At 37.2% G+C, this 524737-nt stretch overlaps 5 long non-coding RNA genes across 7 annotated transcripts; 4 read left to right on the top strand and 1 right to left on the bottom strand.

Moving 5' to 3' along the window:
- Nucleotides 1-70549: 70549 nt before the first annotated feature.
- Nucleotides 70550-71248, top strand: LOC149206814 (uncharacterized). The gene is made up of 3 exons (XR_016251952.1): nt 70550-70685; nt 70808-70875; nt 70980-71248. It is a non-coding gene; the product is annotated as an uncharacterized LOC149206814 (long non-coding RNA).
- A 158875-nt stretch (nt 71249-230123) lies between these two features.
- On the bottom strand, nt 230124-486664 carry LOC149206815 (uncharacterized). Of its 3 annotated transcripts, none has more exons than XR_016252592.1 (3): nt 485540-486664; nt 483576-483689; nt 230124-230515 (listed from the first exon to the last, which is right to left on the bottom strand). It is a non-coding gene; the product is annotated as an uncharacterized LOC149206815 (long non-coding RNA). The 3 variants fall into 3 exon arrangements; XR_016252591.1 differs by having other exon boundaries at nt 230135-230414; XR_016252593.1 differs by lacking the exon at nt 230124-230515 and adding an exon at nt 444496-444615.
- Nucleotides 317414-321083, top strand: LOC149206816 (uncharacterized). The gene is made up of 6 exons (XR_016251953.1): nt 317414-317717; nt 317867-318018; nt 318485-318601; nt 320441-320501; nt 320647-320693; nt 320896-321083. It is a non-coding gene; the product is annotated as an uncharacterized LOC149206816 (long non-coding RNA).
- On the top strand, nt 350685-354340 carry LOC149206817 (uncharacterized). Its single transcript, XR_016251954.1, has 6 exons — nt 350685-350974; nt 351124-351275; nt 351742-351858; nt 353698-353758; nt 353904-353950; nt 354153-354340. It is a non-coding gene; the product is annotated as an uncharacterized LOC149206817 (long non-coding RNA).
- LOC149206818 (uncharacterized) lies at nt 373853-377522 on the top strand. Its single transcript, XR_016251955.1, has 6 exons — nt 373853-374156; nt 374306-374457; nt 374924-375040; nt 376880-376940; nt 377086-377132; nt 377335-377522. It is a non-coding gene; the product is annotated as an uncharacterized LOC149206818 (long non-coding RNA).
- Nucleotides 486665-524737: the final 38073 nt, after the last annotated feature.

The raw sequence follows: 524737 nt of genomic DNA on the forward strand, positions 1-524737 counted from the left end.
AAAAATATAATTAGGAAGACAATTACTCTTGAGGTTGAGAGGTTAGATATTATTAAAAAAGTTGAGGCCAAAATTCAAGACAAGGAAAAATTTTCTTGAGATCATCAAAGATTGATCTTTGTTGGAACGTAGTGAGAAGATGATAGGATTGTGGCTAGTTATAATATTTAGAGGAATCTATACTACTTCTTTTCCTTCATCTTAAAAGGGGTAAGTAGATATTTGTGAAGACGTACATTGGTAAGTGAGAGGTCCCACATAATTGATAATGTGGAGGCTAAAATTTAAGATAAGGAGGGTTTCCTCTAGATCAATAAAGGTTGATCTTTGTTGGGAAACAACTTGAACATGTAAAGAATTTTGTAGATGAAAATATTCATAAGGAATCATTTGTCCACCTTGTTCTTTGGTTGTGTGATGGTATGTAAATTTTTATCAAGACTTCAATTGGCAAGAATATCACTTGAAGTTCAAAGTTTTGATACAATTGACAATGTCAAGATAAGGATTTACAATAAATTGGGAATTTCCCAAAATAAACAGAGGTTGATCTTTCCAAGGAAAAAATTTTAAGATGGGAGGACTCTTGTAGGTTAAAATATTTAGAAGGAATCAACCCTCCACCTTGTTCTTCCTTTGTGTGGTGCTCTTTGCATATTTTTTTAACATATTGCCCAATAAGATTATTGCTCTTGGAATTGAGAGCTCTGATGTGATTGAGTATGTCAAGGTCCAAATTCAAGACAAAGAATGGATTCCTCCTAATGAACAAGAGATTGATATTTGTTGAAAGGAGCTTGAGGATCATTGCACCTTATCAAAGTGTGGCATTTAAAAAGAGTATATCTTCCATTTGATATTTCACCTTTGTGGTTAATTATAGAAGTTGTGTAGCAAACCATATTGGAAACAATAATTTTTGGGTTTGGCTTGAAATTTGTTAAGGATTATGGTTTGTTTTAGTACTTCATATAATTTTGCAATATAAATTTTGGTAATTCACCCAATTTTGCAATATACATTTTCTTTTCAATTGTAATGGTGGTTGCTATAATATAGGGGAGTTTTTAACTTTCTTTTGAAATCAATTGTTATGCCTTTTCATGTAGAATATGTGTGATTTTATCCTCTCAAAACTTTGTAGAAAGGAAAAATACATGACAAAGGTTGAAGTCAAAGGTTTAAGGCCAAAGGCCAGATGAAGATGAAATAAATCACTTCATGGATGATATTCCATGGAAAAATTATAAAATAATTATTTCTTGTTGTAATGACGAACCCAAGAGGTAGAATAGAAATAGAAGCTAGAGAAGAAAGGGGCAATAACAAAAAGATGTAGGATCTAGAGTGAAGAAATTTAATCTTATATTGGACAAAGATGCCTTTGAAATATTCACAAGGGGAAAATAATGTATATGAGCTAAAATAATTACAAAAAAGTACTACCAATGAATAAGAATACACATTGCACAAATTATTTGGCTATAGCATATAGCTCCAGTTTGTAGTATTTCTCGACCATAAATAGAATCCATATTTCTTGGTTTTAACACTTGGATTTCTAGGGCAATCTCTTTGTCAACTATGTTTAAATGGATGTGTGATTGATTTATTGATTGCTTGATTCATTTTGGGACATCTTGTATGAAATGAAAATGTAAAACCAATGCACAAAATCATTTCCTCGCTGCATTTGAATTAAGTAACCTATAATAACAATTTTATTAATATGTTGGCATGTCCTGTTGGTGATTAAATACACCATTATTATTAATGTGTTGGAACACTAGTGGGTATCCTCAATTCATTTATGTGTTGATTTAGTTTCTTGTACATTGTGTGGAACCTTTTCCATGGTGTTGATTCCCATTTGATTGAGCATTGGATGGCATCAATTCCATTTTATTAATTTTCTTGTCACAAATTGAGTGATTCTTTGTTCAAACCTCATCACTTATAGCTTGAATTCCTCTTGATAAACTTGTGGGTGGGAACCAAAACCCAATCAACCTATTGTTTGATTGTCGACATGGGAAATTCATTGGTGTTATGTTTGAATCATTAAGCAATATGCACCTACAACCATTATTTTTATATTGTGGCAACCAAAAAACATTAATATGCATTATTACCTACAACCACAAACATCAATGTATGTGATAATCAACAACTTCACCCATCATTTTGTATACATGGGTTTAGACCAATGTTATCATATCTTGAAAGGTTCCAACAAAATTGCCCGATATGACCAACTCTGGGGCCATACTAGTGTGATTAAAGGTTCTAGATTAGAAAAGGTTAGTTTTGTACAAAACTAATTATAAATGTCAAAACTAATTGATTTTGTACCAAACCTTATTATTGGTGATGGATACCACTTGAACTTAATTTTTTTCTTTTAAATATCAATTATAATAAAAAAAGGTGAAACGTTAAAGCTATCCTTATCCAATGCCACCCTCCCTACAATGTTATTTAAAGAGGTATTTGCCTTCCATTTGATTCATACAATTCATTTAAGCAATTTGGAGCTTTTGGAGAACTAATTGAATGGTTGATTTAGAAATTTCTTTAGCACAGTTTCTTGGGATGATAAGGAACCAATTCAAGGGTATAAACATTGTTACTGGGTAGATATATTTACAGCAAGGAGATCAAGCTAGAATCCCATTTTGAGTCTAGTTATCTTGAGGATGTGGATGATGAGAATTTAGATGATTCTCTCATAAGATTATATTATGGAGTCGAAAGTCTAGACTATAGCCATTGATTAGTAATATGGTTATTTTTGGACATTAGAGGCCATATATAGCCTCTTTTATGATGTATTTTGGTTTTTATATGGACTGTACTTGATGTCATTTTAGTTATATGCATCATTACTTTCTATATATATAATAAACTTTGCATATATATATATATATATATATATATATATATATATATATATATATATATATGTATATCGAGAGAGAGTGAGAGAGAGATGGACTAAACTTGATGCCATTTTGGTTATATGCATCATTACTTTCTATATATATAAGAAACTTCACATGCATGCATCCATACATACATACATACATACATACATACATACATACATACATACATACATACATACATACATACATACATACATACATACATACATACATACATACATACATACATACATACATACATATATATATATATATATATATATATATATATATATATATATATATATATATGTCTTGTTTGGTGGTCTTCTTTCGTACTCATTTTTTTGTTTGATTTCAATCTAGGTTCCATTGTTTTGGGTCATCTAGTTTGATGATCGGTCTGATTTTGATAACATTGATTTAGATTGTTGACAGACCTAGGGTAGCTTAATTAGGGCTTATTTAAATTTTATTTATCTGATCTCGACATTTTCTTGTGATGTTTCTTATAAGTTCTTCTTCATTATTATTATCTTCTTACCATCAATACAAATTCCAAATATAATGAATATCACAAAGACAAAAGGAACACCAGAGATAGGCTCCAAGCCAGAGCAAAACCCATAGAGGGGAAAAACCTAGATAATTCTCTTCTTATAGAATTTCTTTCAAAGAAGGCCTCCAAGACCAAGATAGCCTCCAAATTTCTTCAATGTATCAAGATATAAAGACAAGAGATTCATCCTTCAAGCAAGGTCTACAACTTCAACCTTCTTAAACTCAAATCAACAAAAACCCTAGTAGCCCAAAACTCACACATGAGAGCTTCCACAAAATATTTTAGAGATTTGCACCTTAAGAGAGATCATTTCTTAACTTGTCCTCTAGAGCATTCACATTTATTCTTCATTTGTCATTTCAGATCAGACTTGTGTGTGAAAATGTGTGTCTCATAGTGGAGTTCAAAATCCTCTTTTCTTGCATTTCCAAGTGTTGGAATAATCCTTTCTGGGTTGACTTCATGGAGGAAGTACAACTTGGTCTTGGGGTCATTCCAGACTCTTCTAGACATACAAATATTTTATTTTCCTTGTTACATGTACCCAATTGGGTCTTTTCCATCATGACAAGTCCATTGACGCAAGACACAAACCCAAGATCACTCAATGAATGCTTTGACCTAGAACCAAAGACCATGGGCAAGAAACCCATGCTTGAATAAATAATTTTTCCTTTTACAAAATATTTTTATTTTTCTTTCTTTTAAAAAATACAATAATCACATCATCTCATGAGTCAAATGAAATTATGAAGATTGACACTAGTTACAACTTTCAGCACTCCCTCTTAACTAGGCAGGTATTCATAATTGACCACTGGTACATGGGCAATACTTCCTTTGAAAAGTTCTCATAAGAAGAGTCTAATTGGTAAGCCATATTTAAGCATCAACATCACATTATTACAACCAAAATTGTCATTATAACAAGGCCTTGATAAACATAATCTATCTCTTCACAAGATTAGAGAACAATGCTAGGAGGCTTTACATGGGACACTACACTACCTCACAAGGCACATACCCCATCTATATGTTCATCAGGTATGTACTTTTAGGACTATTCTTATCTTGGATTCCCATTCCTCAAAGAATATTGGTCCTCTTCAACCACTCTTGTCTTCGATACCCTATCAGATCCTCAAAGAGTGTCGGCCATGAGGCCACTTCCTATCTTGGATTTCAAATCCTCAAGGAGTACTAGTCTCAGATGCTTACCCAATCCTCTAGACCCCATTCTCTCCTCATGGACTTCACTAAGAATTGTGGTTGTTACCCCTGGTATAGTGCATGACACATGAAGCAGATAATTATATCCATCAATCCCTCTCAACCAGGGAGGATATTATTATTCCCCCACAGACAAGAAAATACAACCGAGTTCCCTCTCAACTAGGAAAAAAAGGTGTCCATCATAAAATACTTGTTCTTCAGTGGAGATCATGGAAATAGATCCTAGGGATCATCATTGATACACGTGCAGACTTTGACCTCTCTGAACATCACAAATCCCTCTTCATAAACAAATTATCATCAGGATAGGGTTCATCATCACTTTCCATATCATCAATCCTCATCAGTTGTATATTCATGAACCAATCATCATAAATATTGGACATACCTCCCTCTAAACATCAGAAATGTGATCCAAGACATGACCATCAAACTTTCTGCAACCAACTATCTTTCATGTCATCGTGGTGTATATTATTATCAATTCCTTTGGACCAAATGCCAAAGCCATCCACTCAATTCATGAAATTGAGTCATAATCATATAGTTTATCAAATATCTTTCCTCCATACATCTCCTCATGTAGTAGATACATTTTGAACCATCAAAGTTGAATTAAAAATTAGAGTCATTGGATCATAATGGCTTGCTCACAAGATGTCATGTTTTGTCTTCATCAACATCCTTCGTCATGGTATCCCTTCATGCATCCAATCATCAGGAAAGAAGAGTCATTTTCACATTAGGTCATTTTTTAGGGAATTTGTACTTCCTCTGAAGACAACAATCTTTCATACTTTACAAGACCATATCAAATGTTGATTCTTCATCTGGAAGAGCCCACACAAGTCCAAAGCATAACGTGTGAAAATAACCATTCATAATCTTTCAATCTTCTCTTCCTGCAAACTAAAAGCATGAGTTGACTAAACCAACGAAGAATTCCAAAAAATACATACCTCTTACTTCAACTGGTCATCTAGCCTTTCTTCAAATTTCCCCTCATCTTGAAGATGAGACTTCAACATGCTACAAATATACTAGCAAACTTCTAAGAATCCTACTTCAAATTTGAGTGTATAAAATATTTGTAACATCATCATGGTCCTTCTTCTACTTGAAAAATAAGTCTTCCCATGAATCCATCCAAGGAGGATCTTTTGAGTGATCCTTTCTAACCATTAACTCTTTGCGGCATGAATTCCTTTTCTACTTACTAGATTACTGTTGTTGTTATCTATGCTGCCAAAACCAACTTATAATGATGATCTTCTCAACCAGGCATTCACATTCACATTACCAGTATTCACATGAATATTACTTTGCAAATCAGAGTGCCCAACAATCCAACTTGATTACCAAGTTATCATTTTTAGGGTCCTTATAGTTCCCTCCTTCCATCATTCTCACCAAAACATAGGATCTTCCATCCTTCTTCCTATAATATTCATTGACAAGTACAACCAAGCAAAATATGTGATGACAAAAGCATGATGTCAATCTATCAATCTAGGGTTTCCATGGAATCTTAGAGGATGGACTCCTAAGTTTTTCAAGTACAAACCTTAGAGACATGATATCTTACTCATATCCTCATCAATTAACACTAGGTTTATCCTATACCATAGAATACCCACAAACCCTCGAAATCAAGAGATAGGGTTTCTATGAGGGAACACGTAAATTCAGGTTTTCATATGACTAGGATTTTTCATGAACCATCTAGGGTTCACAGTTCTTAGGTATCAAAAACCTTTATTAATGAAGTCTACAAACCCTAGACTCCTAAAAGCAACTAAACCCCAAAAATTCCATGTTATACCCTTATCAAAAGAACATGTTATACATACCTCATAATTACGTACCTTTGTCCTTCATGATCATATAGTTGCTATAATGCATTCTCCTAGATGCCATGATCTTCTTACTACTTTCAAAAGAAAGACTTCCAATGATGTCAAAGCCATGAGTTCACTATGAAGGTACTGCAACTTACAAAATTATATTTCACAAAGGTAACCAACTGTAGCTTCTTGATGATTCTGCATTTTTGAATTCGAAAGCTATATGTGGATATCCTACCCTTTGGTTAGGGCTTCATATTTTCACAGAGTGTAATTGAAGAATAGACCTATAAGATCTTCAAGGATTTCTTCAAAAATGTTTTCCTTTGAGATAAACTCTTCCCACTATTGTACTTCTTTTTTTAGACAAAGATAACATGTTTTCTTTAAGATGGTAACAAGATGTTGGATGATTTCATCAAGGTACCCTTCCAATGAGTCTTCAACTAAGGATACTTTCCCATATATGATGCCACTATTATTTTCAATATAATAATTGCTACAAGTCTTCAAATGGACTTTGTATACTGTCTTCAACAATAGAGTTGCTCTCTTTATGATTAGTAACACTTCTTTAAAGGATACTTACTAGAACTCCTTCAAGGTGACACAATTCCTGAGATTGAAAGGTTTCTACAGGACTTGATATATACTTCTGACAATGACCCTTTAACTAGGGCGTCATCAATTAGTGAAATATATATTTTTCAAGTAAGTCCAACATGCTTTTCAAAACAAATATTCTTCTTAGTCAGCTACAATGTCATTGTAGAGCTCGACCTACTTTTTTATATATATGCATAGGCCAATGTTTTTCCTTCACAATATTTTCGGCTTCTTAAACTATATTGGTGGTTGTAGATTCATGTCTTTTGAATAGGTCTTCAATGTCTCCAAACAAGTTGACCTTGGTTCCTTCCTCGATAAGGCGCTTCGTTGGAGATTAAGGTTGATATTATTCCACAAAATACATCTTAGAAATGTGATTCAGAAACTTCTGTGACTATGCACAAAACCCTTGAATTTTTGGACCTCTGAGATAATTTAATTTATGGATAGAACTTCAGACTTAAAGCTCAAGACCTCAATCTCCATTACAAGGAAATCGACCTTGTTTGAAATTAAATATCAACATTTTATATGCTCATAAAAGTGTTTCTCGGCCTCTCAAACTCTTTCTCTCCTTTTATCTTAGGCCCGCGACATAATCACATAGAATAAGCCCAAGTTTTCGGCCTTGTGTCAAAGGTTTTATAGCCCATAAATATGTATCCTTTTAGCTTGGTTTGAATTCTAGAAAATTCTTTTTTAGTAGAGCCTCTTGTATTCCTCTTCCTTCTCTCAATTGTGACCTTCTAGCTACCTCAGTCTAGCGTCCTTAGCTTTGATACCATGTTGAGAAATCTAGGGCAACTTAATTAGGGTTTATTTAAATTTGATTTCTCTAATCTTGAGATTTTGTTATGATGTTTATTATAAGTTTTTCTTTATTATTATATTCTAATCATCAATAAAATATGCCAAATACAATGATCACAAAGATAAAAGTAACACCATAGATAGGCTCCAAGCCAGGGAAAAACCCAAAGAGGGGAAAACCTAGAGACTCTTCTTATAGAATTTCTTTCAAAATAGACCACCAAGACCTAAGACCCAAACAAATACCTCCAATATTCTTCAATGTACCAATATATAAAGACAATAGACTCATCCTTCAAGCAAGGTCTACAACTTTATCCTTCTTAAACTCAGATCAACAAAAATCCTAGTAGCCCAAAACTTGCACATGATAGCTTCCATAAAATATTTCAGAGGTTCACAACTTAAGAGAGATCCTTCATTTACTTGTATTCTAGGGCATTACCATTTCCTCTTCACTTGTTATTTCATATCAGACTTGTGTGTGAAAATGTGTGTCTCATAGTGGAGGTCGAAGTCCTCTTTTATAGCATTTCCAAGTATTGGAATAGTCCTTTCTCGGTTGACTTCATGGAGGCAGGCCGACTTGGTCTTGGGGTCATTCCAAAATCTTACACATAAAAATAATTATCTTTTCCTTGTTACATGTGCCCAATTGGGTCTTTTCCATCATGACAAGTCCATTTACTCAAGACACAAACCCTAGAGCAGTCAATGGGTGCTTTGAACTAGGACCAAAGACTGTGGGAAATAAACCCATGCTTGAAAAAATCATTTTTTCTTTTACAAAATATTTTTGTTTTCCTTTCTCTTGACAAATACAATAACTACATCATGCCATGGATGGAATGAAATTATGAAGACTAACACTAGTTACAACTTTTAACATAGACTAAGCTATCAAATCCCATTGGATGGGTCCCTTGTAACACAAAAAAGGGTGTCAAATAACAATTTTATGTCTAGATGGCCAATTACCTTATAATGAAATTATTATTAGTTAATGACCTATGGTTTTTGTGAATAATAACAATAGATAGCAAGAGTAAAGCACTTTTCTTATTGCTTGCAATTAGGTTTTATTTGGATGAATTATTGATATAATTGTTGGGTTTAATCCTTCAACATTAAAATAACCATATTCACCCAACAATTTTTTACTTGTATACCATCCTAAATGCGCAAAAGTATTATTGCTTATAGCCACCCATATATGGAGTCATAGGCACAAATTTCTAACATTGATGGCCATTGTGATGCCAATAAAATGAATGGAGTTACATGCATCTATTCATTAATTGGTTACTATGTGAATGGGAGTATTTACAATCGGTTTAGGTGTTTTGTAGGGAAATTTAAATAGAAAATATACATTTAAAATTCAAACCAATTTTGAGTACTGGTTTGCACTTATTTAAACACAATTATGTTTATTTAATTGGATTTACAAACTAGTAGACTGAGAATAAGGCCCTTAGGTCTTGATGATCTAGTAGTTTGGTTTGAGGTTTGCAATACCGTTTTTCAGTTTCATGTCAGACTTCAGTTTGCAGAAAAGGTTAAGATTTTAGTTCAAGATTTTCAGTCACAAAGATTATATAACAAAGCATGTGCAAGCTTGGGATCGACCCAATGATCAAGCCACTAGTCGACGGTGTTCTTGACATTTCACCAAGAAATGCCATCCCCATGTGGAGCCATTGTTTGGTTCCTATAATAATAGGGATCATAATTTTGAATTGACTATATTAAATCTTCTAATATTGTACATACCTTTTCTTTTTTGCAAATGTTTTCCATATTAAAAATTAAAAAATGCAAAGAGGGCATGTCCTAAAAGAATAATCAAAGGACAACAAAGAAAAACAAAAAATAAAAAATGTGAAAAATATGAACCCCAAACAATAAATAGATCATGAAAGTATGCAAATTCAAGTGCCACTACATTTTACTTCAATGTGCAAAATAATGGTTGTGTGCAACTTTTCATAAACGCCACAGCCCATGATAGTCAAAAAATTTAATCTTGACTAGTTCATGCTTTAAATTTCATGTTTATAGATAGAGAATAAATATCTGGCCAAACTGTTTAACCTTGGTAGATCAATAGTTAGTTAAATAAATAAAAATGTGCTCATAAGCTTAATCTGAGCCATTGGAAGTTATAAGGTTAGAATTAGATAGTTTTCTTTTCAAAAGAAAAAGGAAAGAATGGGTATGCTAGTTTAAATGCACCCAATAAAGTGAAGAAAAAATGTTAGGGTAAGTAAAGGGTAGGTACAAGAAAGGTTGCTGAAGTACAAGGTTGTTAAAGCATAAGCACATTTATCATGCTTAATCCTATGTTTCAGTGTGTATGAGCAATTAGGAAAGTGGAAGGATGTTCCACAAGTTGATTTAATTAACTTCCCCTCATTTCATTTCACCCCCCACTACTTATTTACTAATTTCCCCCATTTTCCTCTCATTTCTTATGAAAATACCCTTTCCCTTCATTTTAAGCCTTACCCCTTGGTTTCACACATTTCCCTAGCAAATTACCCTCCAAAACTCAATCCCATACCCAAAACCCCTTTTCCCTAGTGTGAAACCCTTTCCCCAGGGAAAAAATCACCTTCCCCCTTAATAATTTCCCTAAATACCCATAAAAAACCCATAAATACCCTTTATCCTAAGTTTTGTTCCCCCCCTCCCCCACCACATTATTTAATTAACTCTGCCATGTCATATTTCCCCAACATAAAACCTTTTAACCCACTACCCTGTGTGTGGTTAATAAACCCTCCGCGATACTGATCCAGGATGTTTCGCTTATAGATGTATAGAAAAGAATCACATGTAAAATTACAGCTTAACACAAAAATGTGCGCATAAGAAAAGAATAAGTAAACACATAAAAGGCATAAAAGAAAACACCAAGGCTTGATAACGGAGTTCGTCCAATTCAGAATACGTCTCCGGGCCCAGCTCAACAATGGGGAGGCCTTTCTTATTAAATGGCATGAAAGAAAAGAGAATTACAATCATCAACTGTCCACAAGAGGCTTATACCTCCAATATGCAAGATGGATGTGAAATGGATGCATGATATGGAGAGGTAAGCAACACCAATGCATCTGTAGCAATGAAAGGGGTTGGAGTCATGTAAAATGGTCTAAACACAGACAAAGATGCTCTCTCAGCCTCCTACCAATGAAATAGCGTGCTACAAAAATACCTCCTCCCCGCTATTTCCATCGATTGGGTTTTGTAATGGGTTTTCGAACAGAATCCCCTTTAAATTGGGGTTGTCTTTTTAACAATGGAGGCCGATGTTGTGGAAGGATCAGCGGGCGTAAATGCCTCTTAAAATGACCTTTTTCGTTGAGGCAATAAGGCCTTAAAATCCCGAAAAACACTAAAAATTTGCCCCAAAACCATTTACCCGGACTTCAAAGCTGGTGAAATTGGGCATATATTCCATATCGGGTCCGACCTGAGGTCACAAATCAGCATATTGGGGGGTGTACAGTCCTGACTAACAGGGATTCCCAACCGCTGATCACCGATATCGGCATCGGCCAATCATGTCAGCATCCCGCTCACATATCGCCTGGTGCCTTATTGCCAATTGCACCGTGCCACCATCGATATATATATATATATATATATAACACCTCTGCTCCGATTGTCTCCGATCCACCGATCCGATCTAATCAGAGATCGGAAATCAGGGGTTCTACTGCCCTCTCTTAAGTTCGAATCCACAAGTCGTTCAATTGCGATTTGCCTTTGAAGCTTAAAACCCTTTTTCAAAGGAAAAATCCTCATTTCCTTAAGGATCAAAGCAACCTTCCCTATGCGATAACTTCATCATCCAGACTCAGATTGAAGTGTCATTCACGCCGTTGGAATCAGGATGGCGAGATCTACGCTCTGATCCTAAGTTGATTTTATTCTGATCACTTTGATTTCTGAGTTTTTCCATGCCATTGTATTTGAAGATCCACCTAGATTAGATATCCTTTTAACTTATATCCCTAGTGTATTTATTCCTAAGTCCCACATTTTATTAACCCATCGCAATATGTCAAATCCTACGATTACTCTTTAATTAATTACATTTCTTTTTAATTGAAACCCAACCCCACTCCCCCATTCAACCCTTGTAATTCCACCGCAAAATGGCCCTTCGACCACCCACTTCCAAATCTAATGACACACATCCATATCGCGCTCATCCCCTCTCCGACCTTTACTAGCCCGAGAGCACACGAGATTCACGGTTTTGCTAGGGCCCTTTTTGGCTACGTGGTAGTTCCAGGCAAACTTGCGTGCTCTCGGGGAAATACGATCGATTACCAAAAGCAGTGCGATGGCCGCTGACACCACCTCCCTACCAAAAGCCAAAACCACTCACCATTCATTTATGAAATCTCACCCAAAAGTTAACCGTTGCTGGTTAAATGATCGAAGATGCTCATTTTCACTCTTTTCGCTCATTCGCACTGTGAAAGCTGCCTAAGCCTTCTTGTGCCACCCTGAGCCTCTGCAACCAAATTTGACTATTGATTACCTCCCAAACACGCTCCAGAATCCATCCATAGACTTTCCTGTTCCCTGAAGCCATTATCACCTCCCTACCAACCTGTGTTATTATTAACAAATTGTTGTATTTTGCAGGTAATTAACAAGGCCAGGAGATTGGACAAACAAGTTTTGATACTGGTTACAAAACCTGTTTGCTCCATATTCTCGAGAAATGTATTCAAAGGCTTTGTTGAGATTGCAACAAGATGATGGAGCTTAGTGAAAAGAGTCGCCTTCACTAAGTGGGCCCGCAAGCAAATTATGGTGCAAGTTCTATTTTTGGATCACAGCAGGGATGATCACAACAGGAGTGACCACAGCAGGAGTGATCACAGTAGGAGTGATCAAAGTCTATTTTTAGACTGGCTGTCAAAAATAGAAAGGTCAAATATTATTGTCTCATAATAATATTTGGACTATAAACTTGATCTTATTTTCTTGGAGCACTTCAGTTTGAGCTACAGATGTGGCACATGCAGCTGTCAGAAGGAAGTATGATTTCTTTGTGGGTCAGTTGAGTTGTTGCATGCATGACTTCAGTTAGAACTCAATCAATTGAGTTTGGTGGAGTTGATTGTGGAGTTGATGGAGTTGTGTTCAGTTTGACTTGGTTAAACTAGTTGTAATTAGTCTAACTGCAAATAGAATAATGATGAGTTGTTAAACTAATTATTAACTCATAATGCAACTATAGAGTACATCAGTTAACTCAGTTGCATGTCAGTGCATGTACAGTTCAGCAGGGACAGGTGTTAGAGGATTAGATTACTATCAATTGTGACTATAGTTGTGCATGAGGATTTGCACAATCAAGGGATTAAGTATGCCAATGAGTATTGCCCAGTATATGCCTAGTATTATAGCCTCTACTCACATGATTCCCAGTGTGAGTGATTCTTTGGAGGTAAATACGAGTTTGGTTAAACCATTCTCATTCATTCTTGAGCAAGTATTGTGCAGTGGAGGCAGGCAAGTAGTGGAATAGATTTGGAGATCAGATCAGCGTTGTATTGTGTGTAACAGGTGGAGATAGTGCTGGATACTTGTGAGGAGTATTGACTATTGTAATGTTACATGTTCTCAACCATTAATATACAGATAGTGTGGGGTTTTCAGTTGTAAGCTTTCCCCGGGTTACATACTGTGTTAATGTGTGCATGCTCTTGATGTTTTATTGTTATTGATGTTGCTAAATTGATGATGAACGTAGAGGAGCTTATGTATTGTGTATGTATTCCGCAATAGTACATGATCAAGATAATCTCCATTGAATATGTGTTTATTATTCAAAATTTCTACATGGTATCAGAGCTGTTGATCATCATATCTACTATTCAGGAAGTGTTTACATTCTATTTCTCCAGACAGAGCCTGTAATTGGGCCAGGTAGCCTCTGGATTCATCCTTCCTTTGGAAGGTGAAATATCCGGTAAAAGCCCATACAGTCAATCTCTATACAAGAAATATTTTGTTCTCACGAATCTTAGATCCGAGGCGGTTGAGTTTGGAGCTGGTGGAATTCGAATTTGCAGCAGTGTTTTCTTGGTGGCAACGCAGCAATGTCTTTCAACGGATTGTGATTGGAGTATGCTCTTGAGGGCAGCTCAAACTATATTGCATGGAAGGACAGGATGGAGGCAGTATTGGATGATAACAGGCTGAAGGAGTTCATAGGGACGGATGTCCCAAAGCCTACTGATGCTACTCAAGCTGATGCTTGGCAAAAGAAGACCGCAAAATGTCGAAGGATTCTGTTGGAGGGCGTGAAGGATCACATTGTGTCTAGTAGGGAAAATTTTAAGAACCCCCTAAATTTACATGTATAATAAATGAGCGAATCTCTCACCAGGCATGGCGAATATTTTACTCAATTATAAAATCTTGTGTTTATTGAATACACAAATGAAATAATTGTATTTCTTTAAAATATCTTTTGAAATCAAAATTACCGAAATTACATATCGATAACCTAGTGGGTGTAGGATAAAATTCACCCGTTCCATTCACAGAAAGCATGAGAAAAAACCTAATACTATATATAAAACCAAGAAAAATTCGAATTCATCACTTCTAGGGACCTCGTAACCACCCTGCCAATACACAAGTATGTTCCTATTTGCAATTATAAAAATTACCCAAATTACAATCTGCTTACTCCAACATATGTTGGAAAGTTATAGAAGGATGACTAGTGCAATCAATCCATTCCTTTTAGCCCTAGATTTGTTTAAGTTTAAAACAGAAGTATACAAATATACTTGTCCAATGTCTATGCTTTAACCATTCACCTTAAGATGTTTTTAGAATATAATTTCCTAAGTCTATTTAATATCTACATTATCATAAAAACCAACCTATATCCATCTTAACTCCACATCTACCACTCTTAGGGGATGAAATCTATTTATCCCTCTGAGCACTTGGTAGACCCAGAATTAAGATGGATCTAAGATGATAGAATTTCCCCTTTAAATAATCTATGCTCACATGAATACCATGGTATTACCATGGGTCAATACCATGGGTTATCATAAACTTGGAGCTTAAAAATTACTATTAGTAATTTATAAAAATTAATAAAATTAATAGTTGATTTTTATTTTATTTTTTTATTTTAACTAAACTAAAATGTTTAACATACATTAAATTACAACATCCATTTTTACTCTTGATTGGATCAAATATTTTTTCACTCTATGCTAGTTTGCATATCACGATATTTGATACCTCTCGGGGGTTAGTAGATCCAGAGTAAAGATGGATCTATGCTGGTTTAATTCCCCCATTTAAATAGGCTACATTCCAGGTGAATACCATGGGTCAATACCATTTGCCATTTTGGTGAATACCATGGGTCAGTACCATGTGCCATTTTTATTTTTATTAATACTAATATTAGCGTTAATAATGTTTTTTTGCATGGTATTAATAACAATCTAGTCCATGGTATTTGTCCCATAGTATTTTGCCTATAGGTTTCACCTAAATATAACTCATTTTTTGAGTGTTCATAAATATAAGGTGACTTATGGAGTAAATATAAAAAATGTTTTATTTGTTAACCATACCTCTCGTTTATTTATATTTTTATTAATTTACCATACCTCTTTTACAAATATGATATTTGGCCCATAGGATTCACTTAAATAAAACCTCTTTCTTGAGCCTTCATAAATAGAATGAGGGTTATGGACTAAATATAAAAATAGGTTTTATTTATTTACCATGCGTCTAGTTTATTTATATTTTTATTTATTTACCATACCTTTTGAGTAAGTATAAAAAGACGTTTTATTTATTTACCATACCTCCACTTTACTTATACTTTTATTTGTTTACACCCTTGCATGTATATAAAGTGACTTATGGAGTAAATATAAAAAATGTTTTATTTATTTACCATACCTCTAATTTATTTATATTTTTATTAATTTACCATAACTCTTTTATAAATATGGTATTTGGGCCTTTAGCCCATAGGATTCACTTAAATAAAACCTATTCTTGAAAATGGGCGAATGGAAGGTTGTAACTCCTAATTTCAAGGGCTAAATTTACCTTTTTTACCCTGTCCCTTAAAATAAGGTGGGCTATTTTAGGTGATTTGTAAAAATGTACTATGATACAAAATATTCGCCCACTAAAAATTTAAAACCCCTTAATTTCGCCAAAGGGCGAACATTCGCCCCTAAAATTTTCTATGGTGTCCAGCCTGCATGGAAAGACTTCTCCATATCTGATGTGGAAGGCTTTAACAGATCTATTCCAAAGCAAGAGCGATCAGAGGAAGCTGGCGCTCAAAGACAAACTCAGAAACATCAAATGCGAGAAGGGTGACAGTATGCCCAAGTATCTCATGAAGTTCACTCAGAGTCGAGATGAGCTGGGAAGTGTGGGGGTTACTTTCGATGATGAGGACTTGGTGAGCTTGGCTCTCCTTGGTCTTCCGAAGAGTTGGAATTCCTATCAGGACTCTGTCAATGGTCAGGAGAAATTGCCAGGATGGGAAAGACTGTGGTCAGATCTTGTGCAGGAGGAGATCAGGTGGAGTACTAGGGACGGATCTTCGTCAAAGGGAGTTGATGAAGAAAATTGTGTTTTGGCTACAAAAGCAAAGAAAGGGAAGAGCAAGAAAGATTCTCAGTCTGGTGTGAAAGGCAAGAAGCAGGACATGTCCAAGGTGAAGTGTTTTCACTGTCACCAGCACGGACACTATGCCAATAATTGTCCGCAAAAGAAGAAGAACAAGCAGGCTGCTGGTTCTGCAGCAGGAGAGGCTCTAGCCTCACAGTTTGAGCTTGATTTTTCATTGATCACATGCTCGGTTTCAAGTGTGATGGGATCGGTGTGGTTCTTGGACAGTGGTGCGTCTTTTCACATGACGAGAGATCGAGATTTGTTTTCTGATCTGGAGGACAAAGATCTTGGAGTGCACATCGATATGGGTTATGATGGTAGATACAGTGCGGTATAAGTACCATTTCCTTTGAGAGGGAGTCTGGTAAACCCTTCGTATTGAAGGAAGTCATGCATGTTCCAGGATTGAAGAAGAATCTTATCTCTGTGGTGATGTTAGAAGACAAGGGGTATGATGTTGTTTTCAGCAAGGGAAAAGCTTTCCTGCGCAGCAAGACAACTGGTGAGACCCGGAAGATAGGGGTTCGAGTGAGGAACCTTTATCAGCTGCATGTAGATGGATGCGTAGCAATGGAAGGCAAGGCAGAAGGATTGGTGAGCCGGGATGATGGTGAGTTGTGGCACAGGAGATTGGGTCACCTTCACCATGGAGCCTTGAAGATACTGCAGCAGATCACTACAGGGCTTCCTAAAGGCACTCTTGTGCAGTCATATCAGTGCAAGGGGTGTACTTTGGGGAAGTTTGTGAAGGCCACCTTTCACGAGAAGGATAGTCGCGCCACGATGAGCCTTGAGAGAATTCACACAGACGTGTGTGGACCTTTCTCAGTTGCTTCGACAACAAAACACAGGTATTATGTGATTTTTGTTGATGATTTCTCTCGTAAGTGCTGAATCTTCTTCATGCAGAAGAAGAGAGAGACATATTCAAAGTTCTGTGAATTCAAAGAACTGGTCGAGAAGGAGTCGGGGAAGAAGGTGAAGGCTCTTAGGAGCGATAATGGTGGTGAATACATCTCGGACGAGTTCAAGGATTTCTGCAAGGCAGAAGGGATTTGAAGAGAGCTCATAGCTCCCCATAACCCACAGCAGAATGGGGTAGCTGAGCAGAAGAACAGAACGATTGTGGGTGCTGAACAGGCAATGTTGCATGATCAGGGCCTACCCCTTCACTTGTGGGCGGAAGCATGAAATACAACAGTTTATGTGCAGAACCGTTGTCCTCATAAGATACTTGGAATGAGTACACCCGAGGAGGCTTATTCTAGTAAGAAGCCTGATCTTTCTCATTTGAGGATTTTTGGTGCTAACATTTACATGCATGTGACGAAGGATGCCAAGAAGAAGTTGGAGCCGACCGCAGAGGTTGGGATATTTGTGGGGTACACTAATATGCCCCACAACTATCATGTGTATTTGCCAGACAGTGGTAAAAATGTTGTGCGACAGGATATAAAATTTCAGGAGGAGAAAGCCATGAAGTGTTCACTTGAGAGGGAGCTACACTTGCATGCAGATGAGGAGCTATTAGTTCCTAAGGATGAGCTTCAGGACATGGATCAGCCACAGGACGAGGTTCATGGAGTGGAAGAGACCACTCATGCAGTGCCAACCATCAGAGGGCAAAAGCGCTTAACAGAAGCTGAGCGACTGGCTCAAGATGCAGAGAAAGTTGTAGGACCACCTACAGCCCAACGCAGGTAGAGACAGTCACCTGATCGGTACACTAGATACATGGCTCTTATGAGCAAGTGTGTTTTGACTGAGCCATCCTCTCTCGAGGAAGCTGTGGAGGATCCCGCATGGGTAGACGCCATGGTGAAAGAGTATGATTCTATTGTCAGAAACGGTGCATGGGAGATTGTTCCTAGACCGGAAGGGAAATCAGTGGTGGGTTCGAGATGGATCTACAAAGTTAAGCAGGCAGCTGATGGGAGTGTGGAGAAGTACAAGGCAAGATTTGTTGCCCAAGGCTTTTCACAAATAGAGGGGATCGATTATGAGGAGACCTTTTCACCTGTTGCAAGGTATTCTTCCATACGGACGATTCTTGCTCTCTCAGCGCAGATGGGATGGCACATTCATCAGATGGATGTGAATACTGCGTTCCTCAACGAAGTCATTGAGGAGGAGGTGTACATTGAGTAGCTCAAAGGCTTTGAGGTCTTTAGCAGCGAGTCGCATGTGTGCAGGCTTAAGAGAGTGTTGTATGGGTTGAAGCAAGCACCACGTGCTTGGTACACACGGATAGATAGCTATTTCACAGGACTTGGATTCTCCAAGAGCGAGGCGGATCCTAACCTATACCAGATTATAGTGGAGTGTAAATTGCTTATCATTGTACTGTATGTTGATGATTTGATTCTAACGGGTGATGAGTTGTTGATACTTTCATGCAAGGATGATCTTGCTAAGGAGTTTGAGATGAAGGACTTGGGCCTCCTTCACTATTTCTTAGGATTGGAAATATGGCAGCGCAGTGGTGGACTGTTTGTTTCTCAGGGAAAGTATGCTCGGGAGATACTGGAGAAGTTCAACATGCATGGCTGCAAGCCTATTGATACTCCTCTTCCTGGAGGTTGGAGGAAGGAGGATGCCACTTCAAGAGAAGAAGTGGATGCCACTGTTTATCGACAGTTGGTGGGGTCGCTGATGTATTTGGTCAATACACGACCCGATATATGCTATGCAGTTAGCCAGCTTTCACAAGCTATGGTTAAGCCTACCAAGCTCTCCTGGAAGGCAGGCAAGCATGTATTGCATTATTTGAGAGGCACATCGGGATATGGATTGTGGTATAGACACGAGGATGAGGTGAAGCTATGTGGCTTCACGGATGCAGATTGGGCAGGGAGCCCAGCAAACAAAAAGAGCACATCAGGAGGGGTCTCCAGTATTGGATCAACAGCAGTTTCTTGGTACAGTAGGAAACAGAGATCCGTGGCACTTAGCTCAGTAGAGGCCAAGTATATGGCAGCAAGTTTGGCTGCATGCAAGGCTATATGGATGAGGAAGATCCTGGTTGGTTTGTTCGGTTCTCATTTGGTTCCTACTATGATTTGTGATAACCAGAGTTGTATTAAACTCTCGGCTAATCCTATATTTCATGATATATCTAAGAATATTGACATCAGGTACCATCATATCAGAGATTGTGTGCAGCAGAGGATCATGTTACTTTCATACAGTCCAATGGAGGATCAAGATGCTAATATTTTGACGAAGGCTCTCACCAAGAGCAAATTCGAATACCACCGAGGTAGGATAGGGGTTGCTGATAATCCATATCTTGTCAAGAGGGAGTGTTGAGAGTGCAACAAGATGATGGAGCTTAGTGAAAAAGTCGCCTTCACTAAGTGGGCCCGCAGGCAAATTATGGCGCAAGTTCTATTCTTGGATCATAGTAGGGATGATCACAGCAGGAGTGACCACAATAGGAGTGATGACAGAAGGAGTGATCACAGCAGGATTGATCAAAGTCTATTTTTAGACTGGCTGGCAAAAATAGAAAAGTCAAATATTATTTTCTCATAATAATATTTGGATTATAAACTTGATCTTATTCTCTTGGAGCACTTCAGTTTGGGCTACAGATGTGGCACATGCAGCTGTTAGAAGGAAGTATGCTTTCTTTGTGGGTCAGTTGATTTGTTGCATGCATGACTTCAGTTAGAACTCAATCAGTTGAGTTTGGTGGAGTTGATTGTGGAGTTGATGGAGTTGTGTTCAGTTTGACTTGGTTAAACTAGTTGTAATTAGTCTAACTGCAAATAGACTAATGATGAGTTGTTAAACTGATTATTAACTCATAATGTAGCTATAGAATACATCAGTTAACTCAGTTGCATGTCAGTGCATGTACAGTTCAACAGGGACAGGTGTTAGAGGATCAAATTGTTATCAATTGTGACTATAGATGTGCATGAGGATTTGCACAATCAAGGGATTGAGTATGCCAATGAGTATTGCCCAGTATATGCCCAGTATTATAGCCTCTTCTCATGTGATTCCCAGTGTGAGTGATTCTTTGGAGGTAAATACGAGTTTGGTTAAACCATTCTCATTCATTCTCGAGCAGGTATTGTGCAGTGGAGGCAGGCAAGCAGTGGAATAGATTTGGAGATCAGATCTGAGATGTATTGTGTGTAACAGGTGGAGATAGTGTTGGATACTTGTGAGGAGTATTCACTATTGTAATGTTACATGTTCTCAATCATTAATATACAGATAGTGTGGGGTTTTTAGCTGTAAGCTTTCCCCGGGTTACATACTATGTTAATGTGTGCATGCTCTTGATGTTTTATTGTTATTGATGCTGCTAAATTGATGATCAATGTAGAGGATCTTATGTATTGTGTATGTATTCCACAATAGTACATGATCAAGATAATCTCCATAGAATATGTGTTTATTATTCAAAATTTCTACAGGCTTCATTGAGCAGGAATTTTGTGTACAAAGAGAAAATCAAGTTTAATACAGCAGCAGAGCAGAAGGAAACAATTTACACAGTGAATGTTAAAACAAAGATGAAATCATTTTCACCAACATAGAAAAATATTCTTACAAACTACTCTCCAAGAAAAATTTTGTATTCTACATGTGCCTTTTAGTAAAAATCATTTTTACTAAAAACACAGAAGCATGAAAGAATGACTAAGATTTACAGTAAAAGGAAAAAATGAAGGAAGGTGACAGAGCAGTCAGGTGAAAGATTTACTACAGTTAAAAGATAGAGGAAGAAGAAAGAAGAAGAGACAAACTATTATACACATGGATACACACGGATAGATAGCTATTTCACAGGAATTGGATTCTCCAAGAGCGAGGCGGATCCTAACCTATACCAGATTATAGTGGAGTGTAAGTTGCTTATCATTGTATTGTATGTTGATGATTTGATTCTAACGGGTGATGAGTTGTTGATACTTTCATGCAAGGATGATCTTGCTAAGGAGTTTGAGATGAAGGACTTGGGCCTCCTTCACTATTTCTTAGGATTGGAAATATGGCAGCGCAGTGGTGGACTGTTTGTTTCTCAGGGCAAGTATGCTCGGGAGATACTGGAGAAGTTCAAAATGCATGGCTGCAAGCCTATTGATACTCCTCTTCCTGGAGGTTGGAGGAAGGAGGATGCCACTTCGGGAGAAGAAGTGGATGCCACTGTTTATCGACAGTTGGTGGGGTCGCTGATGTATTTGGTCAATACACGACCCAATATATGCTATGCAGTTAGCCAGCTTTCACAAGCTATGGTTAAGCCTACCAAGCTCTCCTGGAAGGCAGGCAAGCATGTATTGCATTATTTGAGAGGCACATCGGGATATGGATTGTGGTATAGACACGAGGATGAGGTGAAGCTATGTGGCTTCACGGATGCAGATTGGGCAGGGAGCCCAGCAGACAGAAAGAGCACATCAGGAGGGGTCTCCAGTATTGGATCAACAGCAGTTTCTTGGTACAGTAGGAAACAGAGATCCGTGGCACTTAGCTCAGTAGAGGCCAAGTATATGGCAGCAAGTTTGGCTGCATGCAAGGCTATATGGATGAGGAAGATCCTGGTTGGTTTGTTCGGTTCTCATTTGGTTCCTACTGTGATTTGTGATAACCAGAGTTGTATTAAACTCTCGGCTAATCCTGTATTTCATGATAGATCTAAGAATATTGACATCAGGTACCATCATATCAGAGATTGTGTGCAGCAGAGGATCATGTTACTTTCATACAGTCCAATGGAGGATCAAGATGCTAATATTTTGACGAAGGCTCTCACCAAGAGCAAATTAGAATACCACCGAGGCAGGATAGGGGTTGCTGATAATCCATATCTTGTCAAGAGGGAGTGTTGAGAGTGCAACAAGATGATGGAGCTTAGTGAAAAAGTCCCCTTCACTAAGTGGGCCCGCAGGCAAATTATGGCGCAAGTTCTATTCTTGGATCATAGTAGGGATGATCACAGCAGGAGTGACCACAATAGGAGTGATGACAGAAGGAGTGATCACAGCAGGATTGATCAAAGTCTATTTTTAGACTGGCTGTCAAAAATAGAAAAGTCAAATATTATTTTCTCATAATAATATTTGGATTATAAACTTGATCTTATTCTCTTGGAGCACTTCAGTTTGGGCTACAGATGTGGCACATGCAACTATTAGAAGGAAGTATGCTTTCTTTGTGGGTCAGTTGAGTTGTTGCATGCATGACTTCAGTTAGAACTCAATCAGTTGAGTTTGGTGGAGTTGATTGTGGAGTTGATGGAGTTGTGTTTAGTTTGACTTGGTTAAACTAGTTGTAATTAGTCTAACTACAAATAGACTAATGATGAGTTGTTAAACTGATTATTAACTCATAATGTAGCTATAGAATACATCCGTTAACTCAATTGCATGTCAGTGCATGTATAGTTCAACAGGGACAAGTGTTAGAGGATCAGATTGCTATCAATTGTGACTATAGTTGTGCATGAGGATTTGCACAATCAAGGGATTGAGTATGCCAATGAGTATTGCCCAGTATATGCCCAATATTATAGCCTCTTCTCATGTGATTCCCAGTGTGAGTGATTATTTGGAGGTAAATACGAGTTTGGTTAAACCATTCTCATTCATTCTCGAGCAGGTATTGTGCAGTGGAGGCAGGCAAGCAGTGGAATAGATTTGGAGATCAGATCTGAGATGTATTGTGTGTAACAGGTGGAGATAGTGCTGGATACTTGTGAGGAGTATTCACTATTGTAATGTTACATGTTCTCAATCATTAATATACAGATAGTGTGGGGTTTTTAGCTGTAAGCTTTCCCGGGTTACATGCTATGTTAATGTGTGCATGCTCTTGATGTTTTATTGTTATTGATGCTACTAAATTGATGATAAATGTAGAGGATCTTATGTATTGTGTATGTATTCCGCAATAGTACATGATCAAGATAATCTCCATAGAATATGTGTTTATTATTCAAAATTTCTACAGGCTTCATTGAGCAGGAATTTTGTGTACAAAGAGAAAATCAAGTTTAATACAGCAGCAGAGCAGAAGGAAACAATTTACACAGTAAATGTTAAAACAAAGATGAAATCATTTTCACCAACATAGCAAAATATTCTTACAAACTACTCTCCAAGAAAAATTTTGTATTCTACATGTGCCTTTTAGTAAAAATCATTTTTACTAAAAACACAGAAGCATGAAAGAATGACTAAGATTTACAGTAAAAGGTAAAAATGAAAGAAGGTGATAGAGCAGTCAGGTGAAAGATTTACTACAGTTAAAAGATAGAGGAAGAAGAAAGCATGAGAGACAAACTAGCATAAAAGAAACATATAGATAACAACTATCAAGTAAAATAGGGACAATTTTCAGTCAGTTGAAAGGTGTCACTACCTTTTAGCATCCAGATATTTTATTCCTAGAATAAATCCTAGTCAGTTGATAGGATATTTTGTATTAATTTTTGTATAAATACTTCATAATTTGAAGTATTAAGTGTGGATTTCTGAATATTGTTATAGTTGGGTTATCTACTACCTAAGGGTTATTGTACCGATTTCCAGTTGACAGACACAACAAGTTATAAAGAAACTTCTTTACAAGATTCATGTGTTGAGCTATCTCAATGAAGTACAAATTTCATCTGTTTATGTTCTTTTTCTAAGTGTTTCATAAACTTAAATGTTGTCCAAATTTGAATGAATTAAACTCGAAATATAACTCAAAACCTATTTAAGTACACTCTGTTTTGCACAGTTGATCATTTATATGTTTTCCTCTGATATCCGGATTTGAGAACCCTTAATTGCTCTCCCATCCAGGTTGACCTCTTGCATTTCTCTTCATAATCCAGTTTAAGGAATCCTTAACTGGTTCTTGATCCCGATTGGAAAATATTTCACCATCCAGCCTTTGAGATCTGATATTGCTCACTTATCTTGCCCTGTAACATTTTCTTTATGGTTTGTTGTTGTTATGTTTTCAAAACCTGATTGACTCCATGGCCCAATGGAAAACAAACATTCATCTATCCATCTAAGCAAGTTATCCCACCACCCAAATCCAATTCAAAACCCAAATACAATCATAACTAGCCTAAAATCAATTAAAACAACAAAGTTAAATCATAAAGAGACAACCCTCTTTGAGATTAGGAAGGCTAGATCCTAATCTCCAAAGTAGGTTTGTGGTTACCTCAGTGATTTCTTTCTTTAACCTTGGGAAACTACTAAGTGATAACATAATGGCGACCATACTGGGGACGAGAACATTTTCTTCAGAAAGATTATACAAAGACCAGATTTGATCTATGATGGTGGACAGTGATCAGACACACAAAGGTTAAAATCATCCACCTGGCGACTCCAGCTCCAAATCAATTTCACAATCAAGACTCCACTGGAGGAATGAACCTGAAAGAACAATATGGAAAGATCAGGCTTTTAACTTGGATTACAATCCAAGACATTATGTTCTTTCTCATCAAGAAGGTTTTTCAATGTATATTGTATTTTAGAGAAGATCTTAGATTAATTTTTGATTATTTTCCTTTGAAGATTGTAAATATATATTCTCCTTATCCATTTGAGCAACTTTCTTCTGCATCTCATGATGATCATTTTCTAAAGCCTCAAAAAATCCAGACCGATCTTACAATTCCTGTGCATATTCTTGTAACTTGTAAAGTTCCTGATAGATATAAGCCCCTCTTATTACCTCCTATACTCCATGATTTCCTTGATAACTATTACAAATATATCCCCAATTTTGATGGAGAGAATGGTATCGCTGCCCAAAAACATATTCAAGGCTTTGAGAATTATCTGGACCTATTTGAGATTGATGAAGATGATGTTATTATCAAGCTTTTTGCTCTTTCTTTACAAAGTAAAGTAAAGAGTTAGTTCAAGAACCTGCCTATTGCAAGCATCTCAAATTTCCAACAATTTGTCAAATTTTTCCTTGATAGATGGATAATCAAAGTCAATCTTTTTGTGATCATAGAAGAATATAATCAGTTGAAAAGACAGCCAAATGAAACAATACAACATTTTTCTGATAGATTTAATCAAATCTATTATTCAATGCCATCAAATCTAATACCTCCTCCTGATTCAGCTCTCTTGCATTATCCAAAAGCATTTGATCTAGAAATAGAATTTCAGCGAAGAGAAAGAAACCCAACAACTCTTGAACAGATGCATAACATTGCAATAGATGTAGAAGTTAATCTGCAAATTAGAAAAGAAAAGTTGAAAGAAGAAGTAGAGAAGAACAACATTGCAGAGGTAGAATTCGACATTTTGGTAAGAAAAATAAAGGAAAGGATACAGAAGATCACCATGCAAGATAAAAAATTTTGTGCAAGATCACCATGACACATTTATTTCACAAAAAGAAGAGGTTGATAGCCATGAACAAATTCTTGCTAATTCCAACTACCATAGATCATAAAATGTGGAAGAGGAATCTAATGATTTAATGTGTATGTTTCATGACATTCATTCTTTTAATGATTTGCCTAAGTATGATCAATATGATGATAATTATGTTCTTCGAACCCAAGCTAATTTTACAAAGCAATCAGAAACTAGTTTGGAGGATGAGGAAATTCAGTTTCAGCAAATTAAATATAGTGATCAGCCTATACATAGCAGATATGAGAACGAGGAAGAAAGTATAGAATATTTGGAAATAAGTGAAGGTTCTTTGCCTCTTTGTTTAGCTTCATTTTAGTTCATCAGAGAAAACTTTACAGCTATAAAAAATCAGGGGTCTTTAGGTATTGATATTGACAACAAAGAAGACAATGAAAATCTTAATCAGGATTCTTCGATTTCACAATTACAGTTATCAGATTTCATTGAAACACCTGATCAAATGACACGGGAAAGTTCTATACCACTATGTTTTGAATCATTTCAGTTTTTAAAGGAAATGTGGTATAAAATTTCTAAAGAAAAGGATGAGCATCTTGTAGAAATCTATGAAGTTCCATTCAAACCTATATGAAATAAGTTGCAACAATCCTTCCAAGTTTTTTATGATCCAATAGTTGATATGTTGGATAATGAATGCAATCAGAATATTTCTTCATTAACTAACTATGAGATTCAAGATCAATATGATAAGGGTTTCATCAGTCAAACTTTTCAATCTCCAGAAATATCATCACAAAGCTTGTCTAAAAATCTACAGGGGGATAAAGATAAAAATGACATTTCAGGTTCATGGCATGGAGGCCATCCAGAACAATTGTACAATTGCTTAAATCAGTTGAACAATAGTGTATATATTTTGGAAGATCCTTTTGCATAGTTTTTAGACTCAACAAAGGAAATCAAGTGTTTCCTTATCTTCTCATTTGTTGACAAGGTTATATTGGGTTGTAGAACTTAAGTTTTAATCACAAACAAGCACAAGCAACAAAATCCACCAATGTATATAATGCTTGAATGGTTGCATTGGCTCTTTCATTTTACCTAACCAGTAGTTGGAAAACTGATTAGAGTAAGTAGGTAGGATTTCAGTTTGAATAAATTCAGTTTTCAGCAGCAAGTTTATTTCAGTTTTCAGTTTTCAACAAGTATTGAAATAACTCATTAAGATTTAAGACCGAGAAGAAGTCCCTTAGGTCTTGATGATCTAGTAGTTTGGTTTGAGGTTTGCAGTACCTTTTTTCAGTTTCATGTCAGATTTCAGTTCGCAGAAAAGGTTAAGATTTTACTTCAAGATTTTTAGTCACAAAGATTATATAACAAAGCATGTGCAAGATTGGGATTGGCCCAATGGATCAGGCCACTAGTCGACAATGTTCTTGACATTTCACTAGGAAATGCCATCCCCATGTGGAGCAACTTTTAAGTTCATATAATAATAGGGATCATAATTTTGAATTGACTATATTAAGTCTTCTAATATTGTACATACCTTTGCTTTTGTGCAAATGTTTTCCATATTAAAAATTTAAAAATGTAAATAGGGTATGTCCTAAAAGAATAATCAAAGGACAAAAAAGAAAAACAAAAGTGAAAAATATGAACCCCAAACAAAAGAACAGATCATGAAAGTGTGCAAATTCAAGTGCCATTGCTTTTTACTTCAATGTGAAAAATAATGGTTGTGTGCAACTTGTCATAAATGCCACAACCCATGATAGTCAAAAAGCTTAATATTGACTAGTTCATGCTTTAAATTTCATGTTTGTAGATAGAGAATAAAGAAAAAGAAAAATGTGCTCATAAGATTAATCTGAGCCATTGGAAGTTAAAAGGTTACAATTAGATAGTTTTCTTTTCAAAAGGAAAAGGAAAGAAAGGGATTTCTAGTTTAAATGCACCCAATAAAGTGAAGAAAAAATGTTAGGGTAAGTAAAGGGTAGGTAAAAGAAAGGTTGCAGAAGTACAAGGTTGTTAAAGCATAAGCACATTTATTATGCTTAATCCTATGTTTCAGTGTGTAGGAGCAGTTATGAAAGTGGAAGGATGTTCATAAGCTGATTTAATTAACTTCCCCTCATTTCATTTCACCCCCCACTACTTATTTACTAATTTCTCCCATTTTCCTCTCATTTCTTATGAAAATACCCTTTCCCTTCATTTTAAACCTTACCCCTTGGTTTCACACATTTCCCTAGCAAATTACCCTCCAAAACTCAATCCCATACCCAAAACCCCTTTTCCCTAGTGTGAAACCCTTTCCCCATGGAAAAAATCACCTCCCCCCTTAATAATTTCCCTAAATACCCATAAAAAAAACCCATTTTTAAGGCCCCTTATCCTAAGTTTTGTCTCCCTCCCCCCCCCATACATTATTTAATTAACTCCACCATGTCATATTTCCCCAACATAAAACCTTTTAACCCACCACCTTAGGTGTGGTTAATAAACCCTCCCTAATACCCTTTTAACTTATATCCCTAGTGTATTTATTCCTGGGTCCCGCATTTTATTAACCCATCACAATATGTTAAATCCTGTGATTACTCTTTAATTAATTACATTTCATTTTAATTAAAACCCAACCCCACTCCCCCATTCAGCCCTCGCAACTCCACCACAGGATAGCCCTCCGATCACCCACTTCTAGATCTGACGGCGTGCATCCATATCACGCTCATCCCCTCTCTGACCTTTACGAGCATGAGAGCACGTGAGATTCGCAGTTTTTCTTGGGCCCTTTTCGGCTACGTGGCAGTTCCAGGCGAACTTGCATGCTCTCGGGGAAATACCGCCCAATTGCCAAAAGTGGTGCAATAGCCCCCGAGACCACCTCCCCACCAAAAGCCAAAACCAGTCACTATTAATTTATGAAATCCCATGCCCAAAAGTTAACAGTTGTGGGTTAAAAGGCTAAAGACGTTTATTTTCACTCTTTTCACTCATTTGCACTGTGAAACCTGCCTAAGCCTTCCTGCGCCACCCTGAGCCTCTGCAACCAAATTTGACCATTGATTACCTCCTGAACATGCTCCGGACTCTGTCCACAGACTTCCCTGTTCCCTGAATCCATTATCACCTCCCTACCAACCTGTGTTCTTATTAACAATTGTTGTATTTTGCAGGTAATTAACAAGGCCAGGAGATTGGACAAACAAGTTTTGATACTAGTCACAAAACCTGTTTGCTCTAGATTCTTAGGAAATGTATTCAAAGGCTTCATTGAGTAGGAGTTTTGTGTACAAAGATAAAATCAAGTTTAATACAACAACAGAGCAGAAGGAAACAATTTACATAGTAAATGTTAAAACAGAGATGAAATCATTTTCACCAGCATAGCAAAAGATTCTTACAAACTACTCTCCAAGAAACATTTTGTATTCTACATGTGTCTTTTAGTAAAAATCATTTTTACTAAAAACACAGAAGCATGAAAGAGTGAGTAAGATTTACAGTAAAAGGTAAAAATGAAAGCAGGTGACAGAGCAGTCAGGTGAAAGATTTACTACAGTTAAAAGACAGAGGAAGAAGAAAGCATGAGAGACAAACCAGCATAAAAGAAACAGATAGATAACAACTATCAAGTAAAATAGGGACAATTTTCAGTCAATTGAAAGGTGTCACTACCTTTTAGCATTCAGATATTTTATTCCTAGAATAAATCCTAGTTAGTTGAGAGGACATTTTGTATTAATTTTTGTATAAATACTTCATAATTTGAACTATTAAGTTTGGATTTCTGAATATTGTTATAGTTGAGTTATCTACTACCTAAGGGTTATTGTACCAATTTCCAGTTGATAGACATGACAAGTTATAAAGAAAATTCTTTAGAGGATTCATGTGTTGAGCTATCTCAGTGAAGTACAAGTTTCATCTTGTTTATGTTCTTTTTCTAAGTGTTTCATAAACTTAAATGTTATCCAAATTTGAATGAATTAAACTGGAAATATAACTCAGAACTTGTTTAAGTACACTCTATTTTCCATAGTTGATCATTTATATGTTTTCCTCTGATATCCAGATTTAAGAACCCTTAATTGCTCTCCCATCCTGGTTGACCTCTTGCATTTCTCTTCATAATCCGGTTTAATGAATCCTTAATTACTCCTTGATCTCGATTGGAAATAATTTCACCATCCAACCTTTGAGATCTGATATTGCTCACCTATCTTTCCCGGTAACATTTTCTTTATGGTTTGTTGTTGTTCTATTTTCAAAGCCTGATTGACTCCATAGCCCAATGGAAAATAGACATTCATCCATCCATCTAAGTAAGTGATCCCACCACCCAAATCCAAATCAAAACCCAAATACAATCATAACTAGCCTAAAATCAATTAAAACAACAAAGTTAAATCATAAAGAGAGAGTTGTCTCTGAGATTAGGAAGGCAAGATCCTAATCTCCAAAGTAGGTTTGTGGTTACTTCGGTGATTTCTTTCTTTAACCTTGAAAAACTACTGAGTGATAACATAATGGTGACCATACTTGGGATGAGAACATTTTATTTAGAAAGATTATACAAAGAACAAATCTGATCTATGATGGTGGACAGTCATCAGACACACAAAGGTTAAAATCATCCACCTGGCGACTCGAGCTCCAAATTAATTTCACAATCATGATTCCACTAGAGGACTGAACTTGAAAGAACAATATAGAAAGATCAAGCTTTTAACTTGGATTACAATCCAAGACATTATGTTCTTTCTCATCAAGAAGGTTTTTCAATGTATATTGTATTTTAGAGAAGATCTTAGATTAATTTTTTATTATTTTTCTTTGAAGATTGTAAATATATACTCTCCTTATCCATTTGAGCAGCTTTCTTCTGAATCTTATGATGATCATTTTTCGAAGCCTCAAACAATCTAGACTAATCTTACAATTCCTGTACATATTCTTGTAACTTGTAAAGTTCCTGATAGATATAAGCCCCTCTTGTTACCTCCTATACTCCATGATTTCCCTGATAACTATTACAAATATCTCCCAAATTTTGATGGAGAGAATGGTATCACTACCCAAAAACATATTCAAGGCTTTGAGAATTATCTGGAGCTATTTGAGGTTGATGAAGATGATGTTATTATCAAGATTTTTGCTCTTTCTTTGCAAAGCAAAGTAATGAGTTGGTTTAAGAACCTGCCTATTGCAAGCCTCTCAAATTTCCAACAATTTGTCAGATTTTTCCTTGATAGATGAATAATCAAAGTCAATCTTTTCATGATCATAGAAGAATATAATCAGTTGAAAAGACAGCGAAATGAAACAATACAACATTTTTCTGACAGATTTAATAAAATCTATTATTCAATGCCATCAAATATAAGACCTCCTCCCGATTCATCTCTCTTGCATTATCCAAAAGCATTTGGTCCATAAATAGAATTTCAGCTAAGAGAAAGAAACCCAGCAGCTCTTGAACAGATGCAGAATATTGCAGTAGATGTAGAAGTTAATCTGCAAATTAGAAAAGAAAAGCTGAAAGCAGAAGCAGAGAAGAACAACATTACAGAGGTAGAATTCGATATTTAAAGCATAAGCACATTTATCATGCTTAATCCTATGTTTCAGTGTGCAAGAGCAGTTATGAAAGTGGAAGGATGTTCACAAGCTGATTTAATGAACTTCCCCTCATTTCATTTCACCCCCCACTACTTATTTACTAATTTCCCCCATTTTCCTCTCATTTCTTATGAAAATACCCTTTCCCTTCATTTTAAACCTTACCCCTTGGTTTCACACATTTCCCTAGCAAATTACCCTCCAAAACTCAATCCCATACCCAAAACCCCTTTTCCCTAGTGTGAAACCCTTTCCCCATCGAAAAAATCACCTTCCCCCTTAATAATTTCCCTAAATACCCATAAAAAACCCATAAAGACCCTTTATCCTAAGTTTTGTTTCCCCCCCCCCGCATTATTTAATTAACTCTGCCATGTCATATTTCCCTGACATAAAACCTTTTAACCCACCACCCTGGGTGTGGTTAATAAACCCTCCCTGATACCCTTTTAACTTATATCCCTAGTGTATTTATTCCTGGGTCCCGCATTTTATTAACCCATCGCAATATGTTAAATCTCGCGATTACTCTTTAATTAATTACATTTCATTTTAATTAAAACCCGACCCCACTCCCCCATTCAACCCTCGCAACTCCGCCGCACGATAGCCCTCTGATCACCCACTTCTAGATTTGACGGCACACATCCATATTGTGCTCATCCCCTCTCCGACCTTTACTAGCCCAAGAGCACGCGAGATTTGCAATTTTACTCAGGCCCTTTTTAGCTACATTATAGTTCTAGGCAAACTCGTGTGCTCTCGGGGAACTACTACCCAACTGCCAAAAGTTGTGCGATGGCCCTTGAGACTGCCTCCCCACCAAAAGCCAAAACCACTTACTGTTCATTTTTTAAATTTCGTGCCTAAAAGTGAACCATTATCGGTTAAAAGGCCAAAGACACTCATTTTCACACTTTTCGCTCATTCGCACTGTGAAACCTGCCTAAGCCTTCCTGCGCCACCCTAAGCCTCTGCAACCAAATTTGACTGTTGAATACCTCCCGAACACACTTCGGAATCCGTCCACAGACTTCCATGTTCCCTGAAGCCATTATCACCTCCTTGCCAACACGTGTTCTTATTAGCAAACTGTTGTATTTTGCAGGTAATTAACAAGGCCAAGAGATTAGACAAACAAGTTTTGATACTAGTCAAAAAACCTATTTGCTCTGGATTCTCAGGAAATGTATTAAAAGGCTTCATTGAGAAGGACTTTTGTGTACAAAGAGAAAATCAAGGTTAATACAACAGCGAAGTAGAAGGAAACAATTTACACGGTAAATGTTAAAACAGAGATGAAATCATTTTCACCAGCACAATAAAAGATTCTTACAAACTACTCTCCAAGAAACATTTTGTATTCTACATGTGCCTTTTAGTAAAAATCATTTTTACTAAAAACACAGAAGCACAAAAGAGTGAGTAATATTTACAGTAAAAGGTAAAAATGAAAGCAGGTGACAGAGCAGCCAAGTGAAAGATTTACTACAATTAAAAGGCAGAGGAAGAAGAGAGCGTGAGAGACAAACTAGCATAAAAGAAACAGATAGATAACAACTATCAAGTAAAATAGGGATAATTTTCAGTCAGTTGAAAGGTGTCACTGCCATTTAGCATCCAGATATTTTATGCCTTAAATAAATCCTAGTCCGTTGACAGGATATTTTGTATTAATTTTTGTATAAATACTTCATAATTTGAAGTATTAAGTGTGGATTTCTGAATATTGTTATAGTTGACTCATCTACTACCTAAGGGTTATTGTACCAATTTCCAGTTGACAGATAGGACAAGTTATAAAGAAACTTCTTTAGAGGATTCATGTGTTGATCTATCTCAATGAAGTATAAATTTCATCTTGTTTATGTTCTTTTTCTAAGTGTTTCATAAACTTAAATTTTATCCAAATCTGAATGAATTAAACAGGAAATACAACTCAGAACTTGTTCATGTACACTCGGTTTTTCACTGTTGATCATTTATATGTTTTCCTTTGATATCTAGATTTGAGAAACCTTAATTGCTCTCCCATCCCAGTTGACCTCTTGCATTTCTCTTCATAATCTGGTTTAAGGAATCCTTAACTACTCCTTGATACCGATTGGAAATCATTTCACCATCCAACCTTTGAGATCTGATATTGCTCACCTATCTTGCCCTATAACATTTTCTTTATGGTTTGTTGTTGTTCTTTTTTCAAAGCCTGATTGACTCCATAGCCCAATGGAAAATAGACATTCATCTTTTCATCTAATAAGTGATCCCACCACCCAAATCCAAATCAAAACCCAAATGCAATCATAACTAGCCTAAAATCAATTAAAACAACAAAGTTAAATCATAAAGAGAGAGCCCTCGATCCTAATCTCCAAAGTAGGTTTGTGGTTACCTCGGTGATTTCTTTCTTTAACCTTGGGAAACTACTGAGTGATAACAGACCTAATGGTTATGAACATGTGCTTCCTCATATGAGGCCACATGTTCAAATCTAGAGTCGGGGTAGAGTATCTACACTTTTGTGAACTTTAGTAGTCAAATTACTATGTGAAGACAAGTCCCACACAAACAAGGCAATCTCATACATCAATTTGGTGTCTAACCATGACGTTAAAATTATATTATTATTAATATTCATATGGCCTTTCCCAAAAATACAGTATCATATTTTGTACTCTTATCAATCTAGATAGTGGAAATTTGACTTTCCTTCAAATATTGAATTTCTCTATGTAATTTAGTCAAGACAAACTTGAAATTGTTATATATAAACATCTGTCTTACTATGATGGATGATTTCATCTACAAAAATGTGGGGAAGTGAGTTACAAGTTTGACTTGAAACCTTGCAATCATTGCGGTTGTTGTATACTATTTTTGTAGTCATATCACATTCATTAAAGCCTCGCCAACCTACCCAATTGCACAGATGTCTATCAAAAGGGTAGGTGTATATGAGTCGACCTAATGGTTATGAACATGTGCTTCCTCGTATGAGGCCACATGTTTAAATCTAGAGTGTGGGTAAAGTATGTAAATTTTCGAAGACTTTAGCAATCAAATTGCTACGTGAAGACGAATCCTTTGTTACACAATCAAGGTGATCTCATACATCAATTTGGTGTTTGGGCTTGACCATGACTTTAAAATTAGACTATTATTATTATTATTCATATGGCCTTTACAAAAATGCTTTGTCATATTTTCTATTGTGATCAATCTAGATAGTGGAGATTTGACTTACTTTCAAATATTGAATTTCCCTACCTAAATATTATAGTTATGTAATTTATTCAAGGTAAGCTTGAAATTGTTATATATAAACATCCAACTTACTATGATTTATGTCATCCACAAGAATGTGAGGAAGCATCCCTTAGTTTTCCCCACAAGGTTTTCCTTCAATAGGAAACCACCCATGACATTAAGAAAAATAAATGAGCATTCCATTTAAAAAGGAAAGGGCATGCAAACTTTGAAATTTGAATGGAAATTTATGATGAACTATATAGACATACCCCTTACCAAAGGTTGTGGAATTTCCCATCCTCCAATAACAAGGACCTAAATGACCTAGATGAAGTAAAAGTTAGCAAACCCTACAAACTCTCCATTCTTAATTTTATTTAACTTTAATTATTTTAAGAACTTATCCTTTTTAAATCTCAAAGGATTGAATATGAGGCCTCTTAGGTTTGGACAATTAATACATAAACCACCCAGGAATTTCTCCAATTCAAACTTGTAGTGTTGGCCCATAAATATGGCGTATCTTATATTTTGCAAACCCCATCAAAGCCATCTCATTAAAAGATACGAATTATACTAGAAATTTTATGAAATACACACATTCCTTGCCCCCTCGGTCTAAGACCTAGGTTTTCCACAATCAATAATGAGCGCCTTCAACAACAAAACAAAAACCCAAGCCCATTCTTCTCTAGCACCGCACATCGCCAAGTTGAAACTACAATCATGTATAGGCTTTGAATTCATACACTTTAAATACTTTGAATTCATGCGAAATGCCTTTAAAAGATATGCAAACTACATGAAATGGATATGCCTATCAAAGACACGTACTCTGATAATAGGGGAAAAAGGTGTAGCGAAAGCATACAACCAAAAGCTTAGGTCACACTAACATTCTAGTATATTTTTAGAACTGTTTCTTGGACAATATTTTTTTACATTAAAATCAAACCACTAAATCTTACAAAGGGCTTAATCATTTACATAAATCTATCAACACGGATATCATCAACCGAGTAACTAAAGACAAATTATGGTATAAGTCAAACAATCAACTGATTTGATAGACACCTTAGATTATTTGCATACCACAATGCAACCAAAGAACAAGGTGGGCCATCGATTTCTTATGAATAATTTAACCTGTGAAACTCCTCCGATGTTCAAGTTGCTTCCCAAACAGGATCAACCTTTGTTGACCTAAAGGAATTCCCTGCTTATCTTGAAATTTAGCCTCCTAAAAATAGAGCATACCACATGAACACATTGAGAAGCATATTATCTATTTAGATAATTTAAAAAAAAATACATTAGGCATCATTAAAAGCATAAAACAAGTTTTTAGTGAATTTGATAGTATGCCACTAGAGTTTTCCAAGAGGAAAAACACATGTATTCTACATGAGAAGGCATAATAATTGATTTCAAAAGATCACTAGAAAATAGCAACGACCTTTAAAATTTAAAACCAAACTTATATTACAAAATTAGATAAATATTAAACCAAAATTACATTTGAAAATTAGCTAAGTACTAAAACAAACCATAATTCTTAACGAATTACAACCCCAACTAAAAATTTATGATTCCCAACATCACTTGCCATACAACTTCTAAAGCCCACCACAACGAACCTAATGCATCCTTCCAAAATGATTCCTAACAGAGGATCAACCTTCACATATCTAGAGGAAATTCCCTCATCTTGAAATTTGGCCTCCACTATATCAATATTTTGGAAGCTCTTAGCATCAACTGTAATACTCCTATCAATGAATGTCTTCACAAAAATATGCATACCCCCTCAAAAATGAAGGAAAAGAAGCATTGTAGATTCCTCTAACTGTCATTATCGGCCATAATCAACTAGAGTTCTACTATCATCTTCACATTTCTTTCCAAACAAAGAACAATCTTTGATGATCTCAAGGAATTCCATCCTTGCCTTGAATTTTGGCCTTGTTCATGGTATCTGAAATCTCAACAACAAGAGTAATTGTCTTCCCAATTAGAGTTTCGACAAAGATATGCATTCCACCTCTCAAACACAAAACCAAGTGAAAAGATGATTTCTTTTGGATGTTTCTAATCACTTTAGGTACAACCATCCTCCAGTTTCTTTCTAGCAAGATTCATTGTTAGTAGCTAGAATGCAATGCCCTCTTAAACTTGTATCTTTTCCTAGCTTAACTTTTATACCCTCCTTAATGGTGCCTAAGATCTCCACCTCAAAAGAATGGTTTTTCCACTCAAAGATAAAGACAGAATTCCATCCCACAATTGAGGAAAGGTATCAAATGCTTTCCACTGAGTTTCCAGAATCTTGACGTTCACATTGTCAAAATAGTTATAACTCTCTACCCCTAGATATAGTCTTTCCAATGAATACCTTCACTAGCTCTTTTAAGTTAATGTCTTTACAAATATCTACTTATTGGCAACTACTGATGCAAAACAAGCCTCCATACCGAAAAGGTGTATGATAAAGTGAATCAACTTTTATAATAAAACATTTTGAACAAGAAATATATAACTTACCCTTCTTTATCCTTAAAACTGCAAATAAACTTCAACATATACCCAAAAAATGTATGATAAAGTCAATCAAATATTTCAATAAAACAATTCAAACAAGTAAGAAATAGAATTCCCTTCTCTATCTTTCAAACTGTAAATAAACTTCATTTCCAAATAGCTTATAAGGTAAAGACAAAAAAAAGAAAAGGTGTGGCAATCTACATACTACCAAAATACACTGAGTTAAAAGAAACTAAAAAATCCTCCGTGATGTTATTTCAAATAATGAAAATAAAATTCAGTACTAATGGGTAAAACATACTAAGATACCTCTTTTTCTAAGTTTTGTTTAGTTTTGAATTTCCCATCAAGCATAGCTAAAGTGTTAAATATGTAACCATTTATGGTATCTAAAAATTCCAGGGAACTGATTGGGGGATATTTTACCAAAAAACCTTACTCTTTTGGGCTAATTCAAACACGCTAAAATTTAAAATTAGTACCGACGAGTAAGACATACTAAGATACATAAATTTATTAGTTTTGTCTAGTTTTGAATTTCCTATATGGCATCGCTGAAGTGCTAAATATGTGACCATTTCTTCTAATTTCAAAGAAAAAAAGGTTTTGCACCTGTTTTGAAAAAAAAAAAAGGCAGTAAATTTCCAAGGAAAATTGTAAAATAGCACTCAAAAAAGAAAAGAAACCTTAAAGGAGAGGATGCATCTAAAGATGCCAAGGACCAACTGAGAAGTAAACACAAAAAGATACATAAGATTTCCATACATTGTAAGGAAAAGTAGTTGTGATAAATTAGGACAGTTTCTCTTCAATTCAATGTCAAATTGAAAGGTGAAATATTGAGAGAATAAAATGAAATGTAACACTTGTCAAGGACCCTAATCATTTAAAATTCCAAAGGAAATATTCCAAGATACGCCAAGCAAGAGAAATGTGTTGCCATTGCATGGAAGCTTTTGTTACAGGAAACCAATGATCTTCAACATTATCCAACATCTCAACCCATTCACAGGACCTGCCCTTATCAAAATCAGCCTCAAATCCATAATATATATAGAAAAAAATGATCTCCCCATAACCAACTAGGCTCACTTTTGTAACATCGATGTCTACATTCTGCAGTAAGTGTCATAGTTTACATGAATATTAAATAGAAATATTCAAGAAAGCTAATTCAATGTGCTCTTCATTTCAGCCCTTGTAATGTTGATGGTACAGTACATATTCAAAAAAAACTATTCAACACATGCCTAATACCAAATGCAAACACAGGTAGGAAACATTAACATTGTAAGTTTCAAGAAGCCATGTCAAATTCAGACATTGAGAAAACTAGCTATATGCGAGAGGGAGAAAAAACAAACAACTTATCGACTCAAAATTTGTCCATCTTTAACAACATGCACGTCTTATCAGTAGTTCGGGAAAATAAAAATTGTTTCTCATTTAGCTAAACCATACTAGTATAAGGGCAGTGTCAGTTCAGAAAAATGTCAATACTAGATAACAATTCATACAAAATCTATAGATTTGTAGCTGACACAAATTAATTAAAAAAAAATCATCCACCAAAATTCCTACTATGCCACTAAATCTCCAATCCAACTACATCAGTATCATAGACGGTATTAAATGACATTTAGAAAAGCATTGGAGAAGTTTCTTTCCTGGATAAATAAAACTACAAAGAAAACTACAGAGCACTGTAAGATATAAACAACTTCATACAACATTATATATGAAGCAGAATCTAATCATTGAAGAAGACCACAAACCTGATTCATATAAGATATTAAATATACAAGGCAAAGCATCAATAAACCAAACCCAATAGTAGCACTTATAACTCTTGACCTTTTCAAATAAGTACAAAATCATTAAGATTCCATGTAACCATCATTACAGTCTCCACATCATCAACAATGATTTTTTGTTGTTGTTGTGTAAATCATTAAGTTTCTTTGGAACATTGTTGCTTGTACTATTTGTGAGACTAGTGCTAATCTCATTAATTGTAGGTTCTTTACCATTGTCAAGCCCAATATGGCTTGCCCTTAGTTTATTTTCTAAGTCTATGCGAAAGCGACCTCTATTCTCCATAAATAAAAGTGAACCCTGGGTTCCACATCAATTTTCTTGGTTTCTCCCTATCAAGCTTTTTTGTTCAACTCCATTGATACAATATTTTGCAGGGTACTTTCTTCATAACTATTAAGGCCTTCAGCATGAAAATATGCATATCTACTTCTGGCTTGTCTCCACTATGTTTGGCTTCTTGATGTATGTAGATTTTCCCCCTTATACATAGACTAACCCTCGAGACCAATTTTACCTAGGTAGGTGAGGTAGATCTTGTTATCACTCTAGGAAACTCTCCTAGGTTGTAGATCGGAGATGCCTGGTAAGATATAATCTTTAATATTGTTCTTTGAACTATTGGAATGAATGATGGTTTGGATTAACCCAGATAACCATTTCAACTCTGTTTTTACTCAAGACATGCATGAACACCCTCAACTTACAAGGCTTTAGACCACTAATGCTCAATAGTTTGTAGATTCCACGAATAGATGGAGAATACTGACTATACTGGCAGATGAATATATAAACACATATGAATGGCTAGCTACAGGCAGTAAATGAGAATACTAATTGTACCGGTAGATGGATATATAAACACATATGAATGGCTAGCTACAGGCAGTAAATGAGAATACTAATTGTACCGGTAGATGGATATATAAACACATATGAATGGGTAGCTACAGGTAGTAAAAGAAGCTTGCAAATCTAATTTATCAACGCAAAGATAAGATGACAATTATCTGGCATTAGATACAGAAAAAACATGAACAACCTATTCAAGTGCAAGGTTAGAATAGAAGAGAAAATGGACATTGAACATATAACAACAAAAGAAGCTTGTATTGCTAATGAATGAAGATGAGACGCTTGAGTAGCAAAGTCTCTACAGTCTCCAGAAGTTGAACCCTTGTTACATCTTTCTTTCAGCCATTTATAGGCCTTTTACAATGCTCCTGATCTCTCAAAGGCTCGAAGTCTTAATCTATCCTCTCTGTCCCTTATCTATTTGATGCCCTGACTAGGCAAGCATGGGTTCAGAGGTTCCTTCCTCTGACAGAAAAGTAACTGCTTTCTGGTATGTTTGTTGTGCTATCTAGGAGCTCTCTCGTGCTAGAGATGCTCCATGATGTTTGTTTTCACTGTGTTGTGTTGTTGATGCTCCATGATCATTTGTTGGTTTTGGCTGCATCGTGCTGGGCCCTTTTGTTTCCCTTTTGGTCTCTGTTTCCCAGTAGTCTGTCTCCCGGCCTCTGTTTTGTAGTGGAAAGGGTCTTCACGCCTTTGTTTTCCCTTTAAAATGAAAACAATGACTGTTTTCTATTTAATACAGAAAATATTGTAATATTGTAAATCTCGCCCATTCCTATTTCTTTCGGACTTCAAAAGTCCTCAAATATGACTTATTTTTTCTATCGGGTCCACCCTTTTCGTCGTTGTCACCTATCACAAGTGGCCTGGTCCCTTTGTTCCCTTTGTATTATGAAATACTTAAAAACACAGGAAATATATTAAAAAATGGCTCCCTTTGGACTTCAAATATTGTATATTTCATTCTCGAACCCTTTCAGGTCTAGGACTTATCACATCGGTGCTACCCAATGCTCCCTTTGTATTTTGTTATATAATGAAAATACACAAAAATGCATTAAAAACAACCTTCCTGCGGACTTCAAATTTTATGAAATATCATCTATATAACCGTCGGGTCCGGTTCATTAGGTCGCACCCATATATATGTAAAGGCCCTGCCCCATGGTTAGCGCCAATAGCAATCTTGCGATGCAATGTGGGTTGTCGATCTGCGCGCTTGATCGACTGTCCAGATTGCATCATTGATCGCAATCGCAAAAGTTCCCCTCTGTAATCGTCGATACCCACCGATTGCCTCCACCAATAGCGACCCGCCAATATGATCATCGGAGATCGCTGATCGGGGGTGTCTTGCGCCGATTACCACTGCCTGCCTGTGCCAATTGCGATCGCTGATTAGATCTTGGCCGCCAGATCTAACGACTACTATGCGTTGGACTGTTTAAGCCTGCGATATATGGTTTTGCATGGTTTTTTGAGTGTTTTAGCCTCTCGATAGTGCATTTCTGCCCTTCCAAGGGCTCTCCTCTTGCACTGGTTTTGATCTTTAAATGATCCTTAAGAAAATTTCGAAGCCTTCAAGAGAATATTTGGATCCATTGGCATGATTTTTCTGGCTTATGGAGGCTTTAAAGAGCATATTTGGATCCATTTTTGGGCCATTTTCCAACAAGGCTAACACAGGCTCCTTCTAGGGATGAAATCCTCCCTGTGAGGTTTCAAGAACTACAGAACAATGCCTTTCCTGTAAAAACAAAATCAAATCTTCCTCCTAGTGTTCCATTGGGCATGGAGTCTATTTTGCAATGAAATAAAAACTGGAAAAAACATATTTACAATACCAAGGCTTTAAAGCCTTAATTGAAATAAAGTTTGAGAAACTGCCCATTGACTAGGCCATCAAAAACATCTCTTCCTTCCAGACTATGCATAATGAAAATGTTGCTCATCTGAACTTGAACAATGACAAGCAGTCTTGTCCAAAAGGCATCAAATTCACCATGGTTGTCCTTCTTTTCCTTCAATGCATCCCTTTTGGGAAACCAGTCACCAACTTGGAAATTGTCCACTTTTGCCTTCCTGTCAAAGGTTTCTTTTTCTTGGTCAATGTGCATATCAGAAAATTCATCAAAGACTTGTAAAAGCCTATTAATTTGATCATCCTCTTCAAAAAATTTCCAGTATTTGACATTGTCAGGTAGAGATGGTCTATATTTCACCTCATCTCTATATGCTTTCAGCCTTGGATGTTTTGCTTGGAAGGTTTTGTTCACCTGAAAAGTTAATATAAAAGATGAATCAATGCATTCCTATGTGGGGGACACAAGGACTACACCTGCTCTTGCAACTTCCTTAGAGCAAGCTCCATCAAAGAACATATCCCAAATTTGTGGGCTTTCTTCCTCTGAGATCTGGCAAACTAGTTTTTTAAGCTACGTAGAGGCCAACTGAGATTCTTCAATCTGAAGAAAACAAGCTCCAAAATCAGTGTCGACAACATAGATGGGATGATTAGTGGGATTCCTTTCATCATTGATTATATAAGCCAACTGAGCCTCTCTATACAATCTCTTATTTTCACCTCCAAAAACTGGGACAGCAGCATAGGACAGTTCATTTTGCAATGTTCCACCTAATCTCTTGATCCAGCCTTTGGAAAGTAACATGAAAAACTTGGGGTAACATCTGCTACCACAATATCCATCATCATGCTCTTCATGGGCAGCTGAGACAAAGTGATGGCTAGGTCCTTGATTAATCCCAGACATTTCACCTTTCTAGAGTCAAAAGAAAATAGGTCATGATAAGGCTTGGTAATGTCAAGACCCAATTTATCCATGACAACCTTGGGCATTAGATTATGGCTGGCTCCAGTGTCCAGAAGGCATTTATGGAGGATTTTATCATGAATAGTCAGAGAGATATAGAATTATGGGGAGTTGTCTTCACAATTTTCAATCATTGGGCTGAGAATACCAACTGGTTGGTCATCTTGCAGAATTACATAGTCAGTGGAGGCTTGGATAGCTTTAGGCTCAAGGGCCTCGAGGATGGATATTTTGAAGGACTCATTCTTCACTAGTTCAATCAGAGGCATAGGTATTCTTAGCTTCTGAATTTCTGATTGAAAACTGAAAGGAGAAGGAGACTTGTCAAGGTCTCTTACCTTGTGAGCTAGAGCTTTGAGGATGATGGAATCAATTGCAGGTTGCTTCTGTTTATTAGCTTGATGTACTGCAGGGAAAACATCTCTTTGAACATGGGTTTCCTTGGCATTATTCATCTTCAACCTCAGATTATATCTTTGCTGATCTTCAGTTTGTAGAACAACTTCACCATCCCACTCTTGGCTGATCTAGTCATTGAATAATGACTTTTCATAGGCATCTTTGGTAAAAAAAGGGGCACTGCCTTTGTCTTCCATACAATGGATCCATGACTGCATTTTTAAAAGGGGTCTTCATCCTTTGGTCTTCATTGGCATCTTTGCTTCTTTACAAAATCTGCAATTGCTCATTATCTTTTCTATATGGACTTGGATTTGGAGGAGCAAAGGTATTAGGAACCCTTCCTTTCCTAGAGTGCTGCTTAATCTTTAATTTGGAGATATCAGAGGATAATGACTCTATCATCTTGGTCATTTTATCTATCTTGGGATCTAAAGATGATGAAGACTCTCCCCTTTGTCTCCTTCTATCAACATTACCTTTGAGCTTTTCTACAGCCATGATGTTTGATTCTACTTCCAGGGCTGCATCTTGCATATTAGCCAAAGTAGCACATTGCCTCTCCCTCAACAGTAAACAGAATTCAGAATGAAAAGCACTGGCATAGGTGAGTTTAGCAGAGGTAGTGGTGGGTTTTACTTCAGCTGGTATCTTGATGTACATGCGGTTAAACCTCTTATTAAAATCAGACAACAATTCACCATTTTCCCTCTTTAAGTTCCCAAACTCAGTGTGGTAGTAGAGGAGCTACTTCTTATCCCCCCAATGCTTTAGGAATGCATCATCTAAAGCCTCAATATTTTCTATAGATCTTGGGGTAAATTCTCTGAACCATTTTCTAGCCTCTCCATATAGGCTTTAGATAAAGACTCTCATCCAGACATCATCTTCACTAATGTCTAGGTTATCAGCATAGCTGTAGAACGACTCAAGATGTTCCTCAACTGTAACACCTTTAGTCCCAGTGAACTTAGGCATATACTTCTGATATTCTCCAGTAGGCATGGCATTCAAAGGAGTGGGTAGTATTAGAGGTCCATACCTAGCAACTATGATCCTTCCCATTTTGGTAGGTGCTTGTGGGCCTACCATAGCTGTGGTGGCTAAAAGAGTACTGGTATTCTAAATGATAGAGGGCTGAGGAGTGACTGACAAGACTAAAGGAGTATGATGGATAGGAGGTGAGGTTTCCTTTGGGCTTACAACAAAAGGAGAACATAAAGAATACGGAGCTTTATGAATCTCTAAGATGTTTTCTTCGCTGCTAGTATTAGAAGCTATGCTCTCAACATGTATTTGTTCTATTATAGGATTTTCTTGAAGAGATATAGGAGATTGTTTAGGTTTACCTGAACCTGATGCTCCTTTCTGCAATACCTTTCTTTCTTTGATGATTTTTTCAGGGTCAGGTACTGGGTCAGCTTGTGGCTTTTGAGGATTTCTCTGAGTATGCCTCACAAACTAAGCCAGAGCTATGAAGTGGAGTCGCCAATAGGTTTGGCCTCCAGTAGATTCGTCAGATAGATGATTACAATCGAAAAGGTGCCCAGAATTTGTCTATCATCAAAGTTGGATCTGTGTCGTCTCCTAGGGAATATGAGCTTCAGTTTCCTCTGCCCGGCAACAGCACCAATTATGTTATCACTCCAAGAAACACTTCTAGGTTGCAGATCGGAGATGCCTGGTAACATATAATCTTCAATATTGTTCTCTGAACTATTGGAATGAATGATGGTTTGGATCAAGCCAGATAACCATTTCAACTCTGTTTTTACTCAAGACATGCATGAACACCCTCAGCTTACAAGGCTTTAGACCACTAATGCTCAATAGTTTGTAGATTCAATGAATAGATGGAGAATACTGACTATACCGGCAGATGCATATATAAACACATATGAATGGCTAGCTATAGGCAATAAATGAGAATACTGACTGTACCGGCAGATGCATATATAAACACATATGAATGGCTAGCTACAGGCAATAAAAGAAGCTTGCAAATCTAATTTATCAACGCAGAGATAAGATGACAATTATCTGGCATTAGATACAGAAGAAACATGAACAACCTATTCAAGTGCAAGCTTAGAACATAAGAGAAAATGGACATTGAACATATAACAACAAAAGAAGCTTGTATTGCTAATGAATGAAGATGAGACGCTTGAGTAGCAAATTCTCTACAGTCTACAGAAGTTGAACCCTTGTTACATCTTTCTTTTAGCGATTTATAGGCCTTTTATAATGCTCCTAAGCTCTCAAAGGCTCGAAGTCATAATCTATCCTCTCTATCCCTTAACTGTTTGATGCCCTAACTAGGAAAGCATGGGTTCAGAGGTTCCTTCCTCCGATAGAAGAGTAACTTCTTTTTGGTATGTTTTTTGCGCTGTCTGGGAGCTCTCTCGTGCTAGAGATGCTCCATGATGTTTGTTTTGGCTGTGTTGCATTGTTGATGCTCCATGATCATTTGTTGATTATGCTACATCGTGTTGGGCCCTTTTGTTTCCCTTTTCGGTCTTTGTTTCCCGGCAGTCTGTCTCCCAGCCTCTGTTTTGTGGTGGAAAGGATCATTGGGCCTTTGTTTTCCCTTTAAAATGAAAACAATGATTGTTTTTTGTTTAATATAGAAAACACTGTAATACTGTAAATCCTGCCCATTTATGTTTCTTTCGAACTTCAAAAGTCCTCAAATATGGCTTATTTTTCTATTGGGTCCGCCCTTTGGGTCGTTGTCGCCTATCACAAGTGGCTTGGTCCCTTTGTTCCCTTTGTATTATGAAATACTTAAAAACACGGGAAATATATTAAAAAATGGCTCCCTCTCGACTTCAAATATTATATATTTCATTCCCAAACCCTTTCGGGTCCAGGACTTATGGCATTGGCGCTGCCCAAGGCTCCCTTTGTATTTCGTTATATAAAAAAATACACGAAAATGGATTAAAAACGACCTTCCCACGGACTTCAAATTTTATGAAATATCATCTATATAATTGTCAAGTCTAATTCATCGGGTCGTACCCATATATATGTAAAAGCCCTGCCCCATGGTTAGCGCTGATAGTGATCTTGTGACACGGTGTGGGCTGTCGATCTACGTACTTGATCGACGGTCCAGATTGTATCGCTGATCGCAAGCGCAAGTTCCCCTCTGTAATCGCTGATTGCTTCCGCCGATAGCAACCCGCTGATCCAATCATTGGAGATCGCTGATTGGGGTGTCTTGCACCGATTGCCATTGCCTGCCTGTGCCGATTGTGATCGCCGATTAGATCTGGGTCATTGATCGGCCAGATCTAATGGCTGCTATGCGTTGGACTGTTTAAGCCTATGATACATGATTTTTCATGGTTTTTTGAGTGTTTTAACCTCCCGATAATGCATTTCCACCCTTCCAAGGGCTCTCCTCTTGCATTGGTTTTGATCTTTGAATGATCCTTAAGCAAATTTCGAAGCCTTCAAGAGCATGTTTGGATCCATTGGCATTATTTTGCTAGCTTATGGAGACTTTAAAGAGCATATTCGGATCCATTTTTGGGCCATTTTCCATAAAGGCTATATATCCTAAGTAAGATCCACCTCACCCACAATATTACAGGAGCATATCCTCCCCTTGAACTGGGACTAACTTGATTCCCCATGGCAAAGTGCTTATGTCACCCACAATTGAAATTTCAAATATTTCCCAATTGGGATTAACACTATTCAATTCCCATTTTTCTTTCTTTGGTTAGGCAGCTACCTTTTAAGGGGTACTCCACTTGTTCTAAATACAGACTCTATTACATGTACCATTTTTACCATAGCACTAAGTTGGGATTAATTCGCTCTGTTACCAGCATTTTAAACAAAAGGTTGATTCATGACAAACATTTCTTCAAATGGAGAATTCTTTACAAATTCCAATGGTAAATTATATTTGAGTGTTGGAAGGTTGCTTTGAAAAGGAAAGACTTATTAGAAGTCACTAGGAAAGTCTCATGGTAGGTATTGACACTGATATTGAAAATATGGATTCACTATTATTGACTAAAAACACCAAGACACTTGGATTGCTTTGTTAGCAAATCTTTCACCAACAGAACAAAGCATTGTTGTTGTTGTCTTTCGTTATACCAGGTTCACTCAACCTGACAAACAACTCAAAAAAACACGGGTTGTTGTTGTTGTTTCTACTGAAGAGGCAATAGAAGTTTTCTGAGAGGAGCTAGCTCCTATCAAAGTAGAATCATTGACCAAAACTAGAGTTGCAACACATGTTGCTCTAGAAGCCCAATTGGGAGATTTAAATGAGGATCTCATAAAAGATAACTTCGTTATCGTATATCATCTTTTGGATGAGAAGATGGATAGTGGATTTCCTTTAACCAAACAACCTGATATTTTGAATGATATAATTGCACCACCAAATATTGTTAGTAGAATGTTTAAATGTTGTGATTGGGGGTTCTTCAAGTGTGAGAAATAGTCTTCCACGTGCCATTGCAACTCGTGTTCCATGGCATGCAAGTGACCTAAAACATCCAAACAATGAAGTTTTTGATGCCATTATCAACAAGGATGGATTTCTTTTGAAGTGTGAAGTTTTTGGTGAGGTGCAAGTGAATTCCCGACTCTCTAGTGTGCCAGATTTAATGCCAATCCTTCTATTCTAATGATGCGAAATTTCACCCATTTAATGCCAATCCTGCTATTATTAATGATATGATATTTCACCTATGTGTTAGTTCTCAACCATGGGAAACTCACCAAGTTTTATTATTGGTGCCACTTAATGGGGACTTATAGGATTATGTAAGAATATCCTTCAAGAGTATCCACAAAAAACGAGCTTGCCACTTTCTAGTTATCTCTGTCAAAGGTCAGGAAAGATACATTTGCCAAATTTTATTTGTGTTGTTGAAGTCTCTAGGGTTAAATATACAGGGAGTGTTACACACAGTAAAAAAAGAAACAGAAATTAAGGATGATCGAACAACATGATTGGAATTCAAGCACAAGTTTTTGATTTTTATAAGGAGAGGTTGTTGTTCCAAATATTTCTTCCTTTGAAGCTGTTGTTTCATACTATTTTGACTTCCCAGCTTCAATTTTCTCTAAGAAAGAGGGTTAGTTGTTGGGTTGGAAAGGCCATGTCTCCCTGATTAGACGAGATTTCTGAGACTTCCAGTCATTGTTTGAGGGTTTTCCTCCATGAAGGACGCATTATTGAAGAATTTAGGGATTTGAGAATCAATTAAGGAATTTGAGAGTTGCATAGAGTGGAGCTAACAAAGATGAATTATTGAGTGGCATAAGAGAGGATCGGGATGAAATGGGCCAGAATAAATGTGAGAACATACATGGCAGGTTCCGATCACTTCGGTTGTGTAGTGCGGGACTTAGAAAGTAGCTCGAGCATAAGAAAAAGAGTAAAAAGGATTTCTACAAAAGGACCCTTTGTGTTCCCTATCCATTCTAGGGTGGTTGGAGCTCAGTATTCTTCACACTGTACAGTGGACATCTTTGGCACAACAGGATAGTTTGAATGTGTTTCTTGATGTAACTTATTTGGGACAAGAGAATATGTCTCTCTTTAAGCCAGATTTTATTATCACATCCTTTTACAAGGAGGAAGATGGAAGCCTTTCCACAATATTGAGTTTTTATTCAAGGAAACCAACCAAGGGAAAATTTTTTGTACCTTCTCATGGAATGCATAATATCGGAAGGGTCGACCCCTTGGCAGAAGGTGGAACTCATAATTTAGGTCCACATAGGCATCATTCTCCTGGTTATTACAACAATCATGTTGGTTCTGAACCCTAGGTTTATGCAAATACCATTGTTGCTGCCAAGGTTGAAAGAAGTAGCTTTGTTGTTCCCATGCATGGTACTTTGTCAAATATGAACTTGCAGCACATGTAATTGCAAATGATTGAGGGCACGCAAAGTGATTGGCTTCGGTGGTAAAAGATTATACCCTAGCCAATCCCTTCTTTCTATTATGTTTAACATAATTTCTGAAACATCACTCATTTGTTTGTGGCAAGCAATTATTTCTAAGGAAGTAAATATGCAGCAGCGAGGTTTTGTGTCATTGTTTGAGGAGCGAAGGTTTGTTGGGATAGTGTAGGCCAGTCCAAGGTTATGATGGAATAGCATCTCTTTGTGACACTCACTAAGGAGGTTTTGTGGCAGAGTGTTAACTCTATGACTTGACCTGGGAAGGGGATTACCCATGTAACTTTCCCCAAAGTAATTTTACGCGACACTTTAAAATTGGAGGCCTACTTGAGACAATGATTATCTTAAGGCATGTCTAGTGACAACACAATAGTTCTGAAGCAGCAAAGTTCCATGTGCTAGTTCTGAGGCACTTATCTAAGCAAGAAAATACACCTGAATCTCAATATGAGGCTACGATCAATCTTGAGGGCATTTCCTATGGTGACGTAGGCTTAATTCTATAGCATAGTGATCGTCGAAGGCTTGGTTTAGGGAAGCCAGGGTTTGAGTTAGCCCTCATGTGGTTGTGACCACAACTAAAGACTTTCTTATGGAAGCAGCCCCTATCTAAGGCAACATCTCGTGCAATGGAGTGGAGTCTAGGCAGAAAGGTGTTAAGAATGGTGAGTTGGATTAGCTGCGTCCTAGTTCAGGTAGCAGTGAAGGCCTTAGGGCATGTCTGGGTAGCAACAAGGCCTATTAGGATAGCAACGATGTCAATTAGGGCTCTCTAATGATAATAAGGAAGAAAAGTTGTGAAGGAAAACTGAGAAGTGACAAAAAGATCTTGTAAGCTGGTTAGTTGTGTTGCTGATAGGATAATTGATATTGTAATATTTAAAAAAGAGTGTTACTATTTCTAAATTGTTGAGCATTGTACCACAAATTCTGCTAGTGTAATGGCCCTTGGAGTGAGACTATGAAATTGTAACTTCCTATACACTGTTCGTATTGCTGAAAAATTATATAATTGTTTACATAGTTGTGCAATCAATGGCATATCTGTTAATTGAAAAGGGATGTTGTGATAGTGGTACAAAATAGTCATATGTTCTTTTAACCCTAAGGGTAAATTCTCAGGAGTCCTAAGGGATATTACATTCAAGTCTCAACAAAAATCTCCATACCACAAGGCAAACAAATAACAAGGAAAAGGGTCAATTCTTTCATAATAAATCAGCAAAATTCCTTCCATCTTAAAGTTTCTTCCCACCAAATATCAATCTCTACTGATTTGTAGGAATTTTCTCTGACCCTGAATCTTGGTTTGCACATTGTCAATTCTATCAAAGCTCTCAAAATCAAGAGTAATAGTCTTACAAGTTTACATCTTCATGGAGATATGTATATCTCATTGGAGATGAAGGACAAGAAGCAAGGTAGATACTTTTGAATATCATAATCACCCAAAGTCCTGTCATAATCAAATTTTTTCCAGCAAAGAAACACTTTTTATGATCTAGAGGAATTCCTTACTTGTAAGAGATAGGACCACCTTCCCCACCCTCATTTCACTTTAGAATAGACCTACATTGTTGATAGTATCTAAGTTCTCAGCCTCAAGAGTAATTGTCTTACCAAATAGAGTTTTTAGATCTACACTTACCTCTCAAACACAACCAATTGAGAGTGATTCCCTATGAATATTGTAATCAGTCAGATACACACATCCCCTAGTTGCTTGAAAATGAAGATAACCATTGTCATTTAGGAGGTAAGCCCTCCTTATCTTGTATTTTTTCCTTGATATTATCAATGGTGTATGAGCTTTACACCTCTAGAGCAATGGTTTTTTACATTCAAAGTCCTAACAAAGATTTGCGTTCCACCTCTTAGAACAAGCAACAAGTGAAGCATAGATTCCTTTTGGATAACCAGTGAGGGATTTTCCATCCTCCAACTACTTTCCAGCAAATGTCAGTCTTTCCTAATGAGGAGGAATGTCAGTAGAACCTAACTTTGGAGTTATAGTCTTTCCAGTCAATATCTCAACCAACTATTTTGAGTTTCCAATCAATATCCTCCCAAAATTTCTGCACATTGGCAATTAATGATACAAAACAAACCTAACCTATTCCAAAAAGGGTATCATGAAGTAAAAAAAAATTGCAATAAAAGAAATTCAAACAATACCGACACATATTTTCCTTCCCTATCCCTAAAACTCCAAATAAACTTCAATTCCAATACCACGTTCGGAGGTAAAGCCAAAAGAAAGGTTTGGTCGTCTACAAACTACCAAAAGATAAAGAGATCAAATCCCTAATATGGACAATGCCAAAATTCAGGGGATCTCCCTAGTATGAAGTCCCAACTAGACCTCACACAGTTTGGTGTAGGAGTCCCATCCGGTACAATGGACCAGTTTCCATTATCTTAAAGCTTTTCCTTAGTTCTTGTTGTTCAGCACATGAGAGTGTTATGCTTGTAACTTCAAGAAAGCGAGGTGAGTTCCTGGTGAGTGTGTAATGTGACTTTGTGTCCGGGTTCTATTACTATATGGGAGAGGATAAAAGTGAGCCTCTAGATGAGAGGTAGTAGTACCACCCAGGGAGAGACACACGTGAGACAACAAGGTTCTGTCCAGAATCCAGTGGAGTAGTCCACAGCAGATGAGGGAATCGTTAAAACCAAAGTACAAGGGAAAATACGTACATCGTCCAGCGGAGTAGTCCACACTGGGGTAATGGTCTTTATAACCAAGAAAACACAAGGATGGTCTGTCTAATGTCCAACAGAGTAGTCCACAAGGACGAGACAACAATGATAACCAATACAACACATCTTCAATAATGTAAGTACTAAAATAACCGAAGTAGTTTAACTATCTTAGTATAGGTTAAGAAAACATGCATTACAAATGTTTAAAAAATAGCCTTACAAACAGATACAAAACATGTGTGAAAACGTGTTGGCCTGAGAGAGGTTTCTAAATTAAGAAAAAGTTCTAGGACACATCTGTACATCATACATCACTATCCCCAGTAGTGGGACATTGGAGCCAGTCCTTGCTCCTCAAAGAACAAACTACAGGCTCTCAAGGCTATGTGGGAGGAGCCAAGGTGAAAATTACTTTGCTTATACAATGAGGGGGTATATATAGCCAAGGGGGATAACTGACCCTTGTGACTCCTCGACTTCCCTCATGACTATTTGACTTCCTTTGAATTTTCAACTTACATGATTCTTAAACTTCATATGTGCATCTCTTGGAATTTCGCACTACATGAAATTTGATTACAAAATGTATGGGCAATAGTAGTGATGTGGCCGAGACAACTGATGATACAGATCGACGTGACACTGCTGACATGTACTAGCTGACTGTGGTGTCCGTGTCGAATTGCTATGATGTTGAGTGATGGGTGTGATCTTGGTGCATCATGTCTTCACCTACACATGGCAAGATGCACGGGGTCTTCGATGGTCTTGGTCTTTGCTTGATGGTGCACATGTATTTGTCCCTTTCGCTTGTTGCTCAATGTGCTTCGTACATTAATTCAACTATGAGCAAGTGTTCTAACATGCGCTCCTTCCCCATCCTGTTCTTCACCAAGCCATGTTACATCAATGTACCTCTTCCTGCAAACACTCATGACGAGATGACATCAAATCCAAAAATCTCCTAGTCTAGCATGATGCATTATTTTTCCTTTTGTGTGCAGGTGACCAGGAGGGAGGACAAGGAACTGAAACTGCGCAGAGCACAACTTAGGTCGAGATGATAGTCTTCGAAGCACTGTCGGGAAAAACTGCACAGATGTCACTGGGAGGTGGATTTTCACAATCCGAGCCAACAATGACAAATTCAAGGTAGAACCCAAGTGGGAAGAACTGCGCAGTTCCTAGGAGGAAGCAAGGTAGGGTGTGAGGAGGAACTGCTGGGAAATTCTGTACAGTTTTCAGGATGAAGACTGGGTAGGTCATCCAAGTGTCCGGCTGAGAATTTGTGCAATTTTCAGGAGGGAGACAGAGCGGGCAACAGAAGGTACTAGCAGACATTTCTGCACAGTTTTCCAGAGCAAGGCTAGATCAAGCAGCTGGTCATAATTGGGCATTTCTAAGAGACAATGTCGGATAGGAAGTTGTTGCGCATTTTCAGGATGAGTGCAGATCGGGGTAGTAGGGAGAAAGCTAGTCAAAATTGTGCAATTTGGGAGAGAAGGGCAAGCAAACAGGGGGGCCTTCTAGTAAGATCTACACAATTCCTTGGAATAGTGCAGTGATAGGCAGCACAAGCCTTACTCACATGACTGTGCAGTTTCTACAGACAGTGCAAGGAAGGTAGTTGGGAAACTTCTGCATAGTTTTGTGGAATAGTAAAGCCTCGGGTCACAATGTAATTCTAGTTTTCTAGTAGACTAGAGGGAGTTTTGATGAGTGATCTTGCGAGAAGTGTAAACTGGGTCAGAATTGGGGACAACTTCTCCGTAGTTCTCGGAGTCAGTCAGCATGCTCACTTCTAGGATTGTGCACTGCAGGCTGCCCCGGAGGATATCCTCAAGATTTGTGTAGTTCTGGGCAGCAGAGCAGAGTAACTGAGAGCTGAGGCTATGCAATGCAGCTCAGTCGGGGTCCTATTGATGGAAGGTTGTCTGATCGACAGATTTTCAGGAAAAATGGCTAAGTGTGAGAGAAAGTGAACTTGTGCATACATGACATTGTGATCACACACTTAGCATGACTCGACGATAAGACACCTAAAACCAACAAGACAAACATGTGCTCAGTGAGACTAACTTAAGGTTAACAGCGAAAATTGTGACACTTGAGATAGACCTTGGAATGATCGTGACCACACTTGCGCGACGGTGCTTGCAACTTTGTGTGTGAGTATGACCGATGTTCACAGAGTGAAAACAACTCATGCACACAAAGACGAACCTTCAAAATTTCCAGAACAAACTCGCAAGCATGACATAGCAATCAACATGCCAAAAGACGACCGGTGGTCAATCAAGCAAAAGGGGTGTAAAGACTTGACAAGAGCTCAAGGAATGAGCCCGAGTGTTTGCAACCATTAGGGGAAAACCAAGGAAGGCTCGGAAATTTGGATGCAGGCCAAAATTTTGGAGGGTTTTGCAGTCGCTACAACAATTGGCTTATATTCCGGAAGGGAAGTAATGGCCGCATAGGTCACGAGAAGTGAAGTGACTTTCTGGAAACATTTATAGGACCACGATTATATGTTGAAGTTCGAGGGAGAAAACCGAACATTTTTGCACCTAGCCATGTCTTGTGAGGGAAATGAACTCCCAAAATTTGACGCCAGTGGTTTATCGAGCAAGAAACCCTTATTGTTTCAGCGTAATGAAGGAGAACATACTTTAAACCCTAGTCTCACAGTGAAGACTACCAAAGACCAAGATGAATATTTCCAAATGATTAACCTAGCCTTGGAGGAAGTTCCTTTTCTTCCATTCAATCTATCTGACAACCGGAAACACTTAACCACGTAGCAAAGGGCTGTAGATTTTGAATAGTTGTGCCCATGGAGGAGGAGGCAGCTCTGATACCATGTTAAACCCAAATGGATTGTGAAGAGATATGAAGGATAAAACAATGAATTTCCTTTTACTATTAACATAGATGTACATGTATAATACATTCTTATGACTGTTGGATTCATCTTCCAACGTATTTTGGACTCCTTTGACTATTTATCTTCCACACCATAACCCTTAGAGGATTAGGTGTCCAACAATCCTCCACCTTAAGTTGAAATAAGAAGCCTTCGGTAATTATAAGGGAAATCATTAATATTTGAAAGATGTTGCCTCAGACTAATAATGTAGCTTAGTTGTTCATTTTCTTTCAAAATTAGATACACCAACTAGCATTTTAAATAAATGAATCCCCAAAAAATTGGGAAAATATTGACAAGACATCTTCACCACCATCCAACATGGTGACACATACAGGGGACTTTCCATTACCAAAACCAGATCGAGATCCATGGTATATAACAAAACAAACAATCTTCCTATAAACAACTAAGCTCATTTTCTTAACATCAATGTATATGACCTGCATTGAGTATCACAATTGATCCAAATGGATCTTAGAAAACCCTCTAAGTCTTCAAACATTCAAAACTATCACAAAAGAAGAACCTGTTAAAAAGTCAGATTACACTATTGGGAGGCAAAAACATGGAGAAAACGATGAAAACAGGCTTATCAGAGGCTTAGAGAAACTTTGTATCAAAGTCGTCGGATCTAGCCGATCAATGGTCCAGATCTCATCCGCAAATCACAATAGATGGTGGCAGGTGGAGGAGATCAGAGCACACCATATGAAACTTGTGATAGCGATCAGCAGAGTCAACGAGGACTATCGATCAAGCACGTAGATCAACGGCCCAAGTTGCATCGCAGTATCGCAATCGGCAAATATAAAGGAGCGCTTACAACGATCCAAGGTATGTGTAATATGTGGTTGTGATCAATCGCATCGCAATATCACGTTGGCACATTACAATGGAGTGGGGCTGATATACATATTTCTTGCGACATCCGGACCCGATGGAGTTATAGACGATATTCTATATATTTTGAAATCCAGAAAGCGACAATTTCCTTTGTATTTCGCATTTCCGCCAAATGAATGGATTACAAAGGAAATGTGCCCGATGCGATGAAACCAGACCCGAAAGGGTTCGTTAATGCAAATATATATTGTTTCAAGTCCGATATGAGTGGGATTTCATATTTTAATGTATTTTAAATATAAAATGGAAATCATGATACAAGCGGGATTTCGGGTAGGCCAAAGGCAGTAAGTGGTTTGGGTTGGGCTCCGCTCGATCCCATACAATGGCTGCCACATGTTGAGGCTAAGGAGAGATAAAACCACCCTTATTGGGTGGTTAACCCCGGTACGAATGATCCGCTCGAAATGAACCATAGCCGTTGGATCCAGATCTCCCAGATCAACGGTGGAGATGTGATGTGATTAAAAGGTGAACCCAATAGGAGTTATAAGGTGGAATTGATAACATTTCAAATCCGATAAACGAAAGTTTGGCAATTTTTCACAGTTTTTAGTGCATTTCTCTGTGAACACAGAGAACGCTGTTTCTGGGGATTTCAAAGGCCCGATGACCCATTCTATTACAAAACAAGTGGCCACCATCCCTGAAAGCGTTTAGAAATGGTTGCTAACTCTCAGAAGGGCATCTGAGCGGACAAAGGCCAAGAAGCCAGAGAGCTCGAGAAGGAGAAATGAACAGATAACGTAGATTGGATTTAAATCCACAGACCGACAAAAGCAAAGACGGGCAGTATTGGAGGCAGTGCTGAGACAGAGAGCAAACAAAGACAGAGAGTAAGTGAGGAGAGTCTGTGTTCTCAGAAAGACTTGGGGGATCCAAGTAAAGCCTTGTTGTTTTGTATCTGTTGTGTGAGACTCAAATTGAGCTCACTTTTGTAAAAACCCTGCTTCTGAAGACATAATAAAGAGGTCACCATTGGAGGCTGGAGCAAGAGACGTAGCCCAGGAGTGTTGCGTGGACTCCTTATTAAACTTGCTATGTTTATGTGTGTTTGTCTATTATGTCCTTTAACTGCTTCATTGTCTATGTATTTCGTAATCTTGTTGATCCATTTCACAAAGTAACATAGGAAAATCCATGCACATGAGTTTGTAATACCTTAATAATTGTCTAAGATCTCATTTTCAGATCAAGTGGTATCAAAGCTTTAGGTTTGCTAAGGTTAGACAATGTTGTGCTGGATTGTTGAAAGCTAACTAGGTCAAAGCTCAAATTAGGAGAAGTAGAAATGGTTGAAGCTAACCCAGAAATTAGAAGACTTTATCCTAGGAGGAAAATGGCAGAAGAAATTCCCTTGGAATCAAACTCTCAGTTCATGGATAGTTTCATGACCATGAGAGACATGGTGGAAGAAATGTATCAGGAATTTAAGAAGGATCGAGGTGCAAGCACCTCAACACCCAAGCAAAGCAAAGGAGAAGAGGAACCTATTCTATTTTCCCATTCAAAAGGCAAAGGGAAAGGAGAAAAGCCTCCTCTATCAATACCTCCTTCTAGCCCTGAAAATAAAAAGAAGAAAACATCTTTGATTAAATTAGATGTAAAATTTGATTTTCAAGTCTATGATGGAGAATTAAATGCAGAAAAGATAGATAACCGGATTAGACATATTGATGTGTATTGCAGGGTGTAGAAAATTGATTCAGAAAGGAGTAAGATTCAACTGGCTAGCCTTCGCCTTGGAGGAACTGCCTTGGTGTGGTGGGAAGGCAAGACCCAAGCTGATTTGAAAAAGCATGGTAAAATTCTTTCTACCTGGAGTGAATTTGGTTCTGCCCTTGAAAAATAGTTCTATCCACTATCTTAAATGCAACAAGCGATGATGAGCTGGCAAACTCTTCGCTAATTAAAGGGGCAAAGTGTACAAAGCTATACCGAGGAATTTAGAAAAAGAGCTTTAATTCTAGGCATTTCTCTAGACTCACCTGAAACTTTGTTAGATTATATAGGTGGTTTGCATAGCTATTTTAGGCACACCATTCTCATGTTTAACCCCACTAGCATAGATGAGGTATTCGTTCAGGCTACACATCTAGAGGCTAGAGGCAAGAATGTGAACCCTGAGATTGGGGGATCATCAAAACCCACTGCAAGCAAGAACAAGGAAAAGAGGAAGCAAAAATGGAAATATAGGAAGGCAAAATCTGTACAGAAAGACAAACCTTCATGCACTCACTGCAAGAAGGTTGGACATGATGATGAACACTGCTGGTCTTTACATCTAGAGCTAAAACCCAAGAAGTTCGATGGCAAGAAGAAGAATACTGCTGCTGCTATTCAGAAATATTTGGGGTCAGACTCAGGTGATGAAACAACAGCCATAGCCACAGGTATAAAAGATAAAAATTCTGAAGCATCTCCTAGTAATTCTAACAATCTATTGATAATGAAGAAAATGAGAGGAAAAGACATGAAATTTTTCATATTAGAGTTATTTCCAAGCACCAAAAGATTGATACTTTATTTGATAGTGGTTCACAAGTAAACTTGATTTCTAAAGCAATTGTAAAGAAGTTGGGATTACTAACCACACCTCACAAGAAGCCATATCCATTAGGTTGGGTATTGATAAAGCAAAGCTACAAGTGACTAGACAATGTAAACTTAGGTTTGCATTTGGGTCAACATTTGTAGATGAGGTTGACTTAGATATAATTCCCTTGGATATATGTGGTATTGTTTTAGGAAGTCCTTACTTGTATAATAGAAAATACATTTTCTATAGAATTGAAAATAATTATCAACTCACAAAAGATGGAATAGAAAATATTGTAAGAGATCATCAACTAAAAAATAGCTACACTCTCATTAACTTAGGGCAGATGAAAAGAATTGTAAATTCATGCAAACAATTTTTACTAATGGTTGTAAAGGAAAATAACACTGATAAAACCAATGTGTTTGAAGGTTGTGATGCTAAAAAAAAGTTGATTTAGAAAAATTTGTTTCAGAATATGATATCCTATTTTAAGAACCTAAAGGTATGCCACCCAAAAGGGAAATTGTACACGATATTCATTTGCAGCAAGATGCTCCATTCCCTAACATCGGAATGTACAGGTTATCTACTTTAGAGAATGCAGAGATCAAGAAGCAGGTATAGGAGCTACTTGATAAAGGGTTCATAAGACCAAGCAAATTACCATGCGGATCTCCAATCGTGTTGGTGAGAAAGAAAGATGGTTCATGGAGGATGTGCATTGATTACATAGCACTGAATAAAATAACAATCAAGAATTGTTATCCTCTTCCTCGCATAGATGATCTATTAGATCAATTTAAAGAAGTTGTTTACTTTTCCAAGTTGGACTTGCATAGTGGCTACCATCAAGTCAGAGTTGCAGAACAAGATGCATGGAAGACTGCTTTCAAAACAAAGCAAGGGCTGTATGAATGGCTAGTTATGCCTTTTGGCTTAACCAATGCTCTTTCCACTTTCATGAGAGTTATGAATGATGTACTCTGACCTTTTATTGATGATTTTGTAATTGTATATTTAGATGACATTCTTGTTTTCAGTAAAAGATGGGAAGAACATTTGAAACATGTAAAGCAGACTTTAGATGTTTTGAAAAAAGAAAATCTCTATGTAAAGATATCAAAATGTGAACTTGGCAAAACATATTTAAATTATTTGGGTCATATTGTAGGGGGTTGTGAATTGAAGATAGATCCCTCTAAGGTTGAAGTCATTGTGAACTGGCCTAAACCCAAATCTGCTACAGAAGTTTGGAGCTTCCTAGGAGCAACACAATATTGGAGAAAGTTTATTGCTAACTTTTCCTTTATTGTAGCTCCCTTACATGCTTTGACAGGATTGAACAAGGTGTTTGAGTGGGGAGGCAAATAGGAGAAAGCCTTCGACACCTTGAAAGAAAAAATTAGTAAAACAACAGTACTAGAATTGCTAGATCTTCAAAGACCATTTGAGATTGAAACAGATGCTAATGACGATGCCATGGGAGTAGTGTTGATGCAACACGGTAAATCCATATGTTATCATCCTAAGACATTTAATTCTGCAATAGTTAATTATCCCACATATGATAAAGAATTGTATGCATTAGTATAGAGTGTGAAAAAGTGGAAACATTACTTAATGGGCAAAGAAACAATCATCCATACAGACCATCAACCACTTCAATATTTGCACTCACAAACTAAATTGCAGCAATCAAGACACTATAGGTGGATGGGTTTCCTACAGAAGTTTCATCTCATCATCGGGTATAAGAAGGGCCTACACAATAAAGTTGTAGATATGTTGTCCATACCAATCATAAATGCATCTACTATAGTTAAGCATAATTCAGTATTGCATGAAAGCTACATTGAACAATATGCTCAAGATGTAGATTTTAAAGATGTATATGCCACTTTAAGTCATGGCAAACAAGTAGAAGAATTGGATTATCATGTTAAGGACCAACTCTTATATCATTTGGGAAAGTTATGCATTCCTCAAACTGAAAGAGTTAACATAATTCGAGAAGCACACACTTCTCTAATATCATTTCATTTTGGTGTAAGTAAAACAGTTGCACAGCTACAAAGACTCTGTTATTGGCCAAGAATGCATGAAACAGTTTCTAGATATATTAAAGGGTGTAACATGTGTGCTAAAAGCAAGCCCAACAATAGAAAACTAGGCTTGTACACTCCACTTCCAGTTCCTTCTCATCCTTGGGAAAGTGTTTCCATGGAGTTTGTTGGGGGACTGCCAAAATCTAGAAAAGGTCATGATTATTTACATGTTATTGTGGACAGGTTCAGCAAAATGTGTATTTTAATACCTTGTAATAAGTAGATCACCATTGAACGAACAACAAAGTTGTTCTTTCAACATGTATGGGTTCATTTCAGGTTACCCACTTCCATTGTATCTAATCAAGATTCCCAATTTGTGGGAATTTTTGGTCAAGTCTATGGGAACTGATGGACACTAGACTGAAGAAGAGCACAACCTTTCATCCACAAACAGATGGCCAAACAGAGGTGGTCAACGGGACAGTGATCTAGTTTCTCAGGAGTTATTACAATAAGCATCCCAAGCTTTGGGATGAACATTTGTGTTATGTGAAACATGCTTACAACCGTGCCAAGCACTCTTCTACACAGAGATCTCCTTTTGAGACTTGTTTTGGTTTTACACTTAGGTCTCCCTTGGGTTTTGTCTTTAGTAAAGACATAGCAGTTGATGGACACATTGATGTGGACAAAGAAACCAAGTTCATTAAACAGATCCAAGAAATTCACCAGGCAGTGCAGGAACATCTAGAAAGAAGCCAGGCTAAGTACAAGGCAAGGCATGATAAGCATCGAATTGAGCATAGCTTCCAAGTTGGTGATCAAGTCTGGATGTACATCAACAAAGATCAAATGCAAGGTGAAGGTAAGAAGTTGAATCCAATAAGGTATGGGCCTTTCAAGATACTTGAGAAAATTGGTGAGAATGCTTTTTGCCTTGATTTGCCAGCTTATATGCATATCTATTCAGTCATTAATGCAGAGAACTTGAGACTATTTGAACCTTCATTAATTGAAGATCTCGAAGAGCAAAGTCAATTACCTTCTATTGATGATCTGTTGCCTAAATATCTCAATGAGTTGCAGGAAGATACAGTTCTGGACAGGAAGGTGAGAACTACGCACAGAGGGGATGTTGAGTATTTCAGAATCGGACTCAAAGGTTCAAAACCAAGTAGTGCAAGATGGATAGAGATTGGACAAGTGAGGAAGTTGTATCCTCACTTGATTGATGCTTAAAAACCAACTTTTGGTGGTCCAAAAGCTTTTTTAGTGGGAAGGCGTGATCCAAATGGATCCTAGAAAACCCTCTAAGTCTTCAAACATTCAAAACTATCGCAATAGAAGAACCTGTTAAAAAGACAAATTACACTATCAAGAGGTAAAAAAATGGAGAAAACAGTGAAAATAGGCTTATCAGAGGCTTAAAACAACTTTGTATCAGAGTCATTGGATCTGGCCGATCAACGGTCCATATCCGATCGGCAAATCGCAATTGGCAGTGGAAGTCAGAGGAAATCGAAGCACATCATAAGGAACTTGTTATACCGATCAGCAGAGTCAACGAGGACTATCGATCAACGAGGACTATCTATCAAGCACGCAGATCGATGGCCTAAGTTGCATTGCAGTATTGCAATCAACAAATACAAAGGAGTGCTTACAACGGCCTGGGGTATGTGCGATATGTGATTCCGATCAATCGCATCGCAATATCGCGTCGGCACTTTACAATGGAGCGGGGCCAATATACATCTGGCTTGCGACAGCTAGACCCAATGGAGTTATAGATGATATTCTATATATTTTGAAATCCGGAAAGTGGCAATTTCCTTTGTATTTCGCATTTCCACCAAATGAATGGATTACAAAGGAATGCACCTGATGCAATGAGACCAGACCTGAAAGGGTTTGTTAATGCAAATATATAGTGTTTCATGTACGATATGAGTGGGATTTCATATTTTAATTTATTTTAAATATAAAAGGGAAATTATGATACAAGGGGGATTTCGGGTGGGCCAAAGGCGGTAAGTGGTTTGGGTTGGGCTCCACCCGATCCCATACATTGGCTGCCACGTGTCAAGGCTAAGGAGAGAGAAAACCACCCTTATCGGGCAGTTAACCCCCGTACGAAATAGCCGCTCGAAATGAACCATAGTCGTTGGATCTAGATCTCCCAGATCAACGGTGGAGATGCGATGTAATTAAAAGGCAGACCTGATAAGAGTTATAAGGCAGAATTGATAACATTTCAAATCCAATAAACAGAAGTTTGGCAATTTTTGGAATTTTTTAGTGTATTTCTTTATGAACATAGAGAACGTTGTTTTTGGGGATTTCAAAGTCCCGATGACCCATTCCGTTACAGAACAGGTGACCACCATCCCTGAAAGTGTTTAAAAATGATTGCTAACGCTCAGAGGGGGATTTGAGTGGACAGATGCTGGGAAGCCAGAGAGCCCGAGAAGGAGAAATGAACAAATAGCGCAAATTGGCTTTAAAGCCACAAACTGACAGAAACAAAGACAGACAGTATTGGAGGCAGTGCTGAGACAGAGAGCAAACAGAGATAGCGAGTCAGTGAGGAGAGTCTGTGTACTCAGAAAGACTTGGGGGATCCAAGTAAAGCCTTGTTGTTTTGTATCTGTTGTGTGAGACTCAAATTGAGCTCACTTTTGTAAAAAATCTGCTTCTAAAGACATAATAGAGAGGTCACCACTGAAGGTTGGACCAAGAGACATAGCCCAGGAGTGTTGGGTCAACTCCTTATTAAACTTGCTATGTTTATGTTTGTTTGTCTATTATGTCCTTTAATTGCTTCATTTTCTATGTATTTCGCAATCTTATCAACCCATTGCACAAAGTAACATAGGAAAATCCATGCACATGAGTCTATAATACCTTAATAATTGTCTAAGATCTAATTATCAGATCAACAATAGTTTGCATGAATATTAAATAAGAACTTTCAATCAAGCTAATTTAGTACGATTTCATTTAATCACTTGTAACATTGATGGTAAAATACATATTCTGAGAAAACTATCCAACACATACCTATGATCAAATGCAAATGTGGTTAGGAATAACAAATCATAAGTTTTTAAGAAGCCATATCAAATTGGGACAATGAGAAAACTAGATAGAAAGGATTGACAACTTCCATGCTAAAGACTATGGTTTCTTTAGGCATGGGGTGGGAGTGGGACCTAAATCAAGATCATGGACCTCGGGAGGATGTCTCCCAGGCCACAGCCTAGGCTCAGTTAGTGCCTTTATCCTCTCCCATTACTAGTTGTGTGGTGCCTTTCCATGGTCAGCTCCTCGTAGATGGGGTTTTCCATTCATCCCCCTTCTCATTTGGTGGTTTTGAAATTCTTAACACCTTTTGCTCCTCTCAAGGGTTTATTGAAGAAGACTTCATACAAATCGTTCCTTCTTTTGTTGCCAAGAATGTATCTTTAAGGGGGTTGGCACTAGGTGTAAGTAGTTTTTGCAATGCATTATTGGAGTCAGATGGTGTAGAGAAAGTTAGCTCTTCAGCAGGTCTAGTCGAGCTTGTAAACATCCATTGTGGTGGTTTGAAAAATGTGGGGATTTCAATTTCTTGAGGAGGCAAAGGGGCAGATAGTAAGAGAAATAAGAGAAAATGTTTGAGGATGTGGAGTGAGCGCCCAAAGATGAATCTAGGGGAGGACGTTATGATGGAACAAGTTTTGGAGTTGGTCAAAAAGCTGGTGGTGGGTCATGTGAGGGGACGCAAATTAAATTTCAAAACCTTGTCGATCAGAGTGGGTGGAATGTACCTTAATCCAACGTATTCAGAAAACCATTGAGGTATGTTTTCTAGTAAAAGGATGGTTCCAACTAAAGTTACAATCTTCAGGTGGTTTCCACAACGTGTTTGGAGCTTGGATTTGATTCTAGTGGTTTTCAGAAAATGGACGCCTCTCTTTGATGTGAGCAGAGAGTGAATGGATGCTATCCCCATTTGGGTTTATCTTTTGGGCTTTTCCTCTCAGTATTGGAGTCCCATAATCCTTCAGGATATTGGGAACTCCTTGCTTTATTTTTTGAAAGCTGACATGTCTTGTCCGGAGATAGGTGATGGATCAATGGTGTGCATTCTTGTTAACATTGATATGAGAGAAGAGTTGATAGATGAAATGGATATTGGGGTTGGAGTGGCCCACATGCAAGTGTTTGACTTCAAAGGGGTGCCTTTAAGATGTTGGCAATGCCATAAATATGGGAATTTATTGGAACAATATGGAATTCCTCTCTCCAAGAAGCCATGGAGGGAATAAGAGCTTCCTCCAACTTCGATGGTTCAAGGGGTTTCTAAAGAGTCGATCAAATTTCCACTAACCCATAGTGATAAGGTCCCACTTTCCACAATGAAACCGAGGGAGGAGGTTCAGCGGGACGCGGGTTTACCCGAGGATAATGCCATGCAGGTTGTTGAAACTTTGACTAAGGTGGGACGTGGGGATGGCTCTGATGTTGGGACACCCAGGGAAAGAAACACTGTTATGGACACTCTATCTAAAGCGGGTATGAATCTAGAATTGGGGCTCTTGAATGTCTCTAAAGTCATAGATGAAATGGTATATGAGTTTTATCACAGGCCTTCATACAAGAGCCAAGGCGTGGGCCATCATAAATTTTTGTATTAATATTAGTTGTGTCTTTTAAAAGATTTAGAATTTTTATGAGTCTCATTGTTAGGCCCCTATATTACTAGTGTAACCCCTTATTCTTATTGTTATTCTTGGAATATATGTTGGCTTATGATGGTGGATAGTATTATATGCTTATATCAAAGAACAATATGTGATTTTGATGTATTTAGTGGTGTCGAGATGTAAACTATCCTCGTATGCTGGAATACACACTAGATGTATATCTACACAATGTAATTTTTTATCATTTTAATCAATAAAAGAAAACCGTGATGTGATTTTTTTCTGAGGAAGAAAATAATTTAAAAAATAGTAGTAATTTTGTTAATTGTTGTGATATTTTTAAATCTTGGCAATGTGGGATGTATCATGAGGTATGTGTTTTGATGTCTATTTGAGTTTACTAGTCATTTCTTTTATATGGCTACACTAGTTCCTATCAAGTTCAAAGACTTTACCCTTCATTGTAAAGATTTGTAAATACACACATACACTTTCACTTGCCATTTTTTGCAACTCATTAAAAATTGTTTTGCAAATTTGTGAGTCTATTTGAGTTTACTAGCCATTTTGCCCTTCATTGTAAAGATTTGTTAACACACACACGCACTTTCACTTGCCTTTTTTGTTTTGCAACTCATTAAAAATTGTTTTGCAAATTTGTCGAGAAACAACCTACCTGCCCTAACTACATATTGCTTGACAATTTAAAATGTAAAATGGTACCATTTTTTGCAACTCATTAAAAAACGTTTTGCAAATTTGTACCCTAAGTACATATTGCTTAACAATTTAAAATATAAAATGATATTAGTATCCAGTGAATTTCATATAGTTATTATATAAAACTAAAAATCAATAACTTAGTATATTTGTCAAACTCTTGAATCTTCAAGCTTTGGAATACCTTAACGTAGTAAATATAATTTTAAAATGAAAAATAAATCAACACTAAATTAATCTTGTCTAACAAAAAATAAAAATAAAAAACCTGTAAAAGCATGAATTGAAACCCTATTATTGGCAAAAATGTGCATTGGTTTGATTGCCATTTCGGTTGGAAAAGCATATAAATTGAAAACCAAAACAAAAACATGTATGGAAAACACACCAAAACAGCATCAGGCCAACGTGGACCAAAAAAAACACCAACCCAACCCATCCTTTTAAAAATAGGAAGCATCCTTTTTAAAAATGGAAAGCCCAAGAATTGAACATTTAAAAAGCAAAAAGCATGTAGTCTTTTTTCCTGAAAAAGAAAAGCCCAAGAATTGAAATTTAAAGAAGCGCCAAATCTGAATTGAAGAGAGGAGCGGAGGGATTTTCTCTATCGATAACTGGTAGACGGTTCCAGAGGAAGTAGAGGCGGTAAAACTCTCATAGCCTTTGAAGGGAGGGAGTTGGGGAATCCCTATATATATACATATTAAGTCTTTATCAATTTTCCAGCATCTTCCTCCCTCCTCCATATCCAGTCTGGTATGCTTGTGTTGGGTTGTCTGAGTCTGTGGTTTGAGTTTGGGTCTATTTGTGTTTAGGTCGAGTTTGAGTCAGTCATGTCTGTGTCTGTGTCTGAGTCTATGTATGTGTGGGATAGAGGAGGAGGAGGAGGCTGGAGTGAAGCGGAGACAAGAGCAGGGCAGTTGAGCTGTTTCATGGAAATCAATTGTCTCTCAGACATTGGCTCTGAGTTGTTTCATGGAAATTTATTATTTCTCAAAAATGGTATTTCTGTGTTCATCTTTGCTCTGTTGAATCAAATTATATTTAATTTGAGTATTTATGTTCATCTCTGCTCTGTTGACAGAACTAATTCCATTTCATTACCTTGTATTTTTTTTTGTGCAGTGTAAATTATTGAACAATCTCCACCAAGAATGAATGAATGAAGGGTTGACGTTGCAGGGAAATGAAAGAGGGAAAAGATCGTTGACGTTGGCACTGTTCAAAGCCTACTTAGCTGAAGAAATAAAATCACTAATCCATATATATATATATATATATATATATATATATATATATATATATATATATATATATATATATATATATATATATATATATATAGCCCTGCATGTCTCTAAAAATGGTGCAACGTTACCCATTTTTGTCAGATTGAAGGCTCTGTGTCCTCATTAATCATTTCAACCAGATTTAATTTCAATCAAATTTAATTTTGCCTTAATTGCTTCAATCGGCCTGTGTACATCTCTAGTTTAAGCAGTTTATCGTCATGCTAAGCATCCCTAGATTTTTGCTTGATTTCTCATAGCCTCGTGTTTGGGTTGGGTTTAATCTGTTGTGTATTTGTTTAATTTGTGGTTTTGCGGTATAATAGTTTTTGGTTGAATTGTCTCTCAGAAGCCTACAAGCTTGCTGAAGAAATGAAATCGAATCCCAATTCTAGGTATATAGAGATGGCCCTATATGATTAGTTTAAACCTGGATAATTTAAGGCTATGCTTCCTCCTCAATAATTTCTATTAGATTTAATTTTTCCTTCATTGCTTCAATCGGCCTGTGCACCCTTGTCTCTAGCTCTAGCTTCACCAATTTATCCCCTGCGAATTCAAGCATCACTGGCTTTTTGAATGACTTCTCATAGCTTTGTATTTGGTTTTAATCCCTGTCGTGTATTAATTTAGTTTGTGGTTTTCCCATATAAACTCTTCTTTATTAGTTTAACCATGTTGTTTTCATATAACTTGTTGTGTTTTGTGTTCTTTGTTCGTTTAACCTATGGTTTGGTTGTTGGTATAACTCACTATGTATTTGTTTTGTTTAACCTATGGTTTGGTTGTTGGTATAACTCACTATGTATTTTTTTTGTTTAACCTGAGGATTTTTTCCATAACATGTTGTGTATTGTGACGTTTGCCATGGATTTAAGGTTATGTTTCTTCCTCAATAAATTTACTTTTTTTTCCGTGTGCATCAGCCATGGATTTAAGGCTCTGTTTCCTCCACAATAATTTAATTTTACCTCCTCAATAATTATTTTTACCCTTGATGGGCTCTGTTTCCTCCTAAATAATTAATTTTACCCTTAATGTGGCCATTTTTAACGCTTTTCTTCCTCCTCCTCAATAATTTATATTAGATTAATTTTTTCCTTCATTACTACTTCAATCAATCTCTAGCTCTAGCTTCACCAATTTATCCCCTGTGAATTCAAGCATCAGTGGCTTTTTGAATGACTTCTTGGGTTTAATCTGCTGCTGTGTATTACTTAGTTTAGTGTGTGGTTTTCCTGTTAACCCATGGTTTTAGTGATAGCCGTGTTTAATGGATTTAAGGATCTCATTCCTACTCAATATTTGCAACAACTAGATGTGATTTCAATTAGATTTAATTTCTCCAATCCACCCCCTTGTGTATGCATGTCTCTGGCTCTACCTTAACTAGTTTATCCCCATCAATTCAAGCATCTCTAGCTTTTTGCTTGACTTCTCATAGCCCTGTTTTTGGGTTTCATTTGTTGTGTATTGGTTTATCGTGTGGTTCTTTGGTAACATGTCGTATATTATATTATATTAGTTTAATTTGTGGTCCTTTTTTTATATTACTTTATGTTGTGTGTTCAAGCCTTTTTTTTGGTATTTTTGAGCTTTTAGGTGAATGAATGAAATATTTTTTGAGCTTTTAATTGATCAGGGTGGGTTTCATTGGGTTTCCCAAGCCTTTTTTCCAGGCTTCTTTACACCCCAATCCAATCCATGAACTATTATTGTCTAAGGTTAGGTTAGCGCAACACTATAGAATCATCAATTCATTCCACAATGAGCTTAGGTGTAATCATCTGTTTAGTAGAACCAAATGGCAACATATATATATATATATATATATATATATATAGAGAGAGAGAGAGAGAGAGAATATATATAGATATATATATATAGAGAGAGAGAGAGATAGATATATATATATATATATATCTATATATATATATATATATATATATATATATATATATATATATATATATATATATATATATAACCTATTGTTTGTGTATTAATTTAAATCAAGTTCGTCCGTCTTCTATAATCCATCCGGGGGTGTATGTTATGTTGCATTAAAAAGCTCTCATCCCATTCTTTTACTAAATTTCTTTTTGTTCCGAAAATGCAACATGTCAATTACACAACTAACTCATTCATGGAAATCGGCTTTTCTGTCCCATCTTGGGTTAAATGTTTTATTTTAATATTTTGAATCTAAATTCTATGTTGTGTGTTTGTTTTTTTGAATTTATATTATGTAAGGTTATGTCGGAGTGGTTGTATAAATATTTGTATGTGATTTGTGATTTGAAATTGGACACAAATTGAAATTATAATGTGTTTGTCGTATTGAATTGTGCTTGCAATGAATTTTGTTGTGTAAATTTGAATGTATATATAATGTAGGTGTGTGTTTGCTTATTTGAATTTGTTTTTTTGTTATGTTTATGCCAAAGTGGTTGTATGGATCTTTGTATGTGATTTGGAATTAAACACAAAATATAAATTGTAATGTGAGTTTTGTGTATTGAATTGTGTCATTGCAAATGTGTGTTTTTTGTATTGAATTGCGATTGAAATGAATTTTCTTTTGTAGAATTGAATGTGTAGATATAATATAGGTTTGAATTAATGTATTGTGTGCTTACTTATTTAAAATTGCATAAGCATATTTGAGTGTTTGTTTTTGTATCGACTTTAAATTGTATAATGTGTGTTTACTTATGTGATTTGAAATTGTGTTGACTTTAAATTGTATGTGATTTGAAATTGTATTGACTTTAAATTGTAATGTGCTTAATGCATTGATTTGTAGTTGTAATGATTTTTATTACGTGTACTTGTGATTGTAAATGTGTGTTTTTTGTATTGAATTTTGATTTCAATGAGTTTTGTTTTGTAGAATTGAATATGTAGATATAATATAGGTTTGAATTAATGTATTGTGTGCTTATGTAACACCTAATTATCCAAATATAACATAAAACATACAGATGCAACAAAATAAAATAAACAATTCAGTATCACCCTAATCAATTGTTACCATAATCCAATACATTAACGCTTGGCATAAACATATCCAAACTTCGATATAGTTCAGATTACCATCACTTTATTGCTAGAATCATTTCAGTTATTAATCCTAACTTGACAACATGTACACAATGGTTATTTTGAGCGATTATCTATATCTCACATCATGGCTTTTTGTTGACTATCCATGGCTTAATTGGTCATCCCTTGGCTGGATGGATGCCAGCTGGCAGAACTTACCCTGATCACTTGCCATCTGTTGTCTCGTGCACAACGCGGGAATGGCGATGGGTTCGAGGTTGTGTCGAACATCGAGGGTAAACCCTTACAACTTGGCATTCACTTGGTTTCCTGCTCATTTGCTAGGCATGGCTCTAGGGGTTGCGCTTTGGTTTCTTCCGTAACTTTTCTCTGCAACTCATCGATTGCCACCTGTTGTGCATTGTAAAAGGTTCATTGGGCAATCCTAACTACGGACAAGCTTGCATTGGAGCTGTATGCTGTCGCTCGAGTTAGGTAAGACCATGTTATCAATTCAAGTCTGAGTTTAATCCATGTTTATTGTTTGGATTCAATCTTGCTTCACCGTTACTCAACCTTGCTATGGTATTGTGCTAATGTGGGCTCGTTTCTTGCAGGTTTTCTCTCCATGATGGTGTCTAGAGTCTTTTTTTCGAAACGCCTCTTCTTCACCTTCGCAGCCTCGGTAAGTAATGAGGGTTTTATTTCATTTATGGTGCAGGTCTTGTTTGCATAGCATTTGGTGATTATGTGGTTGTAAGAAATGTTAACCCCGAGGTTCTGGTGTAGGGTTCACCCAAGCATAGGGTGGGTGCAACTACCAGACCTTCTCACAGCCCGGTGCCAGCTAGTGTCGTGCCTCCGGGTATGTGGGTTTCCCTTGATTATTGCTGGTTCTTCTTACCTCGAATGACGGTTTTGCTCAAAATATGGTTTTTCCATTTTCGATTCCTATTTTAAATTATGAGCAGTTCTACGCACAGGTTCTGTTGTCTGGATGGTGACGGCTCCCTACTCTTTTGGGATTGCCTGGGCATATAGATGTAATTTACATTGGTTCCAGCTTGCAATTATTTTAAACAATCCACTTTTATTAACTGTTTATAATGACTCTTTCAATACAATGAAGGATATGATATGTGTTTATACCTGGTCTTTCTGTAGATGAGTTTGCTCTATGAAATTGGTATTTTCGATTTGGTGTATCATTGGTTTGTTTCGTCCTTAGAATGTCGTTTCGAGGTGTCCTTCTCAAGTTGCCCTCAGAACAAATCTGAAGGACCGGGACTGTTAAAAGAAATATCATCCCACTTACAATGGAAGCCCTGTTTCCTAGGTCTCCTAACTTTGTGTTATAACAATTGTGTTTAATTATTTAACGCATCTGAACAAAGTTATGGTAATGATTTTTGCTTACTTTCATGATTCCGCACCAGAGGTCTGTCTGACTGAAGTACGAATGAATGAATTCTGTATATACTCATCTATCTCTTGCATGGATAGTTGTTAAATGTATTTCGTTCCTAAGGTTATTTTTATGCTAGTTTATCTGTCATAGTTACAGTTGGAGTCACTAGATAAGCTCAGTTAGCTACTGGTCCATATTACTCTTAACTGGGTCTAAATTTCATTTGTTCTTTCTTTTAATATATAGACAATAGGAATATTCACCTCAATTCATATAGTCTCATTTCTTTTCAGTGAGGCTTGGCTATCTCTTGGTACACTGTTATATGTTCAAGTTTATTTCCTCTTAGAATAATTCTATATTAGGGATTGGTTGCACAATCATACCCAGATTGCTAAATCTTGACATACAGGTTAACGCGCTCAGGTTTATGATATAGATTATGTACATTTGTTCTACTCGTACTATAATATGCACATTTTCTACAGCTTGTTATCTGTACATTTAATTTAACTTGCATCTAAATTAACTTACATCTAAGTTAACTTACTTCTAATTTATAACACTACCTTTACCAATCTGACACAGGATTAAAGAAAACAGTATAAATCCAACACCAAAATATCTATTTCCTAATTTCATACACATTATTTAATCAAGACATAATTATCCAGTTTTTACTTATCTGCCATGACAAGACTAAACTATAATCAATGAACCTCTCCACCCTTCCTATGAGAACCTGGCAATCACGTCAAGTGTTCTCCCCCCAAGCTCCTCTTTTCCCAATAATTAGTTATTCGCATGTAGCAATTTCTACTGCTTGGCCTCAAGACTCCAGGTCCAGCCAACAATCATTTCTACTTCCTCCAGGGAAGTCTATTCAAGATTCATTCCCACTGAATCCTCCTTCAGCTCAAGGAATTTTCCAGAAAGAGCACCCCTTCCTCCTTCTCCCTTCCTTTTGTAAGAGAAGAGTAGAGGAAAGGTAACTGTTTCTTTAACTAATAACTGATAACTGATAACTGTTGGGTGAAAGAGAGTTACTGAGGTTCATTAGTAATTTTTTTTTTTTAGAATTCCCCATAGAATACCACATTTGCCATAATTATTTATTCCTTTAATAAAAAACTATTATTATTACTGAATCTATTTATTGTCCATTTTCCAAAAGTAAAAACAAGAGTTCGTTTCCTCACTATAAAGTAAAAGTATGGGGTGTCACATCTTCCCCCTCTTAGTGGAACACCATCCTCGGTGTTCATCTTTCTAGCTATTCCCAGAATAATTCTAGATATGCCTCCTGCATAAAGTCTTTATCTTCCCAAGTGGCTTCCTCCGGGCTAAAGTGCTTCCACTGCACTTTAACTTGGATGATAGCTCATTTCCGCAATGTTACTCTTCTCTGATTGAGTATGTGCAAACGTTCGACTAGAAATTTTCCTTCTGGTTAGACCTGCCACAAATATCATTGTTATATAATTGATGTGTACCTAATCACCACATTCTAAAATAAGTAATTTTCGTTTTATCCACACCTATTTATGTATGTGTGTGTGTGTGTGTGTATATATATATATCTGTTCATATATGTATATTCATGTATTTATATATAGTTTTTTTTTTTTACCTGAAGCTCCTGCCAATTTATGATATGTTTGGGGTCATATACATACTTCTTTAAAAGGGAAACATGGAACACATTATGGACCCGAATGTGGCTGGGTAGGGCTAGTTGGTAGGCCACCTACCTGATTATGTCCAAAATTTGGAATGGGCCACAAAACAAAGGGCCAACTTAGTGCACTTCCTCGACTTCAACGTACTCTGCTTTGGTTTAATATGCACATATACATGATCTCCCACCTGAAATTCTCAGTAAGTTCTCTTTTTATCAGCATATATTTTCTACTAGTCTTGGGTAGCCTTCAAATTTTGTCGAACCCTCTTCACAGTTTTATCCATTTCCTCCAGCATATCTGGTCCTAATATCAGTTTATCCTTCGAACTATTCCAGTTTGCAGGTATGGTGCATTTCCTTCCATAAAGTACCTCAAAGGGACTCATTTTAAGTGACTCATGATAACCGTTATTGTACGTGAATTCTACCAGATGTAGATATTCTTCCCATTTCCCAGGTTGTTGCATCACATACATGCGCAACATATCTTCTACCACTTGATTCACTCACTCAGTTTTCCCATCAGTCTGGGGGTGATACGCAGTGCTGAAGTGGACTTGTGTACCTAACCCGGTGAACAACGCTTTCCAAAAAGCAGAGGTAAACTTAACATCCCTATCAGATATTATGACTTTCGACATACCATGTAGCCTGAAAATTTCCCTCATGAATATATCAGCTATCTGGGTTGTTTGATACGTGGATTTGACAGGTATGAAATGAGTTGTCTTGCTCAACTTATCTACCACAACCATAATTGAGTCATTCTATCTTTTAGACCATGGCAATCCCGTTATAAAATCCAAAGTTATAGTATCCCATTTCCATTCTGGAACAGGTAGCAGCTGTAATAATCCAGCAGGGTGCTGGTGTTCTGCCTTGACTTGCTGACACTCTAGACATTTAGCTAGGTACTCGGCAATATCTTTCCTCATTCCAGGCTAGTAGTAGGCTTTCTTGACAACCGTCAAAATTTTTTGATAGCCTGGGTGAGCAGCATAGGGGCTTCTATGAAATTCATCTAACATACTTTGCTTCAAAGACAATTGGTTAGGTACGTAAATATGGTTTCTGAATAACAATAAATTTTCAGAGTTAATACTATACTCCCTTTGCTTTGCCAAACCTTGTGCAGATTTTACTTGCTGCCATAGGTAGTTGTATTCAGGATCCTTCTGGGCTGCCTCCTTTAGTTGATCCACAAAATTAAGTTCAACTTGACTAAAAGAAATTTCGTAAATGTGGTGCAGCTTTCTACTTAACGCATCTACCACCCTATTCTCTTTTCCTTTCAAATGCTTAATTTCAAAGTCAAATTCGCTTAAAAATGCAGTCCATCGAGATTGGCATGTGTTTAAAGTAGGATGATTGAAAAAAAACTAGTTAAGCTACTGTGGTCTATTTTGAGCAAAAATCTTTTCCCTAATAAATAGTGCCACCATACTTTTAAGGTGTGCACTACTGTAGTTAGCTCCAAATCGTAAGCAGAATATTTATGTTCATGTTCCTTGAGTTTACAGCATTCATAAGTGATGACCATGTCCTTCTGCGTTAAAATGCCACCCACACCTTCTTTGCGTGCGTCTGTACAAACTATAAAATCCTCTTCAAGATCTGCAATTTTTAACACCGAAGCTGTTGTGAGCAATTGCTTCAACCTATCAAAACTTTCTTGATAGTATTTCAACCATTTGAAGGTTTTCCCCTTCTTTTGTAGGGAAGAAATTGGATAAGAAACCTTGGAGAATCCCCTTATGAATCTTCTATAATAACACGTAAGTCCCATGAAAGAGCGTACATCCGTCACATTGGCTGGAACACACCAATTCATAATGGTTTTTATTTTCTCTGGATTGACCGCTATACCCTCAAAAGATATGCTGTGTCCTAGGTACTGAATCTAATATTTATAGAAATCAAAATTGTTAAATTTAGCATAAAGCTAATTTTCCCTTAAGGTTTGCAGTATTATGCGAAGGTGTTATTTATGCTCATCAATACTTCTGGAGTATACGAGAATGTCGTCAATGAATATAAGGACAAATTTATCTAGATAAGAATGGAAAACTCCATTCATCATGCTCATGAAGGTTGTTGGGGCATTAGTAAGACCAAATGGCAAGACTACAAACTCATAGTGGCCATAGCGAGTTCTAAAAGCAGTCTTGAAGATATCTTCATCTTTAATCCAAATTTGGTGATATCCAGATCTTAAGTCAATCTTTGAAAATACCATTGCTCCCTTAACCTGATCGAAGAGGTCATCGATCCGAGGTAAGGGGTACTTATTCTTCACGGTCAACTTGTTCAATTGTCTGAAATCTATACACAGCTACAGAGTACCATCCTTCTTCCTTACGAACAGAACTGGGGCTCCCCAAGGAGATACACTGGGTCAAATATACCCTTTATCAAGCAGCTCTTGCAGCTGGATTTTTAATTCAATTAGCTCAGGAATACTCATTCTGTAAGGTGCCTTTGATATTGGGGCTACTCCAGGGACCAATTCTATGGTAAATTCGAGGCTTCTTTTAGGTGGTAGTCCAGGAATATCTTCTCGAAATACATTCTTAAAGTCTGGTATTACAGGAATTTCCTCTAGGGCTGACACTTTATCTTTGGAGTTTATAAATCCCACTTGAACTGCATAGATTTGACAACCCTTACACATACATCTAGCCAATTGGTGGGTTGTAACATATCGCAGCTTTACTTCTCTTTTGACTCCCTAAACCTCTATTCTAGCACCATCTTTAGTCAGAAAATTAATGGTCTTATCATTACAGTTCACTAAGGCCCACATCTGCTCCAACCATTCCATGCCTATCAAGACATCGTAAGAGCCTAATGGTAATATATTTAAATCCATGCTAATTTGTTGTTCTGCTAATTTTATTTCACAACCCTCTCCTTTTGCACAGACTATTCTCTTTGCACTGGTAACTAATTGAACCAACCAAGGGTTCTTAAATTTTGAACTTTTTAGATGACATTCATCAACTATTATGGGACTAACATAGCTCAAACTAGCACCTGTATCTATTAAAATGGAAACAGGACGATCAGATATTTTACCTTCAAGTTTCACCATTGAAGGTTGATAATCTGCCTGGCGATCTTCCAGCGCTACATTTATTTGAGGTACGTTTCGTGATACATCACCCATAGTAGAAGCTTCATGAATATTTGCAATAGGTTCTGCTCCCCCTCAATGAGGATAGTTCTTGTAGTAATGGGGTTCCCCACAACCCCAGCATTGCAACGACGGTTGGGGAACCTGACTGGTTTCCAATTTACTTGATGCCTCATTTTGTCTTATATTACTCTGGGGTCTGTACTTTTGTTGATTCTAATTAACAGGTCCATTTGGTGCTTTACGTCCTGAGAATCTGGTTCCCGGGTTCCTCATATTCTTGTTATTTGTAAAGTTTTTATGTCCCTTCTTACTTGGCCAATTCTTCTACACTTAAACTTTTCGTCTGATTTGCTGGTAGAAAATTCGAGCTTTCCGGACTACTTCATCCATTGTTTTCGGCTTGTTAAATTTTAGTTTTTCCTACATGAAAGCAGGAAAGTTGTTGACAAAGCATTGGACTTTAGCCTTTTCTTCTCGGATATAAGGGATGTATCTTAATAGTGACGTGAATTTTGTTATAAATTCATCCATTGTTTGCTGCCCTAGTTTCAAGTCATGAAACTCTTTTGCTTTGTCGTCATAAAATCGCTCAGTCAGATATCTATCCTTAAAATGCTTTTGGAATTGCTCCCAGGTAACCTCTTGCTCATTGATTTCCTTGACTGTTTTAATTTCTTCCCACCACAGGGTGGCCTTGCCTTGCAACTGATAAATTGCTAGCCTTGCTCTCAAATTTTCATCATATTCATATATTTGAAAATATTTGTTCATATTAATAAGCCATGCCTCTGTCGCTTCCTCCGTTTCACCGTTATATTTTGGTGGATTCATCTTTTTGAATTCTCCCTAAAGTTTTGTTTTCTGTTTTTTTTATCCCCTTTTCCTGGAACCATTATCTGATTCTTCCTCGTTACCAGTTTGTCCCCCTTCTGATTCCTGATGTTGTTCTTGTTATCTATGTATTTCTGTTATGTTTTCTTCTCCTTAACTAGGGTCTGGGTTTCTCAGGTTTTGTCTATCTGATAAACTTTTCATAATGCTCTCTTGTTCCAAATGAAGTCTCTAATTGTCCGCTCATAGGTTCTGGATTTTTATTCTTAACTGCTGGGCTGTTTCGAGTTGTTGGGTATACGACCAAAGTCCCACATTGACTAGAAGTGGGGAGGATCATGGGTATATAAGGATGGACAAATATCTCCATTGGTATGAGGCCTTTTGGGGTAAAACCCAGAAACAAATCCATGAGGGCTTAGGCCCAAAGTGGACAATATCATACCATTGTGGAGATATGTGGTGTCCAGAGTCCTTACAAGTGGTATGAGAGCCATGCCCCGAAGTTAGCCAAGTGGACGAATCCTTGGAATAGCGAACGAAGGTGGTGGGCCCCAGTGATATCACGATGGAATCCGTGGATGAGCTCGGTTAGACAGGTGATGTGCTTCGGATTCTTCATGGACGTGTCCTAGTCCCAACACAGCGAAGAGGAGTTGAGGTGGGATAGAGCAAGCTCTCGAGGCAGGTGCGTGTGCTTCCAATGCATTGGGCGGAGAATCCTGGTAGAGAGTGGATGGACGCATTGGGCGGAGAATCCTGGTAGAGAGTGGACGGATGGATAATCGTTTGAGGGGAGGCTCAATGGTCCTTTGTTCGAGGGGAGGATTGTTGGGTATACGACCAAAGTCCCACATTGACTAGAAGTGGGGAGGATCATGGGTATATAAGGATGGACAAATATCTCCATTGGTATGAGGCCTTTTGGGGTAAAGCCCAGAAACAAATCCATGAGGGCTTAGGCCCAAAGTGGACAATATCATACCATTGTGGAGATATGTGGTGTCCAGAGTCCTTACACGTGTAAGGTAGCATTGGTGCCAACATTTGTTTCTCCCAATTGAACCCATACTTCTGGGTTACGTCCAGTGCTCCTCTGTCCATTAGAATCATTTTGGTATTTCCAAAGTCATTCAACCTGTCCTCAGTGTAGTAACCTGAGGCTTTGATACCAATTGTAACAACTAATTATCCAACTATAACATAAAACATACATATGCAACAAAATGAAATAAAAAAATTCATTAACACCCTAATCAATTGTTACCATAATCCAATACATTAATGCTTGGCATTAAACATATCCAAACTTCGATATAGTTCAGATTACCATCACTTTATTGCTGCAATCATTTCGGTTATTAATCTTGACCTGACAGCATGTACACAATGGTTATTTCGAGCGATTCTCCGTATCTCACATTATGGCTTTGTGTTGACTCTCCATGGCTTAACCGGTCGGCCCTTGGCTGAATGGCTGCTAGCTGTCAGAACTTACCCTGATCACTTATCATCTATTGTCTGGTGCATAACGTGGGAATGGCGATGGGTTCGAGGTTGTGTCAAACATCGAGGGTAAACCCTTACGACCTGGCATTCACTTTGTTTCCTTGCTCATTTTTTGGGCATGGATCTAGGGGTTGCGCTCTAGTTTCTTCTGTGACTTTTCTCTACAACTCGTTGATTCCCACCTGTTGTGCATTGTAAAAGGTTCATTGGGAAATCCTACCTATGGAAAAGATTGCATTGGAGTTGTATGCTACCGCTCTAGTCAAATAATACCATGTTATCGATTTAAGTCTGAGTTTAATCCCTATTTACTATTTGGATTCAATCTTGCTTCACTAGTTACTCAACCCTGCTATGGTATTGTGCTAATGTGGGCTCGTTTCCTACAAGTGTTGTCTCCACGATGGTGTCTGGAGTCTACGTTGCCAAAACGCCTCTGCTTCACCTTCACGGCCTTAGGTAAGTAATGAGTGTTTTATTTCATTTATGGTGCAGGTCTTGTTTGCATATCACTTGGTGATTATGTGGCTGTAAGAAGTGTTAACCCCGAGGTTCTGGTGTAGGGTTCGCTCGAGTGGAGGGTGGGCGCAGCTACCAGACCTTCTCACAACTCGGTGCCAACCATGCCATGCCTCCAGGTATGCGGGTTTCCCTTGATTGTTGTTGGCTCTTCTTACCTCAAATGAGGGTTTTTCTGCGCACAAGTTTTGTTGTCTGGGTGGTGATGGCTCCCTACTCTTTTGGGATTACCCGAGCATATAGATGTAATTTACCTGGGTTTTGGCTTGTAATTATTTTAAACGATCCGATGTTATTAACTATTTATAATGACTCTTTCAATACATTGAAGGATTTGATATGCATTTATACTGGTCTTTCTGTAGATGACTTTGCTCTATGGAATTGGTATTCGTTTTGGTGTATCATTGGTTTGTTTCGTCCTAAGAATGTCGTTCTGGGGCGTCCTCCTCAAGTTTCCCTCAGAACAAATATGAAGGACCAGGATTGTTAAAAGAAATATTATCCCACTTACAATGGAAGCCTTGTTTCCCGGGTCTCCTAACTCTGTGTTATAACAATTGTGTTTAATTGTTTATCGCATCTGAACAAAGTTATGGTAGTGATTTTTGTTTACTTTCATGATTCTGCACCGGAGGTCTGTTTGACTGAGGTACGAATGAATGGATTCTGTATATACTCATTTGTCTTCTGCGTGGATATTTGTTAAATGTATTTAGTTCCTAAGGTTGCTGTTAGGTTGGGTTATCTGTCATAGTTACAATTGGAGTCACTAGATAAGCTTAGTTAGCTATTGGTCCATATTACTCTTAACTGGGTGTAAATTTCATGTGTTTTTTCCTTTCATATACAGAAAATAGGAATATTCACCTCAATTCGTATAGTCTCATTTCTTTTCAGTGAGGCTTGGCTATCTCTTGGTACACTATTATATGTTCAAGTTTATTTCCTCTTAGAATAATTCTATATTAGGGATTGGTTGCACAGTCATACCCAGATTTGCTAAATCTTGACATACAGGTTAACGCGCTCAGGTTTATGATATAGGTTCTATACATGTGTTCTACTTGTACTATAATATGCACATTTTCTACTTCTTGTTATCTACACATTTAATTTAACTTGCATTCAAATTAACTTACATCTAATTTATAGCACTACCTTTACCAATCTGACACAGGATCAAAGAAAACAGTATAAACCAACACTAAAATATATATTTCCTAATTTCATACACATTATTCAATCAAGAGATAGCTATCCAGTTTTTACTTATATGCCATGACAAGGCCAAACCATAATCAATGAACCTTTCCACCGTTACTATAAGAACCTAGCAATCACGTCAAGTGTTCTCCCCCAAGGTCCTCTTTTCCTAACAATTAGTTATTCACATGTAGCTATTTCTACTGCTTGGCCTCCTCTCCACCCTTCCTATGAGAACCTGGAAATCACGTCAAGTGTCCTCCCCCCAAGCTCCTCTTTTCCCAACAACCAGTTATTCGCATGTAGAAATTTCTATTGCTTGGCCTCAAGACTCTAGGTCCAGCCAGCAATCATTGTTACTTCCTCCAGGGAAGTTTATTCAAAATTCATTCCCACTAAATCTTCCTTCAGCTCAAGGAATTTTCCAAAAAGAGCCCCCCCTTCCTCCTTCTCCCTTCCTTTTGTAAGAGAAGAGTAGAGGAAAGGTAATTGTTTCTTTAACTAATAACTGATAACTGTTGGGTAAAAGAGAGTTACTGAGGTTCATCAGTAATTCTTTTTTTTAGAATTTCCCATAGAATACCACATCTGCCATAATTATTTATTTATTTAATAAAAACTATTATTATTACTGAATCTATTTATTGTCCATTTCCCAAAAGTAAAAACAAGAGTTTGTTTCCTCATTGTAAAGTAAAAACATGAAAGTAAAAGTAACTTAAAGTTCTGGGGTGTCAAAGCTTACTTATTTAAAATTGCATAAGCATATTTGAGTGTTTGTTTTTTTATCGACTTTAAATTGTATAATGTGTGTTTACTTATGTGATTTGAAATTGTATTGACTTTAAATTGTAATTTTATTTGAAATTGTATTGACTTTAAATTGTATGTGATTTGAAATTGTATTGACTTTAAATTGTATGTGATTTGAAATTGTAATGTGCTTAGTGTATTGATTTGTAGTTGTGATGAGTTTTATTGAGTGTAATTGTGATTGCAAATGTGTGTTTTTTATATTGAATTGTGATTGCAATGAATTTTGTTTTGTAGAATTGAATGTGTAGATATAATCTAGGTTTGAATTAATGTATTGTGTGCTTACTTATTTAAAATTGCATAAGCATATTTGAGTGTTTGCTTTTGTATCGACTTTAAATTGTATAATGTGTGTTTACTTATGTGATTTGAAATTGTAATGTGCTTAGTGTATTCATTTGTAGTTGTGATGAGTTTTATTGCGTGTGTTTAATGTAGATTTTCTTACTCCTTTGAATTTGTATATATGTATGTTTTCTTATTTGAATATGCATGTGTGTTTGTTTGAAATTGTTCTTGTGTGTATTTGTTATGTATATTGTATGTTTGTATGTGATTTGAAATTGTAATGTGTTTGGTGTATTGATTTGTATTTGTGATGAGTTTTATTGTGTGTATTTAATGTAGATTTGCTTACTCCTTTGAATTTGAATATGTATGTTTGTTTATGTATGTATATAGAGTGTTTTGTAAATGGTTTGTTATGTATATTTATTTGAACTTGTATATGAATTCGTAATGCTTATCTTTGTCATGTTGATATTGTTTGTATTTGATGTAGCATATGCATGTAAGAGTGGTTTTATCAATGTTATGTTTGTATGTCATTTGAAATTGTAATGTGCTTGGTGTATTGATTTGTAAGTGTGATTAATTTTATTCACTATATTTAATGTAGGTTTGCTAAGTCCATTGTTTTCAAATTTGCATATGTATGTTTGTTTACTTGAAATTGTTTATGTATGTATATGAAGTGTTTTGTCAATGCTTGGTTATGTATTTTGATTTGAACATAATGTTTATCTTCTTCGTGTTGATATTGCATGTGTATGTAAGAAGGGTTTTATCAATGTTATGATTTATGATGTATGTTTGTATGCAATTTGAAATTGTAATGTGCTTGGTGTATTGATTTCTCACTGTATTATTTTATAAAATATTATATATATATTTTTTTAAATTCAAACTTTTTAAATATTTTGAAACTTTTTTTTTTCTTTTTTCTTCTTTTTAAATGACTTTTCTTGCATTTTTTGCATTTATCATTTAAAAACTAACAAGTTAATTTTAACACTTGCAATAAAATACATACATTTTATTACATATAATTTTAACTTATTCTTGAGAAAAATAAAAAAATATTATTAATAACTATTTTTAAAAACATCAATATGATTAATTTTAAATTTTTATCATAATGAATTGATCAACAGCATGGGGGAATTTGGGATGATTGCTGAGAAATTGGTCGCAATGGCTCTTAGTCTGACCTGCGTCGGCCAAACTACCAGAGAATCCGCAAGCAAGAAACTGGAACGTGCATGAGCTGCATCGGCTGCTTTCGGTGCGCCAAGAGCAGGGTTTTTCTGTTTGGTGCAGAAGACAGGGCTTACAAGAAGAAAAGATCTGTGCTATTGGCCTGATCTGTTGAATATGGTGCTGCATCAGGCGGAGAAGACAACTGTAAATGCCTCCGAGACCACGCTCTGCGAAGACGCTGTCTCTAGCAAACACGGAGCCCTCAGGACGAAAAATCGCCGATCCTGCCAGAGGTATGAAGAAATAATCCAATTTTCTGCATAGCAAAGTGCAGATCTGTATTATTTTGTTGTTGTTCTTGACATCCACTGGCTCAAACATCCGCCATTGAGCCCCGATCGGGCAATATACCCACAGATCCGTGGCAATGAGCATAGATCAATCCTCAGGCTCAAAGATGCAGACTTGCTAATGGAAGAACGACCCCATTTATGGTCAGATCCAGAAGCTCAATCACCGAACAGGTTGTTTAGAAGTGAGTATAAGGTGCAGAGCAGGGTCAAAAGGATAGATCTGCCAAAAACAAGATTTGGAACCCTGGTAAGAGATCATAGTCTCACCAATCCACAATCTGTCGGGGCAGGAACCAATTCGGCAGAGGAGACATTTATGCCCTGGATAACCCTTTCGGACACGGAGTTGAATGGCTTAGATCTGACAAGAATCGAGCCACCCCAGATTGCCAGGTCTGGTTTCCAAATCTTTGTAAAGACGCCAAAAGGAAACACAATCGTGATCAGGACTTATGACATCGACAGGGTTTCAAATCTGAAGAACAATATCGTCGATCAGACTGGCTACCCAGCTGAGGAACAACACCTGTTAAATGAGGGCAGATCGATGCAGGAATGCAGAACCATGCAAGAATACAACATCAAGCCAGGCTCAACAATCATTCTCAATATGAGATTATGAGGAGGAGTTGAAAACGCTGGAACTAACTCACAAAGCAAGGGCTTTTTTAAGGAAGCAGTGAAGGGCAAAGGGAAAAACCCCACAGCTGTCACTGAACCCCCGGGGCAGTACATTGTAGATCAAATGCCGGAGAGCCCATCCATCTCCATAGAAATACTATAGGTAAATAATATATATTCAGATCTACAAAAATATGCAGTTATCTGTAGATTTGATGGCTTTTGGCCTAGAACTGATGCATTGTATCAATGGATCCACTCGGTTTGGACAAAAAATTGCCAAATCTACCTATACCCTAAGGAGTTTTTATAGTATGCTTTGAAACAAAAGAAGAAAAGGAATTAGTTCTCAACCAAGGGCCATGGTTCTAGGGCAGTGCTGGACTTTTTATTACCCCTTGGTTCCCTGATTTTGATGCCAACACCATGGTGGTATCAAGGATGCCAATATGGGTTAGGATGCATAATCTTCCTTTACATTTTTGGCAATCAAAGGTTCTAATAGCAATTGGAAATACCCTGGGGAGAATGTTAAAGATAGACGGAGAGAGACACATAAAAGGAATATTTACTTTTGCCAGAATATGTGTCGAGGTAGATCTCAGCCGAGGACTACCTGAGAACATCATCCTGAATTTCAATAATACACAGTGGAAACAACCTTTGGACTATGAGAATACAGCCTTCAGATGCCGGGGATGTCAACAAACAAGTCACCTGTACAATGCATGTCCAAGCCTCAACAAGAGCAAGAAACAACAAAGGAAGCCGAAAGGATGGCAGAACATAGACGCTGCACATAAGAAGGCAACTACAGCAAAGAAAGAAGAACAAAATACAACAAAGGATAAAGATCAGGACAATAAGGATAAGGAGATTAATGAGGAAAAGGAACAAGAGCTTCAGATGGAAATAAGTGGTAACAAATGAAGTCACAGTCCTGAAGGATCAGACTCAGATAAGGAGCAACCAATGAGTACAATGACTCCACTCCCAACATGGATGGTTGGCGAAAAGTGGAGAAGAAGAAGGGCAGGAAGACTTAGGCCAGCTGGGTTTCTTTTTGGGTTGTACTCCGGAAAAATAGGAGCAGCTCTTTCTTTTTCTACTTTTAGGCAGGGCTGTATATTGTGGGTTGTATGATCTTCTTCCACACAGCCAAATTGAATGCTTAATGCATATACTATGTAACTTTTTTTAATAAAAAGTTCGATTTTTTTCTTTGGAAAAAAATAAAAATAAATTTTTATCATAATTTATTTTCATTCATACTAAGAAAATTAATATGTTGTTAAAAAAATACATTAATATTATTAATCATTTAACGTATTAAATTAATATAATTTTTAAAAAATCCATTAATATCATTAATCATTTAACATATTAAATCAATATAATTAAAGCAATTGTGCATGTTGATATGTTAAAAACCCCATATCAACAAAAATGCACACAAGTTTTTGGGGCACATAAGCTTCCACCTTCACGTGGTTGACCTTGTTAGTAGAGATCACATTCTCGAAGCAAAGAGGAGCTGATTTTTTATTTGTTAATGAAAAATTATTATAATAAAAATAAATAAATTATTATAGTTATAATAATAAATAATAAATATTTAAAAATAAACATAATAAATTATTATAATTATCATAATAAATTATAAATAAAAATAATAATTGTAAATCATAATTATAAATATAAAAAATTACTATAAAAAATAAATGATTTCCCAATAAAATTTAACCCATTTAAAATATAACATTTGAAACAAATGAAAATGAATTAAACACTACCTTACTCAATAAAAACTCATATCAACAATGCAATTACACACACAAAACAAAAACAAGATTTTTTAATTATTAATGCAAATTATTATAATCAATATTTAAACCTAATATATATTAAAATTATTATTATAATAAATTGTAAATTAATAAATGAAAATGAATTAAACACTACCTTACTCAATAAGAACTCATATCAACAATGCAATTACACACACAAAACAAAAAGAAGATTTTTTAATTATTAATGCAAATTATTATAATCATTATTTAAACCTAATATATATTAAAATTATTATTATAATAAATTGTAAATTAATAAATAATTACAAATTATAAACACAATAAATAAATTATAATAAACGTGATATATAATAAAGAAATTATTATAATTACTATATTAAATAACTAATTATTATAATTAATTAATTAATTATTAATAATAAATAAATATTTAAAAATAAATAACTATTATAATAATTAAATAATTGTTATAATAAATTATAAATAATTATTTTTTATCATTATTTAATAATTATTATTTAAAAACAAATGTAATAAATAAAATATTAAATATTATAATAAATATAAATAAACATATCCCAACAATAAACTTTTATATCGTATATAAATTTAAACCTATTTAAAATATAATAATGAAAATGAATTAAATGCTACATTTACTCAATAAGAAAATATTAATCCAACCCACTAAACCTTTTTTATAAATAAATTGACTCACCTTTATTGTAAGATAAAAAAAGTGGTGATTCCATCCTTTTAGTATCTTTACACTTGAAGAGATCTTAACAATCAATGTGGTACATAAATTATATTAAATTAAGTATTTGCCTTTTATTCAATTAATAATGTACTAAAAAAATGAAATATAGTTATTCTTCACATGTTTATTTAAAAAAAAAAAAAGAATTATGATATTTTGTGAATATAATTTTTAAAAGTATACATACGCCATATTAAATTAAGTCAATATAACAAAAGTCAAAGACATAATTATTCTTCACATGTCCAATAAATAAATAAATAAAAATAAGCATCATGACATTTTATCCAACATTTGCATTACACTGAAAAATATAATTTGAAAATTGTGCATACTCCATATTATATTAATTTTTGCCTCCTATTAAATTGACTACATAATAAAAACTAAAGACAATCTGAAATAACAAAGCAATGCCTCCACTTAAGGTATTAGGTGCATCTAGGGTCGCAACCAAGTCGAGTCTCATACAATCCTATTTATAGAAGCCCATTAGTGGGCAAATTGTTCTTCTATTCAACTTTAGGGTTGACTACATCTTAGGCTCATGCTTGGCTAGTAAAAGAAAAAATATAATTCATTTACATAATATAATTTAACTTTCTCATATAGGTGTTTCTCAAGTCCTTCCAATAATTATGCAACATAACAAGAGTGTTATTTATTAAATATTTAGCACTTTGAACAACAATATCCAAAATACATAGATTCATGGTTATAAAACATGCACATTACGAGCTTGACTTGAAACCTTGTGATCCTTATCTTTGTTGTATAATATTTGTGTAGTTATATCACATTAATTAAGGCCCTTCTAACCTACCCAATTGCAAGCTTTCTATTAAAAGGGCAGGTTTATATGAGTTGACCTAATGGTTATCAACATGTGCTTCCTCATATGAGGCCACATGTTCAAATCTAGAGTTGGGGTAGAGTATGTACACTTTTGTGGACTTTAGTAGTCAAATTACTACGTGAAGACAGGTCCTACACAAACAAGGCAATCTCATACATCAATTTGTTGTCTAACCATGATGTTAAAATTATATTATTATTAATATTCATATGGCCTTCCCCAAAAATACAGTATCATATTTTGTACTCTTATCACTCTAGATAGTGGAAATTTGACTTTCCTTCAAATATTGAATTTGTCTATGTAATTTCGTCAAGACAAACTTGAAATTGTTATATATAAACATTTGTCTTACTATGATGGATGATGTCATCTACAAAAATGTGGGGAAGTGAGTTACAAGTTTGACTTGAAACCTTGCAATCATTGTAGTTATTGTATAGTATTTTTGTAGTCATATCACATTCATTAAAGCCTCGCTAACCTACCCAATTGCACAGATTTCTATCAAAAGGGTAGGTGTATATGAGTCGACCTAATGGTTATGAACATGTGCTTCCTCGTATGAGGCCACATGTTTAAATCTAGAGTGTGGGTAGAGTATGTAAATTTTTAAAGACTTTAGCAATCAAATTGCTACGTGAAGACGAATCCTTTATTACACAAACAAGGTGATCTCATACATCAATTTGGTGTTTGGGCTTGACCATGACTTTGAAATTAGACTATTATTATTATTATTCATAAAGCCTTTACAAAAATACTTTGTCATATTTTGTATTGTGATCAATCTAGATAGTGGAGATTTGACTTACTTTCAAATATTGAATTTCCCTACCTAAATATTATAGTTACGTAATTTATTCAAGGTGAGATTGAAATTGTTATATATAAACATCTGACTTACTATGATTCATGTCATCCACAAGAATGTGAGGAAGCATCCTTTAGTTATCCCCACAAGGTTTTCCTTCAAGAGGAAACCACACATGAATTTAAGAAAAATAAATGAGCACTTCATTTTAAAAGGAAAGGTCATGCAAACTTTGAAATTTGAAAGGAAACTTATGATAAACTATATATACATACCCTTACCAAAGGTTGTGGAATGTCCATCCTCCAATAACAAGGACCTAAATGACTTAAATGAAGTAAAAGTTAGCCAACCCTACAAACTCTCCATTCTTAATTTTATTTAACTTTAATTCTTTTAAGAACTTATCCTTTTTAAATCTCAAAGGATTGAATATGAAGCCTCTTAGGTTTGGACAATTAATACATAAACCACCCTGGAATTTTTCCAATTCAAAGTGATAGTGTTGGCCCATAGATATGGGGTATCTTATATTTTCAAATCCCATCAAAGCCATCTCATTAAAAGATAAAATTCATGGATACGAATTATACTAGAAAGTTTATTAAATACACACATTCCTTGCCCCCTCAGTGTAAGACCTAGGTTTTCCACAATCAATAATGAGTGCCTTCAACAACAAAATAAAAACCCGAGCCCATTCTTCTCTAGCATCGCACATCGCCAAGTTGAAACTACAATCATGTATAGGCTTGTTGATGCCTCTAAAATCATTGCATCAACATTGGGGAAAACCACCCGGTCTGGACCTTAGTGCAACTCCTTTTCCATTTGGTGTGGTGGCTCCGACTAGATGTAACGGGACCAGTTTCCCAATGATATATGAGTTGATGGGTGATTGGTTTGTAATGTATAACGAAAGTTATAAGTCTTATATTTGTACAATGCAAAAATATACAAAGATAACTAATCTATCCCGGGTATTATTTTAACAACACGACTTTTGATTATTTCTATTAAACAAATAACCATAAAGATGAATTATTCATAAAATAGAGATATGCATTCATATGGTAATTACTTTATTTAAGTAGTTAAACAAAGTAATAATAAAAACATTATCGCATTGATCACAATATATATCACTGACATATATATTCAAATGATAACAATTCTAAAACATTCAGAAATGACAAGTTAAAGAATTGCTTGAAACACACACACACACAGATATATCTATATATATATATATATATATATATATATATATATATATATATATATATATATATATATATATATATATATATATATATATATATATATATATATATATATATATATATATATATGTTGAAAAATGTTCAAACACATAGAGAAATAAGACAAAAACAAAGATAATAGTACTGTATGCATTTGAATTCTTACGATGTAAACAACATTCAAATTCAGCCTTCCTATTTGGGAACACCTTCAAAAGATGCAATAGTGAAAATCTTTATAAAGCCTCTTTGATAAAAATGCAGAACTTTGGTCCAGTTTTTAATAAAAAAATATTGGAAGTACAGTAGTGCAACTTCCAAGTCAAGTCTTGATACAAATTGCGGACCTCTTCTAAATACATGAAAGGGTCCTTAAATACTAAAAATAACAAAAAACTATCAATAAAAATCACTATGCACTGGTTTAACTATAAACATATAAATCTGGGATTTATTCGGAAAATAGCAGTGTTGTGGTGGTTAAAATTAATTCATTGTATTGGCTTCTTTTCCTGTAATTGCAACTGACAGATTGTGAGCATAGGCTAGATTTCTGGAGGCAGACTCATCCTAGAGTGTAGTTGAGCTATATAGGGGGCATCGGAGAGTTTGAAGATCATGCAGTTGATTGCATCTGAAAGACACTTCATGGCCATTTGCTAGTTATGTGGGTTGACAAGGAAAAACCAGAACATTTCCCATGTTAAGCTTTGGATACCTCCAAACCATTTTTCCCTGTGTTCCAGCTCTTGTTTCCATTGTTGTTCCAACGATTTTTCTTTTGGGAGTCTTCCTAGAGAGCAATCAATGATCAAATTGGACATATGCAGATTGTTATTTATCAATTCGATCAGACTATTCGTTGCATCTCTGCATCTAGACGTTGCTCTTTTAGCTTTCATTAACTGAGCCTCCCATTCAGAAAATAGGATTTCCTTATGCGATTCTTGTATTCTTGGTAGATTAGCAGCCATTCCTTCTTTGGAGTCTTGCCAGGATAGAAAATTGGTTAACCTTTCATCTGCCTTATCTAATTCAAGTCTAGCGTCTAATGCCTTTTCAATCACTGATGTAGAGATATTGCATGAGGGGTTGGTTAATGATATATTGTGACAAAGAATATCCAACTGTCGGACGAGGCTTTGGTTATTTCCAAAGCTTCTGTTCTGAATTCGCTTACTTGTGGATAACCTTTATACCTTTCTATATGTTCTTTCATTTGTGCGATTTGTTCCTCCTTTGCCTTCATTTCTTGCTCTCTTAATATCTAAAGCTTGCTCAACTCTTGAGACAACTCCTTTTGTTTATGGAGAGTCTGCTCATCAATTCTCTGCTTTTCTAGCTTCAATTGCTCTTTTAATTGTTCATTTAGTTGCCTCTGTTCTATTAACTAATGTTCAAGCTAATTTATCTTTTGTTGTTGCTCTGCCGATTGCACCTAAAGTTAGGTAATCGTCTGATCCTTTTTCCTCATCAGATGGCTAACCTCTGTGGCATTATCCATTGTCGTTGTTGTGTAGGCTCCTGCGAACTGAGATAGCTTTGTTAAATCCTCTGAGGGATCGACTTTTGCTTTCCATACCATGTTCATCATTTCTACTTGAGGAGTTAAAAGAGGACTTTGATCAATTTTCCTCTTCTTCCTCTGTATTTTAACTACAACCCTGTGCTTCATACTGTAGAAGACATCAAGTGGTGGTATTTCTTCAGTTTGCAGTACAATCTCCTTAGTGGGATTCTCGGGAATAATCTCTATGTCTTGCTAAATTCTGGGTAGGCCACTTGTTTCTCCACTCAGAACTGTGATAACTTCTGGCTTCTGCAGTGTAGGCATTTCTAGCGTAGTGAGTTCTTGGGATTTATTCGGGTTATTGATGATTGAGTCGAACTGCTCCCATTCCTTGATTAACTTAGGATCAATATTCGTATCAAGGGACTCACTAGTTCCTTCCTGTATCTACTCCTTTTCTGGGGTCCTTTCTCTCTCATGAGTATTTTCATTAATTTTCTCTTCAAACTGGCCTTGTGTTTGAACCACAAAGGTAGTATTTAACAAGTCTAGTGGTAGTGTTTCCAATCTCTGTGTCCTAAACTTGTAAAATTCTTCTAGTCCCTCTGCTCCCAATTTGATTTTTTCCAGTTGTTTCACCTAAGAAAATACCTCGGCTGAAGTAAAAAAATCATCATAAATATCCCTCTCATGATCAAACTTGGCGATTTTGGCTTGAGAAGTGACGTTGTAGGCAAACTATTTGGGATCGTATTGCCTTTTTGGGATGATTGCTAACTTTAACATTTTTATTTTTTCAGCTTCCTTCTCTGCATGTTTGAAATCATGCAGCGTGAAAGCACCACATCAGAGGGGGAATGAAGGCCACATATAATTTTTAGACTCCTTTAGGTTCCTTGATGTCTCTTCTACTGTTATATGATATGCCAACTCTCTGGCAAGTAACTTATCCGGGATGTATAAGGGAAGGACATGAGGGTTAGCAATGCTGCTGAAAAGTCTAATGTAGTTAGAGAAAGATTTCGGTGAAAATCACATGGAATCTCATTTGTCGACGCGTTTCGAACCAACTAGTGTGGTTCATCGTCAGGACAAGATGAAGAAACAGATCTAGCTCCTCATGTTAAATAGTCTGAGCAGAGCCTCCAACAGCTAGCATATCTAACGGCTAGTTTGACTTAAGGACAAGGGTCAAAATTAATATAATATTTTAATTCGTAAAAATAAATAAATTAAGGTAAATGGTACGAGACCTAAAAATTAAAAACTATAAGTTAATTAATAATTAGTTAAAATATAAATAAATTATAATTTACAAGTATTAAGAATAAAAGTTAATAATTAAAAATTATAATTTAATTCATAATTAAAAGGAAAATTAGTTAATTAAATGACCTAATGGATGAATAAAAATTATATGAGACCTAATAAATAAAAATTTTATAAGCTATAAGTTAATTAAAATAGAAGAAAGTAATTAATAATTTAAAAGGAAAATAAGTAAATTAAAGGATATATAAAATAATTTTATATAAAAGTATTATTAAAAATATGTAACTAAGGTAAATGGTACGAGGCCTAATAAATCAAAACTATAAGTTAAATAATAAAAATGACCTTGAAAGGCCTAAAAAGTATAAATAATTTTGTTATAATGATTAGGAGGAAAAATTAGTTAATCAAATGACCTAAAAAATTTTATAATCGGCATGAGACCTCGTAAATAAATTTTTTTATAAGTTAAATAATAATTTAACAAGGAAAATGGTTAAAGGAAGAAAATATAATCTCATCTAAAAGTATTATTGTAGGTTAAAAATTATAAGTTAGTTAGTAATTTAAAAGGAAAATTAGCAAAATTAAATGCTATTGTAATAAAGGGTGGAGAATATATATAAATTAATAAAGTATTAATAAAATGAATGTTAAATAATAAACTGTAATTAGAAAAGGATCAAAAGACCTTATAATAAAGGAAAAGTTAAAAGAATAGAGTAATGCCTAAATTAATTTTATTTAAAAACAAAGGATGATAAGTAGTAAAGAATTAGAAAATTAGTTTAAATAAATTAATCAAAAAATAAATAAATAAATAAAAATAATAATAATAATAATAATAAAAATAGATAAATAAGTGAAAAAAAAGATAAAAGACATCAAAAATCAAAGAGGACGAAAAAAAGACTAGGAAGAGAGGGTTGGGACCCAACACCTACTGACTTTCCAACCATCATCTCTATTGAGATTGCTTGGTCTCTTTTCGATCTCAAGCGCTTCCCTGAATTTTCGATGATGGAAATGCGAAACCTTAGCAATAACACTGGCTTCTTCAATACAAACATGATGATTGGTGAACTTTTCTTCACCAAACCAACTACCAATTGCAATTAGGTCGATAGAGGCTTCTTCCGACAACCTAGGAGCAGGTTTATTGAATGTGGCATAATATACGGGGAGGATGAAACCATGACAGATTCTATACAGATGATTTTTGTAATGGGCTTTCCATAGTTCCTTATGATAGATATGAATGGGGTTCGGGTCCTGTGGAGTCCATTTCCATCCTAGAATGGGATATTCGGAATTGAAACAGATAGTGTTCATAATATAAGAACTCATGTAAAATAGGGCTATTACCTGGGTAGTCGCAAACCTGTTTTTCCTATAGTCAAGTATTTGGTTGGCCATTTTATGAGATAAAATGGTTGCCCAATCCATGAAACATGAATTAATTGCAGCCTCCATTAATGGTATCATATCTATAGAAAATTTAGCAAAATCATGGACTCCGAAGAGTCTTCACATCATTGCACCAACATAACAATAAGGAGATGCCAACGAATCTATGGAGTACATACCTAATGATTCATGCTTGTGTTTGGTCGGAAAATGCGTCCATTGTCTAATAAGGTCTAATTTGATGGTGTTTTCTTTGGTTAAAGCCTCCAAGAATGCTTTCTTATATCGCTTCTCCGGTTCGGGAAAATGGTACATTGCTGTGATATCTTCTACTCTAAACGACCTGAACATTCTTCCATCAGTAGTAAAGAAAGTTTTGTCTGTGATATTGATGCTCTCAATAACCCATCTGACCACGTCATTATAGGGTAAAACTTTGGCGCGGGCTACTATTCTATGAAGATAGGAGTAGGCCAAATCTTTAAGAGTATTCTCAAACTTATCCATGACATCAATTGTTGCTTCTACTTCGATTTCTTCAGGATCCTCAGCTTCTAGCAAATTATAGATACTCTCCCATGAAGCTTGGCCTAGACCGAGGTAGGTAGTATCTGATATCAGGACTTTCTTCACTGGTTCTTCTTTAGCTATGACAGGGGCCTTTGGTTTCTTTGATTTCTTTGTCATTTTAGCCAGATTCATCAACTCAGACTTGTTCTACAGAGGAAACAAAAGAACATAACAGAGAAAAAATTGTTCAAAGCCAATGCATAATACAAAGCTTAATGGTAATTCAAGCATGATAAGTAATACGAAATGAGATATTACCACGGATGAAATCCTCGAAGGATTCAACCTTAACTGTTGTATTAATGACTTCCGTAACTGCCAATCATGGAAATTAAATGTAATAATGATATGTCACATCGCACATATTACTAGCAATCTCTTAAAGCGGATGTCTTGGCTTTCCCGATCAGCAATTAGCGAAAATCGCATATCGCAGATCGGGAGGTTCAAAGATATAGCTCAAGCTGTTACCAGAGGTAGCTCTGATTGCGATAAAGGTGCGAGGTATCGTGAAAAGGTGGGATAATTAACAAATCATCTATTTTTCATTTATTATTGATTTAAGGCTTAAACCCGCTAATATACGTTTAACAACCTTTTATCGAAAAGCACACTTTTCCTTTATGAAATCGCATTGGTGAATTCCAAAGGGGCTTTTGTTATGTGTTTCATGGTATCTATGATGGTCGATTACGATTGCATTATTTCATCAGGGGTTTGGCATAGACCTTTGGAATACTTCTTTATTCACTTTGCGATATGCGATTTCCGATAGCATTATCACATCGACGATTTGCTAATGAGAGCCTTTTAAGCTTATCCTTTAAATAAAGGATGTGACATATTATTTCACATTTGTTTTACAAAAAGGTCTTGTATAATAATTATATTGGATCAGACCTTTTCATAAGGACATGCATGTATTATGTGATTAAATCCAAGCTTGCGATTATCATTGAATTATTGATTTTAACTAAAAAGGGGCCCCATTTCATGTTAAAGTTTTTGGATAGAAATTTTTAAATGGGGAGGGTTGTTGTATGTTGAAAATGCAACAAGATGATGGAGCTTAGTGGAAAGGAGTCGCCTTCACTAAGTGGGCCTGCAAGCTATTTTTGGCGCAAAGTCTATTTTTAGACTATGTCTATTTTTAGACATATGGATCATGGTCTATGAGTTGGAGGATGTTGTTTATGGATGATTGGTCATGTTGGGAAAAATAGATGGACTTCTATTTTTGGTTCACAGCGGAGTGATCAAAGTATATTTTTAGACTGCCAAGCTAAAAATAGAAACAGTCAAATATCATTAGCCCTTAGTAATATTTGGACTCTAAACATTATCTTATTCTCTTGGAGCACTTCAGTTCGAGCTACGGATGTGACACATGCAGCTGATGAAATGAATCACATGGTTTCTTATGTGTTAGTTGAGCTATTGCATGGAGGACTTCAGTTAGAACTCATGCATGTGAGTTCTGTGGAGTTGGATGTGGAGCTGATGGAGTTGTGTTCAGTTTGACTTAGTTGAACTAGTTGTATTTAGTCTAACTAAAGAATACACTAGTGATGAGTTGTGTGAATTGATTGTTAATTAACTCACTAATTATTAACTCATAAAGAAACTAAAGAATACATCAGTTAACTCAGTGCATGGACAGTTCAACAGAAACAGGTGTTAGAGGTAAGTGAAAGGGTGAGTTGTGACTATCAGTTGTGCATGAGATTTGCACATGCATGGATTGAGTAATGCCAATGAGGACTGCACAGTGTGGGCCAATACCAAGGCAATTGTAGCTTGTGCTCACGTGATTTTCACTTTGGATTGTGCAGTGGAGGCAGGCAAAGCAGCGAAGGAGATTTGAACCTGTGACTTGTTCAGATCTGAGCTAGTTTTGTGTGTAACAGGTGGAGATAATACTGAGTACTTGTGAGGAGTATTGTACTATGTATTGTTACATGTTCTCAATCATTATAATATACAAATAGTGTGGGGTTTTCAGCTGTATGCTTTCCCCGGGTTACATACTGTGTTAATGTGTGCATGTGATTGATGTTTCATTGTTTTTAATGCTGCTAAATTGATGATCAACGTAGAGGAGGTTATGTATTCCACAATAGTGTATAATCAAGATAATCTCTATGAATAAGTGTTTATTATTCAAAATTTATACATGGTATCGGAGCTATTGATCATCAGATCTATTATTCAAAAAGTTTTTACATCTTATTTCTTCAGGCAGAGTCTGTAATCGGGCCAGGTAGCCTCTGGATTCATCCTTCCTTTGGAAGGTGAGATATCCGGTAAAAGCCCATACAGTCAATCTCTGTACGAGAAATACTTTGTTCTCACGAATTCTAGATTAGAGGCAGTTGATTTTGGAGCTGGTGGAATTCGAATTTGCAGCAGTGTTTTCTTGGTGTCAACGTGGCAATGTCTTTCAATGGATTGGGATTGGAGTATGCTCTTGAGGGCAGCTCAAACTATATTGCATGGAAGGACAGGATGGAGGCATTGTTAGATGATAATGGGCTGAAGGAGTTCATAGAGGCTGATGTCCCAAAGCCTACTGATACTGTGCAAGTTGATGCTTGGCAAAAGAAGACAGCAAAGTGTCGAAGGATTCTGTTGGAGGGTGTGAAGGATCACATTGTGTCCAACCTGCATGAAAAGGCTTCTCCATACTTGATGTGGAAAGCGTTGACAGATCTATTCCAAAGCAAGAGCGACCAGAGGAATTTGGCACTCAAGGATAAACTCAGAAACATTAAGTGTGAGAATGGAGACAGTATGCCCAGGTATCTCACGAAGTTCACCCAATGTCGGGATGAGCTGGGAAGTGTGGGGGTGACTGTCAATGATGAGGACTTGGTGAGCTTGGCTCTACTTGGTCTTCCGAAGAGTTGGCATTCCTATCAGGACTCTGTCAATGGTCGAGAGAAATTTCCAGGATGGGAGAGACTTTGTTCAGATCTTGTGCAGAAGGAGATCAGGCGGAATACCAGGGACGGATCTTCATCAAAGGCATCTGATGAAGAAAATTGTGCTTTGGCTTCCAAAGAAAAGAAGGGGAAGGAGAAGGATTCTATTTTCAAATCTAGTTCTTCCAATGATGGGAAGAAGGTTGACAAATCGAAAGTGCAATGCTTTCGTTGTCATGAGTTGGGCCATTATGCTACTAATTGCCCAAAGAAGAAATCCAAGAAGGGATTCGGGGAAGGATCTGAAGGTGAGGCACTTGCTTCACAGTTTGAGTTGGATTTCACACTCTTCGCATGCATGGTTTCATCCATGGTGAGAAGTGGTTGGTTTCTTGACAGTGGAGCTTCTTTCCACATGACCGGTGACAAAAGTTTGTTCAGTACTTTGGAGGAGAAAGATCTCGAGATATTCATAGCGATGGGTAATGATGAGAAGTATAGTGTCTCAGGTGTAGGCACGGTTATTTTTTAGAGGGAGCATGGAGCTCGCATTACCTTGACCGATGTCAAGTATGTACCAGGACTGAAGAGGAACTTGGTGTCGATTGCGATGCTGGAAGACAAAAGTTGTGATATAGTCTTCAGTAAGGGAAAGGTTTTCCTTAGACACATCATCACTAGACAAGTGAAGCAGATTGGTTCATGGGTCAAGAACCTGTATGCTCTTGAGGTTCAAGATGCATGCAAAGCCTTGAGCAACGAGGCAATTGATGGAGACTTGGTGGTTGAGAGGGAGCGTATATTACCTCTCAACATGCAGAGCCAGAAGAAGTCTCAGACGATTGTGGAGGAGCCATGATTGGTGCAGCAGCTTCAGGAGGTTGTGGAGCAGCGACAACAAGGGAACCTGAGAGGAGATCGAGTAGAGACATCTACTCATGTGGAGGCCTCCAGTAGGGGGGAACTTCGAGCCAGGTGGGCTGAGGGACCACATGCAGCAATACCTCTAGGTAGGAGGTGGGTGATGTGGATTGATCGTCCCAAGGAGGAGGGGCAAGATCCTTGAGGTACCCAACCTCTTAGATGAGACCTTGCTAAGGGAGACCCGATGTGGAGTAGCAGGAACTGACTGATTGGGTAGAGACAGATGTGGATGGAGCGGCAGAGAGAGCGACAGTGTAGGGAATCCCAGGACAACGCATAGCTAGCAGGCTGTAGCAATGCGAGAGACACAAGTGTTTTGCACAGTGCTAGGTGGCACAGAGAGGTGTGCAATGGTGTGAGATGCATGGAGATGCTACAGTAGCATAGACGTGAGAGAGGGAGCACTTGTCAGCAGCAGGTGGAGCTTTAGCATCAGAGTTTGTTCCTAGCCTAACAGAGTGGTCAGTTGGGAGTGTTTTTGTTCCAAGTGTTGTTGGAGCAAGTGGACCAGGCAAATGTGTTGCATGCAGAACATTCCATAGTTGCAGGATAGGGGTTGTAGATAATCCATATCTTGTTGAGAGGGAGTGTTGAAAATGCAACAAGATGATGGAGCTTAGTGGAAAGGAGTCGCCTTCACTAAGTGGGCCCGCAGGCTATTTTTGGCGCAAAGTCTATTTTTAGACATATGGATCATGGTCTATGAGTTGCAGGATGTTGTTTATGGATGATTGGTCATGTTGGGAAAAATAGATGGACTTCTATTTTTGGTTCACAACAGAGTGATCAGAGTCTATTTTTAGACTGCCAGGCTAAAAATAGAAACGGTCAAATATTATTATCCCTTAGTAATATTTGGACTCTAAACATTATCTTATTCTCTTGGAGCACTTCAGTTCAAGCTACGTATGTGGCACATGCAGCTGAAAAAAGGAATCACGTGGTTTCTTATGTGTTAGTTGAGCTATTGCATGGAGGACTTCAGTTAGAACTCATGCATGTGAGTTCTGTGGAGTTGGATGTGGAGTTGATGGAGTTGTGTTCAGTTTGACTTAGTTGAACTAGTTGTATTTAGTCTAACTAAAGAATACACTAGTGATGAGTTGTGTGAATTGATTGTTAATTAGCTCACTAATTATTAACTCATAAAGAAACTAAAGAATATATCAGTTAACTCAGTGCATGGACAGTTCAACAGAGACAGGTGCTAGAGGTAAGTGAAAGGGTGAGTTGTGACTATTAGTTGTGCATGAGATTTGCACATGCATGGATTGAGTAATGCCAATGAGGACTGCGCAGTGTGGGCCAATACCAAGGCAATTGTAGCTTGTGCTCACGTGATTTTCACTTTGGATTGTCCAGTGGAGGCACGCAAAGCAGCGGAGGAGATTTGAACCTGTGACTTGTTCAGATCTGAGCTAGTTTTGTGTGTAACAGGTGGAGATAGTACTGAGTACTTGTGAGGAGTATTGTACTATGTATTGTTACATGTTCTCAATCATTATAATATACAGATAGTGTGGGGTTTTCAGCTGTATGCTTTCCCCGGGTTACATACTGTGTTAATGTGTGCATGCGATTGATGTTTCATTGTTTCTAATGCTGCTAAATTGATGATCAACGTAGAGGAGGTTATGTATGATGCATGTATTCCGCAATAGTGTATAATCGAGATAATCTCTGTGAATAAGTGTTTATTATTCAAAATTTCTACATTGTATAGCACAATAATTGGTGATTCACTGGGAGAAACAGTTATCTCTAAGAAAGTAATACAATATCTATAACTTTCTAAATTTGGAAACCATTTAGGATAAAGAAAACAATCTACGAATAGTTAGATAAAAATTAACTCTGAATATAATGAAAAGTTATTTTGTAATTCCTTTTCCAATCCTAAAAATAAAAACATTCTAAGTTTATTTGAGCTTTAATTGGTTGGTATAGATAAAGTAGGGGGTTTCTCCAACTTGGCTTTTAAGTTTACTCTATTATCACAAGTAGTGCCTCTACTGCCATCAAACGTTTATAGTCTCGACAGGGTTACCTTTTAACCATTTAATCATTCATTGTTTGTTATGAAACCAGCTCACAAAAAGATAGAAAATATAAATCAACGCCTTAGAATTCAGCCTCTTCGAAGGGGAAAACTCCTTTACATTACACAAATGAATGATTCCTTGATGATTCAAATGAAAATACCTCCTTTCTATATATAGAAGTCTAAGGAGTCACAATATAACCCAGCCGACCTGACAATAATAATATAAAGGCACAAAAATATCAATAGAGGGATTCTATGGGGCACAGTAATAACAATGCGGGGACAATAGGGGCACAACAATATTAATAAGGGATACAACTACAATAGTAATGGGGTAATCACTAGTATTTTAGGGACCTAACATGCCCCTCTCCTTCAAAAAAGTGTTGTCCTCAATGCTTGAGTAGTTCTGGATGCTTCTATATAAAATTCTCATCCTCCCATGTGGAATTTTTAGCGGATAAGTTCTTCCACTTGATGAGATACTCTGAAATTTATTGATTTCGTAGCTGTTGAGTTCTTGTTTTTGTGACTGCTTCCAGTTTCAGGGGCACAGTAATAACAATATGGGGACAATAAGGGCACAAAAATATTAATAAGGGATACAACTACAATAGTAATGGGGTAGTCACTAGTATTATAGGGACCTAACATTGTTCCATCCATTTAAGAGTATCAATTTTGAAAGATAAATTCAAAAAGATATGTTCACAACTATTTTTCTTTTTGTGTTTTTTTTATTCTTTCAAATTCTTAAAAAGATAAAAATCCATTGTCCTGGTTTGGTGGCTAGCTATTGACAATGCCATTCACTAGTTGTAATTAAACTGAACAAGATGGCTCGTGATGAGACCCCTTGTCTTATGATTATAAGCCATTACCCTCTTTTGATATACAGTTTTGGTAATGTCAGTTTAATTAGTTTCTTATGATCATGGTAAAAACAGGCTCATGATGAGACCTCTTATCTTTTATATTTGACATATTTTAGAATTACACTCTGAAAAATCATAAACTTAGTGGATGGGGTGAATGGATTTCTCCTTAAGAATATGTGGATGACAATTTTTAGAGTTGTAGATGCTAAGTATGGAAAAGCCTTTCCTTTTGACGAATAACCTCTCTTGGCTCTTTAAAACTTTGAATGATTTACAGTATTTTCAAGGGCTGTGAATGTTTTTACAAATCTAAAAGAGGTTCTTAAAGTTTTATTATTTTTTGACTAACTTTCTAGAACTGTGGTCTACTCCTTAAAGGTTTCCATCTATCAAAAGTAAGTTTTTACAATACTTCCTTTAATAACTTTCAAATAGTAAAAGGTCAATGGAAGACTATTTACAACCTTATTTACTAATAATAAAAATTCAAACAAAACAAAACTACATAATGAATATTTACAAGTAAGGGGTTACCTCCTTAAGTAAAGAATTTTTTCAAGATAAGCCGATTGACAGGAAGAGAATCTCTCTTTCCTAATAGATCCTGCAATATGAACGTTGATGAGCCTATCTTTTCAATTATTTGAAACAGTCCAAGCCACATCTTTTGAAATTTAGTGTGTTTAATTTGCCTTTATCTTCATATGCTTTGTCCCATTTCAAAACAAGATCACCAATTTGTAAAAATTTTAGGCTGGTAGAATTTGCATCAAAAGAAGATTTAATTACCTGTTGATGTTTTGCATATGTAATTTGGCTTTTTCCCTTTCTTCTTCTAATTTAAGGATTTGATCATATCTCAATTGAATAGAATATGAGCGATTTTCTTCAATAAATTGCACTAAGGCTAGAGATGGGAGTGCTAAGTTTGTTGGTATCACATCTTCTTTCCCATATACTAAATTGAATGGAGAAGTGCCTATTGAGGCCTTCTTTGTTATGCAGTCTACCCATAATGCAAACATCAAAGATTTGTGCCAATTCTTTTGATTTTGGTCAACAGTCCTCTTAATAATCTTGATAAGATTTTTGTTTGTTGATTCTGTGTTATGAAACCAGCTCACAAAAAGATAGAAAAAATAGATCAACGCCTTAGAATTCAGCCTCTTCGAGGGGGCAACCTCCTTTACATTACATAAATGAACAATTCTTGGATGATTCAAATGACAAAACCTCCTTTCTATATATAGGAGTCTAAGGAGTCACAATATAACCTAGCCGACCTAACAATAATAATATAAAGCCACAAAAATAACAATATAGGGATTCTATGGGGCACAGTAATAACAATATGGGGACAATAGGGGCACAACGATATTAATAAGGGATACAACTACAATAGTAATGGGGTAATCACTAGTATTATAGGAACCTAACATGCCCGTCTCCTTCAAAAAAGTGTTGTCCTCGACACTTGAGTAATTTTGGATGCTTCTGTATAAAATTCTCATCCTCCCATGTGGAATCTTCAGTGGATAAGTTCTTCCACTTGATGAGATACTCCGAAATTGATCGATTTTGTAGCTATTGAGTTCTTGTTTCTGTGACTGCTTGCGGTTCCAATATAATTTTTCCTTCCTCATCAAGTTCTAGCAATATTGTTTGAATTGGGAGCTTGTCGCCTATAACCTTCTTTTAACATGAAACATGGAAAATTGGGTGCACTCGAGAAGCTACAGGAAGCTCCAATTTGTATGCCATAGTATCAATCTTTTACAACACCTTGTACGGACCATAATACTTTGGTGATAATTTGTTATCCTTCTTAGCATGCTTAAGGGACATTTATTTATATGGTTGTAGCCATAGGAATACCCAATCACCTACATCAAAACTTCTTTCGCTGCGATGTTGATCTGCCTGTTGTTTCATTCTATTCTGTGCCAACACAAGGTTATCCTTTAAGAGTTGGAGGACTTGTTGTTGATGTTCGATGTGATGTTCCACTGCTTGAACCTTGGAATTTTCTCTTAATATGATGTGATGGATGGTGGCTGATATCCATAAAGTGCCATAAATGGGGTCATTTTTGTTGCTGTATGGAAGGAAGTGTTATACCACCATTCAGCCAGAGGCAACCATTTGACCCATTGTGTCTGTTTATCAGATACAAAGCAACGAATATATCCTTCCAAACATTTGTTTACTATCTCAGTTTGCCCATCAGATTGAGGACGATAAGATGAGCTATGAGCTAACTGAGTACCAAGACAAGAAAATAATTTTGTCCAAAATTTTCCAGTGAAAATGAGATATTTGTCACTTACAATAATCTTTGGGTTTCCATGTAGCTTTTGAATTGTTTCCATAAATGCAGTAGAATCTATACTGGCTTTAAATGGATGTGATAATGCACAAAAGTGTGCATACTTGGTAAGCCTATCAACTACCACCATGATGACACTCTTTCCCTCAGACTTGGGTAAACCTGTGATAAAATCCATTGAAACCTCCTCCCAACATTGGTTTGGAATGGATAAAGGTTGTAATAGACCCGGGGTCTTAATTGTTTCAACTTTATTTTGTTGGCAAACCAAACATTCCGCCAAAAACTTTTGAATATCCGATTTAAGGCCATCCCAAAAAAATTCCTCCTTAACCCTGTGGTAAGTTTTTAAAAATCTTGAGTGCCCTCCTAAGGTAGAAGTGTGCAATTCCATAAGAATATTTTGTTTGAGTTGGGAATTCTTACAGAGGTATAAGCGATCTTTGTACCATAATGAATCATTTTGCCAGCTAAATGTATCAGATGTACTGGAATCTTCTTGTAACTTTCGAATAAGTGCCCACACTTCTTCATCATTCTTCCATTCCTCCCTTGCTTCATTTATCCAATCTGGCTGGATAATAGAAATGGCGCACAACAATGCTTCCACATCCTCATCCTTTCTTGAGAGTGCATCTGCCACCACATTTTGCTTCCCTTTTTTGCAGATGATTTCAAAGTCATAACCCAACATCTTTGTGACCCACTTTTGTTGCTATTCAAAGGATAATCTTTGTTCTAAAAAGTATTTAAGGCTATCATGATCCGTTTTTACCTTGAAGTGTCTTCCCATTAGGTAGGGTCGCCATTTCTTAAGTGCACGTAGTATTGCCAACATTTCCTTCTCATAAATAGCTTTGTGTAAAAACTTTCCCTTGATTGGATGACTTTCAAAAGCAATGGGTCTTTCATCTTGCATTAAAAATACACCAATTCCATTTCCTGAAGCATCACATTCCACAATAAAGGTTTTTGTGAAGTCCGGTGTAGCTAAGACTGGTGCTTGAAACATTGCCTCTTTAAGATGTTCGAAGGCCTTTGCTGCTTTTGGAGTCCATGAAAATGCATCTTTATTCAATAATGTTGTTAGAGGTGCTACTATTCTCCCATAATTCTTAACAAACTTGCGATAATACCCTGTCAACCCGAGAAATCCTCGCAGATGCTTTATGGATGTGAGGATTTTCCATTCCTTAATGGCTTTAATTTTGCTAGGGTCCATCTTAACTCCTTCAAGAGATACAATATGACCCAGATATTCCACCTCTTGTCCTCCAAAGAAACATTTGGATCTTTTTGCATACAATTGTTTCTCCTCCAGTAGTTGTAGCACCCTGTCAACATGTTCAACATGATCCTTCCAAGACTTGTTGTAGATTAGTATATCATCAAAAAATACTAACACAAATTTTCTAAGGAAGGGTTTGAAAATGGAATTCATCAAACCTTGAAATGTAGAAGGTGCATTGGTAAGGCCAAAAGGCATGACCCAAAATTCATAATGACCTTCATGAGTTATAAATTCTATTTTAGGAATGTCTTCAGTCTTCATTCTGATTTGATGATATCCTGAACGAAGATCCAACTTGGTGAAGTAAATTGATCCATGCAATTCATCCAGTAATTCATCAATGACCTGAATGGGAAACTTATCTTTAATAGTGAGATTGTTGAGCTCCCTATAATTCATACACATGCACCATTATCCATCCTTCTTGTGCACCAATACTACTGGAGTAGAGAAATAACTTTGACTAGGTTGAATTATACAGCCTCTAGCATTTCTGCAACCATACGTTCAATTTCACTCTTTTGGGCATAGGGCTATCTGTACGGCCTTACGTTTGGAGGAACACTTCCTAGAATCAGATGAATAACATTATCATGATCACGAATAGGTGGGAGACCTTTGGGAGTCTCAAATACCTTTGAATGATTGTCCAAGATTTTTGGAGATCTGGAGAAATAGATGATTCCGATGTGGAAACATTTAGCAAACATAATTGTGCAATTACACCTCTTTGTTCCCTTTTTAGAAGCTTTGTCATACTGTTAGAGTCGATTAACTTTCCCGGTTTCCCTGCAATACCCTTTAATTCAAGTTCCTTTCCTTCCGCAGAAAAGTTCATGAAAATTTCTTGAAAATTAAAAGCTATTGTACCCAAGGATTGTAGCAATTAGGCTCCTAGTACAACATCAACACCTCCCATTGGAATGAAAAGCATTGGGCTAGGAAATACATATTCTCCCATGGATAGCTTGATATTATAGCACTTTCCAGAGCAATTTATCGTTCCTCCATTTGCAACCATCACTTGACACTCTGGTGCTAGATATAGGAAGCAATTCAATTCTTTTGCTATCTTACAACGAATACAATTGTGGGTACTTCCTAAATCAATCAACGCTATTACCTTTTTCTTCTTGATTTGTCCTTCTATCTTGATGGTTTGAGGAGTGGTAATTCCAACCAATGCATTACAAGATATGGTCAGATTCATTTCTTCTTTTTCTAGGCTTTGTTCCTGGAGTATATCCTCTTCTTTTGACCTTTCTTGCTCATTTTCTTCTTCCTCTTCACAATCTATGTAGAATAATTTCTTCTCAGCACAGTTATGACCTTTAGTGTATTTTCTATTACAACTGTAACAAAGCCCTTTTGCTATTTTTTCTTCCAATTGTTGTGGTGTCAACCTTATAGGTCTTGGAGGACTAGGGGCAACAATACTCCCATATTTATAGTTGTGAGTGGTATGCTTCCTGGTTGCCATAATTTTGCTTTATATTTTTCTTGCTGACCTGAATGCCTTCTCTAATGAATCAGGTTCCCAAAGGAAAACGTCATGTTGGATATTATCCTTTAAAGTCCCTATGAACACATCAATCATATGCTCCTCTGGAATATTTTTTACCCTTATGTTCAATTTTTGGAACTCCTAAATGTGCCCCATTATTGAACCCTTTTTTTTGAGACTTATCGATTGGCTAAAAAAAGTGTTGCTTTTTGTATCCTCATAATGTGTTGTCAATTCTTCCGTAAAAATTGCTCAAGTGATAATTTGTTTACGAGAGCAAAGCCATTGATACCATACAAACTAATTTGGTTCCAAATATAAAGTTGAAATACATACCTTTTGTGTGTCTTGCACATTATTGAGATCGAAAAATTGCTCCATCTGTAATATCCATGTTGGGGGATCCTTGCCATCAAACTTGCTCATATCGATTTTTGGAATATGGTGGGTCTTCGGTCCAACATTAGAGTCTATGAAATCATGATTAACATTTATTTTTTTCTCATCATGAGTTTCCTTTTCTACCCTTTCACCATTAGTAAGCATTTCTTGTAGAAACTTTGTCAAATATGTCTTCAAATCTTCCATGCCTGTCTTAAAATCTATCTTCAAATCATCCATCTTAGCTTCCACGTCATTCATCTTAGCTTCTATGCCTTTCTCTAAACAATCCATATTAGCTTCTATGTCTTTCTTTAAACCATCCATCTTAGCTTTTACATCTTTCTTTAAACCATCCATCTTAGATTATGTTACTTTTTGTGCAAGTGACACTTGTTGCACTTGGTCTCGTAATTTTGATATATCATGTTGCATTTCTTCCTCTTCTTCATGAGTCATGCTAGAGCTTTTAGGTTGTTTACTAGGTGTTTGCATTTTCTTTCTTTGGGGCATCAATTATCGATAATAATGCTTTACTATGCCCTTTGAATTCCTTCAAACTAATTTTTCAAACCAAGCTTATGCAAAAATTTTAAAAAACTACACACCTTTTTTCACTTTGTAGGAGCTTGATATTGAATCTGATGTATCTCTGTAATTTCGGATCATCCAGTTCTGAAATTGCAACCTACAATATCCTTCTGTGTCCTCTTTCCAATGCCACTAGTCTGATCCAAATTGGATTCTCCAGGGAAGAGTTATGCCAAATCTCCCACAGTGACCTGATTATAGACTAGTTCAGTAGAGTGAACTTGTACGACATGTAATGAATCAGTATTTCAACCTTTGGCTCCAAAAAATATATACAAGAAACTACAGTCTGTCATCTTTCTATACCTTCTTACTAAATTTCAATCTGATGCTCAGAGAGAAAGTTATGACAATTTTCCCAAAGTCACTTGTTTGGAATGTAATTCAGGAGTCTGCAGAAAGACTAACTTCCTCAGATCATATATTCGCAAATATAGTGTGAAAAGCTCTTAAATTTTGCGCCTAGGTTCAGTGTGATTTCGTCTCAAATGGGTTTTATTTTTAGCTTCTGAAACGTCGTATAAAAAAAGTTATAGCGAAAATGCCACGATGACCTATTTGGAGCAGCAAAACCCTAGAATCCAAAGCTTTGATACCAAATGTTATGAAACCAGCTCACAAAAAGATAGAAAAGATAGATCAACGCCTTAGAATTCAGCCTCTTCGAGGGGGAAACCTCCTTTACATTACATAAATGAACAATTCTTGGATGATTCAAATGACAAAACCTCATTTCTGTATATAGGAGTCTAAGGAGTCACAAGATAACCCAGCCAACCTAACAATAATAATATAAAGCCACAAAATAATAATAGAGGGATTCTATGGGGCACAGTAATAACAATATGGGGACAATAGGGGCACAACAATATTAATAAGGGATACAACTACAATAGTAATGGGGTAATCACTAGTATTATAGGGACCTAACATTCTACTAGACCATTACCCTGAGAATAGTAGTTTGCATAATATTTCAATCTAAATCCTCTCTTGAGGGAAAATTCAAGTATGGTATTTCCTGAAAAATAAGATGCCTTATAAAAATGAGAGCATTAGGTACGCCAAACCTGGTAATGATGAATTGATCGCTGAATTCAATGATTGCATCAGAGTTGGCTACCTTCAAAGGAATTGCTTCCACCCACTTTGTAAAGTAATCCGTGGCTGTAAGGATATATTTGTGCTGCTTGGAAGAATGTGGAACAATCTCTCCTATGATGTCCAGTCCCCATTGTTCAAATGGTTGTTCAATGTTGACTGGTTGCAAAGGAAATGCTGGTTTCCTTTGTCTTCCACTGATCATTTGGCAAATTTTGCATTCGCTTACATTGTCATGGGTATTTTTGAATAGAGTGGGCCAATAATATCCAGCATGTATTATCTTTTGAGCTGTTGTATCACCTCCAAAATGTCCACCTGCTAGACCATCATGAAATTCCTGCAACACCTTTTGTGCTTAAGTTTTTTCAAGGCATCTTAACAAAATCGAATCATAATTCCTTCTAAATAACACATCATCAATGATTTAAAAGTGTTTTTCTTTCAATATCAAGGAACATTTGTTTTTGTAAGATAGATTAGGAGGAGCGTATCCATTTTTTAAATAAAAGACCAGATCTGCATATTGAGATTCAGATTTTATAATACTTATCTCATTTATTTGAAGAGAATTGTCTGAACCTTCATGTTCTGGGATGTTTGAAGCTCCTGCTAACAATCTGCAAAAACCTTGACCTCTAACAATTTTCACTGGTTTAATATCTAAATCATATTCTTGCAATGTTATAACCCAGTTGGCTCTCTTCTCTCCCACTTCTCTTTGGACTAGTAATTGTCTCATTGCTGAGAATGGGACTATTACTTTTGTATGAGTCTTTAGGAGGAATGGCCTAAAGTGTTTAATAGATTTGAACACAACAAAAACTTGCTTTTCTAATTCAGAATAATTAAGTTTAGCACCTTGTAGATTAGAACTGAAAAAGGATATGGGTGCTTCAACTTGTTGATCATTGATTTGTGTTAACACAGCTGCATAGGAAGTTTCAGATGCTAAAGTATACAAAATAAAATGATTAGAAAAATTTGGAGTGTTTAATGCAGGAGAATTAATGATCGCCTATTTGATTGAATCAAAAGATTCCTTCTCGTTATGCCCCCATTTGAAAACTGAGTTTTTCTTAATCATGGTCTGTAAAGGTATAACAATTTGGGAAAAATCAGGAACAAATCTTTTTACAAAATTTATTTGACCTAAAAATGATTGCATTGATTTTTTATTGTGTGGAAGAGGAATATTAGAAATATCCTTGATTGTTTCTGGATCAATATAAATGCCATCTTTAGATACGATAAACCCTAAAAACTTCCCTCGATCAAGAGTGAAGAATGATTTCTTGGGATTTAACGAAATCCCATACCTCCTATAACGTTCAAAGATTTGCTTCAAATCATGTAAATGATTCACTCTTTTCTTGGAGAAGATAGTTATGTCATCTAAATAGACAACAATTGACTTATTAATCAAACCCTTGAATGCTATATCCATTTCTCTCTGGAAGGTAGCTCCAGCATTAATTCAACTGAAAGGCATTTTCTAGTAGGCATATGTTCCCCATTTGGTTCTGAAGGTAGTCTTTAGTCTGTCATCTGGGTGCACCAATATTTGGTTATATCTAGAAAAACCATCCAAAAAGGACATTAATTCGGAACTAGCAACTGAATGAAGAGTTTGTTCCATAGTTGGCAATGGCAAATTATTATTTTGGCTTGCCTTATTAAGATTTCTGAAATCAATGCAGATCCTAATGTCATCGGTTTTCTTTCTAACAGGTACTAATTTATAAACCCATTTTGAATGTAATCTTAGCTTTCAAGAGTTTATTCAACTCTACTTTCATCTGACTCTCTAGATTTGGATGTACTTTCCTTAATTTTTGATGTATAGGTTTCTCCTCAGAAATCATTGGAATTATGTGTTGTATGATAGAAGTATCATACGTTTTTAGATCATCATAATTCCAAGTGAAAACATTTCTATATTTATTCAACAATCTGATAAAAGCCAATATTTCTTCTTGAGTGAGCCCGAGTCCCTGATTGATATTTTTTGGTTTGGTCTCAGTGCCAAGATTTATTAATTCAAACCTCAAAGTAGATATTTGAAGTTTTGAATTAGTGACTTGCTTAAACCTATCCTTGATATCATAAAGATCTTCAAGTTTGACCACGGATTTAGGTATGGAGTTTTCCTCTGGTTTTTATTTTATTTGAAGATCATGGTCATTCTCATCAATAATCTGGTCATCATAGGATTTCTTAGAAGTTAATAGATTCAAAATGTCTTCGTCATGATTAAATACCCTCCAATTGGTGACATTGTCTGGAACGGATGGTCTAAAAATTAATTCGACTGAGAACCTATCAGGGATGTAATTCTCTGATGGAAGGAGCTTAGAAGAAACATTGGCTAATAAATCAGCTGCTACACTCTGAGATCTAGGAATGGGAGAAATATTAAATGCTAGAAAATGAGATATGAGGTCTTGAACCAAGGACTGATAATGCTTGAGGTGTCCTGAAAGGCAATGGATAGTATTTCTTACCTGTTTGATGACAATCTCAGAATCACCAAATACTTTTAGATATTGAACCTTCAGGCCTATTGCTTTGTAAATTCCTTGAATCAATGCTTCATATTTAACAGTATTATTTGTACACTCAAATTCTAGTCTGCATGATAACATAGTTTTTCCCCCTCGGGACTAACTAAAATACATCCTACTCATGCACTGTCATTGGATTTTGACCCATCGAAATATAAAGACCAAAATATAGGCTTATCTATAGTTTTATCTACAATTTCTTCAACAATAATAACACACCTTGATGTATCTGTATGAGAAAAATTTTCTATCTGCGATGTGAAACTATTGACAGAGAAAGGTGATGATTGAGCGTTAAAATTACCAAAGAATGATTCGGCTGAGTAATTTCCGAGAATGTTATTATTGAAAGCTATGGGTTGATTTTCCTGCTCAAACTCCGTTACAATATGGGTCATGTGTTTCTCCCAATCGATCTTAATTTGATTTGGTTTCCCTTTATAGGGAAGCTAGATATGAGACCAATCAGTAGAAATGTAGCCATGGAGTTTCTCAGACCAATCCCTAGTTAAAATTAACCCATAAAACTCAGAGATGTCAGCAATCAATATATCAATTATCTGAACTACTCTAGGATCAGTTGATAACCTAATGGTGATTGAATTAATCTCTCCTAATACTTGAACCTTAATTCAATCCAACTGAACAATATGTACTGCAGATTTTTGGGGCTCAATGTTCAATTTTGAGCAAACCAAGGCTAGCATTATGTTTGATGAAGCCCCTGAATCTATTAAGCAGTTATTATGCAGATTTCTATTGTAGATTTCATAGGTCAAGAGAAAAGGAGGAGTATGAGAATTAGATCTATCTCTGATCAACACAACATCAGTAGCATCCTCTCTATCTGATGGTGGCTTACTTGCTCCCTTAGCCGCCTTGGACAATACAGCATTTGGAAGAGGAGAAGAAGGTACTGCATTTAACTCTTTGAGTAGAAATTTCTATTGATGTTTAAGCTTGCTAAGCTCAAACAAAGAGATATTCGCTCTAGTCTTCTTCATATCTTTTATAATGTTGTAATCCATAGAGTCAGAGACTACCAAAGTCTTGGATGATGAGAGAAGATTGGAAGATGATGGCTGATTTTGAGTAGGCAACACAGTAGATTTCTTTATGGGAGCCTTGTCTTTGGCAGTAGGGCTTGCATTTTTCTTCTTTTGAGTTGGTTGAATAGGCTCTGTAATGAATTTACTCCTGGTACTTACTGGGAGAGCTTCATGTTTTCTTTCAGTATCAGAATTGGGCAAAATGAAATCCCACATATCGTGACATTCAACAACCTCGTCTTCTTCTGTTTCTTCGGATGAAAAGACTGTGTCTTCATCCTCATCATTATCTAGATCTGAACCTTCATTAGATATGGCATTAGGTGGTTTTGATTCAGCGCTTTTGAACTTCCTAAATGGCTTTTTAGTGGAGGTTTCAGCTACCTGTTTCTTTATTTCTACCATTTCATTAGACATAGTCTTTAAATTTTTTTGAAAACCCTCCATATCATATGGATCTTTAGCTACTTTCTTCTTCGAATCATCTTTAAAAGATACTTTTTTGGATTTTCTCTCCTCAAGGGCGGTTTTCTTTTCTAAAGCGATTATACATTTCTCAACGACAATTGCTTCTTTCATATTCTCTGCTAAGGTAGGCTTTGCAACTCTATCAACGAAGATTGCTATATTCGAAGGTAAGGCAAAAATATACCATTCACTTCGAACCTCGTCACTGGGCTTAGACGTAGCAGGAATTTTATTTAAGAGCTTATTAAATCGTGAGTTAAAATATTTAATAGGTTTTCTCGATTCAATTTTAAAATTGGAGAGATCATTGATTAATGTCGCTGTGGACCTATCATCTCCGAATTTAGTCAAAAACTACTCTTGGAAAGCATTCCAACTAGTAATGGGCCCCGTTGGCAATGAAAAATACCATGATCCAGTTGCTCCTTATAAGGTGTATGGGAAAAGCCTCACAACAACATCTTCTTCTGTCACTCCATTTAAGTTTATTGACAACATAAAGTTGTTTATGTGTTCTTCTGCTAGTATGCCTATATCAGGATTAAACTTTGGCAACCACTTTTTGGGATGGGCTGGTAATTGACTCAAGGGTGCAGGCATTGCAACTGCCCCTGGATTTGTCCATGGCCTTGGTTGTGGTTGATTGTGTGCCATTGTTGCAATAATAGCAGAAGAAAGTGAGGATGTAGTTACAAGTGGTTGGGAAGAGGATGTTGGAGTACCTGTACCCTGTTGGACATTGATATGAAGTTAGGGTGTGGATGGTTGACTTTGCAATGGATTAGATGAAATGGATTATGATGATGAAAGAGTCTCGCTATCAGACTCTTCAGGTGTCTTCCTCGCTCATTTACTTTAAGGCAAAGGAAATTCTGTTGGTTCAATACCAAGCTTTTCACTCTGTAATCTTGTAAGAGGATGAGAAGGAATGTATTGCGAAGTCACACTACCTTGGGATAATTCAGACTTTTCTTGAGATATTGAAAACCCTTGAAGTTTGTGAATAAAACACTGAAATTCAGGGGGTTCAAGAGTGGATTTGTCCAATATGTTTAGGTCTTTGGTAGTGGTTGTTGTCTTTTCAACTTCTCGCTTGGGAATTGGAGATTTAGATTGCGAGGGAGAAGTTAGAGAAGATTGTGAGGGAGGCTTACTCTCAGAATGGGCTATGGATTTAGATTTACTTGCCATTCACAGTTCATGCCCTTCTTCTAATGCCAAAAATGTTGATGCCTCTAAAATCGCTACATCAACATTGGGGAAAACCACCCGGTCTGGACCTTAGTGCAGCTCCTTTTCTGTTTCCTGTGGTGGCTCCGACTGGATGTAATGGGACCAGTTTCCTAGTGATATATGAGTTTATGGGTGATTGGTCTTTAATCTATAACGAAAGTGATGAGTGTTCTATTCTACAATGCAAAAATATACAAAGATAACTAATCTATCCCGGGTATTATTTTAACAACACGACTTTTGATTGTTTTTATTAAACAAATAACCATAAGTATGAATTATTCATAAAATATATGCATTCATATGATAATTACTTTATTTAAGTAGTTAAACAAAGTAATAATAAAAACATTATCGCATTGATCATAATATATATCACTGACATATATATTCAAATGATAACAATTCTAAAACATTCAGAAATGACAAGTTAAAGAATTGCTTGAAAAAAAAAAAAAAAAAAAAAAAAATATATATATATATATATATATATATATATATATATATATCATAGCAATGTTGAAAAATGTTCATTCACATAGAGAAATAAGACAAAAACAGAGATAATAGTACCGTATGCATTTGAATTCTCCCGATGTAAACAACATTCAGATTCTACCTTCCTATTTGGGAACATCTTCAAAAGATGTAATAGTACAAATCTTATAAAAGCCTCTTTGATAAAAATGTAGAACTTTGGTCCAGTTTTTGATAAAAAAATATTGGAAGTTAAGTAGTGCAACTTCCAAGTTAAGTCTTGATACAAATTGCGGGCCTCTTCTAAATGCATGAAAGGGTCTTTAAATACTAAAACTAACAACAAACTATCAATAAAAATCGCTATGCGCTGGTTTAACCTTAAACATATAAATCTGGGATTTATGCTGAAAATAGAATTAGTGTGGCGGGTGAAATGAATTCTTTGTATCGGCTTTTTTTCCTATGATTGTAACTGACAGATTGCGAGCATAGGCTGGATTTCTGGAGGTTGACTCATCCTAGAGTGTAGCTGAGCTGTAAAGGTGGCATCGAAGAGATTGAAGATCATGTAGTTGATTGCATCTGAAAGACACTTCATGGCCATCTGCTGGCTATGTGGCTTGACAAGGAAAAACCAAAACATTTCCCATGTCAAGCTTTGGATTCCTCCAATTTGCTTTTCCCTATGTGCCAGCTCCTGTTTCCATTGTTGTTCCAATGATTTTGCTTTTGGGAGTCTTCCTGGAGAGCAATCAGTGATCAAATTGGACATATGCAGACTGTTATTTATCAATTCGATCAGACTATTCATTGCAGCTCTGCATCTAGATGTTTCTCTTTCAGCTTTCATTAACTGAGACTCCCATTCAGAAAACAGGATTTCCTTATGCGATTCTTGTATTCTTGGCAGATTGGTAGCCATTCCTTCTTTGGAATCTTGCCAGGACAGAAAATTGGTTAACCTTTCATCTGCCTTATCTAATTCAAGTCTGGCGTCTACTGCCTTTTCAATCATTGATGTAGAGATATCGAATTGGGGGTTGGCTAATGATATACTGTGACAAAGAATATCCAACTGTGGGGACAAGGCTTTGGTTATTTCCAAAGCTTCTGTTTTGATTTCGCTTACCTGTGGATAACCTTTATACCTTTCTATATGTTCTTTCATTTGTGCGATTTGTTCCTCCTTTGCCTTCATTTATTTCTCTCTTAATATCTAAAGCTTGCTCAACTCTTGAGACATCTCCTTTTGTTTATGGAGAGTCTGCTCATCAATTCTCTGCTTTTCTAGCTTCAATTGCTCTTTTAATTGTTCATTTAGTTGCCTCTATTCTATTAACTAATGTTCAATCTAATTTATCTTTTTTTGTTGCTCTGCCGATTGCACCTAAAGTTGGGTAATCGTCTGATCCTTTTCCCTCATCAGATGGCTAACCTCTGTGGCTTTATCCATTGTTGCTGCTATGTAGGCTCTTGCGAACTGAGATAGCTTTGTTAAATCCTCTGAGGGATCGAATTCCGCTTTCCATACCACATTCATCATTTCTGCTTGAGGAGTTAAAAGAGGACTTTGATCAATTTTCCTCTTCTTCCTCTGTCTTTTAACTATAGCCCTATGCTTCAGATTGTAGAAGACATCAAGTGGTGGTATTTATTTAGTTTTAAGTACAATCTCCTCAGTGGGATTCTCGAGAATAATCTCTATGTCCTACTGAATTCTGGGTAAGCCACTTGTTCCTCCACTCGAAACTGTGATAACTTTTGGATTCTGCACTGTAGGCATTTCTGGCGTAGTGAGTTCTTGGGATTTATTGGGGTTATTGATGATTGAGTCGAATTGCTCCCATTCCTTGATTAAATTAGGATCAATATGGATATTCATATCAAGGGGCTCGATAGTTCCTTCCTGTGTCTGCTCCTTTTCTGGGGTCCTTTCTTTCTCAGGAGTCTTTTCACTAATTTTCTTTTCAAATTGGTCTTGTGGTTGAACCACAGAGGTAATATTTAACAAGTCCAATGGTAGTGTTTCCAATCTCTATGTCCTAAACTTGTAAAATTCTTCTAGTCCCTCTGCTCCCAATTTGATTTTTACCAGTTGTTTCCCCTGAGAAAATACCTCGGCTGAAGCAAATAAATCATCATAAATATCCCTCTCATGATCAAACTTGGCAATTTTGGCTTGAGAAGTGACATTGTAGGCAACCAATTTGGGATTGTATTGCCTATTTGGGATGATTGCTAACTTTAACATTTTTATTTTCTCAGCTTCCTTATCTCCATGTTTGAAATCATGTAGCGTGAAAGCACCACATCGGAGGGGAATGAAGGCCACATATGATTTTTAGACTTCTTTAGGTTCCTTGATGTCCCTTCTACTGTTATATTATATGCCAACTCTCTGGCAAGTAACTTATCGGGGATGTATAAGGGAAAAACACATGTATTCTACATGAGAAGGCATAATAATTTATTTCAATAGATCACTAGATAATAGCAACGACCTTTAAAATTTAAAACCAAACTTATATTACAAAATTAGATAAATATTTAACCAAATTTACATTTGAAAATTAGCTAAGTACTAAAACAAACCATAATTCTTAATGAATTACAACCCCAACTAAAAACTTATGATTCCCAACATCACTTGCTATACAACTTCTAAAACCCACCACAAAGGACCAAATGCATCCTTCCAAAATGATTCCTAACAGAGGATAAACCTTCGCATATCTGGAGGAATTCCCTCATCTTGAAATTTGGCCTCCACTATATCAATATTGTGGAAGCTCTTAGCGTCAACTATAATACTCCTATCAATGAATGTCTTCACAAAAATCTGCATACCCCCTCAAAAATGAAGGAAAAGAAGCATTCCAGATTCCTCTAACTGTCATTATCAACCATAATCAACCAGAGTTCTACTATCATCTTCACATTGCTTTCCCATCAAAGAACAATCTTTGATGATCTCAAGGAATTCCATCCTTGCCTTGAATTTCGGCCTTGTTCATGGTATCTGAAATCTCAACGTCAAGAGTAATTGTCCTCCAAATTAGAGTTTCGACAAAGATATGCATTCCACCTTTCAAACACAAAACCAAGTGAAAAGATGATTTCTTTTGGATGTTTATAATCACTTTGGGTACAACCATCCTCTAGTTTCTTTCTAGCAAGATTCATTGTTAGTAGCTAGAATGTATGCCCTCTTCAACTTGTATCTTTTCCTAGCTTAACTTGTATACCCTCCTTAATGGTTCCCAAGATCTCCACCTCAAAAGAATGGTTTTTACTCAAAGCTAAATACAGAATTCCATCCCACAATTGAGGAAAGGCGGAAAATGCTTTCTAGTGAGTTTCTGGAATCTTGACGTTCACATTGTCAAAATAGTCAAAACTCTCTACCCCTAGATATAGTGTTTCCAATGAATACCTTCACTAGCTCTTTTAAGTTAATGTCTTTACAAATATCTACTTATTGGCAACCACTCATACAAAACAAGAAATATATAACTTACCCTTATTTATCCTTAAAACTGCAAATAAACTTCAACATATGCCCAAAAAATGTATGATAAAGTCAATCAAGTCTTTCAATAAAAGAATTCAAACAAGTAAGAAATAGCTTTCCCTTCTCTATCCTTCAAATTTCAAATAAACTTCATTTCCAAATATGTTATGAGGTAAAGACCAAAAAAAAAATAAAAAAAAATGTGGCAATCTACAAACTACCAAAATACATTAAATTCAAAGAAACTGAAAAATCCTTCGTGATGTTATTTCAAACAATGGAAATTAAATTCAATACCAATGGGTAAAACATACTAAGATAACTCTTTTTCTAAGTTTTGTTTAGTTTTGAATTTCCCATGAAGCATAGCGTGTCTAAAAATTCCATGCGAACTGATTGGGGGATATTTTACCGAAAAACCTTACTCTTTTGGGCTAATTCAAACACGCTAAAATTTAAAATTAGTACCGACGGGTAAGACATACTGAGATACATAAATTTATTAGTTTTGTCTAGTTTTGAATTTCCTATCTGGAATAGCTGAAGTGCTAAATATGTGAGCATTTCTTCTAATTTCAAAGAAAAAATGGTTTTGCAACTGTTTTGAAAAAAAAGGGCAGTAGATTTCCAAGGAAAATTGTAAAATCGCACTCAAAAAAGAAAAGAAACCTTAAAGAAGTAAAGGATGCATCTAAAGATGCCAAGGACCAACTGTGAAGTCAACACAAAAAGATATATAAGATTTCCATACATTGTAAGGAAAAGTAGTTGTGACAAATTAGGACAGTTTTTCTTCAATTCAATGTCAAATTGAAAGGTGAAATATTGAGAGAATAAAATGAAATATAACTCTTGGCAAGACCTAACTAAGAATAACTTTATCATTATGCTTCTACAAGACCCTAGTCATTTAAAATTCCAAAATAATTATTCCAAGATACGCCAAGCAAGAGAAATATGTTGCCATTGCATGGAAGCTTTTGTTACAGGAAACCAATGATCTTCACCATTATCCAACATCTCAACCCATTCACAGGACCTACCATTATCAAAATCAGCCTTAGATCCATAATATATATAGAAACAAATGATCTCCCCATAACTAACTAAGCTCACTTTTGTAACATCAATGTCTACATCCTACAGTAAGTGTCATAGTTTACATGAATATTAAATAAAAATATTCAAGAAAGCTAATTCAATGTGCTCTTCATTTCAACCCTTGTAATGTTGATGGTATAGTACATATTCAAAAAAAACTATTTAACACATGCCTAGTACCAAATGCAAACATAGGTAGGAAACATTAACATCGTAAGTTTCAAGAAGCTCTGTCAAATTCAGACATTGAGAAAACTAGCTATATGCAAGAGGGAGAAAAAACAAATAGCTTATCGACTCAAAATTTGTTGATATTTAACAACATGCACGTCTTATCAGTAGTTTGGGAAAATAAAAATTGTTTCACTATTAGCTAAAACATACTAGTATAAGGGCAGTGTCAGTTCAAAAAAATGTCAATACTAGATAACAATTCATACAAAATCTATAGATTTGTAGCTGACACAAATTAATTAAAAAAAATCATCCACATAAATTCCTACTATGCCACTAAATCTCCAATCCAACTGCATCAGTATCATAGACAATATTAAATGACATTTAGAAAATCATTGGAGAAGTTTCTTTCCTGGATAAACAAAACTACAAAGAAAACTACAAAGCATTGTAAGATATAAACAATTTCATACAACATTATATGTGAAGCAAAATATAATCATACAAGCAGACCACAAACCTGATTCATATAAGATATTAAATATGCAAGGCAAAGCATCAATAAACAAAACCAAAGAGTAGCACCTATAACTCTTGACCCTTTCAAATAAGTACAAAATAGAAATGGAAAGAAACTAGACCAACCTCTCTACCACATGCATGATTAAGTCTTGTAATCTCCCGTAAGATTCCTTGTAAACATCATTACAGTCTCCACATCATCAACAATGATTTTTTTTTTTGTATAAATCATTTTCTTTGGAACATTTTTGTTGGTACTGCCTGTGAGACTAATGCCAATCTCATTAATTGTAGGTTCTTGACCATTGTCAAGCCCAATATGCCTTGCCCTTAGTTTCGTTTCTAAGTCTATGCTAAAGTGACCTCTATTCTCCATAAATAAAAGTGAACCCTAGGTTCTACATAAATTTTCTTGGTTTCTTCCTGTCAAGCTTCATCGTTCAACTCCATTGATACAACATTTTGTAGCGCACTTTCTTCATAACTATTAAGACCTTGAGCAGGAAAATATGCATATCAACTTCTAGCTTGTCTCCATTGTGTTTGGATTCTTGATGTATGTATATTTTCCCCCTTATACATAGACTACCCCTCAAGACCAACTTTACCCAGGTAGGTGAGGTAGATCCTAAGCAAGATCCACCTCACCCACAATATTGCAGGAGAATATCCTCCCCTTGAATTGGGACTAACTTGATTCCCCATGGCAAAGTGCTTATGTCACCCACAATTGAAATTTCAAATATTTCCCAATTGGGATTAACACTATTCAATTTCCAATTTTCTTTCTTTGGTTAGGCAACTACCTTTGAAGGAGTACTCCACTTGTTCTAAATATAGACTCTATTACAAGTACCATGTTTACCATATCACTGAGTTGGGCTTAATTCCCTCTGTTACCAGCATTTTAAACAAAAGGTTGATTCATGACAAACATTTCGTCAAATGGAGAATTCTTTACAGATTCCAATGGTAAATTATATGTGAGTGTTGGAAGGTTTCTTTAAAAAGGAAAGAGTTATCAGAAGTCACTAGGAAAGTCTCATGGTAGGTATTGACACTGATATTAAAAATATGGATTTACTGTTATTTACTAAAAGCACCAAGATGCTTGGCTTTCTTTGTTAGCAGATCTTTCACTAGGAGAACAAACCACTTTTGTTGTTGTCTTTCGTTATACCAGGTTGTATCAACCTGATAAAAAAGTCACAAAAACATAGGTTGTTCTTGTTGTTTCCACTGAAGAGGCAACATAAGTTGTCTTAGAGGAGCTAGCTCCTATCAAAGCAAAATCATTGGCCGAAACTAGAGTTGCAACACATGATATTCTAGAAGCCCAAGTGGGAGATTTAAATGAGGATCTCATAACAGATAACTTCGTTATTGTATATCAGCTTTTGGATGAGAAGATGGATAGTGGATTTCCTTTAACTAAACAACCTAATATTGTGAATGATATAATTGCACCGCCAAATATTGTCAAGTGAATGTTTAAATGTTGTGATTGGGGGTTCTTCAAGTGTGAGCAATACTCTTCCACGTGCGATTGCAACTCATGCTCCATGGCATGCAAGTGACCTAAAACATCCAAACAATGAAGTTTTTGATGCCAGTATTAAAAAACTTCATCCATCGAAATTCACCGAAATTCCTACTATGCCACTAAATCTCCAATCCAACTGCATCAGTATCATAGACGGTATTAAATGACATTTGGAAAAGCATTGGAGAAGTTTCTTTCCTGGATAAATAAAACTACAAAGAGAACTACAGAGCACTGTAAGATATAAACAACTTCATACAACATTATATATGAAGCAAATTATAATCATACAAGCAGACCACAAACCTGATTCATATAAGATATTAAATATACAAGGAAAAGCATCAATAAACCAAACCAAAGAGTAGCACTTATAATTGCTGACCTTTTCAAATAAGTACAAAATAGAAATGGCAAGAAACTAGACCAACCTCTCTATCACATGCATGATTAAGTGTTGTAATCTCCCATAAGATTCCCTATAACAATCATTACGGTCTCCACATCATCAATAGTGATTTTTTATTTTTTTTTGTATAAATCATTAAGTTTCGTTGGAACATTGTTGCTTGTATTGTTTGTGAGACTAGTGCCAATCTCATTAATTGTAGGTTCTTGACCATTTTCATGCCCAATATGCCTTGCCCTTAGTTTCTTTTCTAAGTCTATGCTAAAGCGACCTCTATTCTCCAAAAATAAAAGTGAACCCTTTGTTCTACATCAATTTTCTTAGTTTCTTCCTGTCAAGCTTCGTTGTTCAAATCCATTGATACAATATTTTGTAGGGTACTTTCTTCATAACTATTAAGACCTTGAGCAGGAAAATATGCATATCGACTTCTATCTTGTCTCCACTGTGTTTGGCTTCTTGATGTATGTAGATTTTCCCCCTTATACAGACTACCCCTCGACGACAACTTTACCCAGGTAGGTGAGGTAGACCCTAAGAAAGATCCACCTCACCCACAATATTGCAGGAGCATATCCTCCCCATGAACTAGGACTACCTTGACTCCCCATGGAAAAGTGCTTATGCCACCCACAATTGAAATTTCAAATATTTCCCAATTGGGATCAACACTATTCAATTTCCAATTTTCTTTCTTTGGTTAGGCAACTACCTTTGAAGCGGTACTCCACTTGTTGTAAATATAAACTTTATTACAGGTACCATGTTTATCATAACACTAAGTTGGGCTTAATTCCCTATGTTACCAACATTTTAAACAAAAGGTTGATTCATGAAAAACATTTCTTCAAATGGAGAATTCTTTACAGATTCCAATGGTAAATTATATCTGAGTGTTGGGAGGTTTCTTTAAAAAGGAAAGAGTTATCAGAAGTCACTAGGAAAGTCTCAAGGCAGGTATTGACATTAATATTGAAAATATGGATTCACTGTTATTGACTAAAAGCACCAAGACACTTGGGTTTCTTTGTTAGCAGATCCTTCACCAGGAGAACAAAGCATTGTTGTTGTTGTCTTTCGTTATACCAGGTTGTCTCAACCTGATAAACAAGTCATAAAAACACAGGTTGTTGTTGTTGTTTCCACTGAAGAGGCAACAGAATTTGTCTGAGAGGAGCTAGCTCCTATCAAAGCAGAATCATTGGCTAAAACTAGAGTTGCAACACATGCTGCTCTAGAAGCCCAAGTAGGAGATTTAAACGAGGATCTCATAAAATATAACTTCGTTATTGTATATCAGCTTTTAGATGAGAAGATGGATAGTGGATTTCCTTTAACTAAACACTAATATTTTGAATGATATAATTGCACCACTAAATATTGTCATTGGAATGTTTAAATGTTGTGATTGGGGGTTCTTCAAGTGTGAGCAATACTCTTCCACGTGCCATTGCAGATCATGCTCCATGGCATGCAAGTGACCTAAAACATCCAAACAATGAAGTTTTTGATGCCATTATCAACAAGGATGGATTTCTTTTGAAGTGTGAATATTTTGGTGAGGTGCAAGTGAATTCCTAACTCTCTGGTGTGCCAGATTTAATGCCAATCCTTCTATTATTAATGATGCCAAGTTTCACCCATTTAATGCCAATCCTACTATTATTAATGATGTGCTATTTCACCTATGTGTTTGTTCTCAGCCATGGGAAACTCACCAAGTTTTATTATTGGTGCCACTTAACAGGGACTTATAGGATTATGTAAGAATCTCCTTCAAGAGTATCCACAAAAAATGAGCCTGCCACTTTCTAGTTATCTCTATCAAAGGTCAAGAAAGATACATTTGCCAACTTTTATCTGTGTTGTTGAAGTCTCTAGGGTTCAATATACAGCGAGTGTTACACAGAGTAAAAAAAAGAAACAGAAATTAAGGATGATCGAACAACATGATTGGAATTCAAGCACAAGTTTTTTATTCATAAGGAGAGGTTGTTGTTCCAAATATTTCTTCCTTTGAAGCTGTTGTTTCATACTATTTTCACTTCCCAGCTTCAATTTTCTCCAAGAAAAATGGTTAGTTGTTGGGTTGGAAAGACCACGTCTTCCTGATTGGACAAGATTTCTGAGACTTCCAGTCATTGTTTGAGGGTTTTCCTAGATGAAGGATCCATTGTTTAAGAATTTAGGGAGTTGAGAATCAATTAAGGAATTATAGAGTTGCATATAGTGGAGCTAACAAAGATGAATTATTAAGTGGTGGAAGAGAGTATCAGGATGAAATGGGCCAGAATAAATGTGGGAACATACATGGTAGGTTCTAATCACTTCAGTTGTGTAGTGTGGGGCTTAGGAAGCAGCTCGAGCATAAGAAAAAGAGGAAAAAGGATTTCTGCAAAAGGACCCTTTGTGTTCCCTATCCGGCCTAGGGTGGTTGGAGCTAAGTATTCTTCACACTGTATAGTGGATGTCTCTGGCACAACAAAACAAGTTGAATGTGTTTCTTGATGTAACTACTTTGGGACAAGAGAATATGTCTCTCTTTAAGCCAGGTTTTATTATCACTTCCTTTTAGAAGGAGGAAGATGGAAGCCTTTCCACAATTTTGAGTTTTTCTTCAAGGAAACCAACCAGGGGAAAATTTGTCGTACCTTCTCATGGAATGCATAATATCAAAAGGGTCAACCCCTTGTCAAAAGGTGGAACTCATAATTTAGGTCCACATAGGCATCATTCTCCTGGTTGTTACAGCAATCATGTTTGTTCCGAACCCCAGGTTTATGCAAATACCATTGTTATTGCCAAGGTTGAAAGAAGTAGCTTTGTTGTTCCCATGCATGTTACTTTATCAAAGATGATCTTGCAGCACACGAAATTGTAAATGATTGAGGGCACACAATGTGATTAGCTTCAGTGGTAAAAGATTCCACCCTAGCCAATCCCTTCTTCCTATTATGTTTAACATAATTTCTGAAACATCACTCATTTTTTTGTGGCAAGCAACTATTTCTAAGCAAGTAAATATGCGGCAGCAAGGTTTTGTGTCATTATTTGAGGAGCGAAGGTTTGTTGCGACAATGTAGGCCAGTCCAAGGTTATGTTGGAATAGCGTTTCTCTGTGACACTCACTAAGGAGGTTTTGTTGCAGAGTGTTAACTCTACAGCTTGACCTGGGAAGGGGATTACCCATGTAACATTCACCAAAGTAATTTGATGTGACACTTTAAACTTGGAGGCCTACTTGAGACAGCGATTATCTTAAGGCAAGTCTAGTGACAACGCAATAGTTATGAAGCAACAAAGTTCCATGTGCTATTTCGGAGGCACTTATCTGAGCAAGAAAATACCCCCAAATCTCGATCTGAGGCTACGATCCATCTTGAGTGCATTTCCTCTGGCAGCCTAGGCTTAATTCTATAGCACAGTGATCGTCTAAGGCTTGGTTCGGGGAAGCCAGGGTTTGAGTTAGCCCACCTATGGCTGCAATCACATCTAAAGACTTTCTTATTGCAGCAACCCCTATCTAAGGCAACATCTGGTGCAAAGGAGTGGAGTTTGGGCAGCAAGGTGCTAAGAACGGTGAGTTGGATCAACTGCATCCCAATTTAGGTAGCAGAAAAGGCCTTAGGGCATCTCTGGGCAGCAGTAAGGCCTATTAGGATAGCAACAAGCTCTATTAAGGCTCTATGATGATAATAAGGAAGCCGACTTGTGAAAGAAAATTGAGAAGTGACAGAAAGATCTTTTAAGTTGGTTAGTTGTGTTGTTGATAGATAATTGATATTGTAATCTTTGAAAAAGAGTGCTACTATTTCTAAATTGTTGAGCATTGTACCACAAATTTTGTTGGTGTAATGGCCCTTGGAGTGAGACTATGAAACTGTAACTTCCTATACAATGTTGGTATTGCTAAAAAATTATCTAATTGTTTACATCGTTGTGCAATCAATGGCATCTCTGTTAACTAAAAAGGGATTTTGTGATAGTGGTACAAAATAGTCATATGTTCTTTTAACCCTAAGGGTAAATTCTCAGGAGTCCTAAGGGATATTACATTCAAGTCTCGAGAAAAATCTCCATACCACAATGCAAACAAAGAATAAGGCAAAGGGTCAATTATTTCATAATAAATCAACAAAAGTACTTCCATCTTAAAGTTTCTTCCCACCAAATATCAACCTCTACTGATTTGTAGGAATTCTCTCTGATCCTAAATCTTGGTTTTCACATTGTCAATTCTATCAAAGCTCTCAAAATCAAGAGTAATAGTCTTACAAGTTTACATCTTCATGGATATATGTATATCTCCTTGGAGATGAAGGACAAGAAGCAAGGTAGATACTTCTAAATATCGTAACCACCCAATGTCCTGTCATAATCAAACTTTTTCCAACAAAGAAACATTTTTTATGATCTAGAGGAATTCCTTACTTGTCTTGAATTTTAGCCCCATCATAAATGAGATGATGGGGAAAGAAGAGATAGGACCACCTTCCCCACCCTCATTTCACTTCTGAATAAACGTACATTGTTTATAGTATCTGAGTTCTCAGCCTCAAGAGTAATTGTCTTCCCAAATAGAGTTTTGAGATCTACACTTACCTCTCAAACACAACCAATTGAGAGTGATTCCCTATGAATACCATAATCAGTCAAATACAACCATCCTCTAGTTTCTTGACAAAAAAGATTAACCATTGTCATTTACAAGGTAAGCCCTCCTTATCTTGTGTTTTTTCCTTGATATTATCAATGTTGTATGAGCTTTCCACCTCGAGAGAAATGGATTTTTACATTCAAATTCCTAACAAAGATTTGCATTCCACCTCTTAGAACAAGCAACAAGTGAAGCATAGATTCCTTTTGGATAACCAGTGACGGCTTGTCCATCCTCCAACTACTTTCCAGCAAATGGCAGTCTTTCCTAATGAGGAGGAATGTCTTCCTTCTCTTGAATCGTGGCTTTCACATTGTCAATTGTGTCAACACACCCTAACTTCAGAGTTATATTCTTTCCAGTCAATATCTCAACCAACTCTTTCAAGTTTCCAATCAATATCCTCCCAAAATGTCTGCACATTGGAAACTAATGATACAAAACAAACCTAACCTATTCCAAAAAGGGTATCATGAAGTAAAAAAAAATTGCAATAAAAGCAATTCAAACAAGACAAACACATATTTTCCTTCTCTATCCCTAAAACTACAAATAAACTTCAATTCCAATACCACGTTTGATGGTAAAGCCAAAAGAAAGGTTTGGTCATCTACAAACTACCAAAATACAAAGAGATCAAATACCTAATATGGATAGCGCCAAAATTCAGGGGATCTCCCCGGTATGAAGTCCCAACTAGACCTCACACAGTTTGGTGTAGGAGTCCCATCTAGTACAATGGCCTAGTTGCCATTATCTTAAAGCTTTTCCTTAGCTCTTGTTGTTCAACACATGAGAGTGTTATGCTTGTAACTTTAAGAAAGCGAGGTGAGTGCCTGGTGAGTGCGTAATGTGACTTTTTGTCCGGGTTCTATTACTGTAAGGGAGAGGGTAAAAGTGAGCCTCTAGATGAGACGTAGTAGTACCACCCAGGGAGAGACACACACGAAACAACAAGGGTCTGTCCAACATCCAGTGGAGTAGTCCACATTGGATGACGCAGTTGTTAAAACCAAGAAAACACGAGGATGGTGTGTCTAATGTCCAACAAAGTAGTCCACACGGACGAGACAATAGTGATAAAAAATACAACACATCTTCAACAATGTAAGTACTAAAATAACCGAAGTAGTTCAACTATCTTAGTATAGGTTAAGAAAACTTGCATTACAAATGTTTCAAAAATAGCCTTGCAAACAGATACAAAACATGCGTGAAAACGTGTTGCCCTAAGAGAGGCTTTTGAATTAAGAAAAAGTTCCAAGACACATTTGTACACCATACATCACTAACCCCAGTAGTGGGACATTAGAGCCACTCCTCGCTCCTCAAAGAACAGACTACAGACTCTCAAGGCTATGTGGGAGGAGCCAAGGTGAAAAGTCCTTTGCTTATTCAATGAGGGGGTATATATAGACAAGGGGGATAACTAACTCTTGTGACTCTTCGACTTCCCTCATGACTATTTGACTTCCCTTGACTTTTTGACTTACATGATTCTTAAACTTCATATGTGCATCTCTTGGACTTTCACATTACATGACATTTGATTACAAAATGTATGGCCCATAGTAGTGATGTGGCCGAGACAATTTATGACACAAATCAAATTGACACTATTGACATGTACTGGTTGATTGTGGTGTCTGCATCGAACTGCTATGAGGTCGAGTGATGGGTGTGCTCTCAATGCATCCTATCTTCACCTCCGCATGGCAAGATGCACGGGGTATTCAATGGTCTTGGTCTTTGCTTGATGGTGCACATGTATTTGTCCCTTTCGCTTGCTGCTCGATGTGCTTTGTACGTTTGCTTTACTGCGAGCAATTCTTCTAACATTTGCTCCTTTCCCATCCCGTTCTTCACCGAACCATTTTACATAAATGTACCTATTCCTGCAAACACTCACGATGAGACGACATCAAATCCAAAAATCTCCTAGTCTAGCATTATGCATTGTTTTTTGTTTCGAGTGCAGGTGACCGGGAGGGAGGACAAGGCACTAAAACTGTGTAGAGCATAACTCAGGTCAGGATGATAGGCTTCAGAGCACTGTCGGGAAAAATTCTGTAGATGTCACTAGGAGGCAGATTTTCACAATTCGAGACGACAATGACAGATGCAAGGTTGAACCCAGGTGGGAAGAACTGTGCAATTCCTGGGAGGAAGCAAGACAAGTTGTCGGGAGGAACTGCTGGGAAATTCTGCGCGGTTTTTAGGATGAGGACTGGGCAAGTCATCCGAGGGTCCAGCTGAGAATCTGGGAAAATTTTAGGAGGGAGACAGAGTAGGCAACAAGAGGTACTAGTAGACATTTATGCATAGTTTTCCAGAGCAAGGCTAGATCGGGCTGCGGGGAGCTGCTGGTCATAACTAGGCATTTCTGAGAGACAGTGTCGGGCAGGAAGTTGTTGCACAGTTTTCGGGATAAGTGTAGAGCGGGGCAGTAGGGAGAGAGCCAGTCAAAACTGCGCAATTTTCAGAGGGACAGAAGGGTAAGTCAACAGTGGGCCTGCTAGTCAGATCTGCACAATTCCTTGGAACAGTGCAGTGATAGGCAGCACAGGGCTAATTCGCATGACTGCACAGTTTCTACAAGTAGTGGAGGGCAGGTAGCTGGGAAACTTCTGTGTATTTTTGGGGAACAGTGCAGCCTCGAGTCACAGTGAAATTCAAGTTTTCTGGTAGACTAGAGGGAAGCTTGATGAGTGATCTTGCGAGAACTGCAGATTGGGTCGGAATTGGGGACAACTTTTGCGTAGTTCTCGGAGTCAGTTAGCATGCTCACTTCCAAGATTGTGCAGTGCAGGCTGCCCCGGAGGACAACCTTAAGCTTTGCGCAGTTCTGGGTAGCAGAGCAGGGTCACTAAGAGCTAAAACTACTAAATGCAGCTCAGTTAGGGTCCAATTGATGGAGGGTTGTCCGATCAATAGATTTTCAAGAAAAATGGCTAAGTGTGAGAGAAAGTGAACTTGTGCATACATGACATTGTGATCACACACTTAGGATGACTCGATGATAAGACACCTCAAACCAACAAGACAAACATGTGCTCACTGAGACTGACTTAAGGTTAAGAGTGAAAAGTGTGTCACTTGAGATAGATCTTGGAACGACCGTGACCACACTTGCGTGACAGTGCTTAAAACTTTGTGTTTGAGTATGATCGATGTTCACAGGGTGAAAACAACTCATGCACACAAAGACGAACCTTCAAAATTGCCAGAAAAAACTGGCAAGCATGACATAACAATCAACATGCCAAAATACGACCAGTGGTCAATCAAGAAAAAGGGGTGTAAGGACGTGATAAGAGCTCAAGGAATAAGCCCGAGTGTTTGAAACCATTAGGGGAAAACCAAGGAAGGCTCTGAAATTTGGATGCAAGCCAAAATTTTGGAGGGTTTTGCAGCCACTACAACAACTGGCTTATATTTCGGAAGGGAATTAATGGCCACATAGGTCACGGGAAACGAAGTGACTTTTTGGAAACATTTATAGGACCACGACTATCTATTGAAGTTCGAGGGAGAAAACTGAACATTTTTACGCCTGACCATATCTTCTGAGGGAGATGAACTACCAAAATTTGACACTAATGGTTTAGCGAGCAAGAAACCATGATTGTTTCATTGTAATGAAGGAGAACAAACTTTAAACCCTAGTCTCACAGTGAAGACTACTAAAGGCCAAGATGAATATTGCCAAATGATTAACCTAGCCTCGGAGGAAGTTCTTTTTTTTCCATTCAAGCTATTCGACAACCGGCAACACTTAACCACGCAGCAAAGGGCTATAGATTTCGAATGGTTGTGCCCAGGGAGGAGGAGGCGGCTCTGATACCATGTTAGACACACATGGAATGTGAAGAGATATGGAGGATAAAATAGTGCATTTCCTTTTACTATTAACATAGATGTACATTTATAATACATTCTTATGACTGTTGGATTCATCTTTCAACATATCTTCGACTCCTTTGACTATTTATCTTCCACACCATAACCCTTAGAGGATTGGGTGTCCAACAATCCTCCACCTTAAGTTGAAATAAGAAGCCTTCGGCAATTATAAGGGAAGTCATTAATATTTGAAAGACGTTGCCTCAAACTAATAATGTAGCTTAGTTGTTCATTTTCATTCAAAGTTAGATACACCAACTAGCATTTTAAATAAATGAGTCCCCAAAAAATTGGGAAAATACTAACAAGACATCTTCACCACCATCCAACATGGTGACGCATACACGGGACTTGCCATTACCAAAACCAGATTGAGATCCACAATATATAACGGAACAAACAATCTTCCTATAACCAACTGCGCTCATTTTCTTAACATCAATGTATATGACCTACATTGAGTATCACAATAGTTTGCATGAATATTAAATAAGAACATTCAATCAAGCTAGTTTAGTACGATTTTCATTTAAGCACTTGTAACGTTGATGGTAAAATACATATTCTGAGAAAACTACCCAACACATACCTATGATCAAATGCAAATGTGGGTAGGAATAACAAATCATAAGTTTTTAAGAAGCCATATCAAATTGGGACAATGAGAAAACTAGATAGAAAGAATTGACCACTTGCATGCTAAATACTATTGTTTCTTTAGGTGTGGGGTGGGAGTGGGACCTGAATCAAGATCATGGACTTCGGGAGGATGTCTCCCAGGCCACAACCTAGGCTCAGTTAGTGCCTTTATCCTCTCCCATTACCAGTTGTGTGGTGCCTTTCCATAGCGAGCTCCCCGTGGATGGGGTTTTCCATTCACCCCCCTTCTCATTTGGTGGTTTTGAAATTCCTAACACCTTTTCCTCCTCTCAAGGGTTTATTGAGGAAGACTTCATACAAATCATTCCTTCCTTTGCAGCCAAGAATGTATCTTTAAGGGGGGTGGCACTGGGTGTAAGCAATTTTTCCAATGCGTTGTTGGAGTCAGACAGTGTAGAGAAAGTTAGTTCTTCATCAAGTCTAGTCGAGCTTGTAAATGTCCATTGTGGTGGTTCAAAAAATGGGGGAATTTCAATTTCTCGAGGAGGCAAAGTGGCAGATCGTAAGAGAAATAAGAGAAAATGTTTGAGGATGCGGAGTGAGCGCCCAAAGATGAATCTAGGGGAGGACGTTATGATGGAATGAGTTTTGGAGTTCGTCAAAAAGATGGTGGTGGGTCGTGTGAGGGGTCGCAAATTCAATTTTAAAACCTTGTCGGTCAGAGTGGGTGGTATGTACCCTAATCCAACATATTCAGAAAAACGCTGAGGTATGTTTGCTAGGAAAAGGATGGTTCCAACTAAAGTTACAATCTTCAGGTGGTTTACACAACATGTTTGGAGCTTGGATTTGATTCCAGTGGCTTTTAGAAAATGGACGCCTCTCTTTGATGTGAGCAGAGAGCGAATGGATGCTATCCCCATTTTGGTTCATCTTTCGGGACTTCCCTCTTAGTATTGGAGTCCCACAATCCTTCAGGACATTGGGAACTCCTTGCTCTATTTCTTGAAAGTTGACATGTCTTGTCTGGAGACAAGTGATGGATCAATGGTGTGCATTCTTGTTAACATTGATCTGAGAGATGAGTTGATAGATGAAATGGATATTGGGGTTGGAATGGCCCACATGCAAGTGTTTAACTTCGAAGGGGTGCCTTTTAGATGTTGGTGATGCCATAAATATGGGAATTTATTGGAACAATGTGGACTTCCTCTCTCCAAGAAGCCATGGAGGGAATCAGAGCTTCCTCCAACTTAGATGGTTCAAGGGGTTTCTGAAGAGTCGATCAAATTTCCACTAACCCATAGTGATAAGGTCCCACTTTCCACAATGATACCGAGGGAAGAGGTTCAGAGGGACACTAGTTTACCTGAGGATAATGTCATGCGGGTTGTTGAAACTTTGACTAAGGTAGGATGTGGGGAAGACTCTGATGTTGGGACACCCAGGGAAAGAAACACTATTATGGACTCTATCTAAAGCGGGTATGAATATGGAATTGGGGCTCTCGAATGTCTCTAAAGTCACAGATGAAATGGTATGTGAGTGTTAGAGCCTAGATTTTCCTCAGGCTGAAAAGACAAGGTTCTAGGTCCACATCAAACCACGCTCAGCGTCGTAGCTAGCCCTACGAGGACAGGAGAGGGCTCTATCCGGGTCAATCTCAGCAAAAGATAATCGATGGGGCTTGAGATGACTGTAATAAAAGCTAATATTAGGCTAGGTATGAAGTACAAAGGTTTGGTTTGAGTTTTTGGGGGTTTCTTGTTGGAAACAGTGAAAGGAAGATTGGGCTCAGGGATGAGGCACAGTTTCTGCGGAATTCTGATTGGGGAAAGGAAGGCAATCATTTTGATGCCTTAAATTGAGTGAATGAATAGATCGAACTGGTGAGGAGCTAAGGAGAGAAAGAGAGTCTCAAGAATTCTCCTTAAACAGATGAAAACATGGAAATTTAAATAAATTCAAAGGCAGAGCATAACGGTTAATGGATTCCACCTTAATCACTCATTTGTTCAAATTCAAAAGAAAAGAGAGGAAAATGATACACATAACACTAATGAACTTAAAATTACTTAGAGAAGCACACCATCAAAACATAAAGCCACATGGATCCCAAATAGTGTTGCAAAACCCTGGTCTTTCCTTAGCCAAAAATGCAAAGATAGAATGAACAATGATATGCCAAAGCAATCCCAAGTGTCCAACCCTAAAAATGACTTAGGAATTACATGATATAGACTAGCCCAACCCATTCCCTTGCCTCTAGGGGTCGATCTCATCATTCTAGGAGCTACTTCAACCAATTCTAAACAAAGCACTAAAATCTAGGCAGTCAAAACAACTTGCCTCTATGAGGTAGGAAACTAATTCATTCATTAAATTTTCACTTTTTAGGGAATGAATCCTCTAGAACAAGTAAATAAGTGCCAAAATTACATCATTTTCATCTAATTACATCAAGATAGATAAAAAATTACATCTCAAAGAAAAACTAATCAAACTGACCGAATTTCTGAGTTGGAAGGTGAAAAACTGAGCAAAAATCCTCTATGCGCCACGCCAATTTCTCTGTGCGTTGCGCCACTTTGAGGCTGAGTTTAAGTCACTTTCTGAAGTCCAAATTGAGCGAAAGTGTGCTTGTTGGAAATCTCTACCTGTCTACTTTCTAACCCAAGTGGAATTTCTGAATTTGGTGCCCATTTGCCCCTCCAAAACTTCAATCTCCCAAGACTTCTTCCTGTGTGTCAAAATAGGGGCAGAGAGGTCATTTTTTGAGGGTTTTTGACCTCCTAAGAACTCAAAACTTGCCCAAAATTCTTGGCCATGCACCAGAATTCATGGTTTTTTATGACAATCCAAAAATATAAAGCTTTTTCCATTTGGAGCTTCCTATCAAAAGCGCGCACCACGTGGCGCGGCGCATAGGGAGAAAAACCCTGTTTTTTGTGCAAAAAATTTCCAAAATGTAAAAAATGCCCCAAATTTCTTGAAATTTGGGCTGGAGCTTCTTCATTAAGTGTTATGTTGGGCTAAAGAGGCTTCGGCCAGTATCTGAAGACGATCAAGCTCCCTTTGCCTCTTTTGCTTCCTTATTGCCTTTCTCAATTTTGCCTTCCTCATTCGTGCCTTGCAGACCTTGTTTCGTGCCATGTAGTGGAAAGCCATGTGTCTCAGCAATGCATGGTATTTTTTGGCCTTGTCCAACAACCTCTCTAAGTGCATGTTAACTCTCTCAAGATTAGAATCCCGATCCTCATTAATCTCTTGCTCCAATGACGTGAGCTCAATTCTTCTCCTTTGTGCAGCTTGGCGATGCTCGCGAATGTTTTGCAGCTCCATGATTGCTTGCTGATCTTCAAGCTATTTGTTCCTCTACTCCAAGTATTTCATGGTCCACTTAGCTCTCTCCAAGTCAAGGGATAAGGCTTGGATCTCTGTTTGCTGCTCCTGGATGATCTCTCTAAGCTGTGCACTTTGTGGACCCGTATCTGTATCATCATCATGAAGGAGAATGAAGTCAGTCTCTCGTTCACCTGATGGCCCCTCATCCTGCATTGGCCTCTTGCCTTTGTCCTGTACCTGTGGTGCTGATGTCAGAAACGAGGCCCCTTCCACCCCGGGTGGAGATAACACTCGCTTTGCTGCTGCAAACAAATGTCTAGTGCCTCTCTGATATGTGATGAATACCGGCACACTAGCGGTCTCATGGCGCTCATACTGATGAGAAGGTCCACCTTCATGCTTAACCTCTGATAATCCCTGTGAAGCTCTAAAGAAGTCACGAGAGATGAAATCATCCCAAGTGATACCCTGTAATCCAAGCTGATGAACCACCAAAATCTTAATAAGAGCAAAATGATAAACACTGTTAAGTTGCTGCTAAGGTGTTTTGTGTTGCACAAGGGTTGTCATCCTCTCTATGTTCCGGAAAATGAAATACCGGATGTTCATCATCCGCACCCTGGTGAAATGCATGAGCAACCTGATGTGATAAGCATATAGATGAGAGAACCGTCCCTCACAGCTGAAATATTTCATTATCAATTTCATTAGTGGAGCATATTCATCATTCATATATCGGAATGGAAACAATCTCTTAAGTTGCCTCAAGAAACCGGTTTTAATGTATGGCTCATAATGCTGCCGGTCAATCTTATGCTTCTTGTTCCATGGTTCTCCAATGTTTGGCATGCCGGTTGCTAATGAGACAGATTCTGATGTAACTGTGAAGGTGAAACCGCCTAAGGTAGCTTGATCTCCATGTAAGTGCAGCATGAATAGATGAGCCAGTTCATGATGAAATTGAACACTAGCCACCTTTTGACAAAACTCATAGCATGACTGATGCTGAAAACACGACATAGCAAGAGGGCAGGCCTGCAATTCTGTAAGGGTGGTTGGTTCTTCTCTAACATGTCTGCCACCTTTATGAGGCCTCCGGGGTGCCTGTTCTTCCAAGGGTGAGTCACTTTGGGTTTCCACTTCATAGTCCGATGAATGCTCAGATGCCATTACTGTTGTTTTTCAACTGCCTTAGAGAAAAAGATACTGCTGTATGAAAACTGTTTTGACTGCTCTTTAGAGTGCAAAGTCTGCCACCAAAGGAAAAAAAAAATGAAACAAGGACTGTTAGGAAGGGGAAATAATAGTGAGGAATGGGAATTATTGGGAGAAATTTGATAGGGAAATATGGGAGAGGGTTTGAGGGATTTATGTATGGGAATAAGGTTTAGGTTTTGGAATTATTGTATAGGGTTTGAGGTGTGAGGTTGGAGGATTTGAGACAGAGCATGTAGGAGAAGGGAATAATGAAATTTGGTGATAGGGAATTAGGGATTGGTGAAGACAAGGGAACAATGGGAAGGAGAAATGATTTTGGTGGCAAAGCAGTGAGTTCTGAAACCTTGACAACAAGTTTTCTTATGTTTATAGAAGGAGGGTTTGATATATGTGTTCACCCATTGTCATCCATAAACTGCCATCACTAATCACAACATTGGATGAAATATCAAAATAGCAACACTACCTGGCAAATCCATGCAAGTTATGAGCAAATTGGTGAAATTTGAAACAACTTCGGGCTTTCAGGTGTATGCGCCATGCCACATACCCAGTGCGCCGCGCCGTTTCAGTGCGTCGCGCCTGTGTAAATTTACACTGGGCAATTTCTCCCAGTGCGCTGTGCTCCTCCAGTTCGTCGCGCCACCTGTTGTATGCGCCGCACCAGCCAAGCTTCCTCCAATTTCACCCAAGTTACTCACTAGCTCACCCAATTTACTTTGAAATGCTTCCCTTTGACCTTGGCATGTAAAATGACATTGATCCTCATGGAATTATCTTTATAAAGACATGGAGACATGGATTTGATTTTTGATTCTCCGAAACCCATTTTTATAATGTTTTGAAATTGGCACTTTTTCACAATTAATACAACTCTGTCTTTTTGTTTCCTCCTTGATTTTTTGGTTGAAATGATGAAATTCTTGGCATTTTTTTGCAGGAATAGCTGACATGGAATTTGGAAAAGGAGACCAGGGCTACGCCTGAAGAATTCGAGAACTGAAAAGTTTTGAAAATTATTACAAAAAACGAAATGTCGACTTGTCTTCAAAACAAAGTTTTGAAGAAAAGTCATAATCCATCCATATGACGATGAAAATATTTGAAATGAAAACTTATTAAGAACCTCCCTCTGGCTTGCTGGCTTTATTGGACATTGAGAAGACACATCTTTTGAAACCCTAGACCTATGATTGACATGACTCTTTGTCCATTAAAAGATCAAACATTGACTCTTATGGACTTTAATAAACATTGACGAAAAGATCTAGGCCAGTAGGTACAAGACATGAGGGAAATGAATGACAAAGCCCTTCCGTCAAATTTATGGCATGCTCCTAGCGGAATGCAACTGAGTGAATCAAATGAGACACCCAAAAATGAAATGCAAAAAGAGTTTTTATCTCTGAAGGAGGGATGACCAGACCGACTCTAACAGTGAGTTTTATCACATGCCTTCATACAGGAGCCAAGGCGCGTGCCATTATTAGTTTAAACCATGGTTTTAGTGATAGCTGTGTTTAATGGATTTAAGGCTCTCATTCCTCCTCAATAATTGCAACAACCTGATGTGACTTCAATTAGATATAATTTCTCCAATCCGTCCCCCTGTGTACGCATGTCTCTGGCTCTACCTTAACCAGTGTATCCCCATCAATTCAAGCATCTCTGACTTTTTGCTTGACTTCTCATAGCCTTGTTTTTGGGTTTCATTGGTTGTGTATTGGTTTAGCGTGTGGTTCTTTGGTATAACATGTCGTATATTATATTATATTAGTTTAATCTGTGGTCCTTTTTTTATATTACTTTGTGCTGTGTGTTCGAGCTTTTTTTTTGTATTTTTGAGCTTTTAAGTGAATGAATGAAATATTGAGCAATTGTGTGATCAGGGTGGGTTATCATTGGGTTTCCCAAGCCTTTTTTCCAGGCTGCTTTACACCCCAATCCAATCCATGAACTATTATTGTCTAAGGTTAGGTTAGCGCAACACTATGGAATCATCGATTCATTCCAGGATGAGCTTAGGTGTAATCATCTGTTTAGTAGAACCAAATGGCCACCTATATATAGCGTGTTGTGTGTGTATTAATTTAAATCAGGTTCGTCCCTCTTCTATAATCCATCGGGGGTGTATGTTATGTTGTATTAAAAAGATCTCATCCCATTCTTTTATTAAATTTCTTTTTGTTCTGAAAATGCAACATGTCAATTACACAACTAACTCATTCATGGAAATCGGCTTTTCTGTCCCATCTTGGGTTAAATTAATAATTCTTCGTCTAATACAATGCCCCATTAGGTCCGTGTATATATGAAATCACCATCTGCCATTTGTATTGATTGATTGATTGATTTCCAGGAGAGATGGTCAATGGCTCTGATTTTTTTTTTAATAGAATTCATATTAATTATATTATTAAAATTAAATAATAATTTATAATTTAAATTTTTATATAAATTATATTTATCATTTTTATATTGAAAAAGAATATTTATATCATATGTGCATTTTGTTTTTTTATATTTTTTTTTTAATGGCAGGTTTGCTTACAAAAGTTGCTCTGTTTTTTTATATTTCTTTTTTAATTCTAGGTTTGCTTACAAGAGTTGCTCCTAAATAAGGGTTTACTTATACTTTCTGAAAAGTATCAATGAAGGTACAACCATTTTCATTATTTGAATATATAATAGAAGAGATATATATACAAGAAAAAATACAAAATTTGCATTATACTTCATTAAAAATATTTCATTTTTTCATGTGTTTTTTTCCTAATATTTATATGTTGTGTGGCAGATTTATTTACATTTACAGGAATGGCTTATGTATACTTTCTGAAAAATACCAATGAAGGTACATTCATTTTCATTGTTTGAGTATATAATAGAAGAGATATATATAAAAGAGGAAATACAAAATTTTCATTATACTCCATTAAATAAATATTTCATTCTTTCATGTGTTTTTTTCCTATTATTTATATGTTGTATGCTAGATTTATTTACACAGATGATTTTTCATTAGGGTTCTACTCAAAGTAATATTTATATGTTGTATTGCAGATTTATTCACAGCAATGGTTGTGTTCTCATTATGGTTTTGATCAATGGAAATATTGATGTAGTTATTTTCTTTTCTCAATATTGTGAGAAAATTATGTACATACACTTATTAATAAAGTGATTTTTTTAATGGAAGGAGTTTTAGCTCGAGGAGGATGGGGCCCCATTCTTCTTAGAGTAGTGTAGAGTTTTTTGTGGGTTGATTATTTTTCCTTAAACTCATACATATCACAATACATTTTTTTATACACATTTACTTTATAGCATTTATATTTAAAACATGCAATTTTACACTTCAATTATATCAATTTTATATTTTAAAATTCTTAAAATAATTTCGGCACATAGAAATTATACAATTTTACACAAATGCATGAAAAAACACTAAATATCTCTCTACTAAACAAACCATTCATATTTGGTGGTTTTATACTATATTTGCATTTTTATTGATTTTTTGAAAGCTTTTTGCCATTTGTGTACTTTTCATTTTTATATTATTTTTGTTTTTGATTGATTTTTTGAAAATCTCTGGTTTTTTTTGGGTATTATTTTATATATTTCTATAGTTAAATAAGATGATATATATAATTGATAAAATTCTGAATTGTGTAAGATGTATTTATTCTTCTGAAATTGTATATCTATTTGTGGTTTTGAAAATGTTTTATTTTAATATTTTGAATCTAAATTCTATGTTGTGTGTTTGTTTTTTTGAATTTGTATTATGTATGTTTATGCCAGAGTGGTTGTATAAATATTTGTATGTGATTTGAAATTGGACACAAATTGAAATTGTAATGTGTTTGTTGTATTGAATTGTGCTTGCAATGAATTTTGTTGTGTAAATTTGAATGTATATATAATGTAGGTGTGTGTTTGCTTATTTGAATTTGTATTTTTGTATGTTTATGCCAAAGTGGTTGTATGGATATTTGTATGTGATTTGGAATTAAACACGAAATATAAATTGTAATGTGAGTTTTGTGTATTGAATTGTGATTGCAAATGTGTGTTTTTTGTATTGAATTGTGATTGCAATGAATTTTGTTTTGTAGAATTGAATGTGTAGATATAATCTAGGTTTGAATTAATGTATTGTGTGCTTACTTATTTAAAATTGCATAAGCATATTTGAGTGTTTGTTTTTGTATCGACTTTAAATTGTATAATGTGTGTTTAATTATGTGGTTTGAAATTGTAATGTGATTTTAAATTGTGTTGACTTTAAATTGTATATGATTTGAAATTGTATTGACTTTAAATTGTAATGTGCTTAGTGTATTGATTTGTAGTTGTGATGAGTTTTATTAAGTGTAATTGTGATTGCAAATGCGTGTTTTTTGTATTGAATTGTGATTGCAATGAATTTTGTTTTGTAGAATTGAATGTGTGGACATAAAGTAGGTTTGAATTAATTTATTGTGTGCTTACTTATTTAAAATTGCATAAGCATATTTGAGTGTTTGTTTTTGTATCGACTTTAAATTGTATAATGTGTGTTTACTTATGTGATTTGAAATTGTATTGACTTTAAATTGTATGTGATTTGAAATTGTATTGACTTTAAATTGTATGTGATTTGAAATTGTAATGTGCTTAGTGTATTGATTTGTAGTTGTGATGAGTTCTATTGCGTGTAATTGTGATTGCAAATGTGTGTTTTTTGTATTGAATTGTGATTGCAATGAATTTTGTTTTGTAGAATTGAATGTGTAGATATAATCTAGGTTTGAATTAATGTATTGTGTGCTTACTTATTTAAAATTGCATAAGCATATTTGAGTGTTTGCTTTTGTATGGCTTTAAATTGTATAATGTGTGTTTACTTATGTGATTTGAAATTGTATTGACTTTAAATTGTATGTGATTTGAAATTGTAATGTGCTTAGTGTATTGATTTTTAGTTGTGATGAGTTTTATTGCGTGTATTTAATGTAGATTTGCTTACTCCTTTGAATTTGTATATGTATGTTTGCTTATTTGAATATGCATGTGTGTTTGTTTGAAATTGTTTATGTGTGTATATAGAGTGTTTTTTCAATGATTTGTTATGCATATTGTATGTGATTTGAAATTGTAATGTGTTTGGTGTATTGATTTGTAGTTGTGATGAGTTTTATTGTGTGTATTTAATGTAGATTTGCTTACTCCTTTGAATTTGAATATGTATGTTTGTTTATTTGAAATTGTTTATGTATGTATATAGAGTGTTTTGTCAATGGTTTGTTATGTATATTGTATGTTTGTATGTGATTTGAAATTGTAATGTGCTTGGTGTATTGATTTCTAGTTGTGATGAGTTTTATTGTGTGTATTTAATGTAGATTTTCTTACTCCTTTGAATTTGAATATGTATGTATATAGATTGTTTCGTCAATGGTTTGTTATGTATATTGATTTGAACTTGTATATGAATTCGTAATGCTTATCTTTGTCATGTTGATATTGTTTGTATTTGATGTAGCATATGCATGCAAGAGAGGTTTTATCAATGTTATGTTTGTTGATGTATGTTTGTATGTCATTTCAAATTGTAATATGCTTGGTGTATTGATTTGTAAGTGTGATTAATTTTATTCAGTGTATTTAATGTAGGTTTGCTAAGTCCATTGTTTTTAAATTTGTATATGTATGTTTGTTTACTTGAAATTGTTTATGTATGTATATGAAGTGTTTTGTCAATGTTTGGTTATGTATTTTGATTTGAACTTGTATATGAATTTGTAATGTTTATCTTCTTTGTGTTGATATTGCATGTGTATGTAAGAAGGGTTTTATCAATGTTATGGTTTATGATGTATAATTGTATGCAATTTGAAATTGTGATGTGCTTGGTGTATTGATTTCTCATTGTATTATTTTATAAAATATTATATATTATTTTTAAATTCAAACTTTTTAAATATTTTGAAACTTTTTTCTTTTCTTTTTCTTCTTTTTAAATGACTTTTCTTGCATTTTTTGCATTTATCATTTAAAAACTAACAAGTTAACTTTAACACTTGCAATAAAATACATACATTTTATTACATGTAATTTTAACTTATTCTTGAGAAAAATAAAAATATTAGTAATAACTATTTTTAAAAACATCAATATGATTAATTATAAATTTTTATCATAATTTATTTCCATTGATGCTAAGAAAGTTAATATGTTGTTAAAAAAAATACATTAATATTATTAATCATTTAATGTATTAAATTAATATAATTTTTAAAAAAATCCATTGATATCATTAATAATTTAACTTATTAAACCAATATAATTAAAGAAATTGTTCATGTTGATATGTTAAAAACCCCATATCAACAAAAAATTCACACAAGTTTTTGGGGCACATAAGCTTCCACTTCACATGGTTGACCCTGTTAGTAGAGATCACATTCTCGAAGCAAAGAGGAGCCTTTTTTTTATTTGTCAATGAAAAATTATTATAATAAAAATAAATAAATTATTATAGTTATTATAATAATAAAAAAATAAAAAATAAAAAATTATAAAAGAAAAAAATAAAAATAAAAATAAACATAATAAATAATAAATTATTATAATACATGAAAGCCAAGAATATAGAGGGGTCAAAATGGTGGAGGAGCACAATCTCCAAAGAACCCAGTAGGAAAAGAGGAAGAAAAAGACAGAAGGAGTTGCTGAACGAATGTGGGAAACTATTGATTAACTCAGGTAAGATGAAAGAGCTTACCAGTTACTCCTTTACTAATCTTTCTTAATGAAGCTCACAACCTGGAATATCAGAGGCATAGGAAATAGAAGGAAACAAAGAAATCTCAGTAATAGAATAAAAGAAGAAAAACCAGATATGGTTTTTATTCAGGAAACAAAATGTTCGATGGATAAGATTAGAGAAATACATAAGAAATGGCTAATCAAGTAGGATTATCTAGAGGTTAAAGCAAAAAACTCAGCGGGGGGATTCTCACACTGGGAGACCCACAAAAATTTGGAATCCTGGATGTTGAGGCATCTAGGAACTATCTTTCTTTGGTATGTCAACCTTTAGGGGATAAGGAGATATACATGATCACAAATGTCTATGGCCCTCAAAAGCAAGAAGACAAATTCAAGCTTCTTACCTCCCTTGAGGAACTAAGAGCAAGATATCCTAATATGCCCTGGATCGTTGCAGGAGATTTCAATATGATAAGATCTCTTATAGAGAAAAAAGGGGCATCAGGCAGCTAGGCAGAGACTCCATGGCTTTCCAGAACTTCATAATGAACATGGGATTAGTGGACACAGAAACAATAAATGGGACCTTCACCTGGAACAACAAGAGGGGAGGGGCTTCACAAGTCGCCTCTAAATTAGACAGATTTATTATCTCAGAGGAACTCTTTCTCTCAGGCCCTGCCATGACAGCTTCTATTCTTCCCTTTGGAGGTTTGGATCATTGGCCTATATAGCTGGAAGCCACTTTTATGGGTACACCAAGAAACAGACCTTTCAGGTTTGAGAATGCCTAGCTCTCTCACCCCGAATTCAATAGTAATGTTGACAAATGGTGGAAAGAGGATATAAACATTCAAGGCACTAGAATTTTCATGCTCCAACATAAACTTAAACATATCAAATCCAAGTTTAAAGGTTGGAACAAAAAGGAATTTGGCAATATCTTCAAAGCCAAAAGAATAGTTGAGCAGAAACTCCAGGAAATCAATCAGATCAACATCACAGAGGGCTTTACCGAGGAGTGGAAAAAGCTAGCTGATTCTTTGCAGGAAGAATGGGAAGCTCGGTGCTTGCAAGAGGAGATTTTTTGGAGACAGAAGTCAAGGATACAGTGGATTAGAGAGGGAGAAAGAAACACGAGGTTCTTTCACAAATCCACCATGGATCACAGGGCACACAACAGAATTACAAAGCTCAAAGACTCTCAAGGGAGAGAAATTTTCTCTCACAAAGACATGGAATCTCTCCTTGTACAACATTTCCTCAGTATTGCAGAGGAGCCTCTAGAGGACAGATCTAGGTTCATCAACCATTTCACTCAGTACATCCCTTAGTTGGTCACCAGAGAAGATAACCACAATATTAACAGGTCAACGTCGGAAGAGGAGGTCAGTGAGGTGATCAATGAAATGCAAAATGGAAAAGCTCCAGGCTCGAATGGGTTTAATGTAGACTTCTTCAAAGCATGTTGGAAAATAGTCAAACAGGATATCCTTGAGATGGTGGAAGACTCAAGAAGATCTAAAATGGTTCTGAAGGCATTTAATGCTTCCTTCATAGCTTTGATCCCAAAAAAGGAAAATGCCATGACTCCGGATGGCTTCAGACCCATAGCCTTATGTAATGTGGCGTATAAAAGTATTTCCAAGGTGATCACCAATAGACTCAAGCCCCTTTTACTAGCTCTCATCTCATGAGGTGGTACACTCTCTCAAAAGCAACAAACAAGCTAGTATGATCATTCAATTAAACCTAGTGAAAGCTTATGACAAGCTAAGCTGGTCTTATATAAGGGTAGTTCTAAAAGCCTATGGCTTCGACCAAAACTGGATAAGATGGGTTATGGCACTAGTTACCATGACTAGTTTCTCCATCCTGCTTAATGGCACTCCTTCAAGACTCTTCACACCCTCTAGAGGTCTCAGACAAGGGGATCCGCTCTCACCCTTCCTCTTTGTTCTCATGATGGAAGGGCTTGGTAGATCGATCAAAATGGCTAATGCTGAAGGAAGAATCCAGGGCATCAAATTCACCTTGGATGGAGTGACAAACACACATCATCAATTTGTGGATGACACAGTGTTGCAGGGCTTACCTATCGTCAGGGAAGCCAGAATGATCAAACAAATTTTGAATGACTTTGCTATGGCTTCTAGCACAGAGGTAAGCCTCAAAAAATCAAAATTTTTTTTCTTTAACACTAACATTGCTATTCAAAGAAATATCACCAAAATTCTTGGGTTTCAAAGGGATCAGCTACCTTCCAAATATCTACGCATACCTCTCATAAATAAATCTCTCAGTAAGGAAGTGTGGGAGCCAATTATATATAAACTACAAGACAAGATCCAAAAATGGACATGAAGGTCTTTAAACTTGGCGGGGCACCTTGTGCTCACACAGACTGTCCTATAGGCCATTCCTATATTCATGTTCTCAACTCTACCTTCTCCTAAAGGAGTTAAGCAGTAGATCAGGAGCATACAAGGGGACTTTTTATGGGGCAAAGGAGAAGAGAAAAAGAAATGGGCTTTAGTAGCCTGGGACAAGATTTGCAAACCCAAGAACCACGGTGGCTTAGGGCTTCATGATCCTGAAACCATTAGTAAGGTTTCGGGAGCTAAACTCTGGTGGAGATGGATCAAGGAATCGACAACTCCCTGGGCTAAGCTTTGGAAACAAAAATATGCCAAGAATTGGTAGGATAAAGATCACATTAGAATTTCAGGGCACATTAAGGGCTCCCACATTTGGAACCTTACCTGGGAAAATAAAATTATTGTTCAACAACATAGTTTCTGGGAAATTCGAGCTGGGAGCCTAGCACGATTTTGGGAGGATAACTGGAAGCAGGAACCTAACTTGTATAAGGATGAATTAGCAGCTCTCAAGAATGAAACAGAAAACAAAGTTCTACTTATGGTAAAGGACTTATGGGACCAGGAAAGGAATAATGGAAAATTGAGAACTTGTAAGGATCTAGGCCACAGTGACGAGAGTCCTCTAAGGGCCCAGGTAGAGTCTCTTACCCAAGATCTAGAGCATAGGAGGATTTTGGTATCCTCCTTGCCTGACCAACTAAGATTTAACCTCAAAGAAACTGAAGGAAACTTTAACCTCAAAGAAGCTAAACAAGTAGTAACAGGATTTAACTATTTAAATCCTGATCAAGTTTAGAAGAATCTTTGGCAGAGCCTCCACTGGATGAAAAAAAGTTATTTATTTGGCTATTTCATCAAAGGAAAATCTTAACTTGGGAGAATCTCATTAAAAAGGCTTCACTGGATCTTCCAAATGTTACCTTTATGGTTAACAAGAGGAGATGATGGATCACCTTCTCAACCTCTGCCCTTTCACCTCCATCGTGTGGGATTGGGTGGCCTCAATCTTTAGGGACACTGATAGGGACAGACTCAACATCTCCAACACTTTGAAGAATTGGAGGAAAAACTTCTCAAGGAATGAAAATATTAATAAATCATGGACCCTGGTTCCAAGCTTTATCATCTGGAATGTCTGGAAAGAGCGCAATAGTCATATCTTCAAGAACAAAGCAAGCAAGCCCCAGCACATAATTGACCAAATCTTAAGGCATCTCAAAGACACAATCAGTAGCTTGTTGAGGACACTTCCTAAGGACCCTCCTCTACCCCAAGATTCGAGTATTCTACTACATTTGGGTCTCCAGTTCATAAGCCCATAGAGAATTATCAAGGGAGTGAGCCAAATAAATTCAGATATAAACATTTGGAAGCTTCTTCCATATGGTGTCTTAAAGGTCAATATAGATGGAGCATCTGAGGGCAACCCAGGGTTAGCTAGTTTTGGAGGTGTTATAAGAGATGAATAGGGGAAAATAAAGAAGATCTTTCATGGCCACTTGAGGAAGGCCACTAACAACATGGTGGAACTCATGGCCCTAGAGCAATGCTTGGAAATATTGGTGGATTCAGATTCACATAATGTCATCATTGAAGCAGATTTGGAATTGATTATTAGAGCGACCAAGAAAATATGAAATGGTACATCATCGGATAAAGTGTTGAAACACTGGAGGCTCTGACAAGTCTTTTACCATATCTACCCCCACTTGCAAACCTTAAAAGCTATAAGCTTTGTCCATGTGAAAAGAAAAGCTAACATGGTAGCAGATCATTTGGCAAACGAAGGAGTGATTAATAAGGAAAGGGACACCCGACACATCTGGGAGTTGTTACCCCTAGGCAAACTGTTAGAGGATTGTCTCTGTCAGGCTGCCAAAGATATGGAGCAATGGGAAAGGTTGAGATCAGCGGAGGATGACCAAGGATGCAGTGGCGTGAGGACCGATTCTGGAAGTGCTGCAGGTTTGTCCATTCATTGATCACTCTATGGATCAATGGTGACACATTGATTCAACAAAAAGCAGAGAAACTGGGGTTTAAGAGTAAATCCATGGAAAAGAAAAATATCAACGGTGTAGAGAGGAAGGAATGGGAAGCATCTGATGGGTTGGATCAATGGTCATCGCTCGGCAGAAGATTGTGCAAGTTAACTCGCGAGGAAGTTGTTTCTCATACCACAAGTGGTATTTCGGAAGGGGTCTAAGTGGTAACCAGTATTGTGAGGAATTCCTCCAATTCCACTCTCCAAGTGACACGTAGCAGCGAGGAGAAAAGAGGATACTACTTTTTGGGCGGGTATTCCTCGAGCTACTTGTCCACCCGAAATCTGCGTGGACCGTTGGATCCACGCAGGGTAGATCAACGGTGGAGGGTTGGTTGTGCAAGTGGAAGGTCAGATGCGAATATACGATTCAACGTTAGCCATTGATCGTTGATTTTGCTGGACGGAGGATGTCAGGCCGATCGGTGATCAGGGTTTGGTGAGCGCAGTGGGAGGGCGTTGTACCAGGAATGCGGATCTGTTGTTTTTTATGGTAGCGAATGTAATAATTTTGAAATCCGACCTTATGGGTTGTGGGTTGGGTTTTTGTGTATTACCTATGTTAGCCATATCTCCCGATAGTGGGGATGGTTCCGAGTTTTAAAGGTTTATAGCCAACTCTGCTTTAGATAGGTCATGTGGACCTTTTCTTTGGTAAATGCAAGGAAGTTTGGTTTACCTTGTAAAATATGTAATGTACTTGTTTCGGTTAATAGAAAGCTCCATTCTTACTTGACCAAAAATAAATAAATTACTATAATAAATATTAAAATAATTATAATTATAATTATAAATATAAATAATTATTATAAAAAATAAATGATTTCCCAACAATAAAATCTAACCCATTTAAAATATAGCATTTCAAACCAATGAAAATGAATTAAACACTACCTTACTCAATAAGAACTCATATCAACAATGCAATTACAAACACAAAACAAAAAGAAGATTTTTTAATTATTAATGCGAATTATTATAATCAATATTTAAACCTAATATATATTAAAATTATTGTTATAATAAATTATAAATTAATAAATAATTACAAATTATAAACACAATAAATAAATTATTATAATAAATATGATATATAATAAAGAAATTATTATAATTATTGTTAGTGTCAGTCTTTCTAGCCTTCCTCCAGTGATCAAAAGTGCTCTTACAAAGTGATTTTGAAGTGTCAAGGTCAAATTTTGTCATTTCAGTGAGTCTTCAAGCAAAATTTGGTCACTAGGCATTAGGTCTAGGGTTTGCTCCCATTCTTTTCAAAGTTGCCCAAATGCCAATCTATGTCACTATTCAGCTGAGTCTATCATCATTCATAGGGTTTTCATTATCATGTCAGTGTCTAATGAGTCATTTTACACCTTGTTCATGCTTCAGTTGCACCCAGGCAAGGTCATTTCCCTCTCCTAGGGTTTTGAAGGCAATTTCTCTTGGACGGTCAAATCATCGGCCAAACTTGTTTCCTGATGTTCATACACCTTCCCCTATCCTTAAAGTACCTTACCAAATGCTTCCCATCACTGAGATCCCCCAAATTCCTCATTTTTGCACAAACCCTAGTTTCTAGCTACAACCTGGCAATTTTCTAGGTTGGGCCTGTGTTTTTCCCTTTTGGACCCCTTCCCCTCACTCGATCTCCACGATTCCACTTTCCCCTATGTCCTAACATCCCTCCCTACTTCCAAAAATTTCCCCAAGAATTTAGAAGCCCCTTATCCCCTTCATTTCGCTTCATTTCGACAACATTCCTTGTTTCACACATCGGGATAAGTTTCACTCAAAAGATGTTTTAGAGAAATAAAAGATGAATTTTGGGAAATTGATGGAGGTTTTTGTCCAAAACATTCCAAAGAAGAAAAAAAATCCTTCACTTTTTGCACAGGTGTCATGGTTTGAGAGAAATGTCAAGAATATCGTTGCCTTAGGAGAATCAAAGACACCTCTGGAGTGACCTTAGGAAAATCAAGTTTTCTCCTAGCTTGGTTGGCCAAATGATTTACTTGATGGGTAAAATAATAACTAGACACAAAGAGCTTTCCAATGAGCTATCATGAGCTCAATTTGGGGTTGCGGAAGGCATTCAAAAGTTGACTGCAACAGTACTCTTCCTTGAGGCAGCCTCATTTGGCACTTTTTGACCAGTCTTGGTAGATTTGATTTTTTACAGGGAAAATGAACTTCAAATTGAAAAATTCAAGTTGAGTTGGAAAGTGGACTCAAAGACCTTTCCAACGAGCTATCCTGCACCTGATTCCGACACTGGGAAGGCCTCCAAAATCCTCCTGCAAAAGCGCGCGACCTGTCGGGTGCGCGCGACCTGTCAGGGGGGTCTTACCAGTTGAAAAAATACACTGGCGCGACCTGTTGGGTGCGCACGACCTGTTGGGAAATCATCCACAAAAAATTGCCTGTGAACTGCAAATTGACCCCAAATCTCTTCAAGGTTGCTGGTAGGCCTCTAATCATCAAGGTTTATTGCTTGCTAAAGCTTGCATGAGCATGAAAATGTGTTTTAATGCCATCAATTTGAAAGGAGAAGTTCATGTGTATTTTGTTTAAAAATGTCAAAGTGCAAGTAAAGCTAGGGTTTTGTTTTGCTGCTCTCAAGGTCATCCCTTTCACTCCCATTTTTTCCCCCACATCCCAACCATCTCCCTTATCATTTTTACCTATTCTTCTTACCAAAAATATCAAAGTCCCCCTCCCTAACATCTCCCTTGTGTTTTTGTCCCCTTGGAGCAGCATTTAAACAGTCAAAACAGCAGGGTATCCCATGGGAGGATTTTATCTCTCGAGAGGCTATGCTTCTCCAGGTCAATGCTCATTTGGAGAGGCTGCTGGCTAAGGCCAACAAAGATAAGGACCTGCTCCGAAACATGAAAAACCACTATTGGGCCCGAATGCACGTATGCAAGGCGAAAATGAAGGTGATTCAAGGGCGGTTGGCCAAGGCACTAAAACGACGAAAAAAGCCCGATCCCCTCCACATCTTGGCTGAGGCTTCCTTGAAGGAGCATGATATTAAATGACCTCACTACAGCACAAATTTCAAAAGATTTTGAGCATTTTTGGTCACTTATGAATTTTTGGGCAAAAAACAGGTTTTTCTCCCTGATAGGTCACGCGCCGCGTGCGACCTATTCGATGGGAAAATTCATTTTGGGAAAACTCAGCATTTCTGGATTTCTCATGCAAAGATACACCTGCTCAGCAATTACCAAGAGATTTCATCAAGTTTTGAACCTCCAGAAGGTTAAAAAACATGCAAAAATTGACTTTCTGCCACCTTTTTGACAAACAGGGAGCAGTCCTGGTAGATTGCAATTTTGGAGGGGCAAATGGCCACCAAATTCAGAAATTCCAGTTGGGTTGGAAATTATACATCCAGACCTTTCCAACAAGCCCACTTTTGACTCATTTGGACACCTGGAAGTGCCTCAAACGGAGCTCCAAAGAAGTGCGACCTATCAGGATAAGGGCGCGACCTATCAGGCAATTTTCATAATTTTTCACCTACAGCTCAGGAATTCGCCCAGCTTTGGCCAGTTTTGACTTGGGATGGAATTTTTCACGCTCTTTGATGTAATTAATGTATTTTCATGTTGTTATGACACTTATTTAGCTATTCTAGAAGATTCATTCATGAAATAGCAAACATTTAATGAATGAATTGGTTTCCTAGCTTATAGAGGCAAGTTGTTTTGACTGCCTAGATTTTAGTGCTCAGTTTAGAATTGGTTGAAACAGCTCCTATAAGGATGAGCTCGACCCATAGAGGCAAGGAAAGGTGTTAGCTTGCCTATATTATGTATTTTCTTAGTCATTTTCAGAGGTTGGAGAGGTTGGACTCTTGAGGGAGAAAGCTCTATTGTATTATTCATTGTATCTCTGCAATTTTGGCAAAGGAAGAAAGACCAGGGTTTTGCAGTCCTTTTTGGGATTCCTGTGGTTACATGTATTGATGGTGTGCTTCTCTTTGTACTTGTAAGTGTGTTATGTGAAATCATCCTCTTTCTTTTTCTTCTGAAATTAGGCAAATGAAGTGTTAAAGTAGAATTCATGATTTCCATGCTCTGCTTTTAAATTTGCTTAATATCAATGTTTTCATCTGTTTAAGGAGAACTCAAGGTGATTGCTTGCTCTCCTTAGCTCCTCACCGGTCATTCCTACCCATTCACTTAATTTAAAGGCATCAATACAGTCTCCTACCTTGCCCCAAAGAACCCCCTGCAAAAACTGTGTCCAATCCCCGCACCCAAAATTGCCTTTCCCCGATTTTCCACCAAAACCCTAAAAATCCCAAAACAAACTCTTTTTATCAGTTTACTAGCCTAAAATCAGTGTTTCCTTATTGGTTATCTCGCCCATTGAATATCTTTACCGAGATAGACCGGAGAGAGCCCTCTCCTGCCCCGTAGGGCTAGCTACGAGGCTAAGTGGTTTGATGTTGCCTTGAAGTTTGCCTTTCTCAGCCTGAGGTGAAATTTCAAGCGCTAACAATTACTATATTAAATAACTAATTATTATAATTAATTAATTAATTATGAATAATAAATAAATATTTAAAAATAAATAACTATTATAATAATTAAATAATTGTTATAATAAATTATAAATAATTATTTTTTATTATTATTTAATAATTATTACTTAAAAAAACGTAATAAATAAAATATTAAATATTATAATAAATATAAATAAACATATCCCAACAATAAACTTTTATACGGTATATGAATTTTAACCTATTTAAAATATAATAATGAAAATGAATTAAATGTTACATTTTACTCAATAAGAAAGTATTAATCCAACCAACTAAACCTTTTTTATAAATAAATTGACTCACCTTTATTGTAAGATAAAAAAAGTGGTGATTCCATCCTTTTAGTATCTTTACACTTGAAGAGATCTTAACAATCAATGTGGTACATAAATTATATTAAATTAAGTATTTTCCTTTTATTAAATTAATAATGTACTAAAAAATGAAAGATAGTTATTCTTCACATGTTTATTTAAAAAAAAAAAAACAAGAATTATGATATTTTGTCAATACAGTTTATAAAAGTATACATACACCATATTAAATTAAATCAATATAATAAAAGTAAAAGACATAATTATTCTTCACATGTCCAATAAATAAATAAATAAAAATAAGTATTATGACATTTTATCCAGCATGTGCATTACATTGAAAAATATAATTTGAAAATTGTGCATACTCCATATTATATTAAGTTTTGCCTCCTATTAAATTGACAAAATAATAAAAAACTAAAGACAAATTGAAATAACAAAGCAATGCTTCCACTTAAGGTATTAGGTGCATCTAGGGTCACAACCAAGTTGAGTCTCATACAATCCTATTTATAGAAGCCCATTAGTTTCTTCTATTCAACTTTAGGGTTGACTACATCCTAGGCTCATGCTTGGCTAGTAAAAGAAAACATATAATTCATTTACATAATATAATTTAACTTTCTCATATAGGTGTTTCTCAAGTCCTTCCAATAATTATGCAACATAACAAGAGTGTTATTTATTAAATATTTAGCACTTTGAACAACAATATCCAAAATACATATATTCATGGTTATAAAACATGCACATTACGAGTTTGACTTGAAACCTTGTGATCCTTGTCGTTGTTGTATAGTATTTGTGTAGTTATATCACATTAATTAAGGCCTCTCTAACCTACCCAATTGCAAGCTTTCTATCAAAAGGGTAGGTGTATATGAGTAGACCTAATGGTTATGAACATGTGCTTCCTCATATGAGGCCACATGTTCAAATCTAGAGTTGGGGTAGAGTATGTACACTTTTGTGGACTTTAGTAGTCAAATTACTACGTGAAGACAGGTCCTACACAAACAAGGCAATCTCATACATCAATTTGGTGTCTAACCATGACGTTAAAATTATATTATTATTAATATTCATATGGCCTTTCCCAAAAATACAGTATCATATTTTGTACTCTTATCAATCTAGATAGTGGAAATTTTACTTTCCTTCAAATATTGAATTTTTCCATGTAATTTAGTCAAAACAAACTTGAAATTGTTATATATAAACATCTGTCTTACTATGATGGATGATGTCATATAAAAAAATGTGGGGAAGTGAGTTACAAGTTTGACACGAAACCTTGCAATCATTGCGGTTGTTGTATAGTATTTTTGTAGTCATATCACATTCATTAAAGTCTCGCTAGCCTACCCAATTGAAAGATTTCTATCAAAGGGGTAGGTGTATATGAGTCAACCTAATGGTTATGAACATGTGCTTCCTCGTATGAGCCCACATGTTTAAATCTAGAGTGTGGGTAGAGTATGTAAATTTTCGAAGACTTTAGCAATCAAATTGCTACGTGAAGACGAATCCTTTGTTACGCAATACATCAATTTGGTGTTTGGGCTTGACCATGACTTTAAAATTAGACTATTATTATTATTATTATTATTCATAGGCCTATACAAAAAATACTTTGTCATATTTTGTATTGTGATCAATCTAGATAGTGGAGATTTGACTTACTTTCAAATATTGAATTTCCCTACCTAAATATTATAGCTACGTAATTTATTGTAAGCTTGAAATTGTTATATATAAACATCCAACTTACTATGATTCATGTCATCCACAAGAATTTGAGGAAGCATCCTTTAGTTTTCCCCACAAGGTTTTCCTTCAAGAGGAAAGCACACATGACTTTAAGAAAAATAAATGAGCACTCCATTTAAAAAGGAAAGGTCATGCAAACTTTGAAATTTGAAAGGAAATTTATGATGAACTATATAGACATACCCCTTACCAAAGGTTGTGGAATGTCCCATCCTCCAATAACAAGGACCTAAATGAAGTAAAAGTTAGCCAACCCTACAAACTCTCCATTCTTAATTTTATTTAACTTTGATTCTTTTAAGAACTTGTCCTTTTAGAAGGGAAAAACGAAGGACCGACGATGCGGGAGAACAACTAGGGTTTCCAAGCTTCTGCAGGTGTTGATCTCCATGGAAGGGTGTAAAGGAGGGAGCTCCACTCCCTCCTACAAGTAGGTTGTGGCCAGTAGAGGTAAGAAACCAATAGAAAATGATAGAGGTCCTTTAGAAGAAGGGAAAAGGAACATTGAAGAGGAGCAAGATTGTACCAAATCAAGGGAGAATAACAGCACAAAAGAAAATGAGGAAGAAGACAAGGAACAAGGAACAAAAGACAAAGCACAAAAGGGACCATGTAAACCCAAAGCTGAGATCACACCCAGAGTAGTTTTAAATGATCCTGCTCTGCAGGCGCATAGGGACCACATGCGGACATATGCAATCATTTGTAAATTCATGGGATTATGGCCCACTGAAAAAGCTTTACAGACATGGATTAAATACCACTGGAAACCAAAAGGAGTCATAGACCTACATCTTGGGTCAAAGGGATTCTTCACTATGGTCTTTAAAATATTGAATATAAAAACAGAGTGTTTGAAGGAGGGCCCTACTTCTATGCAGTAGTGGGCCTCTATATGTGGCCATGGATTATGAATTTTGTCCTGGAGTGTGAGACTTTTACTTCGGTCCCGGTCTGGGTAAGACTCTACTCTCTACCTCTTGATTACTGGCAAATGGAATCGTTATCTACCATAGGAAATAAATTAGGGCGTTTTGTCAAAGCTTCTGAGGCCACCAGAAGGGGAAAATACACTTCCTTTGCAAGAATATGTGTGGAGATGGATCTCTTTGGAGCTCTACCGGATGAGGTAATCTTGGAAGTTTTTGATGAATAATGGGTGCAAACAGTAGATTATGAACATATTCCATTCAGATGCCACAGATGTCATGAGCATGGGCACCTATTTAGAGACTTCCCTCTCCAGAAAATAGAGAACAAGAGTAAAGCTAACACAATGAAAGATGTTGAAAGCTTTCACAAAGTGATATATAGAGGAAAAGGGGGCAAAAGGGGACCATAGCAACATCAAACAGAAGGGCAATAGGCCAGTCAGAATAGGTTCCAAGTACTCGAAGAAGAAGAAGCGATAACAAAAGTAGATCAGGCAATGGGAGGAAGTCCAGTGGAGAAGGAGAAAGAAGAAGACCGTGAACAAACACAGGATATTAATAAATAGAAAGAGACTATGATGAGCGATGTAGAACTAGAGATGGACCAGGAAATGACCCAGAGTGAGATGGAAATGGAGGACCACGAACTACAGGAGATTCTTGATAGAGAACACCTAGATCTGGAAGGGTTCTTGAAACAGGGAACCATGGGAGGGGTAGACTTGTTACCTCAAGAAGAGTTCAATAGAGTACAGCAGTTGTTCATATGGAAAACTCAGGCTAAAGGGCTGGAAAGGCAAAGAAACAATGAAAGGCAGGGTAACGAAGGTGTGAAAACTATGAAAACCACACCAGGATTAGCACCTAGAAACCCAGGAAAGAAAAGTGGCTGGAAAAAGAAGAACAAGCTATTGATGGAATGTGGATAGCTAGTGATAGATTCAGGTAAGATGAAAGACCTAACCAACTACTCCTTTACAAATCTTTAATAATGAAGTTCACATCTTGGAATATCAGGGGTCTAGGTAGTAAAAGAAAACAAAGATTACTTAGTAATAGAATGAAACAAGCAGCTCTGGATATGATCTTCATCCAGGAAACTAAATGTTCCATTCAAAAAATAAAAGAAATACATAGCAAATGGCTCAATCGATTTGAGTTTCTATAAGTCAAAGCAGAGAATACAGTAGGAGGCATACTCACTCTTTGGAACCCCCAAAAGATTGGCATAATAGATGTTGAGGCATCCAGGAATTATTTATCATTGGTTATTCAGCCTGTGGGATATATGGAGACCTATCTGGTCACGAATGTTTATGGCCCTCAAAGAATAGATGATAAACTCAGGTTTCTAGATTCTCTTGTGGATCTCAGAGACAGACATGCAGGAATACCATGGATCATGGGGGGGGGGGGATTTCAACGTGATCAAATCACTTTCAGAGAAAAAATGGGGAACCAGAACTCTAAGCAAAGACTCTTTAGTATTTCAAACTTTTATTGATAATATGAAGCTAGTTGACACTGATACGAGTAATAGTCTCTTTACTTGGAACAATAAAAGAGGAAGAGAGTCTCAAGTAGCCTCAAAGTTAGACAGATTCATAATCTCAAAGGAACTTTTGCTCATTGACAAGGATATGATAGCGAGAGTTCTCCCCTTTGGAGGCTCAGATCACTAGTCGGTTCAACTAGAGGTTCAGGGCATTGGTACCCCCAGGAATAAACCTTTTAGATTTGAGAATATCTGGCTCACCCACCCAGGTTTCATCAGCAACATTGCAAATTGGTGGTTAGAAAATTTGTATATTCAGGGTACAAGAATGTTCCTTCTACACAAAAGACTAAAGCACATCAAGCTCAGGCTCAAAGAATGGAACAAGAATGAATTTGGCAATATTTTTGAAGCAAAAAAATCAGTTGAAGATAAAATGCAAGAACTCAACCAAGCCCTTATCACAGATGGCTTTGATAAAGTCAAAAGTGATCAAGTAACCAAACATCATCAAGAATGGGAGAATTTATGTAAACAAGAGGAAATATTTTGGAGACAAAAATATAGAGTCCAATGGCTAAAAGAAGGAGAGCGAAACACTAGATTTTTCCACAGATCCACCATGGCAAATAGAGCTCATAATAGGATCTCTTTGATCAAGGACGAGGGAGGGAATCTTCTTAATTCCCATGAGGATATAGAAGCTATGTTAGTTCAGCACTTTCGAGGTATAGCAAAGGAAACCATTTCAGATAGAGAGCATTTCATCAGGGACTTAACAAGACATATACCTAAGCTAGTGTCTAGAGAGGATAATTTCAACCTTAATAGGCCAGTGACTGAAGAGGAGGTTAGTGAGGTCCTCAAAGAAATTCAGAATGGTAAAGCGCCAGGCCCTGATGGTTTCAATGTGGATTTCTTTAAAGCTTGTTGGTATATTTTTAAACATGATATTCTGAATTAGTGGAAGATTCCAGGATGAACATAACTATTTTGAAGGTGCTCAATATCTCCTTCATCTCCTTGATCCCTAAACAGGACAATGCTCAAACTCCAGACAGGTTTAGACCCATAGCTTTGTGCAATGTGGTTTACAAGATAATATCCAACGTTGTGGCCTCTTCCTACACTAGTTTCTATGGAACAATCTGGTTATGTGGAAGGTAGATAAAATCTCAATAACATCATTCAAGTGCATGAGGTGGTGCACTCATTGACTAGAAATAGGAGGGCAGGAATGATTATGAAATTGGACCTAGCCAAAGCTTATGATAATTTGAATTGGACCTATATCAGGAAAATTCTTATTACTTTTGGGTTTGATCATAACTGGGTTAGATGGGTCATGGCCCTGGTAACTTCTTCCAGCTTTTCAATATTGGTTAATGGTTCTCCCTCCGAGATTTTTATTCCTTCAAGAGGCCTCAGGCAGGGAGACCCGCTCTCTCCCTTTCTCTTCATCCTCATGATGGAAGGACTTGGTCGGTCTATCAAGCATGCAAAAGAAGTTGGTAAGATTGAGGGTCTCCAACTTTCTGAGAATGGACAGGCCTTGACACATCAACAATTTGTTGATGATACCATGCTGCAGGGAGTCCCCACGGTCAAAGAAGCTCTTGCGTATAAACAAATCATGAGTAACTTTTCCATGGCTACAGGTATGGAAGTTAATCTCTCCAAATCTAATATTTTTTTCTTTAATACCAATATTTTTATTCAGAGGAATATCTCCAGAATTTTGGGCTTTCAAAGGGATGTCCTCCCCTCAAAATATTTGGGAGTTCCTCTAACTGTTAAAATTTTGCACAAGAGCATTTGGAAGCCAGTGATTAATAAGATGCAGGATAAAATTAGGAAATTGACTATTATATCTTTAAACTTGGCTGGTAGGTTGGTGTTTACAAAGGTTGTTCTTCAACCAATCCCAGTTTTCATGCTATCAGCACTCCCAGCACCAAAAGGAGTCTTGCAACAATTCAGAACCATCCAAAGATATTTTCTTTGGGGTAAGGAGGAGGAAAGAAATAAATGGGCCTTGGTAGCTTGGGAAAAAATCTGCAAACCTAAAAACCATGGGGGTCCTGGATTGGATTATCCGGAGATTCTAAGCAAGGTTTTAGGGGAAAAATTATGGTGGCGTTGGGTAAAAGACCCAAAGGCTCAGTGGGCTAGTATCTGGAAAGAAAAATATGCTATCACTTGAAAAAATAATGATCATATAAGAATGTCTATAAGTATAAAGGGCTCACACATCTGGAATAAGGCCTGGGAGAACAGAGGCTTAGTACAAAAAAACAGCTTCTGGGAAATCAGAGAGGGAGATCTAGCTTTATTTTGGGAGGATAAATGGAAACAAGAACCTATACTGTTAAAAGAGGACTTTTTGGACCTCAAGAAAGAGACAGACACCAAAGGGTTATCTAAGGTAAAAAAAAATTGGGATCAAACCAACAGTGCAGGAAAATGGAGAACCTAGAGGAACATTGATTACAGGGATGACAACCCCTTGAAAGAAAAAGCAGAGGCACTTATGAAAATGTTGGAACAAAGGAAGATTTTAGTGACAGGGGGGCATGACCAACTTAGATGGGGCAACAATAATGAGGGTACCTTTAATCTTAAGGAGGCAAAACGCATTCTCCTTGAGCTGGATTCCCATGCTCCGGATAGGATCTGGCAGAACCTATGGAGGCATCAAGGTTGGATGAAGATTAAACTCTTCATGTGGCTGGTTCATCATAAGAAAATTTTGACTTGGGATAACATTCGAAAGAGGGGTGTTTTGGGGCCTTCCAGATGCCAGCTCTGTGAAGCCCAAGAGGAAACAATGGAGCACCTTCTCAATAGTTGCATTTTCACCTCCAGGTTGTGGGATACTTTTGCCACCATTTTCCAACAGACCAACAGGGACAAAGGGAGTATTATCAATACCCTAAACAATTGGAGATGGAACTTTTTCGATTATGAATTTCTTGGCTCAGCTTGGGCTCTTACGCCAAGCTTCATTATATGGAATGTCTGGAAAGAAAGGAACAATAGAATCTTCAAAAATGAAAAGAGTCCCTCCCAATGCCTTTTTGAGCAGATCTTAAAACAACTTAAGGAGACAGTTGGCACTACAGTGTGAAATCCCCCTAAGAATCCACCTTCAAAAGCTGAAATGCGGATTCTCCGTCAGCTGGGTTTGCAGGGGCTTATTCCTCAGGGCCTGGATAGGAAGGTAATGAAAATGGATATTGAGCAGGATTTCTGGCATCCTCCCCCTCAGGGTTTTTTGAAATACAACATTGATGGGGCTTCAAAAGGAAACCCGGGTACTGCTGGCTTTGGAGGGGCATTAAGGGATGAAGACGGAAGTATTATTTTCATCTTCCATTGCCATTTAGGAAGAGCCACTAATAATATGGCAGAATTAATGGCTATGGAGCAGTGTTTAGATTTCTTAGAGCAGGATAACCACCAAAATGTGATTGTCGAAGCTGATTCTGAGTTAATCATTAACTCGGTCAAGAGAATTAGCTGTGGCACGACGCCAGAAAAAGTCTCAAAACATTGGAGGTTGATCCAGGTCTTTCAATGGATTCAGCTTCACCTCCAGTGCCTTCATACAGTAAGTTTTAACCATGTGTGAAGATTGGCCAATAAACTGGTGGATACTCTGGCCAATCAAGGAGTGATCTGTACCGAAAGCAGGGTCGCGATGGGTTGGCAAGAGATGCCTCAGAATAGATTAAAGGCACATTGTCATGACCAGGCGGATGAAGACAGGATGGTGTTTCGAAACAGAGCCATGGAGGTGGGGTCTAGATGACTTGGATTCATTATGAATTGTTGTTTTTTTCACAGTCTGGTCTTGTGTGGGATGCAGGCCACTGTGGAAGCAGCTAGGTAGACTCTGTTTATCAGATGGTCAGCCAGATGGATGGAGTATCATCTTACATTGGTTCATGTACAGGCGTAGAGGGGATGGTGCGAGGGGCTGGAATCCTGGCTTTCTCGGCGGCCTTAACACCCCCGGTTTTCTTTCTATGGATGTAAAACCACTCTCGTGGTGGTATATGGTTTATCGCAGGCCTTTCAAGTGGGAAGCAGTTTTTCTGAAATGGAAGCGATTCCACTCACCAAGCTACACGTGGCCTAGGGGCAGGACTGATTACCGCCCTCATCGCGCGCTAATGTTCGACGCTTTAGACCCATGCGATATGATCCTCAGCCATCGGATTAAGCAAGGCAGATCTATGGTCAGGAACGATCGAGCATGTAGGTGGGTCCAGGTCATTAAGCGCCATGCTTCTAAGTACTACGAAATCTTCCACTGTCGTTGGATCGGGCGAGGAGATTTGACGGTTGAGATTAAGGATGCAAGTCCGGATGAGGAATATATTCCGTACTTGTTTCATTTCATGGCAGGAATCGATGATTTTCACACATTCTATAGATCGTTTTGCCTCAGCATTGTCTGTCTTTTGAGGGTTTTGAAGTTTTGTTTGTAGGGTTCGGGGTTTTTGCCTTTAGCTCGATGCCCTTGGCAGTAAGAGAATAGTTTTTCCTTGGTCCACAGTTCCTCGCGGACTGTTGTATTTTATGTAATTTATTTTCCGATTTAATGAAATAGAAGGTATGACTCTTGCTTCAACAAAAAAAAATAATGAGCGCCTTCAACAACAAAACAAAAACCGAAGCCCATTCTTCTCTAGCATCACACATCCCCAAGTTGAAACTACAACCATGTATAGGCTTTGAATTCATACACTTTAAATGCCTTGAATTCATGTGAAATGCCTTTAAAAGATATGCAAACTACATGAAATGGATATGCCTATCAAAGAGACATACTCTGATAATAGTGGAAAAATGTGTAGCGAAAGCATCCAACCAAAAGCTTAGGTCACACTAACATTCTAGTATACTTTTAGAAATGTTTCTTGGACAATATTTTTTTACATTAAAATCAAACCACTAAATCTTACAAAGGGCTTAATCATTTATATAAATCCATCAACACGGATATCATCAACTGAGTAACTAAAGACAATGGTATAAGTCAAACAATCAACTGATTTGATAGACACCTTAGATTATCTGCATACCACAATGCAACCAAAAAACAAGGTGGGCCATCAATTTCGTATGAATAATTTAACCTGCGAAACTCCTATGATGTTCAAGTTGCTTTCCAAAAAGGATCAACCTTCATTGACTTAAAGTAATTCCCTGTTTATCTTGAAATTTAGCCTCCTAAAAATAGAGCATACCACACGAACACATTGAGAAGCATATTATCTATTTAGATAAATTAAAAAATACATTTGGCATCATTGAAAGCATAAAAAATTCCACACATCGAGAATCATATTATCTATTTAGATAAATTAAAAAAAAATACATTAGGCATCATTAAAAGCATAAAGCAAGTTTTCCATGAAGTTGATAGTATGCAACTAGAGTTTTCCAAGAGGAAAAACACATGTATTCTACATGAGAAGGCATAATAATTTATCTCAACAGATCACTAGATAATAGCAACGACCTTTAAAATTTAAAAAAAATTACAAAATTAGATAAATATTAAACCAAATTTACATTTGAAAATTAGCTAAGTACTAAAACAAACCATAATTCTTAACGAATTACAACCCCAACTAAAAATTTATGATTCCCAACATCACTTGCCATACAACTTCTAAAACCCACAACAAAGGACCAAATGAATCCTTCCAAAATGATTCCTAACAGAGGATCAACCTTCGCATATCTAGAGGAATTCCCTCATCTTGAAATTTGGCCTCCACTATATCAATATTGTGGAAGCTCTTAGTGTCAACTGTAATACTCCTATCAATGAATGTCTTCACAAAAATCTGCATACCCCCTCAAAAATGAAGGAAAAGAAGCATTGTAGATTCCTCTAACTATCGTTATTGGCCATAATCAACCAGAGTTCTACTATCATCTTCACGTTGCTTTCCCAACAAAGAACAATCTTTGATGATCTCAAGGAATTCCATCATTGCCTTGAATTTTGGCCTTGTTCATGGTATCTGAAATCTCAACATCAAGAGTAATTGTCTTCCCAATTAGAGTTTCGAAAAGATATGCATTACACCTCTCAAACACAAAACCAAGTGAAGAGATGATTTCTTTTGGATGTTTATAATCACTTCAGGTACAATCATCCTGCAGTTTCTTTCTAGCAAGATTCATTGTTAGTAGCTAGAATGTATGCCCTCTTCAACTTGTATATTTTCCTAGCTTAACTTGTATACCCTCCTTAATGGTGCCCAAGATCTCCCCCTCAAAAGAATGGTTTTTCCACTCAAAGCTAAATACAGGATTCCATCCGACAATTGAGGAAAGGCAGAAAATGCTTTCCAGTGAGTTTCTGAAATCTTGACGTTCACATTGTCAAAATAGTCAGAACTCTCTACCCCTAGATATAGTCTTTCCAATGAATACCTTCACTAGCTCTTTTAAGTTAATGTCTTTACAAATATCTACTTATTGGCAACCACTGATACAAAACAAGCCTCCATACCAAAAAAGTGTATGATAAAGTGAATCAACTTTTATAATAAAACAATTCGAACAAGAAATATATAACTTACCTTTATTTATCCTTAAAACTGCAAATAAACTTCAACATATACCAAAAAAATGTATGATAAAGTCAATCAAATTTTGCAATAAAACAATTCAAACAAGTAAGAAATAGCATTCCCTTCTCTATCCTTCAAACTGCAAATAAACTTCATTTCCAAATAGGTTATGAGGTAAAGTCCAAAAAAAAAAAATGTGGCAATCTACAAACTACCAAAATACATTGAATTCAAACAAACTTAAAAATCCTTTGTGATGTTATTTCAAACATTGAAAATTAAATTTAGTGCCAATTGGTAAAACATACTAAGGTACCTCTTTTTCTGAATTTTGTTTAGTTTTGAATTTCCCATCAAGCATAGCTTAAAGTGTTAAATATGTAGCCATTTATGGTATCTAAAAATTCCATGGGAACTGATTGGAGGGATATTTAACCAAAAAACCTTACACTTTTGGGCTAATTCAAACACGCTAAAATTTAAAATTAGTACCGATGGGTAATACATACTATGATACATAAATTTATTAGTTTTGTCTAGTTTTGAATTTCCTATTTGGCATAGTTGAAGTGCTAAATATGTGGCCATTTCTTCTAATTTCAAAGAAAAAAAGGTTTTGCACCTATTTTGAAAAGAAAAAAAAAGGCGGTATATTTCCAAGGAAATTTGTAAAATCGCACTCAAAAAAGAAAAGAAACCTTAAAGAAGTAAAGGATGCATCTAAAGATGCCAAGGACCAACTGTGAAGTCAACACAAAAACATATATAAGATTTCCATACATTGTAAGGAAAAGTAGTTGTGACAAATTAGGACAGTTTCTCTTCAATTCAACGTCAAATTGAAAGGTGAAATATTGAGAGAATAAAATGAAATGTATCTCTTGTCAAGGCCTAACTAAGAAGAATTTTATCATTATGCTTCTAGAAGACCCTAATCATTTAAAAATCCAAAAGAATTATTCCAGGATATGCCAAGCGAGAGAAATATGTTGCCATTGCAAGGAAGCTTTTGTTACAGGAAACCAATGATCTTCACCATTATCCAACATCTCAACCCATTTACAGGACCCGCATTTATCAAAATCAGCCTCAGATCCATAATATATATAGAAACAAATTACCTCCCCATAACCAACTAGGCTCGCTTTTGTAACATCGACGTCTACATCCTGCAGTAAGTGTCATAGTTTACATGAATATTAAATAGAAATATTCAAAAAAGCTAATTCAATGTGCTCTTCATTTCAGCCCTTGTAATGTTGATGGTACAATACATATTCAAGAAAAACTATTCAACACATGCCTAATACCAAATGCAAACACAGGTAGGAAACATTAACATCGTAAGTTTCAAGAAGCCATGTCAAATTCAGACATTGAGAAAACTAGCTATATGCAAGAGGGAGAAAAAACAAACAACTTATCGACTGAAAATTTGTCTTATTAGTAGTTCGGGAAAATAAAATTTGTTTCACATTTAGCTAAAACATACTAGTATAAGGGTAGTGTCAGTTCTAGAAAAATGTCAATACTAGATAACAATTCATACAAAATCTATAGATTTGTAGCTGACACAAATTAATTAAAAAAATATCATCCACCAAAATTCCTACTATGCCACTAAATCTCCAATCCAACTGCATCAGTATCATAGATGGTATTAAATGACATTTAGAAAATCATTGGAGAAGTTTCTTTCCTGGATAAATAAAAATACAAAGAAAACTACAAAGCACTGTAAGATATAAACAACTTCATACAACATTATATGTGAAGCAGAATCTAATCATACAAGCAGACCACAAACTTGATTCATATAAGATATTAAATATACAAGGAAAAGCATCAATAAACTAAACCAAAGAGTAGCACTTATAACTGTTGACCTTCTCAAATAAGTACAAAATAGAAATGGCAAGAAACTAGACCAACCTCTCTATCACATGCATGATTAAGTGTTGTAATCTACCGTAAGATTTCTTGTAACCATCATTACAGTCTCCACATCATCAACAGTGATTTTTTTTATTTTTTATTTGGTATAAATCATTAAGTTTCTTTGGAACATTGTTGCTTGTACTGTCTGTGAGACTAGTGCCAATCTCATTAATTGTAGGTTCTTGACCATTGTCAAGACCAATATGCCTTTCCCTTAGTTTCTTTTCCAAGTCTATGCTAAAGCGACCTGTATTCTCCATAAATAAAAGTGAACCCTAGGTTCTACATCAATTTTCTTGGTTTCTTCCTATCAAGCTTCGTTGTTCAACTTCATTGATACAATATTTTGCAGGGTACTTTCTTCATAACTATTAAGACCTTGAGAAGGAAAATATGCATATTGACTTCTGGCTTATCTCCACTGTGTTTAGCTTCTTGATGTATGTAGATTTTCCCCCTTATACATAGACTACCCCTCGAGACCAACTTTACCCAGGTAGGTGAGGTAGATCCTAAGCAAGATCCATCTCACCCACAATATTGCAGGATCATATCCTCCCCTTGAACTGGGACTAACTTGATTCCCCATGGCAAAGTGCTTATGTCACCCACAATTGAAATTTCAAATATTTCCCAATCGGGATTAACACTATTCAATTTCCAATTTTCTTTATTTGGTTAGGAAGCTACCTTTTAAGGGGTACTCCACTTGTTCTAAATATAGACTCTGTTATAGGTATAATGTTTACCATAGCACTAAGCTGGGCTTAATTCCCTCTGTTACCAACATTTTAAACAAAAGGTTGATTCATGACAAACATTTCATCAAATGGAGAATTCTTTACAAATTCCAATGGTAAATTATATCTGAGTGTTGGAAGGTTGCTTTAAAAAGGAAAGAGTTATCAAAAGTCATTAGGAAAGTCTCATGGCAAGTATTGACACTGATATTGAAAATATGGATTCACTGTTATTGACTAAAAGCACCAAGACGATTGGCTTGCTTTGTTAGCAGATGTTTCACCAGGAGAACAGAGCATTGTTGTTGTTGTCTTTCGTTATACCAGGTTGTCTCAACCTGATAAAAAAGTCACAAAAACACAAGTTGTTGTTGTTGTTTCCACTGAAGAGGCAACAAAATTTGTCTGAGAGGAGCTAGCTCCTATCAAAGCAGAATCATTGGCTAAAACTAGAGTTGTAACACATGCTACTCTAGAAGCCCAAGTGGGAGATTTAAATGAGGATCTCATAAAAGAAAACTTCATTATTGTATATCATCTTTTGGATGAGAAGATGGATAGTGGATTTCCTTTAACTAAACAACCTAATATTTTGAATGATATAATTGCACCACCAAATATTGTCAGTGGAATGTTTAAATGTTGTGATTGGGGGTTCTTCAAGTGTGAGAAATACTCTTCCACGTGCCATTGCAACTCATGCTCCATGGCATGCAAGTGACTTAGAACATACAAACAATGAAGTTTTTGATGCCATTATCAACAAGGATGGATTTCTTTTGAAGTGTGAAGTTTTTGGTGAGGTGCAAGTGAATTCTCGACTCTCTGGTGTGCCAGATTTAATACCAACCCTTCTATTATTAATGATGCCAAGTTTCACCCATTTAATTCCAATCCTACTATTATTAAATATGTGATATTTCACCTATGTGTTTGTTCTCAGCCATGGGAAACTCACCAAGTTTTATTATTGGTGCCACTTAACGGGGACTTACAGGATTATGTAAGAATCTCCTTCAAGAGTATCCACAAAAAATGAGCCTCCCACTTTCTAGTTATCTCTATCAAAGGTCAGGAAAGATACATTTGCCAACTTTTATCTGTGGTTTTGAAGTCTCTAGGGTTCTATATATAGGCAGTGTTACACACAGTGAAAAAAATAAATAGAAATTAAGGATGATCGAACAACATGACTGGAATTCAAGCACAGGTTTTTGATTCTGATAAGGAGAGGTTGTTGTTCCAAATATTTCTTCCTTTGAAGCTATTGTTTCATACTATTTTTACTTCCCAGCTTCAATTTTCTCCAAGAAAAATGGTTAGTTGTTGGGTTGGAAAGGTCGCGTCTCCCTGATTGGACAAGATTTTTTAGTCTTCCAGTCATTGTTTGAGGGTTTTCCTCCACGAAGGATGCATTGTTTAAGAATTTAAGGATTTGAGAATCAATTAAGGAATGAGAGAGTTGCATAGAGTGGAGCTAACAAAGATGAATTATTGAGTGGTGGAAGAGAGGATCAGGATGAAATGGGCCAGAATAAATGTGAGAACATACATGGCCGATTCCAATCACTTCAGTTGTGTAGTGCAAGGCTTAGAAAGTAGCTCGAGCATAAGAAAAAGAGGAAAAAGGATTTTTGCAAAAGGACCCTTTGTGTTCCCTATCCGATCTAGGGCGGTTGGAGCTAAGTATTCTTCACATTGTACAGTGGATGTCTCTGGCACAACAGAACAGGTTGAATGTGTTTCTTGATGTAACTACTTTGGGACAAGAGAATATGTCTCTCTTTAAGCCAGATTTTATTATCACGTCCTTTTAGAAGGAGGAAGATGGAAGCCTTTCCACAATTTTGAGTTTTTCTTCAAGGAAACCAACCTGGGGGAAAATTGTCATACCTTCTCATGGAATGCATAATATCAAAAGGGTCGACCCCTTGTCAATAGGTGGAACTCATAATTTAGGTCCACATAGGCATCATTCTCCTGGTTATTACAGCAATCATGTTTGTTCTGAACCCCAGGTTTATACAAATACCATTGTTATTGCCAAGGTTGAAAGAAGTAGCTTTGTTGTTCCCATGCATGGTACTTTATCAAAGATGATCTTGCAGCACACGAAATTGCAAATGATTGAGGGCACGCAATGTGATTGGCTTCAGTGGTAAAAGATTCCACCCTAGCCAATCCCTTCTTTCTATTATGTTTAACATAATTTCTTAAACATCACTCATTTGTTTGTGTCAAGCAACTATTTCTAAGGAAGTGAATATGTTGTAGCGAGGTTTTGTGTCATTGTTTGAGGAGTGAAGGTTTGTTGGGACAGTGTAGGCCAGTCCAAGGTTATGTTGGAATAGCGTTTCTTTGTGACACTCACTAAGGAGGTTTTGTTGCAGAGTGTTAACTCTACAACTTGACCTGGGAAGGGGATTACCCATGTAACTTTCCCCAAAGTAATTTGACACGACACAATAAACTTGGAGGCCTACTTGAGACAACGATTATCTTAAGGCACATTTAGTGACAATGCAACAGTTCTGAAGCAACAAAGTTCCATGTGCTAGTTTTAAGGCACTTGTCTGAGAAAAAAATACCCCTGAATCTCGATCTGAGGCTACAATCCATCTTGAGGGCATTTCCTCTGGCGGCCTAAGCTTAATTCTATAGCACAGTGATCATCTAAGGCTTGGTTCAGGGAAGTCGGGGTGGCTGCGAGCACATCTGAAGACTTTCCTATGGTAGCAACCCTATCTAAAGCAACATCTGGTTTAATGGAGTGGAGTCTGGGAAGCAAGGTGCTAAGAATGATGAGTTGGATCAGATGCATCCCAATTCAGGCAGTAGCAAAGCCCTTAGGGAATCTCTGGGCAGCAACAAGGTCTATTAGGATAGGAACGAGGTCTATTAGTGTTACACAGTAATTTTTCACCATTTGTCACCGTCCCTGTTACCCCTCTCCCGCACTTTGGAGGACTCATTCCAGGACCTGTGAGAAGTGACATAACTTGAAAACACTTGCATTAGTTCCCCTAAGTATGGACTTCATATACTCTGAAGACATCTCCTGTAAAATATCCTTAAAAAATCCCCTTTTTCCATTAGCGTGGATCCACAGTGTATTACCCGCGCCAATGGGGGAAATCCTCCAAAGAGGGCGCGCCAGTTGGCACTCTGTCTTAGAGTTATACCCGCGCCAACAGAGTTTGGGAAAGCTTTTTAACAAACGCACACCCAAAGGTTTTTTCCTTTCGACTCATGAAGCTTTTTAAGGATAATGCCAATCCCATGGATGTCTTGATTCATTGTATCTCCCTTTCCTCTATCCATAATAGCTTTTGAGGATAAACCCAATCCCATAGATGGTGTGATTGATCTTATCTCCTCCTCCTCCATCTATAAAAGCTTGTTCTGTTGCATTTGACAAGCTAGTTCAAGCATAGGGAGAATTATACTTTCAGAAGTCTGAGAGATTGTTGTAAGAGTCTTCTTTGCATTCATAATCAAAGAGAGAGAGGCTTGTTCCCAATCCCAACAAGCTTTGCAAGACATATGTAGCTGATCATCCAGCCAAAGGAGGATTTGAAGTCAGAACTGGTTGTATTCATCTTTGTTGATTATTAATAATAGATGACTATCATTATGGTTCCACTCTTGTTGTTCATTGTAATGATGTTTGAGTTATATCTTTTCTGACCGATATATAATTGCATCTATTGGATTTTATGCTTGTATTGGTGTCGTTCTTTGCATGTGCAGGTGTCCATTCACGTAGATCGTGAGGATCGTGACCGACCAGAGCAAAGGAACGGGAGTGTCGACTCTTCTACAACACTAGCGTTGGAATCCAAGTAGGCTCTCATCATTTACCTTTAATTTGTAATTAGGAACCTGCGTGGTAGCATTGTTTGATTGTTGCTAGACCCATTCTGGGCTAGTGGGGATCGCCTCTGTCCGCAGATGGGATTTACCTCTCCAACAATTTGGCGACTCCGCAGGGGACGCTATTTGTTGTTTGATTTGTAAACTTTGGACGGAGCCTGAAGTACGGCTAGGTAGCCTTCAAAACGCTATTGCTCTACATTAGCGAAGTAGATCAACGCCACTTCAGTCAATCTCCAGTTTGGTTTACAAACCGAACAACTTGGAGTTTGTCTTGCCCTTTGGTTTTCTCTTGTTTTTCTTGCTTAGATCAGCTTTCTGGGTTGAATTTTTAAGTTGTCTCTTTCTGCCTGGTCTGTCTGGATACTGTTGATCAAGTCGTGGACTGCTTGTTTTTATTTTTAAGCTAGCAAACTTGATTAGCGCGAGTTTTTCCCTGACAGTCGTGCCAGTGGGCGCATGTTGCAAAAAAACAACTCGGGCTAATCCCTTAAAAGTGTGAGTTACAGCCTGACAGTCGCGCCGGGCCTGTGAACTTTTCCAGTTTGCTTGTTTGGAAGCCTTCTGAGCTTGAATTTCTGTCTTGTCACATCTTTTTCAACTACTGGAGTGTGTCAGAGCTTTGTTAGACTGGTTTTGACCTTCATCCTTCGGATGTTTGCCTCTTTCCATCGATTTCGCATTCCAACCCTAAGGCATCTAGTGGCTTTGTGCATCGAGCCTTCCGTAGGATTTTTTGGTTCTTTGATTGTCCAGTCGACTTTTTGGCTACTTTTGCACTTGTCTAGTGGTTGTCAAAACTGCTTATTGTGTTCTTCGAACACTTTACCTTTTTTTCGTTTGGATTTTGCTTGGCTTCATTTGGGCTTAGATTACATAGCTCATTGAGGTCTTTGTGATTATTTCTTGGTTTGAAAGATTGTCTTGGTATTTCAAGGAATTGATTGTGTTTTCATTGAGTGAAATTTGTTTCTTTTACTCTTTGTTATTATCTCTCAAAATTTGTTTAGTACATTTTTCCATCGAAAAGAAAACAAAAAATCTCTTTTGCAATGCAGTAGTTAATGGAAATTAGAGCTTTTCATTGTTATTAGCGATTAGTGATTGTAAAGAAAAGTTTCGTTTATTGCCATTAGCTGCATTAGAGCCATTTTTGATTGTTTTATGATCATTTTGTTTGATTGAAAGATTTTAACTCTCCCGTAGCTAGCATTCATCGAATGAAATTATATATTTTGGCATATAGCTTGCATTTAGGAAATTGTGAGAGATTACATACAGTAGGACCTGGAAACTGAAACCTAATCAAAGATCAACCGTAAAATGAATTGAATGAATCTAAAAACACATTGGAACTTAACGCATACATCTAGAGGTCTAGGCTAGAGACGTGTTCTGGCGTCGTTAAACCTAGTCACTATTGTTTCACATTATGGTTGGGTGATTCCTCCTTTTGTGACTCGATAGTGTTCTAGCATGGATTTGTGCTCCAATGTACCGTCGAGTATATGGGGAGACCCCACTAGGTTATCATCCTTTATCCACAGGAAGCCGTGTCGGCCGCCTTACAAGCCGTAACGCACTGAACACAGCATTCGGGAAGATTGACTGCCATACGGAAAGTCCTTGGTTTTCATATGATTGCCAAGGTGTATATGCAGTTTTACAGATTGTCTGGTAAACCCTTTGCCTAGTTCTCCAGAGTAGTCACTTTTGATCCTTTTCGGACTCCCTAAAAGAAAAGGCCCACCTGAGCATTTGTCACTTCTGGGTCACTAAACATTCGAAGGAGACTAGAGTCATCTTTTTGTCCTTTTCTCAACTCTTAAAACATGAAAAGGTCAAGTTCAGTTCCTTTGTCTTAAAATTTATTCGGCCGCGATTCACATTTACCTGGTTAGATCTTGTTTGCGTTAGTTTGAGTAGGGTCCTTTCTCGTTAGCTTCCCTAGGATTTTGTGAAGTTTTCATCCTGGCGGAATTACCAATTTCATCCCCTATTCCAAGTGACCAAGGGTCTTCATCCTTTGCTGCTCCCGAGATACCAGTTGTGAGTGATACTCTTCCTGTTATTCCGAGTATCCAACCGATTAATTCTCGTGCTCCAGGCGACGAGACTTATGAATTTCATTGGAACCCCGTTTGGGAACCTTCTGAAGACGGTATCCCTTTTTGGGAATACACTTCCCCTCGTGTTTTGGCCCCACTATTTTCTTCCGATATGGAGGAAGTATCCCCTACTTCGACTGAAGAATCCGTTGCGACAAGCAGTGAAATTCCCACCACAACGGAACCTATACCTGTTAGTAGCACCCCTACTACTGGGAGACTACCTACAGGCTATAAAGCATTAAAGTATGTTATGTCTTCTAGGACTCCCTCCACAAGTTCTATTTGGTCACAACTCGCCATTTCCACCACGGAGCCTTTTACTCCACAAGGTCACAATACATCTGTTACCTCAATCCCAACCATTCCAATGGTATGTGTAGCTTCTTCGACCCCCATTTTCAGTGGTCCTTCAACCTCTATATTTGGAGTCGTTGATCCTACGTCAAACGTCCCAGCAGAGGGACCATACGACCAGTATTTACGACATCTTGGTAGGCCTTTGTCGTCTCAACCGACTATTGAGATTTTGGTCCCATTGTCAATTGATTAGGGCGCCACCTATTATCATGGTGGCCAAGCATCACCTGTGCAACCCCAAGGACCACCTAATCAAGACCAACAGTCTTACGCAGGGCAACCTGGGAGCCAACAAGGACAACCCTTCCAGGGACAACCTTTGGCCTCTGGTGGTCCGTCTTTCATCTCTTATGCTCAACCTTCTGGTAACCCAGGTCAATCCTCTGTTCTACAAGGCCAGCCTGGTATCCAGCAAGGTTACCCTACTGGACAAATTGGTCAATCGTATGTTCACCCAAACTAACATAATGTCTAGTATGGTCCAACATCTGGACAAGCTAGTCAACCGTATGGTCAACCCACCGTTCAGTATAGTCAAGCACCTGGGCAAGTCGGCCAGTCTCAAATCCAATCAGGCCAACCAACTGCCCAACCCACGCGGCCATCCGGTCCGTCAGGACAACCCTCAGTTGTGCAACAACAACTCCACCCCCAACAAGTACAACCTTCTGGACAGGTGGGCCAACCTCAATATCAACTAGGTCACCCTTCCGGTCAGATGGCCCAACCTACAGGACATCCTTCTGGCGCTGCTCAACCAGGAACTCAAATGGTTGTTGTCTCATAACCTCAACCTAGTTTTAGGCCCAGGCTGGACCCCAGACCCCATTCGGTCTTCAAATGCAAGTTAGAATTCAACCCCAACTAGTTTATCAAACTCAGCCTTTTTCTCAAACTCAGTTTGGAGTCCAGCCGCCTTATGGTTACCAGCAACCTTCGTTTGCCCCATATCAAAATTATCAAAAACTGCAGGCAAATCCTTATCAGAATTACCCACAACCGTATGGTGCTCCTGCAGGATAGTTTGGTAATCAATGGAATGTTGGGGGGCAGAACCAGAATCCCTACGGACAAAACCCTATGGAGCCCAGTTCGTCCGGAAAAAACCCATGGGGGCAACCACCAGTTGGTTGGAACCCTGGTGCTCCATCCTACCCGCAGCCGCAGATGTCCTTCAACCCTCAGTTACCCTTCTTAGCAACCTTAGAATTACAGGATGTGTCCAAACTAACCAATGATCCCATTCTCCATAATCCGTATTGGCCTCCGGTTCCGACGAAGATTCCCAGTGATTGTCCCAAATTTGATGGTAAAGCTAATGAAGATCCTCAAGCCCATGTCATGACCTATCACTTGTGGTGTTCATCGAATTCGTGGCTTGATGATTCGATTCAGCTTCGCCTTTTTCAAAGGACTCTCACTGGCTCTGCAGCTAAGTGGCATATTGAGCTCACTCGCGGATCCTTTCAGGATTTTAACTCGCTGGCTATGGCATTTCTAACTCATTTTCAGTTTCCCATTCGATATGAAACGAGTACACACCTCCTGACATCCTTAAGGCACACAACGGCTACGCATATCTCTGATCATATCCATGAATGGAGACGACGTCGACATATGATCAAGTTTTGGATTCCCGACCAACTTCTTACCGACTGGTTTACGACTTCGTTCGTTCCTCCAATAGCACGGGACATTGCAATGGGGTCATGTGTCACTGAAGAGCAAGATATCGCGCGAGCTCAGTACCTTGACTTGGTTTATTCCTAGTCTGGTACATTGTATGATTATTTGCCTGATGCCCCGAGACCAGGAACATCCAAAGCCCCGCCAACACCATCTGTTGACGGTATCATTGGTTCTGTTAACTCATCCTCGAAGAAGAATTCCGCGAACCCTGGGAAGAAAAAATCAAATGCTTCGAATGAACACACTTATTAGTCTACACCCACTTCGAATATTACTTCTGAGGTCAATGTCGTTCAGTCCATCACGACAAACAAAGCCTCGAAAGGAAACAAGAAAGGAAAAGGGAAGAATAAGCCAGATCAACCTAAACAGGACTCCCCTAAACCTCCACCCGAGGAAGGTGCCAAGCGCAAACCCAAGTATCCTTGTCTTATCTGTGATGATGATCACTATACTAAAGACTGCCCTAGACGGTTTGAAGTTAGTCGTTTGTTGAAAGGCGCTCCTGGGACTCCTGCGGTGCTCAAAGAACCCTTTCCCTTGCAACTAACTCAAATGGTGGCTGACCCCTCTCAACCTCCATCTTCATTCAGTTCTCAAGTATTTATGGCTGGAACGATACCTGTCCACATCAGTACTCGGACAAAAGAATATCCGTCATTTGCCGGGAAAGAGCCTGAGGTCCCCTCTAGTGCTCCTCCGTCCAGTTCAGGCTCGCTCCACATCGAGAGACCTAGCACTGAGACGCCTATTCGACCCCCTCCAAAAGGAGTACTCTGGAAATCTTCTTACAACCCAAATTCTCGTGCTGCACAGCACTACAGTATTGTTGAGGACTTAGCTCAGACTCCGTCAACTATGTCTGCTTTAGAAGTCCTCCAGAGCTGCCCTTCTCAGAGGAAGTCCTTGCTATCGGCTATCGGTGGCATAGACCCGACTGACTCGGACCTAATTACTTTTGATTTGGAAAGCCACACGCTGAGACTGCCTCACCAAATCGCATTCCTCATACAGGTTATTATTAATTCCAAAATGATTCATCGTACAGTCATTGATGAAGGTGCTTCAACTTGCATCATGTCTGTTGCCTATTGGAAAGCTATTGGTTCTCCGATGCTGAGCCAGTCTCCCACAACCTTGGAAACTTTTGATGGAAGAGCTTCCCGTCCCTATGGTATACTCCAACGTTTGCCCATCTCTTTGGAAGGGAAGACGGTCGAGATGGAAGCTGAAGTTGTTGATGCTAATCTTACCTACAACCTCCTTCTCGGACGTAGCTGGACATACGCGATGCAAGCTATAGCTTCGTCTTTGTTTCGTATCATCTGTTTCCCTCATCAAGGGAAGATTGTTACCGTAGACCAGCTTTCATTCTTCACTTCCTCTTCTGAGGGCAACATCCCTTTTGTGGAGCATACCTCCAAATCATATGAGAGTCTGGGAGTCGGGCTTTTTAAAGATCCCGCCCTCATGGGTGCTTTTCCGCTCCCACCTCCTAACGTCGCTTCCGTCAATATGATTACTGTTCGTTCTGATCCGTGGATCCCCCCTCCCACTGATCAAGTAGAATCTTGGGGCGATGAGATGCCGTTGAGTCCTGCCGAGCTCAACTATGTCGAAATCATTATTGCATCGGCTCCCTCTCCTGAACCTGCTCCTTCGAGCAAGGTTCCCGACTCATTCGCTCCATCCTCATGGCTTGGAGATGAGACTTCTTCGGACCCTTTAAAAGAAATATTCCCTTCTGACAAAGCCATTATTGAGACTATGTCTGTTGAGGAATCTCCTTGGCATGATTATCACCATCGTTCCTCGTTTCTCCCTGCCCATCAGAATATGCTTACTTGTCTTGAACGGTTTTCTCCTTGTCTCCCATTTCAAACCCTTCAAACACCTATCCAAGTTTATCAAGTGTCCTCTGAAGGAAATATGGCGAACATCACGCAAAACCAGCCTATCGACATCTCTGCGAAACCAGGGAACTTTGAACATCTTCACATTGGAGTCACTTGTACTCCGGAGGAGATTCGACTCTATACCAATATTTTTCACGAATTTCGTGACGCCTTTGCATGGTCCTACGAAGAAATGCCCGGCATTGATCCTAACATAATGGTGCATGAGATACTCACGTATCCAGGTGCTAAACCTGTTCGTCAACGTTTACGCCCCGTACACCCCTGCAAAGCTGCAGCTATTAAGGCAGAAGTGGAAAAGCTTCTTAAAGCTGGTTTTATTTACCGTATCCCACTCACAGATTGGGTCTCCAACATCGTGCCTGTGAATAAAAAATAGGGTACCATCCGTGTTTGTGTCGATTATAGTGATATTAATGGGGCCTGTCCTAAACATAATTTCCCCACACAATTCATTGATCAAATTATTGACGAGTGTGCCGGAAGCGAAATGTACTTCTTTATGGACGGTTTTTCTGGGTATAACCAGATAAATATTGCCCCCACTGATCAACACAAGACCACTTTTATCTGTCCATGGGGCACTTTTGCTTATAAGAAGCTCCCTTTCGGTCTCAAAAATGTCGGTGCTACCTTCCAACGTGCAATGTCTTATGCGTTTCATGATATTCGCCACATTGTACAACCGTACCTGGATGATCTACCAGCTCATTCAGCCAAACGCCAAGACCACCCTACCCATATTCGCGTTATCTTTCTTCACTGTCGACACTACCGTATCAGACTCAATCCTCACAAATGTGTCTTCTGCGTTGAATCTGGCCGACTTATTGGGTTTATTGTCTCCCGAGAGGGCATCCGTTTGGATCCCCTTAAAGTTGAGGCTATTGTGAATCTTCCTCCCCCTGCTTCTTTACAGCAATTGCAAAGCTTGCAGGGTAAAGCAAACTTTCTGAGACGATTCGTTCCAAACTATGCCAACGTGGCTAAAGGTTTCACACGGTTGCTAAAGTGAGACGTCCCTTTATGTTGGGATACTGTCGCTCAAGAATCTTTTGAGCGTCTCAAGGGTCTCCTTGTTTCCGCTCCATTGTTGCGTCCTCCGAACTATCATCGTGACTATACTCTGTATTTGGCCGCCGCCAACACCACTATCGGCATGGTTCTCGTTCAAAGTGACGATGATGACACTGAGCATGTTATATATTATCTCATCCACAACCTTTTAGAAAAAGAAACTCGATATGCTTATGTCGAGAAGTTGGCTTTGGCCGTCGTTTGTGCCGTCCAATGCTTCCGTCACTACATTCTACTGTGCACTACCACCGTGGTTTCTGATTGCAACCCCATGACGTACATTTTGTCACGCCAGTTGCTGGGGGGCAAGTACTCAAAGTGGATTGTCATCCTCCAAGAGTTCGACTTGGAATTTACCACTGCCAAGTCCAAGAAATCCCTTGTATTCATTGAGTTACTCTGCTCTTTGCCATCTTCTTCAACGCCCTCTCACTCAGAGGATCATATTCCGGATGAGAGCTTGTTTCTCATTAGCACCCTCGATCCCTGGTACGAGGATATCATCGTATATCTGCAAACGGCCTCCTTTCACCCCACCCTATCCAAAGACGCTCGGCAAAGGATCCGTCATCAGTCTCAACCATACCATATCATTGGGGATACATTATACCACCTCAGCGCTGACTCTGTTCTCCGCCGATGTTTAACTCTCGAGGAAGCTGAGAGTGTTTTAAATGACTACCACTCTGGCGCCTGTGGTGGTCACATGTCCGGATATGCCACTGCCCAAAAAGTCCTCCGTGCTGGCTACTTTTGGCGCTCTATCTTTAAGGATTGCATTCTTGTCGTTCGCTCTTGTCATGAGTGCCAGATATACCAGTGGAAGATGCGTGCACCTCCCGCTCCATTGCACCCTGTTGTCACCGTCGACCCTTTTGCAAAATGGGGCATTGATTATACGACCTGTAACCCTCGCTCGGCCGGGGGGCATGGGTATATTATCATTGCCGTCGATTACTTCACTAAATGGGCCGAGGCGATGCCCACATTAACTGAAGACGGTCACACAGCGGTGCAATTCTTGTTCAACCATGTTATCTCGCGATTCGGCATCCCTCAAGCCATCGTCACTGATCACGGGAAGCATGATCTGGATTTAGACGGGAACGCAACAAATTACAGAGATAACCATATACACAAAGATGCAGCGGAAATAATACTTCATTTCATTAATGGAAAATACTGAAATATGCTTACAACCAGAAATGGAAATAAACCAGCTAGGGCGATGGTAACTTATCTCTGAGAAGAGATGTGCGGCTACATGCCTCTGAACTGTTCTGAACTCAGTTACAATGAGGCTCGAAGGCCTATTTATTGTTGAGAAACAATGGAAAACCCTTCACATTCCAAAACCTAACCCTAGAAGATGAAACACCAAATTGTGGGCCCCGTTTGGGTAAATTGGTACATCAATTTCGCGGGGTCGTAACTTTGGCATACGATCTCCGTTTGACGCGCACAATAGCTCGTTAGAAAGATCTATCCGAGTACTACCACTTTGGGAGGCAGCATCGGTCCATGGACCCATGTTGCCCCATATTCCCAAAAAAACGTCGTTTAGGGTCTCAAAACGGCTCCGGAAGTTCAGGACCCGAAAAACTGCTAAAAATAGTAAATTGTGCTACAATTTAGGAAACTGAAAGAGCTGAAAGAGACAGTTGTGGGGGTCCAAATGGGATAGGCGGGTGGCCACCAACATCCACCTGGATCATTCCTCCCCCCTTAGGAAGCAATGGTCCCCATTGCGTTGAGTTCCTCCTTGAGATGAGGAAGCTTCTGCTGAGCTGGGTCTCTGGTGAGCTGTTTTGTACTCTCTGATGTGACCAGAAATGGTGGGAAGCATGGTCGACGACAGTCCACATTGAACACTCGGTGCAAGCCAAGGAATGGAGGAATGCTGTGCTTTGAAGCATTGTTGCCCGTAGCCTTGGTACTGGTGTAAGGACCATGTCGGAGTTGCCTGAGTTTCTGATGGGTTCTGGTAAGGCATTCTCTCTGCAGATGTAACCAAACTTTGTCGCCCACCTGAAACTTGTGTGGTATCCCTGTGGGTGAGGAGAAGTTGTTCCTGTGTTCTGCCATGACCGTATCCCTTTGCTGCTGCTGCTGCGTGGAGGAACCCTTTGCGGGGGTCATGGATGTAGCAACGATCTTCCCCTTACTTTGGGAGTGAACCAGACAGATGAATTTCCTGGTCTGTGAGATGAGCTTGCTGCCTTTCTTAGCGGTGATCAAAGATGTGGCGGTAGGTGGGGCTACCTCCGGTATCCTGTATAATGAATTATTCAAATAAATAATGATAGCACGAGGCCTGGACTCATACACAGCATGTCGCCTCCACAAGTATGGTTGGCCTAGTAATACATCACAAACATCCAGAGGTGTAACATCACACAATACCTCGTCTGTGAAGGGCTTGATGTTGTAGGGAAGGCGGCACTGCTGGCGAACTTTGAGATCTCGTCCTTCATGAAGCCACCCGATACTGTATGGCTGCGGGTGTGGTGTAGTCGGTAGGCCCAACCGCTTCACGACCTCTGCTGAAACCAGGTTCTTTTGGCTACCACTGTCGACAATGAATCGCAGCGGTGAACCCTTCACCCACATCTGTGAGTGGAAAAGACGCTCCCCCTCCTCTGGATCTTCGGGCTCATTTTTCTTGATCTTGGTGGTGGCAACAGTGGCACTGGGATCCGCATCAATGATCTGCTTCCCTTTGCCATTCCCCTTGTCAGGTTCTGGCTCAGGGTCGGAACATGCACCTGATTCGGAAGCCTTCAATTCGGCCACCAGCGACTGCTTGGTTCGGCACTCACTTGTGTTATGAGTGGGACTCTTGTGGAACTCACACCACTTCCCTGTGTCCTTCTTTGGCTTCGTGGTGTTGTTCTTTTCTTGCGGCTTCGAGGGGTTGTCTTGGGTCACCTCGCCTTGGCTTTGTCCTTTGGGCTTCGGATTTGCAGATCCAAAGTCTCGCTTCTTCTGTTTGAACTTTTGCTCGATTTTGACAGCATATCGGTATGCTGTGCCGAGTGAGGGGATGTTCAAGAACCCCATCTCTTCCTGGATGTATTTGTGTAGGCAGCCGCGGTATTTGAGTACCAGATGCAGCTCAGAATCTTTGATACCCAACTGTGTGCGAAGGGTATGAAAAATGTTTGTGAACTCTGGCACATCTTGGTCTCGTCCCTGCCGCAGTGTGGTCCATTTGATGTATTTGTCCTCATAGCTTCCGACAGGGTAATACTGCTCCTTGATGGCATCCTAAAAGTCATTCCAAGTGGGTGCGGCTGAAAATAGTGAGCCTGTACTTTCATCCTTCTGCTCGCAGTAGGTTTCCCACCAGTCCTTGACGTGGGGGGCTGCTTTGAGAAGAGCGAAAACAATCTTTTCCCGACTTGAAAATTCATGAACAGAAAAATACCCATCTAGCAGATTTAACCATTTATCTACGGCATCTGCGTCTATTTGACCCTCGAAGATGGGGATTTCAAAATTAACTTGTACCTTAAACGGCGTGATGTTTCCAGAGTCGTTGTTGGAAGCCGATGCATCGCCTCTAGGTAGCCGCTGAAGGATCTGCGCAAAGCTATCCATCATCGCGTTCCTTTGCCGCTCGAGTGCTTCTTCGAGCAAGATTTTGATATGATCTCCTGCCCCCTCGTCTTTCTTCTCATCCGCCATGGGAGGCTGTCGGGATTTGTGAGGCTGGTCTTGCAAAGGTTCGACCAGTTCAAGCCCTAACTCCTTATATCCCGACCTCGTTGGGGACATGCAAAGAAAAACGGAGAAAAAAAGCAGACCGCTCTGATACCACTGATCCAGATTTAGATAGGAACGCAACAAATTACAGAGATAACCATATACACAGAGATGCAGCGGAAATAATACTTCATTTCATTAATGGAAAATACTGAAATATGCTTACAACCAGAAATGGAAATAAACCAGCTAGGGCGATGGTAGCTTATCTCTAAGAAGAGATGTGCGGCTACATGCCTCTGAACTGTTCTGAACTCATTTAGAATGAGGCTCGAAGGCCTATTTATTGTTGAGAAACAATGGAAAACCCTTCACATTCCAAAACCTAACCCTAGAAGATGAAACACCAAATTGTGGGCCCCGTTTGGGTAAATTGGTGCATCAATTTCCCGGGGTCGTAACTTTGGCATACGATCTCCGTTTGACGCGCACGATAGCTCATTAGAAAGATCTATCCGAGTACTACCACTTTGGGAGGCAACATGGGTCCATGGACCCATGTTGCCCCATATTCCCAAAAAAACGTTGTTTAGGGCCTCAAAACGGCTCCGGAAGATCAAGACCCGAAAAACTGCTAAAAATAGTAAATTGTGCTACAATTTAGGAAACTGAAAGAGCTGAAAGAGACAGTTGTGGGGGTCCAAATGGGATAGGTGGGTGGCCACCAACATCCACTTGGATCAAAGCATTTCCATAATCATATGATGACAGAACTAACAACCCAGCTGGGCTTATGGCACGATAGTTCGACTCCATACTACGCTCAGGCCAATGGCCAAGTTGAAGCTATCAACAAGATTTTGGTTACAATGCTTTAGCGTACTGTTGGCATGCATAAGTCTAACTGGCACTTGATGTTGTTCCCTGCCTTGTGGGCCTACCGAACCTCCGTGAAGGATGCCACCGGTTTCACTCCATTTCAACTAGTTTATGGACTGGAAGCTACCCTTCCAATGGAGTGTGAAATCCCTTCATTAAAATTGGCCGTCGAATTACTTCCCAACACTAATCCGGTAGAAGAACACCTTCTTTACCTAGAACGGCTAGATGAGACCCGTCGCTTAGCCTCTCTGGCCATTGAAGCACAAAAGAAGCGAGTCAAGACTCACTTCGATCAAACTGTCCATCCACGTTCCTTCATTGAGGGAGATTTAGTTCTGCTATACGATCAGGCAAACAATAAGCTGGGGGCAGGAAAACTTGAGCCTATGTGGCTAGGTCCTTATATTGTCAAGAAAGTTTTGCAAAAAGGGGCCTACGAGCTAATTGACTATGAAGGGAATCCTCTCAAGAAGCCCCGAAACGGGCTGTACTTGAAAAAGTACTATGCGTGATGCTTATACACTTTGTTTTGTACATACATGTACTTTAGCAGGTGTGTTGTGTGTGTGTGTGTGTTTTTGTTTTGAAGGCGTGACTGCCGCTTATTGTGTCTTTCGCTTCTTGTGCAGATGTCTGATACACCTTATGTTGGTTTCACTGATGGTGCCTGCCACAGTACTCGCAACTTGTCCTCTGCGGCGTGGGTGATCTATGATCCTCATGGCAAGTTGATAGATCTTCAAGGTGTGTGTTTGGGCTGTACCACTAACAATGTCGCCGAATATTGTGCTGTAATTGAACTACCTGCTGAAGCAATTAATCTCGGCATTCGTGCATTGGTAGTGAACCTAGACTCTCAACTTGTCGTCCACCAGCTCAACGGGCAATATTTCGTTAGAGACCATCGCATTCTAAGGTTGTATTTACATGTGAGATTGTTAGAAAGGAACTTTGATTTCATTACATATCAGCATATGTCAAGACAATTGAACACATTAACTGATGCATTAGCTAACCATGTATTAGATAGACATTTGTGTAATAGATAAGACATCATACAAGAAAGCATATAAAGCACAATAATAACACCATAGAAATAGGCATATGTATATATATGTGTGTGTCGCAATGTTTGCACCACGTGCATCATATAGTTCAAAAAAATAATACATGTTCATCTCAAATACATCCGGAGACGACATGTCTCTCAAAAAATATGCATGAAAAAGAAACCTAGGAGTCTAGTCTCGGTGGTGCTCATGATAGCACAACACCGCGCGCACCAAGCGTCTCAACAGACGATGGACACGATTAGGCACCCCCATTGTGTGCCTCTGGTATGCTAGTGGCATATCTCCCAGTCTAGTGTAATCAGGAACCACTCGGGCGAGTCCCTCGAGATTCTGAATCAGTTCCTCCCCCTCGGCACCTTCTTCCTGAGGGTCGGTAGCGGGTTGGTTCCTCTGAGCGATGGGAGACATTCCAACTGGTCGCTCTAAGCCAACATCTGCATATATATACAATTTTTGTTAGGACAAACATGTATTAACAAAAAAAAAAACATATAAAACATCTAAAATAAAAAGAGATCTTACCCAACTCCTCGTCCCACTCCTCTCCCTTGGGCAGTGGGAGATCTGGGTCTCCAATGAAGTCAGTCCCTGCATATGGCCAATCCTCCACCACAATCAGCTGACGGCGGAGCCATATAAAGAACTCGGGCCTCCAGGACATCTGTTGGCCCCCTCCTCCCCTGGGCATCAATGTTGTCCAGCAAGCCATCCTAGGCTCTCGTGGCAAAGGATCAGCCACTATAGCTCCCTGTCCCTGAAAAATTGGTAATCGTTCCAAGAAAAACGATACCACGATTGAGCCATACCGAAACTACTTTACCCCTCCTCGCTTGCACTTTGTAAGCTGCCTCTTGATGTTTGTGGTCACTGCTGTGGCCCAGTCAAATATGGTAGGATTTAGGAATTCTGTGGCTAACAGAAGATGGTTTTTGCTCACCTCATGGGGCACCTGTACCCCTGCAGCTCGAGTAATGGTGAACAGTATCACCCTGAGAATCAAGTCCGGAACAGTGGGAATATCCACCTTTGCACTGTTCCTTCCAAATTGTGCCCCTGGGCACACTCAGTCTCGAACTTCGGTCATCTTCTCCCCGGAAGGTCTACTCCCGGTCAAAACAGGCCTCACCCCTCTCCGTGACAACCCCATGATAAAGTAGACATCGGACACATCAAGCTCCATCACTTGGTCCCGTAAACGAAACATTTGGTCATTAACATCCCACAAATCAATTATGAATTGCAGTAGCTCGGGCTGAGCACGCAAGTAAGGCGTAAGAAAGAATTTCTTAAGCCCGCAGTCCCTTAGGGCATTCATACACCCTTCATCCTCAAGGGCCAAAGCATCTATGGCATCATGTTCTCATGCCTTCCATTCTACTACCATTTTGTCTGCTTTCCTGCACCCACAAGAACACATAAATCACAATTAGATCATTGGTAAGCTTGAAATCCAGTTAAATTCAAAATGCATTGGGAAATTTTAAGCGAAAAATTGAGTTGCGCGGTTGGCGCGACTGTTTCTAAAACAGTCACGCCAATGGCGCGACCCTTTTGGAAAAATTGCCCCATTAGCGTGGGTCCGTGCCGAATACCCGCGCTAATACGCGAAGCCCTAAATTTTTAATACCCCCTTGCAGAGGCCAATCAAGAAGCAAAAGCATAAAAAAAAATGTATGGAAATGAAGCCAAGGGAAGCGCCTCTTACCTGGAACCAACGAAATCCCGAATGGTTGCACGGATTGGCCGTAATCATCGTCTGAAGTGCACTCCCCAAACAGACCACTGCTACTCTTCAGAACGGTAAAAAGTAAAAGTAATTCTATTTTTACCATTTTCACCATATTTATAAATTTTTTACTTATATTCAGGTTTGAAAAGTTACTTTTTGAATATTTTAATATATCTTTGGTCAAAAATGGATTTTACGCTTGCTTTTTGTGCAGCAACAGGTCTTTTACACAACTTCGATGGTGAAATGAGTTGTATTTTAAACTTTTTCGGACTCGGTAAATACACGAAAAAGTCATTGTGGAGTCATCTTTCAGCTCTTTTCTAACTCTCTAAACATGAAAAGATCGCCAAGTTATCCCTCTTGACTCGTTAAACGTAAATAAGAGGCGGTCGTCTTTAAACTCTTTTCCGACCGTGTAAAAACGAAAAGATCGTCGGACCCTTGTCGTTTCAGGTTCGTTAACGGTTATGAAGCGACGTGGTTTCGATCGCTTTTTTAATTTTTCAGGTTGAAATCACTACTCATGAAAAGTACTCCTCGATCGTAATGGTCGGGCGGTTCTTTCGAGCATTGTTTTATACTTTTTCGGGCTCGAGAGACACAACTTTACGAAAAAGGACACCCTTGGAGTTTTCTTTTCTGTTGTCTTTTCAAACTCTCTAAACATGAAAAGATGTCGAGCTCTTCCTCTGTCAGACTCGTTAAAACTTGATGACATTGGAGTCCGTCAAGATGACGCTTTACAAGCATATGCTATCCCCGTCAAGCTTGTTAATAAAAATAACTAGGGTACCCGCAAGAAATGGTGGGGAAAAATGGAACCATAATTATTGTTGTGTCGGCAGTATGTCGCTCTTGAACATGGAACTTGTCTGCTTTCGTGTCTGGGTGGGGACATCTCATCTCATTTTTCACTTGCCTCTGTGGATTTGGGTGATCCTCTTTGACCTCTCATTTGCTCATTGCCTCGTCACCATGACCTTTGATCCATTGATGTCAAATACTGCCAAGTCCACTGTCGTGCCGCCGATATGTTCAAGAGAAGTTGACCTCTGCAGAATCACAACCTCCCTCTGATAGCTCACATAATTCTGATCCACCACAACATTCTTCCTCTGTCTCGTGTTGATGATGTGGGAAACACTATGGCCCACCTTCGATCAAGGTCATTTCCTGTCGACTTCAGCTCATTATCCAAGAAACTGATCTAGAGACTCCCTTCCAGTGCCTTGGAGCCTGCATGCCTCAATGGCAGGCTCTTTGTGTTCGACGTGAGGTTTTCATCACTGGCCTCCGATCGAATGATTCTACGAGTGTTCGATGCCAGCTCACTGATTCACACGTCGTAGATTGTACCTATAGTACCTTGAGGGCCATTGTCATTATTGGTGGTACCTCTCGTGTCTGTTAACAGTTTTCATTATTGACGGGTAATCAGACGATGTTCATGCATGTTCGACTTCAACTCATGTATTCACATGCTTGAACTTGTACTTTTGTTCGGGTCGAGATGGAGCGCAAGACCCTGTATTTTGTCTATTGGAATCCAGGCTGCGATTTTGTGGATTATTGTTACATGACTCATTCACTGGATGGCTGCGACCATGCCTGAGTCTATTCATCGATCCTCACTGGATGGTTGCGCCCATACCTTGGATCTAGATTATTATGTACTTTGTTATGGATGGCTGCGCCCATACCACATATATCATGTACTGGAGCTATCAGTTGTACCTCTCTATGCAGATTCTCCGGCGGCAGCTGCATGTGTTCTTGTAAAGCATTTCACCCCTCTCTCTCTCGGGCCTCATGCTTTAGGGGGCATCTGTTACACAGTAACTTGTCACCATTTGTCACCGTCCCTGTTACCCCTCTCCCGCACTTTGGAGGACTCATTCCAGGACCTGTGATAAGTGACATAACTTGAAAACACTTGCATTATGTTCCCCTAAGTATGGACTTCATATGCTTTGAAGACATCTCTTGCAAAATATCCTTAAGAAATCCACTTTTTCCATTAGCGTGGATCCACAGTGTATTACCCGCACCAATGGGGGAAATCCTCCAAAGAGGGCACGCCAGTTGGCGCTCTGTCTCAGAGTTATACCCGCGCCAACCGAGTTTGGGAAAGCTTTTTAACAAACGCACGCCCGAAGGTTTTTTCCTTTCGACTCATGAAGCTTTTTAAGGATAATGCCAATCCCATGGATGTCTTGATTCATCGTATCTCCCTTTCCTCTATCCATAATAGCTTTTGAGGATAAACCCAATCCCATAGATGGTGTGATTGATCTTATCTCCTCCTCCTCCATCTATAAAAGCTTGTTCTGTTGCATTTGACAAGCTAGTTCAAGCATAGGGAGAATTATACTTTCAGAAGTCTGAGAGATTGCTGTAAGAGTCTTCTTTGCATTCATAATCAAAGAGAGAGAGGCTTGTTCCCAATCCCAACAAGCTTTGCAAGACATATGTAGCTGATCACCCAGCCAAAGGAGGATTTGACGTCAGAACTATGGTTGTATTCTTCTTTGTTGATTATCAATAATAGATGACTATCATTATGGTTCCACTCTTGTTGTTCATTATAATGATGTTTGAGTTATATCTTTTATAACCGATATATAATTGCATCTATTGTATTTTATGCTTGTAGTGGTGTCGTTCTTTGCATGTGCAGGTGTCCATTCATGGAGATCGTGAGGATCGTGATCGGCCGGAGCAAAGGAACGGGAGTGTCGACTCTTCTACAACACTAGCGTTGGAATCCAAGTAGGCTCTCATCATTTACCTTTAATTTGTAATTAGGAACCTGTGTGGTAGCATTGTTTGATTGTTGCTAGACCCATTCTGGGCTAGTGGGGATCGCCTCTGTCCGCATAGGGGATTTACCTCTCCAAAAATTAGGGCTCTCTGATGATAACAAGGAAGCGAAGTTGTGAAGGAAAACTGAGAAGTGATAGAAAGATCTTGTAAGCTAGTTAGTTGTGTTGTTGATAGGATAATTGATATTGTAATCTTTGAAAAAGAGTGCTACTATTTCTAAATTGTTGAGCATTGTACCATAAATTCTGCTAGTGTAAAGGCCCTTGGAGTGAGACTATGAAATTGTAACTTCCTATACACTGTTGGTATTGCTGAAAAATTATCTAATTGTTTACATCGTTGTGCAATCAATGGCATCTCCGTTAATTGAAAAGGGATTTTGTGATAATGGTACAAAATAGTCATATGTTCTTTTAACCCTAAGGGTAAATTCTCATGAATCCTAAGGGATATTACATTCAAGTCTCGACAAAAATCTACATAACACAATGAAGACAAAGAACAAGGCAGAGGGTCAATTCTTTCATAATAAATCAACAAAAGTCCTTCCATCTTAAAGTTGCTTCCCACCAAATATCAACCTCTACTAATTTGTAGGAATTCTCTCTCGTCTTGAATATTGCTTTTCACATTGTCAATTCTATCAAAGCTCTCAAAATCAAGAGTAATAGTCTTACAAGTTTACATCTTCATGGAGATATCTATATCTCATTGGAGATGAAGAAGCAAGGTAGATACTTCTGAATATCATAATCACCCAAATTCTTGTCATAATCAAAACTTTTCCATCAAAGAAACATTTTATATGATCTATAGGAATTCCTTACTTGTCTTGAATTTTAGCCCCATCATAAATGAGATGATGGGGAAAGAAGAGATAGGACCACCTTCCCCACCTTCATTTCACTTTCTAATAGACCTACATTGTTGATAGTATCTGAGTTCTCAGCCTCAAGAGTAATTGTCTTCCCAAATAGAGTTTTGAGATCTACACTCATCTCTCAAACACAACCAATTGAGAGTGATTCCCTATGAATATTGTAATCAGTCAGATACAACAATCCTGTAGTTGCTTGACAACAAATATTAACCATTGTCATTTAGGAGGTAAGCCCTCCTTATCTTATATTTTTTCCTTGATATTATCAATGGTTTATGAGCTTTCCACCTCGAGAGAAATGGCTTTTTACATTCAAAGTCCTAACAAAGAATTGTTTTCCACCTCTTAGAACAAGCAACAAGTGAAGCATAGATTCCTTTTGGATAACCAGTGAGGGCTTGTCCATCCTCCAACTACTTTCCAACAAATGTCAGTCTTTCCTAATGAGGAGGAATGTCTTCCTTCTCTTGAATCATGGCTTTCACATTGTCAATTGTGTCAGCACACCCTAACTTCAGAGTTAGAGTCTTTCTAGTCAATATCTCAACCAACTCTTTCGAGTTTCCAATAAATATCCTCCCAAAATTTCTATACATTGGTAGCTAATGATACAAAACAAACCTAACCTATTCCAAAAAGGGTATCATGAAGTCAAAAAAAATTGCAATAAAAGCAATTCAAACAAGACCGGCACATATTTTCCTTCCCTATCCCTAAAACTACAAATAAACTTCAATTCCAATACCACTTTCGGAGGTAAAGCCAAAAGAAAGGTTTGGTCATCTACAAACTATGAAAAGATAAAGAGATCAAATCCCTAATATGGATAGCGCCAAAATTCAGGGGATCTCCCCGATATGAAGTCCCAACTAGACCTCTCACAATTTGGTGTAGGAGTCCCATCTGGTATAATGGCCTCGTTGCCATTATCTTAAAGCTTTTCCTTAGCTCTTGTTGTTCAGCACATGGGAGTTTTATGCTTGTAACTTCAAGAAAGCGAGGTGAGTGCCTGGTGAGTGTGTAATGTGACTTTGTGTTCGGGTTTTGTTACTGTAAGGGAGAGGGTAGAAGTGAGCCTCTAGATGAGAGGTAGTAGTACCACCCAGAGAGAGACACACGCAAAACAACAAGGGTCTTTCCAAAATCCAGTGGAGTAGTCCACAACGGATGACGCAGTCGTTAAAACCAAATTACAAGGGAAAATACATACATCGTACAGTGGAGTAGTCCACACGGGGGTGACAGTCGTTATAACCAAGAAAAAACAAGGATGGTCTGTCTAATGTCCAACGGAGTAGTCCACATGGACGAGACAACAGTGATAAACAATACAACACTTCTTCAATAGTGTAAGTACTAAAATAACCAAAGTAGTTCAACTATCTTAGTATAGGTTAAGAAAACATGCATTACAAATGTTTAAAAAATAACCTTACAAACAGATACAAAACATGCGTGAAAACATGTTGCCCTAAGAGAGGATTTTGAATTAAGAAAAAGTTCCAAGACACATTTGTACACCATACATCACTAGCCCTAGTAGTGGGACATTAGAGCCACCCATCGCTCCTCAAAGAACAGACTACAGATTCTCAAGGCTATGTGGGAGGAGCCAAGGTGAAAAGTCCTTTGCTTATACAATGAGGGGGTATATATAGCCAAGGGGGATAACTGACCCTTGTGACTCTTCGACTTCCCTCATGACTATTTGACTTCCTGTGACTTTTTGACTTACATGATTCTTAAACTTCATATGTGCATCTCTTGGACTTTCACATTACATGACATTTGATTACAAAAAGTATGGCCCATAGTAGTGATGTGGTCGAGACAACTCATGACACAGATCGACATGACACTGTTGTCATGTACTGGCTGACTGTGGTGTCCGTGTTGAACTGCTATGATGTTGAGTGATGGGTGTGCTCTTGGTGCATCATGTCTTCACATCTGCATGGCAAGATGCACGGGGTCTTCGATGATCTTGGTCATAACTGGGCATTTCTAAGAGACAGTGTCGGGTAGGAAGTTGTTGTGCAATTTTTGGGATGAGCGCAAAGCGGGGAAGCAGTGAGAGAGCCAGTCAAAATTGCACAATTTTCATAGGGGGAGAAGGGAAAGCCAACAGGGGGGCCTGCTAGTCAGATCTGCGCAATTCCTTGGAACAGTGCAGTGATAGGTAGCACACGCCTAACTCACATGACTGCACAGTTTTTACAGATAGTGTAGGGTAGGTAGCTAGGAAACTTATGCGTAGTTTTGGGGAACAGTGTAGCCTCTTGTCACAATGCAGTTCAGGTTTTCTGGTAGACCAAAGGGAGGCTTGATGAGTGATCTTGTGAGAAGCGCAGATTGTTTCGGAATTGGGGACAACTTCTGCATATTTCTCGAAGTCAATCAGCATGCTCACTTCCAGGATTGTGTAGTGCAGGCTACCCCGGAGGACAACCTCAAGCTTTGTGCAGTTATGGGCAGCAAAGCAAGGTCACTAAGAGCTGAGACTATGAAATGCAACTCATTTGGGGTCTAATTGATGGAGGGTTGTCTGATCGACAGATTTTCAGGAAAAATGGCTAAGTGTGAGAGAAAGTGAACTTGTGCATACATGACTTTGCGATCACACACTTAGGATGACTCGATGATAAGACACCTCAAACCAACAAGACGAACATGTGCTCAGTGAGACTGACTTAAGGTTAAGTGCGAAAAGTGTGTCACTTGAGATAAATCTTGGAACGACTGTGACCACACTTGTACGACAGTGCTTGCAACTGTGTGTGAGTATGATGGATGTTCACAGAGTGAAAACAACTCATGCACACCAAGATGAACCTTCAAAATTGCTAGAATAACCTCGCAAGCATGACATAGCAATCAACATGCCAAAAGACGACCGATGGTCAATCAAGAAAAAGGGGTTGCAAAGACTCGATATGAGCTCAAGGAATGAGCCCAAGTGTTTGCAATCATTAGGGGAAAACCATGGAAGGCTCCGAAATTTGGATACAAGCCAAAATTTTATAGGGTTTTTTAGCCACTACAACAATTTCCTTATATTCTGGAAGGGAATTAATGGTAGATAGGTCAGGGAAGCGAAATGACTTTCTGCAAACATTTATAGGACCACGATTATCTGTTGAAGTTCAAGGGAGAAAACCGAAAATTTTTACACCTTACCATATATTCTGAGGGAGATGAACTCCAAAAATTCAACACCAGTGGTTTAGCGGGCAAGAAACCCTGATTGTTTCAGTGTAATGAAGGAGAAAAAACTTTAAACCCTAGTCTCACAGTGAAGACTACCAAAGGCCAAGATGAGTATTGCCAAATGATTAACCTAGCCTCGAAGGAAGTTCTTCTTTTTCCATTCAATCTATCCGAAAACCGGAAACACTTAACCACACAGCAAAGGGTTGTAGATTTCGAATAGTTGCGCCTAGGGAGGATTAGGCGGCTCTGATACCATGTTAGACGCACATGGAATGTGAAGAGATATGAAGGATAAAATAGTGAATTTCCTTTTACTATTAACATAGATGTACATTTATAATACATTCTTATGACTATTGGATTCATCTTCCAACGTCTCTTAAACTCCTTTGACTATTTATCTTCCACACCATAAACCTTAGAGGATTAGGTATCTAGCAATCCTCCACCTTAGGTTGAAAGAAGAAGCCTTCGGCAATTATAAGGGAAATCATTAATTTTTGAAAATTGTTTCCTTAGACTAATAATGTAGCTTAGTTGTTCATTTTCTTTCAAAATTAGATACACCAACTAGCATTTGAAATAAATGAATCCCCAAAAAATTGGAAAAATACTGACAAGACATCTTCATCACCATCCAACATGGTGACGCATACACGGGACTTGCCATTACCAAAACCAGATCGAGATCCACAATATATAATGTAACAAACAATCTTCCTATAACCAATTGAGCTCATTTTCTTAACATCAATGTATATGACATGCATCGAGTATCACAATAGTTTGCATGAATATTAAATAAGAACATTCAATCAAGCTAATTTAGTACGATTTCATTTAAGCACTTGTAATGTTGATGGTAAAATGCATATTCTGAGAAAACTATCCAACACATACCTATGATCAAATGCAAACGTGGGTAGGAATAACAAATCATAAGTTTTTAAGAAGCCATATCAAATTGGGACAATGAGAAAACTAGATAGAAAGAATTGACAACTTGCATTCTAAAGACTATTGTTTCTTTAAGCGTGGGGTGGGAGTGGGACCTGAATCAAGATCATGGACCTTGGGAGGATTTCTCCCAGGCCACAGCCTGGGCTCAGTTAGTGCCTTTATTCTCTCCTATTACCAATTGTGTGGTGCCTTTCCATAGCTAGCTCCCCATGGATAGGGTTTTCCATTCATCCCCCTTCTCATTTGGTGGTTTTGAAATTCTTAACACATTTTCCTCCTCTCAAGGGTTTATTGAGGAAGACTTCATACAAATCATTCCTTCTTTTGTGGCCAAGAATGTATCTTTAAGGGGGGTGTCACTGGGTGTAATCAATTTTTTCAATGTGTTGTCGGAGTCAGATGGTGTAGAGAAAGTTATCTCTTCAGCAAGTCTAGTCGAGCTTGTAAACGTCCATTGTGGTGGTTCGAAAAATGGGGGGATTTCAATTTATCGAGGAGGCAAAGTGGCAGATAGTAAGAGAAATAAGTGAAAATGTTTGAGGATGCAGAGTGAGCACCCGGAGATGAATCTAGGGGACGACGTTATGATGGAACAAGTTTTGGAGTTGGTCGAAAAGCTGGTGAAGGGTCGTGTGAGGGGTCACAAATTCAATTTCAAAACCTTGTCGGACAGAGTGGGTGGAATGTACTCTAATCCAACATATTCAGAAAATCCTGAGGTATGTTTGCTAGCAAAATGATGGTTCCAACTAAAGTTACAATCTTCAGGTGGTTTACACAACTTGTTTGGAGCTTGGATTTGATTCCAGTGGTTTTTAGAAAATGGATGCCTCTCTTTGATGTGAACAAAGAGCGAATGGATGTTATCCCCATTTTAGTTCATCTTTCGGGCCTTTCCTCTCAGTATTGGAGTCCCAAAATCCTTCAGGATATTGGGAACTCCTTGCTCTATTTCTTGAAAGTTGGCATGTCTTTTCTGGAGACAGGTGATGGATCAATGGCGTGTATTCTTGTTAACATTAGTCTAAGAGAAGAGTTGATAGATGAAATGGATATTGGAGGTGGAATGGCCTGCATGCAAGTGTTTGACTTTGAAGGGGTGCCTTTTAGATGTTGGCGATGCCATAAATATGGGAATTTAGTGGAACAATGTGGACTTCCTCTCTCCAAGAAGCCATGGAGGGAATCAGAGCTTCCTCCAACTTCGATGGTTCAAGGGGTTTCTGAAGAGTCGATTAAATTTCCACTAACCCATAGTGATAAGGTCCCACTTTCACAATGAAACCGAGGGGAGAGTTTCGGAGGGACACGGGTTAACTCGAGGATAATGTCATGCGGGTCGTTGAAACTTTCACTAAGGTGGGACGTGGGGATGGCTCTGATGTTGGGACACCCGGGGAAAGAAACACTATTATGGACACTCTATCTAAAGCGGGTCTGAATATGGAATTGGGGCTCTCGAATGTCTCTAAAGTTACAGATGAAATGGTCTATGAGTTTTATCACATGCCATTTGTCAAGGCCTTCATACAGGAGCCAGGGCGCGGGCCATTATAAATTTTTGTATTAATATTAGTAGTGTCTTTTAAAATATTTAGACTTTTTATCAGTCTCATATTCTTGGCATATATGTTGGCTTATGATGGTGGATAGCATTATATGCTTATATCAATGAACAATATGTGGTTTTGATGTATTTAGTGGTGTCAAGATGTAAACTATCTTGGTATGCTGGAACACACACTGGATGTGTGTCTAGAGAATGTAATTTTGTATCATTTTAATCAATAAAAGAAAACTGTGATGTGATTTTTTTCTGAGGAAGAAAATAATTTAAAAAATAGTAGTAATTTTGTTAATTGTTATGATATTTTTAAATCTTGGCAATGTGAGATGTATCATGAGGTATGTGTTTTGATGTCTATTTGAGTTTACTAGTCATTTCTTTTATATGGCTACACTGGTTCCTATCAAGATCAAAGACCTTATGTTGGGTCCCTATAATACTAGTGATTACCCCATTACTGTTGTAGTTATACCCCTTATTTATGTTGTTGTGCCCCTATCACCCCCATGTTGTTATTTCTGTGCCCCATAGAATCCCTCTATTGTTATTTTTGTGGCTTTATATTATTATTGTTAGGTCGGCTGGATTATATTGTAACTTCTTAGATTCCTATATATAGAAAGGAGGTTTTGTCATTTGTATCATCGAAGAATTGTTCATTTATGTAATGTAAAGGAGGTTTCCCCCTCGAAGAGGCTGAATTCTAAGGCGTTGATCTATCTTTTCAGGAGCTAGTTTCATAACATTTGGCATCAGAGCTTTGGATTCTAGGGTTTCGCTGCTCCAAACAGGTCATCGTGGAATTTTCACTATAACTTTTTTCTGTGACGTTTCAGAAGTCGAAAAAAAAACCCATTTGAGAAGAGATCACGCTGAACCTTGGGTCCGAATTTCAGAGCTTTTAGTACGATATTTGCGGAGATATGATCTGAGGAAGTTGGTCTTTTTGCAGACTCCCGAATTACATTCAAAACAGGTGACCTGGGGAAAATCATCATAACTTTATCTCTAGGGATCTGATTGAAATTTCGTCAAAGGTAAAGAAAGAGGACGGACTATAGTTTCTTGTATGCGTGGTTCAGATCCAAAGGTTGAAACAGTGACTCGTGGCACGTCGTACAAGTTCGCTCTACTGAACTAGTCTAAAAGCAAGTCACTGTGGGAGATTTCACATAACTCTTCCTTGGAGAATCCAATTTGGGTCAGACTTGTGGCATTGGAAAGAGGACACAGAAGGCTACTACAGATCACAATTTTAGAACTGGATGATCCAAAATTACAGAGATACATCAGATTCAATATCAAGCTTCTATAAAGTGAAAAAAGGTGTGTAGTTTTTTTAAAATTTTTGTGTAAGCTTGGTTTAACGAAATTCAAAGGGCATAGTAAAGCATTATTATCGGTAACTGATGCCCCGAGGAAAGAAAATGCAAACACCTAGTAAGGAACCTGAAAGCTCTAGCATGACTCATGAAGAAGAGGAAGAAATGCTACATGATATATCAAAATTACAAGAACAAGTGCAACAAATGTCACGCTCACAAAAGCTAACAGAAGCTAAGATAAATGGCGTTGAATCTAAGATAAATGGTGTGGAATCTAAGATAAAGGGCATTAAAGCTAAGATGGATGATTCGAAGACAAATTTGAAGAGAGACATGGCAGATTTGAAGAGAGACATGACAGATTTGAAGACAGACATGGCAGATTTGAAGATAGATTTGACAAATTTTTTACAAGAAATACTTACTAATGGTGAAAAGGTGTAAAGGAAACTCATGATGAGAACAAAAGAAATGTTAATCATGATTCCATAGACTCTAATGTTGGATCGAAGACCCACCATATTCCAAAAATCGATATGAGGAAGTTTGATGGCAAGGATCCCGCCACATGGATATTACAGATGGAGCAGTTCTTCGATCTCAATAATGTGAAAAAGACACAAAAGGTACGTATGGCAACTGTATATTTGGAACCAAATCAGTTTGTATGGTATCAATGGCTTTGCTCTCGTAAAAAAATTATCACTTGGGCAATTTTTACGGAAGAATTGATAGCACATTATGAAGATACAAAAAGCAACACTTTTTTTAGCCAATTGATAAGTCTCAAACAAAAGGGTTCAGTAATGGAGCACATTGAGGAGTTCCAAAAATTGAACATAAGGGTAAAAGATATTCCAGAGGAGCATAGGATTGATGTGTTCATAGGGTCTTTAAAGGATAATATCCAACATGATGTTCGCCTTTGGGAACCTGATTCATTAGAGAAGGCATTCAGGTTAGCAAGAAAAATGGAAAGCAAAATTATGGCAACTAGGAAGCATACCACTCACAACTATAAAGACGGAAGTGTTGTTGCCCCTAGTCTTCCACAACCTATAAGGTTGACACCACAACAATTGGAAGAAAAAAGAGCAAAAGGGCTTTGTTACAGTTGTGATAGCAAATACACTAAAGGTCATAAGTGTGCTGAGAAGAAATTATTCTACATAGATTGTGAAGAGGAAGAAGAAAAGGAGCAAGAAAGGTCAAAAGAAGAAGATATACTCCAGGAACAAAGCCTAGATGAAGAACAAATAAATCCGACCATATCTTGTAATGCATTGGCGGGAATTACCACTCCTCAAACCATCAAGATAGAAGGACAAATCAAGAAGAAAAAGGTAATAGTGTTGATTGATTCAGGAAGCACCCACAATTTTATTCATTGTAGGGTAGCAAAAGAATTGAATTGCTTCCTATATCCAGCACCAGAGTGTCAAGTGATGATTGCAAATGGAGGAACAATAAATTGCTCTGGAAAGTGCCATAATATCAAGCTATCCATGGGAGAATATGTATTGACTAGCCCAATGCTTTCCATTCCAATGGGAGGTGCTGATGTTGTACTAGGAGTCCAATGGCTACAATCCTTGGGTACAATAGCTTTTAATTTTCAAGAACTTTTCATCAAATTTTCTACGGAAGGAAAGGAAGTTGAATTAAGGGGTATTGCAGGGAAACCAGGAAAGATAATCAGCTCTAATGGTATGACAAAGCTTCTAAAAAAGGAGCAAAGAGGTGTAATTGCACAATTATGTTCGCTAGATGTTTCCACATTGGAATCATCTATTTCTCCAGATCTCCAAAAAGTCTTGGACAATCATTCCAAGGTATTTGAGACTCCCAAAGGTCTCCCACCTATGCGTGATCATGATCATGCTATTCATCTGATTCCAGGAAGTGTTCCTCCAAACATCAGGCCGTACAGATATCCCTATGTCCAAAAAAGTGAAATTGAACGTATGGTTGCAGAAATGCTAGAGGCTGGTATAATTCAACCAAGTCAAAGTTCTTTCTCTGCTCCAGTAGTATTGGTGCACAAGAAGGATGGATCATGGCGCATGTGTCCGGATTATAGGGAGCTCAACAAGCTCACTATTAAAGATAAGTTCCCCATTCCTGTCATTGATGAATTACTGGATGAATTGCATGGATCAATTTACTTCACCAAGTTGGATCTTCGTTCGGGATATCATCAAATCAGAATGAAGATTGAAGACATTCCGAAAACGGCATTTAGAACTCATGAGGGTCATTATGAATTTTTGGTCATGCCTTTTGGCCTTACCAATGCACCTTCAACATTTCAAGGTTTGATGAATTCAATTTTCAAACCATTCCTTAGAAAATTTGTGTTAGTATTTTTTGATGATATACTAATCTACAGCAAGTCTTGGAAGGATCATGTTGAACATGTTGACAGGGTGCTACAACTATTGGAGGAGAAACAATTATATGCAAAAAGATCCAAATGTTTCTTTGGAGTCCAGGAGGTGGAATATTTGGGTCATATTGTATCTCATGAAGGAGTTAAGGTAGACCCTAGCAAAATTAAAGCCATTAAGGAATGGAAAATCCCCACATCCATAAAGCATCTGCGAGGATTTCTTGGGTTGACAGGGTATTATCGCAAGTTTGTTAAGAATTATGGGAGAATAGCAGCACCTCTAACAACATTATTGAAGAAAGATGCATTTTCATGGACTCCGGAAGCAACAAAGGCCTTTGAACATCTTAAAGAGGCAATGTGCCAAGCACCGGTCTTAGCTACACCGGACTTCACAAAAACCTTTATTGTGGAATGTGATGCTTCAGGAAATGGAATTGGTGCTGTTCTAATGCAAGATGAAAGACCCATTGCTTTTGAAAGTCGTCCAATCAAGGGAAAGTTTTAAGCAAAGCTATTTATGAGAAGGAAATGTTGGCAATACTCCATGCACTTAAGAAATGGCGACCCTACCTAATGGGAAGACACTTCAAGGTAAAAACGGATCATGATAGCCTTAAATACTTTTTAGAACAAAGATTATCCTCTGAAGAGCAACAAAAGTGGGTCACAAAGATGTTGGGTTATGACTTTGAAATCATCTACAAAAAAGGGAAGCAAAATGTGGTGGCAGATGCACTCTCAAGAAAGGATGAGGATGTGGAAGCATTGTTGTGCGCCATTTCTATTATCCAACCAGATTGGATAAACGAAGCAAGGGAGGAATGGAAGAATGACGAAGAAGTGTGGGCACTTATTCGAAAGCTACAACAAGATTCCAGTACATCTGATACATTTAGCTGGAAAATGATTCGTTATGGTACAAAGATCGCTTATACCTCTGTAAGAATTCCCAGCTAAAACAAAAGATTCTTATGGAATTGCACACTTCTCCCTTAGGAGGGCACTCAGGATTTTTAAAAACTTACCACAGGGTTAAGAAGGAATTTTTTTGGGATGGCCTTAAATCAGATATTCAAAAGTTTGTGGCGGAATGTTTGGTTTGCCAACAAAATAAAGTTGAAACAATTAAGACACCGGGTCTATTACAACCTTTATCCATTCCAAGCCAACGTTGGGAGGAGGTTTCAATGGATTTTATCACAGGTTTACCCAAGTCTGAGGGAAAGAGTGTCATCATGGTGGTAGTTGACAGACTTACCAAGTATGCACACTTTTGTGCATTATCACATCCATTTAAAGCCAGTACAGTTTCTACTGCATTTATGGAAACAATTCAAAAGCTACATGGAAACCCAAAGATTATTGTAAGTGACAGAGATCCCATTTTCACTGGAAATTTTTGGACAGAATTATTTTCTTGTCTTGGTACTCAGTTAGCTCATAGCTCATCTTATCATCCTCAATCTGATGGGAAAACTGAGATAGTAAACAAATGTTTGGAAGGATATCTTCGTTGCTTTGTATCTGATAAACAGACACAATGGGTCAAATGGTTGCCTCTGGCTGAATGGTGGTATAACACTTCCTTCCATACAGCAACAAAAATGACCCCATTTATGGCACTTTATGGGTATCAACCACCATCCATCACATCATATTTAAGAGAAAATTCTAAGGTTCAGGCAGTGGAACATCACATCGAACATCAACAACAAGTCCTCCAACTCTTAAAGGATAACCTCGTGTTGGCACAAAATAGAATGAAACAACAGGCAGATCAACATCGCAGTGAAAGAAGTTTTGATGTAGGTGATTGGGTATTCCTACGGCTACAACCATATAAGCAAATGTCCCTAAAGCAAGCTAAGAAGGATAATAAATTATCACCAAAGTATTATGGTCCGTACAAGGTGTTGCAAAAGATTGGTACTATGGCATACAAATTGGAGCTTCCTGCAGCTTCTCGATTGCACCCAGTTTTCCATGTTTCATGTTTAAAGAAGGTTATAGGAGACAAGCTCCCAGTTCAAACAATATTGCCAGAACTTGACGAGGAAGGAAAAATTATATTGGAACCGGAAGCAGTCACAGAAACAAGAACTCGACAGCTACGAAATCGATCAATTTCAGAGTATCTTATCAAGTGGAAGAACTTATCCGCTGAAGATTCCACATGGGAGGATGAGAATTTTATGCAGAAGTATCCAGAACTACTCAAGCGTTGAGGACAACACTTTTTTGAAGGAGAGGGGCATGTTGGGTCCCTATAATACTAGTGATTACCCCATTACTATTGTAGTTATATCCCTTATTTATATTGTTGTGCCCCTATTATCCCCATGTTGTTATTTCTGTGCCCCATAGAATCCCTCTATTGTTATTTTTGTGGCTTTATATTATTATTGTTAGGTCGGCGGGATTATATTGTGACTCCTTAGACTCCTATATATAGAAAGGAGGTTTTGTCATTTGTATCATCGAAGAATTGTTCATTTATGTAATGTAAAGGAGGTTGCCCCCTCGAAGAGGCTGAATTCTAAGGCGTTGATCTATCATTTCTATCTTTTCTTGTGCTGGTTTCATAACACCTTACCCTTCATTGTAAAGATTTGTAAATACACACATACACTTTCACTCCCCATTTTTTGCAACTCATTTAAAATTATTTTGCAAATTTGTGATTCTATTTGAGTTTACTAGCCATTTCAACTCATTAAAAATTGTTTTGCAAATTTGTCACTCTATTTGAGTTTACTAGCCATTTCTTTTATATGACTACACCGATTCGTATCAAGATCAAAGACTTTGCCCTTCATTATAAAGATTTGTTAACATACACACATACACACTTTCACTTGCCATTTTTTGCAACTCATTAAAAATTGTATTGCAAATTCGGCGAGAAAGTACCTACCTACCCTAACTACATATTTCTTGACAATTTAAAATGTAAAATGGTAACATTTTTTTGCAACTCATTAAAAAATGTTTTGCAAATTTGTCGAGATACTACCTACCCTAAGTACATATTGCTTAACAATTTAAAATATAAAATGATATTAGTACCCAGTGAATTTCATATATTTATTATATAAAACTAAAACTCAATAACTTAGTATATTTGTCAAACTCTTGAATCCACAAGCTTTGGAATACCCTACTCAAAACATCTACATAGTAAATAAAATTTTAAAATGAAAATTAAATCAACGCTGAATCAATCTTGCCTAACAAAAAATAAAAATAAAAAACCTGTAAAAGCATGAATTGAAACCCTATTATTGGCAAAAATGTGCATTGGTTTGATTGCCATTTCGGTTGGAAAAGCATATAAATTGAAAACCAAAACAAAAACATGTATGGAAAACACACCAAAACAACATCCAACCAACTTGGACCAAAAAAGCATCAACCCATCCTTTTAAAAATAGAAAGCATCATTTTTAAAAATAGAAAGCCCAAGAATTGAACATTTAAAAAGAAAAAAGCATGTAGTCTTTTTTCCTGAAAAAGAAGAAATAAAAAGCCCAAGAATTGAAATTTAAAGAAGCGCCAAATCTGAATTGAAGAGAGGAGCGTAGGGATTTTCTCTATCGATAACTGGTAGACGGTTCCAGAGGAAGTAGAGGCGGTAAAACTCTCATAGCCGTTGAAGGGAATCCCTATATATATACATATTAAGTCTTTATCAATTTTCCAGCATCTTCCTCCCTCCTCCATATCCAGTCTGGTATGCTTGTGTTGGGTTGTCTGAGTCTGTGGTTTGAGTTTGGGTCTATTTGTGTTTAGGTCGAGTTTGAGTCAGTCATGTCTGTGTCTGTGTCTTTGTATGTATATGTGTGGGATAGAGGAGGAGGAGGAGGCTGGAGTGAAGCGGAGACAAGAGCAGGGCAGTTGAGCTGTTTCATGGAAATCAATTGTCTCTCAGACATTGGCTCTGAGCTGTTTCATGGAAATCAATTGGCTCATGGAGATTAATTATTTCTCAGAAATGGTATGAGTCCAATTATATTTAATTTGAGTATTTCTGTTCATCTCTGCTCTTTTGACAGAACTGATTTGAAATTGTATTGACTTTAAATTGTATGTGATTTGAAATTGTATTGACTTTAAATTGTAATGTGCTTAGTGTATTGATTTGTAGTTGTGATGAGTTTTATTGTGTGTATTTAATATAGATTTGCTTACTCCTTTGAATCTGAATATGTATGTTTGTTTATTTGAAATTGTTTATGTATGCATATAGAGTGTTTTGTCAATGGTTTGTTATGTATATTGTATGTTTGTATGTGAGTTGATATTGTAATGTGCTTGGTGTATTGATTTCTACTTGTGATGAGTTTTATTGTGTGTATTTAATGTCGATTTGTCAATGGTTTGTTATGTATATTGATTTGAACTTCTATATGAATTTGTAATGCTTATCTTTGTCATGTTGATATTGTTTGTATTTGATGTAGCATATGCATGTAAGAGTGGTTTTATCAATGTTATGTTTGTTGATGTATGTTTGTATGTCATTTGAAATTGTAATGTGCTTGGTGTATTGATTTGTAAGTGTGATTAATTTTATTCACTGTATTTAATGTAGGTTTGCTAAGTCCATTGTTTTTAAATTTGTATATGTATGCTTGTTTACTTGAAATTGTTTATGTATGTATATGAAGTGTTTTGTCAATGTTTGGTTATGTATTTTGATTTGAACTTGTATATGAATTTGTAATGTTTATCTTCTTTGTGTTGATATTGCATGTGTATGTAAGAAGGGTTTTATCAATGTTATGGTTTATGATGTATGTTTGTATGCAATTTGAAATTGTAATGTGCTTGGTGTATTGATTTCTCATTGTATTATTTTAAAAAATATTATATATTATTATTTTTTTTTAATTCAAACTTTTTAAATATTTTGAAACTTTTTTTTTTCTTTTTCTTCTTTTTAAATGACTTTTCTTGCATTTTTTGCATTTATCATTTAAAAACTAACAAGTTAACTTTAACACTTGCAATAAAATACATACATTTTATTACATATAATTTTAACTTATTCTTGAGAAAAATAAAAAATATTATTAATAACTATTTTTAAAAACATCAATATGATTAACTATAAATTTTTATCATAATTTATTTCCATTCATGCTAAGAAAGTTAATATGTTGTTAAAAAAATACATTAATATTATTAATCATTTAACGTATTAAATTAATATAATTTTAAAAAAATCCATTGAAATCATTAATCATTTAACCTATTAAATCAATATAATTAAAGCAATTGTGCATGTTGATACTTAAAAACCCCATATCAACAAAAAATGCACACAAGTTTTTGAGGCACATAAGCTTGCACCTTCACGTGGTTGACCCTGTTAGTAGAGATCACATTCTCCAAGCAAAGAGGAGTTGTTTTTTTAATTTGTTAATGAAGAATTATTATAATAAAAATAAATAAATTATTATAGTTATTATAATGAATAAAAAAAAATTATAAAAATAAAATAAAAGTAAACATAATAAATAATAAATTATTAAAAAAAATTGTAAATAATAATTATAAATATAAATAATAATTAAAAAGAATAAATGATTTCCCAACAATAAAATTTAACCCATTTAAAATATAGCATTTCAAACCAATGAAAATGAATTAAACACTACCTTACTCAACAAGAACTCATATCAAAATGCAATTACAAACACAAAACAAAAAGAAGATTTTTTAATTATTAATGCGAATTATTATAATCAATATTTAAACCTAATATATGTTAAAATCATTATTATAATAAATTATAAATTAATAAATAATTACAAACTATAAACAAAATAAATAAATTATTATAATAAACGTGATATATAATAAAGAAACTATTATAATTACTATATTAAATGACTAATGATTATAATTAATTAATTAATTATGAATAATAAATAAATATTTAAAAATGAATAACTATTATAATAATTAAATAATTGGTATAATAAATTATAAATAACTATTATTTAAAAATAAACGTGATAAATAAAATATTGAATATTACAATAAATATAAATAAACATATCCCAACAATAAACTTTTATACCGTATATAAATTTTAACTTATTTAAAAGATAATAATGAAAATGAATTAAATGCTACATTTTACTCAATAAGGAAATATTAATCCAACCAACTAAACCCTTTTTATAAATAAATTGACTCACCTTGAGCAGGAAAATATGCATATCGACTTCTGGCTTGTCTCTAGTGTGTTTGGCTTCTTGATGTATGTAAATTTTCCCCCTTATACATAGACTACCCCTCAAGACCAACTTTACTCAGGTAGGTGAGGTAGATCCTAAGCAAGATCCACCTCACCCACAATATTGCAGGAGCATATCCTCCCCTTCAACTGGGACTAACTTGATTCCCCATGGCAAAGTGCTTATGTCACCCACAATTGAAATTTCAAATATTTCCCAATTGGGATTAACATTATTCAATTTCCAATTTTGTTTCTTTGGTTAGGCAGCTACCTTTTAAGGGGTACTCCACTTGTTCTAAATATAGACTCTATTACAAGTACCATGTTTACCATAGCAATAAGTTGGGCTTAATTCCCTTTGTTACCAGCATTTTAAACAAAAGGTTGATTCATGACAAACATTTCTTCAAATGGATAATTCTTTACAGATTCCAATGGTAAATTATATCTGAGTGTTGGAAGGTTGTTTCAAAAAGGAAAGAGTTATCAGAAGTCACTAGGAAAGTCTCATGGCAGGTATTGACACTGATATTGAAAATATGGATTCACTGTTATTGACTAAAAGCACCAAGACGCTTGGCTTGCTTTGTTAGCAGATCTTTCACCAGGAGAACAGAGCATTGTTGTTGTTGTCTTTCCTTATACTAGGTTGTCTCAACCTGATAAAAAAGTCACAAAAACAAAGGTTGTTGTTGTTGTTTCCACTGAAGAGGCAACATAAGTTGTCTGAGAGGAGCTAGCTCCTATCAAAGCAGAATCATTGGCTAAAACTAGAGTTGCAAAACATGCTGCTCTAGAAGCCCAAGTGGGAGATTTAAATGAGGATCTCATAAAGGATAACTTTGTTATTGTATATCAGCTTTTAGATGAGAAGATGGATAGTGGATTTCCTGTAACTAAACAACCTAATATTTTGAATGATATAATTGCACCACCAAATACTGTCAATAGAATGTTTAAATGTTGTGATTGGGGGTTCTTCAAGTGTGAGCAATACTCTTCCACGTGCCATTGCAACTCATGCTCCATGGCATGCAAGTGACCTAAAACATCCAAACAATGAATTTTTTGATGCCATTATCAACAAGGATGGATTTCTTTTGAAGTGTGAAGTTTCTGGTGAGGTGCAAGTGAATTCCCAACCCTCTAGTGCGCCAGATTTAATGCCAATCCTTCTATTATTAATGATGCCAAGTGTTACCCATTTAATGCCAATCCTACTATTATTAATGATGTGATATTTCACCTATGTGTTCGTTCTCAACCATGGGAAACTCACCAAGTTTTATTATTGGTGCCACTTAACGGGGACTTACAGGATTATGTAAGAATCTCCTTCAAGAGTACCCACAAAAAATGAGCCTGCCACTTTCTAGTTATCTCTGTCAAAGGTGTTTGGTCAATTTAGTGTGTTCTAAATTGCTGATTAAAATGTCAATCCGGGATTCGTAAACTAATGAAGTGAAGTGTACTATATGTACAAGATAACCATTTTCTTAGTCTTTTGTCATTTTTGAGTTTGTTTTTAGTTTGTTTTTGGATTTATCTTTTATGGATTCCCTAGTGTGTGATGGCGAAAATGAAAGTTAAGTATGGATGGTAATGGTGATTTCTGCAGTGATTTTTCAAACTTAAAAGTGTTAAAAAAGAAAGCTCTAAAATAACTGTAATGAAATCAATTCTTAAGAGGAAGTAAATGTATCAAACAGTGAACTAATGAAAATGGCCCAGTATCCTTACTGTTGTATGAAAAAGAAAGTAAAAACTGAACTTAAAGCAACTCAAAGACTGAAAGTAAAGCGAATAATTCACACTACTTCAACTCTTCTGATCCTTTACCCTTCAACTCAATCTGCCTTATGGGAAGCAATCATGAACAAGTTAAGCAATATGATATCTAAATTGCAGGAAATTAAATTGCATAAAGGAAACTAATCACACTACTTCAACTCTTCTGATCCTTTACCCTTCAACTCAATCTGCCTTATGGGAAGCAATCATGAACAAGTTAAGTAATATGATATCTAAATTGCAAGAAAGCAAACTAAATCACACTACAATAAGTAATATTCTGATTCCTTACTAATAGAGTCACTTGACTATAGAAAGAAACCATAAACTAATAAGTAGTATGATGTCTAAGTAGCAGAAAAATAAATAAGCAAAACACAATTTGAAAAATAACAGTGCTGGAATTAAACTTCAGAAAATGAAAATTAGCAGGAAGGACAAGATGATCTCATATGTCAGTAGTTATCAAAAAGATGAAAATTTGCCCGGGCTGCCTAAGAAAACCTGTAGAAAAGCACTGATCAGCTGACAGCTATAAGAAAACATAAATGAAAATGTAAACAGCAGTGAATTAAAAACATCAAAATAGCATGTTATATACAAGCTAATAATTATGAAAGCAGAAACATAATAAAATCAAATGAGAACTATACAAAGCTTTAGTGTGCAGGGGCCCTCTGCCACCTCAGCCAGTCAACGAACAGTCACAAAAACGAGCTCAGGAAAGTAGTCTTCTCATGTATTAAAGCAACAGCAAAATACGTAAAACAGAGTACAGTGGGTGACAACAGTAGTTCAAAAATTACATCTCCAAAGCTTTTACACAACGTTTATCAACGCGTTATTTATAATGAAAAGTGTTGTAACTAACTCCTAAATCCTATGTTGTTAACTGCGTTGCCAGAGACACGTAGATCTCCTCAGCCCGAGATCTAGCGTAATGGTCATCATGTCCATTAAATCCTCGGAGTGGTAGCTGATGGATTCAGGTTACGGGGTTGATCTCTAAGTGTGCCGATATCTCCATGAGCTAAGGACTGTGCCACGTAAACCTTCACGTGATCAAAACAGAGACGTGCCACCACTAAATTCCCTAGTTGGCTTTGCCTTTGACCCTTGTTGACCGTGACCGTTTATGGATGATTTGGCTGATCTGAAGGGACACGTTCCATGTACACGTCACCTGTAGCTTGCCCATGTGGCTCGTTTCTTCATAGGACACCTGTAGCATAACCTTTAACAAAATGGCTACGGAAACCTGTGCTGGCTGCGGAAACTGACAAGTTTCCGCAGCTGCCTGAACAAAAATCTAAACCAAACAACAGTCATAAGCATAGTTAGAAAACCATGTCAGAAGCTCTTTTTAGACTATAATGCAATGATTTAATAGCTTGGTGGATGAAGTAAGTGGAAAAAGAAGGTTGAGAGGGTGTATAGGAAGGTGCAGGTTTGAGGCTCAACATACCGCCACTGTGAAGGTGTTGCATGTCCTCATGCAACCAAAATTTAGTCATTTCCCTCTAATCCATATGTTCTGAGGCTTCTTCTAGGACATCTAGCCCTCTTTTCTTCTTCTTTGGTGCTAACATCATCCTGGGTTTCCTGACTAGACATTTGAACTTGAGATTAATCAATGCTCTGCTTAACTTTTTGCACTTTTTCTTCAGTTTCTTGTTTTTCTTTTGCCACAGTCCTAAATGGAGCATAGTGTTCTCATGGATAATCTTATCTACCTTGCTCTGCTCTTTGAGTGCTTCATTTTCCTGCTTGATATGCCTATTTAGGACTTCTAATTCAAATACATCTTGTTTCAAGGACTGAACTTGTGCATCTAGTGGCAGAGTGGTACTCGGACCTGCAGCTGATTGTTCTAAGGATTCCAGGTAGTTATATACCTCTTGCTGGTTGGGATCTACCTCAGGTGTCTTTCTCGGACTAAGCTCAAAATCTGGTGGAGGAGGAGGACTGCTCTCTATTTCTGGCCGAAAAGGTCTTTCATCATGTGGAGAACTTGATTCAATGCTTGGCTGAGCTGGAGATTTCTCAAGTGTCTCTTCACCTAAATCGATAAAGTGAGGTTGTTTTTCTTGGGTTTTACTCCCCTTTCCTCTTAGCCTAGTGCTCCTCCTTAAGTATGGACTAGTACTCTTTTCTTGTGTACTCTGTTTTCCTTTTTGCTTTTTCTTTGCTATAGCAGCAGCCTGAAGATGTACTAATCTTTCTGACAGTGGTTGATAATCCTCCTCTATGGATTGCTCAGGGGATGGATAGACTTCTTGGATGGTTCTTTTTCCTTTTCCTTTCTTCTGTTTCTTGTCTTTAGCTCTATCTTCTTCTTCTTTTTGGTCAGTTTCTTGAGTTTCTATAGTAGGGTAGTCTTGGACTGTAGTGTTATTTTCTCTCCTCCTACTTTTTCTTGGAATCTTTGGTGGACTACTTCCAGAGGCCTCAGATGGCTCTTGGAAGTAGTTTCTTATCAAGAATTTCTCCCAAGTATCTTTAGTTTTCTTTAGCTGGTCCTCAATAAGAATTTTTATGAGTCCATGATGATATAGATGAGGTTCAATGTTGCCTATGTGTTTTTGAACTGTAATACTCATCTTTTTCAAACTTAGCAGCAGAAAATGAGGAAAATTAAGAGTGTGCCCCTCTAAGAAATTCATCATCAGTCTAGCATGATACATATACATAGAACGAAAACGTCCTTCACACGTGATAAATTTTTGGATAACTTGTTATCACTCAGGTTGTCCTTAAGCTCCGGAAAAGGATACGGCCGAGGTAACCACAGACCAACTTTGGACTGCATGTTCTAGCCAACCTGCAATCAGAGAGGGCTCTCTCTTTATGATTTAGCTTTGTTTAAAATGATTTCAGGCTAGTTATCGAGTCCAAGGGTTTTGTTTGGTTTTTTGGTGGGAAGGATGATGTTTTCAAGTAGAGAGGCAAAACATAGTCTGGTAAGTTTCAAACCATTGGGCGTGGAGTCAAGGAGTCAGACTGCTGGTGCGTTTTCTTGGTCACAAGAGAAATAAGGAGCAAGGTAGCTGCTCATGAAACAACACTTAAAGCTTAAAAGGATGGAATGAGGGATAAGGAATGAGAGGCAACAAAGAATCTCTCACTATGCTTAAAGGGGGAAGGTGAATGAGCTCTATCTAGGAGCAGTTAAGAATTCCTAGACAACTGTCAAAGATGAATGGATTAGGGGAAATATGAGTCAAAGGGAATTCATATTCATGACTGATCCAGAGGAAAACATAAAGAAACAGCAGAAAATGAGCATAGAGGGCATTTAAACCAATTCTAGACTATTCTTTCTTTCTGCTATTTAGACGGTATATCAATGGAAAAAACAGAGATAGGAAAACTTATTGAGTCATGTTGCAGCACATGAATTCCAGATTCACTTCTTCAAACCATTGAAAACAGAGCAGACAGTCTTTCCTCCAAGCTTTTCAGCAGTCTTTGATTACAGAAAACATATCAGGTATACAGTGCGAGTCTTCACCGAAAAACTATCAACCAACCGACCCTTTAAACAAAACAGAGGGTGGTATATATAGGGAAGATTTATCAAAAATTTATCTATTACAGCCGACCTAACAGGTCTGACAGAAAATTGATTACTTTAACCTAATCTTATCCAGAAATAAATGCTAGAAAATATCTTTGAGCTTTGCTGGGGGCAGCTGTATCAAAATGAGTCAATATCTGTCCTGGTGGCCCTGTGCTTTTCATCTGTCACAACTGCGCATTGGTCTTTGTACCCTTGCTGTTCGGCGGTTTTAAATTCCTCTGACTGTGATTTGAGAGCTAGGATGGGCTTACTCCTCTTGATTTGCCTTTCTGGGGGGCTCATCAATGTTTAAATGCTTCGAGCCCCAAAAAAGATCTTTGGCTTATACTCTTTGGCTCTCCTTCTTCCTCTGATACCCTTTGGCAATAAATTGATGTTGTTCTGAGGTGTTGTGGGTCTTATTCACAAATAAATGGCCGCTGCTCGGCCTCTTTTTCTTTCAAAATGGGTCATTCGGCGCCTTTCGGGCTTGCGAGGGGCCGCAGAATGAAAAGATTCCTTGAAGATTCCCCATTCAGGCCCAAAAAATCTAGCGATGAGCGATTCGCTCATCAAAAACTGCCTCAGAATCGGATTCTGGGGCTCCAAAGTGCGATTTTTTTCCCTTTGCGCCCAAAAAGTGCTGATGATGTCAGCATGATGTGACATTGTACAACGGGTGACATCAGCATGACGTCAGCAGGATGATGTGGTGGGATGATGTCAACATGACGTCATCATGTACGGATGGTGATGTGGCAGGTACGGTGGCAGGGATACGTGGCAGTGACGTGGCAGGAGGCCACGCAGGCAGGTGACTCGACATAGTGACTTGGCGGGGGGCTGACGTAACCGTGATTGTGCAGGGGTGATGTCACTGGGCAAGCGGGTGATGCAGGCAGGGGCGGTTTCCAGTTTTGGGCGCACCGCTTATGGACAAAGGTGGTTTCGGGGGAGAGGGCTTCGCCACAGCCCAACGCTTGACGCGTGGCGGGAGGTACGGCGGCAATACCACCCATCTCCCGGACGCTAAACATCAGGCGTTTTGGAGATGGGACGGCCCGCCAGCCGTTGATCTGCGGGGCAGGGGATCCAACGGTTGGCGGTAGACGCGATATGACGGAGGGATAAGGGGCGGCATATGCGCAGGAATATTCCCTTTTTAATTATTTGCGGCGGCGGGTTTAGACTTAGGGAATGGGGTTTTATGTGTTAAAAAGGCGCGGGTTAATATATTTACATTCGGACTTAGGGACAAGGGTGGAATATGGGTTTTTTAAGGTTTTTTGAGGGGTTTTTGGGCTAGGGGAGAGGTTACTAGCTGACCAGATGTCAAACTAGCTCCTTAATGACTCGGATGGGCTAAAGACAGCCCCAGATGGACTGTGATTTCCCGGACTTAGTAGAATTATGGCTATATTGCCAGGGAGGGAATATTTACATAGGGGATTTTTATATACATGATTTTAATAGGGGAAGGGAAAAACTGATAGGGAGTTATATAATAAAGTTAGTAGTTAATATGGAGATGAACAGAGGGCGCTAAGGTATGAGACCTTAGGCTTTGTTGGGAAAAGAAGGCTCACAGAAGATGAGTGAGCAATCCTTGGGTGAAGCAGATCCTCACCAAGTCGAATGTCATGGAAATGATGAAACTGAGAGGCTCAAGTAGATCTTGACCTCTTGGGGGATGTTAGTAAGTGACTTGGGGGAAATGAGAAGAAGGGGAGGTTAGTGAATTCCAGCTTGAGTACCTCCTTTGAAATAAAACTGTCTGATAACTGTGATCTGAACAGATAAGACATTGTGAGACACAAAATTTATCATCAGTCATCATTCTGTCACCAAACAGCTACCTACCCAGCCTATTGTCCTAACATTTTTTCTTCTTTTCTGATTAGGGTACACTTAGACTTGCAGGCCCAGAATTACAATTTTTCTTTTGAATGTTTCCTATCTAAATCTGCACTTATTTCTGCCAGGGCCCAGATTAAACAGTTGGGTCCCTTTGATTCTCTACTTATCTACAAATCTGCCAAGATTTAGCTGTTTGGACAGATACATTCTCTATATTCTACAACAGGAAATTGAAATCTAGGGAGACCAAGATTTAGCTGTTTGGACCTCCCTTAAATGAAAAAACTCATCAAAAATGGAATACAGCAGTGGCATTTGGACCAGCACACTTTCATTGCTTCTTGTGGAAATATGGAACACTGCAGCTTGCAGAGTATGACATATTTGGCATGTAAAAATGTCAATCATGAAAAATGAATACCTGCTGCAGCAGGAGGCTAACAGTGGCTCCACTTGGGGATGGCTTTTCCTTGTGAAAAGCTAAGAACAGTAGGTCAGACTGCCTTGTTTTCAATTGCTGCTGTATTCTACAAAATTTTCTTGGCTGGTTGCCTTATTTATCCTACCTACCTACCCTAACCAGTACTTACTTTGCCGTTAGGTGAAATGAAACAGCCAATGCAGCCACTTAAGCATTATAAATATGAATGGCCCCTGCTGCTTGTGCTTGTTGTTACCTGAAATGGAGATCTTGTAATTTGATATGGCTTTATTAATCTTTGAGAAGATCAGGAAGCTGCTGACCTTCTTTGCTGAAACAAGAAACTGTACAAAAGGGTCCTGGAGTATATATACATTATTGCTGGACTGAACTAAAGAACCGTACAAAAGTTTGGGATAGCTATCATGCTTTAGAATTGGGGGATTATCAACCACTTGATATTGTCCTTTGCAGCCTTCTAACGGAGAAAAACAGTGATTTACCTCATCACACAGCTTGCCGTCAGATGAATTATGCAAAACATGGGATGGAACCTGTAATTCTTTGAAAGCCTGCTCAGATGGCACTTGACAGATTTATGCTGACTGTTCTTTTTCTTCTTCGAATATCTGAGATGGCTGAAAACCGATAGGCAGGAAATCCAGCTGGATTTTTTGGTCACATGCTGCCGCTTCTGAGTCTTCCTCAATCTGAAATTCACTGGCACTTTGGGGCTGCAAATCTAGTGTTGATGCTTTAGGAGCAGGGCCTGGACTTTCCTCAAGCTGATCCGTAACAGAACACGGTGACACTTGATTATTAATAGCATGATAATTTTCCCTAATAAGCTGAAAAGACCTGAAACAAAATGGTAAAGTTCCTTCACTGAAATCAACACATTCTGCGCTTCCTTCCTTTTCTTCATGGCTGAGATGGGCATTCTGATCATTGTGTTCAGGCAGCTGAACCTGAACTGTGCTTTCTGCCAAAATAATGTCTGACTCCTCTGTAAGGTTGATTTGGTCATTAGGCTCGCAGTGATCATCATACTGATCATATTTGGGCAGACAGTTGAAAGAGGAGAAGCTATTATATTCATACATTATATCAACAGACTGCTCCATCATGTATGGAGGTATTAATATGTCATCTGTTTTGTGACAGGTTTGTTCATGAATATCATTACTTTCCTTTTGCAAAACAGATCTGTTCTGGTGCTCTAAACGTTCAACTTTTTTTGTGCACATCTGCTTTAATTCCTCTGCTTTCTTTACAAAGATATCAAGTTCATCCCCTTTTTCTGCTTTCAACTTCTCCTCCCTAACTTTCAGATTAACCTCTACATCTACTGCCATGTTCTGCATCTGTTGCATAGTAGAGGGGCTCCTTTCTCTCAGATGGAATTCTATTTCTGGATCAAATGCTACTGGATAATGTAATAGGGCCAAATCAGGGGGAGGTCTTATATTCAGTGGTATAGAATGATAAACTTGATTGAATCGGTCATAAAATTGCTGAACAGATTCATTTGGAATCCTTTTTAACTGATTATATTCTTCTATGAGCATGAGGAAATTGACTTTGATCATCCATCTATCAAGGAAGAGTTTGAATAACTGCTGGAGATTTGAGATGCTTGCCTCAGGCAATGCTTTAAACCAAGTCCTAACTTCACTTTGCAAAGAAAGGGCAAATAGCCTAACACTAACATCCTCATCTTCCACTTCAAAAATGTTTAAATAATCATCAAAAGCCTGGATATGCTTTTGGGCAGTAACTCCATTCTCTCCATCAAATCTTGGGAGATACACGGGATGATTTTTGGGCAAAGGTTTAAGCACGGGAGGCAAAATGAGTGGCTTATATCTATCAGGGACCTTACGAGGCAAGGGATTGTGTACAGGGGCTAAATGATTGGGTTCGGTGTGCACAGGGATAGGATGATTTGATTTGACAGTAGTGTCCCCCTTGACTATAGGGTGAGCATCAGTAGCATTTAGAGGCTGTTGTTCTAATGCGCAAGGAGGGTTTTCTTCAGCATTTTCAAAAGGAAAAACATGAAAGTCAAGTTCAAACAATATGTACAGAAAAATTTTATGGAGGACAAAGAACATGACCTCTTGGATCATAATCCAGGTCAAAAGCCTGATCTGCTCATAAATTTATTTTGGGTTCATTTCTCCAGTGGAGTCTTTATTATGAGGATGATGTGGAGTCGCCAGGTGGATATATTAACTTTGAGTACCTGATCTCTGTCCACCATCAAAGATCAGAACTAGACTTGAAAAATGGTTGTGAAGGTTTGGGTCTTCCCAGTGGAGCTTTCCAACTTTCTTTGTGAAACTATCTGAGGAAGATTCCCTAGTGGAGTCGCCATTATGTTATCACTCAGGTTGTCCTTAAGCTCCGGAAAAGGATACGGCCGAGGTAACCACAGACCAACTTTGGACTGCAGGTTCTAGCCAACCTGCAATCAGAGAGGGCTCTCTCTTTATGATTTAACTTTGTTTAAAATGATTTCAGGCTAGGTATCGAGTCCAAGGATTTTGTTTGGTTTTTTGGTGGGAAGGATGATGTTTTCAAGTAGAGAGGCAAAACATAGTCTAGTAAGTTTCAAACCATTGGGAGTGGAGTCAAGGAGTCAGACTATTGGTGCGTTTTCTTGGTCACAAGAGAAATAAGGAGAAAGGTAGCTGCTCATGAAACAACACTTAAAGCTTAAAAGGATGGAATGAGGGATAAGGAATGAGAGGCAACAAAGAATCTCTCACTATGCTTAAAGGGGGAAGGTGAATGAGCTCTATCTAGGAGCAGTTAAGAATTCCTAGACAACTGTCAAAGATGAATGGATTAGGGGAAATATGAGCCGAAGGGAATTCATATTCATGACTGGTCCAGAGGAAAACATAAAGAAACAGTAGAAAATGAGCATAGAGGGCATTTAAACCAATTCTAGACTATTCTTTCTTTCTGCTATTTAGACGGTATATCAATGGAAAAAACAGAGATAGGAAAACTTATTGAGTCATGTTGCAGCACATGAATTCCAGATTCACTTCTTCAAACCATTAAACACAAAGCAGACAATATTTCCTCCAAGATTTTCAACAGTCTTTGATTACAGAAAACATATTAGGTATACAGTGTGAGTCTTCACCGAAAAAACTATCAACCAACCGACCCTTTAAACAAAACAGAAGGTGGTATATATAGGGAAGATTTATCAAAAAATTATCTATTACAGCCGACCTAACAGGTCTGACAGAAAATTGATTACTTTAACCTAATCCTATCCAGAAATAAATGCTAGAAAATATCTTTGAGCTTTGCTGGGGGCAGCTGTATCAAAATGAGTCAATATCTGTCCTGGTGGCCCTGTGCTTTTCATCTATCACAATTGTGCATTGGTCTTTGCACCCTTGTTGTTCGGAGGTTTTAAATGCCTCTGACTGTGATTTGAGAGCTAGGATGGGCTTACTCCTCTTGATTTGACTTTCTGGGGGGCTCATCAATGTTTAAATGCTTTGGGCCCCAAAAAATATCTTCGGCTGATACTCTTTGGCTCTCCTTCTTCCTCTGATACCCTTTGGCTATAAATTGATGCTGTTCTGAGGTGATGTGGGTCTTATTCACAAATAAATGGCCGCTGCTCGGCCTCTGTTTCTTTCAAAACTGTTTCTGCTCCTTCCAGCAAGCTTCACGAAGAAAAATGGGTCATTCGGCGCCTTTCGGGCTTGCCGGGGGCCGCAAAATGAAAAGATTCCTTGAAGATTCCCCATTCAGGCCCAAAAAATCTAGCGATGCAAATCGCTCATCAAAAACTGCCTCAGAATCGGATTCCGGGGCTCCGAAGTGCGATGTTTTGCCCTTTGCGCCAAAAAAGTGTTGATGACGTCAGCATGACGTCAGCATGATGTGACATTGTACGGCGAGTGATGTCAGTAGCATGACGTGGCAAGATGACGTCAGCATGACGTCATCATGTACGGATGGTGACGTGGCAGGTACGGTGGCAGGGATACGTGGCAGTGAAGTGGCAAGAGGCCACGCAGGCAGGTGACTCGACATAGTGACTTGGCAGGGGGGTGACGTAAGCGGCGATTGTGCAGGGGGTGACGTCACTGGGCAGGCGGGTGACGCAGGCAGGTGCGGTTTCCGGTTTTGGGCGCACTGCTTATGGACAAAGGTGGTTTTGGGGGAGAGGGATCCGCCACAGCCCAACGCTTGACGCGTGGCGGGAGGTACGGCGGCAATACCGCCCATCTCCCGGACGCTAAACGTCGGGCGTTTTGGAGATGGGACGGCCCGCCAGCCGTTGATCTGCGGGTCGGGGGATCCAACGGTTGGCGGTAGACGCGATAGGACAGAGGGATAAGCGGCGGCATATGCGCATGAATATTCCCTTTTTAATTATTTTCGACGGCGGGTTTAGACTTAGGAAATGGGGTTTTATGTGTTAAAAAGGCGCGGGTTAATATATTTACATTCGGACTTAGGGACAAGGGTGGAATATGGGTTTTTTAAGGTTTTTTGAGGGGTTTTTGGGCTAGGGGAGAGGTTACTAGCTGACCAGATGTCAAACTAGCTCCTTAATGACTCGGATGGGCTAAAGACAGCCCCAGATGGACTGTGATTTCCCGTACTTAGTAGAATTATGGCTATATTGCCAGGGAGGGAATATTTACATAGGGGATTTTTATATACATGATTTTAATAGGGGAAGGGAAAAACTGATAGGGAGTTATATAATAAAGTTAGTAGTTAATATGGAGATGAACATAGGGCGCTAAGGTATGAGACCTTAGGCTTTGTTGGGAAAATAAGGCTCACAGAAGATGAGTGAGCAATCCTTGGGTGAAGCAGATCCTCACCAAGGCGAATGTCATGGAAATGATGAAACTGAGAGGCTTAAGTAGATCTTGACCTCTTGGGGGATGTTAGTAAGTGACTTGGGGGAAATGAGAAGAAGGGGAGGTTAGTGAATTCCATCTTGAGTACCTCCTTTGAAATAAAATTGCCTGATAACTGTGATCTGAACAGATAAGACATTGCGAGACACAAAATTTATCATCAGTCATCATTCTGTCACCAAACAGCTACCTACCTAGCCTATTGTCCTAACATTTTTTCTTCTTTTCTGATTAGGGTGCACTTAGACTTGCAGACCCAGAATTACAATTTTTCTTTTGAATGTTTCCTATCTAAATCTGCACTTATTTCTGCCAGGGCCCAGATTAAACAGTTGGGTCCTTTTGATTCTCTACTTATCTACAAATCTGCCAATGATTTAGCTGTTTGGACAGATACAGTCTCTATATTCTACAACAGGAAATTGAAATCTAGGGAGACCAAGATTTAGCTGTTTGGACCTCCCTTAAATGAAAAAGCTCATCAAAAATGGAATACAGCAGTGGCATTTGGACCAGCACACTTCCATTGCTTCTTGTGGAAATATGGAACACTGCAGCTTGCAGAGTATGACATATTTGGCATGTAAAAATGTCAATCATGAAAAATGAATACCTGCTGCAGCAGGAGGCTAACATAACTAATAGCAGACTAGACCATTCCTCTTTTAGTGCATGAACAGGGATGCCTCTTGTAAACACGGTGGTATCCATACCTTGGTTTTGTAGCATGATTCTCCATATCTGATCATCCACACTTCTGTTTTTAAACCACCTCTCACCTTCCTGAGGTAGGCCTGTGGCAGCTGCTACTGTGGTTTCAGTCACCGTGAGCTTCAAGTCTCCAATCTCCACTGTTTGACCATCAAAAGACCGTGCAAAAGATTTGGTCACCTCCTTGTTATGGCCTTTAAACTTTTGGATAAATCGTAACCATCTAGCTTTCTTCAGCAATTCTTTAGTTTGAGGATAACCTTCCAAGTATTTCGGTCCTTCTGGCTCTGCTCTCAGTAATTTTCCCATCCAGGTGGATTCTTCTTGTGTCTCTAGGTTTCCTTCCTGGTCTTTTAAGACTCAACTCCTTTATTATTTTTGCTAGAATAGGAATCTCTCTAATGGCTTGTAACAAGGGAATATTGATACAGACATTGTTCAATTCATTTAGAAAATCATAGTCAGGCAACAAGATTTGTTTTTCCACCCCTTTGTTAATTTGTAATCTTTCAGGAAAAGGAAGTGTGGATGAAGATGCAGGTTGCTCAACTGTAGGAATTGTGGGGATTAGCTCTTTTTCTTTTTCTTTATGAGCATTTGGGTTTTGAAGAGATGCTTCAGAACCCTTATTGGCTTCAAGAGATTCTTCCTTAGAAATGCTTTGATTTTGGGCATCTATAGAAGGTTTATCTAGAACTCTACAAGATCTGAGTTGTACATCATTGAGAGGAACAATCATATAGGCAGGAAATTGTTGACCTTCTACCATGTAAGAATTTTGAGGGTTTTTATTATTGGGGTTTGGCAATGGCTGGGAAGGAATTTGATTTGACTTCTGTTGGAATGGAAGCAAGAGTTGAGAATTTGGATTCTGTTGAGAAGGTTGTTGTTGTTGTGGAAATGGCAATGATAATTGTGGATTTTGATTTGGAAGTTGTGGAGCTTGTTGATTTTGAAAAGATGGAGGATGCTGATAAAATTGAGAAAATCTCCCATAAGGATTTTGCATACCTTGTACCCATGATTGAAAAGGATTTTGAGGTTGTGACCAAGGTTGTTGCCAAGGATTCCAATTTGGTGGGGGTTGAAAGTTCATAGAGTTGTTAAACCCTTGATTTTGTTGCCCCTGCCAAGGTCTCCTTGCAACAAAATAGAGAGACTCAATTGTATTTGGATCTTCTTGAAAGGCAGCTTTGAGCCCAGGAATTGAAGGACAATCCTTGGTCTCATGATTCTCTGAACAAATCGCACATGTTTCTACAACTTTTGCATCCAAGGGAAATTCCCTAAGAGCATGTTTTTTTCTACATTTTGGGCAAAAGATGGCTAAAGCTTCAGCTTCTGCTTTCTGCTTATTGTGGATCTTAAGAGTGTCTAGTTGCTCACTAAGACTCCCTAAGATATTAGTTTTGAATTCATCAAGCATATTGCCAATCTCAGCCCTACTTACTGATCCAGTTGCAGATTTGTTTGCTCTGATGAGAGAAGGATCTCTAGGCCCTTTTCCAGTTTTAGATTTTCCTCTTGAGAGATGGACACATAGTTCTGCTATATCATGAAGTGGAAGTTGAGATATGTCTCCTTTTACCATCATGTTCAAAATATCTATCCATTCATCTCTAATGGCTTTTAATAGAAGGGCTTTCAAGGTTTCCTCATCTCAGTTACTCATTTTTTCTCTTTTCAGATTGTATTGGAATCTTTCAAGTAAATCCTCCAAGTTTTCATCTTCTCTTTGCACCATTTTAAATACTTCATCCTTGTGGTTGGTAGGCATACAATAATCCATGTATCTATCCAGAAATGTTTGTTTCATATCATTCCAAGTCCTAATGGATTGAGTGAGTAATCCCATGAACCATTTCAAAGCAGCTCCTTTCAATGTTGAAGGAAACAGTTTGAGTTTTTGAGAGTCTTCCAGATAATCATAGGTTCGACACACAACCTCAAACTCAAATAGAAATATTTCAGGATCTTCATTTCTTAACCCATGAAAGTTTGGGAGGACAGATGGTGAAATATTTTTCATTGTTGCTCGAGAATCCTCATCGACTATAGGAAATCCAAATGAGTTATCTCCATCCCTATTCCCCCCATTGTTACCTCTACCTCCTCCATTATTTCCTCCTCCTCCTCCTCTACCTCTACCTCTACCAAATCCGTTAACTCCCTCTTCTGTCATGGTAGTTTTCTCAGAGATTTCAGAGTCCTCTGGTTCCTCTACTAATGGCGAACGAGGAGGAATTTCTCCCTGTTCTTCCTCAGATGATTCTACTTCTTCAATTACAATGTGTCTCCCTGTAGAAGAAAAGAGAGGATCTTTTCCTAATTCAGATTCGATGGATGGTGAGGAAGAGTCTCCTAACTCAACTACTGTCTCTTGAATTCCAGGAATCCTAGGGCTAGGAGTGTAGGTTGGAGATGATGGAGGTGTCTCCTGTCTATTCCTTGAAGTAGATGGAGTTGTAAAAATCGAACTCTTGGCTCTAGCTAAAAACCTTCCCCTAGAATCTCTTGCTCTATGCATGTCATTTTTTATTTTTCTTCAAGTCGGGCTAATAATTCTCTTTTTGATCTTCCAGGTCACTCTAGGTGCAAGAAGAGAGCATACTCAAGAAACTATTAAACCAATAAATTTCTCTTTTCTGATCCTCCAGATCACACTAAGTGCAAGAGGAGAGCATACTTTGAGAGGTTATCAATTTTCCTTCCTTGAATATTTTTTTTTTAAGAAATTGGCTACCTAGTTTCACTTCCGCGGCAATGGCGCCAAAATGTTTGGTCAATTTAGTGTGTTCTAAATTTCTTATTAAAATGTCAATCCGGGATTCGTAAACTAACGAAGTGAAGTGTACTATATGTACAAGATAACCATTTTCTTAGTCTTTTGTCATTTTTGAGTTTTTTTTAGTTTGTTTTTGGATTTATCTTTTATGGATTCCCTAGTGTGTGATGGCGAAAATGAAAGTTAAGTATGGATGGTAAGGGTGATTTCTACAGTGATTTTACAAACTTGAAAGTGTTCAAAAGGAAAGCTCTAAAATAACTATAATGAAATCAATTCTTAAGAGGAATTAAATGTATCAAACAGTGAACTAATGACAATGGCCCAGTATCCTTACTGCTGTATGAAAAAGAAAGTAAAAACTGAACTTAAAGCAACTCAAAGACTGAAAGCAAAGCGAATAATTCACACTACTTCAACTCTTCTGATCCTTTACCCTTCAACTCAATCTGCCTTATGGGAAGCAATCATGAACAAGTTAAGCAATATGATATCTAAATTGCAGGAAATTAAATTGCATAAAGGAAACTAATCACACTACTTCAACTCTTCTGATCCTTTACCCTTCAACTCAATCTGCCTTATGGGAAGCAATCATGAACAAGTTAAGCAATATGATATCTAAATTGCAAGAAAGCAAACTAAATCACACTACAATAAGTAATATTCTGATTCCTTACTAATAGAGTCACTTGACTATAGAAAGAAACCATAAACTAATGAGTAGTATGATGTCTAAGTAGCAGAAAAATAAATAAGCAAAACACAATTTGAAAAATAACAGTGCTGGAATTAAACTTCGGAAAATGAAAATTAGCAGGAAGGACAAGATGATCTCATATGTCAGTAGTTATCAAAAAGATGAAAAATTGCCCGGGCTGCCTAAGAAAACCTGTAGAAAAGCACTGATCAGCTGGCAGCTATAAGAAAACATAATGAAAATGTAAACAGCAGTGAATTAAGAACATCAAAACAGCATGTTATATACAAGCTAATAATTATGAAAGCAGAAACATAATAAAATCAAATGAGAACTATACAAAGCTTTAGCGCGCAGGGGCCCTCTGCCACCTCAGCCAGTCAATGAACAGTCACAAAAACGAGCTCAGGAAAGTAGTCTTCTCATGTATTAAAGCAACAGCAAAATACGTAAAACAGTACAGTGTGATAACAGTAGTTCAAAAATTACATCTCCAAAGCTTTTACACAGCATTTATCAATGCGTTATTTATAATGAAAAGTGTTGTAACTAACTCCTAAATCCTATGTTGTTAACTGCGTTGCCAGAGACACGTAGATCTCCTCAGCCCGAGATCTAGCGTAATGGTCATCATGTCCATTAAATCCTCGGAGTGGTAGCTACTGGATTCAGGTTACAGGGTTGATCTCCAGGTGTGCCGATATCTTCGTGAGCTGAGGACTGTGCCACGTAAACCTTCACGTGCTCAAAACAAAGATGTGCCACCGCTAAATTCCTTGGTTGGATTTGCCTTTGACCCTTGTTGACCGTGACCGTTTATGGATGATTTGGCTGATCTGAAGGGACACGTTCCATGTACACGTCACCTGTAGCTTGCCCATGTGGCTCGTTTCTTCATAGGACACCTGTAGCATAACCTTTAACAAAATGGCTGTGGAAACCTGTGCTGGCTGCGGAAACTGACAAGTTTCCGCATCTGCCTGAACAAAAATCTAAACCAAACAACAGTCATAAGCATAGTTAGAAAACCATGTCAGAAGCTCTTTTTAGACTATAATGCAATGATTTAACAGCTTGGTGGATGAAGTAAGTGGAAAAAGAAGGCTGAGAGGGTGTATAGGAAGGTGCAGGTTTGAGGCTTAACAAAAGGTCAGGAAAGATACATTTGCCAACTTTTATCTGTGTTGTTGAAGTCTCTATGGTTCATTATACAGGGAGTGTTACACACAGTAAAAAAAATAAACAAAAATTAAGGATGATCGAACAACATGGTTGGAATTCAAGCACAAGTTTTTGATTCTGATAAGGAGAGGTTGTTGTTCCAAATATTTCTTCCTGTGAAGCTATTATTTCATACTATTTTTACTTCCCAGCTTCAATTTTATCCAAGAAAAATGGTTAGCTTTGGGTTGGAAAGGTCGCGTCTCCCCGTTTGGACGAAATTTTTGAGACTTCCAATCATTGTATGAGAGTTTTCCTCCATGAAGGATGCATTGTTTAAGAATTTAGGGATTTGAGAATCAATTAAGGAATTAGAGAGTTACATAGAGTGGAGCTAACAAAGATTAATTATTGAGTGGTGGAAGAGAGGATTAGGATGAAATGAGCCAGAATAAATGTGAGAACATACATGGCCGGTTTCGATCACTTCGGTTGTGTAGTGCGGGGCTTAGAAAGCAGCTCGAGCATAAGAAAAAGAGGAAAAAGGATTTCTGCAAAAGGACCCTTTATGTTCCCTATCTGGTCTAGGGTGGTTGGAGCTAAGTATTCTTCACACTGTACAGTGGGCGTCTCTGGCACAATAGAACAGGTTGAATGTGTTTCTTGATGTAACTACTTTGGGACAAGATAATATGTCTCCCTTTAAGCCAGATTTTATTATCACGTCCTTTTAGAAGGAGGAATATGGAAGCCTTTCCACAATTTTGAGTTTTTCTTCAAGCAAACCAACCAGGGGAAAAATTGTCGTACCTTCTCATGGAATGCATAATATCGGAATGGTTGACCCCTTGTCAGAAGATGGAACTAATAACTTAGGTCCACATAGGCATCATTCTCCTGGTTATTACAACAATCATGTATTTTCCGAACCCCAAGTTTATGCAAATACCATTGTTACTGCCAAGGTTGAAAGAAGTAGCTTTGTTGTTCCCATGCATGGTACTTTATCAAAGATGATCTTGCAACACACGAAATTGCAAATGATTGAGGGCATGCAATGTGATTGGCTTTAGTGGTAAAAGATTCCACCCTAGCCAATCCCTTCTTTCTATTATGTTTAACATAATTTTTGAAACATCGCTCATTTGTTTGTGGCAAGCAACTATTTCTAAGGAAGTAAATATGCGGCATCGAGGTTTTGTGTCATTGCTTGAGGAACCAAGGTTTGTTGGGACAGTGTAGGCTAGTCCAAGGTTACGTTGGAATAGCAATTCTCTGTGACACTCACTAAGGAGGTTTTGTGGCAAAGTGTTAACTCTACAGCTTGACCTGGGAAGGGGATTACCCATGTAACTTTCCCCAAAGTAATTTGACGTGCAATTTAAACTTGGAGTCCTACTTGAAACAGTGATTGTCTTAAGGCACGTCTAATGACAACGCAATAGTTCTGAAGCAGCAAAGTTCCATGTGCTAGTTCTGAGGCACTTATCTGAGCAAGAAAATACCCCTGAATCTCGATCTGAGGCTACGACCCATCTTGAGGGCATTTCCTCTGGCAGCGTAGGCTTAATTCTATAGCACAGTGATCGTCTAAGGCTTGGTTCAGGGAAGCCAGGGTTTGAGTTAGCCCTCCTGTGGCTGCGACCACATCTGAAGACTTTCTTATGGCAGCAACCCCTATCTAAGGCAACATCTGGTGCAATGGAGTGGAGTCTGGGCAGCAAGGTGCTAAGAATGGTGAGTTGGAGCAGCTGCATCCCAATTCAGGCAGCAGCAAAGGCCTTAGGGCATCTCTGGGCAGCAGCAAGGCCTATTAGGATAGCAACGAGTTTTATTAGGTCTCTCTGATGATAACAAGGAAGCAAAGTTGTGAAGGAAAATTGAGAAGTGACAAAAAGATCTTGTAAGCTAGTTAGTTATGTTGCTGATAGGATAATTGATATTGTAATCTTTGAAAAAGAGTGCTACTATTTCTAAATTGTTGAGCGTTGTACCACAAATTCTACTGGTGTAATGGCCCTTGGAGTGAGACTATGAAACTGTAACTTCCTATACACTGTTGGTATTGCTGAAAAATTATCTAATTGTTTACATCGTTGTGCAATCAATGGCATCTGTAAATTGAAAAGGGATTTTGTGATAGTGGTACAAAATAGTCATATGTTCTTTTAACCCTAAGGGTAAATTCTCATGAGTCCTAAGGGATATTACATTCAAGTCTCAACAAAAAGCTCCATACCACAATGCAGACAAAGAACAAGGCAGAGGGTCAATTCTTTCATAATAAATCAGCAAAAGTCCTTCCATCTTAAAGTTGCTTCCCACCAAATATCAACCTCTACTGATTTGTAGGAATTCTCTCTGATCCTGAATCTTGGTTTTCACATTGTCAATTCTATCAAAGCTCTCAAAATCAAGAGTAATAGTCTTACAAGTTTACATCTTCATGGAGATATGTATATCTCGTTGGAGATGAAGGACAAGAAGCAAGGTAGATACTTCTGAATATCATAATCACCCAAAGTCTTGTAATAATCAAACTTTATCCAGCAAAGAAACATTTTTTATGATCTAGAGGAATTCCTTACTTGTCTTGAATTTTAGCCCCATCATAAATGAGATGATGGGGAAAGAAGAGATAGGACCACCTTCCCCGCCCTCATTTCACTTTCTAATAGACCTACATTGTTGATAGTATCTGAGTTCTCAGCCTCAAGAGTAATTGTCTTCCCAAATAGAGTTTTGAGATCTACACTCGCCTCTCAAAAGTTGCTCTGTTTTTTTATATTTCTTTTTTAATTCTAGGTTTTCTTACAAGAGTTGCTCGTAAATAAGGGTTTACTTATACTTTCTGAAAATTATCAATGAAGGTACAACCATTTTCATTATTTGAATATATAATAGAAGAGATATATACAAGAGGAAATACAAAATTTGCATTATACTTCATTAAAAATATTTCATTTTTTCATGTGTTTTTTTCCTAATATTTATATGTTGTGTGGAAGATTTATTTACATTTACAGGGATGGCTTACCTATACTTTCTGAAAAATACCAATGAAGGTACATTCATTTTCATTGTTTGAGTATATAATAGAAGAGATATATATAAAAGAAAAAATATAAAATTTTCATTATACTCCATTAAATAAATATTTATTTTCTTTCATGTGTTTTTTTTCCTAATATTTATATGTTGTATCGCAGATGGCTTTTCATTAGGGTTCTACTTATATGTTGTATTGCAGATTTATTCACAGCAATGGTTGTGTTCTCATTATGGTTTTGATCAATGGAAATATTGATGTAGTTATTTTCTTTTCTCAATATTGTGAGAAAATTATGTACATACACTTATTAATAAAGTGATTTTTTTAATGGAAGGAGTTAAAACTCCTTCCAAATGCTCGAGGAGGATGGGGCCCCATTCTTCTTAGAGTAGTGTAGAGTTTTTTGTGGGTTGATTATTTTTCCTTAAACTCATACATATCACAATACATTTTTTTATACACATTTACTTTATAACATTTATATTTAAAACATGCAATTTTACACTTCAATTATATCAATTTTATATTTTAAAATTCTTAAAATAATTTGGGCACATAGAAATTACACAATTTTACACAAATGCATGAAAAAACACTAAATATCTCTCTACTAAACAAACCATTCATATTGTTTTCATTTTTATACTATTTTTGCATTTTTATTGATTTTTTGAAAGTTTTTTGCCAATTGTGTATTTTTCATTTTTATATTATTTTTGTTTTTGATTGAAATTCTTAAAATCTCTGTTATTTTTTGTATTATTTTATATATTTATTTAGTTAAATAAGATGATATCTTTGGTATTATTTTATATGTTTATTTAGTTAAATAAGATGATATATATAATTGATAAAATTATGAATTGTGTAATATGTATTTATTCTTCTGAAATTGTATATCTATTTGTGGTTTTGAAAATGTTTTATTTTAATATTTTGAATCTAAATCCTATGTTGTGTGTTTATTTTTTTGAATTTGTATTATCTATGTTTATGCCGGAATGGTTGTATAAATATTTGTATGTGATTTGAAATTGGACACAAATTGAAATTCTAATGTGTTTGTTGTACTGAACTGTGCTTGCAACGAATTTTGTTGTGTAAATTTGAATGTATATATAATGTAGGTGTGTGTTCTCTTATTTGAATTTGTATTTTTTTATTTTTATGCCAAAGTGGTTGTATGGATATTTGTATGTGATTTGGAATTAAACACGAAATATAAATTGTAATGTGAGTTTTGTGTATTGAATTGTGATTGCAAACGTGTGTTTTTTGTATTGAGTTGTGATTGCAATGAATTTTGTTTTGTAGAATTGAATGTCTAGATGTAATATAGGTTTGAAATAGTGTATTGTGTGCTTACTTATTTAAAATTGCATAAGCATATTTGAGTGTTTGTTTTTGTATCGACTTTAAATTGTATAATGTGTGTTTAATTATGTGATTTGAAATTGTAATGTGATTTGAAATTGTGTTGACTTTAAATTGTATGTGATTTGAAATTGTATTGACTTTAAATTGTAATGTGCTTAGTGTATTGATTTGTAGTTGTGATGAGTTTTATTGCATGTAATTGTGATTGCAAATGTGTGTTTTTTGTATTGAATTGTCATTGCAATGAAATTTGTTTTGTAGAATTGAATGTGTTGATATAATCTAGGTTTGAATTAATGTATTATGTGCTTAGTTATTTAAAATTGCATAAGCATATCTGGGTGTTTGTTTTTGTATCGACTTTGAATTGTATAATGTGCGTTTACTTATGTGATTTGAAATTGTAATGTGATTAGTGTATTGAATTGTAGTTGTGATGAGTTTTATTGCGTGTATTTATTGTAGATTTGCTTACTCCTTTGAATTTGTATATGTATGTTTGCTTATTTGAATTATATGCATGTGTGTTTGTTTGAAATTCTTTATGTGTGTATATAGAGTGTTTTGTCAATGGTTTGTTATGTATATTGTTTGTGATTTGAAATTGTAATGTGTTTGGTGTATTGATTTGTAGTTGTGATGAGTTTTATTGTGTGTATCTAATGTAGAATTGCTTACTCCTTTGAATTTGAATATGTATGTTTTTTTATTTCAAATTGTTTATGTATGTATATAGAGTGTTTTGTCAATGGTTTGTTATGTATATTGTATGTTTGTATGTGATTTGAAATTGTAATGTGCTTGGTGTATTGATTTCTACTTGTGATGAGTTTTATTGTGTGTATTTAATGTAGATTTGCTTACTCCTTTGAATTTGAATATGTATGTATATAGAGTGTTTTAGTCAATGGTTTGTTATGTATATTGATTTGAACTTGTATATGAATTCGTAATGCTTATCTTTGTCATGTTGATATTATTTGTATTTGATGTAGCATATGCATGTAAGAGTGGTTTTATCAATGTTATGTTTGTTGATGTATGTTTGTGTCATTTGAAATTGTAATGTGCTTGGTGTATTGATTTGTAAGTGTGATTAATTTTATTCACTGTATTTAATGTAGGTTTGCTAAGTCCATTGTTTTCAAATTTGTATATGTATGTTTGTTTACTTGAAATTGTTTATGTATATATATGAAGTGTTTTTTCAATGCTTGGTTATGTATTTTGATTTGAATTTGTAATGTTTATCTTCTTCGTGTTGATATTGCATGTGTATGTAAGAAGGGTTTTTATCAATGTTATGGTTTATGATGTATGTTTGTATGCAATTTGAAATTGTAATGTGCTTGGTTTATTGATTTCTCATTGTATTATTTTATAAAATATTATATTTTTTTTTTAAATTCAAACTTTTTAAATATTTGGAAACTTTTTTTTTCTTTTCTTCTTTTTAATGACTTTTCTTGCATTTTTTGCATTTATCATAAAAAAACTAACAAGTTAACTTACTTGCAATAAAATACATACATTTTATTACATATAATTTTAACTTATTCTTGAGAAAAATAAAAATATTATTAATAACTATTTTTAAAAACATCAATATGATTAATTATAATTTTTTATCATAATTTGTTTCCATTCATGTTAAGAAAGTTAATATGTTGTTAAAAAAATACATTAATATTATTAATCATTAATGTTTTAAAATAAATATAATTAAAAAAAAAAAAAATCTATTGAAATCATTAATCATTTAACTTATTAAATCAATATAATTAAAGCAATTGTGCATGTTGATATGTTAAAAACTCCATATCAACAAAAATGCACACAAGTTTTTGGGGCACATAAGCTTCCACCTTCACGTGGTTGACCCTGTTAGTAGAGATCACATTCTCGAAGCAAAGAGGAGCTATTTTTTTATTTGTAAATTAAAAATTATTATAATTAAAATAAATAAATTATTATAGTTATTGATGATGATGATGATGATGGTTAACGTCCACTGAGACCAAATTGGTCTATCGGACCTATAATTTAGTTTTTAATTATCTGGCTCCTCGTCTTTCTTGGCGAGATTAGCGTTGTAGCTTTCTTTTTTTTCTCTACGGTCTTCCAACTTCCTTTATCTTGCATCTCCTTCATCTCTTCTAGTTCTTGGGACATTGGTGTCTTAGCTTCGCGATCCATTGTGTTCGTCCTTTTGAAGGTAGATGGAGAAGAAGTTTGGTCTAGGAGATTTGGTTCATTGTTAAATGAAGATTTATTTTGTGCAGTATTCGAATCCTCATAACTGTTGATGCTTGAGGGGTTGTCAAGTTCACTTTTTTGGTTGTTGGGCGGGGCTTTCTCCCTGCTTGTCTTGAGAGTTGTTTATTTCTTGCCCGATTTCTTGTGATTCAGAGTTTTCTCTAAAGTATTCTTCTTTGATGACAGTGTAATGTTCTTTTTGTGCTCCTTCCCACCATGTAGATCTGTGGTGGTTTTTTCTAGCAGAGTTTTTCTCGGAGGCTTTTGGGCAATTTTTGGCTAGGTGGCCTGTCTCAAAGCAGGATCGACATCTGAAGAGGACACTTTCATAAACACTACCTTACTCAATAAGAACTCATATCAACAATGCAATTACAAACACAAAACGAAAAGAAGATTTTTAATTATTAACGTGAATTATTATAATCAATATTTAAACCTAATATATATTAAAATTATTATTATAATAAATTATAAATTAATAAATAATTACAAACTATAAACACAATAAATAAATTATTATAATAAACGTGATATAAAATAAAGAAATTATTATAATTACTATATTAAATAACTAATTATTATAATTAATTAATTAATTAATTATGAATAATAAATAAATATTTAAAAATAAATAACTATTATAATAATTAAATAATTGTTATAATAAATTATAGATAATTATTTTTATTATTATTTAATAATTACTATTTAAAAATAAATATAATAAATAAAATATTGAATATTATAATAAATATAAATAAACATATCCCAACAATAAACTTATATACCGTATATAAATTTTAACCTATTTAAACAATAACAATGAAAATGAAATAAATGCTACATTTTACTCAATAAGAAAATATTAATCCAACCAACCAAACCCTTTTTATAAATACATTGACTCACCTTTATTGTAAGATAGAAAAACTGTTGATTCCATTCTTTAGTATCTTTACACTTGAAGAGATCTTAACAATCAATGTGGTACATAAATTATATTAAATTAAGTATTTTCCTTGTATTAAATTAATAATGTACTAAAAAATGAAAGATAGTTATTCTTCACATGTTTATTTAAAAAGAAAAAAGAAAAAAACAAGAATTATGATATTTTGTCAATATAATTTATAAAAGTATACATACACCATATTAAATTAAGTCAATATAATAAAAGTCAAAGACATAATTATTCTTCACATGTCCAATAAATAAATAAATAAAAATAAGTATTATGACATTTTATCAAACATGTGCATTACACTGAAAAATATAATTTGAAAATTGTGCATACTCCATATTATATTAATTTTTGTCTCCTATTAAATTGACTACATAATAAAAACTAAAGACAATTTGAAATAACAAAGCAATGCTTCCACTTAAGGTATGAGGTGCATCTAGGGTCGCAACCAAGTCTAGTCTCATACAATCCTATTTATAGAATCCCATTAGTGGGAAAATTGTTCTTCTATTCAACTTTAGGGTTGACTACATCCTAGGCTCATGCTTGGCTAGTAAAACAAAAAAATAATAAATTTACATAATATAATTTAACTTTTTCATATAGGAGTTTCTCAAGTCCTTCCAATAATTATGCAACATAACAAGAGCATTATTTATTAAATATTTAGCACTTTGAACAACAATATCCAAAATACATATATTCATGGTTATAAAACATGCACATTATGAGTTTGACTTGAAACCTTGTGATCCTTATCGTTGTTGTATAGTATTTGTGTAGTTATATCACATTAATTAAGGCCTCTCTAACTTACCCAATTGCAAGCTTTCTATCAAAAGGGTAGGTGTATATGAGTCGACCTAATGGTTATGAACACGTGCTTCCTCATATGAGGCCACATGTTCAAATCTAGAGTTGGGGTAGAGTATGTACACTTTTGTGGACCTTAGCAGTCAAATTACTACTTGAAGACAGGTCCTACACAAACAAGGTAATCTCATACATCAATTTGGTGTCTAACCATGAAATTAAAATTATATTATTATTAATATTCATATGGCCTTTCCCAAAAATACAATATCATATTTTGTACTCTTATCTCAAGGAATTCCATCCTTGCCTTGAATTTTGGCCTTGTTCATGGTATTTGAAATCTCAACGTCAAGAGTAATTGTCTTCCCAATTAGAGTTTCGACAAAGATATGCATTCCACCTCTCAAACACAAAACCAAGTGAAAATATGATTTCTTTTGGATGTTTATAATCACTTCAAGTGCAACCATCCTACAGTTTCTTTCTAGCAAGATTCATTGTCAGTAGCTAGAATGTATGCCCTCTTCAACTTGTATCTTTTCCTAGCTTAACTTGTATACCCTCCTTAATGGTGCCCAAGGTCTCCACCTTAGAAGAATGGTTTTGCCACTCAAAGCTAAATATAGAATTCCATCCCACAATTGAGGAAAGGCAACAAATGCTTTCCAATGAGTTTCTGGAACCTTGACGTTCACATTGTCAAAATAGTCAGAACTCTCTACCCCTAGATATATTCTTTCCAATGAATATCTTCACTAGCTATTTTAAGTTAATGTCTTTACAAATATCAACTTATTGGCAACCACTGATACGAAACAAGCCTCCATACCAAAAAAGTGTATGATAAAGTGAATCAACTTTTATAATAAAACAATTCGAACAAAAAATATATAACTTACCCTTCTTTATCCTTAAAACTGCAAATAAACTTCAACATATACCAAAAAAATGTATGATAAAGTCAATCAAATTTTTCAATAAAACAATTCAAACAAGTAAGAAATAACATTCCCTTCTCTATCCTTCAAACTGCAAATAAACTTCATTTCCAAATAGGTTATGAGGTAAAGACCAAAAAAAAAAAAATGTGGCAATCTACAAACTACCAAAATACACTGAATTCAAAGAAACTGAAAAATCCTCCGTGATGTTATTTCAAACAATGAAAATTAAATTCAGTACCAATGGGTAAAACATACTAAGATACCTCTTTTTCTGAGTTTTGTTTAGTTTTGAATTTCCCATCAAGCATAGCTAAAGTGTTAAATATATAGCCATTTATGGTATCTAAAAATTCCATGGGAACTGATTCGGGGGGTATTTTGCCAAAAAACCTTACTCTTTTGGGCTAATTCAAACACGCTAAAATTTAAAATTAGCACTGATGAGTAAGACATACTAAGATACATAAATTTATTAGTTTTGTCTAGTTTTTAATTTCTTATCTGGCATAGCTGAAGTGCTAAATATGTGACCATTTCTTCTAATTTCAAAGAAAACTTGGTTTTACACGTGTTTTGAAAAAAAGGCTGTAGATTTCAAAGGAAATTTGTAAAATCGCACTCAGAAAATAAAAGAAACCTTAAAGAAGTAAATGATGCATCTAAAGATGCCAAGGACCAACTGTGAAGTCAACACAATAAGATATATAAGATTTCCATACATTGTAAGGAAAAGTAGTTGTGACAAATTTGGACAGTTTCTCTTCAATTCAATGTCAATTGAAAGGTGAAATATTGAGAGAATAAAATGAAATGTAACTCTTGTCAAGGCCTAACTAAGAAGCATTTTATCATTATGCTTCTACAAGACCCTAATCATTTAAAATTCCAAAAGAATTATTCCAAGATACACCAAGCAAGAGAAATATGTTGCCATTGCATGGAAGCTTTTGTTACAGGAAACCAATGATCTTCACCATTATCCAACATCTCAACCCATTCACAAGACCTGCCATTATCAAAATCAGCCTCAGATCCATAATAGATATAGAGACAAATGATCTCCCCATAACCAACTAGGCTCACTTTTGTAACATCGATGTCTACATCCTGCAGTAAGTATCATAGTTTACATGAATATTAAATAGAAATATTCAAGAAAGATAATTCAATGTGCTCTTCATTTCAGCCCTTGTAATGTTAATGGTACAGTACATATATTCAAAAAAAACTATTCAACACATACCTAATACCAAATGCAAACACGGGTAGGAAACATTAACATCGTAAGTTTCAAGAAGCCATTTCAAACTCAGACATTGAGAAAACTAACTATATGCAAGAGGGAGAAAAAAAACAACTTATCGACTCAAAATTTGTCCATCTTTAACAACATGCACGTCTTATCAAAAGTTCGGGAAAATAAAAATTGTTTCAAATTTAGCTAAAACATACTAGTATAAGGGCAGTGTCAGTTCAGAAAAATGTCAATACGAGATAACAATTCATACAAAATCTATAGATTTGTAGCTGACACAAATTAATTAAAAAAAAATCATCCACCGAAATTCCTACTATGCTACTAAATCTCCAATCCAACTGCATCAGTATCATAGATGGTATTAAATGACATTTATAAAAGCATTGGTTAAGTTTCTTTCCTGGATAAATAAAACTAGAAAGAAAACTACATAGCACTGTAAGATATAAACAACTTCATACAACATTATATCTGAAGCAGAATATAATCATAAAAGCAGACCACAAACCTGATTCATATAAGATATTAAATATACAAGGAAAAGCATCAATAAACCAAACCAAAGAGTAGCACTTATAACTCTTGACCTTTTCAAATAAGTACAAAATAGAAATGGCAAGAAACTAGACCAACCTCTCTATCACATGCATGATTAAGTGTTGTAATCTCCCGTAAGATTCCATGTAATCATCATTATAGTCTCCACGTCATCAACAATGAATTTTTTTGTTTGTTTGTATAAATCATTAAGTTTCTTTGGAACATTGTTGCTTGTACTGTCTGTGAGACTAGTGCCAATCTCATTAATTGTAGGTTCTTGACCATTGTCAAGCCCAATATTCCTTGCCATTAGTTTCTTTTCTAAGTCTATGATAAAGCGACCTCTATTCTCCATAAAAAAGGGTGAACCCTAGGTTCTACATCAATTTTCTTGGCTTCTTCCTGTCAAGCTTCGTTGTTCAACTCCATTGATACAATATTTTGCAGGGTACTTTCTTCATAACTATTAATACCTTGAGCAGGAAAATATGCATATCGACTTCTAGCTTGTCTCCAGTGTATTTGGCTTCTTGATGTATGTAAATTTTCCCCCTTATACATAGACTACCCTTCGAGACCAACTTTACCCAGGTAGGTGAGGTAGATCCTAAGCAAGATCCACCTCACCCACAATATTGCAGGAGCATATCCTCCCCTTCAACTGGGACTAACTTGATTCCCCATCGAAAAGTACTTACAAATGAAATTTCAAATACTTCCCAATTGGGATTAACACTATTCAATTTCCAATTTTCTTTCTTTGGTTAGGCAGCTACCTTTTAAGGGGTACTCCACTTGTTCTAAATATAGACTTTATCACAAGTACCATGTTTACCATAGCACTAAGTTGGGCTTAATTCCCTTTGTTACCAACATTTTAAACAAAAGGTTTATTCATGACAAACATTTCTTCAAATGGAGAATTATTTACAGATTCCAATGGTAAATTATATCTGAGTGTTGGAAGGTTGCTTTAAGAAGGAAAGAGTTATCAAAAGTCACTAGGAAAGTCTCATGGCAGGTATTGACACTGATATTGAAAATATGGATTCACTGTTATTGACTAAAAGCACTAAGACGCTTGGCTTGCTTTGTTAGCAGATATTTCACCAGGAGAACAGAGCATTGTTGTTGTTGTTTTTGTTATACCAGGTTGTCTCAACCTGATAAACAAGTCACAAAAACACCGGTTGTTGTTGTTGTTCCACTGAAGAGGCGACAGAAGTTGTCTGAGAGGAGCTAGTTCCTGTCAAAGCAGAATCATTGGTTGAAACTAGAGTTGCAACACATGCTGCTCTAGAAGCCCAAGTCGGAGATTTAAATGAGGATCTCATAAAAGATAACTTCGTTATTGTATATCAGCTTTTGGATGAGAAGATGGATAGTGTATTTCCTTTAACTAAACAACCTAATATTTTGAATGATATAATTGCATCTTCAAATATTGTCAGTAGAATGTTTAAATGTTGTGATTGGGGCTTCTTCAAGTGTGAGCAATACTCTTCCACGTGCCATTGCAACTCATGCTCCATGGCCTGCAAGTGACCTAAAACATCCAAACAATGAATTTTTTGATGCCATTATCAACAAGGATGGATTTCTTTTGAAGTGTGAAGTTTTTGGTGAGGTGCAAGTGAATTCCCAACTCTCTGGTGTCCCAGATTTAATGCCAATCCTTCTATTATTAATGATGCCAAGTTTCACCCATTTAATGCCAATCCTACTATTATTAATGATGTGATATTTCACTTATGTGTTCGTTCTCAGCCATGGGAAACTCACCAATTTTTATTATTGGTGCCACTTAACGGGGACTTACAGGATTATGTAAGAATCTCCTTCAAGAGTATCCACAAAAAATAAGTTTGCCACTTTCTAGTTATCTCTGTCAAAGGTCAGGAAAGATACATTTTCCAACTTTTATCTGTGTTGTTGAAGTCTCTAGGTTTCAATATACAGGGAGTGTTACACACAGTAAAAAAAATAAACAGAAATTAAGGATGATCGAACAACATGATTGGAATTCAAGCACAAGTTTTTGATTCTGATAAGGAGAGGTTCTTGTTACAAATATTTCTTCCTTTGAAGTTGTTGTTTCATACTATTTTGACTTCCCAGCTTCAATTTTCTCCAAGAAAAATGGTTAGTTGTTGGGTTGGAAAGGCCGCGTCTCCCTAATTGGATGAGATTTTTGAGACTTCCAGTCATTGCGTGAGGGTTTTCCTCCATGAAGGATGCATTGTTTAAGAATTTAGGGATTTGAGAATCAATTAAGGAATTAGAGAGTTGCATAGAGTGGAGCTAACAAAGATGAATTATTGAGTGGTGGAAGAGAAGATCAGGATGAAATGGGCCAGAATAAATGTGAGAACATACATGGCTGGTTCTGATCACTTTGGTTGTGTAGTGCAGAGCTTAGAAAGCAACTCGAGCATAAGAAAAAGAGGAAAAATTATTTTTGCAAAAGGACCCTTTGTGTTCCTATCCGATCTAGGGTGGGTTGAGCTAAGTATTCTTCACACTGTACAGTGGACGTCTCTGGCACAACAGAACAGGTTGAATGTGTTTCTTGATGTAACTACTTTGGGACAAGAGAATATGTCTCTCTTTAAGCCAGATTTTATTATCACGTCCTTTTAGAAGGAGGAAGATGGAAGCCTTTCCACAATTTTGAGTTTTTCTTCAAGGAAACCAACCAGGCGAAAAATTGTCATACCTTCTCATGGAATGAATAATATCAGAAGGGTCGACCCCTTGTCAGAAGGTGGAACTCATAACTTAGGTCCACATAGGCATCATTCTCCTGGTTATTACAGCGAACATGTTTGTTCCTAACCCCAGGTTATGCAAATACCATTGTTACTGCCAAGGTTGAAAGATGTAGCTTTGCTGTTCCCATGCATGGTACTTATCAAAGATGATCTTGCAGCACACGAAATTGCAAATGATTGAGGGCACGCAATGTGATTGGCTTCGGTGGTAAAAGCTTCCACCCTAGCCAATCCCTTCTTTCTATTATGTTTAACATAATTTCTGAAACATCACTCATTTGTTTATGGCAAGCAACTATTTCTAAGGAAGTAAATATGCAGCAGCGAGGTTTTGTGTCATTGTTTGAGGAGCGAAGGTTTGTTGGGATAGTGTAGGCCAGTCCAAGGTTATGTTGGAATAGCATTTCTCTGTGACACTCACTAAGGAGGTTTTTTGGCGGAGTGTTAACTCTACGGCTTGACCTGGGAAGGGGATTACCCATGTAACTTTCCCCAAAGTAATTTGACGCGACACTTTAAACTTGGAGGCCTACTTGAGACAGCGATTATCTTAAGGCACGTCTAGTGACAATGCAACAGTTCTAAAGCAACAAAGTTCCATGTGCTAGTTCTGAGGCACTTATTTGAGCAAGAAAATACCCCTGAATCTCGATCTGAGGCTACGATCCATCTTGAGGGAATTTCCTCTAAGGTTCTAGGCTTAATTCTATAGCACAGTGATCGTCTAAGGCTTGGTTCAGGGAAGCCAGGGTTTGAGTTAGCCCACCTGTGGCTGCGAGCACTTCTGAAGACTTTCTTATGGCAGCAACCCCTATCTAATGTAAAATATGGTTTAATGGAGTGGAGTCTGGTAGCAAGATGCTAAGAATGGTGAGTTGGATCAGTTGCGTCCCAATTCAGGCAACAGCGAAGGCCTTAGGGCATCTCTGGGCAGCAGCAAGGCCTATTAGGATAGCAACGAGGTCTAGTAGGGCTCTCTGGTGATAAAAAGGAAGCAGAGTTGTGAAGGAAAACTGAGAAGTGACAGAAAGATCTTGTAAGCTGGTTAGTTGTGTTGCTGATAGGATAATTGATATTGTAATCTTTGAAAAAGAGTGCTACTATTTCTAATTTGTTGACTGTTGTACCACAAATTCTACTGGTGTAACGGCCCTTGGAGTGAGACTATGAAATCGTAACTTCCTATACACTGTTGCTATTGCTGAAAAATTATCTAATTGTTTATATCGTTGTGCAATCAATGGCATCTCTAGTAATTGAAAAGGGATTTTGTGATAGTGGTACAAAATTGTCATATGTTCTTTTAACCCTAAGGGTAAATTCTCATGAGTCCTAAGGGATATTACATTCAAGTCTCAACAAAAATATCCACACCACAATGCAGACAAAGAACCAAGTAGGGGGGCAATTCTTTCATAATAAATCAACAAAAGTCCTTCCATCTTAAAGTTGCTTCCCACCAAATATCAACCTCTATTGATTTGTAGGAATTCTCTCTGGTCCTGAATCTTGGTTTTCACATTGTAAATTCTACCAAAGCTCTCAAAATCAATAGTAATATTCTTACAAGTTTACATCTTCATGGAGATATGTATATCTCGTTGGAGATGAAGGACAAGAAGCAAGGTAGATACTTCTGAATATCATAATCACTCAAAGTCTTGTCATAATCAAACGTTTTTCTACAAAGAAACATTTTTTATGGTCTAGAGGAATTCATTACTTTTCTTGAATTTTAGCCCCATCATAAATGAGATGATGGGGAAAGAAGAGATAGGACCACCTTCCCCACCATTCATTTCACTTTCTAATAGACCTACAATGTTGATAGTATATGAGTTGTCAGCCTCAAGAGTAATTGTCTTCCCAAATAGAGTTTTGAGATCTACACTCATCTCTCAAACACAACCAATTGAGAGTGATTCCCTATGAATATTGTAACCAGTCAAATACAACCATCCTCTAGTTGCTTGACAACAAAGATTAACCATTGCCATTTAGGAGGTAAGCCCTCCTTATCTTGTATTTTTTCCTTGATATTATCAATGGTGTATGAGCTTTCCACCTTGAGAGCAATGGCTTTTTACATTCAAAGTCCTAACAAAGATTTGCATTCCACCTCTTAGAACAAGCAACAAGTGAAGCATAGATTCCTTTTGGATAACCAGTGAGGGCTTGTCCATCCTCCAACTACTTTCCAGCAAATGTCAGTCTTTCCTGATGAGGAGGAATGTCTTCCTTCTCTTGAATTGTGGCTTTCACATTGTCAATTGTGTCAGCACACCCTAACTTTGGAGTTATAGTCTTTCCAGTCAATATCTCAACCAACTCTTTCGAGTTTCCAATCAATATCCTCCCAAAATGTCTGCACACTCGCAGCTAATGATAAAAAACAAACCTAACCTATTCCAAAAAGGGTATCATGAAGTCAAAAAAATTTGCAATAAAAGCAATTCAAACAAGACCAACACATATTTCCATTCCCTATCCCTAAAACTACAAATAAACTTTAGTTCCAATACCACTTTCGGAGGTAAAGCCAAAAGAATGGTTTCGTTGTCTACAAACTAACAAAAGATAAAGAGATAAAATCCCTAATTTGGATAGCGCCAAAATTCAGGGGATCTCCCCTGTATCAAGTCCCAACTAGACCACACACAGTTTGGTGTAGGAGTCCCATCCGATACAATGGCCCGGTTTCCATTATCTTAAAGCTTTGCCTTAGCTCTTATTGTTCAACACATGAGAGTGTTATGCTTGTAACTTCAAGAAAGCAAAGTGAGTGCCTGGTGAGTGCGTAATGTGACTTTGTGTCCGAGTTGTAGTACTGTAAGGGAGAGGGTAAAAGTGAGCCTCTAGATGAGACGTAGTAGTACCACCCAGGGAGAGACACACGCAAAACAACAAGGGTTTGTCCAACATCCAGTGGAGTAGTCCACATTGGATGACGCAGTCGTTAAAACCAAAGTACAAGGGAAAATACGTACACCGTCTAGCGGAGTAGTCCACACAGGGGTGACGGTCGTTATAACCAAGAAAACACAAGGATGGTCTGTCTAATGTCCAACAGAGTAGTCCACACGGACAAGACAACAGTGATAAACAATACAACACATCTTCAACAATATAAGTACTAAAATAACCGAAGTAGTTCAACTATCTTAGTATAGGTTAAGAAAACATGCATTACAAATGTTTAAAAAATAGCCTTGCAAACAAATACAAAACATGCGTGAAAATGTGATGCCCTCAGAGAGGTTTAATAAAAGAAAAGTTCCAAGACATATTTGTACACCATACATCACTAGCCCTAGTAGTGGGACATTAGAACCACTCCTCTCTCCTCAAAGAACAGACTACAAACTCTCAAGGCTATGTGGGGGGAGCCAAAGTGAAAAGTCCTTCGCTTATTCAATGAGGGGGTATATATAGCCAAGGGGGATAACTGACCCTTGTGACTCTTCGACTTCCCTCATGACTATTTGACTTCCCTTGACTTTTTGACTTACATGATTCTTAAACTTCATATGTGCATCTCTTGGACTTTCACATTACATGACATTTGATTACAAAAAGTATGGCCCATAGTAGTGATGTGGTCGAGACAATTTATGACACAGATCGACATGACACTACTGACATGTACTGGCTGACTCCGATGTCCACGTCGAACTGCTATGATGTTGAGTGATGGTGTGCTCTCGGTGCATCATGTCTTCACCTCCGCATGGCAAGATGCACGGGGTCTTCGATGGCCTTCGTCTTTGCTTGATGGTGCACATGTATTTGTCCCTTTCGCTTGCTACTCGATGTGCTTCGTAGTTTCGTTCCACTACGAGCAAGTCTTCTAACATGCACTCCTTCCCCATCCCGTTCATCACCGAACCATGTTACATCAATGTACCTGTTCCTGCAAACACTCACGATGAGATGACATCAAATCCAAAAATCTCCTAGTCTAGCATGATGCATTATTTTTCGTTTCGGGTGCAGGTGACCGAAAGGGAGGACGAGGAACTAAAACTGCGCAGAGCACAATTGAGGTCGGGATGATAGGCTTCGGAGCACTGTCGGGAAAAATTGCGCAGATGTCACTGGGAGGCGGATTTTCACAATCCAAGACAACGGTGATAGTTGCAAGGTAGAACCTAGGTGTGAAGAACTATGCAGTTCCTAGGAGGAAGCAAGGCAGGCTGTCGGGAGGAACTGCTCGAAAATTCTACGCGGTTTTCACGATGAGTCTATTTGAGTTTACTAGCCATTTCTTTTATATGGCTACACTGATTCGTATCAAGATCAAAGACTTTTCCCTTCATTGTAAAGATTTGTTAACACACACACATACACACTTTCACTTTCCATTTTTTGCAACTCATTAAAAATTGTTTTGCAAATTTGTCGAGAAACTACCTACCTACCCTAACTACATATTGCTTAAAATTGTTTTGCAAATTTGTCGAGAAACTAACTACCTACCTACCCTAGCTACATATTGCTTGACAATTTAAAATGTAAAATGGTACCATTTTTTGCAAATCATTAAAAAACGTTTTGCAAATTTGTCGAGATACTACCTACCCTAAGTACATATTGCTTAACAATTTAAAATATAAAATGATATTAGTACCCGGTGAATTTCATATAGTTATTATATAAAACTAAAAATCATTAACTTAGTGTATTTGTCAAACTCTTGAATCCGCAAGCCTTGGAATACCCTACTCGAAACATCTATGTAGTAAATATAATTTTAAAAAGAAAATTAACTCGAACGCTGAATGAATGTTGCGTAACAAAAAATAAAAGTAAAAAACCTGTAAAAACATGAATTGAAACCCTATTATTAGCAAAAATGTGTATTACTGTTGGCAAAAATGTGCATTTGTTTGATTTCCATTTCAGTTGGAAAAGCATATAAATTGAAAGCCAAAACAAAAAAAGTGTATGGAAAATGCACCAAAACAACATCCAATCAACCTGGACCCAAAAAGCATCAACCCATCCTTTTAAAAATAGAAAGCATCATTTTAAAAAATAGAAAGCCAAGAATTGGACATTAATAAAGCAAAAAAACATCAAACCAACCCATCTGTCTTTTTCTGGAAAAAAAAAGGAAAAAGCCCAAGAATTGAAATTTAAAGAAGCGTGAAATCTGAATTGAAGAGAGGAGCGCAGGGATTTTGTCTATCGATAACTGGTAGACGGTTCTAGTGGAAGTAGAGGCGGTAAAACTCTCATAGCCATCGAAGGGAATCCCTATATATATACATATTAAGTCTTTATCAGTTTTCCAGCATTTTCCTCCCTCCTCCGTATCCAGTCTAGTATGCTTGTGTCGTTGGGTTGTCTGAGTCTGTGGTTTGAGTCTGCGTCTATTTGTGTTTAGGTCGATTTTGAGTCAGTCATGTTTGTATCTGTGTCTTTGTATGTATATGTGTGGGATAGAGGAGGAGGAGGAGGCTGGAGTGAAGCGGAGACAAGTGCAGGGCAGTTGAGCTGTTTCATGGAAATCAATTGTCACTCAGACATTGGCTCTGAGCTGTTTCATGGAAATCAATTGGCGCATGGAGATTAATTATTTCTCGGAAATAGCATGAATCCAATTATATTTAGTTTGAGTATTTCTGTGTTCATCTCTGCTCTTCTGAATCAAATTATATTTAATTTGAGGATTTATGTTCATCTCTGCTCTGTTGACAGAACTAACTCCATTTCATTACCTTGCATTTTTTTTGTGCAGTGTAAAATTGTAAACTATTGAACAATCTACGCTAGGAATGAATGAATGGTTGACGTTGTTGTAGGGAAATTAATGATGGAAAAGATCGTTGACGTTGGCACTGTTCAAAGCCTACTTAACTGAAGAAATAAAATCACTAATCCCAATTCCCGGTATATATATAGCCTTGCATCTCTCCTAAAAATGGTGCAGCGTTACCCATTTTTGTGGGATTGAAGGCTCTGCGTCCTCATCAATCATTTCAACCTGATTGGTCCACCATTTCAATCAGATTTAATTTCGCCTTCGTTGCTTCAATCGGCCTGTGTACAACTGTGGCTTAAGCCGTTTATCTCCATGCCAAGCATACATAGCTTTTTGCATGACTTCTCATAGCCTCGTGTTTGGGTTTAATCTGCGGTGTATTTGTTTAATTTGTGGTATAATTGTTTTTGGTTCATGGAGATGAGAATAGTTTTTGGTTCAATTGTCTCTCAGAAATGGTATGGATCAAATTCTATTTAATTTCAGAATTTCAGTGTCTCTGTTTATCTCTGCTACTAATTCCATTTGATTATATTATATTATGCATTTATTTTGTGCATTGTATATAATATTTAACAATCTTTACGGGGTAATGGATGAAAGCAGGAAAGAGGTTGTCGACGTGGTTGAGAAATGAACGAAAGAAGGAAAGAGGTGGTCCACGTTGTCGTTGTTCAAAGCCTACAGGCTCGCTGAAGAAATGAAATCGAATCCCAATTCCAGGTATGTAGAGATGGCCCTGTATGATTAGTTTAAACCTAGCTAATTGAAGGCTATGCTTCCTCCTCAGTAATTTCTATTAGATTTAATGTTTCCTTCATTGTTTCAATCGGCCTGTCCACCTTTGTCTCTGGCTCTAGCTTCACCAATTTATCCCCTGCGAAATTGTTTATGTATGTATATAGAGTATTTTTTCAATGGTTTGTTTTGTATATTGTATGTTTGTATGTGATTTGAAATTGTAATGTGCTTGGTGTATTGATTTCTACTTGTGATGAGTTTTATTGTGTGTATTTAATGTAGATTTGCTTACTCCTTTGAATTTGAATATGTATGTATATAGAGTGCTTTTGTCAATGGTTTGTTATGTATATTGATTTGAACTTGTATATGAATTCATAATGCTTATCTTTGTCATGTTGATATTGTTTGTATTTGATGTAGCATATGCATGTAAGAGTGGTTTTATCAATGTTATGTTTGTTGATGTATGTTTGTGTCATTTGAAATTGTAATGTGCTTGGTGTATTGATTTGTAAGTGTGATTAATTTTATTCACTGTATTTAATGTAGGTTTGCTAAGTCCATTGTTTTCACATTTGTATATGTATGTTTGTTTACTTGAAATTGTTTATGTATGTATATGAAGTGTTTTGTCAATGCTTGGTTATGTATTTTGATTTCAATTTGTAATGTTTATCTTCTTCGTGTTGATATTGCATGTGTATGCGAGAAGGGTTTTTATCAATGTTATGGTTTATGATGTATGTTTGTATGCAATTTGAAATTGTAATGTGCTTGGTGTATCGATTTCTCATTGTATTATTTTAAAAAATATTATATATTATTATTAATTTTTTTTTTAATTCAAACTTTTTAAACATTTTGAATTTTTCTTTTTCTTTTTATTTTTCTTCTTTTTAAATGACTTTTCTTGCATTTTTTGCATTTATCATTTAAAAACTAACAAGTTAACTTTAACACTTGCAATAAAATACATACATTTTATTACATATAATTTATCTTATTCTTGAGAAAGAAAAAAATAAATATATATATATATATATATATATATATAAATAACTATTTTTAAAAACTTCAATATGATTAATTATAATTTTTTATCATAATTTATTTCCATTCATGCTAAGAAAGTTAATATGTTGTTAAAAAAATACATTAATATTATTAATACTTTAAGTATTAAATTAATATAATTTAAAAAAAAAATCCATTGAAATCATTAATCATTTAAGTTATTAAATCAATATAATTAAAGCAATTGTGCATGTTGATATGTTAAAAAACCCCATATCAACAAAATATGCACACAAGTTTTTGGGGCACATAAGCTTCCACCTTCACGTGGTTGACCCCGTTAGTAGAGATCACATTCTCAAAGCAAAGAGGAGCTGTTTTTTTATTTTCTAATGAAAAACTATTATAATAAAAATAAATAAATTATTATAGTTATTATAATGAATAAATAAATTATAAAAATAAAATAAAAATAAAATAATAAATAATAAATTATTATAATAAATATTTAAAAATAATCATAATAAATTTTAAATTTAAAAAAAAAAAAAAATTGTAAATAATTATTATAAATATAAATAATTATTATAAAAAATAAATGATTTCCCAACAATAAAATTTAAGCCATTTAAAATATAGCATTTCAAACCAATGAAAATGAATTAAACACTACCTTACTCAATGAGAACTCATATCAACAATGCAATTACAAACACAAAACAAAAAGAAGACTTTTTAATTATTAATGCGAATTATTATAATCAATATTTAAACCTAATATATATTAAAATTATTATTATAATAAATTATAAATTAATAAATAATTACAAACTATAAACAAAATAAATAAATTATTATAATAAACGTGATATATAATAAAGAAATTATTATAGTTACTATATTAAATGACTAATTACTATAATTAATTAATTAATTATGAGTAATAAATCAATATTTAAAAATAAATAACTGTTATAATAATTAAATAATTATTATAAATAATTATAAATAATTATTATTTAAAAATAAACGTGATAAATAAAATATTGAATATTATAATAAATATAAATAAACATATCCCAACAATAAACTTTTATACCGTATATAAATTTTAACCTATTTAAAAGATAATAGTGAAAATGAATTAAATGCTACATTTTACTCAATAAGAAAATATTAATCCAACCAGCGAAACGGTTTTTATAAATAAATTGACTCACCTTTATTGTAAGAGAGAAAAAGTGGTGATTCCATCCTTTAGTATCTTTACACTTGAATAGATGTTAACAATCAATGTGGTATATAAATTATATTGAATTAAGTATTTTCCTTTTATTAAATTAATAATGTACTAAAAACTGAAAGATAGTTATTCTTCCATGTTTATTTAAAAAAATAAAATAAATAAATAAAAAATCAAGAATTGTGATATTTTGTCAATATAATTTATAAAAGTATACATACACCATATTAAATTAAATCAATATAATAAAAGTCAAAGACATAATTATTCTTCCCATGTCTAATAAATAAATAAGTATTATGACATTTTATCCAACATGTGCATTACACTGAAAAATATAATTTGAAAATTGTGCATACTCCATATTATATTAAATTTTGCCTCCTATTAAATTGACTACATAATAAAAACTAAAGACAATTTGAAATAACAAAGCAACGCTTCCACTTAAGGTATTAGGTGCATCTAGGGTTGCAACCAAGTCGAGTCTCATACAATCCTATTTATAGAAGCCCATTAGCGGGCAAATTGTTCTTCTATTCAACTTTAGGGATGACTACATCCTAGGCTCATGCTTGGCTAGTGAAACAAAAAATATAATTCATTTACATAATTTAATTTAACTCTCTCATATAGGTGTTTCTCAAGTCCTTCCAATAATTATGCAACATAACAAGAGCGTTATTTGTTAAATATTTAGCACTTTGAACAACAATATCCAAAATACATATATTCATGGTTATAAAACATGCACATTACGAGTTTGACTTGAAATTTTGTGATCCTTATCATTGCTGTATAGTATTTGTGTAGTTATATCACATTAATTAAGGCCTCTCTAACCTACCCAATTGCAAGCTTTCTATCAAAAGGGTAGGTGTATATGAGTCGACCTAATGGGTATGAACACGTGCTTCCTCATATGAGGCCACATGTTCAAATCTAGAGTTGGGGTAGAGTATGTACACTTTTGTGGACCTTAGTAGTCAAATTACTACGTGAAGACAGGTCCTACACAAACAAGGCAATCTCATACATCAATTTGGTGTCTAACCATGACGTTAAAATTATATTATTATTAATATTCATATGGCCTTTCCCAAAATACAGTATCACATTTTGTACTCTTATCACTCTAGATAGTGGAAATTTGACTTTCCTTCAAATATTGAATTTTTCCATGTAATTTAGTCAAGACACACTTGAAATTATTATATATAAAAATCTGTCTTACTATGATGGATGATGTCATCTACAAAAATGCGAGGAAGTGAGTTACAATTTTGACATGAAACCTTGCAATCATTGTGGTTGTTGTATAGTATTTTTGTAGTCATATCACATTCATTAAAGCCTCACTAACCTACCCAATCACAAGATTTCTATCAAAGGGGTAGGTGTATATGAGTCGACCTAATGGTTATGAACATGTGCTTCCTCGTATGAGACCACATGTTGAATCTAGAGTGTGGGTAGAGTATGTAAATTTTCGAAGACTTTAGTAATCAAATTGCTACGTGAAGACGAATCCCTTGTTACACAAACAAGGTGATCTCATACATCAATTTGGTTTTTGGGCTTGACCATGACTTTAAAATTAGACTACTATTATTATTATTCATAGGCCTATACAAAAATACTTTGTCATATTTTGTATTCTGATCAATCTATATAGTGGAGATTTGACTTACTCTCAAATATTGAATTTCCCTACCTAAATATTATAGTTACGTAATTTATTCAAGGTAAGCTTGAAATTGTTATACATAAACATCCAACTTACTATGATTCACGTCATCCACAAGAATGTGAGGAAGCATCCTTTAGTTTTCCCCACAAGGTTTTCCTTCAAGAGGAAACCACACATGACTTTAAGAAAAATAAATGAGCACTCCATTTAAAAATTAAAGGTCATGAAAACTTTGAAATATGAAAGGAAACTTATGATGAACTATATAGACATACCCCTTACCAAAGGTTGTAGAATGTCCCATCCTCCAATAACAAGGACCTTAATGACCTAAATTAAGTAAAAGTTAGCCAACCCTACAAACTCTCCATTCTTAATTTTATTTAACTTTAATACTTTTAAGAACTTATCCTTTTTAAATCTCAAAGGATTGAATATGAGGCCTCTTAGGTTTGGACAATTAATACATAAAGTGCCCTGGAATTTCTCAAATTCAAAGTGATAGTGTTGGCCCATAGATATGGGGTATCTTATATTTTTCAAACCCCATCAAAGCCATCTCACTAAAAGATAAAAGTCATGGATACGAATTATACTAGAAATTTTATGAAATACACACATTCCTTGCCCCCTCAGTCTAAGACCTAGGTTTTCCACGATCAATAATGAGCGCCTTCAACAACAAAACAAAAATCGAAGCCCATCCTTCTCCAGCATCGCACATCCCCAAGTTGAAACTACAATCATGTATAGGCTCTGAATTCACACACTTTAAATGCCTTCAATTCATGTGAAATTCCTTTAAAAGATATGCAAACTACATGAAATGGATATGCCTATCAAAGACACGTACTCTAATAATAGTGGAAAAATGTGTAGCGAAAGCATCCAACCAAAATCTTAGGTCACACTAACATTCTAGTATATTTTTCCAAACAAAAACCACTAAATCTTACAAAGGGCTTAATCATTTACATAAATCCATCAACACGGATATCATCAACCGAGTAACTAAAGACAATGGTATAAGTCAAACAATCAACTGATTTGATAGACGCCTTAGATTATTTGCACACCACAATGCAACAAAGAACAAGGTGGGCTGTCGATTTCTTATGAATAATTTAACCTGCGAAACTCATACGATGTTCAAGTTGCTTCCCAAAAAGGATCAACCTTCGTTGACCTAAAGGAATTCCCTATTTATCTTGAAATTTAGCCTCCTAAAAATAGAGCATACCACACGAACACATTGAGAAGCATATTATCTATTTAGATAAATTAAAAAATACATTTGGCATCATTGAAAGCATAAAACAAGTCCACACATCAAGAAGAATATTATCTATTTAGATAAATTAAAAAAAAAAATATTATATGCATCATTAAAAGCATAAAACAAGTTTTTCATGAATTTGATAGTATGCAACTAGAGTTTTCCAAGAGGAAAAACACATGTATTCTACATGAGAAGGCATAATAATTTATTTCAACGGATCACTAGATAATAGCAACGACCTTCAAATTTTAAAACCAAACTTATATTACAAAATTAGATAAATATTAAACCACATTTACATTTGAAAATTAGCGAAGTACTAAAACAAACCATAGTTCTTAACGAATTACAACCCCAACTAAAAATTTATGATTCCCAACATCACTTGCCATACAACTTCTAAAACCCACCACAAAGGACCAAATGCATCCTTCCAAAATGATTACTAACAGAGGATCAACCTTCGCATATCTAGAGGAATTCCCTCATCCTTAAATTCGGCCTCCACTATATCAATATTGTGGAAGCTCTTAGCGTCAACTGTAATACTCCTATCAATGAATGTCTTCACAAAAATCTACATACCCCCTCAAAAATGAAGGAAAAGGAGCATTGCAGATTCCCCTAACTGCCATTATCGGCCATAATCAACCAGAGTTCTACTATCATCTTCACATTGCTTTCCCAACAAAGAACAATCTTTGATGATCTCAAGGAATTCCATCCTTGCCTTGAATTTTGGCCTTGTTCATGGTATCTGAAATCTCAATGTCAATAGTAATTGTCTTCCCAATTACAGTTTCGACAAAGATATGCATTCCACCTCTCAAACACAAAACCAAGTGAAAAGATGATTTCTTTTGGATGTTTTTAATCACTTCAGGTACAACCATCCTCCAATTTCTTTCTAGCAAGATTCATTGTTAGTAGCTAGAATGTATGCCCTCTTCAACTTGTATCTTTTCCTAGCTTAACTTGTATACCCTCCTTAATGGTGCCCAAGATCTCCCCCTCAAAAGAATGGTTTTACCACTCAAAGCTAAATACTTAATTCCATCCCACAATTGAGGAAAGCCAACAAATGCTTTCCAATGAGTTTCTGGAATCTTGACGTTCACATTGTCAAAATAGTCAGAACTCTCTACCCCTAGATATAGTATTTCCAATGAATACCTTCACTAGCTCTTTTAAGTTAATGTCTTTACAAATATCTACTTATTGGCAACCACTGATACAAAACAAGCCTCCATACCAAAAAAGTGTATGATAAAGTGAATCAACTTTTCTAATAAAACAATTCGAACAAGAAATATATAACTTACCCTTCTTTATCCTTAAAACCGCAAATAAACTTCAACATATACCCAAAAAATGTATGATGAAGTCAATTAAATATTTCAATAAAACAATTCAAACAAGTAAGAAATAGAATTCCCTTCTCTATCCTTCAAACTGAAAGTAAACTTCATTTCCAAATAGGTTATGAGGTAAAGACAAAAAAAAAATGTGGCAATCTACAAACTACCAAAATACACTGAATTCAAAGAAACTGAAAAATCCTCCGTGATGTTATTTCAAACAATGAAAATTAAATTCAGTACCAACGTCTTATCAATAGTCCGGGAAAATAAAAATTGTTTGACATTTAGCTAAAACATACTAATATAAGGGCAATGTCAGTTCAGAAAAATGTCAATACTAGATAACAATTCATACAAAATCTATAGGTTTGTAGCTGATGCAAATTAATTAGAAAAAAATCATCCACCGAAATTCCTACTATGCCACTAAATCTCCTATCCAACTGCATCAGTATCATAGACGGTATTAAATGACATTTAGAAAAGCATTGGAGAAGTTTCTTTCCTGGATAAATAAAAACTACAAAGAAAACTACAGAGCACTGTAAGATATAAACAACTTCACACAACATTATATGTGAAGCAGAATATAATCATACAAGCAGACCACAAACCTGATTCATATAAGATATTAAATATACAAGGAAAAGCATCAATAAACCAAACCAAAGAGTAGCACTTATAACTCCTGATCTTTTCAAATAAGTACAAAATAGAAATGGCAAGAAACTAGACCAACCTCTCTATCTCATTAATTGTAAGTTCTTGACCATTGTCAAGCCCAATATGCCCTGCCTTTAGTTTCTTTTCTAAGTCCATTCTAAAGCAACCTCTATTCTCCATAAAAAAAAAGTGAACCCTAGGTTCTACATCAATTTTCTTGGTTTCTTCTTGTCAAGCTTCGTTGTTCAACTCCATTGATACAATATTTTGCAGGGTACTTTCTTCATAACTATTAAGACCTTGAGCAAGAAAGTATGCATATCGACTTCTAGCTTGTCTCCACTGTGTTTGGCTTCTTGATCTATGTAAATTTTCCCCCTTATACATAGACTACCCCTCGAGACCAACTTTACCCAGGTAGGTGAGGTAGATCCTAAGTAAGATCCACCTCACCCACAATATTGCAGGAGCATATCCTCCCCTTGAACTGGGACTAACTTGATTCCCCATGGCAAAGTGCTTATGTCACCCACAATTGAAATTTCAAATATTTCCCAATTGGGATTAACACTATTCAATTTCCAATTTTCTTTCTTTGGTTAGGCAGCTACTTTTTAAGGCGTACTCCACTTGTTCTAAATATAGACTCTATTACAGGTACCACGTTTACCATAGCACTAAGTTGGGCTTAATTCCCTCTGTTACCAGCATTTTAAACAAAAGGTAGTTATCATTTTAAACAAAAGGTTGATTCATGACAAACATTTCTTCGAATGGAGAATTCTTTACAGATTCCAATGGTAAATTATATCTGAGTGTTGGAAGGTTGCTTTAAAAAGGAAAGAGTTATCAGAAGTCACTAGGAAAGTCTCATGGTAGGTATTGACACTGATATTGAAAATATGGATTCACTGTTATTAACTAAAAGCACCAAGACGCTTGGCTTGCTTTGTTAGCAGATCTTTCACCAGGAGAACACAGCATTGTTGCTGTTGTCTTTCGTTATACCAGGTTGTCTCAACCTGATAAACAAGTCACAAAAACACAAGTTGTTGTTGTTGTTTCCACTGAAGAGGCAACATAAGTTTTCTGAGAGGAGCTAGCTCCTATCAAAGCAGAATCATTGGCTGAAACTAGAGTTGCAACGCATGCTGCTCTAGAAGCCCAAGTAGCAGATTTAAATGAGGATCTCATAAAGGATAACTTCGTTATTGTATATCAGCTTTTGGATGAGAAGATGGATAGTGGATTTCCTTTAACTAAACAACCTAATATTTTGAATGATATAATTGCACCACCAAATATTGTCAATAAAATTTTTAAATGTTGTGATTGGGGGTTCTTCAAGTGTGAGCAATACTCTTCCACGTGCCATTGCACTCATGCTCCATGGCATGCAAGTGACCTAAAACATCCAAACAATGAATTTTTTGATGCCATTATCAACAAGGATGGATTTCTTTTGAAGTGTGAAGTTTTTGGTAAGGTGCAAGTGAATTCCCGACCCTCTAGTGTGCTAGATTTAATGCCAATCCTTCTATTATTAATGATTCCAAGTTTCACCCATTTAATGCCAATCCTACTATTATTAATGATGTGATATTTCAGCTATGTATTCGTTCTCAACCATGGGAAGCTCACCAAGTTTTATTATTGGTGCCACTTAATGGGGACTTACAGGATTATGTAAGAATCTCCTTCAAGAGTATCCACAAAAAATGAGCCTGCCACTTTCTAGTTATCTCTGTCAAAGGTCAGGAAAGATACATTTGCCAACTTTTATCTATGTTGTTGAAGTCTCTAGGGCTCAATATGCAAGGAGTGTTACACATACTAAAAAAAATAAACATAAATTAAGGATGATCGAACAACATGATTGGAATTTAAGCACAAGTTTTTGATTCTGATAAGGAGAGGTTGTTGTTCCAAATATTTCTCCCTTTGAAGCTGTTGTTTCATACCATATTGACTTCCCAGCTTCAATTTTCTCTAAGAAAAATGGTTAGCTGTTGGGTTGGAAAGGCCGCGTCTCCCTGATTGGACGAGATTTTTGAGACTTCCAATCATTGTTTGAGGGTTTTCCTCCATGAAGGATGCATTGTTTAAGAATTTAGGGATTTAAGAATCAATTAAGGAATTATAGAGTTGCATAGAGTGGAGCTAACAAAGATTAATTATTGAGTGGTGGAAGAAAGGATCAAGATGAAATGGGCCAGAATAAATGTGAGAACATACATGGGCGGTTCCGATCACTTCGGTTGTGTAGTGCAGGGCTTAGAAAGCAGCTCCAGCATAAGAAAAAGAGGAAAAATGATTTCTGCAAAAGGACCCTTTGTGTTCCCTATCCGGTCTGGGGTGGTTGGAGCTAAGTGTTCTTCACACTGTATAGTGGACGTCTCTGGCACAACAGAACATGAGAATATGTCTCCCTTTAAGCCATATTTTATTATCACATCCTTTTAGAAGGAGGAATATGGAAGCCTTTCTACAATTTTGAGTTTTTCTTCAAGCAAACATCTGAAGACGTTCTTTTGGCAGCAACCCCTATCTAAGGCAACATCTGGTTTAATGGAGTGGAGTCTGGGCAGCAAGGTGCTAAGAATGGTGATTTGGATCACCTGCGTCCCAATTCAGGCAGTAGCGAAGGCCTTAGGGCATCTCTGGGCAGCAGTAAGGCTTATTAGGATAGCAATGAGGTCTATTAGGTCTCTCTGATGATAACAAAGAAGCAGAGTTGTGAAGGAAAACTAAGAAGTGACAGAAAGATCTTGTAAGCTGGTTAGTTGTGTTACTGATAGGATAATTGATATTGCAATCTTAGAAAAAGAGTGTACTATTTCTAAATTGTTGGTTGTTGTACCACAAATTCTACTGGTGTAAGGGCCCTTCGAGTGAGACTATGAAATTGTAACTTCCTATACACTGTTGGTATTGCTAAAAAATTATCTAATTGTTTATATCGTTGTGCAATCAATGGCATCTCTGTTAATTGAAAATGGATTTTGTGATAGTGGTAAAAAATAGTCATGTGTTCTTTTAACCCTAAGGGTAAATTCTCATGAGTCCTAAGGGATATTACATTCAAGTCTCGACAAAAATCTCCATACCACAATGCAGACAAAGAACAAGGCAGAGGGTCAATTCTTTCATAATTAATCATCAAAAGTATTTCCATCTTAAAGTTGCTTCCCACCAAATATCAACCTCTACTGATTTGTAGGAATTCTCTCTGGTCCTGAAACTTGGTTTTCACATTGTCAATTCTATCAAATCTCTCAAAATCAAGAGTAATAGTCTCACAAGTTTACATCTTCATGGAGATATGTATATCTCCTTGGAGATGAAGGACAAGAAGCAAGGTAGATGCTTCTGAATATCATAATCACCCAAAGTCTTGTCATAATCAAACTTTATCCAGCAAAGAAACATTTTTTATGATCTAGAGGAATTCCTTACTTATCTTGAATTTTAGCCCCATCATAAATGAGATGATGGGGAAAGAAGAGATAGGACCACCTTCCCCACCCTCATTTCACTTTCTAATAGACCCACATTGTTGATAGTATCTGAGTTCTCAACCTCAAGAGTAATTGTCTTCCTAAATAGAGTTTTGAGATCTACACTCGCCTCTCAAACACAACCAATTGAGAGTGATTCCCTATGAATATTGTAATCAGTCAGATACAATCATGCTCCAGTTGCTTGAAAACAAAGATTAACCATTGTCATTTAGGAGGTAAGCCCTCCTTATCTTGTATTTTTTTCCTTGATAGTATCAAAGGTGTATGAGCTTTCCACCTCGAGAGCAATGACTTTTCACATTCAAAGTCATAACAAAGCTTTGCATTCCACCTCTTAGAACAAGCAACAAGTGAAGCATGGATTCCTTTTGGATAACAAGTGAGGGCTTGTCCATCCTTCAACTACTTTCCAGAAAATGTCAGCCTTTCCTGATGAGGAGGAATTTCTTCCTACTCTTTAATTGTGGCTTTCACATTGTCAATTGTGTCAACACGCCCTAACTTTGGAGTTATAGTCTTTCCAGTCAATATCTCAGCCAACTCTTTCGAGTTTCCAATCATTATCCTCCAAAAATGTCTGCACATTAGCAGCTAATGATACAAAACAAACCTAACCTATTCCAAAATGGGTATCATGAAGTAAAAAGAATTGAAATAAAAGCAATTCAAACGAGACCAACACATATTTTCCTTCCCTATCCCTAAAACCACATATAAACTTCAATTCCAATACCACTTTCGGAGGTAAAGCCAAAAGAAAGGTTTGGTCGTCTACAATCTACCAAAAGATAAAGAGATCAAATCCCTAATATGGAAAGCGCCAAAATTTAAGGGATCTCCCCGGTATGAAGTCCCAACTAGACCTCACACAGTTCAGTGTAGGAGTCCCATCCGGTACAATGGCCTGGTTTCCATTAGCTTAAGGCTTTTCCTTAGCTCTTGTTGTTCAGCACATGAGAGTGTTATGCTTGTAACTTCAAGAAAGCGAGGTGAGTGCCTGGTGAGTGCGTAATGTGACTTTGTGTCCGGGTTCTATTATTATAAGGGAGAGGGTAAAAGTGAGCCTCTAGATGAGAGGCAGTGGTACCACCCAGGGAGAGACACACGAGAAACAACAAGGGTCTGTCTAGCATCCAGTGGAGTAGTCCACAGCGGATGACGCAGTCATTAAAACCGAAGTACAAGGGAAAATGCGTACACCGTCCAGCGGAGTAGTCCACACAGGGGTGACGGTCGTTATAACAAAGAAAACAGAAGGATGGTCTGTCTAATGTCCAACGGAGTAGTCCACATGGACGAGACAACAGTGATAAACAATACAACACATCTTCAACAATGTAAGTACTAAAATAACTGAAGTAGCTCAACTGTCTTAGTATAGGTTAAGAAAACATGCATTACAAATGTTTAAAAAATAGCCTTACAAATAGATACAAAACTTGCGTGAAAACGTGTTGCCTTGAGAGAGGCTTCTGAATTAAGAAAAAGTTGCAAGACACATTTGTACACCATACATCACTAGCCCCAGTAGTGGGACATTAGAGCCACTCTTGCTCCTCAAAGACAATACTACAGACTCTCAAGGCTATGTGGGAGGAGCCAAGGTGAAAATTCCTTTGCTTATACAATGAGGGGGTATATATAGCCAAGGGGGATAACTGACCCTTGTGACTCTTCGACTTCCCTCATGACTATCTGACTTCCTTTGACTTACATGATTCATAAACTTCATATGTGCATCTCTTGGACTTTCACATTACATGAAATTTGATTACAAAAAGTATGGCCCATAGTGGTGATGTGGCCGAGACAACTGATGACACAGATCGACAAGACACTGCTGACATGTACTGGCTGACTGTGGTGTCTGTGTCGAACTGCTATGATGTTGAGTGATGGGTGTGCTCTCGGTGCATCATGTCTTCACCTCCGCATGGCAAGATGCACGGGGTCTTCGATGGTCTTCGTCTTTGCTTGATGGTGCACATGTACTTGTCCCTTTCGCTTGCTGCTCGATGTGCTTCGTACGTTCGTTCCACTATGAGCAAGTCTTCTAACATGCACTCCTTCCCCATCCCATTCTTCACCGAACCATGTTACATCAATGTACTTGTTCCTGCAAACACTCACAATGAGATGACATAAAATCCAAAAATCTCCTAGTCTAGCATGATGCAGTGTTTTTTGTTTCGGGTGCAGGTGACCGAGAGGGAGGACGAGGAACTGAAACTGTGGAGAGCACAACTCAGGTAGGGATGATAGGCTTCGGAGCATTGTCAGGAAAAATTGCGTAGATGTCACTAGGAGGCGGATTTTCACAATCCAAGACAACAGTGATAGCTGCAAGGTAGAACCCAGGTGTGAAGAACTATGCAGTTCCTAGGAGGAACCAAGGCAGGTTGTCAGGAGGAACTGCTCGAAAAATCTGCGCTGTTTTCAGGATGAGGACCGGGCAGGTCATCCGAGGGTCGAGCTGAGAATCTGCGCAATTTTCAAGAGGGGGACAGAGCGGGCAACATGAGGTACTAGCAGACATTTCTACACAATTTTCCAGATCAAGGCTAGATCAGGCTGCGGGGAGCTGCTGGTCATAACTGGGCATTCCTGAGAGACAGTGTCGGGCAGGAAGTTGTTGCGAAGTTTCCGGGATGAGTGTAGTAGCAGGGAGAGAGTCAGTCAAAACTGCGCAATTTTTAGAGGGAGAGAAGGGCAAGCCAATAGGGGGAACTGCTATTCAAATCTGCACAATTCCTTGGAATAGTGCAGTGATAGGCAGCACAGGCCTAACTCACATGACTATGCAGTTTCTACAGACAGTGTAGGACAGGTAGCTGGGAAACTTCTGCGTAGTTTTGGGGTACAGTGCAGCCTCGGGTCACAGTGCAGTTCAGGTTTTCTGGTAGACCCGAGGGAGGCTTGATGATTGATCTTGCGAGAAGCACAAATTGGGTCGGAATTGGGGACAACTTTCGCGTAGCTCTCGGAGTTAGTTATCATGCTCACTTCCAGGATTGTGCAGTGTAGGCTGCCCCGGAGGACAACCTCAAGCTTTGCGCAGTTCTGGGCAGCAGAGCAGGGTCACTGAGAGATGAGACTACGAAATGTAGCTCAGTCGGGATGCAATTGATGGAGGGTTGTCCGATCGACAGATTTTCAGGAAAAATGGCTAAGTGTGAGAGAAAGTGAACTTGTGCATACATGACATTGTGATCACACACTTAGCATGACTCGATGATAAGACACCTCAAACCAACAAGACAAACATGTGCTCAGTGAGACTAACTTAAGGTTAAGAGTGAAAAGTGTGACACTTGAGATAGATCTTGGAACGACCGTGACGACACTTGCGTGACAGTGCTTGCAACTTTGTGTGTGAGTATGACCGATGTTCACAGAGTGAAAACAACTCATGCACACAAAGACGAACCTTCAAAATTGCCAGAACAAACTCGCAAGCATGACATAGCAATCAACATGCCAAAAGATGACCAGTGGTCAATCAAGAAAAAGGGGTGTAAAGACTCGATAAGAGCTCATGGAATGAGCCGAAGTGTTTGCAACCATTAGGGGAAAACCAAGGAAGCCTCTAAATTTTGGATACAGGCCAAAATTTTGGAGGGTTTTGCAGCCACTAAAACAATTGGCTTATATTCGAGAAGGGAATTAATGGCCGCATAGGTCATGGGAAGCGAAGTGACTTTCTAGAAAAATTTATAGGACCACGATTATCTGTTGAAGTTCGCGGGAGAAAACCGAACAATTTTACACCTTACCATATCTTCTGAGGGAGATGAACTCCCAAAATTCGACACCAGTGGTTTAGCGAGCAAGAAACACTGATTGTTTTAGCGTAATCAAGGAGAACGGACTTTAAACCCTAGTCTCACAGTGAAGACTACCGAAGGCCAAGATGAATATTTCCAAATGATTAACCTAGCCTCGGAGGAAGTTCTTTTCTTTCCATTCAATCTATCCGACAACTGGAAACACTTAACCACACAGCAAAGGGTTGTAGATTTCAAATAGTTGTGCCCAGGGAGGAGGAGGCGGCTCTGATACCATGTTAGACCCACATGGAATGTGAAGAGATATGAAGGATAAAACAGTGAATTTCCTTTCACTATTAACGTAGATGTACACTTATAATACATTCTTATGACTGTTGGATTCATCTTCTAACGTATCTTGGACTCCTATGACTATTTATCTTCCACACCATAACCCTTAGAGGATTGGGTGTCCAGCAATCCTCCACCTTATGTTGAAATAAGAAGCCTTTGGCAATTATAAGGGAAATCATTATTATTTGAAAGTTGTTGCCTCAGAGTAATAATGTAACTTAGTTGTTCATTTTCTTTCAAAACTAGATACACCAACTAGCATTTTAAATAAATGAATCCCTTTAGAAAAAGTGGTGATTCCATCCTTTAGTATCTTTACACTTGAAGAGATGTTAACAATCAATGTGGTATATAAATTATATTGAATTAAGTATTTTCCTTTTATTAAATTAATAATGTACTAAAAACTGAAAGATAGTTATTCTTACATGTTTATTTAAAAAAATAAAAATAAATAAATAAAAAATCAAGAATTATGATAATTTGTCAATATAATCTATAAAAGTATACATACACCATATTAAATTAAATCAATATAATAAAATTCAAAGACATAATTATTCTTCACATGTCTAATAAATAAATAAGTATTATGACATTTTATCCAACATGTGCATTACACTGAAAAATATAATTTGAAAATTGTGCATACTCCATATTATATTAAATTTTGCCTCCTATTAAATTGACTACATAATAAAAACTAAAGACAATTTGAAATAACAAAGCAACGCTTCCACTTAAGGTATTAGCTGCATCTAGGGTCGCAACCAAGTTGAGTCTCATACAATCCTATTTATAGAAGCCCATTAGTGTGCAAATTATTCTTCTATTCAACTTTAGGGATGACTACATCCTAGGCTCATGCTTGGCTAGTGAAACAAAAAATATAATTCATTTACATAATTTAATTTAACTCTCTCATATATGTGTTTCTCAAGTCCTTCCAATAATTATGCAACATAACAAGAGCGTTATTTGTTAAATATTTAGCACTTTGAACAAAAATATCCAAAATACATATATTCATGGTTATAAACATGCACATTACGAGTTTGACTTGAAACCTTGTGATCCTTATCATTGTTGTATAGTATTTGTGTTGTTATATCACATTAATTAAGGCCTCTCTAACCTACCCAATTGCAAGCTTTCTATCAAAAGGGTAGGTGTATATGAGTCGACCTAATGGGTATGAACACGTGCTTCCTCATATGAGGCCACATGTTCAAATCTAGAGTTGGGGTAGAGTATGTACACTTTTGTGGACTTTAGTAGTCAAATTACTACGTGAAGACAGGTCCTACACAAACAAGGCAATCTCATACATCAATTTGGTGTCTAACCATGACGTTAAAATTATATTATTATTAATATTCATATGGCCTTTCCCAAAAATACAGTATCACATTTTGTACTCTTATCACTCTAGATAGTGGAAATTTGACTTTCCTTCAAATATTGAATTTTTCCATGTAATTTAGTCAAGACAAACTTGAAATTGTTATATATAAACATTTGTCTTACTATGATGGATGATGTCATCTACAAAAAAGCGGGGAAGTGAGTTACAAGTTTGACATGAAACCTTGCAATCATTGCGGTTGTTGTATAGTATTTTTGTAGTCATATCACATTCATTAAAGCCTCACTAACCTACCCAATCACAAGATTTCTATCAAAGGGGTAGGTGTATATGAGTCGACCTAATGGTTATGAACATGTGCTTCCTCGTATGAGGCCACATGTTGAATCTAGAGTGTGGGTAGAGTATGTAAATTTTCGAAGACTTTAGTAATCAAATTGTTACGTGAAGCCGAATCCCTTGTTACACAAACAAGGTGATCTCATACATCAATTTGGTGTTTGGGCTTGACCATGACTTTAAAATTAGACTACTATTTTTATTATTCATAGGCCTATACAAAAATACTTTGTCATATTTTGTATTGTGATCAATCTATATAGTGGAGATTTGACTTACTCTCAAATATTGATTTCCCTACCTAAATATTATAGTTACGTAATTTATTCAAGGTACGCTTGAAATTGTTATACATAAACATCCAACTTACTATGATTCATGTCATCCACAAGAATGTGAGGAAGCATCCTTTAGTTTTCCCCACAAGGTTTTCCTTCAAGAGGAAACCACACATGACTTTAAGAAAAATAAATGAGCACTCCATTTAAAAATTAAAGGTCATGCAAACTTTGAAATATGAAAGGAAACTTATGATGAACTATATAGACATACCCCTTACCAAAGGTTGTAGAATGTCCCATCCTCCAATAACAAGGACCTAAATGAAGTAAAAGTTAGCCAACCCTACAAACTCTCCATTCTTAATTTTATTTAACTTTGATTCTTTTAAGAACTTGTCCTTTCTAAATCTCAAAGGATTGAATATGAGGCCTCTTAGGTTTGGACAATTAATACATAAAGTGCCCTGGAATTTCTCCAATTCAAAGTGATAGTGTTGGCCCATAGATATGGGGTATCTTATATTTTGCAAACCCCATCAAAGCCATCTCACTAAAAGATACGAATTATACTAGAAATTTTATGAAATACACACATTCCTTGCCCCCTCAGTCTAAGACCTAGGTTTTCCATGAACAATAATGAGCGCCTTCAACAACAAAACAAAAACCGAAGCCCATTCTTCTCCAGCATCGCACATCCCCAAGTTGAAACTACAATCATGTATAGGCTCTGAATTCACACACTTTAAATGCCTCCAATTGATGCGAAATTCCTTTAAAAGATATGCAAACTACATGAAATGGATATGCCTATCAAAGACACGTACTCTAATAATAGTGGAAAAATGTGTAGCGAAAGCATCCAACCAAAATCTTAGGTCACACTAACATTCTAGTATATTTTTAGAAACATTTCTTGGACAATATTTTTTTACATTAAAATAAAACCACTAAATCTTACAAAGGGCTTAATCATTTACATAAATCCATCAACACGGATATCATCAATCGAGTAACTAAAGACAACGGTATAAGTCAAACAATCAACTGATTTGATAGACTCCTTAGATTATTTGCATACCACAATGCAACAAAGAACAAGGTGGGCCGTCGATTTCTTATGAATAATTTAACCTGCGAAACTCATACGATGTTCAAGTTGCTTCCCAAAAAGGATCAACCTTCGTTGACCTAAAGGAATTCCCTATTTATCTTGAAATTTAGCCTCCTAAAAATAGAGCATACCACATGAACACATTGAGAAGCATATTATCTATTTAGATAGATTAAAAAATACATTTTGCATCATTGAAAGCATAAAACAAGTCCACACATCAAGAAGCATATTATCTATTTAGACAAATTAAAAAAAAAAAAAATACATTATGCATCATTAAAAGCATAAAACAAGTTTTTCATGAATTTGATAGTATGCAACTAGAGTTTTCCAAGAGGAAAAACACATGTATTCTACATGAGAAGGCATAATAATTTATTTCAACGGATCACTAGATAATAGCAAAGACCTTCAAAATTTAAAACCAAACTTATATTACAAAATTAGATAAATATTAAACCAAATTTACATTTGAAAATTAGCTAAGTACTAAAACAAACCATAGTTCTTAACGAATTACAACCCCAACTAAAAAATTATGATTCCCAACATCACTTGCCATACAACTTCTAAAACCCACCACAAAGGACCAAATGCATCCTTCCAAAATGATTCCTAACATAGGATCAACCTTCGCATATCTAGAGGAATTCCCTCATCTTGAAACTTGCCTCCACTATATCAATATTGTGGAAGCTCTTAGCGTCAACTGTAATACTCCTATCAATGAATGTCTTCACAAAAATTTGCATACCCCCTCAGAAATGAAGGAAAAGAAGCATTGCAGATTCCCCTAACTGTCATTATCGGCCATAATCAACCAGAGTTCTACTATCATCTTCACATTGCTTTCCCAACAAAGAACAATCTTTGATGATCTCAATGAATTCCATCCTTGCCTTGAATTTTGGCCTTGTTCATGGTATCTGAAATCTCAACGTCAATAGTAATTGTCTTCCCAATTAGAGTTTCGACAAAGATACGCATTCCACCTCTCAAACACAAAACCAAGTGAAAATATGATTTCTTTTGGATGTTTATAATCACTTCAGGTACAACCATACTCCAGTTTCTTTCTAGCAAGATTCATTGTTAGTAGCTAGAATGTATGCCCTCTTCAACTTGTATATTTTCCTAGCTTAACTTGTATACCCTCCTTAATGGTGCCTGAGATCTCCCCCTCAAAAGAATGGTTTTTCCACTCAAAGCTAGATACAGAATTCCATCCCACAATTGAGGAAAGGCAGCAAATGCTTTCCAATGAGTTTCTGGAATCTTGACGTTCACATTGTCAAAATAGTCAGAACTCTCTACCCCTAGATATAGTATTTCCAATGAATACCTTCACTAGCTCTTTTAAGTTAATGTCTTTACAAATATCTACTTATTGGAAACCACTGATACAAAACAAGACTCCATACCAAAAAAGTGTATGATAAAGTGAATCAACTTTTATAATAAAACAATTCGAACAAGAAATATATAACTTACCCTTCTTTATCCTTAAAACTGCAAATAAACTTCAACATATACCGAAAAAATGTATGATAAAGTCAATCAAATTTTGCAATAAAACAATTCAAACAAGTAAGAAATAGAATTCCCTTCTCTATCCTTCAAACTGCAAATAAACTTCATTTCCAAATAGGTTATGAGGTAAAGACCAAAAAAAGAAAAAAATGTGGCAATCTACAAGCTACCAAAATACATTAAATTCAAAGAAACTGAAAAATCCTTCGTGATGTTATTTCAAACAATGAAAATTAAATTCAGTACCAACGTCTTATCAGTAGTCCGGGGAAATAAAAATTGTTTCACATTTAGCGAAAACATACTAATATAAGGGAAATGTCAGTTCAGAAAAATGTCAATACTAGATAACAATTCATAAAAAATCTATAGATTTGTAGATGATGTAAATTAATTAGAAAAAAATCATCCACCGAAATTCCTACTATGCCACTAAATCTCCAATCCAACTGCATCAGTATCATAGGCGGTATTAAATGACATTTAGGAAAGCATTGGAGAAGTTTCTTTCCTGGATAAATAAAACTACAAAGAAAACTACAGAGCACTGTAAGATATAAACAACTTCACACAACATTATATGTGAAGCAGAATATAATCATACAAGAAGACCACAAACCTGATTCATATAAGATATTAAATATACAAGGAAAAGCATCAATAAACCAAACCAAAGAGTAGCACTTATAACTCCTGACCTTTTCAAATAAGTACAAAATAGAAATGGCAAGAAAATAGACCAACCTCTCTATCACATGCATGATTAAGTGTTGTAATCTCCCATAAGATTCCCTGTAACCATCATTACAGTGTCCACATCATCAACATTGATTTTTTTTTTTTTTGGTATAAATCATTAAGTTTCTTTGGAACATTGTTGCCTGTATTGTCTGTGAGACTAGTGCCAATCTCATTAATTGTAAGTTCTTGACCATTGTCAAGCCCAATATGCCCTGCCTTTAGTTTCTTTTCTAAGTCTATGCTAAAGCAACCACTATTCTCCATAAAAAAAAAAGTGAACCCTAGGTTCTACATCAATTTTCTTGGTTTCTACTTGTCAAGATTCGTTGTTCAACTCCATTGATACAATATTTTGCAGGGTACTTTCTTCATAACTATTAAGACCTTGAACAGGAAGGTATGCATATCGATTTCTGGCTTGTCTCCACTGTGTTTGGCTTCTTGATGTATGTAAATTTTCCCCCTTATACATAGACTACCCCTCGAGACCAACTTTACCCAGGTAGGTGAGGTAGATCCTAAGCAAGATCCACCTCACCCGCAATATTGCAGGAGCATATCCTCCCCTTGAACTGGGACTAATTTGATTCCCCATGGAAAAGTGCTTATGTCACCCACAATTGAAATTTCAAATATTTCCCAATTGGGATTAACACTATTCAATTTCCCATTTTCTTTCTTTGGTTAGGCAGCTACTTTTTAAGGGGTACTCCACTTGTTCTAAATATAGACTCTATTACAGGTACCATGTTTACCATAGCACTAAGTTGGGCTTAATTCCCTCTGTTACCAGCATTTTAAACAAAAGGTTGATTCATGACAAACATTTCTTCAAATGGAGAATTCTTTACAGATTCCAATGGTAAATTGTATCTGAGTGTTGGAAGGTTTCTTTAAAAAGGAAAGAGTTATCAGAAGTCACTAGGAAAGTCTCATGGTAGGTATTGACATTGATATTGAAAATATGGATTCACTGTTATTAACTAAAAGCACCAAGATGCTTGGCTTGCTTTGTTAGCAGATCTTTCACCAGGAGAACACAGCAATGTTGTTGTTGTCTTTCGTCATACCAGGTTGTCTGAACCTGATAAACAAGTCACAAAAACACAAGTTGTTGTTGTTGTTTCCACTGAAGAGGCAACATAAGTTGTCTGAGAGGAGCTAGCTCCTATCAAAGCAGAATCATTCGCTGAAACTAGAGTTGCAACAAATGCTGCTCTAGAAGCCCAAGTGGCAGATTTAAATGAGGATCTCATAAAGGATAACTTCGTTATTGTATATCAGCTTTTGGATGAGAAGATGGATAGTGGATTTCCTTTAACTAAACAACCTAATATTTTGAATGATATAATTGCACCACCAAATATTGTCAATAGAATGTTTAAATGTTGTGATTGGGGGTTCTTCAAGTGTGAGCAATACTCTTCCACGTGCCATTGCAATCATGCTCCATGGCATGTAAGTGACCTAAAACTTCCAAACAATGAAGTTTTTTATGCCATTATCAACAAGGATGGATTTCTTTTGAAGTGTGAAGTTTTTGGTAAGGTGCAAGTGAACTCCCGACCCTCTAGTGTGCCAGATTTAATGACAATCCTTCTATTATTAATTATTCCAAGTTTCACCCATTAAATGCCAATCCTACTATTATTAATGATGTGATATTTCACCTATGTGTTCGTTCTCAACCATGGGAAGCTCACCAAGTTTTATTATTGGTGCCACTTAACGGGGACTTACAGGATTATGTAAGAATCTACTTTAAGAGTATCCACAAAGAATGAGCCTGCCACTTTCTAGTTATTTCTGTCAAAGGTCAGGAAAGATACATTTGCCAACTTTTATCTATGTTGTTGAAGTCTCTAGGGTTCAATATACAAGGAGTCTTACACACACTAAAAAAAATAAACAGAAATTAAGGATGATCGAATAACATGATTGGAATTCAAGCACAAGTTTTTGATTCTAATAAGGAGAGGTTGTTGTTCCAAATATTTCTCTGTTTGAAGTTGTTGTTTCATACCATATTGACTTCCCAGCTTCAATTTCCTCCAAGAAAAATGGTTAGCTGTTGGGTTGGAAAGGCCGCGTCTCCCTGATTGGACGAGATTTTTGAGACTTCCAATCATTGTTTGAGGGTTTTCCTCCATGAAGGATGCATTGTTTAAGAATTTAGGGATTTAAGAATCAATTAAGGAATTATAGAGTTGCATAGAGTGGAGCTAACAAAGATTAATTATTGAGTGGTGGAAGAAAGGATCAGGATGAAATGGGCCAGAATAAATGTGAGAACATACATGGCCAGTTCCGATCACTTCGGTTGTGTAGTGCAGGGCTTAGAAAGCAGCTCCAGCATAAGAAAAAGAGGAAAAATGATTTCTGCAAAAGGACCCTTTGTGTTCCCTATCCGGTCTGGGGTGGTTGGAGCTAAGTATTCTTCACACTGTACAGTGGACGTCTCTGGCACAACAGAACAGGTTGAATGTGTTTCTTGATGTAACTGCTTTGGGACAAGAGAATATGTCTCCCTTTAAGTCAGATTTTATTATCACATCCTTTTAGAAGGAGGAATATGGAAGCCTTTCCACAATTTTGAGTTTTTCTTCAAGCAAACATCTGAATACTTTCTTATGGCAGCAACCCCTATCTAAGGCAACATCTGGTTTAATGGAGTGGAGTCTGGGCAGCAAGGTGCTAAGAATGGTGATTTGGATCACCTGTGTCCCAATTCAGGCAGCAGCGAAGGCCTTAGGGCATCTCTGGGCAGCAGTAAGGCTTATTAGGATAGAAATGAGGTCTATTAGGTCCCTCTGATGATAACAAAGAAGCAGAGTTGTGAACGAAAACTGAGAAGTGACAGAAAGATCTTGTAAGCTGGTTAGTTGTGTTGCTAATAGGATAATTGATATTGCAATCTTTGAAAAAGAGTACTACTATTTCTAAATTGTTGACTGTTGTACCACAAATTATGTTGGTGTAATGGCCCTTGGAGTGATACTATGAAATTGTAACTTCCTATACACTGTTGGTATTCCTAAAAAATTATCTAATTGTTTACATCGTTGTGCAATCAATGGCATCTCTGTTAATTGAAAAGGGATTTTGTGATAGTGGTACAAAATAGTCATATGTTCTTTTAACCCTAAGGGTAAATTCTCATGAGTCCTAAGGGATATTACATTCAAGTCTCGACAAAAATCTCCATACCACAATGCAGACAAAGAACAAGGCAGAGGGTTAATTCTTTCATAATAAATCATCAAAAGTCCTACCATCTTAAAGTTGCTTCCCACCAAATATCAACCTCTACTGATTTGTAGGAATTCTCTTTGGTCCTGAAACTTGGTTTTCACATTGTCAATTCTATCAAAGCTCTCAAAATCAAGAGTAATAGTCTCACAAGTTTACATCTTCATGGAGATATGTATATCTCCTTGGAGATGAAGGACAAGAAGCAAGGTAGATGCTTCTGAATATCATAATCACCCAGAGTCTTGTCATAATCAAAATTTATCCAGCAAAGAAACATTTTTTATGATCTAGAGGAATTCCTTACTTATCTTGAATTTTAGCCCCATCATAAATGAGATGATGGGGAAAGAAGAGATAGGACCACCTTCCCCACCCTCATTTCACTTTCTAATAGACCTACATTGTTGATAGTATCTGAGTTCTCAACCTCAAGAGTAATTGTCTTCCTAAATAGAGTTTTGAGATCTACACTCGCCTCTCAAACACAACCAATTGAGAGTGATTCCCTATGAATATTGTAATCAGTCGGATATAACCATGCTCTAGTTGCTTGACAACAAAGATTAACCATTATCGTTTAGGAGGTAAGCCCTCCTTATCTTGTATTTTTTTCCTTGATATTATCAAAGGTGTATGAGCTTTCCACCTCTAGAGCAATGGCTTTTCACATTCAAAGTCATAACAAAGTTTTGCATTCCACCTCTTAGAACATGCAACAAGTGAAGCATGGATTCCTTTTGGATAAAAAGTGAGGGCTTGTCCATCCTTCAACTACTTTCCAGAAAATTTCAGTCTTTCCTGATGAGGAGGAATTTCTTGCCTAACAAAAAATAAAAGTAAAAAACTTGTAAAAAAATGAATTGAAACCCTATTATTAGCAAAAATGTGTATTATTGTTGGCAAAAATGTGCATTTGTTTGATTGCCATTTCAGTTGGAAAAGCATATAAATTGAAAGCCAAAACAAAAACGTGTATGGAAAATGCACCAAAACAACATCCAACCAACCTAGACCCAAAAAGCATCAACCCATCCTTTTAAAAATAGAAAGCATCATTTTTTAAAAATAGAAAGCCAAGAATTGGACTTTTAAAAAGCAAAAAAACATCAAATCAACCCATCTGTCTTTTTTTGGGAAAAAAAGAAAAAGAAAAAAGAAAAAGCCCAAGAATTTAAATTTAAAGAAGCGTGAAATCTGAATTGAAGAGAGGAGCGCAGGGATTTTGTCTATCGATAACTGGTAGACGGTTCTAGTGGAAGTAGAGGCGGTAAAACTCTCATAGCCGTTGAAGGGAATCCCTATATATATACATATTAAGTCTTTATCAGTTTTCCAGCATTTTCCTCCCTCCTCCGTATCCAGTCTGGTATGCTTATATTGTTGGGCTGTCTGAGTCTGTGGTTTGAGTCTGGTCTATTTGTGTTTAGGTCGAGTTTGAGTCAGTCATGTCTGTGTCTGTGTCTTTGTATGTATATGTGTGGGATAGAGGAGGAGGAGGAGGCTGGAGTGAAGCGAAGACAAGAGCAGGGCAGGGCAGTTGAGCCGTTTCATGGAAATCAATTGTCGTCTCTCAGACATACATTGGCTCTGAGCTGTTTCATGGAAATCAATTGGCGCATGGAGATTAATTAATTATTTCTCATAGATAGTATGAATCCAAATATATTTAATTTGAGTATTTCTGTGTTCATCTATGCTCTGCTGAATCAAATTATATTTAATTTGAGGATTTATGTTCATCTCTGCTCTGTTGACAGAACTAATTCCATTTCATTACCTTGTATTTTTTTTGTGCAGTGTAAAATTGTAAATTACTGAACAATCTACGCCAGGAATGAATGAAGGGTTGACGTTGTTGCAGGGAAATTAATGACGGAAAAGATCGTTGACGTTGGCACTGTTCAAAGCCTACTTAGCTGAAGAAATAAAATCACTAATCCCAATTCCATATATATATCTCTCCTAAAAATGGTGCGTTACCCATTTTTTGTGGGATTCAAGGCTCTGCGTCCTCATCAATCATTTCAACCTGATTTGTCCACCATTTCAATTAGATTTAATTTCGCCTTCATTGCTTCAATCGGCCTGTGTACGGCTCTAGCTTAAGTTATCGCCATGCCAAGCATCCCTAGCTTTTTGCATGACTTCTCATAGCCTCGTGTTTGGGTTTAATCTGTTGTGTATTTGTTTAATTTGTGGTATAATAGTTTTTGGTTCATGGAGATGAGAATAGTTTTTGGTTCAATTGTCTCTCAGAAATGGTAGGGTCAAATTCTATTTAATTTCATAATTTCAGTGTCTCTGTTCATCTCTGCTACTAATTCCATTTCATTATTATGTATGTATATTATTTAACAATCTTTACGGTCTAATGGAAGAAAGCAGGAAAGAGGTTGTCGACGTGGTTGAGAAATGAATGAAAGAAGGAAAGAGGTGGTTCACGTTGTTGCTGTTCAAAGCCTACAGGCTCGCTGAAGAAATGAAATCGAACCCCAATACCAGGTATGTAGAGATGGCCCTGTATGATTAGTAGTTTAAACATGGCTAATTTAAGGCTATGCTTCCTCCTCAGTAATTTCTATTAGATTTAATGTTTCCTTCATTGTTTCAATCGGCCTGTGCACCCTTGTCTCTGGCTCTAGCTTCACCAATTTGTTATGTATATTGTATGTTTGTATGTGATTTGAAATTGTAATGTGCTTGGTGTATTGATTTCTACTTGTGATGAGTTTTATTGTGTGTATTTAATGTAGATTTGTTTACTCCTTTGAAGTTGAATATGTATGTATATAGAGTGTTTTTGTCAATGGTTTGTTATGTATATTGATTTGAACTTGTATATGAATTCGTAATGCTTATCTTTGTCATGTTGATATTGTTTGTATTTGATGTAGCATATGCATGTAAGAGTGGTTTTATCAATGTTATGTTTGTGTCATTTGAAATTGTAATGTGCTTGGTGTATTGATTTGTAAGTGTGATTAATTTTATTCACTGTATGTAATGTAGGTTTGCTAAGTTCATTGTTTTCAAATTTGTATATGCATGTTTGTTTACTTGAAATTGTTTATGTATGTATATGAAGTTTTTGTCAATGCTTGGTTATGTATTTTGATTTGAATTTGAAATGTTTATCTTCTTCGTGTTGATATTGCATGTGTATGTAAGAAGGGTTTTTATCAATGTTATAGTTTATGATGTATGTTTGACCTTCACGTGGTTGACCCTGTTAGTAGAGATCACATTCTCGAAGCAAAGAGGAGCTGTTTTTTTTTTTTTATTTACTAATGAAAAATTATTATAATAAAAATAAATAAATTATTATAGTTATTATAATGAATAAAAAAATTTATAAAAATAAAATAAAAATAAACATAATAAATAATAAATTATTATAATAAATATTTAAAAAAAATTGTAAGTAATAATTATAATATAAGTAATTATTATAAAAAAAAATTAATGATTTCCAACAATAAAATTTGACCCATTTAAAATATCGCATTTCAAACCAATGAAAATGAATTAAACACTACCTTACTCAATAAGAACTCATAATAACAATGCAATTACAAACACAAAACAAAAAGAAGATTTTTTAATTATTAATGCAAATTATTATAATCAATATTTAAACCTAATAATATTAAAATATTATTATAATAAATTATAAATTAATAAATAATTACAAACTATAAACAAAATAAATAAATTATTACAATAAACGTGATATATAATAAAGAAATTATTTGTCACATACCCCGGTAACCTCGCAGGTAAAAGTAGGGAGTTAGAATTATTTTATACAATTACCACAAATAATTAATCAATTCACAACTCCACAAATCATCTCTAACTATTAGATATAACATTCACTAATACATCAAGTAAATTGCAGTGAAAGACAATAAGTTATATATTCATTTTCATAATCATTAACCATCCATGCGGTAGTGTTCTGACATAAGCTGTCTCATGAATCCATGCATCCATTTCTTAATATCCTTATCCATGTTAGATAATCATGTACTAAGACATTATGGTTGTCACATCAAGTAAAGAACCATCATCATTAAGAACCCATCATTATCAACGGACACATAAGGCAATCACATCAATCACACCATTTGAACACGGATATACCCTGGAAACCCCGTAGGGTGAAAACCAGCAAACGTTTAATCTTATTATTAAACGCTCGTGAGGGTTTTCACCCCTCACTCAATGGCTCATAAGGGATTCCATCCCTTAACCATTGTTATTAAAAATCTTTACAATGAATTATCATTAAGCTGTCACATAACTAGCTAAAGCTAATACAATTTACATGTAATCTTTTATTTACATACCGCCACATGCAACATTCCTTGTGGCATAATTGTTCTAGCATTGGACAATACTGCAGCTTGACTTCATCTGCATGGACGAATAATCCTTTTTCCTGCCATAATGCCAAACATCACTTTCCTTGGCACCATCTGCCATCGTTTCCTTTCCTGTCAAAGCAGTTATCAACAATCTTGGCAACAAGATTAGTTACATTATTATTCCAACAATAATCAACATCTAAAAAGATCTTTTAACATCTACTCATATGCATGAGCACGCATAACATACTAGCTAACTAGCATATATACCAGAACATAAATACATGGTCTTGCAACCAGATCTATAACAACATAACTACATGCATGTGTTTTCGGGCTAAGCTTCTGTTACTTTTCCGAAGCACCTCCTTACAGGAGTAGCCATAGATCAGATTAAAAGAGCAGGGAATTAAGACCATTGTTCAAGTAAACAAGCTGACTAATCTTTCACCGCATGCAATATCGTATGTTTTTCTTCACCAAGAAGAATATATCAAATAAGCATTTCTATCTGCATGCACTAACAAGTTTTCTACTAAGAAAACATATAATCTAAACATTCTTTTACAGCACACACACAAGAATGTTTACAGCACACACACAAAGAATATTTCGTGAGGTCAACTTATCTCTCTTCGTCGCCATAGCGCATGTTCAGGTCCTAAAACTTGGATTGGAGCCCACATGACGATCCTCATCGATGTATCGTAAATCTTTTGAGAACTGCAACAAATATAACACGCAAGAACTCTACGTTTTGAGAACTGCAACAAATCAAGCCCAGAAACCCTTGGGCGAGCGAGAGCCGATGTAAAACTTGAGGGTTTTATAATTTTAAAACTCTTGGCTGTGAACAGTATTATTGACAGCAAAATTTTGAATGCCGAGTGGTAAGGAAAGGAAGCCCGGTGAAGTAACGATAGACCCACAAAACAAATTGGTTAGCGTTTTGTTGTACTCCTTTCCCCGCTTGATAGAACCAGTGAAGAAAATGTGCCTAGGAGGCACCTATATCTCAAGTAGAAGACGGCATCCTCGGATCTCTAAATCTTGCCACGAATTCACATGCCAAATCCTACCTCGTACTAGAACCAATGAACAGCCGCAGAATTGTAGTTCAATTTCAACCTACAAGTTTACTGTGGAATTCCCCAATGACGGAGAATGCCATGGATCAAATCAATTCAGATGATTTAACAGAGGTTACTAACCCTAAGCTAGCCGAGCAGGAATAATTATCGCTGTCATGAAGCATGAGGATGACAGATGAGAGAATTTTCCTCTGAGCTATAATCCTAAAGCTCCTCGCCGAGCCTCCATTATCGATGAAAATTGCGAAGAGTAGGTACAGATAATCCGTAAACCATGGTCGTTAATGAATGAACGATAATCGTCATCGTTGTCGAGATAATTTCCGTCTCACGTTCTTGGTTGGCACCCAATCTCCATCCCTGGTCTGCGACAGTTACACCCCATTAATCCATGCAACACACCCTTTTCTTGTTTTGCTCGCAACCACTCATATTTCCCAACAACTGCCACCTGGGCCCGTGGGACTAAGGTATCTTTTCCCTTGCGCATACCCATCCCAATGCGGTTAAACAGATTCCGTTAATAACGGTTCCAGCGATTTGGTAATGGAGAATTAACCAGCTGTCCCGTAAAACTTTCCCCCATTCGATCTTATCCCATTCTAATATCAAGAATCAGTTGCGGAGGTTAAGGATCAGTTTCGAAACTGAATAACCATTCACAACTGTGAGTTATGTGAGGAATATGACATACTCCCCCCCTTAACAAGAACACCGTCCTCGGTGTTCATCTTTCATCGGAACTTGATATTTTACTCGTGGTATTACCATCTAATCCACACAAAATGTGATCCTTTCTCTTTGAAATCAACGATTTCATTCCAAGAAAAGACGACAACCAAAATAGTAATGATATAGTCATAATAAATATCATTAGTTTAAGCATCAATAGTCATAAGCATTCGTAATTGCAAAAATATGCAACTTCTAATCGCCACCACTTGGCCCTTATTCATTCATGATAACAATTCTCTGTGTCAACTTACCATAACTTACCATCTTATGCTTGAAAATCATGAATAATTTCATGTAAGCCTTTTAATAGTGGTCTAACAAATTCAATCACATTAGTCACTATATTTTGAGTCAAATGAGATACGTTTGACTAGCAATCAATTGTGCAATGCTAAATGATTTCTAAATCACAGTACTTTTACAAGTACTTAAAGAGCACTAACACTAATCAACCAATGATAAATCACTGCTCACGTGCACACTGCATGAATTTTCACTAAAGACATCCATAATGTACTTCTAGAAGTACCAAAAGAGCACCTAGCTCTCTAACCATCAAAACTGTCAATCACTGCATCCAGCAAAAACTGTCTTAGCTCCCACTAAGATGTTCATAAAATTAATAATACAATAAAGGAATTAAAATTTCCAATTACTCCTTATTGAACATTAAACTCATTTCCTGTTAAAAGTGCATAACACATTTCACACAACTATATGTAAAATTTATTTCTAACATAACATATAGCTGATTAGTTAATTCCTTTAGCCATGAAACCACAATGGACTAAAGAAACAAACAATAGTTCTTAACGAATTACAACCCCAACTAAAAATTTATGATTCCCAACATCACTTGCCATACAACTTCTAAAACCCACCACAAAGGACCAAATGCATCCTTCCAAAATGATTCCTAACAGAGGACCAACCTTCACATATCTAGAGGAATTCCCTCATCTTGAAATTTGGCCTCCACTATATCAATATTGTGGAAGCTCTTAGCGTCAACTGTAATACTCCTATCAATGAATGTCTTCACAAAAATCTGCATACCCCCTCAAAAATGAAGGAAAAGAAGCATTGCAGATTCCCCTAACTGTCATTATCGGCCATAATCAACCAGAGTTCTACTATCATCTTCACATTGCTTTCCCAACAAAGAACAATCTGTGATGATCTCAAGGAATTCCATCCTTGCCTTGAATTTTGGCCTTGTTCATGGTATCTGAAATCTCAACGTCAATAGTAATTGTCTTCCCAATTAGAGTTTCGACAAAGATATGCATTCCACCTCTCAAACACAAAACCAAGTGAAAAGATGATTTCTTTTGGATTTTTATAATCACTTCAGGTACAACCATCCTCCAGTTTCTTTCTAGCAAGATTCATTGTTAGTAGCTAGAATGTATGCCCTCTTCAACTTGTATCTTTTCCTAGCTTAACTTGTATACCCTCCTTAATGGTGCCCAAGATCTCCCCCTCAAAAGAATGGTTTTGCCACTCAAAACTAAATACAGAATTCCATCCCACAATTGAGGAAAGGCAGCAAATTCTTTCAATGAGTTTCTGGAATCTTGACGTTCACATTGTCAAAATAGTCAGAACTCTCTACCCTAGATATAGTATTTCCAATGAATACCTTCACTAGCTCTTTTAAGTTAATGTCTTTACAAATATCTACTTATTGGAAACCACTGATACAAAACAAGCCTCCATACCAAAAAAGCGTATGATAAAGTGAATCAACTTTTATAATAAAACAATTCGAACAAGAAATATATAACTTACCCTTCTTTATCCTTAAAACTGCAAATAAACTTCAACATATACCCAAAAAATGTATGATAAAGTCAATCAAATATTTCAATAAAACAATTCAAACAAGTAAGAAATAGAATTCCCTTCTCTAACCTTCAAACTGCAAATAAACTTCATTTCCAAATAGGTTATGAGGTAAAGGCCCAAAAAAAAAAAAATGTGGCAATCTACAAGCTACCAAAATACACTAAATTCAAAGAAACTGAAAAATCCTCCGTGACGTTATTTCAAACAATGAAAATTAAATTCAGTACCAACGTCTTATCAGTAGTTCGGGAAAATAAAAATTGTTTCACATTTAGCTAAAACATACTAATATAAGGGCAATGTCAGTTTAGAAAAATGTCAATACTAGATAACAATTCATACAAAATCTATAGATTTGTAGTTGATGCAAATTAATTAAAAAAAATCATCCACCGAAATTCCTACTATGCCACTAAATCTCCTATCCAACTGCATTAGTATCATAGACGGTATTAAATGACATTTAGAAAAGCATTGGAGAAGTTTCTTTCCTGGATAAATAAAACTACAAAGAAAACTACAGAGCACTGTAAGATATAAACAACTTCACACAACATTATATGTGAAGCAGAATATAATCATACAAGCAGACCACAAACCTGATTCATATAAGATATTAAATATACAAGGAAAAGCATCAATAAACCAAACCAAAGAGTAGCACTTATAACTCCTGACCTTTTCAAATAAGTACAAAATAGAAATGGCAAGAAACTAGACCAACCTCTCTATCACATGCATGATTAAGTGTTGTAATCTCCCGTAAGATTCCCTGTAACCATCATTACAGTGTCCACATCATCAACAGTGTTTTTTTTTTTGGTATAAATCATTAAGTTTCTTTGGAACATTGTTGCTTGTATTGTCTGTGAGACTAGTGCCAATCTCATTAATTGTAGGTTCTTGACCATTGTCAAGCCCAATATGCCTTGCCTTTAGTTTCTTTTCTAAGTCTAAGCTAAAGAAACCTCTATTCTCCATTAAAAAAAAAAAAATTGAACCCTAGGTTCTACATCAATTTTCTTGTTTTCTTCTTGTCAAGCTTTGTTGTTCAACTCCATTGATACAATATTTTGCAGGGTACTTTCTTCATAACTATTAAGACCTTGAGCAGGAAAATATGCATATCGATTTCTGCCTTGTCTCCACTATGTTTGGCTTCTTGATGTATGTAAATTTTCCCCCTTATACATAGACTACCCCCGAGACCAACTTTACCCAGGTAGGTGAGGTAGATCCTAAGCAAGATCCACCTCACCCACAATATTGCAGGAGCATATCCTCCCCTTGAACTGGGACTAACTTGATTCCCCATGGCAAAGTGCTTATGTCACCCACAATTGAAATTTCAAATATTTCCCAATTGGGATTAACACTATTCAATTTCCAATTTTCTCTCTTTGGTTAGGCAGCTACTTTTTAAGGGGTACCCCACTTGTTCTAAATATAGACTTATTACAGGTACCATGTTTATCATAGCACTAAGTTGGGATTAATTCCCTCGATTACCAGCATTTTAAACAAAAGGTTGATTCGTGACAAACATTTCTTCAAATGGAGAATTCTTTACAGATTCCAATGGTAAATTATATCTGAGTGTTGGAAGGTTGCTTTAAAAAGGAAAGAGTTATCAGAAGTCACTAGGAAATCTCATGGTAGGTATTGACACTGATATTGAAAATATGGATTCACTGTTATTGACTAAAAACACCAAGACGCCTGGCTTGCTTTGTTAGCAGATCTTTCACCAAGAACAGAGCATTGTTGTTGTTGTCTTTCGTTATACCAGGTTGTGTCAACTTGATAAACAAGTCACAAAAACATAGGTTGTTGTTGTTGTTTCCACTGAAGAGGCAACATAAGTTGTCTGAGAGGAGCTAGCTCCTGTCAAAGCAGAATCATTGGCTGAAACTAGAGTTGCAACACATGCTTCTCTAGAAGCCCAAGTGGGAGATTTAAATGAGGATCTCATAAAGGATAACTTCGTTATTGTATATCATCTTTTGGATGAGAAGATGGATAGTGGATTTCCTTTAACTAAACAACCTAATATTTTGAATGATATAATTGCACCACCAAATATTGTCAATAGAATGTTTAAATGTTGTGATTGGGGGTTCTTCAAGTGTGAGCAATACTCTTCCACGTGCCATTGCAACTCATGCTCCATGGGATGCAAGAGACCTAAAACATCCAAACAATGAAGTTTTTGATGCCATTATCAACAAGGATGGATTTCTTTTGAAGTGTGAAGTTTTTGGTAAGGTGCAAGTGAATTCCCGACCCTCTAGTGTGCCAGATTTAATGCCAATCCTTCTATTACTAATGATTCCAAGTTTCGCCGATTTAATGCCAATCCTACTATTATGAATGATATTATATTTCACCTATGTGTTCGTTCTCAACCATGGGAAGCTCACCAAGTTTTATTATTGGTGCCACTTAACGGGGACTTACAGGATTATGTAAGAATATCCTTCAAGAGTATCCACAAAAAATGATCCTGCCACTTTCTAGTTATCTCTGTCAAAGGTCAGGAAAGATACATTTTCCAACTTTTATCTATGTTGTTGAAGTCTCTAGGGTTAATTATACAAGGAGTGTTACACACACTAAAAAAACTAAATAGAAATTAAGGATGATCGAACAACATGATTGGAATTCAAGCACAAGTTTTTGATTCTGATAAGGAGAGGTTGTTGTTCCAAATATTTCTTCCTTTGAAGATGTTGTTTCATACCATATTGACTTCCCAGCTTCAATTTTCTCCAAGAAAAATGGTCAGCTGTTGGGTTGGAAAGGCTGCGTCTCCCTGATTGGACGAGATTTTTGAGACTTCCAATCATTGTTTGAGGGTTTTCCTTCATGAAGGATGCATTGTTTAAGATTTAGGGATTTGAGAATCAATTAAGGAATTAGAGAGTTGCATAGAGTGGAGCTAACAAAGATTAAATTATTGAGTGGTGGAAGAGAGGATCAACATGACATGGGCCAGAATAAATGTGAGAACATACATGGCCGGTTCCGATCACTTCGGTTGTGTAGTGCGGGGCTTAGAAAGCAGCTCGAGCATAAGAAAAAGAGGAAAAAGGATTTCTGCAAAAGACCCTTTTTGTTCCCTATCCGGTCTAGGGTGGTTGGAGCTAAGTATTCTTCACACTGTACAGTGGACGTCTCTGGCACAACAGAACAGGTTGAATGCGTTTCTTGATGTAACTGCTTTGGGACAAGAGAATATGTCTCCCTTTAAGCCAGATTTTATTATCACATCCTTTTAGAAGGAGGAATATGGAATCCTTTCCACAATTTTGAGTTTTTCTTCAAGCAAATATCTGAAGACTTTCTTATGGCAGCAACCCCTATCTAAGGCAACATCTGGTTTAATGGAGTGGAGTCTGGGCAGCAAGGTGCTAAGAATGGTGAGTTGGATCACCTGCGTCCCAATTCAGGCAGCAGCGAAGGCCTTAAGGCATCTCTGGGCAGCAGTAAAGCTTATTAGGACAGCAACGAGGTCTATTAGGTCTCTCTAATGATAACAAAGAAGCAGAGTTGTGAAGGAAAACTGAGAAGTGACAAAAAGATCTTGTAAGTTGGTTAGTTGCGTTGCTGATAGGATAATTGATATTGTAATCTTTGAAAAAGAGTGCTACTATTTCTAAATTGTTGACCGTTGTACCACAAATTCTGTTGGTGTAACGGCCCTTGGAGTGAGACTATGAAATTGTAACTTCCTATACACTGTTGGTATTGCTAAAAAATTCTGTAATTGTTTACATCGTTGTGCAATCAATGGCATCTCTGTTAATTGAAAAGGATTTTGTGATAGTGGTACAAAATAGTCATATGTTCTTTTGACCCTAAGGGTAAATTCTCATGAGTCCTAAGGGATATCACATTCAAGTCTCGACAAAAATCTCCATACCACAATGCAGACAAAGAACAAGGCAGAGGGTCAATTCTTTCATAATAAATCAACAAAAGTCCTTCCATCTTAAAGTTGCGTCCCACCAAATATCAACCTCTACTGATTTGTAGGAATTCTCTCTGGTCCTGAAACTTGGTTTTCACATTGTCAGTTCTATCAAAGCTCTCAAAATCAAGAGTGATAGTCTCACAAGTTTACATCTTCATGGAGATATGTATATCTCCTTGGAGATGAAGGACAAGAAGAAGGTAGATACTTCTGAATATCATAATCACCCAAAGTCTTGTCATAATCAAACTTTATCCAGCAAAGAAACATTTTTTATGATCTAGAGGAATTCCTTACCTATCTTGAATTTTAGCCCTATCATAAATTAGATGATGGGGAAAGAAGAGATAGGACCACCTTCCCCACCCTGATTTCACTTTCTAATAGACCTACATTGTTGATAGTATCTGAGTTCTTAGCCTCAAGAGTAATTGTCTTCCTAAATAGAGTTTTGAGATCTACACTCGCCTCTCAAACACAACCAATTGAGAGTGATTCCCTATGAATATTGTAATCAATCAGATACAACCATCCTCTAGTTGCTTGACAACAAAGATTAACCATTTTCGTTTAGGAGGTAAGCCCTCCTTATCTTGTATTTTTTTCCTTGATATTATCAAAGGTGTATGAGCTTTCCACCTCGACAGCAATGGCTTTTCACATTCAAAGTCCTAACAAAGATTTTCATTCCACCTCTTAGAACAAGCAACAAGTGAAGCATGGATTCCTTTTGGATAACAAGTGAGGGCTTGTCCATCCCTAATATGTATAGCGGCAAAATTTAGGGGATCTCCCCGGTATGAAGTCCCAACTAGACCTCACACAGTTTGGTGTAGGAGTCCCATCTGGTACAATGGCCTAGTTGCCATTAGCTTAAGGCTTTTCCTTAGCTCTTGTTGTTCAGCACACGAGAGTGTTATGCTTGTAACTTCAAGAAAGCGAGGTGAGTGCCTGGTGAGTGCGTAATGTGACTTTGTGTCCAGGTTCTATTACTATAAGGGAGAGGGTAAAAGTGAGCCTCTAGATGAGAGGCAGTAGTACCACCCAGGGAGAGACACACAAGAAACCACAAGGTTCTGTCTAGCATCCAGTGGAGTAGTCCACAGCAGATGACGCAGTCATTAAAACCGAAGTACAAGGGAAAATACGTACATCGTTCAGCGGAGTAGTCCACACATCGGTGATGGTCGTTATAACCAAGAAAACAGAAGGATGGTCTGCCTAATGTCCAACGGAGTAGTCCACACGGACGAGACAACAGTGATAAACAATACAACACATCTTCAACAATGTAAGTACTAAAATAACTGAAGTAGTTCAACTATCTTAGTATAGGTTAAGAAAACATGCATTACAAATGTTTAAAAAATAGCCTTACAAATAGATACAAAACATGCATGAAAACATGTTGCCCTGAGAGAGGCTTCTGAATTAAGAAAAAGTTTCAAGACACATTTGTACACCATACATCACTAGCCCCAGTAGTGGGACATTAGATCCACTCTTTGCTCCTCAAAGAAAATACTACAGACTCTCAAGGCTATGTGGGAGGAGCCATGGTGAAAATTCCTTTGCTTATACAATGACGGGGTATATATAGCCAAGGGGGATAACTGACCCTTGTGACTCTTCGACTTCCCTCATGACTATCTGACTTCCTTTGACTTTTTGACTTACATGATTCTTAAACTTCATATGTGCATCGCTTGGACATTCACATTACATGACATCTGATTACAAAAAGTATGGCCCATAGTGGTGATGTGGTCGAGACAACTGATGACACAGATCGACAAGACACTACTGACATGTACTGGCTGACTGTGGTGTCCGCGTCGAACTGCTATGATGTTGAGTGATGGGTGTGCTCTCGGTGCATCATGTCTTCACCTTCGCATGGCAAGATGCACGGGGTCTTCAATGGTCTTCGTCTTTGCTTGATGGTGCACATGTATTGGTCCCTTTCGCTTGCTGCTCGATGTGCTTCGCACGTTCGTTCCACTACGAGCAAGTCTTCTAACATGCGCTCCTTCCCCATCCCGTTCTTCACCGAACCATGTTACATCAATGTACCTATTCCTGCAAACACTCACGACGAGACGACATCAAATCCAAAAATCTCCTAGTCTAGCATGATGCATTGTTTTTCGTTTCGGGTGCAGGTGACCGAGAGGGAGGACGAGGAACTGAAACTGTGCAGAGCACAACTCAGGTCGGGATGATAGGCTTCGGAGCACTGTCGGGAAAAATTGCGCAGATGTCACTGGGAGGCGGATTTTAACAATCCAAGACAACAGTGATAGCTGCAAGGTAGAACCCGGTGTGAAGAGCTATGCAGTGCCTAGGAGGAAGCAAGGCAGGCTGTCGGGAGGAACTGCTCAAAAATTCTGCGTGGTTTTCAGGATGAGGACTGGGCAGGTCATCCGAGGGTCCAGCTGAGGATCTGGGCAATTTTAAAGAGGGAGACAGAGCGGGCAACATGAGGTACTAGCAGACATTTATGCACAATTTTCCAGAGCAAGGCTAGATCGGGCTGCGGGGATCTGCTAGTCATAACTGGGCATTTCTGAGAGACATTGTCAGGCAAGAAGTTGTTGCGAAGTTTCCGGGATGAGTGCAGAGCGGGGCAGCAGGGAGAGAGCCAGTCAAAACTGCGCAATTTTCAGAGGGAGAGAAGGGCAAGCCAATAGCGGTAACTGCTAGACAAATCTGCACAATTCCTTGGAATAGTGCAGTGATAGGCAGCACAGGCCTAACTGACATGACTGCGCAGTTTCTACAGACAGTGCAGGGCAGGTAGCTGGGAAACTTCTGCGTAGTTTTGGGGAACAGTGCAGCCTCGGGTCACAGTGTAGTTCAGGTTTTCTGGTAGACCAGAGGGAGGCTTGATCAGTGATCTTGCGAGAAGCACAAATTGGGTCGGAATTGGGGACAACTTTCGCGTAGTTCTCGGAGTTAGTTAGCATGCTCACTTCCAGGATTGTGCAGTGTAGGCTGTCCCGGAGGACAGCCTCAAGATTTGCGCAGTTCTGGGCAGCAGAGCAGGGTCACTGAGAGCTGAGACTACGAAATGTAGCTCAGTCGGGATGCAATCGATGGAGGGTTGTCCGATCGAAAGATTTTCAGGAAAAATGGCTAAGTGTGAGAGAAAGTGAACTTGTGCATACATGACATTGTGATCACACACTTAGGATGACTCGATGATAAGACACCTCAAACCAACAAGACAAACATGTGCTCATTAAGACTGACTTAAGGTTAAGAGTGAAAAGTGTGTCACTTGAGATAGATCTCGGAACGACCGCGACCACACTTGCGTGACAGTGCTTGCAACTTTGTGTGTGAGAATGACCGATGTTCACAAAGTGAAAACAACTCATGCACACAAAAACGAACCTTCAAAATTGCCACAACAAACTTGCAAGTATGACATAGCAATCAACATGCCAAAAGATGACCAGTGGTCAATCAAGAAAAAGGGGTGTAAAGACTCGATATGAGCTCAAGGAATGAGCCCGAGTGTTTGCAACCATTAGGGGAAAACCAAGGAAGGCTCTGAATTTTGGATACAGGCCAAAATTTTGGAGGGTTTTGCAGCCACTACAACAATTGGCTTATATTCCGGAAGGGAATTAATGGCCGCATAGGTCATGGGAAGCGAAGTGACTTTCTGGAAACATTTATAGGACCACGATTATCTGTTGAATTTCGAGGGAGAAAACCGAACAATTTTACACCTTACCATATCTTCTGAGGGAGATGAACTCCAAAAATTCGACACCATTGGTTTAGTGAGCAAGAAACCCTGATTGTTTTAGCGTAATCAAGGAGAACGGACTTTAAACCCTAGTCTCATAGTGAAGACTACCAAAGGCCAAGATGAATATTGCCAAATGATTAACCTAGCCTCGGAGGAAGTTCTTTTTTTTCCATTCAATCTATCCGACAACCGGAAATACTTAACCACACAGTAAAGGGTTGTAGATTTCGAATAGTTGTGCCCAGGGAGGAGGAGGCGGCTCTGATACCATGTTAGACCAACATGGAATGTGAAGAGATATGAAGGATAAAACAGTGAATTTCCTTTTACTATTAACGTAGATGTACATTTATAATACATTCTTATGACTGTTGGATTCATCTTCTAACGTATCTTGGACTCCTTTGACTATTTATCTTCCACACCATAACCCTTAGAGGATTGGGTGTCCAGCAATCCTCCACCTTATGTTGAAATAAGAAGCCTTTGGCAATTATAAGGGAAATCATTATTATTTGAAAGTTGTTGCCTCAAAGTAATAATGTAGCTTAGTTGTTCATTTTCTTTCAAAACTAGATACACCAACTAGCATTTTAAATAAATGAATCCCCAAAAAATTGGGAAAATACTGACAAGACATCTTCACCACCATCCAACATGGTGACACATACACAGGACTTGCCATTACCAAAACCAGATCGAGATCCGCAATATATAACGAAACAAACAATCTTCCTATACCCAATTGAGCTCATTTTCTTAACATCAATGTATATGACCTACATTGAGTATCACAATAGTTTGCATGAATATTAAATAAGAACATTCAATCAAGCTAGTTTAGTACGATTTTCATTTAAGCACTTGTAACGTTGATGGTAAAATACATATTCTGAGAAAACTACCCAACACATACCTATGATCAAATGCAAATGTGGGTAGGAATAACAAATCATAAGTTTTTAAGAAGCCATATCAAATTGGGACAATGAGAAATCTAGATAGAAAGAATTGAAAACTTTAATGCTAAAGACTATTGTTTCTTTAAGCGTGGGGTGGGAGTGGGACCTGAATCAAGATCATGGACCTAGGGAGGATGTCTCCCAGGCCACAGCCTGGGCTCAGTGAGTGCCTTTATTCTCTCCTATTACCAATTGTGTGGTGCCTTTCCATAGCCAGCTCCCCATGGATGGGCTTTTCCATTCATCCCCCTTCTCATTTGGTGGTTTTGAAATTATTAACACCTTTTCCTCCTCTCAAGGGTTTATTGAGGAAGACTTCATACAAATCGTTCCTCCTTTTGAAGCCAAGAATGTATCTTTAAGGGGGGTGGCACTGGGTGTAAGCAGTTTTTTCAATGCGTTGTTGGAGTCAGATGGTGTAGAGAAAGTTATCTCTTCAGCAGGTCTAGTCAAGCTTATAAACGTCCATTGTGGTGGTTCGAAAAATGTGGGGATTTCAATTTCTCGAGGAGGAAAAGTGGCAGATAGTAAGAGAAAGAAGAGAAAATGTTTGAGGATGCGGAGTGAGCGTCCAAAGATGAATCTAGGGGAGGACGTTATGATAGAACAAGTTTTGGAGTTGGTCGAAAAGCTGGTGGTGTGAGGGGTCGCAAATTCAATTTCAAAACCTTGTCGGTCAGAGTGGGTGGAATGTACCCTAAGCCAACGTATTCAGAAAACCCCTGAGGTATGTTTGCTAGCAAAAGGATGGTTCCAACTAAAGTTACAACCTTCAGGTGGATTTGATTCCAGTGGTTTTCAGGAAATGGACGCCTCTCTTTGATGTGAGCAAAGAGCGAATGGATGCTATCCCCATTTGGGTTCATCTTGCGGGCCTTCCCTCTCAGTATTGGAGTCCCACAATCCTTCAGGATATGGGGAACTCCTTGCTCTATTTCTTGAAAGCTGACATGTCTTGTCTGGAGACAGGTGATGGATAATTGGCGTGCATTCTTGTTATCATTGATCGAAGAGGAGAGTTGATAGATGGAATGGATATTGGGGTTGGAATGGCTCGCATGCAAGTGTTTGACTTCGAAGGGGTGCCTTTTAGATGTTGGCGATGCCATAAATATGGGAATTTAGTGGAACAATATGGACTTCCTCTCTCCAAGAAGCCATGGAGGGAATCAGAGCTTCCTCCAACTTCGATTGTTCAAGGGGTTTCTAAAGAGTCGATCAAATTTCCACTAACCCATAGTGATAAGGTCCCACTTTCCACAATGAAACCGAGGGAAGAGTTTTGGAGGAACGCGAGTTTACCCGAGGATAATGTCATGCAGGTTGTTGAAACTTTGACTAAGGTGGGACGTGGGGATGGCTCTGATGTTGGGACACCCAAGGAAAGAAACACTATTATGGACACTCTATCTAAAGCGGGTCTGAATATGGAATTGGGGCTCTCGAATGTCTCTAAAGTCATAGATGAAATGGTATATGAGTTTTATCACATGTCTTCATACAAGAGCGAAGGCGTGGGCCATTATAAATTTTTGTATTAATATTAGTTGTGCCTTTTAAAAGATTTAGACTTTTTATCGGTCTCGTATTCTTGGCATATATGTTGGCTTATGATGGTGGATAGCATTATATGCTTATATCAAAGAACAATATGTGGTTTTGATGTATTTAGTGGTGTCGAGATGTCAACTATCTTGGTATGCTGGAATACACACTGGATGTGTATCTAGAGAATGTAATTTTGTATCATTTTAATCAATAAAAGAAAACTGTGATTTTTTGTGTGGAAGAAAATAATTTTAAAAATAGTAGTAATTTTGTTAATTGTTATGATATTTTTAAATCTTGGCAATGTGAGATGTATCATGAGGGTTTTGATGTCTATTTTAATTTACTAGTCATTTCTTTTATATGGCTACACTCGTTCCTATCAAGATTAAAGACTTTACCCTTCATTGTAAAGATTTGTGAATACACACATACACACTTTCACTCCCCATTTTTTTGTTTTGCAAATTTGTGAGTCTATTTGAGTTTACTAGCCATTTCAACTCGTTAAAAATTGTTTTTTAAATTTGTGAGTCTATTTGAGTTTACTAGCCATTTCTTTTATATGGCTACACTGGTTCGTATGAAGATCAAAGACTTTGCCCTTCATTGGTAAAGATTTGTTAACACACACACATACACACTTTCACTTGCCATTTTTTGCAACTCGTTAAAAATTGTTTTGCAAATTTGTCGAGAAACTACCTACCTACCCTAACTACATATTGCTTAAAATTGTTTTGCAAATTTGTCGAGAAACTACCTACCTACCCTAGCTACATATTGCTTGACAATTTAAAATGTAAAATGGTACCATTTTTTGCAACTCATTAAAAAAAGTTTTGCAAATTTGTACCCTAAGTACATATTGCTTAACAATTTAAAATATAAAATGATATTAGTATCCAGTGAATTTCATATAGTTATTATATAAAACTAAAAATCAACAACTCAGTGTATTTGTCAAACTCTTGAATCCACAAGCTTTGGAATACCCTACTAGAAACATCTATGTAGTAAACATAATTTTAAAAAGAAAATTAACTCCAACGATGAATTAATCTTGCCTAACGAAAAATAAAAGTAAAAAACCTGTAAAAACATGAATTGAAACCCTATTATTAGCAAAAATGTGTATTATTGTTGGCAAAAATGTGCATTTGTTTGATTGCCATTTCAGTTGGAAAAGCATATAAATTGAAAGCCAAAACAAAAACGTGTATGGAAAATGCACCAAAACAACATCCAACCAACCTGGACCCAAAAAGCATCAACCCATCCTTTTAAAAATAGAAAGCATCATTTTTTTAAAATAGAAAGCCAAGAATTGGACATTTAAAAAGCAAAAAATCATCAAATCAACCTATCTGTCTTTTTTTGGAAAAAAAAAGAAAAAGAAAAAAGAAAAAGCCCAAGAATTGAAATTTAAAGAAGCGCGAAATGTGAATTGAAGAGAGGAGCGCAGGGATTTTGTCTATCGATAACTGGTAGACGGTTCTAGTGGAAGTAGAGGCGGTCATAGCCATTGAAGGGAATCCCTATATATATACATATTAAGTCTTTATCAGTTTTCCAGCATTTTCCTCCCTCCTCCGTATCCAGTCTAGTATGCTTGTGTTGTTGGGCTGTCTGAGTATGTGGTTTGAGTCTGGGTCTATTTGTGTTTAGGTCGAGTTTGAGTCAGTCATGTCTGTGTCTGTGTCTTTGTATGTATATGTGTGGGATAGAGGAGGAGGAGGAGGCTGGAGTGAAGCGGAGACAAGAGCAGGGCAGGGCAGGGTAGTTGAGCCATTTCATGGAAATCAATTGTCTCTCAGACATTGGCTCTGAGCTGTTTCATGGAAATCAATTGGAGCATGGAGATTAATTAATTATTTCTCAGAAATAGTATGAATCCAAATATATTTAATTTGAGTATTTTTGTGTTCATCTCTGCTCTGTTGAATCAAATTATATTTAATTTGAGGATTTATGTTCATCTCTGCTCTGTTGACAGAACTAATTCCATTTCATTACCTTGTATTTTTTTTGTGCAGTGTAAAATTGTAAATTACTGAACAATCTACGCCAGGAATGAATGAAGGGTTGACGTTGTTGCAGGGAAATTAATGACGGAAAAGATCGTTGACGTTGGCACTGTTCAAAGCCTACTTAACTGAAGAAATAAAATCACTAATCGCAATTCCAGGTATATATATATAGCCCTGCATCTCTCCTAAAAATGGTGCAGCGTTACCCATTTTTGTGGGATTGAAGGCTCTGCGTCCTCATCAATCATTTCAACCTGATTTGTCCACCATTTCAATCAGATTTAATTTCGCCTTCATTGCTTCAATCGGCCTGTGTACGGCTCTAGCTTAAGTTATCGCCATGCCAAGCATCCCTAGCTTTTTGCATGACTTCTCATAGCCTCGTGTTTGGGTTTAATCTGCTGTGTATTTGTTTAATTTGTGGTATAATAGTTTTTGGTTCATGGAGATGAGAATAGGTTTTGGTTCAATTGTCTCTCAGAAATGGTATGGCAGAGTCAAATTCTATTTAATTTCAGAATTTCAGTGTCTCTGCTACTAATTCCATTTCATTATTATGCATTGTATATTATTTAACAATCTTTACGGGCTAATGGATGAAAGCAGGAAAGAGGTTGTCGACGTGGTTGAGAAATGAATGAAAGAAGGAAAGAGGTGGTTCACGTTGTTGCTGTTCAAAGCCTTCAGGCTCGCTGAAGAAATGAGATCGAATCCCAATTCCAGGTATGTAGAGATGGCCCTATATGATTAGTTTAAACCTGGCTAATTCAAGGCTATGCTTCCTCCTCAGTAATTTCTATTAGATTTAATGTTTCCTTCATTGTTTCAATCGGCATGTGCACCTTTGTCTCTGGCTCTAGCTTCACCAATTTATCCCCTGCGAATTTGTCACTGGCTTTTTGAAAGACTTCTCATAGCTCTATATTTGGCTTTAATCTCTGCTGTGTATTAGTTTAGTTTGTGGGGTTTAACCTCTTCTTTATTAGTTTAACCCATATTGTTTTCATATAACTTGTTGTGTTTTGTGTTCTTTGTTCGTTTAACCCGTGGTTTGGTTGTTGGTATAACTCACTGTGTATTTGTTTCGTTTAACCTGTGGTTTGGTTGTTGGTATAACTTACTGTGTATTTCTTTTCTTTAACCAGAGGAATTTTTCCATAACATGGTGTGTATTGTGCTGTGTGCATCAGCTGCCATGGATTTAAGGCTCTGTTTCTTCCTCAATAAATTTAATTTACTTTTGTGCCGTGTGCATTAGCCATGGATTTAAGGCTCTGTTTCCTCCACAATAATTTAATTTTACCTCACCTCTTTTACCCTTGATGGGGCTCTGTTTCCTCCTCAATAATTAATTTTACCCTTGATGATTTAATTTTACCTCACCTCTTTTACCCTTGATGGGCTCTGTTTCCTCCTCAATAATTAATTTTACCCTTGATGATTTAATTTTACCTCACCTCTTTTACCTTTGATGGGCTCTGTTTCCTCCTCAATAATTAATTTTACCCTTGATGTGGCCATTTTTAACGCTCTGCTTCCTCCTCCTCAATCAGTTATATTAGATTTAATTTTTCCTTCATTACTACTTCAATCGGTCTCCAGCTTTAGCGTCACCAATTTATCCCCTGCGAATTCAAGCATCAATGGCTTTTTGGATGGCTTCTTGGGTTTAATCTGCTGCTGTGTATTAGTTTAGTGTGTGGTTTTCCTGTATAGCAGCTCTTCTTTATTTATCAGTTTAACCCATGGTTTTAGCGATAACCGTGTTTAATGGATTTAAGGCTGTCATTCCTCCTCAATAATTGCAACAACCTGATGTGATTTCAATTAGATTTAATTTCTCCAATCCACCCACCTGTGTACGCATGTCTCTGGCTCTACCTTAACCAGTTTATCCCCATCAATTCAAGCATCTCTGACTTTTTGCTGGACTTCTCACAGCCCTGTGCATCTCTGACTTTTTGCTTGACTTCTCACAGCCCTGTTTTTGGGGTCTTTTTTGGATATTACTTTGTGCTGTGTGTTCGACTTATTTCTTTTTGTGGTATTTTTGAGCTTTTAAGTGAATGAACGAAATATTGAGCAATTGTGTTCTGTGATCAGGGTGGGTTATCATTAGGTTTTTTCCAGGCTGCTTGACACCCCAATCCAATCCATGAACTATTATTGTCTAAGGTTAGGTTAGTGCAACACTATGGAATCATTGATTCATTCCAGGATGAGCTTAGGTGTAATCATCTATTTAGTAGAACCAAATGGCCACCTATATATATATATATGTGTGTGTGTGTGTATAACGTGTTGTGTGTGTATATATGAAATCACCATTTGCAATTTGTACTGATTGATTGATTTCCAGGAGAGATGGTCAATGGCTCTGAATTTTTTTTTATTTATTTATTTTTTTTTTTTTATAGTATTCATATTAATTATATTATTAAAATTAAATTAATTAATTTAAATTTTTATATAAATTATAGCTATCATTTTTATATGGAAAAAGAATATTTATATTGTATGTGCATTTTGTTTTTCTATATTTCTTTTTTAATGCTAGTTTTTCTTACAAAAGTTGCTCTGTTTTTTTATATTTCTTTTCTAATTTCAGGTTTTCTTACAAGAGTTGTGTCACACCTCTAAACCATACATAAAAAAAAAATTATGATTACCATATAGTTTGGCTTACTGCATGGAATACCTCTTAACTAAATGTTACCGTATATGAATGTGTTATTGAACATGGTGCATTTACCAACCTATATACTATGTAACATGGTTAATATTTGCTGTCGGTTTTCAACACCTTACTATATGGTTATGCGCTACCATGTTATATGTGCCTTACATGGTATTTGGATTGGCCGTAAATGATTCACACCTAACCTCCTAATCCTATGACCCTGCCCAGTACATGATGTACTGACATAACGCGGAGTTAGGTGGTCCGACCGCAGCCATTGCAGGCGCCAGGTCATCTACAGTCTTTATGAGCTTAGTCCACCACTTGGCAGGTGGCATGACTTGCCCACCCCGCCATGTGACACCTCGGGCTTGGGGACCTCGGTTACTCCACCACAGTTTTCCCGCCATACATCGACGGTCAGGATCTATTGCTCGGATCGAATGGATGGGAAGGTTCGAGGGTTTTAGGGCTGCTCAAAACCCCACCGGAGCGAGCCCAGAACTCATTTCCATAGTTTTCTTCGACTCCTCTCGGCGCTCTGATGCCGGATCGAGGCCTCCAGCTTCGTATCCACACCTCACCCAAGCTCAGAAGAAAGTGAAGCGCTCGGCTTACTCTTGCACAGGTAATGGCCTCAGGTTTATTTACATTTTGCTCTCGGCATGCTTTCAACTTTTAACTGCTCACGGTTCAATCTAATATATTCCTTTGCTGGCGTAATGTGCAGATGGGTCCGATGGCTCTCCTCCAACAGCGTCACAGCCTTTAGGCTCAATAACACTGTCTCTCGACGGTTACAGGTGAGTTTAAACCTCTCATTACCCCTTTCTTCTGTAGATGAGAGCTCAATAGTCCTTGCTCTTGATATATTCGTGTGGTTGAACTGTGGCAGTCCGTCGTTCGAGCACTGGTTAATCCCTCTTCGGTTTGCTGAGGTATTTCTAAGCGGACCCTCACGGTTTACATATGTTTGTTCATGATTTGATTCTATATCCAGCACCGGGCGCATAGTCCATGGCGACCCGTGTACTCCGTCTCTTCTATCTTTAGATTAGTTTTGTTATGGGCAGTCACCCCTTTCGACAGTTTAGACATTGGGGTTTCTGCACTTGTTATTTGATAATATACAGGGCCTGGCCCTGATGCACAGTTTCGGTTACGAATATAGATTGTTTTATTTTTTGGAAAATCCTCTGTATATAGATTCGCATGTTAATACCCGACCAGGGTTTTTACTGTCAAGGCACTCGTTTTCTTTTCAGTTCATATAAATGTATGTGTTCGGGATATGGCTCTGTTCGAACCCCCTCTGGTGGTCTGCATTCTGAGCAACGTTATGGAAATGGGTTGTGTGCTTAAATGATAATATAAATCTCGGTTAGGTTTTCTTCTTTACAGTTACTTTTTGTCTCTGTCTGTGGTAAGCTGTCCGTCTTCAGTGATGGCAAAGCTCTTGATTTCCATTACTTTTCGCTACAGTTTTCACGGAAATCGTTCCGATATTACCATATGTTTTTGCCAATGTTGTTTGCTATGGATAGTATCCGTTGGATAGTATTATGGTTTTGATCAATGGAAATATTGATGTAATTATTTTCTTTTCTCAATATTGTGAGAAAATTATGTACATACACTTATTAATAAAGTGATTTTTTTAATGGAAGGAGTTAAAACTCCTTCCAAATGCTCGATTGAGTGGTGGAAGAGAGGATCAGCATGACATGGGCCAGAATAAATGTGAGAACATACATGGCCGGTTCCGATCACTTCGGTTGTGTAGTGCGGGGCTTAGAAAGCAGCTCGAGCATAAGAAAAAGAGGAAAAAGGATTTCTGCAAAAGGACCCTTTGTGTTCCCTATCTGGTCTAGGGTGGTTGGAGCTAAGTATTCTTCACACTGTACAGTGGACGTCTCTGGCACAACAGAACAGGCTGAATGTGTTTCTTGATGTTACTGCTTTGGGACAAGAGAATATGTCTCCCTTTAAGCCAGATTTTATTATCACATCCTTTTAGAAGGAGGAATATGGAAGCCTTTCCACAATTTTGAGTTTTTCTTCAAGCAAACATCTGAAGACTTTCTTATGGCAGCAACCCCTATCTAAGGCAACATCTGGTTTAATGGAGTGGAGTCTGGGCAGCAAGGTGCTAAGAATGGTGAGTTGGATCACCTGCGTCCCAATTCAGGCAGCAGCGAAGGCCTTAGGGCATCTCTCGGTAGCAGTAAAGCTTATTAGGATAGCAACGAGGTCTATTAGGTCTCTCTAATGATAACAAAGAAGCAGAGTTGTGAAGGACAACTGAGAAGTGACAGAAAGATCTTGTAAGCTGGTTAGTTGTGTTGCTGATAGGATAATTGATATTGTAATCTTTGAAAAAGAGTGCTACTATTTCTAAATTGTTGATCGTTGTACCACAAATTCTGCTGGTGTAACGGCCCTTGGAGTGAGACTATGAAATTGTAACTTCCTATACACTGTTGGTATTGCTAAAGAATTCTGTAATTGTTTACATCGTTGTGCAATCAATGGCATCTCTGTTAATTGAAAAGGGATTTTGTGATAGTGGTACAAAATAGTCATATGTTCTTTTGACCCTAAGGGTAAATTCTCATGAGTCCTAAGGGATATCACATTCAAGTCTCGACAAAAATCTCCATACCACAATGCAGACAAAGAACAAGGCAGAGGGTCAATTCTTTCATAATAAATCAGCAAAAGTCCTTCCATCTTAAAGTTGCGTCCCACCAAATATCAACCTCTACTGATTTGTAGGAATTCTCTCTGGTCCTGAAACTTGGTTTTCACATTGTCAGTTCTATCAAAGCTCTTAAAATCAAGAGAGATAGTCTCACAAGTTTACATCTTCATGGAGATATGTATATCTCCTTGGAGATGAAGGACAAGAAGCAAGGTAGATACTTCTGAATATCATAATCACCCAAAGTCTTGTCATAATCAAACTTTATCCAGCAAAGAAACATTTTTTATGATCTAGAGGAATTCCTTACCTATCTTGAATTTTAGCCCCATCATAAATGAGATGATGGGGAAAGAAGAGATAGGACCACCTTCCCCACCCTCATTTCACTTTCTAATAGACCTACATTGTTGATAGTATCTGAGTTCTCAGCCTCAAGAGTAATTGTCTTCCTAAATAGAGTTTTGAGATCTACACTCGCCTCTCAAACACAACCAATTGAGAGTGATTCCCTATGAATATTGTAATCAATTAGATACAAACATCCTCTAGTTTCTTGACAACAAAGATTAACCATTGTCGTTTAGGAGGTAAGCCCTCCTTATCTTGTATTTTTTTCCTTGATATTATCAAAGGTGTTTGAGCTTTCCACCTCGACAGCAATGGCTTTTCACATTCAAAGTCCTAACAAAGATTTGCATTCCACCTCTTAGAACAAGCAACAAGTGAAGCATGGATTCCTTTTGGATAACAAGTGAGGGCTTGTCCATCCTTCAACTACTTTCCAGAAAATGTCAGTCTTTCCTGATGAGGAGGAATTTCTTCCTACTCTTTAATTGTGGCTTTCACATTGTCAATTGTGTCAACACACCCTAACTTCGGAGTTATAGTCTTTCCAGTGAATATCTCAACCAACTCTTTCAAGTTTCCAATCAATATCCTCCCAAAATGTCTGCACATTAGCAGCTAATGATACAAAACAAACCTAACCTATTCCAAAATGGGTATCATGAAGTAAAAAAAAATTGCAATAAAAGCAATTCAAACAAGACAGACACATATTTTCCTTCCCTATCCCTAAAACTACATATAAACTTCAATTCCAATACCACATTCGGAGGTAAAGCCAAAAGAAAGGTTTGGTCGTCTACAAACTACCAAAAGATAAAGAGATCAAATCCCTAATATGGATAGCGCCAAAATTTAGGGGATCTCCCTGGTATGAAGTCCCAACTAGACCTCACACAGTTTGGTGTAGGAGTCCCATCCGATACAATGGCCTGGTTGCCATTAGCTTAAGGCTTTTCCTTAGCTCTTGTTGTTCAGCACACAAGAGTGTTATGCTTGTAACTTCAAGAAAGCGAGGTGAGTGCCTGGTGAGTGCGTAATGTGACTTTGTGTCCGGGTTCTATTACTATAAGGGAGAGGGTAAAAGTGAGCCTCTAGATGAGAGGCAGTAGTACCACCCAGGGAGAGACACACGAGAAACAAGGGTCTGTCTAGCATCCAGTGGAGTAGTCCACAGCGGATGACGCAGTCATTAAAACCGAAGTACAAGGGAAAATACGTACACCGTCCAGAGGAGTAGTCCACACATGGGTGATGGTCATTATAACCAAGAAAACAGAAGGATGGTCTGCCTAATGTCCAACGGAGTAGTCCACACGGACGAGACAATAGTGATAAACAATACAACACATCTTCAACAATGTAAGTACTAAAATAACTGAAGTAGTTCAACTATCTGAGTATAGGTTAAGAAAACATGCATTACAAATGTTTAAAAAATAGCCTTACAAACATATACAAAACATGCGTGAAAACGTGTTGCCCTGAGAGAGGCTTCTGAATTAAGAAAAAGTTCCAAGACACATTTGTACACCATACATCACTAGCCCCAGTAGTGGGACATTAGAGCCACTCTTCGCTCCTCAAAGAAAATACTACAGACTCTCAAGGCTATGTGGGAGGAGCCAAGGTGAAAATTCCTTTGCTTATACAATGACGGGGTATATATAGCCAAGGGGGATAACTGACCCTTGTGACTCTTCGACTTCCCCCATGACTATCTGACTTCCTTTGACTTTTTGACTTACATGATTCTTAAAATTCATATGTGCATCTCTTGGACTTTCACATTAATTGACATTTGATTACAAAAAGTATGGCCCATAGTGATGACGTGGTCGAGACAACTGATGACACAGATCGACAAGACACTACTGACATGTACTGGCTGACTGTGGTGTCCGCGTCGAACTGCTATGCTGTTGAGTGATGGGTGTGCTCTCGGTGCATCATGTCTTCACCTCCGCATGGAAAGATGCACGGGGTCTTCGATGGTCTTCGTCTTTGCTTGATGGTGCACATGTATTTGTCCCTTTCGCTTGCTGCTCGATGTGCTTCGTACGTTCGTTCCACTACGAGAAAGTCTTCTAACATGCACTCCTTCCCCATCCCGTTCTTCACCGAACCATGTTACATCAATGTACCTGTTCTTGCAAACACTCACGACGAGACAACATCAAATCCAAAAATCTCCTAGTCTAGCATGATGCATTGTTTTTCGTTTCAGGTGCAGGTGACCGAGAGGGAGGACGAGGAACTGAAACTGCGCAGAGCACAACTCAGGTCGGGATGATAGGCTTCGGAGCACTGTCGAGAAAAATTGCGCAGATGTCACTGGGAGGCGGATTTTCACAATCCAAGACAACAGTGATAGCTGCAAGGTAGAACCCAGGTGTGAAGAACTATGCAGTTCCTAGGAAAAAGCAAGGCAGGCTGTCGGGAGGAACTGCTCGAAAATTCTGCACGGTCTTCAGGATGAGGACTGGGCAGGTCATCCGAGGGTCCAGCTGAGGATCTGCGTAATTTTCAAGAGGGAGACAGAGCGGGAAACATGAGGTACTAGCAGACATTTCTGCACAATTTTCCAGAGCAAGGCTAGATCGGGCTGCGGGGAGCTGCTGGTCATAACTGGGCATTTCTGAGAGACAGTGTCGGGTAGGAAGTTGTTGCGAAGTTTCCGGGATGAGTGCAGAGCGAGGCAGCAGGGAGAGAGCCAGTCAAAACTGCGCAATTTTCAGAGGGAGAGAAGGGCAAGCCAATAGGGGTAACTGCTAGTCAAATCTGCACAATTCCTTGGAATAGTACAGTGATAGGCAGCACAGGCCTAACTCACATGACTGCGCAGTTTCTACAGACAGTGCAGGGCAGGTAGTTGGGAAACTTCTGCGTATTTTTTGGGTACAGTGCAACCTCGGGTCACAGTGCAGTTCAGGTTTTCTGGTAGACCAGAGGGAGGCTTGATCAGTGATCTTGCGAGAAGCACAAATTGGGTCGGAATTGGGGACAACTTTCGCGTAGTTCTCGGAGTTAGTTAGCATGCTCACTTCCAGGATTGTGCAGTGTAGGCTGCTTTTGCGCAGTTCTGGGCAGCATAGCAGGGTCACTAAGAGCTGAGACTACGAAATGTAGCTCAGTCGGGATGAAATTGATGGAGGGTTGTCCGATCGACAGATTTTCAGGAAAAATGGCTAAGTGTGAGAGAAAGTGAACTTGTGCATACATGACATTGTGATCACACACTTAGCATGACTCGATGATAAGACACCTCAAACCAACAAGACAAACATGTGCTCATTGAGACTGACTTAAGGTTAAGAGTGAAAAGTGTGTCACTTGAGATAGATCTCAGAACGACCGCGACCACACTTGCGTGACAGTGCTTGCAACTTTGTGTGTGAGAATGACCTATGTTCACAAAGTGAAAACAACTCATGCACACAAAAACGAACCTTCGAAATTTCCACAACAAACTCGCAAGCATGACATAGCAATCAACATGCCAAAAGATGACCAGTGGTCAATCAAGAAAAAGGGGTGAAAAGACTCGATATGAGCTCAAGGAATGAGCCTGAGTGTTTGCAACCATTAGGAGAAAACCAAGGAAGGCTCTGAATTTTGGATACAGGCCAAAATTTTGGAGGGTTTTGCAGACACTACAACAATTGGCTTATATTCCGGAAGGGAATTAATGGCCGCATAGGTCATGGGAAGCGAAGTGACTTTCTGGAAACATTTATAGGACCACGATTATCTGTTGAATTTCGAGGGAGAAAACCGAACATTTTTACACCTAACCATATCTTCTGAGGGAGATGAACTCCCAAAATTCGACACCAGTGGTTTAGCGAGCAAGAAACCCTGATTGTTTTAGCGTAATCAAGGAGAACGGACTTTAAACCCTAGTCTCATAGTGAAGACTACCAAAGGCCAAGATGAATATTGCCAAATGATTAACCTAGCCTCGGAGGAAGTTCTTTTTTTTCCATTCAATCTATCCGACAACCGGAAATACTTAACCACACAGTAAAGGGTTGTAGATTTCGAATAGTTGTGCCCAGGGAGGAGGAGGGGGCTCTGATACCACGTTAGACCCACATGGAATGTGAAGAGATATGAAGGATAAAAAAGTGAATTTCCTTTTACTATTAACGTAGATGTACATTTATAATACATTCTTATGACTGTTGGATTCATCTTCTAACGTATCTTGGACTCCTTTGACTATTTATCTTCCACACCATAACCCTTAGAGGATTGGGTGTCCAGCAATCCTCCACCTTATGTTGAAATAAGAAGCCTTTGGCAATTATAAGGGAAATCATTATTATTTGAAAGTTGTTGCCTCAAAGTAATAATGTAGCTTAGTTGTTCATTTTCTTTCAAAACTAGATACACCAACTAGCATTTTAAATAAATGAATCCCCAAAAAATTGGGAAAATACTGACAAGACATCTTCACCACCATCCAACATGGTGACACATACACAGGACTTGCCATTACCAAAACCAGATCGAGATCCGCAATATATAACGAAACAAACAATCTTCCTATACCCAATTGAGCTCATTTTCTTAACATCAATGTGTATGACCTGCATCGAGTATCACAATAGTTTGCATGAATATTAAATAAGAACATTCAATCAAGCTAATTTAGTACGATTTCATTTAAGCACTTGTAACGTTGATGGTAAAATACATATTCTGAGAAAACTATCCAACACATACCTATGATCAAATGCAAATGTGGGTAGGAATAACAAATCATAAGTTTTTAAGAAGCCATATCAATTTGGGACAATGAGAAAACTAGATAGAAAGAATTGAAAACTTTAATGCTAAAGACTATTGTTTCTTTAAGCGTGGGGTGGGAGTGGGACCTGAATCAAGATCATGGACCTAGGGAGGATGTCTCCCAGGCCACAGCCTGGGCTCAATGAGTGCCTTTATTCTCTCCTATTACCAATTGTGTGGTGCCTTTCCATAGCCAGCTCCCCATGGATGGGCTTTTCCATTCATCCCCCTTCTCATTTGGTGGTTTTGAAATTCTTAACACCTTTTCCTCCTCTCAAGGGTTTATTGAGGAAGACTTCATACAAATCGTTCCTCCTTTTGCAGCCAAGAATGTATCTTTAAGGGGGGTGGCACTGGGTGTAAGCAGTTTTTTCAATGCGTTGTTGGAGTCAGATGGTGTAGAGAAAGTTATCTCTTCAGCAAGTCTAGTCAAGCTTGTAAACGTCCATTGTGGTGGTTCGAAAAATGGGGGGATTTCAACTTCTCGAGGAGGAAAAGTGGCAGATAGTAAGAGAAATAAGAGAAAATGTTTGAGGATGCGGAGTGAGCATCCAAAGATGAATCTAGGGGAGGACGTTATGATGGAACAAGTTTTGGAGTTGGTCGAAAAGCTGGTGGTGTGAGGGGTCACAAATTCAATTTCAAAACCTTGTCGGTCAGAGTGGGTGGAATGTACCCTAATCCAACGTATTCAGAAAACCCCTGAGGTATGTTTGCTAGCAAAAGGATGGTTCCAACTAAAGTTACAATCTTGAGGTGGTTTACACAACTTGTTTGGAGCTTGGATTTGATTCCAGTGGTTTTCAGAAAATGGACTCTTCTCTTTGATGTGAACAGAGAGCGAATGGATGCTATCCTCATTTTGGTTCATCTTTCGGGCCTTCCCTCTCAGTATTGGAGTCCCAAAATCCTTCAGGATATTGGGAACTCTTTGCTCTATTTCTTGAAAGTTGACATGTCTTGTCTGTTTCCTCCTCAATAATTAATTTTACCCTTGATGTGGCCATTTTTAATGCTCTGCTTCCTCCTCCTCAATCAGTTATATTAGATTTAATTTTTCCTTCATTACTACTTCAATCGGTCTCCAGCTCTAGCATCACCAATTTATCCCCTGCGAATTCAAGCATCAATGGCTTTTTGGATGTCTTCTTGGGTTTAATCTGCTGCTGTGTATTAGTTTAGTGTGTGGTTTTCCTGTATAGAAACTCTTCTTTATTTATCAGTTTAACCCATGGTTTTAGCGATAACCGTGTTTAATGGATTTAAGGCTGTCATTCCTCCTCAATAATTGCAACAACCTGATGTGATTTCAATTAGATTTAATTTCTCCAATCCGCCCACCTGTGTACGCATGTCTCTGGCTCTACCTTAACCAGTTTATCCCCATCAATTCAAGCATCTCTGACTTTTTGCTGGACTTCTCACAGCCCTGTGCATCTCTGACTTTTTGCTTGACTTCTCACAGCCCTGTTTTTGGGGTCTTTTTTGGATATTACTTTGTGCTGTGTGTTCGGCTTCTTTCTTTTTGTGGTATTTTTGAGCTTTTAAGTGAATGAACGAAATATTGAGCAATTGTGTTGTGTGATCAGGGTGGGTTATCATTAGGTTTTTTCCAGGCTGCTTGACACCCCAATCCAATCCATGAACTATTATTGTCTAAGGTTAGGTTAGTGCAACACTATGGAATCATCGATTCATTCCAGGATGAGCTTAGGTGTAATCATCTATTTAGTAGAACCAAATGGCCACCTATATATATATATATGTGTGTGTGTGTGTGTATAACGTGTTGTGTGTGTATATATGAAATCACCATTTGCAATTTGTACTGATTGATTGATTTCCAGGAGAGATGGTCAATGGCTCTGAATTTTTTTTTTTTTTATAGTATTCATATTAATTATATTATTAAAATTAAATAAATTAATTTAAATTTTTATATAAATTATAGCTATCATTTTTATATGGAAAAAGAATATTTATATTGTATGTGCATTTTGTTTTTCTATATTTCTTTTTTAATGGTAGTTTTTCTTACAAAAGTTGCTCTGTTTTTTTATATTTCTTTTCTAATTTCAGGTTTGCTTACAAGAGTTGTGTCACACCTCTAAACCATACATAAAAAAAAAATTACGATTACCATATAGTTTGGCTTACTGCATGGAATACCTCTTAACTAAATGTTACCGTATATGAATGTGTTATTGAACATGGTGCATTTACCAACCTATATACTATGTAACATGGTTAATATTTGCTGTCGGTTTTCAACACCTTACTATATGGTTATGCGCTACCATGTTATATGTGCCTTACATGGTATTTGGATTGGCCGTAAATGATTCACACCTAAGCTCCTAATCCTATGACCCTGCCCAGTACATGATATATTGACATAACGCGGAGTTAGGTGGTCCGACCGCAGCCATTGCAGGCGCCAGGTCATCTACAGTCTTTATGAGCTTAGTCCACCACTTGGCAGGTGGCATGACTTGCCCACCCCGCCATGTGACACCTCGAGCTTGGGGACCTCAGTTACTCCACCACAGTTTTCCCGCCATACATCGACGGTCAGGATCTATTGCTCGGATCGAATGGATGGGAAGGGTCGAGGGTTTTAGGGCTGCTCAAAACCCCACCGGAGCGAGCCCAGAACTCATTTCCACAGTTTTCTTCGACTCCTCTCGGAGCTCTGATGCCGGATCGAGGCCTCCAGCTTCGTATCCACACCTCACCCAAGCTCAGAAGAAAGTGAAGCGCTCGGCTTACTCCTGCACAGGTAATGGCCTCAGGTTTATTTACAGTTTGCTCTCGGCATGCTTTCAACTTTTAACTGCTCACGGTTCAATCTAATATATTCCTTTGCTGGCATAATGTGCAGATGGGTCCGATGGCTCTCCTCCAACAGCGTCACAGCCTTTAGGCTCAATAACACTGTCTCTCGACGGTTACAGGTGAGTTTAAACCTCTCATTACCCCTTTCTTCTGTAGATGAGAGCTCAATAGTCCTCGCTCTTGATATATTCGTGTGGTTGAACTGTGGCAGTCCGTCGTTCGAGCACTGGTTAATCCTTCTTCGGTTTGCTGAGGTATTTCTGAGCGGACCCTCACGGTTTACATATGTTTGTTCATGATTTGAATCTATATCCAGCACCGGGCGCACAGTCCATGGCGACCCGTGTACTCCGTCTCTTCTATCTTTAGATTAGTTTTGTTATGGGCAGTCGCCCCTTTCGACAGTTTAGACATTGGGGTTTCTGCACTTGTTATTTGATAATATACAGGGCCTGGCCCTGATGCACAGTTTCGGTTACGAATACAGATTGTTTTATTTTTGGAAAATCCTCTGTATATAGATTCGCATGTTAATACCCGACCAGGGTTTTTACTGTCAAGGCACTCGTTTTCTTTTCAGTTCATATAAATGTATGTGTTCAGGATATGGCTCTGTTCGAACCCCCTCTGGTGGTCCGCATTCTGAGCAACGTTATGGAAATGGGTTGTGTGCTTAACTGATAATATAAATCCCGGTTAGGTTTTCTTCTTTACAGTTACTTTCTGTCTCTGTCTGTGTTAAGCTGCCCGTCTTCAGTGACGGCAAAGCTCTTGATTTCCATTACGTTTCGCTACAGTTTTCACGGAAATCGTTCCGATATTACCATATGTTTTTGCCAATGTTGTTTGCTATGGATAGTATCCGTTTGCTGTAGTCGGCATACCGAATTGCTTTCATTCAGCAAGTCGCATAATTCGCATGTATAAGTATTTCTACAGTCAAGTATTTCTACAGTCACAAACACATTTTCTTTGCTCTGTTATCTCATTTCGTGGTCGTTTATGTGTTGAACCATTTCCTCTGTGGCTGTAACTGCAAATGATGCTATTTATTAATAAGGTTGTAATAATAGGGTATGGTTCTTCATTTCATACATTTACCGAATATGTTTACTATTTCTGTGAATGGAATGGTATGTTAGTTCTCACTATTCAACAGAGTCTTACCAATATGCATATGTTTATTTCGGTCTGTTAATGAATACCACTTTAGAACCTACCGCCGGTACTTAATACTCTGGCTCGGATATTTTCACACTTATTTTTATTAGAGAATGTCTCGATAACTGTTGGTCGGTATTCAGGGTTTCAGAATGCTGGTTCCATTAACTCGTTTTCCGACCTGAGACTAACTCTGTCTCATTGATTGCTTTACATTATGTAAATCATTTTATAATCTGTGGTTTAACCGAAAACCACACCTGCGTAGCTGTATTAACAGTTAGCAAGTTTTCCGGTCATGCCTAACACTTAATAGCCTGTCCTTATTTTATCCTACATTTAGGCAGTTATTTCATTAGCATGACAGTAATCTTGGGAATGAAACACAGTTATCATTTAACCACTGTAAGTCTACTGTACATTCCTCACTTTAATTTTCAATGGAAACTCTGCGATTGGAAATCATACCTGATTCGCCAGAGTTATGAACAGGTACTTAAGCAAGTCTTCTGTACCTTGATTCCGCTCTACCACCCAGCCATGAGATCCATCTCGCAGACGGTATTCTCCCCCCGAGCCATCTTGCAGGCCTCAAGCCCTCAACAAGATCTGTGCACTATGTGCCTGGTTATCTGGTCTCTACCAGACTTAACCTTTTTCCTCTTGTATTTCTCTTTTCTCTTTTTCTCAGAAAAGATTTCCTTCTGTCTGTCCCAACAGCACAAAACTTCCTCCCTACATCCAGGACTTTTCCTGTTTGGGAGGGCAGTTCCAATCAGTTATTACAACTGATCTCTTTCTTTGAAATCCACCTCCCAGAGGCTGCCAGCATTTCAAGAAAATATTTAATTTATTCAATAATGTAGTTTATCACAGTTTTGTTTCTTTTAAACATAAACAACAACTACTATATTGTCTTTTACCATAGTAAAATTCACATTTACATTTACTGGGGTCATTACATCTCCCCCTCCTGTGATTGGACATCGTCCCGATGTCTGTTTTCCTTAAACAAATTCGGGTAAGCTTCTTTAAGGAGTTCCTCATCCTCCCAAGTGGCCTCTTCAGGCCCATAATGCTGCCACTGCACCTTAGCTTGGAAAATAACCCGTTTCCGCAGCTGCACTTCTCTCCGGTCGAGAATGGTCAGTGGTTCGACCAGAACCTCGCCTTCCGGCTCGACCTGCAAACAGCAACAGATTTAGTTATTTCCTTGTTTAAGAATAAAGCTTATTTAGAATGACCAGATTTAATTCTTACCCGAACATCCTGCCATTGAATCACATGTTTAGGATCGTAGACGTATTGTTTTAATACGGAAACATGAAAAACATTGTGGATCTTAATATGGCTTGGTAGGGCAAGCTGATAAGCTACTGGCCCCACTCTTGCCAGGATTTGGAAGGGTCCAAAATAGCGAGGTGCAAGCTTCGCACACCCACTCCACTGCAAGGTACTCCTTCTGGTTTGGATTCTTACGAAAACATGGTCTCCGACCTGAAATTCTTTGAACCTTCTCTTTCGGTCTGCAAAACTTTTTTGTCTGTCCTGAGCAGCCTTTAAGTTGTTACGCACCTTCTTCACCGTGTCTTCCATTTCTTTGAGCATATCCGGGCCAAACCTTAACCTATCCTCAGGTCCACCCCAACTTGAGGGTGTGCGGCACTTCCGCCCATACAGAACCTCAAAGGGACTCAGCTGTGTTGACGTATGATACCCGTTATTATACGCGAATTCAACCAGGTGGAGGTATTCCTCCCACTGGGTTGGTTGCATCATAACACATGCTCTCAGCATGTCCTCCACTACCTGGTTTACCCGCTCCGTTTGACCATCGGTCTGAGGATGATAGGTTGTACTAAAGTTCAGTTGTGTCCCCAGTTCAGCAAACAATGTCCTCCAAAAAGTTGATGTGAACTTAACATCACGATCCGAGATTATTACCTTCGGAAGTCCATGCAACTTGAACACATTTTGCATGAAAATATGAGCAATTTGCACAGCTTTATACGTGGATTGTACCGGTATGAAGTGTGCTGCCTTACTTAACTTATCCACTACTACCATAATGGAATCATTATTTTTCTTTGTTCGAGGCAACCCGGTTATAAAGTCCATGGAAATGGTCTCCCATTTCCATTCCGGAATGGGTAAGGGTTGTAGCAACCCTGCTGGATGCAAATGCTCCGCTTTAATCTGTTGACATTCTAGACATCGCGCTAGATATTCAGCTACCTCCTTCTTCATCTTTGGCCAATAGTATTCCTTTCGAAGTGCGACGACCATTTTCTGGTATCCTGGATGCCCGGTGTAATGGCTGATATGGAATTCGTCTAGAATCAATTTTCTAAGACTATCTTCGTTGGGCACATATAGCCTTTTATGGAAATACAGCATTCCGGCATCGTCTAACTCGTATCCTTGTTGTATTACCTTATCAGAAAGCTGCTGTACTTGCTGTTTAATTTGCTGATATACAACATCTTGATCAGCTGCTAATTTTATCTTTTCAAGTAAGGTACTCTGCCATTTACTGACCGAAATTCTGCACACACATTGCACCTTTCGGCTCAATGCGTCAGCTACCCGATTCTCCTTTCCCTTCAAATGCTTTATTTCAAAATCAAACCCACTTAAAAAGTCTGCCCAACGAGCTTGTCTCGTATTTAAGGTGGGTTGACTGAAATAATTTGTTAAGCTGTGATGGTCTGTCAACAACAGAAATTTCCTTCCCAGAAGGTAATGTCGCCACATTTTTAGTGCATGGATAACAGCTGCTAATTCCAAATCGTAAGCAGAGTACTTCTGCTCATGTTCCTTTAGTTTCCTTGATTCGTATGCAATCACCCTTCCTTCTTGCATCAGCACTCCTCCCACACCTTCTTTACTCGCGTCAGTACAGACCACGTAATCCTTATTAGGATCAGCTATACTCAAGATGGGCGCGGTGGTGAGTAAGTGCTTGAGCTGCTCAAAGCTCTGCTGACATTCTGAGGTCCACTTAAATATCTTTCCCTTCTTTTGTAAGGAGGTGATAGGGTATGCTACCCTTGAAAAGCCTTCCACAAACCTTCTATAATAACCCGCTAGCCCCATAAAGGATCTGATATCTGCCACGTCCTTTGGTATGGGCCACTCCATTATAGTTCTGATTTTTTCAGGGTCCACTGCAATTCCTTCCTTTGTGATCACATGGCCTAAGTATTGTATTTCCTCCTTAAAGAAATCACACTTACTAAACTTTGCATATAACTGATGTTCTCGCAAAGTTTGCAACACCACTCTAAGGTGTTCTTCATGCTCCTTCCTTGATCGGGAGTAAATCAGAATGTCGTCTATGAATATCAACACAAACTTATCTAAGAACTTGTGAAACACACTGTTCATCAAACACATGAAGGTAGCAGGTGCATTGGTCAGACCAAAAGGTAGCACCACGAATTCGTAATGTCCATACCGCGTTCTGAAAGTTGTCTTAGCGATATCCTCCTCTTTAATTCTGATCTGATGATAACCAGATCGCAGATCGATCTTAGAGAATACCGTCGCTCCCTTCACCTGATCAAAAAGTTCGTCGATCCGAGGCAAAGGATATTTATTTTTGATCGTGAGCTTATTCAGCTGACGATAATCAATACACATCCGGAAAGTTCCATCTTTCTTTTTGACAAATAACACTGGGGCTCCCCAGGGTGATACGCTGGGACGGATGTAATTCTTGTCTAACAGCTCCTGCAGTTGCATTTTTAATTCTGTTAGTTCTGGTACGCTCATTCGGTATGGTGCCCGTGACACGGGTGCTGCTCCCGGAATCAATTCAATGGTGAAGTCCACATCTCTTTTAGGTGGTAATCCCGGTACTTCCTCAGGAAAAACATCTGCAAATTCTTGTACCACCGGAATGTTGCCCAGCATGGCAGTTTTATCCTTCTGATTTGCGTAACCCACCTGAATAGCATAAATTTGACATTTCTTCTTGATGCATTTAGCTAACTGAGATGCTGTAATGGGTCGAATCTGTACGGGATGTTTGATTCCTTGTAATTCCTGCTGCTCTCCACGGTCATCCTTATAGTAGATGGTTTTTGTCTTGCAATTCACTAAGGACCAGTGTTTTTCCAGCCAATCCATCCCAATCAGGATGTCATATGAACCCAACGGTAGTATGTTTAAGTCTGCCACTATTGGCTGCCCTGCTATGGTTAAAGAACAATTATTTATTTTGGCCAAGACTCGTCTCTTGGCTCCTGTAGCTAATTGGACCAGCCACGGATTTCTGAACTTTTCAGATTGTAACTTACACTGTTCTACTATCTTTGGGCTAACATAACTTAAAGTAGCTCCTGGATCAATAAGAACAGCTATAGAAAGGTTTGAAATTTTACCTTCAAATTCAACCATAGATGGCTGATACTCCGCTTGGCGGTCCTCCAAAGCTGCATTAATTCTGGGTACACTACGTGCCACGTCCCCAACGGTCGATGCTTCATGAATTTGGGATATCTGGTCCGTCCCCTTTCGCTGTGGGCAGTTTTTAACATAGTGAGGTCCTCCACAGCCCCAGCATTGAACTGGAGGTCTGGTCATCCCTTCACCTTCTGGCCTAACAGGCTGCTCACTTACTCTAGATTCACTTACTGGCCTAGCTCGGGGCGCACTTCTTGCTACAGATCTACTGTTTAATCCTTTACCAGCTCCCTTACTTCCATTGCTGCGACCTCCCTTGCTGCTTCCAACCATCCGACTGCTCTTTTTCTCATTCCATCTTTTATTTGAAGTATCCCCCTTCTGTTTATTCTGCTGGTAGCAGATCCTTGCTTTACGAATAGCCTCATCCATGGTCCTAGGATTGTCAAACTCAATCCTCTCTCTTATATATGAAGGTAAGCTGCTCACAAACCTTTGGACCTTGGCTTTCTCCTCCTTGATATAAGGTACATAACGTAGCAGAGAGGTAAAGCGATTAATGAACTCGTCCATAGTCTGCTGCCCCAGTCTTAAATCATGGAACTCTCTCGCTTTTTCATCGTAGAAGCGCTCAGTTAGGTACCTTTCTTTGAAGTATTTCTGAAATTTCTCCCATGTAATGGTCCGTTCACTTACCCCCTTGACAATCTTGATTTCCTCCCACCACAAGGTTGCCTTACCTTGTAGCTGGAAAATAGCCAGTCTCGCCTTCAAGTTGTGATCATACTCATACAACTGAAAATATTTATTCATATTTATTAACCATGCTTCTGCTGCCTCTTCCTGTTCTCCATCGAAATGTGGGGGTTTAATCTTCCGGAATTCTCCCTGCAGCTCCATTTTCTGACGTTTTGAGGTTTGCTGCTGTGGTACATTATCAGAGTGATCCTCTTTGCCATCTGAATTTTCAGGTTCAATCTGATAGTCTTGTTCTTCTGTCATCCTCTGCTGTTCCGCGCTGGGGTTAGATAAAGGTGGGTTTTGCCTGTCTGACAGACTCTTCAGAATTCTTTCCTGCTCTACCGTCAAACGCGCGTTGTCCTCTCGCAACCGTGCCATCTCATTTTTCAACTCCTGAACAGTTTCCAGGATTGCAAGGTTGGTACTTCGTGTTTCCTCACCCAACTGTACCCACAGCTCTGGATTTTCCCGAGGGTTACTGCCGTCTCCTTGCATTTCGTTACTTTTTCCTTTTCCTTTGGCTTAACTGCTAGCTGTTATAATTCTGTGTGTCACCCCTTCATAGACAGAACAACAGTTAAGTAAATTATCAGTTTTCATATATGCATGGTGTATGCTTCTGCACAGTGAAACATGTCATGTTTGAGGCCACAGTGTTGTAACTGGGCTCTGATACCAAATTGTCACACCTCTAAACCATACATAAAAAAAAATTTACGATTACCATATAGTTTGGCTTACTGCATGGAATACCTCTTAACTAAATGTTACCGTATATGAATGTGTTATTGAACATGGTGCATTTACCAACCTATATACTATGTAACATGGTTAATATTTGCTGTCGGTTTTCAACACCTTACTATATGGTTATGCGCTACCATGTTATATGTGCCTTACATGGTATTTGGATTGGCCGTAAATGATTCACACCTAAGCTCCTAATCCTATGACCCTGCCCAGTACATGATGTATTGACATAACGCGGAGTTAGGTGGTCCGACCGCAGCCATTGCAGGCGCCAGGTCATCTACAGTCTTTATGAGCTTAGTCCACCACTTGGCAGGTGGCATGACTTGCCCACCCCGCCATGTGACACCTCGGGCTTGGGGACCTCGGTTACTCCACCACAGTTTTCCTGCCATACATCGACGGTCAGGATCTATTGCTCGGATCGAATGGATGGGAAGGGTCGAGGGTTTTAGGGCTGCTCAAAACCCCACCGGAGCAAGCCCAGAACTCATTTCCACAGTTTTCTTCGACTCCTCTCGGAGCTCTGATGCCGGATCGAGGCCTCCAGCTTCATATCCACACCTCACCCAAGCTCAGAAGAAAGTGAAGCGCTCGGCTTACTCCTGCACAGGTAATGGCCTCAGGTTTATTTACAGTTTGCTCTCGGCATGCTTTCAACTTTTAACTGCTCACGGTTCAATCTAATATATTCCTTTGCTGGCATAATGTGCAGATGGGTCCAATGGCTCTCCTCCAACAGCGTCACAGCCTTTAGGCTCAATAACACTGTCTCTCGACGGTTACAGGTGAGTTTAAACCTCTCATTACCCCTTTCTTCTATAGATGAGAGCTAAATAGTCCTTGCTCTTGATATATTCGTGTGGTTGAACTGTGGCAGTCCGTCGTTCGAGCACTGGTTAATCCCTCTTCTGTTTGCTGAGGTATTTCTGAGCGGACCCTCACGGTTTACATATGTTTGTTCATGATTTGAATCTATATCCAGCACCGGGCGCACAGTCCATGGCGACCCGTGTACTCCGTCTCTTCTATCTTTAGATTAGTTTTGTTATGGGCAGTCGCCCCTTTCGACAGTTTAGACATTGGGGTTTCTGCACTTGTTATTTGATAATATACAGGGCCTGGCCCTGATGCACAGTTTCGGTTACGAATACAGATTGTTTTATTTTTGGAAAATCCTCTGTATATAGATTCGCATGTTAATACCCGACCAGGGTTTTTACTGTCAAGGCACTCGTTTTCTTTTCAGTTCATATAAATGTATGTGTTCGGGATATGGCTCTGTTCGAACCCCCTCTGGTGGTCCGCATTCTGAGCAACGTTATGGAAATGGGTTGTGTGCTTAAATGATAATATAAATCCCGGTTAGGTTTTCTTATTTACAGTTACTTTCTGTCTCTGTCTGTGGTAAGCTGCCCGTCTTCAGTGACGGCAAAGCTCTTGATTTCCATTACGTTTCGCTACAGTTTTCACGGAAATCGTTCCGATATTACCATATGTTTTTGCCAATGTTGTTTGCTATGGATAGTATCCGTTTGCTGTAGTCGGCATACCGAATTTCTTTCATTCAGCAAGTCGCATAATTCGCATGTATAAGTATTTCTACAGTCAAGTATTTCTACAGTCACAAACACATTTTCTTTGCTCTGTTATCTCATTTCGTGGTCGTTTATGTGTTGAACCATTTCCTCGGTGGCTGTAACTGCAAATGATGCTATTTATTAATAAGGTTGTAACAGTAGGGTATGGTTCTTCATTTCATACATTTACCGAATATGTTTACTACTTCTGTGAATGGAATAGTATGTTAGTTCTCACTATTCAACAGAGTCTTACCAATATGCATATGTTTATTTCGGTCTGTTAATGAATACCACTTTAGAACCTACCGCCGGTACTTAATACTCTGGCTCGGATATTTTCACACTTATTTTTATTAGAGAATGTCTCGATAACTGTTGGTCGGTATTCAGGGTTTCAGAATGCTGGTTCCATTAACTCGTTTTCCGACCTGAGACTAACTCTGTCTCATTGATTGCTTTACATTATGTAAATCATTTTATAATCTGTGGTTTAACCGAAAACCACACCTGCGTAGCTGTATTAACAGTTAGCAAGTTTTCCGGTCATGCCTAACACTTAATAGCCTGTCCTTATTTTATCCTACATTTAGGCAGTTATTTCATTAGCATGACAGTAATCTTGGGAATGAAACACAGTTATCATTTAACCATTGTAAGTCTACTGTACATTCCTCACTTTAATTTTCAATGGAAACTCTGCGATTGGAAATCATACCTAATTCGCCAGAGTTATGAACAGGTACTTAAGCAAGTCTTTTGTACCTTGATTCCGCTCTACCACCCAACCATGAGATCCATCTCGCAGACGGTATTCTCCCCCCGAGCCATCTTGCAGGCCTCAAGCCCTCAACAAGATCTGTGCACTATGTGCCTGGTTATCTGGTCTCTACCAGACTTAACCTTTTTCCTCTTGTATTTCTCTTTTCTCTTTTTCTCAGAAAAGATTTCCTTCTGTCTGTCCCAACAGCACAGAACTTCCTCCCTACATCCAGGACTTTTCCTGTTTGGGAGGGCAGTTCCAATCAGTTATTACAACTGATCTCTTTCTTTGAAATCCACCTCCCAGAGGCTGCCAGCATTTCAAGAAAATATTTAATTTATTCAATAATGTAGTTTATCACAGTTTTGTTTCTTTTAAACATAAACAACAACTACTATATTGTCTTTTACCATAGTAAAATTCACATTTACATTTACTGGGGTCATTACAAGTTGCTCCTAAATAAGGGTTTACTTATACTTTCTGAAAGGTATCAATGTAGGTACCACCATTTTAATTATTTGAATATATAATAGAAGAGATATATGTGCAAGAGGAAATACAAAATTTGCAATATACTTCATTAAAAATATTTCATTTTTTCATGTGTTTTTTTCCTAATATTTATATTTTGTGTGGCAGATTTATTTACATTTACAGGAATGGCTTTCTGAAAAATACCAATGAAGGTACGTTCATTTTCACTGTTTGAGTATATAATAGAAGAGATACATATAAAAGAGGAAATACAAAATTTTCATTATACTCCATTAAATAAATATTTCATGTGGCTTTTTTTCCTAGTATTTATATGTTGTATGTCAGATTTATTTACAGAGATGGCTTTTCGTTAGGGTTCTACTCAAAGTAATATTTATATGTTGTATTGCAGATTTATTCACAGCAATGGTTGTGTTCTCATTATGGTTTTGATCAATGGAAATATTGATGTAATTATTTTCTTTTCTCAATATTGTGAGAAAATTATGTACATACACTTATTAATAAAGTGATTTTTTTAATGGAAGGAGTTAAAACTCCTTCCAAATGCTCGATTGAGTGGTGGAAGAGAGGATCAGCATGACATGGGCCAGAATAAATGTGATAACATACATGGCCGGTTCCGATCACTTCGGTTGTGTAGTGCGGGGCTTAGAAAGCAGCTCGAGCATAAGAAAAAGAGGAAAAAGGATTTCTGCAAAAGGACCCTTTGTGTTCCCTATCCGGTCTAGGGTGGTTGGAGCTAAGTATTCTTCACACTGTACAGTGGACGTCTCTGGCACAACAGAACAGGCTGAATGTGTTTCTTGATGTTACTGCTTTGGGACAAGAGAATATGTCTCCCTTTAAGCCAGATTTTATTATCACATCCTTTTAGAAGGAGGAATATGGAAGCCTTTCCACAATTTTGAGTTTTTCTTCAAGCAAACATCTGAAGACTTTCTTATGGCAGCAACCCCTATCTAAGGCAACATCTGGTTTAATGGAGTGGAGTCTGGGCAGCAAGGTGCTAAGAATGGTGAGTTGGATCACCTGCGTCCCAATTCAGGCAGCAGCGAAGGCCTTAGGGCATCTCTGGGCAGCAGTAAAGCTTATTAGGATAGCAACGAGGTCTATTAGGTCTCTCTAATGATAACAAAGAAGCAGAGTTGTGAAGGAAAACTGAGAAGTGACAGAAAAATCTTGTAAGCTGGTTAGTTGTGTTGTTGATAGGATAATTGATATTGTAATCTTTGAAAAAGAGTGCTACTATTTCTAAATTGTTGACCGTTGTACCACAAATTCTGCTGGTGTAACGGCCCTTGGAGTGAGACTATGAAATTGTAACTTCCTATACACTGTTGGTATTGCTAAAAAATTCTGTAATTGTTTACATCGTTGTGCAATCAATGGCATCTCTGTTAATTGAAAAGGGATTTTGTGATAGTGGTACAAAATAGTCATATGTTCTTTTGACCCTAAGGGTAAATTCTCATGAGTCCTAAGGGATATCACATTCAAGTCTCGACAAAAATCTCCATACCACAATGCAGAGAAAGAACAAGGCAGAGGGTCAATTCTTTCATAATAAATCAGCAAAAGTCCTTCCATCTTAAAGTTGCGTCCCACCAAATATCAACCTCTACTGATTTGTAGGAATTCTCTCTGGTCCTGAAACTTGGTTTTCACATTGTCAGTTCTATCAAAGCTCTTAAAATCAAGAGAGATAGTCTCACAAGTTTACATCTTCATGGAGATATGTATATCTCCTTGGAGATGAAGGACAAGAAGCAAGGTAGATACTTCTGAATATCATAATCACCCAAAGTCTTGTCATAATCAAACTTTATCCAGCAAAGAAACATTTTTTATGATCTAGAGGAATTCCTTACCTATCTTGAATTTTAGCCCCATCATAAATGAGACGATGGGGAAAGAAGAGATAGGACCACCTTCCCCACCCTCATTTCACTTTCTAATAGACCTACATTGTTGATAGTATCTGAGTTCTCAGCCTCAAGAGTAATTGTCTTCCTAAATAGAGTTTTGAGATCTACACTCGCCTCTCAAACACAACCAATTGAGAGAGATTCCCTATGAATATTGTAATCAATTAGATACAACCATCCTCTAGTTTCTTGACAACAAAGATTAACCATTGTCGTTTAGGAGGTAAGCCCTCCTTATCTTGTATTTTTTTCCTTGATATTATCAAAGGTGTATGAGCTTTCCACCTCGACAGCAATGGCTTTTCACATTCAAAGTCCTAACAAAGATTTGCATTCCACCTCTTAGAACAAGCAACAAGTGAAGCATGGATTCCTTTTGGATAACAAGTGAGGGCTTGTCCATCCTTCAACTACTTTCCAGAAAATGTCAGTCTTTCCTGATGAGGAGGAATTTCTTCCTACTCTTTAATTGTGGCTTTCACATTGTCAATTGTGTCAACACACCCTAACTTCGGAGTTATAGTCTTTCCAGTGAATATCTCAACCAACTCTTTCAAGTTTCCAATCAATATCCTCCCAAAATGTCTGCACATTAGCAGCTAATGATACAAAACAAACCTAACCTATTCCAAAATGGGTATCATGAAGTAAAAAAAATTTGCAATAAAAGCAATTCAAACAAGATCGACACATATTTTCCTTCCCTATCCCTAAAACTACATATAAACTTCAATTCCAATACCACTTTCGGAGGTAAAGCCAAAAGAAAGGTTTGGTCATCTACAAACTACCAAAAGATAAAGAGATCAAATCCCTAATATGGATAGCGCCAAAATTTAGGGGATCTCCCCGGTATGAAGTCCCAACTAGACCTCACACAGTTTGGTGTAGGAGTCCCATCCGGTACAATGGCCTGGTTGCCATTAGCTTAAGGCTTTTCCTTAGCTCTTGTTGTTCAGCACACGAGAGTGTTATGCTTGTAACTTCAAGAAAGCGAGGTGAGTGCGTAATGTGACTTTGTGTCCGGGTTCTATTACTATAAGGGAGAGGGTAAAAGTGAGCCTCTATATGAGAGGCAGTAGTACCACCCAGGGAGAGACACACGAGAAACAAGGGTATGTCTAGCATCCAGTGGAGTAGTCCACAGCGGATGACGCAGTCATTAAAACCGAAGTACAAGGGAAAATACGTACACCGTCCAGCGGAGTAGTCCACACATGGGTGATGGTCATTATAACCAAGAAAACAGAAGGATGGTCTGCCTGATGTCCAACGGAGTAGTCCACACGGACGAGACAATAGTGATAAACAATACAACACATCTTCAACAATGTAAGTACTAAAATAACTGAAGTAGTTCAACTATCTGAGTATAGGTTAAGAAAACATGCCTTACAAATGTTTAAAAAATAGCCTTACAAACATATACAAAACATGCGTGAAAACGTGTTGCCCTGAGAGAGGCTTCTGAATTAAGAAAAAGTTCCAAGACACACTTTTGTACACCATACATCACTAGCCCCAGTAGTGGGACATTAGAGCCACTCTTCGCTCCTCAAAGAAAATACTACAGACTCTCAAGGCTATGTGGGAGGAGCCAAGGTGAAAATTCCTTTGCTTATACAATGACGGGGTATATATAGCCAAGGGGGATAACTGACCCTTGTGACTCTTCGACTTCCCTCATGACTATCTGACTTCCTTTGACTTTTTGACTTACATGATTCTTAAACTTCATATGTGCATCTCTTGGACTTTCACATTAATTGACATTTGATTACAAAAAGTATGGCCCATAGTGGTGATGTGGTCGAGACAACTGATGACACAGATCGACAAGACACTACTGACATGTACTGGCTGACTGTGGTGTCCGCGTCGAACTGCTATGCTGTTGAGTGATGGGTGTGCTCTCGGTGCATCATGTCTTCACCTCCGCATGGCAAGATGCACGGGGTCTTCGATGGTCTTCGTCTTTGGTTGATGGTGCACATGTATTTGTCCCTTTCGCTTGCTGCTCGATGTGCTTCGTACGTTCGTTCCACTACGAGCAAGTCTTCTAACATGCGCTCCTTCCCCATCCCGTTCTTCACCGAACCATGTTACATCAATGTACCTGTTCTTGCAAACACTCACGACGAGACGACATCAAATCCAAAAATCTCCTAGTCTAGAATGATGCATTGTTTTTCGTTTCAGGTGCAGGTGACCAAGAGGGAGGACGAGGAACTGAAACTGCGCAGAGCACAACTCAGGTCGGGATGATAGGCTTCGGAGCACTGTCGGGAAAAATTGCGCAGATGTCACTGGGAGGCGGATTTTCACAATCCAAGACAACAGTGATAGCTGCAAGGTAGAACCCAGGTGTGAAGAACTATGCAGTTCCTAGGAGGAAGCAAGGCAGGCTGTCGGGAGGAACTGCTCGAAAATTCTGCGCGGTCTTCAGGATGAGGACTGGGCAGGTCATCCGAGGGTCCAGCTGAGGATCTGCACTATTTTCAAGAGGGAGACAGAGCGGGCAACATGATGTACTAGCAGACATTTCTGCACATTTTTCCAGAGCAAGGCTAGATCGGGCTGCGGGGAGCTGCTGGTCATAACTGGGCATTTCTGAGAGACAGTGTCGGGCAGGAAGTTGTTGCGAAGTTTCCGGGATGAGTGCAGAGCGGGGCAGCAGGGAGAGAGCCAGTCAAAACTGCGCAATTTTCAGAGGGAGAGAAGGGCAAGCCAATAGGGTAAGTAACTGCTAGTCAAATCTGCACAATTCCTTGGAATAGTGCAGTGATAGGCAGCACAGGCCTAACTCACATGACTGCGCAGTTTCTACAGACAGTGCAGGGCAGGTAGCTGGGAAACTTCTGCGTAGTTTTTGGGTACAGTGCAACCTCGGGTCATAGTGCAGTTCAGGTTTCCTGGTAGACCAGAGGGAGGCTTGATCAGTGATCTTGCGAGAAGCACAAATTGGGTCAGAATTGGGGACAACTTTCGCGTAGTTCTCGGAGTTAGTTAGCATGCTCACTTCCAGGATTGTGCAGTGTAGGCTGCTTTTGCGCAGTTCTGGGCAGCATAGCGGGGTCACTGAGAGCTGAGACTACGAAATGTAGCTCAGTCGGGATGAAATTGATGGAGGGTTGTCCGATCGACAGATTTTCAGGAAAAATGGCTAAGTGTGAGAGAAAGTGAACTTGTGCATACATGACATTGTGATCACACACTTAGGATGACTCGATGATAAGACACCTCAAACCAACAAGACAAACATGTGCTCATTGAGACTGACTTAAGGTTAAGAGTGAAAAGTGTGTCACTTGAGATAGATCTCGGAACGACCGCGACCACACTTGCGTGACAGTGCTTGCAACTTTGTGTGTGAGAATGACCGATGTTCACAAAGTGAAAACAACTCATGCACACAAAAACGAACCTTCAAAATTGCCACAACAAACTCGCAAGCATGACATAGCAATCAACATGCCAAAAGATGACCAGTGGTCAATCAAGAAAAAGGGGTGTAAAGACACGATATGAGCTCAAGGAATGAGCCCGAGTGTTTGCAACCATTAGGGGAAAACCAAGGAAGGCTCTGAATTTTGGATACAGGCCAAAATTTTGGAGGGTTTTGCAGCCACTACAACAATTGGCTTATATTCCGGAAGGGAATTAATGGCCGCATAGGTCATGGGAAGCGAAGTGACTTTCTGGAAACATTTATAGGACCATGATTATCTGTTGAATTTCGAGGGAGAAAACCGAACAATTTTACACCTTACCATATCTTCTGAGGGAGATGAACTCCCAAAATTCGACACCAGTGGTTTAGCGAGCAAGAAACCCTGATTGTTTTAGCGTAATCAAGGAGAACAGACTTTAAACCCTAGTCTCATAGTGAAGACTACCAAAGGCCAAGATGAATATTGCCAAATGATTAACCTAGCCTCGGAGGAAGTTCTTTTTTTTCCATTCAATCTATCCGACATCCGGAAATACTTAACCACACAGTAAAGGGTTGTAGATTTCGAATAGTTGTGCCCAGGGAGGAGGAGGCGGCTCTGATACCATGTTAGACCCACATGGAATGTGAAGAGATATGAAGGATAAAACAGTGAATTTCCTTTTACTATTAACGTAGATGTACATTTATAATACATTCTTATGACTGTTGGATTCATCTTCTAACGTATCTTGGACTCCTTTGACTATTTATCTTCCACACCATAACCCTTAGAGGATTGGGTGTCCAGCAATCCTCCACCTTATGTTGAAATAAGAAGCCTTTGGCAATTATAAGGGAAATCATTATTATTTGAAAGTTGTTGCCTCAAAGTAATAATGTAGCTTAGTTGTTCATTTTCTTTCAAAACTAGATACACCAACTAGCATTTTAAATAAATGAATCCCCAAAAAATTGGGAAAATACTGACAAGACATCTTCACCACCATCCAACATGGTGACACATACACAGGACTTGCCATTACCAAAACCAGATCGAGATCCGCAATATATAACGAAACAAACAATCTTCCTATACCCAATTGAGCTCATTTTCTTAACATCAATGTGTATGACCTGCATCGAGTATCACAATAGTTTGCATGAATATTAAATAAGAACATTCAATCAAGCTAATTTAGTACGATTTCATTTAAGCACTTGTAACGTTGATGGTAAAATACATATTCTGTGAAAACTATCCAACACATACCTATGATCAAATGCAAATGTGGGTAGGAATAACAAATCATAAGTTTTTAAGAAGCCATATCAAATTGGGACAATGAGAAAACTAGATAGAAAGAATTGAAAACTTTAATGCTAAAGACTATTGTTTCTTTAAGCGTGGGGTGGGAGTGGGACCTGAATCAAGATCATGGACCTAGGGAGGATGTCTCCCAGGCCACAGCCTGGGCTCAGTGAGTGCCTTTATTCTCTCCTATTACCAATTGTGTGGTGCCTTTCCATAGCCAGCTCCCCATGGATGGGCTTTTCCATTCATCCCCCTTCTCATTTGGTGGTTTTGAAATTCTTAACACCTTTTCCTCCTCTCAAGGGTTTATTGAGGAAGACTTCATACAAATCGTTCCTCCTTTTGCAGCCAAGAATGTATCTTTAAGGGGGGTGGCACTGGGTGTAAGCAGTTTTTTCAATGCGTTGTTGGAGTCAGATGGTGTAGAGAAAGTTATCTCTTCAGCAAGTCTAGTCAAGCTTGTAAACGTCCATTGTGGTGGTTCGAAAAATGGGGGGATTTCAACTTCTCGAGGAGGAAAAGTGGCAGATAGTAAGAGAAATAAGAGAAAATGTTTGAGGATGCGGAGTGAGCGTCCAAAGATGAATCTAGGGGAGGACGTTATGATGGAACAAGTTTTGGAGTTGGTCGAAAAGCTGGTGGTGTGAGGGGTCGCAAATTCAATTTCAAAACCTTGTCGGTCAGAGTGGGTGGAATGTACCCTAATCCAACGTATTCAGAAAACCCCTGAGGTATGTTTGCTAGCAAAAGGATGGTTCCAACTAAAGTTACAATCTTGAGGTGGTTTACACAACTTGTTTGGAGCTTGGATTTGATTCCATTGGTTTTCAGAAAATGGACTCTTCTCTTTGATGTGAACAGAGAGCGAATGGATGCTATCCTCATTTTGGTTCATCTTTCGGGCCTTCCCTCTCAGTATTGGAGTCCCAAAATCCTCTAGGATATTGGGAACTCCTTGCTCTATTTCTTGAAAGTTGACATGTCTTCTCTGGAGACAGGTGATGGATCAATGGCGTGCAGTCTTGTTAACATTGATCTAAGAGAAGAGTTGATAGATGAAATGGATATTGGGGTTGGAATGGCCCGCATGCAAGTGTTTGACTTCGAAGGGGTGCCTTTTAGATGTTGGCAATGCCATAAATATGGGAATTTAGTGGAACAATGTGGACTTCCTCCCTCCAAGAAGCCATGGAGGGAATCAGAGCTTCCTCCAACTTCGATGGTTCAAGGGGTTTCTAAAGAGTCGATCAAATTTCCACTAACCCATAGTGATAAGGTCCCACTTTCATAATGAAACCGAGGGAAGAGTTTTGGAGGAACGCGGGTTTACCCGAGGATAATGTCATGCGGGTTGTTGAAACTTTGACTAAGGTGGGATGTGGGGAAGGCTCTGATGTTGGGACACCCAAGGAAAGAAACACTATTATGGGCACTCTATCTAAAGCGGGTCTGAATATGGAACTGGGGCTCTCGAATGTCTCTAAAGTCATAGATGAAATGGTATATGAGTTTTATCACATGTCTTCATACAAGAGCGAAGGCGTGGGCCATTATAAATTTTTGTATTAATATTAGTTGTGCCTTTTAAAAGATTTAGACTTTTTATCGGTCTCGTATTCTTGGCATATATGTTGGCTTATGATGGTGGATAGCATTATATGCTTATATCAAAGAACAATATGTGGTTTTGATGTATTTAGTGGTGTCGAGATGTCAACTATCTTGGTATGCTGGAATACACACTGGATGTGTATCTAGAGAATGTAATTTTGTATCATTTTAATCAATAAAAGAAAACTGTGATTTTTTGTGTGGAAGAAAATAATTTTAAAAATAGTAGTAATTTTGTTAATTGTTATGATATTTTTAAATCTTGGCAATGTGAGATGTATCATGAGGGTTTTGATGTCTATTTTAATTTACTAGTCATTTCTTTTATATGGCTACACTGGTTCCTATCAAGATCAAAGACTTTACCCTTCATTGTAAAGATTTGTGAATACACACATACACACTTTCACTCCCCATTTTTTTGTTTTGCAAATTTGTGAGTCTATTTGAGTTTACTAGCCATTTCAACTCGTTAAAAATTGTTTTTTAAATTTGTGAGTCTATTTGAGTTTACTAGCCATTTCTTTTATATGGCTACATTGGTTCGTATGAAGATCAAAGACTTTGCCCTTCATTGGTAAAGATTTGTTAACACACACACATACACACTTTCACTTGCCATTTTTTGCAACTCGTTAAAAATTGTTTTGCAAATTTGTCGAGAAACTACCTACCTACCCTAACTACATATTGCTTAAAATTGTTTTGCAAATTTGTCGAGAAACTACCTACCTACCCTAGCTACATATTGCTTGACAATTTAAAATGTAAAATGGTACCATTTTTTGCAACTCATTAAAAAAAGTTTTGCAAATTTGTCGAGATACTACCTACCTTAAGTACATATTGCTTGACAATTTAAAATATAAAATGATATTAGTACCCAGTGAATTTCATATAGTTATTATATAAAACTAAAAATCAACAACTCAGTGTATTTGTCAAACTCTTGAATCCACAAGCTTTGGAATACCCTACTAGAAACATCTATGTAGTAAACATAATTTTAAAAAGAAAATTAACTCCAACGCTGAATTAATCTTGCCTAACGAAAAATAAAAGTAAAAAACCTGTAAAAACATGAATTGAAACCCTATTATTAGCAAAAATGTGTATTATTGTTGGCAAAAATGTGCATTTGTTTGATTGCCATTTCAGTTGGAAAAGCATATAAATTGAAAACCAAAACAAAAACGTGTATGGAAAATGCACCAAAACAACATCCAACCAACCTGGACCCAAAAAGCATCAACCCATCCTTTTAAAAATAGAAAGCATCATTTTTTTAAAATAGAAAGCCAAGAATTGGACATTTAAAAAGCAAAAAAACATCAAATCAACCCTTCTGTCTTTTTTTGGAAAAAAAAGAAAAAGCCCAAGAATTGAAATTTAAAGAAGCGCGAAATCTGAATTGAAGAGAGGAGAGCAGGGATTTTGTCTATCGATAACTGGTAGACGGTTCTAGTGGAAGTAGAGGCGGTCATAGCCGTTGAAGGGAATCCCTATATATATATATACATATTAAGTCTTTATCAGTTTTCCAGCATTTTCCTCCCTCCTCCGTATCCAGTCTAGTATGCTTGTGTTGTTGGGCTGTCTGAGTCTGTGGTTTGAGTCTGGGTCTATTTGTGTTTAGGTCGAGTTTGAGTCAGTCATGTCTGTCTCTGTGTCTTTGTATGTATATGTGTGGGATAGAGGAGGAGGAGGAGGCTGGAGTGAAGCGGAGACAAGAGCAGGGCAGGGCAGGGCAGTGGAGCCGTTTCATGGAAATCAATTGTCTCTCGGACATTGGCTCTGAGCTGTTTCATGGAAATCAATTGGCGCATGGAGATTAATTAATTATTTCTCAGAAATAGTATGAATCCAAATATATTTAATTTGAGTATTTCTGTGTTCATCTCTGCTCTGCTGAATCAAATTATATTTAATTTGAGGATTTATGTTCATCTCTGCTCTGTTGACAGAACTAATTCCATTTCATTACCTTGTATTTTTTTTGTGCAGTGTAAAATTGTAAATTACTGAACAATCTACGCCAGGAATGAATGAAGGGTTGACGTTGTTGCAGGGAAATTAATGACGGAAAAGATCGTTGACGTTGGCACTGTTCAAAGCCTACTTAACTGAAGAAATAAAATCACTAATCCCAATTCCAGGTATATATATATATAGCCTGCATCTCTCCTAAAAATGGTGCAGCGTTACCCATTTTTGTGGGATTGAAGGCTCTGCGTCCTCATCAATCATTTCAACCTGATTTGTCCACCATTTCAATCAGATTTAATTTCGCCTTCGTTGCTTCAATCGGCCTGTGTACGGCTCTGGCTTAAGCAGTTTATCGCCATGCCAAGCATCCCTAGCTTTTTGCATGACTTCTCATAGCCTCGTGTTTGGGTTGGGTTAAATCTACGGTGTATTTGTTTAATTTGTGGTTTTGCGGTATAATAGTTTTTGGTTCATGGAGATGAGAATAGGTTTTGGTTCAATTGTCTCTCAGAAATGGTATGGCAGAGTCAAATTCTATTTAATTTCAGAATTTCAGTGTCTCTGCTACTAATTCCATTTCATTATTATGCATTGTATATTATTTAACAATCTTTACGGGCTAATGGATGAAAGCAGGAAAGAGGTTGTCGACGTGGTTGAGAAATGAATGAAAGAAGGAAAGAGGTGGTTCACGTTGTTGCTGTTCAAAGCCTACAGGCTCGCTGAAGAAATGAGATCGAATCCCAATTCCAGGTATGTAGAGATGGCCCTGTATGATTAGTTTAAACCTGGCTAATTGAAGGCTATGCTTCCTCCTCAGTAATTTCTATTAGATTTAATGTTTCCTTCATTGTTTCAATCGGCCTGTGCACCTTTGTCTCTGGCTCTAGCTTCACCAATTTATCCCCTGCGAATTTGTCACTGGCTTTTTGAAAGACTTCTCATAGCTCTGTATTTGGCTTTAATCTCTGCTGTGTATTAGTTTAGTTTAGTTTGTGGGGTTTAACCTCTTCTTTATTATAAGTTTAACCCATATTGTTTTCATATAACTTGTTGTGTTTTGTGTTCTTTGTTCGTTTAACCCGTGGTTTGGTTGTTGGTATAACTCACTGTGTATTTGTTTCGTTTAGGTTGTTGGTATAACTCACTGTGTATTTCTTTTCTTTAACCTGAGGATTTTTGCCATAACATGGTGTGTATTGTGCCGTGTGCATCAGCTGCCATGGATTTAAGGCTCTGTTTCTTCCTCAATAAATTTAATTTACTTTTGTGCCGTGTGCATTAGCCATGGATTTAAGGCTCTGTTTCCTCCACAATAATTTAATTTTACCTCACCTCTTTTACCCTTGATGGGGCTCTGTTTCCTCCTCAATAATTAATTTTACCCTTGATGATTTAATTTTACCTCACCTCTTTTACCCTTGATGGGCTCTGTTTCCTCCTCAATAATTAATTTTACCCTTGATGATTTAATTTTACCTCACCTCTTTTACCTTTGATGGCCTCTGTTTCCTCCTCAATAATTAATTTTACCCTTGATGTGGCCATTTTTAACGCTCTGCTTCCTCCTCCTCAATCAGTTATATTAGATTTAATTTTTCCTTCATTACTACTTCAATCGGTCTCCAGCTCTAGCGTCACCAATTTATCCCCTGCGAATTCAAGCATCAATGGCTTTTTGGATGGCTTCTTGGGTTTAATCTGCTGCTGTGTATTAGTTTAGTGTGTGGTTTTCCTGTATAGCAGCTCTTCTTTATTTATCAGTTTAACCCATGGTTTTAGCGATAACCGTGTTTAATGGATTTAAGGCTGTCATTCCTCCTCAATAATTGCAACAACCTGATGTGATTTCAATTAGATTTAATTTCTCCAATCCGCCCACCTGTGTACGCATGTCTCTGGCTCTACCTTAACCAGTTTATCCCCATCAATTCAAGCATCTCTGACTTTTTGCTGGACTTCTCACAGCCCTGTGCATCTCTGACTTTTTGCTTGACTTCTCACAGCCCTGTTTTTGGGGTCTTTTTTGGATATTACTTTGTGCTGTGTGTTCGGCTTCTTTCTTTTTGTGGTATTTTTGAGCTTTTAAGTGAATGAACGAAATATTGAGCAATTGTGTTGTGTGATCAGGGTGGGTTATCATTAGGTTTTTTCCAGGCTGCTTGACACCCCAACCCAATCCAATCCATGAACTATTATTGTCTAAGGTTAGGTTAGTGCAACACTATGGAATCATCGATTCATTCCAGGATGAGCTTAGGTGTAATCATCTATTTAGTAGAACCAAATGGCCACCTATATATATGTGTGTGTATATATGAAATCACCATTTGCAATTTGTACTGATGGATTGATTTCCAGGAGAGATGGTCAATGGCTCTGAATTTTTATTTTATTTTTTATTTTATTAGTATTCATATTAATTATATTATTAAAATTAAATAAATTAATTTAAATTTTTATATAAATTATAGCTATCATTTTTATATGGAAAAAGAATATTGTGCATTTTGTTTTTCTATATTTCTTTTTTAATGGTAGTTTTGCTTACAAAAGTTGCTCTGTTTTTTTATATTTCTTTTCTAATTTCAGGTTTGCTTACAAGAGTTGCTCCTAAATAAGGGTTTACTTATACTTTCTGAAAAGTATCAACGTAGGTACCACCATTTTCATTATTTGAATATATAATAGAAGAGATATATGTGCAAGAGGAAATACAAAATTTGCAATATACTTCATTAAAAATATTTCATTTTTTCATGTGTTTTTTTTCCTAATATTTATATGTTGTGTGGCAGATTTATTTACATTTACAGGAATGGCTTTCTGAAAAATACCAATGAAGGTACGTTCATTTTCACTATTTGAGTATATAATAGAAGAGATACATATAAAAGAGGAAATACAAAATTTTCATTATACTCCATTAAATAAATATTTCATGTGGCTTTTTTCCTAGTATTTATATGTTGTATGTCAGATTTATTTACAGAGATGGCTTTTCGTTAGGGTTCTACTCAAAGTAATATTTATATGTTGTATTGCAGATTTATTCACAGCAATGGTTGTGTTCTCATTATGGTTTTGATCAATGGAAATATTGATGTAATTATTTTCTTTTCTCAATATTGTGAGAAAATTATGTACATACACTTATTAATAAAGTGATTTTTTTAATGGAAGGAGTTTTAACTCCTTCCAAATGCTCGAGGAGGATGGGGCCCCATTCTTCTTAGAGTAGTGTAGAGTTTTTTGTGGGTTGATTATTTTTCCTTAAACTCATACATATCACAATACATTTACTTTATAGCATTTATATTTAAAACATGCAATTCTACACTTCAATTATATCAATTTTATATTTTAAAATAATTTGGGCACATAGAAATTATACAATTTTACACAAATGCATGAAAAAACACTAAATATCTCTCTACTACACAAACCATTCATATTATTTTCATTTTTATACTACTTTTGCATTTTTATTGTTTTTTGAAGGATTTTTGCCATTTGTGTATTATTTCATATTATTTTCATTTTTATATTATTTTTGTTTTTGATTGACTTTTTGAAAATTTCTGGTTTTTTTGTATTATTTTATATATTTATTTAGTTAAATAAGATGATACCTTTGGTATTATTTTATATATTTATTTAGTTAAATAAGATGATATATATATATATATATAATTGATAAAATTCTGAATTGTGTAATATGTATTTATTCTTCTGAAGTTGCATATCTATTTGTGGTTTTCAAAATGTTTTATTTTAATATTGAATCTAAATCCTATGTTGTGTGTTTATTTTTTTGAATTTGTATTATCTATGTTTATGCCAAAATGGTTGTATAAATATTTGAATGTGATTTGAAATTGGACACAAATTGAAATTCTAATGTGTTTGTTGTATTGAATTGTGCTTGCAATGAATTTTGTTGTGTAAATTTGAATGTATATATAATGTAGGTGTGTGTTCGCTTATTTGAATTTGTATTTTTGTATGTTTATGCCAAAGTGGTTGTATGGATATTTGTATGTGATTTGAAATTAAACACGAAATATAAATTGTAATGTGAGTTTTGTGTATTGAATTTCGATTGCAAAGGTGTGTTTTTTGTATTGAGTTGTGATTGCAATGAATTTTGTTTTGTAGAATTGAATGTCTAGATGTAATCTAGGTTTGAAATAATGTATTGTGTGCTTACTTATTTAAAATTGCATAACCATATTTGAGTGTTTGTTTTTGTATCGACTTTAAATTGTATAATGTGTGTTTAATTATGTGATTTGAAATTGGAGTGTGATTTGAAATTGTGTTGACTTTAAATTGTATGTGATTTGAAATTGCATTGACTTTAAATTGTAATGTGCTTAGTGTATTGATTTGTAGTTGTGATGAGTTTTACTGTGTGTAATTGTGATTGCAAATGTGTGTTTTTTGTATTCAATTGTCATTGCAATGAAAGTTGTTTTGTAGATTTGAATGTGTGGATATAATCTAGGTTTGAATTAATGTATTGTGTGCTTACTTATTTAAAATTGCATAAGCATATTTGGGTGTTTGTTTTTGTATCGACTTTGAATTGTATAATGTGTGTTTACATATGTGACTTGAAATTGTAATGTGATTTGAAATTGTATTGACTTTAAATTGTATGTGATTTGAAATTGCATTGACTTTAAATTGTATGTGATTTGAAATCGTATTGACTTTAAATTGTAATGTGCTTAGTGTATTGATTTGTAGTTGTGATGAGTTTTATTGCGTGTAATTGTGATTGCAATGAATTTTGTTTTGTAGAATTGAATGTGTAGATACAATCTAGGTTTGAATTAATGTATTGTGTGCTTACTTATTTAAAATTGCATAAGCATATTTGAGTGTTTGATTTTGTATCGGCTTTAAATTGTATAATGTGTGTTTACTTATGTGATTTGAAATTGTGATGTGCTTAGTGTATTGAATTGTAGTTGTGATGAGTTTTATTGCGTGTATCTAATGTAGATTTGCTTACTCCTTTGAACTTGTATATGTATGTTTGCTTATTTGAATTATATGCATGTGTGTTTGTTTGAAATTGTTTATGTGTGTATATAGAGTGTTTTGTTAATGGTTTGTTATGTATATTGTATGTGATTTGAAATTGTAATGTGTTTGGTGTATTGATTTGTAGTTGTGATGAGTTTTATTGTGTGTATCTAATGTAGATTTGCTTACTCCTTTGAATTTGAATATGTATGTTTGTTTGTTTGAAATTGTTTATGTATGTATATAGAGTGTTTTGTCAATGGTTTGTTATGTATATTGTATGTTTGTATGTGATTTGAAATTGTAATGTGCTTGGTGTATTGATTTTATTGTGTGTATTTAATGTAGATTTGCTTACTCCTTTGAAGTTGAATATGTATGTATATAGAGTGTTTTTGTCAATGGTTTGTTATGTATATTGATTTGAACTTGTATATGAATTCGTAATGCTTATCTTTGTCATGTTGATATTGTTTGTATTTGATGTAGCATATGCATGTAAGAGTGGTTTTATCAATGTTATGTTTGTGTCATTTGAAATTGTAATGTGCTTGGTGTATTGATTTGTAAGTGTGATTAATTTTATTCACTGTATTTAATGTAGGTTTGCTAAGTCCATTGTTTTCAAATTTGTATATGTATGTTTGTTTACTTGAAATTGTTTATGTATGTATCTGAAGTGTTTTGTCAATGCTTGGTTATGTATTTTGATTTGAATTTGAAATGTTTATCTTCTTCGTGTTGATATTGCATGTGTACGTAAGAAGGGTTTTTATCAATGTTATGGTTTATGATGTATGTTTGTATGCAATTTGAAATTGTAATGTGCTTGGTGTATTGATTTCTCATTGTATTATTTCAAAAAATATTATATATTATTATTTTTTTTCTATTTCAAACTTTTTAAATATTTTGAAACTTTTTTTTTTTCTTTTTCTTTTTCTTCTTTTTAAATGGCTTTTCTTGCATTTTTTGCATTTATCATTTAAAAACTAACAAGTTAACTGTAACACTTGCAATAAAATACATACATTTTATTATATATAATTTATCTCATTCTTGAGAAAAATAAAAAATATTATTAATAACTATTTTTAAAAATATCAATATGATTAATTATAAATTTTTATCATAATTTATTTCCATTCATGCTAAGAAATTAACATGTTGTTAAAAAAATACATTAATATTATTAATACTTTAAGTATTAAATTAATATAATTAAAAAAAAAAATTCCATTGAAATCATTAACCATTTAAGTTATTAAATCGATATAATTAAAGCAATTGTGCATGTTGATATGTTAAAAACCCCATATCAACAAAAAATGCACACAAGTTTTTGGGGCAAATAAGCTTCCACCTTCACGTGGTTGACCCTGTTAGTAGAGATCACATTCTCGAAGCAAAGAGGAGCTGTTTTTTTATTTATTTATTAATGAAAAATTATTATAATAAAAATAAATAAATTATTATAGTTATTATAATGAATAAAAAAATTTATAAAAATAAACATAATAAATAATAAATTATTATAATAAATATTTAAAAAAAATTGTTAATAATAATTATAAATATAAGTAATTATTATAAAAAAATAAATGATTTCCCAACAATGAAATTTAACCTGCTTAAAATATCGCATTTCAAACCAATGAAAATGAATTAAACACTACCTTACTCAATAAGAACTCATAATAACAATGCAATTACAAGCACAAAACAAAAAGAAGATTTTTTAATTATTAATGCAAATTATTATAATCAATATTTAAACCTAATATATATTAAAATTATTATTATAATAAATTATAAATTAATAAATAATTACAGACTATAAACAAAATAAATAAATTATTATAATAAACGTGATATATAATAAAGAAATTATTATAATTACTATATTAAATGACTAATTACTTTAATTAATTAATTAATTATGAGTAATAAATAAATATTTAAAAATAAATAACTATTATAATAATTAAATAATTATTATTTAAAAATAAACGTGATAAATAAAATATTGAATATTATAATAAATATAAATAAACATATCCCAACAATAAACTATATAAATTTTACCCTATTTAAAAGATAATAGTGAAAATGAATTAAATGCTACATTTTACTCAATAAGAAAATATTAATCCAACCAACTAAAACGTTTTTATAAATAAACTTTTAAATAGTGAAAATGAATTAAATGCTACATTTTACTCAATAAGAAAATATTAATCCAACCAACTAAACAATTTTTATAAATAAATTGACTCACCTTTATTGTAAGATAGAAAAAGTGGTGATTCCATCCTTTAGTATCTTTACACTTGAAGAGATGTTAACAATCAATGTGGTACATAAATTATATTGAATTAAGTATTTTCCTTTTATTAAATCAATAATGTACTAAAAAGTGAAAGATAGTTATTCCCATGTTTATTTAAAAAAAAAAAAATCAATAATTATGATATTTTGTCAATATAATTTATAAAAGTATACATTCACCATATTAAATTAAATCAATATAATAAAAGTCAAAGACATAATTATTCTTCACATGTATAATAAATAAATAAGTATTATGACATTTTATCCAACATGTGCGTTACACTGAAAAATATAATTTGAAAATTGTGCATACTCCATATTATATTAAATTTTGCCTCCTACTAAATTGACTACATAATAAAAACTAAAGACAATTTGAAATAACAAAGCAATGCTTCCACTTAAGGTATTAGGTGCATCTAGGGTCGCAACCAAGTGGAGTCTCATACAATCCTATTTATAGAAGCCCATTAGAGGGCAAATTGTTCTTCTATTCAACTTTAGGGATGACTACATCCTAGGCTCATGCTTGGCTAGTGAAACAAAAAATATAATTCATTTGCATAATTTAATTTAACTCTCTCATATAGGTGTTTCTCAAGTCCTTCCAATAATTATGCAACATAACAAGAGCGTTATTTGTTAAATATTTAGCACTTTGAACAACAATATCCAAAATACATAATATATTCATGGTTATAAAACATGCACATTACGAGTTTGACTCGAGACCTTGTGATCCTTATCATTTTTGTATAGTATTTGTGTAGTTATATCACATTAATTAAGGCCTCTCTAACCTACCCAATTGCAAGCTTTCTATCAAAATGGTAGGTGTATATGAGTCGACCTAATGGCTATGAACACGTGCTTCCTCATATGAGGCCACATGTTCAAATCTAGAGTTGGGGTAGAGTATGTACACTTTTGTGGACCTTAGTAGTCAAATTACTACGTGAAGACAGGTCCTACACAAACAAGGAAATCTCATACATCAATTTGGTGTCTAACCATGACGTTAAAATTATATTATTATTAATATTCGTATGGCCTTTCCCAAAAATACAGTATCACATTTGTACTCTTATCACTCTAGATAGTGGAAATTTGACTTTCCTTCAAATATTGATTTTTTCCATGTAATTTAGTCAAGACAAACTTGAAATTGTTATATATAAACATCTGTCTTACTAAGATGGATGATGTCATCTACAAAATGCGGGGAAGTGAGTTACAAGTTTGACACGAAACCTTGCAATCGTTGCGGTTGTTGTATAGTATTTTTGTAGTCATATCACATTCATTAAAGCCTCACTAACCTACCCAATTACAAGATTTCTATCAAAGGGGTAGGTGTATATGAGTCGACCTAATGGTTATGAACATGTGCTTCCTCGCATGAGGCCACATGTTGAAATCTAGAGTGTGGGTAGAGTATGTAAATTTTCGAAGACTTTAGTAATCAAATTGCTACGTGAAGACGAATCCCTTGTTACACAAACAAGGTGATCTCATACATCAATTTGGTGTTTGGGCTTGACCATGACTTTAAAATTAGACTATTATTATTATTATTCATAGGCCTATACAAAAATACTTTGTCATATTTTGTATTGTGATCAATCTATATAGTGGAGATTTGACTTACTCTCAAATATTGAATTTCCCTACCTAAATATTATAGTTACGTAATTTATTCAAGGTAAGCTTGAAATTGTTATACATAAACATCCAACTTACTATGATTCATGTCATCCACAAGAATGTGAGGAAGCATCCTTTAGTTTTCCCCACAAGGTTTTCCTTCAAGAGGAAACCACACATGACTTTAAGAAAAATAAATGAGCACTCCATTTAAAAAGTAAAGGTCATGCAAACTTTGAAATATGAAAGGAAACTTATGATGAACTATATAGACATACCCCTTACCAAAGGTTGTGGAATGTCCCATCCTCCAATAACAAGGACCTTAATGACCTAAATGAAGTAAAAGTTAGCCAACCCTACAAACTCTCCATTCTTAATTTTATTTAACTTTAATACTTTTAAGAACTTATCCTTTTTAAATCTCAAAGGATTGAATATGAGGCCTCTTAGGTTTGGAAAATTAATACATAAAGTTCCCTGGAATTTCTCCAATTCAAAGTGATAGTGTTGGCCCATAGATATGGGGTATCTTATATTTTGCAAACCCCATCAAAGCCATCTCACTAAAAGATAAAAGTAATGGATACGAATTATACTAGAAATTTTATGAAATACACACATTCCTTGTCCCATCAGTCTAAGACCTAAGTTTTCCACAATCAATAATGAGTGCCTTCAACAACAAAACAAAACCGAAGCCCATTCTTCTCTAGCATCGCACATCCCCAAGTTAAAACTACAATCATGTATAGGCTCTGAAATCATACACTTTAAATGCCTTCAATTCATGCGAAATGCCTTTAAAAGATATGCAAACTACATGAAATGGATATGCCTATCAAAGACACATACTCTAATAATAGTGGAAAAATGTGTAGCGAAAGCATCCAACCAAATCTTAGGTCACACTAACATTCTAGTATATTTTTAGAAATGTTTCTTGGACAATATTTTTTTACATTAAAATAAAACCACTAAATCTTACAAAGGGCTTAATCATTTACATAAATCCATCAACACGGATACCATCAACCGAGTAACTAAAGACAACGGTATAAGTCAAACAATCAACTAATTTGATCGACGCCTTAGATTATTTGCATACCACAATGCAACAAAGAACAAGGTGGGCAGTCGATTTCTTATGAATAATTTAACCTGCGAAACTCATACGATGTTCAAGTTGCTTCCCAAAAAGGATCAACCTTCGTTGACCTAAAGGAATTCCCTATTTATCTTGAAATTTAGCCTCCTAAAAATATAGCATACCACACGAACACATTGAGAAGCATATTATCTATTTATATAAATTAAAAAATGCATTTGGCATCATTGAAAACATAAAACAAGTCCACACATCGAGAAGCATATTATCTATTTAGATAAATTAAAATAAAAAATAAAAATACATTACGCATCATTAAAAGCATAAAACAAGTTTTTCATGAATTTGATAGTATGCAACTAGAGTTTTCCAAGAGGAAAAACACATGTATTCTACATGAGAAGGCATAATAATTTATTTCGACGGATCACTAGATAATAGCAACGACCTTCAAAATTTAAAACCAAACTTATATTACAAAATTAGATAAATATTAAACCAAATTTACATTTGAAAATTAGCTAAGTACTAAAACAAACCATAGTTCTTTTAACGAATTACAACCCCAACTAAAAATTTATGATTCCCAACATCACTTGCCATACAACTTCTAAAACCCACCACAAAGGACCAAATGCATCCTTCCAAAATGATTCCTAACAGAGGATCAACCTTCGCATATCTAGAGGAATTCCCTCATCTTGAAATTTGGCCTCCACTATATCAATATTGTGGAAGATCTTAGCGTCAACTGTAATACTCCTATCAATGAATGTCTTCACAAAAATCTGCATACCCCCTCAAAAATGAAGGAAAAGAAGCATTGCAGATTCCCCTAACTGTCATTATCGGCCATAATCAACCAGAGTTCTACTATCATCTTCACATTGCTTTCCCAACAAAGAACAATCTTTGATGATCTCAAGGAATTCCATCCTTGCCTTGAATTTTGGCCTTGTTCATGGTATCTGAAATCTCAACGTCAATAGTAATTGTCTTCCCAATTAGAGTTTCGACAAAGATATGCATTCCACCTCTCAAACACAAAACCAAGTGAAAAGATGATTTCTTTTGGATGTTTATAATCACTTCAGGTACAACCATCCTCCAGTTTCTTTCTAGCAAGATTCATTGTTAGTAGCTAGAATGTATGCCCTCTTCAACTTGTATCTTTTCCTAGCTTAACTTGTATACCCTCCTTAATGGTGCCTGAGATCTCCCCCTCAAAAGAATGGTTTTGCCACTCAAAGCTAAATACAGAATTCCATCCCATAATTGAGGAAAGGCAGCAAATGCTTTCCAATGAGTTTCTAGAATCTTGACGTTCACATTGTCAAAATAGTCAGAACTCTCTACCCCTAGATATAGTATTTCCAATGAATACCTTCACTAGCTCTTTTAAGTTAATGTCTTTACAAATATCTACTTATTGGAAACCACTGATACAAAACAAGCCTCCATACCAAAAAAGCATATGATAAAGTGAATCAACTTTTATAATAAAACAATTCGAACAAGAAATATATAACTTACCCTTCTTTATCCTTAAAACTGCAAATAAACTTCAACATATACCCAAAAAATGTATGATAAAGTCAATCAAATATTTCAATAAAACAATTCAAAAAGGTAAGAAATAGAATTCCCTTCTTTATCCTTCAAACTGCAAATAAACTTCATTTCCAAATAGGTTATGAGGTAAAGGCCCCCCCAAAAAAAAATGTGGCAATCTACAAGCTACCAAAATACACTAAATTCAAAGAAACTGAAAAATCCTCCGTGACGTTATTTCAAACAATGAAAATTAAATTCAGTACCAACGTCTTATCAGTAGTTCGGGAAAATAAAAAGTGTTTCACATTTAGCTAAAACATACTAATATAAGGGCAATGTCAGTTCAGAAAAATGTCAATACTAGATAACAATTCATACAAAATCTATAGATTTGTAGCTGATGCAAATTAATTAAAAAAAAATCATCCACCGAAATTCTTACTATGCCACTAAATCTCCAATCCAACTGCATCAGTATCATAGACGGTATTAAATGACATTTAGAAAAGCATTGGAGAAGTTTCTTTCCTGGATAAATAAAACTACAAAGAAAACTACAGAGCACTGTAAGATATAAACAACTTCACACAACATTATATGTGAAGCAGAATATAATCATACAAGCAGACCAGAAACCTGATTCATATAAGATATTAAATATACAAGGAAAAGCATCAATAAACCAAACCAAAGAGTAGCACTTATAACTCCTCACCTTTTCAAATAAGTACAAAATAGAAATGGCAAGAAACTAGACCAACCTCTCTATCACATGCATGAGTAAGTGTTGTAATCTCCCGTAAGATTCCCTGTAACCATCATTACAGTGTCCACATCATCAACAGTGATTTTTTTTTTTGGTATAAATCATTAAGTTTCTTTGGAACATTGTTGCTTGTATTGTCTGTGAGACTAGTGCCAATCTCATTAATTGTAGGTTCTTGACCATTGTCAAGCCCAATATGCCTTGCCTTTAGTTTCTTTTCTAAGTCTATGCTAAAGCAACCTCTATTCTCCATAAATAAATAAAAGTGAACCCCAGGTTCTACATCAATTTTCTTGGTTTCTTCTTGTCAAGCTTTGTTGTTCAACTCCTTTGATACAATATTTTGCAGGGTACTTTCTTCATAACTATTAAGACCTTGAGCAGGAAAATATGCATATCGATTTCTGGCTTGTCTCCACTGTGTTTGGCTTCTTGATGTATGTAAATTTTCCCCCTTATACATAGACTACCCCTCGAGACCAAATTTACCCAGGTAGGTGAGGTAGATCCTAAGCAAGATCCACCTCACCCACAATATTGCAAGAGCATATCCTCCCCTTGAACTGGGACTAACTTGATTCCCCATGGAAAAGTGCTTACGTCACCCACAATTGAAATTTCAAATATTTCCCAATTGGGATTAACACTATTCAATTTCCAATTTTCTCTCTTTGGTTAGGCAGCTACTTTTTAAGGGGTACTCCACTTGTTCTAAATATAGACTCTATTACAAGTACCATGTTTAACATAGCACTAAGTTGTGCTTAACTCCCTCTGTTACCAGCATTTTAAACAAAAGGTTGATTCATGACAAACATTTCTTCAAATGGAGAATTCTTTACAGATTCCAATGGTAAATTATATCTGAGTGTTGGAAGGTTGCTTTAAAAAGGAAAGAGTTATCAGAAGTCACTAGGAAAGTCTCATGGTAGGTATTGACACTGATATTGAAAATATGGATTCACTGTTATTGACTAAAAACACCAAGACGCTTGGCTTGCTTTGTTAGCAGATCTTTCACCAGGAGAACAGAGCATTGTTGTTGTTGTCTTTCGTTATACCAGGTTGTGTCAACCTGATAAACAAGTCACAAAAACACAGGTTGTTGTTGTTGTTTCCACTGAAGAGGCAACATAAGTTGTCTGAGAGGAGCTAGCTCCTATCAAAGCAGAATCATTGGCTGAAACTAGAGTTGCAACACATGCTTCTCTAGAAGCCCAAGTGGGAGATTTAAATGAGGATCTCATAAAGGATAACTTCGTTATTGTATATCAGCTTTTGGATGAGAAGATGGATAGTGGATTTCCTTTAACTAAACAACCTAATATTTTGAATGACATAATTGCACCACCAAATATTGTCAATAGAATGTTTAAATGTTGTGATTGGGGGTTCTTCAAGTGTGAGCAATACTCTTCCACGTGCCATTGCAACTCATGCTCCATGGCATGCAAGTGACCTAAAACATCCAAACAATGAAGTTTTTGATGCCATTATCAACAAGGATGGATTTCTTTTGAAGTGTGAAGTTTTTGGTAAGGTGCAAGTGAATTCCCGACCCTCTAGTGTGCCAGATTTAATGCCAATCCTTCTATTATTAATGATTCCAAGTTTCACCCATTTAATGCCAATCCTACTATTATTAATGATATTATATTTCACCTATGTGTTCGTTCTCAACCATGGGAATCTCACCAAGTTTTATTAATGGTGCCACTTAACGGGGACTTACAAGATTATGTAAGAATATCCTTCAAGAGTATCCGCAAAAAATGAGCCTGCCACTTCCTAGTTATCTCTGTCAAAGGTCAGGAAAGATACATTTGCCAACTTTTATCTATGTTGTTGAAGTCTTTAGGGTTCATTATACAAGGAGTGTTACACACACTAAAAAAAATAAACAGAAATTAAGGATGATCGAACAACATGATTGGAATTCAAGCACAAGTTTTTGATTCTGATAAGGAGAGGTTGTTGTTCCAAATATTTCTTCCTTTGAAGCTGTTGTTTCATACCATATTGACTTCCCAGCTTCAATTTTCTCCAAGAAAAATGGTTAGCTGTTGGGTTGGAAAGGCTGCGTCTCCCTGATTGGACGAGATTTTTGAGACTTCCAATCATTGTTTGAGGGTTTTCCTTCATGAAGGATGCATTGTTTAAGAATTTAGGGATTTGAGAATCAATTAAGGAATTAGAGAGTTGCATAGAGTGGAGCTAACAAAGATTAATTATTGAGTGGTGGAAGAGAGGATCAGCATGACATGGGCCAGAATAAATGTGAGAACATACATGGCCGGTTCCGATCACTTCGGTTGTGTAGTGCGGGGCTTAGAAAGCAGCTCGAGCATAAGAAAAAGAGGAAAAAGGATTTCTGCAAAAGGACCCTTTGTGTTCCCTATCCGGTCTAGGGTGGTTGGAGCTAAGTATTCTTCACACTGTACAGTGGACGTCTCTGGCACAACAGAACAGGCTGAATGTGTTTCTTGATGTTACTGCTTTGGGACAAGAGAATATGTCTCCCTTTAAGCCAGATTTTATTATCACATCCTTTTAGAAGGAGGAATATGGAAGCCTTTCCACAATTTTGAGTTTTTCTTCAAGCAAACATCTGAAGACTTTCTTATGGCAGCAACCCCTATCTAAGGCAACATCTGGTTTAATGGAGTGGAGTCTGGGCAGCAAGGTGCTAAGAATGGTGAGTTGGATCACCTGCGTCCCAATTCAGGCAGCAGCGAAGGCCTTAGGGCATCTTTGGGCAGCAGTAAAGCTTATTAGGATAGCAACGAGGTCTATTAGGTCTCTCTAATGATAACAAAGAAGCAGAGTTGTGAAGGAAAACTGAGAAGTGACAGAAAGATCTTGTAAGCTGGTTAGTTGTGTTGTTGATAGGATAATTGATATTGTAATCTTTGAAAAAGAGTGCTACTATTTCTAAATTGTTGACCGTTGTACCACAAATTCTGTTGGTGTAACGGCCCTTGGAGTGAGACTATGAAATTGTAACTTCCTATACACTGTTGGTATTGCTAAAAAATTCTGTAATTGTTTACATCGTTGTGCAATCAATGGCATCTCTGTTAATTGAAAAGGGATTTTGTGATAGTGGTACAAAATAGTCATATGTTCTTTTGACCCTAAGGGTAAATTCTCATGAGTCCTAAGGGATATCACATTCAAGTCTCGACAAAAATCTCCATACCACAATGCAGAGAAAGAACAAGGCAGAGGGTCAATTCTTTCATAATAAATCAGCAAAAGTCCTTCCATCTTAAAGTTGCGTCCCACCAAATATCAACCTCTACTGATTTGTAGGAATTCTCTCTGGTCCTGAAACTTGGTTTTCACATTGTCAGTTCTATCAAAGCTCTTAAAATCAAGAGAGATAGTCTCACAAGTTTACATCTTCATGGAGATATGTATATCTCCTTGGAGATGAAGGACAAGAAGCAAGGTAGATACTTCTGAATATCATAATCACCCAAAGTCTTGTCATAATCAAACTTTATCCAGCAAAGAAACATTTTTTATGATCTAGAGGAATTCCTTACCTATCTTGAATTTTAGCCCCATCATAAATGAGACGATGGGGAAAGAAGAGATAGGACCACCTTCCCCACCCTCATTTCACTTTCTAATAGACCTACATTGTTGATAGTATCTGAGTTCTCAGCCTCAAGAGTAATTGTCTTCCTAAATAGAGTTTTGAGATCTACACTCGCCTCTCAAACACAACCAATTGAGAGAGATTCCCTATGAATATTGTAATCAATTAGATACAACCATCCTCTAGTTTCTTGACAACAAAGATTAACCATTGTCGTTTAGGAGGTAAGCCCTCCTTATCTTGTATTTTTTTCATTGATATTATCAAAGGTGTATGAGCTTTCCACCTCGACAGCAATGGCTTTTCACATTCAAAGTCCTAACAAAGATTTGCATTCCACCTCTTAGAACAAGCAACAAGTGAAGCATGGATTCCTTTTGGATAACAAGTGAGGGCTTGTCCATCCTTCAACTACTTTCCAGAAAATGTCAGTCTTTCCTGATGAGGAGGAATTTCTTCCTACTCTTTAATTGTGGCTTTCACATTGTCAATTGTGTCAACACACCCTAACTTCGGAGTTATAGTCTTTCCAGTGAATATCTCAACCAACTCTTTCAAGTTTCCAATCAATATCCTCCCAAAATGTCTGCACATTAGCAGCTAATGATACAAAACAAACCTAACCTATTCCAAAATGGGTATCATGAAGTAAAAAAAATTTGCAATAAAAGCAATTCAAACAAGATCGACACATATTTTCCTTCCCTATCCCTAAAACTACATATAAACTTCAATTCCAATACCACTTTCGGAGGTAAAGCCAAAAGAAAGGTTTGGTCATCTACAAACTACCAAAAGATAAAGAGATCAAATCCCTAATATGGATAGCGCCAAAATTTAGGGGATCTCCCCGGTATGAAGTCCCAACTAGACCTCACACAGTTTGGTGTAGGAGTCCCATCCGGTACAATGGCCTGGTTGCCATTAGCTTAAGGCTTTTCCTTAGCTCTTGTTGTTCAGCACACGAGAGTGTTATGCTTGTAACTTCAAGAAAGCGAGGTGAGTGCGTAATGTGACTTTGTGTCCGGGTTCTATTACTATAAGGGAGAGGGTAAAAGTGAGCCTCTATATGAGAGGCAGTAGTACCACCCAGGGAGAGACACACGAGAAACAAGGGTATGTCTAGCATCCAGTGGAGTAGTCCACAGCGGATGACGCAGTCATTAAAACCGAAGTACAAGGGAAAATACGTACACCGTCCAGCGGAGTAGTCCACACATGGGTGATGGTCATTATAACCAAGAAAACAGAAGGATGGTCTGCCTGATGTCCAACGGAGTAGTCCACACGGACGAGACAATAGTGATAAACAATACAACACATCTTCAACAATGTAAGTACTAAAATAACTGAAGTAGTTCAACTATCTGAGTATAGGTTAAGAAAACATGCCTTACAAATGTTTAAAAAATAGCCTTACAAACATATACAAAACATGCGTGAAAACGTGTTGCCCTGAGAGAGGCTTCTGAATTAAGAAAAAGTTCCAAGACACACTTTTGTACACCATACATCACTAGCCCCAGTAGTGGGACATTAGAGCCACTCTTCGCTCCTCAAAGAAAATACTACAGACTCTCAAGGCTATGTGGGAGGAGCCAAGGTGAAAATTCCTTTGCTTATACAATGACGGGGTATATATAGCCAAGGGGGATAACTGACCCTTGTGACTCTTCGACTTCCCTCATGACTATCTGACTTCCTTTGACTTTTTGACTTACATGATTCTTAAACTTCATATGTGCATCTCTTGGACTTTCACATTAATTGACATTTGATTACAAAAAGTATGGCCCATAGTGGTGATGTGGTCGAGACAACTGATGACACAGATCGACAAGACACTACTGACATGTACTGGCTGACTGTGGTGTCCGCGTCGAACTGCTATGCTGTTGAGTGATGGGTGTGCTCTCGGTGCATCATGTCTTCACCTCCGCATGGCAAGATGCACGGGGTCTTCGATGGTCTTCGTCTTTGGTTGATGGTGCACATGTATTTGTCCCTTTCGCTTGCTGCTCGATGTGCTTCGTACGTTCGTTCCACTACGAGCAAGTCTTCTAACATGCGCTCCTTCCCCATCCCGTTCTTCACCGAACCATGTTACATCAATGTACCTGTTCTTGCAAACACTCACGACGAGACGACATCAAATCCAAAAATCTCCTAGTCTAGAATGATGCATTGTTTTTCGTTTCAGGTGCAGGTGACCAAGAGGGAGGACGAGGAACTGAAACTGCGCAGAGCACAACTCAGGTCGGGATGATAGGCTTCGGAGCACTGTCGGGAAAAATTGCGCAGATGTCACTGGGAGGCGGATTTTCACAATCCAAGACAACAGTGATAGCTGCAAGGTAGAACCCAGGTGTGAAGAACTATGCAGTTCCTAGGAGGAAGCAAGGCAGGCTGTCGGGAGGAACTGCTCGAAAATTCTGCGCGGTCTTCAGGATGAGGACTGGGCAGGTCATCCGAGGGTCCAGCTGAGGATCTGCACTATTTTCAAGAGGGAGACAGAGCGGGCAACATGATGTACTAGCAGACATTTCTGCACATTTTTCCAGAGCAAGGCTAGATCGGGCTGCGGGGAGCTGCTGGTCATAACTGGGCATTTCTGAGAGACAGTGTCGGGCAGGAAGTTGTTGCGAAGTTTCCGGGATGAGTGCAGAGCGGGGCAGCAGGGAGAGAGCCAGTCAAAACTGCGCAATTTTCAGAGGGAGAGAAGGGCAAGCCAATAGGGGTAAGTAACTGCTAGTCAAATCTGCACAATTCCTTGGAATAGTGCAGTGATAGGCAGCACAGGCCTAACTCACATGACTGCGCAGTTTCTACAGACAGTGCAGGGCAGGTAGCTGGGAAACTTCTGCGTAGTTTTTGGGTACAGTGCAACCTCGGGTCATAGTGCAGTTCAGGTTTCCTGGTAGACCAGAGGGAGGCTTGATCAGTGATCTTGCGAGAAGCACAAATTGGGTCAGAATTGGGGACAACTTTCGCGTAGTTCTCGGAGTTAGTTAGCATGCTCACTTCCAGGATTGTGCAGTGTAGGCTGCTTTTGCGCAGTTCTGGGCAGCATAGCGGGGTCACTGAGAGCTGAGACTACGAAATGTAGCTCAGTCGGGATGAAATTGATGGAGGGTTGTCCGATCGACAGATTTTCAGGAAAAATGGCTAAGTGTGAGAGAAAGTGAACTTGTGCATACATGACATTGTGATCACACACTTAGGATGACTCGATGATAAGACACCTCAAACCAACAAGACAAACATGTGCTCATTGAGACTGACTTAAGGTTAAGAGTGAAAAGTGTGTCACTTGAGATAGATCTCGGAACGACCGCGACCACACTTGCGTGACAGTGCTTGCAACTTTGTGTGTGAGAATGACCGATGTTCACAAAGTGAAAACAACTCATGCACACAAAAACGAACCTTCAAAATTGCCACAACAAACTCGCAAGCATGACATAGCAATCAACATGCCAAAAGATGACCAGTGGTCAATCAAGAAAAAGGGGTGTAAAGACACGATATGAGCTCAAGGAATGAGCCCGAGTGTTTGCAACCATTAGGGGAAAACCAAGGAAGGCTCTGAATTTTGGATACAGGCCAAAATTTTGGAGGGTTTTGCAGCCACTACAACAATTGGCTTATATTCCGGAAGGGAATTAATGGCCGCATAGGTCATGGGAAGCGAAGTGACTTTCTGGAAACATTTATAGGACCATGATTATCTGTTGAATTTCGAGGGAGAAAACCGAACAATTTTACACCTTACCATATCTTCTGAGGGAGATGAACTCCCAAAATTCGACACCAGTGGTTTAGCGAGCAAGAAACCCTGATTGTTTTAGCGTAATCAAGGAGAACAGACTTTAAACCCTAGTCTCATAGTGAAGACTACCAAAGGCCAAGATGAATATTGCCAAATGATTAACCTAGCCTCGGAGGAAGTTCTTTTTTTTCCATTCAATCTATCCGACATCCGGAAATACTTAACCACACAGTAAAGGGTTGTAGATTTCGAATAGTTGTGCCCAGGGAGGAGGAGGCGGCTCTGATACCATGTTAGACCCACATGGAATGTGAAGAGATATGAAGGATAAAACAGTGAATTTCCTTTTACTATTAACGTAGATGTACATTTATAATACATTCTTATGACTGTTGGATTCATCTTCTAACGTATCTTGGACTCCTTTGACTATTTATCTTCCACACCATAACCCTTAGAGGATTGGGTGTCCAGCAATCCTCCACCTTATGTTGAAATAAGAAGCCTTTGGCAATTATAAGGGAAATCATTATTATTTGAAAGTTGTTGCCTCAAAGTAATAATGTAGCTTAGTTGTTCATTTTCTTTCAAAACTAGATACACCAACTAGCATTTTAAATAAATGAATCCCCAAAAAATTGGGAAAATACTGACAAGACATCTTCACCACCATCCAACATGGTGACACATACACAGGACTTGCCATTACCAAAACCAGATCGAGATCCGCAATATATAACGAAACAAACAATCTTCCTATACCCAATTGAGCTCATTTTCTTAACATCAATGTGTATGACCTGCATCGAGTATCACAATAGTTTGCATGAATATTAAATAAGAACATTCAATCAAGCTAATTTAGTACGATTTCATTTAAGCACTTGTAACGTTGATGGTAAAATACATATTCTGTGAAAACTATCCAACACATACCTATGATCAAATGCAAATGTGGGTAGGAATAACAAATCATAAGTTTTTAAGAAGCCATATCAAATTGGGACAATGAGAAAACTAGATAGAAAGAATTGAAAACTTTAATGCTAAAGACTATTGTTTCTTTAAGCGTGGGGTGGGAGTGGGACCTGAATCAAGATCATGGACCTAGGGAGGATGTCTCCCAGGCCACAGCCTGGGCTCAGTGAGTGCCTTTATTCTCTCCTATTACCAATTGTGTGGTGCCTTTCCATAGCCAGCTCCCCATGGATGGGCTTTTCCATTCATCCCCCTTCTCATTTGGTGGTTTTGAAATTCTTAACACCTTTTCCTCCTCTCAAGGGTTTATTGAGGAAGACTTCATACAAATCGTTCCTCCTTTTGCAGCCAAGAATGTATCTTTAAGGGGGGTGGCACTGGGTGTAAGCAGTTTTTTCAATGCGTTGTTGGAGTCAGATGGTGTAGAGAAAGTTATCTCTTCAGCAAGTCTAGTCAAGCTTGTAAACGTCCATTGTGGTGGTTCGAAAAATGGGGGGATTTCAACTTCTCGAGGAGGAAAAGTGGCAGATAGTAAGAGAAATAAGAGAAAATGTTTGAGGATGCGGAGTGAGCGTCCAAAGATGAATCTAGGGGAGGACGTTATGATGGAACAAGTTTTGGAGTTGGTCGAAAAGCTGGTGGTGTGAGGGGTCGCAAATTCAATTTCAAAACCTTGTCGGTCAGAGTGGGTGGAATGTACCCTAATCCAACGTATTCAGAAAACCCCTGAGGTATGTTTGCTAGCAAAAGGATGGTTCCAACTAAAGTTACAATCTTGAGGTGGTTTACACAACTTGTTTGGAGCTTGGATTTGATTCCATTGGTTTTCAGAAAATGGACTCTTCTCTTTGATGTGAACAGAGAGCGAATGGATGCTATCCTCATTTTGGTTCATCTTTCGGGCCTTCCCTCTCAGTATTGGAGTCCCAAAATCCTCTAGGATATTGGGAACTCCTTGCTCTATTTCTTGAAAGTTGACATGTCTTCTCTGGAGACAGGTGATGGATCAATGGCGTGCAGTCTTGTTAACATTGATCTAAGAGAAGAGTTGATAGATGAAATGGATATTGGGGTTGGAATGGCCCGCATGCAAGTGTTTGACTTCGAAGGGGTGCCTTTTAGATGTTGGCAATGCCATAAATATGGGAATTTAGTGGAACAATGTGGACTTCCTCCCTCCAAGAAGCCATGGAGGGAATCAGAGCTTCCTCCAACTTCGATGGTTCAAGGGGTTTCTAAAGAGTCGATCAAATTTCCACTAACCCATAGTGATAAGGTCCCACTTTCATAATGAAACCGAGGGAAGAGTTTTGGAGGAACGCGGGTTTACCCGAGGATAATGTCATGCGGGTTGTTGAAACTTTGACTAAGGTGGGATGTGGGGAAGGCTCTGATGTTGGGACACCCAAGGAAAGAAACACTATTATGGGCACTCTATCTAAAGCGGGTCTGAATATGGAACTGGGGCTCTCGAATGTCTCTAAAGTCATAGATGAAATGGTATATGAGTTTTATCACATGTCTTCATACAAGAGCGAAGGCGTGGGCCATTATAAATTTTTGTATTAATATTAGTTGTGCCTTTTAAAAGATTTAGACTTTTTATCGGTCTCGTATTCTTGGCATATATGTTGGCTTATGATGGTGGATAGCATTATATGCTTATATCAAAGAACAATATGTGGTTTTGATGTATTTAGTGGTGTCGAGATGTCAACTATCTTGGTATGCTGGAATACACACTGGATGTGTATCTAGAGAATGTAATTTTGTATCATTTTAATCAATAAAAGAAAACTGTGATTTTTTGTGTGGAAGAAAATAATTTTAAAAATAGTAGTAATTTTGTTAATTGTTATGATATTTTTAAATCTTGGCAATGTGAGATGTATCATGAGGGTTTTGATGTCTATTTTAATTTACTAGTCATTTCTTTTATATGGCTACACTGGTTCCTATCAAGATCAAAGACTTTACCCTTCATTGTAAAGATTTGTGAATACACACATACACACTTTCACTCCCCATTTTTTTGTTTTGCAAATTTGTGAGTCTATTTGAGTTTACTAGCCATTTCAACTCGTTAAAAATGTTTTTTAAATTTGTGAGTCTATTTGAGTTTACTAGCCATTTCTTTTATATGGCTACATTGGTTCGTATGAAGATCAAAGACTTTGCCCTTCATTGGTAAAGATTTGTTAACACACACACACACTTTCACTTGCCATTTTTTGCAACTCGTTTTGTTTTGCAAATTTGTCGAGAAACTACCTACCTACCCTAACTAATATTGCTTAAAATTGTTTTGCAAATTTGTCGAGAAACTACCTACCTACCCTAGCTACATATTGCTTGACAATTTAAAATGTAAAATGGTACCATTTTTTGCAACTCATTAAAAAAAGTTTTGCAAATTTGTCGAGATACTACCTACCTTAAGTACATATTGCTTGACAATTTAAAATATAAAATGATATTAGTACCCAGTGAATTTCATAGTTTTTATAAAACTAAAAATCAACAACTCAGTGTATTTGTCAAACTCTTGAATCCACAAGCTTTGGAATACCCTACTAGAAACATCTAATAAACATAATTTTGAAAATTAACTCCAACGCTGAATTAATCTTGCCTAACGAAAAATAAAAGTAAAAAACCTGTAAAAAATGAATTGAAACCCTATTATTGCAAAAATGTGTATTATTGTTGGCAAAAATGTGCATTTGTTTGATTGCCATTTCAGTTGGAAAAGCATATAAATGAAAACCAAAAAAAAACGTGTATGGAAAATGCACCAAAACAACATCCAACCACCTGGACCCAAAAAGCATCAACCCATCCTTTTAAAAAAGAAAGCATCATTTTTTTAAAAAGAGCCAAAATTGGACATTTAAAAAGCAAAAAAACATCAAATCAACCCTTCCTGTCTTTTTTGGTTGAAAAAGCCAAGAATTGAAATTTAGAAGCGGAAATCTCTTGCAGAACAGAACAGGGAATGTGTTTCTTGACTGTTACGGTTTAGTGGAAGTAGAGGCGGTCATAGCCGTTGAAGCCAGATTTTATTATCATATCCTTTTAGAAGGAGGAATATGGAAGCCTTTCCACAATTTTGAGTTTTTCTTCAAGCAAACATCTGAAGACTTTCTTATGGCAGCAACCCCTATCTAAGGCAACATCTGGTTTAATGGAGTGGAGTCTGGGCAGCAAGGTGCTAAGAATGGTGAGTTGGATCACCTGCGTCCCAATTCAGGCAGCAGCGAAGGCCTTAGGGCATCTTTGGGCAGCAGTAAAGCTTATTAGGATAGCAACGAGGTCTATTAGGTCTCTCTAATGATAACAAAGAAGCAGAGTTGTGAAGGAAAACTGAGAAGTGACAGAAAGATCTTGTAAGCTGGTTAGTTGTGTTGTTGATAGGATAATTGATATTGTAATCTTTGAAAAAGAGTGCTACTATTTCTAAATTGTTGACCGTTGTACCACAAATTCTGTTGGTGTAACGGCCCTTGGAGTGAGACTATGAAATTGTAACTTCCTATACACTGTTGGTATTGCTAAAAAATTCTGTAATTGTTTACATCGTTGTGCAATCAATGGCATCTCTGTTAATTGAAAAGGGATTTTGTGATAGTGGTACAAAATAGTCATATGTTCTTTTGACCCTAAGGGTAAATTCTCATGAGTCCTAAGGGATATCACATTCAAGTCTCGACAAAAATCTCCATACCACAATGCAGAGAAAGAACAAGGCAGAGGGTCAATTCTTTCATAATAAATCAGCAAAAGTCCTTCCATCTTAAAGTTGCGTCCCACCAAATATCAACCTCTACTGATTTGTAGGAATTCTCTCTGGTCCTGAAACTTGGTTTTCACATTGTCAGTTCTATCAAAGCTCTTAAAATCAAGAGAGATAGTCTCACAAGTTTACATCTTCATGGAGATATGTATATCTCCTTGGAGATGAAGGACAAGAAGCAAGGTAGATACTTCTGAATATCATAATCACCCAAAGTCTTGTCATAATCAAACTTTATCCAGCAAAGAAACATTTTTTATGATCTAGAGGAATTCCTTACCTATCTTGAATTTTAGCCCCATCATAAATGAGACGATGGGGAAAGAAGAGATAGGACCACCTTCCCCACCCTCATTTCACTTTCTAATAGACCTACATTGTTGATAGTATCTGAGTTCTCAGCCTCAAGAGTAATTGTCTTCCTAAATAGAGTTTTGAGATCTACACTCGCCTCTCAAACACAACCAATTGAGAGAGATTCCCTATGAATATTGTAATCAATTAGATACAACCATCCTCTAGTTTCTTGACAACAAAGATTAACCATTGTCGTTTAGGAGGTAAGCCCTCCTTATCTTGTATTTTTTTCATTGATATTATCAAAGGTGTATGAGCTTTCCACCTCGACAGCAATGGCTTTTCACATTCAAAGTCCTAACAAAGATTTGCATTCCACCTCTTAGAACAAGCAACAAGTGAAGCATGGATTCCTTTTGGATAACAAGTGAGGGCTTGTCCATCCTTCAACTACTTTCCAGAAAATGTCAGTCTTTCCTGATGAGGAGGAATTTCTTCCTACTCTTTAATTGTGGCTTTCACATTGTCAATTGTGTCAACACACCCTAACTTCGGAGTTATAGTCTTTCCAGTGAATATCTCAACCAACTCTTTCAAGTTTCCAATCAATATCCTCCCAAAATGTCTGCACATTAGCAGCTAATGATACAAAACAAACCTAACCTATTCCAAAATGGGTATCATGAAGTAAAAAAAATTTGCAATAAAAGCAATTCAAACAAGATCGACACATATTTTCCTTCCCTATCCCTAAAACTACATATAAACTTCAATTCCAATACCACTTTCGGAGGTAAAGCCAAAAGAAAGGTTTGGTCATCTACAAACTACCAAAAGATAAAGAGATCAAATCCCTAATATGGATAGCGCCAAAATTTAGGGGATCTCCCCGGTATGAAGTCCCAACTAGACCTCACACAGTTTGGTGTAGGAGTCCCATCCGGTACAATGGCCTGGTTGCCATTAGCTTAAGGCTTTTCCTTAGCTCTTGTTGTTCAGCACACGAGAGTGTTATGCTTGTAACTTCAAGAAAGCGAGGTGAGTGCGTAATGTGACTTTGTGTCCGGGTTCTATTACTATAAGGGAGAGGGTAAAAGTGAGCCTCTATATGAGAGGCAGTAGTACCACCCAGGGAGAGACACACGAGAAACAAGGGTATGTCTAGCATCCAGTGGAGTAGTCCACAGCGGATGACGCAGTCATTAAAACCGAAGTACAAGGGAAAATACGTACACCGTCCAGCGGAGTAGTCCACACATGGGTGATGGTCATTATAACCAAGAAAACAGAAGGATGGTCTGCCTGATGTCCAACGGAGTAGTCCACACGGACGAGACAATAGTGATAAACAATACAACACATCTTCAACAATGTAAGTACTAAAATAACTGAAGTAGTTCAACTATCTGAGTATAGGTTAAGAAAACATGCCTTACAAATGTTTAAAAAATAGCCTTACAAACATATACAAAACATGCGTGAAAACGTGTTGCCCTGAGAGAGGCTTCTGAATTAAGAAAAAGTTCCAAGACACACTTTTGTACACCATACATCACTAGCCCCAGTAGTGGGACATTAGAGCCACTCTTCGCTCCTCAAAGAAAATACTACAGACTCTCAAGGCTATGTGGGAGGAGCCAAGGTGAAAATTCCTTTGCTTATACAATGACGGGGTATATATAGCCAAGGGGGATAACTGACCCTTGTGACTCTTCGACTTCCCTCATGACTATCTGACTTCCTTTGACTTTTTGACTTACATGATTCTTAAACTTCATATGTGCATCTCTTGGACTTTCACATTAATTGACATTTGATTACAAAAAGTATGGCCCATAGTGGTGATGTGGTCGAGACAACTGATGACACAGATCGACAAGACACTACTGACATGTACTGGCTGACTGTGGTGTCCGCGTCGAACTGCTATGCTGTTGAGTGATGGGTGTGCTCTCGGTGCATCATGTCTTCACCTCCGCATGGCAAGATGCACGGGGTCTTCGATGGTCTTCGTCTTTGGTTGATGGTGCACATGTATTTGTCCCTTTCGCTTGCTGCTCGATGTGCTTCGTACGTTCGTTCCACTACGAGCAAGTCTTCTAACATGCGCTCCTTCCCCATCCCGTTCTTCACCGAACCATGTTACATCAATGTACCTGTTCTTGCAAACACTCACGACGAGACGACATCAAATCCAAAAATCTCCTAGTCTAGAATGATGCATTGTTTTTCGTTTCAGGTGCAGGTGACCAAGAGGGAGGACGAGGAACTGAAACTGCGCAGAGCACAACTCAGGTCGGGATGATAGGCTTCGGAGCACTGTCGGGAAAAATTGCGCAGATGTCACTGGGAGGCGGATTTTCACAATCCAAGACAACAGTGATAGCTGCAAGGTAGAACCCAGGTGTGAAGAACTATGCAGTTCCTAGGAGGAAGCAAGGCAGGCTGTCGGGAGGAACTGCTCGAAAATTCTGCGCGGTCTTCAGGATGAGGACTGGGCAGGTCATCCGAGGGTCCAGCTGAGGATCTGCACTATTTTCAAGAGGGAGACAGAGCGGGCAACATGATGTACTAGCAGACATTTCTGCACATTTTTCCAGAGCAAGGCTAGATCGGGCTGCGGGGAGCTGCTGGTCATAACTGGGCATTTCTGAGAGACAGTGTCGGGCAGGAAGTTGTTGCGAAGTTTCCGGGATGAGTGCAGAGCGGGGCAGCAGGGAGAGAGCCAGTCAAAACTGCGCAATTTTCAGAGGGAGAGAAGGGCAAGCCAATAGGGGTAACTGCTAGTCAAATCTGCACAATTCCTTGGAATAGTGCAGTGATAGGCAGCACAGGCCTAACTCACATGACTGCGCAGTTTCTACAGACAGTGCAGGGCAGGTAGCTGGGAAACTTCTGCGTAGTTTTTGGGTACAGTGCAACCTCGGGTCACAGTGCAGTTCAGGTTTCCTGGTAGACCAGAGGGAGGCTTGATCAGTGATCTTGCGAGAAGCACAAATTGGGTCAGAATTGGGGACAACTTTCGCGTAGTTCTCGGAGTTAGTTAGCATGCTCACTTCCAGGATTGTGCAGTGTAGGCTGCTTTTGCGCAGTTCTGGGCAGCATAGCAGGGTCACTGAGAGCTGAGACTACGAAATGTAGCTCAGTCGGGATGAAATTGATGGAGGGTTGTCCGATCGACAGATTTTCAGGAAAAATGGCTAAGTGTGAGAGAAAGTGAACTTGTGCATACATGACATTGTGATCACACACTTAGGATGACTCGATGATAAGACACCTCAAACCAACAAGACAAACATGTGCTCATTGAGACTGACTTAAGGTTAAGAGTGAAAAGTGTGTCACTTGAGATAGATCTCGGAACGACCGCGACCACACTTGCGTGACAGTGCTTGCAACTTTGTGTGTGAGAATGACCGATGTTCACAAAGTGAAAACAACTCATGCACACAAAAACGAACCTTCAAAATTGCCACAACAAACTCGCAAGCATGACATAGCAATCAACATGCCAAAAGATGACCAGTGGTCAATCAAGAAAAAGGGGTGTAAAGACACGATATGAGCTCAAGGAATGAGCCCGAGTGTTTGCAACCATTAGGGGAAAACCAAGGAAGGCTCTGAATTTTGGATACAGGCCAAAATTTTGGAGGGTTTTGCAGCCACTACAACAATTGGCTTATATTCCGGAAGGGAATTAATGGCCGCATAGGTCATGGGAAGCGAAGTGACTTTCTGGAAACATTTATAGGACCATGATTATCTGTTGAATTTCGAGGGAGAAAACCGAACAATTTTACACCTTACCATATCTTCTGAGGGAGATGAACTCCCAAAATTCGACACCAGTGGTTTAGCGAGCAAGAAACCCTGATTGTTTTAGCGTAATCAAGGAGAACAGACTTTAAACCCTAGTCTCATAGTGAAGACTACCAAAGGCCAAGATGAATATTGCCAAATGATTAACCTAGCCTCGGAGGAAGTTCTTTTTTTTCCATTCAATCTATCCGACATCCGGAAATACTTAACCACACAGTAAAGGGTTGTAGATTTCGAATAGTTGTGCCCAGGGAGGAGGAGGCGGCTCTGATACCATGTTAGACCCACATGGAATGTGAAGAGATATGAAGGATAAAACAGTGAATTTCCTTTTACTATTAACGTAGATGTACATTTATAATACATTCTTATGACTGTTGGATTCATCTTCTAACGTATCTTGGACTCCTTTGACTATTTATCTTCCACACCATAACCCTTAGAGGATTGGGTGTCCAGCAATCCTCCACCTTATGTTGAAATAAGAAGCCTTTGGCAATTATAAGGGAAATCATTATTATTTGAAAGTTGTTGCCTCAAAGTAATAATGTAGCTTAGTTGTTCATTTTCTTTCAAAACTAGATACACCAACTAGCATTTTAAATAAATGAATCCCCAAAAAATTGGGAAAATACTGACAAGACATCTTCACCACCATCCAACATGGTGACACATACACAGGACTTGCCATTACCAAAACCAGATCGAGATCCGCAATATATAACGAAACAAACAATCTTCCTATACCCAATTGAGCTCATTTTCTTAACATCAATGTGTATGACCTGCATCGAGTATCACAATAGTTTGCATGAATATTAAATAAGAACATTCAATCAAGCTAATTTAGTACGATTTCATTTAAGCACTTGTAACGTTGATGGTAAAATACATATTCTGTGAAAACTATCCAACACATACCTATGATCAAATGCAAATGTGGGTAGGAATAACAAATCATAAGTTTTTAAGAAGCCATATCAAATTGGGACAATGAGAAAACTAGATAGAAAGAATTGAAAACTTTAATGCTAAAGACTATTGTTTCTTTAAGCGTGGGGTGGGAGTGGGACCTGAATCAAGATCATGGACCTAGGGAGGATGTCTCCCAGGCCACAGCCTGGGCTCAGTGAGTGCCTTTATTCTCTCCTATTACCAATTGTGTGGTGCCTTTCCATAGCCAGCTCCCCATGGATGGGCTTTTCCATTCATCCCCCTTCTCATTTGGTGGTTTTGAAATTCTTAACACCTTTTCCTCCTCTCAAGGGTTTATTGAGGAAGACTTCATACAAATCGTTCCTCCTTTTGCAGCCAAGAATGTATCTTTAAGGGGGGTGGCACTGGGTGTAAGCAGTTTTTTCAATGCGTTGTTGGAGTCAGATGGTGTAGAGAAAGTTATCTCTTCAGCAAGTCTAGTCAAGCTTGTAAACGTCCATTGTGGTGGTTCGAAAAATGGGGGGATTTCAACTTCTCGAGGAGGAAAAGTGGCAGATAGTAAGAGAAATAAGAGAAAATGTTTGAGGATGCGGAGTGAGCGTCCAAAGATGAATCTAGGGGAGGACGTTATGATGGAACAAGTTTTGGAGTTGGTCGAAAAGCTGGTGGTGTGAGGGGTCGCAAATTCAATTTCAAAACCTTGTCGGTCAGAGTGGGTGGAATGTACCCTAATCCAACGTATTCAGAAAACCCCTGAGGTATGTTTGCTAGCAAAAGGATGGTTCCAACTAAAGTTACAATCTTGAGGTGGTTTACACAACTTGTTTGGAGCTTGGATTTGATTCCATTGGTTTTCAGAAAATGGACTCTTCTCTTTGATGTGAACAGAGAGCGAATGGATGCTATCCTCATTTTGGTTCATCTTTCGGGCCTTCCCTCTCAGTATTGGAGTCCCAAAATCCTCTAGGATATTGGGAACTCCTTGCTCTATTTCTTGAAAGTTGACATGTCTTCTCTGGAGACAGGTGATGGATCAATGGCGTGCAGTCTTGTTAACATTGATCTAAGAGAAGAGTTGATAGATGAAATGGATATTGGGGTTGGAATGGCCCGCATGCAAGTGTTTGACTTCGAAGGGGTGCCTTTTAGATGTTGGCAATGCCATAAATATGGGAATTTAGTGGAACAATGTGGACTTCCTCCCTCCAAGAAGCCATGGAGGGAATCAGAGCTTCCTCCAACTTCGATGGTTCAAGGGGTTTCTAAAGAGTCGATCAAATTTCCACTAACCCATAGTGATAAGGTCCCACTTTCATAATGAAACCGAGGGAAGAGTTTTGGAGGAACGCGGGTTTACCCGAGGATAATGTCATGCGGGTTGTTGAAACTTTGACTAAGGTGGGATGTGGGGAAGGCTCTGATGTTGGGACACCCAAGGAAAGAAACACTATTATGGGCACTCTATCTAAAGCGGGTCTGAATATGGAACTGGGGCTCTCGAATGTCTCTAAAGTCATAGATGAAATGGTATATGAGTTTTATCACATGTCTTCATACAAGAGCGAAGGCGTGGGCCATTATAAATTTTTGTATTAATATTAGTTGTGCCTTTTAAAAGATTTAGACTTTTTATCGGTCTCGTATTCTTGGCATATATGTTGGCTTATGATGGTGGATAGCATTATATGCTTATATCAAAGAACAATATGTGGTTTTGATGTATTTAGTGGTGTCGAGATGTCAACTATCTTGGTATGCTGGAATACACACTGGATGTGTATCTAGAGAATGTAATTTTGTATCATTTTAATCAATAAAAGAAAACTGTGATTTTTTGTGTGGAAGAAAATAATTTTAAAAATAGTAGTAATTTTGTTAATTGTTATGATATTTTTAAATCTTGGCAATGTGAGATGTATCATGAGGGTTTTGATGTCTATTTTAATTTACTAGTCATTTCTTTTATATGGCTACACTGGTTCCTATCAAGATCAAAGACTTTACCCTTCATTGTAAAGATTTGTGAATACACACATACACACTTTCACTCCCCATTTTTTTGTTTTGCAAATTTGTGAGTCTATTTGAGTTTACTAGCCATTTCAACTCGTTAAAAATTGTTTTTTAAATTTGTGAGTCTATTTGAGTTTACTAGCCATTTCTTTTATATGGCTACATTGGTTCGTATGAAGATCAAAGACTTTGCCCTTCATTGGTAAAGATTTGTTAACACACACACATACACACTTTCACTTGCCATTTTTTGCAACTCGTTAAAAATTGTTTTGCAAATTTGTCGAGAAACTACCTACCTACCCTAACTACATATTGCTTAAAATTGTTTTGCAAATTTGTCGAGAAACTACCTACCTACCCTAGCTACATATTGCTTGACAATTTAAAATGTAAAATGGTACCATTTTTTGCAACTCATTAAAAAAAGTTTTGCAAATTTGTCGAGATACTACCTACCTTAAGTACATATTGCTTGACAATTTAAAATATAAAATGATATTAGTACCCAGTGAATTTCATATAGTTATTATATAAAACTAAAAATCAACAACTCAGTGTATTTGTCAAACTCTTGAATCCACAAGCTTTGGAATACCCTACTAGAAACATCTATGTAGTAAACATAATTTTAAAAAGAAAATTAACTCCAACGCTGAATTAATCTTGCCTAACGAAAAATAAAAGTAAAAAACCTGTAAAAACATGAATTGAAACCCTATTATTAGCAAAAATGTGTATTATTGTTGGCAAAAATGTGCATTTGTTTGATTGCCATTTCAGTTGGAAAAGCATATAAATTGAAAACCAAAACAAAAACGTGTATGGAAAATGCACCAAAACAACATCCAACCAACCTGGACCCAAAAAGCATCAACCCATCCTTTTAAAAATAGAAAGCATCATTTTTTTAAAATAGAAAGCCAAGAATTGGACATTTAAAAAGCAAAAAAACATCAAATCAACCCTTCTGTCTTTTTTTGGAAAAAAAAGAAAAAGCCCAAGAATTGAAATTTAAAGAAGCGCGAAATCTGAATTGAAGAGAGGAGAGCAGGGATTTTGTCTATCGATAACTGGTAGACGGTTCTAGTGGAAGTAGAGGCGGTCATAGCCGTTGAAGGGAATCCCTATATATATATATACATATTAAGTCTTTATCAGTTTTCCAGCATTTTCCTCCCTCCTCCGTATCCAGTCTAGTATGCTTGTGTTGTTGGGCTGTCTGAGTCTGTGGTTTGAGTCTGGGTCTATTTGTGTTTAGGTCGAGTTTGAGTCAGTCATGTCTGTCTCTGTGTCTTTGTATGTATATGTGTGGGATAGAGGAGGAGGAGGAGGCTGGAGTGAAGCGGAGACAAGAGCAGGGCAGGGCAGGGCAGTGGAGCCGTTTCATGGAAATCAATTGTCTCTCGGACATTGGCTCTGAGCTGTTTCATGGAAATCAATTGGCGCATGGAGATTAATTAATTATTTCTCAGAAATAGTATGAATCCAAATATATTTAATTTGAGTATTTCTGTGTTCATCTCTGCTCTGCTGAATCAAATTATATTTAATTTGAGGATTTATGTTCATCTCTGCTCTGTTGACAGAACTAATTCCATTTCATTACCTTGTATTTTTTTTGTGCAGTGTAAAATTGTAAATTACTGAACAATCTACGCCAGGAATGAATGAAGGGTTGACGTTGTTGCAGGGAAATTAATGACGGAAAAGATCGTTGACGTTGGCACTGTTCAAAGCCTACTTAACTGAAGAAATAAAATCACTAATCCCAATTCCAGGTATATATATATATAGCCTGCATCTCTCCTAAAAATGGTGCAGCGTTACCCATTTTTGTGGGATTGAAGGCTCTGCGTCCTCATCAATCATTTCAACCTGATTTGTCCACCATTTCAATCAGATTTAATTTCGCCTTCGTTGCTTCAATCGGCCTGTGTACGGCTCTGGCTTAAGCAGTTTATCGCCATGCCAAGCATCCCTAGCTTTTTGCATGACTTCTCATAGCCTCGTGTTTGGGTTGGGTTAAATCTACGGTGTATTTGTTTAATTTGTGGTTTTGCGGTATAATAGTTTTTGGTTCATGGAGATGAGAATAGGTTTTGGTTCAATTGTCTCTCAGAAATGGTATGGCAGAGTCAAATTCTATTTAATTTCAGAATTTCAGTGTCTCTGCTACTAATTCCATTTCATTATTATGCATTGTATATTATTTAACAATCTTTACGGGCTAATGGATGAAAGCAGGAAAGAGGTTGTCGACGTGGTTGAGAAATGAATGAAAGAAGGAAAGAGGTGGTTCACGTTGTTGCTGTTCAAAGCCTACAGGCTCGCTGAAGAAATGAGATCGAATCCCAATTCCAGGTATGTAGAGATGGCCCTGTATGATTAGTTTAAACCTGGCTAATTGAAGGCTATGCTTCCTCCTCAGTAATTTCTATTAGATTTAATGTTTCCTTCATTGTTTCAATCGGCCTGTGCACCTTTGTCTCTGGCTCTAGCTTCACCAATTTATCCCCTGCGAATTTGTCACTGGCTTTTTGAAAGACTTCTCATAGCTCTGTATTTGGCTTTAATCTCTGCTGTGTATTAGTTTAGTTTAGTTTGTGGGGTTTAACCTCTTCTTTATTATAAGTTTAACCCATATTGTTTTCATATAACTTGTTGTGTTTTGTGTTCTTTGTTCGTTTAACCCGTGGTTTGGTTGTTGGTATAACTCACTGTGTATTTGTTTCGTTTAGGTTGTTGGTATAACTCACTGTGTATTTCTTTTCTTTAACCTGAGGATTTTTGCCATAACATGGTGTGTATTGTGCCGTGTGCATCAGCTGCCATGGATTTAAGGCTCTGTTTCTTCCTCAATAAATTTAATTTACTTTTGTGCCGTGTGCATTAGCCATGGATTTAAGGCTCTGTTTCCTCCACAATAATTTAATTTTACCTCACCTCTTTTACCCTTGATGGGGCTCTGTTTCCTCCTCAATAATTAATTTTACCCTTGATGATTTAATTTTACCTCACCTCTTTTACCCTTGATGGGCTCTGTTTCCTCCTCAATAATTAATTTTACCCTTGATGATTTAATTTTACCTCACCTCTTTTACCTTTGATGGCCTCTGTTTCCTCCTCAATAATTAATTTTACCCTTGATGTGGCCATTTTTAACGCTCTGCTTCCTCCTCCTCAATCAGTTATATTAGATTTAATTTTTCCTTCATTACTACTTCAATCGGTCTCCAGCTCTAGCGTCACCAATTTATCCCCTGCGAATTCAAGCATCAATGGCTTTTTGGATGGCTTCTTGGGTTTAATCTGCTGCTGTGTATTAGTTTAGTGTGTGGTTTTCCTGTATAGCAGCTCTTCTTTATTTATCAGTTTAACCCATGGTTTTAGCGATAACCGTGTTTAATGGATTTAAGGCTGTCATTCCTCCTCAATAATTGCAACAACCTGATGTGATTTCAATTAGATTTAATTTCTCCAATCCGCCCACCTGTGTACGCATGTCTCTGGCTCTACCTTAACCAGTTTATCCCCATCAATTCAAGCATCTCTGACTTTTTGCTGGACTTCTCACAGCCCTGTGCATCTCTGACTTTTTGCTTGACTTCTCACAGCCCTGTTTTTGGGGTCTTTTTTGGATATTACTTTGTGCTGTGTGTTCGGCTTCTTTCTTTTTGTGGTATTTTTGAGCTTTTAAGTGAATGAACGAAATATTGAGCAATTGTGTTGTGTGATCAGGGTGGGTTATCATTAGGTTTTTTCCAGGCTGCTTGACACCCCAACCCAATCCAATCCATGAACTATTATTGTCTAAGGTTAGGTTAGTGCAACACTATGGAATCATCGATTCATTCCAGGATGAGCTTAGGTGTAATCATCTATTTAGTAGAACCAAATGGCCACCTATATATATGTGTGTGTATATATGAAATCACCATTTGCAATTTGTACTGATGGATTGATTTCCAGGAGAGATGGTCAATGGCTCTGAATTTTTATTTTATTTTTTATTTTATTAGTATTCATATTAATTATATTATTAAAATTAAATAAATTAATTTAAATTTTTATATAAATTATAGCTATCATTTTTATATGGAAAAAGAATATTGTGCATTTTGTTTTTCTATATTTCTTTTTTAATGGTAGTTTTGCTTACAAAAGTTGCTCTGTTTTTTTATATTTCTTTTCTAATTTCAGGTTTGCTTACAAGAGTTGCTCCTAAATAAGGGTTTACTTATACTTTCTGAAAAGTATCAACGTAGGTACCACCATTTTCATTATTTGAATATATAATAGAAGAGATATATGTGCAAGAGGAAATACAAAATTTGCAATATACTTCATTAAAAATATTTCATTTTTTCATGTGTTTTTTTTCCTAATATTTATATGTTGTGTGGCAGATTTATTTACATTTACAGGAATGGCTTTCTGAAAAATACCAATGAAGGTACGTTCATTTTCACTATTTGAGTATATAATAGAAGAGATACATATAAAAGAGGAAATACAAAATTTTCATTATACTCCATTAAATAAATATTTCATGTGGCTTTTTTCCTAGTATTTATATGTTGTATGTCAGATTTATTTACAGAGATGGCTTTTCGTTAGGGTTCTACTCAAAGTAATATTTATATGTTGTATTGCAGATTTATTCACAGCAATGGTTGTGTTCTCATTATGGTTTTGATCAATGGAAATATTGATGTAATTATTTTCTTTTCTCAATATTGTGAGAAAATTATGTACATACACTTATTAATAAAGTGATTTTTTTAATGGAAGGAGTTTTAACTCCTTCCAAATGCTCGAGGAGGATGGGGCCCCATTCTTCTTAGAGTAGTGTAGAGTTTTTTGTGGGTTGATTATTTTTCCTTAAACTCATACATATCACAATACATTTACTTTATAGCATTTATATTTAAAACATGCAATTCTACACTTCAATTATATCAATTTTATATTTTAAAATAATTTGGGCACATAGAAATTATACAATTTTACACAAATGCATGAAAAAACACTAAATATCTCTCTACTACACAAACCATTCATATTATTTTCATTTTTATACTACTTTTGCATTTTTATTGTTTTTTGAAGGATTTTTGCCATTTGTGTATTATTTCATATTATTTTCATTTTTATATTATTTTTGTTTTTGATTGACTTTTTGAAAATTTCTGGTTTTTTTGTATTATTTTATATATTTATTTAGTTAAATAAGATGATACCTTTGGTATTATTTTATATATTTATTTAGTTAAATAAGATGATATATATATATATATATAATTGATAAAATTCTGAATTGTGTAATATGTATTTATTCTTCTGAAGTTGCATATCTATTTGTGGTTTTCAAAATGTTTTATTTTAATATTGAATCTAAATCCTATGTTGTGTGTTTATTTTTTTGAATTTGTATTATCTATGTTTATGCCAAAATGGTTGTATAAATATTTGAATGTGATTTGAAATTGGACACAAATTGAAATTCTAATGTGTTTGTTGTATTGAATTGTGCTTGCAATGAATTTTGTTGTGTAAATTTGAATGTATATATAATGTAGGTGTGTGTTCGCTTATTTGAATTTGTATTTTTGTATGTTTATGCCAAAGTGGTTGTATGGATATTTGTATGTGATTTGAAATTAAACACGAAATATAAATTGTAATGTGAGTTTTGTGTATTGAATTTCGATTGCAAAGGTGTGTTTTTTGTATTGAGTTGTGATTGCAATGAATTTTGTTTTGTAGAATTGAATGTCTAGATGTAATCTAGGTTTGAAATAATGTATTGTGTGCTTACTTATTTAAAATTGCATAACCATATTTGAGTGTTTGTTTTTGTATCGACTTTAAATTGTATAATGTGTGTTTAATTATGTGATTTGAAATTGGAGTGTGATTTGAAATTGTGTTGACTTTAAATTGTATGTGATTTGAAATTGCATTGACTTTAAATTGTAATGTGCTTAGTGTATTGATTTGTAGTTGTGATGAGTTTTACTGTGTGTAATTGTGATTGCAAATGTGTGTTTTTTGTATTCAATTGTCATTGCAATGAAAGTTGTTTTGTAGATTTGAATGTGTGGATATAATCTAGGTTTGAATTAATGTATTGTGTGCTTACTTATTTAAAATTGCATAAGCATATTTGGGTGTTTGTTTTTGTATCGACTTTGAATTGTATAATGTGTGTTTACATATGTGACTTGAAATTGTAATGTGATTTGAAATTGTATTGACTTTAAATTGTATGTGATTTGAAATTGCATTGACTTTAAATTGTATGTGATTTGAAATCGTATTGACTTTAAATTGTAATGTGCTTAGTGTATTGATTTGTAGTTGTGATGAGTTTTATTGCGTGTAATTGTGATTGCAATGAATTTTGTTTTGTAGAATTGAATGTGTAGATACAATCTAGGTTTGAATTAATGTATTGTGTGCTTACTTATTTAAAATTGCATAAGCATATTTGAGTGTTTGATTTTGTATCGGCTTTAAATTGTATAATGTGTGTTTACTTATGTGATTTGAAATTGTGATGTGCTTAGTGTATTGAATTGTAGTTGTGATGAGTTTTATTGCGTGTATCTAATGTAGATTTGCTTACTCCTTTGAACTTGTATATGTATGTTTGCTTATTTGAATTATATGCATGTGTGTTTGTTTGAAATTGTTTATGTGTGTATATAGAGTGTTTTGTTAATGGTTTGTTATGTATATTGTATGTGATTTGAAATTGTAATGTGTTTGGTGTATTGATTTGTAGTTGTGATGAGTTTTATTGTGTGTATCTAATGTAGATTTGCTTACTCCTTTGAATTTGAATATGTATGTTTGTTTGTTTGAAATTGTTTATGTATGTATATAGAGTGTTTTGTCAATGGTTTGTTATGTATATTGTATGTTTGTATGTGATTTGAAATTGTAATGTGCTTGGTGTATTGATTTTATTGTGTGTATTTAATGTAGATTTGCTTACTCCTTTGAAGTTGAATATGTATGTATATAGAGTGTTTTTGTCAATGGTTTGTTATGTATATTGATTTGAACTTGTATATGAATTCGTAATGCTTATCTTTGTCATGTTGATATTGTTTGTATTTGATGTAGCATATGCATGTAAGAGTGGTTTTATCAATGTTATGTTTGTGTCATTTGAAATTGTAATGTGCTTGGTGTATTGATTTGTAAGTGTGATTAATTTTATTCACTGTATTTAATGTAGGTTTGCTAAGTCCATTGTTTTCAAATTTGTATATGTATGTTTGTTTACTTGAAATTGTTTATGTATGTATCTGAAGTGTTTTGTCAATGCTTGGTTATGTATTTTGATTTGAATTTGAAATGTTTATCTTCTTCGTGTTGATATTGCATGTGTACGTAAGAAGGGTTTTTATCAATGTTATGGTTTATGATGTATGTTTGTATGCAATTTGAAATTGTAATGTGCTTGGTGTATTGATTTCTCATTGTATTATTTCAAAAAATATTATATATTATTATTTTTTTTCTATTTCAAACTTTTTAAATATTTTGAAACTTTTTTTTTTTCTTTTTCTTTTTCTTCTTTTTAAATGGCTTTTCTTGCATTTTTTGCATTTATCATTTAAAAACTAACAAGTTAACTGTAACACTTGCAATAAAATACATACATTTTATTATATATAATTTATCTCATTCTTGAGAAAAATAAAAAATATTATTAATAACTATTTTTAAAAATATCAATATGATTAATTATAAATTTTTATCATAATTTATTTCCATTCATGCTAAGAAATTAATATGTTGTTAAAAAAATACATTAACATTATTAATACTTTAAGTATTAAATTAATATAATTAAAAAAAAAAATTCCATTGAAATCATTAACCATTTAAGTTATTAAATCGATATAATTAAAGCAATTGTGCATGTTGATATGTTAAAAACCCCATATCAACAAAAAATGCACACAAGTTTTTGGGGCAAATAAGCTTCCACCTTCACGTGGTTGACCCTGTTAGTAGAGATCACATTCTCGAAGCAAAGAGGAGCTGTTTTTTTTTTTATTTATTAATGAAAAATTATTATAATAAAAATAAATAAATTATTATAGTTATTATAATGAATAAAAAAATTTATAAAAATAAACATAATAAATAATAAATTATTATAATAAATATTTAAAAAAAATTGTTAATAATAATTATAAATATAAGTAATTATTATAAAAAAATAAATGATTTCCCAACAATGAAATTTAACCTGCTTAAAATATCGCATTTCAAACCAATGAAAATGAATTAAACACTACCTTACTCAATAAGAACTCATAATAACAATGCAATTACAAGCACAAAACAAAAAGAAGATTTTTTAATTATTAATGCAAATTATTATAATCAATATTTAAACCTAATATATATTAAAATTATTATTATAATAAATTATAAATTAATAAATAATTACAGACTATAAACAAAATAAATAAATTATTATAATAAACGTGATATATAATAAAGAAATTATTATAATTACTATATTAAATGACTAATTACTTTAATTAATTAATTAATTATGAGTAATAAATAAATATTTAAAAATAAATAACTATTATAATAATTAAATAATTATTATTTAAAAATAAACGTGATAAATAAAATATTGAATATTATAATAAATATAAATAAACATATCCCAACAATAAACTATATAAATTTTACCCTATTTAAAAGATAATAGTGAAAATGAATTAAATGCTACATTTTACTCAATAAGAAAATATTAATCCAACCAACTAAAACGTTTTTATAAATAAACTTTTAAATAGTGAAAATGAATTAAATGCTACATTTTACTCAATAAGAAAATATTAATCCAACCAACTAAACAATTTTTATAAATAAATTGACTCACCTTTATTGTAAGATAGAAAAAGTGGTGATTCCATCCTTTAGTATCTTTACACTTGAAGAGATGTTAACAATCAATGTGGTACATAAATTATATTGAATTAAGTATTTTCCTTTTATTAAATCAATAATGTACTAAAAAGTGAAAGATAGTTATTCCCATGTTTATTTAAAAAAAAAAAAATCAATAATTATGATATTTTGTCAATATAATTTATAAAAGTATACATTCACCATATTAAATTAAATCAATATAATAAAAGTCAAAGACATAATTATTCTTCACATGTATAATAAATAAATAAGTATTATGACATTTTATCCAACATGTGCGTTACACTGAAAAATATAATTTGAAAATTGTGCATACTCCATATTATATTAAATTTTGCCTCCTACTAAATTGACTACATAATAAAAACTAAAGACAATTTGAAATAACAAAGCAATGCTTCCACTTAAGGTATTAGGTGCATCTAGGGTCGCAACCAAGTGGAGTCTCATACAATCCTATTTATAGAAGCCCATTAGAGGGCAAATTGTTCTTCTATTCAACTTTAGGGATGACTACATCCTAGGCTCATGCTTGGCTAGTGAAACAAAAAATATAATTCATTTGCATAATTTAATTTAACTCTCTCATATAGGTGTTTCTCAAGTCCTTCCAATAATTATGCAACATAACAAGAGCGTTATTTGTTAAATATTTAGCACTTTGAACAACAATATCCAAAATACATAATATATTCATGGTTATAAAACATGCACATTACGAGTTTGACTCGAGACCTTGTGATCCTTATCATTTTTGTATAGTATTTGTGTAGTTATATCACATTAATTAAGGCCTCTCTAACCTACCCAATTGCAAGCTTTCTATCAAAATGGTAGGTGTATATGAGTCGACCTAATGGCTATGAACACGTGCTTCCTCATATGAGGCCACATGTTCAAATCTAGAGTTGGGGTAGAGTATGTACACTTTTGTGGACCTTAGTAGTCAAATTACTACGTGAAGACAGGTCCTACACAAACAAGGAAATCTCATACATCAATTTGGTGTCTAACCATGACGTTAAAATTATATTATTATTAATATTCGTATGGCCTTTCCCAAAAATACAGTATCACATTTGTACTCTTATCACTCTAGATAGTGGAAATTTGACTTTCCTTCAAATATTGATTTTTTCCATGTAATTTAGTCAAGACAAACTTGAAATTGTTATATATAAACATCTGTCTTACTAAGATGGATGATGTCATCTACAAAATGCGGGGAAGTGAGTTACAAGTTTGACACGAAACCTTGCAATCGTTGCGGTTGTTGTATAGTATTTTTGTAGTCATATCACATTCATTAAAGCCTCACTAACCTACCCAATTACAAGATTTCTATCAAAGGGGTAGGTGTATATGAGTCGACCTAATGGTTATGAACATGTGCTTCCTCGCATGAGGCCACATGTTGAAATCTAGAGTGTGGGTAGAGTATGTAAATTTTCGAAGACTTTAGTAATCAAATTGCTACGTGAAGACGAATCCCTTGTTACACAAACAAGGTGATCTCATACATCAATTTGGTGTTTGGGCTTGACCATGACTTTAAAATTAGACTATTATTATTATTATTCATAGGCCTATACAAAAATACTTTGTCATATTTTGTATTGTGATCAATCTATATAGTGGAGATTTGACTTACTCTCAAATATTGAATTTCCCTACCTAAATATTATAGTTACGTAATTTATTCAAGGTAAGCTTGAAATTGTTATACATAAACATCCAACTTACTATGATTCATGTCATCCACAAGAATGTGAGGAAGCATCCTTTAGTTTTCCCCACAAGGTTTTCCTTCAAGAGGAAACCACACATGACTTTAAGAAAAATAAATGAGCACTCCATTTAAAAAGTAAAGGTCATGCAAACTTTGAAATATGAAAGGAAACTTATGATGAACTATATAGACATACCCCTTACCAAAGGTTGTGGAATGTCCCATCCTCCAATAACAAGGACCTTAATGACCTAAATGAAGTAAAAGTTAGCCAACCCTACAAACTCTCCATTCTTAATTTTATTTAACTTTAATACTTTTAAGAACTTATCCTTTTTAAATCTCAAAGGATTGAATATGAGGCCTCTTAGGTTTGGAAAATTAATACATAAAGTTCCCTGGAATTTCTCCAATTCAAAGTGATAGTGTTGGCCCATAGATATGGGGTATCTTATATTTTGCAAACCCCATCAAAGCCATCTCACTAAAAGATAAAAGTAATGGATACGAATTATACTAGAAATTTTATGAAATACACACATTCCTTGTCCCATCAGTCTAAGACCTAAGTTTTCCACAATCAATAATGAGTGCCTTCAACAACAAAACAAAACCGAAGCCCATTCTTCTCTAGCATCGCACATCCCCAAGTTAAAACTACAATCATGTATAGGCTCTGAAATCATACACTTTAAATGCCTTCAATTCATGCGAAATGCCTTTAAAAGATATGCAAACTACATGAAATGGATATGCCTATCAAAGACACATACTCTAATAATAGTGGAAAAATGTGTAGCGAAAGCATCCAACCAAATCTTAGGTCACACTAACATTCTAGTATATTTTTAGAAATGTTTCTTGGACAATATTTTTTTACATTAAAATAAAACCACTAAATCTTACAAAGGGCTTAATCATTTACATAAATCCATCAACACGGATACCATCAACCGAGTAACTAAAGACAACGGTATAAGTCAAACAATCAACTAATTTGATCGACGCCTTAGATTATTTGCATACCACAATGCAACAAAGAACAAGGTGGGCAGTCGATTTCTTATGAATAATTTAACCTGCGAAACTCATACGATGTTCAAGTTGCTTCCCAAAAAGGATCAACCTTCGTTGACCTAAAGGAATTCCCTATTTATCTTGAAATTTAGCCTCCTAAAAATATAGCATACCACACGAACACATTGAGAAGCATATTATCTATTTATATAAATTAAAAAATGCATTTGGCATCATTGAAAACATAAAACAAGTCCACACATCGAGAAGCATATTATCTATTTAGATAAATTAAAATAAAAAATAAAAATACATTACGCATCATTAAAAGCATAAAACAAGTTTTTCATGAATTTGATAGTATGCAACTAGAGTTTTCCAAGAGGAAAAACACATGTATTCTACATGAGAAGGCATAATAATTTATTTCGACGGATCACTAGATAATAGCAACGACCTTCAAAATTTAAAACCAAACTTATATTACAAAATTAGATAAATATTAAACCAAATTTACATTTGAAAATTAGCTAAGTACTAAAACAAACCATAGTTCTTTTAACGAATTACAACCCCAACTAAAAATTTATGATTCCCAACATCACTTGCCATACAACTTCTAAAACCCACCACAAAGGACCAAATGCATCCTTCCAAAATGATTCCTAACAGAGGATCAACCTTCGCATATCTAGAGGAATTCCCTCATCTTGAAATTTGGCCTCCACTATATCAATATTGTGGAAGATCTTAGCGTCAACTGTAATACTCCTATCAATGAATGTCTTCACAAAAATCTGCATACCCCCTCAAAAATGAAGGAAAAGAAGCATTGCAGATTCCCCTAACTGTCATTATCGGCCATAATCAACCAGAGTTCTACTATCATCTTCACATTGCTTTCCCAACAAAGAACAATCTTTGATGATCTCAAGGAATTCCATCCTTGCCTTGAATTTTGGCCTTGTTCATGGTATCTGAAATCTCAACGTCAATAGTAATTGTCTTCCCAATTAGAGTTTCGACAAAGATATGCATTCCACCTCTCAAACACAAAACCAAGTGAAAAGATGATTTCTTTTGGATGTTTATAATCACTTCAGGTACAACCATCCTCCAGTTTCTTTCTAGCAAGATTCATTGTTAGTAGCTAGAATGTATGCCCTCTTCAACTTGTATCTTTTCCTAGCTTAACTTGTATACCCTCCTTAATGGTGCCTGAGATCTCCCCCTCAAAAGAATGGTTTTGCCACTCAAAGCTAAATACAGAATTCCATCCCATAATTGAGGAAAGGCAGCAAATGCTTTCCAATGAGTTTCTAGAATCTTGACGTTCACATTGTCAAAATAGTCAGAACTCTCTACCCCTAGATATAGTATTTCCAATGAATACCTTCACTAGCTCTTTTAAGTTAATGTCTTTACAAATATCTACTTATTGGAAACCACTGATACAAAACAAGCCTCCATACCAAAAAAGCATATGATAAAGTGAATCAACTTTTATAATAAAACAATTCGAACAAGAAATATATAACTTACCCTTCTTTATCCTTAAAACTGCAAATAAACTTCAACATATACCCAAAAAATGTATGATAAAGTCAATCAAATATTTCAATAAAACAATTCAAAAAGGTAAGAAATAGAATTCCCTTCTTTATCCTTCAAACTGCAAATAAACTTCATTTCCAAATAGGTTATGAGGTAAAGGCCCCCCCCCAAAAAAATGTGGCAATCTACAAGCTACCAAAATACACTAAATTCAAAGAAACTGAAAAATCCAATTTTCTCTCTTTGGTTAGGCAGCTACTTTTTAAGGGGTACTCCACTTGTTCTAAATATAGACTCTATTACAAGTACCATGTTTAACATAGCACTAAGTTGTGCTTAACTCCCTCTGTTACCAGCATTTTAAACAAAAGGTTGATTCATGACAAACATTTCTTCAAATGGAGAATTCTTTACAGATTCCAATGGTAAATTATATCTGAGTGTTGGAAGGTTGCTTTAAAAAGGAAAGAGTTATCAGAAGTCACTAGGAAAGTCTCATGGTAGGTATTGACACTGATATTGAAAATATGGATTCACTGTTATTGACTAAAAACACCAAGACGCTTGGCTTGCTTTGTTAGCAGATCTTTCACCAGGAGAACAGAGCATTGTTGTTGTTGTCTTTCGTTATACCAGGTTGTGTCAACCTGATAAACAAGTCACAAAAACACAGGTTGTTGTTGTTGTTTCCACTGAAGAGGCAACATAAGTTGTCTGAGAGGAGCTAGCTCCTATCAAAGCAGAATCATTGGCTGAAACTAGAGTTGCAACACATGCTTCTCTAGAAGCCCAAGTGGGAGATTTAAATGAGGATCTCATAAAGGATAACTTCGTTATTGTATATCAGCTTTTGGATGAGAAGATGGATAGTGGATTTCCTTTAACTAAACAACCTAATATTTTGAATGACATAATTGCACCACCAAATATTGTCAATAGAATGTTTAAATGTTGTGATTGGGGGTTCTTCAAGTGTGAGCAATACTCTTCCACGTGCCATTGCAACTCATGCTCCATGGCATGCAAGTGACCTAAAACATCCAAACAATGAAGTTTTTGATGCCATTATCAACAAGGATGGATTTCTTTTGAAGTGTGAAGTTTTTGGTAAGGTGCAAGTGAATTCCCGACCCTCTAGTGTGCCAGATTTAATGCCAATCCTTCTATTATTAATGATTCCAAGTTTCACCCATTTAATGCCAATCCTACTATTATTAATGATATTATATTTCACCTATGTGTTCGTTCTCAACCATGGGAATCTCACCAAGTTTTATTAATGGTGCCACTTAACGGGGACTTACAAGATTATGTAAGAATATCCTTCAAGAGTATCCGCAAAAAATGAGCCTGCCACTTCCTAGTTATCTCTGTCAAAGGTCAGGAAAGATACATTTGCCAACTTTTATCTATGTTGTTGAAGTCTTTAGGGTTCATTATACAAGGAGTGTTACACACACTAAAAAAAATAAACAGAAATTAAGGATGATCGAACAACATGATTGGAATTCAAGCACAAGTTTTTGATTCTGATAAGGAGAGGTTGTTGTTCCAAATATTTCTTCCTTTGAAGCTGTTGTTTCATACCATATTGACTTCCCAGCTTCAATTTTCTCCAAGAAAAATGGTTAGCTGTTGGGTTGGAAAGGCTGCGTCTCCCTGATTGGACGAGATTTTTGAGACTTCCAATCATTGTTTGAGGGTTTTCCTTCATGAAGGATGCATTGTTTAAGAATTTAGGGATTTGAGAATCAATTAAGGAATTAGAGAGTTGCATAGAGTGGAGCTAACAAAGATTAATTATTGAGTGGTGGAAGAGAGGATCAGCATGACATGGGCCAGAATAAATGTGAGAACATACATGGCCGGTTCCGATCACTTCGGTTGTGTAGTGCGGGGCTTAGAAAGCAGCTCGAGCATAAGAAAAAGAGGAAAAAGGATTTCTGCAAAAGGACCCTTTGTGTTCCCTATCCGGTCTAGGGTGGTTGGAGCTAAGTATTCTTCACACTGTACAGTGGACGTCTCTGGCACAACAGAACAGGCTGAATGTGTTTCTTGATGTTACTGCTTTGGGACAAGAGAATATGTCTCCCTTTAAGCCAGATTTTATTATCACATCCTTTTAGAAGGAGGAATATGGAAGCCTTTCCACAATTTTGAGTTTTTCTTCAAGCAAACATCTGAAGACTTTCTTATGGCAGCAACCCCTATCTAAGGCAACATCTGGTTTAATGGAGTGGAGTCTGGGCAGCAAGGTGCTAAGAATGGTGAGTTGGATCACCTGCGTCCCAATTCAGGCAGCAGCGAAGGCCTTAGGGCATCTTTGGGCAGCAGTAAAGCTTATTAGGATAGCAACGAGGTCTATTAGGTCTCTCTAATGATAACAAAGAAGCAGAGTTGTGAAGGAAAACTGAGAAGTGACAGAAAGATCTTGTAAGCTGGTTAGTTGTGTTGTTGATAGGATAATTGATATTGTAATCTTTGAAAAAGAGTGCTACTATTTCTAAATTGTTGACCGTTGTACCACAAATTCTGTTGGTGTAACGGCCCTTGGAGTGAGACTATGAAATTGTAACTTCCTATACACTGTTGGTATTGCTAAAAAATTCTGTAATTGTTTACATCGTTGTGCAATCAATGGCATCTCTGTTAATTGAAAAGGGATTTTGTGATAGTGGTACAAAATAGTCATATGTTCTTTTGACCCTAAGGGTAAATTCTCATGAGTCCTAAGGGATATCACATTCAAGTCTCGACAAAAATCTCCATACCACAATGCAGAGAAAGAACAAGGCAGAGGGTCAATTCTTTCATAATAAATCAGCAAAAGTCCTTCCATCTTAAAGTTGCGTCCCACCAAATATCAACCTCTACTGATTTGTAGGAATTCTCTCTGGTCCTGAAACTTGGTTTTCACATTGTCAGTTCTATCAAAGCTCTTAAAATCAAGAGAGATAGTCTCACAAGTTTACATCTTCATGGAGATATGTATATCTCCTTGGAGATGAAGGACAAGAAGCAAGGTAGATACTTCTGAATATCATAATCACCCAAAGTCTTGTCATAATCAAACTTTATCCAGCAAAGAAACATTTTTTATGATCTAGAGGAATTCCTTACCTATCTTGAATTTTAGCCCCATCATAAATGAGACGATGGGGAAAGAAGAGATAGGACCACCTTCCCCACCCTCATTTCACTTTCTAATAGACCTACATTGTTGATAGTATCTGAGTTCTCAGCCTCAAGAGTAATTGTCTTCCTAAATAGAGTTTTGAGATCTACACTCGCCTCTCAAACACAACCAATTGAGAGAGATTCCCTATGAATATTGTAATCAATTAGATACAACCATCCTCTAGTTTCTTGACAACAAAGATTAACCATTGTCGTTTAGGAGGTAAGCCCTCCTTATCTTGTATTTTTTTCATTGATATTATCAAAGGTGTATGAGCTTTCCACCTCGACAGCAATGGCTTTTCACATTCAAAGTCCTAACAAAGATTTGCATTCCACCTCTTAGAACAAGCAACAAGTGAAGCATGGATTCCTTTTGGATAACAAGTGAGGGCTTGTCCATCCTTCAACTACTTTCCAGAAAATGTCAGTCTTTCCTGATGAGGAGGAATTTCTTCCTACTCTTTAATTGTGGCTTTCACATTGTCAATTGTGTCAACACACCCTAACTTCGGAGTTATAGTCTTTCCAGTGAATATCTCAACCAACTCTTTCAAGTTTCCAATCAATATCCTCCCAAAATGTCTGCACATTAGCAGCTAATGATACAAAACAAACCTAACCTATTCCAAAATGGGTATCATGAAGTAAAAAAAATTTGCAATAAAAGCAATTCAAACAAGATCGACACATATTTTCCTTCCCTATCCCTAAAACTACATATAAACTTCAATTCCAATACCACTTTCGGAGGTAAAGCCAAAAGAAAGGTTTGGTCATCTACAAACTACCAAAAGATAAAGAGATCAAATCCCTAATATGGATAGCGCCAAAATTTAGGGGATCTCCCCGGTATGAAGTCCCAACTAGACCTCACACAGTTTGGTGTAGGAGTCCCATCCGGTACAATGGCCTGGTTGCCATTAGCTTAAGGCTTTTCCTTAGCTCTTGTTGTTCAGCACACGAGAGTGTTATGCTTGTAACTTCAAGAAAGCGAGGTGAGTGCGTAATGTGACTTTGTGTCCGGGTTCTATTACTATAAGGGAGAGGGTAAAAGTGAGCCTCTATATGAGAGGCAGTAGTACCACCCAGGGAGAGACACACGAGAAACAAGGGTATGTCTAGCATCCAGTGGAGTAGTCCACAGCGGATGACGCAGTCATTAAAACCGAAGTACAAGGGAAAATACGTACACCGTCCAGCGGAGTAGTCCACACATGGGTGATGGTCATTATAACCAAGAAAACAGAAGGATGGTCTGCCTGATGTCCAACGGAGTAGTCCACACGGACGAGACAATAGTGATAAACAATACAACACATCTTCAACAATGTAAGTACTAAAATAACTGAAGTAGTTCAACTATCTGAGTATAGGTTAAGAAAACATGCCTTACAAATGTTTAAAAAATAGCCTTACAAACATATACAAAACATGCGTGAAAACGTGTTGCCCTGAGAGAGGCTTCTGAATTAAGAAAAAGTTCCAAGACACACTTTTGTACACCATACATCACTAGCCCCAGTAGTGGGACATTAGAGCCACTCTTCGCTCCTCAAAGAAAATACTACAGACTCTCAAGGCTATGTGGGAGGAGCCAAGGTGAAAATTCCTTTGCTTATACAATGACGGGGTATATATAGCCAAGGGGGATAACTGACCCTTGTGACTCTTCGACTTCCCTCATGACTATCTGACTTCCTTTGACTTTTTGACTTACATGATTCTTAAACTTCATATGTGCATCTCTTGGACTTTCACATTAATTGACATTTGATTACAAAAAGTATGGCCCATAGTGGTGATGTGGTCGAGACAACTGATGACACAGATCGACAAGACACTACTGACATGTACTGGCTGACTGTGGTGTCCGCGTCGAACTGCTATGCTGTTGAGTGATGGGTGTGCTCTCGGTGCATCATGTCTTCACCTCCGCATGGCAAGATGCACGGGGTCTTCGATGGTCTTCGTCTTTGGTTGATGGTGCACATGTATTTGTCCCTTTCGCTTGCTGCTCGATGTGCTTCGTACGTTCGTTCCACTACGAGCAAGTCTTCTAACATGCGCTCCTTCCCCATCCCGTTCTTCACCGAACCATGTTACATCAATGTACCTGTTCTTGCAAACACTCACGACGAGACGACATCAAATCCAAAAATCTCCTAGTCTAGAATGATGCATTGTTTTTCGTTTCAGGTGCAGGTGACCAAGAGGGAGGACGAGGAACTGAAACTGCGCAGAGCACAACTCAGGTCGGGATGATAGGCTTCGGAGCACTGTCGGGAAAAATTGCGCAGATGTCACTGGGAGGCGGATTTTCACAATCCAAGACAACAGTGATAGCTGCAAGGTAGAACCCAGGTGTGAAGAACTATGCAGTTCCTAGGAGGAAGCAAGGCAGGCTGTCGGGAGGAACTGCTCGAAAATTCTGCGCGGTCTTCAGGATGAGGACTGGGCAGGTCATCCGAGGGTCCAGCTGAGGATCTGCACTATTTTCAAGAGGGAGACAGAGCGGGCAACATGATGTACTAGCAGACATTTCTGCACATTTTTCCAGAGCAAGGCTAGATCGGGCTGCGGGGAGCTGCTGGTCATAACTGGGCATTTCTGAGAGACAGTGTCGGGCAGGAAGTTGTTGCGAAGTTTCCGGGATGAGTGCAGAGCGGGGCAGCAGGGAGAGAGCCAGTCAAAACTGCGCAATTTTCAGAGGGAGAGAAGGGCAAGCCAATAGGGGTAAGTAACTGCTAGTCAAATCTGCACAATTCCTTGGAATAGTGCAGTGATAGGCAGCACAGGCCTAACTCACATGACTGCGCAGTTTCTACAGACAGTGCAGGGCAGGTAGCTGGGAAACTTCTGCGTAGTTTTTGGGTACAGTGCAACCTCGGGTCATAGTGCAGTTCAGGTTTCCTGGTAGACCAGAGGGAGGCTTGATCAGTGATCTTGCGAGAAGCACAAATTGGGTCAGAATTGGGGACAACTTTCGCGTAGTTCTCGGAGTTAGTTAGCATGCTCACTTCCAGGATTGTGCAGTGTAGGCTGCTTTTGCGCAGTTCTGGGCAGCATAGCGGGGTCACTGAGAGCTGAGACTACGAAATGTAGCTCAGTCGGGATGAAATTGATGGAGGGTTGTCCGATCGACAGATTTTCAGGAAAAATGGCTAAGTGTGAGAGAAAGTGAACTTGTGCATACATGACATTGTGATCACACACTTAGGATGACTCGATGATAAGACACCTCAAACCAACAAGACAAACATGTGCTCATTGAGACTGACTTAAGGTTAAGAGTGAAAAGTGTGTCACTTGAGATAGATCTCGGAACGACCGCGACCACACTTGCGTGACAGTGCTTGCAACTTTGTGTGTGAGAATGACCGATGTTCACAAAGTGAAAACAACTCATGCACACAAAAACGAACCTTCAAAATTGCCACAACAAACTCGCAAGCATGACATAGCAATCAACATGCCAAAAGATGACCAGTGGTCAATCAAGAAAAAGGGGTGTAAAGACACGATATGAGCTCAAGGAATGAGCCCGAGTGTTTGCAACCATTAGGGGAAAACCAAGGAAGGCTCTGAATTTTGGATACAGGCCAAAATTTTGGAGGGTTTTGCAGCCACTACAACAATTGGCTTATATTCCGGAAGGGAATTAATGGCCGCATAGGTCATGGGAAGCGAAGTGACTTTCTGGAAACATTTATAGGACCATGATTATCTGTTGAATTTCGAGGGAGAAAACCGAACAATTTTACACCTTACCATATCTTCTGAGGGAGATGAACTCCCAAAATTCGACACCAGTGGTTTAGCGAGCAAGAAACCCTGATTGTTTTAGCGTAATCAAGGAGAACAGACTTTAAACCCTAGTCTCATAGTGAAGACTACCAAAGGCCAAGATGAATATTGCCAAATGATTAACCTAGCCTCGGAGGAAGTTCTTTTTTTTCCATTCAATCTATCCGACATCCGGAAATACTTAACCACACAGTAAAGGGTTGTAGATTTCGAATAGTTGTGCCCAGGGAGGAGGAGGCGGCTCTGATACCATGTTAGACCCACATGGAATGTGAAGAGATATGAAGGATAAAACAGTGAATTTCCTTTTACTATTAACGTAGATGTACATTTATAATACATTCTTATGACTGTTGGATTCATCTTCTAACGTATCTTGGACTCCTTTGACTATTTATCTTCCACACCATAACCCTTAGAGGATTGGGTGTCCAGCAATCCTCCACCTTATGTTGAAATAAGAAGCCTTTGGCAATTATAAGGGAAATCATTATTATTTGAAAGTTGTTGCCTCAAAGTAATAATGTAGCTTAGTTGTTCATTTTCTTTCAAAACTAGATACACCAACTAGCATTTTAAATAAATGAATCCCCAAAAAATTGGGAAAATACTGACAAGACATCTTCACCACCATCCAACATGGTGACACATACACAGGACTTGCCATTACCAAAACCAGATCGAGATCCGCAATATATAACGAAACAAACAATCTTCCTATACCCAATTGAGCTCATTTTCTTAACATCAATGTGTATGACCTGCATCGAGTATCACAATAGTTTGCATGAATATTAAATAAGAACATTCAATCAAGCTAATTTAGTACGATTTCATTTAAGCACTTGTAACGTTGATGGTAAAATACATATTCTGTGAAAACTATCCAACACATACCTATGATCAAATGCAAATGTGGGTAGGAATAACAAATCATAAGTTTTTAAGAAGCCATATCAAATTGGGACAATGAGAAAACTAGATAGAAAGAATTGAAAACTTTAATGCTAAAGACTATTGTTTCTTTAAGCGTGGGGTGGGAGTGGGACCTGAATCAAGATCATGGACCTAGGGAGGATGTCTCCCAGGCCACAGCCTGGGCTCAGTGAGTGCCTTTATTCTCTCCTATTACCAATTGTGTGGTGCCTTTCCATAGCCAGCTCCCCATGGATGGGCTTTTCCATTCATCCCCCTTCTCATTTGGTGGTTTTGAAATTCTTAACACCTTTTCCTCCTCTCAAGGGTTTATTGAGGAAGACTTCATACAAATCGTTCCTCCTTTTGCAGCCAAGAATGTATCTTTAAGGGGGGTGGCACTGGGTGTAAGCAGTTTTTTCAATGCGTTGTTGGAGTCAGATGGTGTAGAGAAAGTTATCTCTTCAGCAAGTCTAGTCAAGCTTGTAAACGTCCATTGTGGTGGTTCGAAAAATGGGGGGATTTCAACTTCTCGAGGAGGAAAAGTGGCAGATAGTAAGAGAAATAAGAGAAAATGTTTGAGGATGCGGAGTGAGCGTCCAAAGATGAATCTAGGGGAGGACGTTATGATGGAACAAGTTTTGGAGTTGGTCGAAAAGCTGGTGGTGTGAGGGGTCGCAAATTCAATTTCAAAACCTTGTCGGTCAGAGTGGGTGGAATGTACCCTAATCCAACGTATTCAGAAAACCCCTGAGGTATGTTTGCTAGCAAAAGGATGGTTCCAACTAAAGTTACAATCTTGAGGTGGTTTACACAACTTGTTTGGAGCTTGGATTTGATTCCATTGGTTTTCAGAAAATGGACTCTTCTCTTTGATGTGAACAGAGAGCGAATGGATGCTATCCTCATTTTGGTTCATCTTTCGGGCCTTCCCTCTCAGTATTGGAGTCCCAAAATCCTCTAGGATATTGGGAACTCCTTGCTCTATTTCTTGAAAGTTGACATGTCTTCTCTGGAGACAGGTGATGGATCAATGGCGTGCAGTCTTGTTAACATTGATCTAAGAGAAGAGTTGATAGATGAAATGGATATTGGGGTTGGAATGGCCCGCATGCAAGTGTTTGACTTCGAAGGGGTGCCTTTTAGATGTTGGCAATGCCATAAATATGGGAATTTAGTGGAACAATGTGGACTTCCTCCCTCCAAGAAGCCATGGAGGGAATCAGAGCTTCCTCCAACTTCGATGGTTCAAGGGGTTTCTAAAGAGTCGATCAAATTTCCACTAACCCATAGTGATAAGGTCCCACTTTCATAATGAAACCGAGGGAAGAGTTTTGGAGGAACGCGGGTTTACCCGAGGATAATGTCATGCGGGTTGTTGAAACTTTGACTAAGGTGGGATGTGGGGAAGGCTCTGATGTTGGGACACCCAAGGAAAGAAACACTATTATGGGCACTCTATCTAAAGCGGGTCTGAATATGGAACTGGGGCTCTCGAATGTCTCTAAAGTCATAGATGAAATGGTATATGAGTTTTATCACATGTCTTCATACAAGAGCGAAGGCGTGGGCCATTATAAATTTTTGTATTAATATTAGTTGTGCCTTTTAAAAGATTTAGACTTTTTATCGGTCTCGTATTCTTGGCATATATGTTGGCTTATGATGGTGGATAGCATTATATGCTTATATCAAAGAACAATATGTGGTTTTGATGTATTTAGTGGTGTCGAGATGTCAACTATCTTGGTATGCTGGAATACACACTGGATGTGTATCTAGAGAATGTAATTTTGTATCATTTTAATCAATAAAAGAAAACTGTGATTTTTTGTGTGGAAGAAAATAATTTTAAAAATAGTAGTAATTTTGTTAATTGTTATGATATTTTTAAATCTTGGCAATGTGAGATGTATCATGAGGGTTTTGATGTCTATTTTAATTTACTAGTCATTTCTTTTATATGGCTACACTGGTTCCTATCAAGATCAAAGACTTTACCCTTCATTGTAAAGATTTGTGAATACACACATACACACTTTCACTCCCCATTTTTTTGTTTTGCAAATTTGTGAGTCTATTTGAGTTTACTAGCCATTTCAACTCGTTAAAAATTGTTTTTTAAATTTGTGAGTCTATTTGAGTTTACTAGCCATTTCTTTTATATGGCTACATTGGTTCGTATGAAGATCAAAGACTTTGCCCTTCATTGGTAAAGATTTGTTAACACACACACATACACACTTTCACTTGCCATTTTTTGCAACTCGTTAAAAATTGTTTTGCAAATTTGTCGAGAAACTACCTACCTACCCTAACTACATATTGCTTAAAATTGTTTTGCAAATTTGTCGAGAAACTACCTACCTACCCTAGCTACATATTGCTTGACAATTTAAAATGTAAAATGGTACCATTTTTTGCAACTCATTAAAAAAAGTTTTGCAAATTTGTCGAGATACTACCTACCTTAAGTACATATTGCTTGACAATTTAAAATATAAAATGATATTAGTACCCAGTGAATTTCATATAGTTATTATATAAAACTAAAAATCAACAACTCAGTGTATTTGTCAAACTCTTGAATCCACAAGCTTTGGAATACCCTACTAGAAACATCTATGTAGTAAACATAATTTTAAAAAGAAAATTAACTCCAACGCTGAATTAATCTTGCCTAACGAAAAATAAAAGTAAAAAACCTGTAAAAACATGAATTGAAACCCTATTATTAGCAAAAATGTGTATTATTGTTGGCAAAAATGTGCATTTGTTTGATTGCCATTTCAGTTGGAAAAGCATATAAATTGAAAACCAAAACAAAAACGTGTATGGAAAATGCACCAAAACAACATCCAACCAACCTGGACCCAAAAAGCATCAACCCATCCTTTTAAAAATAGAAAGCATCATTTTTTTAAAATAGAAAGCCAAGAATTGGACATTTAAAAAGCAAAAAAACATCAAATCAACCCTTCTGTCTTTTTTTGGAAAAAAAAGAAAAAGCCCAAGAATTGAAATTTAAAGAAGCGCGAAATCTGAATTGAAGAGAGGAGAGCAGGGATTTTGTCTATCGATAACTGGTAGACGGTTCTAGTGGAAGTAGAGGCGGTCATAGCCGTTGAAGGGAATCCCTATATATATATATACATATTAAGTCTTTATCAGTTTTCCAGCATTTTCCTCCCTCCTCCGTATCCAGTCTAGTATGCTTGTGTTGTTGGGCTGTCTGAGTCTGTGGTTTGAGTCTGGGTCTATTTGTGTTTAGGTCGAGTTTGAGTCAGTCATGTCTGTCTCTGTGTCTTTGTATGTATATGTGTGGGATAGAGGAGGAGGAGGAGGCTGGAGTGAAGCGGAGACAAGAGCAGGGCAGGGCAGGGCAGTGGAGCCGTTTCATGGAAATCAATTGTCTCTCGGACATTGGCTCTGAGCTGTTTCATGGAAATCAATTGGCGCATGGAGATTAATTAATTATTTCTCAGAAATAGTATGAATCCAAATATATTTAATTTGAGTATTTCTGTGTTCATCTCTGCTCTGCTGAATCAAATTATATTTAATTTGAGGATTTATGTTCATCTCTGCTCTGTTGACAGAACTAATTCCATTTCATTACCTTGTATTTTTTTTGTGCAGTGTAAAATTGTAAATTACTGAACAATCTACGCCAGGAATGAATGAAGGGTTGACGTTGTTGCAGGGAAATTAATGACGGAAAAGATCGTTGACGTTGGCACTGTTCAAAGCCTACTTAACTGAAGAAATAAAATCACTAATCCCAATTCCAGGTATATATATATATAGCCTGCATCTCTCCTAAAAATGGTGCAGCGTTACCCATTTTTGTGGGATTGAAGGCTCTGCGTCCTCATCAATCATTTCAACCTGATTTGTCCACCATTTCAATCAGATTTAATTTCGCCTTCGTTGCTTCAATCGGCCTGTGTACGGCTCTGGCTTAAGCAGTTTATCGCCATGCCAAGCATCCCTAGCTTTTTGCATGACTTCTCATAGCCTCGTGTTTGGGTTGGGTTAAATCTACGGTGTATTTGTTTAATTTGTGGTTTTGCGGTATAATAGTTTTTGGTTCATGGAGATGAGAATAGGTTTTGGTTCAATTGTCTCTCAGAAATGGTATGGCAGAGTCAAATTCTATTTAATTTCAGAATTTCAGTGTCTCTGCTACTAATTCCATTTCATTATTATGCATTGTATATTATTTAACAATCTTTACGGGCTAATGGATGAAAGCAGGAAAGAGGTTGTCGACGTGGTTGAGAAATGAATGAAAGAAGGAAAGAGGTGGTTCACGTTGTTGCTGTTCAAAGCCTACAGGCTCGCTGAAGAAATGAGATCGAATCCCAATTCCAGGTATGTAGAGATGGCCCTGTATGATTAGTTTAAACCTGGCTAATTGAAGGCTATGCTTCCTCCTCAGTAATTTCTATTAGATTTAATGTTTCCTTCATTGTTTCAATCGGCCTGTGCACCTTTGTCTCTGGCTCTAGCTTCACCAATTTATCCCCTGCGAATTTGTCACTGGCTTTTTGAAAGACTTCTCATAGCTCTGTATTTGGCTTTAATCTCTGCTGTGTATTAGTTTAGTTTAGTTTGTGGGGTTTAACCTCTTCTTTATTATAAGTTTAACCCATATTGTTTTCATATAACTTGTTGTGTTTTGTGTTCTTTGTTCGTTTAACCCGTGGTTTGGTTGTTGGTATAACTCACTGTGTATTTGTTTCGTTTAGGTTGTTGGTATAACTCACTGTGTATTTCTTTTCTTTAACCTGAGGATTTTTGCCATAACATGGTGTGTATTGTGCCGTGTGCATCAGCTGCCATGGATTTAAGGCTCTGTTTCTTCCTCAATAAATTTAATTTACTTTTGTGCCGTGTGCATTAGCCATGGATTTAAGGCTCTGTTTCCTCCACAATAATTTAATTTTACCTCACCTCTTTTACCCTTGATGGGGCTCTGTTTCCTCCTCAATAATTAATTTTACCCTTGATGATTTAATTTTACCTCACCTCTTTTACCCTTGATGGGCTCTGTTTCCTCCTCAATAATTAATTTTACCCTTGATGATTTAATTTTACCTCACCTCTTTTACCTTTGATGGCCTCTGTTTCCTCCTCAATAATTAATTTTACCCTTGATGTGGCCATTTTTAACGCTCTGCTTCCTCCTCCTCAATCAGTTATATTAGATTTAATTTTTCCTTCATTACTACTTCAATCGGTCTCCAGCTCTAGCGTCACCAATTTATCCCCTGCGAATTCAAGCATCAATGGCTTTTTGGATGGCTTCTTGGGTTTAATCTGCTGCTGTGTATTAGTTTAGTGTGTGGTTTTCCTGTATAGCAGCTCTTCTTTATTTATCAGTTTAACCCATGGTTTTAGCGATAACCGTGTTTAATGGATTTAAGGCTGTCATTCCTCCTCAATAATTGCAACAACCTGATGTGATTTCAATTAGATTTAATTTCTCCAATCCGCCCACCTGTGTACGCATGTCTCTGGCTCTACCTTAACCAGTTTATCCCCATCAATTCAAGCATCTCTGACTTTTTGCTGGACTTCTCACAGCCCTGTGCATCTCTGACTTTTTGCTTGACTTCTCACAGCCCTGTTTTTGGGGTCTTTTTTGGATATTACTTTGTGCTGTGTGTTCGGCTTCTTTCTTTTTGTGGTATTTTTGAGCTTTTAAGTGAATGAACGAAATATTGAGCAATTGTGTTGTGTGATCAGGGTGGGTTATCATTAGGTTTTTTCCAGGCTGCTTGACACCCCAACCCAATCCAATCCATGAACTATTATTGTCTAAGGTTAGGTTAGTGCAACACTATGGAATCATCGATTCATTCCAGGATGAGCTTAGGTGTAATCATCTATTTAGTAGAACCAAATGGCCACCTATATATATGTGTGTGTATATATGAAATCACCATTTGCAATTTGTACTGATGGATTGATTTCCAGGAGAGATGGTCAATGGCTCTGAATTTTTATTTTATTTTTTATTTTATTAGTATTCATATTAATTATATTATTAAAATTAAATAAATTAATTTAAATTTTTATATAAATTATAGCTATCATTTTTATATGGAAAAAGAATATTGTGCATTTTGTTTTTCTATATTTCTTTTTTAATGGTAGTTTTGCTTACAAAAGTTGCTCTGTTTTTTTATATTTCTTTTCTAATTTCAGGTTTGCTTACAAGAGTTGCTCCTAAATAAGGGTTTACTTATACTTTCTGAAAAGTATCAACGTAGGTACCACCATTTTCATTATTTGAATATATAATAGAAGAGATATATGTGCAAGAGGAAATACAAAATTTGCAATATACTTCATTAAAAATATTTCATTTTTTCATGTGTTTTTTTTCCTAATATTTATATGTTGTGTGGCAGATTTATTTACATTTACAGGAATGGCTTTCTGAAAAATACCAATGAAGGTACGTTCATTTTCACTATTTGAGTATATAATAGAAGAGATACATATAAAAGAGGAAATACAAAATTTTCATTATACTCCATTAAATAAATATTTCATGTGGCTTTTTTCCTAGTATTTATATGTTGTATGTCAGATTTATTTACAGAGATGGCTTTTCGTTAGGGTTCTACTCAAAGTAATATTTATATGTTGTATTGCAGATTTATTCACAGCAATGGTTGTGTTCTCATTATGGTTTTGATCAATGGAAATATTGATGTAATTATTTTCTTTTCTCAATATTGTGAGAAAATTATGTACATACACTTATTAATAAAGTGATTTTTTTAATGGAAGGAGTTTTAACTCCTTCCAAATGCTCGAGGAGGATGGGGCCCCATTCTTCTTAGAGTAGTGTAGAGTTTTTTGTGGGTTGATTATTTTTCCTTAAACTCATACATATCACAATACATTTACTTTATAGCATTTATATTTAAAACATGCAATTCTACACTTCAATTATATCAATTTTATATTTTAAAATAATTTGGGCACATAGAAATTATACAATTTTACACAAATGCATGAAAAAACACTAAATATCTCTCTACTACACAAACCATTCATATTATTTTCATTTTTATACTACTTTTGCATTTTTATTGTTTTTTGAAGGATTTTTGCCATTTGTGTATTATTTCATATTATTTTCATTTTTATATTATTTTTGTTTTTGATTGACTTTTTGAAAATTTCTGGTTTTTTTGTATTATTTTATATATTTATTTAGTTAAATAAGATGATACCTTTGGTATTATTTTATATATTTATTTAGTTAAATAAGATGATATATATATATATATAATTGATAAAATTCTGAATTGTGTAATATGTATTTATTCTTCTGAAGTTGCATATCTATTTGTGGTTTTCAAAATGTTTTATTTTAATATTGAATCTAAATCCTATGTTGTGTGTTTATTTTTTTGAATTTGTATTATCTATGTTTATGCCAAAATGGTTGTATAAATATTTGAATGTGATTTGAAATTGGACACAAATTGAAATTCTAATGTGTTTGTTGTATTGAATTGTGCTTGCAATGAATTTTGTTGTGTAAATTTGAATGTATATATAATGTAGGTGTGTGTTCGCTTATTTGAATTTGTATTTTTGTATGTTTATGCCAAAGTGGTTGTATGGATATTTGTATGTGATTTGAAATTAAACACGAAATATAAATTGTAATGTGAGTTTTGTGTATTGAATTTCGATTGCAAAGGTGTGTTTTTTGTATTGAGTTGTGATTGCAATGAATTTTGTTTTGTAGAATTGAATGTCTAGATGTAATCTAGGTTTGAAATAATGTATTGTGTGCTTACTTATTTAAAATTGCATAACCATATTTGAGTGTTTGTTTTTGTATCGACTTTAAATTGTATAATGTGTGTTTAATTATGTGATTTGAAATTGGAGTGTGATTTGAAATTGTGTTGACTTTAAATTGTATGTGATTTGAAATTGCATTGACTTTAAATTGTAATGTGCTTAGTGTATTGATTTGTAGTTGTGATGAGTTTTACTGTGTGTAATTGTGATTGCAAATGTGTGTTTTTTGTATTCAATTGTCATTGCAATGAAAGTTGTTTTGTAGATTTGAATGTGTGGATATAATCTAGGTTTGAATTAATGTATTGTGTGCTTACTTATTTAAAATTGCATAAGCATATTTGGGTGTTTGTTTTTGTATCGACTTTGAATTGTATAATGTGTGTTTACATATGTGACTTGAAATTGTAATGTGATTTGAAATTGTATTGACTTTAAATTGTATGTGATTTGAAATTGCATTGACTTTAAATTGTATGTGATTTGAAATCGTATTGACTTTAAATTGTAATGTGCTTAGTGTATTGATTTGTAGTTGTGATGAGTTTTATTGCGTGTAATTGTGATTGCAATGAATTTTGTTTTGTAGAATTGAATGTGTAGATACAATCTAGGTTTGAATTAATGTATTGTGTGCTTACTTATTTAAAATTGCATAAGCATATTTGAGTGTTTGATTTTGTATCGGCTTTAAATTGTATAATGTGTGTTTACTTATGTGATTTGAAATTGTGATGTGCTTAGTGTATTGAATTGTAGTTGTGATGAGTTTTATTGCGTGTATCTAATGTAGATTTGCTTACTCCTTTGAACTTGTATATGTATGTTTGCTTATTTGAATTATATGCATGTGTGTTTGTTTGAAATTGTTTATGTGTGTATATAGAGTGTTTTGTTAATGGTTTGTTATGTATATTGTATGTGATTTGAAATTGTAATGTGTTTGGTGTATTGATTTGTAGTTGTGATGAGTTTTATTGTGTGTATCTAATGTAGATTTGCTTACTCCTTTGAATTTGAATATGTATGTTTGTTTGTTTGAAATTGTTTATGTATGTATATAGAGTGTTTTGTCAATGGTTTGTTATGTATATTGTATGTTTGTATGTGATTTGAAATTGTAATGTGCTTGGTGTATTGATTTTATTGTGTGTATTTAATGTAGATTTGCTTACTCCTTTGAAGTTGAATATGTATGTATATAGAGTGTTTTTGTCAATGGTTTGTTATGTATATTGATTTGAACTTGTATATGAATTCGTAATGCTTATCTTTGTCATGTTGATATTGTTTGTATTTGATGTAGCATATGCATGTAAGAGTGGTTTTATCAATGTTATGTTTGTGTCATTTGAAATTGTAATGTGCTTGGTGTATTGATTTGTAAGTGTGATTAATTTTATTCACTGTATTTAATGTAGGTTTGCTAAGTCCATTGTTTTCAAATTTGTATATGTATGTTTGTTTACTTGAAATTGTTTATGTATGTATCTGAAGTGTTTTGTCAATGCTTGGTTATGTATTTTGATTTGAATTTGAAATGTTTATCTTCTTCGTGTTGATATTGCATGTGTACGTAAGAAGGGTTTTTATCAATGTTATGGTTTATGATGTATGTTTGTATGCAATTTGAAATTGTAATGTGCTTGGTGTATTGATTTCTCATTGTATTATTTCAAAAAATATTATATATTATTATTTTTTTTCTATTTCAAACTTTTTAAATATTTTGAAACTTTTTTTTTTTCTTTTTCTTTTTCTTCTTTTTAAATGGCTTTTCTTGCATTTTTTGCATTTATCATTTAAAAACTAACAAGTTAACTGTAACACTTGCAATAAAATACATACATTTTATTATATATAATTTATCTCATTCTTGAGAAAAATAAAAAATATTATTAATAACTATTTTTAAAAATATCAATATGATTAATTATAAATTTTTATCATAATTTATTTCCATTCATGCTAAGAAATTAACATGTTGTTAAAAAAATACATTAATATTATTAATACTTTAAGTATTAAATTAAATAAAAAAAAAAAAATTCCATTGAAATCATTAACCATTTAAGTTATTAAATCGATATAATTAAAGCAATTGTGCATGTTGATATGTTAAAAACCCCATATCAACAATGCACAGTTTTTGGGGCAAATTAGCTTCCACCTTCCCGTGGTTGACCCTGTTAGTAGAGATTATAATCTCGAAGCAAAGAGGAGCTGATGAAAAATTATTATAATAAAAATAAATAAATTATTATAGTTATTATAATGCATAATAAATAATAAATTATTATAATAAATATTTAAAAAAAATTGTTAATAATTTATAAATTAAGTAATTATTATAAAAAAATTATTCCCAACAATGAAATTTAACCTGCTTAAAATATCGCATTTCAAACCAATGAAAATGAATTAAACACTACCTTACTCAATAAGAACTCATAATAACAATGCAATTACAAGCACAAAACAAAAAGAAGATTTTTTAATTATTAATGCAAATTATTATAATCAATATTTAAACCTAATATATATTAAAATTATTATTATAATAAATTATAAATAATAAATAATTACAGACTATAAACAAAATAAATAAATTATTATAATAAACGTGATATATAATAAAGAAATTATTATAATTACTATATTAAATGACTAATTACTTTAATTAATTAATTAATTATGAGTAATAAATAAATATTTAAAAATAAATAACTATTATAATAATTAAATAATTATTATTTAAAAATAAACGTGATAAATAAAATATTGAATATTATAATAAATATAAATAAACATATCCCAACAATAAACTATATAAATTTTACCCTATTTAAAAGATAATAGTGAAAATGAATTAAATGCTACATTTTACTCAATAAGAAAATATTAATCCAACCAACTAAAACGTTTTTATAAATAAACTTTTAAATAGTGAAAATGAATTAAATGCTACATTTTACTCAATAAGAAAATATTAATCCAACCAACTAAACAATTTTTATAAATAAATTGACTCACCTTTATTGTAAGATAGAAAAAGTGGTGATTCCATCCTTTAGTATCTTTACACTTGAAGAGATGTTAACAATCAATGTGGTACATAAATTATATTGAATTAAGTATTTTCCTTTTATTAAATCAATAATGTACTAAAAAGTGAAAGATAGTTATTCCCATGTTTATTTAAAAAAAAAAAAATCAATAATTATGATATTTTGTCAATATAATTTATAAAAGTATACATTCACCATATTAAATTAAATCAATATAATAAAAGTCAAAGACATAATTATTCTTCACATGTATAATAAATAAATAAGTATTATGACATTTTATCCAACATGTGCGTTACACTGAAAAATATAATTTGAAAATTGTGCATACTCCATATTATATTAAATTTTGCCTCCTACTAAATTGACTACATAATAAAAACTAAAGACAATTTGAAATAACAAAGCAATGCTTCCACTTAAGGTATTAGGTGCATCTAGGGTCGCAACCAAGTGGAGTCTCATACAATCCTATTTATAGAAGCCCATTAGAGGGCAAATTGTTCTTCTATTCAACTTTAGGGATGACTACATCCTAGGCTCATGCTTGGCTAGTGAAACAAAAAATATAATTCATTTGCATAATTTAATTTAACTCTCTCATATAGGTGTTTCTCAAGTCCTTCCAATAATTATGCAACATAACAAGAGCGTTATTTGTTAAATATTTAGCACTTTGAACAACAATATCCAAAATACATAATATATTCATGGTTATAAAACATGCACATTACGAGTTTGACTCGAGACCTTGTGATCCTTATCATTTTTGTATAGTATTTGTGTAGTTATATCACATTAATTAAGGCCTCTCTAACCTACCCAATTGCAAGCTTTCTATCAAAATGGTAGGTGTATATGAGTCGACCTAATGGCTATGAACACGTGCTTCCTCATATGAGGCCACATGTTCAAATCTAGAGTTGGGGTAGAGTATGTACACTTTTGTGGACCTTAGTAGTCAAATTACTACGTGAAGACAGGTCCTACACAAACAAGGAAATCTCATACATCAATTTGGTGTCTAACCATGACGTTAAAATTATATTATTATTAATATTCGTATGGCCTTTCCCAAAAATACAGTATCACATTTGTACTCTTATCACTCTAGATAGTGGAAATTTGACTTTCCTTCAAATATTGATTTTTTCCATGTAATTTAGTCAAGACAAACTTGAAATTGTTATATATAAACATCTGTCTTACTAAGATGGATGATGTCATCTACAAAATGCGGGGAAGTGAGTTACAAGTTTGACACGAAACCTTGCAATCGTTGCGGTTGTTGTATAGTATTTTTGTAGTCATATCACATTCATTAAAGCCTCACTAACCTACCCAATTACAAGATTTCTATCAAAGGGGTAGGTGTATATGAGTCGACCTAATGGTTATGAACATGTGCTTCCTCGCATGAGGCCACATGTTGAAATCTAGAGTGTGGGTAGAGTATGTAAATTTTCGAAGACTTTAGTAATCAAATTGCTACGTGAAGACGAATCCCTTGTTACACAAACAAGGTGATCTCATACATCAATTTGGTGTTTGGGCTTGACCATGACTTTAAAATTAGACTATTATTATTATTATTCATAGGCCTATACAAAAATACTTTGTCATATTTTGTATTGTGATCAATCTATATAGTGGAGATTTGACTTACTCTCAAATATTGAATTTCCCTACCTAAATATTATAGTTACGTAATTTATTCAAGGTAAGCTTGAAATTGTTATACATAAACATCCAACTTACTATGATTCATGTCATCCACAAGAATGTGAGGAAGCATCCTTTAGTTTTCCCCACAAGGTTTTCCTTCAAGAGGAAACCACACATGACTTTAAGAAAAATAAATGAGCACTCCATTTAAAAAGTAAAGGTCATGCAAACTTTGAAATATGAAAGGAAACTTATGATGAACTATATAGACATACCCCTTACCAAAGGTTGTGGAATGTCCCATCCTCCAATAACAAGGACCTTAATGACCTAAATGAAGTAAAAGTTAGCCAACCCTACAAACTCTCCATTCTTAATTTTATTTAACTTTAATACTTTTAAGAACTTATCCTTTTTAAATCTCAAAGGATTGAATATGAGGCCTCTTAGGTTTGGAAAATTAATACATAAAGTTCCCTGGAATTTCTCCAATTCAAAGTGATAGTGTTGGCCCATAGATATGGGGTATCTTATATTTTGCAAACCCCATCAAAGCCATCTCACTAAAAGATAAAAGTAATGGATACGAATTATACTAGAAATTTTATGAAATACACACATTCCTTGCCCCATCAGTCTAAGACCTAAGTTTTCCACAATCAATAATGAGTGCCTTCAACAACAAAACAAAACCGAAGCCCATTCTTCTCTAGCATCGCACATCCCCAAGTTAAAACTACAATCATGTATAGGCTCTGAAATCATACACTTTAAATGCCTTCAATTCATGCGAAATGCCTTTAAAAGATATGCAAACTACATGAAATGGATATGCCTATCAAAGACACATACTCTAATAATAGTGGAAAAATGTGTAGCGAAAGCATCCAACCAAATCTTAGGTCACACTAACATTCTAGTATATTTTTAGAAATGTTTCTTGGACAATATTTTTTTACATTAAAATAAAACCACTAAATCTTACAAAGGGCTTAATCATTTACATAAATCCATCAACACGGATACCATCAACCGAGTAACTAAAGACAACGGTATAAGTCAAACAATCAACTAATTTGATAGACGCCTTAGATTATTTGCATACCACAATGCAACAAAGAACAAGGTGGGCAGTCGATTTCTTATGAATAATTTAACCTGCGAAACTCATACGATGTTCAAGTTGCTCCCAAAAAGGATCAACCTTCGTTGACCTAAAGGAATTCCCTATTTATCTTGAAATTTAGCCTCCTAAAAATATAGCATACCACACGAACACATTGAGAAGCATATTATCTATTTATATAAATTAAAAAATGCATTTGGCATCATTGAAAACATAAAACAAGTCCACACATCGAGAAGCATATTATCTATTTAGATAAATTTAAAAAATAAAAAATAAAAATACATTACGCATCATTAAAAGCATAAAACAAGTTTTTCATGAATTTGATAGTATGCAACTAGAGTTTTCCAAGAGGAAAAACACGTATTCTACATGAGAAGGCATAATAATTTATTTCAACGGATCACTAGATAATAGCAATGACCTTCAAAATTTAAAACCAAACTTATATTACAAAATTAGATAAATATTAAACCAAATTTACATTTGAAAATTAGCTAAGTACTAAAACAAACCATAGTTCTTAACGAATTACAACCCCAACTAAAAATTTATGATTCCCAACATCACTTGCCATACAACTTCTGAAACCCACCACAAAGGACCAAATGCATCCTTCCAAAATGATTCCTAACAGAGGACCAACCTTCGCATATCTACAGGAATTCCCTCATCTTGAAATTTGGCCTCCACTATATCAATATTGTGGAAGCTCTTAGCGTCAACTGTAATACTCCTATCAATGAATGTCTTCACAAAAATCTGCATACCCCCTCAAAAATGAAGGAAAAGAAGCATTGCAGATTCCCCTAACTGTCATTATCGGCCATAATCAACCAGAGTTCTACTATCATCTTCACATTGCTTTCCCAACAAAGAACAATCTTTGATGATCTCAAGGAATTCCATCCTTGCCTTGAATTTTGGCCTTGTTCATGGTATCTGAAATCTCAACGTCAATAGTAATTGTCTTCCCAATTAGAGTTTCGACAAAGATATGCATTCCACCTCTCAAACACAAAACCAAGTGAAAAGATGATTTCTTTTGGATGTTTATAATCACTTCAAGTACAACCATCCTCCAGTTTCTTTCTAGCAAGATTCATTGTTAGTAGCTAGAATGTATGCCCTCTTCAACTTGTATCTTTTCCTAGCTTAACTTGTATACCCTCCTTAATGGTGCCCAAGATCTCCCCCTCAAAAGAATGGTTTTTCCACTCAAAGCTAAATACAGAATTCCATCCCACAATTGAGGAAAGGCAGCAAATGCTTTCCAATGAGTTTCTGGAATCTTGACGTTCACATTGTCAAAATAGTCAGAACTCTCTACCCCTAGATATAGTATTTCCAATGAATACCTTCACTAGCTCTTTTAAGTTAATGTCTTTACAAATATCTACTTATTGGCAACCACTGATACAAAACAAGCCTCCATACCAAAAAAGTGTATGATAAAGTGAATCAACTTTTATAATAAAACAATTCGAACAAGAAATATATAACTTACCCTTCTTTATCCTTAAAACTGCAAATAAACTTCAACATATACCCAAAAAATGTATGATAAAGTCGATCAAATATTTCAATAAAACAATTCAAACAAGTAAGAAATAGAATTCCCTTCTCTATCCTTCAAACTGCAAATAAACTTCATTTCCAAATAGGTTATGAGGTAAATGTTGGAAATAATACTGAGAGGGGGGGTGAATCAGTATTATTTAATTCTTTTAATAAATCTTCTTTATTTGTTCTTTGAATTGTTTTTGCATGTTAGTACCATAAAATAATGAGCATGAACAAAAGAAAACAGATAGTCACACCAAAGAACACAAGATGTAAGGTGGAAACCCAATGTGGGTGAAAACCACCTGCTGCAATATGTCTCTATCTTCTTTCAAATTAGAAAATCCTTTTACAATGGTTTTGTACTGGTGCAGTCCTTTACCAGTACGCAGGCTGCAACCTGCAGAGAGCTACAACTCTCTCTCTCGTTTTCCAGTCTCTCCTGGAAGGGAGCTACAACCCCCTACTTCTTTTCTTACAATGACCACTTTTCATGAATTTTCAAACTGGATCCATAAGCATCAAATAATCATCAAGTATAAGAGAATCACCCAGTCAACTGTAGTAACCAGATCAACAATAATAGGACCAAACCCAGAACACAACAATGATAAACAAAGATTTTAAGAGAAGTAAGCACCCTGCTCAACTGCTCGCCTGCTTATGTAAGCACCCTGCTCAACTGCTGGCCTGCTTACAGTACTCACCCTGCTCAACTGCTTGCCTGCTTACAGTACGCACCCTGCTCAACTGCTAGCCTGCGTACCTCGCTCTGAGTCCATTGAACTACCTACGGACCTCCGCACCTGCACCCCTTCTGTGCCTGCGTACCGGCGCACCTGCAACCCTTCTGTGCCTGCGTACCGGCGCACCTGAAACCCTTCTGTGCCTGCGTACCGGCGCACCTGAAACCCTTCTGTGCCTGCGTACCGGCGCACCTGAAACGCTTCGTTCCTGCGTATGTACGCACTTTTCTCTCACTGTGCCTGCGTACCTTTGGGCATAGATGATTTCAAGACTTCAGAAATAACCCAGACAGTCAGATCTACAGATCTGAACATGCGCCGAAGAGATCTCGGTCCATCAGTAGATTCGCCTTCTTTAGATCTAGACCAGATCTAGCCCTCATAAGATATTCAACCAAAAACATGCTCAAGCCAAATGATCTCCTTTGCTTTATATAGGAAAACTCTTCCTTAAAACATGGATCAATACCACGAGCCGACACCATAATAACACAATACCGTCGGCTAAATACCAAGAGTAAAACATAAGAAAACCCCACATGTGAATTTCTTTGCCTTGAAATGTGTGCACTGGGGGTACGCACCTCTTGAACGGGATAACTGCGGGTATGTACGCACTTTATGTAACACTGACCTGCGTGTAATAGCATTGTTGTTGTCCTTCTTCAAATATGTACAAATTATTTGGAGTTCTTTTGCCTTTGATCACTGTTTTACCTGTATCAAGATCACGAACAAGACATCCATTTGATCTGAATATAACCTCGGTTCTTTGATCACACATCTGGCTGACACTTAGAAGATTATGCTTCAATCCATCAGCATACAAAACATTTCCAGCCTTGACCTTTTCTTTTAACTGAGCAATGCCCTTTCCTTTTATAGTTGCAGGAGTATCATTCCCAAAAGAGACTTTCTTTCCCTTTTCTAGAGTAGAATAAGACTCAAGTTTTTCTTTATCACCTGTCATATGCTTCGAACATCCACTGTCAATGTACCATAGATTTTCCTGTCCCTGTGCATAAAATGCTACAATAAAAGACTTGGCAGAATTGTTGACAGCATTGATTTAGTGGTTGATGAGAAGGGATACATTCCTAGGCAAGTACATCATGAAGAAGAAGAACCTCAAGAAGAACCAGAGGAGCAAACAAGAATAGAAGAAAAGACTCCATCCAGATATGTTCAGAAGAACCATCCAGAATCTCAGATTATGGGGCAGAAAGAAGCAGGTGTACAAACAAGAAGAACAGTTGCAGAAGCTTCAAGCTATTTGGCATTACTCTCCTCTACTGAACCACAAAATGTAAAAGAGGCATGTAAAGATGAATGTTGGGTGAAAGCAATGGATGAAGAACTTGAGCAAATCGAAAAGAACAACACTTGGGAGCTGGTTCCTAGACCAAAAGATAAGAATGTTATCGGGACAAAATGGGTCTTCAAAAACAAATTGAATGAAAATGGAGAAGTAATTAGAAACAAAGCCAGACTTGTTTATAAAGGGTATGCGCAGCAAGAAGGAATAGACTTTGAAGAAACCTTTGCTCCTGTTGCAAGACTTGAGGCCATCCGAATGTTCCTTGCTCTCTCAAGTTTTCAAAACTTCAAAGTATTTCAAATGGACGTGAAATCAGCCTTTCTGAATGGAGACTTGGAAGAAGAAGTGTACATTGAACAGCCAGATGGGTTCATTCTTGGAAATGATCCAAATCTTGTATGCAGATTGAAAAAGGCTCTCTATGGTCTCAAACAAGCTCCAAGGGCTTGGTACTACCGTTTGGACAAATATCTTCATCAACAAGGCTTTTCAAAAGGATCAGCAGATAGAAATCTTTATATAAAAGTTGAAAATGACAAATTGCTAATACTTGTTGTGCATGTAGATGACATTATTTTTGGGAGCAATGAAGAAGCTATGAGTCAAAACTTTGCCTTGGTCATGCAGAAAGAATTTGAAATGTCCTTGCTAGGAGAACTGACATATTTCCTTGGTTTGCAAATTCAACAAAAAGAAGGAGGAATCTTTTTATCTCAAACCAAGTATCTCAAACAGATTTTGAAGAAATATGGTATGGAAGATGCAAAACCAGTATGTACACCCATGGTCACAGGATGTAGCCTCAGTGCAAATGATGAATCTACAGCAGTACATCAACCAACCTACATATCTATGATTGGAAGTTTACTTTATTTGACAGGTACTCGACCAGACATCATGCATGCAGTTAGAATAGTTGGAAGATTTCAGGCAAATCCGAACATGGAAAATTTTATGGGCTAATGTTCGCCCAGTGGGCTAATTTTCCATGATTTTTCCACAAAAAAGATTCGCCAATTTCCAATTTTATAAAAGACGATTCGCCCAAATTTTAGAATATAAAATTATTTTACCTTAAAAATCGCCAACATTATAGAGATACTATATATAAAATAATTATAAATTTGATTAATTTTACAAATATATCAATAAAAATTTATAATTTTCATATTAGGGATTAGTGAGATTCGCCAATGTTTTTAAACTTCAAGAAAATTTTCCATCCTTAAAATTTTCCTTGAATCCGAAGGAGACTCATCTTCAAGCAGTGAAGAGAATTTTCAAATATCTTCAAGGGACTCAAAATTATGGCTTATGGTATCCTAGAGATACAGATCTTACACTTCATGCTTATACAGATGCAGATTGGGCCGGAAGCGTGGATGACAGGAAAAGCACAAGTGGTGGTGCGTTCTTTATGGGTTCCAGACTGGTATCTTGGTTCAGCAAGAAACAGAGTTCGATTGCCTTGTCTACAGCTGAAGCGGAATATGTTACTGCTGCATCTTGTTGCACCCAACTCCTTTGGATGATGCAGACTTTGCAGGATTTTCAAATCACTTGTACACCACCAATCCCCATCTTATGTGATAACACAAGTGCAATCAGCATCTCAAAGAATCCTGTTATGCATTAAAAAACCAAGCACATACCAATCAAGTATCATTTTCTCCCGGAACAAGTGCTTGAACAGAAGGTCAAGTTGGAGTATGTTCCTTCTAAGGAACAAGTTGCTAATATTCTCACCAAACCATTGCCCAGGGACACTTTTGAATACCTCAGGCAAAAGTTGGGGGTTGTTGATGCATCATCTTATTGCTGAACCTCTTTTGATTGATGGTACAGGTTCAGGGGGAGCATATAATGCATTGTTGGCATTATGGAGGATGTGCAGAAGGAGATCTTGGAAGTAGCTGCAATATGTCTCTATCTCTTTCATGGTGGATTATGGAGATCTGGTTCATATTCAGGGGGAGCATGTTCTTAGGGGGAGCATAACCCTTTGCCCTTGATGTCAAAGGGGGAGAATGAAGCTGAAGTTTGAGGTTGCCATCAAGTCCAAAGGGGGAGATTGTTGGCATTATGGCTAAAGTGTTGTCCTTGATGGCAACCCATTCAGGTGATAGATCACTGTACTTCAAGTCAGCAGCAGAGATTGATGATCAGCTATCAAATATTGAAGAAAATAAGGGGTACGCAGGTACACCTTACATAAGGTGCGTACACGCAGTTCGGTGTTACATAAAGTGCGTACATACCCGCAGGTCAGCCGTTCAGGAGGTGCGTACCCCCAGTGCACACATTTCAAGGAAAAGAAATTCACATGTGGGGTTTTCTTATGTTTTACTCTTGGTATTTAGCCGACGGTATTGTGTTATTATGGTGTCGGCTCGTGGTATTGATCCATGTTTTAAGGAAGAGCTTTCCTATATAAAGCAAAGGAGATCATTTGGCTTGAGCATGTTTTTGGTTGAATATCTTATGAGAGCTAGATCTGGTCTAGATCTAAAGAAGGCGAATCTACTGATGGACCGAGATCTCTTTGGCGCATGTTCAGATCTGTAGATCTGACTGTCTAGGTTATTTCTAAAGTCTTGAAATCATCTATGCCCGAAGGTACGCAGGTACAGTTAGAGAAAAGTGCGTACATACGCAGGAACGAAGCGTTTCAGGTGCGCCGGTACGCAGGCACAGAAGGGTTTCAGGTGCGCCGATACACAGGCACAGAAGGGTTTCAGGTGCGCCGGTACACAGGCACAGAAGGGTCGCAGGTGCGCCGGTACGCAGGCACAGAAGGGTTGCAGGTGCGGAGGTACGCAGGCACAGAAGGGTTGCAGGTGCGGAGGTCCGCAGGCAGTTCAATTGACTCAGAGCGAGGTACGCAGGCTAGCAGTTGAGCAGGGTGCGTACATAAGCAGGCTAGCAATTGAGCAGGGTGCGTACTGTAAGCAGGCAAGCAGTTGAGCAGGGTGAGTACTGTAAGCAGGCCAGCAGTTGAGCAGGGTGCTTACGTAAGCAGGCGAGCAGTTGAGCAGGGTGCTTACTTCTCTTAAAATCTTTGTTTATCATTGTTGTGTTCTGGGTTTGGTCCTATTATTGTTGATCTGGTTACTACAGTTGACTGGGTGATTCTCTTATACTTGATGATTATTTGATGCTTATGGATCCAGTTTGAAAATTTATGAAAGTGGTCCTTGTAAGAAAAGAAGTAGGGGGTTGTAGCTCCCTTCCAGGAGAGACTGGAAAACGAGAGAGAGAATTGTAGCTCTCTGCAGGTTGCAGCCTGCGTGCTGGTAAAGGATTGCATCAGTACAAAACCATTGTAAAAGGAGTTTCTAATTTGAAAGAAGATAGAGACATATTGCAGCAGGTGGTTTTCACCCACATTGGGTTTCCACCTTACATCTTGTGTTCTTTGGTGTGACTATCTGTTTTCTTTTGTTCATGCTCATTATTTTAAGGTACTGACATGCAAAAATAATTCAAAGAACAAATAAAGAAGATTTATTAAAAGAATTAGATAATACTGATTCACCCCCCCCCCCCCGTACCCCTTATTTTCTTCAATATTTGATAGCTGATCATCAATCTCTGCTGCTGACTTGAAGTACTGTGATCTATCACCTGAATGGGTTGCCATCAAGGACAACACTTTAGCCATAATGCCAACAATCTCCCCCTTTGGACTTGATGGCAACCTCAAAGCTTCAGCTTCATTCTCCCCTTTGACATCAAGGGCAAAGGGTTATGCTCCCCCTAAGAACATGCTCCCCCTGAATATGAACCAGATCTGCAACGAAGAACCATAATCCACCATGAAAGAGATAGAGACATATTGCAGCTACTTCCAAGATCTCCTTCTGCACATCCTCCATAATGCCAACAATGCATTATATGCTCCCCCTGAACCTGTACCATCAATCAGAAGAGGTTCAGCAATAAGATGATGCATCAACAACCCCCAGCTTTTGCCTGAGGTATTCAAAAGTGTCCCTGGGCAATGGTTTGGTGAGAATATCAGCAACTTGTTCCTTAGAAGGAACATACTCCAACTTGACCTTCTGTTCAAGCACTTGTTCCCGGAGAAAATGATACTTGATTGGTATGTGCTTGGTTTTTGAATGCATAACAGGATTCTTTGAGATGTTGATTGCACTTGTGTTATCACATAAGATGGGGATTGGTGGTGTACAAGTGATTTGAAAATCCTGCAAATTCTGCATCATCCAAAGGAGTTGGGTGCAACAAGATGCAGCAGCAACATATTCCGCTTCAGCTGTAGACAAGGCAATCGAACTCTGTTTCTTGCTGAACCAAGATACCAGTCTGGAACCCATAAAGAACGCACCACCACTTGTGCTTTTCCTGTCATCCACGCTTCCGGCCCAATCTGCATCTGTATAAGCATGAAGTGTAAGATCTGTATCTCTAGGATACCATAAGCCATAATTTTGAGTCCCTTGAAGATATTTGAAAATTCTCTTCACTGCCTGAAGATGAGTCTCCTTCGGATTTGCCTGAAATCTTCCAACTATTCCAACTGCATGCATGATGTCTGGGCGGGTACCTGTCAAATAAAGTAAACTTCCAATCATAGATCTGTAGGTTGGTTGATGTACTGCTGCAGATTCATCATTTGCACTGAGGCTACATCCTGTGACCATGGGTGTACATACTGGTTTTGCATCTTCCATACCATATTTCTTCAAAATCTGTTTGAGATACTTGGTTTGAGATAAAAAGATTCCTCCTTCTTTTTGTTGGATTTGCAAACCAAGGAAATATGTTAGTTCTCCTAGCAAGGACATTTCAAATTCTTTCTGCATGACCAAGGCAAAGTTTTGACTCATAGCTTCTTCATTGCTCCCAAAAATAATGTCATCTACATACACAACAAGTATTAGCAATTTGTCATTTTCAACTTTTATATAAAAATTGCTATCTGTCGATCCTTTTGAAAAGCCTTGTTGATGAAGATATTTGTCCAAACGGTAGTACCAAGCCCTTGGAGCTTGTTTGAGACCATAGAGAGCCTTTTTCAATCTGCATACAAGATTTGGATCATTTCCAAGAATGAACCCATCTGGCTGTTCAATGTACACTTTTTCTTCCAAGTCTCCATTCAGAAAGGCTAATTTCACGTCCATTTGAAATACTTTGAAGTTTTGAAAACTTGAGAGAGCAAGGAACATTCGGATGGCCTCAAGTCTTGCAACAGGAGCAAAGGTTTCTTCAAAGTCTATTCCTTCTTGCTGCGCATACCCTTTACAAACAAGTCTGGCTTTCTTTCTAATTACTTCTCCATTTTCATTCAATTTGTTTTTGAAGACCCATTTTGTCCCGATAACATTCTTATCTTTTGGTCTAGGAACCAGCTCCCAAGTGTTGTTCTTTTTGATCTACACAAGTTCTTCATCCATTGCTTTCACCCAACATTCATCTTTGCATGCCTCTTTCACATTTTGTGGTTCAGTAGAGGAGAGTAATGCCAAATAGCTTGAAGCTTCTGCAACTGTTCTTCTTGTTTGTACACCTGCTTCTTTCTGCCCCATAATCTGAGATTCTGGATGGTTCTTCTGAACATATCTGGATGGAGTCTTTTCTTCTATTCTTGTTTTCTCCTCTGGTTCTTCTTGAGGTTCTTCTTGAGGTTCTTCTTCTTCATCATTCTGTCGTTGGGGGTAGCCTTCATCTTCTTCGATGTCTTCATGATGTACTTGCCTAGGAATGTATCCTTCTCATCAACCACTACATCAATCCTTAGCTCTTGTTGTTCAACACACGAGAGTGTTATGCTTGTAACTTCAAGAAAGCGAGGTGAGTGCCTGGTGAGTGCGTAATGTGACTTTGTTTTTGGGTTCTATTACTATAAGGGAGAGGGTAAAAGTGAGCCTCTAGATGAGAGGCAGTAGTACCACCCAGGGAGAGACACACGAGAAACAAAAAGGGTCTGTCTAGCATCCAGTGGAGTAGTCCACAGCGGATGACGTAGTCATTAAAACCGAAGTACAAGGGAAAATGCGTACACCGTCCAGCGGAGTAGTCCACACATGGGTGATGGTCGTTATAACCAAGAAAACAGAAGGATGGTCTGTCTAATGTCCAACGGAGTAGTCCACACGGACGAGACAACAGTGATAAACAATACAACACATCTTCAACAATGTAAGTACTAAAATAACTGAAGTAGTTCAACTATCTTAGTATAGGTTAAGAAAACATGCATTACAAATGTTTAAAAAATAGCCTTACAAATAGATACAAAACATGCGTGAAAACGTGTTGGCCTGAGAGAGGCTTCTGAATTAAGAAAAAGTTCCAAGACACATTTGTACACCATACATCACTAGCCCCAGTAGTGGGACATTAGAGCCACTCCTCGCTCCTCAAAGAACATACTACAGACTCTCAAGGCTATGTGGGAGGAGCCAAGGTGAAAATTCCTTTGCTTATACAATGAGGGGGTATATATAGCCAAGGGGGATAACTGACCCTTGTGACTCTTCGACTTCCCTCATGACTGTTTGACTTCCTGTGAATTTTCGACTTACATGATTCTTAAACTTCATATGTGCATCTCTTGGACTTTCACATTACATGACATTTGATTACAAAAAGTATGGCCCATAGTAGGGATGTGGCCGAAACAACTCATGACACAGCTCGACATGACACGGTTGTCATGTACTGGTTGACTGTGGTGCCCGCGTCGAACTGCTATGATGTTGAGTGATGGGTGTGATATCGGTGCATCATGTCTTCACCTTCGCATGGCAAGATGCACGGGGTCTTCGATGGTCTTGGTCTTTGCTTGATGGTGCACATGTATTTGTCCCTTTGGCTTGCTGCTCGATGTGCTTCTTACGTTCGTTCAACTGCGAGCAAGTCTTCTAGCATGCGCTCCTTCCTCATCCTGTTCGGCGCCGAGCCATGTTACATCAATGTACCTGTTCCTGCAAACGCTCATGACGAGACGACATCAAATCCAAAAATCTCCTAGTCTAGCATGGTGCATTGTTTTTCGTTTCGGGTGCAGGTGCCTGAGAGGGAGGACAAGGCACTGAAACTGCGCAGAGCACAACTCAAGCCGGGATGATAGGCTCCGGAGCACTGTCGGGAAAAACTGCGCAGATGTCACTAGGAGGCGGATTTGCACAATCCGAGACAACAGTGACAGCTGCAAGGTAGAACCCAGGTGGGCAGAACTGTGCAGTTCCTAGGAGGAAGCAAGGCAGGGTGTCGGGAGGAACTGCTGGGAAATTCAGCGTGGTTTCCAAGATGAGGATTGGGCATGTCACCCGAGGGTCCAGCTGAGAATCTGCGCAATTTTCAGGAGGGAGACAGAGCGGGCAACAGGAGGTACTGGCAGACATTTATGCGCAATTTTCCAGAGCAAGGCTAGATCGGGTTGCGGGGAGCTGCTGGTCATAACTGGGCATTTTTGAGAGACAGTGTCGGACAGGAAGTTGTTGCAAAGTTTCCGGGATGAGTGCAGAGCGGGGCAGCAGGGAGAGAGCCAGTCAAAACTGCGCAATTTTCAGAGGGGGAGAAGGGCAAGCCAATAGGGGTAACTGCTAGTCAAATCTGCACAATTCCTTGGAATAGTGCAGTGATAGGCAGCACAGGCCTAACTCACATGACTGCGCAGTTTCTACAGACAGTGCAGGGCAGGTAGCTGGGAAACTTCTGCGTAGTTTTGGGGAACAGTGCAACCTCAGGTCACAGTGCAGTTTAGGTTTTCTGGTAGACCAGAGGGAGGCTTGATGAGTGATCTTGCGAGAAGCACAAATTGGGTCGGAATTTGGGACAACTTTCGCGTAGTTCTCGGAGTTAGTTAGCATGCTCACTTCCAGGATTGTGCAGTGTAGGCTGCCCCGGAGGACAGCCTCAAGCTTTGCGCAGTTCTGGGCAGCAGAGCAGGGTCACTGAGAGCTGAGACTACGAAATGTAGCTCAGTCGGGATGCAATTGATGGAGGGTTGTCCGATCGACAGATTTTTAGGAAAAATCGCTAAGTGTGAGAGAAAGTGAACTTGTGCATACATGACATTGTGATCACACACTTAGGATGACTCGATGATAAGACACCTCAAACCAACAAGACAAACATGTGCTCATTGAGACTGACTTAAGGTTAAGAGTGAAAAGTGTGTCACTTGAGATAGATCTCGGAACGACCGCGACCACACTTGCGTGACAGTGCTTGCAACTTTGTGTGTGAGAATGACTGACGTTCACAAAGTGAAAACAACTCATGCACACAAAAACGAACCTTCAAAATTGCCAGAACAAACTCGCAAGCATGACATAGCAATCAACATGCCAAAAGATGACCAGTGGTCAATCAAGAAAAAGGGGTGTAAAGACTCGATATGAGCTCAAGGAATGAGCCCGAGTGTTTGCAACCATTAGGGGAAAACCAAGGAAGGCTCTGAATTTTGGATACAGGCCAAAATTTTGGAGGGTTTTGCAGCCACTACAACAATTGGCTTATATTCCGGAAGGGAATTAATGGCCGCATAAGTCATGGGAAGCGAAGTGACTTTCTGGAAACATTTATAGGACCACGATTATCTGTTGAATTTCGAGGGAGAAAACCGAACAATTTTACACCTTACCATATCTTCTGAGGGAGATGAACTCCCAAAATTCGACACCTGTGGTTTAGCGAGCAAGAAACCCTGATTGTTTTAGCGTAATCAAGGAGAACGGACTTTAAACCCTAGTCTCACAGTGAAGACTACCAAAGGCCAAGATGAATATTGCCAAATGATTAACCTAGCCTCGGAGGAAGTTCTTTTTTTTCCATTCAATCTATCCAACAATCGGAAACACTTAACCACAGAGTAAAGGGTTGTAGATTTCGAATAGTTGTGCCCAGGGAGGAGGAGGCGGCTCTGATACCATGTTAGACCCACATGGAATGTGAAGAGATATGAAGGATAAAACAGTGAATTTCGTTTTACTATTAACGTAGATGTACATTTATAATACATTCTTATGACTATTGGATTCATCTTCTAACGTATCTTGGACTCCTTTGACTATTTATCTTCCACACCATAACCCTTAGAGGATTGGCTGTCCAGCAATCCTCCACCTTATGTTGAAATAAGAAGCCTTTCGCAATTATAAGGGAGATCATTATTATTTGAAATTTGTTGCCTCAGAGTAATAATGTAGCTTAGTTGTTCATTTTCTTTCAAAACTAGATACACCAACTAGCATTTTAAATAAATGAATCCCCAAAAAATTGGGAAAATACTGACAAGACATCTTCACCACCATCCAACATGGTGACGCATACACGGGACTTGCCATTACCAAAACCAGATCGAGATCCACAATATATAACGAAACAAACAATCTTCCTATAACCAACTGAGCTCATTTTCTTAACATCAATGTATATGACCTGCATTGAGTATCACAATAGTTTGCATGAATATTAAATAAGAACATTCAATCAAGCTAATTTAGTACGATTTCATTTAAGCACTTGTAACGTTGATGGTAAAATACATATTCTAAGAAAACTATCCAACAAATACCTATGATCAAATGCAAATGTGGGTAGGAATAACAAATCATAAGTTTTTAAGAAGCCATATCAAATTGGGACAATGAGAAAACTAGATAGAAAGAATTGAAAACTTGAATGCTAAAGACTATTGTTTCTTTAAGCGTGGGGTGGGAGTGGGACCTGAATCAAGATCATGGACCTAGGGAGGATGTCTCCCAGGCCACAGCCTGGGCTCAGTGAGTGCCTTTATTCTCTCCTATTACCAATTGTGTGGTGCCTTTCCATAGCCAGCTCCCCATGGATGGGCTTTTCCATTCATCCCCCTTCTCATTTGGTGGTTTTGAAATTCTTAACACCTTTTCCTCCTCTCAAGGGTTTATTGAGGAAGACTTCATACAAATCGTTCCTCCTTTTGCAGCCAAGAATGTATCTTTAAGGGGGGTGGCACTGGGTGTAAGCAGTTTTTTCAATGCGTTGTTGGAGTCAGATGGTGTAGACAAAGTTATCACTTCAACAAGTCTAGTCAAGCTTGTAAACGTCCATTGTGGTGGTTCGAAAAATGGGGGATTTCAACTTCTCGAGGAGCAAAAGTGGCAGATAGTAAGAGAAATAAGAGAAAATGTTTGAGGATGCGGAGTGAGCGCCCAAAGATGAATCTAGGGAGGACGTTATGATGGAACAAGTTTTGGAGTTGGTCGAAAAGCTGGTGGTGGGTTTGTGTGAGGAGGTCGCAAATTCAATTTCAAAACCTTTTCGGTCATAGTGGGTGGAATGTACCCTAATCCAACGTATTCAGAAAACCCCTGAGGTATGTTTGCTAGCAAAAGGATGGTTCCAACTAAAGTTACAATCTTGAGGTGGATTTGATTCCAGTGGTTTTCAGAAAATGGACTCTTCTCTTTGATGTGAACAGAGAGCGAATGGATGCTATCCTCATTTTGGTTCATCTTTCGGGCCTTCCCTCTCAGTATTGGAGTCCCAAAATCCTTCAGGATATTGGGAACTCCTTGCTCTATTTCTTGAAAGTTGACATGTCTTGTCTGGAAACAGGTGATGGATCAATGGCGTGCAGTCTTTTTAACATTGATCTAAGAGAAGAGTTGATAGATGAAATGGATATTGGGGTTGTAATGGCCCGCATGCAATTTTTTGACTTCGAAGGGGTGCCTTTTAGATGTTGGCAATGCCATAAATATGGGAATTTAGTGGAACAATGTGGACTTCCTCCCTCCAAGAAGCCATGGAGGGAATCAGAGCTTCCTCCAACTTCGATGGTTCAAGGGGTTTCTAAAGAGTCGATCAAATTTCCACTAACCCATAGTGATAAGGTCCCACTTTCATAATGAAACCGAGGGAATATTTTTGGAGGAACGCGGGTTTACCCGAGGATAATGTCATGCGGGTTGTTGAAACTTTGACTAAGGTGGGATGTGGGGAAGGCTCTGATGTTGGGACACCCAAGGAAAGAAACACTATTATGGGCACTCTAACTAAAGCGGGTCTGAATATGGAACTGGGGCTCTCGAATGTCTCTAAAGTCACAGATGAAATGGTATATGAGTTTTATCACATGCCTTCATACAAGAGCGAAGGCGTGGGCCATTATAAATTTTTGTATTAATATTAGTTGTGCCTTTTAAAAGATTTAGACTTTTTATCGATCTCGTATTCTTGGCATATATGTTGGCTTATGATGGGGATAGCATTATATGCTTATATCAAAGAACAATATGTGGTTTTGATGTATTTAGTGGTGTCGAGATGTAAACTATCCTCGTATGCTGGAATACACACTAGATGTATATCTACACAATGTAATTTTGTATCATTTTAATCAATAAAAGAAAACTGTGATTTTTTGTGTGGAAGAAAATAATTTAAAAATAGTAGTAATTTTGTTAATTGTTATGATATTTTAAATCTTGGCAATGTGAGATGTATCATGAGGGTTTTGATGTCTATTTTAGTTTACTAGTCATTTCTTTTATATGGCTACACTGGTTCCTATCAAGATCAAAGTTTACCCTTCATTGTAAAGATTTGTGAATACACACATACACACTTTCACTCCCCATTTTTTTGTTTTGCAAATTTGTGAGTCTATTTGAGTTTACTAGCCATTTCAACTCGTTAAAAAATTGTTTTTTAAATTTGTGAGTCTATTTGAGTTACTACTAGCCTTCAACTCGTTAAAAATTGTTTTTTAAATTTGTGAGTCTATTTGAGTTTACTAGCCATTTCAACTCGTTTAAAAATTGTTTTTTAAATTTGTGAGTCTATTTGAGTTTACTAGCCATTTCTTTTATATGGCTACACTGGTTCGTATGAAGATCAAAGACTTTGCCCTTCATTGGTAAAGATTTGTTAACACACACACATACACACTTTCGCTTGCCATTTTTTGCAACTCGTTAAAAATTGTTTTGCAAATTTGTCGAGAAACTACCTACCTACCCTAACTACATATTGCTTAAAATTGTTTTGCAAATTTGTCGAGAAACTACCTAGCTACATATTGCTTGACAATTTTAAAATGTAAAATGGTACCATTTTTTGAAACTCATTAAAAAAAGTTTTGCAAATTTGTCGAGATACTACCTACCCTAAGTACATATTGCTTGACAATTTAAAATATAAAATGATATTAGTACCCAGTGAATTTCATATAGTTAATATATAAAACTAAAAATCAATAACTTAGTGTATTTGTCAAACTCTTGAATCCACAAGCTTTGGAATACCCTACTCGAAACATCTATGTAGTAAACATAATTTTAAAAAGAAAATTAATTCGAACGCTGAATTAATCTTGCCTAACGAAAAATAAAAGTAAAAAACCTGTGAAAACATGAATTGAAACCTTATTGTTGGCAAAAATGTGCATTTTTTTGATTGCCATTTCAGTTGGAAAAGCATATAAATTGAAAGCCAAAACAAAAACGTGTATGGAAAATGCACCAAAACAACATCCAACCAACCTGGACTCAAAAAGCATCAACCCATCCTTTTAAAAATAGAAAGCATCATTTTTTAAAAATAGAAAGCCAAGAATTGGACATTTAAAAAGCAAAAAAACATCAAATCAACCCATCTATCTTTTTTTGGAAAAAAAAGAAAAAGAAAAAAGAAAAAGCCCAAGAATTGAAATTTAAAGAAGCGGGAAATCTGAATTGAAGAGAGGAGCGCAGGGATTTTGTCTATCGATAACTGGTAGACGGTTCTAGTGGAATTAGAGGCGGTAAAACTCTCATAGCCGTTGAAGGGAATCCCTATATAATACATATTAAGTCTTTATCAGTTTTCCAGCATTTTCCTCCCTCCTCCGTATCCAGTCTGGTATGCTTGTGTTGGGCTGTCTGAGTCTGTGGTTTGAGTTTGGGTCTATTTGTGTTTAGGTCGAGTTTGAGTCAGTCATGTCTGTGTCTATGTCTGTGTCTTTGTATGTATATGTGTGGGATAGAGGAGGAGGAGGAGGCTGGAGTGAAGCGGAGACAAGAGCAGGGCAGGGCAGTTGAGCCGTTTCATGGAAATCAATTGTTTCTCAGACATTGGCTCTGAGCTGTTTCATGGAATCAATTGGCGCATGGAGATTAATTAATTATTTCTCAGAAATAGTATGAATCCAAATATATTTAATTTGAGTATTTCTGTGTTCATCTCTGCTCTGCTGAATCCAATTATATTTAATTTGAGTATTTATGTTCATCTCTGCTCTGTTGACAGAACTAATTCCATTTCTTTACCTTGTATTTTTTTTGTGCAGTGTAAAATTGTAAATTACTGAACAATCTTGCCAGGAATGAATGAAGGGTTGACGTTGTTGCAGGGAAATTAATGACGGAAAAGATCGTTGACGTTGGCACTGTTCAAAGCCTACTTATCTGAAGAAATAAAATCACTAATCCCAATTCCAGGTATATATATATATATATATATATATATATATATATTTATAGCCCTGCATCTCTCCTAAAAATGGTGCAGCGTTACCCATTTTTGTGGGATTGAAGGCTCTGCGTCCTCATCAATCATTTCAACCTGATTTGTCCACCATTTCAATCAGATTTATTTCGCCTTCGTTGCTTCAATCGGCCTGTGTACGGCTCTGGCTTAAGCAGTTTATCGCCATGCCAAGCATCCCTAGCTTTTGCATGACTTCTCATAGCCTCGTGTTTGGGTTGGGTTTAATCTACGGTGTATTTGTTAATTTGTGGTTTTTGCGGTATAATAGTTTTTTGGTTCATGGAGATGAGAATAGGTTTTGGTTCAATTGTCTCTCAGAAATGGTATGGATCAAATTCTATTTAATTTCGGAATTTCAGTGTCTCTGTTCATCTCTGCTACTAATTCCATTTCATTATTATGCATTGTATATTATTTAACAATCTTTACGGGCTAATGGATGAAAGCAGGAAAGAGGTTGTCGACGTGGTTGAGAAATGAATGAAAGAAGGAAAGAGGTGGTTCACGTTGTTGCTGTTCAAAGCCTACAGGCTCGCTGAAGAAATGAGATCGAATCCCGATTCCAGGTATGTAGAGATGGCCCTGTATGATTAGTTTAAACCTGGCTAATTGAAGGCTATGCTTCCTCCTCAGTAATTTCTATTAGATTTAATGTTTCCTTCATTGTTTCAATCGGCCTGTGCACCTTTGTCTCTGGCTCTAGCTTCACCAATTTATCCCCTGCGAATTTGAGCATCACTGGCTTTTTGAAAGACTTCTCATAGCTCTGTATTTGGGTTTAATGTGCTGTGTATTAGTTTAGTTTAGTTTGTGGTTCTGCGGTATAACTTCTTCTTTATTAGTTGTATAACTCACTGTGTATTTCTTTTGTTTTTCCTTAAACTCATACATATCACAATACATTTACTTTATAGCATTTATATTTAAAACATGCAATTCTACACTTCAATTATATCAATTTTATATTTTAAAATAATTTGGGCACATAGAAATTATACAATTTTATACAAATGCATGAAAAAACACTAAATATCTCTCTACTACACAAACCATTCATATTATTTTCATTTTTATACTACTTTTGCATTTTTATTGATTTTTTGAAAGTTTTTTGCCATTTGTATATTATTTCATATTATTTTCATTTTTATATTATTTTTGTTTTGATTGACTTTTTGAAAATTTCTGGTTTTTTTGTATTCTTTTATATATTTATTTAGTTAAATAAGATGATATATATATATATATATATATTATATATATATATATATATAATATATATATATATATATATAATTGATAAAATTCTGAATTGTGTAATATGTATTTATTCTTCTGAAGTTGCATATCTATTTGTGGTTTTCAAAATGTTTTATTTTAATATTGAATCTAAATCTTATGTTGTGTGCTTATTTTTTTGAATTTGTTTATGTAAGTTTATGCCAAAATGGTTGTATAAATATTTGAATGTGATTTGAAATTGGACACAAATTGAAATTCTAATGTGTTTGTTGTATTGAATTGTGCAATATAATGTAGGTGTGTGTTCGCTTATTTGAATTTGTATTTTTGTATGTTTATGCCAAAGTGGTTGTATGGATATTTGTATGTGATTTGAAATTAAACACGAAATATAAATTGTAATGTGAGTTTTGTGTATTGAATTTCGATTGCAAATGTGTGTTTTTGTATTGAGTTGTGATTGCAATAAATTTTGTTTTGTAGAATTGAATGTCTAGATGTAATCTAGGTTTGAAATAATGTATTGTGTGCTTACTTATTTAAAATTGCATAACCATATTTGAGTGTTTGTTTTTGTATCGACTTTAAATTGTATAATGTGTGTTTAATTATGTGATTTGAAATTGGAGTGTGATTTGAAATTGTGTTGACTTTAAATTGTATGTGATTTGAAATTGCATTGACTTTAAATTGTAATGTGCTTAGTGTATTGATTTGTAGTTGTGATGAGTTTTTACTGTGTGTAATTGTGATTGCAAATGTGTGTTTTTTGTATTCAATTGTCATTGCAATGAAAGTTGTTTTGTAGATTTGAATGTGTGGATATAATCTAGGTTTGAATTAATGTATTGTGTGCTTACTTATTTAAAATTGCATAAGCATATTTGGGTGTTTGTTTTTGTATCGACTTTGAATTGTATAATGTGTGTTTACATATGTGACTTGAAATTGTAATGTGATTTGAAATTGTATTGACTTTAAATTGTATGTGATTTGAAATTGCATTGACTTTAAATTGTATGTGATTTGAAATTGTATTGACTTTAAATTGTAATGTGCTTAGTGTATTGATTTGTAGTTGTGATGAGTTTTATTGTGTGTAATTGTGATTGCAATGAATTTTGTTTTGTAGAATTGAATGTGTAGATATAATCTAGGTTTGAATTAATGTATTGTGTGCTTACTTATTTAAAATTGCATAAGCATATTTGAGTGTTTGATTTTGTATCGGCTTTAAATTGTATAATGTGTGTTTACTTATGTGATTTGAAATTGTGATGTGCTTAGTGTATTGAATTGTAGTTGTGATGAGTTTTATTGCGTGTATCTAATGTAGATTTGCTTACTCCTTTGAACTTGTATATGTATGTTTGCTTATTTGAATTATATACATGTGTGTTTGTTTGAAATTGTTTATGTGTGTATATAGAGTGTTTTGTTAATGGTTTGTTATGTATATTGTATGTGATTTGAAATTGTAATGTGTTTGGTGTATTGATTTGTAGTTGTGATGAGTTCTATTGTGTGTATCTAATGTAGATTTGCTTACTCCTTTGAATTTGAATATGTATGTTTGTTTGTTTGAAATTGTTTATGTATGTATATAGAGTGTTTTGTCAATGGTTTGTTATGTATATTGTATGTTTGTATGTGATTTGAAATTGTAATGTGCTTGGTGTATTGTTTTTATTGTGTGTATTTAATGTAGATTTGCTTACTCCTTTGAAGTTGAATATGTATGTATGTAGAGTGTTTTTGTCAATGGTTTGTTATATATATTGATTTGAACTTGTATATGAATTCGTAATGTTTATCTTTGTCATGTTGATATTGTTTGTATTTGATGTAGCATATGCATGTAAGAGTGGTTTTATCAATGTTATGTTTGTGTCATTCGAAATTGTAATGTGCTTGGTGTATTGATTTGTAAGTGTGATTAATTTTATTCACTGTATTTAATGTAGGTTTGCTAAGTCCATTGTTTTCAAATTTGTATATGTATGTTTGTTTACTTGAAATTGTTTATGTGTGTATATGAAGTATTTTGTCAATGCTTGGTTATGTATTTTGATTTGAATTTGAAATGTTTATCTTCTTCGTGTTGATATTGCATGTGTATGTAAGAAGGGTTTTTATCAATGTTATGGTTTATGATGTATGTTTGTATGCAATTTGAAATTGTAATGTGCTTGGTGTATTGATTTCTCATTGTATTATTTTAAAAAATATTATATATTATTATTTTTTTTTCTATTTCAAACTTTTTAAATATTTTGAAACTTTTTTTTTCTTTTTTCTTTTTCTTCTTTTTAAATGGCTTTTCTTGCATTTTTTTGCATTTATCATTTAAAAACTAACAAGTTAACTTTAACACTTGCAATAAAATACATACATTTTATTATATATAATTTATCTTATTCTTGAGAAAAATAAAAAATATTATTAATAACTATTTTTAAAAATATCAATATGATTAATTATAAATTTTTATCATAATTTATTTCCATTCATGCTAAGAAAATTAATATGTTGTTAAAAAAATACATTAATATTATTAATACTTTAAGTAAAAAAAAAAAAAAAATCCATTGAAATCATTAACCATTTAAGTTATTAAATCCATATAATTAAAGCAATTGTGCATGTTGATATGTTTAAAAACCCCATATCAACAAAAAATGCACACAAGTTTTTGGGGCAAATAAGCTTCCACCTTCACGTGGTTGACCCTGTTAGTAGAGATCACATTTTCGAAGCAAAGAGGAGCTGTTTTTTTTTTTATTTATTAATGAAAAATTATTATAATAAAAATAAATAAATTATTATAGTTATTATAATGAATAAAAAAATTATAAAAATAAAATAAAAATAAACATAATAAATAATAAATTATTATAATAAATATTTAAAAAAAAAAAATTGTTAATAATAATTATAAATATAAGTAATTATTATAAAAAATAAATGTTTTCCCAACAATAAATTATATATTAAAATTATTATTATAATAAATTATAAATTAATAAATAATTACAAACTATAAACAAAATAAATAAATTATTATAATAAACGTGATATATAATAAAGGAATTATTATAATTACTACATTAAATGACTAATTACTTTAATTAATTAATTATGAGTAATAAATAAATAACTATTATAATAATTAAATAATTATTATAAATAATTATAAATAATTATTATTTAAAAATAAACGTGATAAATAAAATATTGAATATTATAATAAATATAAATAAACATATCCCAACAATAAACTTTTATACCGTATATAAATTTTAACCTATTTAAAAGATAATAGTGAAAATGAATTAAATGCTACATTTTACTCAATAAGAAAATATTAATCCAACCAACTAAAACGTTTTTATAAATAAACTTTTAAATAGTGAAAATGAATTAAATGCTACATTTTACTCAACAAGAAAATATTAATCCAACCAACTAAACCATTTTTATAAATAAATTGACTCACCTTTATTGTAAGATAGAAAAAGTGGTGATTCCATCCTTTAGTATCTTTACACTTGAAGAGATGTTAACAATCAATGTGGTACATAAATTATATTGAATTAAGTATTTTCCTTTTGTTAAATTAATAATGTACTAAAAAGTGAAAGATAGTTATTCCCATGTTTATTTAAAAAATAAAAAAATCAATAATTATGATATTTTGTCAATATAATTTATAAAAGTATACATTCACCATATTAAATTAAATCAATATAATAAAAGTCAAAGACATAATTATTCTTCACATGTCTAATAAATAAATAAGTATTATGACATTTTATCCAACATGTGCATTACATTGAAAAATATAATTTGAAAATTGTGCATACTCCATATTATATTAAATTTTGCGTCCTATTAAATTGACTACATAATAAAAACTAAAGACAATTTGAAAAAACAAAGCAATGCTTCCACTTAAGGTATTAGGTGCATCTAGGGTCGCAACCAAGTGGAGTCTCATACAATCCTATTTATAGAAGCCCATTAGTGGGCAAATTGTTCTTCTATTCAACTTTAGGGATGACTACATCCTAGGCTCATGCTTGGCTAGTGAAACAAAAAATATAATTCATTTACATAATTTAATTTAACTCTCTCATGCAGGTGTTTCTCAAGTCCTTCCAATAATTATGCAACATAACAAGAGCATTATTTGTTAAATATTTAGCACTTTGAACAACAATATCCAAAATACATATATTCATGGCTATAAACATGCACATTACGAGTTTGACTTGAAACCTTGTGATCCTTATCATTTTTGTATAGTATTTGTGTAGTTATATCACATTAATTAAGGCCTCTCTAACCTACCCAATTGCAAGCTTTCTATCAAAATGGCAGGTGTATATGAGTCGACCTAATGGCTATGAACACGTGCTTCCTCATATGAGGCCACATGTTCAAATCTAGAGTTGGGGTAGAGTATGTACACTTTTGTGGACCTTAGTAGTCAAATTACTACGTGAAGACGGGTCCTACACAAACAAGGCAATCTCATACATCAATTTGGTGTCTAACCATGACGTTAAAATTATATTATTATTAATATTCATATGGCCTTTCCCAAAAATACAGTATCACATTTGTACTCTTATCACTCTAGATAGTGGAAATTTGACTTTCCTTCAAATATTGATTTTTTCCATGTAATTTAGTCAAGACAAACTTGAAATTGTTATATATAAACATCTATCTTACTAAGATGGATGATGTCATCTACAAAATGCGGGGAAGTGAGTTACAAGTTTGACATGAAACCTTGCAATCGTTGCGGTTGTTGTATAGTATTTTTGTAGTCATATCACATTCATTAAAGCCTCACTAACCTACCCAATTACAAGATTTCTATCAAAGGGGTAGGTGTATATGAGTCGACCTAATGGTTATGAACATGTGCTTCCTCGCATGAGGCCACATGATGAAATCTAGAGTGTGGGTAGAGTATGTAAATTTTCGAAGACTTTAGTAATCAAATTGCTACGTGAAGACGAATCCCTTGTTACACAAACAAGGTGATCTCATACATCAATTTGGTGTTTGGGCTTGACCATGACTTTAAAATTAGACTATTATTATTATTATTCATAGGCCTATACAAAGATACTTTGTCATATTTTGTATTGTGATCAATCTATATAGTGGAGATTTGACTTACTCTCAAATATTGAATTTCCCTACCTAAATATTATAGTTACGTAATTTATTCAAGGTAAGCTTGAAATTGTTATAATTAAACATCCAACTTACTATGATTCATGTCATCCACAAGAATGTGAGGAAGCATCCTTTAGTTTTCCCCACAAGGTTTTCCTTCAAGAGGAAACCACACATGACTTTAAGAAAAATAAATGAGCACTCCATTTAAAAAGTAAAGGTCATGCAAACTTTGAAATATGAAAGGAAACTTATGATGAACTATATAGACATACCCCTTACCAAAGGTTGTGGAATGTCCCATCCTCCAATAACAAGGACCTTAATGACCTAAATGAAGTAAAAGTTAGCCAACCCTACAAACTCTCCATTCTTAATTTTATTTAACTTTAATACTTTTAAGAACTTATCCTTTTTAAATCTCAAAGGATTGAATATGAGGCCTCTTAGGTTTGGACAATTAATACATAAAGTGCCCTGGAATTTCTCCACTTCAAAGTGATAGTGTTGGCCCATAGATATGGGGTATCTTATATTTTGCAAACCCCATCAAAGCCATCTCACTAAAAGATAAAAGTCATGGATACGAATTATACTAGAAATTTTATGAAATACACACATTCTTTGCCCCCTCAGTCTAAGACCTAAGTTTTCCACAATCAATAATGAGTGCCTTCAACAACAAAACAAAACCGAAGCCCATTCTTCTCTAGCATCGCACACCCCCAAGTTAAAACTACAATCATGTATAGGCTCTGAAATCATACACTTTAAATGCCTTCAATTCATGCGAAATGCCTTTAAAAGATATGCAAACTACATGAAATGGATATGCCTATCAAAGACACATAATCTAATAATAGTGGAAAAATGTGTAGCGAAAGCATCCAACCAAAATCTTAGGTCACACTAACATTCTAGTATATTTTTAGAAATGTTTCTTGGACAACATTTTTTTACATTAAAATAAAACCACTAAATCTTACAAAGGGCTTAATCATTTACATAAATCCATCAACACGGATACCATCAACCGAGTAACTAAAGACAACGGTATAAGTCAAACAATCAACTAATTTGATAGACGCCTTAGATTATTTGCATACCACAATGCAACAAAGAACAAGGTGGGCAGTCGATTTATTATGAATAATTTAACCTGCGAAACTCATACGATGTTCAAGTTGCTTCCCAAAAAGGATCAACCTTCGTTGACCTAAAGGAATTCCCTATTTATCTTGAAATTTAGCCTCCTAAAAATATAGCATACCGCACGAACACATTGAGAAGCATATTATCTATTTAGATAAATTAAAAAATACATTTGGCATCATTGAAAACATAAAACAAGTCCACACATCGAGAAGCATATTATCTATTTAGATAAATTAAAAAAAAAAAATGCATTACGCATCATTAAAAGCACAAAATAAGTTTTTCATGAATTTGATAGTATGCAACTAGAGTTTTCCAAGAGGAAAAACATGTATTCTACATGAGAAGGCATAATAATTTATTTCAACGGATCACTAGATAATAGCAATGACCTTCAAAATTTAAAACCAAACTTATATTACAAAATTAGATAAATATTAAACCAAATTTACATTTGAAAATTAGCTAAGTACTAAAACAAACCATAGTTCTTAACGAATTACAACCCCAACTAAAAATTTATGATTCCCAACATCACTTGCCATACAACTTCTGAAACCCACCACAAAGGACCAAATGCATCCTTCCAAAATGATTCCTAACAGAGGACCAACCTTCGCATATCTAGAGGAATTCCCTCTTCTTGAAATTTGGCCTCCACTATATCAATATTGTGGAAGCTCTTAGCGTCAACTGTAATACTCCTATCAATGAATGTCTTCACAAAAATCTGCATACCCCTCAAAAATGAAGGAAAAGAAGCATTGCAGATTCCCCTAACTGTCATTATCGGCCATAATCAACCAAAGTTCTACTATCATCTTCACATTGCTTTCCCAACAAAGAACAATCTTTGATGATCTCAAGGAATTCCATCCTTGCCTTGAATTTTGGCCTTGTTCATGGTATCTGAAATCTCAACATCAAGAGTAATTGTCTTCCCAATTAGAGTTTCGACAAAGATATGCATTCCACCTCTCAAACACAAAACCAAGTGAAAAGATGATTTCTTTTGGATGTTTATAATCACTTCAGGTACAACCATCCTCCAGTTTCTTTCTAGCAAGATTCATTGTTAGTAGCTAGAATGTATGCCCTCTTCAACTTGTATCTTTGCCTAGCTTAACTTGTATACCCTCCTTAATGGTGCCCAAGATCTCCACCTCAAAAGAATGGTTTTGCCACTCAAAGCTAAATACAGAATTCCATCCCACAATTGAGGAAAGGCAGCAAATGCTTTCCAATGAGTTTCTGGAATCTTGACGTTCACATTGTCAAAATAGTCAGAACTCTCTACCCCTAGATATAGTATTTCCAATGAATACCTTCACTAGCTCTTTTAAGTTAATGTCTTTACAAATATCTACTTATTGGAAACCACTGATACAAAACAAGCCTCCATACCAAAAAAGTGTATGATAAAGTGAATCAACTTTTATAATAAAACAATTCGAACAAGAAATATATAACTTACCCTTCTTTATCCTTAAAACTGCAAATAAACTTCAACATATACCCAAAAAATGTATGATAAAGTCGATCAAATCTTTCATTAAAACAATTCAAAGAAGTAAGAAATAGCATTCCCTTCTCTATCCTTCAAACTGCAAATAAACTTCATTTCCAAATAGGTTATGAGGTAAAGGTCCCAAAAAAAAAAGGTGGCAATCTACAAGCTACCAAAATACACTAAATCCAAAGAAACTGAAAAATCCTCCGTGACGTTATTTCAAACAATGAAAATTAAATTCAATACCAACGTCTTATCAGTAGTTCGGGAAAATAAAAATTGTTTCACATTTAGCTAAAACATACTAATATAAAGGCAATGTCAGTTCAGAAAAATGTCAATACTAGATAACAACTCATACAAAATCTATAGATTTGTAGCTGATGCAAATTAATTAAAAAAAAATCATCCACCAAAATTCCTACTATGCCACTAAATCCCCAATCCAACTGCATCAGTATCATAGACGGTATTAAATGACATTTAGAAAAGCATTGGAGAAGTTTCTTTCCTGGATAAATAAAACTACAAAGAAAACTACAGAGCACTGTAAGATATAAACAACTTCATACAACATTATATGTGAAGCAGAATATAATCATACAAGCAGACCACAAACCTGATTCATATAAGATATTAAATATACAAGGAAAAGCATCAATAAACCAAACCAAATAGTAGCACTTATAACTCTTGACCTTTTCAAATAAGTACAAAATAGAAATGGCAAGAAACTAGACCAACCTCTCTATCACATGCATGATTAAGTGTTGTAATCTCCAGTAAGATTCCCTGTAACCATCATTACAGTGTCCACATCATCAACAGTGATTTTTTTTTTTTGGTATAAATCATTAAGTTTCTTTGGAACATTGTTGCTTGTATTGTCTGTGAGACTAGTGCCAATCACATTAATTGTAGGTTCTTGACCATTGTCAAGCCCCATATGCCTTGCCTTTAGTATCTTTTCTAAGTCTATGCTAAAGCAACCTCTATTCTCCATAAAAAAAAAAAAGTGAACCCTAGGTTCTACATCAATTTTCTTGGTTTCTTCTTGTCAAGCTTTGTTGTTCAACTCCATTGATACAATATTTTGCAGGGTACTTTCTTCATAACTATTAAGGCCTTGGGCAGGAAAATATGCATATCGATTTCTGGCTTGTCTCCACTGTGTTTGGCTTCTTGATGTATGTAAATTTTCCCCCTTATACATAGACTACCCCTCGAGACCAACTTTACCCAGGTAGGTGAGGTAGATCCTAAGCAAGATCCACCTCACCCACAATATTGCAGGAGCATATCCTCCCCTTGAACTGGGACTAACTTGATTCCCCATGGCAAAGTGCTTATGTCACCCACAATTGAAATTTCAAATATTGCCCAATTGGGATTAACATTATTCAATTTCCAATTTTCTTTCTTTGGTTAGGCAGCTACCTTTTGAGGGGTACTCCACTTGTTCTAAATATAGACTCTATTACAGGTACCATGTTTACCATAGCACTAAGTTGGGCTTAATTCCCTCTGTTACCAGCATTTTAAACAAAAGGTTGATTCATGACAAACATTTCTTCAAATGGAGAATTCTTTACAGATTCCAATGGTAAATTATATCTGAGTGTTGGAAGGTTGCTTTAAAAAGGAAAGAGTTATCAGAAGTCACTAGGAAAGTCTCATGGTAGGTATTGACACTGATATTGAAAATATGGATTCACTGTTATTGACTAAAAACACCAAGACGCTTGGCTTGCTTTGTTAGCAGATCTTTCACCAGGAGAACAGAGCATTGTTGTTGTTGTCTTTCGTTATACCAGGTTGTGTCAACCTGATAAACAAGTCACAAAAACACAGGTTGTTGTTGTTGTTTCCACTGAAGAGGCAACAAAAGTTGTCTGAGAGGAGCTAGCTCCTATCAAAGCAGAATCATTGGCTGAAACTAGAGTTGCAACACATGCTGCTCTAGAAGCCCAAGTGGGAGATTTAAATGAGGATCTCATAAAAGATAACTTCGTTATTGTATATCAGCTTTTGGATGAGAAGATGGATAGTGGATTTCCTTTAACTAAACAACCTAATATTTTGAATGATATAATTGCACCACCAAATATTGTCAGTAGAATGTTTAAATGTTGTGATTGGGGGTTCTTCAAGTGTGAGCAATACTCTTCCACGTGCCATTGCAACTCATGTTCCATGGCATGCAAGTGACCTAAAACATCCAAACAATGAAGTTTTTGATGCCATTATCAACAAGGATGGATTTCTTTTGAAGTGTGAAGTTTTTGGTAAGGTGCAAGTGAATTCCCGACCCTCTAGTGTGCCAGATTTAATGCCAATCCTTCTATTATTAATGATTCCAAGTTTCACCCATTTAATGCCAATCCTACTATTATTAATGATATTATATTTCACCTATGTGTTCGTTCTCAACCATGGGAAGCTCACCAAGTTTTATTATTGGTGCCACTTAACGGGGACTTCCGGGATTATGTAAGAATATCCTTCAAGAGTATCCACAAAAAATGAGCCTGCCACTTTCTAGTTATCTCTTTCAAAGGTCAGGAAAGATACATTTGCCAACTTTTATCTATGTTGTTGAAGTCTCTAGGGTTCATTATACAAGGAGTGTTACACACACTAAAAAAAATAAACAGAAATTAAGGATGATCGAACAACATGATTGGAATTCAAGCACAAGTTTTTGATTCTGATAAGGAGAGGTTGTTGTTCCAAATATTTCTTCCTTTGAAGCTGTTGTTTCATACCATATTGACTTCCCAGCTTCAATTTTCTCCAAGAAAAATGGTTAGCTATTGGGTTGGAAAGGCTGTGTCTCCCTGATTGGACGAGATTTTTGAGACTTCCAATCATTGTTTGAGGGTTGTCCTTCATGAAGGATGCATTGTTTAAGAATTTAGGGATTTGAGAATCAATTAAGGAATTAGAGAGTTGCATAGAGTGGAGCTAAAAAAGATTAATTATTGAGTGGTGGAAGAGAGGATCAGCATGACATGGGCCAGAATAAATGTGAGAACATACATGGCCGGTTCCGATCACTTCGGTTGTGTAGTGCGGGGCTTAGAAAGCAGCTCGAGCATAAGAAAAAGAGGAAAAAGGATTTCTGCAAAAGGACCCTTTGTGTTCCCTATCCGGTCTAGGGTGGTTGGAGCTAAGTATTCTTCACACTGTACAGTGGACGTCTCTGGCACAACAGAACAGGTTGAATGTGTTTCTTGATGTAACTGCTTTGGGACAAGAGAATATGTCTCCCTTTAAGCCAGATTTTATTATCACATCCTTTTAGAAGGAGGAATATGGAAGCCTTTCCACAATTTTGAGTTTTTCTTCAAGCAAACATCTGAAGACTTTCTTATGGCAGCAACCCCTATCTAAGGCAACATCTGGTTTAATGGAGTGGAGTCTGGGCAGCAAGGTGCTAAGAATGGTGAGTTGGATCACCTGCGTCCAATTCAGGCAGCAGCGAAGGCCTTAGGGCATCTCTGGGCAGCAGTAAATCTTATTAGGATAGCAACGAGGTCTATTAGGTTTCTCTAATGATAACAAAGAAGCAGAGTTGTGAAGGAAAACTGAGAAGTGACAGAAAGATCTTGTAAGCTGGTTAGTTGTGTTGTTGATAGGATAATTGATATTGTAATCTTTGAAAAAGAGTGCTACTATTTCTAAATTGTTGACCGTTGTACCACAAATTCTGCTGGTGTAACGGCCCTTGGAGTGAGACTATGAAATTGTAACTTCCTATACACTGTTGGTATTGCTAAAAAATTCTCTAATTGTTTACATCGTTGTGCAATCAATGGCATCTCTGTTAATTGAAAAGGGATTTTGTGATAGTGGTACAAAATAGTCATATGTTCTTTTGACCCTAAGGGTAAATTCTCATGAGTCCTAAGGGATATCACATTCAAGTCTCGACAAAAATCTCCATACCACAATGCAGACAAAGAACAAGGCATAGGGTCAATTCTTTCATAATAAATCAGCGAAAGTCCTTCCATCTTAAAGTTGCATCCCAGCAAATATCAACCTCTACTGATTTGTAGGAATTCTCTCTGGTCCTGAAGCTTGGTTTTCACATTGTCAGTTCTATCAAAGCTCTCAAAATCAAGAGTGATAGTCTCACAAGTTTACATCTTCATGGAGATATGTATATCTCCTTGGAGATGAAGGACAAGAAGCAAGGTAGATACTTCTGAATATCATAATCACCCAAAGTCTTGTCATAATCAAACTTTATCCAGCAAAGAAACATTTTTTATGATCTAGAGGAATTCCTTACCTATCTTGAATTTTAGCCCCATCATAAATGAGATGATGGGGAAAGAAGAGATAGGACCACCTTCCCCACCCTCATTTCACTTTCTAACAGACCTACATTGTTGATAGTATCTGAGTTCTCAGCCTCAAGAGTAATTGTCTTCCTAAATAGAGTTTTGAGATCTACACTCGCCTCTCAAACACAACCAATTGAGAGTGATTCCCTATGAATATTGTAATCAATCGGATACAACCATCCTCTAGTTGCTTGACAACAAAGATTAAACATTGTCGTTTAGGAGGTAAGCCCTCCTTATCTTGTATTTTTTTCCTTGATATTATCAAAGGTGTTTGAGCTTTCCACCTCGACAGCAATGGCTTTTCACATTCAAAGTCCTAACAAAGATTTGCATTCCACCTCTTAGAACAAGCAACAAGTGAAGCATGGATTCCTTTTGGATAACAAGTGAGGGCTTGTCCATCCTTCAACTACTTTCCAGAAAATGTCAGTCTTTCCTGATGAGGAGGAATTTCTTCCTACTCTTTAATTGTGGCTTTCACATTGTCAATTGTGTCAACACACCCTAACTTCGGAGTTATAGTCTTTCCAGTCAATATCTCAACCAACTCTTTCAAGTTTCCAATCAATATCCTCCCAAAATGTCCGCACATTACCAGCTAATGATACAAAACAAACCTAACCTATTCCAAAATGGGTATCATGAAGTAAAAAAAAATTGCAATAAAAGCAATTCAAACAAGACAGACACATATTTTCCTTCCCTATCCCTAAAACAAAAATAAACTTCAATTCCAATACCACATTCGGAGGTAAAGCCAAAAGAAAGGTTTGGTCGTCTACAAACTACCAAAAGATAAAGAGATCAAATCCCTAATATGGACAGCACCAAAATTCAAGGGATCTCCCCGGTATGAAGTCCCAACTAGACCTCACACAGTTTGGTGTAGGAGTCCCATCCGGTACAATGGCCCGGTTGCCATTATCTTAAGGCTTTTCCTTAGCTCTTGTTGTTCAGCACATGAGAGTGTTATGCTTGTAACTTCAAGAAAGCGAGGTGAGTTCCTGGTGAGTGCGTAATGTAACTTTGTGTTTGGGTTCTCTTACTATAAGGGAGAGGGTAAAAGTGAGCGTCTAGATGAGAGGCAGTAGTACCACCCAGGGAGAGACACACGAGAAACAACAAGGGTCTGTCTAGCATCCAGTGCAGTAGTCCACAGCGGATGACGCAGTCATTAAAACCGAAGTACAAGGGAAAATGCGTACACCGTCCAGCGGAGTAGTCCACACATGGGTGATGGTCGTTATAACCAAGAAAACAGAAGGATGGTCTGCCTAATGTCCAACGGAGTAGTCCACACGGACGAGACAACAGTGATAAACAATACAACACATCTTCAACAATGTAAGTACTAAAATAACTGAAGTAGTTCAACTATCTTAGTATAGGTTAAGAAAACATGCATTACAAATGTTTAAAAAATAGCCTTACAAACAGATACAAAACATGTGTGAAACCGTGTTGCCCTGAGAGAGGCTTCTAAATTAAGAAAAAGTTCCAAGACACATTTGTACACCATACATCACTAGCCCCAGTAGTGGGACATTAGAGCCACTCTTCGCTCCTCAAAGAAAATACTATAGACTCTCAAGGCTATGTGGGAGGAGCCAAGGTGTAAATTCCTTTGCTTATACAATGACGGGGTATATATAGCCAAGGGGGATAACTGACCCTTGTGACTCTTCGACTTCCCTCATGACTATCTGACTTCCTTTGACTTTTTGACTTACATGATTCTTAAACTTCATATGTGCATCTCTTGGGCTTTCACATTACATGACATTTGATTACAAAAAGTATGGCCCATAGTGGTGATGTGGTGGGAGTGGGACCTGAATCAAGATCATGGACCTAGGGAGGATGTCTCTCAGTGAGTGCCTTTATTCTCTCCTATTACCAATTGTGTGGTGCCTTTCCATAGCCAGCTCCCCATGGATGGGCTTTTCCATTCATCCCCCTTCTCATTTGGTGGTTTTGAAATTCTTAACACCTTTTCCTCCTCTCATGGGTTTATTGAGGAAGACTTCATACAAATTGTTCCTCCTTTTGCAGCCAAGAATGTATCTTTAAGGGGGGTGGCACTGGGTGTAAGCAGTTTTTTCAATGCGTTGTTGGAGTCAGATGGTGTAGACAAAGTTATCTCTTCAGCAAGTCTAGTCAAGCTTGTAAACGTCCATTGTGGTGGTTCAAAAAATGGGGGGATTTCAACTTCTCGAGGAGGAAAAGTGGCAGATAGTAAGAGAAAGAAGAGAAAATGTTTGAGGATGCGGAGTGAGCGCCCAAAGATGAATCTAGGGGAGGACGTTATGATGGAACAAGTTTTGGAGTTGGTCGAAAAGTTGGTGGTGGGTCATGTGAGGGGTCGCAAATTCAATTTCAAAACCTTGTCGGTCAAAGTGGGTGGAATGTACCCTAAGCCAACGTATTCAGAAAACCCCTGAGGTATGTTTGCTAGCAAAAGGATGGTTCCAACTAAAGTTACAACCTTCAGGTGGATTTGATTCCAGTGGTTTTCAGGAAATGGACTCTTCTCTTTGATGTGAACAGAGAGCGAATGGACGCTATCCTCATTTTGGTTCATCTTTCGGGCCTTCCCTCTAAGTATTGGAGTCCCAAAATCCTTCAGGATATTGGGAACTCCTTGCTCTATTTCTTGAAAGTTGACATGTCTTGTCTGGAGAGACAGGTGATGGATCAATGGCGTGCAGTCTTGTTAACATTGATCTAGGAGAAGAGTTGATAGATGAAATGGATATTGGGGTTGGAATGGCCCGCATGCAAGTGTTTGACTTCGAAGGGGTGCCTTTTAGATGTTGGCAATGCCATAAATATGGGAATTTAGTGGAACAATGTGGACTTCCTCCCTCCAAGAAGCCATGGAGGGAATCAGAGCTTCCTCCAACTTCGATGGTTCAAGGGGTTTCTAAAGAGTTGATCAAATTTCCACTAACCCATAGTGATAAGGTCCCACTTTCATAATGAAACCGAGGGAAGAGTTTTGGAGGAACGCGGGTTTACCCGAGGATAATGTCATGCGGGTTGTTGAAACTTTGACTAAGACCTAGGTTTTCCACAATCAATAATAAGCGCCTTCAACAACAAAACAAAATCGAAGCCCATTCTTCTCTAGCATCGCACATCCCCAATTTGAAACTACAATCATGTATAGGCTCTGAATTCATACACTTTAAATGCCTTGAATTCATGTGAAATGCCTTTAAAAGATATGCAAACTACATGAAATGGATATGCCTATCAAAGGCACGTACTCTGATAATAGTGGAAAAATGTGTAGCGAAAGCATCCAACCAAAAGCTTAGGTCACACTAACATTCTAGTATATTTTTAGAAATGTTTCTTGGACAATATTTTTTTACATTAAAATCAAACCACTAAATCTTACAAAGGGCTTAATCATTTACATAAATCCATCAACACGGATATCATCAATCGAGAAACTAAAGACAATGGTATAAGTCAAACAATCCACTGATTTGATAGACACCTTAGATTATTTGCATACCACAATGCAACCAAAGAACAAGGTGGGTCGTCGATTTCTTATGAATAATTTAACCTGTGAAACTCCTCCGATGTTCAAGTTGCTTCCCAAACAGGATCAACCTTTGTTGACCTAAAGGAATTCCTTGTTTATCTTGAAATTTAGCCTCCTAAAAATAGAGCATACCACACGAACACATTGAGAAGTATATTATCCATTTAGATAAATTAAAAAATACATTTGGCATCATTGATAGCATAAAACAAGTCCACACATCGAGAAGCATATTATCTATTTAGATAAATTAGAACAATACAAAGAAAAAAATACATTAGGCATCCTTAAAAGCATAAAACAAGTTTTTCATGAATTTTATAGTATGCAACTAGAGTTTCCCAAGAGGAAAAACACATGTATCCTACATGAGATGGCATAATAATTTATTTCAACGGATCACTAGATAATATCAACGACCTTCAAAATTTAAAACCAAACTTATATTACAAAATTAGATAAATATTAAACCAAATTTACATTTGAAAATTAGCTAAGTACTAAAACAAACCATAATTCTTAACGAATTACAACCCCAACTAAAAATTTATGATTCCCAACATCACTTGCCATACAACTTCTAAAACCCACCACAAAGGACCAAATGCATCCTTCCAAAATGATTCCTAACAGAGGATCAACCTTCGCATATCTAGAGGAATTCCCTCATCTTGAAATTTGGCCTCCACTATATCAATATTGTGGAAGCTCTTAGCGTCAACTGTAATACTCCTATCAATGAATGTCTTCACAAAAATCTGCATACCCCCTCAAAAATGAAGGAAAAGAAGCATTGTAGATTCCTCTAACTGTCATTATCGGCCATAATAAACCAGAGTTCTACTATCATCTTCACATTGCTTTCCCAACAAAGAACAATCTTTGATGATCTCAAGGAATTCCATCCTTGCCTTGAATTTTGGCCCTGTTCATGGTATCTGAAATCTCAACATCAAGAGTAACTGTCTTCCCAGTTAGAGTTTCGACAAAGATATGCATTCCACCTCTCAAACACAAAACCAAGTGAAAAGATGATTTCTTTTGGATGTTTATAATCACTTCAGGTACAACCATCCTCCAGTTTCTTTCTAGCAAGATTCATTGTTAGTAGCTAGAATGTATGCCCTCTTCAACTTGTATCTTTGCCTAGCTTAACTTGTATACCCTCCTTAATGGTGCCCAAGATCTCCACCTCAAAAGAATGGTTTTGCCACTCAAAGCTAAATACAGAATTCCATCCCACAATTGAGGAAAGGCAGCAAATGCTTTCCAGTGAGTTTTCGGAATCTTGACGTTCACATTGTCAAAATAGTCAGAACTCTCTACCCCTAGATATAGTCTTTCCAATGAATACCTTCACTAGCTCTTTTAAGTTAATGTATTTACAAATATCTACTTATTGGCAACCACTGATACAAAACAAGCCTCTATATCAAAAAAGTGTATGATAAAGTGAATCAACTTTTATAATAAAACAATTTGAACCAGAAATATATAACTTACCCTTCTTTATCCTTAAAACTGCAAATAAACTTCAACATATACCCAAAAAATGTATGATAAAGTCGATCAAATCTTTCATTAAAACAATTCAAAGAAGTAAGAAATAGCATTCCCTTCTCTATCCTTCAAACTGCAAATAAACTTCATTTAACTTCATTTCCAATAAGGGTAAAGACCAAAAAAAAAATGTGGCAATCTACAAACTACCAAAATACACTGAATTCAAAGAAACTGAAAAATCCTCCGTGATGTTATTTCAAACAATGAAAATTAAATTCAGTACCAATGGGTAAAACATACTAAGATACCTCTTTTTTTGAGTTTTGTTTAGCTTTGAATTTCGCATCAACCATAGCTAAAGTGTTAAATATGTAACCATTTATGGTATCTAAAAATTCCAGGGAACTGATTGGGGGATATTTTACCAAAAAACCTTACTCTTTTGGGCTAATTCAAACACGCTAAAATTTCAAATTAGCACCGACGAGTAAGTCATACTAAGATACATAAATTTATTAGTTTTGTCTAGTTTTGAATTTCCTATATGGCATCGCTGAAGTGCTAAATATGTGACCATTTCTTCTAATTTCAAAGAAAAAATGGTTTTGCACCTGTTTTACTTAAAAACAAACAAACACCAAAAAATAAATTAAAAAAATTATTAAAAAAAAAAAAAAAAACCGGTAGATTTCCAAGGAAATTTGTAAAATCGCACTCAAAAAAGAAAAGAAACCCTAAAGAAGATGATGGATCTAAAGATGCCAAGGACCAACTGAGAAGTAAACACAAAAAGATACATAAGATTTCCATACATTGTAAGGAAAGGCAGTTGTGACAAATTAGGACAGATTCTCTTCAATTCAATGTCCAATTGAAAGGTGAAATATTGAGAGAATAAAATGAAATGTAACTCTTGTCAAGGACCCTAATCATTTAAAATTCCAAAAGAATTATTCCAAGATACGCCAAGCAAGAGAAATATGTTGCCATTGCATGGAAGCTTTTGTTACAGGAAACTAATGATCTTCACCATTATCCAACATCTCAACCCATTCACAGGACCCGCCATTATCAAAATCAGCCTCAGATCCATAATATATATAGAAACAAATTATCTCCCCATAACCAACTAGGCTCACTTTTGTAACATCGATGTCTACAATCTGTAGTAAGTGTCCTAGTTTACATGAATATTAAATAGAAATATTCAAGAAAGCTAATTCAATGTGCTCTTCATTTCAGCCCTTGTAATGTCGATGGTACAGTACATATTCAAAAAAAACTATTCAACACATGCCTAATACCAAATGCAAACACAGGTAGGAAACATTAACATCGTAAGTTTCAAGAAGCCATGTCAAATTCAGACATTGAGAAAACTAACTATATGTAAGAGGGAGTATCGACTCAAAATTTGTCCATCTTTAATAACATGCACTTTCTTATCAGTAGTTCAGGAAAATAAAAATTGTTTCACATTTAGCTAAAACATGCTAGTATAAGGGCAGTGTCAGTTCAGCAAAATGTCAATACTAGATAGAAATTCATACAAAATATATAGATTTGTAGCTGACACAAATTAATTAAAAAAAAAATCATCTACCGAAATTCCTACTATGCCACTAAATCTCCAATCCAACTGCATCAGTATCATAGACAGTATTAAATGACATTTAGAAAAGCATTGGAGAAGTTTCTTTCCTGGATAAATAAAACTACAAAGAAAACTACAGAACACTGTAAGATATAAACAACTTCATACAACATTATATGTGAAGCAGAATCTAATCATACAAGCATACCACAAACCAGATTCATATAAGATATTAAATATACAAGGCAAAGCATCAATAAACCAAACCAAATAGTAGCACTTATAACTCTTGACCTTTTCAAATAAGTACAAAATCGAAATGGCAAGAAACTGGACCAACCTCTCTATCACATGCATGATTAAATCTTGTAATCTCCCGTAAGATTCCCTGTAACCATCATTACAGTCTCCACATCATCAACAGTGATTTTTTTGTTGTTGTATAAACCATTAAGTTTCTCTGGAACATTGTTGCTTGTACTGTCTGTGAGACTAGTGCCAATCTCATTAATTGTAGGTTCTTGACCATTGTCAGGCCCAACATGCCTTGCCCTTAGTTTCTTTTCTAAGTCTATGTGAAAGCGACCTCTATTCTCCATAGATAATAGTGAACCCTAGGTTCTACATCAATTTTCTTGGTTTCTTCCTATCAGGCTTCGTTGTTCAACTTCATTGATACAATATTTTGCAGGGTACTTTCTTCATAACTATTAAGACCTTGAGCAAGAAAATATGCATATTGACTTCTGGCTTATCTCCACTGTGTTTGGCTTCTTGATGTTTTTAGATTTTCCCCCTTATACATAGACTACTCCTTGAGACCAACTTTACCCAGGTAGGCGAGGTAGATCCTAAGCAAGATCCACCTCACCCACAATATTGCAGGAGCATATCCTCCCCTTGAACTGGGACTAACTTAATTCCCCATGGCAAAGTGCTTACAATTGAAATTTCATATATTTCCCAGTTGGGATTAACACTATTCAATTTCCAATTTTCTTTCTTTGGTTAGGCAGCTACCTTTTGAGGGGTACTCCACTTGTTCTAAATATAGACTCTATTACAGGTACCATGTTTACCATAGCACTAAGTTGGGCTTAATTCCCTCTGTTACCAGCATTTTAAACAAAAGGTTGATTCATGACAAACATTTCTTCAAATGGAGAATTCTTTACAGATTCCAATGGTAAATTATATCTGAGTGTTGGAAGGTTGCTTTAAAAAGGAAAGAGTTATCAGAAGTCACTAGGAAAGTCTCATGGCAGGTATTGACACTGATATTGAAAATATGGATTCACTGGTATTGACTAAAAGCACCAAGACGCTTGGCTTGCTTTGTTAGCAGATCTTTCACCAGGAGAACAGAGCATTGTTGTTGTTGTCTTTTGTTATACCAGGTTGTCTCAACCTGATAAACAAGTCACAAAAACACAGGTTGTTGTTGCTGTTTCTACTGAAGAGGCAACAGAAGTTGTCTGAGAGGAGCTAGCTCCTATCAAAGCAGAATCATTGGCTGAAACTAGAGTTGCAACACATGCTGCTCTAGAAGCCCAAGTGGGAGATTTAAATGAGGATCTCATAAAAGATAACTTCGTTATTGTATATCAGCTTTTGAATGAGAAGATGGATAGTGGATTTCCTTTAACTAAACAACCTAATATTTTGAATGATATAATTGCACCACCAAATATTGTCAATAGAATGTTTAAATGTTGTGATTGGGGGTTCTTCAAGTGTGAGCAATACTCTTCCACGTGCCATTGCATCTCATGCTCCATGGCATGCAAGTGACCTAAAACATCCAAACAATGAAGTTTTTGATGCCATTATCAACAAGGATGGATTTCTTTTGAAGTGTGAAGTTTTTGGTGAGGTGCAAGTGAATTCCCGACTCTCTGGTGTGCCAGATTTAATGCCAATCCTTCTATTATTGATGATGCCAAGTTTCATCCATCTAATGCCAATCCTACTATTATTAATGATGTGATATTTCACCTCTGTGTTCGTTCTCAGCCATGGGAAACTCACCAAGTTTTATTATTGGTGAAACTAGAGTTGCAACACATGCTGCTCTAGAAGCCCAAGTGGGAGATTTAAATGAGAATCTCATAAAAGATAACTTCGTTATTGTATATCAGCTTTTGGATGAGAAGATGGATAGTGGATTTCCTTTAACTAAACAACCTAATATTTTGAATGATATAATTGCACCACCAAATATTGTCACTAGAATGTTTAAAGGTTGTGATTGGGCGTTCTTCAAGTGTGAGAAATACTCTTCCACAACTCATGTTCCATGGCATGCAAGTGACCTAAAACATTCAAACAATGAAGTTTCTGATTCCATATCAACAAGGATGGATTTCTTTTGAAGTATGAAGTTTTTGGTGAGGTGCAAGTGAATTCCCGACTCTCTGGTGTACCAGATTTAATGCCAATCCTTCTATTATTAATTATGTGAAGTTTCATCCATTTAATGCCAATCCTGCTATTATTAATCATGTGAGATTTCACCTATGTGTTCGTTCTCAGCCAATTGGAAACTCACCAAGTTTTATTATTGGTGCCACTTATGGGGACTTACAGGATTATGTAAGAATCTCCTTCAAGAGTATCCACAAAAAATGAGCCTGCCACTTTCTAGTTATCTCTGTCAAATGTCAGGAAAGATACATTTGCCAACTTTTATCTGTGATGTTGAAGTCTCTAGGGTTCAATATACAGGGAGTGTTACACACGGTAAAAAAGAAGCAGAAACTAAGGATGATCGAACAACATTACTGGCATTCAAGCACAAGTTTCTGATTCTGATAAGGAGAGGTTGTTGTTCCAAATATTTCTTCCTCTGAAGCTGCTGTTTCAAATTATTTTGACTTCCCAGCTTCAATTTTCTCCAAGAAAAAGGGTTAGTTGTTGGGTTAGAAAGGTCATGGCTCCCCAAATGGACGAGATTTCTGAGACTGCCAGTCAGCTGTTTGAGGGTTTTCCGCCATGAAGGATGCATTGTTGAAGAATTTAGGGGTTTGAGAATCAATTCAGGAATTAGAGAGCTGCATAGAGTGGAGCTAACAAAGATGAATTATTGAGTGGCAGAAGAGAGGATCAGGATGAAATGGGCCAGAATAAATGTGAGAACATACATGGCAGGTTCCGATCACTATCCCAAAACTCTTCTGATTTTTGCCACATGGAAACTGGATGGCAATGCCCATGCACTGGATCTAAGGTTACAAAGAGTCAGTGATGGGAGTAAAGAAGGAAGTTTGGTGTGGATGATGATGGTGAAGGCAGGGGCACCTTTAAAGAAGCCCTGATCAAGATCAAGCCTGGTGTGCAAAGAAGATCAAAGGACATCCAAATCACTGTTACAAATCCACAAAACAAGTTTTGTGGAATCCTATGGAGTGGTCTCTAAACCTAGTGAAGAATGACTTGAAGAAGACCATATGAAGGAAGACCAAGAAGAGTCTGAATCTCTGACATTCTTCTGTGGCATCTGAACTTATTGTGGGAGCACTTGTCTGTCACAACCAAGCATCATACTTCTGATTTAGTTTAGTTTACTATGACACTGTATCTACTATGAAATGTAAGGCATTCTATCACAGTGAACGTGGGATCTAAGGACAGTAAAATGACCAGAATTATTAACAAAGTTGTGATGAAAATTTTTGGGTTATTAATGGAGGACAGATTTGGCATTTGGATTGCTAGTCAGATATTCGAACTCCTTAACTAATGTAGATGCAAGCTTTATCCTTTTTGAAATCTTGTGGAGAAGCATTCACTAGCTTATGGTTGAAGCCCATCAACACAAATACATCTAATCTGAAATTGAAGTCAAGGCTACTCGTTCTTAAAGGCTGAACATAGAAAACAAAATTACTCGCTCTTTGAAGAAGACAAGGCTACAAGAATATGAAGAAGAAAAGAAGACCGAAGTACAGATCTGGATGAAGATAGAATAAGGAATAGTCAAAATTTCAATAGTGATTTCCTATGCTATTCGAATTTTCTGAAGCATCTAATTTTGGGAAAGAGTTTTATACAATCTACATCAAGAATTCTCAAGTGTGACAAAAGACAAGAAGTATACATGACAGATCAGAACCTGTGACAAGTCCAAACCTTCTAGCATTTGAACCTTTTGTAGCACTATGGTATACAAAATTTTCTATGACACTATGACATCAGAGGTTCATAACATAAGCACTCCATATCCAAAACAAAGGACTTTTGTAGGACGAAAACTGAAGTCATATTTGATTTATGCTAGCCTTCGCTCAAGTAAATAAAGAAGAACAAGGATCAGAGGCATGCATCAGAACTGCTAGTTTTATCCCTTTGAAAAGGTATCCATTCGCTTATGAACAAAGACTATTAACAGTCACTAAAGCAATCTGAAGAAATATCTCCTAGGCATATACATCCATTTCTGAAGCAATTGACAATTCATTGAGGCAAGCAACAAGCATGAAGAACAATATGAATGATTTCAGTAAGTCGTATGAGGAAGTCTATTATCTTTGCAATGATGTAAGCCATAGGAGGGACATTACAAGGAGACTAGTATTTCTACAATAAGAGCTATAGGAACAAGAATCCATCATGACATTGAACAATAAATACTATACATGACATCCGAGCTTTCTGCAGCACTATAGTTCACAAAATTCTCTTTGACAACACTTCTCTGAGGCACGCGAAATGATGAAGAATCTGAACTCTGAGGCACTGTATACGAGGACCTGAGGGATATTTAACCTGGGGGATATTTATGACATTCTGGTTTGGCTCATTGAAAGGAAGAAACGTAATCATAGGATAAGACCTTGAGAACTCTGTGGAAGAGTTGTGACAAGATATGTGAAGTGTTATGAAGCACAAGTATGAGAAGCAGCTATGTTACCTCCCTTCCAATACATAAAAGAAAAGACTAATCACATCATCAAAGCAGACCTATACAATACAATAAAATCTGATAAGGGACTGAAGATTGGTGGAGAGACCATAGCCTCCTCTATAGACGATATATATGCAAAGAACATTGCAAGCAGCCCTAAGAAATTCCTATGATCAACATCGTAGTTCTATGGAAGGAAATCGACTCATATCAATTAAAGAAATAGGACCAGATCTCTGCAGGAATGGATAGGTAAGGTTGAAGAGGTATGTATAATTTTTGTGCATTTCATGATCTATGTTGATTATATTAAGTCCTCTAGGTCATGGTGATGATCTTTTGAAAGATAGTAAAAGGGTTTGCATAGATATATATTAGAGACCGTTACATAATTGATATGTTAGCATTCAGATTATTTCCTTATAAAGACTAGGTCAATAAATGAAGCCTCGTGTATATTAGGCTTGTCATTGTTGTCAATAATGTCTCTAGGGTTTTGCAAACTAACCTATTAGTATGCTTGTAGAATTTGCAATTTCTTAAATGGCAGATCTTGAAGACTTTGAGAATCTAGGGTTTGTAAACCCTAGCAAAGATTTGAGTTAGAAAACCCTAAGAACAAAAACCCTAACTAATCGTTTCCGCTGTAAAAAGAAAACCTAGCTCTTGAGAATGACAAGAATGACATTATGGGAACAAGGTTGGTGAACAAGTACAAGATTAAGAGGGAGCTGACCTTCTTCAAAAAGATAAGTACCCTACATCTCCTTGATTACTACTATTGCTATTTTATCTTTGTACTTTTCCTTTTGTTCTTTCATAGTCTTCTAATAAAGGTTGCAGGTCAAGACAAGATCTATCTAAGCTTGATTAGAACATGGCAAAGTATGAAGCAAGGTTACTTGGGAGCGGGAGCAGGAGTGAGATTTTCAGAAGCTCCCGGTTCGGGGGCGAATCGGGGAGCGAATTTTTATATAATATATATATATATTATATTTTGATGCATATATGTCAACAAAAGCATGTAGAATGATGAATTAGATATAAAAAGCATAAAAACATAGATTGAACCATATAACATCAATCATCTAAAAGTTATAATCTTCATCAACCATCCACAAGTTAGCAACATACAACATATTGAGTCTCATGATTCATCTCTTAAAGTTTCAAGCTTTCAAAATTCAATATATAGCATTTATCATCATTGATTACCAAAGTTGTACTTGTAAGCTAAGTGTAACCATTACAACAAAGAATATCTAACATGAAATCAAATATTATAAAATGAAATCTAATGAAACAACTTTCAACTTTCACGAAGCATCATATTCATAATTCATTACCAATGAGTTATAATTGCCAACTTCAAACTTCAAACTTAAATTGTCATATATTGTTTACAAAAAATATCATAATAAATATGAAAGAGTCAATAGTTATAAAAACTACTAGAAACTAGAAAAGACAAGTAAATCTATTATATATTGCTAATACTTGGGCCTCTTGCCGCCACGAGAAATGTCTAATTTTTTAGTCATGTTGAAAAATCAAGATCTTTGTCATTAATATCACCCTCTAAGCATTAAAATAAGATAGAAAAAACATAGCATGTCAAGTCAAGATTTTGTTCGAGTGATGGGTACATTTTTAGTAGGGTCATGATAGAGGAGTTCGACAACCAATGTCACTGACATCAAGGTACATAGAGGGATTGGTGCTCTTGATTAAATACGAGTTCCATACCCTAATACATGACAAAATCCAATGGAAACATTGCAATCCTCCCAATCCTAAAATCCTGAAAAACTGGTAAGTCCGCTGGATTTTGAATGAGATCCAAAATTCTACTTTCTCCATATGAAATCCAGTGAGGTCGGAACCACTCTCAAACATCCCGAATCATTTCATGGTAATGTTAAGAATTTAAGTAAAAGGATGGAAATGAAGATTAAGGAGAATTGCATTTGGAATGTTACTACAAAAAAAATTGCAAAAAAGGCTAGGGAGCACGCTTTGGGACCGAGTTCGAGGGGGGGAGTCGCTCCCCCACAACCCTAGTATGAAGATTAAAAAGAAGGAAGAAGAAGTTGATTAGATGGCAGCACAAAAGAAGTAGTTCACCGACTTCAGCCAGAAAGAGGGAGCTCTAATTGGTTCAAGAACACATAGATTGGGTTCATAGTACTGATGATGATTGGAGTTGATATGATTTCTTGGAAGAGCGTGAAGCAAAATTCTATTGCAGTACGAAGAAAGATGTGAAGGCTTGTGTAATCTGGCTCCATAAACTGCTTGATGAACTACTTGGTGACATGTTGGATTTGATATGAAGATTGTTAGAAAACAAGGAAGGTCGAAGATTGTCATGATGTAATGCAGATAGAAGTTGAGAAGCTACAAACAGATCTCTATGAAAGAACAGGTAGTTGATGCATTGATGAGTATTTTTGAGACAAGCTTAGGCTTGTGGTTATTTCTCCTTGTTTGAGAGGGAGTAACGATCTCCTCCCTGGTTGAGAGGGAGTGAGGGTGGACACCATATTCTCCATGTGTCGTGCACTATGGCCAGGACTAACAGTCGTAAGCCTAGTGAAGGCACTGGTAGGGAGAATGGTGGATTGGATAAGCATCTGGGACCAATATTCTTCATTTGTATCCAAGATAAGAATAGTCCCGAGGACAAATATTCTTTAAGGATATGTATCCAAGAAAAGAATAGTCCTATGAGGACATACCTGGTGAACATCCAGACGGGGTATGTTCCTAGAGAGGCAGTGGTGTCTAAATTTATGCCTCCCAACATTGTGCTCTGATCTAGTGGAGAGATAGAGTTTGTTAGTCAAGGCCTTGCTATTTTTGACAATGTTGGTTAAGTTGATGCTTATCAATCTTAATCCTTTCTTATATGAATATTTCAACTTGACAATTTCCCGTTGTATCATTATGAATACCTAACTAGTTAAGAGGGAGTGTTGGAAATGTAACTAGTGTTCATCTTCATAATGTAATTCAAATGCACCATTGATATATTTATTATATTCATCATTATTATTTTATTTTAGTCAAAGCATGTTCTTCATGCTTATAGAGTCAAATGAGTCAAAGAAATTATTTTGAGTCAAAAATTATGTACTTGAGTCAAGTCCCATTAAACTTTTAAAAGATTAAAAAAAAATTGTCTTGAGTCAAAAAGTCAAATTGTCCACCACAAGACCAAGTCAACCCTAGGGGCAAGCTATTCGACCCTCCTAGACATGTATATATAGAAGTCAACTTGACCACTTTAGAGATTATTCACTCATTCATCATCACATCAATTTTTGTGCCAAACAAGAAGAAGAAGACAACCAAAGTCAAAGAAGAGAGGAAAGTCAAAGGAGAGAGAGAAGACGAGTTTTCTGCCCTAGTCTTGCTCACATGTGCAATTTTTTTTAGGTACTGCAAGCCCAAAATTTCAGGGTCCAAAATTTCAGGGGTTGACCAAATTTCAGAGATTTGACCATCGTTGACTTCGACTTGATTGGACGAGACTTGGAAGAGGGTTGACTTGGATCTTTGTGGCAGTTTTTGGTCTTGGTCTTGGGTCTTAGATATTTCATTTTGATCTGATTCTATAAGAGAAGGATTGGTTGAGGATTGGAGCCTAATTTCTAGTGTTCTTTGTCTCTTTTTTATCCTTTTGTTTTGAACATTTGTATAATTGATTGATGAAGAGAACATGATAAATAATAAGAAAACAGATAACATTCACAAGTAATTATGAAGAGGAGGAATCAAGTTTTAATATACACTATACTTCATTTCTCAACAAAAAAAACCACCGAATGCTTCTTAATATAGGTCTTCAAAAATTTACATCAATTAGGAAGCTCCAACTTCCAAGATTTACAACATCAACTGAAGGAGGCTCCAACCCCCTAGTTTATAGGCTCCAACCTGAAGGAAGTTTTGACTCCCTGATTTACCAGCTCCAACTAGAAGGATGCTCCAATGCCCTGGTTTACCAGCTCCAACTAGAAGGACGCTCCAATGCCCTGCATAGGCTCTGACCTACCCTAACATCACCCTGCCACCCTGAAGTGTTCTCAAGCTCTAACCTGAAGAAGACTCCACTCTCCTGCCTTGCACCACCCTAACACCCTATTCAGCAAGCAAACCAAGATTTGATCTCATTTCCAAACTAGATCCACCTATGCTCAATAACAATATGATCTTTGCTCATCAATCAATATCTGTGTCTACTCAACATGTACATCAATAGCAAAATCTCTGCTGCTCATAATGAAACTTTGACAAAACCTGTCAGCACCAGGCTTCAATCAAACGGATTTTCCACATTAGCAACATTCATAGCAACAATTGTCTTCTTAGCTTACTCAGCCCTTTGCTCAGCACACACTTATCATCAGCTGCATACAAGGCAATAGCTCAAAGCAATATATGACAATACTAGCAATGCTTACCATAGCCAACCCTCTTACTGCTCAACACATATATGGCAACATATTTTGACTCATCAAAGGTTCATACATGAAAACCCTAGTGTCATACACATCCATCATAAACCCTAGCAACTCTACTCAGCTTCTGTTCAACGGATCAAACCCTAGAGGTATCATACATGTGAATCTGCATTAGCAACTAATGCCAGCACCATTTAGGGTTGCTCTGCAATGCAACCACTGGTACATCTGCTTAATGTGTAAACAATATTCCTTGCATGGCCTAGCACAGACATCGGATTAGTTTTGCTCAGGGATACAGGATAATGTCAGTCCTTGCATTGTCAAATACAGCAATTAATAGGTCTTGTCAAAACAATACATAGGCTTCATTCTCAGCAAGAGTGACCAACTTTTGTTATTGGCAACACTTCAGCTATTGTTTATCCATTTTAGTCTAATAAACAAAGATGTGCATAGCTTACACATAAGCTCCAACCACACATTAGCCATGGTATTATGATCGTTGCTTGTCATCACTGTGCTTTCTACAGAACAAGTTTTACCTCCGCACAATACAGCCAATCTTTATACATTATACAAACCCTGAAGTCCAGTCATCACAACAAACCTTCTACGGACTTACCCTAGTCAACAAGTCCACACAAATAACATCCTGCAGTACTAACTCCTTGAATCCAACAAAGATGCTTCAGATGATAAGGCAACTATGCCCATGCAGTGCCTCAGAAATACACCTGATCTATCTCAGAATAAAGCCAAATGGCCTCAGCATTAGATCTGAACTAAGCCACAGAAAAGAACAAAATGTTACCTTAGGTCCGAGCTGCAAAGGATGGCCTCAGGCTGTCTAGTACGTCTCCACAGAAGTTGGCTGAGAATGTCAAGAAGTTTTCATATAGGAGGGTTATAAACTTCTGCAATAACTAGTCAAGAGGACACTTAGAATTTGCTTCAATCTGCCTTTAGCAATGTTCAGATTAGGCCTCACTGAAGGTGCTTCAGATAGTTCAGATTAGGGCTCAGGTAGTGACTTTAATGCCTTAGAAATGTCAACAAAAGGTTCTTCAAGCTGCCAACAAACTTGCAAATGTGCTTCTCAAATTAGTGTCGAATAACCCTTAAATTATGTGTGACATGTCACTTCCTCAGGGCTGAATTGAGGGTTATATGCCTCTGCAACAGAGGTTGGAATTACTCCATTAATTACACAGGACTGCCTTCAAAATCAATGCCATAAAGATCTGAAAAGAAGGTTGAATAGGCCTCAGTGATAGACCTTAAGAAAAGTGAATTCTTCTCTGAAGGATGACCCAAAATAACCCTTCAAATCTTCTCACAGAAGGACATGGAATCTGGCAATAAACCTCAAGTCTGAGCCTCAGGATACTGCAACAATCTTCAGGTTCGAGCCTATAACAATACCTCAGATCTGATCTTCAAGAGGTGTGCCTCAGGGAGGCCAAAATAGGGCCTCAGGGCCTGCACACTGTAATCAAGAGTACAGCCCTAGACCTGTGCAAATATGACCTCAAACAAATGCAAAGATTGTATGATGAAGGTGGTCACAGAGATCTGTTATAAAACCCAGCCAACAAGCCAACAAGAAAATGCAAGAAATGCAAGCCCAAAACCCTTCTGAACTCAACCTTCTCCTTGAATCTGCGTGTAAGCCCTTGGCCTCATAAATCTCAGATGGAAAATGTGTTAGAATGATGATCTTTGAAGAGGAACTGAGCCCTCTATTTATAGTGGATGAGGGGGCCAACATGACCTAACTTCCATGGAGCCGACCTTAGATCATGCCTAAAAAATCATTTTTTTGACTGAGCCGACCTACAAAACTTAAACTTGAATTTTCAAAATTAAATTTTTTGGAGCCAAAAATAATTTATTCTTGGATACCAACTCGAGGAGGGAATTTTTGCTAAGCGAGGACCATCAAGAAACATTTTTAATAATAATAATAATAATGCCATCATTTGACCAATCATTAATCTGCCAATAGAATTCGAATTTTGGGGCTTCTTAACCAAAGAATGGGCCTCAAACTTTAATCAAGCATATCTCCTCCATCATGAGGAGCCTCGTGATGTGCCACATACCGTTAGAATCGACATGATGAGGAGCATCAATTGATGAAGGTCTCCAGAGCAAATTCACTGATCTTCATACTTAAAAACTTCAAGTGCAAGGCTTCTAGGGTTTCCTTGCTTCCTTCCAAGGCTTCTTGTCTATTGGAGTTTCCAACTGATGTAATCCATGACATATATTAAGAGCGTTCAAGAACCGACATTGGCATCAATGATAACACCATTCAACAAATTATAATCAGCCATTCACCTATAACAAAATCAAAATGTAACAAAGTCTTTCTATGGTCTTTATTGTTTCCGTTGCATTTACTGTTGAGATTTTTTTAGTGTAATTATTCAATGAAAGGAGTGCCATAAAACACTGTGAAAAATCATTAGGAAATAATTACCTGGCAGAAAATTGTATTCTACTGCACACCTTGTAGAATTTCAACATGGTATCAGAGCTTTATTGAAAGATTAGCCATTGAAGTCAGCCTTAGAGACTAGTATTCAAGGGCTTGATTGAATTCATGATCTCTTGTCAAAATGGTGCCAAGTCTCAAAGTTGAAGACAGGTTGGATGGTGCCACCAATTTCAGATCTTGGAAGACCAGGATACTACTTGTCTTGGAAGAAAATGACCTTCAAGATCATGTGAAGAAGGTTATTCCATGGCTAGAGGGAGTTGAGGAGAAAGCAAAGCATAAGAAGAATGATGCCAAGGCTAGGAGAATCTTGATAGATTCCATAAAGGACCACTTGATTCCACATGTTGCTGAGTTGAAGACTGCCAAAGAGATGTATGATGCTTTGGTGGGATTGTTCAAGAGTAACAACACTAGCAAGAAACTAACCTTGAGGCATCAACTCCATAGTGTCATGATGTCTAGATCAGATTATGTTGTCTCTTACCTTATGAGAGTCTCTCAGTTGAGAGATAAACTTTAGAGCCATTGGAGATACCATTGAGGATGCAAAACTTGTTACAATGACTCTTAATGGATTTCCTTGCTCATGGGATCCATTTGCACAAGGCATTTGTGCACGAGATAAGCTGCCCAAGTTTGATAAACTATGGATTGATTTTGTCCAAGTGGAGGCTAGATTGTTGTCCAAGAATAGCTTGTCGAGACCTCAGGATGAAGAAATTCAAGCCCTTGCAGATCATGCAAGAAAAGGAAAAGGAAGAAGAAATTTTGGTAAGAAAGATATTGGTAGAACACTAGCTCCAATTCAAGATCAGAAGAAGAAGGATCTTTCAAAGATCAGGTGCTTCAATTGTTATACATTTGGTCACTATGCCTCCCAGTGTCCTCATAAGAAAAGGAAGGGAAAGCAGCATATATCAGCAGTCAATGTTGATGATGATGAGCATCCACCACAAAAGAAGTCAAAGGAATATTTCCTTGTCTCCGCTCTTTCAGGCACTATTGTAACAACAATGATATTTGGTTGGTGGATAGTGGTGCTTCTAGGCACATGATAGGTTTTCGAGATTCTCTCTCAGATTTGACAAAGAAGGATTCAACATAGCAAGTGGAACTTGGAGATAATGCCAAGTATGCAGTGAAGGGAGTTGGGATAGTACCGTTTCAGCTAGAATCTAGAGATTCTCTACACATGAGAGACATTTTGTTTGTACCAGGATTAAAGAAGAACCTGCTCTCTATCTCGGTGTTGGAGGAAAGAGGTTACAAAGTTACATTTGTAGATGGTTAGGTTCTTGTATGGCCTAAAGGCTCGAACATAGACACTACAAGAGTGATTGATGTTCGAGAGGGAGGACTGTATATATTGGTTAAGATGTCCAGCAGAGTCCCACATGAAGACTGATAGTGAGGAGCTAGAGGCTCTGAAGGATGCAAGTATAGGTCCCTCTATTCCAGTTAATCATCCTTCAAACTATCAGGAGGAGTCAGTAGAGCCAACAGAGCCACTGGACATGCCTAGAGATGTTGTTATGACCAAGAAGAGGCCAACATGGCTTCGTGACACTTTGCAGGATGCAGAAGGGCATGCAACTCCCAGAGGTACCTTCAAAGAGAAAAAACAACCTCAAAGGTTCTCAAGTTATATGGCATTTATGAGCCACATCATTGATTCTGAACCTTCCAGTTATGAGGAGCCAGCAAGCTAGCAGGTTTGGAAGGATGACATGATGGAAGAGTATCAGTCCATCATGAGTAATGATGTGTGGGAGATAGTTCCAAGACCATAAGGGGAGTTAGCAGTGACTTCTAAGACGATCTATAAGATCAAGCATGCAGCAGATGGCTATGCAAATTTCTAAGTCTAACACATCAGAAATCCCTTCTACATTATCTGGTTTATTGTCTCCTACTTGTTCTTTTAATTAACAATTTATTTATCAATATAAATACCAAAATAAACACAAATGCAGCCTTCACACATACGGATCAGCAATTGAAATAAACTGAGACAACACAAGGGACATTGTTATTTTTGAACAATCGTCCCCATAAAAACCCAATGTGGGAAAACCGGTGCAGCAGATATGAGGATTTTATAATTATGCAGTTTTCTTAATACAACTAGGGTGCCAGAAATGGCTCATCCTTCAGAGATTTTCTTTGGCAGAAGTACCTTTCTTTGGAGACAGACATTCCAATTAATTAGCAACCAGATGAATAGCCTCACGGTGACTTCGATTGTTCCCTTAGCTGGACAGCAAAAGCTGCTCCAAGCTACCCTCGGGAACTGCGTCACCCTCCAGACACTGCATCACCCTCTACGGCTTTGCTTCAGGTAACCAACTCTTAGTCTGCCCCACGAAAAATTTCTCAACGCTGCCTCTTCAACCCAGCGTCAGCTCTGCAGCCCTTTGTGCTGCCTGTGTCAGCCTCTTGGCCCTCTGCGTCCTTTGTGCTGGCCTCCCCAACCTTTGCGTCGGCCTTCCAAGGTTCTGTGTTGTCTCTCTGGCACTCTCTCTGCCTCTCTGCTATGCATTCTCGGCCTTTTATTGAACTTCCCCTCGCTGCAGCCTGCAACATATCACTAACTCAATTTCTCAGCAAACCCTACCCCAAAAAATCAAATTCTTGATCAACTTGGTGTATCTCCAACTAACCCTCAAGCCTCTTATACTTTTCATGTTGATGATTCAATGGCCGAGATTAAGTCCCTAATCAACGGCTAAGATTAGATCTGGCTTGATCCTCATTATTTAGAACTTTCTCACCCATATTATATAAATACACATTAATATTTTAATTTTCCTAAGTTTAGACTTAGGATCTCATAATATATTAATTATTTTAATATCTCTTCATCCGGGTGGAATTTCTCCAAAAGATTTCTGGGTCTTGGAGATCTCATGTGCCTTAACCTCTCCACCAATTTTCATGGCTAAAGCACATATGATGCTACCAAAAATCAACACTCCCTCTTAGCGAGGAATGTGCTCTAGTAATGCCTCACCATAGAAGCATCACACTAATCTTCCGCATCGGTACTTATGCTGATGCTGGGCCTGTTGCCCCACATCTCCTGCATTGTTGCTTCATGTACTGTGCCCATGACACTGCTACATCTGTACTGCAGCTCCCTCTCAACATGTTGCCCATGTTGCCCCTAGCACTACCACTGCTACATCTGTACTGCAGCTCCCTCTCAACATGCTACCCATGCTGCCCCAAGCACTGCCACTGTTAACTACTGCATTGCAACTCAATTACCGAGAAGTAAGTAACTGATCTTCTCCCAAACACTGACATCCCGGTTAGACTGGAAGCCCCGTGATGTTGAAGCTACCTCAGTTGCTATCATGTGCTCCCTCTACTGCCACTGCACTGCTGCAAACCCCTCTGTGCCTCTCGCACTGTTGCATCCTCCACTGCGCTGCCTCAGATTTCTGCACTCTAGCCCTGTCTTGCTACTCCATCATACTTTGCTCCTCCTGACCCTGTCATCATGCTACTGTCATTAAGGGCCCCTGTAGCCGAATGTGATCCATGAGTTTGAGTACCTCAAGGGTCCTACCCCTAGTATGTAGTCCTCATGACTACAACTTGATGTCTCCCCACCTCTTCTTTAGAGGCGCATGAGCACTCATGGCACAATCATCATCAGTCTCGACCTCTTTCTCCGCCTTAGCTAGAGCTGTCTTTGAATCGGAAGCCTCTCCCTTGTTTTTCTTCCTGGGACACTAGGATGCATAATGTCCCAGCTCCCACAATGGAAGCACTTAACCTTGGAGATGTCCTTTTTCTTCCCCTTCCCTTGTTGTTGCGCAGATGTTAGAGCTGCATCCTCATCCTCCTCCTCTTTCTTGACTCGAGCTCCCTTACCACTACTCCCCACTTTGGTCATCCTCCCGATCTCTTCCGAATCTCTGATTGAAGAGTTGCCCACATCTCCTCCCAACCGAGAAGAGTAGCCCTGCCCAGAATACTTTGGACAAATGTCTCCCACTCCTCGAAGACTACATTCAGGGCAGGCCTGACCATAAACTTTGGATCCGGTGTAGACCCCACAGAAGTAAGTTGGTCACAAATCTCTTGCAACCTGAGAAGGAATGGATCTATTTGCTCTCCCTTCTGCATCTGATATGATCTCAGCTGATTCTCCAATAGCATCTTCCACTGCAAGGAAGAGCCCTAGTATAAGGTGGTCAGGGTGTCCCACATCTCCTTTGTTGTGTTCTTCTCAGCAATATGTGGTATGACATGATCTTTGACCCTGTCTAGGATCATGCACTTCACCCTCGCCACTGCATCCTCATACTTCTCATTCTCAACTAGGTCAATTGGGATAGCCACTACTTTCAAGGCAAAGTTGTTGATGCGATGTCAATCCAAGACTGTCGGGATCCTGGCCTTCCAGATGACAAAGTTGGAAGCCCTGTCCAACCTGTCCTAATCCCTCAGTCCGTTCACTGCCATTTCAACTCCTCTTTTGCACTCCCTCTGAGTCTCGACTCCCCTCCTAGAAATCTCCCTCTAAGTCCTGATTTCCCTCTTGGAAATCCTTTCGCCAGTTGTCGAACTACTCCTCTCCAATCCTCCTCGCAACTGCAACTCAGATCTGGATTCCTTCGCTAGAAATCCATCGAGGTAGTGACTCCCCCTACCTTGGTTTCGTCTCCTTAGGCATTGTTCTGTATCAACAGAAACAACGTCCCACCACCTCCTCAAATCACAATCTGCCCATAGCTCCCCAAGCCCCGGCAACTAAAGAAACTGAGCCTTTCAAGTTCTGCGCAATCCCGAAAAAGGCTGAATCTATCCCTCCGGCCAACTGCGTCAATCCTGATTCCTAACTGGCCAAGCAAGATGACGTGGCTCTTTGTGAGCCTCTTCTGCCTCTACGTTGGCCCTTTCCTTGGATCGAAATGATGACGCAGGCTCTGTGTCACTTCTTCCTTTGCTGCTTCTACTCTGGAACAACGTTGTCTCTCGGGACAGTTGCTTCTGCTGCAGATTTCAGATTTTTGCTAGTGTCTTCAGTCCTCCTATGATCTGCAACACTCTGATACCATGTGGAAATTTCTAAATCTGACACATCAAAAATCCCTAGTGCATTATCTAGTTTATTGTCTCCTACTTGTTCTTTTAATTAACAAGTTATTCATCAATATAAATACCGAAATAAACACAAATGCAACCTTCACACATATACAGATCAACAACTGAAATAAACTAAGACAACACAAGGGACACTGTTATTTTTGGACAATCGTCTCCAGAAAAACCCAATGCGGAAAAACTAGTGCAGCAGATATGAGGGTTTTATTATTATGTAGTTTTTTGAATACAACTAAGGTGCCAGAAATAGCTCACCCTTCAGAGATTTTCTTTGGCAGAAGTACGTTTCTTCGGAGACAGATATTCTGGCTAATTAGCAACCGGATGAATAGCCTCACAATGACTTCAATTGTTCCCTTAGCTGGACAGCAAAAGCTACTCCAAGCTACCCTCAAGAACTGCGTCACCCTCCAGAGACTGCGTCACCTTCTACGGCTCTACGTCAGTGAACCAGCTCTCAATCTGCCCCACGAAAATTCCTCAGTGTTGCCTCCTCAACCCAACGTCAGCTCTGCAGCCCTCTGCGCTGCCTGCGTCAGCTTCTGCTGCCTCTACGTTAGCCTCTTGGCCCTATGTGTCCTCTACGCTGGCCTCCCCAGACTCTACGTCAATCTTGGTTGCCTCTGCGTCGGCCTTCCAAGGCTCTATGTTGTCTCTCTGGCACTCTCTCTGCCTCTCTACTATGTATTCTCGACCTTCTATCGAACTACCCCTCGCTGCAACAGATCGTTAACTCGATTTCTCAACAAACCCTGCCCCAAAAAATCGAATCCTTGATCAACTTGGTGTATCTCCAACTGACCCTCAAGTCTCTTCTTATACTTTTCCTGTTGACGATTCAATAGTCGAGATTAAGTCCTTAATCAACGGCTAAGAATAGATCTGGCTTGATTCTCGTTATTTAGAACTTTCTCACCCATATTATATTAATACACATTAATATTTTAATTTTCCTAAGTTTAGACTTAGGGTCTCATTAAAAATATTAATTATTTTAATATCTCTTCATCTGGGTGGAATTTCTCCAAACGATTTTTGGGTCTTGGAGATCTTATGTGCCTTAGCCTCTCCACCAATTTTTATGGCTAGAGCACATCCGATGCTACCAAAAATCAACAATGACAACATCGAGAAATACAAATCTAGGTTTGTGGCAAGAGGATTCTCCCAGAAAGAGGGAGTGGACTATGATGAGATGTTTGCTCCAATCGTCAGGTACACTTCTATCAAAACTATTGTTTCTCTTGCTTTTGTTATGGGTTGGAGGATACGTCAAATGGATGTAAAGATCGCATTCCTCAATGGTGTGATTAAAGAAGTGTACATAGAGCAACCTCATGGCTTTGAGGTACATGGGAAGTGATGTAGCTCCTGGAGACAATTCCTGGCTAGGGAATCATGCCCAGGAATCTGAGATTTTTTGTAATAAATTTTGTTAGGAAGCAAGTTTGTCGTGCAATGGATCTTGAAGTCAAAGAATTACTCTCTATAACTAGAAGGCAACGTCTTGAATATTCACAAACTCAATAGCTAAAAAGGATGACAAAAGAAAGTAGAAAAAGAAGTGACTCCCTTAGCAGAGTATTCTTGAATTTAAGAACTTAGTGCAGAACTGCTTTGAACAATTATGCTTAAAGGGATAAAATAGTATTCGTTATAAAGGATCATGAATGTAATAGTTTTACTTGTATAAGATAGTAGGTGTGACTTGCGTAAATCTATCTACCTTACACAGATAAAAACCTATCCAGAGATGGCTTTACATATTTCAAGAAATAAAACTCATTCAGATCCCAAAAATACTAATAAGAAGGAACAAGATGATGTAAAGGTAAAGAAAATAACAAAGGCAAGAAACAAATTGTAAATGCATCCAAGAACTGGAATCTTTATTGGCTATGAAAATGTCTCACAGACTTCTCGATACAAAAATCATTCCCAGCCCTAGCTTCCAAACCCCTTTTCCTTGGTTATTCATTGTTTTTATACATTCCTTTGAAAAACTATTTCAGTTACAAGTATGTGACTCACTCCTAACTAATTAATAACTAAAATTACAAAGCAAGTGTGTTTAACATTTCGGTACATCGTAGCCTCAAAGAGCATAGTGTGCAGTAAGCACCCGACGAGTAACTCGAATTACGATCTGAATCATCCGATAAGAAAGAGGCGGGAAACCAACACTGTCAACATTGACACAAAGAACTTTAACCCAAAGTTCAAGGCAATTCATATATTTTCCAGTTGTAAGTTTTTCTTGTGGGGCCCACGTTTATTCAAACATTCAGGGCATAATATGTCATGATGCCCCAACAAGCCAAGAAGGCCCGATAATCCTAGAGTCTCGAACAAGCTAGGCAATCCAGGCCCGAATGTGTTAAGACGGCTAGATATGTGGGATCCACAATGGAGTTCAGCTCGTTCGAGAGTTTGGGGACAGTAAATTTTACAACACACACCCGAAAGACCCAAATGATCTAATCCCATATGTATTTGAGTTGGGCCCCATGCTAAAATTCATGGCACACAGGAGTGCAGGGGTGTTTCCTTTGTTTGATGGTCCCACTTGCCTAGTCGCCCAAACAAGGAAGGGGGCCCGAATTAGTCGGCAAGGTCTGAACAACTTGCAGGGTCCACACTTAAGTTCGAGGGTATTCAGGAGTTCAGGGAAGTTTGCAACTCGTACTCCTAACTAGGCCGAAAAGCCCAAATTCGAGTCGCCTTCAACCTTTCAACTTTCTCTATCATCCTTTCTCAAATCAAAACAAAAAGCACTATTCACATAAACTGCAGAGTCAGTGAGTTGAGTTGAAGAGTTATGACTACGACATCCACGTAAGTGTTCAATATGTTCCTCGCATTGTGTAGACAGGCCAAGATTTTAAACTCCTTTTTTGCCTTCTTTATGTGCTTATACGGAATTGCTTTTCTTTTCGGCATAAACTTGAGATGGTTCCTAAATAAAGTTCGAGAACATAAAGAAGTTGGTGGACATTTTTGTCCAAATATGTAGCAGTCCAGAAAAATTTGACTGGGTCATTTTGAGCTATAACACTAGCTCCATCTAGGGACGGTGCCCTCCCTGCGAGGCACCAAGAACTGTAGACCAATGCCTTTAATCCATTTTTGTCCTACAACCTATAAACCTGTTCTGCTCAACTGAAAGAAACCACGCAGAAAGTAAACACACTTCAAGACTTTTGAAGACAAACCACTCTATACCAGTGCTTCTCCGTTCGGCTATGGAGTCCTTATTCACTACGTTGATACAAATTGAAAGCTTATACATTTCCTACTCTAGCCAAGTCAATTGATTTGCTCATGTGTAAGCAAATTTCCAATGATACCAGGTAAGCATGTGATTATTTGACAAACCTGGTTGCATGCAACCTTCTAAGAAACTAAAAGAACATAGTCTATGCAGCAAAAATTCCATGGGCAACTGATACTTACTGCTACAAACTAATAGCAAGCTAGAAATTGTGACTTTTGGGACCCTTGAAACAGAAGACTACATCCAAATTGCAATGGGGTCATCACACTTGCAGCGAGATGATAGTGGAGAATTTGAATTGAAGAAGATCTCCAAATAGGTTGCTACGGGATCTTGAGATAAGTCAAGAACGATGTCTTCATGATCATCAAATATCTTTGCTTTTGGTTCAAGATAACTGAATTCTAGGAAAGCAAATTCTTTACCATAATCTGATAACAATATTTTGATCTCAAAGATATGTTTGCATGCGCTCCTCTTCAACAAATTAACCATGTAAAAATCTTCTATCAGGACTCAAAACATTCCCATTGCTGCCAACAAAAGGCCCTCTACAATTTGAGCATGTGCAATTATCCTTTGCAAAATCATCTTCAAGAAATCTCAAAGTAAATCATCCATCTGTTCATAATTAGAAAAAAATCTACTGTACATGCAAAATCATCTTGTTGATATAAATGAAAACCTTGATCTGATCTTTGTTGTTCATATCCTTTATCCTGTTGCTCTGCATCCAAATATTCATCCCAAATTTGGTCTTGAAGTTTACTACAAGCCCAAAGGTTATTTTCAATCTCTTCATCCTCAATAAACATCATCTCTAAGGTTGAAGGTCTCCTCTCTCTGAAATAAAAAGCCAAATCAGGATGTTGATTTGTAGTGTAACACAACATAGCAATAGCTTCAGAAGGTTAAATGTCCTCACGCATACTAAGATAAAAGCTTTGAAATCTTCTATTGAACCTGGTAACAGTTTCATTCTTCTAGCCCCGAGGGTTAGCTCAATTGGTCGAGTCCCCATCGTTAAAGCACATTAGCTATTGAGAGGTCTGTTGGAATCACGATTGGCATTACACCAAAACCCGCAGGTGTTGGTAACCAGACGCATCGCCAGAGTTAACAAATCCACAAGAGGCGGTTAAGCACATGTCGCGAAACACACGGGAAGTGTTGGTTTATCCAATGTCCAACAATCTCCCCCAAGTGCAAGCCAGATGTGATTTGAACTCGAGACCTTTGGCTTTGATACAACTTGTTGGAATCACAATTGTCGTTACACCAAAACCTGCAGGTGTTAGTAAACGGACACATCGCTAGAGTTAATGGATCCACGAAAGGCGGTTAAGCAAATGTGACGAAACACACGGGGAGTGTTGGTTTATCCAAGGTCCAACAAGTTCACGGGTTCAATTCTCTCAATACACTCGGTGCCAGGTTCCATGGTTGAGCCGACAAGTGATCCCTGTGGGTGGACCTGCCTGGTAAAATTCTGTGGACGCAGCAGTCACTGACATCTGGGGTCCCTGAACCACATAGAAAAAAAAACAGTTTCAAAACTCAGAAAAGTATTGATCATAAGACTTGTTTTCACCCCAATACATCAGGAAAGTATCATGAAAGTATCAATTGTATTATTTACAGGGTGACATGATTGGTCATGTTAAGGAGAAATTGTGATATGGAAATCTTCTTTCAAATACAGTTAAGAGGAATGAATCAGATCAAGATCAACAATAAAGAAGATAAATCTTCTTGTTCTAATGAGGAATATTCAGTTGAAGGTTTGTGCCTATCTGAGTATACAAAGCAAAGGATAATCTTCTTCATACATAAGGGAAAAGGCAGGAAAGAACTGATGACAAAGAATATAATTTCTTTGAAAAATCATTTGACCTTTCCATATTCTCTCTTCATTTTTCTATCAGCAGCGTTCATTCTCCAATGGAGACTTTGATATTGGAGTCACCAGGTGAATGATAAGTAGCCAATATTTGATGTCTAAATCTTGTTCACCATCAAGAAATAGACCTTGTTATGTCATACACTCAGGGAAAGATAGCTTCGTTCATTCGTTCGCCGACAATGGCACCAATTTGATGTAACTCCTAGAGACAATTCTTGGGTAGGGAATCATACCCAGGCATCTGAATTTTTCTGTAATAAATTTTATTAGGAAGCAAGCTCGTCATGCAATGGAACTTGAAGTCAAAGAATTACTCTCCATAACGAGAAGGCTGCGTCTTGAATATTCACAGACTCAACAGTTAAAAAGGATAACAGAAGACAGTAGAAAAAGAACCAGCTCTCTTAGTAGAGTATTCTTGAATTCAAGAAGTTAGAGCTCAATGCTGAACAACTTTAAACAATTATGCTTAAAGGGATAAAATAGTATTTGTTATAAAGGATCATGAATGTAACAGTTTTACTCGTATACGATAGTAGGTGTGAATTGTGCAAATCTATCTACCTTACACAAATAAAAACCTATCCAGAGACAGCTTTATGTATTTCAGGAAGTAAAACTCATTCAAATGCCAAAAATACTATTAAGAAGGAACAAGACAGTGTAAGGTAAAACAAATAACAGGGGCAAGAAACAAACTGAAAATGCATCCAGGAACTGGAATCTTTATCAATTATGAATATGTCTCAGACTACTCGATACAAAAATCATTCCCAGCCCTAGCTTTTGAATCCCTTTTCCTTGGTTCTTCATTGTTTTTATCAATGTTGCGAAAATCGCAATCAGGATTAAATCGGCGTGGGTCTGAAATCAGAAAAAAAATCATAAAAATCGGCCAAAAAAAAAAAATCAAGATTTGTCGGGAATAAAACGTGATTTTTGCAAAATGAAAAAATCACTGATTTAATTGGCCGATTTAATCGTTTCAGCGAAAAAAACGCGATTTTCGTAACAGTGGTTTTTATACATTCCTTTGAAAAATTGTTTCATTTACAACTTTGTAACTGACTCCTAACTAATTAATAATTGGAAATATGAAGCAAGTGTGTTTAACATTTCAGTACATTGCAGTCTCAGAGAATAGCGTGCAGTAAGCACCAGATGAGTAACTCGAATTACGATCTGAATCATCAGATAGGAAAAAGGCGGAAGGTAACATTGTCGACATTGACACAAAGAAATTTAACCCAAAGTTCAAGACAATTCATATATTGCTAGATGTAACCTATTCTTATGGAGCCCACATTTATTCGGGCATTCGGGGTATAATATGTCGTGAGGCCCCAACAAGACAGGAAGGCCCAAATAAGCCTAGAGCCCGAACAAGCCAGCTAGATATGCAAGGTCCACACAGGAGTTCGACCCATTCGGGAGTTCAGGGCCAGTAACTTTTACAACGCACACCCAAAAGGCCTAAATGATCTGGCCCCGGATCTATTCGGGCTAGGCCCCACGCCAAAGTTTGGGGCACACAAGAGTTCAGGGGTGCAGCCTTTGTTCGATGGTCCCACTTGCCAAGAGGCCCGAAAATGCGAGAGGGCCTGAATGGGCGGGCAAGGCACAAACAACCTACTGGGTCCACACTTAAGTTTGGGAGTATTCAGGTGTTCGAGGAAGCTTGCAACTTGTGCTCCCAAACAGGCCCAAATGCCCAAATTCGGCTGCCTTCAACCTCTTAACTTCGGCCTTCATCCTTTCTCAAATCAAATCAGAAAACACTATTCACATAAACTGCATAGTCGGTGAGTTGATGTGAATTTTAGGCAACAATGGTATGTTCTATGATTTAGAGCAATTTTACTTCAATTTATTTATGAGCCCAATATTAATTTCAGTTTAGCAATCACATAAACATGTAAGTAAAATGTTGATAGAACATAAACCAATGTTTTAAAACTCCGACTCGGCCGAGGGTCGACTCCGACTCGGTATCAACTCGGCCGGCTCGATTTCAATGACTCGGTCATTGTAAAAAATACATTAAATATTTATTTTTTATAAAAACACATAATTTTAAAGATTTTCATTCATGTTTCCAAACACAGCATTAGAATATAGATAGAAGACAACATATGATCAAAGTAGGCTCATGAATATATCCATTATATCAAAATGGCACCCAATGCATTGTAATACATACACAATGATGATATAGAGATCAAAACAAAAACACATAACCAAGGAGGCTATAAATGGCCTCTACAACAAAAGTCTGTGACCAGTACTACTGGCTACTGCTAGAGTTGCCAACATCATCTGGCTCAGTGTTACTTGGAAGTTGGGAGCAGGAGCGAAAGTGGGGAGCGAGAGCGAAAACGGGAGCGGGAGCAACATTTTCAGAAGCTCCTGGTTTGGGAGCGAATCCCAGAGGAGTTCGACAACCAATGTCACTAACATCAAGGTACATAGAGGGATTGGTGCTCTTGATTAAATATGAGTTCCATACCCTAATACATGACAAAATTCAATGGAAACATTGCAATCCTCCAATCCTGAAATCCTGAAAAACTGATAAGTCTGCTGGATTTTGAATGAAATCTAAAATTCTACTTTCTCCATATGAAATCCAATGAGGCCGAAACCACTCTCAAACATCCTGAGTCATTTCATGGTAATGTTAAAAATTTAAGTAAAAGGATGAAAATGAAGATTAAGGAGAATGTCACTTTTACTTTAAGAATTTAACATTACCATGAAATTTGAATAGCATATCAATAGTAGAGAGCATTTGAGTGTGTTAAATAGGGTTTGGGAGGGGGAAATGGACCCCAAATAACATTTAACTAATTCATAAAACACATTGGAGTTCAAACCAATCAGCAAACACTTCAAAATTTCATTAAAAAAATGTCAAATCGCTGCTTTGATGGGGTTACAGGCCACTGGTTATGACTCGGCCGAGTTGGCCATGACTCAGCCGAGTCATTGAATGACTCGGCCGAGTCATGGCTGACTCGGCCGAGTCATGGCTGACTCGGCCAGTCGAACCGTTCCAAGGGCCGGGTCACAGCAGAGGGTAATGGCTCGAATCAACCCGGCCGTTTCGGTATCGAAACAGTCGTTTCTTAAAACAATGACATAAACATAAACAGTAGAAGACAAGCCAAGACAAGAGGACACAAGATGTGGCACCAGCCAGGGACAAACCCCAATGTGGGGAAACCCTTGATCAAATCTTCTTTTAGTCTTCAATAGTTCAGTAGAGAGGGATAATACAATTTACAAATTCTGGTAATTTATAACATCAACGAAAAGAGCCCTAACCAGAAAAGTCAACACTGGTCAACAGGGCAGATTTCTTCCTCAATTCAGCTCAGTCAAACCTAGTCAACTTCGACCTCCAACAGCAAATCTAATCAGTGCAAAACAATATGAAAAAGTCCAGTCAAAACTGGTCAACAAAAGTCAACCATACGACCAACCCTAGTACAATCCACGCTAGTCAAACAAGACGTCAGATTGCATCGATTCTTGTGCCTAGATCTGCGTCCTACTAGGACAAAATTCCTACACCCAAAATCGCACCAAAAACAAGTCAACGCTTGGTCAACACAGTCAAAACAACCTTCTACAAATTTGGTCAACAGCGGGAACAGAAAAGTACAGTCCTTCTTCGCACGTGTGGAGAGTTGGCTAGAAATCTGTACCCAATCATGTGAGCAGAGAGAGATTTGTGAGAATGATGAATAGACGTGACTATTGGGCTTCTAGGCCTACATGAGTTTGTTGGCCGACCATGACAATTTGTCCATAATCAAAATAAATTCATAACTTCATTTGTACATGTCAGAATCGGAAGATCTTTATATCAATCCTACACCTCTCCGAGAGAGGAATCTAATAAAAATATCAGTTGTTATAAATAAGATGACCCATATGGAGTTTGGCCCTAGTTGCCAATTTTAACAATTGAGCTAACGAACTACAATGTCCCAGTAAGTGTTCAGTATGTCGCTCACATCGTGCAAACAGGCGAGGATTTTGAGCTCGTCTTTTGGCTTCTTTTTGTGCTTATATGGAATTGTTTTCGTTTTCAGTAGAAACTTGAGGTGGTTTCCAAATAAAGCTCGAGAACATAAAGAAGTTGTGGACATTTTTGAGCAAATATGTACCAGTCTAAAAAAAAAATTGACTGGGTCATTTTGAGCTACAACAGGAAGGACTCTCGTGTTTGCAATTGAAGAAAGCTTTGTACAGACTCAAGCAGGGACCCAAGGCATGGTATTCCAGGATTAATGGATACCTGATGAGTTTGGGCTTCACCAAGATTGATATGGACCCTAACCTTTTCTTCATGGTTCTTGATGGTGATCCTTTGATCTTGGTGTTGTATGTGATGATTTGTTCCTTATTGGGGTAGATAGGCTCATAGTCGGGTGCAAGCGGGAGTTGACCTCAGAGTTCGAGATGAAGGATCATGCCTTGGTGCATTATTTCTTGGGATTGGAGGTGTGACAGAGACCAGGCGAGATCTTCCTCGGACAAGGGAAGTACATTGTTCATATTTTGAGGAGATTCGATATGATGGATTACGTGATTTTGCCTCAAATTCAGATTAGGTGGATCCATAATTTAAAAAACCGAAGTCGGTGACCGGACCGGTCCACCTAATAAACCGGGTTTCAAACCGGAACCGGTCAAACCAAGACTGGTCAAGTCTAAATGAACCGGTTTTAAAAAAAATACATTAAATAATTAATTTTTAATGAAAAAAACTATTTTTAAGATTTAAAACCATGATTCCAAACCAATAGACACAAAATATGCAAAGTTTGCTCATGTATATACTATGTAAAGGTGAATATATCAAAATGGCACCAAGTGGAATACATATCAGCAACAAAATATATAATCAATGAGGCTTTAATGGCCTCTAGAGTGCAAAAACAAAGCCTACAAACTATGGGGCCACTGGCCTACTATAATTCTACATATATGATAATAGTGATCAACATTATCACTTGAAATTTCTCATGAGTCATCATGATCAAACTCAATTGGTTGAGTCTCAACTCCCAAACTTTGCAACTGCTTGAGTCACAAACTTCTCTATTGGTTCAGTGGCTTGAGTCTCAAACTTTTGAAGGTATTCTGCCCTAATATGCCCTATTACTTCATTTGGTGCTCCACATGGTTTTACATGGCCTCCTATCCCAGCCAAGTGTTGCTTGAAACTATTAATACCCTCTCCTTCAATATATTTTTGGCAATATTTGCAGATCATTTTACCATCAATCATATCACAATGAGCCCATGCAGTATCCTTGGCTTTTGGAGGCATGATGACTACTACTTAGCTCAAACTCTCTATTGTTACACTACTCTAGCGAAAACTCAACACTCTCCAAACTCCCAATCAAACTCACAAAAACTCCAAATGAGATGTATGAGGCAAATGAGGGGGGTGAGCCCCTTTAAAGTCTTGCAGAGGGTGTTTTTGGAGGGAAACAACCCTTATTTTTTTTTCCAAAACACCTTAGAAGTTAGAAGCTTCCTAAATTGCATTGCGTGGGTCCTTCGCGACCTTGGCAGCTAACAGATCGGTTTAGGATGGAATGGGCCAGTTTGACCATACATCGGTCAGTTAGCACTGGTTTTTGTGGTTTTTGGGCAAATTGAGGGGTCGAACCCGATTTTTCTGCCGGTTTGACCCAGTCGGCTAATGAATCAACCAGTTTGACCGGTTACCGGTTCAAACCGATCAGTTTTTAAAACACTGGGTGGATCCCACTAGGTACAGGCAGTTGATTGAATCCTTGATGTACCTAGTTAACGCCAAGCCAAATATTTGCTTTGTAGTAAACACCTTGATCCAGTTCATGGTTGAGTTGAGGCATGTACATTGGGTTGCAGCGAAGTGTTTGTTGAGAGACGTATGTGGTACAATTGGATATGGTTTGAGATATGTCTTGGGTGGTAAAATGAGGCTGCAGGGATATACTGATTCAGATTGCGTCGGGAGTGCAGTGGATAGAAAGAGCACCTCGTGGTGTTACTTCAGCCTGGGATCAGCTATGATAACCTGGTTTAGTGGGAAGTAGACTTTTGTCACACTCAATACAGTAGAGACAGAGTATATCACAGCGAATGTTACAAGGCAGGAAGCAGTAAAGCTTCGAAAGCTACTTGCAGGGATATTTGATAAGGAGCTAGAGGCAACCTTGATACATTGTGATAATTAAAGTTGTGTCAAGCTTTTGGAGAATCCAGTTTTTCATGACAAGTTGAAGCACATTGAGATCAAGTATCACTTCATTCGATACATGGTGCAGAAGGGAGCAATGAAGCTCCAATACATATCCACAGACGAGCAGAGATTATGATCTCTCCAAACCTTTGTCTAGAACGAAGTTTGTATACTTCAAAAACAAGGTTGGAATGATGTTGAATGTCTCCCTCCTAGAGAGGGAGTGTTGATGTTTTTACAGCATTGAGCAGACATTCTCCCATGGGGTCATGTTGATTTGACTAGTGGGGGAATGATGCATTCACCCATGGAGCTATGTTGATTTGGCTAGGGGTGAATGTGTTGATTTTTCATGATCTTCTAATATGATAATTACTTTCCCATGATTTCTTCATTAATCCATCTCAAGTTGCATTCATCATTAAGCAATTATACATGAAAAATCTCAACAGTAAAACAATCATGACAGTAGGATCACGAAGAGACAACCAAACACAAGAGACACAAAATTTAACCCTGGGAAAACCCTAACTAGGGAAAAACCCAACAATCTTTTCTTAGGTAAATTCTTCAATTCAACAGAAGTACAATCTAAGTTTCATAAGACAACCTGAAAACTCCTAGGGCTAGACAAGCCCTTCTCCCATAAACAGCAGTTTCCTTTTCTACCTTGCTAGTCTCTCCACATGCCTGAGCCAACTCGATCTTCTCTTCTTAATGTTTGAAGCTTCTCGGTCCCCTCTAGACCTGAGGCTTGGTCTCAAAACAGGTTGTTATCTTCCTCTTGCTTATCTCGACTGCCCAGAATTTAGGTTAAGGTCCCTTCTTCTTACAAACTGAGGCTCTCGACCTCCTTTAAGGCTTTGGCCCTCCCACAGACAAAAGAACTTCAACCGTCTTAACCAGTGTTGTTAAAAGCGTGATTTAATCGCGCTTTTTTACCTCTGCCGTTTTAAACGTGCTTTTTATGGGTAAAAAGCGGCACCCTTTTTTATACCACTTTTTTCCGGAAAAAAAGCGCGATTTTTTGGGAAAAAAGCGTGGAGGGCGGCGACAGCGGGTTTATAAACACGATTTTGGTTTTTTATTTGTTCATTTCTGACTGTGGGCGCGCGTAGGAGGAGGAGAAGCTGTTGGAGAGAGGAGCTGAAGGGTTTGGGAGCAAATCCAAGTGCTTGTAGGAGAAATTCAAGAGGAGATCACCAATTTCTCCATAAAAACGGTATGTAGATTAATTATTTTTTGTTTTCCTTGATTAAAAACTTTGTTTTTCATTGTTTTTGGTTGGGAAACTTCATATGGGCACCATTTTCCTTTTGTTTTCATTGTTTTTAAAAAAAAAATTGTATTTTTTCATTGATTTGGGATGGGTAACTTGGTATGACTATGGGAACCAATTTTTTATTTTTTTTTCATTTTTTTTAAACATTGTTTATGTTTTTTCATTGTTTTTTGGCATTTGCCATTTGGTTGGGTAACTTGGGTTTGGAACTTTGGATTCTGGAAATTTGTAACTTGTAATTTTGCAAAAATGCTAAATTGTAATTTGTAATCCTAAATTCCTATTTCCTAATCCTTATTTTTCCATAGGTTTGCAAATTCAAAAACAAACATGCCAAGGAAATTGGATCCTTTCTGGGAATATGGTGAACCTATAGCTCCGAATGATAGACAAAACTTGAATTGCAAGTTGTGTGGAAAGGAGATACGCGGGGGGGTGTACAGGTTGAAGTATCACCTTGCACAAATCCCTGGACATGATGTGGGGCCCTGTATAAATACAAATCCTAAACTTATCCAAAGAGCCATGAGAGCATTGGGAGAATTAGAGCACGCTAAAGAGGCCAAAGAAGAACTCAAAAGGCAACTAAAAAGGTTAGCTGAAGGAAGTGGGCCAAGTGGCACTGGTTCTACTGCAGCGTCAGTCAATCTGGTAGCTGCATCATCATTTTTTGTTCCTCGAACCACACCTGGTTCACAACCAACTATCGGTTCAATGCTAAAAAGAACTGAAAAAGAACAAGCTGATAGGTTGATGGCAAAATTTCTCCTCTGGAGTGATATTCCTTTCAGCATTGTAAGGAATAATCCATTTTTCCAACCTGCTGTTGATGCTATTGCCAGCGTTGGCCGGGGTACAAAATCCCTTCTTATCATGATTTCAGAGGCCGGATTCTTCAAGATGAAAAGCGTGACTGCACCCAAAGATTGGAGGATTTTAGGGCATCATGGGCACAAACAGGATGCACTGTTATGTCAGATGGTTGGACTGACCAAAAGGGGAGAACCCTTATAAACTTCTTGGTTAGTTGTCCCAAGGGGACTATGTTTATCAAATCTATTGATGCAAGTCATCAAATCAAAGATGCAAGAACTTTATGTGATTTGCTGGATGTGTTTATTTTGGAGGTGGGTGCAGAAAATGTTGTCCAAGTCATAACGGACAATGCTGCAAATTATGTTGCTGCTGGTAGAATGCTTATGGACAGGCATCCTACTTTATTGTGCTGCCCATTGTATTGATTTGATGTTAGAGGACATAGGGAAAATTCCCTTTGTCAAAGATATTGTTGACTCATCAAAAAGCATCACAAAATTTATTTACAATCATACATCTGTGCTTAGCTTGATGAGAAAATGCACCAACAACAAAGAGTTGGTGCGCCCCGCCATTACACGGTTTGCGACGAGTTTCATATCTCTTCAATCCCTCTTGAATTCTATGTGGGATTTGAAGAGAATGTTTCTTTCAAAGGAGTGGCGTGCTTCGTCAATGAGCCGCAAACCAGAAGGAGAGGCCGTATGCAGACTAGTTTCATACCAGGAAGACTTCTGAGCGGGAGTGCAGGAGGTGTGCGCCGTTACTGAACCTTTGGTAAAGGTTCTTCGGTTGGTTGATGGTGAGAAGCCCGCAATGGGCTATTTGTATGAAGCCATGGACAGGGCCAAAGAAGCCATTCGGGCCTACTATGATGATAAGGGAGATGATGGGTTTCAGAAACAACTCCTTCTATGGGAAGTGATTGATGAGCGATGGAACAACACACTCCATCGTCCCATTCATGCTGCTGGGCTTTTCCTGAACCCTGCATTTTCTTATGCATGTGGGTTTAATTTTGATGCTGAGATCATGAATGGATTCTTATCCTGTGTCCTAAAGATGGTGCGATCTCCAGAACAACATATAGAGATCTCTAAACAAATTGAGACATGTAAGATGGCAGGTGGCACATTTGGCTTTGAGATGGCTGTCATTGATAGGACGATTAAAATGCCAGGTATTTTTTAGTTTGTACTTTGTAACTTTGTTTCAAATTTCATTGTCTCTTCAAATTCCATTTTTTTCTTATGTTTATTTAAAATTTTATTTGTAATTTTGTTGTAGACGCATGGTGGAAGATGTATGGTGGCAGAGTACCCCTTTTGCAAAAGCTTGTCGTACGCATCCTCAGCCAAACATGCAGCTCCTCAGGATGTGAGCGCAATTGGAGTGTATTTGAAAAAATACACAACAAGAAGCGCAATAGGTTAACACTTAAACATTTGAAATATTGCAAATTTCCAAATAAATTTTTGAATTCATTAAACAATATTTTTTTATAATATTAATTATTAATTATTATTTCATGAACTTTGTACAGGTTGGAGTCCCAGTGACTTAATGACATGGTCTATGTCTACTACAATCTTCGATTGTGGGTGAGGCAACTTGAGAGGACACCTGATATGGATGCCATCTCATTGGATGGGATTGACACCACTGCTGAATGGAGGGTTGAGGTCGAGAGGCCTCTCATGGATTCCACTGATGATTGGTTAGTGCAGGAGGAGGGGGAGGAGGAGCAGGTGGAGGAGCAGGAGGAGGAGGTGACACCGCCTACCCGGGCTACCACTACCACCAGTAGAGGACGTGGTCTCTGTCTACCTCCTGTAGTTGCTACTTCTAGTTCTTCAGCTTCTAGAGCACGTCAGACTCCACTGCCATTTCCACCAGCACAGGCACCAGCATCTACATCTAGAGGGAAAGGGAAAGCTGTGACAATTTCTCGCAAGAGGGGCAGAGGAAATCAATAGGATTAGACTTTCATTTTATTGTATATGACATTATGACATGATGAGATACATTATCATATTTTTTGTTGATATTTTGAGGCTGAGTTGGGACTCAAGTCCTCAGGAGTCAGGACTTACTATTCAGGACATGATTCAATGTTATGTGTGATTTTAGCGCTAGAAATGATATTAAACATCTTATATATTAGTTTTTTTATCATATTTATGTGTCAATGTATTTATTTTATGTTGTAGATGGTTTAGATATTAAAAATTTGAAAAAAAAATGAATATTTTTGTGCCAAATGCTTTTTTCCCGCTTTTTTCCGCTTTTTTCCCGATTTTTCCGATTTTTTCCGCTTTGTTCCCCACGCCGATTTAATCCCGCTCGCGCTTTTCACAACATTGGTCTTAACTTAAAAATCTTCCTTTTTGCATGAGTGAACAAAGATATTAGTAGATGATGATCCTCTGAATTGATGATTGAATGGAGTAGGTCGAGTGCTCCTTTTATAGTGATTTGGAGTACCCCAAGACTTCTATAAAGATAACTTCAAAATCTTGTTCCAATCTTTTACAAGAATAATGTCAAGGTCCACAAGAACAACTTTAAGATCTGCTTTAAATTTGCCCTAAGCAAACAAGGTCAAAATAACCCATAGAGTGATCTCAAGATGACCTCTGAAAGTGGCTTCAAGTTTGCCCTAACCAAGGTTGAATTTGGCCTCAGTCAAATTCGTATAGAGCTACAGAACAGGTTCATAAATTTTCTTCAAATGGAGGCCGCAAAAAATTTGTTCAGCAATGCTTCAAACATAAGGTAGAAATAAGCTTAAGAAATCTTACCAAAATTGTCAATAAGGCAGCTTCACAACAATGTCTATATAAGATAGCCAATACTCCAAGCTTGCTTCAGATAACTTTTAGGGCTCAGCCTGTACAAAAGATTTTCTTATAGTCCTTTGGATGCCACGACTAGGGTGTTGAATTTTCCTTAGGCCCTAGATCTCGTCTGAGGCTAATCACGCACGCAAACACACTAGGAACCCTCAACTTTTTAGCACCTTGCACAGCAGAAAACTTCAGTAATGAAATTAATTAAGTACACAAAGATTTGAGCCCAAAGCTCGATTATTTTATTATTCCATCAATAAAAAATCATGGGGCTCCCATACCAAGGATCATGGCCCTCGATCACTAATACAACTAATATACATTGTATACAAACTAGGGCCTGCAATTTGCCCAATGACAAGACTGAAAATTTCATCTATCACAGCAACTGGAAATTATTTTCCTAATTTTTAATTTATTTGCAGTTTGTTACCACAAATACCAAATAATTCACAATGTGATTTTCACAAATAAAAATTGTGGAAGAAATAGCACTGGAAACTGAGAAAATCTAGCGCACACATAGAAATATGACACCGTTATTTTTGGAAAAAAGCCACCGGAAAAACCCAACTTGGGAAAACCGGTGCAGCAGTTGAGGGTTTTATTTTTATGCAGCACTGAGAAATTCTGAGTACAATAATCTAGATGTTGAAATCTAGCTATCCTACAGAGAAAATACTGGCAAAAATATCTAGAGTAATTTACCCTCACTCTAGGCAATTCCGGCACTGGACTGCCTTTGAAAAGCAAGTCGTCCAATTAGGCCTGCACAGGCTATGCGTCAACCTAATGTTGCCTGCTACAACTGTTGACCGCTACAACTGTTGCCCAAACTGACTGCTAGTATAGTCGTCTTGCCTGATGTTGACTGGGAAAACGTCTCTCTGACACTCTACATTTGCACTGCAACTACCTCTCATTTGTTGTTGTTGCAACTACAACCACTGCAACTGAGATGCATCCAAAATACTAAATCATATGTGTTCAATGTGATGCATCTGTCTCCTGAGTATCTGATTGCTACTAGCTTCTGCATTGTCACTGAAGAATTTGCGTTGCTGCCAACTTTGCACTGAGCCACTTTCTATGTGCTCCTTAGCATCTGACTGCTACAAATCTGCAACCGTCACTCTAGTACTAACTGCATCAACAGCCACTAATTCATCCTACTACTAAATATTGTGGGCCCATGTAGCTAGGTATTGATCCATGAGGTGGACTCCTCAAGGACCCTACCCAATCTTTGTAGCTCTCTAGGGCTACAACACCAAATCACCACACCTCACACCTGGAGGTATGTCTACGAACATCGCAAAATTCGATCTACTCATACTGTTGTTGCTACTACTCTGTTGATGCTTCTGCACTGCTGCTGCAATTACTGCAATAATGAGTCTAATCTCCCCAGATCTTGAAGTACTAGCTTCCATCGGGATGCTCCCTCTGAAACTAGACTCCCTTTGAGTCTCGATCTCCCAATAGGAAATCTCTTTGCTCCCTCCTGGCAACTCACACTGTCCTCCTACATTGGAAACTGGACTACATAGTTCTATGCTGGGAATCTCCTGGTTGGAACTGCACCTGCATAATGTAACTGGGCAATTCGCACTGCCTGTATCACTGCATCTAGCTCTACAATTGTCTCTCAGGTATTGACTACAACTAGATTGCAACTGTCTAATGACAAATTGCGTCTACTGACATTGAACCTGCTACTAAGATATTGTGGGCTCCTATAGCAAAGGTGATGGTCCCGCTGCAACAATTTGGAACTGATCTGAATGATCTCCTTGTTGCAACTGCTTGGACCTTGCCCATTTGACACACTGGAGTCTCATACTCCTCCTCCTCCTAGATTTGGTGCCTCATTATCTCCTTTTGATCCTTGTCCCTTACTAGGACCTTTCTTCGCTTTACAACCTGCAATAGACAACTCGCACTTCCTTTGGTACCTGTCTCTGGCAACTGGAAGTCGATCTGCTACCCAGAATCTATATTTTGGCTAAATCGCACGACCTTCTCTGGCAAAATCTTGCATGGCCATCCCTGCAGAGCTAAAAAATCTGGAAACTCAAAACTGGAGAAATAAACCTCGAAAATCTCCCTCTTTCCCTCTACTCGGATTTTGAATCTGCTACTCGCACGCCCTTTTAGAGTGAGAAAAATTGCTCACAGCAACTGCCAAACTGCAATGGAAAATTGAACTTCTGAAACTCGAATTTCCCTGAGAGAAATATTCCCTCTGTTGTGCGTGCTTTTCTCTTCCACCCGACGTTGGTTTTGTTGCTACAAAACCCTCTGTGTCCAACCAAGGAATCTGGTGAACAAAAATCTGAGTTGTTGTTGCTCCCTCTGACTGCTGGAATCAATATCCCGGGCAACTCGACTTTGCTACCAACCTGCAACTAAAAATCGAACCCTTAGCCTAGTAATTCGGCCTGCTTGTTTGGGTGCTACACAGTCTCTAAGAACTTCAGCCAGTTGCTCCCTCTGAACAATGAAATTCTCTTCTCCGATTCTGAGCTTCCCGGCTGATCACTCACTCTCTGATACAATGTGAAAATTTCATCTATCACAGCAACTGGAAAGTATTTTCCTAATTGTTAATTTATTTGCAGTTTGCTACGGCAAATATCAAATAATTCAGACTATGATTTTCCAAATAAACACTGCGGAATAAATAGCTCTAGAAACTGAGAAAATCTAGCACACACATAAAATATGACACGTTATTTTTGGACAAAACCCCCGGAAAACCCAACTTGGGAAAATCGGTGCAGCAGCTGAGGGTTTTATTATTATGCAGCAGTGAGAAATTCCGAGTACAATAATCTGGATGTCGAAATCTGGCTATCCTGCAGAGAAAATACTGGCAAAAATATCTAGAGGAAATTTACCCTCACCCCGGGCAATTCCAGCACTGAACTGCCTCTGAAAAGCAGGTCGTCCAACTGGGCCTACGCAAGCTCTGCATCAACCTGATGTTGTCTGCTACAAATGTTGCCCGAACTGACTACTAGTCTAGTTGTCATGCCTATCGCTGACTGGGAAAACATCTCTCTGACACTCTGGAACCTCTACCTAGCCTCTGGAACTGAAAACATCTTCCTTCCCAGCAAATCGAACTACCTTCTTGAGGCTCTGCACAGCCTCCTAGAGAAATCTCGGCCTCTCTGCAAATGCACTCGCTGGATCTGGAAAACTTCCTCCAACCTCACTTTCCCTGCCCCCTCATTGTCTTTGCTTCCTCCTGAAGCTCAAACTCTCCGACAACTGACTACTGGTGCTCTGGAAAATCGAATTCTCCGAGTGTCTCTAGTGTATTTTCCATCACCACATAGATCCCTTCTTATATCTTCTTGTTGGGAATCCAGTGGCCAAGATTAAATCTTAATCGATGGCTCATATCATTCCTGGATCGATCCGTGTGAGTTTCTAGAAAATTCTCACCTTGACTTAATTAATTATGATTAGTTAACGAATTTTCCTAAGTTGGGACTTAGGAAACATTAAAAAGGTTAATAATCTAATTAAGTCATTTCTAGGTGGAATTTCCAAAAACAATTTATGGGTTTTGGAGATCTCATGCATTCAAGCCTCTCCACCAAATTTTGTGGCTAGAACACATCTGATGCTACAAAAGCTAACAAAGATAAGAACAAATACACAACTTACTTGTTGGAGAAGCCCTTCTCCTTCAACCCTTTCAATCCACATTTTCCTTAACACATAATCTGTCCTTTGCCTCCTTTGACTACAAAGAAGCACCTCCTTGTACTTCTCTATCCACTAACTACTCACTGAGTATTTACCGCTCCAAATACTTGCATATATCAACTTCCAAGTAGATCTGCTACTCTCAATAGATTTTCCATTCAAAGCCATTGTGCATTTCGCCCTTACAATATGTTGTTCACAACTTTGTTTGTGAACAAACTTTGAGATACAATACTTAGCAACTCAAAACTCCAACGCATTAGCCCCTTCGCTGCCCTACAACCATCTCTCTGCAACTGAGGTAACTCGCAGCTCTTGTTCCAAGGTTCTGAGACTAGTTTCGGCCTCCCTCGGGGCTTGGCCTACCACAGAAATACAACGCATCACTTGTGGCCTTTCATCCCTCCACAGCAGTCTAATTTGTGGCTTGTAAGACCTCTTCCAATGGCTCGATCCTCTTCCTTATACATAGAACAATACACAGACCTCCCATAGAATTTCAGTGGCTTAACTCAGCTTGAACAGACTTTAATTAGGGCACAAATTATACCCACAATCTCAGTGATATCTCCTCCTAAACTTGGTCTGGACAAAGCCCTATTATGGCACAGAAAACACAGATGAATCTCGACCTTTTCCTGAGCAAACTCGGCCTTCCTTCCAGCACAAAATAGACCATAAACTTGCACAATTTCCTACTGCAACTCTGAGGTTCTTTATCTTCTTCTTCAACTCGATTTGCTTCTTTGAGATGAGTTACTATGGTGTTTTGGCTCTGCCCTCAACCCTTCCTCCGACTTTTCTTCACAACAGCTAGCAAGAACATGGGATAGACTTCCACGTTGGCCTTAGATCAAGCCCTCAAAGCCTCAGCCTTACTAGTCAACCCTCGGTGCCCTTGCTACCTTGACAACCTTCTTAGAACAGGGGTATCTTGGCCTCCTTCAGCAGAACTTGGCCCTCCTAGGGCACTCTTAGTACAAGAGAGATCACACCTCTCTTGCACACAATGTGTGAGACCTCATCTTAGACCTCCTCTATTTATCCTTTTCCTTGGGTCACTTAGGAAACCTCTAGGTCTAGGGTTTTAGCATCTTGACCCTTTAGAATAACTTTCTCTTGTGGTCCTAAACCCACTACTTTGGGTCCAAAACCACACTTTGGTTAACTCGCCCAACAAACTTCTTTTTGGCAAGTTATCCTTCCTCAAAAATACCTTCCAAGCTACCCAAAATCTAACACTCCCTCTTAGTGAGGAAGGTATTTCCTTCATGCTTCCAACTCCATGACTTTCCTTGCATGCTCATGACCATCCTCGCATGAGTCATGACTTTCCTTGCATAGCCATATCCATGCTCGTATGTGCCACGACTTCTTTGTACTTGGCCAAGATTTGTCTTGCATGGTGCATGAATGTTCTCGCATGCAACATGACTTTTCCAGCGTGATCCATGCCTGTCCTCGCAGGATCTACGACTTTCCTTGCACCACCATGAATGTTCTCTCATGGTTTATGGTTGACCTTGCATGGGCTGAAAACTTCTCTATCTCATTAGAACCTGAAGATTCAGACTTCCATAGGGCAGTTAACAATCCTTCGCAGTCTCCCTTTGAAGCTAGACTCCCTTTGAGCCTACACAACCTCCACTGACTCACTTTGCCTTTTGTGCACACTCTGACCCACGTGCTCTTCAAAGAAGCTTTGATACCATGTTGAATTTTCCTTAGGCCCTAGATCTGGTTTGAGGCTAATCATGCACACAAACACACTAGGAACCCTCAACTTTCTAGCACTTTGCACAACAAAAATCTTCAGCAGTGAAACCAATTAAATACACAAAGATTTGAGCCCAAAGCTCGATTATTTTATTAATCCAACAATAAAAGTATCACGAGGCTCTCGTACCAAGGATCATGACCCTCGATCACTAGTACAGCTAGTATACAAACTAGGGCTTGCAATCTACTACTTCAAATCTGCAATCTGCCTAATGACAAGACAAGAACAAATACACAACTTAATTGTTTGAGAAGCCTTTCTCCTTCAAGCCTTTCAGTCCACATTTGCCTTAACACATGGCATGTCCTTTGCCTCCTTTGACTACGGAGAAACACCTCCTTGTACATGTTCGTCCACCAGTTGCTCACTTGCATATATCAACTTCCAAGGAAGTCTACTACTCACAGTGGATTTTCCATTGAAAGCCATTGTACATTTAGCCCTTATAGTACATTGTTCACAACTTCGTTTGTGAACAGAGTTTGAGATACAATACTTAGCAACTCAAAACTCCAACACATTAGCCACTTCGTTTCCCTATGCCATCTCTCTGTAACTGAGGTAACTCACAACTCTTGTTCCTAGGTTTTGAGACTAGTTTCGACATACCTCAGGGCTCGGCCCACCCACAGAAATACAACACAGCACTTGTGGCCTTTTGGCCCTCCATAGCAATCTAATTTGTGGCTGGTAAGACCTCTTCCAATGGCATGATCCTCTCCCTTGTACACAAAACAATATGCAAACCTCCCACAAAATTAAAGTGGCTTAAGTCAGTTTGAACAGACTTCAGTTAGGGCATAGATCATACCCACAATCTCGATGATATATCCTCCTAAACCCTGTCTAGACAGAGCCCTATTAGGGCACAGAAAACACAAATGAATCTCAGTCTTTTCCTGAGTAAACTCGACCTTCCTTTCAACACGAAATAGACCATAAATTTGCATGATTTCCTACTGCGGCTCTTTGAGGTTCTTCGTCATCTTCTTGGGCTCGATTTGCTTCTTTGAGATGAGTTACTACGGTGTTTTGGCTCTACCCTCAACCCTTTCTCATACTTATGTTCACAATAGCTAGCAGGAACATGGGACAGACTTCCATGTTGGCCTTAGAACAAGCCCTTAAACCCTCGACCTTACTCTTCAGCCCTCGTTGCCCTTGCTCTCTTGACGACCTTCTTAAAATAGGAGTATCTTGGCCTCCTTCAGCAAAACTCAGCCCTCCTAGGGCACTCTTAACACAAGAGAGCTCACATCTCTCTTGCACACAATGTGTGAGACCTCATCTTAAGACTCCTCTATTTATCCTTTTCCTTGGGTCACTTAGGAAACCTCTAGGCCTAGGGTTTTAGCCTCTTGACCCTTTTAAATAAATAATTATTTCTCTTTTGGTCCTAAATCCCCAACTTTAGGTCGAAAACCCCACTTTGGGAAAATCGCCCAACAAACTTATTTTTGGTGTAACGAACCTCCACACTCCATATGTTTATTTTTTTATTTTTCTTTACATAATTATATTCATTATCATGTTGAATGGCTGATTTGATCTCAGTGCCTTTTTACCAATATGCCTTTTTCACCAATACGGAACTACAATGCTCCCCAAGTCCCCTTTAAAAGATTGTATTTCACTCATCGCTTGGGCAACATTCTTCGTTATAAACTCCAATATGAGGATTAAAACATCACCTACCCCAACACCCATCTTATCATAGCTTCACACAAATACTGCAGTCAACCAAATGACAATGCACAACAAAAAGAATGCTCCAAAACAATGCCAGCATGCTACAGGAATAAAAGGAAGACCAATTTAGACAGAATCAAAACATTGCAAGATCCAAACTCAAGCACACAAGCAGATTCAGGACACTCAAGATTTATCCACAGGAACCCATATTACCAAGAACACTCGATCGTCCCAACATGGGTACCATATTCTAGATTCCTAGATGAAAAACAGGTCATTGCATTTACATAAACAATAGGGCATACAAATCATCCCGAGCCATTCAATGCAGTCTTACAAACTTCATTGAAATGGACATTCAAATTGACACATGATAACTCTCTCCCTGGCATATTTGACCATTACCCAGATTTCATTTCCACAATATAATCCCAGGCATGGTTGCAGCTTTTTTAAGACTCCCATGCAAGCACTACATGTTGGAAATAATACTGGGAGGGGGGTGAATCAGTGTTATCAAGTCTATTATTTTATTTCCTAAACAGATTTATATACCCTACTTCAGTGAAGTGAACTAACGTGTACACGCGACTGTACTTAAAGCAACCAGCGTATATGAAGAGAACTTTTAATTTAGACAATTTATCATGTATTGAGCTTAAACCAGTATATCATAGATTTATTAGACATTGCAGTAAAATCAGAATAAAGCATCACACATAAGCAACACACATGAACATAAGATATAAGGTGGAAACCCAATGTGGGTAAAAACCACTTCTTGTTATCGTCTTTGTCTTCTTTTAATGATAAGAAAATCTGTTTACAATCTTGTACTGGTGCAAACTCATACCAGTACACAGGCACCCACATGCAGAAGGCTACAACCTTCTCTCGTTCTCCAGCAACTACTAGAAGGGAGCTACAACCCCCTAGCTCTTGTACTAGCCAATATGTTTACTAGTACGTAGGTGTCAGCGTACAGAAAACTACACTCTTCCACCAAGGACCACGTTTCCTGAATTTTCAGACTGAATACTCCTGGAACACAACACCACAATCTGAAAGCCACGTTTCATCCAATTTTCATACTGGACTCATCAACAACATTGAAACTCAGAAAATCATAATTGCAATACAACCATCAAATGCATCTGCATCAACCAATCACTGAAACTCAATCATCACTTTCTGAATCAACGACAACTGAATCAATCAATCACTTGACAACCCATCATCAATGTAGCAAATCAGAATCAATCATTTAGAACACTATCACCAGAATACAGTCACCAGAACCTAAAGCAGAACCCAAAACTCTGCAACAGCAAACAGAAACAACTGAAACATACTTCATAAGGTATACGCTACTTCCATGTGTCGAACCAGCGTGTATACGCACTTTTACCAAAAGGAACCAGCGTACAGATCTGCAAATTCAAATTTATGAAGTATACGCTACTTTGATATGTTGAACCAGCGTGTATACGCTCTTTTACTAAAGCAAACCTACGTACAGATCTGTAAATGCTAACTTAAAACATCACAACTATTTCAGACTTTAGTCATACCCAGATCATCACATTTACAGAATAAAACATGCGTCAGTATTCAAATCTAGACTGTTCAAGATCAAACCACATAATGATAATACTTTTAAGCCTTTATGATCCCGGTCCATCAACCTTCATCAGCCATATAGGTGCATCCTTAGATCAGATCAAGCAAACCATCAGAAGCTCATCAACCTGCATATATGATTCAACACTTCATAAGATATTCAAATCCTTGCACTGTCCTGGCCTAATGATCTTCTCCTCCTTATATAGTTTTAGGCCTTTCTCAATACCATGGACCAAAACTACTTAGGACCAATACCTTGGACCAAATACCTCGGACCAATTACCTTGGGTCAAATACCTTGGACCAAAACTTTTGGTTTTTCAAGATATACGCGCTTTTCCTTCTGTGAATGTGCATGTGTATGTATACACTCCTTTTGTTCAGTAAACCTGCGTGTATACGCAACTTGGACAAGGTGAACCTGCGTATACCTCTCTTTCTTCATTCTTTGGAGTCTGATCTGTAATTCTTTGTTGTTGACCTGCTGCATTGTGATCTTTCATCTGAGTGAGTTTCCATCAAGGACAACACCTATATCATAATGCCAACAATCTCCCCCTTTGGACTTGATGGCAACAACAACACCAAGTCACTCTCCCCCTTTGACATCAAGGGCAAAGGGTGGACCAAGATATTTTCTCCCTTTGACATACATTATGTTGTTCATGCTCCCCTTGAGTACATGTTGAATTCTCTGATTGAGCTCCCCTTTTTTACATGCTGAGATGCACTGAAATCGTCCATGCTCCCCCTGAGCACAAGCGAAGTCTGCAAAAATATTTTCTAAAAAAATAACATGACTCTATAACTCAACTATGTGAGGATGACCTTCCTATCACCAATGACTCATACATACATCCATCTCCCAACCAAGTGGGGATAAACCAAATTTGACTCATCCACCCAACCAAGTGGGGATATACCAATTGTTATACATGACAGAAACAAGAAATATTACATCATCCATCCCATGTAAAGTGGGGATACAAATTACATCATTTGTCCTAGAGGACTTATTCAAATGTATGACAAGATATATCACACCCTAGACTTTTACATGACTTAAGCAACAAACGGTATAAATATCTGAAGCCGGAGCTAGACTCAGCAACCATAATGCCAACAATGTTGAATGTACGTGAAGGCTAATGCTCCCCCTGAACCTGTGCTACCTGTGCATTGTTAATAGGTCAATGATCAAGGCATCTTTGTCAGACAGATAAAATTAATGAACAGAGCATATCGATAGACATTAATCATCAATATCAGTCAGAGCACCCATATCAAAGCCTGACCCATTGTTTTTCTTGTCTGAAAAACATATACGCTCCTTGACCCACAGAAACACACGTATAATAACCTTTCTCTGAAAATTGGATTTAACAACAGGATGATGCAGCAACTACTCCCAACATTTGTCTGAGATATTCAAATGTCCCTGTAGGCAGCGGTTTAGTGAATATATCAGCGACCTGTTCTTTGGAGGGAACATACTCCAATTTGACCTTTTGTTCAAGCACTTGTTCACATAGAAAATGGTATTTGATGGGTATGTGCTTGGTCTTGGAGTGCATGACAGGATTCTCTGAAATACTGATGGTACTTGTCTTATCACATAGAATGGAGATGGGTGGAGTACATGTGATCTGAATGTCTTGCAAGGTTTGCATCATCCAAAGTAGTTGTGTGCAGCAAGATGCAATAGCCACATATTCTGCTTCAGTTGTAGATAACGCAATTGAACTTTGTTTCTTGCTGAACCAAGACACTAACCTGGAACCCATATAGAATGCACCACCACTAGTGCTTTTTTTGTCATCAACACTTCTTGCCCAATCTGCATCTATATATGCATGAAGAGTAAGATATGTATCTCTAGGATACCATAAACCAAAGTTCTGTGTTCCTTGAAGATATTTGAAAATTCTTTTGACTACCTGAAGGTGTGATTCCTTTGGATTTGCTTGGAATCTTCCAACTATTCCTACTGCATGCATGATGTTAGGTCGGGTACCTGTTAGATAAAGCAGACTGCCAATCATGGATCTGTAAGTTGGTTGATGTACTGCTGTTGATTCATCATTTGAGCTGAGACTGCATCCTATTACCATTGGGGTACATACAGGTTTAGAATCTTCCATGTCGTACCTTTTCAAGATCTATTTGAGATATTTGGTTTGTGAAAGAAAAATACCATCTTTATTTTGTTGAACTTGTAGACCAAGAAAATAGGTAAGTTCACCAAGCAAGGACATTTCAAATTCTTGCTGCATTACTGAAGCAAAATTCTGACTCATGGATTCTTCATTGCTACCAAAAATGATATCATCAACATAAACAACAATAATTAGCAATTTATCAGTGTCAATCTTTGTATATAGATTGCTATCTGCTGACCCTTTTGAAAAACCTTGTTGGTGTAGATATTTGTCAAGGCGGTAATACCAGGCCCTTGGAGCCTGTTTCAGACCATAGAGAGCCTTTTTGAGTCTGCATACAAGTTTTGCATCATTTCCAAGAATGAATCCTTCTGGTTGTTCAATATAAACTTCTTCTAAATCTCCATTAAGGAAAGCAGATTTTACATCCATTTGGTATACTTTGAATTTCTGAAAGCTAGAAAGAGCAAGAAACATCCTTATGGCTTCAAGTCTAGCAACAGGTGCAAAAGTTTCTTCAAAATCTATACCTTCTTGTTGAGCATACCCTTTGCAAACAAGTCTGGCCTTGTTCTAATGACTTCTCCATTTTCATTCAGCTCGTTTTTTAATATCCATTTAGTTCCTATAATATTTTTATCATGAGGTCTAAGAGCTAATTCCCAAGTACTATTCTTTTCAATTTGCTCAAGTTCTTCATTCATGGCCTTGACCCAACATTCATCTTTGCATGCTTCATTTACATTTTGAGGTTCAATGGAGGATAGTAATGCTAGATAGCTTGAGGTCTCTGTAATAGTTCTTCTTGTCTGTACACCTGCCTCTTTTTCCCCTAAAATTTGAGTTTCTGGATGATTTTTCTGAACATACCTGGACGGAGTCTTTTCTTCTATCGTTATCTCTTCTTCTAGTGCTTCATTGGTTTCTTCTTCAATATCATTGTGATTTGATGTGGGAAAATAATCCCCATCTTCTTCATTGTTATAATATTCTGTTTTTATATGTTTTGGATTTTTGCATGCTTCATCAACTACAACATCAATACTTTCAACAATTTTCCCAAGTCTTTTATTATAACATTTATATCTTTTACTTCGGGAAGAGTAAACAAGAAAAATACCTTCATCTACTCTAGGCTCAAACTTACCAAGTTTTTCATCAGTCCTTTTGATATAACATTTTCTTCCAAAAACTTTAAAGTATTTTACAGTAGGAGTCTTACCATACCAAAGTTCATGTAGAGTTTGAGTGATATTTACTCGAACATTTGCTTGGTTGAGAATAGTTATGGCAGTGAATGCAGCTTCACCCCAGAGGGTTGCAGGAGTTCCAAATTCATCTAGCATGGCTCGAGCCATTTGTTGAACAGTTATGTTCATTTTTTCTACCACTCCATTTTGTTGAGGAGTCCTTGCGGTGGAGAATTGCCTTTTTATTCCGTGTTGTTCACAAAAGTGATAGAATTCATATGAGGTAAATTCCCCTCCTCGATCAAATCTGAAGCATTAGATTTTTCGATCTGATTCATTTTCAACCAAAGCTTTGAAGGCTTTGAACTTTTCGAATGCTTCATCTTGATGCTTTAGAAGACCTATCCAATACATTCTAGAAAAATCATCAATGAACAAAATAAAATATTCTTCTCCACGAGGTGACTTTTTCCTTGATGGTCCACGTAAATCAGTATGGACAAGTTCAAGAGGCTTACTAGCTGACCCTTATTTTTCCATGAAGTGAGCTCTGGTTTGCTTACCAATTTGACATGGTTTGCATATTGTATTTTCAGGGGTGCCGATATCTAGAAGATCACGAACAGCCTTGAGTCTGCATGCTTTTCTTATTTGAGAAAAGCTTAGATGTCCCAATCTTCTATGCCACAGCCAGTTTTCATCATTTTTACTTAGATAACACTGTCGTTGTCCTCCCTTGAGTATGTATAAGTTGTTTGGAGTTCTTGTACCTTTTATCACGGTCTCTCCTGTATCAAGCTAACAAACAACACATCCATTTGATCGCAACACCACTTCATTTCCTTGATCACACATTTGACTGACACTCAACAGTTTATGCTTTAAACTTTCTACATGCATAACATTTCCAACTTTAACCTTTTCTTTCAAGAAAATAGAGCCTTTACTTTTTATGACAGCAGGAGTGTCGTTTCCAAATGAGACATTATTTTTCTTTTCTAAGGCATTATATGAGTGAAGTTTTTCTTTGTCACTGGTCATGTGTTTTGAGCATCCACTGTCGATGTACCATTGATTTTCTTGTCCTTCTGCATACAAGGCTATACCACATCTTTTTGTTTGAGATTCTTTCATTCTCCATATCTTGGGATTTAATGGAGTTTGCTCCTTCTGAGATGTTTGCCGAAATTTGCTCCTGCATTCAGATTCTTCATAACCAAAGTGTTACAGATTGAGCATTCTATTTCATTTTCAAAAAGAGAAAAGTTATTATAGGAATTTTTCTTGATCCCTGTTACATTCCTTTGATTTTGTGCTTCTCTAGTCATGATGGTTTTGTAAGCAACACATTGAGCAGCTTTGTGTCCAAAATTATGACATGAAAAACATTGCCCATTAAAGAAGTTCCTACGACTATCGAATCTATTGACCTGGTGATTGTAGTTTCTATTGATATTCATCTTTGGAGCAAATTGAGTATGATTTACCTGAGGTTGGTTGTGGCTTTTATTCATCCTTGGAGTAAATTGAGTCTAATTTACCTGGTGATCTGCTTTATGCCTTTGCTGACGATTGTCATACTGTTCACTGGTCTTTGCTGCATCAAGATAGCTTTTGGTGGAGGTTGACGGCTTCTATGATTGAGATGCTTCTTCAGTATATCCAAGACCTGTCTTTATCAGAGGAGAACGTTGAACTTTGATAATTTCATTTAAAGTTTCTGATCCTTTAGCAAATCTAAGATTGAGAGATTTCGTTTTCTCAAGATCCTTTCTTAGACCCACAATTTCACATTCTAGTTTTTCATTGTGTTTTTCTTTTTCAGCAAGTTGGTATGTCAAGGTATCTATAATCATATTCTTTTCTTCTAAACAGATTTTGAGTTTAGAGATTTCTTCATGAAGGTCATCCTCTTCTAAAGCATCCCAAAAATTATCATCGTCATAAGCCATTAGAAGTCTATAATCATTGTTATTTTCATCTTCATCACTATTTGATAAACCATCGCTATCTTCATGAGTATAGTAACTCCTTTTATTTACAACTTGTTTTCTATTCCATTTTGCATATTCCTTTCCTTTTTCATATTTATCTTTATGAGGACATTTAGCAGCATAATGACCGACTCTGCCACAGGCAAAGCAATCGAAGGGTAGCTTACCTCTAAATCTTCTGGAACCCAATTGAAGCTTCTTGACAAAGTTTACCTCATCTTCTTCTTCCGAAATATGTCCTGATTCATTCTGTTCTTCCTTTCCTTTTGCTGAAGCTTTAAATGTGGCTTATCTCATATCTGATGGTCCCCCTTTTCTCATCTAAAAGGCAATTAAGATTCCGTGAATCTGTGTCATAGTGATAGTCTGCAGATCCTGTTTTTCTTCTATGGCAGACACTTTTGATTCAAATTTGGCAAACAAGGATCTCAAAACTTTCTCAACTAGGTAACTTCTTTTATTTCTTCACCCAGATTCTTTATACAATTAACAACTTCATCTATACGTAAGAAGTAACTAGCTAGACCCGGATGCGGGTGTTACTGCTGCGCATTTATGAGGATTTATTCCTCGCAGGCAGCTGTCCCTGCACCTGGCTCGCGGACGAGGATCACACATTTCCATGGCATGCGATATCAATTGGACAGAGTACAGAATTATGGTCGCACAGTTCGAATTCAATGCGCGCTTGGTTCGAGAGACTATGCTCGATGTTTTAGCCATGGCCTGGTGTCTGGTTTATGCCATTGCCCTCGACTCTTTCCACCTCCCCTTGATTTTCTTCCCACACCCCTGTTTCGTTCAGGCAGATTGGAAGCTCTCTTGGATTCTAAGTCTTGCCTGGTTCGTCTGCGCTCAGACCTTCCCCCTTCAGCTCTGCCATTTTCCCTTACCTGGTTTCTCTGATAATTCAAAGATGCCTCGCCATCGTGGAGTCTCCTGTCGTGGAGGCAACACTGGTAATCGAGGCAGAGCCTCTCACTGTGCTCCTCAGAACATCGTCCCTATTGCCTCTGCCTCCCCGTCTTCTCCACACTCTGGCCATGCTAGACCTTTCCCGCACAATTCCTTTCAAACAACCCGCTTCACCTTCCATAGCAGGCTCAATAGGCCAGTGTTGTCAACCAGCATCACTGTAATTCTTGCTGAGGAGGAGGATAAGCCCAGCAGCTCAGCCGACACCACCACCTCTCAGTGTCAGGATGACAGTGTCCTTCAGGGGGAGATGGCTGGGGTTGTGTTCAATGACGACAACATGCAGGAAGACGGCATTGTTCCTGAGGTTCCTCAGCCTCCAGCAGAATCCAGTCGGCGCGAGGTGCTTGCTTGTGAGCCAGTTCATCATCCAGGTAGCATCTTGAATCTGGTAATTCCTCCAGATGGCGGTATCAAGGGGGATGCAGATAATGAGTTCGTCACATGGATTGCCTCTTCCAGCCAGGTGGACAAGGATGCGCCCGACTCTCTGCAACATGTCTAATGATTCTGGTTCAATGCCTATGGGTGGCACTCTTGCCTCTGCTCTGTTTTATTTTATGTTATGTGTCTATGTTTTGGGTCTCTGGATACTGTTCTTGTCTCAGTTCTTGTTTTGTATCGGTGCGAGCCAATATAATCTGATGAGCAGCAACAAATCATGGCTCAGCAAGCCTTGTTTTTGCTTTAATTTTGTATATGGCGGTTATGACAGAATGCTTATCAGCAAAGCCATAGTCGGCGATAGTACTGTTGTGCTAGATACAGAACTGGATTACTTTCTTGTATGTCAGGGTCTTACAAATCATGTTTCGAAGTCTCTCAATCCTGAAAGGGCAGATAGAAGGATTTGTATGTCTCAGAATCTCTGGTTGAGGGCTGGCTTCGGCCCCCTCTGAAGTCTCAACATCTTTGTACATATTTTTTCTCTTTTTAATAGAAATAGGCTTTACGCAGAAGAAAAAAAAATAACTAGCTATACTTTCATCATTGTGCATCTTATGAGTTTCATACTGAATTCTGAGAGTTTGAAGCTTAGCACGTTTTACCTGAGAGTCTCCTTCATAGCTCAGAACGATTTTGTCCCATATTTCTTTGGCTGATTTGAGCTGCATGACTTTGACAAACTTTGATTGTGACAGACTTCCCAATAAAGTATTGATAGCTTTAGCATTGGTTTCATATTGCTTTTTACTTGCCGTATCTATAGGGATTGTTGTTGGAAATGTATATCCTCCTTCCACAATTTCCCAAACATCTGTTCCAAGTGATTATAGATAGGCTGTGGTGCTTATTTTCCAATAAACAAAGTTGCTCCCATTAAAGATTGGCAATCTGATGGATCCCACGCTTTCTTGATTATTCAAGATGATGGATCTCCCTTCAAGCAATCAAGCTTCTTCTGAAGAACCTGCTCTGATACCAATTGTTGGAAATAATACTAAGAGGGGGGTGAATCAGTATTATCAAATCTATAATTTTATTTCCTAAACAGATTTATATACGCTACTTCAGTGAAGTAAATTAGCGTGTGCATGTGACTGTACTTAAAGCAACCAGCGTATATGAAAAGAACTTTTAATTTAGACAATTTATCATGTATTGAGCTTAAACCAGTATATCAGAGATTTATTAGACAGCGCAGTAAAAGCATAATAAAGCATCACACATAAGCAACACACATGAACATAAGATATAAGGTGGAAACCCAATGTGGGTAAAAACCACATGCTGCTGTTGTCTCTGTCTTGTTTTAATAATAAGAAAATCTGCTTACAATCTGGTACTGATGCAGACCCATACCAGTACACAAGGACCCACCTGCAGAAGGCTACAACCTTCTCTCGTTCTCCAACTACTACTAGAAGGGAGCTACAACCCCCTAGCTCTTGTACTAGCCAATATGTTTATTAGTACGTAGGTACCAGCCTACAGGAAACTACACTCTTCCACCAGGGACCACGTTTCATGAATTTTCAAACTGGATACTCCGGGAACACAACACCACAATCTAAGGCTACGCTTCATCCAATTTTCATACTGGACCCATCAACAACATTGAAACTCGGAAAATCATAACTGCAATACAACCATCAAATGCATCTGCATCAACCAATCATTGAAACTCAATCATCACTTTCTGAATCAACCACAACTGAATCAATCAATCACTTGACAACCCATCATCACTATAGCAAATCACAATCAATCATTCTGAACACTGTCACTAGAACCTAAAGAAAAACCCAGAACTCTACAACAGCTAACAGAAACAACTGAAACATACTTCATAAGGTATACGCTACTTCCATGTGTCGAACCAGCGTGTATACGCACTTTTACCAAAAGGAACTAGCGTACAGATCTGCAAATTCAAATTTATGAAGTATACGCTACTTTGATATGCTGAACCAGCGTGTATATGCTCTTTTACTAAAGCGAACCTGCGTACAAATCTGTAAATGCTAACTTAAAACATCACAACTATTTCAAACTTCAGTCATACCCAGATCATCACATTTACAGAATAAAACATGCGTCAGTATTCAGATCTAGACTGTTCAAGATCAAACCACATAATGATAATACTTTTAAGCCTTTATGATCCCGATCCATCAACCTTCATCAGCCATATAGATGCATCCTTAAATCAGATCAAGCAAACCATCAGAAGCTCATCAACCTACATATATGATCAACACTTCATAAGATATTCAAATCCTTGCACTACCCTGGCCTAATGATCTTCTCCTCCTTATATAGTTTTAGGCCTTTCTCAATACCATGGACCAAAACTACTTAGGACCAATACCTTGGACCAAATACCTCGAACCAATTACCTTGGGTCAAATACCTTGGACCAAAAACTTTTGGTTTTTCAAGATATATGTGTTTTTCCTTCTGTGAACGTGTGTGTGTACATATACGCTCCTTTTGTTCAGTAAACCTGCGTGTATACGCAGCTTGGATAAGGTGAACCTACATATACCTCTCTTTCTTCATTTTTTGGAGTCTAATCTGTAATTCTTTGTTGTTGACCTGCTGCATTGTGATCTTTCATCTGAGTGAGTTGCCATCAAGGACAACACTTGTATCATAATGCCAACACTACAATGTCACATAGGAGTTTCATATCATTCAAATCAAGGAAGAGTGAGTCAACCAATTTAACAGAATCGATATTCGACATTAGTTTATCAAAATAACACCCTCACCACGTTAAGGATCTCAAACTGCATGATGATTTTATAGCAATTAATGGAAAATAAAGGCGTAATAAACTTTTGACCTCAAGCATGTTAACAACATCCCACAAATCTGTCCAAAATAGTTAGCATTTGAAATGAAAGTCCAATTATAAATTAACCTTGCTTGCCGTGAATTCCCAAAACACATAATTCACTATGATCGCTAATATAAAATACATGGAACGAAAAATATACTGCACTATGACCGACGAATTGCTATGTTGTGTCTCCATGCAGAGAATATTTGGGTTTGTATTCGGATGGTGGGTAGGATTCGACCATCGTCTCGAGTGGATGGATTCATGAACTACTTGCTATTCAACTACCACTTTGTTTTGGATGTCCCAGGGGTCGATTTTGTGCTTCCCTTGTATTTCACCGTCTATCATTCTCATGATAGATTGAATGTAAACAGAAAGACTGTACATCCGTCATCTATCACAACAAAACAGCCATAGTGGAACAAGTTTATGCTTCACCCTAAACCTAAACGAATGGGGGATTTCCCTACGGCACCCATGGAGTTTAGCATGAAAAGAATGGGAAGACTTCGGTAGTTGTTTACTCACCAGAAGCACATTCATCTAGTGATTAGTGATCATATCTCACTCTTCCCAAAATAATTCGACACAGTGATGCAAAATACTCATCTTATGAATAAGCATACTCATTTTCCGCTTCAAAATATAGAGAACAAGAAAGAGATCACAACATCCTTCACCCAACATTACTGGAAGAAATATCAAAATTCAAGTCTAGGCACTGAATTTCAGATTTCATCAACCCAAAAACATGACATTAAGATATTACCTCTATGCAATTTGGGAATACATCTATAAACGCTAGTCTTTGCTCCATCAACAGCGATTGCATGATTTTGATGTGTGATTTTGATGTGTCCTCTTGAGACAATTTCTTCTTCATCATTTCAACACAACTTCTCATCATTGATATATTAATGCACACCAGGCCCTTGATCAACGCATGCTCCAAGAACATTTTTGTGCAACGTGCCCACTTATAAGGTATTCCACACCAGCCACCTCACCATTAACGAGGGTTGTTGTCAGAAATTATTAATTAGATAATATGTTGGAGCTGGGGTTGTAGCAATAATCCCAAAATATGAATAGAGATAACTGATCTGTTTGACTCTCCCAAAAACTAATTAACCTCGACTAGCTAATCCCGATAGGCTGATCTTGGGAGGGTCAGGAACCTTGTCACGAGCAGCCTGGACGGATAAGTTATGCGACTGAAAATTCGTGCCTTATTATTTACTCCCCCATGGAGACAAGCCAGGCCCCACTAGGCCACGACAAATCAACCTCGCTTTTGTTAGCCCGAGATGCTAAAAAGACGAAGCACCTTGAGTCTGGTATATTTCCTTCTAGGTCTCAAAGAAAGCCTATTTTCTACAGGCGATTCTTTTTGGTGTACTGATCTACTATTTGCTGCAAAACGAAGACTCAAATAATTGGCTAGCGAAATTTCTTTGTAATTTTATTAATAATGAACATTGAATAGGATTTACAATAAAGATACAATCATTTGATTACGGTAGTTGTCTACTTTCAGAAAATTGCATCCCAAAACAAAAACACATCTACATAAACACAACAAAAAGAAAAGCTCCGATCAGAAACCATTTATGACAAAGCAAAGAGCATGGACCAACTTACTACCACAACATTAAATGGTGTAGATAACGAGCTTTTATAATATGTTCCTCTCATGCCCACATTATCAATATGCTCTAATGCCACGAGTTAGTAAATGGGGAGCATATTGAATTCAAGTTTACTCAACACAATACAAGGATGAAGATGAAGAAAGTTTTATGCAATAACGGAAAGCACCCACACTCAAACTTGGGTAGTCTGATTGGACAAACAACCATACCAGAATATTACCTCATTAGACAGTGTAAGGTTTATTAAGTATGAAGAATAACAACATAATCTAAGCCTAATACCCCACTTAGTCTTCACTAAATAAAACCTGATACCACATGAATGTCCAAATCTGATGTACTTGACGCCCTATTGAGCAATCCCCTGGTGAAGGGACAGTTGGTATATTACAAGTTCATCTTTATATACTTATAATAACATATTATGTTTTATATGGACACACTGGAGTTTGCCCAAGTGCTAAGTCCATTTGTAACTAGATTTTCGGTAGGGAACTGTTTGACTATTCCCCGCAATCAGAAATATTCACATCCACTTCCAGAGCAACCGGAGCATCTGAATAATGGATTAGTTCCACCCTACCCTACCGAAATAGTTGTCTATTAAACACAGGTCCGATGTACTACACATGCATCTCATCGACATAACTAGGGTTTGATGGCAGCGTTCGCTCAATAGCTATTCACTCCCTAAGGAATAAATCAGTACCAAAAGTTTTCTCCCTCATCTCTGGTTTCGAAATAGCAATAAGTGTTATCCCAACGAACCATATTATAACGGCGTCCTTTTCTTCCCTCCCAATCGAAACGTCTTGGGATTGGGTTTCCTTATTAATGTATTTTCAAAGTTATAAACCAACAAACAAACAAAAACGAATCCTTTTCTTCTTTCCCTTTTCTCTATCCACTGGTTCATGACTTATCCCACTTTAGCACTCCCCTTTCTTTATTCCAGTTTACGAAAGAAACGGATGAATGAAGAATTCCAGTAAAATAAAAAATGTAAAGAAAGGTGATTGGCCAAACAATATTCGGTTTGAATATCGTGGGGCCAATACAATTAGATACATTTCCCTTCTACAGGTGTCTGCAGTCCTACAGTTCAGGCTGCTTGATGTCATTTATAAAAAGAACAGATAGCATTTTACTTCGATATCCTTGCAGGCTGGCAAAACAAACTCTCAAAAAGGCAAAATACATGGATGAGGGGACACTAAGTTAAGAAAAAAATACTAGAGAACCATGAAGTGTTGCTCCACTATGTTGTGTTAGTTAAACAAGTTTTACTTGCAACAGTGTAAGTCCTAAGTGATTTACTCCAAGTATTCGTCAATAGAAGAATATAGGTGACAGGAAATGACCAGCCTAAACTCATAGTCTCAGCAAGGAATCACGCATAGTTTGTCCAAATTTTCAAAAAACAATTTAAATTATTCAGGCCTAGGGTGATGAAATCTGCAGAGCAACAACTACCTTTGACTCGATTGAATATTGATTATGTAATAACCTTCACACTTGAAGCATAGTTGTAGTTTCAACTTTGTCTTAAAATGCATACCTCTAGTTGATTTGGTTCATGTTGTATAACTGGAGAGGGTTAAAGTCCATGTTGTTTCCCTGATTCTTTTACCATGCTTGCAGTTCCCTTGGGAATTTGATCACAACCCAATTTTCCAGATACTTGCTGAGATTGAGGGGAGTTGTTAGTAACCAATTCTGATATATCAGATTTTACAAGAGAACATCAAGAGTCCCTATCTGTTCATTTCTCTGCCTCTTACTAGATCGCAATTCCCTATCAACTGGCATCTTTTCCAATATCTACCAGTTCTCTATTATCCCTCAACAGGTTAGGATACATGAAAGACAATTCAACATGGGGCATTATTGATCTGTAAGTAATTCAGAAATTTCAATGTCTATATATGCGATTGTTTTTCATTAAAGAATTAAATCATCAATTTTAAATAAAATCACCAGTAGGGTACTTGGAATTTCACACCTGCTCTCCACCCAACCTAGAACTGTTTCCTCCAATTCACCCCCGAGATGAGAATTTCTTGCCAGGAAATCAACAAAAACCCTCCTTTGTTGATCCCCTCAACAGGTATTTAATACCTTTCTTTCATGATAAGATTTCTTTTAGCGGCGTCCCGCTTTTGTGGATTTTCTTATCCAATTGCCTAGGCTTTTCCATAAAAGCCCGCCTTTCTCTCCCATGGTGCTTTTAGGCTTTTCTAAGCTTAGCATCTTTCTCCAACTAAGCAACTTAATGGATCTTTCTCTCCCATCCATTAAGCTTATCTAGAATTTTATTCTAGAGTACTTATCATGAAAGAATTATCAAATCTCATTTATCAATGAGATTTTTATCTTTATTTTATTTTGGCAAGAATCTCGTTTCTAGGTGTCTCATTCCAGATACATACACCTTATTTATTTACTTATTAATAATTAATCATTTACATAATTAATTCAATATTCTTCTTTGGCTTTTCTACCATTCTTTCTAACCCAACTCGGTCTAACCAAAGGGGTTTTACCGCAATGAGGGGATATTACATGGTGGGTTGTCCTTCCTCAGAAAAACCTTCAGAGCTACCCAAAATATAACATAAGGCATATATACCTGCCACAAAGATGCCCTAAAAGGAGACTTCGAAATTGTTGCCTCAAGAATAAGATCCTCTTTAGATAGAATTAAGCCTCAGGAGCAATATCGAAATTGCTCCAAATTTGCCCTAAAACAGATCCAATAAGAGCCCTTGGCCTCTTCATGGTTGATCCCTTATTCTTGCTCTAAAACCATGAAGATTTTCCACGATCTTCTAATACGATAATTACTTTCTAATGATTTCTTCATTGATCCATCTTAAGTTGTGTTCATTCATCATTAAGCAATTATACATAGAAAATATCACCAGTAAAACAATAATGACAATATGATTATGAAGAGACAGCCAAACACAAGAGACGCAAAATTTAACCCTGGGAAAACCCTAACTAGGGAAAAACCCAAAAATCTTTTCTTAGGAGAAATTCTTCAATTTAACAAAAGTATAATCTGAGTTTCATAAGACAACCTAGGAACTCCTAGGGCTAGACCAACCCTTCTCCCATAAACAACAATTTCTTTTTCTACCTTGTTAGTCTCTCCACGTGTCTAAGCCAACTCGGTCTTCTCTTCTTAATGTTTGAAGCTTCTCGGTCCCCTCTAGACCTGAGGCCTGGTCTCAAACAAGTTGTTGGCTTCCTCTTGCTTATCTCAACTGCCCAAAATTTAGGTTAAGGTCCCTTCAACTTACAAAATGAGGCTCTCGACCTCCTGTAGGGCTTCAGCTCTCCCACAAAAACAAGAATTGATGATTGAATGGAGTAGGTCGAATGCTCCTTTTAGAGTGATTTGGAGTACCCCAAGAGGGGTCATCTTAATCTAGGTCGACTTGCCTTTTAGAGGCAAAATTCAAGATTTAAATTTCTTTTTCTTTAGGAGCCAACTCGAGTCATTTAGAATCAATTCAATTTCCCTCTTTTGGGTTGATTTGAATATCAATTGGAGCTACAATAAAATCAACATAATGGCCCAGGGGCAGAATTTCTCCCATGGAAGCATTCTGATTTCACTAGTGGGAGAATGATACATTCACCTAAGAAGCCATACTAATTTGGCTAGGCCATGCTAATTTGGACAAGGGTGAATGGCCTAGGGGCAGACCACCTCCTAAGAAGCCATGTTGATTTGGCTAGGTCATGCTAATTTAACAAGGGGAGATACATTTGCCCATGGAGCCATGCTAATTTGGCTAGGGGTAAAATGGCCCGCGATACTCACATTGCCTACTCCAAGATGGAGTGATTTATATAAATAGACGTGCATGTGAGGAGACACTACATCAACATAGCAAGTTCATGAACTTTTCTAGTGGAGGAGAAATTTCAAGTAAGGAGAAATATGTTTTCAACTAAGAAGAATACCTCCCTCGTTAAGAGGGAGTGTTGATTTTTTGTGCAGCATTGGGAGGTATTCCTGCATGGCTAAAGGGTCTTCAAGTCAGCCCTAGATAAATTATGTAAATTTTTATTTTACTAAGACAAGTCGGCCCAAGAAAAAGTCAAGTCGGACAGCTAGTGAAGGGACATGTCCCTTGGGTTGTCACACCCCTTTGACATGTATAAATAAGACATTGTGATGTCTCATTTGAAGAACAAGCAAGAGCAAGTCTTCTCTCTCTCTTCATCATTTCTATTTCTCCTCTTGAGACCGCACGTGTGAGAAGGACAAGTTTGACCAACGAGTTTGATTTATGTTTGACCAAACTTTAACCAGAAGTGACTAGTTGTTTTCTACCAAGTTGACCAAAAGTGACTAGTTGTTTTTAACCAAGTTGACCAGAATTGACCGAGCTTGACCTCAGAGGTTAGACCAGATTTGACCACATGGCATTGACTGAATTTGACTGCAGGAAGGCCGCACGTGCAGAATTTCAACCGCATGATTTGACCACATGGCTGAAGTTTGACCACAAGACCAAAGTTGACTGCAATCTAGTTTTGACCATGTGATTGACTAGCTTTGACTTCTGTGTATTTTGGCTGGTTTGACCAACATTTACCAAGATTGATTGGTATGATGGTATCTGACTTGGATTATTGGCATAAATTTCTAGACAAAATGTTGATTTGTAAACCTTGCTGAAGAATAATTTCTCCTAAGAAATGATGTCAGGCTTTCTCCCAAGTTTGGGTTTCCCGGGATAAAAATATTGTCTCTATTGTGCATGGTTGTCTTTCTATATAATCTTTATTGTTTTTGCTGCATTTACTGTTGAGATTTCCTGAGTGTAAATATTCAATGATAGCAGTGGCATAAAATACTCTGTGAAAAATCATTAGGAATAATTATCTGGCAAAAAATGTACTCTACTGCACACCTTGTAGAATTTCAACAAAAGTTAAGAAAATAAAACAACTCCCAATTATCTAGTTATTGTGAACACTTTCTAGAGTGAACATGAAAGCATATTAGAGAGGGATATTGACAATACAAAACCTTCTTGCCTAAAGAAATCCATAAAATCAACTAAATATGAACCATTGGCCACAGATAATCTAAAAAGTGGTTTGAGGGCATATTAGGTTGTAATTCCATACCAAGTAAAAATTATGGGCTTCTAGTTATTACAGGAAAAACTACGACCAACAAACCCTGAAATCCATGATATCAAGGCAAAATCAAAGCTCTACTGTGAGGATTCAAAGTACTATGGGGAAGCATCATTTTTTCTTCCCATAAACTATTGATAGATATATCATAACCTATGTCAGGTAGCGTGCAAAAGTGGATGTCTCTAAAGACTCAGGTGAAGATATCTTGATTGAAATAGTTGGCAAGGTATAGAAGAAAAAACTTAATTATGAACAAGTAGCCTTGAAATGTAGAAGATGCATTGAGTATGGTGGCTTCATGTCCAACACAAAGAATGGATGCTAAAATCTTCCAAGAATCTTTTAGGAAAAAAGATAGGAAAGTGGAATAGAAATCCCACCTCGTAGATAGGTGTTGAACACCTGGCGAATGGGTTTTTGAGGCACATAAAAATGTTTCCAATTCAATATTCATATTAAAAGTATTGCTGATATGAAAACCCTGCAGGTATGTCGCAGTAAACACCACTTGAGGTGCTAAACCAAGTGCATTTCTTTATAGAAATCAATGTGGTACGGCCTTGAAACATGTTTCCGACCATATGAATATGTCCCACTTGTGGGAAATATGCTTTGTAGTCTCGCAATGTTACTTGGGAGCGGGAGCAAAAGCGGGGAGCGGGAGCGAAAACGGGAGCGGGAGCGACATTTTCAGAAGATCCCGATTTGGGAGCAAATCCTGGAGCGTTTTTTATATAATATATATATTTTTTATATTTTTTATATTTTGATACATATATGTCAACATAAACATGTAGAATAATGAATTAGATATAAAAAACATAAAAAAAGACATAGATTGAACCATACAACAACAATCATCTAGAAGTTCATCAACCACGTCCACAAGTTAGTTACATAGTAACATACAACATATTGAGTCTCATGATTCATCAATCATAAAATTTCAAGCTTTCAAAATTCAATATATAACATTTATCATCATTGATCACCAAAGTTGTACTTGTAAGCTAAGTGTAACCATTACAACAAATAATATCTAACATGAAATGAAATGTTATAAAATGAAATGAAATGAAACAACTTTGAACTTTCATGAAGCATCGTATTCATAATTCATTACTAATGAGTTATAATTGCCAACTTCAAACTTAAATTGTCATATATTGTTTAAAAAAATATCATAATAAATATGAAAGAGTCAATAGCTATAAAAGTTACTAGAAACTAGAAAAGAGAAGTAAATCTATTATCTATTTCTTATGCGTAGGCCTCTTGCCACCACGAGAAATGTCTAAATTTTTAGTCTTGTTGGAAAATCAGGGTCTTTGTCATTAATATCACCCTCTAAGCATGAATATGCAGAGGTATCTTTGTCATTACCTCTGTATCTGTATAAGGATCTTTGTCATTAATATCACCCTCTAAGCATTAACATAAGATATAACAAGCATAGCATGTCAAGTCAAGATTCTATTTGAGTGATGCGTACATTTTTAGGAGGGTCATGATAGAGGAGTTCGACAACCAATGTCACTAACATCAAGGTACATAGAGGGATTGGTGCTCTTGATTAAATACGAGTTCCATACCCTAATACATGACAAAATTCAATGGAAACATTGCAATCCCCCAATCCTGAAATCCTGAAAAACTGATAAGTCTGCTGGATTTTGAATGAAATCTAAAATTCTACTTTCTCCATATGAAATCCAATGAGGTCGGAACCACTCTCAAACATCCTGAGTCATTTCATGGTAATGTTAAAAATCTAAGTAAAAGGATGAAAATGAATATTAAGGAGAATGTCACTAACATTACCATGAATAGCATATCAATACTAGGGCCTAGACTTGATTATTAAGCTGCCCCACTCAAAAATTATTTGTTTCTATCAAAAAAAATTGCATTTCAGACATAACTACAAAGAAAAAATTGCAAAAAAGGCAAAACGCTCCCGAAAAGGCAGGGAGCGAAAATTTTTGTGGGGAGCGCGCTCCCGAGTCGCTCCTGCCTGAAGCACGGATTAGGAGCGGGAGCCGAGGGGGGGGGGGGGGGAGCGCTCCCCCGCAACATAGGTAGTCTGTAAGGAAGGAAACACATTTTCGAGCCATACAACATCCATGAGATGCATTTCAAACACTAAATAAACCTATTTTGACTTGATTTAACTAGGTTTGCCAAAAAAATATTGGCAATTAATGGTAATGTTAAATTCTTAAAGTAAAAGTTGGCACTTCCTTTATCTTTCCATTTTCTTTATCTTTCTTTTGGGATTTCCTTTATCTTTTCTTTGTATCCTTTAAGAATTTTTAACATTACCATTAATTATTTTTAGCATTTCTTTTTATCTTTTTACTTGAATTTTTAACATTACCATTGATTATTTCAAGATGTTTGCTAGTGGTTACGACCTCATCAGACTTCATATGAAGAATGTAGAATTTCATATCCCATTCAAAAATCAGCAAACTTAACAGCTGTCAGGATTTCAGGATTGGTAGGATTGCAACATTTTCATTGAATTCTATCATGTATGAGGGTATGGGATTAGCATTAAATCAAGAGAATCAAGCCCTTTATGTTCCCCGATGTTGGTGTTGTGGATTGTTGAATTCCTCTGTCATGGGTACCAGTCACTTAAATCAAAATCATTGGTTAGGAAACTTAAGCTTTTCATACCAAATTTTAAGGCTTTGATTAGGTGGTTTCATCAAAACTGGGTAGAGTTCACTGATTTCCCTAGAGGATCGAGGTAGATGCAATGGCTAGACAAGAGGCAAAGTGTGATACTAATGATAAAAATCCCAAAATAAACGATGGTGGAACATTACTTATCATTTTTATGTCTGTCATTTGGATGGTCTTGCTCATTTATCCATAATTCTTTCTTTCAAGATTTCAATATAATGTGCTCTTTATATACATACACATACATACATACATATATGTATATAGCATTTCCTTGTTTCCAAATTTTTGGGAAGACACATTTCCAGCATGTTTTCATTTCAGAAACTCGTACTTGTTTCCCTCTATCATGCAACTCAGCCCTACACTCTCTTCACATAAACACCTTATTCTCCATGAAATAGATAAAAGCATAAGACTTAAATTTTGTTTTTCTGGTTCTGATTCAACAAACCCAGCACCACAAACAATTTTTACAGAAGAAAGTCATCGGAACTTAAGACACTAAAACAACTCCCAATGATATAGTAACTATAAGCATTCCCTACAGTCAACATAAAGCATATTACAGAAGGATACTTGAATACAAAAACTTCTGGCCTAAAAACAATCATAAAATTAATCAAATATGAACCACAGGCCACAAATATCAATTCAATATTTTAAAAACAGGAGTTTGATGAGGTGATAACTCCATACCAGGGCAAAAAATTTGAGCTTCTAGTTATCACAGGCGAAATTGTGACCAAACCCTGTATTCCACAATATCAAGGTGAAATTGGAGCTCCACTGTGAAGATTCAAAGATGGGTTTCTGAAGCACATAAAACCATTTCCAATTCAATACTGATACAAATATAATTTAGATATTAAAGCCCTGCACTTTCTTCACATGAACACATTATCCTCCATGAAATAGATGAAAGCACAACATCTACATTTTGCTTTTCTAGTACTGATTCAACCAATCCAATTCCCACAAGCAAATTTTATAGAAAAAAGCAACTAAAAGTTAAGAAATTAAAACAACTCCCAATTATATGGTAACTATAAACACTTCCTAGAGTGAATGTGAAAGCATATTAGAGAGGGATACTTACAATCCAAATCCTTCTTGCCTGAAGAAATTCATAAAATCAACTAAATATGAACCACTGGCCACAAATAATCTAAAAACAGTGGTTCGAGGTCATATTAGGCTGTAACTCCATACCAAGTCAAAATTTTGGGCTTCTAGTTATTACAGGCAAAACTGCAACCAACAGACCCCAAAATCCATGATATCAAGGTGAAATTGGAGCTCTACTGTGAGGATTCCAAATTTAATTTTTTCTTCCCATAAACTAGTGGTAGATATATCACAACCTATGCCAAGTTGTGTGCAAAGGTGGATGTCTCTAAATACTTGGATGAAGATAGCTTAATTGAAATAGTTGGCAAGGTCTAGAAGAAAAAACTTATGCTTTGAGTATGGTGGCTTCGTGTCCAACACAAAGAATGGATGCTGAAAAATCTTCCAAGAATCCCTTAGGAAAAAAAATAGGAAAGTGGAATAGAAATCCCACCTGGTAGACAAGTGTTGAACACCAACACTTATAGGAGTGGATGGCTCCTCCATGAATGAGAAAATATTAGTAGAAAAAGAAACCCTGGCAACAACAACAAAAAAATCTGAAGCGGAAGTTGCTAGCTTGAAGCAGATTATGCTAGCCCCCCCCTAATATTCCCTAGGAAAGAACACGAATGGGGGTGAATTCAAGTCAAGAAGTGAAAGGGAAAAGGGCATCACACCCAATGAAGCAATCTTCCCATTTGGATCAGGGGGTTTGGATCCCATAGAATCCATCAGTACTGCAACCAATAAAGGTAAACCATTGGACAAATCCAAAAAGGAGATATTCAGAATATCAAAGACATGCGGTTTCAAAGGAATTGAGATCAGATAAGACATAAACAATCCTCACATTGGGATCAGAAGGTTTGGACCCTGTAGAGATGAGCAGTAATGCAACCAAGAAAGTAAAATCATTGGACAACTATAAAAAGGAGATTTTCAAAAAACAAACGACATTGAGTTTTCAAGGGAACTGAGAACAGGTATGACATACTAAGATACTTGTTTTTCTTAGTTTTGACTAATTGTGTATTTCCCTTCAGGCATATAGCTGGGGCAATAAATATGTAACAATTTCTTCTATTGCAGATGATATTTTATTAAAAAATTTAAAGCATTACTTGTACAACATATATTAATGGTTGAGGGAAGCATTCTCTCTCTTTGTGTGTATATATAAAAGAAGATTGGAGTATTTTACTGTATTTCAATTTTGATATGGAAACTATTTCAATGAAAAATAATGGGAAATTCATATGAAAATGCTACTCTCATTAAAATTGTTATCGTGCTTTGTTCTAATTTTATCACAATTTCAGAGCAAAGGTTTGACACAAGCCTTAGCAATATGTCTGAGAGCTGCTGCAAAAGAGTGCCCGCTTGTTCACAAGAGTAATGCCACGTTAGCATGCATTTTAATACAACAGATATTCCTGAATCAAAATTTTGCATAACACGTTCGCACTTATATGACTGTAGAATCTTTTGAATCAAGCAACGAAGGAATATTCATTGATAAAGAAAAAGCTGGCGGTGAAGACCATGTTTACCTCTAAGCAATGGCTATTGCAAAACCAATTTCCTGTAGTACAACATGGGCATTGCACTGGAAATGAAGATAGTCGTGATCGACGATTGTGCCAACTGCAATTTTATGCCACATCGGCCAGCTCCGCTACAACTGCTTATCCTTGATTTTCTTCAAAGCACCATCAAGACTCCCATTGGTCATGAAATCATATTTTAATAGATGGGCATTGTGCTGTCGAATATAAGCTTGCAATACCGCAAGATTTATATGCCTGACTGTGCCTATAACCTACAACTCATCCTGAATCTGTCTCATGATAGAAGTACTCATCATTTCATGGGATTCCGCAGAAACAATCATTCCATTATCAAGTTTGGTCTTATAATCCCTTCCATTGGATCCGACCCTGGCAAGGTCTGCTTCATCTAGGCTACCCTCCTGCCCTAAATATGATAGCATCTTGGAATCGATCCTAGAATCAAATTGAAATGGACTCCTTTATCAGAAGCATCGTGTTGATATATATCACAGCAGCCATCATAACACATGCTACAACCCCAGCACCTGCAAAACCAGTAAGGCTGCCTAAGTCAATGCCCAGAACCAGCATTTTGGACTTACTTTTTACATTATATGCATTTGGAGGAAGGAGACGGGAACTGTGCTGATATTTATTTCTCCACAACAACATATGGTACCCCAAATTTCTCCTAAACCCGCCATTATGATTCAGTGACGAAATACCCAAGTGGTTATTGCCCATTTTTCTGGGCTGAAAGGAGCCCCGACCCTTAATCCAATAGATGCACGATACTCGCATCCATATATGCATATAGATCATTGCCCTAGGGCATAAAGCTCTAATTCTGATCATTTCTATTTTATTTCCACATCTTGAAATGAACAGAAAGTAGTTTTTAGGCTTCTTAAAACGAGTAATGTCAATGGCACCCTCCCTCGAAGCTTTGTGTCGACGTGGAAATCAAACCCCTCGGAGTCTCTCCATATGCATGAGACATCCACACCGGTTGAATGCTAGGGTTTACTGCTTGACAATCAACCCTCGATGCTTTGTGTCCTCCACTGTTGCTGCCAACCACCGGTCAATTCTCTGTAACATGCATTCTTTGTTTGCCGCACTGGAAATATCAAACTCTGGTGCCATTGCCAAAAGGTTTCCAAGACTTCGAGAAATTGCTTATTTATACAGAAACTTTGTAAGTTCAGTTTTCCGTGCTTTTGTGCTTTTCTTCCAAAAAAACATAGCGTGATTTTGTGCTTTATCATTGGCCCTATCTGAGCCAATTTAATCACTCGATCGTTGCGCCACTAACCCATTTTTCCCTTCGCTATTAGATATGTTTCGTTAATAATAATATCAACATGTTTTATTAATAATAATATTAACTAGTATTGGCCTCACATCTTTTAAAGGAAATGTGGTAAGACAATGGCATAAGAAACAATAAGATGAAAGAGAGGTCAAAATTTTATGCAATTTTGTTTTTTACACTTGTTTTTTTTATCATATGTTATGTTTAAGGGAGATTCCAACGAGGATATGTTCAAAGTGAAGGCAATGTTCAAAGTGAATGATTTATGAAAATGCTCTTCATTAAAATTCTGGAACCTTTATAAGTAAATGATTTAAATCAAACATTTCATAACAAAGTAATCTCATATCACCTTAATTCACAATGCAATGGATAATAGTTTTTGTTCATTAGAAATTAGTTTAATTTTATGAGGAAAGCTTAATAGAAAGACTTTAGTAGTAAGAGGAACATTAATAAACTCCCTCATCATTTGTTATATGATGTTGTTGATTTACCTACATGTTGCTTATTATCCTTATTTCACTTGTGTAAAATGTCCAAACTATAAAAGAATGGTATTATTTGTTGTCTCTTTGGACCATTGTATTTTATCTAACTCAATCATTTCATGTATTTGTATTTTATGTTTATAGGTTCCCGAATTACTCTTCCCTATCAGTATATCCACTCCTATCTGAGTGAATATCTCAGATTGTGTATGTGATTGACTGTCCCTAAATGCCATTCTAGGCACATTTGTCTTGGCACTAAAATATCTAATTTGAGTGTCAGTTGAAGAAGCCACAAACAATCCAGATGAATCATCTTCCTTGTTTCTAACTTCATCATTCATTCTACAAATTATTGTACTGTTATGGAAGTCAGCTACAACTTTATCAGTTGCAGAGGCCTTCCCATTTTTTGACTGAAATGGTACCCACTTCTGTGCAACCTATTGAGAGTTGTGATGTATCTCATTTTTTCTTTCACAATAGGCCTCGCTTTCCAAGGGGGAAGGTGGAAAAGGCCCTCATCAACAACCACCCGAATTTCAAGAGCTTGCCTAGAAGTTCTAGAAGTTCTAGTATGATTTTTTTGCAGCTTTGTCTGCAACATTTATTGGCCTACTGATTTAGACGTTCCTGGAATTATTTTTGTTTGTTACAATGAACTGCGAATCTTCACTGATGTCATAGAAGAACAATAATCTCATGCTTTCTTCATAACTACCTTCACATTTTTTGGGCTTCCTAATCGAAGCAGCACTTGTTTGGTCAAGTTTTGGTTAAAAAATAAATAAAAATAAAAATATATATCTCAAATAAATATGATAATGCACAAATCGTATGAGATAAAATTATCCACAAATCATATGAAATAAAATTAACTATAATTCAAATATAAAATAGATTAAATAACATTATAATTATAAATCCCAACCACTCAATTTATCATAACAAACAACATAATAACAGAACATTTTTAAAGCCAACATAATCATCATATGCACAACAAAGTCATGGAATTCAGAAATTGAGGGAAACTAAAAACCATAATTCATCACATCCACTCTTCTCCAAACTATGTGTGTGCAGTCCATGAACGAGATCAATTATCTTCTCCACTCACTTGAAACTCTCACTCCAAGCTATGGAGGAGTTGTTCCTGCGATCACTTGAAATTTTTATATTTTCATTTCAAAACCTTGGTAATCTCCTCGCACAAAACTTGTCAATCTTCACTTTGTTTTCGATTATTGTTAGGATGGTATGCTACTATTGCTTTCTTCAGAGCAACCTTCACAACTGAAAAATAGATGCTGACCTAACCACTATAACTTTGCAGACCAACTACTAGAGCTATAGTACACGATTTGGTGCCTCCAAAAGGGTTACAATAGGAATTTCTATGAGCAAAACAACCAAGTGAATGGTAAGACAAAGATGTTGCACACAACTGCCCCACTGGCACTCGATACATTAGATATTAAGCTATTGCAAACATATCAAACATGATGAAAAATAGAAACTAAAGCAATTGCATGATAAAGTTTGATATGAAATAATTATCGTTGAATTTTTGTTGTAAACTACATGAAATCCTATAGATTACCATTACATAGAGGAGCTACACCACTCCTCATCAACTCCTTGATCCTGAAATACATAATCAACAATAATGTGATGGACAGAATTTGAGTTAGAATTGACATAGAATAAGTGTTTCTACATGACATACATACTTGTCAAACATCAGTTTACATTGATGTGGTTGCTCACACTCAAAAAAGTCAAATAGTAAGTAGACATTTCCTGAGGTTGCATCAGAACCGCAAACATATTTTTCACAATATGTGCACAAATCTGAATTTGGGCCCAAATACTTTGATATAGTTGAATCATCTGTTATGGTAGGCTTTGGCCAATGTTATACAACAAATTGACCTCCTCATCAACTCAGAGGGGAAAGACAAGATAGTTGAAGCAAAGACCACAATCACAGGCCTTGATTCCACACTAACGCTGGCTGTGCACTAACAACCTGCTTTATAAAGCTTGTCTGCAAGCCTAAGGGTGCGTTAGTGACCCTACTAACTCAAGTTGCTAGTATGGGAATAACGTTAGTGAAACTTGGTGAAGTTCTAAGGGTCAAAGGAACGAATTGACTCATAAATATCTAGATATTTGTTCCTAAAATTACTCAAGAAAAGCAAGGAAACATCCAAATTCAACCTATTTGGAGGATTTCTAATCCGAAAGGAGGAGGCAAATGGGAAAGAGCTGAAAAGCATGGCAAGTTCATTGCTTTTGCCCTAGGGAACTCAAGGAGGAACTTGGCAACCCTAACTCAATTGCTACATAAGCAAAGCTAGGGCTATTGTGAAAAGGGTCAGAGCATTTGAAAGGATAGCATACTTGACTGTTGAGCATTGTCTCAAATCATAAGAAGTGAGCAAGAAGGGAGAGAGAGAGAGAGAGAGAAGCTGGAGGGGTAAAGGAAGGCTGATACAACAGATGGTTGTAATCACTCTTCCAACATTAATATAGAACTGCAGTTGTACTATCTACTCCGTGGTGTTGATACTATCATTCATTCAGTTGTTTGTTCAATACCTATTAGCATGAGTAGCTTAGTTATATGCAATTAGATGTTCTTTTATGTATTCATGTATTAGTTATCAGAGTTGTATGTTGTGATTATGCTTGTCTCTTCTATGTGCAGGACTTGATCTGGAGCCGGCTCAGGGGATTTCCACCTAGTTGCATTGTGCTCTCCAGCAAATCTACACGGAGGCTTGAGGTAATCTCCTTCTCCTACTTTGATAGTTAGTTATTGTTTATGAACATGCATGTAACTTTGTGATGGTTGCAGATAATCTTACAGTCTGCCGAAGGTCCCAGGAAGACCTTTGAGGGTATCTTCATTCTCCATAGACCGTGTATTTTATCATATAGCAGCCAAAGAGTTGATAGGCTTAGTGCCTTACTGGATAACTCCATGGTACCATTATGTCTATGTGATCTAAATGGGAAAGTTAGTGTTTGTTGTGCTAAATTCCAATTCAGAATTATAAACAAGTGCTTGAGGATTTATGAGTTAAATTGCAAGTTAACCATGAGTTTTTAGGTGTTTTTATATAAATTTCATGAGCAAATTAACATAAGTAAAACACTAAAAAACAACATATATCATACATAAACATCACCATAAACAGTAACACAACAACACATGATGGAGGAGTTCACCCTTCCTGGGCTACGTCTCCTTAGTCCAGCTTCCAATGGCTTGGCCCTCTTCAATTGTGCTTAAAGTGTGAATACATACATTTACAGTGCTCCAATGGCTATGAAACCTGTTCCAGTGGCTTCAGAAGACCCAAAAATGTATGTCTAACCTCTTCCTGCTCCTAAATTGGACAAAAATCTCAACAAGTTATGAGTTCCCCTAACTTGGTTGTTATTCGCTCTACAAACTCCCCAAAATCTGGCACCGATCCTACAATTTCGCCCCATATTATGTTAACAAAGTAGCAATTTAGCCAAAATCCGGAGGGAAATGCGGGCGCATTAAAATGGTCACCAAGGCTTAACGTCCAAAAAATGTGGTCATGTGGGGGGCCACGTGCCCAGTGCCAGGGCTAACCGTCTGCCCCAGCTGGCTGGGCCCACATTTCCTCTACCCGTGGTTTTGTTGACACGTCATATGGCCGGGCTTGACCCCTCTCCGTCTGGCCCTCAATCGCGGTAGTGTTCACATGAGAGCATTTAATGGGGGGATCGGGGCTAAGCCCTGGCCCCTTTCCCCAACACCTTTGTCGATTACAATTTAAAAGTGGTTTTTGTCATATGGTTAACAAGGACCATGGTTAGCCTGATTGGTTAGGGCGCGACATTGTTTGTTGAGAGGTCATGGTATCGATCCCTGCGGGGTCCAGTTCGGACTTGACCCAAAAATTTGGTGGCCCCCGTGCTACCACATGGTGGCCTCCTGTTGGGCCACATGGCAACATGTGATTGGCCAACATGCCACCAATAAAACACTGCGACCTCAGCGTCAATTTAACCAATAAAATCCTGCCAAGTGAAGTGACCCGGTTGGTCCACCAAACCAGTCAACCATGCCCAGTCAACAAGCCACATCATCCTGCCACGTTAGCAGTACAGACTGCTGACTGGGCTGTCACAATTTTGCCAAATTCGCATGTTTTGGAAAACGAATAGAACATGTTTATGGGAGCATGCGGAGTCTGTTTCGCGTGAAACGAGTTGCGCCAAATTCATAACGACGAGCACTACGCAGTTGTTCAAGTTCCACACTGATCCGACAAGTTTGAATTTTGAGCACCTGATCATAATTTATCCAATAATTCACATGGAAGTTACGATTTACTGATGAGTCTATTGAGAAGCTATATAGTTGCATGTCTGATAAAAAGGGTACATACTACAAAGTAGGCATGAAACAAATCTCTATCAATTTACAGCCTTGTTGAATGTTCCAGATCATGGGACTTTACTTCTAGACCATAGTTACTAGGTTCCTCATACCACTGCCAAATGCTTTTCAATGGAATCTTAGGGATCTAGCAATCATAGATTAAACTTGTATTCAATGAAGAATTATCAGAGTTGTAAGTTTGTTTATCAAGGAATTGCACAACAACAAGACACATGGCATTTAGAACCTTCTCAAACTTGGATATGGGGCTACCAATCATTGGTGTAACATGTTCTGAAATCATTTCATACTCATATGAAGAATCAATAGACTTTAAAAGGGAATGAGCCTTATTTTTTTATTCATCAAGCAAGTGTGAGTCATTCCCAATGCTCATGCAAGCAACATCAGAATCTAATCTAGTTTCTGAAACTACATGCTCTATACGGTCATTATTACTTGTATCAGTTTCCTTCAATGCATTAAGTGGATATTTGAATATCTCAGATTGTGTATGTGATTGACTGTCCCTAAATTCCATTCTAGATGCATTTATCTTGGAACTAAAATATATGATTTGAGTGTCAGTTGAATAAGCCTCTCAAAATCAAGATGAATTATGAAAAATATCTAATACAATGCTAAAAAATAGATGCTCACCTCGCCACTATAACTTTGCAGACCAATTGTTGGAGCCATAGTACACGAAGTGGTGCCTACAAAAGGGTTACAATAGGAATTTATATGAGAAAAACAACCAAGTGAATGGTAAGACAAAGATGTTGCACACAACTACCCCTCTGGCACTTGATACATTAGATGCTAGGCTACTGCAAACCTATCAAAGATGATGAAAAATAGAAACTAAAGAAATTGAATGATAAAGTTAGATATCAAAATAATTATCATTCATTTTTTGTTGCAAACTGCATGCAATCCTATAGATTACTATTCCATAGAGGAGCTACACCACTCCTGGTTAACTCCTTGATCCTGAAATACATAATCAACAATAATGTGATTGGCAAAATTCGAGTCAGAATCGACATAGAATAAGTGTTTCTACATGATATACATACTTGTCAAACATCAGTCTGCATTGATGTGGTTGCTCACACTCAAAAAATTCAAACAGTAAGTAGACATTTCCTGAGGTTGCATCACAACTGCAAACATATTTTTCACAATGTGTGCACAAATATGAATTTGGGCCCAAATACACTAATACAGTTGAATCATCTGCTATGGTAGGATTTGGCCAAAGAGTTGATAGGCTTAGTGCCTTATTGGATAACTCCATGGTACCATTATGTCTAAGTTATCCAATAATTCACATGGAAGTTACAATTTACTAATGAGGTTGTTGAGAAGCCATATAATTGCATCCCTGATAAAAAGGGTACAAAGTAGGCATGAAACAAATCTCTGTCAATTCCTAGCCTTGTTGAATGTTCCAGATCCTAGGCCTTTACTTCTAGACCATAGTTACCAGGTTCCTCATACCACTGCCAAATACTTTTCAATGGAATGTTAGGGATCTAGCAGTTACAGATTAAACTTTTATTTAATGAAGTACTATCAGAGTTGTAAGTTTGTTTATCAGGGACTTGCACAACAACAAGAGACATGGCATATAGAACCTTCTCAAACTTGGCTATGGGGCTACCAATCGCCTGTGCAATATGTTTTGAAATCATTTCATACTCATATGAAGAATCAATAGACTTTAAAATGGAATGAGCCTTCTTGTTTGATTCATCAAGCAAGCGTGAGTCATTCCCAATGCTCATGCAAGCAACATCAGAATCTAATCTAGTTTCTGAAACTGCATGCTCTATACGGTCACTATTACTTGTATCAGTTTCCTTCAATGCATTAAGTGGACATCTAAATATCTCAGATTGTGTATGTGATTGACTATCCCTAAATGCCATTCCAGACACATTTGTCTTGGCACTAAAATATCTAATTTGTGTGTCAGTTGAAGAAGCCTCACATAATCCAGATGAATTGTGAAAAATATCTAATACAATGCTGAAAAATAGATGTTGACCTTACCACTATAACTTTGCAGACCAACTATTGGAGCTAGAGTACACAAATTGGTGCCTCCAAAAGGGTTACAAAAGGAATTTCTATGAGAAAAATGACCAAGTGAATGGTAAGACAAAGATGTTGCACACAACTGCCCCTCTGGCACTTGATACATTAGATATTAAGCTACTGCAAACCTATCAAACATGATGAAAAATAGAAACTAAAGCAATTGCATGATAAAGTTAGATATCAAAATAATTATCCCTGAATTTTTGTTGTAAACTACATGCAATCCTATAGATTACTATTCCATAGAGGAGCTACACCACTCCTAGTTAACTCCTTGATCCTGAAATACATAATCAACAATAATGTGACTAGCGAAATTGGGGTCAGAATCGACATAGAATAAGTGTCTCTACATGATATACATACTTGTCAAACATCAGTCTGCATTGATGTGGTTGCTCACACTCAAAAAAGTCAAACAATAAGTATACATTTCCTGAGGTTGCATCACAACTCGAAACATATTTTTCACAATGTGTGCACAAATATGAATTTGGGCCCAAATACTCTGATACATTTGAATCATCTGCTATGGTAGGCTTTGGCCAAATAGTTGATAGGCTTAGTGCCTTGATGGATAACTCCATGGTACCATTATGTCTAAGTTATCCAATAATTCACATGGAAGTTACGATTTACTGATGAGGTTGTTGAGAAGCCATATAATTGCATCCCTGATAAAAAGGGTACAAAGTAGGCATGAAACAAATCTCTGTCAATTGGTAGCCTTGTTGAATGTTCCATACCTCGGGCCTTTACTTCTAGACTATAGTTACTAGGTTCCTCATAACACTGTCAAATACTTTTCAATGGAATGTTAGGGATATGGGAGTTATAGATTAAAGTTTTATTCAATGAAGTACTATCAAAGTTGTAAGTTTGTTTATCACGGACTTGCACAACAACAAGAGACATGGCATATAGAACCTTCTCAAACTTGGTTATGGGGCTACCAATCACCTGTGCAATATGTTTTGAAATCATTTCATACTCATATGAAGAATCAATAGACTTTAAAATGGAATGGGCCTTCTTGTTTGATTCATCAAGCAAGCATGAGTCATTCCCAATGCTCATGCAAGCAGCATCAAAATCTAATCTAGTTTCTGAAACTGCATGCTCTATACGGTCACTATTACTTGTATCAGTTTCCTTTAGTGCATTAAGTGGACATTTGAATATCTTAGATTGTGTATGTGATTGAATGTCCCTAAATGTCATTCCAGGCGCATTTGTCTTGGCACTAGAATCTCTAATTTGAGTGTAGTTGAAGAAGCCTCACACAATCCAGATGAATCATCTTCCTTGTTTCTAACTTCATCAATCATTCTACAAATAATTGTACCACTATGGGAGTTAGCTACAACTTTATCAGTTGCAGAGGCCTTCCCACTTTTTGACTGAAATAGTAACCATTTTTGTGCAACATGTTGAGAGTTGTGATGTATCTCATTTTTCCTTTCACAATAGGCCTCGCTTTCGAAGGGGTATGGTGGAAAAGGCCCTCATCAACAATCACCTGGATTTTTGGAGCTTACCTAGAAGTTCTAGTTTGATTTGTTTGTAGCTTTGTCTGCAACATTTCTTGGCCTACTGATTTAGATGTTCCTAGAATTATTTGTGTTTGTTCCAATGAATTGTGAATCTTCACTGATGTCACAGAAGAACAATAATCTTTTGCTTTCTTCAGAGCAACCTTCACATTTTATGGGCTTCCCAATCGAAGCAACACTTATTTGTTCGAGTTTTGGTAAAAGAAATGAAATAAATATGATAATGCACAAATCATATGAGATCAAATTATCCACAAATCATATGAAATAAAATTAACTATAATTCAAATATAAAATAGATGAAATAACATTATAATTATAAATCCCAACCACTCAATTTATCATAACAAACAATATAATAACATAATATTTTTAAAGCCAATACAATCATCATGTGCACGACAAAGTTTTGGAATCCAGAAGTAGATGGAAACTAAAAACCATAATTCATCACCTCCACTCTTCTCCAAACTATGTGTGTGCAGTCCATGAACAAGATAATTCATCTTCTCCACTCACTCCAAACTCTCACTCCAAGCTATGGAGGAGTTGTTCTGTGATCACTTGAAATTTTCATATTTGGCATTCAAAACCTTGGTAATCTCCTCACACAAAACTTTCCAATCCTCATTTTGTTGTTGATTACTGTCAGGATGGTATGCTACTATTACTTTCTTCAGAGCAACCTTCACATTTTTTGGGCTTCCCAATTGAAGCAACACCTGTTTGGTCACATCTGGATGAGGGCATTTTTCATATATATATTTCAGGAATGACTCTGCGCTTTTCTCGCCCTCCGACTTTACCGTGCTTATCTTTTCTTTCATTCTTTCTGCATTGCCTTTGCGGTTTTCTGCGTTTTCTCTTTTCTCCTACTCAACTACTCCCTTTTGGTGTTTTTTTACTGCTTAAGAAGAATATATGTACCACTCAGAACTTGCAATCCATGCAGACATGATGGCAAGTGAAAGGGGTAGGAATGGGCTTTCTTCTCCATCTTCAGAACAAAGGAATATTATTTCCCAAACCTGCTCAATGCAATAACCTCGTTCTCCAAATGCTTTTCTTTTGCAACATGAACGGAAAGCTTGAAATAGGATATAACTTCCCATATTATGTCCATATCACCACACATTGCCTTCTCCAGCAACTCTTCTCCTTGAATGCGCACCTAAATTGCTTCACAGTGTTTGGTAATTGAAAACCTTTGTTTTCAAATCCGCTACTTGTTTCACCACTTCCTTACCCATGGAAGCAACACCCACAAGTGTTTCAGCTCAATGAAGAGGTCCATACTAGTCATGCAACGAACCATGAGACGGGTGCAATGCCTACACCACCATCATTGGAAAGGAAGGGGTCGGGAAAAATTACTAGGAGGGGGTTATGATGGGGAGACTCCACAATGGTTAAGCAAGCAAGGGGCAACATCCCTTCTAGCCATTTTACCCTCTCTCAGGATTCACAGCAGTGTGGGTTGTTACTGTAATGAACTTACTACAAGAAGGCTATGATGAATCAGAGTATTCAAGATTAGTAGCTCAGTGAGACTGAGAAATGATTTTATGCTATGTTCATGAATTTCGGTAAAGATCCCAGCTGGTCGTATCCACACCTGTCACGAACAATTTATGAGCATGGTTGATCACGTCGATTTATTTTAAGCCCACATGACCAATAAGGTCTTCACCTAAAGCACTTTTTCCATTTTCCTTTTCTACATCCCCCACACCAGGAAAGTCTATCACGCATTATTAAGACATGTAATGACATTTTCTGGATAGTCAAGCATATTTTTTATCAGATTCCATAGTTCAGTAATTTTCACAGTTTAGAAGTTTGAAAGAAATAGATTCCACCTGACACAAATAAACTAACTAAAAGAAGCAACTCAGACCCAAAAACAGAATTTGTTGTCACCCAAGCTCGATTGGTGAGAAAGGCCTGAACACTATCTCTAACAAGGACTCTCATAGAAGAGCTATGATCGACATACTCAACATAATAATCACATTGTTGAGCTCCATTGTGGTGGTGATTATGGACACTCCTTGCCTACATAACAACACACAAAGGATCGTCGTCTGGCACCAGTGAGTCTTTCTTTGGCACGTACAGGGGATGTGATCCCTACACATAAGACACAACCCTTTCAAATTGCAGAACCCAAGATAGAATGAATTCAAGAACCATCGTTCTTGTACTGAAGCATGTGAAAGGAGATAAAATGGGAGCTCTTACAGTTTACACAAATTTTGGGTCAATTAAACAATTAACACAAATGAATTCAAAACAAGAAGGCTATGATGAATCAGAGTATTCAAGATTAGCAGCTCAGTGAGACTGAGAAATGATTTTATGCTATGTTCATGAATTTTGTTATGTGATGAACTTTGATTTGGTACCTATATTGATGAAATTTTTATGTGTTGAGAGTTATTTTTAGGAAATAGGTTGAGAAAGATTCTACTTGGTCATGATGAACTTTAAATTGAAAAGACAAAGAGTAGAGAAAGTGGATTTATTTTAATCTTACTTGGATAGCCTGGGAACCCGAGTCATGGTTGAGGCAGATACAAGATCATCACCAAATAACATATATCCCCCATCTCGTGCCCCTCTTGAAATACAGTGACCTATGCCTTACTTTGCCCATTGAGATGGAAGACTTGCCATACCACTTCCAAGACCTAAAACACCATCCATGTGTGCAGTGGGCGCTACAAAAGAGGCATTATTAAGACATGTAGTGACATTTTCTAGATAGTCAAGGATATCTGTTATTAGATTCCATAGTTTAGTAATTTTCACAGTTTAGAAGTTTGAAAGAAATAGATTCCACCGGACACAAATGAACTAACTAAAAGAAGCAATGCGTAGCCAAAAAAAGAATTTGTTGTCACCCAAGCTCGATTGGTGAGAAAGGCCTGAACACTATCTCTAACAAGGACTCCCTACACATAAGACACAACCCTCTCAAATTGCAGAACCCAAGATATAATGAATTCAAGAAATGATGTCTGTTCATTGATGACCCAAAAAGCTGAGAATGCAGGGAGCCAAATACATCCATCACAGTAAGTGCCTAAGACATATCCAAGAGAGATGCGAAAAGAAAACTATCAAAACATATTTGATTCAAGCATATATGTTTCCAGAAAAGCATTGATAAATAAAAAGGGAAAATGTGCAGAGAAAACCAAGCTAAAAGATGTGATACTTACATAATTAGTGGTTGATGCGACGAGGCGAGTGATGCCTTGGAGAGGCTTCCTTGGATAGGGTAATCGCAATACAAAACATGAACCAGAAGAATAAGAGGAGAATGGGGATTTTTCTCATTATTCCTCTTTTATTCTTCTTCTTGTCTCATAGAAGAAGAATTAGTCCCTGCAAGCTTACTCAAATGCATATTGAAATCAAAATTTTCTTCTAGGGTTCTATGAGTATATTCACCGCTGTAGGTTTGGGTGTTGACATCCCCAAATCTCAACACTAACAGAATCAGAAACACCTCTGCATTGTCTATCTGAAGCTCTTTCTGAGCATGGCCATTTCATGTCTTTGGCACCTCTCCTCACTCAAAACGACACCCACGCTTGACATATGCACAACTACTTTCTTTTTACTGCACTTCTTGCTAGAAGAGCGTACCCCCAATCTTACATGTGCTCTCGCTTTTGCAACAGAGGGTGAAGACCTTATCTGTAAAACAGAACAAAGAACAACCACATATTTAATTCACGCATATATGTTTCTGGAAAAGCATTGATAAAGAAAAAGGGAAAATGTGTAGAGAAAACCAAAGTAAAAGTTGTGAATACTTACATGATTACTGGCTCTGGCTGATGCGACGAGGTGAGTGAGGTCTTGGAGAGGCTTCCTCGGATGGGGTAATCGCAATACAGAACTGAATCGGAAGAATAAGAGGAGAATGGGGAATGTTCTCCTTATTCCTCTTATATTTTTCTTCCTCTTTCAGAGAAGAAGAATTAGTGCATGCAAGATAGGGCGAGGAAATTGTTCCTGAAACTTATTCATCCCTTAAACCCCTTTGATGCCTGTACGCCTTAGCAAATGAAGAATTCTTGAAACGACCTAGGTAACTGAATAAATAACAGTTTGGCTAAGATCGAATGGTTGATCACATTTTAATCGTCTAACAAGCCATTTGACAGTGGAGACCAGATCCACGTATCAGTAGAGGAGAGTTATTTTTAGAGGGAACACCTTACAACGCAAATATGTTTCATTATTATTATATTTACTATTATCTAATTTTAATTTCACGACCAAACTATACACCAAATTGGTGTATGGGACCTCTATGACAAGGGATCCACCTCCACGCAGTAATTTGACTGCTAAGTCTATAAATGCATACATACTCTACCTCCTTGTTTTGAACTTGTGAGCTCTTAAGAGGAAACACATGCTCTTAACCATTCGTTGAAAAAATAAATATGTTTCTATAAATGGGCGGGTTAAATATATTTCTCATTTGTGTACATATTTTTCCTTTGCTATAAAATATGTTTCTATGGAAAAAATACATTTCTATAAATTGGATTTTTCATTTGTGTGAACATATTTATTAAAAAAATATTGTCAATTTAATGTGAAAAAATTAAATGTATAAAATATACATGTTAGGGATTGGTATTATTTATTGATGGCAAAATAAAAAATAAAAAATAGTAATTCTTTTAGTTGTAATTATATTTTATTTTTAAACCATGGTAATTATGGATAAAGGAGTTTTATTAATTAATGTTTAAAAGGAAGTTGGAGACATCCTATCATTATAATCATCATATCCATGTGTTATATATACCCCAACAACTCTTATACTAAGTTTAAAGGCATGTCGTATGGACATATAGTTAGGACAATGCCTCGTAACTTAACTTTTAAGTTTTGTTAATTTTTGGTCATGTATTTCATTGTTTAAATAAATATCATTAGATGTCATTAGGTATTTTTCCCTAAATTGTTTGAAAGAGAGATCTAGATTGATCTTCACGAATATATGTAACAGGACGTGTGGAAGCCACCTTTTCTATTCTTTGTTCTATCTTATGCTTGTAATCCTTTTATACTTTGTCACATATCTTATTACTATTGTTCCAAAATAGACTCGGTTGCAATTCAAAAACATGACAAGGCAAGCAATGTTACTCCATGATAAATTGATGCTCTAAAAAAATCCATTACTTTTTCTACACAAAATTCAAAGTTGTGTGACTCAATAAGAGTTATGCCACTATTATCCTTTTATTTCCTATGTTGCTATTATTCATTTATTTCTAATTGGTGTCCAAAAAAATATAATAAGGAATAAATGAAGTGTGAATTATGGTCTAAATCTATAAATTTAAGGGGTCAACTTTCACTCCTAACAAATGTCTCTAGGTCTTGGACCATTGGCATGTTTTCTTTCATGTAAGGAAGACAAGCTCTTAGTCAAGCAAAAGCTATTTTAGACCATACTCCAAGACCAATTTCACTACTTACAAATAGAAGAAAAGAATTTAATTCATAAGAGAAATATTACTTAATTAATTATTACTTTATTGCACACAATCAATATGAATGTCCTTAAAAGTGTGTTGTTGTTCCATGATGGTCACTGCAAATAAATTACTTGGTGTTTCTAACATGCTACCTAATTTCTTAATAAAATAAGTAGAATTACCCATCAATTTGTATTAGTCATGATAAGATATACTTGATTTATGTTATCTTTATTGTTCATCCCTTTGCATAGATTAGATAATGAAGTATTTGTTTTTGTTTCCAATCCTCACTCCATAATGGTTTACAATGTATGTTATTTTAGTCTCAACCGTCAACTTGTTTACATGTATGCATAGATAATGTAATAGTTTCTTTAAGACAGAATGAAAGCAAAGTAGGTCAAGCAGTGGTAGCTTAATCACGTGATCGTTGTGCCACTAACTTTTACCCTTTTTTCCTTTGCTATCAAATATGTTTCTATAAATACGTTGAAAAAAAATATGTTTCTATAAATTTGCAGGGTTAAATATATTTCTCATTTGTGTGTGAACATGTTTTTTTTTATCTATTAATGTTTTTGTCATTTTAACACGAAAAAAAAAGCGAAAAAAAAAAAAATAAAAAATAAAAAATATATATATATATATATATAATATACATAATTAGGGATTGGTGTTATTTATTGATGACATAAGTAAAAATAAGAAAGGTAATTTTTATTTCATTCTAATAGTATTTTATTTTTAAACCATGGTAATTATGGATTAAAAAAGTTTTATTAATCTATGTTTGAAAGCAAGTTGGAGGCATCCTAACATTATAACTTTCATATCCATGTGTTTTATATATCCCAACAACTCTTATACTAAGCTTAAAGCTCTGTCTCATGGGAGTATAGTTAGGACAATGCATTGTAACTTTACTTTTAAGTTTTGTTAATTTTTGGTCATGTATTTCATTGTTTAAATAAATATCAGCAAATGTCATTGGGTGCTTTTCTCTTAATTGTTTGGAAGAGAGATTGAGATTGATCTTCTAAAAAAGCCATTACTTTTTCTACATAAAGTCCAAAACTTGTGTGAGTCAATAAGAGTTATGCCACTATCATCCATTCATTTCCTATGGTGTTATCATTCATTTATTTCCAATTGGTGTCCAAACAAATATAATAAGGAGTAAATATGATGTGAATTATGGTCTCAATCTATAACTTTAAGGGGCTAGCTTTCACTCCTAACAAATGTCTCTAGGCCTAAGACCATTGACATATTTTCTTACATCCAAGGAAGACAAGCTCTTAGTCAAGAAAAAGTTATTTTATGTTATACTGGAAGACTAATTTCACTACTTGTAATTAGAAGAAAATAATTTAATTCATAAGAGAAATAATAATAAAAACATAAATTATTACCTTATTGCACACAAACAATGTGAATGTCCTTGAAAGCACATTGTTGTTCCATGATGGTCACTACAAAGAAATTGTTTGATGTTTCACCATGTTACCTAATTATTTAATAAAATAAGTAGAAGAAAGTAATAAATTTGTGGTCTAAAATGAGCCCTCTAATTTTGAAATCCCAAGCGAGCACAAACTGAGCTCATCCCCTTGTTGTGAGCCTATCAGCGACCATGGCTGTTGCGGGGGGTTCCCCCCGCCCCCCCTCCTCCCCAAAATGATGAGAATGTTGTGCTTCAAGCTTTGGTTTCAATTATTGAAAAATGACCCAGAAAAATATAATTGAATGCAAAGTTTGTAAAGAAATTTGTAGACATCCCTTTAGTATAGTTTCCTTTGGGAGCAAGCAGAACCTTTGTCACCTTCTCGAAGCGTGCCCTCATAGGGAAGTTCACTTGGATGTGGCCATCCCAAAATCAATGGAGGTATGGATTGAAAAATCTTAGAGGTCAATCATGGCTAGTAATGGTTTTTTTGCCTTCCTGTTTGAAAACAAAGAAGACAGAGACATTATATTCATAAACAAACCTTACTTCTTTGGAAATAGGGGGATGTATCTCAATAAATGGACATGGAATTTAATCCAGATGAAGACACCCCAACCACTATCCCTGTATGGGTAAAACTTCCCAGACTCCCCTTATCCTGTTGGAGTGATGAATGCCTGAGGGCAATAGGCAACGAAGTTGGAAAATATATTGACCGAGCAGAACCAAAAGGATCACAATTTGCATGCGTAAAATATGCGTGGAGGTTGACCTTGAAAAAGGCATGTCATCATATATCAACTTAACTCTAGGGGATTGGATCCATTGTCAGTCGTTGGATTACGAACATATCCCTTTCAAATGCCGATACTTCCATGAGTATGGGCACTTTGCAAGGGATTGTAAAAAGGCTCCTTCTAAAAATGCGTCGGATGAGTAAGTGGATCAATGGCACACTCAAAAAAAGGAGGAAACAAGAACAAAGCAAGGACCAACATAGAGCAAAGTAGTAAGGGAAAGAGTGGGACAATAATGTCTGAACACTTCTTTGAAATACTTTAGAATCATGAAGGGAATGAGGGCATAGAACCTGAAACAAATGGGCAAGAACCCGAACCAGATGAGAACCAAGGAAATGAGGTGGGGGAAGAGGAGAACAAAAATAATCAAATTGAAGAGGAAGAAACTTCTCAAGACCCTATTCAAGATTTGGACATGCTACAAGATAGAGCAGAAGTCGAATCCAACATTCCAGTAGGGGTCTCAACTCGAACTAAAACTCAATCGTTGAGTTGGGTTGATGAAGGAAGCAATCTTGAAACAGAAAGCAATAAAAAAAAGCACCAGGGAAGACTGCCAAAGAAAATAGTGAGAGAAAGGGAGGCTGAGCAAAATAAAAATCTTGGGAATCAATCTGTGATCCGGAAATCCTCAAGGAAAAAACAACGAAAGGTGTAGAAGGGAAAAAAGAAGGTGGAGTGTCTCTCAAAACTCCCTCTTTGAAATGATAGTTTTATCTTGGAATTTAAGGGGAATGGGAGGCCCCCAAAAACTCCTTGCTCTAAAAATGATGATTGGAAAGGAAAAGCCTTTGGTTGTGTTGTTGTAGGAGACAAAACTTAAGGCTGTAATATTAATTGAATCCATAATTTTCTTTTGGAAAAATAGGTATGGAATTGCTCTTGATTCAAAGGGTGCATCAGGAGGATTGGGATTATTCTAAGATAACACAAAATTTAAAATGGTGGACAGTCTTAGCTCACAACAATGGATCACAACTTTGCTAGAGGAAAAAAATGGTGGAGAGAGAGCTCTTGTGATATGTGTCTACAAGCTTGTTATATATGGGGAAATTTTGGAATTATGGAACTCCCTAGGAAGAATAAGGAAGAATTTAGGGCCTGAAAACTATGTGCTAGGAGGAGATTTATGTTAGGTCCCTATATTAATAGTGTAGCACCTTATTATTATTAGTGCAACCCCCTTATTGTATTGCCATGCCCATGTAGTCCCCATATTGTTATTATTGTGGCCCATAAGAGCCCACTATTGTTATTGTTGTGCCCTTACATTATTATTGTTATGTCGGCTCTGATTATATTATGACCCCTTAGACTCCTATATAAAGAAAGGAGGTCTTGTCATTTGTATTATCCAAGAATTGTTCATTTGTGTAATGTAAAGGAAGTTCCCCCCTCGTAGAGGCTTATTTTGAAGGCATTGATCTCTCTTTTCTTCTATTTTGTGAGATGGTTTCATAACATTTGGTATCAAAGCTTTGGATTCTAGGGTTTCGCTGCTCCAAACAGGTCATTGTGGCATTTTCGCTATAATTTTTTTTTCCTATGCCGTTTCAGATGTGAAAAAAAACCCATTTGAGCAGAAATATTCCCGAACCTCGAGTCCAAATTTCAGATCTTGTTTTGCTATATTTTTGGAGATATGACCTAAGTGAGTTAGGGTTCTTGAAAGATCTAGAATTCCATCTCAAACAGGTCATCATGACATTTTCACTATAATTTATTCTCTCCAAAGGTTTAGACTCTGAAATTAAAACCCATTTTAGCTGAAATCTTGGTGAAGCTCAAACCCTAATTTCAGATCCTGTTTCACTATATTGTCGGAGATACAGTCCAAGACATTTAGGGTTTCTGCAAGCTCCCGAATTACATCCCAAACAAGTGACCTTCGGGAAAATCGTCCTAACTCTTGCTCGGAGCATCTGATTCAAATTTCATAAAAATTGATAGAAGGAAGACAGACTGGAGTTTGTTGGGTATCATTTTCAGAACCTAAGGTCGAAACAAGGACACGTGGCACGTCGTACAAGTTCGCTCTCTTGAATCAATGTATAATTAGGATATCGCGGGAGATTGGGCATAACTCTTTCTTTGGGAATCCAATTGTGATCAAACTTGCGGGGTTAGCAAGAGGACTCAGAGGGCTATCACAAGCCAAAATTGCAGAACTTAAAGATCCGAAATTACAGAGTTATAATTGTTTCAAGATCGATATCCTAAAATCAAGAAAAAACGATATAAGGAAGTTTGATGGCAAGAATCTAGTAAATTGGATACTACAAATGGAGCAATATTTTGATTTACATGAGGTGCAACTGTTACAAAAGGTACATATTTCATATTTATATTTAGAATCGAATCAATTTTTATGGTATAAAGGGCTTTGTTCTCGTAAACCACTTGTCACGTGGTCAATTTTCGCGGAGGAAATGATAGCACATTATGAGGATGCAAAGAGCAACACCTTCTTTAGCCAATTGATAAATATCAAACAAAAGGGTTCAATGGCAGAGCACATTGAGAACTTCCAAAAATTGAATATAAGGGTAAATGATATTCCAGAGAAGCATAATATTGATGTCTTCATAGGGACTTTAAAGGATAACATTCAACATGAGGTTCATCTTTGGGAACCTGATTCATTGGAGAAGGCATTCAGGTTGGAAAGAAAAAATGAAAGCAAAATTATGGAAACAAGAAATCCTACCACTCACAATTATAAATATGGAAGTGTTTTTGCTCCTAGCCTTCCACAACCTACAAGGTTGACACCACAACAATTGGAAGAAAAAGGAGAAAATGGGCTTTGTTACAGTTGTGATAGAAAATACACTAAAGGTCATAAGTGTGCTGAGAATAAATTATTTTACATTGATTGTGAAGAGGAGGAAGAAAAGGATCAAGAAACATCAAAAGAAGAGGATATACACCGGGAACCAACCCTAGAGAAAGAAGAAATGAATCCGACCATATCTTGTACTGCATTGGCAGGAATTACCACTCCTCAAACTCTCAAGATAGAAGGACATATAAAGAATAAGAAGGTTCAAGCAGTGAAATATCAAGAAGAAAAGGATCAATAAATGTCAAAAGAAAAGGATACTCACTAGGAACCAACCCCAGAGAAAGAAGAAATGAATCTGACCATGTCTTGTAATGCATTGGCAGGAATTACCACTCCTCAAACTCTCAAGATAGAAGGACATATCAAGAAGAAAAAGGTTCAAGCAGTGAAAGATCACATCAAACATCAACAACAAGTTCTCCAACTTTTAAAGGATAGCCTCACTTTGGCGCAGAATCAAATGAAATAATAGGAAGATCAATATCACAACGAAAGAAGTTTTGATGTAGGTTACTGGGTATTTCTTCGACTACAACCATACAAACAAATGTCCCTCAAGCATGATAAGAAGGATAATAAATTATCACCAAAGTATTATGGTCCATATAAGGCGTTAAAAAAGATTGGTACTATGGAATACCAATTGGAGCTTCCTGCATCTTCCCGAGTGCACCCAATTTTCCATGTTTCATGCTTAAAGAAGGTTATAGGTGAGAAGGTCCCAGTTCAAACAATATTGCCAGAACTTGACGAGGAAGGAAAAATCATATTGGAACCCGAAGAAGTCACAAAAACAAGAAATCGACAGCTACGGAATCGATCAATTTTAGACTATCTCATCAAGTGGAAGAACTTACCTGCTAAAGATTCCTTGAGGGAGGATGAGAATTTTATACATAAGCATCAAGAACCACTCAAGCGTTGAGGACAACACTTTTTGAAGGAGAGGGGCATGTTAGGTCCCTATACTAATAGTGTAGCCCCTTATTATTATGGGTGCAACCCCCTTATTGTATTGTTGTGGCCATGTGGTCCCCATATTGTTATTATTGTGCCCTATAGAAGCCCACTATTGTTATTGTTGTGCCCTTACATTATTATTGTTATGTCGGCTCTGATTATATTATGACCCCTTAGACTCCTATATATAGAAAGGAGGTATTGTCATTTGTATTATCCAAGAATTGTTCATTTGTGTAATGTAAAGGATGTTTCCCCCTCGAAGAGGCTTATTTTGAAGGCATTGATCTCTCTTTTATTTTATTTTGTGAGTTGGTTTCATAACAATTTCAACATAGTTTTAAAGGTCACCGAGAAAAGAGGAGGATTCCCTGTTTGGGATCCTTTTCGAGAGTGGATGGAAGATTTAATGTTAGAGTGGGCTTAGTGGATTTTCCACCAAAGACCAAAAAGTTTACTTGGTCAAACAAACACAACAGAAATAGTCACATTGTTGCTCGTCTTGATCAGTTCTTGATCCATAGTTGCTGGTTGGACAAAGGTATGGAGTGCAACACTTCTATTCTAGCTCAAGGAGAGTCGGACCATAAACCAATTGGGATAAATTTATCCCTTGTCGAGAATCTGGGACCAATACCTTTCAAATTTAACCCGGCTTGGCTGAAAGAAGAAGGGGTTTTGGAGTTGATCACTCAAGCCTGGAAAAAGGTCGATCTTTGGTTCGCCCTCTTATGTTTGGGAAAACAAATTGAAGGTTGTAAAAAAGGAGTTAAGAAATTGGTTAAAGATAAAATATCAACCTCTAGGGTGGAAGAGATAGGAGTTGCAAAAGAGACTAGAAGCTCATCAACGGCAAATGGAAAAAGAGGAGGTAACTCCGAACCATTTAGAAGTAGAAGCGAACTTTACAAAAGAAATATTTGTTGGAGGTAGAAAGGAAGAACAACTATGGAGGTTGAAATATTGAAGTCTCTAGCTAAAGGAGGGAGATAAAAACACAACTTATTACCACAAAATGGCAAAATTTAGAAAAGCTCAGAACAAGGTCAAAGAAATTACCTCGGAAGGAAAAGAATTTATTTTTTCCATGGAGGGTATCAAGCAAGAGGCTTATAGCCACTTTTGTAGCCTATATCAGGAAGGAGGAGGTTTGGATGAGGAGAAGGTTGTTGGATTTTTGAATCCAATTGAAGCATCCCTTTTGATGGAGGATAACCATTAGATGGTAAGAGAGGTAAGTGAATAAGAGTTGGCTAAGGCGATTTGGGGTCTAGCTACAGATAAAGCGCATGGTCCCAATGGTTTTTAAATATGCTTCTACAGGGCAATGTGGAGCATGATTAAAAAGGATCTTCTCCACATGGTTAATAACTCCATATCAAAGGAAATATTGGGAGGGGGAACAAACTCCTCCTTCCTCGCCTTCATCCCAAAAGAATCTAATCCCGTAAAATTTTCTAGATATTTTCCTATTTCTTTATGCAACCCTTCATATAAAATAATCTCGTAAATTATTGCATCGAGGCTCAAAAAATTTATTCCCTCTTTGATCTCTGAAAACCAAGGGGGATTCATGGAGAAGATACAGATAATAGACAACATAATTTTCGTGTAGGAGGCTATCCATTCCAACAAATAATTTGGAGAAGTATGTATGGTAATATACCTAGACACGACGAATGCCTTCGACAGAGTGAGGCACATCTTCCTATCCAAAATTGTGAGGAAAGTGGGCTTCAATGAGAAGGTAATTTGTAGGATTGCAACCTGTATAAGCTCCCCCTGGATAGCCCCGTTGGTGAATGGAAGACCTGTAGGATTTTTCAAAGAAACGAGAGGATTGAGGCAAGGTTTCCCCATGTCTCCCTTATTTTATCATCTGGGTAGAACCTTTTAGCCAAAATTTCGAAAAGGCCAAGTTGGAAGGAAAATTAGTTAGGTTATGCATTGCTCATAATGTCAAAAATGTAACCCACTCTCTCTTTGTAGACGACATCTTGTTATTGGGAGGGGCCTCTAAAATTGTTGCAGGTCGATTCCAAAAGATAATGTGTAGTTATCATGAGTCATTTAGAGGAAGTTTAACAAGGAGAAGTGCCACATCTATGGCTGGAATAGTAGTGAATAACTTTTGACCGAAATCAAAAGGGATCTTTCCTTCGCAATCTGCAATGAATGGAAATCATTTAAATATCTTGGACTTTCAACATCCATAGGAGCAACTCACAGTGATGATTGGGACATTGTGATCCAGAAAATATAAATAAAAATAAATAAATTCGGGAACACAATGGATTAACATTGCTGGGAAAGTTTTCATCATTAAATCAATGTTTTTTGCCTTTCCTTTCTATTATGGTATGGAACTTTTAGCCCCTAAAGGGGTTCCATCCAAAGTTCAGGGGCTTTTCAGAAAGCGTTTGTGGAAAGGAGGCAAGTCCAATGAAAATAGATTCCATCTTGTCAATTGGAAAACAGTCAGACTTCCCATCCTCTGTGGGGGATTAGGTGTCAAGGACCCCAAATTAATGAACATAACAATGGGTGCCAATATAGTTTGGAGGTTGATCTCTCATACCTCTGAATGGTGGAAGCCATCCCTCCTCATAAAGTACTTTCACAAAAGTTGACTCCTGAGACCTGAAAATGAAAATTGGAACGAGAAGGGATCAAATATTTGGAAGCTCTGCAAGGGAGTTGCCCCTTGATTCTTGACCATCTAGGATGGAAAGCTGGAAATGGGAAAATGATTCAGTTATGGAAGGATCATTCTCATATGAAAGAGATTTTGAATGAAAACCCCAAAATGTATGAATTAGCATAATGGATGAAAGCCCATCAGTTAGTTTATATTGTCGACCTTTCATCCTGGGATGATAATGGCCATTGGAGAGGCTAGATCTGTCCAGTTGTTCCAGAACATTTATTGACTGAATGGAGTTTGATGATTCATGCTCTAAAAGGGTGCGCTCCTATCAGCACAAAACTGGTAGATGAAAGAGTTTGGACAACCACCAATAATCTCTCATACTCAATTAAAAGAGGATATGAAGTGCTGCTTCACAATCATGGGAATCTGTCTTATGTGGGAATGTGGAAATCTATCTGGAACATTGATGGATTTCCCAAGGTAAACATTTTCTATTGGGAGCTTATTCTGGGGAAAATCCTCACAATAGAAAATTTAAAGAAAAGAAAAATTCAAGGATCATCTAGATGCATCTTGTGTAAAGAGAAGGAAGAGACAATTGATCATCTATTCAAGAACTGTAATTACGCTCATTCTGTTTGGAAGGAAATTTTCAGCAAAGTAATTGAGATGGACATTTTCCCTACGTCTTGGGAAGCGATGTATACAACTTGGATTCAAAAAATCCCGTGGAAGTGCTCAAAAGAAGCAACAGTCACTCGGTATTGGAGCGTCCTCCCCAAAGATATCTGATGGCTAATCTGGATAGCTTGTAACTAGGAAATTTTCCAGAATAAAGATGTTAAATCCAGTGTCACAGCTGCCAAGTCAAAGCAGTTAGCAGCAGAGGCAATAACAGTTAAGGGATTTGATCCAGTTGATCTCTTAATCATTCTGGAACCAAAAAGGAAATGGCACAACTTAGATCTCCTTCCCCCTCAAGCCGGTCATTGTTTGAAGCCTATTTTCAGTCCTAACTGGAGGCTTCATATGGATGATCTTGAATTAAAAATTGGAGGAAGGGAAAACGTAGCTCCTCCCTGTTTTTTGATGGGGCATCGAAAGGAAATCCGGGACATGCAGGAGGAGGTGGGGTGCTTATCAATCCCAACGAAGATGAAGAAATAAAATATGCATGGGGTTTGGGGTCTCTACAAATAATTAAGCAAATTTTTTTAGCTCTCTTCCAAGGCCTGAGATTGGCCAGGGAAAAAAAATAAAAAAAATTATAGTCATAGGCGACTCTCTCTTGGTTATTCAACAATTGAACAAGGCAAAGTTTTGCATGGAGACTCTCTGCAATGCCGAATCATCCATCAGTTGGAAACATTTGAAGAAATTGAACTATTTCATGTTCCAAGAGCACAAAACAAAAAAGCAGATGAAATGGCTAATTTTGGCGCAACGCTGCCCCAAGGAAACCTGTTGATCAATTGGGAATCAATGGGAAATCACCCCATTCCTTGATTATTGAAGAAATTGGTCTCCTCCTGGTGGATTCAATGCGAGAAAATATGGAATCTCTCATGCCTTCAGTAGAGAATTCAGCTAATATGACAACAGGGGACTTCTCTTGGACTCCCTTAGAGGATTTTACCTTGTTGTCAATGATCTATTGGTGGATACAGAGTGTGGCGCAACAGAGAAGGTGGATAAGTGCCCAAAAAAGAATAAAGCAACAAATTTAGCCGCATTCCATCTTTTAACATTTAAATGAATTGCAAATATGCAATTTTTGGCAGTTTTTTTTGGAGGATGTATAAATTTAGTCAAAGTAGAATTTTGTAGATTAGCAGAAAGGCAAGAATGAAAAAATGTGTTGTAATAGGAATAGGAATAGGAGATGTAGCAATTGAATTTTCTTGTAAAAGGTTCCGGCCTTCAACCTGGACAGTGTCTCTATAAATCCAAATACTCGTTTCGTTGAAAATAAATAAATAAATATGTGGTCTAAAAGCTTTACTCATCAATTTTTATTAGTCACAATAAGATATACTTAATTCATGTTATCTTTATTGTTTATCCCTTTGCGTGGATTAGATAATGAAGTCTTTGTTTTTGTTGCCACGTCTAACTCCATAATAGTTTACAATGTCTAATATTTTAGTCCCAACCTTGAGCTTGTGTACATGCATGCATAGATAATGTAATAGTTTTTTAAGACAGACTTTACATGGGAAATATATACTTTTATAATTTAACTATTTCACTTCACCTAATTATTTTACATTAATTCAAATGGAACTATACAAAAATTTAAGCTTAATATGTTATATCTTTTAAGCATGACTAATACTAATAACAATTTAGTGCCATTTCTAGTTACATCATAGGGCATTTTTGTGTGTGGCTTGTATGTCTTTTAATAGGAAACTTATGATATGAATCTTAAGGGGGCTTATAACCTAAATTCAAATGTATAAGTCATAAAGTCATATTTTTGTGTAAAAGGGAATTTAATCGATATGTAACTGATGGGTTTAAACCCAACCAAAGTTGGATTCATCAACAAGACACATTATAAGAAAGCAATAAGAATAGAGTGGAAGTTGGGAAGGAGTGGTTCCAAAATTGGCCTCATTGCTTGCAATGGTTCTTCGTAGAGTCTTCTTCTTCTCCAATTTTGGCTCTCTCTTCATATTTTTATGATGTATTCAGTTCTTGCTTTTTTATCAATGTTCTTGTGATTAGTTTCATGGTAGATCTATATGTTTTCTCTCTTCCTCTCTCGACATGTATGGCTCCTAGATCTTTGCTCCCAAGATCTGGAACAACTTGTGCTACCTTCTCCATCCATTTCATTAGATGACCATAGGAAGCCTCTCCATGGTCCATTTGTCTCAAACCTATTCTAAAACATTCTTCCAACACAACTTTCATTTATTCATGTCTTTTAGCAAATTTTGCAAGCAACAAACCTTTCATACATTTTTAGCATGAGTGTTTGCCAACCACAACCTCTCTACTATGTGTTTGGTTCAACTCATATACAAGTTTATTGACCCTATGTATTTCACCTGCCTACCTCCACAACAAATTTTCCCACTTATCGTCTTTATTACACCTCTATGTTGTTCCTACCTTCATCCATGTAGATTTTTCTGTAGATTCAACATTCATGTGATATACTAAAACATAAGACAAGAATCTACTCTACTTTCAATAACGAAAACCAATAATTGTCGATGAAAACAATAGTCAACAAGATGAAGAATATCAATCGCACATAACACAATATTTATCTAGGGAAAGCAACTGCTCAAAACCCCGACTATCTATATTGCATTAATCTTAAATCAGAGAAGAAAATACAGTGCTTATTCTTACTAGAACAATCCCTACACATGTATGATCTAACTCTCTACCTCACAAGCCATCTCTAGCCAACACTTAACAAATTCTGGTGCCTACTAAGCCTCTATTTCCTTGCACAATTCCCAAGAGAATCAACCCATATTAATTGGGAAATCCTTCTTCCAAATCTGCACAATCCAAACTTAAGTCCTCAATTGATTGCATGCGTCATTTGTACAACTCCGAAAATCATACAACTCATAGTACACTCTCCCTGCACTCTAGTCTCAACTGGGTCTTCCTCTGAAATGACATGCATGAATTATTTGTGAGTGAATCTTCAGTTAACTGGTGTGGCACTGAGGATGCATTGGTGCACTGACTCACTACTAAACCTCTACTAGTTCCTCCAACAGTTAGAACTAGTTTAACTGACTATAACTCAGTTAGACTGAGTTATCTAATTACAACTCCAGAGAACTCAACCTGGACCCCTAAAATTTAGGGATCACACTTACATAACTCCAGATAGACTTCCAACTTGAAATTCATAAGTCAATTTAAATTAATTAACTATTTACAAGTCATTATGAGAATATAATTCGATTTTAATTCACAATTTAATTCAAGGACAAATTAAATTGGAATTTCTTGTTGCTATTTTTACCACTCCCTCTCAACAAGAAAGGGATTATTAGCTACCCTGATCCTGTCTCCGTGAAACTCGAATTTACATCTTGATAATGCCCTTGTCAAAATGTTAGCATCCCGCTCCTCTGTGGGAATGTACTGCAACAACATAATCTGCCTCTGTACACAATCTCGAAGATGATGATATCAGATATCAATATGCTTGGACCGATCATGAAAAACTGTATTTTCAGAGAGTTTGATACAACTTTAATTATCACAGTAAATCACGGTTGGATCCATCTACTGAGCAAACAAACTAACCAGAATCTTCTCATCCAGATGGCCTCACATGTTGCTTGACTAATAGCCATGTACTCTGACTTTGCCGAGCTGAGTGCAACTGATCTTTGTTTCCTGTTGTACCAAGAAACAACTACTGAATCAATACTGAAGATCCCTCCTAATGTGCTCTTCCTGTCGGATGGACTCCTTGCCCAATCTGCATTAGTGGATCCTTGAAGCTTCACTCCCTCTGTCTGTTTGTACCACAATCCATATTGAGTAGTGTCGCTGAGGTATCTCAACACATGCTTGGTCACCTTCCAATACAACTTGGTAGGCTGAACCATCACTTGACTAAGCTGGTTAACTTCATAGCACATGTCCGTTCGTGTGTTCACCAAATACATGAGTGAACCCACAAGCTGCCTGTAAACAATAACTTCCACTACTTCACCCAAAGTAACATCCTCCTTCCTCTAGTTACCTATTAGGGGAGTCTTCATGGGTTTAATGCTCTCCATGTGGAACCTTTTTAGTATCTCGTTGGCACACTTGCCTTGAGAGACAAAAATTTCCCCATCACCTTACCATGCTTCCATGCCCAGAAAGTAGTGCATGAACCCTGAGTCCTTCATTTCAAACTCTCTTGCAAGACTTGATCAACTTATCATCACCTATCAGAATCAAATCGTTGACATATAAAACAATAATAAACAATTTACCTTCTACGACAATATGGTATAGGTCCGTATCTGCTTCACTTTTGGTGAAGCCCAACTCGATGAAGTAGTTATCGATCCAGGTGTACCAAGCACGGGGTGCTTGCTTCAACCCATGCAACGCTCACTTGAGTCAGCACACATGCGACTCATGGTCAAAGGTCTCAAAACCTTCAGGTTGCTCAGTGTGCACCTCTTCCTCAATCAAGCCATTAAGGAAGGTTGTCTTTACATCCATTTGATGTATCTTCCAACCCATCTGCACTGATAGTGCCAGTACCTTGCAACAGGAGAAAAATTATCATTGTAATCAATCCCCTCTACCTGAGAAAAGCCTCAGGCCACGAACCTGTGCTTATGTTTCTCCATACTACCATCGCTCCTTGCTTTACATTGTAAAGCCATTGGGGGCTCACCACTGACTTGTCTGCTATTCTCGGGACCACATCCCAAACACTGTTACGAACAATGGAGTCATACTCCTCCACCATGGAATCAACCCAACCCAGTTGTTGCAATGCCTCCTCAAAAGAAGATGGCTCTATCTCAACACATCCACTCATAAGAGCCATGTATCTAGTGTACCTATTAGGTGACCTCCTCTGCCAACGTTGTGATGTGGGTGCTCCCACATTCTCTCTTGCATCCTGCAATAACCTGTCAGCCTCTCTTGTGTGCCTTCTCCCATCTCTAAAAGACTTGCCTGAGTGGATGTCTCCGCTCTCGGATCCTTTGCATGTGGCTGCTCCACATCAATCTTAGGCTCCTCCTTAGGAGCTAAAAGCTCCTAAACCACATGTAATTGAATCTCCCTCTCAAGGGAACATCTCATGGCCTTCTCTTCATCAAATTTGACATCCCTGCAAACCATTGTCATCCTGCTAGTTAACAGATAATTGTGAGGTGTATCAATGTACCCCACAAATATCCCCAATTATGCTTTCGGCTCTATAATGTTCCTAAACAGGAATATAAGTGATATACAAAGCATGAAAATAATCTAACAATCAGAAAAATGAAATATACATTAAGGATCCATGGAAACACCGGAAATAGAGAACAACTGAGCCATTTTATTATTTCTTCGGGAGAAAATACAATAGTAAAATAGAGGGGTGCACCCGAGCTTGTCTCAATGGATAAGTATGGTGAAACCCAGGTGAGAAAATGTTGAACTAAAGGCAGCTACAACTGCTGCACCAAACTGAATTGTGCTGCCCCAGAAAACTATTTTGTCTACTAACTTCGAAGGGCTGGAATCACTGCTTCCCGTGCTCAAAAAATTATGAGATTTCAACTCCTTTCTCCTTGGCCTAAACCCAAAAAAACTCACGAAGGAATTGGCCAAATGTTGACCTTGAAATTTTGGCCCAAATTCCCCTTAGGTCCTCTAGTTGCTGGCTCAGTTGGGACCCTTGTTTGACCCCTTATATCTACCTAGAAAATTCTATAAAATTAGGGGTGTGATCCTTGCCCAAAACCCAGAAAAACCCAGAAAGGAATTTGGTTGGTTTAGACTTCTGAAATTTGACCCCCTTGGAGCCCGGCTTCAACTTCAACTGCAAAACTCAGCCTATTGGAATCTTCCTGTAAATCCTTCCGGAAATGGACCCAAAGTGATGGATGACCTCTGCTATCAATCCCCTAACTTCTCGGATGGGCTTCCGACCTATGGCACCTGCTCCTTAGCTCCATGAAATTGCTGGACTGGCCCTCTACGCTGTCCCCAAGCCCAGTAATTCGCATTGTTGGGATCCTGGCTCTGCTAGATCTGAAACTCACAAGAAAGGCTGGAACTTTGCTACTCTCCCAATCCTCTAACTCTCCCAACAAATTATTAATCACTGATAGCTCCAAACTCCCCCTGCGTATTCTTCAACTAGCCATAAATACACACTTCCTGTTGTGGCTGAAGGGTAGTGCTGTAACACACTCCTGGAACTCCTGAAATACTTATGGAACTGCCTCTCTAGGGTGGGAACAAATTTTCCCCTGAAGTAGAGGTTGAATCTCCCACTTGAGAGATTCGTGGCTAAATAGTCGGTTGACTAAGCTAAATAGCAGAGCCAAAATGAGAGTTGCTCCCTCCTTATAACTCCTTCGGCCTCCCTAGCCTCATGTGATCCCCTCCATCCACCTATTCAAATTTCCCTCCAAGCCATTCGAATGGGCCAATTCTAACTCCCATGTGGGTGGCCCCCACATTCCAATAGCAACCAAATAAAGTTGAAATGCCTCCTAAGTCCATAAGTCGAAAATGATGGGTTCTCTTCCTTAGCCAAAAATGTGTAAAATTGTGTAGCAACACCTTGTTACAAATGTATTTGAGAAGGGACATGATAGTCCTCCCCTCCCAAATTTTGCTTTCCCTCAAGCAACCTCAAAGCTGGGTGCTCCAAAATGTGCTCACCTTCCTAAGTGGCATCCTCATCCGGAAAGCTCCTCCATGCACCAAAAATCGCTTGTTCTTAAGCAATGCCTGGGCAAGTATCCTATCTAACTATTTCTCCCCACTGTCACTGCAAAATGTGTCAGGGTCCCAGATGTGCCACTGGATCGTGCCTGACCTCTGCAATGTCTTGACATGAAAGAATCCTTCAATACTAGGATCTCAGGCAATCCTGTCCAACATGAAGCTCCCCTCACTCCACTCACTATCCTGCCTGGTGAAAGTACCAGGAGTCCCCTGCTCCATCAATGACTCACTAAAGCCCGATAAAAGATCTGTATGATCTCCCCCTGTAGTATCTGACACATCCCTAAAGGTTATTGACCTATGAAGAGTGGTGATGCCCCAATTCCCTACTAGCCCCAGAGTGCTGCCACCATGTTGACGCTATGCTACTCTGACTATGTCATACTCCCCATCATGCACAGTCAGTATCCTCCTCTCCTGGAACTCGATGGTGGAATAATGAAAGAGTCGAGATACATCTTGTTTGGGCATCTCCATGGCACCAAGGCCTACCCATCCAAATCTAACTCTGAACCTATGCAACAACAGAGAATATCTGGCTCCCCAGATGTGAAACCCTTTGTGAACCCCCATGTGTCATCCCAAGATCGAACTATATCACTCTCTTCCACACTCTGCTCATCATGAGTGATTTATCGATCAACTGAATCCCTGCATCCCATAGCCAGACCTGCTATGACATAGCCCTATCAACCAATAGAATCCCTCTGGCACTCGTTTCTGGTCCCTGCATGTGATCACTATATATGCTCCATATATCGTGGGCTAATATGATGCATGCTAATATGCCCTGTGCCTGCCACTTTGTAGTAGCGATGATCATTGGAAGCCATGTGTGCCAAAGAGATACCTCCTGAATGCAACTAAAATATGGGTATTTGATACTCGCAATCGACCCAGGGTATGTGGATCCCTCTTGTCCCTGCCAACCATCTCTCTTAGGTCTGCCATCTGCCCTCTCGATAATGTGCCAATATATGGTCTAGAGCCTGGACACATACTGGGAAACTACCTCCATCTTACCTGTATCCTCTCCTCATGCATGGTCCCAGCATGCCTGAGAAAATAGTGACACATGTCTCCCTCGTGACTATTTCCCTAGACGTAGGCTCAGTGATGAATGATATGCCACCCCTGCAGATGATCACCTCATCCCCCAATCTGTGGCTGTCAACTGATGCAATAACCCAATGCCACTGTTGAAAAGTCTCCCCCCTAGTGCGCTGAGTGTCACCCAAATATCTCAGGTGAGCTCCTCGTCCTCCACTGCTCATGCCCAGAGTGCAGAAAGTTGACAACAAAATCGACTGCGCCCGTGAGGGATGTAGAAGAGGGTCAACCATGTGAGTCCTCGCAAATACCATCAAGTATCACTCATCTGTGTCCCCGTCGATCCTGGGTGAACTACGCCCAAAGGTATGCCCGATGTTTCCGTCTAAGGGTCTCCCTGGAGGCAACACTCCAAGACCTCGCTATGCGGCACTATACACCCCTGCATACCACCGATCATCCCAATACTCCTGGACATGCCACTGTACACCGTGGCCTACCCCTGTACACCGCTGGATACCCTCGGCTATGAATATGCCATCCTGTATTGGCCTATGTCCCGCATGTGTCACTGTACCTCTCACTCCCCACATGTACTTAATGCGATGTGAGGCACTCCCACTCCACAATGCATCCCAACATACTACGACACACCACCCTGCATCTCCATGCGCTTCTACAAGCCCCTTATCCTCGCTCTATAGCCCCACACGCCACTAGATGCTATGGCCTAACATTGGGTCTGTATGCATCAGACTGCATCCCTTTACATAACATTGGACCCTATGACATAACTCTGTGTAGTCCTGTGTAACTGCTCACTCTCGTATCACCTTGTAACATACAGTATCCTACATGGGCCAAAATATCCACCTCTCTATGCTAGTACACCCTCCATGATGTGGGCTACATCCATCCATCTGCTCTGAAAGACCTGAGTGGTCTGATCCCGGCATGCTAACGTAAATGACACTACTGCGCCTATCCTCAATAGTCCCTGCGTCCCATATGTTAGTAATAGAGCACTCTCTCCATACCATGCCCTGTTCGATAGCCTGACAATGCCACCTCCTCCTACGAGCTCCTGCTAGAGTAAGCTAGTCACCCTGTGACTCCATGCACCATCAATATGCCAAGACAACTCATGAAATCTATTTGCTCGCCTTTCAAACCATCTTGTCACTAGTGCTGACTGGGGCTATGATGGAGATCTGAAAATGTGGGTGCACTTAAGCTTTACTTCCATCACATAGCTACTACCATCACCTACCAGCTCTATGATGTGATGGAAAATCCCACCTGGATCCCAAAAACAGTCTGGCCCTCGAGTCCCTCTGGTAATCCATGGCCTCTACTGACATGTGGACATGGATGTATCCAACTGCCTAACCTGCTCCATCAATTACCAACTAAGTACCTCTCGCCATCCAATCCCAGGGGAGGGATTGAATGTGTAATCCTTTGTGGAAGGAACAAGCCCTCCAAGTTGATATGGTTTCATGCTCAACTTAGTCCTGCTAACCTGTCCACCCCCTCGGGTACGTCTAGAAAACTCAACCTCCCTCAATCCAACGCATAAGGTGGGTTGATAACGCTATAGACCCTGCTAGTGGGCCTCTAAAGTGAACTATGTTGAAAACCCAAAGCGCGACCTCTATGCTGCCCCTCATCCATGGCTAGCCCAAGGGATGGATGCACATCCTCCTCCATCATGGCCTTGACATGAGCCTTCAACTGCTCCTCCATAGACAACCCGATGTGCACGATACGCTCACTAGTCAGTTGTAGGCGACTGTCGTTTGGCAACTTTGTCATAGATCTAGAGGCCTCTGTACCTATTGACTCCTCAACAACGGTGGAGCTGTCTTCCGGCACCTCATCAACCTGTGGTGCATTGTTATCACCTAAGAACTCGGTCACAACCTCGAATACCTCATCAATGGGTGCATGCTCAACTGTCTCCTTGCCAACCATGGCCCCTTCAACTACTCTTTCATCTTTTTCCTTAATACTTCTCATCATCCCTGCAAAATCCCACTAAATCTCCATTGGTTTCTGCATACCCCTTAGTTCAAACAATTCCCAAAAAGAGAGGACGCCTGAATGCCATAACCTAATGATTGGTATGCCCTCTAATTCTCCCCCAATAACTCCACATCAGTTGTAATCATGTCCGGATTCCCAACTGAGGAATGAATCAACTTCTTCCCCACATCAATCATCATGTGTTGTATCCTCACCACCTCATTCCAGGCGACCGCCATGTTGTTTGATTGTAATCTTTCTCACAGGCCGAGCCAAGATTATGGCTCTAATACCACTATAATGTTCCTAAACAGGAATATAAGTGATATACAAAGCATGCAAACAATCCAACAATAAGAAAAATGAAATATACATTAAGCACCCATGGAAACACCATAAATAGAGAATTGTTGAGCCATTTTATTACTTCTTCAGGAGAAAATACAATAGTAAAATAGAATGGTGCACCTTGGCTTGTCTCAATGGACAAGCATGATAAAACCCATGTGAGAAAATGTTGAACTGAAGGCAGCTACAACTGTTGCATCAAACTGAATTGTGCTACCCCAAAAAATTGTTTTATTTGTTGACTTCGAAGGGCTAGAATCACTTCTTCCCATGCTCAGAAAAATATGAGATTTCAACTCCTTGCTCCTTGGCCTAAACCCAAAAAAACCCACAAATGAATTGGCCAAATGTTGATCTTGGAATTATGGCCGAAATTCCCCTTAGCTCGTCTAGTTGTTGGCTCATTTGGACCCCTATTTGACCCCTTAGATCTTCCCAGAAAATTCTATAAAATTAGGGGTGTGATCCTTGCCCAAAACCCAGAAAGGAATTTGGCTAGTTTAGACTTCTGAAATTCGACCCCCTTGGAGCCCAGCTTCAACTTCAACTACAAAACTCGGTCTGCTGGACTCTGCATGTAAATCCTTCCAGAAATGGACCCAAAGTGTTGGGATGATCTCTACTATCAATCCATTGACTTCCCAGATGGGATTCCGGCCTATGGCACCTACTCCTTAGCTCCACGAATTTGTTGGACTGGTCCTCTGCGTTGTCCCCAAGCCCAGTAATTTACCCTGCTGGGATGCTGGCTCTGAAACTCACAAGAAAGGATGGCCCTTTGCTGCTCTCCCAATCCTCTAACTCTCCCACCAAATACTTGATCACTGATAGCTCCAAACTCCCCCACGTATTCTCCAGCTAGCCAGAAATTCACACTCCCTGTTATGGCTAAAAGGTAGTGTTGTAACACACTCCCGGAACTCTTGAAATACTTATGGAACTGCCTCTCTAGGGTGGGCATGGATGGTCCCTCGAAGTAGAGATTTAATCTCCCACTTGAGAGATTCATGGCTAAACAGTTGGTTGACTTAATTAAATAGCAGAGGGAACAATCAAGTAATTTTGATTGCAAGGTGTAAGAATGAGCTCCAAAAAGAGAGCTGCTCCCTCCTTATAACTCCTTGGGCCTCCCTAGCCTCATGTGGGCCCCTCCATCCACCTATTCGAATTTCCCTCCAATATATTCGAATGGGCCAATTCGAACTCCCATGTGGGTGGTCTCCACATTCTACTAGCAACAAAATAAAGTCAAATTGCCTCCTAAGTCCCTAAGTCGAAAAGGATAGGTTCTCTTCCTTAGCCAAAATTGTGCAAAACTGTGTAGCAGCACCATGTTACAAATGTATTTGAGAAGGGACGTGACAGGCTCAATCTTCTTCTGTTAATCTTTGGTCACATAGCAATATACCGATGACCCAAAAATCCTAAAGTGACCCACATCTGGTCTCTTCCCTAAGAAATCCTCCTCTGGTGTACTCATCCCAAGAATCCGATGAGGGCTTCTGTTCTACAACTAAACAATTGTGTTACATGCCTTGGCCCACAAGTGTAGTGGTAGGCCCTGATCATGCAACATCGCCCATGTTTCCCCTATAATTCTTTTATTCTTCCTTTCAACCACCCCATTTTGCTGTGGGTTATGGGGTGTTGTCAACTCCCATTTAATCCCTTTTGTTGCACATAAGTTTTTAAACTCATTTGACACATACTCTCCACCATTATCACTCCTGAGAGCTTTAACCATTTTGCTAGTATCTTTCTTGACCAATGCTTTAAATTCACACAACTTTGCAAAAGCTTGATCTTTCTTCTGCAAGAAAAAGATCCAGCATTTACAAGAAAAATCGTAAACAAATATAACATAATACCTTTGTTTGGTCATGGATGTTGTCGAGAACGGTCCACACACATCTGAATGGACTCGATCGAGGGTTGGCTATGCTCGACTGTATTTTTCGTGAAAGGAAGCTTTGGTGAATTTCCCAAAGTACACCCTTTGCATGTATCAACTTGCTCTAATGCAGCTTTGGGAAGACCGTAGAAATTTGTTGCATGATTTTCAAAGCGCCATGATGCAAGTGACCCAACCGCCTATGCCATAACTCACTGATGTCTCGGCTCTGCACCTTCTCTGCTTTCGTGCTCAAGGTAGCACAATATTCTACCTCCAACTTGTAGAGATTCTTCACCTGAATCCATATCCTCTTTACCTGTCTCATGGCTATGTGACGAAGGAACGCCTTTCCCTTACTAAATATCACATCATAGCCTCTATCCTCCAACATGGCAATATATACCAAGTTCTTCTCCAAACTAGGAATGTACGTAACATCTCACAAAGTGAGGGGAGCACTAAACTCCCTCTGAAAGGTAATTGTACCCAACCTAATAGCACTATACCTCCCGTCATCACCCATCTCGATATGCATCTAGAGATCCTTCTCCTCCAAGTCACTAAAGAGCTCCTTATTACTAGTCATGTGGAAAGAAGCTCCACTGTCTAGGTACCATACACTACCCATCATCGATGACACCATGCATGCGATGAGGGTAAAGTCCAATTCGAATTGTGAGGCAAGAGCGTCACTTGCAACTCCTCTCGAGGACTTCTTCTTGGACTTCTTGAGAAGACAATTTGTAGCAAAATTTCCTAGCTCGTGACAATGAAATGACTTGACTTTTGACATGTCCTTCTTCTTGCCTCCATGACAAGAATCTGATTTAGAATGGGACGCCTTCCCCTTCCCTTTCTTTGCCTTACCTGCTAAGGCACAATTTTCTTCATCATCAGTCTTTGATGAGGATCCGTCCCTGGTGCTCCTTCGAATCTATTCCTGGACCAAATCTGACCATTGTCGTTCCTAATATGGAAACTTCTCCCTCCCATTGACAGAGTTCTGATAACTGTGCCAACTCTTGGGGAGTCCTAGAAGAGATAGGATCACCATATCATCCTCAGCAAATCCTTCTTCCAAAACTGCACAATCCAAACTTAGGTCCTCAACTGATTGCATGCATCATCTGTACAACTCAGAAAATCATACAACTGATAGTACACTATCCCTGCACTCTAGTCTCAATTGGGTCTTCCTCTGAACTGACATGCATGAATTATTTGTGAGTGAATCTTCAGTTAACTGGTGTGGCACTAAGGATGCATTAGTGCACTGACTCACTACTAAACCTCTACTAGTTCCTCCAACATTTATAACTAGTTTAACTGACTATAACTCAGTTAGACTGAGTTATCTAATTACAACTCCAAATAAATCAACATGGACCCCTAAAATTTAGAGATCACACTTACATAACTCCAGATATACTTCCAACTCGAAAGTCCTAAGTCAATTAAATCAAGTTAACTTAATTAACTATTTACAAGTTGTTATGAGAATAACATTCGATTTTAATTGACAATTTAATTCAAGGACAAATAAATTGGAATTTCTTGTTGCTATTTTTAACAATCCATACGCTACTTATGTGCAACTATGCCAACTCATGCCTCAATGTCTACACCTATTAGTAACCATTGTACTTTGTCTCCATTTATATTTGTGATGCCCTAGTGTTTCCTATTTAATTGTTTACTTATCATTTACTTTTGTTATCTCTTTGAACATTTTAATTGGATTTTTCTTCCATCGATGTTGTCTAGCATTATAATTCAAAACATCCAAATTGACCTTGGCAATGTCACTACATGCAGTTACTTTGTGTTTTCTCTTTTTTATAGTTGCATGTTTTTCCCTTCTACATTTGTCACAAATGGGCATACATGCAAATGTGGTCCTTATGAGGTTTTGAATGAAGTTTAAATGGAAGCAATGAAAGTTGGCATATATTTGTCAGATTTTAGATTTAGTTTCAAAGTTAAGGTTTGATCAAGTATTATTATGAAGTCATTAACAAATAAAAGAAGCAGCAGTGAGGTTATCGAGAGTTGATTCATTCACTAAGATGATTCACCATATGTTCTTTAAATTTACAACCACTTCAAACTAATGAATTGAGCTAAATTTAATTTTATATAAATTTATTACTTTGCATATTTTTCTCATCTCAAAGTATAATAAAAATATTATTTTAATCAAGGATTATAAGAATTTGTTGATACATCCTAAATATTGATACTCCCAGGCCTAAACAAACAAACAACAACTTGTAAATATGGTTCAACTTTGAACTATCGAGACATAGAACACAAGGATTTATATGAA

The sequence above is a fragment of the Pinus tabuliformis genome, chromosome 1_2 (genome assembly GCF_031772625.1).
Source record: "Pinus tabuliformis cultivar Carrire ecotype Pingquan chromosome 1_2, CPIR1, whole genome shotgun sequence".
Lineage (NCBI taxonomy): Eukaryota > Viridiplantae > Streptophyta > Pinopsida > Pinales > Pinaceae > Pinus > Pinus tabuliformis.